The sequence below is a fragment of the Ahaetulla prasina genome, chromosome 1 (genome assembly GCF_028640845.1).
Source record: "Ahaetulla prasina isolate Xishuangbanna chromosome 1, ASM2864084v1, whole genome shotgun sequence".
Taxonomy (NCBI): Eukaryota; Metazoa; Chordata; class Lepidosauria; order Squamata; family Colubridae; genus Ahaetulla; species Ahaetulla prasina.
The window spans coordinates 300,216,846-300,754,081 of record NC_080539.1 but is presented as its reverse complement, the minus strand read 5'-3'; the positions used below and the strand labels follow the sequence as shown (position 1 = coordinate 300,754,081).

Below are 537,236 nucleotides of genomic sequence, written 5' to 3'. Positions count from 1 at the left end.
TTTGACATATAACTATAATTTCAAGTCTGTTAAATATTCATTTCAGTAATCCCTCACTTCAGTTTCATCCCAAATCATTTCACCACTTTTGTTTTTATTTGTTTACCTTGCAGGCAACTCTTTGTTTAGTCTCTTCAGTAACTTTCAAAACTATTTTTTATTTCCATTCTTATATTTTGGCATTACAGCATTTCTAACTATTCTTGCTCTTTTTGATTGCATTCTTCATAAATACATTTTCTCTATATCCACATTATGCAATCTGTTTCTCTCATCCTGATTTTTTTTTGCAGCAATCATATTGTCAAATGAATTTTCCCCACCCAGAGTTTATTTTACCGTCATCCCACCATGCAACACTTTCTATGCTTTCTATTAACTGCACATATATTTCTTTTTTCACTCTGTTCCAAGCTTTCACATCCTCTCACTTCCCATTAATTCCATCTTTACTCTTCTTATACATTTTGATATTGATACTTTCTCTCCCTGTCATTCTTTCATTCTTCCTTCTTTTACTTCTTTCATTTCGTTTCATGTCCATTTTCCTCCCCAAATCTGCTCTGAATTTTACCAAATAAAGATTTGTTCCACATTCAGAACTTCTCATCAATCCTCACTAATAGTCTCACTCTAGAAATAATCAAATTGGTTATGCTTTTATATGGTATATACCAGGGGTCTCCAACCTTGGTCCCTTTAAGACTTGTGGACTTCAACTCCCAGAGTCCCTCAGCCAGCAAAGCTCTGGGAATTGAAGTCCACAAGTCCTAAAGGGACCAAGGTTGGAGACCCCTGGTATATAATCAGTGGTGGGACATAACAACAACCGGTTCTCTGTCCTAATGATTTCTTCCAACAACCAGTTTGCCAAACTGCTCAGAAAGTTAACAACCGGTTCTCCCGAAGTGGTGCGAACTGGCTGAATCCCACCACTGTATATAATTTTCATTAGACATCAAAGGCATTTTATTTATTTAATTCAGGAATAGGCATCACTATGCTTATAAACCCCTCCTTTTGTTCCACAAAGGCCCTCTGAGCCTCTTGAGTTTAATGTTTTTAATGTCTTTAACTTGAAAAAGATAAGTGACAAAGCAAACATAAGAAAATAATCTTTTCTTATAAACTTCCATCTTATGGGAAATAAAAATGATGGGTGGGTAATACATTAGGTGTGTACATACTTGTCCAGTTTAATCGCAAAGCTAAACTAAGCTGAATGTCGGTAGATTCTCAGTCATCCAGGTCATGGTTGTCCCAAACGTGTGTTGTTGTTTTTTTAAAGGCAACTGGACCCCGAACCCTGATAAACTGACGTAATCATAAAAATTCAACGCAGGACACTAAAACAATAGAACTAAGGATTATTATTTACTATTTAAAATTCCTCTCCACCATTAAAAATGAAGAAAGAATAATGGCTACTTAAAAACCTTATTATTTGTTCAGTCGGGGGAATACGTTTTTTAACATTTTGGGCATTTAAATTAGTTTTTTAAGGGATGTTTTTAATTATTGTGTGTATTTATATTTTATCTGCCTGTTCACCACCCTGAGTCCTTCGGGAGAAGGGCGGTATACAAATTAAAATATTATTATTATTATTATTATTATTATTATTATTATTATTATTATTATTATTATTATTATTATTATTATTATTATTATTAGTCATAGCCTTATCTACTATAACCCGGATTTAATAATTGTGGATTTAGCATGAAAAAAGTACAAAAAGTAAGCTGAAAAAAAGGACAAATTCGTATCTATGCTGACATCTTTGGTTACTAGGAAGTCAAATTATTGATCAATCACATCTACACTTCAGTCCTAGATTTATGAACTTTTATAAAGGCACATTCTCTTCCCTCTGACACACCAAAGCTTGTTTTGTTACCTGGTCTCTGTCATGTCTTAAACTTTACTTCAATTATTGCTCCTCCTCCTCCTCCTCCTCCTCCTCCTCCTCCTCCTCCTCCTCCTCCTCCTCCTCCTCCTCCTCCTCCTCCTCCTCCTCCTCCTCCTCCTCTTCTTCTTCTTCTTCTTCTTCTTCTTCTTCTTCTTCTTCTCCTTCTTCTTCTTCTTCTTCTTCTTCTTCTTCTTCTTCTTCTTCTTCTCCTCCTCCTCCTCCGCCTTCGCCTTCGCCTTCTTCTCAGGACCAGTGTCTCCATATTGTCTGTTATTCTGTTTATGTTTCAAATGGCCACTGCACTGTCTCTGCAAACCATATTCACTGAGCAATTTTTTTATCATTATTAGAAATGTAACAGTGTCTCCTATTAAAGAAAAAAAATCTAAGAGATTTTTTATACATTTGCTATATAAAAGGGCAGCTGAAATTCTACAAAATGCCTATTTTCTAGATGTTGCATCATTTATCTGATCCATATACAATTTCATGTTTTGGTTTTATTTCAGAATAGGCAAAGTTCTACCTCTGGGTACCAATATGTCTATAGATATCTCCCTTGGTGCCTGTCAGATTCCCTACCTCATCTGTTATTCTGTTTATGTTTCAAATGGCCACTGCACTGTCTCTGCAAACCATATTCACTGAGCAATTTATCTTTAGATTATTTCACTTTCTGTGCTCATCTGCACAGAAAAAAGACAGGTAAGATGGAGATGGATGGAAGCCTCCAGGGCGTGGTGCCAAAGGAGATGGCAAGGAGCAACTGCTTTTTTTGAGAATGCCCATACAATGCTTCTAAAATTCCTGAAGTGGTGCTTTATATTTTTAGCAGAAAGATCAACAGAATAACAAAGTTGGAAGGGACCTTGGAGAGTTGTAAACCTAATTTTACGCAGCTTCTTTTCCAAAAACTCTACACTACTAACCAAAGCTTACAAAACATTTGCTAGACCTATTCTTGAATACAGCTCACCTGTCTGGAACCCATGCCACATCTGAGACATTAATACAATTGAACGCGTCCAGAAATATTTTACAAGAAGAGTTCTCCGCTCCTCTGAAAACAACAAAATACCTTATACCACCAGACTTGAAATCCTGGGATTAGAAAACTTAGAACTCCGCTGACTCCGACAAGACCTGTGTTTAACACACAAAATCATCTATTGCAATGTCCTTCCTGTTAAAGACAACTTCAGCTTCAATCGCAATAATACAAGAGCAAACAATAGATTCAAACTTAATGTTAACCGCTTCAATCTTGATTGCAGAAAACATGACTTCTGTAACAGAGTTGTTAATGCTTGGAACTCACTACCTGACTCTGTGGTCTCTTCTCAAAATCTTCAACCAAAAACTGTCTACTATTGACTTCACCCCATTCCTAAGAGGACTATAAGGGGCGTGCATAAGAGCACAAAAGTGCCTACCATTCGTGTCCTATTGTTCCCTTTCATTATATCATTATATCTTCTAGTCCAACCCCCTCCTCAAGCAGGAGACCCTATACCATTCCAGACAAGTGATTGTCCAGTCTCTTCTTAAAAATCTCCAATGATGGAGCACCCACAACTTCTGAAGGCAAGCCGTTCCACTGGTTTATTGCTCTCACTGTTAGGAAGTGTTAGTTCTAGTTGCTTCTCTCCTTGTCTCAGGTTTTGAGTTTTTTAAGTTTTAAGAGAACTTATAAGTTTTCTTCTACAGGATTGATCTTAACATTTTTCCTGAATATCTGTCCTGGTAAAGGAGGAAGCATAAATCTCTGAGTGCTTGATTCTTATTGCTTTAGAACATCATATCTTTTCCAAAGCGGAGGCAACAAAATGTATTCCCAGTTTTGAGTTTATCAAATATTTCTGGTCTAAAGATCTAATATGTGTTTCTTGTAAACAGATAATGTCATTTTTAAATTGTTTCAAATAATGAAATACTTTCCTTCTCTTCTGTGGTGAATTCAAACCATTAACATTCCAAGATAATAGTTTAATTGCCATTATCGGCCAAAGGAAACTTTTGGAACACCAGCCGCAGATCACATTTTGCTTTAGGCCTTGCTCCTCCCACTGTTTCCATTGTAGTAGTTGCCAATTGTTGTTATGCTTTACATCTTGTTCCTTGCGTTTAGCAGCAGCTCTTGTCAGCCTTTGTTCCTTTGGATCTGAACCCGTCATAGGTATTTCCAACACTTGTAATAAATCTTCTTCCATCACAATCTGTTCTTGTACCTGCTTCACTTCTCTTTCCTTCACTCCACCCTCCCTTCTTCTAGCTTCCAATGGGGGAAGACTTCCAGCTTTTAATGCCTCAACATAAAATTCTCTTGCTTTTCCAACTGTATTGAGACGATGTGCTTTCCCTGCATAATATACTATTATACCAGTTGGAATATCCCATCTATATTCAATCTGACGTTTTTTAAGTTCATTCACCAGGAAGGCAAATTCCTTCCTAGCCTTTAACATTTTTGGTGGAATTTCGTTTAATATTATGATATCTTGACCAGCAACCTGAATCTTCTCCCCCTTATATGACACTTGCAGAATCTGATTTCTCACTGTTCTATTTGTAAAATAAATAACAACATCCCTTGGCAACGTTTTTTGCCTTGCTATCCAAGAATTCACACGATATATTTTGTCAATTTGATAAGCCACATCTGCTGGATGGGCTGCTAATATCTCAGCAAATGCTTCAGAAAAAAATTCCCTTAAGTTCTCTTGTTTATTCTCCTTTAAGCCACGGATTCTTAAAGCAAATTCCATATTCCTATATTGTATCAAAACTATTTCATCATCTGTTTTTTCCATTTTACTTTGAAATTCATCCATTTTATTTTCTAATTTTGAATTAAATTGCTTGATTTCTTCAACTTCCTCTTCTAATAAAATCACATTTGTTGCCAAACTTTGTACTGCAATTACAAATCCTTCTTTAACTTCTTTATTTCCCTCTTGAATTTCTAACATCTGCTCTTTCATTTCAGACATCTCATCAGTTATTACTTTAACTTTTTCTTGTATAAAATCCTTCAAGTTCTCCTGTAACGCCTCCAAATTCAATGTTTTAGTATCTGCTGTATGAGCTGGAGAGGTGCCAGCTGAAGAAATTCCGGAGCCCTTTGTTACAGTAGACTTTAATTGTTTGGCTGCCATCTTCTATAAAATTGTTTATTTATTTATTTATTTTCCAACTTAATATTCACTTTAAATCTTCTTAACCTCCTAAAAACACAGTCTTTTAAAACAATATTTAAAAATCTCCCATAGATTCTATCAGCAGGCAGCAAGGAGTAAAAGTAGCAAACAGCATGTAATTTACCAGCGGCAGACAGCAAGCAGTAAAAGTTATGTCACTTTCGCTTTCCACTCGTTAGCTTAACAACTCGCCACCATTTTCCTGTATTTTCAAGCTTGATACAAAGTAACGGGGAACTGGCTTAGCTACTTGCATAAAGTTCTCCCACTTTCATTCTGTCCGGTATAATCCTTTATTGTCCAAAATAGATCTCGGTGTTTGGTCGTGGTGATTGAATCAGCCAAAGCAGAAAAATCCTCGGATCTGGAGCACTTCGGGTTACTGGAGGGAACTTAACCCTTCAAACCCTTTTTTCAGGGGTTTTAGGGAAGTTCTTCCTCTACCCTGCAGCTCACCTCCTCTTCTTCTCCTGAAGAGGGTTTTTTTCGAACCGCTGGACGGCAGATTTAAGCTGTCCTAGCGATTCCACATAATCCAGAGGTTGGCGATCGTAAAGATCGCCACCATCACCAACGGTGCCAAACCGGAAGTCCTCTAAAACACCGTATCTTGATGTGGATTACCAGCGAGTACATGGATAGCCTACTGCATGGTTTATATAGATATGGCATACGGTCAATGGGCAGCAGTTGCATAAACATGGTGCCAAATGCTTATTGACTTCACCTAGCTTTGTTCCTACAGCTGTACATGAGATTTGCTTGGCCTGTGTCCAGCAGCAGCAGCTGTGTGTTTCCTGACATTTGGAAAAATGTAGGAAAAGTGAAACTTCAATTTTTAAAATGCTTTAATTTAGCAACTGTCTTTTTTTGGCACCTGTTTACATTTCACATAATGCTAATAGTAACATAGGTGAAAAAAGTACACACACACACACACACACTATTTCTATATATAAAAAGAAAAGAGTTTTCACTCACAGACACTAACTAAAAATATGAAAACGTGAAAAAGACAGCATACAAATGTAGAGATAGCAGATTAAAAAACAACACAAAGCAAAACCAGAAACAAACAACAAATAGAAATCAACAACAAAGCAAATATTACAAGAACTTCCATATGAAATGTATTTATCTACTATCCCAAGATAAGGTGGCCAATTCCCTGAGAAAGGAAGGAAGGAAGGAAGGAAGGAAGGAAGGAAGGAAGGAAGGAAGGAAGGAAGGAAGGAAGGAAGGAAGGAAGGAAGGAAGGAAGATAAATCGATATTTACTTCAAATGATCCCAGACCAAAACTCTTCCTACTCTCTGGATCAAAAATAGATAAACAAGATAAAACAAAAATTGCTGGGGGAAGTATTCAAAATGTTTATCCAAACCCATGACTTATGGATATTTTTTTTAACGCACAGGCAGATTCTTCTGTGGTTCTGTAATTACTGAAAGGGACATGTGTAATAAGGATCAATTCTGAAATGCCACAATTGCACATATTGTAGCTAATTTAAAAAGGCAGAAACCAGTGTAGAGTGTTAGCACCCACCCTTCTCCTAGAAGACTGAAACATTCTAGGAAATATTTAAAAGCCAGAATATTATACCTCCCTGGATGAGAAAAGGAGAAACATGCTCTTGGAAAGCAGCCCCAACCTTTGTTAATAACCCCAGAAAGACTAGTACAAGACAAAAGGCTGGGCCAGTTTATCTACAGAACAAAAGACCTTCACCCTCAGGACATAATAGGATTAGCCCTCTACCCATCTCACCACATGGCATCTGGGAAAATTGCATCAGCCAGCAAGGTTCAACCAAACCTGGGACTCAAGACAGCTTACAAAGTTACCCCTGTATGGCCCCATGGGGACCTGACAACCAATCAGAATACATGCCCTTGCCACAGGAACAGGAAGCAAGTTCAAAGCCCAAGAGAGGTTTAAATCTCTCTCTCTCTCTCTCTCTCTCTCTCTCTCTCTCTCTCTCTCTCTCTCTCACACACACACACACACACACACACACACACACACACACGCTCGATTGCCCAGGACCTCAAACCATGTGGTCCTGTCCACTATTAAACCATCTTTCCAAACAGCCTCCATGCTTCCAGTGTCTTTCTCCTCACTTGGAACTGAACCCAGATGGACATTTCCTCCAATACCAGGAAGCAGAAGCTCTTTCAAGAAAGGGGCAAAGACGAAAATTAAGAAGAGCTAGCCCTGGGAAATGTCAGTAGGCCTTAGAATTCAGGCAGGAGCTGTACAATCATATTACCTCATCAAAACAAGCAAGTGCAAATATGAAAAAAGACAAGGAGAAGCTGAAAACCCTGGAATGAAGCAGGTGGCAATTATATATATTTTTGGATTCTTTTTGTAATCAGAGAAAGATGAAGAGGCAACATTAAGGATCACATTACTTAATGGGATAATTTCTCCTTCAAAAAGCCATTCGTAAAATTAGAAACTAGGAAATTTTATATAGGATAATAATAACCTTGAATGCCCTGGCTCCAAACTTACAAAGCCCAGTTGGTTGAAAAACAATAGGCAATTCACTGTAATGCCTGCTGACCTACATTAAACATACTAAATGTAATGGGACAAGGAGGGCAGTGAAAATCCTGCTGCAGAAATCATTTGAAGACGATCCTCTATGTACAGATTAAGACACCGTGTTGTTATTCTTGGTGCAATGCAGCTACATATTTATCTGGGAGTCCAAAAAGCAGCAGAGAATTGATTATAAACAGCTTATTTCTATTCTAGTTAAATGCTGTTGGGACTAATATGGATATACGAAGCTTGATTATTTATGGTTGTTTCTGAAATTCAGCGGGAAATAGAATTATCTCTGAAGCTGATCTTAATGAAAGTGTCTGGGTCAACTCTTAGGATTTGCTTTTCTTTTGAATAGTATTGGCTTTAAAATATACTGAATGCCTTTTCTTTGCTACTTTACTCTTTGTGGTCCTTCCTGAGTTTTGCCGTTACTTTTAATGCTGTTCTCAGACTGCAGTTTATTGTTTCTGATTTTATAAAGCCATCTGGATTTTTAAAAAAATAAGTGGGAGTTAAATAATTATTTAAATATCGTGTTCTTGTTTATACAAATTGACAGGTCAAATTCTAACCGAGTTCTAGTCCTGTATTATCATAACAAGAAAGAAGCAGGGTTGGCCATACCCCCAGTGGTTAAATCCAAACCGGTTTGCTACCGGTTCGCTGGCCGCGCATGAGCACTGCGTGCCAAAGGATTTCCTGCTTTCTAGCAAAGGTAAACTGTGCTGCACAGCTGATTCCCATCCCCACTTATTCTACCTACCTCCCCAAGCGTCCTTTTGGTGCGTGCTGCACGCACGCATGTGCAGTACACGCCAAAAGGAGGCTTGGGAAGATAAGTAGAACAGCAAGGGGGGGATCAGCTGTGGTGCATGATTTAGCTAAATTTCGCTGCAAAGCTGATCGTCAGAAATACCAGTTCAGAGGAACCGGTAGCTTTTTTAAACTACCAGTTCACCTGAACCGGTAGCTTTTTTTTTTTTTTTTACTACCATGTTTCCCTGAAAATAAGACCCTGTCTTGTATTTTTCTGAACCCTGAAATAAGCACTTGGCCTTATTGTCATGCACACAAAAGCCCAATTGGGCTTATTATCAGAAGATGTCTTATTTTTGGGAAAATAGGGCACCAGTTCACCCGAACCGGTAGTTTTTATCACTACCGGTTCGGCTGAACCGGAGGGAACCGATAGCATTTCACCCCTGCATACCCCTGAAGCAGATCTGAACCAGCTGCCATGGTTGATACTGGCTTTTAGAGTAACTAAAAAAGAAAGAGAGTTGCATGAGGCATACCAGTGCTATTGCCCTGAGAAGCATACCATCACATCCTTCATCTTGAAATAAGATACAACTGTCAATCCAGTCATGTATGAAAGTAAGTAGTCTTCAGGCAAAACATTTGGGCTGATTTCAGAAACAAGAATGCTGACCCATCGCCCTATTCTCTACTATATCAGTAATTGGATTGAGACAGATACAGATATTTATTTAATTTACATATTTTTGTGGGTTGAGATGAACCAAAAGTTACTACTACTAATATTGGATTATTAGTAGTAGATAATTATTGGATTATTTAGCAAGACAGCTATGTATTAAAACTGCTTTCTGGACGTTTAGAATTGGAACTCAAATCTATCATATGCAAGAGCATAATAAAATGATTTAAAAACAATAATAAGACAAGCAACTTCAAAATATTAATGTACATTGACAGGTCTCAGTCATGAAACTCAATGTATGACTTTGGCCCAATCTCTGTTTCTTGGTCTAACCTACCTCATGCAGCATTGCAGTAAGGACATCATTCATGTTAGTGTGGGCTCATGGAAGGCAGGAAGAATATAATTTAATAAAGAAATAAAGGGAAATAAAACTCATAACTTAAGAGTCTGAACAATCTGAACCAATAATTATTTTGCAGAAGAATACCATGATTGCTGATTTCATTACTAGAATATACGAGTCATCCTTGCCCAGGCAAATGGCTTTCTCCTGATGTAGCCTTTTATTTCAAGTGTCATATTATGTAGCCTTTTATTTCAAGTGTCATAAGCATAAAATGAAGCATCTGTGATATACAGTTAGAAACACTTCAGTTTCATTTGCTATCACAGTTTGTGCCTGTTATTAGAATGCTGTCTCTTCATCTGTTTCTAATTTCTACCCCTTGTGATTTTACTCTGTCAAAGGAGAAGAATAGTTTTACCATTGGCTACTCCCACACAAAATGCTTGAATTGATGCCTTTACCATTGACATTAAAGTGACCCTCTGCCTCCAGCATCTTTCTATATTGCTGCTTGCTAATGTAGGCTTGCTTTACTGATAGGATATCCTAGGTGAGGGTGACCCTTCTGGGAACATACTGTATACTACTGACATATGTTCTTGATGTCCTTAGCTCATCCTTCCTAGGAACAAATCCCCTGCCACAAGGAACAGTACAGCAGTTTGTGTGTATGTGTGTTTAATGTGTGTTTGTGTGTGTGTGTGTGCGCGTGCTCCCTAGGGCTACAAAGAGTTGACACTGACCTGATGACACATGATCAAGCAATCAAGCAATCTCTACCCATTTCTAAACGGAACATTCCTCAATCTATTACTCAGATACATAATATTAGGGAATTAAACAAAAAGGATGCCCCTCCTTCTTGGAATGGAGGGGTACACTTAATATATTTGGGGAGAGCAAGGGCTGCAGGTACGATGTAAGTGGAGTTGTGTCCTGCACATGAGCCGGGCCAGATTTTCCACCCTATTTTGGTGGAGGTATTTGTTTTAAAGCTATGCAAGTCTTTGTGGCTTCTATAGATTTCATGTGTTTCCAACCTCAGAAAACTATGCCATAGATAAAAAAACCACAATTGCTCCAACATAGATGTCTATGGAGATTCTCAATCATCCAGGTCATGGTTATCCCAAAGGTACTTTTCAAAAGGGAACTGGACTTTCTTGGTTTTTTTTCCTTGAAACATTTCACTTCTCATCCAAGACACTTCTGGTATCAGTGAAATCTAGATTCTATGGCATGGAAGTTGACTGGAAGACTGAAAGCTAATCTCAGCGCACCAATTTTTGTTGACTGAGAAAAATATGTGGGAACTTTATGTACACTTCAGCTTTTGAGTGAAAAGTGGGATATAAATCAATGAAATAAATAAATCCTGTCTTTTTGTCTCCAGCATTGAGAAACCTAAAATACACTGTTCATCTCTACTGCAGGTTTAATAAACAGGGGTTTGGAGTAGATATATCTCAAACCTTACTTCTCTAAAGCAGAATTCTATTATCAAAAACAATTCTTGAGGTTAATTCTTTGCATTCCTTTCAGAGCCTCTGGTTGAAAAACAGTTGTTGTCTTGATTCTGGAAGAAATGTTGTGTAAATCAAGATCCTGCATGGATCATACTTCAAAAAGCGAAACAAGATTGAATTTGTTGGAACCTAGATGGGAGACCACCAGAACACACCACAATGCCGAATTTAGGGAGTCTACCTATCTTAAATTGGTTGAGATTGAGAAGTGCTAATATAGGTTATTGCAGGTCCCTTGCCCAATATGCATGCCTTCTCTTTTGGGCACTGAAGTCGGAGTGGTGCAAAGAACAGCAGCAAAGATGATTAGGGGACTGGAAGCTAAACCGCATGATAAACAGTTGCAGCAATTGGGTATGTCTAGTCTCGCAAAGAGAAGAATTAGTGATGACATGACAACAGTCTTCCAATATTTGAGGAACTATCTCAAAGAAGAGGGGAGCAACCTATTCTCCAAAACACCTGAGAGTAAGACAAGAAGCAATGGGGGAAAACTTTTTAAAGAGAGATCCAACCTAAAACTAAAGGAGAAATTTCTTGAAAGTGAGAACGATTAATCAGTGGAAGAGCTTGCCTTTTGTAACTGAGGGCGCTCCATCACTGGAGGCTTTCAAGAAAAGATTTGTTGTTGTGGTTAGTTGCAAAGTCGTGTCCGACCCATCGTGACCCCATGGACAACGTTCCTCCAGAAAAGATTAGACAAGCATTTGTCCAGGATGGAATAAGGTCTTCTGCCCTGGGCAGGGGTTTGGAGTAGAAGACCTCTAAGGTCCCTTCAAGCCCTGTGATTCTATGACTTTGATATCCTTCATGTTTTCAGAATGTAATTCTCTACCAGCAGAAAGCAAGTATTATCAACATTTGACATAAAGAAGGTGCCATCTAGTGGAGAAATTAAGTACATTGTTCTGGGTCACCCTGAAATGTTTTAAACACTTAACTGACCTTGAGAAATGCATTTACAGTATTTTCAAGTAATTTATGGAATTCCACTACTCCTTCCCCTCTTTCTCAGATCTGTGTTCATTTTGTAGCCCCCATTTCAACATTTCTTTTACTGCCTGCTAAATATTATCTTATGTTATGTATTTATGTCTAAATATTATCTTACTGTGCCAGCCTTAATGTGAGCATCAGGGCAGTGCATGTTTCTGAGAGAAATATTTATTGACATAATGTAGCTCACCAACCAGAGCTTCCTTTCTAGAAAGAGGTATTTCAATGTAATTTGCTTGATGGCAGGAGAAATTAATAAGATCAAGTGAAGGTGCAGCAAGAGGAGAGAGGGCGGTCTGAGTGATCTGTTTGATCGCTGAGATCAGATGCTAGGATTAGGCAATGCTCAGCACCAGCAACGTTTCACAGTCCAAAAAAAGTACTAGAAGTGGAAAACGTCTCATTCAGTTAAGAGAAACAAGAAAGAGAAATGTCTCTACAGATCTTTAGGGGATACCTAGTTGGAGAGAATAGAACAGGACAGAATAGAATAGAATAGAATAGAATAGAATAGAATAGAATAGAATAGAATAGAATAGAATAGAATAGAATTTTATTGGCCAAGTGTGATTGGACACACAAGGAATTTGTCTTGGTGCATATGCTCTCAGTGTATATAAAAGAAAAGATAACTTCATCAAGGTACACTTACAACACTTAATTATAGTCGTAGGGTACAAATTTAGCACTTAATGATACAACACTTAATGATAGTCATAGGCTACAAATAAGCTATCAGGAAACAATCAATATCAGTATAAATCATAAGGATACAAGCAACAAAGTTACAGTCATAAGTGGAAGGAGATGGGTGATGGGAATGATGAGAAGATTAATAGTAGTGCAGTTTTAGTAAATAGTTTGACAGTGTTGAGGGAATTATTTGTTTAGCAGAGTGATGGCGTTCGGGAAGAAATTGTTCTTGTGTCTAGTTGTTCTGGTGTGCAGTGCTCTATAGCATCATTTTGAGGGTAGGAGTTGAAACAGTTTATGTCCAGGATGTGAAGTATCTGTAAATGTTTTCACAGCCCTCTTTTTGACTCATGCAGTATACAGGTCCTCAATGGAAGGCAGCTTGGTAGTAATTATTTTTTATGCAGTTCTCTGAAGTCTGTGTCTGTCTTGTTGGATTGCAGAACGAACCCAGACAGTTATAGAAGTGCAGATGACAGACTCAATAATTGCTCTGTAGAAATGTATCAGCACCTGCTTGGGCAGTTTGAGCTTTCTGAGTTGATGCAGAAAGAACCAGATTAACCTACTATGAAATGTATCTTTAGCCCTTTCGAACTTGCTTCTGAGCAGAGGCATAATATGAAATGTGCAGGATGATGCATCCATCTGATGCTTCAATTATCTGAAGAATGGAGTGTCGTTGGCGAAACTTTATGGCATAGTATTGCTTTGCTTTACATCAAACACTGGCAGAACTGTGCCTCTTCACAATTGGATAAATGCCGTCCTGTCAAATAGGCAACAAGTGGTCAAAATTGGCAATGCTCTATCAAATCCTGTTCCTGTCAAAAGTGGCGTTCCCCAAGGCAGCGTTCTTGGACCAACGCTCTTCATACTATACATAAATGATCTCTGTGACCTTATCTCAAGTTATTGTGTTCTCTTTGCTGATGATGTCAAACTATTTAACACCACCAACAATACTTCTACCCTTCAAAAAGACCTTGACTTTGTATCCGATTGTTCTAAAACTTGGCAACTCCAAATCTCAACCAGCAAATGCTCAAACTTACATATCGGGAAAAAGAACCCAAACACTAAGTACAAGCTTGATGGACATTACCTTACAGATGATCCCCACCCTGTTAAAGACCTTGGAGTTTACATATCAAATGATCTAAGTGCCAAAGCCCACTGCAACTACATAGCAAAAAAGGCTCTAAGAGTTTTAAACCTAATTTTGCGTAGCTTCTTTTCCAAAAACTCTACACTACTAACCAGAGCATACAAAACATTTGCTAGACCTATTCTTGAATACAGCTCACCTGTCTGGAACCCATACCACATCTCTGACATTAATACAATTGAACGTGTCCAGAAATATTTTACAAGAAGAGTTCTCCGCTCCTCTGAAAACAACAAAATACCCTACACCTCCAGACTTGAAATCCTGGGATTAGAAAATTTAGAACTCCGCGGACTCTGTCAAGACCTGTGTTTAACACATAGGATCATCTATTGAAATGTCCTTCCTGTTAAAGACTACTTCAGCTTCAATTGCAATAATACAAGAGCAAACAATAGATTCAAACTTAATTTAACCGCTTCAATCTAGATTGCAGAAAATATGATTTTTGTAACAGAGTTGTTAACGCTTGGAACACACTGCCTGACTCTGTGGCCTCTTCTCAAACTCCCAAAAGCTTTAACCAAAAACTGTCTACCATTGACCTCACCCCATTCCTATAAGTGACGTGCATAAGTGCACAAAAGTGCCTACCGTTCCTGTCCTAATGTTTCCTTCATTATATCAAATTAATACAATTATTACATACTCTTGCTCATATATATGCTTATATGATATTTTGCTGATTTATGTTGATGTTGTGTTTACTGTTGTGACAAAATAAAATAAAATAAATAAAATAAAATAAAATGTTTAGACTAGCCAGGGAGCCTTTACGAGATTTCTTTTCGGCAACTTCCTCCTCTACTGCAGGCTCACCCTGCATTGAACCTTCCGCCTGTGCTCCCTTTCGAGAAGCGGAACCTTGTTGCTTCAGACCTCCGAATCCAGGGGAATGATATCTGCTGGATCGCGGTACCGGTAAAGAGATGATCTCCCTCCGAGGCTAAAATGGCCTGGATGCAAAGGCTGCGGAAGAACAAATCGCTGCAATATGGGCTCCCGATGATGGTAAGCGGTCGGTGGTAGGATGAAGGGCAGCTAATTTCGGGGAGGAGGGGTGCTTGGAAGCGGGGGGGGGGGCTAGAAAGTGGTTGCACTTTGCATGTTAGCATACCATAGAGGAGACGGTATTCTCGGGAGTCGCGGCGCAAGGGACGAACAAGTGAGAAATCCTATTGGCTAAAATCCCATTGTAGGCTCACCTTTTTCCTCGAGGCACGCTCGTCGTTGGATGCCACTCTTGTCAGTCTGAAAAAAGGGGGCGTGCGTTTGCCATTTTGAAGGGGAAACTTTCGTAATATTCCTCATTCCGAGCAGAGTGTAGTTATTTGTATTGTGTCCTTTCCTTTCTATACGTATGGATGGCTTATACCATTAGTCATTCAGCATTTCTTAATCCACAGCTCTCTAGAGAGAATAGAATAGAATAGAATAGAATTTTTATTGGCCAAGTGTGATTGGACACACAAGGAATTTGTCTTGGTGCATATGCTCTCAGTGTACATAAAAGAAAAGATTCGTTCATCAAGGTAGAGATGAATAGAGAGATTGGACTACATGTTCCATTATTCACTTGGCTATCTGGATGAGGATAATAAATATTGGAGGACACTTGGTTGAAGACAACAACAGGGGTCTCCAACCTTGGTCCCCTTAAGACTTGTGGACTTCAACTCCCAGAGTTCCTCAGCCAGACCCCTGTTGTAGAATGACTTGTATACATTAACCTTTTATGTGCCATGAAGTAAGTGTTGATTCTTTGTAGTGACCATATATTTTAGCTTTTCTCCAGGATGAGCTGTCCCTAAGCTGATCTTTCAGATGATCTGACAGTCCATGCATTACTATTACAATTGAGTCTTTGTTGGTCATCCTTCCACCTTTCCCCGAGACAGCTAAGTCTTCACATAATGTGCTCAAAATACGATAACTTTGGCCAAGTTATTTGTGTCTCAAGTGAGAACTCTGGCTGGGTTTTTTTTTTCTTCAAAGGTTCATTTGTCAGTCAGTTTGTTTTTTTGGGCTGTTATTCTCTCCCAACCCAACATATTTCACAGGTTGTTATGAGGTAAATAGGAAAAAGTATGAGATATGTTGGCCTCTTTGAGTTATTTATAAAAATAATAAAGATAGAATAAGTACAGAAACATATAGAATGAAAAAAAACCAACCCTTCTTTAAAGTCCAACTTTCACTTCTATAGAATGTCACAGGGAAAATCTTTGCCTCCACATTCTGAAGTTTTAATTGTCCAGTCAAAGCCTGAAACCTACCATGCACAATAACTTGTTCTGTGTGATGGCTGCCACTAGTATAGTACCTATTCCCCTTTACAATTTCAAACAAAATTAACTTCTTCAGGGTTAGAATAGAATAGAATTTTATTGGCCAAGTGTGATTGGACACACAAGGAATTTGTCTTGGTGCATATGCTCTCAGTGTACATAAAAGAAAGATACGTTCATCAAGGTAGAGATGAATAGAGAGATTGGACTACATGTTCCATTATTCACTTGGCTATCTGGATGAGGATAATAAATATTGGAGGACACTTGGTTGAAGACAACAACAGGGGTCTCCAACCTTGGTCCCCTTAAGACTTGTGGACTTCAACTCCCAGAGTTCCTCAGCCAGACCCCTGTTGTAGAATGACTTGTATACATTAACCTTTTATGTGCCATGAAGTAAGTGTTGATTCTTTGTAGTGACCATATATTTTAGCTTTTCTCCAGGATGAGCTGTCCCTAAGCTGATCTTTCAGATGATCTGACAGTCCATGCATTACTATTACAATTGAGTCTTTGTTGGTCATCCTTCCACCTTTCCCCGAGACAGCTAAGTCTTCACATAATGTGCTCAAAATCGATAACTTTGGCCAAGTTATTTGTGTCTCAAGTGAGAACTCTGGCTGGGTTTTTTTCTTCTTCAAAGGTTCATTTGTCAGTCAGTTTGTTTTTTTGGGCTGTTATTCTCTCCCAACCCAACATATTTCACAGGTTGTTATGAGGTAAATAGGAAAAAGTATGAGATATGTTGGCCTCTTTGAGTTATTTATAAAAATAATAAAGATAGAATAAGTACAGAAACATATAGAATGAAAAAAAACCAACCCTTCTTTAAAGTCCAACTTTCACTTCTATAGAATGTCACAGGGAAAATCTTTGCCTCCACATTCTGAAGTTTTAATTGTCCAGTCAAAGCCTGAAACCTACCATGCACAATAACTTGTTCTGTGTGATGGCTGCCACTAGTATAGTACCTATTCCCCTTTACAATTTCAAACAAAATTAACTTCTTCAGGGTTAGAATAGAATAGAATTTTATTGGCCAAGTGTGATTGGACACACAAGGAATTTGTCTTGGTGCATATGCTCTCAGTGTACATAAAAGAAAAGATACGTTCATCAAGGTAGAGATGAATAGAGAGATTGGACTACATGTTCCATTATTCACTTGGCTATCTGGATGAGGATAATAAATATTGGAGGACACTTGGTTGAAGACAACAACAGGGGTCTCCAACCTTGGTCCCCTTAAGACTTGTGGACTTCAACTCCCAGAGTTCCTCAGCCAGACCCCTGTTGTAGAATGACTTGTATACATTAACCTTTTATGTGCCATGAAGTAAGTGTTGATTCTTTGTAGTGACCATATATTTTAGCTTTTCTCCAGGATGAGCTGTCCCTAAGCTGATCTTTCAGATGATCTGACAGTCCATGCATTACTATTACAATTGAGTCTTTGTTGGTCATCCTTCCACCTTTCCCTGAGACAGCTAAGTCTTCACATAATGTGCTCAAAATACGATAACTTTGGCCAAGTTATTTGTGTCTCAAGTGAGAACTCTGGCTGGGTTTTTTTTTTCTTCAAAGGTTCATTTGTCAGTCAGTTTGTTTTTTTGGGCTGTTATTCTCTCCCAACCCAACATATTTCACAGGTTGTTATGAGGTAAATAGGAAAAAGTATGAGATATGTTGGCCTCTTTGAGTTATTTATAAAAATAATAAAGATAGAATAAGTACAGAAACATATAGAATGAAAAAAAACCAACCCTTCTTTAAAGTCCAACTTTCACTTCTATAGAATGTCACAGGGAAAATCTTTGCCTCCACATTCTGAAGTTTTAATTGTCCAGTCAAAGCCTGAAACCTACCATGCACAATAACTTGTTCTGTGTGATGGCTGCCACTAGTATAGTACCTATTCCCCTTTACAATTTCAAACAAAATTAACTTCTTCAGGGTTAGAATAGAATAGAATTTTATTGGCCAAGTGTGATTGGACACACAAGGAATTTGTCTTGGTGCATATGCTCTCAGTGTACATAAAAGAAAAGATACGTTCATCAAGGTACAACATTTACAACACAATTGATGGTCAATATATCAATATAAATCATAAGGATTGCCAGCAACAAGAATGTTTCTCACATACTTCTGATACACTTCCCTTTGAATGCCAGTTTCTCATCCAGTTCACTAGAGAGCTATCTACTGATGTCTGTAAGGAAATAAATGTGTACTTCAATGTCACAATGCAAACTTCACCCCTTGCATGTAAAATTACCACACACATTTTGCCGCCATCATGAAACTACCTGTTGTTTTGAGAATTATTTTAAGAATACTCTCTCTTTTTATTATAAAACTTTCTAGGTCTGGTCCATCCATCTAGAACAGGGGTCTCCAACCTTGGTCCCTTTAAGACTTGTGGACTTCAACTCCCAGAGTTTCTCAGCCAGCTTTGCTGGCTGAGGGACTCTGGGAGTTAAAGTCCACAAGTCTTAAAGAGACCAAGGTTGGAGACCCCTGATCTAGAACTACCTGTAATTATGCATCAGTTTTTGTTAGGAGTTGATATATGTTGCTACTACCTTCTTTTCCTTCCCTCCATTAGAAGAGAAAGGCTAAAACCAAAAAAGAAAATTTCTAATTGAGAAAAACAAACACACCTTAAACATCGTGTCTTTGAGTCACTCTAGCAAACTCTAGGGCACTTTACTAGATTGTAACTGTTCTATTTTAAAAAAAACAAATTGGCACAAAGATATCTGTTTAAAATAATATTTAGAATTTATGAAGAACACGCAACAATTATAAAAATTAATGGGATTTAGTTTGAAGAATATGATTAGATTTTAAGGGAGAAAAAGGAACAATGGGTAGACCCATCCAAAAGGATGATGAGACTTGTGGGGAGGGAGGATGAAGGAAGGAAACTGGGTAAAATTACTGCATACAAAATAAAACCAAATTGTAATTGTATGTACTCACTGGATCTAGAAGTCTGGGAGTATTAGATTGCTTCTGAGTTCTGGCGGAATTCACCCTACAACTTGGGGGTACATTCCTTTATTTTCTTCCTCACAGCCAGTTGCTACTCTCTGAGGAAATTCAAAAGAACAAGATTTATTGCATATATTTTTGTTAGTTACATCCTGCCTTCATTTAAAATCTTTAGTTAGTTTACATGAAATCACTTTTGACTGATCGTTAGGTGGACATATCTTGGTCCTCCTTTAAGAGCTTGCTCTACTTTTTGGGTTTTCATATTTCCTTGCCATTTCCTTTTTTATAATGAGCCCCACACTTGATTTCAAAGAGAAAATGAACTATACCTTTCCTTCCTACAGCTTATAGTGCACTTGGCTCTCAAATACAGTAGGTGGTGCTCCAGTTTGTAAAATGCAGTAAAAGAAATATCTTATTTCTGATCAGGGTTGCAGCACCTGGTGACTCACCCTATGTGATTTTTGCTTACTGCATAGGGATGGCAAGTTTTCTGACACTGCTGTAATAAATTGTTAATCAAGATCAAATTATATAATTGGATTTTAATGGTGTTTAAAAGAGCTGGTTTAAGAAACAGATTAGAAAAAAAGAATCTGACCTGAATAGTAAATTGTTCCCCATGTCTATTCCTGGGCCTGGATTTTGTGTCAATCCAAGTTTATTGTTTCAACTACTGATTATAAGAAAAAGATGTTGTGCAGACACCCAGGTAGATAAAGCTTGAAAACTTGCTGTTTTCTGTCCCTTCCAGAGCAGCATTGCCCTGCAATTACAGGTAGTCCTCATTTAGCAACTGTCACATAAAGTGGCCATTCACATTTACAGCAATGATTAAAAAGTAAGTTTCTAATTAGTTTTTACATTTGTGACCTTTGTAGGTTTACAATCAAAGAAAAACTATAGATAATGCCAGGCCCATATAAGCCGATCCAAACTTGAAAAGTTCAATTAGCTGTTTATTGCAGGCGGGTAAGACTAGATAAGGTTCAACAGCATTCAGTAGGGGGGGCACACTTTGCCCTCTCATGCCCACAGATGAATTCCAGACTAATTCCCTGTTTGATTCCTCTCCATGACTCAGGCAGTTTCTCTTCCACAAATCAGATCATAAGCCCAGACACAGTTTCACTTAGCAACCACTTCATTTAATGACCAAGTTGCTGATTCAGTTTATATTTTGATCATAGGATCCTATCCCAAATTGAAATAGGATTACCTTAAGGAAGTGCTTATGCAAAAGGAAGAAAAAATAGAGACCAATTAAAGAGCTACTTAACACAAACTTTGCATTGTGCAATGAAAGGGGTGAATTCAGCATATTCTGTCATGACTTCACTGCTCATAGTCAAATACTTTCACCATTAACCAGTGTTTTGCTTTGTGATTCTCATCACCTCCTATTTTATGTTCGTGGGGGTTGTAATTAACTAGCCTTGCTGTAGTTCGTTTCAGTAACTAAGTGAATGCCTAATGCAAAGAGTTGCAGCATTCACTTCTGAGCTAATGCACAAGATAGCAGGTATAGGTATAAACATAAATATAAACAAAGGAAGTAAGTACAGATAAATGGGGACAGTAAGACAGGAAGAGTAGGCATGCTGGTGCGCTTATGCACGCCCCCTTTATGGACTTCTTAGGAATAGGGTGAGATCCATGGTAGACAGTTTGAGGTTGACGCTGTGAGGGTTTGAGGCTGTAACATAGAGTCTGGTAGAGCATTCCAGGTGTTGACCACTCTGTTGCTGAAGTCATATTTTCTGCAGTCGAGTTTGGAGCAGATATTTGGAGTAATACAATGTTGTATTATTCTTTTGTTCCTGGCTGATATCTGTTATTCTAAAATGTTTTAAGAGAATAACAGTTTTGAAAGGGACCTTGGAGGTCCCTTTCCAACCCCCTACTCAGGTAGGAAACCCTACACGTTTCAGACACGTGGTTGTCCAATCTCTTCTTAAAAATCTCCAGTGCTGGAGCACCAACAACTTCTGAAGGCAAGCTGTTCCACAGATTGATTGTTCTAAGTGTCAGGAAAATTCTCCATAGTTCTTGGTTGCTTCCCTCCTTAGAATACTTTATATCTATTGCTTCTTGTCCAGTGCAATCAAGTTGGTGTTCCTTAGATAGATTTTCTCCAGGAAAATTTGTCCCCAGACTGGTCTTTCACATCTTTCAGTGGTATACATATGGTCATCTTTTCCCAATCCATCTTCCTCAATATATATTCCATATACAAATTGAATAAATAAGGGAAATATGCAGTCTCACTCCATTACCAACCCCAAACCAGTCTCTTTTGTCATGTTTTGGAATTTCCTTATGTCCAGCACATTCCACAGCTTGGTATAATTAATGCAACCAAGGCCTTCTATAATCAGTCTAAAATCTATAGTTTTATACTTCTATAATCAGTCTAATCTAAACACACTGACTTCTTTTTGGTATCCTTTGGCTTTCTCAATTATTTAGTACAGATCAGTAGTATTGTGTTGTGTTCCTCTGCTATTTCTAAAACAATCTTTAACATCTGGCATTGTGCTGTTATCTGTGTTCAATAATCCTAATCAGTATTTTGCTTTCACCTGAAATTAAGAATATTGCATGATAATTTTCAGACTCTGATGAGTCTCCTTTCTTGGCATTGGCATGTAGATTTACCTCCTCCAATCTGTTTCGTTCTTTAGATTTGCTGGCATAGCTTAGTTGGAACCTTTACTGGTTCTTTGTCATTTGCCATATTTTATTTAATTATGAAAAAGAAGTGAAATACATATTTTATTGAAATATGGACACAAATTTTAAAAAAATTGAGCCAGTGTAGTGTGCTGAATAGGTGTTGGACTAGGACTGGTGAGTTCCAAGTTCATGTTTATCCTCAGCCATGAAAACCCATTGAATAACCTTGGACCAATCACCTCCTCTCAGCCCAATCTACTTCACAGGATTGGAAAAAATAGGTAGAATGGTACATATGATCCCTTGAGTTCAGGGAGGAGATATGATACATAAAATCTATCAAATGATGCCAAACTCAACAATTTGTGTGTGTGTGTGACTGTCTGTCTGTCTGTCTGTCTGTCTGTCTGTCTGTCTGCCTGTCTGTCTGTCTGTCTGTCTGTCTGTCTACCTACCTACCTACCTACCTACCTACCTACCTACCTACCTACCTACCTACCTACCTATCTATCTATCTATCTATCTATCTATCTATCTATCTATCTATCTATCTCCTGGATTGGGGCTGAAAGGTGAAAGCAAAGCAGTATGCTCCCTCCCACAGACGAGGTGCTTCGACAAACACACACACACGTTTTTGACTCTCCACAACAGAGTTTCTTGTCAGACAGTTCCAACGGTGTTCATTCTGAACTGGCCAAGCCTGTAATTCAAAATGACTACAGTGTGGTTCAAAGAACCATTTACTCATACTTGCACTATGGAATACAGCTTGCCTTGTTAAAATTAAAATTGCAAAATGCCTTCTGTATTCCCTCATCAATTTTGAACTACATGTTTTAATCTTGCTTAAGGAACCTCCCCCTCCCACCATGAACCTCCTTGTGTGTTTTATCTTGTATGTATATTTCAATGCTGAAAATGTTGTACTGAAAGAGGTTGAGATTGCATGTACTCTCCAGCCACAAGAAATTCCCAGCTGTTGAAGCATCACAACCATAGTGACAAACTGTTGACACTCCTTTATAAATGTCAGCGAAGCAAACTTATGAGTTAAACATCCATGCAAGGGAATGGTAAGTGTTGTTTATTCATGTGTTAAACAGTGAGGTAGAAAAACTAGTCAGGCAGTACTGGAAGCCAAATTTGTTGGATTGTTGATGAATCTGGAGCAATCAAGATGTCTTTCTTAAAACTGCTCCATAAGCAAGGGCAGTTAAACAGGTAGTGCTAAATAGCATTAATGTATGGATAAGACTAGAGATTTTGATTGAGACTCTGAGATACCTTTGGAACAAGCCTAATATGTATAAAAACAATAGCATATAAACTAGTAGGACATCATACTGCTGCTATACCTTCAACAAAATGTTGGAACAGATAGTGTCTATAAGCAAGCAAAAAACCATGACCCAATAGCTATAGAATAAAATAGATTGGAAAGTCTTTGACAAAGGACAATATCAGAAAACTCAGCTGTCATTACATAAAAATACAAGCAATCTTAGGGACTGGTTAATAATCAGAACACAAAAAGTAGGAATAAATGAGCAATTCACACCCTGGTGAGTTATGTATAGTAGGGTTCTTCATGGATAAATTTATTTGTTGATTAAATATATATGCTGTACATCTCACTGCCGAGCAGTGCCTATACGAATGAGTGGTAAAGTGGCCATTTCTGATCACCGTGGCAATCTGAAGTGGTAAAATCAAAAAGAGATTGTGAAAGAGTTCAAAAAGAATCTCTCCAAAGTGACTGAATGGACTTCAAAGTATTAAACAAAGTCCAAGTTACTTGATGCACATTGGCAAAGGGAAATGACAATCCAAACCATGGTGGATTTGATTTAAATCACTAGTAAAAAGGCTTGATTTAAATCAACCCGATTTAAATCATAATTTTTAAAGAGCGGCTGTCATCTCTGTCCTGCAGCAGCTCCTCCTCTGATCTGCTGTTGACTCACCAACAGTCCCAATATTGCAGAATATACAGCCTCATGCTACATAACTAAGCTCCATTTCATGCTAAATAAACTAAATTATTAATGTATCTTAAATAGAAAACTATCTTTAGATAGATTTTTACTCCAAAAGCATTTTATTAAAATAAATTTGATAAAAATCAAAAAAATCCAATTTAAATTTTAAAATTCCAATTTAAATTTAAAAAGCCATTTTTTTTATTTTTTTAAAAAAGCATTGATTTTTATCCACCATGATCCAAACTTCACCTGTGTAAGAATGGAATCTGAACTAGTAATGGAAAGAAAAGGGAATTTGGCTGAAAATAACTCAGTGTACAATTGCTGTGAAAAAGTTTATAATTCCATGTTTGGAATCAAGAGAAAGGGAATTGGAAATAGAACTGCCAATATAATAATGCCATTACATAAATGTGATACCATATTTGGAGTACTATATACAATATTTACAAACATGGTTTAAGAAGGACATCCCAAAGGTGCTTTTTCAAGAGGCAACTGGACTTTCTGGAAAGTCCAGTTGCTTCTTGAAAAAGCACCTTTGGGACAACCATTGTTCTGACCCAGCCTTAGCAGAAGCAAGAAACAGACTTCTTGTCACAAAAAAAAATCCCTCTTTATTTACCTCTTGCGAATTAACTGCATTCACCCACCGAAAAGTCCAGGCAATAATCCTTCAAGTAGTTAGCTGCAGTACAGACCTTATCAGTTCCTTGCGATAACTGCAAGGCCGTGAGCTCCCAGCCGAAAGGCTGCAAATTAAGTTCTGGCAAGCAGTCTTTGTGGCACAAAACACAATGAGCAAAATCTTCAGAAATATGAACTGTTGTCTCCTACGACAACCACTTCGCTTACCTTCTATTTATTCTCCAGCCAGGGTGGGGCCATTCAGCGTCCATGTGTGCTTTGCTTCCCGAGTCGACTCCTTGTCCTCCGTTGCTCACCTCTTCTAACTGCTCTGTGCATACATGCATCTGGAACAGGCCCCAGCTGTTCTTCCTCCTCACTCATATCAGCCTCCAAAGGCAGCTGCATCTCTGGTGGCTGGGAAATGTCGGACGGCCCTGGCTCTATCTCTGCATCTGATGCAGCATCCATCAGAACTTTCCCCAGAATCCAGCACTGCCCCAAATTCCTCCCCAACCTTCTCATCATCTGAGTCTGCCACCAGCTCCACTGGCAGCTGGTGGGCCACAACAACCATGGCCTGGATGACTGAGTATCTCCATAGACATTTGAGAAGAACATTATTGAGCTAGAAGAGGTACAAAAGTGTATGTGAAAATTGAAGCCGTTCTGCCATAAGGAAGGACTACAGTAATGACAATTCGATAGCTTGGATCAAAGGAATGTAAATGGAGACATGATAGAGAAATGTAAAATAATCATGAATAGCATAGATCAGGTGAAAAGAAATGTATTCTCCTCACCATGTTAAAACCTGAGGCCATCCATTGAAATATAGGGAGACTCAGGGCTTACAGAAAGATTTTTTAACATACAGAACATAGTTAAATTGTGGAATTTTGCTGCCAGCAGTTGTGCTAATGTTAGCCAATTTGCATGGGACTGGGCAGATTAATGGAGGTTTTGAGTAACTATTAATATTGGTATCTATTTACACCCTTTTGAATCATAAATGAAAATCTTAAAAATAAGTTACTAGGAGGCAACAAAGGGACGGAGTTATTTTTCTCCATTCTAGGCTTGTAAGTGTCCCAAAAACATTCTGATTGACATCATTACACAGTGGACTGGATGGTCCTTTGGCCTGACCTAACAAGATGGTTATGCTTTTATACATTTCCTTGCCCAGAGCTGTTATTTGTTTCTGTTCACGTTGTCTTTTGCTCAGTAGGGTGCTTTGTGCAAACATACCGCCTCTGTTATGTTTCTCCAAGATGGGTGAGAGTGTTAAAGTTGCATTTGTCTCCTCACATAAAAGATGTCATAGAATGACCGGGTTATGGGCAGAATAGTGTTGTTCTAGAATCAATAAGGTTTTACCGTAAACTGTACCCCAAACATGTGCAAAAGTCAAGAGTTATGTACAAATTTTCAATGAAGTATTTCACTTCAATCAAAACTTTGATTGAAACAATGCTGTGTAGCACTTGAAAAGATAGTTCTGACAAAGTGGCTACACTATTTTGAGCTGATAAGGATGGTTCTTAGACCTGGGTGTCGACACTTGTATAGAAGCCACTCTTATTAAATTGAGCTGGCAATTCAACTTGAATTGATCAAACTTCAATTTCTTCACAGAAGTACAGCTCTTTGTGTGTCTATGAGGAACATTAAGTGTAATTTATGTTGCTTTTAGCAATATAAACTACACTGGATGAGCCATTTTGTTTACAATCAAGAAATACTTGGAAAATAAATCATTTCTAGGAAAATGAGTATTTTTTCTTTTTTTAAAAAAAGAACATGCCTAGTCACATGCCTTTACCTATTTAACATCAATGATTTACTACCTTGCTGCTTACCTTAGTAGTTTATCAAGAGAAAACATGGTCTGAAAACTGCAGACTTTGTAATATGACATGGAATATTGAATAACATGAAGTTGACTTTAAAAAGTTAAAAAAGTAACTTCTGCCTTATATGTTTAATACAAGTCAATGATGGCTTCATGGTGCTCATAATGCCAGTTATTTTTACAGTAGTGGCCAAAATTGTGGAAACCTTTTGGGAAAAGTGTATATTTGAGGTTTGGTGGCTAATAACACCACTTTTTTTGATGTTTCAGGATAATCATATTCCACTGCTGGAATGGCCTGGGAATAGCCCAGACCTTAACCCAATTGAAAATCTATGGAGCCGACTAAAGAAACTTGCTAGTCAGAAGTGACCCAGCAATAAAACCCAGTTAATAGAAGCCATCCTTCAATCTTGGTTTCACATTATAACAGCTGCAGAACTAAAAGACTTGGTTCACTCCATGGGTAGACGTTGTAAGGCCATAATTCATGTTAAGGTTTCCCAACTTAAGTATTAATTTTCATGGTGATAATTATTGTATATCTCATTTTTTCTATGGTGATAATTTTTGTATATCTCATTTTTTCTACATGTTTCACTTTTCTTCTTTATACTGTAACTGCTATTCTAAGAGCAAATCCTTCATAAAAGTTATTGCATTACATTCTTGATTAAATTATCTTTCCATTGATATATAATTTTATGGTCCAAAAAAAAGTTGTGTTATTAGCTAGTTTTAGAAAATATGCTTTTCCCAAAAGATTTCCACAATTTTGGCCACTACTGTATATAAGCCATTATTTGTCCTTCTTAGACATGGTAATAGCTCGTAATTATTTGCAGCGGCAATTTCTGAACTGGTACCATAATTAACCACACCCCCAAACAGTACTGTATGGTTGATGTTTGCAATGCTATGAATTCTTATCTGCTTATTCTGACTCCACGTCAGATCAACAGAAAATGGCAGGTGTTATGCGTATAACACTTAAATTGAGTGTTATGCATCTAATTTTCAGACAAAAAAAAAATTCCAAGGAGAACATTTGCAATATATGTAGCTATCCCTATATTTCCAGATAAATAATCCTTATACAAATTTTCAAGAAAATCCATTACTATCAACCAAATCTCTTTTATTAATCCATGCTAAAGCCCCATGTGTTGAACTGAGAATCAAAATTGAGGGTCAGCAATGAATTACAGTGTTCAGTATGGATTATATCAGACCCAGATTGTGCAAGCCTATTTCATTATCATTGGTATGCAAGGCAGCATATGTAAAATCAGTTAAATAAGGAAGCTGATAATGATATATTTCTTTGTGGGTATGCAGTCATTTTAATTCATTTTTCATTGGTTGAATAACTAAATCTACTTCCAGTTAACCATTTTCATTCAGCAGAAAAAGTGACAAAATATGAAGACTGTTACATTTTTAAAATGTCATCACAGGTTGCTAAAGTGCAGAATAGCTTATTTGGGGCAAAAATATTTTAGTTCCCCAGTGCAGGATAAATAAAATTGTCTCTTAGTCTGAAACATAACAAATTCAAGAGACATTGTAATATATCGTCCTCTAAGAAAGAAGCTGAATAATATTTTTATGCCAAAATTGCCTCTTGTACTTGCCTAGTAAAAAAATGAAGGGCTACAGTTTCCAGATGTCAGATTGGAACCTTATAGTAACTGCAGACTACACATATTGTAATTTTTTTTCAAAATTGAAATATCCCATGTCTTTCCAATTCTTATTGAGTAAAGAGAAAAAGAATATAGTATTTCACTTGACTTTTTCAGTTCTGCAGGTTTGTAATGAATAAAGAAAATTTTTGATTTAACAGACTAATGGGTAAAGAATGGCTGTTACAGCCAAAAGTCCATTAAATTGCAATGTTTTTTGTCAATCATAAAAATACACTTGTACATAAGAAAACCTGCTATATTGTATGAGTGATTACCATTTTTGAGGGAAAGCAGCGAACATTTTCTAAACCTACCCAAGAAAAGGCAGTGTTGTTGCCTGAAATTCAGACAAAATTCAGGTCAAGCAGATTTTTGTTGTTGTTGTTGTTGTTGTTGTTGAGTTGGATGACCTTTGAGAGAGAGAAAAAGAGAGAAAGATGACGTACATTTGAATTTTGGATTTTTGCTGGTTTTAGGTTTCAAGTACTAACTCTAGTCAGCGCATGGTTTATGGGCTTGAGAAATAGAAGTCTTACACAAGAGATTTAAAAATAAAATATTTATTCCTTAAGTAAAACATTTCATAAAATGTTGCCTTTCTCCTTTTCTCTAGTAGACGATCTATACTACCAGCAGTGAACATTAATTTAGGGATTTAGGTAAAAAGAGTGCAGTTTTGTGATTTGGCTTTCAGAGTCAATGATGCAGACCAGTGGTGGCACAGAGGTCAGACTGCAGTATTGTAGATTGACTCTGCCCACTGCCAAGAGTTCGATCTTGATTGGCTCAAGTTTGATTCAGCCTTCCATCCTTCCAAGGTCAATAAAATGAGGACGCAGATTGTTGGTGGCAATATGCTGACTCTATAAACAGCTTAGAGAAGGCCGTAAAACACAATGAACTGGTATATAAGTTTAAGTGCTATTGCTATTGCTATACTGCATGTGTTAAGTCCTTCTGGTAAGAGACGAGAGTCTAGTAGAGTAAGTTGCAGTGATAGAGAAATTGCTGCCTATTTTATTAACAAATAATTCAACTTTTTTTTTAATTTTGTCACAACATTATATACAAGTACATACATTGAAAGGAAACAATAGGACAGGAACGGTAGGCACTTTTGTGCAATTATGCACGTCCCTTATAGTCCTCTTAGGAATGGGGTGAAGTCAATGGTAGACAGTTTTTGGTTAAAGCTTTTGGAGTTGTACTGAGTAGCAAGTTATTGGATAATCAGAGGTATGACTGAATGTATCAAATTGGTGTATTGATGAGTGATATCCAACTTTAACAGTTTGCCAGAATCTTTTTGTAGCATAACATGCTTTTTTTTTCAGAAAGAAAATTGAAATAGGTTTTTAAGAATCTGCTAAGAAAACATTAATGTTACTTCATGAAACATTTACTAATGTTCATGAAACATTTACTATAATGTTCATGAAACATTTACATCAAATTGGTCAGCTTTGCCATTTCAGCAAATTCTGACATTTTCACAATCCATTCCCCCACTGTGGGAATTTGATTATTCTTCCATCATTGAGCATACAATGGTCTTTCTGCAGTTCCCATATACAAAATCAATCTTCCATGAGTGGTTTCTAAATCATTGTCCGTAAGTTCCAATAAAAAAAAGTTCTGGTTTCTTCACAATATTTATCTTAAAACCTTTTGCATGGTTATATGAATTTGTATCCCAATTTCTTCACTTTCGCACAATTCCACCATGCATGATAAAATGTCCCCTCATGTTTTTCACATTTTCAACAATGGTTTCAAAAATATACCTTTATATATTTTTGTTAATTTCTGTGGTGTGCCTACTGTCCATTCTCTCGTAAGTATCCATCTGTATATCCTATCCAAAATTAGTACTTGCTTGACTTGCTACCGTTTGCTTAGTAACTGTTTGAAGTTTCCTTAGACCTACCTAAAGGATACTTACGACCTTGATTCAAAGTTCTAATGGTTGCCCATCCTCCCCACCATGTAGTCACATGACCACACTTTCAATGCTGAGCAACTGGACTGCATTTATGGTCGTTTGCAGCATCCTGCAGTTATATGACAATAGTTACGAATATTTTTGCCTGAAAACTGCAGCTACTTCCAGTTTTCAAGAAAACTAGCTCCATAGTGAACCACTGATTTATTTAACAACTGCAGCATTCACTTAATGGCAATGGTGGTCTCTTTTCAAACTAGGCGGTCATTTAACTACCACCACCAAAATAGTTGTAAAATTGCTTTAACCTATTTATTTAACCAAAATGTGCTAAAGAAAGTAGGTTCAGCAAACCCAATGCTGTTCAACCCAATGCTGTTCACCTGAGGCTTTGAGCATGCTGTTATTTTTTGTGGCTCCTGGCGCTCCATTTGACAAGATCCCTCTGGAACTTGCCAGAGTTCTCTCAAGGACTGCCCCTCCAAAAAGCGAATCGGTAATCTCATGGCTTCCTCCTTGTCCAGAAAAGCTCCTTCTGCTCTGGCACGAAGCCCAGCTGCTGGTAATCACTCAGCATCTTTAACTAGAAGAGGGTTAAGTCACTATTATTCTACCCAGATGTCAAATTTGCTACATCTCTTGTACCACACATTCTATGCATATGTAAGGTGTAACAGTCATCTGTTTATATTTTTTCTTCTGTCTTGTTGTGTTGTGTCTTGTTCTTGAAGGCTTAATAGACAAATCTATGTGTGTAAGTACTTTAGTAGGGATTATTAGTATTGCATTTTGTAATATGGAAAGATGTAACTATTTTCTCATAACTTTACAACAGGCAGAGTAAATATAATACAATTCTGTATGTAAATTTGGTTATTTTGTGTGGCATGTAGAATATTAACAATGTGTTAATTTAAACTTGGAAAACATTTGTTAAAAAATATGTGTAGTAAGTACTTCTTACAATGATTCCAACAATGAAAGAAATAGGTTGTGTAAGCAGCCAAAATTCAGTTTGGATTTGAAGATAAGTTCTGCTTTGGTTTTTGATTTAAAATTTAAAATTGACGTCTAATTTGTTTAAAGATTTAATTAGTATTAGGAAAGCATAGGAATCTGCATAGCAGAGCATAATTACATTTTAAAACTTGAAGGCATTTTTAATTTTGTGTGGCATGTAGAATATTAACACTTATTTTGTTAATTTAAACTTGGAAAACATTTGGTAAAAAATATGTGTAGTACGTAGTTCTTACAGTGATTCCAACAATGAAAGAAATAGGTTGTATAAACAGCCAAAATTCAGCTTGGATTTAAAGATAAATTCTGCTTTGGTTTTTGATTTAAAGTTTTAAAAATTGATGTTTAATTTGTTTAAAGATTTAATAGTATTACAGAAGCGTCAGAATCGGCATAGCAGAGCATAATTATATTTTAAAACTTGAAGGCATTTTTAATGGCATCTCATTCTAAAAGGTCATTTTATTTTCTTCATGCCAATTTCTCCTGTTTTATTATTCCTGTTCCTAAATCTTAGTGATTTAAACCTATAATTTAAACCTGAATGGATGAGAATGTAGGTGCAGCAAAAATTTAGGACCACCACATATAAACATCCTGGTCATTTATTGCAGCAAGAGAGGTTTCCGGCTGTAACGGTTCCCCATGCCATTGGAGTAAGGTCTCTTCTTCTGAAGAGTTGTACCATGGCCATTTCACTTAAAACTCCATCACACACAGGTTTCTCATGTGCGATTCAACTGTGCTAGACCGTACGCGTCCACTATGGGACTGTAGAATCACCTCTGTGTCCACAGATGAACTGCACAACAGCACGTCTTTTTTGAACTCTAAGGGCCACCATATATGTAGGATCCTAGTTTGTTGAAAAGTTCCAGGAACATAACTGGATCTTTTTTACCTTCGTGTCTGAATTCATCTAGTGATCGCTGTTGCTTCAGCTATTACAAGCGAGACACTGCTGAATTTAAAGTTCCAGAGAAATGAGATACAGAAAGATAGGGACTCTAGAAAGCTGGAGTCCTCGCGTTGAGGATACTAATAGAAACAATATCCACATGTATTGTTATTGAAGTCCTTTTACCATAGTTTAGCAAGAAAAAAATAAGCATGTTGGGCTGACAGTTTCTCATAATCTTACACTCGGACTGTTCTCTCCTTTCCTATCCTGATTATTTTCCCCTTATTTTAATATTTTAGGTGTTAATAGTTGGTGGGTCATTTGGGCTCCGTGAATTTGCACAGGTTCGATATGATATTCAAAAGATTCGTGGCAAGGTAAGCAGAATTCGTCTCCTTGTAGGATACAAGATTCAAGAATATTAATCAACTTTTAAAAGGAAGGATAGTATTTACTTTCCACAGAGAGCTGAAATTTTGAAATTTTCATCCCAAAGTCCTTTCTATTGTATTTTTCTTGCCTATTTTCAAAGCCCAAGAGAACAGTAAATTGACAACAAAACCTATTCATTCATTCATTCATTCATTCATTCATTCATTTCATTCAATCATTCAATTTGCATCCCTATTTTTGCCCCGAAGAGAGGTTATGAGAGTCTACATCTATTTTATTTTTTATATTTATATACAGTTTTTCTGCCATTACACTCAAGGAAATTCAAGCCCCGTGCCAGCCAGCCCAAAACATAAATCTATGAGAATAAAATCTGAAAGACTTTAGTTCCATGTTATAAACTTCCTGAGAGCAATTAATAGAACAGTAGGACTTGCCTTGAAATAAATTGTCAGCATTTTACTAGCAGGGGAAAGGTAGAAGTGGTGATAAAACTGTTTGTCTGTTGCTTTATTTCTTTATTGGTTAATGTGATCTAGGGCAGTGTGCAAAATCATTAACCAAAAATACAAAAGAAAAGTAACACACACCAATGCAGGAAGCTGAAGCAATTAATTGTTGATGAGGACTAAAATACGTTAAAGTAATAATAATAATAATAATAATAATAATAATAATAATAATAATAATAATAATAATAATAATAATAATAATAATAATAATAATAATAATAATATCAGAGTTGGAAGGGACCTTGGAGGTCTTCTAGTCCAATCCCCTGCCCAGGCAGGAAACCCTACACCATTTCAGACAAATGGCTATCCAACATTTTCTTAAAAATTTCCAGTGTTGGAGCATTTACAACTTCTGCAGGCAAGTTGTTCCACTGATTAATTGTTCTAACTGTCAGGAAATTTCTCCTTAGTTCTAGGTTGCTTCTCTCCTTGATTAGTTTCCACCCATTGCTTCTTGTTCTACCCTCAGGTGCTTTGGAGAATAGTTTGACTCCCTCTTTTTTGTGGCAACCCCTGAGATATTGGAACACTGCTATTATGTCTCCCCTAGTCCTTCTTTTCATTAAACTAGACATACTGAGTTCCTGCAACCGTTCTTCATATGTTTTAGCCTCCAGTCCCCTAATCATCTTTGTTGCTCTTCTCTGCACTCTTTCTAGAGTCTCAACATCCTTTTTACATCGTGGCGACCAAAACTGAATGCAATATTCCAAGTGTGGCCTTACCAAGGCATTATAAAGTGGTATTAACACTTCACGTGACCAATTCACCAGTTCACCAATTGGCAACTATATCCTGACCAAGGGAAATGGCCAAGTCTTAATTGCCTTTCCAAACATTTGCAGGGTTGGAGTCAACCTTGTGTGAAGAGGTTGCGGGAAGATCATTCCAAAAGGAAGGGGCTGTTATTGAGAAAGCAGATACCTCTTGGGTCCCTCAAGGTGATATTGTTTCAGAAAAAGGGACCTGAAAGGGGCCTTTTCTATTGGACCATTTGGGATCGGAAGATACCATGATAAAATAAGGGCATTCATGACAGACCAAGTTTTTGGCAGCAGGAAATTGCATGAATTGGTCTGAACGTCAAGCCAAGTGTATGAATGCAGGGCAAGCAAAAATAGCAATAGAAGTTGCAGCGTTACTTCTCATGGAAGAGCAAAAGCCTGGAGGCTGTTCTTGTAGATCTAGGATCTAGGATAGCTTGATTAGGGGCCCTACTGCTCTCTCCTTGAAGGAGAAGGTGATGGCCTTTCTCTGCCCTTCATAGCTTCTGACATGTTTAGAGGCTAAGCACTCTGCCAAAATTTCAAGCTCTCATCTAAGATAGGTCTTTATCTTCTAGGTCTGTCAGAGATAAGTGATTACCAGCTGATTCCTCAAGTTGATGGTTCATATGGTCTACTTTTCATCATAACAATGTAGAGTTAAAGTAATGGCCTAAATATAGTAGCCAGAGTATATAATATCAGGGTAAGAAGAAACATCTTAATGTACCCCAGCTGATAATTAAGATGATTCTGGAGAATGAAGTCTAGTCATAATTAACACAGTTTGAATATTGCTCTACAGTTTACTTTAGCATGATTTATTAAATAAAATTGGAAAGTTTCAAACAATATAGTGAGCCATAAACTATGTTTTACAAACAGCAATATCTGAGTTCATTCTCTAAAATCTATCTGGTTACCCGCCAACATGAATGAATGAATAAAGTTTCACTGAATATGTCAACATGCAGCTCCTGATCAGCGTGATGGACCTGGAATTGCTGTATATACACTATTATCAGGAAAGTAAGAAACAAATCATTTCTAACAATATTGGGAAATAAGAAAGAACTGTTGGCAATGAATAGAGATGATAATTTGTTCAAAATTCTTTGTGAATATTCATAAATTTCTAGCATTTCCTGTGAGTTAGCATCAAGAATCCTTCTATAAATGCATGAATTTCAAATCTTTATAAGACATATAGACTAAATGCTGCTAAAACATATTCAAAAAGTTGAATGCAGAGTGAATGTTGCAACTATAATTTATATTACATCTTCGTAAGAAGCTGTACCTTTCTGTCTGATCATGTAGACAACTCCATCTCTGATTTTCTCTGTAACATTCATGTAGAATATTACAGAGTGCATTATAATAACTAAATCTCTTAATTAATTTTTTAACAGCAGAGCTAGCAATAGCTTGCTTTCACTGAAATTGTTCATTCCAGGGAAGAAAAAAGCTGTTTCCTTTGGATTTTTTTGTTTCAAAACTAGCAATTGCTTATAATCCATCGCTGAATATGAATCATTTTTGGTTTCTCAATATAATGGCAAAGAGCTCAGAGGTGCCTGGACCTGCTGGCCATTAGCACACATGTAGGATTATAGGATTCGGAATCAAACTATTGGTAAGATTCCTGGACTTTTGGCTTCTTGTCTTTTCCAAACGATAGCACCTGTTCTTTATTCATGTATGCAATTTATTCCATTTAATTTTTATAAAGAAAAGTAAAGGATTTGAGTGTTACAGTCCTATACAACAATATTGGCTGGGTTAAACATCTATTATTATAAATACAAGCATTATTGAATCCAATAGGGCCATGGAATATTTCATGTTCAGATTTAAAATAATGATTCATAGTGCATAGGATCATGAATTCGGCATCTGTCTGCAATTCTTTAAAGCGATAGGCCTTTTCTCAGAGAATCATGTAACTGATCTCTTCAGCTCCAACACAGTTCTGGAAAAGAACACAGTTGTTTTAAACAGGTGCAAACAGGTGTTGCATTAGCACCCACACCCTTTCCCTAAAGCCTTTATAGGTTCAGATCTAAAGCATTATATCAGATAGAATCCAACATCTTAAGGCATTTGCAGTACTACCCTCAGAGTAATCAAGGTATTAATTACAAAAACAAAATAGCATCCAAAAACAATCCCACCAATTTTGATATAAAAGAAACAATAAAGATCCTTATTTTATCTGTTTTATAGGGCCAGAGTTCCCCAATCTTTCCAGTTTTGCGGAGTGGTGGGAGAGGGGAGAGGGGATGGTTTCCTGCGAGCGGCCAGTAAGCATGCACATGCAGCTCCATTTGTGCAAGGGGCGGGCACGCATGGCCACTACTCATGCACATGGAGGTGCACGCACACATTCGCCCGCTGCTCGCACAAGTGGGAAGATGCACTTGCTCGCTGCTTTGCAGCTCAGTTCCCAGGGGCTCATGGCTCAGTAGTTAGGGACTCCTGTTATAGGGGCCTTAGAAGTGATTTAAACTTAAATATTTATAAAACACTTCGGTTTGAAAAGCACAAGGTAAATACTTAATTTACAGACTTCCCTTGTACTGTTGTAAAAGTTTACTAGATGTCACTACAGAAGCTATTTTAGCTGATGTTTAACAAAACTTATAAACCGAGTCCTGATTTTATTACCTTTAACCATCAAGGAGAAATGAATCAATTGGATGAAAGATCTAATGCCTTTAATGAAACCGTCAAGAACATTTCAGTTCATATATAAATCAAAAGGCTGGGTTAAATTCCATAATTTATTTACATCCTACATAAATTAGATTTCCTAGTTGCTTTCAGAGAGGCACCATTTTGAAACTAATTACTATGGTGCAGATAGGTAATAGCTATTTGATAGGTAATAGAATTTGATTGTAATGTCTCTCTAGACAGTCACAAAGAAGAATATCTTTGGGAACAGTTGTTTCAATATAGTCAGATTTTTTAAAAAATTTGGAGTTCCAAAGGGCCACATAGAAAGAAAAGTAAGAATTATAGAATAAACTAATCAAACTTAAACACAAAAGTCAAATCTTAGCACATGCAAAGAAGAAATCATGATGACCTAAAAGTTCTGTCTATAAAGATATAGTATCAGATGCGAGTCCATGTTTGCATATTCAAAGTTAAATTTTCAGACAAGAATATTCTTTTTGAAGAAGGAAAGTTATGAAGCATTGCAATATAAAACATTTCCACTTTCGCACCCAAGCCTCAAGGGCATTTTGTTTCAAATCTTGCACTTCAGGCTATTTAAGTGGTTTGTAAAAGTACAGGTACAGCATATTAAACAGGCTTTACAAAGGCACCTTCAGGAATTGTCTTTTAATATTTTAAACATAGGTGTCTTACTTTTCTTATTCCCTTGCCCCTTATTCTTCCATTATGTTCAGGATGAGTCAGCCAGCTATTCAGTGGCAGAGTTACAGTTCCAAAAGAAGAACTTATGTACCAAGATATGCATTCAAGTCAAGTCGAATCAAGTCTTTTTGACACAATTTTAATTGGAGAGGGGGTAAATAAATGGTCTCAATATGATCTTTTATTTCCTCTGAACCAGAGAGCACTTTTACATTTTAAAAAAGTCCATTCAAGAGAGCACATCATCTAATTAACTATTTGACAAAGAGTTCTTTAGAATTCACAAGCTTGTATGTATTTTGTAGTTCTTCAGATGGTCTCATAAAAGGTAGTGATTGCCTCAACAGGTTTCTAGAATATTCTTTTATCGTAGATACAGGTAGTCCTCGACTTACAATCACAATTGAGCCCAAAATTTCTGCTGCTAAGTGAGACATTTGTTAAATGGGTTTTGGCCCATTTGCTTGCCACACAGTTGTTAAGTGAATCACTGCAGCTGTTAAGTTAGTAACACGGTTGTTAAGTGAATCTGGTTTCCCCATTGACTTTGCTTGTCAGAAGGTCACAAAAGGTGATCACATGACCCTAGGGGATTGCAATTGTCATAAATACAAGTCAGTTACCAAGCACCTGAATTTTAATCACACGACCATGGGAATGCTGCATTGGTCATAACTATGAAAAATGGTCATAAGTCACTTTTTTCAGTGCCATAACTTTGAATGGTTGTAACTCAAGGACTACTTTCTTTAACCTCTCCTTGGTGTCAGCCACACCTTTATTTCTCTTTCTTCTCTTCATAGCAAGCTTGTTTAGCATTTCGGGTCTTTTCCCGTGTACACCTTACAACCTTACAACTTTACATGGGAAAAGACCCGAATATGCCAAGACCTACATACCTATACCCATGAAAACCTACGAACACACACACACACACACACACACACACACACACACACACAGAGACACACACCCTCTTATCTTTCTACACACCTATCTCATTTTCTTACAATTTGTATCTTGTTCTTCAATAATTTTTCATTGCAGTATTTGTAGAAGGCTGATTTTTAAAATAGATTTGGACCATGTTAATTGTCTGCTTTCTTTTTTTTTTTTTTTTTTTGTTTACATTTATACCCCGCCCTTCTCCGAAGACTCAGGGCGGCTTACAGTGTATAAGGCAATAGTCTCATTCTATTCGTATATATATATATATTTTTTACAAAGTCAACTTATTGCCCCCCCAACAATCTGGGTCCTCATTTTACCTACCTTATAAAGGATGGAAGGCTGAGTCAACCTTGGGCCGGGCTTGAACCTGCAGTAATTGCAGGCTTTGTGTTCTTAATAACAGGCCTTACAGGCCTTACCGGCCTGAGCTATCTGGCCCCTTTCTTCATCTTATATTACCCAAAGCAGGTGTAAAATGCTCCTGGTTCGGACTGGATCAGCCGATCCTGTAGAGATGGCAGTGGGTGGTTCAGAGAACCGATAGCAAAAATCCCTCCCCCCTGCCCATGCCCACCCAGTCGCTTGCCCACTTTCCCGCTTGCCGCTTCTTTTAAAAAATGCTTTTAAAAGGTAAAAACAAGGTTCTGACGATCACAGCTGAGCCAAGGCTAAAAAGTCCCCAGCATCCAGTTTCTGCACTTAAAAATTGTTGTGGCTGATTAGATTGAGTGTTTATGTCCTATAACAGTGTTGGCGAACCTTTTCAGCACCGAGTGCCGAAACGGGAGTGCGCATGCGTACTTGCCGCAGAACAGGAAGAGCAGCTGCTGGTGTGCATGTGCGTGCTAGGAAGATGGTCTTCCGGTTTCTGGCATGCGCATGCGCACCAGGCGGCTGCTCTTCTGGTTTCTGGCATGCATATGCACGTGGAGACCATCTGACCAGTGCGCATGTGTGCGCCCAAAACTGGAAGAGCAGCTGCTCGGTACACATGCACGTACTGGGAAGCTGATCTTCTGGTTTCCAGTGCATTCATGCACACCGGCCACCTGATGTTCTGGTTTCTCATGCACATGTGCGTGCAAAGACCAGCTTAATGGAAACCGGAAGATAATCTTCCCGGTGCACGCGTGCACACCGGGTGGCTGTTTTTCCAGTTTCCGGCATGCGCATGCACCAGAATCTGGAAGAACAATGGGTGATGGCTCATGTGTCTGGAGAGATGGCTCTGTGCCACTTCTGGCACACATGGTTTGCCATCACAGTCTTATAAAGTAAATTAATTCATTTTAAAGCCCAGTTGGCTTTTCTATGGGCAAGAGAACGTCATTGGTCTTCCAGTTTTAAACTTGTCTCAAATCAAGAATTAGCTCTTATTTATTTATTTATTTATTTATTTGATTTCTATACCGCCCTTCTCCCAAAGGACTCAAGGCGGTTTACAGCCAGATAAAACACAATTATACATATAATATAAAAATTTAAAAAACCTATTAAAAAACTAATTCAATTTGGCCGAATTAAAACTTAAAAAACAATAATAAACCCCTATTAAAATTACTATTACTTCAAGCCAGCCCTGCGCGGTAGAACAAAAACGTCTTCAACTCGCAACGAAAGGTCCGGAGGTCAGGGAGTTGTCGTAACCCTGGAGGCAGCTCATTCCAGAGGGCAGGTGCCCCCACAGAGAAGGCCCTCCCCCTGGGGGTCGCCAGTCAACATTGTTTGACTGACGGCACCCTGAGGAGGCCCTCCCTATGGGAGTGCACAGGTCAATGGGAGGCTATTGGTGGCAGCAGGCGGTCCTGTAAATAACCCGGTCCTATGCCATGGAGCGCTTTAAAGGTGGTAACCAACACCTTGAATTGCACCCGGAAGACCACAGGAAGCCAGTGCAGCCTGCGCAGGATAGATGTTATATGGGAGCCTTGAGTTGCTCCCTCTATCACCTGCGCAGCCGCATTCTGGACCAACTGGAGCCTCCGGGTGCTCTTTAAGGGGAGCCCCATGTAGAGAGCATTGCAGTAGTCCAGGCGGGAAGTGACGAGGGCATGAGTGACCGTGCATAGGGAATCCCGGTCTAGAAAGGGGCGCAACTGGCGTATCAGGCGTACCTGATAAAATGCTCCCCTGGCGACGGCCGTCAGATGTTCCTCTAAGGACAGCCGGTCATCCAGGAGAACGCCCAAGTTGCGCACCCTCCCCCTGGGGGCCCATAATTCACCTCCAACACTCGGTGATGGCGTAAGCTGACTGTGCCGGGATGCCGGCATCCACAGCCACTCTCTCTTGGAGGGGTTGAGCTGGAGCCTGTTCTTCCCCATCCAGACCCGCACGGCTTCAAGACACCGGGACATTACCTCGACGGCTTCGTTGGGGTGGCTCGGGATGGAGATGTACAGCTGAGTGTCTTCAGCATACAGATGGCACTCCACTCTGAAACCACAGATAACCTCACCCAGCGGCTTCATATAGATGTTGAATAGGAGAGGCGAGAGAACCGACCCCTGTGGCACCCCACACATGAGGTGCCTTGCGGCCAATCTCTGCCCTCCTGCCAGCACCGTCTGCGACCAGTCAGAAAGATAGGAGGAGAACCACTGAAAAACGGTGACCCCCACTCCTAAACCCCCCAGCCATCGCAGCAAGATACTATGGTCGATGGTATCGAAAGCCGCTGAGAGATCTAATAGGACCAGGGCAGAGGAATAACCCCTGTCCCAAGCCCTCCAGAGATCATCTACCAACGCGACCAAAGCCGTCTCCGTGCTGTACCAGGCCTGAAACCGGACTGGAATGGTTCTAGATAGACAGTTTCATCCAGGTACTGGGGAAGCTGCCGTGCCACCACACTCTCAACAACCTTCACCACAAAACGAAGGTTGGAGACAGGACAGTAGTTCACTAAAACAGCTGGGTCCAGGGAGGGCTTCTTGAGGAGGGGCCTCACCACCGCCTCTTTTAGAGTGGTAGGGACGACACCCTCAGTCAAAGAGGCATTGACAATTCCCTGGAGCCAGCCTTGTGTAACCTCCTGTGTGGCCAGTACCAACCAGGAGGGACACAGGTCCAATAAACATGTCGCATTCAGTCTCCCCAGTATCCTGTCCATGTCCTCGGGAGTCAAAGTATCAAACTCTTCCCAGATAATATCATCAAGACTTACCTTCGTCATCCCGTCTGAATCTACCCAATTTGAGTCCAAACCATCCCGAATCTTCAGCTTTCTCCAGCTATATACCATTAGGAGAGCTCATTTCAGAATTTATTGTAGCTCCACATCTGTGTTCACACAGTATTGGTAATAGTCACCACAATATAGATTTTTTCCTCTTCTCTTCTCTTCTCTTCTCTTCTCTTCTCTTCTCTTCTCTTCTCTTCTCTTCTCTTCCCTTCCCTTCCCTTCCCTTCCCTTCCCTTTTTCTAACAGCCTGTCATAATAGCACAGTTAAAATCCATCTGAAGCTAGCACTGGCTAACTCAATATGAAATATGTGCTTAAGGGTGAATTATGATAACAGGTGACATGAGCATGTCTTTCTATTCTAGTTATTGTTTGAACAAATGACCTTTCTGATAACGTAGCTGAAATAATACATTGGGGCGGACTTAAATATTTTATGGGGCCCACTTTGGCTACACCAGAATGAATAAAATGTAAGAAATAGATAAATTAGTTTTAAAAATTAAATTGTACTATAGGCTACTCTCAGAATTGCAAACTGAAAGGAGAGGGAGAACACGTTTTCTATAACTATATTCAAACATTGTATGTGTATGACGAAAGCATTCCCAGGTACTTTCTTTCTACTGATCATCACTTTGGATTCAATCTCAAATACTTCATTGTTGACCCTATGTCTTACTAGTCTGTTTTCCCATACTTCTAGAACTTCTTATCACTTTAAAACAGTGGTGAAATCCAATTTTTTTTACTACCAGTTCTGTGGGTGTGGCTTGGTGGGCGTGGCAGGGGAAGGATATTGCAAAATCTCCATTCCCACCCCACTCTGGGGCCAGCCAGAGATGGTATTTGCCAGTTCTCTGAACTAAAAAATTCTGCTACTAGTTCTCTGAACAGCTCAAAATTTCCGCTACCGGTTCTCCAGAACCTGCTGGATTTCACTCCTGCTTTAAAAGCATTACGGCAGGCATTCAAAATTTGTTCAATCAATTCAGTATGTTTCTGAGAACCCAATCTCTTAATATATGCTACAGTTAACTTCTGGCTGTTGAATTTCTCTTCAACTTACTAGCATTCCAGTATGCAAAAAAAAAAAAAGAAAGAAAAGAAAAAATCTTGGATAATGAGTTTTGTAAATACAATCAGTCTTGAGACATTGAATTTTAATGAGGCTTCTGCAATCTGGAGCTATTTATTTTGTGATTGCTATTGGTCTAAACCAAGAGGGGTTCAGGGAACATTCTTACCTGTGAAAATAAATAAACCTGAACTTCCTTTGAGATTTATTTCAGCTTTCCATTTTATGAATAGAAATTAATATGAAAGATTATCAATAAAATGCTTATAATGATATAAATTATCTTTCTTCCTCTTACTTGAAATAATTAAGGTTTTCATGCTAAGCATAAATTATTGGCCAAACCTACTGTGATAGAGCCTATTGGAATCATGATTATCTGAGAATGAACTGTGTAAGAATTCCTTTTCCTTTTCTCTATACAGGGAATTGCCTGTATTTGAAGGTGCAGGGAAATTATAGTCCTTCATAGGTTAAGTTTTCTTTCTAATTAGAAGTAATTAATTGCTATATTTTATTAATCAGATGGATCCAGAATTGGAAAAAAAGCTCAAAAAGAGTAAGGTAACACTGGAAGAAGAATATGAGGTATGATATTGGTATATTTGCTTTATTATATGGCTATTATTTGGTTATAATATGTATTATAGCCGTGTCTAAAATTAAATGAACTTTAACTTTGATTCATAGAGACCCAGCAAAAACAAATTGCTTTGAAATTTCAAAGCTTTGTAGGATGCAGCCGCCCATTTTTCATGTTCTTACAGTGCTGCAAACGCAGTTTTACTGTTAAGAAAAACTGCAGATCCAATTAGAATGTGTATGTATTGTTGTGTTGCACTTGCCAAGTTTAAGATAGGATCCATGTGGCTAATTGCAAATATATATTATTCTTTAGTGGTACAGACTGTTAATCTATCAGCTCCTTGGACTCGCTGTACAATTCTAGCCTCATTTGGCGCTCAGCATTAAAATGCTCCAGTAAAGAGCCATGGTGGTGCACTGGTTAGAATGCAGCACTGCAGGCTAATTCTGCCGGCTGCCAGCAGTTAAATTCTCACCGGCTCAAGGTTGACTTAGCTTTCCATCTTTCCGAAATCAGTAAAATGAGGACCCAGATTGTTGGGGGCATATTGGGGGCAATATGCTGACTCTGTAAACTGCTTAGAGAGGGCTGTAAATGGTATCCTTATGATTTATACTGATGTTGATTGTTTCCTGATTGCTTATTTGTGCCCTATGACTATCATTAAGTGTTGTATCATTAAGTGTTGAATTTGTACCCTATGACTATCATTAGGTGTTGTAAGTGTTGTATCTTGATGAAGGTATCTTTTCTTTTATGTACACTGAGAGCATATGCACCAAGACAGATTCCTTGGGTGTCCAATCAAACTTGGCCAATAAAAATTCTATTTTATTCTAAGTGCTATTGCTTTTGCTAATTATAGAACTAAAACTCAAAGTAGTACTTTTTTAAATCAGTAGTATTGATTACAGTAGTGTAATCAATACTTCAGATTACACAATCAGCAAAAGAATCCTGCTCCTTAATTCATGTTTCATGAAAATAATGTAAAACAAATATCCCCATTGATAGGATGGGAAGCAAGTAAAACAGGACTACAATGGATTAAATGGTATATGCACTTTCATTTGCACTAACGAAGTGTAGCTTTTCGACAGAAGGTGATGGTGACAGACAAAGATGGAATTTTCACTATCATAAATTTTTAATCTGATCCTCTTTAGAAGCTAAAAGAACATCTCAGGCACCTCTTTCTACCCAATAAAATTTCATAGCATTTCAATATGAAAAGCTGATTCTAGCTGATACACTTATTTCATTGTCTAGGCTGCTGGGTGGAAGAGGGGAAATGGGAATTCAGGGTCACTTCCCTTAAAGATCATGAATTGGAATGGACAGAAACAAGCAATGGCTTTCATAAATGTATCTATGTTACAGTACTTATCAGTCCAACTTCAAATGTTGTGCTGGACAGAGTATCACATCAATAGAAAGAAAACCAAAACCTATCAGTGTCTAAACCCAAAAATAATCATAGTATCAAAAATAAACGCAAGATAGTCAGAAGAGGACTTTCCAAAGAGGAAAGAATTTCCCATCTAAACTCTCCTAATTTTAGCTATGCTAATGATTCTCTACTTTAGACCTCAGACAACGTTGACTGGACCTGTTTTTGGTGAAGTGTTATGGAACTGAATTTTATTGGCATACTTTATTTTAATGCTGTAAACCATTTTGTATCTTTGAAAAACATGATAAAATTGTTTTTTTTTTATCTATCTAACACCATGTGGGAAACTCATATAAATTAAACATCTGCTTTTTCTGTGTCTCTCTCTCACAAGCACACACACACACACAAACAATTCTCTAATTTTTCCAATAGTTATGGAGGTAGGAAAGCAGTATGGAAGTAATATTTGTATTGAAACATGCAGGCCTAGCAAGGTGCCCTGTCTAAATCAGATTGCACTTCAGATATTTGAAGGATAATAATGATGCAACAATAACATAATGTTCTAATTTGGAACATAATGATATCTGAAAGCTGGGAATGTTGTGTCTAAACTGTTAATTTTCAGTATCCAGACACAAGTGAATTTCTAGCTGACAACATTCCCATCTCGCTCTCCCTGAGTTTTAAAAATACGTTTTATAGCCTATTTCACAGCTTCGCAGACTGTTTCAACCTTCTTTCATAATCCTGAATGAAGCGGTTGCATCGTTTTTATTAACTAAAGATTTACACGCTGCCCACACCTGATTCTAATAAAATGAGATGCTCCTCCGAGTTGAGCTGCAATATATCGTATTGTCATTTGTATTTTGGAAAATCTTGCACTTTTCAGTGGTGATGAATTTGGATAATAAATCACTCAGCAGTCTCTTATTTCCCATTTATTAGAGATTACCTAGTATTACCTAGATTTGAGCTGGGAATTTCATTTTGTTGATCTGAGAGCTGAAGAAATAATTTGTTTTAGGCTGGTGGATCATGTTCAGAAGAGAATGTTTTCACACATTCCCTTCCCTTCTTTTTCCACCCCACAGAACACACTATTTTAGATAAAAGGTGTTTAGAACGATTTTAGAATGGAAGATGCTTCTTAGAACAAGGGGAAGGATATTGCTTTTTGCTTTCTATGTAGTTTCCACCTTCCCTAGAAATTGCCATAAGGTAATAACAGTTTCTGAGCGCAGCAAAGAGGGCTGAAAAGAGCCAGATGGAAATTAATGATTCCTACCATGTAACCCTAGAGTCCCAATTTTTTACTTTAGCTACTTTAGAGAGAAAAAAGTGATTATGCCAAAGTATAGTTTTATTTGAGTTCCTTTTTAGAATATTGCCTTACAATCTTTCTCTACAATCTTTTATAGTCATAGCTGAGTTTGCATACGGCAATACTCACCCATCTGCATAAACTAGCTGATTGTTACCTTAAATCAGTTGTGGGATTCAAATTTTTTTACTACCAGTTCTGTGGCTGTGGCATGGCTTGGTAGGTGTGGCTTGGTGGGCATGGCAGGGGAAGAATACTGTAAAATCTCCATTCCCATCCCACTCCAGGGGAAGGTTACTGCGAAATCCCCATTTCCTCCTGATCAGCTGGGACACAGGAGGCAGAGAATAGATGGGAGCGGGGACAGTCAGAGGTGGTATTTGCTGGTTCTCTGAACTACTCAAAATTTCCACTATCGGTTCTCCAGAACTGGTCAGAACCTGCTGAAACCACCCCTGCTTTAGACTATAGTTGGTTTCATAGTCAGCCAGATGTTTAGACTGGATTTGGTATTTTTGTCCATCTATCACGTCCTTCCCAAGGACCTGGGATAGGGACATGTTAATGTTTAATAATATTAAAAGAATTGTCACACTGATGTAAGCTGTTTCAGGTAAAGCTGCCTTTTGCTAATGACTGATGGCGAATTTATCAATGCTGATGGGGTTCAGGTGGTGCTCCAGATGTTTTGGAATTGCACTCAAGACACCAATTATTATTGTTACTATTTTGCTTTGTTTTTGCCACAGTCATTCTTCCCCTATTTGCAAATATTATTATTAATACTGCCAGTTCTTTGCATGACATTGGCCTTCATCTTCATTAAGTTCTTCCCGAGAACCTAAGATGTCATAATGTATCAGCATAGTATATGTGCAGATGCATGCGGTATGGCCTTTTATAATTGGCAGATGGAAATTTTATCAATGTGCTGATTTTCTAAGTGCTGTCCAAGATTTTTTGGTATGGCACCCAGTGGGCTGATAACCTCTGGGACCATCACAGCCAGTTTATACTATAATCTTTCAATTTTGAAATCATTATTCTTCAACGTTATATTAAACATACTATTATTCAACTTATTTAACAAAATAATCATTATGTTACGGTTTGTCTCACAGTCAGCCAGATTTTTAGACTGGATTTGGCATTTTCATCCACCTATCGAATCCTTCCCCAAAACCTGTGATATTATTATATGTTGTATGAGCCCTTATGGTTCATTGTTCATTATGTTGTGTGAAGCCAGAAAACGGGGTTAAGTCAGGGGTGAAATTCAGCCGGTTCTATTCGGCTTGGCCGAACTGGTAGCAGCGGCTGTGTGAGGCTCCGCCCATCCATGCGGACGTCAAGATGTCGCTTTTTGCGACAATTTTAAGGCTTTGCGCAAGCACAGATGATGGCGCGCGCACATTTGCGAACTGGTAGGGAAGGTAAGTGAATTTCACCCCTGGGTTAAGTCAATTAATTAATGATACTTTTAGTATGTTATGTGAACAGTTTCCATTTAATAGCATACATATTGCAGAAATAGACAAATAAATAACATTTCTATGTTATGATTTCCCTTCTTTTCTTTTTCCATAGAAAGTAAAAAATACCTCATTTGATGACTGGAAGAACATCAGAGGGCCCCGTCCGTGGGAAGAGACTGGGTCTGATCAAGAGAAGCAGCAGTAGCAATAAATTTTGCCTAAAAGTCAACAACCTTACTAATTAACTACTTACGCCCTTGAACTGTTTTCTTTCTCCTGTAAGACGCATAAGATGGGTGAATTAATAGAATCAGCTATTAAGAGTATGTTTGGCATAGCTAAGCAGAAGCCTTATAAATAAATATTTTGAACTTTGCCATGGCAATTGATAATGCTACACCTGGCATTAGTCAAATAAATTTAGCTAAGAACATGAGTTTTTATATCCTTAATGATTTGAAAGGCAAAATGCTGTCATAAAACATAGGTTGTGTCCCAGTAATTTAGTTTCAGACACTTACCTTTTTATTAGATTTGTGTTATTAGGACAAAAATCTGTTCCATCCATATCCATTTATGTTGCAATTCATCCTAAATTTTGTATGCAACTTTACTTAATGTATGTAATCAAAATATGGTTTCTTGGGGAATTCACATTAGCATAACTTTTCCTAACATACTTTGTTAAGTATGTTAATTATGTAAGCCTGACTAGGTGGCTCAGTGGCTAAGACACTGAGCTTGTCGATCAGAAAGGTCGGCGGTTCGAATCCCTAGTATAGGTGTCCTGCGTGAGCAGGGGGTTGGACTAGATGACCTCAAGGTCCCTTCCAACTCTGTTACTGTTACTGTTCAAGAGAGTTTCTAAAGATAAATTAAGTGATGCTCAATTCTTCTCATTCTGCTGTTCATCTATCCTAAAGATAAGAAGCACTTTACAGGCAAATCCAATTCTAACAGCTGTCCAAGGCATGTCCTAAGAATTCATCCCAACTTGAGGCACATAATCAGAATAATTGCTAATCATAATGACTTCCAGTTTTGAGAGCCAGTTTTGTGTAATGATTAAAGCATCAGTCTAGATGCTCTAGGAGACCATGAGTTTGAGTCCCACCTTAGGAATACAGCGAGCTGGGTGACTTTGGACCAGTCACTTTGGCTTAGCCTTAGAAAGGAGGCAATGGCACACCATTTCTGAAAAACCTTGCCATATAAACTTCAGGGATTTGTCCAGGCAATCCCTGAGAATCAGACATGTTTGAGCAAAAGAAAAAAGTTTTACATGTTCTCATCAGGGTCATTTTAAAGGCTCATAATGTATGAAGCTGCATTGGATTCCCAACCCTCCCCGGCAGAGCATTACCGTATGCTGAAGTAAGCAAAGTATGAGAAAGGATCAAAGATGAAGAAACTGTAGCTACCTGCCTTCATCACCTGTCCTGAATGTCTTGTGTTGATCTCATGTGTCTCTCATAGGCAAATTATATCTTGTTTTAATTTTTTTTCAGATAATGATTTCCGCCCCTCTTTTGAGGAGTATTTGCTCCATTTATATTCCATGTTAAGATTTGTAACCCACAATCAAGCCAATAATTTACAAAAACTGATACTTGTAGCACCTAATTCAGTATCGCCCCTTTCAGTTTCCTTTTTACCTGTTTGAGTTTTGTGTAGACAGACAGACTGACTGACTGTCTATCATTAATATATTCATACTAAATCCCAAACTCATATGATTTTCTCCAGTGGCATCACATTCACGTAGGAGCCTTAAATGGTGCCTCCGACATGAACAGGAGGGGACATAGATGTTAAATAAGAGAGAGGAGAGAAGATCAAACCCTGATTTTCCAGAGACCTTTGCTGTTGATAGCCCATCTCTTTCTCATGTTGTGTGAACCTGGCCAGTATTGTTTTGCTTAGCCATGATATATTCAGCAAACAAAAACTGAGGCCTGTACTGTTGTAGGCCATTGACTCAGGATTATAGCCCATATTTTCTGTTCTGAATAGAAATTACTCTGAGCTGAAAATTCTGTACTCATAATATTGAGATCTATCCCCGTTTTCTTACCCAAAATCCTTTTAAATGCAAGTGTTAGGCATGGAATCTATTACCGTACTTTTCAGAGTATAAGACACAGTTCTCCCCAGGGGTGAAATGCTCTCAGTTCAGATTGGCTCGCCCGATCTGGTAGTGATGGCGGCGGATGGTTCGGAGAACCACTAGCAAAAATCCCTGGCCCCGCCCCCTGCCCCTGCTGAGCTGCGCCATCATCAGAGATATTTTTTTTTTACTTTTAAAAGCAGTTTTTCTTCAGCTGAAAAAATGCCTTTAAAAGTTAAAAAAAGCGCCTTTGATGATCCCGCGGCTCAGCTGGGATTGTTAGAACCCTTTAAACTCTTTTTTTAACAACCTCTTTGGCTGAAGAGGTTGTAAAAAAAAGGTTTTAAAAGGCTCCTCTGGCGATCCCAGCTGAGTTCCTCATCACCAGAACCTTAACAAACATGTTTTCTACAAGCTCTTCAGCTGAAGAGCTTATAGAAAACCTCCTCATCTGGGCTGCGATATTACTGCTCCTTTCTGGCTGGCAAAGCCATGCTTTACATCAGTTGCATCAGCTAGCAACTGAATCTGCCTGCCTGCAATCCATCTCAGTGAACAACTCAATCTGCCTGCTTTGCTGGCTGAAGAACTCTGGGAATTGAAGTCCACAAACCTTAACCTTACTAAGGTTGGAGACCCCTGATCTAAACAATATAAATAAAATAAAATAATAAAATAAAATATTTGTGCATCTTTCTGAGATTTGGTGTGTTTCTGTAGTGTTTCACTTTACTACACAAACACACAAAATCTCACAAAGCTGTATGTGGCATTTTTGTGTGTGTGTGTGTGTGTGTCATGTTGTGTCTGTGTAAAGTGTGAAAGTTGGTTTTTGAGCTTTTTGTGGTTGTGTGAGGTTCCTACATGTTGAAGGGGCCATTTTGGGTGAAGTGCAGCTGCTTTTACATTGTGTGTGTCAGTTGTGTTGTGTGTGTAAAGTGTGAAAGTTGGTTTTGAGCTTTTTGTGGCTGTGGGAGGTTCCTGCTTCTTTCAGGGGCCATTTTGGGTGAAGTGCAGCTGCTTTTACATTGTGTGTGAGTCAGCTGGGTTGTGTGTGTGTGTAAAGTGTGAAAGTTGGTTTTTGGTACCTCTTATTCTTTTGTATACTTTGTTTATTATTTATATTATTTATTGTTATTGGCCATGCCCACTCAGTTATCTGACCACCAAGCCTTGCCCACCAATTAAGCCACACCCAAAGGGAAGATTTTTAGATTTCACCCCTGCTTCCCCCCTCCCAACAGAGGGTGGAAATGTTGGTGCGTCTTATACACTGAATACAGCCATTTTTGGCCTCCTGAAATCCCACCCTGCGCATCCCGTTTTTGCCAAAAACAGGCCCATTTTTCACAAAAACTGGATGCGCAGAGGGTTTGGGAGGCCTGCAGAGTGCTCCTGGGGGCCGGGGAGGGCAAAAACGCGATGTGCAGAGGCCAAAAACTATTTTTTTTCTTGTTTTCCTCTTCAAAATTTTGGTGCATCTTATAGTCCAGTGTGTCTTATAGTCCGAAAAACATGGTATATTGGACAACTGAGTTCTGTATAGGGGAAAGCTAACAGTTATTTTCCTTGGTTACTTTCCTGGAGAGCATTTCAACCATTCAACGATCATTTACCAGGCAGAATTCTGTTTGTTTACATGAGAATATACTAATTTTTTGTTCTATACAGCAGTGGTATGTGACTAAATATAAGTTCATAAAGCCACAGGAGTTACTGTGGCCCATAAATTGCTCGTTCTGCCTGCCAAACATTTCATTCTTCACTGTCCTCATTCTCTGCAATTTGCTAGCGGCAGCTTTTTCCTATGAAATCAGTGAGAATGTTGACATGCAACAAGTCATCCAATAAAGCTATGGAAATTTTTTAACACAGCAGTTTTAGGTACAAGCATCTTCCAGCAATATTTTCTCATGCTCTGTATGTATTTAGATTCCAAGAGGCTGTGAATAATTCATTTGAGGCCTTCTGTTCATTTGTGCCATTTTGTATGTGTCTTTATTTAAAATATATTTATTTCAGAGATATTTGTATCTCATCTTTCATTAATGTTAGTTCAAGTGGCAAGCAAATAAATGGAATTGTAAAACCTGTTGCTCTAAGACTATTCCAGCTCATAGAAAAAAACTAAAGTTACTTAGATTTAGACACTGAGCTGCGGTATAATAATCCTTGTTTATACTTATTGAGATTTAACCCTATTGAATGCAGATCAGCTTGGATAATCATGTCATGGATTGGACTGTATGTGGAGCATTTACCAAGATAACATAAGAGCAGAAGAAAACATCATAAATGAGAGCTATCGTAAATTTTATTTTGTTCACTGTTTATCCCTTCCAGTCAGGGGCAAAATCTAGCAGGTTCTGACAGGTTCTGGAGAACCGGTAGCGTAAATTTTGAGTAGTTTGGAGAAATGGCAAATACCACCTCTGGCTGGCCCCAGACTGGGGTGGGAATGGAGATTTTGCAATCTCCTTCCCCCAGGAGTGGGGAGGGAATGGGGATTTTGCAGTATCCTTTCCCTGCAATGCCCACCAAGCCACACCACGCCCACCAAGCCACGTCCACTGAACCGGTAGTAAAAAAATTTGGATTTCACCACTGCTTCTGGTACATTAATGATGTTTTCCATTGTTTCATTTGAAATCCATATGAATCATTGGTTGGAAGCTTACATGCAATTCTGAGTAAATCTGAGTAAATTTAACTAATGCATAGAGTAAATGTAGCCTGGACATGGAGTTAACTAGGGCAATGCTTTCTTTACAAATGCATCCTGAGATTCAAAACTTTGAAATATCTTATTGTTGTATTTTGAGCATTTTGGAGCCCGAATTGAGCAGATTATGACACATAATTATAACGTGCCTAAAGCGGTGATGACAAACGTATGACGTGCATCACAGATGATGTGCCATGTCATTTTTGGTGCCACACCAGGCCTCTGGACCCTCTGGAAGTCATCTGAGACAGCCCTGCTCTCATGCCCCCTTTGGACCCTCCAAAAAGTACACAAGAATGAGTGTGATTTCCTGCTGTTTTCAGAAGCCGCAAGGCCACATAAGAGTATTTTCTGACATTTCCAAGTGATGTACAATTCAGCTATCTTGAAGAGTCTTTTTTTCCTAAGGTACAAAGACAAATAAAATAAATTTTCACTTATATAAGTGTTTGTTTATTCTCTCTCTTTCTCTCTCTCTCTCTCACTCTCTCTTTCTCCCTCTCCCTCCCTCCCTCCCTCCCCCCCCCTCTGGTATAACATGCCAGCAGAATCAAGTTAGGCATTTTCTGAATTTTTGACATGCTGAGCCCAAAAGATTCATTGTCACTGGCTACAGCGTACAAACTTGCCTTATTCATTTAAATTTAGATTGTGTTCTTTATACACAATCCCTGTCAATGATTTTGGGTGACTTACAACTTTAAAGAAAAATAAAATCCTGAAAAAGCTAACAGGAGCAGTGCCATCCTCACTTCCACAAAAACTGACTGCCTGTGCAGTTCTCAAATATTAAGAAACTTCTTTCTACTTAAGCCTCTAGAGATTTCTTTTTATTATATAGAAAATCCCCCAGGACATTTTGATAATGTTAAGACTTGCATTGCAAAGTCTCTTGTTTTCTTTGGCCATTCTTTGGCATCTACATCATCTAAAGTAGAGATATACTACCTGTGGCCTGTAAAAGCCCTGGGCGTAGGCCTCAAAGGCTTTTCCTAAAAGCTGCTTTCATATAATGATATTTTAAAAAGTGATGAAACATATGGGGCATAGTCGTACATGTTGCATAAATACAATTTATTTATGAAAAATTAAACTGCAGTCTAAATTTTGCCCTGCTTTCATCTGTTTTTTAAAGTAAGACTCCTGGCATATTATATAACAATTTAGCGTGGCTGGACTACTAAATTTCCCTGTCTAAACTTTATGTAACTATATCAAGTAGGGAAACTACTTTACTAATATAATTTGATGCAATACTGCTATGTCAATATCTTTATTAATAGGTCCAGGACTTTATTGAAACAGAGTTAGAATCTTCCACTTCCTACAAAGATGGCCAGTGTGATTTCCTAGTAGATCTTTAGGGAAAGGACAGGGAAAAGTGAGTTCTCTGAGATGTTTACATTGTCTCTAACTTCATTCCACTCACAAATTAACTTCATGGAATGTTCCCTGAAAATGAATGAATGAATGAATGATAAAATGTTTGCTTTGGATTGTGCTTGGCTGCTGGTGACTTGAGACACATCCTTACAGCTTTATTTGGCAAAAATCAGACTCATATAATATATTAAAAAATACAAATATTCCCTCCTCTCCAACTTAAAGACTACCACATTCTAATTGGGTACCATAACAACTTCATATCAACTGTACATGTCCTTGGTTCAACTTACTTCCTGGCCCAGGACGTGAGAGGAGCAGCCAAGTCTCCACAACCTTCTGGGAGGCCAAGAAAGTGGAATATTGTTTGATAGAGGGGAACCAGAATGTGGTGTGATGGAATGTGCACTTGCAGCATCAGAGGGGGAGGATTTTGTCAACTGGAAGCCTTCACAGAAAGAGATTTAGATTAATACTAGACTAGATTTAGATTAATTACAATACTAGACAACACAGATCAACAGTAGAAACCTTCAAATTTCTAGATTCTACCACATCTCAAGACCTAAAATGAACACGTAACATCAAAAATGTCATCAAAAAAGCACAACAAAGAATGTTATTTCTGCGCCAACTCAGAAAGCTGAAACTGCCCAAGGAGCTGCTGATCCAGTTCTACAGAGGAATTATTGAGTCTGTCATCTGCACCTCTATAACTGTCTGGTTCGGTTCTGCAACCCACCAAGAAAAACACAGATTTCAGAGGACAATTAGAACTGCAGAAAAAACAGTTACTACCAACCTGCCTTTCACTGAGGACCTGTATATTGCACGAATCAAAAAGAGGGCTGTGAAAATATTTACAGACTCCTCACATCCTGGACATAAACTGTTTCAACTCCTACCCTCAAAATGATGCTACAGAGCACTGCACACCAGAACAACTAGACACCAGAACAGTTTCTTCCCTAATGCCATCACTCTGCTAAACAAATAATTCCCTCAACACTGTCAAACTAGTTACTAAGTCTGCACTACTATTAATCTTTTCATCATTCCCATCACCCATCTCCTCCCACTTACGACTGTATGACTGTAGCTTTGTTGCTGGTATCCTTACGACTTATATTGATTGTTTCCTCGTATGATTCGATTGCTTATTTATACCCTATGACTATCATTAAGTGTTGTACTTCATGATTCTTGACGAATGTATCTTTTCTTTTATGTACACTGAGACCGTATGCACCAAGACAAATTCCTTGTGTGTCCAGTCACACTTGGCCAATAAAGAATTTGGTTCTGTTCTGTTCTGTTCAGTTCGGTTCAATTTGATTCGATTCAAATTCTATTCTATTCAGAGACTGCACTGTCCAAAGCTAGAAGGGGGAGGGGAAGGAAAGGTTCAGGCCACCACACTCTAGAACAGTGATGGCGAGCCTTTTAGAAACCAAGTGTCCAAACAGAAACCCAAAACCCACTTATGTATCGTGAAGTGCCAACACAGCAATTTAACCTGAATAATGAGGTTTTAGTTTAGAAAAAACAACTCATACATGATTAATGTCTTTTCTCTGGAAAAACCCCCCACAATAACAGCGCTTTCAATGATACAACTTTTTATTGAAAGGAAAAAGTTTGCATTTGGCATGCTTTTGATTAATGTGACTTTTGCGGTTGTATGCACACTGATAATTTTTCCAACCTTGGCTCATATTTTGTATTTGAGAGCAACACATGCAGCACTCAGGTCATCTGTTAGTCTGTTTCCAGTGTCAGATTTGATATGATTCAAAGCTGAAAACAGCTGCTCACAAGCATAAGATGATCCAAGCGAAGTAAAGAAAGCAATCCCAAGTGCTTTCATTGACTTAAAATTATTTGGCATAGAATTCTACACTTTAAGGATTTCATTTTCAGAGGTACAGGTAACGATGTCAGAATTTGCTGTGCTGTCCTTTATCATCCTTTCTATCTTCTCAAGTGTGTCACACAGGTCGTAGAATTTATTTTTCCACATAGAGCTTTCTTGAAATTCCAATAGCTCCATTTCCAGATTTCCTAAATCTAACCAGTGTAAGCAGAAAAGATCAAGTTCTTCAAATCTGGTTTTATCTGGAGAAGTAAGAAAACACAGGGTTGTATCCATCTCTAGCAAAAAATAATTTGTCTCCAGCAAAAAATAATTGCTACCAACCGATCTTCCACTGAGGATTTGTATACTGCACGAATCAAGAAGAGGGCTGTGAAAATATTTACAGATCCCTCACATCCTGGACATAAATGGTTTCAACTCCTACCCTCAAAATGACGCTATAGAGCACTGCATATCAGAACAACTAGACACAAGAACAGTTTTTTCCCAAAGGCCATCACTCTGCTAAACAAATAATTCCCTCAACACTGTCAAACTATTTATTAAATCTGCACTACTATTAATCTTCTCATCGTTCCCATCACCAATCTCTTTCCACTTATGACTGTATGATTGTAACTTTGTTGCTGGTAATCCTTATGATTTATATTGATATTGATTGTTCCTGATTGCTTATTTGTACCCTATGATTATCATAAAGTGTTGTATCATTGTGTTAAATTGTACCCTATGACCATCATTTGTGTTGTAAATGTTGTACCTTGATGAAGGTATCTTTTCTTTTATGTACACTGAGAGCATATGCACCAAGACAAATTCCTTGTGTGTCCAGTCACACTAGACCAATAAATTCTATTCTATTCTATTCTATTCTATTCTATTCTATTCTATTCTATTCTATTCTATTCTATTCTATTCTATTCTATTCTATTCTTACAGAACTGTAAAAACCTGTTACTAAAATTCACCTTTGCAGCTGCTACAATCCTAGAAAATTCCTTGTAGATTTCCTGATGGCTTGTAGGATTGTCTGCAAATGTAGAATTTTCTAAATGCATTTTTAGATTTGGAAAATATTTCAGCTGCCCACTTTCAAGGTCTCTTTCAAAAACCTGCAGTTTTCTCTCAAATGCTTTGATATCCCAAAATGTCCTTTCTGCTGTTTTCCCTACACCTTGTAGTTGTTTGTTCAGTACATTGAAGTGTACTGTAAAATCTGTAAAAAACATGTGGTTGGTAAGCCAGGCCATATCAGTGAGCTGTGGATATTCCTGCCCTTTTTCATTCATAAACAGCCTAATTTCATCCAAGCAGGCTACAAATCTCTCCAGGACTTGTCCTCTGCTCAGCCACTGGACATTATTGTACATAAGTAAACAATTAACAACCGTTTGCCTCCCACCGACCCGTGCGCTCTCACAGAGGGGGACTCCTTAGGGTGCCGTCAGCCAAGCAATGTCGGCTGGCGGCCCCCAGGGGAAGGGCCTTCTCTGTGGGGGCTCCTACCCTATGGAACGAACTTCCCCCTGGACTCCGACAGCTTCCTGACCTTCGGACCTTTCGTCGCGAGCTTAAAATCTATCTATTTTTCCGCGCAGACTGACATAGGATTTTTAGATGTTTCTATGGGTTTTAATTTTTAATTTGTTTTTAGGGTTTTAAATATGTTTTAAATTTTGGGCCAAATTTTGAATAAGTTTTTTAGTTTCTGTTTTATTTATATTGTATGTACTTTATCTGTTGTTTTTATTTGGCTGCTAACCGCCCTAAATCCTTCGGATTTATTATTATTATTATTAATTATACTGTGCCTGAACCTCTTCAAGACGTGCTTTAAACTGTCGAAAATTCAGAGCACGAGCCATGATGTAATTCACCATCTCTGTGACATCTTTGAGAACATCTTCTATACATGAAGTCTGCTGTCAGCCAGATAACAATTTGGCATGGTAAAGGTGCAAGTGCCACAGAGAGGGCTCTGCATGCCACCTCCGACACACGTGCTATAGATTCACTATCACTGCTCTAGAATCTCTCAGGATATATCTAGCAGATTAAAAAGCTTTATTTTGACAAAATTCTGTCTATTACATACCAGCAAATAAAGGATTGAACTTCATTGGATCTCACTGTCATGCCTCTCGACATGTTACATGTCAAGTCCACATGCTTGCACTTGATATGTGGTCACTCTATAGATCTGGTGGAATGGGCAGTTACCCTCTGAAATAAGAACTACTGCAGGATCCAATCTGCGTCGGTCACCGGGACCAGATATACATTTTATATCACACACAGAACAACACATTCTGCTAGAGAGAAATTCCCTGAAGATGGATTCCAGCATGAGTCTGAAAGCTTAGAAGACAAAACTTCTGGTCCCAGTGACTGAGACAGATTGGATCCTGGGACATGTATATTTGCCTTCATTCATAAGAAGTACTTCATTCATAAGAAGTACTGTTTATAGCCCTAGATTCCCTGGAAATCTTTCATATTGGCAATAAGCATGGCTGACCCTGCTTAAATTTCCAACCCAGGCAAGAATAGTCAAGGTGCTGCCACCTTAATGGAAATGGGGAGTTTCTTTAGCGATCAGATTTGGCTGGGATTATGGCAGGTTGACCTTGTACATTTTCAGCCAGGTCCCAATTGTTGCTGTCCTAAATTGTTGCAGGAATTTTCATGTTCCACAGACTGGAGGTCTTTTGCTGGGAGGAGAGAAGATTATTACCAGCTCCCAAATGGCTGTTGAGTGCCAGTATTTCTGGAAAAATTGGCATAGCTGCCAGGCTTCTGCATCTGAATTCCTCATTTGCTCATTTTTTTTTAAATGGTGCCATTCACTCATTACACTTTGCACCTCAACATGTTCATACAGAAACAATATGAAAGAAATTAACAAAGCTGAATCAGGATATTGAAGAAAACAAGCACGGTCTCAATCTTACTGCTTGCAAATTCTTTCCACATCTTACTGTTTAAATCAGCTATTCCTAACCTGGTTCTCTTTAGAAGTACTGGGACCATAACTTTTCAAATCTCTAGCCAGCCATTCTGGAAATGACAGGTTACCATTTTGAGGAACATTAAAGATTGTGTCTCTATCCATTTCAGAATATTCTTCCCTCTTTAAGAATGGAAGGACACCAAAAACAATTAGCAATTTAACCCTGTTTGTGTTTTAGCTAACTCAAACTAATCAACTGTGTGTTTAAATGGCTGACCAGGGAGTTAAATAATCTTTTTGCCAACTAGGGATATCCTTACGAGAACCCATAAAACAGTTCTTGTTTAGACACTTCTTCTATGTGGCAAGTTTAGTTTTTATATATCTCCTGTGGTCCTATGGGTAAAAAGAATGAAGAAATAAGTAGGTGACATTTGTCTATTTGTATCCTGCCTTTATTGTTTTTACAAATTACTCAAGGCTGCGAACATATCCAACACACCTTCCTCCTTCTATTTTACCTACAACAACACCTCTGCAAGGTGAGTTGGAGTGAGAGGCTCTTTCTAAGGTCACCCCAATAGCTCTCGGCCTAAGGTGGAACTTGAATTCACAGTCTCCCGCTTTCTAGCCTGGTGCCTTAAGTACTAGAGCAAACTGGCTCTGGTTATGTCCCCTGTATTACTTTTCTCAGGTACATACCAGTACTCTGTTCACAGTTGTGCCACCAAATTTATTTTTTCACTCCAACAAACAGAAATACAAAATTTCCCCAAAATGGGGAAAGGGAGTATCAATCCCTAAACTTCTTCATAACAGCTGGAGAACAGAGAAATTGGTTGCCAGTCGACTGATTGGAATATTCCCAACTGTGCCCTGCTAGTAGAAGGAAGTATGATAAATAGAAGAGGTAGTATCTTAGTCATCCCTGTTGAGCAAACATGACCAAACTGTTCGTGAATCACATTAATAAGCAGTTATGATTTAATCAATCATAATAAAACAATCCTTCATCAGAGTAATGCATATTTTTATAATGAGCTTGAGTAAATCTTAGTTTATTTGCTGAATATATTTTGCTGTTTTGAATGATATACTGTAAGTTCAATCTTTTTTTTTCTTACATTTATTAAATCTCACCAAGCAAGATAACTAACGGTTATGAAAGATTCCAAATTTCATTTAAAATTAAAGAAACTTTTTCACTACTATGTAAAATTCTTAAATACTATATGTATAGCGTAGTGGGAAGAACAGCACACATATGAAATCGAAATAGGGTGATGTCATCAATGAAGGGCCCATAAGGCCCATACCAATAGCTCAAAATTGACTGATGCTAGAAAGCTGAAGCTCGGAATTATCTTGGATTTAGGAAAAATGCTAAGAACTTATTTAGATACGTTGAAAATGAAAGGAAAGTGTTCTGTCCCCCTCCCCACCTCACATAGAAGAACGCAGGAGCGAGCGTTTAACAGTCATTTATTCTACAACCAACCTGAATTTTCTTTGTGGATAAAAGACTTGGCAGCTACAGTTTAAATGCCTGCCAAGTTCCTTATCTCTTTCAGAAACGGGAGTCCACTTGTCCGTAGGCCATTGCCGGGGCAGCCAAGAGTTCACAGAATAATTCCTTCACACAGTCCAGGCCTTAACTCAAAAACAACCGATCTGAAGTTCATGCTTTGTAGTTTTTGTCTGTCACAGGGACTACAGAGCAACTCCATCCGCTTTTATCCCCTGTGGGGTGTGGCTCAGTGACTCAGCACTCTCTGGGCCTGCCACACCTCTTCCTTTGCTGCGCACACTTCTCCTTCCGATGCTGTCTGGGATCAATCCAGGATTGATCCTCCTCATCCTCTGTCGGTGGGGGCTCTGACATGCCTTCTTCCTGGCCTTCAGCTGGCATCTGAGGCATTGCCAGAAAGGAGGGACCTGGAGAGGGAGGCCTTGTCGGCTCCTCCCCCTCACTCTCAGAGTCATCCTCCTCCATGAGGACAGGCTCGGGAGCTGGAGTCACAAGAGAAAGATACATCAGCCTCCCAGCGAAGATGAAAAATACTAACAGGTAATAAGAAAAATGCAAAGTTAGTCTATTACAACTTTTTAGTTCAGTCTTTTCCAGCAAGAAAATATATGTTCATTAGATAATGGTGATGAAGAGATACCAGAATGAAACTGGAGGGTGATGGAAACATGGACTGGGAATAAATCTCCAGGACTGGATGAAATACTGTAAATTATAGAGCACTAAAGAAACTCCATAGTTTGGCTGAACTATTGTCTATTACATTTGAGAAATCCTGGAGAATTGGTTAAGTGCCAGATGACTGAGGAACAAATAGGGTGGTGGTCTTGAATGATCTACAGAACTGATGTGAATATCTGAGAAAAGGCTAGAAATCAAAATAGAGGCACATTGAAAACAATGTGATAATTATAAAAAATAAAGATGGGTTCATCAAGAAAAATCTTGTGAGATTAATCTTATCTTATTTTTTAATTGGATAGCTGCCTGAAAGATTGTGGGACTGTGTAGACATAATATATTACAGCAAAATACTTGTCAAATACACAAAGACATTCTAATTAGTAAATTAGTTAAATATAAGCTGGATGGCAAGATAGTTAACTGAATATATAGCCAGCTTGAAAATCATATTCAGAGAGCGTTCATCAATATCAACTGAAGAGAGATTCCAAATGGGATGTCAGAAAACTTTTAGTCTTTAAAATGTTTACTAATGACTTGGACGAAGTTTGCAGATGAGATACCATTGGGCAGTATAACTAATGCCTGAAAAAAAGGAAAAAGAGAGAAAGGGAGGGAGGGAGGGGAGGGAGGAAGAGAGCGGGAGACAGAGAGAGAGCAAGAGACAGACAGAGAGAGACACACACACACACACACACACACACACAGAGAGAGAGAGAGAGAGAGAGAGAGAGAGAGAGAACAAATGAATACAAAGTAATGCAAAGTATATTTACAATAATTCTAATAAATTGTGTGTGCAGGTTTGTGTTCATGTGGGTGTGTACTGCATGTAATGTACATAGATACACTAACAAATTCTAAAAATTTAACACAATTTATAACTAAATAACAAAATATACTAAGAGAATTATAACCAAGTGATTCAGACTTCTACCCCTTTACTTTGTAATAGAAAACACAACAGCTTCTAGTTTCTTTCCTCCTCCCACACATCATTATCTACAGGCTTAGCAATTTTAACAACTTTTTCTGACTGCCTGACCCAAACTGTATCAAAGTTTGCTATTCCCTGTCCTGTTAACTCACTCTTGCCCAGTTTTCCACCTGGTGATTATTCTGCCAAGACTGTGTATTCCTTTCTGCCATCTCTTTATATATATTCCTCCTCTGGCTTCAGCTGCCTCAACATCTTGGTTTCCTCTTTCCCCTGACCAAGAATCATCTGGTACCTGTCTCTCTCTGCTGCTCCTTCCTCTGCTCCACATTTTGTCCAATCACCTCTCAGCAGCATCTCCTACCCCATCTAGACCAGGGGTCTCCAACCTTGGCAACTTTAAGCCTGGTGGACTTCAGCTCCCAGAATTCCCCAGCCAGCTTTGCTTTCTGGGAGTTGAAGTCCTCCAGGCTTAAAATTGCCAAGGTTGGAGACCCCTGATCTAGACCATCACCCATTAGTTTGCCTGTTCTGGTTTCTTCTATATCTCTTTCAAAACCAGCATGCCAGCTTGTATGTGACTCTAAATGGGATAAGCCTTCTTCCTCTTTTTTCCTGTGGCTACTTACGTGCCTAAGCTGTGTGCCTGACAGTCAGACCACCACAGAGTTGACCTCATGTGTAACGTTTTCTTTGTTTCAGGGCAATTCTTCCTTCCACACTAAGAAGTACCAGTGAAGTTGCACAACACAGTGCCTCTAACTAACCTGTTATCTAACAAAGCTAACCTTTCCATTCACCTCTTGTAAATCTGAGGATGCCCTCTGTGTGTAATATATCAGATAACTGATTATTTATCCCTTAGATAAATGGGAGTGGCTGCTCTTGTTTCTCTTCTTCACAAGCAATAGAAGTTATATTGTAGAGTCGCTATCTGCTGTCTGCAAGGAAAACTCCTCTTTGCTCCTTTTATGTGGCTCTTTTCTATTTGAAAGTTCGTTATGGGATGATAAGTATCTCCAGTATGCCTTGTCACTCACTGCCAGATACAAACGGATGGAGTGGAAACCCTTGAGTTTGTGGATTGCGCCAGCCCTTGTTCTAATTCTTTTCAGTCTTCGACATCCCCTCTGCAGATGGTCTTGTACTCTTTGCACCGTCCCTCTGAGAATCACTTCATTGTCTGCAGCACAGGCGCGCACACATACAGACACACAAGCATTAAAGACAGAGATAAAGAAGGCATCGGCTATCACACAAATGAAAAAGCTGTGCAATTCAAAAAGCTTTCATCCTCTTTGTTTGCCTGCAGGGATGGTCTTCTCCTGGGAGAAAAGGAAGACTAAATGAAGGAATAGGTAGGGATCATCACTTGCGTTTCCAAAGCCAAAATCCCGCGCCAAACGAACTCTTATTGTACTGTCACAGTCAAGTGCTCAGCAATTAACTAATGAGAAATTAATTGAAGCGCACGTATTTGCCAACTTTTTTATCCTAGACCACACAAACACTGCTAGCCAGTTGATAAAAGGAGACACTTGATGGTTGCAAGTGTTTTTATTTGCAATAGCCACAGTATTAGCACATTTCAGTCAAACCATCCCAAAGAATGCCAGAATACCTCGAAATGGCATTTCAAAATTAATGGGAAGAACATCATCCATTTATAGAAAGTTAACTACTTTTCTTGCAAAGTGGTGTTGCTGGGTCCCAGAACAGCTTTTCCCAACCTGGAACCTTCCAAATTTGTCACATTACACCTCCCACCCAAAAGAGTTGTGTAATGTGCTTTATAGTGCAAGCATCTCTGAATGATGCCAGACTAAAGAAGACTGAGCTAGTGTTATCTCCTGCAGAAGGAGGCATTCACAAGCTGGTATTCATTTGTGAAGGAGGAGCTATTGCTCCCTTTGAAGGAGGGAGGAGACTCAATGTCTTATTTCTGGGTAAGACAGCTATTTTTAGCCTGGCCAGTGACAATAATGAGAATTCTGCTCAGACAGCATCCCTTCAGCTAGATCTCAATCTGCATGAGCAATGAGGTCAGAGCCATCGGCTTCCAGATCACATCCAAATCAACAGAATGAGTAATGTTCAGATGTCTTCTACCATTAATGATTGTGTTGCATGTGGTACAGAGTGGGTGACCAATTTTTTTTTTTAAAAAGGGGGGCAGGATGGGGTCTTAGTTTGCCTTGTGCTAATTCTTTCAAGTTTTTTTTTTAACCAAGCATAATTTTTTTTTGAGAACAAATTCAAACTGAGCCTTGGAAGCTCTCCCCATCCTTTGTGTGTGTTATGAGACACATTAAAAAAAAAACTGGCAGAGTCACAATTATTTATTAAATGTACTTGCCACCCATCTCATTTCAACACGTGTCTGGGTGGCTTATTGTATGTTGCAGCTGCTGCCTTGACTTTTGTGACCACATTCCATGATGTTCCTGATTGTTAAACTGCAACTAAAAAAAAAAAAAAGGTCCGTGAAGATTCTCAGTCATTCAGGTAGACTTGTCTGGAAATTGAGACTGAAGAAACTACTTGGCTAAGCAGTGAAACCTTTCAAACAAACAAACAAAGAAATCCAGTTGCCATGACTCAACTTCCAGACATAAAAACAAAACAAAAACAACATCAGGGTTTTTTTGTGGGTGAGGGGAGAAAGAAAACCTTAAGTAAACAAAACATATGAAACCAACAAAAGGTGGGTTTCAGCAGGTTCTGACCAGTTCTGGAGAACTGGTAGCAGAAATTTTGAGTAGTTCGGAGAACTGGTAAATACCACCTCTGGCCCTGTCCCCATCTATTCTCTGCCTCCCGAGTCCCAGCTGATTGGGAGGAAATGGGGATTTTGCAGTAACCGTTTCTTGGAGCGGGGAGGGAAATGGAAATTTCCCCTTCCCCACCAAGCCACACCCACAGAACAGGTAGCAAAAATATTTGTATCCCACAAGCATCATTATCAGGAACTCACCATGGCTAACTCACCACAGCCAATTCATCATGGCCAATTCGCCAAAGGGTTCACCAACTCAGCAATTGAATATAATTATTTAAAATAATTTTAAAAATATTTTAATTTTTGTCGTTCACGTTTCATTTTGTCCCTCCTTTATTTAATGATTATATTCCAACATTTCTTTGGTATTAATGTACCTCTTGTTCCACGGTGAATTGGCCATGGTGAGTTGCCCCCCCGGCAAGTTGGCTGTGGTGAATTGGCCATGGTGAGTTGGCTGTGGCAGATTGTCTGCGTTAAATTGGCCATGGTGAATTGGCTGCAATGGGTTGTCCTGCAGCAAGCTGGCTGCGGTGAGTAGTCCCAGAACTGGAGTTCTAGAATCAGGAGGACGGACAAGGTGAAACCATTTCCTCACCCTATTGGAGAAAACGGTGCTACAGTGTCTTTAAAAGCCTGGCCTTGCAGCAGCTTTGGTTATACCGTACTGCAGCTGAACCAGAAATGAACTGTCCAGCCCTGCTGATCATACAAGCACATAGGTCCAAAGCTGTTTTTAACACAGAAGCACTTTAATACAGTTGATATAGCCCATGTGTTTCTACAAGTTCAATTATTCTGCTTGCTCTATGGGACCATGGGACTTGATTTGATGTTTTGCGCGGGGCTTTTCTGAATCAATCTATCATAGATCTTGGATATGTTAAAATCACGGCACAGTCGGTTGAACTTTGATTGAAAGAGCTCATCTAAGCTACAGTCTCTGTCTCTGAACATAACATGTAATTTAGCATGGAAAAAGGTTGCTGTGCTATGCTACACTATGCTATGCTATGCTATGCTGTGCTATGCTATGCTATGCTATGCTATGCTATGCTATGCTATGCTATGCTATGCTATGCTATGCTATTTATTTCTCACATTTCTGAACTGCCCGTATAGGGACCCTATAATATAATTTCTAGAAGGATCCAGGGTTTTAATATATATTTTTTCTCCTCAGTTTCTTTCAGTCTAATCAGGCAGCTTGAAAAGACAAAGGGCAGGGAATTTTCAGTTGGAGAATCAAAGCATTTGGTCTGGTTATAAAATGATTTCTGGTGTGCTTAATTGGAAATCGCTTTTCGCAGGAGAGTTAGCAGTGTGCTCTGAGAAAAATCAAGGAAAATAATTCTTGTAAATTTAAAGTAGCATTGAGGATACAGCCTGGATCTTACCACTAGGCATGGAAAGGCACCTACATTTGGGCGACATGTTAAGGGAGAAAATTGTCTTTTATAATTTATTATTGTTTGGCAGGGAGGTGGAAAGGGATTATCCTCTTTCTGGTGGTCCGGAGATGAAGCAAGAAATTGGGCGATGATGATGAAAATGAGGAGGGCTCATAGTGGGGTTCCTGACTATAGTGAACATATTTGAACAACCTCCAGAAATTGCTGACTCTAATTCCAAAGATCCTTTGTGGTTATTAATCCTGCTCATGTCTTGGTTGTGTCATTAGACTAGGCATGGCTTCTCACTGAAAAACAGGAGATGCCTTCGAAGGACATGCAAATAGCTCTCTGTTTGGACTGCTGTCAGTCCTTGAATAGCTCTTTTTTTCTGAACGGCTGTCTAGTCCCGATCTAGTTTAATAAATCAACTAATCTCTTTGAGAACTCCTGGAATACAGACTGAATGAGCACAGGAAAGACGTGTGTTTTTAGTTATCCCCAGTGGTATGATAAAGTGTGCATTGTATAATACCTGTCCTGAGTTACCACATCACATGATTCTTTCTTGGGGAAAACCAGCCTAGGGTTCTTCAACCCATTTAGACCAGGGGTCTCCAACCTTGGTCCCTTTAAGACTTGTGGACTTCAACTCCCAGAGTTCCTCAGCCAGCTTTGCTGGCTGAGGGACTCTGGGAGTTGAAGTCCACAAGTCTTAAAGGGACCAAGGTTGGAGACCCCTGATCTAGACAGTGTCAGTTTGAAAAGACTCCTGCAGATTGTGTGAACATTATTTCAAGGTAGAATGTTTGGACAATTTTATTTATAATTTTTGGCATGACCCATGCCAACTGTTTCAAAATTCTTCTTGCATGCAATATGTGCCACATTTGAAGTGATTATTTTCTTAGTAATAATTGTGACTGATACATAGATTTTGAGGTGGCTTCCATACGAGTCCTCCTAACAGCATGGCAATATTTTGAGCCTTCCATTTCAAAGAATATTAATTCTGCTTTGACAGATTGGTCTTATCATTAGGCTACTGCAAAAGCTGGTTGCTTGCCTTGTCTGATTGAATTGAAAAAATAATTGTACAAGATAAAATCTTCTGCTTCAGAGCCAGAGCACTGGCTTATAACATCACATAAAATGCCTGATACCAGACCTGGCCCAACCATCAGGCACAGTAAAGGGCACTGACTTTGGATGTTATAAAGGGAAACACTTAATAACAATAGCAATACCAAATAATGAGTAATAATGAATAATAATAATGAATGATAATAATGAACTTTAAAATTCAGGCAGATGGACATCTTATTCATAACAGGCTACTGTAACGGTCATTGAAAAGAAGAAAGTCTGGTTTATCGATGTTATTATACAAGTAGTTCTCGACTTAGCAATTGTTACAATGGGGCTACTTAGGAGAAGAAGAGCCGTGGTGGCACCGTGGTTAGAATGCAGTATTGCAGGCTAATTCTGCTGACTGCCAGCAATTCGATTCTCACCAGGCTCAAGCTTGACTCAGCCTTCCATCCTTCTGAGGTGGTAAAATGAGAACCCAAATTCTTGGGGGCAATATGCTGACTCTGTAAACTGCTAGGAGAGGGCTGTAAAGCACTGTGAAGCGGTATATAAGTGTAAGTGCTATTGTCATGGTCTAGATCAGTGTTGGCAAACCTTTCTGGCACTGAGTGCCGAAATGGGAGTGTGTGCACGTGTGCCGGAAACCAGAAGAGCAGCCACCCAGTGTGTATGCACATGCCGGGAAGATGATCTTCTGGTTTCCAGCACACTCATGCACACCAGCCACCTGGTCTTCCGGTTTCCAGAAACCAGAAAATCATCTTCCCGTACCACGCATGTGCACTGGGCGGCTGTTCTTCTGGTTTCCGGTGCTTCCACGCACATGAAGACCAGACGGCTGTGTGCTGGAACCCGGAAGAGCAACGGGCGATGTCTCACGTGCCCAGAGAGATGGTTCTGTATGCCACTTCCAGCACGCATGCCATTGGTTCGCCATCACGGGCCTAGATTCAAAGTAATAATGGCCACACACCCTGATCATGTGATTGTATTTGGGGCTCTGGGCAACTGGCCTGCATTTATAATAGGTAATTGTAACAAAGAGGAGGAATGCTCTGAGTGGGATCCCATTGAACGTATGTAGATTGGAATGCTATTAGTTTGAAAAACCACTCTTCCCTTTTCCCCCACCCACCCATTCTGTGAAGTGTTTTATAAGACTTTTGCTGACTTTATGAATATGTAGAAAACCAGAGCATGGCTTTTCTGCCAACAATGTAGAAGTGGTATGCACTTCCTTCTTCAGGGGCTTTTTCAGACTTCCTAAATTAGATTTTTAGACTTCCTAGATTACAGCCACTCATCCAAGTCCTGATTCTGCTTAGTTTCTGAGCCCGAATGAAGTCGGCCAAATGCTGCCAAAAACTGAGGTAGCTGTTTTCAATACTAATCTTCTCTTGCGTCTGGCTTTGTGCCAGTCCTTTAGGAGGAATATTTTGCAAATCACCAGAAAATTGCACACACAAATGCATGTAGACAAATGAAAGACTGAGTATATGTAGTGGTGGGATTCAAATAATTTAACAACCATTTTGCCCAGGGTCATGGGAGGCACAGCCCATCCCCATCCTCCAGCTCCACTGCACATGCTGGATGAGCCTCCTATGATGGCCAACCTGACCCTCGGCAAACCCAGTTGTTAAATTACCACCCCCCTATCAAAATGGATCCTGGGCGCTGCACTGCGCTGCGCTGTGCTGCAATGGAGAAATGGGCAATGGAGCGGCTGGCATGAGTGAAGGAGCAGGGAAAGTGGCCTTATCCTTCCCTCACACTGGCTGCTCCGTTGCCCGTTTCTCCATTGCAGTGCAGTGCCCAGGATCCACTTTGATAATGGGGGTGGTGTGGTAATTTAACAACCGATTTGCACCGGTTTGCGCAAACTGGCTGAATCCCACCACAGAGAGAGAGAGAGAGAGAGAGAGAGAGAGAGAGAGAGAGGGAGGGAGGGAGGGAGGGAGGGAGAGAAACACAAGAGGAAATGTATCTCTTTCTCTGAAGGAAGGTGATATACAGAGTGCAGGAAATTCTCTTGGAAGAGCAAAATGGTAAACTTGGCAATTGAATGTTTGAAGCAGAAAGCACTGATTGGCTAGCATTCTTTGTGCTCAGGATAAGCAGTTGTTTAATAAGCCCTAAAAGGGCCCTCTGTGAGCATCAGAGGCCGAAATATCGAGCTAATATGAAGAGCAAGTTTTTGATCTGCAGATGGTGACAGCAAAGTTGAAGAATCGTGGGAATGATTAGAAAATGGGAGGGTGGGTGAAGGGGCAGGCCTCCATTAATGAATCTATTTATGCATGAGTAAGCTCATCAAGTGGAACAAAATATACTTTGGGGACAAAAAAAAATATTGCAGAACGTGGATGCACCACAAAATTCTTGCCTTGCTCATAGATAAGCTGCTTCTTTGACAGAACCAACCTTTCCCCCATATGAGATGGATGGCATGTAATATTCCTTGGCAACTCAGAGTGATTAATGACCATGATAGAGAAAGAAGGAATGAAGCTATTGTTTTTGATTGATTGTCGCTTTCCCTTACTACCTGTTTTACCTTTTCATTTTGGGGAGGGGGGAGTAATGCAATGTTATCTAATAAAATAAAATTGCGCATTCCTATCTTGTTTTGGGAAGCTATGAACAGATGGCATCGTTATTAAATAGCAGCCCTCCCATAATTACCTATGTCATGGTAAAGTCCCATTTGCCACGGTGCCTTAGACATGGGTATCCTTTGAAGATGGCTAACGAATCGGCGACAGTAGTTTAAAATGCAGAATTCAGAATTTGAGCTGATATGGCTCACTTGGATTCATATCAGAGAACTTGTTGCTTGTTCCCTGCTAAAAACAATGCAAAGAGATGGTAATTGCTTTAAAAGGGGCTTGCTTTTCTATCACACTGCCCCATTAGTCCAGGGTCTCTCGACTAATCTTCTCCAGGTACCATTTATCTAAAAACTAAGATGGATGGCCAAGAAAATAAATAAATAAATAGCTTCTTCTGCAGTGGCAGCTATAATTTTTGAATGCTCTACTCCAAGAGCCTTGCTAAACACCAATAAGATATTCCTTTGTACTTACTTAAGACTTTTCATTGCTGTTTATATTGAAGGATTTTATATCTCAACATTCAATCACATTATCAAGTTGTTTTATTCTTCAGCAAATATTCCACAGGCACAGATCTGAAACTCAGTTGCTTTTAGAACAGGTATGGGCAACCTTTTATAGTTATGGGGCTTTGCAAAGCTTCAGGGAGCACAAAATTATTATTATTTTTTTTGGTGGGGGAATTTAGACAGTCAGTCATACCCTGATCTCCTCCCGGCAATACACTCTACATGGGGCTGCCCTTGAAGACTACTTGGAAACTAAGAATCAGAAGTGATTGAATTATTAAATAACAACAACAAACGTAGGCTTGTTTCCTGACCATAACATGTTTATTTTAGGTGAGGCCCTCAGCTTAGGTTTCAATGTTGTTTCAATTCTAACTGGTATTTAATCCAATTTAAATTCAGTTTATAGAAGCAAAGTCAGTTATTTAAGTAAAAAATTTCAGCATTTTAAAATGCCTTTCCGAAACAGCACCTACCCAGCTTAGAAGTCCAATTTTCTATATTTTATTTTATTTTTTAAAAAATTCTTTTTTCCCCTTAGTTCCTTTCTTTTGGGTCTGAGATTTTTCTCTGAATAATTGTTCACCACTTTGACAAATATTTTTAAAGAGTCTCTTTCCTGGATATTTTTTCCTTTTAGGGTTAAATTTTAGGTAGCAAAAAATCATCTCACCCAGTTCCAATCACTGTTCATTTACCTAAATAACTGACTTTGCTTCTATAAACTGAATTTAAATTGGAAATTATATAGCATCATGGCTGCTGTGAAGCTGGGACATCCGAGGCAACAAAGAAAGTGCAGGCTTCAGACCTGGATACAGCACTGAGACGGTTTTGGTCGTGTTGGTGGATGACCTCTGGAGGGCTCGGGATAGGGGATGTTCCTCTGTCCTGGTCCTGTTAGACTTCTCGGCGGCTTTTGATACCATCGACCATGGTATCCTGCTGCGGCGGTTGGAGGGATTTGGGGATAGGCGGCACCATTTATCGGTGGTTCTCATCCTATTTCTCTGACCATTCGCAGACGGTGTTGGCAGGGGGGGCAGAGATCGACTCCTTGGTGCCGTACGGGTCTGGATGGGGAGAAACAGACTCAAGCTCAATCCCTCCAAGACGGAGTGGCTGTGGATTCCGGCACCCCGGTACAGTCAGCTGCATCCGCAGCTGACTGTTGGGGGCGAGTTAGTGGCCCCAAAGGAGGTGGTTCGCAACTTGGGCGTCCTCCTGGATGGCCGGCTGTCCTTTGAGGAACATCTGGCAGCCGTCACCAGGAGGGCTTTTTACCAAGTTCGCTTGGTTCGCCAGTTGCGTCCCTTCCTTGACCGGGATGCCTTATGCACGGTCACTCACGCTCTGGTTACGTCTCGGCTGGATTATTGCAATGCTCTCTACATGGGGCTGCCCTTGAGGTGCACCCGGAGGCTGCAGTTAGTCCAGAATGCAGCTGCGCGAGTGGTAATGGGAGCCGCCGAGGCTCCCACGTAACACCTCTGCTCCGTAGTTTGCACTGGCTTCCTGTGGTCTTCGGTGCGCTTCAAGATCCTGGTTACCACCTTTAAAGCGCTCCATGGCTTAGGACCCGGTACTTACGAGACCGCCTACTGCCACCGCTGGCCTCCCAACGACCTGTGCGCTCCCACAGAGTGGGCCTGCTCAGGGTGCCGTCCGCCAAACAATGTCGGCTGGCGGCTCCCAGGGTAGGGCCTTCTCTGTGGGAGCACCGACGCTCTGGAACGAACTCCCCCCTGGCTTACGTCAAGTTCCTGATCTTCGGACCTTCCGTCGTGAGCTAAAAACATACTTATTTATTCAAGCAGGACTGGCATAAATAGTGATTTTAAATTGGGGTTTTAGAGATTTTAAACATTTGTAAATTTTTTAAATTTTTAAATTATCGGCCATTTATTAATAGTTTCTTTTAATTTCTTTTAATTGTATATACTCTGTATTTTATTTCGGCTGTACACCGCCCTGAGTCCTTCGGGAGAAGGGCGGTATAAAAATCTAATAAAACTAAACTAAACTAAACTAAACTTGTGGGGTGCCTCAGGGGTCGGTTCTCTCGCCTCTCCTGTTCAACATCTACATGATGCCTCTGAGTGAGGTTATCCGTGGTTTCGGGGTGGATTATCATCTGTATGCTGACGATACTCAGCTGTACATTTCCACCCCGAACCACCCCAACGAAGCGGTCGAGGTGATGGCCCGGTGTCTTGAAGCCGTGCGGGTCTGGATGGGGAGGAACAGGCTCCAACTCAACCCCACCAAGACAGAGTGGCTGTGGGTTCCGGCGTCCCGGTACAGTCAGCTTACACCTTCGCTGACTGTTGGGGGTGAAGTATTGGCCCCCAGGAGGGTGCGCAAATTTTCTCTCCTGGATGATCGGCTGTCTTTAGAAGAACATTTGACGCCGTAGAGGAGCATTTTATCAGGTTCGCCTGATCCGCCAGTTGCGCCCCTTCCTTGACCGGGACTCCTTGCGCACGGTCATTCACGCCCTCGTTACTTCTCGCCTGGACTATTGCAATGCTCTCTACATGGGGCTCCCCATGAAGAGCACCAGGAGGCTCCAGCTAGTCCAGAATGCGGTTGCGTGGGTAATAGAGGGAGCACCACGTTGCTCCCATATAACACTTATCCTGCGTGGCCTGCACTGGCTGCCGGTAGCCTTCCGGGTGCAATTCAAGGTGTTAGTGACCACCTTCAAAGCGCTCCATGGCTTAGGACCGGGCTATTTACGAGACCGCCTACTGCCACCGCTGGCCTCCCAACGACCTGTGCGCTCCCACAGAGTGGGCCTGCTCAGGGTGCTGTCGACCAAACAATGTCGGTTGGCGGCCTCCAGGGGGAGAGCCTTCTCTGTGGCAGCACCGGCCCTTTGGAACGAGTTACCTCCGGGGTTACGCCAACTCCCTGATCTCCCAACCTTCAAGCGGGAACTGAAGACCTTACTATTTAATTGTGTGGGACTAGCCTGAGTGCATTTTAATTAAAATTTTAAATTTTAAGGGCTTTTATGTCGGTCTATGACCATTTTCGTTAAATTAGGCCTATTTAATATTTGTTTTAAATTTGTTTTAAATTTGTTATTTATATTATGTACTATTTGTGTTTTTAAAAAGGCTGTAAACCGCCCTGAGTCCTTTGGGAGAAGGGCGGTATAGAAATTAAACTATAAATAAATAAATAAATAAATAAAATAAATAAGTCAATGAGAACACATGATGTCACACTTTATGACTATATTGGTGACAGAGTTGCCAGTCCTAATTACCATAGTTAAGTCAGGACTACCTCTTTTATAAGGTTTACAGTAACTGAATCATGCAAGCCTAGGAAAGCACCTCTTCTCTCCCTTGCCTTACTTTCTAGAAAACCAATGAAGGTTCCTTCTGAGATACTTTTTTGACACCCCCCCCACTCTTTCTTGGGCTGAGGTATAGTTTATCTGAATGTGGTCTAGACTGGGGGTCTCCAACCTTGGCACTTTAAGACTTGTAGACTTCGTGACTTCCTTCGGGAGAAGGAGAAGGTGGTGAGCTGAGGGCAGAGGTTGAATTTCCCTAAAGCCCCTGAGAAAAAAGGGGTTTGAAGGGTTAAGTTCCCTCCAGTAACCCGAAGTGCTCCAGATCCGAGGATTCTTCTGCTTTGGTGGAACCAATCACCACGACCAAACGCCGAGATTTATTTTGGACAATAAAGGATTATACCGGACAGAACGAAAGTGGGAGAACTTTATGCAAGTAGCCAAGCCGATTCCCGATACTTTGTAACAAGCTTGAAAACAGCAAGAAAATGGAGGCGAATTGTTAACAAGTTAACGAGTGGTTGCTGCCTGCTGATAGAATCTAGGGAGATTTTTAAATATTGCTTTAAAAGACTGTGTTTCTTAGAGGTTAAGAAGATTTAAAGTGAATATTAAGTTGGAAATAAATAAATAAATAATTTTATAGAAGATGGCAGCCAAACAATTAAAGTCTACTGTAACAAAGAGCTCTGGAACTTTATCAGCTGGTGCCTCTCCAGCTCATACAGCAGAGACTAGAACATTGAATTTAGAGGCGTTACAAGAGAACTTAAAAGGCTTTATAGAAGAAAAATTTAAAGTAATAACTGATGAGATGTCTGAAATGAAAGAGCAGATATCAGAAATTCAAGTGGGAAATAAAGAAGTTAAAGAAGGATTTGTAATGGCAGTACAAAGTTTGGCAACAAATGTGATTTTATTAGAAGAGGAGGTTGCAGAAATTAAGCAACATAATTTAAAATTAGAAAATAAAATGGATGAATTTCAAAGTAAAATGGAAAAAAGAGGATGAAATAGTTTTGATACAATATAGAAATATGGAATTTGCTCTTAGAATCCGAGGTTTGAAAGAAAATAAGGAAGAGAATTTAAGGAAATTTTTCTGAAGTATTTGCTGAGATATTAGCAGCTCGTCCAGCAGATGTGGCTTATCAAATTGATAAAATATATCGTGAATTCTTGGATAGCAAGGCAAAAAAGTTGCCAAGGGATGTTGTTATTTATTTTACAAACAGAACAGTGAGAAATCAGATTTTGCAAGCTTCATATAAGGGGGAGAAGATTCAGATTGCTGGTCAAGATATTTTGATATTAAAGGAAATTCCACCAAAAATGTTAAGGGCTAGGAAGGAATTTGCCTTCCTGGTGAATGAACTTAAAAAACATCAGATTGAATATAGATGGGATATTCCAACTGGTATAATAGTATATTATGCAGGGAAAGTACATCGTCTCAATGCAGTTGGAAAAGCAAGAGAATTTTATGTTGAGGTATTAAAGTTGGAAGTCTTCCCCATTGGAAGCTAGAAGGGAGGCTGAAGTGAAGGAAAGAGAAGTGAAGCAGGTACAAGAACAGATTGTGATGGAAGAAGATTTATTACAAGTGTTGGAAATACCTACGACGGGTTTAGATTCAAAAGAACAAAGGCTGACAAGAGCTGCTGCTAAACGCAAGGAACAAGAGATGAAGGCACAACAACAACTGGCAACTACTACAACGGAAACAGTGGGAGGAGCAAGGCCTAAAGTAAAATGTGATCTGGCTGGTGTTCCAAAAGTTTCCTTTGGCCGATAATGGCAATTAAACTATTATCTTGGAATGTTAATGGCCTGAATTCACCAGAAGAGAAGGAAAGTATTTCATTATTTGAAACAATTTAAAAATGACATTACCTGTTTACAAGAAACACATATTAGATCTTTAGACCAGAAATATTTGATAAACTCAAAACTGGGAGTACATTTTGTTGCCTCCTCTTTGGAAAAAAAACACGGTTTAGTTATATATATAAAGAAGGATATATCATCAAAATTAATTGAGGTGGATAAGCAAGGAAGATACATTGCTATTGAACTTTTGTTGGAAGGAAAGAAGACATTATTAATAGGAGTTTATGCTCCGAATCAACAACAAGAAAATTTTTTCAAGTTTTTACATAAAAGAATAGTATTTTGGGATTATAAATCATATATATTAATGGGTGATTGGAATGGTGTGTTGGATACTCAAAAGATAAAAAAGTTTAAGGAAGATGTCAAGCCGGGCGAAATTACCAAAGGCTTTTTTTGAAATGATGGAGGACTTGGAATTAAGAGATATTTGGAGAGAACATAATACAGAAGAAAGGGATTTTACCTTCTTTTCTGACAGGCATCAATCATTTTCGAGGATTGATTTTATTTTGATTTCTAATGATTTGTATTCTAGAGTGAAGAAGACTAAGATTTGTTCAAGAACTCTATCTGATCATAGTCCGGTTTGGATTGAATTTGATCGGGAAAAGGAGGCTAGGAGATCATGGAGGTTGAATGAGAATTTGTTTAAATATGAACAAAATGTAAATGAATGTAAAAAGCAAATGAAAGAATTTTTTATTATGAATATGAAAAAAGAAACATCTATAGAGATGATTTGGGACCTGTAAGGCTTATATGAGAGGAAATCTTATACAAATGAATATTAAATACAAAAATAAATTGCAGAAAAAGAAAAAGGAATTGGAAGAGGAAATTAAAAAGAAAGAACAGTTATTGATAAATAGCCCAGGAAATAGTAAAATAAAAGAATCAATAAATATATTAAGAGGTCAGTTTAATAAGTTGATGGCAGATCAAGTAGGAATTAATTTACAATATGTAAAACATAATCGTTTAATAATGCCAATAAGCCAGGAAGATGGCTTGCCTATTTAATAAGGAAAAACAGAAATCACGAATGATTGATAAAATAGAATATAGGGTAAGGAAGTTTATCAAAGAACTTGATTAAAAAGCATTTTAGAGTATTATAGTAAGTTATACTAGGGATATGATTGATGATATAGAGATAGAAAGATATTTACAACAACAAAATATTTGTGAGCTTACAGAAAATCAAAGAGAAGAACTGAATCAATTAATTACTTCAGAGGAAATTTTGTTAGCAATTAAGCAACTTAAAATTGGTAAAGCACCAGGTACAGATGGTTTAACAGCTGTTTATTATAAAATTTACAAAATGAGATGGTTGAACCACTTAAAGAGTTATTTAATAAAATTCAAATGGGAGGAGATGTTCTCCCTTCATGGAGGACAGCCTTTATTTCGAAGATCGAGATGGTATTAAAGCAGAGAATTATAGGCCTATATCACTTTTAAATACTGATTATAAGATATTTGCCAAGATACTTGCTAATAGTTTAATGCCAGTGATGAATCAAATAATTCATAATGATCAGTCAGGATTTATTAAGGGTAGGCAGATGAGATATAATGTGAGGCAAATTGTAAATTTGTTTAAATATGAACAAAATGTAAATGAATGTAAAAAGCAAATGAAGAATTTTTATTATGAATATGAAAAAGAGACATCTATAGAGATGATTTGGGGCTAGCAAGGCTTATATGAGAGGAAATCTTATACAAATGAATATTAAATACAAAAATAAATTGCAGAAAAGAAAAGGAATTGGAAGAGGAAATTAAAAGAAAGAACAATTATTGATAAATAGCCCAGGAAATAGTAAAATAAAAGAATCAATAAATATATTAAGAGGTCAGTTTAACATGTTGATGGCAGATCAAGTAGCAATTAATTTACAATATGTAAAACATAATCGTTTAATAATGCCAATAAGCCAGGAAGATGGCTTGCCTATTTAATAAGGAAAAACAGAAATCACGAATGATTGATAAAATAGAATATAGGGTAAGGAAGTTTATCAAAGAACTTGATTAAAAAGCATTTTAGAGTATTATAGTAAGTTATATACTAGGGATATGATTGATGATATAGAGATAGAAAGATATTTACAACAACAAAATATTTGTGAGCTTACAGAAAATCAAAGAGAAGAACTGAATCAATTAATTACTTCAGAGGAAATTTTTTTAGCAATTAAGCAACTTAAAATTGGTAAAGCACCAGGTACAGATGGTTTAACAGCTGTTTATTATAAAATTTACAAAATGAGATGGTTGAACCACTTAAAGAGTTATTTAATAAAATTCAAATGGGAGGAGATGTTCCCCTTCATGGAGGACAGCCTTTATTTCGTTAATACGAAGGAAGATCGAGATGGTATTAAAGCAGAGAATTATAGGCCTATATCACTTTTAAATACTGATTATAAGATATTTGCCAAGATACTTGCTAATAGATTAATGCCAGTGATGAATCAAATAATTCATAATGATCAGTCAGGATTTATTAAGGGTAGGCAGATGAGATATAATGTGAGGCAAATTGTAAATTTACTTGGATATTTGGAGCAAACAACCAAGTCTCAAGCGGCTTTTTTTTTGGATGCTGAAAAAGCTTTTGATAGATTGGATTGGCAGTTTTGTTTAAAGTAATAGAAAAAATGCAATTTGGGGATTATTTTATCCATGCAATAAAAGCAATATATCAGAAGCAAACAGCACAAATAATAGTAAATGGTGGGTTAACAGAAACTTTTAAAATTGGGAAAGGGACGAGACAGGGATGTCCCCTGTCTCCATTACTTTTTATTTTAACTTTAGAAATTCTTTTGAATAAAATACGTAGCTCCGATCAAATAAAGGGAATTAGAGTTAAACATCAAGATTACAGATTAAGAGCTTTCGCAGATGACTTGGTTGTTACTGTATCTCAACCAACATATTCAGCTACTGGTTTAAAAGATATAATTGGTCAGTATGGTAAAGTATCTGGATTTAAGGTGAATCAGCAAAAGACAAAGATGATAACTAAAAATATGAATATACAACAAAAAGAAGAGTTAGAAAGAACTACAGGTTTTGAAATCGTTAAAAAGGTTAAATATTTAGGAATATATATTACAGCTTCAAACGTCAAATTATATAAAAATAATTATGAGGTATTGTGGCAGAAGGTATGGAAAGAAATGGAGAGTTGTAAAACAAATGAGAGATCAAGGCCAACAGCATATTAAGAGGTTGTATAATGTATTAGTAGAAATAGACTCAGAGTCCGAACTAGTTAAGGATTGTATGATTAAATTACAGGAATGGCAAAAACCAATAATGTTGGAAACTTGGGAAAGAATTTGGGTGAGGAATGTTAAATTTACACAAGCGCAAAATATGAGAGAAAATTTTTATAAGATGTTTTATAGATGGCATTTAGACCCCAAAAAGTTGTCATGTATGTATCCTAATGTACAGGCTAAATATTGGAGATGCGATTGTGAAGATGCCACTTATTACCATATATGGTGGACTTGTAAAAAAGTTAAAGCATTTTGGATTAAAGTATGGTGGATCATGCAGAATATTTTGAAAAAGAAGATTAAGTTTACTCCGCAGTTCTTTCTACTAGGAATTATTATGGACTGTACAGCTATAGAGACTAAATTGATTTTGAACTTAATAACAGCCACAAGACTTTTGATTGCTCAGTATTGGAAGAAAGAAGAATTATTATTATTATTATTATTATTATTATTATTATTATTATTATTATTATTATTATTATTATTATTATTATTATTATTATTATTTACATTTGTATAACGCCCTTCTCCCGAAGGACTCAGGGCGGTACACAGCGAATAAAATACAATACTATAAATACAGATTAAAATACAATTAAAAACTTATTAAAATTGGCCAGAATTAAAATTTGGAACTAAAACCCATTAAAACCCATTAAAACACATTAAAACACTACCCCAGTCCAGCGCAGATGAATAAATAGGTTTTAAGCTGTGGTGAAGGAAAGGGAGGTCGGAAGTTGACGAAGTCCTGGGGAGTTCGTTCAGAGGTGAGCCCCCACAGAGAAGGCCCTTCCCTGGGTGTCGCCAGGCGACACTGTCGCGCGATGGCACCCTGAGAGCCCCTCTCTGTGAGCGCACGGGTCGGTGAGAGGTATTCGGTAGCAGCAGGCGGTCCCGTAAGTATCGGCCCTATGCCATGGGCGCTTTAAAGACATTCACCAACACCTTGAAGCGCACCCGGAAGGCCACAGGTAGCCAGTGCAGCGGCGCAGGATAGGTGTCACTCGGGAGCCACGAGGCTCCTCAATCACCAGCACCGCTGCATTCTGGACTAACTGTAGCCTCGGATGCCCCTCAAGGAGCCCATGTAGAGAAATTGCAGTAATCCAGGCAGAGGCGTCACAAGGGCGTGAGTGACTGTGCACAAGGCATCCCGGTCTAGAAAGGCGCAATTGGCGCACCAGGCGAACCTGGTGGAAAGCTCTCCTGGAGGCGGCCGTCAAGTGGTCTTCAAAGACAGCCGTTCATCCAGGAGAACGCCCAAATGCGCACCCTCTCCATCGGGGCCAATGACTCGCTCCCGACAGTCAGCCGCGGACTCAGCTGGCTGTACCGGGATGCCGGCATCCACAGCCACTCCGTCTTGGAGGATTGAGCTTGAGCCTGTTCCTCCCCATCCAGACCCGCGGCCTCCAGACACCGGGACAGCACTTGACGGCTTCATTGGGGTGGCCGGTGTGGAAAAGTACAGCTGGGTGTCATCAGCGTACAGCTGGTACCTCACACGAAGCCACTGATGATCTCACCCAGCGGCTTCATATAGATGTTGAACAGAAGGCGAGAGAATCGCCCCTGCGGCACCCACAAGTGAGCGCGGGTGACCTCTGCCCGTCAACACCGTCTGCGACCGGTCGGAGAGATGGGAGGAGAACCACCGATGCGGTGCCTCCCTCCCAATCCCCAACCCGGCGCAGCAGGATACCATGGTCGATGGTATCAAAAGCCGCTGAGAGGTCTAATAGGACCAGGGCAGAGGAACAACTATCCTGGCCCTCCAGAGATCATCCACCTGTGACCAAAGCCGTCTCAGTGCTGTAACCGGGCCGGAAGCCGGACTGGAGCAGGTCCAGATAGACAGTTTCCTCCAGGTGAAGGGGAACTGATATGCCACCATACTCTCTACAACCGCGCGGGCGGGTTGGAGACTGGGCGATAATTACCTAAAACAGCCGGGTCAGGAAGGCTTCTTGAGGAGGCCTCACCACCGCCTCTTTCAAGGCGGCGGAAGACTCCCTCCAACAAGGAAGCTCGTAATCCCTGGAGCCAGCCTCGTGTCACCTCCTGAGTGGCCAGCACCAGCCAGGAGGGCACGGGTCCAATAAACATGTGGTGGCATTCAATCTACCCAGCAACCTGTCCATGTCCTCGGAGTCACAGGGTCAAACTCATCCCATACAACATCACCAAGACCGCCTCAGGCGTCTCGTCCGAATCGCTGCAATCTTGGTCAGACCGTCCTTCAGCTGAGCGATTTTATCGTATAGATAACCGTTAAACTCCTCAACACGTCCTCCAGCAGGGCTCTCCCTGGTGAAGGAGGAGGCGGGTCACTCGAACAGGGCAGCTGATGGTTATCTGCCCGGCGCAATGAGGGAGGAGGCGTAGCAACGCCTCGCATCCCTCAGTGCCACTAGGTAGGTCTAGTATAGGATCCAACTAGTGTCGATCAGCCTCTGAGCGGCTGGACCTCCAGGAACTCTCTAGGCGTCTTCTCCGGCGTTTCATCCCCTCAGCTCCTCGGAGAACCAAGGAGCGGTTGGGACCTCGCGGGTCAGAGGCGCAAAGGCACGACACGGTCTAAAGCCCCGGCCGCAGCCCGTTCCCAGGCTGCAGCCAGTTCCTCTGCCGTGCCGTGAGCCAGATCCTCAGGAAGTGGCCCAAGCTCCGTCCGGAACCTCTCTGGGTCCATCAGGCGCCTGGGACGGTACCAACGTAATGGTTCCGTCTCCCTGCGGTGTTGGGTAGCGGTCAGAAAGTCCAGGCGAAGGAGAGTGATCTGACCATGACAAAGGTTCAATGACTATTTCCTTTAAGTCCAGATCTCTCGACCACTGACCAGAGACAAAAATCAGGTCCAGTGTGCCACCCCCGATGTGAGTGGGGCCATCCACTACTTGAGTCAGGTCCAAGGCCGTCATGGAGGCCAAGAACTCCCGAGCTACCCTTCGATGCCGGCAGATGATGTAAATACCATAAAGTCCAGCACAAGCTTCTGGTTCGAAGTAGCACCTGATGGGAGCCTGAGCCTGTCTAATCACGCCAAGAGGGCCACAGATTGAGCTTGAAGCCCATCTGCCATCTATCTCACACATCTCAGATGGGTTTAAAAATATCTGAGGGTCAGTTCATGGCAAGTATCATTTGGTTGGGTCCCAAGACCCGTCATTGAGGCGGCCCTTAATAAGTGGAACGACTTGCCTGCAGAAGTTGTGAATGCTCCAACACTGGAAATTTTTAAGAAAATGTTGGATCTGTCTGAGATGGTGTAGGGTTTCCTGCCTGGGCAGGGGGTTGGACTAGAAGGCCTCCAAGGTCAACAACTCTGTTGTTATTATTATTATAAGTAGTCCAGGAAGCTCTCCAAGTGTCTCCTTGAATCCACTTTTTAAGTTTAGTCATATATCTTAACCTTCAAAGGTCACTTTAATTAGATCTCTTCCTTGGTCTCCTTGGTAGTTGAGCCTCCAATGGCCATAGAATAGATAAATATAGAATAATTATCACTATAGGTCTCTAGATAGATGTTGTTTATTCCTCTTATCAGAAATTTTCCCAGGCTTGTAGAAGTATGTTATAATTTCCATTCAATAGTAGGTGAGGCCCTCAGCTTAGGTTTCAATGTTGTTTCAATTCTAACTGGTATTTAATCCAATTTAAATTCAGTTTATAGAAGCAAAGTCAGTTATTTAAGTAAAAAATTTCAGCATTTTAAAATGCCTTTCCAAAACAGCACCTACCCAGCTTAGAAGTCCAATTTTCTATATTTTATTTTATTTTAAATTTTTTTCTTTTTTCCCCTTAGTTCCTTTCTTTTGGGTCTGAGATTTTTCTCTGAATAATTGTTCACCACTTTGACAAATATTTTTAAAGAGTCTCTTTCCTGGATATTTTTTCCTTTTAGGGTTAAATTTTAGGTAGCAAAAAATCATCTCACCCAGTTCCAATCACTGTTCATTTACTTAAATAACTGACTTTGCTTCTATAAACTGAATTTAAATTGGAAATTATATAGCATCATGGCTGCTGTGAAGCTGGGACATCCGAGGCAACAAAGAAAGTGCAGGCTTCAGACCTGGATACAGCACTGAGACGGTTTTGGTCACGTTGGTGGATGACCTCTGCAGGGCTCGGGATAGGGGATGTTCCTCTGTCCTGGTCCTGTTAGACTTCTCGGCGGCTTTTGATACCATCGACCATGGTATCCTGCTGCGGTGGTTGGAGGGATTTGGGGATAGGGGGCACCATTTATTGGTGGTTCTCATCCTATCTCTCTGACTGTTCGCAGATGGTGTTGGCAGGGGGGGCAGAGATCGACTCCTTGGTGCCTCACTTGTGGGGTGCCTCAGGGGTCGGTTCTCTTGCCTCTCCTGTTCAACATCTACATGAAGCCGCTGGGTGAGGTTATCCGTGGTTTCGGGGTGGATTATCATCTGTACGCTGACGATACTCAGCTGTACTTTTCCACCCCGAACCACCCAAACGAAGCGGTCAAGGTGATGGCCCGGTGTCTTGAAGCCGTGCGGGTCTGGATGGGGAGGAACAGGCTCCAACTCAACCCCACCAAGACAGAGTGGCTGTGGGTTCCGGCGTCCCGGTACAGTCAGCTTACACCTTCGCTGACTGTTGGGGGTGAAGTATTGGCCCCCAGGGGAAGGGTGCGCAACTTAGGCATTCTCCTGGACGATCGGCTGTCTTTAGAAGAACATCTGACGGCCGTCACCAGGAGAGCATTTTATCAGGTTCACCTGATCCGCCAGTTGCGCTCCTTCCTTGACCGGGACTCCTTGCGCACAGTCACTCATGCCCTCGTTACTTCTCGCCTGGCCTATCGCAATGCTCTCTACATGGGGCTCCCCTTGAAGAGCACCAGGAGTCTCCAGCTAGTCCAGAATGCGGCTGCGCGAGTAATAGAGGGAGCACCACGTTGCTCCCATATAACACCTATCCTGCGTGGCCTGCACTGGCTGCCGGTAGCCTTCCGGGTGCAATTCAAGGTGTTAGTGACCACCTTCAAAGCGCTCCATGGCTTAGGACCGGGCTATTTACGAGACCGCCTACTGCCACCGCTGGCCTCCCAACGACCTGTGCGCTCCCACAGAGTGGGCCTGCTCAGGGTGCCGTCGACCAAACAATGTCGATTGGCGGCCCCCAGGGGGAGAGCCTTCTCTGTGGCAACACCGGCCCTTTGGAACGAGTTACCTCTGGGGTTACGCCAACTCCCCGATCTCCGAACCTTCAAGCGGGAACTGAAGACCTTACTATTTAATCGTGCGGGACTAGCCTGAGTGCATTTTAATTAAAATTTTAAATTTTAAGGGTTTTTACGTCGGTCTATGACCGTTTTAGTTAAATTAGGCCTATTTAATATTTTGTTTTAAATTTGTTTTAAATTTGTTATTTATATTATGTACTATTTGTGTTTTTAAAAGGCTGTAAACTGCCCTGAGTCCTTCAGGAGAAGGGCGGTATAGAAATTAAACTATAAATAAATAAATAAAATAAATAAATAAGTCAATGAGAACACATGATGTCACACTTTATGACTATATTGGTGACAGAGTTGCCAGTCCTAATTATCATAGTTAAGTCAGGACTACCTCTATTATAAGGTTACAGTAACTGAATCATGCAAGCCTAGGAAAGCACCTCTTCTCTCCCTTGCCTTACTTTCTAGAAAACCAATGAAGGTTCCTTCTGAGATACTTTTTCGACACCCCTCCCACTCTTTCTTGGGCTGAGGTATAGTTTATCTGAATGTGGTCTAGACCGGGGGTCTCTAATCTTGGCAACTTTAGGACTTGTAGACTTCAACTCCTGGAATTCCTCAGCCAGCTTTGCTCAGTTGAGCTTTGCTGGCTGGGCAATTCTGGGACTTGAAGTCCATAAGTCTTAAAGTTGCCAAGGTTGGAGATCCCTGGTCTAGACTATGGCTCTTCCTCTGGTCTCCCAAGGTTATTCTCACAGTTCATTACATTCCCTTCTTGAACTATGGAAGAGCCGCCCTATTTTTCTGATCTCTCCTGTTAGAGAAGAGCACTTCCTCCAAGAACCCTGAAGGCAGCACAAAGAAGATAATTAAATGTGGCTGATCACTGCCTATCTGTATGTACACAGTGTACAGAAAAAAGGATTTTAAAACATTCAAATATTTGGTGATTCAAAAAAAGGATAACAGAGGGAAGGATTTTGACCTCAAGGAGAATCTGCTGACTTCTGGGAAAATGTTCTATAGTTCCTCTCTCATCAATTTATGAACGGCTCTTCTACTGCTTGTTACAACCACTTTTGAGGTTATATTTGTTCTATCTTCCATTACCTGTAAATAATTCTCAATATTGCTTTCAAGGAGCTGGCTGTTTAAAAACAACAAACAAACAACAAACAATAGCAACAGGTTTTACTTCCCAGTCAGTTGTGCAGTGTGCATATAAGTTGGCATTTTATTCATACAAATCTCTAAATTGGCTTGTCTTCACACTCCTATTCCATGGCTGTGTAACAGAAATAACAACCGATGACAGGAAATTGAACATGTGCTCTGTGACAGAAGCCAAAGAGAATGAGATTGAGTTTTCTGTCTGATGGAATATCTTTGGGTGAGTCCAGAAGCCTCTGAAAGACAGTGTCAAATCTTGTATCCAATTTCCTGTTGGTCTTTAGGCATGTCAGTTGAATCTACCGCCTGTCATTATCAGACCATTCATCACAGAAAAACAAGGGGAGCGAGGAAATAAATGCTATATATCTTTCTGAGAAACAGAAATCAAGAACTTCCCTATCCATCTCTGCCCATCAAACTGTGACTTGGCTAGCTTGGACCCAGGTTCAGTTCCTGCCCAAAAGGGATGCTCAAAAGATGCAGTGCAGAGCTAACGATCCATAGCACCAAGAAGGCATGAAGGAGCACTACTAAACTAGAAGCAAGAATGTTTTTCTTCTGTAATTTCCAGATGTCATCTGGCATCTAGCATTATGCTAGATTATTGGCAAACAGGGTAATACAAACTGTATGGATCTGCAAAAGGACAAATTGCTTAATCTCCACCTAGGAAGGGTTTTGAAAAAAATTAACATATGTTTTAACATAGTGGCATGTTTGGTTTTCATTAATAGAATGGAATTGAAGATTCTTGAAACATTCACTATTGCTTAGAGATAGCATATATGTACATGGGGAATCAGGAGTCCAGGCAATTCAAATGAACATAAAGGTTTATTGCAAGCTTAAGTGCTCTACAAGAATCTGCACTGCTAACAGTCAAAGCAAAATGGCAATAGATAAGAATCAATGAAATTCAAGGTGGGGTGGATTTAGATTCAAGGTGGGGTGGATTTATGGGCACCAAGTGATTTGAGACTGATGATGCATTTGACTCCTCCCTTCGGCTCAGTCTGATTATAGTCTATACTAAAGGTACATGTGGTCATCTCTGTAAGAATTTTCAACTGCTGTTTTCTACCCACTGATCACAAAAGTGGATATCTGCAAATTGATTAAACTTGTCAAATGAGATGTGGGCAGGAGGTCATTCGGATTCTGTCATTATATCTCTCTTCACTATGTGATAGCAATAGCAATAGCACTTAGACTTATATACTGCTTCACAGTGCTTTACAGCCCTCTCTAAGCGGTTGACAGAGTCAGCCTATTGCCCCCAACAATCTGGGTTCTCATTTTACCCACCTCGGAAGGATGGAAGGCTGAGTCAACCTTGAGCCTGGTGAGATTCGAACTGCCAAATTGCAGGCAGCCAGTAGCCAGTGCAGCCGGCGCAGGATAGGTGTCACTCGGGAGCCACGAGGGGCTCCTCAATCACCAGCGCCGCTGCATTCTGGACTAACTGTAGCCTCGGATGCCCCTCAAGGGGAGCCCCATGTAGAGAGCATTGCAGTAGTCCAGCGGCGTCACAAGGGCGTGAGTGACTGTGCACAAGGCATCCCGGTCTAGAAAGGCGCAATTGGCGCACCAGGCGAACCTGGTGGAAAGCTCTCCTGGAGGCGGCCGTCAAGTGGTCTTCAAAGACAGCCGTTCATCCAGGAGAACGCCCAAATGCGCCACTCTCCATCGGGGCCAATGACTCGCTCCCGACAGTCAGCCGCGGACTCAGCTGGCTGTACCGGGATGCCGGCATCCACAGCCACTCCGTCTTGGAGGGATTGGGCTTGGGCCTGTTCCTCCCCATCCAGACCCGTCTGACCTCAGACACGGGACAGCACTTGACGGCTTCATTGGGGTGGCCGGTGTGGAAAAGTACAGCTGGGTGTCATCAGCGTACAGCTGGTACCTCACACGAAGCCACTGATGATCTCACCCAGCGGCTTCATATAGATGTTGAACAGAAGGCGAGAGAATCGACCCTGCGGCACCCACAAGTGAGCGCGGGTGACCTCTGCCCGTCAACACCGTCTGCGACGGTCGGAGAGATGGAGGAGAACCACCGATAAACGGTGCCTCCCACTCCCAATCCCCAACCCGGCGCAGCAGGATACCATGGTCGATGGTATCAAAAGCCGCTGAGAGGTCTAATAGGACCAGGGCAGAGGAGTAACCCCTATCCCTGGCCCTCCAGAGATCATCCACCTGACCCAAAGCCGTCTCAGTGCTGTAACCGGGCCGGAAGCCGGACTGGAGCAGGTCCAGATAGACAGTTTCCTCCAGGTGAAGGGGAACTGATATGCCATACTCTCTACAACCTCAGGCGGGTTGGAGACTGGGCGATAATTACCTAAAACAGCCGGGTCCAGGAAGGCTTCTTGAGGAGGGCCTCACCACCGCCTCTTTCAAGGCGGCCGGAAAGACTCCCTCCAACAAGGAAGCACTCGTAATCCCTGGAGCCAGCCTCGTGTCACCTCCTGAGTGGCCAGCACCAGCCAGGAGGGCACGGGTCCAATAAACATGTGGTGGCATTCAATCTACCCAGCATCCTGTCCATGTCCTCGGGAGTCACAGGGTCAAACTCATCCCATACAACATCACCAAGACCGCCCTCAGACGTCTCGTCCGAATCGCTGCAATCTTGGTCCAGACCGTCCTTCAGCTGAACGATTTTATCGTATAGATAACCGTTAAACTCCTCAGCACGTCCTATAGCGGGTCATCCCGCTCTCCCTGGTGAAGGAGGGCGGGTCACTCGAACAGGGCAGCTGGGTGGTTATCTGCGGCGCAATGAGGGAGGAGGCGTAGCAACGCCTCGCATCCCTCAGTGCCACTAGGTAGGTCCTAGTATAGGATCCAACTAGTGTCCGATCAGCCTCTGAACGGCTGGACCTCCAGGAACTCTCTAGGCGTCTTCTCCGGCGTTTCATCCCCCTCAGCTCCTCGGAGAACCAAGGAGCCGGTTGGGACCTCGCCGGGTCAGAGGCCGCAAAGGCACGACACGGTCTAAAGCCCGGCCGCAGCCCGTTCCCAGGCTGCAGCCAGTCCCTCTGCCGTGCCGTGAGCCAGATCCTCAGGAAGTGGCCCAAGCTCCGTCGGGAACCTCTCTGGGTCCATCAGGCGGCTGGGACGGTACCAACGTAATGGTTCCGTCTCCCTGCGGTGTTGGGTAGCGGTCAGAAAGTGCAGATCGAGGATGCTAAGGTGGTAAAATCCCAAAGTAATAGAAATGGTGAGTCTTCTAGCGGAGTCCAGTTGGTCAAAGGACAGATGGAGCAGGAACCGGATAGCGATAACAGAACAGGAACAGACAGACCGACAGTCTCCATAGCATGCCTATGGGAAGCAGTTCTACAGATCTTAATCAGGTAGACGTGGCTAGCGGTCAGCCCAAGTCCCGAGACCAGTCCAAGCTAGTCCAATCCAGTCCAATCCACTCCATCCCGCTGATGGAAATGCATGACCGCCCAGTTTAGATGACCCATGGTCCGGGATAGGGATAGAGGGAGCGGAAATAAATGGAGCAAGCCAGGCCATAAGGCCACAAAGGAAAATACGATGGAGCAAGCCAGGCCACCAAGGGCCATTCGATGACACATGATGGAAAGCTGCGACCAAACAGGCCACAAGAGGGACAAACCTCAGCCATGGTTCCGGCCTCCTCTCCCACCGAGGCATTACCACACCCATCCTCGGTGGGGCTGCCTAATACAGGGCGCCGTTGGACAGGCACCCGCTGTCCACACAGCCCGCCGGGCCCAACCAGCACCGATGGAACTGGCGCCGATGGAACTGGCGCGAAGGAGCCGGCAAGCCCACCGACAGGCAAAACGGGCCGGGATTCGCGCCAGCCGAAACCAGGCCGAATCCACACCCGAAGCCGCCGGAGCCAGGTTGAATCACCGACGATCTCACGCCGCTGAAATTCGCCAAGATCGCCGGGTCGCCGCTGGAAAGGGCTCCGCTGGCAGGGCTCGCCGCTGGACCGCTGGACCGCTGGGCAGGGCTCCGCTGAGCAGGGCTCGCCACTGGGCCGCTGGGCAGGGCTCCGCTGAGCAGGGCTCGCCACTGGGCCGCTGGGCAGATCTCCGCTAAGCAGGGCTCGCCGCTGGGCAGGGCTCCGCTGGGCAGGGCTCCGCTGAGCAGGGCTCGCCGCTGGAAAGGGCTCCGCTGGGCAGGGCTCCGCTGGGCAGGGCTCCGCTGGGCAAGGCAGGGCCAGAACCGAGGCCGAGGCCGGCGCCTGCAACAAACAGCAGGCCTCCCTCGCCTCCCTCGCATCTCCGCTTCCTCCAAAATGGCCGCCCCCTTCCGGACCGCCACTCCGTCCCTCGGCCCGTTCTCGGCTGTCGCATGACCGAGAGGCCACAAACCTCTCCAGCGGCAGCCAGACCGATCGAACCACACGCCGAGGGACCGGAGCAGCCTGGTAAGTCAGCCCAAAGCCTCCATTTCAAGGAAAAGCCGCCATCGCCGATTCGGGCTCCTCTAGGTCGCTACCATTCTCGCGCATGCGCAGAGCCTATCCCTACAATTACCTACAATTGAAGAATGGACACTCAAAGTATCAAATCTGGCAGAGATGGCAAAAATCTCCGCTTACTTGAAAGACTATACACTAGAAAAATATATTTTAGAATGGAAAATGTGGATTGATTATATTCAAAATAAGTATCAGATAAAAAAATATCGAATAGCATATGAGTAAATTTAGGAAATATTTTGTATTAGATATATTTTTGAAGGAGAGGGGAATTGAGAGTGTGACTAAGTGTGGTGTGACTAGAGATTATAATTTAGGAATTATTTTAGATTATGATTGTTAGTTTTGATACCCTGCATTTTGTTCTGGGAAGTCGGGGTGGGGGTGGGGGTAAGGGGAGGGAATTGGGGGTTGGTAGAGATGGAGTGATGGTTAATGTACAGGGATTATTGAAGATGTATAAATATAATTAATGCAGGGTCGGGTCTGCCCAGTTACCATTTTAGAACGGTGGGGAGGGAGATAAGAGAGAGTAGGAGGTAGGAAAGAGGAGAAGAGGAAGGAAGAGGGGTAGAAGAGGGAGAAGGAAGGTGTAGGGTGGAGGGAGGAGAGGATGTAGATAAGAGAAGGAGAGGAAGTCTGGAAAGTAGAAGAAGGTAGAAGAGGGAAGAGTGTTAAAAAGGGGGGTGGTGACTGGGCAAGCCCGACTAATTGTATATAACTGTACATTGGATGAATTATTTGATATGATTATAAAAATAAAACTTTTTATAAAAAAAAAAAAAAAAAGACTTGTAGACTTCAACTCCTGGAATTCCTCAGCCAGCTTTGCTCAGTTGAGCTTTGCTGGCTGAGGAATTCTGGGACTTGAAGTCCACAAGTCTTAAAGTTGCCAAGGTTGGAGATCCCTGGTCTAGACTATGGCTCTTCCTCTGGTCTCCCAAGGTTATTCTCACAGTTCATTACATTCCCTTCTTGAACTATGGAAGAGCCGCCCTATTTTTCTGATCTCTCCTGTTAGAGAAGAGCACTTCCTCCAAGAACCCTGAAGGCAGCACAAAGAAGATAATTAAATGTGGCTGATCACTGCCTATCTGTATGTACACAGTGTACAGAAAAAAGGATTTTAAAACATTCAAATATTTGGTGATTCAAAAAAAGGATAACAGAGGGAAGGATTTTGACCTCAAGGAGAATCTGCTGACTTCTGGGAAAATGTTCTATAGTTCCTCTCTCATCAATTTATGAACGGCTCTTCTACTGCTTGTTACAACCACTTTTGAGGTTATATTTGTTCTATCTTCCATTACCTGTAAATAATTCTCAATTTTCAAGGAGCTGGCTGTTTAAAAACAACAAACAAACAACAAACAATAGCAACAGGTTTTACTTCCCAGTCAGTTGTGCAGTGTGCATATAAGTTGGCATTTTATTCATACAAATCTGTAAATTGGCTTGTCTTCACACTCCTATTCCGTGGCTGTGTAACAGAAATAACAACCGATGACAGGAAATTGAACATGTGCTCTGTGACAGAAGCCAAAGAGAATGAGATTGAGTTTTCTGTCTGATGGAATATCTTTGGGTGAGTCCAGAAGCCTCTGAAAGACAGTGTCAAATCTTGTATCCAATTTCCTGTTGGTCTTTAGGCATGTCAGTTGAATCTACCGCCTGTCATTATCAGACCATTCATCACAGAAAAACAAGGGGAGCAAGGAAATAAATGCTATATATCTTTCTGAGAAACAGAAATCAAGAACTTCCCTATCCATCTCTGCCCATCAAACTGTGACTTGGCTAGCTTGGACCCAGGTTCAGTTCCTGTCCAAAAGGGATGCTCAAAAGATGTAGTGCAGAGCTAACGATCCATAGCACCAAGAAGGCATGAAGGAGCACTACTAAACTAGAAGCAAAAATGTTTTTCTTCTGTAATTTCCAGATGTCATCTGGCATCTAGCATTATGCTAGATTATTGGCAAACAGGGTAATACAAACTGTATGGATCTGCAAAAGGACAAATTGCTTAATCTCCACCTAGGAAGGGTTTTGAAAAAAATTAACATATGTTTTAACATAGTGGCATGTTTGGTTTTCATTAATAGAATGGAATTGAAGATTCTTGAAACATTCACTATTGCTTAGAGATAGCATATATGTACATGGGGAATCAGGAGTCCAGGCAATTCAAATGAACATAAAGGTTTATTGCAAGCTTAAGTGCTCTACAAGAATCTGCACTGCTAACAGTCAAAGCAAAATGGCAATAGATAAGAATCAATGAAATTCAAGGTGGGGTGGATTTAGATTCAAGGTGGGGTGGATTTATGGGCACAAAGTGATTTGAGACTGATGATGCATTTGACTCCTCCCTTCGGCTCAGTCTTTAGTCTATACTAAAGGTACATGTGGTCATCTCTGTAAGAATTTTCAACTGCTGTTTTCTACCCACTGATCACAAAAGTGGATATCTGCAAATTGATTAAACTTGTCAAATGAGAGGTGGGCAGGAGGTGTCATTATATCTCTCTTCACTATGTGATAGCAATAGCAATAGCACTTAGACTTATATACCGCTTCACAGTGCTTTACAGCCCTCTCTAAGCGGCTGACAGAGTCAGCCTATTGCCCCCAACAATCTGGGTTCTCATTTTACCCACCTCGGAAGGATGGAAGGCTGAGTCAACCTTGAGCCTGGTGAGATTCGAACTGCCAAATTGCAGGCAGCCAGTAGTCAGCAGAAGTAGCCTGCAGTACTGCACTCTGACCACTGAGCCACCGTGGCTCATCTTATTTTCTCTACGTGAAACATTTCAGGCTTCAGTGTCATGAACTGGGACTGAGTTACTAAATCAAGCCAAAGCAGCTTTAGATATCACATACAGTACATTCCCTAGTACCGGCCCGCCTGCTTCAATCCAACATGGTTAGCACACTCCAGGTTCTTTTGATTAAACAAAACTATCTATCAGAACCCCAGAAGGGCATCTTCTCTGCAGAAGCATCTGTTCTCTGGAATGAGGTTTCCCTTGAGATCCTGAAGACCCTCGACTGGTGAAGTTTCAAAGGATCTTGAAATCATGGCTGTTTGCCCAGGCTAATTGGCTACGTTGGGTGTAGCCCATTTGAAGGACTAACTATGTATTTCTTGCTTCCTGATTTTTGCCATCTTTGCATTTTCCTTTACTGATGTATTGTTTTTATTGTTTTATAGTTATTATAGTTTAAGTGAACTGTCCAGAGTCATTGGGAGTCAGATAATATGCATATTGAGTAAATAAATAACTAAGCACTCAGTTCAGGAGCTAACACAAAAGGTAGCAAGGATGCATTTGAAACACTGAAATGTTACATGTTATGGATATGCTCAAAAAAAGTTGCCACAGTGGAGGTAGCCAATTACAAAGCACCTCCAGACAACATGGTAAACAAAGCCTTTCACAGTAGATGTCCACTATATTGCATTCTACTAGACGTCTAAGGTATGGATAGGGCCCAAAGATATTGTTAGAAATACAGCATAAGCTATGCTTGCGGATGCTACTTTGCTTTGCAGCACATTTGCATGTTGTCCTCTCTGGGTTTCAATATTCAGCAACATAAGACAAGATTTTCAGAGGCTTTGTCCAACCAGTCTTCCAAATTTTCATATTCATATTGCCTTTTCCTAAGCAAACACTTGTGTCTTGTTTTACAGTCTCTGTAATGATGATGATGACAATGATGTACATGCATTCAATCAATCTAGCCTCATAATCACAATAACAATTTTGCTTGTGCTGGAAACCTCTCATCCTCTTTTGCTTTACATGACACTGGATAAAGCTCTTTCCACATATCCACAAAAGAGGTCAGTGGAGCTACTAGGCAAAGTGAGAATAATTTTGCTGCTGTGATTGCATTGGCCACACTGAGGCTTTAGGTCTTCACCTTTTGTGTGAAAATTACACTTATAAAATTAAACAGCAATTTCACAGATCTTGATACACCATGGAAATGATTAGCCACGGCTGCAGCTGGAGACCGGGAAAGGAAGATCTACCATGGTCAGATTTCCGTAAATAATCTTGTTTTCTGAAGGCAATCATTCTTCACTTAATACTGCCAGACCCGGTGGATGGAAGGTCTGCATTCATGCCCAGATGGCATCACTCTGGATGGCAAAATTATGATTAGTAAAGGTGGCTAGATAGATTCTCTGCTGTTCTGGTAATTATTACAGCAGTGTTGGCTGGGGAATTTAGCTGGGAGTTGAAGTCCATGCCTCTTAAAGTTGCTGATATTAAGAAACACTGCATTAGGAACTTATCTTTATATCCCCCTAACCAAGCATGACTATGACCTAGTAGCTGTTTTTGCGTGGCGTATAAACATGACTGCTTTCCTCTTTATCCCCAGCACACAGTTGAGGCAGCAAAACTATTGTGATTTTGAAGTAGGCTGCACCTCTTTTCCCAACGCAATTGTGGCCGTAACTGTGACTGAGCATGCTTCATCACAGATGTTTCGCTGATATGACCAGGGATCGGCTTTGCCTTATTCAATGTTTTAGTGGGTTAGAGCCACTCCCTCTCCAGTTGCTCGAAATTGCCCTCTATGATGATTCTGGTTTAGGCTGTAGGAAAACCAGACTTTCTGACTTTCTTAGTGGCATCGGCCATCATTGTGCCTGACTGACACTTTTCAAAACACCTACCAGGACCTTTGTGGGCTTCTGATAAACCCAGGTTTAGCTTTCTTTTGAAAAAGCATTAGCCATACAGCAGTGGTTAGTGCTTTCTTGATTAGCACTTTGCTCCTGTCCTTACCGTATAAGAGATTGATTTAAACTGAAGAAAACAACCAGGTTCTTCCAGCTGTTCTGCCACTGCTGGTTATGCCACCACTGGTGCATTAGAGTTTTTACCAACAAGACATTTCATGTGCCCATATTTTTTACAGTTTTCTTGGTGAAGGGAAGGTACACCATTTTGCTCAACCTAGTGACTATCTGCAGGGTCCTTCTGGAATTGTAGATTAGAATTGCCCCAAAGATGCTTTTTCAGGAGACAACCGAACTTTCTTGTTTTTCTTTGAAGAGGTTGCACTTCTCATCTCTTTTTCAGCTCTGACTGGATGGTGGGGAATGGAAGGATTTATATTCTTTGCTGGCAGCTGGTCATTTGCTTTCTTTTTAGAGAGTCGTTGAGGCCCCTTGGAGGTTTATCTGTGTCCTCAGGGTCACCTGAGTAGTGCAAATGTTTGTGAAGCCTTCTTGGCTGTAGGAAGTTTTCTGCCCTGTGTCCCTTCACTGTTGGTGATAGGCACAAGCTGTTGGGGATGAGTCTGTGTTGTCTCCATCTCAAAGCGATGCACATATGGTTCCTGTAATCTGCATTTTTTTTAAAAATCCGTTCATACTCTGTTTGAAGGGTGTTCATCACATAGCTAAATATCTATGGAAATTCTCAGTCATCCAGGTCATGTCAACCTAAGGATCTCCATAGACAAGTCTAGTACTGAGTACTGACTACAGTGCAACAGCAATTGAGGCTAGAGTTCTTATCAGCCATTCTTATCACCCAACTTCACCCTACACTTTTCCCCCATGCTTGAGAGCTGTCAGCCAAGCTAATTTTGAACACAGTTTTAGCACTGCTTCAGAAAAGCAGTGAATCCATATCCAGAAGCAACCCAGTTAACAGATCATAAGCGGAGAATACATTTGCTCCTTCCACCATTTGCCCAGGCAACCTCAAAAACGCTAAAAGATACTGTCTTTTAGATGCAGTCCCGGGACCTTCACATACTTGCCCCATTACATGCTAGGAAGAATGATCTGTGATTCTCACAGGCAGAAATGCTTGGTGGAAGATGAAGCAAAGCCACAAAATTCATCTGTCATTTTTCTTAATTTGTCTTCCATAAAATTTTTGGGACTACATGAGACCTCTGCCTCACCACTGCAACAGAATAGCTCATAAATCAAGGCAGCAAATTTTATGTTGGCATCCTTTTCGGCCAGCTCAAGGAATTATGAATAGTATTTTAATGCGACCATCTGGCTATGCCTCGTGAGTCTATTATTTTGATACTAAACAGGGATTTATCTGGAAAAGTCCAAGCAAGAGCCACCCAATTTCAGTAAGAAGATTTCTTGAGAGACTTGTCCTCTTCTCATTTTTTATAGCTCAAGGATTTTTGCTATGATTTAGGATTGGACAAGAAATCAACAAGTAGAATGACCTTACATGAACAATTGTCAACCATGCCCCCCAAAGAAGAGTTTCACAAGTATGACACCATCTACTATCAAGCACACAGATTTTATTTTACATGCTTTATAGGAGGAGGGACTTCCCTCCTACCTCTACAACCCCGATCTCCTTTGAAAGGCATCTAAATCCAGAGGAGAATGCATAGGGGGAAAGATGCACTGTTAAGTTTCCTTCTCCTCCACCATCCCCTTGATTCCACCAAAGTTGGATTGATCATAACCAGATTCTCCTGGAATCTCCAAATCATCCACCTCTTTTAATGACCCCATAATCCCTTGTGGGGTAGAGTCTGGGCAACTGAATGGAGCTGAGTGTTTACTGGCTGGATGCTCTTCCTGTCGCCAATGCGGAATTTTTTTCAGCTGATATATTCTCAGTGTACTCAGAGAGAGAGAAATATCTGCCTTTACCTAGGATTGAACTCACAGTCTCCAGATTGTGAGGCGAGAGCTCTATCTCTAGGCCATTGCACCACTCACTCCTAGAATCTCCAAATGGTATGAGAAGATTGGATAGAGAAGGAATTTCTGCAAGTAGTGTGACGCTTGAGCCAGTTTAGCCTAGTGATTAAGATACCAGGCTAGAGACTGCAGACTGTGAATTTTAGTCCTGGTCCAAGGATGGATGACCTTGGACCAGAAACACACTCTCAGCCCTATGAAGCAGGCAATGGCAAACTACTTCTGCCATGAAAACTGCAGGGATGAGTCTAGAGGAATTCTGGGAGTTGAAGTCCACAAGTTTTAAAGTTGCCAAGGTTGGAGACCCCTGGTATAGACAGTTGCCAGGAGTCATTGCTGACTCAAAGGGCATGTCCATTCTGTGTGTGTATGTGTAAAACAAAACACATGCACACTATGAGGCTAAACTGTGTAGGCTCTAAAGGCCAAAGGAAGCTAACAATGGTGCAGTGCAGGACCTGAAGTACAAGTGTGTGTTCCCCCCCCTCCATTTTCCATTTGTTCTCATTTTTCATTTTTTTCCCCTTTCAATAGGTCTTCATGATCCTGAATTGAGTTGAGGTGAGCAGATTCCTTTAATAGGAACTGCTACTCTTTTTCCTGGCAAAGTTCCAGTGCTTTAATAGCTTTAATTCCAATAAAAATTCATCAGGTGAAGCTATTAATGATATGCCAGGAAAACCTGGTGTATTACACTTATATATTGTGTTCCTCCCATTGATTAGCAATGAGGGTGAGAATTATTATATAATTTGGATATCTGCTTTTGGAACAAAACCTTCTTGAGAGGCTGCTGTAAGAATGGAATTAAAAGGCAATAGAGTCACAAAAGCATCACAAAGTGTCCATTGCTTTGCAAGATTCTGTATTAATAACCCTAACCTTAGGTGACTTCTTTGCTGAGCAGGAATCTTTTACATTAACTGAACAAGCAGATAAGTGCAATAGAGAAGTGAAGCTCCTCTACCAAAAAGAAAGAAAGAAAAGAATTTGTGAGGGTGAAAAAGAGAAGTAAAACAAGCCATCCTTTTAGTGGTTAGATTTAAAAGATGTTTTAATGAAAAAAAAATATAGAAAGGCAAAATACAATAGCCATTGTACTAGTTTAAACAGATCAATCAATAATGGAGATTAAGGGGAAATGGAAGAAGAGAAAAATAAAAATCTGGTTCACTAAGCCAGAAGCAGTTATTGCAAATAGCTATCATACAGGAGGAGGGTTCTACATACCTTTACTACTGGTTCACATTGTGCCCATGCGCGCTTTTCTGCGTATGTGAAGAAGAGTTTTCATGACGTTTGGGTCAGTGGGTGGAGCCTCCCGCCAGTTTTACTACTGGTTCTATAGAACCGGTCCGTGGTAACCCACCACTGCTGTCATACTCATGTCCTGATGTGCAAGGAAGCTGAATTCTAAGTGCTACCTGTGATCAAATGGTTCCTTGCTGATTCTCTGCCCCCTCCTAGAATCTTCTAGCTATAGTGGTTATACAATTCCCATCAGCCCAGCCAAAGTGAGGAATGATGGCAGCTGAATTTAAGAGATTTATCATCCAAACTTTGGCCCATGAAAGACCTGCTAGGGAAGGAGTGTGCAATGGTTTTATACATGGGTGTGCAATGGTTTTATATATGATCTCCAAGAGGGCTTCATATGGACAAGGCACAATTTACTTAGTCAAAAGCATAGCATAAGCTTTAGCAGAGACTTAGATCGGTTTTCATGTCAAGATACTTTATGACACCTCAAGATTTTTCTCCAGTATTGCTAATTAAAAGATTTTGCAGATTGTTTTTTTGGGGGGTGTTATTTTTCCATTTTTCTCTTTTTATAAGATCACCTAAATTTATTTTAGATAATGATAAATAGTAGTAACCTCAATAGCAAGTCTAGATTTTTGTCCTGATTTATTATTAAATTTATCTGTTACCCATCTCCTTCTTCAAGAAGACTCTGAGTGACTTACAATGTATAAGTTTATATATAATTGTAGATATAAAACAGGATAAAATTTCAAAAAAATTCAAACAATTTATGGTTATTTTTCAGGATGATATGAGTTTGTTTTTATTTGATAAATAATAAATATTTGATTATTTAATCAATGACATTGTAAATTCTGTTTATTTCTTGATATTTTTATATATATCAGAGCAATATCACTTACCATTTCACAGTGCTTTACAGCCCTCTCTAAGCTATTTACATAGTCAGCATTTTGTCCCCAACAATCTGGATCCTTATTTTACTGACCTCGGAAGGATGGAAAGCTGAGTCAACCTTGAGCCTGGTGAGATTCGAACTGCCAAATTGCAGGCAGCCAGCAGTCAGCAGAAGTAGCCTGCAATATTGCATTCTAACTACTGTGCCACCACGGCTCTTTTATTATGCCTTTTCTCACCTTCTTTTCCTTATTGTAGTCATTTGTTTTAGCCTTTAAATGTTTTAAAATAAATTAACAAGAACTTTAACAAATAGGGGGCAAAATTTGGAAGCTTCTGTGGTAATCAAAGCCTTGAAATGGAGCAACACTGCTGCTCTGCTTTTTGAAGCATCCATGAGAGAAGGAATACATTGCTTTTTGCAAGCATTTGTTGAAATGAAATATCCCCCTGAAGCTTTTTTGGAGCTTAATAATAAAATAATTGTGTATATGTATTATGCATCGTATCTGATGTTACATTATTATTGCCAATATACTTTGATTCACCAATATTCTTGTGTAATTAGAGCATTAGCTGATTTTAAATGGCAATTTTGTGTGCCCCTATGAACTAAGATTCTTTTGCACATCTGGCAGTTGTAATATGGACCAGTGATTTTCGTCTGGTGGTAATTGCAAATGCCTTTGATGAGAATGTAATGGTAAAGCAACAAGCTGGGAAACAGTGATCTAGATGGCTCCAGAGCACAGAAGACTTGCTTAGTGGCTTTTGGAAGAAATGCAACATAATTAGCAAAAAGATATCAAACAAAGCAGGGTAACGATACTTTTACAATTCTTATCTCGCTCCTACTCTATATGTTACCAAAAAGCTCTCATTTTCACAACCTTTAACTGGGCGAAACGGTGCACCATAGGGCAAAACCTTTTAGACCAAGGTGCCTCAAATGGGCTAACTGACAGAATGCATCAAAAATCTGGAACCTATGACTCCTGTGAAATTAAAAGTTTTGGAAAATTTTATAAAATCATTTATGACATAATACAAAATGTCATCAAACATTTCCTGTGCTGATGTTTGACTGCGCTATCCAGTTCAACACAGATTATTTAATGGCTAGTTTAATGAAAAGTACTAGGAGTGACATGATAGCAGTGCTCCAACGTCTCAGGGGCAGCCACAAAGAAGAGGGAGTGAAGCTATTCTCCAAAGCATCTGAGGGTAGAACAAGAAGCAATGGGTGGAAACTAATCAAGGAGAGAAGCAACTTAGAACTAAGGAGAAATTTCCTGACAGAACAATTAATCAGTGGGACAACTTGCCTCTAGAAGTTGTGAATGCTCCAACACGGGAAGTTTTTAAGAGATTGGACAACCATTTGTCTGAAATGATATAGGCTTTCCTGCCTAAATAGGGGGTTGGACTAGAAGATCTCCAAGGTCCCTTCCAACTCTATTATTCTTTTCTGCTCTGTCTGTTCTTCTCTGCTCTATTCTATTCCATTCTAATTTCAAGATAGATACATCTCTAAATGTATCCCTGATTTTCCATTAAAGCCAGAACATTTAGAGGCTCTGATATCATTGAAGATATTGAGGACCAAGATTGTGGGCGGGGGGGGGGAGCAATATGCTGACTCTGTAAACCGCTTAGAGTGCTATAAAGCACTATATCTCCAAAAGGGTGACCTGTACGGTCAGGGGTTGTCTAGTTTAAACACAGGGGCCTGGGCCACACAACATGTTAAACAATAAACTATGTTTTACAAATGGCAGTGACTAGATTCCCCTATGATACCAACATGCTTGGTGATTTAGCAGATAATTTGGGAATGTCCATATCTAAGATTTTCAGTAGAAAGTCTGCAGGGGTTCTGTTCCAGCACTGCAGCTATAGATATATCATCAACACCACTGACATTAAGACTTTGGGACGAGGGAGAGGAACTTTTGTGCCTCGCCCGCCCTCCTCTCCTCAGCCGGGCCCCTCCCATCTCCTGCTATCTGAGCCAGAGACTGATAGTGAAGAAGAATGGCCTGGCATGCCTCCAGCCCCCAGTCCTGGCACCATGCCCGGACAGACCGAGCAAATAAACCCCTCCCCCACAGCATGTGAACATGAGGAGCATGAAGCCAGTCACGAGCTGGAATTGCCGGCAGCTGGAGGATGGACGGATCCATGCTTCTGGAAAATGGAGAGGCAACGTCAGCAAAAGGAAGGGAGGGGCAGGCCTGGATAAGTGCTGAGTCATGGAGCCACACCCCATGGCCTATATAAAGGATCTGCTTTTTGGCATTCCTTGAGTCAGGCAAAGTCTCATCTGGTTGCTGAAGTCACACCTTGGATTCCTGCCTGCCCTGAGAACTCTGACAGGAATTTGGCAAAGCTGCAGAGGCTTCGTGGTCACGCTTGATACAGACTTCCCAGACCCGGCCGTCAGAGGAGGAGTGGGACACGACAGGAACTTTGCACATGTGCAAACACCTGTCCACAGATAATAGAACTGTGGCTAAGACAGCCTCCTATAGAGGCATTTGAGGAATATAAGCCTTCATCCAGAATATTTGATCTTAAAATAACTGGCTTCTTTGAATAAATGAGTCCTGGATTGACACAATACATGTAACCTAACCCAAATGCTAGTAGCAATTCATTTACCAATTCTTCCATGAATTTGTGTAACCTCTGTTTTAAAGCTGTCAAAGTTGATTGCCATCGCTACGATTTTGTGTAATAAATTCCTGAGGTCAGCTACATATTGTACAAATTATTTTAGGCTCTAGTACTTTTGTGATAGTTTTCACATAGAAATAAACAGTCTGAAACCAGACAAGGCCAGTTATAAAATAAGGAACAGGTGCAAACTGTTTCTCCCATTCCAAAAACATTTCGCTTCTAGCCTTTTACTTAGAATGGTCAGAAGAGAGAGGTGTGGGAAATCTGAATAATGAGTTACTACTTGAGTTTACATTTGATACATAGCCTTATCTGAAATTTACAATACTTCATAGTTTTACTACAGTAAGTCTACTTATTTGAGCTGTCATATCCTAGGAGATATATTCTTGCAGTGCTTGGCTTTGCTAGCCAAGAGAGATTGCAACACTATGGAAGTGGATTGTTGCTATTGTTGTGTGACCACAACATAGTAACTTGCTTAACAACTGGCATGGCTTATAACTCTGGACTCAATTATAGTCCTATGTTGAGGAATACCTGTATATACACTGATCAATTTTTCTTTAATTGTAACTTTTATTAATTCATGCAGAATAGACTGTAAAGTATGTAATACATGATCTTGCAGACCCCATTTTAAAAACTGGCAGCATACTAGCTACTTTATAAGAAGTTAGGAACATGTTACGTAATTTTATTAGAACAACAGTAAGTTCTCTGAGAGTGATTTGATAGGTATTATCTGGGAACGATTGAGGGCAAAAGAAGAAAGGGACAGCAGAGAATGAGGTGGTTGGATGGAGTCACTGAAGCAATTGGCCGTGAGCTTAAATGGTCTCGGGGGATGATAGAGGACAGGAAAGCCTGGAGGAAAATTGTCCATGGGGTCGCGATGGGTCGGACATGACTCCACAACTAACAACAACAAAGGCTGCTTAATTGTTTTTAATCCAACAAAAAAGATTTTGAAGTTAATCTTTTGCTATCACTGCTTGGTTCAATTCTTCAGGCTTTCTTCCTGGAAAAAAAGTAACAGGCACAGATATACGTTCTACAACTTCTACAAAAAAGAGAGAGAACTATCATCAAAAAAACTATCATTTAGCTTTTTTCTCATTTTTTATTACTTTAATATGAACTAGGCATTTTATAGTATTGAAAAATATTTTGGTAATAAAGAAATGTATTCTAAGGTACATTGTGTTAAGAAAAGAGTGGAAGCCCAAATAAATACAATAGCAGCAATAAAAAAAAGCTTTTGATAGAATATCTTTGATCTAAACAATATTTAGTCTATGCAAACTTGAAAAATTGCTAGAGCACAATGTTTCTCAACTTTGAAGATGTTGTGGATTTAAGGCACCAGGCTAGAAACTGGAAGATTGTGACTTCTAGTGTCACCTTAAGCATGAAAGCTGGCTAGGCACGACTTTGGGCCAGTCACTCTCTCCCAGTCCAACCCACCTCACAGAGTTGTTGTTGGGAAAATAGGAAAAAGTTGCCAAGATTTAAGAAACACTTGCTTAGACTTGATGGACATGATCATGTTGCATATTGTTCTTGGCAACAATATGTAAGTGGTTTATTGTTTCCTTCCAAGATCTGTTTCTTTCCCCGCATTTCCCAGCACAGTTCTGGTTCCATGCTGGACATTTTCCATCCAAATATTAACCAGGTGTGACTGTTCAGCTCTAATCTCAGACTAGTTCAGGCTGCTGCTTGCTACATCTCAAACTGCTTGTTTTAATTGGAGCAGCTTGTAGTTATTTTATAAATAGCAATCTAGGAAAAAAACCCTCTATTCTTTGTTTATAGAGGAATAACACATGCAGCCTTTGCAGAGAAGACAAATGACATTCTTGGAATCAAGTGCTAATGAAATTTTGTTTGGGGTGTTATTTTTTGACATCCAAGTTAAATAGGATTGGCGCCCAAATGAGTTTTATAGCTAAAATGCAGTGCTAATTAGCCAGCGTACTTAAAAATGAGTCTAATTTTTAAGAAGCCTTATTTGAAAACATTTGAAATAAGACACTACATAGAATTGTTTTATTGGTATTTGTGTTATACCGTGTCTTGTGACTAAATTTATCAGTTAATATAGGTTTGGAAATATAAATTTGATAGATAACAAATAAACTTCCAAGAGAGGTTCCAGGAGACAAATCAATAGATAATATTATAGTGTAAATTATGCCCCTCTATAACACTGGCACATTTTTGTGTTACCTTTGGTCTCCACCTAGCAAACTATGAATGGCTTTAGCAATATTTGTCACTCTGTCAAACTGTAAGGCTTAATAAAATTGTGAAACTAGGATTAGGAACTCTGCAACACAATCATCGGTAAAAAGCTATTTAAGATTCCCTCCTATGGTCTGAAAAGTCCCCAATGATCTTAATATATTATGTGTTAATTGATTAAAGAAGGTGCAGTCATAGATCAAAATAGCAATAGCATTAGCATTTAGGCTTGTATACCACCCCATAATGCTTTACAACACTCTCTGTGTGGTTTACAATGTCAGCATATTGCCCCCAACAATATGAGTCCTCATTTTACCAAACTCAGAAGGATGGAAAGCCGAGTCAACCTTGAGCCCCATCAGGATTGAACTCCAGGCTGTGGGCAGAGTTTGCCTGCAATACTGCACTCTAACCACTGCACCACCAGGGCTCCCAAAGCATATATTGTAGTTTTCTTTTCGTGAAAGAGAGGGAGGGTTTTCTTTAGGAAAAGATCTGTTTAGAAATCCTCCTTTTACAGGTCCTTCCTATAGAAGATTTCTTCTATAACTAAGAAAAAAGTATAGAAGCAAGGATGGAGAAACGATGGAACAAAATCAGTGGCAGGGGAAATATTAAAAAGGGGGAGAAATGGTGGGAAAAAGGAAAGTGAAATATCCATTCATTTCTTGTTTGACTAATGGGAACACAGGAGTAATTAGAAAGTGCTGGTTCTTCCACCACTGAGCTTCCCCCAATATACATATTTTGCATTTGACCTTCCTGGTAAGTGCAGGGAATGGCACCAGATTGAAAGTCCTATTTTTTGTCTCTGTCCAATGAAAGTGGCTCTGGAGGATGATCCAAGGAAGAAGGGGAACATGTTTGCACCTGCCTAAAATAGCCAACAGATGCTAAGTGGGCAAAATACTGAAACCTCACAAATGTAATTGACCTCCTGTTGTGAAATAAATTTACCGTTTTTCCTTTGCTGCTTCATATACTTTTTCCATATACTGGAAGGTGCCTCCCAGAGCAGCTGAATGTTACCACCTGTCTTATTTTCTTCCAATCCTTTCCCCATCTTTTCTGTTAATGTAATGCCTCCCTGTGATACATGGGAGAAATTCATCAGTACTTCTGGATAATGAACTGGGTGGCAGAGATGAACTAAGTGAAACAGGACATTCTTTTTAACTTACCGACAGCCTGTAATGCTTTCATACCTTGTCTTAGGCAGGATAAAACAGTTGCAACCAAGCCAGCCACTAGATGAGGAATTCACCCCATCTAAAAACTTAGCAGCATGCAAAGCAAACCTAGAGTTCAGCGGAAATATGGTAGCTCCTAGTTCAAAAGCAGTATTTTGAACCAGCCCAAGATCTGAGGCTATAATGAATCCAGGAATAATCAGAAATATAGTGTAGTTCCTGCATTGGCTGCTAGGAAATGAGAATTGTGAAACCAAGATTCCTGATGTCCCACCATGGCTTCCATTAGAACTAATCCTTCCTATGAATAAAATCCTACTCTTGAGCAAGTTTTTACTTAGAAGTAAGCCTGTTTCTCACTCTAATACAGTTTCTTTCAATCTCAGTCGCTTTAAGATTTTTGGAATTCAGCTCCCAGAATTTTCCAATATTCTTGTGGGGGGAGTTGAACTCTACACATCTTGAAGTGGCTGAGATTGAAAGACACCCTTTTGGGTCTGAATGCTCTACTTCCCCCCAGGTTCAGTCTCTTTCTCCAAATTTAGCAAGATTTCAGGCCACAAAATGGTCTTGAATGCTGTTCACCAAGTGTTCAGGATTCATCAGTGATAGCCAGTCTCTGGAAAATGTAATATATCTCCTGATGATTGACAATATACGGAAACAAGCATTACAGCAATGTCTAGCCCACCCAATGCTCATTGTTGTTTACAAAGCAAAATAAAATTAGGGCACTTCATCTTAAAACTAGCCTGGTGAATTATTGCACTCTCTCTCTCTCTCTGTGTGTGTGTACATCTCATTTATTCCAAAGGACAGCTGAACTTCTCAAGAACATGCTCCCATGGAACAGGAGAAGGATGATGGGTGCTGTAGTCCATTACATTTAGGAGGCATCACATCAAAGGAGGCAGCCCTCTCTAAAGCACCATAAAAGAAGAGCTAGGCCAGATTTCTTCAAGCTCCTTTCCCAGTGCTTGCTTCTGACAAATATAGAGAGGCAATTCTGGGTCAGGAAACTTCTCTGCTTGGCTTCCCTCAGTTCCAACATTCAGAGGTTAACCTCTTCCAGGCTGAACAAATCCACATTTTCCAGCAAGCTCATTCCTTTCTAAAGTCAAACAGTAATTTGCCAGGCGGCACGTCCTATTTTTAGCCTTCAAATATTCCCGCTGCCTCCCAAGTAGTTATTTGACTAGGGTGAAGAAAGACTCCCAAATGGACGGGCTCTTCCGTGCTCGACCAGCAGGTCAGGTGGCTTCCCCAACATCGCCACGCCGCCTAAACCAAGGCGGACTCTCCTAAGCAATTTCCAAAAAGGCTAATTTAAGCTCTCCCGGAGGTCCTTGCCAAACGCAAAGGACTCGGGCTGGCTGGTACGTTTCGCCACGTTTGCGCCCGCTCTTCACCCGCCCTCGCCTCTCGTGTTTTCTCTGGCCGAGTTCAAGCCACCAAACTCGAGCGCTCCTTGACCGCCGGCCTGTCCTCCCCTCTGCGGCCGAAAGGCCGCCCCTGGCCGGGCTCCTATAATAGCGAGGGGCTCGCCTGCGGCTTCCAGCCTCGCGATTTGCTTCAAAGTCCTCGTTTGAGTCCGAAACCGCCTTTCCCTCCCCCGCCGCCTTCCTCCTCCTCCTCCTCCTTGCGCGCGGCGTCGCGAAGGATAAATATGCAGGGCTTGTAATTCGCTTGCAGTTCTCGCTCCCGGCTGGCAGGGTGACGCGGAGCTTGGAGAGGCTGGCAGATTGGCTTTGTTGATTTGGTCCCTTCCCTCGCTGCAGTTGTGCCCAAGGCGAGCTGTGCCCACCTTCTCATCCACAAGCCGAGCGGGCGCTGAGCTTCCCCGGCTGGTGCTGAGATGCTGGGAAACCTCTGAAACTGGGGTGGTGTGAGAGAGAGGGAAGGGAAAAGCCCAAGCTGATCCTCTGGACTGCAAGTCGTCACTTCCCTCTTTTGCCTTCCTCCCCCACCACCGCACGCTCTGCTTCTTCATCCTCCTCCTCCTCCTCCTCCTCCTCCTCTTCTTCTTCCCCCGGCTCCCTGCTCGCACGCCCCCTCCCTTCCTAATTCCTTTTCTGTGCACGGCCGAAAGCTGAGCAGTTCCCTACGTTCTTCCCCCTGACTCGTAGCTGCCGAAGGGAAGGCAACTTCGACTGACATGTCAAGGAGATTCCCCCAACCCCCCGTCGCCTCCCCACCCCGCAGATTCTGGCAACAATCTACCACGGGATGCAATGAGACCGCGCTAAAAACCGGGAAGGATCTGTATCGGGGGAGTTAAGAAGGAACGCCCTCCCCCGCCCCCGCGGAAAGGTAAGTGTCGGGAAGGGGAGGGGGGTTCGATCCCATTTTAATAGCACGATCTTCCCGCAAGGCAAGCCGGCGGTTTGCAAGCCGGGCGAAGTGGACTTGGCATTGGTTGCCTGTTTCAGGCTGAAGGCTTTGGAGGAAGAGAGATGGGATGGTTTTGCAAACCCAGTCGTCGGGGACCTGCCAGGTATCAAACACTGCACATGAAAACACACGAGGCGTGATTTAGTTATTTATTTGTTCTTTTCTCGCCCGCCTGGTTGGAGCGGAGTCTTTGCTCGTGCCATTCTATGCGTGAGTGCGCGTGTTGAACCTGCGTCGGGAGATAAGCCTGCTGCCGCTGCAGCCTCTTTTTCTAGCTCCGCACTCAGACCAACAGAAAATTGCTGGGGGAAATTGCAGGGAAGGCGGCGATCTGCTGGCTTTTGCGCGCTCCATCCGAGGTGTAGTTTGAAGCTTTGCACCCGCTTGCTTGGCTGGCCGCTCAAAAACTCCTCTCCCTGCCTGGCAGTGATTATATCCCCGGGATCAGGCTTTGCCAGTAGGGAGAGCGGTTTAATATCAATCCAGTAAGAAGTCTGGGTCCTGCACCAGGCGCAGGAGGGGGTTCTCCCTTGCACCCAAACCCGGGATTCCCAATATCTACCGAACTTGCTGATAGACGCCGCAGGAAACGGGGGGTGGGTGGTGGGAAAGACAGAAAGGGCCAGGGACGAAGAACAAGGGAGGGCCTCGAGAGCAAGAGGCCGAATGAATTCAAAGGCGATCGTTTTCTTTTCTTTCTTTTCTTTCTTTTCTTTTTACTTTCCCCAAAGCCGGATTTCTGCATTCAGAGGCAGCCTGCTTAGTTTATTCTCGCGCCGGTGGCAAAGAAAAACTGCCGTTCGGTAACAAAAGTAGCAAAATGTTATAAGGACCAGAATAATCCCGCCGGGGCCATCTCCCCTCCCCTCCCCGTTTAAACAGTAGAGGAGGGATTATTGGGGCGGAGAAGGGTTGGAATTGGAAAAGGGAAGATCCGAGACTGCTTTCAAACCGAAACCGGCGAAAGGATTCCCACCCCCCACCTTTTAGGGGGTAGTGGCTGCGCAAGCCAGCCGCTTTCTCTCAACGGGTGAGATTAATCTTTGGCAGCTGTTGCGCTCCATCCGTGGTGTTTACCTCGTTTTGCAAATATAGCTCTTGCGCCATCCTCGTCCCTAAATAGGATGAGAAGAGGGGACTTTTAATAGGGAGCAGGGGGGGCGGGGGGGGAGGCCATGCTTACAAGGGACCCTTAGCCAGTGGTGGGATTCAGCCAGTTCGCACCACTTCGGGAGAACCGGTTGTTAACTTTCTGAGCAATTTGGTAAACTGGTTGTTGGAAGAAATCATTAGGGCAGAGAACCGGTTGTTAAATTACTTGAATCCCACCACTGCCCTTAGCTCTGTCCGGGACTGAGTACTTGGGCCTATCAAAGCCCCTTTTCTTTCCTTCAAGCTGGGGGGAGAATAATGCCAGAGGAGAAACAGATGGCCTTAACTTTATGTAGTAGTTTCTACTAGGGAGGTAGCCCTCTCCCTCTGGGGCAGCTAAAATAAAGGCTAACGCACAGTAATGATTGCATAAGCTTTGTAGACTTTTTTAGACTTTCTTCCAATTCAACATAAGGGACACTTAAACAGTTGATGCTGTTTCCTGCAAAGAAAGAGTGAAAATTATTGTAAATTGGAAGGAGTACAATTGGTATGTTTTAACTTACTTAATTGTTACAGTTTCCTCTTCATTTTCCTATGTAGATATTGTAAGTAGAAGTTAGCCCAACAAAACCTTTTTCATTTTTTAACCAAAAGAACCCAAGTAAGCTTATCTTATTTTGTTTGGTATAGTAACTGTATTGCTTCTTTCAAGGGGGGGGGTGTAGGTAGGTAGTTTTCAGGTTTGTGAACTCTATGTCTCTTCCCTGAAATCCCAAGATCCATCAACCAGTATTTGATGCAAAAGGCATGTGTTCAAGAATTAAGAAATGTTTTGCATCCTTTTCCTGCTAGAGAAGCAAAATTTCTTCATGTGAATTTACAGTGGGAAGCAGAATTATTTTTGCTGCATTAAATCTATGGGAGTAAAGTATTACCACAAATTATTCAGACAAGTAACCGTCTTTCCAGATGTGCCCTCTGCTCAGCCTTGATCTAAATAACATAGTTTTCCCTGAAAAATGATAGACAATGAATACTTGGTGGTAGAATCTTGTAAAACCTCAAATTGTCCAACTACTGCCTCTTTAATTCTAGTTGCTGGTTTTTCCCCCACTGGCTGTTTTTAGATCTTGTGGTTCTGTGGTGAGATCACTGCAAAAAAATACTAGCATGGTGCTTTTGGGGGCTTTTTAGTGCACATGTGTTGAGATTCCATACCTTTACATTTAATCTTTATTTTGGAAAAGCAGGTAATATTGAACAGTGTCCTCAGCAAATGCACAATTGAATGTATGTGTTCTGGCTCCAAAGTGGAAATTTCTCAGTTGGAAAGATCAGTTGTCAGAGCGAGTTACCATTCTTCCTGTCTAAAATAAGATTGCCTCTTAAGACTGTTATAGGACTGGGAACGCGACAATACTTTCTAATGTGTTTCATTTTCATAATTAGTCTGCAATGAAAAGACATTTATATTTGATTCAGAGATAGGGAACCAGCCCAGCTAAAGACTGAGCTGTATAAGACATAAATCCACGGATTCCTCTTAGCTTGACCTTCTCATCCATCATGGAAAAGAGGTGAAGGAGGAATTTTGTGGGTTTGTGACCTATGATATGTCTCCCTATTTGTCTGGCAGAAACCAGTCTTAGGCTGCCTATTGCTAATTCACCATCAACCTTTGGATAGACTGAGATTGGAGGGAGTACTGTCTAAATAATGAAAGATTATTGTGCCTGATTCTTCTCTTCCTAACCAAACCCTTTCACTCATGTATGGCTGTGCTCAGACTATCCAATGGTCCAAAATAGTTTCTTTCCTTCTACTTTGGCTGATAGAGGTTTTCTTTTACATATTGCATTATAATTTCAGTGTAGTTACCTGGGTGTGGTATCTGTTAGTAATTATCCTGAATTAGTGGACTTTCTGTTCCATGGGGATGTCTTTTCTACAAATAGAAGTTGTTTGCAGTTAGAAGGCATATTTAGTGGATACTGTGATTATAGGGAAAGGGAAAACCCAAATTAAATAGAAGAATATGCAGCTACTAGTGGGATCTTTGATTTTTAACCATCAATATTTGTTTTATCTAATCTAGACATGCCACTCTGGTTTCTAAAATCTGCCTTTCTTAATTTAGCAGTCCTCAGATTTTTAGTTAGACTACAGATTTTATAAATCCATCCCACATAATCTGTGAAGAAAGCTGCTTTTGATTAGCAGGTTTAGTATCTATCCTAATTCTATGTATCAGGGAAGTAAAATACAAGTGGTATTTGCAGAATAAGAAAAATTTGCAGAGAAAGAAAAAAAATGTTGAGACTCTAGAAAGAGTGCACAGAAGAGCAACAAAGATGATTAGGGGACTGGAGGCTAAAACATATAAACATATTGCAGGGATTGGGTATTTCTAGTCTGGTGAAAAGAAGGACTAGGGATGACAAGATAGCAGTGTTCTAATATTTAAGGGGCTGCCACAAAGAAGGGGGAGTCAACCTACTTTCCAAAGGCAAGATGGCAGAACAAGAAGTAATGGATGGAAACTAATCAGGGAGACAAGCAACCTAGAACTAAGGAGAAATTGCCTGACAGAACAATCAACCAGTAGAATGGGTTGTCTTCAGAAGTTACAGGTGCTCCATCACTGGAGGTTTTTAAGAAAAGACTGGACAGCCACTTGTCCAGAATGTTATAGGGCAGTGATGGCTAACCTTTTCAGCACCAAGTGCCGAAACTGGAACGCATGTCAGAGCACCGGAAACTGGAAGAGAACAGCTGGCCATAGCACATGTGTGTGATAGTACCCAGAAGAGAGCAGCTGGCCAGTGTGCATGCGTGCCGGACCAGGTGGCCAGCATGCATTTATGCAACGGAACCTGGAAGAGCAGCTGGCGATGATGCGCGTGTTTACAGAGAAGGCTCTGCGTGTCATCTCTGGCACGCATGTCATAGGTTCGCCATCACGGTTATAGGGTCTCCTGCTTGATCAGGGGGTTGGACTAGAAAATCTCCAAGATCCCTTCTGACTCTGTCATTAATTTTGTTTTGTTCTGTTTTATTCAAATGCTCTGGATTGGATGGTTTGAGTGCGCCCTTTTTTATGGCAGAACTTCCTGAACATGTTTAGCATCAGCATCACACGCATGGAGAGCTGGGATTTTAGTTTCCTTCTAAATATTCTGGGAAATGTAAAGATCTGCAGATCTGTACATTTTAAAGATTTGCAGATCTGGCTATTTGCTAACTGTGCTTGGAGCCTGCTGGAATCTTATGTGGTCGTAGGGCAGTGTTTCTCATTGTTAGCAAGTTTAAGAGGGGTTTAAGAGGAGTGGGCTTCAATTCTCAGCATTCTACTACTCTTAAATTTCCCAAGCCCAAGTATCACTGTTGTAGGGTGATTGAACCTGGGTAATTGAAATTTGAAGCACTTGATATCTCTGTAAAATATCTAATGGAATTTTAGAATGACTAGAGATCCTGGGTTTAATTCCTTTTTTATTGGTAAAAATATGAATTTCATTTATACACTTTCCATTTTTAAAGATTGAAGGGCAAATGGAATCGGTTTGAAACTGAAGAACCTAGAAACAAACATGGCTTATCCTATATTTCAGATGCTGGATTAATTCCTGATCTAGATACATATGAAGAAATTGAAGCTATGCAATTTCTTCATTTCTTCTACCCTCACTCCCTCAAAGACCTTGGAGTACTCATCTCAAATGATCTAAGTGCCAGAGCTCACTGTAACAGCATTGCTAAAAAAGCATTAAGAGTTGTTATCCTAATCTTCCGTAGTTTCTTCTCCGGTAATATTGAACTGCAAACTAGGGCATACAAAACTTTTGCCAGACCAATTCTTGAATACAGCTCATCTATCTGGAACCTGTGCTGCATATCGGACATTAATAGAATCGAACGAGTCCAGAGATATTTCACAAAAAGAGCTCTCAACTCCTCTGCTCTCAACAAAATACCTTACACCACCAGACTTGAAATTTTGGGCTTAGACAACTTAGAACTTCACCATCTTCGATCTGACCTAAGCATAGTACATAAAATCATCTGCTACAATGTCCTACCAGCCAATGAATACAAGAGCACACAATAGATATAAACTCGTGGTAAACCAATCCAAACTAGACTGCAGAAAATACGACTTCAGTAACAGAGTGGTCAGTGCCTGGAATGCACTACCTAACTTTGGGGTAGATTTTCTTCCCCAAATCCCCAAAACTTTAACCTTAGACTGTCTACTGTAGACCTCACCCCATTCCTAAGAGTATAAGTGCACCAGCATGCCTACTGTCCCTGTCCTAATGTTTTCTTTTATTTGTATTCTTTTCATGTATTTATAATTATGTTTACACTTGCATCTGTCATAAAATACATGCTTGATGAAAATAAAAATAAATAAAATAAATAAATAGTGAATAAATAACATCATGGTCAAGTCACAGAAAGGGGAAGAGCACCAGAAAGCTAGAGATGCATTACAGGCATTTATCTGAGTCACAAACGAACCAAGTAAGCTGTGTTCATAATAAGAAAATGCAAGCTACACATCCCTGTTCCACATTAAGCCTTATTTGTATGTGACAGATCCTGATATTCAGAATCCTGATAATAATACAAACTTTGAAAACTTTTAGTCAAACCATCCTTTTCGCCTCTTTCCTGTTGCTTTTTGTAATTCTGGAGTGATGAAGACATTTGAGGATCCTTGACTAACAATGGCATTGTAATCTCTTGAGTGGAACCACTAAAGATTTTGGATTTTGAAACATTTGTTGATTCAAGAAAGTGCATTTCCATAACATTCTTATGTTTGGTGGCCTCTGTACATTCAGAGTGATTGATTTTGCATGTTGGAAAAGAATACAGTAGATCGGCTCCTGAAAATGTGAGGAAAAGTTGACTCTAAAAAAAGGAAACCTCTTAGCTCTCACTCAGTTGTAGAAATTTATTTATCTATTGGATTGAAATGAACCCCCCACCCCCAAGAATCATGTATTTGAGACAACCATATCAGTCTAATAAATAAATTAACTCTCTAAAATGGTGATCGAATTTATAGTTATTGTAGAATAGAATAGAACAAAATAGAATAGAATAGAACAGAACAGAACAGAACAGAACAGAACAGAACAGAACAGAACAGAATTCTTTATTGGCCAAGTGTGATTGAACACACAAGGAATTTGTCTTGGTACATATACTGAAGCAGTAGACGTGAGTTTAAATGGACTCCAGAAGATGGTAGAGGATAGGAAGGCCTGGAGGAATGTTGTCCATGGGGTCGCGATGGATCGGACACGACTTTGCAACTAACAACAACAACATATGCTCTCAGTGTACATAAAAGAAAAGATACCTTCATCAAGGTGCAACACTTGCAGCACTTAATGATAGTCATAGGGTACAAATTTAACACTTAATGATACAACATTTAATGATAGTCATAGGGTACAAATAGGCAAACAGGAAACAATATCAGTACAAAGTCGTACGTGAAATTCTTTTTATTCATAATCATATGCTATTATAATAGCTTATATTTTTTATGCCTGAAATCAGTTTTCTTGTAAAAGTCTATATGAATTGTTCCTCACTGATTTTATTGCATGATCAAGTTACTTAATTCATTTTACATCTACCAGAAAGTCAGATTAGGTGGGCTTGTTTCAAGGCTTATGACATTCTCCTTGTGGATATGGATCTGCTAAAAACTTAGTTATTTATGAGTTTAATTTGATATCTTGCCACACACATTGGCTCTTTCTGGATCCCTTGTCTAACTTTGTTTTCAGGGACAGAAAAATGAGTCAACAACTTCTGATTAGAAATCGATCCGAAGTTAAATAACTCTAAAAAATTATTTTATGTCATTTAACACTGAAGTTTATAAAACTCTATGGCTAATGTACCATTGTATGTCATCCTACTGGAGATTGCAATTTCTCTGCTGCTTTCCCCTGGCAGAAATGCACTCTTAATTAGGGATTCTTCAAAATCTGAGATATGCCAATGATTTATCTAGGCTCATTAAGTTCAGGCCCTTTCAGAGACAGTAGCAAGAATTAAACTGTTATTTTTCGATAACCTAATAGTTTTTCTATATTTTAACTTCAGGTAAACACAGCTATTGCTTTGAGATTGTTTATACAAACGAAGGAGAAAAAGTACAACAAGAAGTATTCTGTTGGGTTTGAATACTAAACTAGATAAATTTCCAGTGTCTCGCATTAGCCAGCATTAAATTTACCTGTATATTAAAAACTGATGCTTACATTTATCTCCATAAACAATTACTCCTTTCTTGCTTTCTAGAGAGTTCCCATAGACTTAAATTATACTTATGATATCATATTTTGAGTTTACTCAGCATATTTTTTTTTAAATATCAAAGTTAATATCTAGCATTTATTTATACTCCTATTGAAACCTTTCGGAGAAGAAAGTTTATTGGAGTTCCAATGCAGCTTTTATCTGCCTGAAGTTCAGTTGATTGAAACTATCAGATATAGATAGAATTGGAGAATTGTGAGAATTGGAGTGTGACATCACTCAGAAAATATTTGTGTCATTTGTGTCATTCTGACGTCATTGTGGCTTGTTCTGGACACCTGTGTTTTCAGTTTATAACTCTGTCAATCTTCACAGTGATGACTAAGAGTATCTGACAATACATGGACAGCAATGGTGGGTTTCAAATATTTTTACTACTGGTTCTGTGGGCGTGGCTTGGTGGGCGTGGCATGGCTTGGTGGGCGTGGCTTGGTGGGCATGTCAGGGGAAGGATACGGTAAAATCTCCATTCCCTCCCCAATCCAGGGGAAGCTTACTGCAAAATCCCCATTTCCTCCTGATCAGCTGGGACTTGAAAGGCAGAGAATTGATGGGGGCGGGGCCAGTCAGAATTTTTACTACCAGCTCTCTGAACTACTCAAAATTTCCACTATTGGTTCTCCAGAACTGGTCAGAACCTGCTGAAACCCACCTCTGATGGACAGCCAAGAAAACAGACCAATTGATGATCAAATAAAGCATCCCGTAATCTCGCTCAAGGCAAAAATGACCAGGGTGAAATTGCCCTATTTCAGATAAATTATGTGAAGGCCTATCTCTCTGGAGAAAGTTGTCATGCTGGAAAGGAGAAAGGAGAGAGAAGAATAGGATGACTAGGAGGAAGGTGGGTGGACTCAGTTACAAGGTTTGTGGGTGCACCATTGGAAAATCTGAATTACGGGGTTAGAGACAGATTGTCATCACTAGATAGTCACTAGGTGAGCATCAGGATTGACTGATGGCCCATAATCAAATTCAGTGAATAATGACAAAGTATAATAGTCCAAGAACATCTGAGAATTCTTAGATTTTCTATCAAACACATAATCTGTTAACAAAAGGATATAATTGCAATGGAAGCAGTATATATTTGTACTTTTATAATAAAATATAATTAAAATATTTAATCGGGGAGACAGTTTTTCAGGGAGTAGAATATCGGCCCTCACTAAATGAATTTAATTTAAGCACATAGACTTACATAGGATATCGCCTGAACTTACACACTGTGTAATTGAACAAATTTGTTCATTAGTATGTTGTATGAAGTTAGCCGAGGTTTATAAACTGTACCTTACACCTTAATTTGTTATATAAATTCAATCTCTAGTGAATTTGTTCAGAAAACAATGGCTTAGTATAATCCGCATGAATTCAGTCATCATCACTGTGCTCAGCATGGCTAATAGCCATTATTTGTACAGTTGTATTGTTACAATATGATCTTACTTATAACTAACTATTCGGGAGAAAATCCTGAATTGGTTTCCTATTCCTCTTTGACTACCCGGAATTCTGAGTACACAATGGAAGTCCACCCTAGACAACACATGATCTGTGAACAGACCATCAGTGATACATGGTGGAGCATTTCCATAAGTTGCTGAAGATAAACAGAATGAGAATTTAAGCAGTGGCAGGCCAGAAAGGCCAACATTGATGGCTTGAAAGTTGTACAAACCTGATGAAGGACATTTCAAACTCCTTTAATATGGTTATGCAGGTTTGTTCAGAAAATGGATAAAATAAAAGATGCTTATTTATATGTTTATGATACTATATTGTTGCATTAGGAGTTTTTAATAAGTCAGTTTGTTAAATTGGAATTAGACATTTAGGCTCATCCTTGAAATTACGTTTAAATGCCAAATGTCTTATTTAGAGTGAATCTGAACAAAAAAAATAGCACTTAGTTCAAAAGCAAATTGTTTCAGAACGTTTCCTCAACACTGTTTTTATTTTCAAGTCCTTCCAAAGCAAATTGAAATCAACCTGCAATTTTCCCCCTGCTGGCTTGGAAACATAAGGAACATGCTGAGAACCCCGTGAGTCACTTAGTGCTTCTTCATGTTGACCAACAGGAGGTCCTGAACCCCTACATTCAATCAGTGTTTTTCCCCCTGAGCTGCCATAGATCTTGGAGGAAGAAAAATGTCTTTTTCCCCACTCCACACCAAAAAGGAAATAAAATAAATAACCACTGCATGTTGCTGTGAAGGGAAGCTTTGTAAGACAGGATAATTTGTAAGTCCAAGCAATCTTGTGTCACCATTGCATTGCATATAAAATTATCTAAAAGAACGGTGATACCCTGTTTATAGTACTGCAATCTAGTGCTTTCCACGTTATTGCTAACCATGCTTGCAGGATGATGGTCACTTGGAAGCTAAAGCTGCTTCAGAAGATGGCAACATAAGCAGTAATGGGCAAGCTTTGTGGTGCTCACATAACACCACTGCTGCGTGAACTGTACTGGCTGCCACTTAGCTTCTGGGTCAAAATGTAGAGGAGTGCAGAGACAACCCTGGAAAGGGAATATAAGCATTGTTAAATAAATATTAACTTCGCCCTAGAAATGAAGAGAAGGTGAAACTCAAGATAACTCCATCTTGGTTCTGTTTGTAATAAGAAGGGGAAGAAAGAAACTCTGACATGCGTTCAATGTTATTATTGTTATTATACCCTATAACGGGTTTAAACTCACGGCCCACAGGCCCAGCGCATGACCAGGGGAAAATGTCACAATACGTCCCATGATGATGTGATGACTCATGTTTGACACCCCTGCCCTATAATGGAGATTTCCAGTAGTCTTTGCATTTTCTGTCCCTTACTTGATCTACTTTGAAAGGCCAATAAGTCACCTATCTGGTCTAGCTGTCTGAAGGACCATCAATGTCTCATGTTGTCCATCCCTTTGTTCTGATAGGATTGGTTGCTTCAAGTTCCTTCAATTAAGTAATGCCATCTAGGGAAATGTAGGAAGCAGCATCTTCTGCCATGACACATGCCTTTTGGAACAATATCCCCTTAGAGATCCACAAGGGTTCTGCCTTGTCTGTCTTTGTGTTGGAAGGATGGGCTTCAGGAGTTGTGAAGATTATGGACAGGGTTTTGCTCCCTGAATGGACAGTGTTTTTATTGCTATATTCATTTTGTACTGTATGGCGGTTTTAACTTGTAAAGCTACCCAGGGCCATCTAGAATGGTACTCTTATTATTCAGTAAAAAAGGCACAAACAATATAGGAATTTCATTTTAAAATGAATAAGATGGCTTTGATTGAAGCAATTGGCTGTTTGCAGGTCCTTGAAGACTGCAGGGATGAAATGGACAAATTTTGCTTTTGTTTTCTCTTTCTTTTCAATAGGGGACCAGAGATCATATAAGGCAGCTTTTAGGATTGATTAATGATTGATCGATTGAGAACTATTGCCTTGAAAAGAATAAATCAAGGATGCGTAGAGCAAAATTTCCCATCACTAAGAGGGCAGACCATCAGTTCCAGTGCTGAAAAACTGTTTTGCTCCAATTTCAAATAAAACTGGTATAAATACAGAAACAAAGAGCTTTTGACATGAGTTGATATCATTTGATTAGACAATTTATGAGCCAATTTTGCACCAGTGGGGGCACGCACTTGTATAGAAGGATCCTTAGATAAGATTAGGAAATAAGGAGCTGTCCTTATTCTCTATGTTCCAATCAATAGTTTCCACCATTAAGAAAGTTCCGTTGGTATTCTATATATTTAATGGTCTCTAATTGGAATCAGTGGGATTCCTCAAAAGTACCACTCCCTTTTTTTGAGTTTTAAAAAAACCCCAATTTTTTGGAAAAAAAAATTCAATAGACCCAGAGTCAGTAGATCCTCTTGTGGAGTTTTTGGTGTTGTTTGCTTACAACAAAGATAATGTCATTAATGTGAATTTGGGTGAGGTTTGCTACCTGCTTATATGCAGTATAAAATTTGTCCTGTCAAGTTTTGGTGGGGGTTTGGTTTCCTTGAACTGTGAAGGCAACAAACCCCACCTCTCATTCACACTGATAATGTTACCTAATTCGGTAATGAAATGTCTACAAGCAAATAATCAATCAAGAACTCCACAGTTCCTGAACTGAAGTCTTTTCTAGTGAGATCCTTTTATCTACTGTTTTGTCTGAGCAACCCAGTGGCTTTTACTTTACTTTCAGAGATTACATTCAGCTACAAAATTTGTAGTGTGGTTTTGGATTGGTCACTCTCCCTCAACTCAATTTAACTCACAGGTTTGTTATTGTGGGTGGGGGGGAATAAGAGTATTAAGGCATACACAACCCCATAACCAAAGGCAGAATATAAATGTAACAAATAAATCTAACAAACAAGACATAATGTAGTAGATCCAGTTTGCCTAATATAATGTGTGAACTCAGTCTTATGGTTTGTAAATCATAGTTTATCACTTATTAGACTTTCATGTTTTATATAACAAACCATGGTTCGAACAATTGTACCTATTTCTATAAACCAGGGGTGAAGTCCTACCAGTTCGGACCAGTTCAGGTAAACTGCTAGGGATTATGGGCATCAGTTCGCCAAACCAGTAGTAATTACTCTCCTTGGCCCCATCCACGTGCAGCCAGTCACTGCTCACCTCTTCCGGCTGCTCAGTATTCTACAGAATTCAAAGTTAAATCCAGCAGAGAGAATGCTAACTTTTCTCCCTCCATTCAGAATGGAACTGCTGCAGTCTGTCTCTTTAAGGTAGTCCCCAGGAGGGCCGAGCCAGGAGGGAACAATAAAGGGAGCAGCAGCTCCGTTCTGAATGGAGGGAGAAGAGTTAACATTCTCTCTGCTGGATTTAACTTTGAATTCTGTGGCAGGGAGAATGCTAACTTTTCTCCCACCATTCAGAATGGAGCTGCTGCAGTCTGTCCCTTTTAGGTAGTCCCCAGGAGGGAGGGGGATGGGGGGGGCAGCTGGAATGGAGCTGTTTTTGTGAAAGACAGGAAAATGGGGAAGGGGATTTTCCTGCCTGTCATCCATTCCTCAATCTCAGCATAGACTGAAGGAAGGATGGTGGGCAGGAATATTCCAAGGAGTGGCTGGGAGGGGAGGGGCCAGTGAGGAGCTCCTCGCTGTGAGTGTTGTCAAATTGGCCACGCCCACCCAGTCACATGACCTCCCCTCCAACAAGCCATGCCCACAGAACCAAAAAATATTTTTTTTAAATTTCACCCCTGCTATCAACCCAGCATTGGTAATTTTTGCATTAATTTAAACAAACTGTTTTATCTTTTAGCTAAAACTTCAGTGATCATTTTGGGGGTATCTATTGAAAAGTGCTTCTCAGTAAAGTTTTATGCAGCTGAGCAATTCAGAACTCAGGCTGAAAATACTAAGTTTGTTTTTGGATTGTTTTTATATTTATATACAATAATGAATCAAATAAAGATTTCTTCCTTTTAGCTAAACTGCACAATATATATATATATATATATATATATATATATATATATATATATATGTAGGTCTTTGGTTGTTCGGGTTTTCTCCCATGTAAAATTGGAAGTGTCTTGGCGACGTTTCGACGAAGTCTCATTCGTCATCTTCAGGCTTCAGCTTCGTGCTTCTGGGAGCAATGTGTGATCGCAGCTGTTCACATTGCTCCCAGAAGCACGCTGAAGCCTGAAGATGACGAATGAGACTTCGTCAAACGCCGCCAAGACACTTCCAATTTTACACGGGAGAAAACCCAACAACCAAAGACCTACATACAAACACCGTGAAAACCTCAGAAAACATATATATATATATATATATATATATATATATATATATATATATATATATATATATATATATATATATATATATATATATATATAAGTAACCCATGGAAAATTTTCTTCAGCTGGTCTCCAATTTTTTTTTTTAATAAACTCCTAGTCAAAAACAACTTTGATTGCCTGCCAAGTTTCATTTGTTTTTCAGTCAAGCAATAATATGATCTAATTCAATATTTCAAGAAATTAAATAAGTGCACAGAAGGTTTTCATGTTATGGCCAAAGCTCCCATCAACACATTTATCTGCAAATCTCCCAACTGAGATTCATATTCTTGGTTTTGATATTTATTACTTATATTGCAGAGGATTTTAATTGATTCTTCTTAATGATCATGTTTTAATGTAGTTTATGGACATGGATCATAATATCTCTGATGGATCTGTGAATGCAAATGTCTCATTTTTTTTTCCTAAAGCAACTTCCCTCCCATTAGTCATTTGTGATACATCACCAGCTTCAGTGACAAAATATAAGTAACTTCCATGGTCTCTGGGAAAATAATATCTCTAACCACGGGTGACCATTTGAGAGAGTTTTTTTTTTCTTCCTTTTGCCTTTCCATCCTGCTAAGCCACAGTTTGCTTACCATTCTTTTTATTGGGAATGATTATTATACTAACGTGTTCCCAAGGGAACCCAGAATGGTGCATGTATCAATAAAAAAAAATTAAAACAGTCACTTATAATGTATCACACAAAAATAATTTAGCTATATAGTAGTTTAAAATAAAATTAATATAAAAGGTAGCCTGGTCTTAGAGCGGTTGTTATCTTGCTGATGCCCAGTTGAGTAAATACATCTTAAGTTTTGTTTAAAGCTAGAAGAGATGCTTGGAGAACTGTTGGAGGAAGACATGTAGTGTGTTTAAGTGGACATGGGCCAGAGCCCCTATTAGGAATTACCTCAGGATGATAAAGACAATAAATGTCCACAGATCTTCATCCTTATTGTGGCCACTGATAACCATTTAGTGGCTCTGTTTGGGGTGACCTGTTCCCTGTTGGATGGGTAGGTGGGGTTAAGAACATCTGTTGGGCTGCTGTGAGGAATATTCAGGCCATCTGATGGATAAAGTCTTTCAGATTTGCTTTGACCTGGACTCTGGTTGGGCCAGGCAGGCTGAGGTGCCTGGGGTACTAGTATCTGGAGGAATGATCAGAGTTAGAGTTGGTAACTCCTGAAAAAGTGGCCAGGCTGTCAGCTTAGCCATTTCTTTGCTGGATCTGGGCTCCACCTGGGTCTTAAAAGTACCCAGGTATATATCAGCCCTTCAAGGTAGACCAGACTAAGAAACCAAAGTTATGACTACTACTAATACTTTTGTTATAAGATTACAATAAGAATCTCACAAGTTTGAATACACCTCCCACCCTCTCTAGCTTTTGACATGAGTTGACAGATTGTTTGATTAGACAACTTCTGAGAAAAACTAGGGAGGGTCAAACCTGAAATGCTTTCTCAAATGACATTTCTGCCTCAGACTGAAGCTTCTTTTGTCTAACCTTGGTCTTGGTTCCGGTTCTTCCTCCTGTTTCTCAAGGTTACTCTTGCAACCCATTACAAGAGGTGATTTGCAGTTGGATCTGGGCCATGGGGTCAGCCTCTAAAAGACTGGATGGTGCTCCCCCCCAGAAAAGACTGTTCTTTGACCAAAAACTTTAGTAGTTTTTGAAAACTACTAAACAGTCTTCAACCTTCCTTTTTTAGGAAAAGTTTTGAGCAATTGATTGTTTTCCAGGGGAAATAGATGACCTAGACCCATTTCAGTTGGGTTTCAGGCCAGGATTTAGTACTGAGATAGCCTTGGTTGCATGTGTTGATAACTGGTGGTAGAGCAGGGATCAAAGGGGGTATCAGTCTTTTTGTTCCTTGATCTCTCAGTGGCTTTAGATACCATCAGGCACAATATTCTTCTGTGCCAGATCTGTGGGTTGGGTAAGGATCATCATTTTATGGTGGTTCTCTTTCTTTCTTTCTCCTGGGCTGGTTGCAGTCTTAACTTGGTTGGGAGGAGGAGAGATATTACTCCCTAGGTCCTCCTGTGAGAAGATCCCACAGTATTGTACTCTTCCTTCCTTCCTTTTCAACATCTACATGAAACTCCTGGGTGAGGTCATCTGCAGTTTGGGATTCAGTATCAGTAGTATGCTGATAATGCCCCCCACCCCTAATTACTGTATATCTTTCAGACCCAGACCAGCCAAATAAGACTGTCACAATTCTATCCCAGTGCCTAGAGGCTCTAAGGGTTTGGATTGGAAGGACCTGTCTCTGACTCAGTTCTCCCAAGACAGAGTGGCTTTGGGCTACCCATATGTAGGGACATTCCATCTTTGATCTTGGATTTTAACATTGGTGTGCAATCTAAGTGTATTCCTAGACTCATAACTCCTGCTTGGAGAACAGGTAGCAGTTGGGGCCAAGAAGACTTTTACACACTCCATCTGGTGCATCAGTTTCACCGTTTCCTAGTTTGGGAGGCCCTTCAAAGTGTCACTCATGCCCTAATTACCTTGTGCAATGCGCTCTTACATGAGTCTGTCCTTGAAGAGAACCTAGAATTTTTAACTGGTCAAGAATGGAATGACACGAGCAGTGAAAGGCATGTCTTGATCTACCCATTGTAATACCTTTGTTTTGTGAGTTGCACTGGTTGCCAATTTGCTTCCAGGCGAGATTGAAGTTGCTGGTTGTTACTTATGAAGCCCTACATGGCATAGAGCCCTGGCTATTTATGGGATTACCTGACTGATTCAATCTTACAGGGTTGGCAGGCTCCAGGATCCTTTTATTTTATTTATTTATTTATTTTATTTATAATTAAATTTTTATACCGCCCTTCTCCCAAAGGACTCAGGGCGGTGTACAGCCATCTTAAAATACAACAAATAAATAGCAAATTTAAAAGAATTTAAAAACAAATATTAACAAGGCCATCAACTAAAACGGTCGAAGACCGGCTTAAACAATGGCATTTATCAGGACTCTGAAAGCACACTTTCTTGGTAGCAGCACCTGTCCTCTGAAATGTGGTGCCTTCTGAGATCCAAATAGAATAGAATAGAAAAAAATAGAATAGAATAGAACAGAACAGAACAGAACAGAACAGAACAACAGAACAGAACAGAACAGAACAGAACAGAACAGAACAGAACAGAATAGAATAGAATAGAATAGAATAGAATAGAATTTTTATTGGCCAAGTGTGATTGGACACACAAGGAACTTGTCTTGGTGCATATGCTCTCAGTGTACATAAAAGAAAAGATACCTTCATCAAGGTACAACATTTACAACACAAATGATGGTCATAGGGTACAATTAAACACTTAATGATACAACACTTAATGATAAGCATAGGGTACAAATAAGCAATCAGGAACAAATCAGTTCCATTCTGCTATTATTTAGAAGAACTATGAAAATCTAGTTCTTCACCTAGGCTTTTGGTGAGGGAGAGGGAGACCCCTTGCTTTATTCCATACCTACTTTAAGCCAAGGTCTTAATCAAATTTCCTCCCTTTTAAAATCACTCCATTGGCTACAGTATCCCATGATCACCGATGTTAAAGCTGCTCAGAAATACAGAGAATCAACACAATAAGAAGTCTCTGATGAAAAAAAAAAAGTACCATGTAATAAAGCAGCCAAAGCTGCTCTGATATTATAATCAGGCCTGAAGCCAGAATTATTTAGAAAAGCTTTTTTCAGAGAAATTTTATTACGTGCAAGCCCCACTCTTTTTATCACCTTGCCCAAGGAGAGGATACTTGTGGTGATGGACATAAGAGTTATTGTCCTACTGATACTGCTATGAATGGATTGCCGAAATCTAACTAAATGACAATTCAGTTTTCTATACCTCTTTACGGCCAGTTAGTGTGGAGTTTTGAAGCCCAGTTATAGAAGTCTGACTTGATACATAAAGAGCTATTAACTACCTGTTATTAAAGAGCCCAACTTGTTAAATCTACTGTGTTAGATTTTACCACCTAAGAACGGAAGGAATGTAGGTAGGTGATACAGTTCCCAGAGGATTGATTGATTGATGATTGATTTCTGCTGACTGCCGACTGCCAACAGTTTGGCAGTTCGATCTTCACCAGCTCAAGGTTGATTCAGCCTTCCATCCTTCTGAGGTCAGCAAAATGAGGACCCAGATTTTTTGGGGGGATATGCTGACTCTGTAAACCACTTAGAGAAGGCTGTAAGGCACTGTGAAGTGGTAATCTAAGTGCTATTGCTATAATTTAATTACAATTATATAATTATATTTTATAATTTATTTAATATTTATAATTATATTTATAAATATAAAAACAAATATTTATATTTAGGTTTTTATATTAAAATATTTTTATTTTTTTACTTATAAATATAAAACAGATTAAAATTACAGAGGATTAAGGTTATCGGGCAGACAATAATGATGATAATTCAACAAGATGTGATAAGACATTTCTTCTACAAACTTGGTCGATTCTACATGCCTCATGATTGCAATGATAAACCACAGTTAGCAAGGTTTACAACACATTCTGGACATGAATTGTAGCTTAAAAACTGTAATGGCAGGATGGCACTATAATTCAAATCTTTATTGTCAGTGTACAACATATGTACAATGAGATTGGTTGAGCTCCCTCAGTGCACCCCTCCCAACACAATACAACTCACAGTTAAATCCCTAACCCAATAAATCATATTAACATCCACCCAGTCCTATTGCACCATGTGAACATGTTACATGTTGTGCTGGCCCTGCAAATCTATCGTACTACATAGTTATGATGTTATTTTGCATTCAGGAGTCTGACAGCCCACTTACACTAAGCAAAAGGCAAATATGCCGTAGTATGGCTTTGAGTGATGTCTAAACCAGACCATTCTATATTGGCAAGAAACACTTTGGCCACTTTGCTTCCCTGTCTTTCTTCCTTTTCTTTCACAGCCCAGTTTCAGGCAGGTACATAAGAGTGCAGCCTATACCCCCATACAGTTCTGCAGCAGTGTTCAGGGAATTAATTTTATATTTCAAACTACTCTTGACTTGCATTATCGCTCCACATCATTTCTGGAACAGATCCAGTGACTCAAAGACTTTCCTTTCAGCATAAATGAAAAGCATGATCACAGCACAACCTCCAACTTGAAGCCCTTCAAAGATTGATTGATTGAGTGATTGATCGATTGCCTGCGCACCTGCCCGCCTGCCTGCCTGACTTGTTCATGGAACCACAACTACCAGAGATTCCAGCTATCCTGATTCTCTTAAATTGTACCCACATAACATAGATTATTCTGACTGGTCCTCTCAGGTGTTTCACTTGGTTATTTTGTCCTAAAAAGGATGAACCAGGTCTTGGAGCAAGGGTGGAGGGGCGGTAGTTTGCATAGTGAGTGTGGAGTTGCATGAATCTCTGGAGAGTGTTGAATTTTGTACAATTGCTTGTCAAGCTTTTATCTTAGGTATTTACTTTACTCTTCCCCCGCCCATAATTTTAAGGTCACCTATTGACTCTCTTTAGCACCACAAGACTATTTTCATGAAGCCCAGCCTCCCAATTCAGTAGCGTCTGTCTATCGTGTTATTCCAGAGCAATATGCTGGGTCAGCAAAATGGCATTGTGTGACCATATGCCAGCACTGCAGTCTTTCTGCTTGGCCTACACATTTACTTGCTGAAGTGGCAATTCATAAGTTACGGCTGCCGATGTTTTATGCCACTCCAGGTATCTACAGCATACACTACCTGTTTGTACCCTTCTCCCCTTCGTTTTTTCAAGCTGTTTGTTTTGTGCACAATTGGAGGACAGTTCATAATTGTTTGTGGGTAGTGTCACAAAAAGGTTCAAAGCTCTAGGGCAGCTTTCTGCACCCAAGGAGACAATGCTGTAATCATTGATATTTAGCATTTCTAATTGGCTTTGGAAATTACTGTCAATGTTTGAGTACAAAATTTCAGGAGTATGAGGTGGCATCTAATATATTCAGTTCTGCTCCACCTTGGATCCAGAAATTGGCAGTCCAAAGGTCTATGGGCATTTTTGATTGGCTGAATGTTGATCAGCACCTATGATAGTTTACGATGTGTATGATTCTACATGCACCAGGCAATTGGATATTCCATGCTTCAGATGTTTTTCAATCTCTGAATCCTTTAAGATCAGAAAACAACTGGTTTGGACAACTAGATTAGGCTACCCCTGACTTCTGCAAAATTGTGCACTTCAGAGTCATTGCAAGCACAATGCAGGGATTTATAGCCAATTTTACTCAGCAGGTTTGGGGAACTGGGCTAAGTAACTGGAAATGAGGCTTCAGTTATCACTGAACTGCAATTTTTCTTAACTTAGCTCCAAAGAAAGGACAACTGTGGCTATAATCACAGAATGTGGATTATATTAACATAGTAAATTGGGTTTCCAAATTATTCTCATGGATTGTTTACTGGGCTGCTAGCAAGTGCAACAGAATATGATTTATTCTGTTCCAGTGGAACTCTCTTTATTTAGAGGTATTTGTTTTTGATTTGCTGACATTTACAAACCATTAACATGGAATAAGGTGGAAGCTTGACAAGGGCAGATGGCTACATTCACAGCAGTTTTGAAGTGAAATGATTGATTTATCAAAATAACACTTCTAGCTACAGTATCTTAGGGTAGCCTAGTTAATCTTAATGCTGGCTTTCTCTACCCAAAAGACATGAGAGAATGAAGCCATTGGTTTTATTTGTTGATGATTTCATTTCTTAGCTTTTGGGGGAGGCTACATTGAGCCCTTTATTATTTTATCATATTAAGCCTTTCTAAGGAACGACTGTTCAGCTGAAGCTACTTATGAACAGAAGCAGAACCAATAGATTCCACTGCATTGTCACTAACAGTCATGGTTAATTTAGTTGTGAAATGATCAGAAAACCCCAGGTTTGTGGATTAGGCTGGGAGGTTAAAAAGGGGGCACTGGCAAATTACTTCCATAGTGATTACATACCATGTTTTTCCGAAAATAAGACTCTGTCTGATATATTTTTTGAACCCTGAAATAAGTGCTTGGCCTTATTGCCATGCGTTCAATAGCCTGATTGGGCTTATTATCAGGGGATGTCTTATTTTGGGGGAAACAGGGTAGCAATTCCAAGAAACTACATAGATGTATGTAAGTGATCACAAAGTGTCAAATTTAATTAAAGGGAGTCTTTACAATTCAGACCAAACAGTTGATGTTATATATGAACGGATGTATAATGATTGGAATTACACATTGCATTTACACATGGTTTGCTTAACCAAAGGCTATTGAGTTGGCCACAATTGGATGGGTTACCATGACACTAAGCCCTAAATTACAAATCACAATAGCATGTTGCACAAACATCAGCTACTATACATTTCATTTGAAGAACGGAGAAGATAGTTGAGATTATAATAATTAGCAGCAATGATTGTCAGCTCTTACAGAAATGTAAACATGGCTTGTCATTTCTGCTCAGGTTTTCATATGACTTTCCTGTAGACTCAATAACATCTGTTTCCACTTGAACAAAAATTGTGAAAGAGCCATACTGTTCTGGATCGTGCATAAATGTATGGCAATTTTTTTTTTCATTTCACACAAGACAGTTTGTGCTGTGTTTGTTAGATTTTGTTTGACACTTTCACTAGTCTTCTGCTACAGTAGTTGTTTATCCAGCCTGGTTTTCTATCAAAATCTTCAAGGTTATTGTCTTGGTAAAGAGGAAAATGATATGGAAAGAACAGCTGTACCTAAGTTTGGACTAGTTTAAAACGCTAGCTGGAACCGTTTCTCTGTATGGGAAATAGTAGGAGCAGATATGCTCCACAATGTAGATAAAAAGCATCACTGTAAGGAAAGTGGCTTTGTGAGGGTTTATCCTGTTTTAAATTTTAATTAATTAATTATTTTAAAAGTGTTTATATAGTTGCCCATCTTATAACCAACTGTATCAGGCTCCCAATCAAAAGCCTTTAACAGTATCACGATATTTATTTGGTTTGGATTCAGTGGTGACATTGAGCCGGTTCTATCCGGCTCGGATGAACTGGTAGCGCTGGTAGCGGGAGGCTCCGCCCATCCACCTGAATGTCATCATGTCCCATTTTTTACCTGTGTGCATGTGCAGAGGTGTCGTGAATGTAGCGCGCACGTGAACGTACGCTCACATTTTCGAACCAGTAGTGAAGGTAAGTAAATTTCACTCCTGTTTGGATTCACCTTTCTGCACAAAGAGCACTCAAGGGACTAACACTAAAAGATAAATAAAAATAAACAACATGAAAATAGATCACATTGCTATTAACAAGGAAAGAGGAAGAAGAAAGGTCTGGCTTTTACTAAAAGCCCAGAAGGCCATTCAGCACAGTTCCTGAGGGAGCATATTCTGTAACCTTAAAACAGTGTAGGAGAAACATTAGCATGTTGCAATCCCATACTAGGGGAATACTAACTTCCGCAATATTTGCAATGGTAACATTAATAAAGTTAAGATTTTTTAAAAAACATGATGGACCTTTGAAGGTGTGGGGAGAATTTAACACATCATTAACGATCCAAAGCAGGGGTCTCCAACCTTGGCAACTTTAAGACTTGTGGACTTCAACTCCCAGAATTCCTCAGCTTTGCTGGCTGAGGAATTCTGGGAGTTGAAGTCCACAAGTCTTAAAGTTGCCAAGGTTGGAGACCCCTGATCCAAAGTGTTATATTAAAGCAACGACTTTATTAAGTCCTGTGCAATTGTATAAAACAATACATAGCCTCTATTTATTCTCTATAGGAGAATAAATGTTGATCCTCCGTTTCTGGAAATACAAAATCCAGCCATTAAAGTCAACATTATTTCCTTCATTAACAAGATAAACGTAACCTCTGTTCAGTAGAAAACAAAAGAGGTCTTATTTGCTAAAAAATTATTAACAAAAAAGAAGTAAGATCTTGTATTAAATGAAAAATATAATTGGAAGCCAAATGAGGTAGGTCTCTCTAGCAATGACTTTTAAAACATGACTAAATTTTTAGTGTTGTTTATGTCTACATATTTCACACGTATTCACATGAATCAGTGAAAGTATCCAATGTTTTAATATAAAATATGGCTTAAGTACTGAGCAAAAGTAATCCTTCCACATCAGATATGTATCCTGAGGAAGAACATGCCAAATGAGACTCAGATATGCATTTATTGTGAAATAAAATATTTCTGAAGAAAGGTTTTGAAATATAGCTATCCCAAAACTGGATGTCTTCCAGAAGACAAATTCTTTCTTGACTTCACCAGTTCGTTCAGTCTTTGCCTGATGTAATATTGTCTAGATTTGGTTCGATAAGAACTGAGTTTATGCTATTCTTTAGTTTGTCATGGGCCAGGCATTGTCCTCCTTGATGTTCATGCCATTCTCAGAACTGGCTCTAGAGTTATTCAATTACTAATAGCAGAACTAGGACAATCAGATTTTATCTAGGAACTTACATCTGATAGCTGTCATAACTCTATTCATTTCTGTCCCTCAAGCAAGGAGAGTCTCCTTTAATGCCCAAACAGAAATTAGTTGACAGGAGCTTAGGCACCATTTTTGGCTGAGACCAAGTGAACATCAGAAACTGTCCTTAGGCATCTGGGCAAGATTTCCTTTAAATTCTGCTCAAGAAAAGCAAGACTGATTTTGGAAAAGAACAAAAGAAATGCTGGGTGCTCTAAAAATAGCATTTCTACCATATCTTTGTTAAATGGCTTTTAATTTTTAACTATTTTTTTATGCTTAGTCCTTTAAGTGGCTCTAAAAAGGTTTAATTTAAAATAGTCTAAAATATGATTAAGAACTTCTAAACAAATTTTCACCTAGTTGAGAAATGTGAAAGTATTGAGACTAGAGATTAACGGGCTCTAGTCAATCTTGCTAGGAGGAGTTGATGAAATACCAGCAAAGCTATTTAAATACTTGAAAAATAATGCAGTGAAAGTACTACTTGTAGTCTTCAAACAGATACAGACAACATAGCAGGAGCTAAGAGACTGGAAAAGATCAATTTATATTCTAATGCAGATGCCTCTAACCTTTTGGGCACCAGGGGCCAGTTCCATGGAGAAAGGTTTTTTTCGTGGACTGGCGGTGGCCTGGTTTCATGTGCTGCATGCATCCCACAGAATGGGCTTCACTTGTTTGCGGGGTCCAGTTTCTGGCATGTTGCACACCAATGCCAGTCTACGGACCGGGGATTGGGGACCCCTGTTTTAATACAAAAATAGTACTAAAGCAATTTACCAATGCTAAAGAATACAGTGTTTATGACTGGTTGCATAGCAACCGTTCAGAGTTATGACAGGACCACCTGCTCTCCAAGCCTCTATGGAGACTCTCAATCATTCAGGTCATGGTTGTCCCAAAAGTGCTTTTCCAAAAGGCAACTGGACTTTCTTGCTTTTTTCCCCCCCTTGAAAATGTTTCACTTCTCATTCAAGAAGCTTGTTGGATGAGAAGTGAAATGTTTTTGAGGAAAAAAGCAAGAACGTTCAGTTGCCTTTTGGAAAAGCACTTTTGGGACACACATACCCCCAAGCAACTTGTTGCTTGGTTCTGAAAGTACAATGTTAGTCTTCCCCCTATGGTCATCTGACTGTATTTTGGGCACTCAGAAACCAGCCCATATTAGGCCTATTTGCAGCACACCATGGTAGTGGGACCATGGTTTAAAATTCCCCCACCCCCGAAGTACAGAAAAGAAAAATAGAAAAGAAAAAAAGAATAAAGAAAAAGAAAAGAAATATATTAAAAAATGATTCCTGTTTTCACCCACAAGAATAAACAATTTTAATAACTTACCACTTCTCTTAAAATAAAACAAATTATCTCTTTTTCTCCTATCTCATCTCTTATAGAATAGAATTTTTTTGGCCAAGTGTGATTGGACACACAAGGAACTTGTCTTGGAGCATATGCTCTCAGTGTACATAAAAGAAAAGATACGTTCATCAAGGTATCTATAAACAAATCCTTAAAGTCCCCTCATTTCAGTCAATTCATAGGTTCTAAAAGCAGAAAAGCAGTTAATGACTCATATTTATGACAGTTGCAGGGGTCACATGATCAACTTTTGCAACCTTCTGACAAGCAAAGTCAACGCAGAATTCGGATTCACTTAACAAGCATGTTACTAACTTAACCAATGCAATGATTCACTTAACAACTGTGGCAAGAAAAGTCATAAAATGGGACAAACTCACTTAACAAATGTTTCACTTAGCAACATAAATTTTGGACTCAATTATGGTTGAAACTTGAGGACTACCTTTACCTCTATTTAAATCATTCTAGGGAATACATTCATTTTTATCAGAAAGATTCTATCAAACAATGACAATTTTTCCTGGTGGCAACAATAATGACTGGGTTCATATAACAAACAATGCCAAGGCATGATTTGACTTTGGTTCACTGTGTTGTGTTAATCCAGCCACTGCAAACCTAATCAACTGTACCTTATTTAATAACTATCATTAAACCATTTATAGTTTAACAGGATACGTAAGCTAAACCTGCCTCTTAAAGGGTTCAGATTCAATTTTCTGCTTCATGTTTTCTAACCAGAGTTCTCTTGATGAGAGAAATAAACAAAATAGTCATTATAGTGTATTAGGTGGCGGACAAGAGTCTCATTAAAAATCATGTCAGGTATATTCTCAGTGCCACATTCTATTCCTAAGGGGCATTTAGAAGAGACTTCTGCACCTAAAACGTATGATGTAAATTCCCCTCAACTGTGTGCTCTTAGTATATTGGGAAAGGAACTCTCACAGCTCCTAGTTGTCAGGCCTGGAAACCATATTAGACTTTAGGTTTCCAGACGCTGCCACATTTTTCCCCTGAGGGGAAGGAGGGGGGCTGAGGGGTATGGTAACATTCTTCAGACGGTCAAGGTCGGATGGGGTTCACATCTGCAGGAAGAGTGGCAAGAAGATATTCGAATGGACTGGGAGAACGTGGGACCATGTGACCATCAAAGGGGTCAGGGGGGTGGGACTCTTGGGGTTTGTATAACTGGGGAAAAGAATCCGGAACTTCAGTTTTGGAATTGCACTCATCATGTGCCAGTCTCCTCATGCTAGTAAAGAACTCTGGAAAAGAAATGTCTCTGAGTTTCTTTTACGCAGAAGAGGTATTTCTGGAACCTTGACACTAGTCAGCATTATACAGATTGAAATCCAGCACTTCTGGAGGGCATGGGAGTTGATCTTGTATTCTTTTCCTGATGCAAACATCTTCATATAAAAGCAGTGTCAGGCAATTTCGGAACCAGAGAAATAAAGTAACTTTCATTCCTGTGCCAAGAAAGCCAGGGACAATATCACCAGATCAGACCTGAGACTCTGCCACAGCAAAAGGGCCAGGGGGCTTAGATCTGCTGAGGTAATGCCATTTTTTTTAACCAAATAGCATTTCTTGGCCCAAAGCCCAAAGACAAAGCTAGATTATGAATAAGAAGTTCAACATGGGAGGGAGGGGAATCTATTTCAGACATTGCATAAGTTTGCAGAGCAGAACAAAAAATTGGGAGCCAGGACAATGCTGGTTTATTGGTGGGAAGGAATATTGGTGGGAAGATCCTGCACTTCTCTGAGTCTTTGCCCAAATGCACACTAAAATTCCCACATGTAACAATTTTTTTGTCATTTGCACCTCTATAACTGTCTGGTTCGGTTCTGCAACCCAACAAGAAAGACACAGACTTCAGAGGATAATTAGAACTGCAGAAAAAATACTTGCTACCAACCTGCCTTCCATTGAGGATCTGTATATTGCATGAATCAAGAAGAGGGCCGTGAAAATATTTACAGATCCCTCGCATCCTGGACATAAACTGTTTCAACTCCTACCCTCAAAACGACGCTATAGAGCACTGCACACCAGAACAACTAGACACAAGAACAGTTTTTTCCCGAAGGCCATCACTCTGCTAAACAAATAATTCCCTCAACACTGTCAAACTATTTACTAAATCTGCACTACTATTAACCTTCTCATCGTTCCCATCACCAATCACTTTCCACTTATGACTGTATGACTGTAACTTTGTTGCTGGTAACCCTTATGATTTATATTGATATATTGACCATCATTTGTGTTGTAAATGTACCTTGATGAAGGTATCTTTTCTTTTATGTACACTGAGAGCATATGCACCAAGACAAATTCCTTGTGTGTCCAATCACACTTGGCCAATAAAAAATTCTATTCTAATTCTATTCTAATAGTCAGTGCTCAAAACTCAAAATTGTGCTCAAACATTTTTCCATTTGGCACCTTCCCAGATTGCCAGGATTCTGAGTAGGAGAGAAAGATCTGGTTGAAATAATCAGATTGTTACTATATGCATCTAACTAGTATATTGTTACTTGGCTGTGTTTCTTTAATAAGCCATCTATCCCCTTTCCCTTTAAGAGCTTCTTAGCTGGACATTGAAGCCATTTTAAAATGGCTTTTATTTAAGCAAATTAATTAATTCAAAGAGCAGCCTCCAAAGAGGTCAGGAGAACAGAGGAAGCGGTGTAAGAGAGGTGGCAACCCTAATTTTATATGGCAGCTTGAACTTTCTTTTATGATTGCGCACGTGAGTTCTGTACTAATCCCATCGGGTTCATTTGACTTTAGTTAAGTGAGGAGAACAAATATTCAAAGATAAATCTATATGCATGAGCACGGACTGGGTGGATTAATCTTCAGGCTAGATGGACTTCTCCATAATTTTTAAAGATGCAAAATTTGGCTAAAGTATGTTGGTGAAGTTTAGTGACTGTGAAAAAGTGGTATTTAGGGAAAACGTTGACTCCAGTGTGCCGTAAAGGTTTACCTGAGGCATTCTAATTGGCTCATATCTATGCATCTTACACAATGAAGGACTGTATTGCAACAGGCATTCCCCCATCTTGGAGAAAGATCAGTGAGGTGCAGAAAATAATAGAAATATGTTTCTTTCATCTGCATTTAAAAGTGAACAGAAGGCATTGATTGCAGATAAAATAATTTGGGAGAGCTTCAGGGAAGCCATAGAAACAAACCAGAGCAATAGGGAACGTTGTATAAAGAAAGATAAGAAAACTACTTTGACGCAACATAGATTTCTCCAATCAAGTATTTTCCACATGTGCCCATGCAAAGCTCCTCTTATCCATAGTCAGCGTGGACATTGGGAGAAGATCAGACAAACTGAGCAACATGGTTTATACCAGAGGTTACCAACCTTTTGGAACTCAGGGACCACTAATTTTTTAATTTTAAATCCCGCGGATCACTAATATGATCTGCCTAATGACCAGCTGGGTGGGTGTAGCTAGGTGGTCATTTGACTGCATGGGCGGGGCCAACTTGATGTCACTCATGTCAAGGGGTGCCTCGCCAGCCTCTACTCGCCCCTCCCCTCCCAGCCACTCCTCGCCTGCCCACCTCGCCTGCCCACCAGGCTCCAACAGGAAGCAGTTGTTGGACCTAAGCAGCCACCATGAGAAAGAGTTGGCAAAAACAGCTGGATCAGTTCAAATTGGATGTGACCGAGAAAGAGACTCAGCAGAAGCACCTCACTCAGGACTAAGAGCATAGGCTTTCCAAGCAGAGGGAAGACCTGCGGGAGTGCAAAGCCAGGTACAGGTGCCTAGAGGTTCAGCGGGCTGAGATGGTCAGCCAGTTCCAGGCCATGATGCAGTCCAACTGGAACAAGGTCCTCTTCTCTTTGCCACCAGCACCTCTTCCCTCCAGCCTTCACCCAAAGCCCCGTATCAGGAGGCTGAAGCAGACCCCAAGTTGGAATTTCTGCCCCCCTCTGACCCACACAAAAAAAGACCCCAAAGGGGGAGACTCTCTGCAGCAACACAAATGTGCATTGCATATCTGTCCCAGGGACCATAGTTTGAGGACCCATGATTTAGTGCAATATAAAAAATGCAAATATTTTTTCTGTGGACCACCAAAATTTTATCGCAGACCACCAGTTGGTGACTGCTGGTTTATACAGTACTATGCAGTGAGACGTGCAGATCTCTACAGTGGGGAAATAAAATAGCCACTTCATTAACGCATGGCACAACATAGAAGAACAAATCCATCAGAACTAGATTCAGCAGTCCATCTGCATTTAAAAGACAAAGGCCACTCTTTTGAAGATAACAAAGTCCACATTTTGGACAGAGAGGACCACTGGTTTTAAAAAGGGATCAACAAGGCCATCTATGTCAAAATTGAACAGCCCTCTCTCAACAGAATGGGAGGGATACGATACAGTCCTTTCAACAGAAGGAAAGGCTGCACACCCATTTGTATCACTCAGGTGACCCTGATGACACAGATAAATCTCCAGGTGGCCTTAATGACTTGCTAAAAGAATGCAAATGACCAGCCGTCTGCAAGGAGTATGAATCCTTCCATTCCCCACCATCCAGGCAGAGCTGAAGAAGCTTCTTGGATGAGAAGCAAAATGTCTTCAAAGAAAAACCAGAAAGTCCAGTTGCCTCTTGAAAATGCACCTTTGGGAAAAACATGACCTGGATGACTGAAAATCTCCATAGACATCAGATTAGGAAGGCTGAACTTAAAAAATGCATAAGGTATCAAGAAAGGAACAAAAACATGGACTGTGCCGCCCCAGTCAAAAGAAAATGCTGAGAAGAGTACTATAGTTAATTGTAACGACATGGAATAATGAAGTGATGTTTATGAATTCAAAGTTGATATGAAGTGGTGGTCACACCAACATCAAGGCTAAGATGTATTGATCCCCATAACTTCCATGAGTTGGTTCAACCCATTTTTCAAGCCCGTCAGGCTGGTAGTCAGCACATCTGCTGGTAAAATGCTCTGCCATAGCCTTCTTTAACCAGATACCTCCTCAGATAAATTGGCTAGGAATTGTAGAATTTGGAGACCATTTGGGAAATATTCTTTGAATATGTGATAGGATGTCCCTGGGAAGACTTAAATGTTATTTATTTTATTTATTTCCTAAATTAATTTGCCACTTACCTCATAATGAAATGACTCTGGGCAGCTTACAACATAAAACGTATAAAACATAAAACATTTTCACAGACATCTGAGGGATGTGCAGTATTTGTAATGTTACATTTTCTAAGCTGCCTATAGTCACCTATAGGTTCTGACCTAGACTTCCTTAGAAATTAAACAGCACAAACTTAGTCCCGGCAAACCTCTTTAATTCATATGGCCGTAAATTACTTTCATTTACAGTCTGCAAGGCTTGATAAACAGTCTTTCAGAGGAAGGTTATCGACACCTACCTATCTAATGTTTAATGCTGCCAAAGAGCTAATTTCCAGATGCAGGACAAGGCCAAACTTGGCACAGAGTCACAAACAGAATTTTTAAATCTTGAATCAGCCAGATGAACTAATTGCTTCCTGCAAAAGCTTTTTTTTTTTTAATTTGCATTTATATCCCGCCCTTCTCCGAAGACTCAGGGCGGCTTACACTATGTTAGCAATAGTTATATCCCGTTCGCTTCTCTTTTATGTCTTCTGGGAGGGGCCAATCATCTCCAAGCCTTACTCCCAAGTTGACCCTGTTTCCTTAATTGTTCCTGTTTCCTGGCAGCTCTGCGCATGCACACACTGGGAACAGGCTCACACTGTTCTTCTGTCTCGCTGATGTCAGACTCTGGAGATTCCGGAGGCAGCAAAGAACTACCAGATGGCCTTGGCCCCATCTCTGCCTCTGACTCAGAGCCATCATCCGAGCCTTCCCCAGACTCCAGGACTGGCCCATGTTCCTCCCCAACTTCCTCACTGTCCAAATCTGCTGCCAGCACTGCTGGCCGCTGGTGGGCCACAACACTATATGTGAGTTGGGCGGCTATATAAATTTATTCAATAAACAAATAAGTATTGTTCACCAACCTGCGGGATAGACCCTTTCTCCTTTGACCCAAGCCAGAAAAAAATGTTGGGGCTGCTTTTAGGAGTTGCATTCATTGGAATTTTCTCCTTTAGACAACTGCATGCTTTTTTCAATCTTGTACTGAAACTTAATAAAAAAAAGGGCAGCTTTAATCAATAGCAGAGCAGTTCTGAGCTTTTGCTCATGCGAGGACTGTGGCTATTCTTCCAAATCATTTTCAAAATTTGAAGAGCTGAGCCCCATTGTTGTTTAGCTTCCCAGACTGGGAATAATCAACTGGATATTGCTACCTGCTGAGACGCATATAAAAAAGTGTGTTTTCTATTTTGCCTTGTATAAACAGATGTTCATATCAGTGGGGAATTCAAGGAGTTGTACAGAATATCTGGAGGGTATCCAGTTGGAGAGGAAAGCTTTTCCTTCATCTCCTAAATTAGAGAGAGGGAGGGGGAGGGAGTGGGAGAGGTAGAGAGGGAACATTTTATGGGCACAACTGGTCATTGATTTTAAGGATTATAGTCTCAAAGTAAAAAAATGTTCCATCTGCATGTGACTGGATTGAATGAAAAATTATGTCATCGAGGCTGAATTTTATACTGACTCACAATTTTATCTCAGCTCCCAGATTCGTGATTTTTTTCCTAATGATAAATCATAAAACATAAAGCAGTAATGGTTAAATGTCTTTGTAGTGTCATTTAGAAGCTAAAACTGTGCAATTATCACCGCCTCATCTACTGGGGTTGTTGTTATGAGGAAAATAGGAAGATGAAGGGGTTTTGTTATGTTCGCTGTCTTGAAGAAAGGCCAGGATATCTATCTATCTATCTATCTATCTATCTATCTATCTATCTATCTATCTATCTATCTATCTATCTATCTATCTATCTATCTCTATCTGGGCATTTTGGTTTATGATAGTCCAGTCCAGAAGGATATTTATTCCACACTAGTCAGTGAAGGAAACAGAAAATGCTAAGCAGAACATAAGAAAGTAGAGTAAAATTTCAGTGACCTAATTTCATATTCTAGGCTGTGAAGAAAGTTTCTACTTTGGAGATCAATCAGATTGTAAAACTAGCCCCTGGGGAACCTGGAATATTTCATTTCTGGGCTAGTTTCAAAGGAAAAAGGGCAATGTGAGAAAAATAGCATGCCTAACAGACAAAACCCTCTTGGCTGCCATGAAGAGCAAAGAGGAAGAGAGCAGATGACTTAATAATTCTCTTGTCTCTAATGCCAGTAATTCTGTGAAATCCCTACTAATAGGACTAAGCTGGAGCATTGACTAACTAACCGTATCACAGTGTCTGCCTACTTCAATGAATTCTCCAGCATTTTAATTTATAGCTTGGAATTAAAAGATATTTCTTCTTGAAAATCACCATCCCTCCTCACCTTTTCTCGCCATTCCTTCACTTTCATTAATACTCTTTTCACCATCTCTATTTAAGCTTAAGTATGAGTAAGTCTGATAAAAAGATTTTGCATTTACCTGAGTGCACCATTAAGTGTAATCCTTGCTTTGGAGGAACTGCACTTAAAAATGATGATCTCTTCTAGAATGACACATTATATTTTAGCCACTTTTGTTTCAGTGCCCAATAATGGGAAATGTATAACTTTGACTGCTTTTCACACCAAGAATGCTCAAACAGTCTGAGGAGATAACTGCCAGATCTTAAAAGTATGGTCTTTTGACAATATAGCACACGTGCTTGCTTGGCATAGCATAAGCATAAATAATTACTTTCCTAAAAAGCGTGGTTGAGCCAAAGGACTTCCTCCTGCATTCTTATTCTTTAAATATTTACAAAACGAATGACTAACCCCTTTTCCAAACATGTCACTCCAGATTGCAGTTTTGACAAGATGATTAATGGGTATGTGCCTGTTTAAACATCATTTCCTTCAGAAAGCATTATTATTTTGGAGAAAGGAAGTAACCTTTCTCTTGTCTCTCCTTTTTCTTTTTCCATTGCCACATTTTTATACTATAAGTTCTTGAAATGAGTGGCATGAATATGGCAGGATATAAAGTTGGGAAAAAAATCACTTCCCATCAAACATGATAAAATTGTGTTTTTATTTTCTATTTATACCCTTTTCGTTCTATATAAATCAGACGTTTGGGGGATGGTAAGCCAGGAACAGATTTTTCTTCTCTGTTTTGAATTCAGGAGACAGTTGGAAGCTGGATCACTGTGATGGCAAAGGTTTGGATTGTGGATTTTGTTCTGCAACATTGAATTTTCTTTGGAGCACAAAATCACATCTGGTGACTTTTGCAGCTGGCCAAAGAAGTAATGAAAGTCCTTTGTTATAAAGATCACGTGAAGTGCTAGTACCACTTTATAATGCCTTGGTAAGGCCACACTTGGAATATTGCATCCAGTTTTGGTCGCCACGATGTAAAAAAGATGTTGAGACTCTAGAAAGAGTGCAGAGAAGAGCAACAAAGATGATTAGGGGACTGGAGGATAAAACATATGAAGAACGGTTGCAGGAACTGGGTATGTCTAGTTTAACAAAAAGAAGGACCAGGGGAGACATGATAGCAGTGTTCCAATATCTCAGGGGCTGCCACAGAGAAGTGGGAGTTGGGCTGTTCTCCAGAGCACCTGAGGGTAGAACAAGAAGCAATGGGTGGAAACTGATCAAGGAAAGAAGCAACTTAGAACTAAGGAGAAATTTCCTGACAGTTAGAACAATTAATAAGTGGAACGACTTGCCTTCAGAAGTTGTGAATGCTCCAACACTGGAAATTTTTAAGAAAATGTTGGATAACCATCTGACTGAGATGGTGTAGGGTTTCCTGCCTGGGCAGGGGGTTGGACTAGAAGGCCTCCAAGGTCCCTTCCAACTCTGATGTTATGTTATGTTATGTTATGAGTCAACCTTGGGCCTGGTGGGACTTGAACCTGCAGTAATTGCAAGCAGCTGTGTGTTAATAAAGTTTCTTGGATCACAAAACAACCTTTAATGAATATCATAGGCTGCATTAATATAAACTAAACTAATGGATTATTTAACAAAGATATTCTATACAAGGCAGCATCAATTGTCTATAATCAAACAGGATGGCTGAGGTAGGCTCAAGAGGTCTTAAGGCCAGCTCAAGTGCAGCATAACCTTTTGCCTGAGATCTGAGATTAGCATTTTTTTTTTACAATTATATTAATGTTTTTATTTTAATTGAAATGTTTATGACTTAATGTTGGAATGGAGGTGCTTATGGATGCCTTCAGTATTTAAAGTTACCACCAATAAGTGAAAGATTGAGCAGCTCATCAACTCACATCACAAATAACAAAAGCTCAAAGGCATAGAAAGCTAACAGGTATGTTATAAGACAAATTGTTCTATAATGTAGGTGCAGGAACTTGAAAATCCTCTTTTTTATTCCACCAAATGTATTTTCATTCTAGATAGGACATAGGAAGGGCCTCTCTTCACAATTTAGGAAGCAGATTGGATGATCTGAAAGGAGATAGACCCTAAGCTATTTTGGGCCTAAAACTATGTAGGACTTTATTGCTAATCATTCTGAATAGTTCTTGAAGTAGATGGGTGACAGGCCAGCTGATACTGTCAATTTGTTAGACATTGCTAAATCTTGGAGCTTCTGAAGATTTCTCCAAGTAATCCTATGTTGAGAACACAATTTAAATCCAATCTGAATGAAGCTATTGGTTTCATTTTTAGAAGATTTACCTTGTAGCAGAAACTGGCAGCATGTACATTTAATAAATAATAAACTTTATCCTGCTTTTCCTCTGAAAATTCAAGGCAGAATTTACATGGAGTCTCCCTAATCTTATTCTATGTCTTACATCTAAGCGCCATGGTGCCTCAGTGGTTAGAATGCAGTATTGCAGGCTAATTCTGCTGACTGTCAGGAGTTTGATTTTTACTGCTCAAGGTTGGCTCAGTCTTCCATCCTTCCGAGGTCAGAAAAATGTGGACCCAGATTGTTGGGAGTAATATGCTGACTCTGTAAATTACTCAACAGAGAGCTGTAAAGCATTGTGAAGCCTAAGTGCTGTTGCTATTGCTATATCCACAACAATACTATGGGTTATTTTGAGTTAAGGGAGAGTGACTGGCCCAATCTTTAAGAACTGTGATCATTACTCTAATACCTTGACAGTGCTGGTTCGAAAGTGGCATTTGCATAAGCAGATCTATCACCTGTGTACAATTTACTGTAGGTGGGCCAATAGTACTTATAGCTAAAATGTATCTGTTATCCAAATGCAAAGTCCAGAAAGAATCCAGATATGAATCTCATTCCTCAGTAGACTAACACTTCCTGCAAAACAGACTAGATCTGTGACAAATAGCCTGAACAGATGCATCTTTGTCTTGTTTCCATTAAAGCTATATTTGTTTGTCACTATATCAGAACGCCCACCGTGTGTTTGATGAAAAAGAGCAGTAGCAAGGCATGTCATTTGCATATGGTGACAATTTACCCCACTCCCCTCTACAATCCCTCTCAGGGGGTTCTATGTAGATGCCATATATCTAAATGAAGTTGAATCTCAGCAGGAAACAATGAATTATTAACTAAAATGTAAAAGTAGATTCCCAAGCCCCCAATCTCTGGAACTGCCCCTCAGAGGAATAGTATTATCACAATATTATTCTAGAATGATGTAAGTTCTGAAGGATATAATGATCAGTGCAATTAAATATTAGTCAGTAAATATTATATATATTTATAATATTATAAATATATAATATTTATATATTAAATTAGGTGTTAAATTAGTAATGTGTAGTGATTTTTAGAATAGAAGAGTGGAATTCTGAAATGTGGAAATTAGCTTTAAATGATAAAATGACATGTGATATTAAAATTAGAAGTGGTGTGTATAAAGAAGATATTTTCTGGAAGATTTGGAAACCATTCGTGGACTATGCGCTTGGAAAATTGGACGCCTCGGTACCTGTATCTCGAGAACGTGGATTTTGGCAATCATGAGGACATATCCGAAGACCCAAATCTTCCTTTTTTATGTATAGCACAAGGGTGGAATAATGTATTTTTTTTTCCTGTTTGTAATGTTAGAAAAAAGTAATTAAAAAAAAAATTAGTAATGTGGTTGTTCAGTGAATCTGGCTTTCACATTGGCAAACGGTAGATCACATGACCCCGGGACATTGCAACCGTCATAAATATGAAAAGCATCCAAATGTAAATTACCTGACCATGAGGATGCTGCAACAGTCATAAGTGTGAAAATGGACTTATGACCAATTTTCATAAGTGTGAAAATTGGTCGTAAGTCACTTTTTCAGTGCCGTTGTAACTTCAGATGGTCACTAAATGAAGTGCTGTAAATCAAGGACTACCTGTATTGTCTAAGACTGGCACAGCTGAGACTGATAGTTGGCCAATCTGGTGAGATCTAGGAAGAGTTTTTTTCAACAGAGATGTAACAAATCATGTATTGATTGATGGAATTATACCTTCCTCTAAAGAGGTATTCGGCACAGTCCTTGCCAACTCAATGTTTCTGACTGCTTTAATTGGAGAGAATGGCTAAGAGTCTCAGACTGGACAAGTTGAAGTGTATACAATGGAAAACATTAGAATCTTGTTTAACTGTACATATTTTAATTAGCCTGGATTGATTACCCGCCATTCAGCAAGATTGTCACAACAGGATTCTCTGAATAAATAATTTATAATTCTAGAAGTCAGTGGCAGTACTGGCAAAGATTCACATTTGGCTCTTCCAGGTGCAGAGGAGGTTGAAGAGATTAATTATGTTATTCATATTAGCCCTGCTGATTATCCTTCAGTTTGCTTCCCCTTAGCTTGATTAAATTGTCATAAGTTCTTTTTTTAAAAAAACAAACAAACAAGAGTGAACAAAAATTACCAATAATTCATTTTTGTTTTTATTATTTTAAAATGTTTTTATTCTAATTGTAGTATTTTTTTTTTACTGTAAGCTGCCTCAGAGTCATTGATTGAGATGGGTGACTACAGAAATTGAATAAAATAAATAAATAAATTATACAGCCGTATATAGAAATTCAGGAACTTTTCTTATTCACTTCCTTTAGAAACATTGGCTCTCCTCAATCTAATACGTAAAATCATACACTGCTATTCTATTTTTTTAAACTGGGTCAAATTAAATGTTGCAGAGATTTTTACAGGTTCAAAAAATACTTGCTGTGGCCTGCTTCTACTTACAGACACTGGACAATTTGAACTTTTCCCCCATTTATTTTCCCCAAAAAGCCAAAAAATCACTCAAATGGTTGCTTGTTATGTGGTGCAAAGAATATTATTGCTCCATTTGACAGAAAGCTGTATGAGAGGTTTTCAGTAGGAAAATCTACCATACCACCCTCCATGTAACATACAAAATTTACATACTAAAAATACATTCCATTAACATTTTATTATTAATAGTTGCATTTTACTAAAAAAAAAAATTCCATCCATGAATCTCCTGATCTGTTTCACCCTGTTTTAAGAACAATGGGCATTTTTGCTAATATACTTAAAATGAATTGCCTAGAACGGGTCTGCAACCTTAAAAAGAGCCGTTTGGACCTGTTTCCCACAGAAAGCAAAACACTGGGAGCCACAAAACCTGGGTGGGCGTGGCCAACTCAATGTCACTTACTTCCACCAGTGACATGACACCCCCCAGCCATACCTATCCAGCTGGTCATTAGGGAAGAGAACCGGTTGTTAAAAAACACCAGGAACCACAAAACCCTTTTGATATCTCTCTCTCTCTCCCTCCCTTCCTCCCTCCCCCCATTCCCCCACTCTGTATCTCTCTATGTCTCTCTCTTTCCCCCCTCTCTCTATATGTCTCTGTCTCTGCCATGGCTGCTTCTCCATCCCCCGTCGCTTTTACCTTCTCAGGCCAGGCGAGGAGTGACTGGGTGGGGACGGCGAAGGGCAGGGCCAGCCAGTGGTGGGATCACCCGATAGGGAGCCACAGCAGAGGATCCAAAGAGACACATGACACTTGGCCTAGAACTTCCAACTCATTGGAAGCATGCATCAAAAGAATAGAAGACAATAGTAATCCCTGAACAATATTCAGGTTATTTTGCATAAATCTATTCAACTCAGTAGAATTTATCACCAGGTACATAAGTTTAGGGGTATGTTCAAATAAGCTAATTCGTAAGCGTGGCTGACTGGGAAATACGTACATCCCCTGGCTCTTGCTGTGTTGTTTCTCCAAGTGGTATGACAAAGTGTCTTGTACCCTCTGTGGGTACAAGATGCTTAGGGGTGCTGTTCATCATACGGCATTTTCATAAACAGCTCTAAAACAAATAATAGGAATCAATATGAAATAGTTATACTTTGCGGATAATGCAAGAAGCTTAAATTTAGAGGTAGATAGGAAGAAGCCTATAGACTTGGGTGGGCATTTCTGCCAAGAAACTATGCTTCTGGTTTCTCTTGTTTTTCAGGTATACCCGCCCACAGCAGTTTAAATTGGTAGTCAGGTCAATCTATCCATCTTAATCGTTCTTGAGCCATTAATAGTTAATGTTTTGTTTTCTATTTTTTTTTAAAAAAAGAATAAAACACAAAAGCAAATTGACAGACGTGCAATGTTTCCTGACCTATCTGGAGATCAATAATAATAAAATTATTTAAGGCTGGTCCTCCAGGATATAGAACTTGTTTGTATCAGAAATAAAACCTTTTTTACTTTGTAAAGCAAATTTACCTTCTATGTTTTGCATCTAGAAATATTTATCCAAGTTGTTATTTATTTATTTATTTATTAAGTTGTTCCTTACTTTATTTAATTGACAATCCAAATTTAAGGATTGAACTACTATGCACCGTGCATTTCGTCGCGAGCTTAAAACACACTTATTTATCTGCGCGGGACTGGATTAGATTTTAAAGTTATGGGTTTTAAGGGGTTTTTATTATTTATACTATTTTAAATTTGGGGCAATAGAATAAGTTTTTTAATTGTTTTTTAATTTGTATTTATATGTATTTTAACTGCCTGTGAACCGCCCTGAGTCCTTAGGGAGATAGGGCGGTATATAAATTTGAAAAATAAATAAAAATAAATAAATAAATTGGCTCAAACATATCTGTCCAGGTAGCATTAGCATGAAGGAGTGATGCCTGTCTCTTGGAAGAGAGGGCAATGTATGCATGACACTGTTTGTCCGTCAGCCAATGGGTCTTCATAGAGCAGTGGTCACCAACCAGTGGTCTGTGGACCACTGGTGGTCCGCGAGAAAATTTTGGTGGTCCGCAGAAAAATTATTTGCATTTTTTATATTGCACTAAATAGTATTTATTTTTTTAAAAAAATCATATTAGTGGTCCTTGGGATTTAAAATTATGAGTTTAGTGGTCCCTGAGGTCCGAAAGGTTGGTGACTCCTGTCATAGAGCAATGAATTTTGAGAGATCCAAGTGATTCCGAATTATTGAATAGGGGAACCAAGTGGTGGTCCAGCCAGGGTCCATCTGGTTGCCCGATGACCAATGGAGATGGGGCCACAACAGCAGAAAAATTGTGTCTTGTCAGGCCCAAAGAACCAAGAATGATATGTGGAATTATTTCTGAGTAGCTCTTTATTTTTGTTTACCTAAAAACAGAATCTTGCCAGACTAAAGCAACTATCTGAATAACTGTTAGATATACACTATGAATTGTTGGGAGTGGGTGGGAAGTCTGACTTTGCCCTGTTTCCTGCATACCAGACATTAAAAATTCCACTGTTTCTTTGCCCTCTGGGCATCCTCTGACTCCAGGCTACATTCCATCACAGTGGCAACAATAATTTGAGGGAGTCCTAAAATATTTTAGAGTATTTTTAAAATAAAAGAAATAAGCTGCCAGATATTTGCAAATGATACTATGTCAGCAAATGAATAAGATATCTTCTTTATTCTACCATCTTATTTTTCTAGGTTATTGAACATAAACGATTCCTTAGATGTTGGTTGATCCATGGAACATAGGATAGATGGAATAGAGGAGTATAGAACTGTAATATAAGGTTGAATCTTATACCATTTAGAAGGGGAAAAAGCTTTACTGAGGGGAGTTATTTCCAAGTAAACTTGGATATAATTTCACTGTTAGAAACTACACATACTTTATGGGTGGCTGCATGCAATATGCTAAATCTAAATCTGAGTTAACAAGATGCAGTTGCTCTAATCACGTAACATATGCTCCCCCTGATTAAACCATGTGATATAATGGAATAAACCATACAAAAAGCCAACACAATGGTTGATTCATCACCACCTGCTGAACCGTAAATATCTATTCCCCATTGGAGCCTAGTTAGCATGTTGTTTGTGTGCAGCCTCTTTGATATAAATAACATATACCATCCTATACATGGTAAATATATACCATAAATATACCAAATATAAACCATTTATATATAATTTATTTACGTTAAGTTTTACAACTTTCTCCAGGGACCATTGCACTAGAGGAAAATAAGGTTGAAGTCATAATTATTAATAACTTAAGGAAAAAAGAAAAGCTTGCTGAAAAAGAATCCTGTGTGTGTGTTTGTGTTTTAATACCTTACATCAGGTTCTATCTGGGCTGCAAAATTCTGGGTGATCACAAGTTGGCAACAAAGTCCTGTTTGGTCAGTTGTAAGCTTGTAGTCAAGGTATGGCAATCTTAATTTTTCAGTTTGTAGTGATGGAAAAGTTTATAGTAGCCTTCCTTACCTTTGAACTGTGTGTTAATCATGCCTTCCTCAGGCTGATGCCTTGCAGGTGTGTTGAATTACAACTGCCATCATCTTGGTCCTGATGGAAGCTGTAATTCTGTGCAAAGGTCATAGGGTTAGGGAAGAAGATCAGGTTTGTAGTGTGGAGGTCGTACATAATAAAGATAATGCTCTAATAAAAGTCAGAACCTTAGAGGTAAAGGAGCAGTACATTACATTTATTTCCACTGGGGTCATGCATCTCCTACGCATTATTTTTGTTTACCTAAAAACAGAATCTTGCCAGACTAAAGCAACTATCTGAATAACTGTTAGATATACACTATGAATTGTTGGGAGTGGGTGGGAAGTCTGACTTTGCCCTGTTTCCTGCATACCAGACATTAAAAATTCCACTGTTTCTTTGCCCTCTGGGCATCCTCTGACTCCAGGCTACATTCCATCACAGTGGCAACAATAATTTGAGGGAGTCCTAAAATATTTTAGAGTATTTTTAAAATAAAAGAAATAAGCTGCCAGATATTTGCAAATGATACTATGTCAGCAAATGAATAAGATATCTTCTTTATTCTACCATCTTATTTTTCTAGGTTATTGAACATAAACGATTCCTTAGATGTTGGTTGATCCATGGAACATAGGATAGATGGAATAGAGGAGTATAGAACTGTAATATAAGGTTGAATCTTATACCATTTAGAAGGGAAAAAAGCTTTACTGAGGGGAGTTATTTCCAAGTAAACTTGGATATAATTTCACTGTTAGAAACTACACATACTTTATGGGTGGCTGCATGCAATATGCTAAATCTAAATCTGAGTTAACAAGATGCAGTTGCTCTAATCACGTAACATATGCTCCCCCTGATTAAACCATGTGATATAATGGAATAAACCATACAAAAAGCCAACACAATGGTTGATTCATCACCACCTGCTGAACCGTAAATATCTATTCCCCATTGGAGCCTAGTTAGCATGTTGTTTGTGTGCAGCCTCTTTGATATAAATAACATATACCATCCTATACATGGTAAATATATACCATAAATATACCAAATATAAACCATTTATATATAATTTATTTACGTTAAGTTTTACAACTTTCTCCAGGGACCATTGCACTAGAGGAAAATAAGGTTGAAGTCATAATTATTAATAACTTAAGGAAAAAGGAAAAGCTTGCTGAAAAAGAATCCTGTGTGTGTGTTTGTGTTTTAATACCTTACATCAGGTTCTATCTGGGCTGCAAAATTCTGGGTGATCACAAGTTGGCAACAAAGTCCTGTTCGGTCAGTTGTAAGCTTGTAGTCAAGGTATGGCAATCTTAATTTTTCAGTTTGTAGTGATGGAAAAGTTTATAGTAGCCTTCCTTACCTTTGAACTGTGTGTTAATCATGCCTTCCTCAGGCTGATGCCTTGCAGGTGTGTTGAATTACAACTGCCATCATCTTGGTCCTGATGGAAGCTGTAATTCTGTGCAAAGGTCATAGGGTTAGGGAAGAAGATCAGGTTTGTAGTGTGGAGGTCGTACATAATAAAGATAATGCTCTAATAAAAGTCAGAACCTTAGAGGTAAAGGAGCAGTACATTACATTTATTTCCACTGGAGTCATGCATCTCCTACGCATTATTTATATTTCTCTCAGTCGGGGAAAACGGCCGTCAGGAATGGGTTAATCTCCTCGTCTGCTGATTGGACCGAGTCTTTAATTTGTTGCTTATAGTCCCCGCCTGCTCTTTCTCTCCAGCTTTTTCGACTCGGTTTCGCTACGGACCAGTCGTGTTACCAATTACCTCAGGCTAGTTTTTCCATAGCTGGAGGAATTTTTGGTTAGAATTGTTGCTTATTTATTTAGTTTCTTGTAATTTTGGTTAGTTTTTTTGCCTTTCTTTTTCTTTACAATTTTAATTTAAAGAAGATTTGGTCGATGCGAGGACGGCTTCCGGCGGAGGACCGCCGCGGTTCAGCTAGCCGATCAGCTGGCAAGCGCCACGGGCAGATCCCGGCGCGCCAGAGCCGCAGCCTCGATTACAGAGGCGATAGTCGGGAAGCTCACGGGCAGGTCCCGGCAGCGTTCTCTCGACAGGCGGCTCGCTCTTCCGCTCTCGCTTGACGCAAGCTTGCAGCATCGGATTGCGGAGTCCTGAGGGCGCGCAGGAGCCACGTGGTGAGCGGCCCGCACGCCACATCGACGGACGGTGATCCTTATTGGAAGATATCAGCTGTGGGGTGAGCAATTGAACTTCTAGTGGAAAGCGCGGCCAAATAATCATTATTAATTAAAAAAAAAAAAAAAAAAAAAAAAAAGAGGTCGCTTTAAAAATTTGCCGCTTGCCGTTTTACGAGCTAGAAAACAACCCTATAGCTGGGCTTCGTTCGGCAGATCTTTAAGGATCTAGGGCATCTGCCCTGAGGCTGGAAGTAGGCCACAGCGACAGTAAATTGGCGGGAAAAATTTCCAAAATGGCGGACGCCAGTTACAACCAGGCAAGTTTGCCGGCCGCACCCCCAGAGCATTCAGGCCAGCAGGATACTGGGGAGGGCCCTTCTTCAGCTTCTCTATCCTCCCCTTCCAAGGGGCGGAAAGCTCCCAAATCTAAAACAAATAAGGGAGTACGGGCCGAAGAAAGGCGCCACAAGGCTCTGGAAAGGGTTTTTTCAAGGGCAGCTAAGAAGGCTCACAAGTCCCCTTCACCTAGGGACAGAGAGAAGCAACGCTTAACAGACAATCTGAACCCCTCAAGCCCAGACCGTTGCACACAAACCATGCAGGGATCGGGGGCTTGGTCCCCAGACAGGGCGTCTCCCGTACTTATGGCTCAGGCTGGGACTGCCCCCTTATTCCGTACCTTGTCAGAGTCTGAAGGCCTAGATAATCCAAGGCCCTCACCAGAACCAGCCGTAAATGTGGCCCCAGGGATGGGGGCATCTGGGATGGGACCAGAGACCAGTTTGCCTTCATTACCAGTGTTTCAGCTTCCGGACTCTTTGGGCTGATGATTCAACAGGCCGTCGCCAGAATTGGCTCGCTCCTTTATCGGGAGGAACAGAACACATCAGCATCCAAATCCCATGGTAGGCAGAGCCAGAGCAAATCAGCAGGTTCTACTTCAACAATAACCAGACCTCATATGGAGGAATCCTCAGATGAGGAGGGTCAAGTCTCTAGCTCTGGAGAGGAAGAAGCTGGAGATAACCTATCGGAGGACGAAGGCCTTGGTCCGGACCAACCTTCATTTGTGGGACTATTTAAGCCCCACATGTTTCGTTCCCTTCTGTTTAAAGCATTGGCAACCACGGGGCTGGGATCAGTCCAGACCCCTTCTACAGAACCCCAAGTCTTACCTAGCACGTCATCTAGTCTATTTGTGGAGCCCACAGTGGTAGCAGAAGCCATTCCGGCACCTAAAATGTTTGTGGACGTGGTCCAGAGGCAGTGGTCTCATCCGAGTTCGGGCTCTCTCCCAAGCGCCACAGACAAAAAGTTCTATAACTGTGCTCCAGACCTGGAAAACATTCTCCAGGTTCCAACGGTGGATACTCCAGTAGTCGCTCTTACGACGGCATCACATGTAACGGGCCCAGAAAATGAAGCTCTTCGTCCGGAAGACAAAAGAGCTGACCAATCCCTGATCAAGTCCCATCAAGCTTCGGCCTGGTCCATCAGGTCTTCCATAGCGTCTTCATTTTTCAATAGAGCGTCTATAATGTGGCTCAAACAACTTCAAGGACGTTTGTCTTCTTCAGACGTGAGAGCTCACCAGGACCTTAACAAGGTAATTGCAGCCTTAGAATTTTCGGCCGATTCGACACTTAATGCTGCCAGATTCTCAGCCAAATCCATTGGGTCTACGGTGACATCCCGACGGCTCTTGTGGTTGCGCCACTGGAAGGCAGATACTAGAAACAAGTGGCGACTGGCATCATCAGCTTATGGAGGTTCTAAGTTGTTCGGAGCCTCCTTGGACCCAATCCTGGTAGAGACTAAGGACAAGAAAAAGGTGTTACCATCCTTGTCACGCAGAGGCGAACTTAGACAACAACCTTATTTTCGTCCCTCGGCTGTCTACTCTTCTTCTTCCTTTCGTAACCAGGAATTCGGAGGATCGGGGTCGCGACGGCAGAGATTCTCACCGTACAGAGGAAACTCCCAACGGGCCGATCAGGTTAGAACAGGGTCCAGATTCACCTCCCGTAAACCATTTCGGGGAGGGCGGGGTAAACCGTTCAACCGCTTCAAATAACCTTTCATCGGAACTTCCCATTGGAGGCAGGCTTGCCCATTTTTTTGCACAATGGGAGTCCTCAACTTCAGACAGATGGGTTCTTAACACCATTAGGGACGGTTTAGCTTTAGAGTTCCTCTCTACTCCCCCGACGGTTTTCTTGCCTTGCCCTGTTTCTAGCTGCTCTTCCAGCGCTTCAATTATGGAGTCGGCGATCAACCATCTTTTATCCATCCGGGCCATTCAACGGGTGCCTATGGATCAACAGAAACAGGGTTTCTATTCTAGACTCTTTGTAGTAAGCAAACCGTCGGGGGGCTGGAGAGCTATACTTGACCTTAAAGCACTAAACAAATTCATCGTGTACCACCGTTTCAAAATGCACTCACTACGTTCCATCTTGGAGTGTGTTAGGCAAGGGGATTACATGGCTTCGATCGATTTGACAGAAGCTTATTTGCATATTCCCATTAGGAAAGATCACCGTAAGTTTCTTCGGTTTTGTTTCAAAGGTTCTCATTTTCAATATAGGGCTTTACCCTTCGGGTTGTCTTCGGCCCCAAGGGTTTTCACCAAGGTTATGGCTGTCCTAATGGCTCATATTCGGGGAACCCCAGTTAGGCTTCAGGCTTATCTAGATGATATCCTCATATTGTCAACCTCTAGGGAGGGAGCAAACAGGGATATCTCCTTGACCATAGAAATATTGCAAACACATGGGCTCTCGATTAACTGGGATAAGAGCCATCTGGTCCCTGCCACCACAATTGTCCACTTAGGGGCACAAATTGATTCAAGTGAGTCGAGGGTTTATCTATCGACAGATCGTCAGGCTAGTTTAGCTGAGTTAGCATATATCTCCAGGATGTCACAACTAGTATCCCTAGACCAACTTTCCAAGCTGTTAGGGAAAATGGTATCGTCATACGATATTGTTCCATGGTCTCGCCTTCATAGCCGGCCTCTCCAGTGGTTCCTCTTGCCACATCAAAGAAAACGGCGAAGCTCATCAAGGCTCAGTGACCCTTCCACGGAGGTGGCCGATTCTTTGGCCTGGTGGAATCCAGAGAGGGTAGCCAGAGGCTCAGTCTTCAGGAACCTCACGAGTGGTCATCACCACCGACGCCAGCCTCTCGGGATGGGGAGCCCATCTCGACCAACACATAGCCCAGGGCAAGTGGTCACTCTCGGAAATCCACCAGGGCATCAACTTCCTGGAGCTGCGAGCCATCCGTCTGGCGCTTCTAGCTTTCGTGGATTTCATTCAGGGCAGGGACGTCCTTGTCCTCACGGACAACGTGACGGCGAAAGCGCATGTAAACAGGTGGGGTGGTACTCATTCTCGCAAGCTTATGGAGGAAACACTTGTCCTCGGTCATTGGACCGAATCCCACCTGAGGTCATTGAAGGCAGAACACATTGCGGGAACGGACAACTGCATGGCGGATTCTCTCAGTCGGCAGACCATCGATCACTCAGAATGGTCATTGTCCCCAGCGAACTTCAGAGAGTTATCAACCCGATTCGGGATTCCCCTGGTGGACTTATTCTCCTCCCACACCAACAACCAGGTTCCTCGGTTCTTTTCGAGATTCCGTTCACGAGGGGCGGAGTCGGTAGGTGCCCTCGCAGCAGGTGGCCTCCGGCCTTCTATATGCCTTTCCACCGATCCCGCTGATCCCAAGAGTAATAAGGCTCCTCGCGGAGAAAGCAGAATTGGTATTAGTGGCCCCATTCTGGCCCAGAAGACCCTGGTTTGCAGACCTGATGTCGCTCTCAATTCGAGACCCGTGGCGGATCCCGGACAACCAGGTGACTCTTCTCCAGGGCCCAGTTCTACATCCCAACCCACAATGGCTACGTCTAGCCGTGTGGAGATTGAGCGGGCATCTTGACTAGGCGAAAGTCCCACGCCAAGCCATTCCAAGTATGCTGGCTTCACGCCGGGATTCTACCAAGAGGATATACGAGGCCACGTGGCGCACCTTTTCTGGCTGGTGCACGTCTCAGGGTATAGTAGCAGCTGAGGCTTCCGTGTTAGACATTCTGGCTTTTCTACAGCGAGGTCTTGATTCCGGGCTAGCGACCAATACACTCAAGAGGCAAGTAGCGGCGCTTTCCTCAGTATTGGGGTGCGGTTCCCTCATTCCCTTTCAAAGAACCTCACATTCAACAGTTCCTCCGGGGGGCTTCTAATATAAACCCTCCGGTGGTCCACCGTTTCCCTACCTGGCGACTGAATGCGGTACTCAATGCTCTGACCAAGGCACCGTTTGAACCACTGAGGGAATCGTCTCTTCGTTTTCTGTCGTTCAAGGTCGCTTTTCTAATTGCCATTACCTCGGCCCGTAGGATATCAGAACTGTCAGCTCTGTCTGTACGGCAGGATCTCTGCAAGTTCTTCAACGACAGAGTGGTATTGCGACTGGACTCTACATTTCTCCCTAAGGTTAACAGCCAGTTCCATAGGACTCAAGAAATAGTTTTACCTGACTTCTGTCCCAATCCCAGGCACCACTTGGAGAAAGTGTGGCACACCCTAGACGTAAGGAGAGCATTGAAGATCTACATTGAACGTACAGCACCATTCCGTAAAACTGAGGCCCTCTTTGTATCGTTCCAACCACTTTCCATGGGACTAAAAGTGACCAAATCGGTACTCGCTAGGTGGATCAGGGCGACGATAGCCACAGCTTACGAGAATTTGTCTCTCCCGGTGCCTCGCAAGATTACGGCACACTCAACCAGGAGTGCAGCATCGTCGGCTGCTTGGGGTGCCCAGGCGTCAATCGATGAGATCTGCAGGGCGGCGACGTGGTCTACTCCATCTTCGTTCATTCGACACTACCGAGTGGATTCCTATGCGTCGGCTGACGCTGCGTTTGGCAGACGTGTCCTGCAGACGGTTCTATCTCAACACCAATGACAGGCCGCCGTCGTCCCTCCCGGTAGGACAATAAGCTTGGGTATGTCCCATTCCTGACGGCCGTTTTCCCCGACTGAGAGAAGGGAGCGTTGTCTTACCTGAACGTCCCTTCTTGGAGAGGGGAAAACGGCCGTCAGCCCCACCCACGGCGTCTGTCTAGGCGGGTCGGGGGCGGGAGGGCACTAATTTTTTCTCGTTTCAGTTCCACACGACGGCCTACACTTGGATCCTCGCCGAAAAAGCTGGAGAGAAAGAGCAGGCGGGGACTATAAGCAACAAATTAAAGACTCGGTCCAATCAGCAGACGAGGAGATTAACCCATTCCTGACGGCCGTTTTCCCCTCTCCAAGAAGGGACGTTCAGGTAAGACAACGCTCCCTTTAAAATTTAAAGGAACTTTAATACTAGAAACTAGAGGAGCATGCAAAAGTTGGCTTGAAACTCAACATTAAAAAGAAAAGATCACGGCATCTGCTCTCATCGCTTCCTGCCAAATAAAAGGGGAAGAAATAGAAGCAGTGGCAGATTTTCTTTTCCTGGGCTTCGAGATCACTGCAGATAGCGAATGCAACCATGAAATTAAAAGGCGCTTGTTCCTTGAGAGGAAAACTATAGCAAACCAAGACAGCATATTAAAAAGCAGAGACATCACCTTGCCAATAAACGTCTGTATGGTCAAAGCTTTGATTTTCCCAGTAGCCTAATGTGTGGCTGTGAGATTTGGACCATAAGAAAGACTGAGCGCCAAAGAATTGATGCTTTTGAATTGTGGTGTTGGAGAAGACTCTTAAAAAGAGTCCCTTGGACTGCAAGGAGGTCAAATCATCCAGTCCTAAAGGAAATCAATCCTGAGTGTTGTTTGGAAGGGCTGATACTGAAGCTGAAGCTCAAATACTATGGCCACCAAATGAGAAGAGAGAACTCATTGGAAAAGACCCTGATGTTGGGAAAGGTTGAAGGGAAAAGGAGAAAGGGGTGGTAGTGGATGAGATGGTTAGGTAGTATCATTGCCACAGCGGCCATGTGTTTGGATGGACTCTGGGAGACAGTGGAGGACAGAAGGCCTTGTGTGCTATGGTCCATGGGGTTGCAAAGAGTCGGACATGATTTAGTGTAGGAGTGTCAAACTCAATTGCATTGAGGACCGCATCAGGATTGTGTTTAAACTTGGGGGGGCAGGGGGCATAGCCAGCTTGACTTCATTCGTGTCAGGGGGTGCCTGTGGTGGCCTGAGCACTCTGCCAGCGAAAACAGGCTCCTGAGCTCTGTTTTCAGCTGCCATGGCCTCCTGCAGCCCTCTGCCAGTGAAAACGGAGCTCGTGAGGGCCGCATGCTGGCAGAAGCACTGCGGGCTGGTCATTCACTGTTTCCAGGGTGACCCCGTGGGCCTGATCTAAGTACTCCAGCCCGTGGGCCTGAGTTTGACACCCCTGACTTAGTGACGGAACAAAATACTTTTCAATTGCTTGCACTGAGGAAACCAACTCAACTGATACTTCATTGCAACTACTGTAACATTCATTTTTGCCAGGATATCTAATTATCCAGCATGGGCTGTTCACCACTTGCCATTATGTTTACTTAAATGTTAGTTTCTTTAAGTTATACACTGCTTCCAAGTGGAAGCGGTTTATAAGTGCTTCCAGGTTACAATTTGAATTTCAAATTTTAATCTAAGTTTTCACACTTTTCTCTTCCTTTTAAAAATGTTGTCTACAGAGAAAAAACGATTTCAAACTATTCTAAATTCAGGCTTCTCAAAAAAGCCTTTTTTGTGGGCGGGGGGAGGGAATTACATCTTGTATGCATATAATTATGCAACATGCACTGCAATCAAGCTAATTGCACATGCAAATTGTGCATATGTAGCTCTCCTAGTGTGGACTTTAGTATGCACATATTGTTACCAAAGAGAACTGAACTGTGTGAAATCAAATTTTAATATTTAATTTACATATTTATTTTCAGCTGTTGGTAATACATTCACAATGTGCTTTTTACTGAAGAAACCTATTCTCTGCATAGGGTACAGAAACACAGCCAATCTTTTTATCATGCACTTCTTTGTTGAACAATGACTTGGAAAACAGGGTGGCCTTTTGCTTCTGTCTTTCACTGAAAAAGCAGAAGCTAGTAATTAATTTCACCATATGTTTGGAATGCAAAAAAACCACAAACAAATTGTTATTCTAGGAATTCTGTCTAGGGTCCATTTTAAAAGTAGACTCAAAGCTCTGGATTGTAGAACCTCTGCAAACTGATAAGAGGAGCCCGTTTTTTCCCATCTGATATTTTTCTATTGTTCAGATTGATTGGGAATAATAAGAGTTGAATTCTAGCTGTCCAGAGGATATGAAGTTGGAGAAGGCTGCAGCAAGAAGCTGCCAATCTTCAATAGTCTCCATCAAATTAAAATTTCAAGCAGAGTACACGATCCTCACTTCTAAACTGTTGCTGAATGCAAAGTGAAACATTTGTACAAAACGATTTCTACTTCGGCCCTAAGCTCACAAAACCCCAGCTAAAGGAATTTACAATGAAGATGGGCTACTGTTATCTCAAGCAATCCTTATACCAAAAGTGCTAGTGTAACATAGGTATGTAATTCAAATTTTTTTCTTCTCAGTTTTTATCCAGGTCCATGGAAACTTTCCTAGCAAGTTAAGAACGTTTCAAAAATAAAAGCAACTGGTATCTTTGAGGATCACTTAGGGCAGGGGTAGTCAACCTTTTTATACCTACTGCCCACTTTTATATCTCTGTTAGTAGTAAAATTTTCTAACCGCCCACCGGTTCCACAGTAATGGTGATTTATAAAGTGTATCATTGTCTGTGCATGCATCTCGTGCATTGTGGATTTGTGGGGGGCAGGTTACCAGCTCTGCTTGTCTGTTACAGCTGGATGGTGTGGGCGGAGATGCACAAGCTATTCTGGGACGAGGCTCTTTTGTTTGCGGTCGCACTATAGTGCCATTTAGTTTCACTTATGTAACATGAACTAAACTTATGCACAGGTGATACGAATAGTATATTTTCAGAAATTTAAATTGTCACGGGGAATTTTATGAAAATCTAATGAAAATGTTTTTAAATAATGCTATGAACATTTTTTAAAAAGTCAATTAAATTTAAAAAAAAAGGAAAGTGCTTCAGTATCGGACAAAACCCTGATGTTGGGAAAGGTTGAAGGGAAAAGGAGAAAGGGGTGGTAGTGGATGAGATGGTTAGGTAGTATCATTGCCACAGCGGCCATGTGTTTGGATGGACTCTGGGAGACAGTGGAGGACAGGAGGCCTTGTGTACTATGGTCCATGGGGTTGCAAAGAGTCGGACATGATTTAGTGTAGGAGTGTCAAACTCGATTGCATTGAGGACCGCATCAGGATTGTGTTTAAACTTGGGGGGGCAGGGGGCATGGCCAGCTTGACTTCATTCGTGTCAGGGGGTGCCTGTGGTGGCCTGAGCACTCTGCCAGCGAAAAGAGGCTCCTGAGCTCTGTTTTCAGCTGCCATGGCCTCCTGCAGCCCTCTGCCAGTGAAAACGGAGCTCGTGAGGGCCGCATGCTGGCAGAAGCACTGCGGGCTGGTCATTCACTGTTTCCAGGGTGACCCCGTGGGCCTGATCTAAGTACTCCAGCCCGTGGGCCTGAGTTTGACACCCCTGACTTAGTGACGGAACAAAATACTTTTCAATTGCTTGCACTGAGGAAACCAACTCAACTGATACTTCATTGCAACTACTGTAACATTCATTTTTGCCAGGATATCTAATTATCCAGCATGGGCTTTTCACCACTTGCCATTATGTTTACTTAAATGTTAGTTTCTTTAAGTTATACACTGCTTCCAAGTGGAAGCGGTTTATAGGTGCTTCCAGGTTACAATTTGAATTTCAAATTTTAATCTAAGTTTTCACACTTTTCTCTTCCTTTTAAAAATTTTGTCTACAGAGAAAAAACGATTTCAAACTATTCTAAATTCAGGCTTCTCAAAAAAGCCTTTTTTGTGGGCGGGGGGAGGGAATTACATCTTGTATGCATATAATTATGCAACATGCACTGCAATCAAGCTAATTGCACATGCAAATTGTGCATATGTAGCTCTCCTAGTGTGGACTTTAGTATGCACATATTGTTACCAAAGAGAACTGAACTGTGTGAAATCAAATTTTAATATTTAATTTACATATTTATTTTCAGCTGTTGGTAATACATTCACAATGTGCTTTTTACTGAAGAAACCTATTCTCTGCAAAACACAGCCAATCTTTTTATCATGCACTTCTTTGTTGAACAATGACTTGGAAAACAGGGTGGCCTTTTGCTTCTGTCTTTCACTGAAAAAGCAGAAGCTAGTAATTAATTTCACCATATGTTTGGAATGCAAAAAAACCACAAACAAATTGTTATTCTAGGAATTCTGTCTAGGGTCCATTTTAAAAGTAGACTCAAAGCTCTGGATTGTAGAACCTCTGCAAACTGATAAGAGGAGCCCGTTTTTTCCCATCTGATATTTTTCTATTGTTCAGATTGATTGGGAATAATAAGAGTTGAATTCTAGCTGTCCAGAGGATATGAAGTTGGAGAAGGCTGCAGCAAGAAGCTGCCAATCTTCAATAGTCTCCATCAAATTAAAATTTCAAGCAGAGTACACGATCCTCACTTCTAAACTGTTGCTGAATGCAAAGTGAAACATTTGTACAAAACACGATTTCTACTTCGGCCCTAAGCTCACAAAACCCCAGCTAAAGGAATTTACAACGAAGATGGGCTACTGTTATCTCAAGCAATCCTTATACCAAAAGTGCTAGTGTAACATAGGTATGTAATTCAAATTTTTTTCTTCTCAGTTTTTACCCAGGTCCATGGAAACTTTCCTAGCAAGTTAAGAACGTTTCAAAAATAAAAGCAACTGGTATCTTTGAGGATCACTTAGGGCAGGGGTAGTCAACCTTTTTATACCTACTGCCCACTTTTGTATCTCTGTTAGTAGTAAAATTTTCTAACTGCCCACCGGTTCCACAGTAATGGTGATTTATAAAGTGTATCATCGTCTGCACATGCCTCTCGCGCATTGTGGATTAGTTTGTGGGGGGGCCGCCGGCTACCAGCTCTGCTTGTCTGTTACAGCTGGGTGGTGTAGGGGGAGATGCGCAAGCTATTCTGGGACGAGGCTCTTTTGTTTGCGGTTGCACTATAGCGCCATTTAGTTTCACTTACATAACGTGAACTAAACTTATGCGCAGGTGATACGAATAGTATATTTTCAGAAATTTAAATTGTCACGGGGAAGTTTATGAAAATCTAATGAAAATGTTTTTAAATAATGCTATGAACATTTTTTAAAAAGTCAATTAAATTAAAAAAAAAAGGAAAGTGCTTCAGTATCGGACAAAACCCCTACCGCCCACCATGAAAGTTGGAACGCCCACTAGTGGGCGGTAAGGACCAGGTTGACTACCACTGACTTAGGGAAAGATGTGCATCACATGAGGGTTTAGTACCAGAAACTTTACTTATACCTCCATAAACACAACAGACAGCACACTCCTTCCATCACCACCTGCCCTTCGGTAGTATTGCTTCACGATTCCTCCCTAGTTATATGTGTATTTATTCCAGAGAGCCTGGATGTGCATTGCAGTAGTTAATTTATTCTCAGCTTCACCTTTATCCATTTTTTTCACTGGCTTTGAAAGTTTTTATTTCTCTTTGCAACCTCCTTCCTCATCTCTGTTTTCACACGGCTAACTACTGTATAAACTCAAGGCACTTTTCTATTTCTCCTATTAGTAGTAGTCTTTATTGTTATTAGCCTTAGCACTATTTTTATTCCAATCACCATCTCCACAGTATACTATAATTTGAGGGTGAAATGCCTTATATCAGGGATGTCAAACTTGATTTCATTGAGGGTTGTGTCAGGGTTGTGTTTGACCTCGGGGCACCGAGGTGGGCATGGTCATGATAGGCATGGCCAGCTTGATGTCACTCGTGTTGGGGGCGCTTGTGGCCACCCAAGCACTCCGCCAGCAAAATTGGGCTCCCGAGCTCCATTTTCAGCCATGGCGGCCTCCTGCAGCCCTCTGCCAATAAAAACAGAGGTCAGGGGGATTGTGCTTGGGCCCCCAGGCTCCATTTTCGGCCATGACGGCCTCCCAGGCTGTCCCCCTGGGCTCCGTTTTTGCTTGAAGAAGGCTGTGCATGGTCCTTCCGAGCTTCGTTTTTGGTGGCAGAGGCACCACAGGCCGGTCCTTCACTGTTTTCAGGGTGGCACTATGGGTCAGATCTAAGCACCCTGCGGGCCGGATCCTGCCGGCAGGCCTTGAGTTTGACACCCCTGCCTTATATGGTCATAGAATTAGATGCCATCTACACCTTCTGTTTGATATTACACATGGGATTCTAATGTCTGAAATCAGCTGGACCTTTCTTGAGAGAAAAAGTTTCTTAGGACCAGTCATGGATACATTTGTTCCACTTCCTTTCTGCAGGAAAACTGCAATAGAAAAAGGAAAAAGAGCAATTGACTGTGACATAGATGCTGTGCACAATACACAGTGCACATTAGATCTCTGTGTTCAATTCCTCTTTCAGCTATGGGGGAGGGCAGCCTATCCTTTCTGATGAAATATTTTTGAGGACAGAAGTGTTGGGAATAGAGGATCAATATATGCTGATTTTTGAAAGTTGTTAACTAAGTCCTCAGATCCCAAACATTTACCGTATTTTTTGGAGTATAAGACGCACTGGAGTATAAGACGCAGCTTAGTTTTTGGGCAGGAAAATAGGAAAAAAAATCTGCCTACCAGATTTTCATCTGGCTAGCGTTCTTAGTCTGGTCAGCTTCAGCTCATTAGTTTGCTGGTTTTTATTCCCTGCTCGGCTTCACAGCCGAGAGCCGGAAGATTGCTTCACTGAAAAAAAGCTTGTAAAGCACAGCTCAGAATCGGAGGGAGCAGGCAAAGGACAGATCGCTTCACTCACTAGCGCCTCATTAGGTCTGAAAAAAAGCTTTGAAAAAGCTAAATTCGCACCCAAATTTTCAGCCTCTTTTAGAAGGGAAAAAAAATGCGTCTTACACTCTGAAAAATACGGTATTTATTTTTATTTTATTTTATTTGTTTGTCAAACATGTACAAGATAGCAGGTATAGTTATAATCATAAACATAAACAAAGGAAGTAAGTACAGATAAATGGGGACAGTAAGAAAGGGTACGTCTTCTTTATGGACTTCTTAGGAATGGGATGAGGTCCACAGTGGACAGTTTGAGGTTGACACTGTGAGGGTTTGAGGCTGTAACAACGTAGTCTGGTAGAGCATTCCAGGTGTTGACCACTCTGTTGCTAAAGTTGTGTTTTCTGCAGTGGAGTTTGGAGTGGTTTATTTTGAGTTTGTGTCAGTGGTAAAATCCAAATTTTTTTACTCCCAGTTCAGTGGGCGTGGCTTGGTGGGCATCACTTAGTGGGCGTGGCAGGGGAAGGATACTGCAAAATCCCCATTCCCTCCCAACTCCTGGGAGAAGGATATTGCAAAATCTCCATTCCCATCCCACTTTGGGGCCAGCCAAAGGTGGTATTTGCCGGTTCTCCAAACTATTCAAAATTTCCGCTACCAGTTCTCCAGAACCTGCTGGATTTCACCCCTGGTTTGTATCAATAGTTTGCCCATGTATTATTGTGGTTGAAGCTGAAGAAGTCATTGACAGATAAGACGTTGTAGCAGACAATTTTGTGTACTGTGCTTAGATCAGACCGCAGGCATGGCATCTGTAGGCGACAAGGTTCCCATGAGGTCTCCTTTGGCAACTACTAATCTTACCTTCCTGATTTTTACTGTTTTTTTTTTAAATTTCATAAGCAAAAATGAGAAACTGAAAGGCTGTGAACTCCAGTCTCCAGACTCTTCTTTATCGTTCCCCAACCCCCCTCTCAAAAAGCCATTGGGCTTCAGTCGATGCTGTAAGCCTCCATTGAACATGATAGGTGGCTGAGGTCCAGTGCTTTGTTTGAAAGGGTGTCCCAACTGCATGCCAAGGAATTAAGAGCATCCTATGGAGGGCAAGTTGGAAAATACAGTAGAGAGCATTCATATAAATCTATATTTTGTAAGCGGTTATGCCCTTTTGTGAGAGTGCCCATATTATGTTCCAAAATATACTCACATTATGCAACACCTTATGTTCCAAAATTCTAAATGCACTCATCAGCCCCCAAAGACTGAGGATTCCTGGCTTCTTTTAATTGTTATGTTTCATAATTTAAAGGGTTATTTAAGAGAAGAGATGGAATTGCTGCCAGCAATGTACAGTCAGTTGGCTCACATAAGTCAAACATATAGCTAAGATTGTGCATTTCTCTAGACAAGCAACATTTCCAATTATTATAATACATGTTTATATCTTTATTTGGAATACCTAAACAGGAAACAAGTGGAAAGCTCAAGTGTTTTGAAAGATGTACTGTATGGCATGATGCAATTTGTTGTCTAGGGTCCATTCAAAAATGTAAACATCTTAATACGTAGGTTAACTGTGGAATTCGCTACTATTAGACATGATTATAATTTTATAGGATTTTAAAAGGGGGCTATGGAAATTCATGAAGATTAGGACTACTGACAACTACTTTTTTCTGATGCCGACTAGTGTTTTCTTAATTACAGGCAACAAATTTTAGAAGAATATAGAGCTATTATTGTGAATTACCTGATTGTATCTGATCAGTCATCCTGGATTAGATGTCTTTTTCTTATGTTCTTAAGAAGGTTAACTAGGTAACATGGATAGCGCTTGATTCTAGTGAAGTAGCATATAATCTGGGCATGATCTTCAATACATGTAAACAAAAAACTTCTAAATTGGGATGGCTCCTAACATAGGGGTAGTCAACCTTTTTATACCTACCGCCCACTTTTGTATCTCTGTTAGTAGTAAAATTTTCTAACCGCCCACTGGTTCCACAGTAATGGTGATTTATAAAGTGTATAAATTGTCGTCTGCGCATGCCTCTCACGCATTGTGGATTGGGTTTGGGGGGGGGCGTGCCGGCTACCAGCTCTGCTTATCTGTTACAGCTGGGTTGTGTGGGGGGAGATGCATGAGTTATTCTGGGACGAGGCTCTTTTGTTTGCGGTCGCACTATAGCACCATTTAGTTTCACTTACATAACGTGAACTAAACTTATGCGTGGGCAATACAAATAGTATATTTTCAGAAATTTAAATTGTCACAGGGAATTTTATGAAAACCTAATGAAAATGTTTTTAAATAATGCTATGAACATTTTTTTAAAAGTCAATTAAATTAAAAAAAAGGAAAGTGCTTCAGTATCGGAAAAAACCCCTACCGCCCACCATGAAAGCTGGAACGCCCATTAGTGGGCGGTAAGGACCAGGTTGACTACCACTGCCCTAACAGTTCCTCTAATCTCCTTAAGAATTACCATCTTGGAAAATACTGTATTATTAAGAAGCAGAATAATTATTATACTGTTGAAATCTGTGGGGTTATTTCAATATTGCATGATCTGACAATAATTGAAAACAAGTGGAAGCTGTTGCATTTTGTGACTGTTTAGAAAAATAGTGATGCATACACAAAATAGCATACACAAATGTATTTAATCTTTTCTGTGAGGATCAAGGATTTTAATGATAGTCTCCAGTTTTTGGAAATCTGCGCCATCAGTTAGTCTTTAGTGTGCCCTTGGATTCTTGATGTTTATATGATTTCAGTTACAGATTGACATACAATATCCCCCTGCGGAATTTGAAAATTATTGGTCCTTTCTTTGTCGAAGGCTATTTGTCCCTAAGGATTATGAGTGATATTACACCACAGTTGCTGCTGGCTGAAAGCTTAATCTTGAGCTACACTTCACCAGATCTCGGCGCACATATTTATCTTTTGCAAAGGTTGTCTTCCAGCCTTAGCTGTAGCACTGGAAATTCTAGTCACTGCATACTGTGAAAATACAGAAACGTGTCTGCTACCTCTCTTAAAAGTATTTGTCACGAGTCTTCCAGCAACAATGATATACTTTGACTAGTTAAAAAGAGGTTTTGCCCCAGATTCTTGTCTGTAATCTTAATCTCTCATCTCCAGAAAGTCAGATCTAAATTAAAAAAGGAAGTAAATAACTGGATTTTCAGAGAGGAAGGCAGAAAGAATCTGTTATGTCTGACACCATCAGTATAATGCCTAGAACTGTGGTTCCCAATCTTTTGAGCACCAGGGACCCGTTCCCTAGAGAGAGATTTTTCTGCGGACCAGAGGGGATGTGGTTTTGTGTGCTGCCTGCATGCCGTGGATGGGGCTTCACTTATTTGCCTGGCTTGGTTTCTGGCATGCCCTGGTCCAGTACCGGTACACAGACCAGAGGTTGGGGACCCATGGCCTAGAACAGGGGTCTCCAACCTTGGCAACTTGTAGACTTGTAGACTTCAGCTCCCAGAATTCCTCAGCCAGCTGGCTGAGGAATTCTGGGAGTTGAAGTCCACAAGTCTTAAAGTTGCCAAGGTTGGAGACCCATGGCCTAGAAGATGTGTTATTTCATTTTAATCTTCAACCATCTCAAGATTGCTTAATATGGATTTGTGATCCAGATATTAAAAAATCAGTTATCTTCACTTCGTTTCCTTCACTTTGTCAGCCCTGTTTCTTGCCATTCGTATCATTATTTGCTCCTTTCTTCTACTTTTGTTTGTCATTAAATAGTCTTATCTGGAAGCTTTTTTATTATTAACAGTTGACATTAAACACCAATAATCATTGATATTTAGGGAGAAATGAGTGAGGCAACCCAGTGAGAAAACTTCCCTTTTAGATATACCTGTTTACACCAATAATGTTCAAATGATTCCTTTATATTACATTATAGTAATTTTTATAGTACATTATATTACGTTTTGTTTGGATTTTCGATAACCTGTATGATTAGGCATGTAAACCTAATCGTACTGTGTGCATAAAGTTCCTCTAACAATGCTACTGAACATTTCCCCAAATAGGGATGTCTGACCATTTGAGCTTGCACATAGATTGTTTAAATTCAGACTTCAGAAAACAGTAGATGGACCTTGGCAATAGTGAGCAATAATAGGCCTTGTGTTTTGAGTCTGCTTCTCAAAATGCGAGATTGAATTCCTGAGAAGGAGGGAAGGAGATTTTAAAGCGACATAAATATTTTGTAAGCTCCTGCCTCACCCCACATGACCCCTCCTGATTTTGCTATCCGTATTGATGGCTCAAAAATTAAAAATTGTGTATTTCTCCATGTTGGCAATGTTAATGGAGCTGTCCATCCATATTATTAACAGAACAAGGCATTTGGAATATCATGAAAGGGCAACCCATAACATTTAATTTATTTATGTTGCATTTGGACTATCAGCAAGAAGAATGTATAGGTAATTGGCCTCAAATGTCAAAATAGCTTGTTTAGCCACTGGATATGAGTTAGTTAGATGCCATTGACTTCTGATAATTACACAGAAAACTGCTTGCTAGAAATAAGTCTTCGATTCAATCCTTCCATTTTATCTGTTATCTTCACTTCTTCTTCCCTCAATTTAGGTAGTCCTCGACTTACAACAGTTCATTTAGTGACCATTCGAGCTTGCACATAGATTGTTTAAATTCAGACTTCAGAAAACAGTAGATGGACCTTGGCAATAGTGAGCAATAATAGGTCTTGTGTTTTGAGTCTGCTTCTCAAAATGCGAGATTGAATTCCTGAGAAGGAGGGAAGGAGATTTTAAAGCGACATAAATATTTTGTAAGCTCCTGCCTCACCCCACATGACCCCTCCTGATTTTGCTATCCGTATTGATGGCTCAAAAATTAAAAATGGTGTATTTCTCCATGTTGGCAATGTTAATGGAGCTGTCCATCCATATTATTAACAGAACAAGGCATTTGGAATATCATGAAAGGGCAACCCATAACATTTAATTTATTTATGTTGCATTTGGACTATCAGCAAGAAGAATGTATAGGTAATTGGCCTCAAATGTCAAAATAGCTTGTTTAGCCACTGGATATGAGTTAGTTAGATGCCATTGACTTCTGATAATTACACAGAAAACTGCTTGCTAGAAATAAGTCTTCGATTCAATCCTTCCATTTTATCTGTTATCTTTCACTTCTTCTTCCCTCAACTTAGGTAGTCCTCGACTTACAACAGTTCATTTAGTGACCGTTCGAAGTTACAACGGCACTGAAAAAAGTGACTTATGACCATTTTTCACACTTATGACTGTTGCAGCATCCCCTTGGTCACGTGATCAAAATTCAGATGCTTGGCAACTGACTTGTATCTATGACAGTTGCAAAGTTCTGAGGTGATGTGATCACCTTTTCCGGCCTTCTGACAAGCAAAATCAATGGGAAAGTCAGATTCATTTAACAATTTAACAAGCTGTTACTAACTTAACAACTGCAGTGATTCTAGTTAACAACTGTGGCAAAAAAGGTCATATGATGAGGCAAAACTTGCTTAACAAATGTCTCACTTAACGACAGAAATATTGGACTGAATTATAGATGTACATCAAGGACTACCTGTATAATCATTTTTTAAGTCCAGGGATGTTGAGTGCTGGATGCTATTTTCTGTTCTAGCTCTGAAAATTAGTTGCAGCCAGGTTTAATAGATGCCTGAAGCACGCGTAGGTATTTGTTGTTTCACTGTATGGCTGTCCTAAATTTTACAGAATTTTCTAAAGCAGCTTTTCCCAATTTAGATTCATTGAACTACATTTCCTAGAATTGTGAACCAAGAATTTTGTCAGCTGTAGTCCAGCATGTCTGGATTCTATATCAAGGGACATCACCCTAGGAAAACCTTTTTTAGAAAACCATTTTTCAATTCTGGGATTAAAATTAGTATACTCAAGCTAAATACTATTTCACATACAGATTTTAGAGTTTATTTCAAATCGGATTTATTTTTATTGATGCTGCTTTTCTTCACTGTATGGTAGTCAAAAATAGTGGCCCTATGTTATAGTGCTATTTCGCCAATCTTCTTTCACAATGCTTTCCAGAAGAAAAAGAAAAGAGTAAACTTGAGCCACTTTAACTATGTCTTACTAGATTTTTCAAATGAGATCTATATGTCCGTCCACTAATATGGACACCCAGATCTTAACAGAAAATATTATCATCGTTCTGAAATATTGAACCTGTTCTGTATTTATTTTAAATACTTATACCATACCCTCAAATTTGTTTCAGCAACTGTAATAATATGTGGGAATGAAGTTGGAAGACAGATGGAAGAGTGGAAGAGTAGGCAATTGTCAGATAAGGGGCAGCTGAAAGAATAGGTGTAGGTAAACATCTTAAAAGGGACCATCCCTAGCTTCTTGAACTGTAAAGGTGAGAGGAGAGACTTCTACTTCTAAGACTGTTTAATGTACCGTATGATAGAGCTAGTACTTCTTGAGCTAGCACATCTAGGATGTGCTTCTTGTCTGGACTACCTTATAAGGTGGACAGCCACTCACACAATTCAAATCAAAACAAAATCTGGATAAGATGTTGAATTTGAACCAAGAAAAGCTGAACCGGGGAAACCCAGTTCAATTTCCTATTCAGGCACTGCGTTTATTGAGTGTCCTAGAAGGGTTCTTTCAGTCCAATCTCCCTGGTGGTAGAGTTGCAATCAGTAAGTTAAAATTAGTGTTGACTTCAGAACATTTTGCAGCTCTTTACTAGGAATTACTAGGATCTTATTCTAACCAACATTCATAGGATTATATCATAAACAAGTGCCAATTTATCATGTTATCTTGCTTTAGGGCAAAATTGGAATACCTGATGTGATTCTTTGATAACAATTCAGTTGATATCAAGATAGTAATCATGTCTAAGATAAATAACAAGGTTGGTTATTCTGTGCTCAGTACAGACAGTTTCCCTCTATTCTACTGATAAGCCAGGGGTATCAAACTGGATTTCTTTGAGGGCTGGATCAGCATTGTAGTTCTCCTCTGTGGGTCGCCTGGGGTGGGAGGGAGGAGATAGGACAGATGCCTCATGCAGTACCCTGCTGGCCAAAAGCCCCCCACCCACTCCCCATTTTGGCCAGCAAGGTACTGCAGGAGGCTCTTCAGGCTGAAAACGGGGCACAAGGAGGCCGCGCAGGTCCCCATGCGTCATTTTGGCTGCCAGAGGCACTGTGGGCCAGCCCTTTGCTATTTCCAGGCTGGCCTGTGGGCCAGATTTGAGCAACCAGGCCACGGGCCTTGAGTTTGACCCCCCTGTAATAAGCAAATAATTCAATCTTGTGTGATCCACGTAAAATTAACCAAATATGATTACGATACATCAGATAGTATAACTAGTTGTGAATAACAGAACACATGAATATTAATGGCATTAATTGTAATGTCAGTTCTTCCTTTTATTTCTTTCAGTCTCATGGTTTTAATCTTTTTATTTCAGATTCTTAACCTGAACAGAAGACCTTTGCTCCTGTGCTGTGGATGTTAAGCCTTGTGTATGGCGCGGTTAAAGTTACAACCTGTCACCTCAGCCTTCCTCCGGTTTGGGCTTTTTACTTTTGTCCTTTTTTTACATGGTCTACAAGTAGATGCTGGCACAGGGACAGATTCACCAAACATAGGACATAACACCTCATGCTCCGGTTCTTCAGAGTGCAAGGAGGGTGTTATCCTGCCAATATGGTACCCAGAAAACCCATCCTTGGGGGACAAAATTGCCAGAGTTATTGTTTATTTTGTGGCACTCATATATATGTTTCTTGGAGTTTCTATCATTGCCGACCGTTTCATGGCTTCCATAGAAGTCATTACATCCCAAGAGAAAGAGATTACAGTCAGGAAACCCAACGGAGAAGCCATCACCACCACCATCCGAATATGGAATGAAACCGTTTCCAATTTGACCCTCATGGCTCTTGGTTCCTCTGCTCCGGAGATCCTTTTGTCATTGATAGAGGTATGTGGTCATGGATTCATTGCTGGTGAGCTGGGCCCTTCTACCATCGTTGGTAGTGCAGCTTTCAATATGTTTATCATCATAGCCATCTGTGTCTATGTCATTCCTGATGGGGAGACGAGGAAGATAAAACATTTGAGGGTTTTCTTTGTCACGGCTGCCTGGAGCATCTTTGCCTATATCTGGTTATACATGATCCTTGCGGTCTTTTCTCCAGGTGTGGTTCAGGTATGGGAAGGCTTGCTCACTCTGTTTTTCTTCCCTGTTTGTGTCATCCTGGCTTGGATTGCAGACAGAAGGCTGTTTCTCTATAAATATATGCACAAAAAGTACCGTACTGACAAACACAGGGGTATTATCATTGAGACAGAAGGGGATCACCCCAAAGGGATTGAAATGGATGGTAAGATGATGAACTCCCATTTTTTAGATGGAAACCTAGTGCCTATGGAGGGAAAAGAGGTGGATGAGTCTCGCAAAGAGATGATCCGGATCCTCAAGGACCTGAAACAAAAGCACCCAGAAAAAGACTTAGATCAGCTGGTAGAAATGGCCAACTACTATGCTTTATCCCACCAGCAAAAAAGCAGAGCGTTCTATCGGATTCAAGCTACCAGGATGATGACTGGAGCAGGAAATATTCTCAAAAAGCATGCAGCTGATCAAGCCAAGAGGAGTACTAGCTTGCATGAAGTACGGCCAGAGGAGCCAGAAGAATTCATCTCCAAAATTTATTTTGATCCTTGCTCCTATCAGTGTCTTGAGAACTGTGGTGCTGTCCTCCTAACTGTTGTCCGGAAAGGAGGTGATGTCTCCAAGACCATCTATGTGGATTACAAAACAGAAGATGGCTCTGCTAATGCTGGGGCTGACTACGAATTTACAGAAGGGACAGTTGTTTTAAAGTCTGGAGAGACCCAGAAAGAGTTCTCCATAGGGATCATTGATGATGATATCTTTGAAGAGGATGAGCACTTTTTTGTGCGTCTTAGCAACCTACGGGTGATTGATGCAGAGGAACCTCCTGAACTCAACAAACTGCCATATCCCAAGGCCATACTGGTCTCACCTTGTGTGGCCACTGTGACTATCTTAGATGATGACCATGCAGGCATCTTCACCTTCGAGTGTGATGTGATACATATCAGTGAGAGCATTGGGGTGATGGAGGTGAAAGTTCTTAGAACATCTGGTGCACGGGGTACAGTCATAGTCCCCTTTAGAACAGTTGAAGGAACAGCAAAAGGAGGTGGAGAGGATTTTGAAGACAGTTATGGAGAATTGGAATTCAAGAATGATGAAACTGTGTAAGTAACTAATTTTCTTTATTTTAATAGTCATCTGTATTTAACCCTACAATTTTCATCCATCACAGGTAAACATGGTTAACATGGACCCTCCTCTCCTCTCCTCTAGTTTCCATACTTACCTTTTCTACATAAGAATCTTGTAGCAGGATCTAGTTCCTTCTCTTTCTCAGAGATGAATTAATGGATATATAGAAGCTTTTTGAAGGCCTAAATAGCCTAACAGTTGCTTAATATTTATTTTAAAGAATCTGCCAAGATTTAATACTAAAACACTTCAAAACTCAAGCCAATAGAGTCTTGATCATGTTAGCTGCATATACTTAATGGATTGAATTATCCTTGACCATCAAAACCTTGAATTACCAAATTAATCTAGGATTCCCCAATTTGCTGCCTTCCAGATATGATAGATTTCTTCTCCTGTGGGTTATGCTGACTGGGAATTATGAAATTTAAAATCCCACCCATCCAGAGGGCATCTGGTTGGGGAAGGCTGCTCTCATCAATTAGCTATTCTTTTCATGAACCAAATTAATAATTCCTTTTTTTAAAAAAAGCAGTAATAGTTCATTACTTTGAGAATGATTTTTCAATCAGTTTTCAAGAATGGACTCAATAATTTTCATATAGCAAATTAGATTTTACTATAATGGGATTGTGTATTACTAAATAATGATACAGTATACTATATTACTATATTAATCTCTGACGTAGCAGATCCTGTAAACAAATTCCTCTATTAGCAAAGCCTACTTGAACATTGAATAAGAAACATTCACCAGACAGAATTTGGTTACCTGTTCCTTTTCTATTGCCACTTTCTTTTGATTCAAAAGGTTTTTATTTAAATGTTGAAGAGGGAAGAATTAATATGCCTCCAATGTAATCATCTCTTTCAGGAAAGCCTTAATAATAGTCTTCTACAACGTAACAGTCCACTCCATGGATGTGTTTTCCTCTGTGTATCTCTACAGTTTATTCCAGTTGATGTCACTGTGAGATTCTGTTATGGAATGCAAGCAAATTAGCATCCTGTCCTCACCTTGCTCAGGAAAAAGCAGATAGTTCAGTGATTTTACATGATAAAGGCATCACTAGTTAAAAAAAAAAAGTAAGACATTATTTCTGCGTTTAATCTCAGAGAACTCTTGCCAGTTAGTGTGGAATAACCACACCGAGCTAAACTGATTAACATTGTGACTTGATTTAATGCATCGACTATGCTCCAGTAAGCAAAGGTCTTAAGCAATACAGAAACAATAACGTGGCATTTAAAAAATCCTGCCCACTGACATCATAGCCAATTACATCACACATGCTCACTGCATTTTCATGGTTAATTACCTTAATTACCTGCCCTAATTTTCTGTTCCTTCAGGGGGAGATTCTGCATGTTGTGCTACATCAGATGTGTCAAATAGTCGCTGGTTTGTCAAAGAAACACCAGATTATTCAGACCAAGGAGTTCTGCTTGAAAGTCTGCTTGACTTTCACATAATGATTCGTTACTCTTTCCCATATAGATTAGGCTTCTGCAGATGTTCAGCTCGTTCACAAGAGGATTCAAAACTACTTGGCTATAAGGGTGGGCCTCTAGGCTGCTGTCCACCCCTGGTGTTTCAAATATGATCAAAAAGTGTGAGAGAGCTTCTGTTTGAATGTACAGGTAGTCCTCACTTTACGGCCACAATTGAGCCCAAAATTTATGTCGTTAAGTTAAGTGAGAAATTTGTTAAATGAGCTTTGCCCCATTTTACGATTTTTCTTGCCACATTTGTTAAGTGAATCTGGCTTCCCCCATTGATTTTGCTTGTCAGAAGGTCACAAAAGGTAAATCACATGAACCCAGGACACTGCAGCCATCATTGTCAAGCATCCGAATGTAAATCACATAACGATGGGGATGCTGTAATGGTCATAAGTGTGAAAAATGGTCATAAGGCGCTTTTTTCGGTGCTGTTCTAACTTCAAACAGTCAGTAACTGAACTGTTGTAAGTCGAGGATGACCTGTAGTCAGGTTCTTGGCTGAGCTGAGTTGTGTTCCAGCAAACATGAATAGAAGTCCTTTAAAGCAGGAGTCTCCAACCTTGGTCCCTTTAAGACTTGTGGACTTCAACTCCCAGAGTTCCTCAGCCAGCTTTGCAGCTTTAAAGCAGGGACTCTGGGAGTTGAAGTCCACAAGTCTTAAAGGGACCAAGGTTGGAGACCCCTGCTTTAAACCACCATGCTCAGCTAAGAGATGATGATTTTTTGTGTACACCCACATATTCACAGTGAACATCTGCAGAGCGTATCATGTTAGTAAGTTCACATCCCAAGTTGTACAAAAGATGTGTCAGGGAGTAGGTTTTGGCCTTCTGGCAGATACATTATTTAAGCGCCAGTTCTTCACAAGCCATTGACCAGAGGTGATTGCCGTGGATGCATTTTCTTAACCCATAAGTGGCAACGGGGAGGAATCTCATTAAAATGCTGAAGGAGATAAAGCAATTTTGATTCTTTAAAATATACTTCCCTGAGAGGAACACGGGGGGGGGGGAAGGGGGAAATATCTGAAGCAAAATTTTGAAGGAAGTTGATCCTGCCACAGTTCTTACTTATTGCTTCTGTAGCTCTAGTATGGTCAAAGTTTCCTCACCTAAATTTGAGCTGGAAAAATGCACTGTTGGCATATAGCTGGTTGAGATGATTTTCTTTTGAACACATTGTGATTTCATTGGGAATCTAATGTTTATAAATTACTGCTTAATCCTGCAGGTAATGTAGATTCCGTTTTTACTTGGCTTCTCCCAACAGAGCTGGCAATCTGCAGTTCTCTGGCATGATTTCAGCTTCACCTCTGTAAATTCCCTTTTGGATTCTTATAGGTGTTTTGGGAATTTTTGCATCACATCTTCATCCTAAAGCTTTAGGTCAGAAAAAATTAAATGCAATAAAATAAGTTGAATTGTAAACGCAGAGTGGGATTCAAGAATTACTTCCAAAGCATTGTGCATAGAAAAATATTTCAGTTTGCCACTGGAAAAGGCAGAACATTGGTGTCAGCGGAGGGTGTTCCAAATCTGGGATGTCACCAGTGAGAAGACCAGTTGCAAATGGTCCTTGGATCAGCTCTGGTCATAGACCGGAGCCAACATTTCATCAATTTTCTTACAGGTTAGGATCCTGGAAAAATTCCCACTATCTGAATTCTGCTGATATCAGTTGAGCCTCCGATCTGTGACAGTTAGTTATCAATATTTAGTATCCATAGAATTTATTTTTTTTAGGTTATCCTGGAGCCTTCTTTCCCATGAGTCTGCTTCTCATTAATATGTGCTTCAGACATTCATTCCAATATTGTACCCTCTGTAAAAACTTTTTCCTGTTGTCCCTTTTTACTTGAGTTTCAAACAATGATTTTCAATCCCCCTTTACTGCCGCTAAGACTCAGCACAACAGTAATTCATGTTTGTGTTCTCAAGGCTTTAATAGGAACGGCAGCAGAATCAAGAGTTTTGTTTTGTTCGTTTGTTTTTGTTTTTAATCATCTAATGTTCTCAGAGCTGATTCTTTTAATACTTAGTAGTGCAACACTGGCTGGTATATACAGCTGTAATGCCTTAAAATCTATCAAGTAAGTTTCATTTATTTTAGTGCATGTTTTTCAAATTCAAGGGACTTTGGAGCGCATATATCTCTAACCTTTTTAACCAGGGGTTTTTAAACTTAATAACTGATATGGGGAAAGAAACCTGGAGCGGATCTACTAGGGTTATTTCCTCTTTCCTTCATCTCCTTTACAAATAGCCCTCACCTGAATCCTTGCCACTTTTGGCCTGAACCTGCCCTTACTCAAGAACCTATCCACAGGTCACTCATTCTTATACTGGATCTTAGAGCTCATCCCAAAAATCCTGCAATGCTCTAAAAACTGCTGGAATGCTTTCCGAGAAGAAAAACGGGGATTCTGTAGGAGATGTGTAAGTGGATAAATGATAGCCCCCAAAAAGAGGGCCGGAAAATGAATTATGACAACCCATTTGGCATTCCAAGCCAAGTCTTCTCTTCAGTATTTCCCTCAATCACAGTTGTTTTATGCCTGGTTGGATGCATTGATTTCACTGAGGATTTTGTTAGTGTGTTCACATCTGTCCCTTCAAAGAGAGATGTGCTTCTTAATCAATGAAAATTGTTTAAAGGGAAAATGGATTTATAGGCCAATTCCTGGCCCTACCACCATTCTTAAAAGTGTGCATTTGTAAAAGTAGGTCTGCTATACTTATGTAGGCTTTGTATGCAGAATTTGTGCAAGCTATCGAATTGTGTAGGAGGTTGGTGATAGAGATGTAAAAGTTGAGTGAGGTCTTAATTTCCCCCTGCTTATATGGGGTTTATTTTATTGGTTTTATTGGTTGGGTGCATTGACTACATAGTGAGATAATGTTGTAGCTCTAGGGATTTTGTAACATTAGCTTTCAAATTAAGTATGCAGTATGTCCTTGGTTTTGCCAATAAAATTCATGGTTCCATTACAAGAGTAGTATTAGAGCTTAATATTAAGAATCACTCTTCAGTATTAAACTTGGAGACAAGTTGGCTATTAGCCCAGTGAATGAAATGACCATCACTAATCTTTTGCATGAAGTCTATTATTATTTCTTAATACATGTTGTATATTCAAAGCTACAGACTAAAAGGCCAACTTACATAGTTGACACCACTGTCTTTAGCAGTTTTCTTCCATCAGCCAGCCAGCTCAGACCCTTGATTTACTGGGAAGCTGAGAGTGATAACAACTGATGCAAGTAGATAAATCTTAGAATGAAGATTGAGCATGGATTAGGGTTGATGTGTGTGAGAGAAGGCAATGGAAAGTGCTTACTTCTTTTTTTTATAAAAAGTTTTTTTATTTTAAAACAAACATTACATTGTTAATATGTCATCTAGGTACAAATTCTTATGTCATCATTATTAACGCTTACCATCATTTTCTTAATATATATATATTTCTTTGCTTTTACATTTCAATTTAATATATCTCCTATTAAGACATTTTCCTTCCAAATTTATTCAATTTTATACCACTTTTTGTCCATATTCGTTTTCTATCCAATGGTAAAATTGTTCCCATGTGTTACGATACTCTGATTCTTCCTTCCCTTTAGAATAGAATAGAATAGAATAGAATAGAATAGAATAGAATAGAATAGAATAGAATAGAATAGAATAGAATAGAATAGAATAGAATAGAATAGAATAGAATAGAACAGAACAGAACAGAACAGAACAGAACAGAATTCTTTATTGGCCAAGTCTGATTGGACACACCAGGAATTTGTCTTGGTGTATAGAATAGAATAGAAGAATAGAATAGAATTTTATTGGCCAAGTGTGATTGGACACAAGGAATTTGTCTTGGTGCATATGCTCTCAGTGTACATAAAAGAAAAGATACGTTCATCAAGGTACAACATTTACAACACAATTGATGATCAATATATCAATATAAATCATAAGGATTGCCAGCAACAAGTTATAGTCATACAGTCATAAGTGGAAAGAGATCGGTGATGGGAACTATGAAACGATTAATAATAGTGCAGATTCAGTAAATAGTCTGACAGTGTTGAGGGAATTATTTGTTTAGCAGAGTGATGGCCTTCGGGAAAAAACTGTTCTTGTGTCTAGTTGTTCTGGTGTTCAGTGCTCTATAGCGTCGTTTTGAGGGTAGGAGTTGAAACAGTTTATGTCCTGGATGCGAGGGATCTGCAAATATTTTCACGGCCCTCTTCTTGATTCGTGCAGTATACAGGTCCTCAATGGCAGGCAAGTTGGTAGCAATTATTTTTTCTGCAGTTCTAATTATCCTCTGAAGTCTGTGTTTTTCTTGTTGGGTTGCAGAACCAAACCAGACAGTTATAGAGGTGCAAATGACAGACTCAATAATTCCTCTGTAGAATTGGATCAGCAGCTCCTTGGGCAGTTTGAGCTTACTGAGTTGACGCAGAAAGAACATTCTTTGTTGTCCTTTTTTAATGATGTTTTTGATGTTAGCTGTCCATTTGAGATCTTGCGATATGATAGAACCCAGAAATTTGAAGGTTTCTACTGTTGATACTGTGTTGTCAAGTATTGTGAGAGGTGGAAGTATGGAAGGGTTTTTCCTAAAGTCTACCACCATTTCTACGGTTTTGAGTGTGTTCAGTTCCAGATTGTTTTGGTTGCACCACAAGGCTAGTCGTTCGACCTCTCGTCTATATGCGGATTCGTCATTGTCTCGAATGAGACCAATCACTGTTGTGTCATCTGCGAACTTCAGTAGCTTAACAGATGGATCATTGGAGATGCAGTCATTGGTATACAGAGAGAAGAGAAGTGGGGAGAGCACACAGCCTTGGGGGCCCCTGTGCTAATTGTACAGGTATTTGATGTGATCTTGCTTAGCTTCACCTGCTGCTTCCTGTTTGTTAGGAAGCTTGTGATCCACTTACAAGTCTGTTCCGGTACCTGTAGCTGGTTTAGCTTAGTTAGAAGAATGTCTGGAATGATGGTATTGAATGCTGAACTAAAGTCTACAAAAAGGACCCTTGCATAGGTCTTTGGAGACTCAAGATGTTGTAGGATGTAGTGCAGAGCCATATTAACAGCATCATCTGTTGATCTATTTGCTCGGTATGCAAATTGCAAGGGGTCTAACAGCGGATTCGTGATGGTTTTCAGGTAGGAAAGCACTAGCCTTTCAAAGGTTTTCATGACTACAGATGTTAGAGCAACTGGTCTGTAGTCATTCAGTTCCTTGATGGTGGGCTTCTTGGCACTGGGATGATGGTAGAGCGTTTGAAGCAAGAAGGAACATAGCACATCTCTAGTGATTTATTGAAAATATGGGTGAAGATGGGGGCCAATTGGTCAGCACAGACTTTTAAGCAAGAAGGAGTTATCTTGTCTGGGCCTGGAGCTTTTCCTGGCTTATGTCTGTGAAATAGGTCCTGCACTTCCTTTTCTGTGATCACTAGGGGTTGTGAACCCAATGAAATGGGGTCAGTTGTAGGAGGCTTGGCTGTTGTTGGTGTGTCTGAGATGGGGGTTGTGGAGATAGGTGGCTGTAGTTTCCTTTCAAACCTGCAGTAAAACTCATTCAGGTCATCTGCCAGTTGTTGATTACCTTCAGCCTGGGAAGGAGGTTTGCCATAGCCGGTGATATTTTTAAGAGTTTTCCACATGTTTGCTGGTTCATTTGCTGAAAATATATACGCTCTCAGTGTACATAAAAGAAAAGATACATTCGTCAAGAATCGTAAGGTACAACACTTAATGATAGTCATAGGGAAACAGTCAATATAAATCTTAAGGATACCAGTAACAAGGTTACAGTCATACAGTCATAAGTGGGAAGAGATGGGTGATAGGAACGATGAGAAGATTAATAGTAATGCAGACTTGGTAGCTAGTTTGACAGTGTTGAAGGAATTATTTGTTTAGCAGAGTAATTTAATTGCCAATGTTAATCTGTTCATTTCTGCACATTCTAATATTTTCTTAATTATCTCTCTCTCTGTAGGGATTTTTTCCGCTTTCCAATTTTGTGCAAATACAATTCTCGCTGCAGTTATATATCCATGTATCCAATCAGTATTTTTGTTACTAAATTTTTCAGATAAAATACCCAAAAAAACCAGTTGCAGTTTTAAATCAATTGAAAGTGCTTACTTCTCAACCTCCACTGTGCTTACACTGAATAGGCAGAAAATCACTTTTCAGCACTGTTTTAACTTCCTTTATTCATAGGGAGAATTAGAAAACTCAGTGGTATGCTATCAGCAATTTGCTATACACTAATTCTAAATCTGTCAATTCTAATATTCGGATAGGTCACACTGATACTGTCTGGGCATATTTAATTAGATGATGATGATGATGATATCCATTCAGTTGTGTTTAACTCTTGGCAATTCTATGGACTGGGTCTCTCCACATCTTCTGATCTTGCACTACTTCTTTGAGTTTTTCCTGTGCTTTGGCTGGTGTCAGCTTTGATGGAGTATTTATTTTGTTTTGTTTTATTATTATTTTATTTTATTTGTTACTACATTATTTAACTGCCCATCTCCCTAAATACAAGAATGGCATAAAAGCTATAGCCAAACCAGTAGTCAACCTTTTTATACCTACTGCCCACTTTTGTATCTCTGTTAGTAGGAAAATTTTCTAACCACCCACCGGTTCCACAGTAATGCACCGTGTATCGTCGTCTGCGCATGCTTCTCGCACATCGTGGATTGGGTTTGGGGGGGGCACCGGCTACCAGCTCTGCTTGTCTGTTACAGCTGGGTGGTGTGGGGGGAGATGTGCGAGCTATTCTGGGATGAGGCTCTTTTGTTTGCGGTCGCACTATAGCGCCATTTAGTTTCACTTACGTAACGCGAACTGAACTTATGTACGGGCGATACAAATAGTATATTTCCAGAAATTTAAATTGTCATGGGGAATTTTATGGAAACCTAATGAAAATGTTTTTAAATAATGCTATGATTTTTTTTAAAAAAGTCAATTAAATTAAAAAAAAGGAAAGTGCTTCAGTATCGGACAGTATCGGCTTAGGACCTGGGTACTTACGGGACCGCCTGCTGTTACCATATGCCTCCCACCGACCCGTACGCTCCCACAGAGAGGGACTTCTCAGGGTGCCGTCCGCCAAACAATGTCGGTTGGCGGCCCCCAGGGGAAGGGCCTTCTCTGTGGGGGCTCCCACACTCTGGAACGAGCTTCCCCCGGGTTTACGCCAAATACCTGACCTTCGGACATTTCGTTGCGAACTCAAGACTCACCTTTTTATCCGCGCGGGGCTGGCTTAAATCGGGATTTTAATCTTAAATTTATTAATTTTAAACGGGGTTTTAGTATGGTAAATTTTAATCACTGGGCTAATTTAAATAAGTTTTTTAAATCGTATTTTAAATCTGTATATTGTATTGTCGGTTTTTTATTATGCCTGTACACCGCCCTGAGTCCTTCGGGAGAAGGGCGGTATAAAAATCAAATAAAATAAATAAATAAATAAATAAATAAATAAATAAAACCCCTACCGCCCACCATGAAAGCTGGAATGCCCACTAGTGGGCGGTAGGGACCAGGTTGACTACCACTGGCCTAAACAATATCACAACTATTTAAACCGCTTAAAAAGTAAATACCATATAAAGGAAAATATTCAACTAAACACAGTACACTTATCATGCAGGCCCCCACTTGATATCCTCAGGGTTTCTGGAAGAACCAGTCTTACCTCAGAGTATGAGGGGTGTCAGGGTAGTGGGGTCCTCACTCAAAAGCTCTGCCAATTGAAACCATATGCTCTCAAATATCTATCCATAGGAAAGAAAGCATTGGTGCTTATTTTCCTGGTTCAGGTGGGAGGAATAAAGAAGTAGGGGAATCCACTAACCAGAGGTCATGATAATTACAGTCCAGGCAGAATAGCTGGCCATCATCATTACCGATAAGTGAAAAGTGTCCTTTTTAGGGCAGTTGTATTTTTAACAATACTGTTTCTAATATGAAATTGTGATAATTTGAAGATAAATATTTAAATGAATACATTCACAATATTGAGATGAATAGATAATTGGAACAAGGTAATTTTTATGTTAAAAAGCACTGATATTTTAGACAGTCGCATATTTCTATCTTGTAATGTTTTGATACTGGGAAAACTGTCCAATATCAAAGTGGAAGTTTTATTATTAAGTATTGGCTTGACATTCTCCAAGCTGGATGTGTTCCAAAGTTGTAAATCTGATATGCTTTCTTCTTTTCTTAGGAGGTAATAATCTGTAAAAGTATCTATTCCCTTCATTTGATTTTCACTGTATATTTGCTGCATAGAACTATGAGTATTAATTGGCAGCAATGAGTTGAAGAGAGAATTGCGATGTATAAATGTTGAATTCTTCTTTACAACAGGTCTTCAAATTGGCTGGTTGGTCATCTGTCAGAGATGTGCCTGCAGTGACCAATGGGTTAGACTAGATCGCCTCTAAGATTTCTGTTTCTATGACCTTATTTCATTTTATTTAGGTACCTGTTAATGATATTCCTGCTTTTCTTCCCAGAGCTTTGAATGGCATTCATAATTCTCTTGTATGAATTTTATCCTCATAAAAAAATTGTGAGGTAGGCCAGGGGTGAAATCTAAAAATTTTCCCTACCGGTTTGGTGGGCATGGCTTAATTGGTGGGTGTGGCTTGGTGGTCAGGTGACCTGGTGGGCATGGCTTGGTGGTCAGGTGACTGAATGGGCATGGCCAATAATAATAAATAATAAAAATAATAAGCAAAGTATACAAAATTTGGGAGTGCACCTGTCTACCTTCTTTAAAAATAGAGGCACTGGTCTACTAGCCACCTACAGCACTGATCAGCTGTAGTGCGGGCCTTTGAAGCGCCGCGGCAGTCATTTAAGTCCGTTTGCAGCTATATCACCACCGAGAGCTTCAGCGACAAAGAAGAGGAACAGTGATGCGTGGGCGGTGGGGGAGGGGGGCAGGGATTTTTGCTACCGGTTCTCCGAACTACCTGCCCCCATCGCTACCAGATCGCGCGATCCAGTCCAAACCGGGAGCATTTCACCCCTGAGGTAGGTTAATTTGAAAGATAGTGATAGAACCAAAGTGATTTGAGGGTGGCTTGATCCCTGCATTAGACTGTTAATTGCCCCACTTATATAGATTGCATAGGGTTGGAGCATATGGTGGATGGCTTGCAAGGAAATGAGGAGATATTTTCAGAATTTGCAAACTCAGTTTATTGAAATTAGATATCCTGACAATTTCTAAAAGCAGAGACATTCTGATCAGCTCTGTGATCTCTTATAGCCTTTATGATGGTGGCTGATGAAAAGTACATGGAATGAAGATTAGTGGATGGAATGGATCTGTGATATCTTCAATTCAAGGCGACTCCCATACAATCTGTGACCTAAATGAAATATGTCAGCAGAGAATATGTGAGGAGCATTCTTAGCATTAAAAGACCTTGGCGGGAAGGCTGCGAGATTAATGCTCATAGGAAGGACATGAATTTATATAACCATAGAGAGAGCAAGCCCTAACATGCCATTTTTGAGACAGACTAAACAACTAGTTTGTGACTGTTGGTGTTTCAATTACTCTTCACTGTGGTATGAAATAATATTGCTGTTTGGTGTACCTTAGCAATATGTGTGTTCCCTTCAGGTATTTTAGAAGTGTGGGCAAAAGTATTTTCCCTGACTTCTTTCTGTTGTCAGGAAAGTTTAATTTTGTTTTGTAATCTTAGGGTTAGAAACTTTTCCCTCCTCACCTCCAAGTCTTGTAGTGGAAAGAGAATATATATAGTAGGTCTAACTTAGCTTCTGCTAGTGGTGTTGCTGGCCACTTGCTTTATCAAATCTGCAGGCAACTTCCATTTTTGATCAGAAGAACTTGACAGCACATGTTTATCCTTATGAATCCTTCTATTCATTTTGATCCACAGAAGAACATTCATTAAGACCTTATGTCAATTGAATAGAAGGATTTCATGACAGTGATTCTTAAATTGCAGTTGTATAACCTAATCGTAATCATCTCAATTAGATATTGCTGCAGATTTCGGGAGAGCAACAGAATAAAGGGCTTTTTAAAAATCCCCCTGCCTTTCAATTAGACTCTTGTAATTAATATACATGCTCACACATTATCTCTCTGCATGTATGAGGGCGGGGGTAAGGGGGATGTAGAGAAAGAGTTTCCCTAATCCTATTGAAATATCAACATGCATATACGAGACACTCATTTCTTAAATGCATAAATCTGCTAAGATTAAATAATTCAGAAGGCTATGTTGAACTTCCCAATAGAATACCTTATAGCAGGGAGCAAGAAACTTTTTGAATAGTGAATACATTTTAAACCTTGAGATCTTGCTCAGTTGGCTCAATTTACCAAATGGCTGTGTAGGAAGATTTGCCCATCTAAAAAATGATTGCTGTGAGGAACATTAGTTAAAGAAGAATGCTATCTGCCATTAGCTTTAGCCTCCCACTCTCACCAGGATATAGTCAGAAGAAAATAACGTCATCTATTAAGATAGATGAAACAGAAATGTAGATGAACGGTGCCCACTTCCCCAAACCACACAGACTGTGGTTTCAAAAGCCACTGAGAAATCAAGAAGTAACACCACTCCCATTGTGGCTCCACCTGTTAACCATTAGGAATAGTCTAGACATAGAGCACAACTTGAATAAAGTATCAGCTCTATCTTTATTGCATGGTTACTTTAACAGAATCTTGCAAGTCTGAAAGTGCTTGTCCCATCCTTACCTTCTACTCTTTGGAAAATTAGGGAGAATAGAAGAATAGAATAGAATAGAATTTTTTATTGGCCAAGTGTGATTGGACACACAAGGAATTTATCTTGGTGCATACGTTCTCAGTGTACATAAAAGAAAAGATACCTTCATCAAGGTACAACACTTACAACACTTAATTATAGTCGTAGGGTACAAATTTAACACTTAATGATAAAACACTTAATGATAGTCATAGGGTACAAATAAGCAATTATGAAACAATCAATATCAATATAAATTGTAAGGATACAAGCAAAGTTACAGTCATACAGTCATAAGTGGGAGGAGATGGGTGATGGGAATGATGAAAGATTAATAGTAGTGCAGATTTAGTAAATAGTCTGACAGTGTTGAGGGAATTATTTGTTTAGCAGAGTGATGGCGTTCGGGAAAAAACTGTTCTTGTGTCTAGTTGTTCTGGTGTGCAGTCCTCTATAGCGTCGTTTTGAGGGTAGGAGTTGAAACAGTTTATGTCCTGGATGTGAGGGGTCTGTAAATATTTTCACAGCCCTCTTTTTGACTCATACAGTATACAGGTCCTCAATGGAAGGCAGATTGATAGCAATTGTTTTTTCTTCAGTTCTAATTATCCTCTGAAGTCTGCTTTTGTCTTGTTGGGTTGCAGAACCAAACCAGACAGTTATAGAGGTGCAGATGACTAGACTCAATAATTCCTCTGTAGAACTGGATCAGCAGCTCCCTGGGCAGTTTCAGCTTTCTGAGTTGGCGCAGAAGAACATTTTTGTTGTGCTTTTTTGATGATGTTTTTGATGTTAGCTGTCCATTTTAGATTTTAGAAGGGAGGGTCCCTTCTAAAACACTTCCCATACTCCCTCCTTCTATGGATGGAGCTATCTCCATCCCTATCTCCATAAGAGCCACAGTGGCACAATGGTTAGAATGTAGTATTGCTGGCTACTTCTGCTGACTGCAATTTGGCAGATCAAATCTCACCAAGCTCGATTGACTCAGCCTTCCATCCTTCCGAGGTGGGTAAAATGAGGACCCAGATTGTTGGGGGAAATCTGCTGACTCTGTAAACCACTTAGAGAGGGCTGTGAAACACTGTGAAGCGGTCTATAGCTATTGCTATTGCTCTCTTTTATATGATGATTACCCAGTCTGAAGTTCTTCCTCCTGTCTCCCAATATCATTTCTGCATACCATTACACCACTCAGATTCATCCATTAGTGCAGTCAATGCTGTCTTAATATTGTGCCTGCAGACAATCCATTTTTTTCCAGTGTCTTTTACAGCTGTAACACAACCACCTTTTCAGTAATCTTCCCTAAAAAAAGAAACGTTGGAGAATTATACTGCCCCCCTCATCTTCCCACTGCTCCAAAACCCTGCACATTGTTTGTGCTGGATTGCACCATGAATAAGAACCAGCTGGTCTCAATTATCTCACATACCATAGAATTCTAGGATTTTAAAAGGCCATTAAATCCAGTTCCTGCTCAGTGCTGAAGTCCAAATTAAGACCCCATAGACAGATGACTGTTGACTCTCAGCATAAACATATTCAGTGAACATGTTCACCATCGTTCTTAGAAACCGTTTCCATGATAAAACTGCTGGCATTAAGATTTTTTTTTCTATCATTCAGCTAGAATCTGCCTTCCTATTTGTCTGGGATAATAAAGACAAAGTATAGCGTTCTTTTCTATGACATCCCTGGAGTCACTCAAAGAATCCTATTATATCTCCCTCAATAATCTTCTTTCAAGGCTAAATACGTCCCAGTACTTCCTTCTTTCCTTTTAATACCTGATTTACAGTCCCTTGGTCATCTTTGCCATCTCCAAGTCTGTTTGAGTTTCTCTACATCCTTTTAACGTGCCAAGTTTAGAAAGGAATACAATATTCAATATGAGGTCTGCCCAATGTAGAATAAAGAGGGTCTATTATTTCCTATGATTTGGAAACTATTTCTTTTAATGCAGTCTAAAATTGCACTTGACTTGTTAGCAGCCATACTTTTGGGCTTATTCATATTCAACTCTAGTATATGCATATTCAGCACATTCAACACCTATTAATACTAAATGAGGTGTTCCCCTTGCATTATCTCTGCGTTTTATTTCTTTTTTTTTTCTAAATGAAGGCATTTGTCCCTATTGCATTTCATTATTTTATTTTCAGCCCATTTCTTTATCAAGATCATGGTTAACTTTTATTTCTGTCTTCTCAAATAATAGCTCCCCCACCCAGTTTTGTTTCATATGAAAATTTGCTCTGCCTTTTCCATTTTTGTGGAGAAAAGAACTCAGTATTAATTTTCTGCCCTATGAGCATCTTAATTGCTTTGGAGCGAAAAAGGTGCTAAGCAAGCAATTTATCACTTATGCTTAAAGATTTCCTTTCCTTTAGTTTGCATATTGTTGTAAGTAGATCTGTGTTAAAACTAGACATTCGTTTCACTGATCCAAATCATTAATATAAAAATATATTGAAGATTGCCAAGACTTAATTCTGTGGCACACCACATGATACGTCAGCCCACTTTGAGAGGAAAAATGGAGAAACTCTTTGTATGTAAAGACTTAAAGCCAACTAAGCATCACCTAATAAACATACCACCCCAGTTTGAACTTAATTTGCTAAATGGAGCATTATGGGATACCCTCTATTGGGGCTGCTGTAGTAGATGATTCCAGTAGTGGAGAGGAAATAGTGCTAGATGTTTTACTGTATGTGGTCTCTTCCAACCATTAAATTCCACAATTCTCATAGATGAAATGAGCAAATCAGTAGCAGCATGTTTTGACCATTAAAAGATGTTTTGTCTACTTTTTTCAAAGGAAAGCTAAGAATCTGAGTCATACAACTTGTTCAGGCTGAGGGACTACTTTTCTCGTTCATCCTTGCAGATGACTTGGAAGAATCTTCTGGACTAATACCCCACCCACACCATAGAGTGGTCTGTGCTTATTCAGCATTCAGTGTTTTTTATGGAGACTGGGGTATTCTGAAGCATACTGATCTGTTCCTGGCCAAGGCTATTAAAAAGATAAAAGCTTTTTGTACATCCATGTGCATACAGGTAATGCTTGACTTACGACTGCAGTTGGGACTGGTCAGAATTTTGGTCATAAGTCATGACCAGTTTTGATTTTATAACCATTTTTACAGGGCTCGTTAAGCAAATCATGTGATCCTAAGTCCAAAAACTAATCTCCTGAATAGGTGTTTTTTGCTGGAAACCAGTAAAAAAAAAAAATCACAAATTGTGGTTACATGACTGTGGGAAGCAGCAGCTAGTCGTAAAAGTGAGCCAGGTGTCAAGCATCCAAAATAGGGTTATAGGACTGGTGGCTGTAATGCTGTACAGGCCATATAGCGCCCTTTTCGAATCCTTTATAAATCCAAACACTTTTTAAATGACCAGTTCTAAGTCAAGAATTACCTGTATCTGCACTGAGAAAATAGTGTTAGGCTCCATTGGACTTTGATGCACGCCAATCCTTGCATGCACATTCCTGCTGCCTGCATAGGGCATAAATTTACTGTGTTTCTACAAAGATATTTTCCACAACATATTTATTTTCCAAGGAAGGGAGGAAAGGAAGGAACAAAGGAAGGAAGGAAAGAAGGAAGAAAAGAAGGAAGGAAGGAAGGAAGGAAGGAAGGAAGGAAGGAAGGAAGGAAGGAAGGAAGGAAGGAAGGAGACACCATGTTGGAATTTATCCCTCTACTTTTTTTAAAAAAAGTATCTTCTGCCTCCATTAAAAAATGACATAGAAGTTTTGCTGTTATATTGTTATCTTTTAAAAAAGATCTTAAAGTGAATATTCAAATACTGAAGAGTAATATTTTGCTCCATCTGCCTCACCTGCCCTCTGGTCAAAGTGTGAGGATTACGCTCAGGGTGCATCTGTTTTGCCTTAGAGATTGATTTAACACCTTTCTTTCCCCAAAAGGTAAATAAAAAAATAAAAAAATAGATGGAGGCATTTGTTGGCACTTACAAAATGCCATGTGCTGGGACCTCAGTTGACCACTGCAGCATGCTGAAAAGTTTTTAAAATATTGTTTTAAAGTTCAGAGAAACTGATGGTAAGGGTGAAATTATGAAATGATGAAATAGAATTGAATATTTAGGGTATTATAGTTTTGAATGCATTCATCCATTCACAAAGATCTTGGATTGTGCATTTGACTCAGGCAAATTAGAAGGATAACTTCTGGATTGAGAAGATAAAATCCCAAAGTGTAGCCTAGTAGTTTTGCTACTTCAAATGGACAGGGAAAGGAACTCTAAAAATAAATGGCTACCATTGTACTTTGTCTGCTTATATCAAAATTTGAAATTGGGGATGGGAGAAATTTTCTGAAACTGTTCAGTCTCTCCTATAATATTTAGTTCCACCCTAAGGAATGAAACTGCATCCGGACTGTCAGCCCCTTACCCACTATTTAGAGGCTATACTCAACAGATTTCCATAAAAAGCTGTCATCAGCCCAAATCCATTTTAAAACAGCTTTCACCATGCATGATTTGTCTGTAATACTGGTAATCAACATTGGTAACACATGTTCCTTTTAGCAATTCAGAGAACTGGTTTTAACAGTCAAAAATGAGCAGCTAATTTTCTATAATTCTAAGAAGGTAGACGTGCTGCAGTCACTTGGGGGAAAAAATGCATTCAGCACCATGGACAGCACACCAAATTATTTTGTGTCTTAATAACTCACAGCATGAACATAGGGTACCAGGGGTGGGTTCTACTTACCTTTACTACCGGTTCGCAACAGGAGTGCACATGCACACCTTGCTCGCTCGCTCGTGCTTTTGCGCATGCTCAGAAGCTTCTGTGCATGTGCAGATCCCCCATGATGATGTCGTGGCAGCTGGGTGGGGCCTCTCACCGGTTTTACTACTGGTTCTATAGAACCAGACAGAACTGGGAACAACCCACTACTGTACAGTACCTAATACTCCCTTCTCTTCCTGTTTTCCCCACAACAACAATCCTGTGACGTGAGCTGGGCTGTGAGAGAGTGCCTGGCTTTCATGCCTAAGGTGAACTCGTCTTCTGGTTTTTAGCCTGGTGCCTTAACCAGTAGACCAAACTGGCTCTATGTAACTTTGTTGTTAAAATGATAGGGACTGAAGAGTTTCCTACACTTATTATATTAATGGAATAAAACATTGTACTATTTTAACAATTCTGTCAGACACATGGGACAATGCCAGGAAGCAGTGAGACTTCGAGTTTGGTAGAATATGTTCCAGAATATTAAATAGAATTAGTCCTGTGAGGGGGGATCGTTTGAGAAATGGAACAGACAGACCAGCAACGAAAGGCTCTTTTTATCTTCCCTGTGAAATCTGACTGTTCTATAATTATCACAGTTTGGATTTAATATGTTCGCAGGGTCACTTTTCATTAGATATACAGTGGTCAGCACAGTTACATTGTGCTTGACATTTGCCCAAAAGCAACATTCAAACTAATAATAAACAGGGGGAAATGTGTTGGTGGACCCCAGGTTTGATTTTTGTGTTTGTTTTCATTAGCTGTATTACATTAAACTTCAAATAAACAAATAAAACTGGGCTAATGTTATAAATATGATTGAGGCAAAACCTTATCTCCCCAATTTATCAGTGAGTGAGCTCCTGCCCATTCATATTGGATTACCTTGGAAGGGAATCTGTTCTGCAAAGTACTTCTCTTAATGACTAAGCCAGTGTTGAAATTCAGTTTTTTTTACTAGCAGTTCTGTGGGCGTGTCTTGGTGGGCGTGGTGTGTCTTGGTGGACGTGGCAGGGGAAGGATACTGCAAAATCCCCATTCCCTCCCCACTCTGGAACCAGCCAGAGGTGGTATTTGCCGGTTCTCCGAACTGCTCAAAATTTTCACTACCAGTTCTCCAGAACCTGTCAGAACCTGCTGGATTTCACCCCTGGTCTGAGTGAATCTTATATCTGTAATTTATTCATTCAAGATCCCTATCCCATTAACAAGCTCTTTTCCACTTCAGTACAACTGATTCATGCAGGATGAAAGTAATAATAGTTGCCAGAGGCATTAAGGAAATTAGAATTGTTATGGGGACTATGATAAAAAAAACCAAACTATTTACCAAACCTTAGCAAAGTCTGTCTTCCACAGACAGTGTGATCAAATCTCCATTTGTTACATCTTAAAAACGACACATGAGAAGATTGTACCAAGCACATTTGGAAGGCAGCTTCCCAACAAAGTAGAGCTGAAAATTTTTAGACACAGATATGATCACACAGATTTCAATCTCAATTCTTTTTCTCCCTAGAATTTTTGCCACAAGTGCTTTTTGTTTTGGGTTTTGTCTGAAATAACCAATTTTGTAATCCATTGGTTTTAACAGGAATTGATCAATTAGCATGTCCCCTGAGCCTGATGTTGTGGACTGAGAAAAAGTAACTGGCTCAAAGTCACCCAACCAGCTTTCATACCTAAGTGGGACTAAAACTTCTAGTCTCCCTGTTTCTACCCTGGGGCCTTAACCATTAGACCAAAGAGACTCTCTATTTCAATTGCAATACTCCAGCCTAAATATCTACTAACTGTTGTTGCTGAAATTGATCCAGTTATATTTACAATTATATATGTTATTTAAAGTTCAGAATTACCTTCTGTCCAATTGAAAACATTCAGAAAATAAGGGGGCAGGGTCAGATTTGTCCTTGAATCAGACTTTAGTCTGCAGTGAGATCTCAATTTATCCAATATTTGTAATCAGAATAAGTCATCATTATTACTGAAAATCACAAATCATTGCTTGTTATTCCTTGCTTTGTGGCACTGTAGCTGAGGCAAGTGGAGCGAAAATAGGAGAGAAATTTTTTGCACACTTCCACTCTACCTGCATCAGCAATTGTGTCTGATGATTGACCCTTATCTCAGATTTAAGAAGTCTGAATAGGTGGGTGGAAGGGAAAGAATTCCTCTAAGATTGCAAATTTAAAAATAATGTGTGTGGCAGACTACTTCATGTGGTAAGATAATACTCCCTTGAGGATATTTCTAACTTAATTATGGGAGCCTCTTGATCTTGTTCTGGACAAGAGAATGGCTCAGCTTGCTTTAACCAGTGCCCAGAACATTTGTGAGACACCACATAATTCAATTAGAAATGCCCTCTACGGAGCATATAAATTATCTGTGAAACCTAATGACAACTTCCTCAAATCACATGGAGAACTCTGTACAGTTGCCTACAATCTTTCACCAGTAAAGAACTAATCTGCTTAGCAGAATCTGAACTTGGCAGTGGACAGCACTTGCCCAAATGCTTGAGAAGGAACCCTGCCAATGGAAGCTATACATACCACTAAAACTCTTGGGTCTGTTTGATACTACTTTGTAACCCTCAATTGGGTGAAATGCTGCATCATAGGGCAAAACGTTATCAACAAAGGTACCTCAGCTGGGCTAATTTAAAGAATGCCAGGATCCATGACTCCTAAGGGAGTGAAATTTGGGGAAGTGGCTGCTTTAGTACGGCTGCTCCTTCAGGAGTGCTGCCATGCTGCTGCAGTCATGTGATCCTCACTTTAAATGGTCCCTGACAGCTTCCCAGTCCTCCGCTCACTTTCTCCCTTGTTGGCAAGGCAAGGCAAGAGCAGAAAAGAAGGAAGAAAAAAAGGATGGGAAGGAGTGAGGGACAGTAAGGAAGGAAGGAAAAAAGGGAGAGAAAAAAGGAAGGAAGAATTCCTCTAAGATTGCAAATTTAAAAATAATGTGTGTGGCAGACTACTTCATGTGGTAAGATAATACTCCCTTGAGGATATTTCTAACTTAATTATGGGAGCCTCTTGATCTTGTTCTGGACAAGAGAATGGCTCAGCTTGCTTTAACCAGTGCCCAGAACATTTGTGAGACACCACATAATTCAATTAGAAATGCCCTCTACGGAGCATATAAATTATCTGTGAAACCTAATGACAACTTCCTCAAATCACATGGAGAAGAACTCTGTACAGTTGCCTACAATCTTTCACCAGTAAAGAACTAATCTGCTTAGCAGAATCTGAACTTGGCAGTGGACAGCACTTGCCCAAATGCTTGAGAAGGAACCCTGCCAATGGAAGCTATACATACCACTAAAACTCTTGGGTCTGTTTGATACTACTTTGTAACCCTCAATTGGGTGAAATGCTGCATCATAGGGCAAAACGTTATCAACAAAGGTACCTCAGCTGGGCTAATTTAAAGAATGCCAGGATCCATGACTCCTAAGGGAGTGAAATTTGGGGAAGTGGCTGCTTTAGTACGGCTGCTCCTTCAGGAGTGCTGCCATGCTGCTGCAGTCATGTGATCCTCACTTTAAATGGTCCCTGACAGCTTCCCAGTCCTCCGCTCACTTTCTCCCTTGTTGGCAAGGCAAGGCAAGAGCAGAAAAGAAGGAAGAAAAAAAGGATGGGAAGGAGTGAGGGACAGTAAGGAAGGAAGGAAAAAAGGGAGAGAAAAAAGGAAGGAAGAATGGAGGGAAGAGAGGAATAGTGAGAAATGAAGGGAGGGGGTAGGGAGAGAGGAAGGAAGGAGATTTCCAATGAAAATTAAATGGGGAAGCCAGCAGGAAGTCAGAAATCATCTACACTCCCTCTGCTTTTTTGTCGGCTCACAGCCATCCTTTTTTTGGTTTAGATAAGGAAATATCTCTGAAAGGTGGACCCAACAGGTCAGGATTATCTAGTCAATTTATTAAATGCCCAAATGTAGCATCCCTTGAGGTCTTTGTCCCCTCATTCACAGGCAGCATCTTGTTCATTAAAAAACAAAAATACAAAGAGGTTCAGTGATTGTTTTAAGAAATGGTGGTAATATTTACAATAAGTAATATTTCTTTGCTTGTGCCTCAGCCTTCCTAATCTCAAGATCTCCAGATATGTTGGACAATAACACCCAAAACTCCAAAGAACCATATTGGCTGTGAATTATGACAGTTGTAACATATCTGGAGAGTACTTGATTGGGGAAGATTGCCCTGGGCTGTAAGAATACCATTATTACCATCATCCACTAACTATACACAGGCTTAGTTTAAAGTGTTTGCCATCAAGAGCTTTGCTTATGAGATCTACTTAATCCCTTATCTGCATTTAAACTAGGATTTATTCATTCCATCTTCATTTCCATCTAATCCATCTTAATTTAGGATTCCTGCTACCGAAATGTTTTTAGGGGGAGGAAAAAGGGTGGAGAATTCAATTTAGAATACATGGTTATTTTATATTAAGAACCTCCTTAAAATAATGGGAAATTTGGTCTAGTGCATTTTTAATAATTGATGTCAAAATAGAATTAGTATAGATAGTAAATAATCATTTTCAAAATGTATCCCTAATTTAAATATTTTTGAAAATCTTTGGAAACCAGTCCATGGTTTGTGTAAGGTGCAATTCAATACCATCTATGTTGTATAGGTTGAAAGTCTTCCCCACTCCTGATTTTCAGGCAGAAAGTGTTTTCCTTAAATTCTTTTGAAATATAAAGGTCATAGCTATTTAGAAATGAAACAAATGAGTTCTCCAATTTCATAAAAGATTATTTGGAACCACTGTTGCATAAGATAAGACTCTTGGGAGTGGTTTATAAATAAATAATATAAATAAGCAGCCAAGCAATAATAGTTAAAATGAAAATCATACTACAAGTCTTGTTTTCCATGCTAATTTTACTGATACTTGTTCTGCAAAGGCATGAATAAGAAACAAGCAAATCTTTATTTCCATCTTTGTATTATTTATACAAAGTGGGCTCAGAGAGCAACTGGCCCCAAATCACCCAGCCAGCTCATATATCAAAAACATGAGGCATTCCAGGTGTCTTTTATAATCCAATAGCCTAATGCTCAACTTAAAAGATTATTTTTTGTGATGCAGAAGACATCTTGTGAACTCATCCCCACGGTCTGCTTTCCAGGGCATGAAGAGACCTCACTACCCATTTTTAACAAACATGTCATTTAGTTATTCTATTATTAAAGTGGTGCTTTCTCAATGTTAGTCTTGCTTTATAAACAGTCTATATAACATCTCAGCAATATGGCAAGCAATCACATACTGGAGGGCAGAGGTCTGCCCATTTCCAATTAATGTTTGAAGTTGATTAAGGCTCCATCCCTTTTTCACCTGGTCTGTGGGCACTGGCCTTTACATCCATTTGGCTTTGAGCTTCAAGAGATACTGGACACTTGCCTTGTACAAGAATAGACCTGTCAGCCACAATCCTTTTGTTGTTTTGTCATAAAAACTATCAAAGCCTCAGGTGATTAATATTCCTCTGCACTCCTCCCTCCTCCTCTCCCATTTTTCTGGCCGAGAGCTGGAAGGGCATATGAGAGGAATAAGATAAAGCAGAAGCGGTATCCATTAGTTTCTGTGCTAGCTGGCAAGTCATGGGGGTTGGTCTGGGTTTGTTTGTTTGTTTATTTTTTTGTTTCACTTTGATTTGATTTTTTTTTTTTTTTTGTCAAAGGACTATCAGCCTTTCAGGAGATTGATAATCTTAATACTTCTGTGGTTGACAAAACTGGCTGAGGCTAGGTGGAGAATAAGAGAGCACTGGGATGAAACCGGGGTGAAATCCAACAGGTTCTGAAGAACTCGTAGCAGAAATTTTGAGAAGTTTGGAGAGCTGGCAAATAGCACCTCTGGCTTGCCCAGAGGGAGGTGGGAATGGGGATTTTGCAGTATCCTTCCCCTGCCATTCCCACCAAACCAAACCACACCCACCAAGCTACAGAACCGATAGTAAAAAAAAAATTGGATTTCACCATTGGATGAAACCAGACGCAGCTCCCTTGACCTGGGTGCAGGATCTATCCCAACTGTCGGTTCTTATTTTGTCACACAAATAACATTCTCTCAGGAGACTAAAAGCCTTGCAAGCCAACCAGCCTGAAGGAAAGATCAGTGGGGAATATGAAGCAAGTGGGTTAATAGTAGGGGAACTATTAGTCTTCATGTGAGCTCTATCACAACTTACTAGAGAAAGATAGAAAGATAAGATAGAAATATGGAAAGAAAGGGAGAAAGAGAGAAAGCAAGCAAGCAAGCTACAAAGACAGAATGGTGTGTGTGTGTGTAAACAAACTTGTATGCTGCCCAACTGTGAGATTTAAAAAAACACAAACCTCATAAAAATAATGCAGAGGCCATGAACAAGTAAAAAGCAGATTATATATATATGTGTGTGTGTGTGTGTGTGTGTGTGTGTGTGTGTGTGTGTGTGTGTACATATCAATCAATTATGAGTTTTTGCAAAAGGCTTCTCCCATGAAGGAGAGAGAATATCTTATAGCTCTGAATGCATGGTTTAAATACATTTTCGAACAATCAGCAGGACAATTAAAACGCCCCCACTTATCATTGTTTTTCAGATGTTACATAATATTTTGGCTTATTCAGCAACATCTTCCTTAATTAGAAATTCTCTGTGGAAATACCGTTTCCATATGTCCTTTACCAAAAACAATTAAGTGAAACGTGGTTTTTTCCTTCCTTCTATTAATTTAGCTTGGGTCAGCCTGACCCAAACAACAACAGGTTTGTTGTACAAACTTAAGTTTATGGTTTGTTTCCTCAGAACAGGCGTCATATGTACTTCTCCTTTTTCAGTGTCTTACACAGCTAAAATAGCTTTGGTTAGCTTAGAAGTGTAAATATTGAGTTACTTAGGCTATATTCTTTACAGGAATAATTCCATTTCTCACATCAACTCTCAACAACTCTGGGCAGCTCACAACAATCAAAGAAATTTCTCCATTTCCCTTTCACTCCCCCACCCCCCCGCGTGTATGTGTGAGAAAAATGGATTGCATGGAGTCTACCAACACTGCCCATCCTAGTTTATTTGTTAATCAAATTTACTTGACTGCTCAGTTGACGAAAAGGGTGGCATAATTCTAATTGCTTCTGCGCTAGTACCACTTAGGTCAGCGTACTTTTCTGCAGACTTGAGGGTGTGGCCATTTGTCTACAACTATTTTTTGGAAAGGACATATAGAGTTTAGTCCATTTTTTTGTAGCCTGCCATCAGGAGCACAGTTAAAAGGAATTTGAGAGAAACCTTCCTGGTGGCTGCTCCCAAATGTAGAAGTCTCTTCCCTGTAAAATCATGTTGGCTCCTCCTCCATTATCTTTCTGCCAATTAGTGTGCTCCTTCTCTCCCCTTTTCTCTATTTCCAGTCACACTAGAAGTGGGTTTCAGCAGGTTCTGACTAGTTCTGGAGAACCGGTAGCGGAAATTTTGAGTAGTTTGGAGAACTGGTAGTAAAATTTCTGACTGGCCCCGCCCCCATCTATTCTCTGCCTCCCGAGTCCCAGCTGATAGGGAGGGAATGGAGATTTTACAGTATCCTTCCCCACCACACTCACCAAGCCATGCCCACCAAGCCATGCCACATCCACCAAGCCACGCCCACAGAACCGGTGGTAAAAAAAATTGAAACACACCACTGAGTCACACATATATAGCAACAGCACTTAGACTTATATACCGCTTCACAGTGCTTTACAGCCCTCTCTAACTGGTTTACAGAGTCAGCATATTGCCCCCAGCAATCTGGATTCTCATTTTACCCACCTCGGAAGGATAGAAGGCTGAGCCAACCTTGAGCCAGTCAGGATCAAACTGCTGGCAGTCGGCAGAATTAGTCTGCAATACTAATACTGCATTCTAACCACTGTGCCACCATGGCTCTTTCATACACAAACGGACAGACCTTTGTTATCTCAAAGGATTTTCTGAGTAAGCCCTGTTTGCTTTATAGTTATATTCCACATTTGGACTCAGGATTTAAAGCTGTTTTTTTCTTTAGTTTTGAGAATTAACCACTCTTAACTACTAGTAGTTGGTAGAAAACCAGGAATATTTTTACTGAATGGTAAATAAATGTGCTTATTAATGCAGTGTGACATTTTTAAAGCGCATGTTGAGTGTAGTCTTTTTTTTTTTTGAATGTCCACTGAAGCAGTTAACAACATGTGTCCATCTTAGAACACACGTATTTCTCTTCTTCCAGCAAGGGTGATGAGCCCAAAGGGAGCCCTTAATGATGTGAGAGATTATTTGTTCAAATTAGGCCTTTATCTCTAGTAGAGTTAATATTTTCTTTGTCTCAACGTGTTGCAGGTTTCTATTATTCTGTGGATCCAGGGGTGAAATTCAGCAGGTTCTGATAGGTTCTGGAGAACCGGTAGCGGAAATTTTGAGTAGTTCAGAGAACCGGTAAATACCACCTCTGGCTGGCCCCAGAGTGGGGTGGGAATGGAGATTTTGCAGTATCCTTCCCCTAGGAGTGGAGGGGGAATGGGGATTTTGCAGTTTCCTTCCCCTGCCATGCCCACCAAGCCACACCACGCCCAAGCCAAGCCATGCCCACAGAACCAGTAGTTAAAAAAAATTGGATTTCACCACTGTGTGGATCCATTGTTTCAATAACTGAGAAAGCTCTATTTGTTCTTTTATATTTTACAGCTTGTAATGTTCTAAAGTTTATTACTGGAATAAATGTGGTTGCCAACAGTTTATAATGAATATGATATTATTACTGGTGATTAGTCCCAACATTTGTCATTTGCTTTAAATCCTTTTGCTAAGAGGCAAATAGATGCCATATGAATGTTACACTGAGGGGGGGGGAAAGCTTGATAAATAATGAGAATGCCTCTCGAGAAAGGATTAACAAGAAAAATCCTATTCCCTTTTGAAACTCTGGCTAAAGTGACCTTTAAAAAAAAAAAGTGGTATATTTGATTTTCAATGTGAAAGCTTAATTGGAAGGAGTTGATATAATACTGATGGATACTCATTTGTGAAATCAGTTACCCAAAAAGCTTAATGATCAAAGTATTTCAACACCCACAGGTATCTTTCCGAACACAGGTGCAAAAGAGAAGCAGTAACTAGGAACTGGGATGATAAAGAGCTCATGGATATGAATCGTTCAGTCTTTGAAAGTGGCAATAAAATATGCAGAACTAAAAACCTTTTGCCCCGAGGAAGCTTAATGTCCCTGAGCATAAGACAGCAACAAAGCTCTCAGCAGGGATCAACTCCAGCTGATCAAGGCAGTTTTGTCAGAGATAAATATTAGGAAGAAGATACCTTGGTCTTATTGAAACTCTTTTTCCCCTCTTCCCTTCTGCCAGACTGCATCGTGAAATTTCATTCAAGGAAGAAACTCCAATATCCCCTTGAAGTGTCACTGAAATGGAATTCTGTTTTAATCTAGGGAGGGGAGGTATTTTGATAGATTTGGTGAGGTTTATCTATTCATAAAGTTTCTAAAGCTGCCTAATTTCAGAACAACTCTGGGTTGTTTCCTATCTGTTTCTTATCTGTTATATCTAAAACAATATAACAGATAGGAAAGAATGGCAGACATCCAGAGAGAAATAACCTGAATTTTTAAAAAAAAACATTCCCATAAGAGGCTTGCTATGGTTCAACCAAGACATGGGGGGAAACTCATATTTTAGGACCCTTCTAAATAAGATAAGAGAGGGACTACGAATCTCTAGGGGGATATGGCATATGCTAGGACAAAGAAAGTCCCATCAAATGTTTAATCAATAGGACCCAAAAGTATAATGACTATAGAACAGGCAGAAAGTACAGGAGACAAACTGGCCCTCTGATAGCCAGGCCCTGTGCTATGAAGGACTTTATAGATGGTAACCAGTACTGTGAATTACACCAGAAACCAACTGCTAACCAGTGGTGCTTACAAAATAGAGATGTTATATGGGCGTATTGTGGCATGTCCATAACTGCCAGTGTTATATATACTGGGTCAGCTGCAACTTCTGAGCGGTCCTCAATGCGACTCCATGCAAAGTGTATTGCAATAGTTCACAAGTCAGGTGATCAAGACATAAGTGACTGTCCAAAGGACCTCCCAGTTCAGGAAAGGACACAATGAGTGCACAAGAAGAACCTCTGCAAAGACTTCCAGCAGGATTATTCAGCACTAATGAAACATAGGTAGATATTAACAATCTGCAAAAGTTTTCTGTAAATTTCTGGTGGTATTGTGCCAAATAAATGTTCTTCCTGGACTTGGTTTTGCTGGTGTGAAATTCCCGGAATAGGTTAAAATTGTAATTACTCATATAAACTTTATTGCATATTGTATGTTTATCCCCAAGGGCATCCTTGGTGGTCAAATTCAAAAGATCTTTCTTAAAGCTCTTTAAGAACCAGTGTGGTGTAGTGGTTAAAGGCACAAGGCTAGAAATTAGGAGACTGAGTTCTGATCTGGTTTTAGATACGAAGCCAGCCAGGTGACTGTTGTGGTCCGCCGGCAGCCTGCGGAGCTGGCAGCGGAGTCGGATAGCGATGAGTCTGAGGAAGAACATGAGGATGAGAACTCTGCATTGGAGGCAGAGATGGGGCCAGGGCCATCTGGGAGTGATGTGCAGACTCTGGAGCCTCCAGAGGCTGACAGTAGTGAGGCAAAGGAACAGGAAGAGCCTGTTCCTAATGCACGTATGAGAAGAGCTGCTAGAAGGTAAGAGCATCTAAAGCAAAGAGGACGATTCGAGAGTAGGGCCAAGAGATGATTGGCCCCTTCCATAAGGCTTAAAAGACCAGCAACGGCGTTTGGGCTCTTTGTCAGAAAACAACGTTGACTTGCTCCTTGTCTTGCTGCATTTATTTCTTGTCAGCGTCTTCTGTTTTTGAACTTTTGAACTTTTGGCAAGAAAAGCCTTTGGCAGTTTGCCTAATTTGACCAAGGTTGGTGGTAAGACTGAAGACTTGTGTTATGAAGAATTTGTTTTGATTTAGTTTGGACTACGCTGAGAATGAGTTAATTCTCAGCTGTTCTAATAAAGTAATAATAATAATAATAATAATATTTTAATTTGTATACCGCCCTTCTCCCGAAGGACTCAGGGCGGTGAACAGGCAGATAAAATATAAATACACACAATAATTAAAAACATCCCTTAAAAAACTAATTTAAATGCCCAAAATGTTAAAAAACGTACTCCCCCGTAAAATCACAAAATTTTAAAAACCCATCCAATAAAAATAAAAATCAGGCTAGTCCAGCCATACGAAATAAATAAGTTTTAAGTTCACGGCGAAAGGTCCTAAGGTCAGGTAATTGTCGAAGTCCGAGGGGAAGTTCGTTCCACAGGGTCGGAGCTCCCACAGAGAAGGCCATCCCCCTGGGGGCCGCCAGTTGACACTGTTTGGCTGACGGCACCCTGAGGAGTCCCTCTCTGTGGGAGCGTACCGGGCGATGGGAGATAGAAGCCGGCAGTAAACGGTCCCGTAGATAGCCCGGTCCTAAGCCATGGAGCGCTTTAAAGGTGGTAACCAATACCTTGAAGCGCACCTGTCTGTTTGTTTTTGAACTGATTGCATTTACTACTGTCTACTTGGGCCTGGGTCACAACAGTGACTTTGGGCCAGTCCCCCCTCCTCCCAGCCCTAGGAAGAAGGGAAAGACAAACCTCTTCTGAAAACCTTGCCAAGAAAACTTCAGGGACTACCACTGGGAGTCAATATTGACTCAGAAGTGCGTACATGCATTCATGCACAAACACAAAATCCTTTGCTTTCCATTGCAGTGGAATAAGAATTAATGTACCCTGTTTGTGGTTTTATATAATGTTGCACACACTCTGTCTCTCTCTTCCTCTTCATTCTTTTCTGATGGAATGTCTATCACAATACATAAAATAGAAAACTCTTATTTCATCCTATAAAATTAGATATGAATTGACATCTCAGCCAGGGGAAATGAGAGCTAGGAAAGAATTGCGAATCCCAGCTTTACAAGGAATGTATTAGAATAAGAAATGCATGTTACCCAAGCATCCGACATCAAAATACTCCTTCCACTTTTATAGTTAAATGTAAGCTTAGATCCCTCTTCCATCTAGTTGCTTTTTCCTCATTTCAGAATGAAATTCAGTTTGGAATATCTGGGATGAGCTTTTTAGATAATTTATAGCAATGTATGAGTTATTATTTTAAGTAACTTTTACTGCCACTGTAATGAAAAATACTTGGTTTTACTGATGTTGCTGTGATCAGATATCAGCACAGCTATGTAGACCGAGCCTCAGGGACACCAGTTGGTGGATATTCTTACCTTGAAAAACATCATCCATTAAACTACTATTGTCTGCAACTGAGAAAATGTTGCCCAAACTCCTCTAACCTGCTTTCATCTTTTTGAATAGATTAATAAGAAGGGTTGAAACGCTATGTCGCAAAGTATCTCCCCCTCTCCCTGGCTTTTGACAAAGAGCAGAGTTTACTGATATATTCTCCTCAATTATTTGTGCTTTTGTTTTCTCTTCAGATGGCAGTTTTCACCTTCTGTTCACAAGCTCTCCCATGCTCAGTTTTCTTCTCTTGACACAGGCCATTGATAAAGTCTCTGTTCTATTAACTGCTAATCTTTGGGGTTTAGGTAGCAAATAGGAAAGGAAGGTAAGGTAAGGAATTACAAGATAGAAATCTATTCAGTGTTAAACACGTGGGAGCTGATCCCACTTGGAAAGGTCAGCTCAACTTTCCAAATGTGTTGGAATACAATCTTCTGTAATTCAAAGGGGAACACTTCTCTAAGCACAGAATTTGAACGGGGTGCCAAGCTAAGGAAAGCAGGCCATAAATATACTGTAGGCACAAATAGCGAGAGATGAAGCTGCCAAGGTTGGAAGCTGAAGGCCTGAGAGCAGAAAGGACCATGATCAAAACAAGGTCCAGATGTCCTCTGTGTCCCAGGCTGAAAAATGACTGGCAAGAGTCCATTCTGGTGAAAGGGTAGGAGAAAGGGATGTAAGATTATATAGAGCAAGCTGGAACAAAAGCAACTTATCTGTCTAAGCCTTGTCCTTGACTCCCCATTATCACACTAAAACACAGGTTGAGTTTCTAGAGGGAAAGTTATTTTCTGGGTGAAATTCTGGCAGAAACAGCCAAAGAGATATTTCTGGCAAGTCCAGCTCAATAAACCAGCATGCTGGCAGAAGAATTTTGGGAACTGTAGTTCCCAACACATTTGGGGAAATCTGAAAAGATGATTGAATTCCTCTGGAAGCAGGAATTTTGGAAAGATTCAGAAGAGTTCCAAGTACCTCATACCACTTTGGAACGACTATGCTGAAATAAGCTCTTGTCAGCTCTTGTATCAAGGCTTGCTGCAAGAACCTAGTTTTTTTTAGCAGGGTTGTGTCCCTGAAAAATCAACCTGATGCTCACCTCTGCACTGCAGCTATCTAAACGTTTATCCCTCTTTCCTTATTTTCTTTCTCGTTATCCGTGTGTTGCAGGCAAGCGTGCATGCACACAGACAGACTGTCAGCGTTCCAGGAAAAAAATCAACTCCAAGTAAAAATTCTGAAGCAAGCATTTTTCAAAGTTCTATTTACTAGAATAGGTAAACTGCCACATCGGGAAAACCCGAATCTGAGAGGTCCAGGTTTTCCCTCAGTAAATCAAAACCCCCAAAACTATCCCCTCACTCCTCAGTAGATCACATGCTCCAATCACCAACTGTCCCATCTTGAGACAGCACTCCGACCATTCCGTCTCCAGATGCAGGATCGGCCTGACCTTGATGGACAGGAAGAATGCTATTATGTCTAAAGACAACCCCTCTACTAAATCCCCCCTCCTACTTTCCCACATGAGAAAGTGACAGCACGGAAACTTCCGGCCTAATATGGCTTCCAAAGCTGACACAGACACTACTAGAAGGGATAATACATTCTCCTTAATTTTTTGTTTAAATAGGATTTTATACCTATACTTACCTATACTCAGTTTTGATTTCTGTGCTGTTGTGAAGAAAGTAACAGGGAGCTACTATACGCAGGTTATTCTTCAGGTATAACCAATTGTTCAGCAACCGTTCAAAATTATGATAACACTGAATGAAGGGGACTTACAACCAGCCCACAAAGATGCCTCCGTGGCAGCATCTTCCGGTCACATGATTGCAATTTGGATGCTTGGCAACCATTTTGCAATTATAACAGTTGCAGCATCCTACAGCTGTTTAGTGTAGTGGTTAAGCCAAGGCATCAGGCTAGAAACCACGAGTTCTAGTCCTGTCTCAGGCAAGAAGCCAGTTGACAACCATGGGCCGGTCACTTTCTCTCAGCTCTAGGGAGGAGGCCATGGCAAACCACTTCTGAAAAACCTTGCTAAGAAAGCTGCAGGAACTTGTACAATCAGTTTCTGAGAATCGGATATGACTGAATGGAAGGGGGGGAAAGCCTACATGTACGTTATATAAATATATAGGTGTGCATGCACAGAAACACAAATATTCATATACATATATTGTCAGCCCTTCAAGGCAGTAGACCGAAACAATAACTATGAGTAGTAAGACTACATTTATTGTAAGAGGAAGGTAACCAAATCTTACAAGTTTGAAAGCACGTCTCCTCCCCTGTTTTCACTTTCCAGAGAACTAGGGAGAGTCCCTTCTGAGATACTTTCTCCACCCCCATTCCTCCTTTGGACTCAGATCTACCAGACCATTATCTAGGCTGCACTTCTTCCTCTTGTCTTCCAAGGTTAGTCTCAGAGATGCCCGTGCGTGCAAGCACACATGCACAGAGACGTGTGTCTCTGTGTGTGTGCCTGTGTACATGCCATACATATAGCTTATTGCTATTTCATTACTCTTAATGCATGGGTAGGTCACCCTTAGAACTTTAAAATATCCTCTTATGGCCAGTGGCTGGTTTTATTCAACTATAGTCACCCTAAAAAGGATGTTGAGACTCCAGAAAGAGTGCAGAGAAGAGCAACGAAGATTATTAGGGGACTGGCGGCTAAAACATATGAAGAATGGTTGCAGGAACTCGGTATGTCTAGTTTAATGAAAAGAAGGACTAGGGGAGACATGATAGCAGTGTTCCAATATCTCAGGGGTTGCCACAAAGAAGAGGGAGTCAAACTATTCTCCAAAGCACCTGAGGGTAGAGCAAGAAGCAATGGAAACTAATCAAGGAGAGAAGCAACCTAGAACTAAGGAGAAATTTCCTGACAGAACAATTAATCAGTGGAACAACTTGCCTGCAGAAGTTGTGAATGCTCCAACACTGGAAATTTTTAAGAAAATGTTGGATAGCCATTTGTCTGAAATGGTGTAGGGTTTCCTGCCTGGGCAGGGGGTTGGACTAGAAGACCTCCAAGGTCCCTTCCAACTCTGATATTATTATTATTATTATTATTATTATTATTATTATTATTATTATTATTATTATTATTATTATTATTAAAATCTTTTGTGTAGAACAAAGTACACAGTAAATATAAAGTTAACCCTTCTCTCTCCAATTGTAGTTGATACATCCTGTGCTGGAGAAATGTCCCCTACTGATTCTAAAAGGAAGCTTTCTTAAGCTCTAGAGGCTATTTTCAGTGAATACATAGCACTTTTTCCCAAGTTGCTGTCTCCTCCTACATCCCCTCCCTTTCTTGAGCAGAATTAAATTTCTTTTGGCATCACTACTGCATGGGACAGAAGTAAGGATGACAGTGGCAAATGAGCCATTTCAGATCCTCCTCCCCAATCTTTATTAAACTTGGACTGTACAGCTCAATGCGTATCATTATCCATATTGTGCCCATGCTAGAACAGGTGAGGGATTTTTTTTTTTGGTCTTGCCAAGAAAATGCACTTGCTCTGAACCTCAAACCCTTTCGAATCTTTTCTTCAAAAGCACAAAAAGACCTAAAATGTGTATGTTTCAGGGAGATGAGAAATTGCTTGTGAAATGCTTATTCTTTTCTTTTCTTTTTCTTTTTTTTCTTTTTTTGAATTACCAGTAGTAATAAATTGCTCGGTCAATATTACCTTATCTTTTGTCCCAGTATTGAATAATAATATAACCATGTTCATTTGGTATTTGGGATATTTGCTACAAGTAAACATTTGCATCTTTGTAGTACAGTCCTGTATGTGTGCACTCAATGTAAGTTGGGGTTTATTTAGTGGTGGGATTCAGTGGGTTCAGGCAAACTGGTTGTTAAATGGCTGGCTGGGTGGGTGCCTGGCCCTGCCCCATCACTTCCAGGAGTCCCCATGAACCCCGTTTTGGCTCCAGGTAAGTGAGGGAGGCCTACTAGGCCCAAAATGGAGCAGGGGGGGCTGCAGCATGCCCCCCCTGCCTGTTTTTGCTCTCAGGAGGCTGCAGAAAGGCCTACTAGGCCCAAAACAGGGCATGGGGGGAAGTGCCCACACACAGCCCATTTTTGCTCCCAGGGGGTGCAGGAGGATGAATGCTGCCTGTCACACACCCCTGGCCACGCCCACCCAGCCGGTCATTAGGGCAGAGAACCAGTTGTTAAATTATTTGAATCCCACCACTGGGTTTATTGTCAACTGTGTCTCATCTGGGCTTAAATAATACATAAAAGCTGGAGCTCTGTTTTTTTTAAAATTAAACTGTGATTTAAAATGTTAAGAGTGATTAAACATTCTATGAAGGAGTATATAAGAGGGGAATATTCTGAAGATTTTTTTTCTTTTGTTTATTTTGCATGTTCTTAATATACATGCTAGCTACCGAAAGATACAATTTAATCTATTTTGTAGAATGCCTGAAATAGATCCTTAGATAGAAAAATATGTAGGAGAGTTGAAGGTGAACTTTCCATCTTTGCTACCTTTCATATTATTAGTGGCTTACAAAATAAAACAGGAGGTGGGTGGACGAGCAATGAGCTGGAACCATCTGGCTGGAAAATAAACAGAAACTGGCAGTGGGATGGCAAATGAACCCTGGGCGTCGCAAGTTGAAGATGTGATGTGGAAGCTTAGACTTAAGGTCCATAATGCTACTTCACCAAGACAAGAGGCTGATTAAGGAGAAGCTATTCTGATTTTGATTACTACCATTCAGGCCTGGAGAGACAGAGAGAAAGAGATGGGATGTAACTCTGTATTGGCAATCAATAGACAGCAAGAATCTTGCAGCAGACAGGAGGCAATATAGGCTGTTCACTTGCCAGGAAAAATTTCTGATTTCTTAACAGCCCTTGCATTACCTATTATTCCCTCTTACTGATGCCAGATGTGCTGAGGCATGAAACTGGGTTTTGTCAACATTGTGCCTTTAAGGAAAGAGTTTTTCACAAGAGAATTCTTCTTCGAGGTGTCTCCTTCCAAAATATATATAGGAACTTGATTGGAAAGAGCAATAATATTGCATATGCTGCAACCTCACTGGTCTTGCTATGTCCCTAGTAGTCTGGTAATCACATGAACTCCATCTTAGCAAAATGCTTTGTGGTGGATCCCACCAACACAAATTTATCTCCCCACTCTTACCTTTTTTATTTTATTTTATTTACCCACAATATCATACCTGCCATTTTAATTTCTTCGAAAGAATTGTGCCAGCCAATTGGGGAAATGTGGGAAGTTCAGAACAGAAAAACAGCTTCTAGCTACTAACTCCATCCATGTAAATCTAGGGTGTGGATCTGTCAGCTCTGTAGGATTGCAAGCTACAATGTTGTCAGCCCAATCTGGCATTATACAAAAATGGTTATTTGGAATCTTCTGTCTACACAGAATACACAGCATCGCTAAGTATGGTTCTTCTGTGAATCCCCAGTCGAACTTATTTAATTTTGAATTCTTTATAACAGGGTTCCCCAACCCCTGGTCTGTGGATCGGCACCGGTCTGTGACATGCCAGAAACTGGGCTGCGCAAACAAGCAAAGCCCCATCCATAGGATGCAGGCAGCACACAAAACCACACCCCCTCTGGTCCACAGAAAAACCTCTCTCCATGGAATCAGTCCCTGGTGCCCAAAAGGTTGGGTGCTGCTGCTTTATATGTTGCATTCTCATATTTAAAAGCCAGGTTCCTCTTCTTGCTAAATATTACAAACTTCTCCAGTTATGGCTGTCTTCAAGGTTGACTTTTAAAAAACAAAGCAAAAACATTTTCTTCTTTGTCTTGTTAATGTTTAATTTCATCTTTGGTCAATGTGTAGCCTATACTACTCTCATACAACCACAATCACCATAAAACCTTCTGCTTCTAACCTATCCCCACCTTCTCCTGGAGAAAATTGAATATTGCGATAATTAGAAAGATTTGTGCTGCAGTGAGTCTGGCAGAGCTCAGCTTGATTGCCTTTGCTGAGGATGGCCTGCAAATACGTGATAGGCTGTATCTGCTGCGGGAAAGGCCATTCCTTCGATTTGCCTTTATTCAAATCATTTCCCAGCAAAGGAATCCAATGTCAAAGACTCATGGCCATTTCATTAAGAGACTTCTGTTCACTGTCACAAAGCGGAACGGAAAGGTGTGTAATTTAAAAGTTAATGGACAAATCCCTTCTTCCAAGGATTCCCCTGTAAAGGATACTTACACGCTATAATGAGACCCTACTGTGTCGCACTGGAGAATCCTTAGCTTTTTTTATCAAATAATTCTCCCTTCAGCCTGTCTTAGGGCAAGCATTTTCAGGCTGCAGAACCCTCTAATTAAGGTGGAGGAGTGTGTGTGTCCCAGAGCTTCTGATCCAGAGGCAAAGCTCTAGTAATAGAAAATGGTTATGTTGACTGAATTTTTCTTTTCTTGACCTTAGTCTCTCAAAGAACCCCATCAAGTTCTTGCAGAACTCTAGAATTCTGCACAACAAATATTGGTAAACTCTCTATTAAGGAAAAAGGGAGATTTTTGGATCTTCCTGTCCAAAACTCAGAACTGTAAAAAATAAACTATATTTTATTCCTGGGCTTTTTCAGTAACTGCACATTTTCAGCAATGTATGTACTTGAGCTAAGGAGATGCCAGCAAGATGCAGCAAGATGCTTTGGAGTCATTAGTGTTGCCTTGTTATTCTAGATTCACAAGGTTATTGTGCAATCCCAGGAAAAGATGTGGCTTTTAAAGAAAGTGCTGAGAAGTGTGGTGTGCATGCCCACAACTGTTTGATTTCAAAGTGAAAGTGCTGCATATCCCTAAAAAAAGAATAATATCATGATAACATGTGGGCTACCTAATTGGGTTTTTATAACAATATTAAGAGGGCAAACAAAGATAATTTTTGCCTTTCTCTATGTTATGGGACTGTTGTCACAAAGATTCAAGATCAGATGCTAATAAATGGATTATTTTACAAGACTTTTCGCCATAGATTTTATTTGCTACATAAGAGGCATAAAAATTGTAGTTATTTCCCATATCATTTAAAAAGGGTATCCTGGAGTTTTAAATTTTTCAAACAAAAGGTGGATCAACAATTTGACTTCTTCCATTTATACTGGATTATTGATTTTGAATAATGCTAATGTGTGTAGTTCAAAGTAGTTCCGAAATAATAAATGGAAAGGTTTGGCAGCAACTTGTGATTTCTATTCCTGCATTAACCCATGACTATCCAGGACTATTGACAGCATTGGAAATCTGCCACAACTGTTAATGTTGCCTTTATTGGCAGTAGGCCCTGAATCAGCTGTGATTTGATTTGAAAGGAAGATTCAGAGAGCGCATGGCTCAATTTGAGTTTGTGACTGAGATTGAAATTTAGTGACAACTTGATTTTCTTCCAGCTGATTCAAGATTGAAGATTGGACTTGATCCCCACTCAAAGGCTATAATAGAGAAGTTTCAAGACATTTGAAATTACTTTATTTTGGGATAGACCTCATTCCTTGATGACATTTGACTGGGCCATGTTTTAGCCAAATAAATGCAAGGGCTTTAGCACAATTTTTGAAACATTAGGGCAGAGAGAATAAAGCTGAGGAAAGGACAGTCAGACTTTCTAAAATCTAGCAAAGAACCTATAAACTTAGGATAGTATCATATTGCAAATTAAAAATCCAAACTTTCTGAACTCTTTTTTAAACAAATTAAGCTTATCCCTATTCAGAGCAGCATGGTGGCCTAGAAGTGAATACACTCCCCCTCCCCTCAGAAGGTTGAGAGTTCAATCCTAAACAGCAGCAGATGTTTCTCTATCGGGGCACAAAGAGAATATATCTGCTGCAAATGCCACATAGGTGTCATGAAGGGCATCCGGCCAGTAAATGCTCAGCTGAAAAGGATGAAAAAATGATTAAAAGATTGTATAATTACTTATTGCAAGTTAGATTAGAAGATGAAGAAGTAAAAGAGACAATGATAACATGGGCAAAAATTTTTAGTTATGTAATAGAACTAGAGAAATGGCAACAACTATGGGAAAGGAATTATAAATTGACAATGGCAACTGCATATAAAGAAAATTTATATAAAATGTTTTATGGATGGCACATGCCACCAGAAAAGCTAGCAAAATTTTTTAAAGATAAATCAGCTAAATGTTGGAAATGTTCGCATTTGTCGGGATCATATTATATGTGGTGATCATGCACAGAAGTAAAAAACTATTGGTTTAGAATACAGACATGGTTAGAGGAAATGTTACATAAACCTATAAAATTAAAGCCAGAGATTTTTTTTACTGGGTAATTTGCCAGAGAGATATAGCAAAGAAGATATGTATTTAATTATACATGTAATAACAGCAGCAAGAATTGTATTTGCGCAAAATTGGAAGAAAGAGAGAATCCCGTCAGAAGGTGAAGTAATAAAAAAGATTTTAAACTGCGGAAATGAATAGATTAACTCTAAGAATAAAAGATAAAGAGGAATTGGTGTATTTCAAGACATGGGAAAGATTCTATATATGGTTAGAAAAGAGATATGAATAAAAGATGATAGACAAAAAAGAAATAGAAACCCAGATAATGCCAGAGTAAATGGAAAAGGGGGATGGGGGGGGAAGAAAGAAGATTATAAATATAAATGTACAATTATGAAATGATAGATTGGGTAAAATGGAAAAAAAATTGAAAAGAAAGTATGTATTAGTAGAGAATTGGAGTTGCTCGGATACCAAATAAGGGAAATATTCTACAACAAAGAAGAAAGAAAGAAGAGAGGAATAGAGAGTAAGATAGAGGAGGAGAAGGAAAGAGAGGAATGTAAGAAAGGGGAAGGAGAGGAAGATAAGATAGGGGACAAGAGTAGGAGAGAAGGTGAGAAAGGAGGAAAAGAGGGGAGGAGTAGGGGAGAGGAAGGGGAAGCAGGAAGTAGGAAGGAGGGGACGTTAGGATAGGGGACAAGAGTAGGAGAGAAGGTGAGAAAGGAGGAAAAGAGGGAGGAGTAGGGGAGAGGAAGGGAAAGTAGGAAGGAGGAAGGAGAGAGAGGAATGTAAGAAAGGGGAAGGAGAGGAAGATAAGATAGGGGACAAGAGTAGGAGAGAAGGTGAAAAAGGAGGAAAAGAGGGGAGGAGTGGGAGAGAGGAAGTGGAAGGAAGAAGGAGGAAGGAGAGCAGGAGGAAGAAAGTAGGAGAGGTGAGGAGGGAAGGAGGGGAAAGAGGAGAAGAAGGTTTGTTGTGAAATGAAGGGAAAGAAGGAAAGGGTAGAAGAGCAACCCCGAATGTAATTAAAATGTTTTAATCTTTGTGCTTTCGTCAGAAAAAATATGTATGGTTATTTATAGACAGAGAATGTACATTTACAATATGTGTATAAGAAAATAAACAACTTTACACACACACCCCAAAAATGAAGGGCATCCGGCCAGTAAACGTTCAGCTCCAGTCAGTCACCCCCAATACTAACTCTGCAAAGGATTACAGAATTGCAAAAAATAAAAAAAAAACTCATCCCTTTTCACTTGCTTTTCTGGGAGTCCATTGGTTGTAACTAGTCCTCCTGGGAAGTCACCCTCCATGCTGGGTTCACTGAGGAGCCATATTGGGCAGGATACAGTACCTGAACTTGGCTTCTTTGGGGCAGGGCTTGAAAGAAGGAATACAGGCTTGTGGGCTGTGCTTTACTGTCTCTAATTGAGTGCCAGAAGTGCTGGTGCAATCTGGCAAGGCTGCCCCCCTCCTTCAGGCTCCTGCAAAGTTTTGGCTTGCTGACAATAGCTGTGTTAGTGAATTAGCAGAGGCAGTGGAAGGAGGCAGGTGAAGGGAAATACAATGCCACAGAGATAGGCAGACTGGCACAGAGAAAGTGTCCATTATAGCCTTGTCCCCAATGAAAGCACTGAATGGTTCGATCTAACATTTGCCAATATAAACTTGGCACGTGTTCACTCTTAATGTGCAAAGACCACAATGTACCCCCATCGTGCAGAATGGAAGAGAAAGGGCAAACATTTGAGCAAAGAACGGGTGCTACTGAGCCTCGAGAATGCTAAAAGCAGGCTTGAAATCCCAGTTGTGTTGGCAAGACCATTGTAGAATTACAATATTCCACAAGCACAAAAGAGAACAAAATGGACTCTTCTACCTGATCACAATAGAGGAGTTGAAAACTGAGAAAGTGAATGACGTCTAGAGTGATGCTAGCCTGGACATTCTGAAAATGTTCAGCTAATCAGAGAATTCAAATCTCATAGGCTAGCTACTCCTGCCAAAATCATATGACCCATTGTACCACTTAACTCTCCTCGTCACACACATGCTATTTCAATATTTGGAATTGAAGTTGCAACATTACATAATAATAATAATATCAGAGTTGGAAGGGACCTTGGAGGTCTTCTAGTCCAACCCCCTGCCCAGGCAGGAAACCCCACACCATTTCAGACAAATGGCTATCCAACATTTTCTTAAAAATTTCCAGTGTTGGAGCATTTACAACTTCTGTAGGCAAGTTGTTCCACTGATTAATTGTTCTAACTGTCAGGAAATTACTCCTTAGTTCTAAGTTGCTTCTCTCCTTGATCAGTTTCCACCCATTGCTTCTTGTTCTACCCTCAGGTGCTTTGGAGAATAGTTTGACTCCCTCTTCTTTGTGGCAACCCCTGAGATATTGGAACACTGCTATCATGTCTCCCTAGTCCTTCTTTTCATTAAACTAGGCATACCGAGTTCCTGCAACCGTTCTTCATATGTTTTAGCCTCCAGTCCCCTAATCATCTTCGTTGCTCTTCTCTGCACTCTTTCTAGAGTCTCAACATCCTTTTTACATCGTGGCGACCAAAACTGAATGCAATATTCCAAGTGTGGCCTTATCAAGGCATTATAAAGTGGTATTAACACTTCATGTGAAGTGTTGTCTGTTAGAATCTCCGAAGCTTGAGAAGGTCCATAAAATCTCTGAAGTGCTTTGGAGCATCTAATTCAATGTATTGCTTTGGACCACTTCAATTTGCATCAAGGGGCAATTTGATCAAAGTTCTGCTTACTGGAATCACCCATTCAGAACTTCATAGCAGCCTTGATAAGAGAGCATCTAGCAAAACTCCTTCTGGATAACTCCATTTAATTTCATTTGAGCCGATGGAGAAAAATAAAACAGAACACCTGAATTTATCCTTCGTTTTGACACGAATGTGGCATATCCCATCTCTTCTCCTCTAGCTTTTAGAATAGTGTGACAGAAAAGATACTAACTGGTTATTAGAACTGCAGAAGGGGAGGAAAAAATCAAAGATTTTGCATTTGAAAAAGGAGTTCAGGTCTATTTGGTTTTATCCATTTTCTTCAAAGGCCAGACTAATCACGAAGTAGACATCCTTGACGGAACATCTCACTTCTTTCACTCTCTTTTTTGCTGCTTAAAAGCAACTGCTAAAGACATACAGATGGGGAAAAAACTATAAAGTCCTCTCCATTTCCCCATTTTTTCTGCAACCAATAGCAACTCTACATGCATTTAAATCAGAGAACTTAACAGGAAGAAATGCTAACCCCATTCCTATCTCTTTACTGATGCCTTAAAGGCCACTTTCTTTTGCATCCTTCCGCTGCTTTAAGCAATGAAACCAACTTTTGGATATTAAATCAGAGATTTCCCATATATTGTCTAGTTTGGTATTTGAATCTTACATTAACTCTATGCCCTTTCAGTACTGCTTCTCCTGGAAGTTTCAAAGCAACTAAAAAAAAAATTATTTATTTTTTGCACTGAACTTTTTAATTTAGTCTGAATACTAAATTTCCTCTGGGAAAATGCAAAAAGCCATTCTTCATTATTTCATCAAAATAATAACGCTAGCATGAAAATACTCAGGAATATGTTGCTGTATAATAGTATAACAGTCCTTCACCTGTTTTGCTGAACATTTGTTCAGAAGCAGATGAAAAGGAATGAAAATTGTAAAAGGCAATGTCAAAAGGCTAGAAAATAAAGCAGCTGTGATTTTGCATGTATTTGCCAAATTGATCCAAGGAGAACATTTCAACAATAACAAAATTTCAGATACTTTTTTTTAAAAAAAGTAGATATTAAGTATCTTTTCCTCCCATTTTATCAACCTGAGTTGTTAATTCCAGCTGAAACCAATCTCAGGGATCTGTGCATACGGCCCACTTGTGTGCAAGTATATTGTATGTGGGTATGTATATGTATAGATACTCCTTCCAATAGCTACACTCCAAAAGAAAGGTCAAGGCTAGGACAAAAATAGAGTAAATGTTTATTAAGTGAATTTCTAATTACTACTTTACCTTTTTAATTGCCTACAAAGGAAAATACAACATTTATAAAAATAATTGATTCCCATCTGCCTGTATCAATCATTTTCTGTCATATCCCCAGTCCTTTGCCTCATGCAGATAAAGATAAGTACACACGAGCACCAGAGGTGGGTTTCAGCAGGTTCTGACCAGTTCTGGAGAACTGGTACGAAAATTTTGAGTAGTTTGGAGAACCGATAAATACCATCTCTGACTGGCCCCTCCCCATCTATTCTCTGCCTCATGAGTCCTAGCTGATCGGGAGGAAATGAGGATTTTGCAGTAACCTTCCCCTGGAGTGGGGAAGGAATGGAGATTTTCCCCTGCCACGCCCACCAAGCCACACCCACAGAACCGGTAGTAAAAAAAAATTGAATCCCACCACTGACAAGCACGTGCACACACATTCACACACAGTTTCCAGTAGAAATAGCAAAAAAGATATATTTTTTAAAAAATAGTATAGAGAGGAAAGGATGGTTGTACTGAGAAGAGGGGAGGGGAGGAGAAGTGGTAAAGGGCCATGGAATGTAACGGAGAAGTTCCTGTGTGCATGTTGCATTGTTGCAACCAAGATTAAAAATTCTGTACAGAAACTTCTCCTCCCAAGCAGTGACTACTTTTCAAAGGCATCCTTGCTTTTCAGCAAGCTTTCTGCATCTTGTCCCATTTCCTTGTTCCTTCTATTTTAGTGAATATAAAAGATCCCTCTTGTCAATGCACAAGTAATTATTTGGAAGTGGGAGAAAACACTGCACTTCGTCTTCTGGTTGGATAAGTGTTGAATCAGGTACGGATAGTCCTCGACTTACAGCTCCGAATTTGAGCCCCAAATTTAGGTGGTTAAGTGAGGCATTTGCTAAGTGAGTTTTATGACCTTTCTTGCCACAGTTGTTAAGTGAATCATTGCCGCTGTTAAGTTAGTAATATGGTTATTAAATGAATCCGGCTTCCATGTTGACTATGCTGGTCAGAAGGTCACAAAAGGTGATCACATGAGCCTGGAACATTACAAATAAATATGAACCAGTTGCCAAGCAACTGGATTTTGATCATGTGACTGTGGAGATGCTGCAATGGTTGTAAGCACTATTATCAATTAGAAGGATCCTACTATCAAATAAGCTGCCTCAGGGGAAGGATGAGGGGAATCCAGGGAGGATGGTGTTTTAAGTGGCTCCTCAAACTTGCAATCCACCCCAAGCGTTTTCTTTCAAAAATGGCACCCTCCAAATATATATTTTAGTTGTAGTTTTTAACATTTTGGTTTTTAATGATGGGTTGTTGTTTTTTTTGTTTGTTAGCTGCCTAATGTCACTTTTCTGTGAGATCGGTAAATGGGGCAAATAAATAAACATTGGAGTGGCAACTCTCAAATTTGTCAATCGGGATATTCAGAACTCAGCCACACGAAACTGATAAGATTGTAGGTCCAAGGCACCTGGAGGAGCTATGTTGGAGAAGACTGTCCTAAAGGCAAAAAAAAATCTGAGATGAGATTATTATTGCCACATTTAGTGTTGGTTTGACATGGCTTTATGTGAAGTCTATAGCAAAATGAATCAATTCAGGAAGCAATAGCAATAGCAATAGCACTTAGACTTATATACTGCTCCATATTGCTTTGCAGCACTCTCTGAGCAGTTTATAAATGTCAGCATATTGCCCCCAACAATTTGGGTCCACATTCTACTGACCTCGGAAGGATGGAAGACTGAATCAACCTTGAGCCTGTCAGGATCGAACTCTTGGCTGTGGGCAGAGTTTGCCTGCAATACTGCATTCTAACCACTGCGCCACCAGGAAGATATCATGTAACAAATAAACCGGTGTCATTTTATGTTAATTGATGTCCATTAAAATGAAAAACGACCATTCTATCAGACCCGGCCTGACCCAGAGGCTGGGTAGAATTTAGATAACCCCACACTCTGATTTGTAGTTCTGTGTTAGCTTTTATCTCTTTCTGATATGGAAATAGCACTTTGAGAGAGAGTCATTGTGACAACTATACATTTGCACATTTATAGCGGCTTCTCAAATTAATTCTAAAGACTGTCATCTTTATGACCAGTTGAGCAAGAAATAAGAAGCAGAAAGGGAATATTTCTGGCCACAAGTCCCTAAGAAGTGGTTTGCAGAATTAGAATGTGCAAAAAGATTAAGTTGATTTTTAAAGGGAGCATATTTAAGCCATGAAGAAGAAGAAATGACAGAGCCTGCTTTCTGACTGAAGCCAAACTTTAAGGCCTGGATGTCTAGCATTGACAACTTTATGGCTGGCTGGGGAATTCTGGGAGTTGAAGTCCACAAGTCTTAAAGTTGCCCCGGCTTTCAGACAGACAGACACAAGCCTTCCTTTCTCTCTCCATCTTTCATAGTTTCTAATTTGCAAAGCCAGGTTGTCTTTGAAAAGACCAGCACTTATCCTCAAGCAAGACATATCTTGCTTACTGGCATAAGTTGCAAGGTCATTCCTTGCCTGTTGTATTTTATATCCTCTCTAGAAAAATGACAGACTGGCAAGCATCTGCAATCTATTTCCCTTTGCCAAAATGTGACAGGAAAGGTCCATCGCAAGGATTGATGGCAAAGAGCTAGCTTGAATTATAGCTTGTTGCACATGGAAAGTGGTGCTGGATCCTCGTAAACTATCCCTTCCTGTTGCCCACACAAAAGGCAAACAGAAGAATGGAAAATAAGAGAACCAGCTGTTAGTTTAAGAGCTTTTGCTGGAAACAAAACATTGTGTATCAATGAAACATTCAAAGACATCTTACTTGAATCAGAGAAATTATTGTCAAGCAAGGATACTTTAAACAAAGGACAGAGGCAGAACAAAATCTCTGCAAACTTCCCATTTTTGTTCATTATTATGGGGAAGGGAGGGTATCTAAAACCTTAGATTTTCTTTGAAATCAAGGTGGGGGGGAAATCACTCGATATATGTTAATAACACTACCTTTAAAATTAGGAACATAAGCACATACTGTATATACAAAAGCAATTCCAGAACAAACAAACATAGCAATACTAGTAGTCATCTAAAAATAAAAGAGTAACAGGTATCCAAAACTCCATCAAGACCAGGGTTTAATGTAATTGAACTCCTCAGATCTCAGAAGAGCCTAACCCCACCCCCCAATCCTTATCTTAGACTCTCTGCTTATATTCCTCCTCTTGTTCTTCACTGATGCTTCTTGTTCATGGGACATCTCCAAATGCATTAGTAATATCAAGGTCAAAACTTTTGAGAGTATCTTTTTCTAAGACCAAAAGGTTCACCCTCCCTTCTCTTGCCCTTATTCTCCATTATAGTATTTGCTGTTGTGGTGACCTCCAGGTTTTCCTGTCCTCTACCATCCCCTGGAGTCCATTTTAGACTCACGCCCAATGCTTCAGTGACTCCATCCAGGCGCCTCATTCTCTATCATCCCTTTCTTCTTTTGCCCTCAATCGTTCCCAGCATTAGGCTCTTCTCTAATGAGTCCTTCCTTCTCATTAGGTTGCCAAAGCATTTGACGACTATAGTATAGACTGGCATAAATAAAGAAGCAAATTGAGAATAAGAGAGGATTGGGGCAAGGATCAATTCAAGGAAGAGGATTCCCTGAAATCTGGACTCCGTAGTGTCAGCCGCTTTCCTTTCATTTTGACTCAGGTAGATTCCAGATATCAGATTACAAAGGCAGGATTATCCCTCATCCTCCACTTTCAGCCGGATATATCTTCTCATCAACAGCTCAGCGTTTATCGAAGGCTGATGAGTATTATGAGCAAATCAGCCATGGCATTTTGCCTAGAAAGGATGATGTGAACAGTGAGATAACTCCTGTATCCTAAAAGTAGCTATAGTTTGACTATTTACTTATTGATATTCCATCTTTACAAATAACTCAAAGCAGTGAACATATCCAACTTATACCTTCCTCTCCTCATTTTCCTTACAATAACAACACAGTGAGGTGAGTTGGGCTAGGAGAGGGTTCACTAGAAGGTGGTCCATGGCAGTGGTGAAATTCATTTTTTTTACTACTGGTTCTGTGGGTGTGGCTTGGTGGGCATGATGTGGCTTGCTGGGTGTGGCTTGGTGGGTGTGGGAGGGGAAGGATACTTCAAAATCTCCATTTCCACCCACTCCAGGGGGAGGATACTGCAAAATCCCCATTCCCTCCCCATTCTTGGGAGAAGGCTATTGCAAAATCTCCATTCCCACCCCACTCTGGGACCAGCCAGAAGTGGTATTTGCCAGTTCTCCAAACTCAAAATTTCCACTACCGCTTCTCCGAACTACTCAATATTTCCGCTACCAGTTCTCCAGAACCTGTCAGAACCTGCTGGATTTCACCCTTGCTCCATGGTCATTCAACTGGCTTTCATGGGTTGGGACTAGAACCCACAGTTTCCTGCTTTCTAGCCTGGTACATTACCCACTAGATAAAACCAGCTCTTTGTACATTCTCCTTTTATTCCATGTATAAATGTCAACTGGTTTAATTGTTGAAAAATAGTTCACTAACTCCATTGCCTATAAGTAATGCTGGCCAAACCACTTAGCACAGGGGTGTCAAACCCAATTTCATTGAGGGCCACATCAGAGTTGTGTTTGACCTCGGGGGGCTGGGGGAGCATGGCCAGGGATGTGTGGCCAGCTCAATGTCACTCAACTGTGGCCTCCTGCAGCCCTCTGCCAGTGAAAACGGAGCCCAGAAGAGCTGCACGTGTGTCAGGCTACCTCTGATTATAGCTAAGAAAGAAAACACCTTGACTTCATTTGAATTAAAGACAAGTACTTTTACTAGCTACAGTCATGATGGCAGCGTATAAAGTTGGATCTGAAACAGAATAAGGCTAACACATCATATCCCCCCCAATTGTCCCTCCTCCTTCAGGAGGTCAGGCTGGTCTGGTCCAATGCCAACTCCTTCTCGGCCCCTCGTGGTAATCTTCTTCCACAGGTCTCTAGTTGTCAGTCATTCGAGGAATGCAGTTTCAGTTAGGAAAAACCCGCGTTATTCATCCTCAGCCGTTAATCCCCCCCCCACAAGGTTATGTCAGCCGACACTCATAATAGGCTCCCTTCCCCTACCCTGTACAGTGATATGATACATCTGATTCCTATAATTGTTAGATAATACAGCATAAACATTTCACATTCTATCTACTGCTATAAACTATTCAAAGTTTACGAAGATTAGAGTGGAGGCTGACATTCGGCCCTCCTGCAACAAGGACGTTAGTCCTAGAAGGGAAAAAGAGAAGTTAGGGTTTGTCAGGATATTTTTTATAGAATTGTGCTATCTTTTCGGAAGCCCGAACATTTTCTTTGTTTACCCATTCAGCTTGGGATAAGGGGAAGTGTTTCCAAGCAACGAGATATTGAATTTTATTTCTATGTTTCCGTGAATCTAATATTTCTTTAATTTCAAAATGCTGTTCTCCCTCTATGAGAATAGGTATAGGAGGGGGTGTATGGGTTGCACGAAGAGTGGAAGTATGCTCTGGTTTTAACAAGCTCACATGGAAAACGGGGTGAATTCGCCTAAGTGTTTTTGGCAAGTCCAGTTGTACAGTCTCCTTTAGTTTTTAGGAGGTTGGTGATTGGCAAAGCAATTTGAGCAAAGGAGGGGATGAATTGACGGTAGAAATTTGCGAATCCTAAAAAACTTTGCAGCTGTTTGCGGGTGCGTGGGGGGCCCCATTCCAAAACAGCTTTCACCTTTTCTGGATCCATTTCCAATCCATCCGCTGAAATGCGATACCCTAAGTAGTCTATTTTAGTTTGATGGAAATCACATTTGGATAGCTTGCAATACAGTTCAGCAGATAATAACTTTTTGAGAACTGCTCTTACTAGTTTAATATGTTCTTCCATAGTTTCTGTATAGATGAGTATGTCGTCAAGGTAGACAAGAACCCTTTGAACAAATGCTGATGGAGTATTTCATTTATCAGTTGCATAAAAACTGCAGGCGCCCCTGTAGACCAAAAGGCAGTACTCAAACTGGAAACACCCTAGTGGACAGTTGAAAGCGGTTTTCCATTCATCCCCTCCTTTATACGGACTCTGTAGTAAGCTTCGCAGGTCCAATTTGGTGAAGAACTTCCTTCGCTAAGTGTGCTAACATATCTTTCATGAGCGGCATGGGGTATATGTTTTCGCACACTGCGTTTAAATTTCTATAGTCAACTATCAGACGAAATGAGCCGTCTTTCTTTTCCCGGAACATCACAGGTGCGGCCACGCGAGGCCTAGCTGGTTGGATAAAGCCCGCTCTAGGTTTTTGTCTATGAACTGCAGCTCTCCCAATTCCTTCTGGGTCATGGGGTAAGCTTTTGGTTTTGGAAGTTTTACCCCGGTAGGATGTCGATGGCACAATCAATAGGCCTATGGGGAGGTAGAACGTCTGATGCTTTCTCACTAAAGACTTCCGCAGGTCCCAGTACTCCTTAGGTATCCTTTCCTCCCCATCTATCCGTTCAACCATTGCCCCCCACTTATCTTGGAGCATGGCCATAGTCTGACTCTTCTTGGATCCCCCTTTTCCTCCTTTTTACGCTCTTGTGCGGAACCGGAAGACTCCGTTCTCCAGTTAATATGGGGTTCCATTTCAACCATGACAGTCCTAGTACCAAAGGTTGGTCCATTCCAGGGGCTACTATGAAGTTTAAAATCTCGCGATGGTCTCCAATTTCCATTTCTATGGGTTCTGTCACGAAATGGGCGGGTCCTCCCCCTGCCACACTGCCATCCAACTGGGCAAATGCTATGGGCCTGCTTAGGGTTCTCAACCTTAGTTCCATTTTTTCTACTAGTTCGGGACTGATCATGCATCTAGTACATCCCGAATCTAATAATGCTAACATTTCCCCCTTGTTGCCCGAGGAGGGAACATGCAGGTTAACTGGAATGTCCAAGGGGCCCCGTGCCCAACTCACCAGAAAGTCTTCGTCGGACTCCGATGTGGTTTTGCTGTCATCAGTGTCGGTCGACGCTTCGCGGTCCTCCTGGATGGGCGTGCCCTTCTTGGCAATGCCGTCCTCCACTTTGGCCGGTTTTCGCGCCTTAGCAGTTGGTTTCACTGCTTCCTTCCCACCACCAGGGGTCGTGCTTGGAACCAACTTCACTCGACAGTCGGCTGCCCGATGGCCCTCTTTTCCACATCTGTAGCACGCAGTCGATCGTTGTCTCCCTCCCTCTGGTCTAGGCGTGTCCCTTGGGGGCCACCCAGGAGAATGGGCCGGGTACGGTCTTCCAGTGCGCTGCCTTCTGCTACGGTCCTTCGCTAGTTCAATTTCCATCTCTGCTGCCAGGGTATACCAGCCATACAATGTAGTTGGAGACGCTCGTGCCCGGCACAGTTCATAGAGATCTCCATTCAGGCCCTCTTTGTAAAAGTCGACCAGGATCACCTCCGACCACCCTCTCATCAAGGGGACTAGATCACTGAATTCCTGGGTATAATCAGCCACCGGTCTCCTCCCTTGCCTGATGGTTTTCATTCGACCTTTGGCCTTCTGCTCCGCCAGGGGGTCCTCAAACCTCCTCCTTAGTGCCGTAATAAAATGCTCGTAATTTTGCAGTAGGGGGGAGTGGTTTTTATACAGCGACACAAACCATGCAGCTGCTCTTCCGGTCAAATTGTGGGTCACAGCTCTAACTTGTGCTGCCTGTGACCAATAATCTCCCCCCCAGTCTAACATGTGGTCATTCACTATCGCCAGGAACAATTCCAGCTCCTTCGCATCTCCATCAAATTTTTCTAATATGGGGGGAATTTTTGGCTTTTTCCTTCCCCTGCGCAGCCTTGCTTGGTCAGCAGGTGGCGCGCGACCCACATCCAATTCAGCTTCATCTGGGGAGAGGGTTCGTGGCTCTGGCTCTTCGGAAATCTCTCTGCCCAGGGAATCCCCTCCAGCTGGCCCCCTTGTGTCATCTTCCTCCTCTTCTCCCTCCCCCCAGGAGGCCCGGGTTGGGGTTCCATACCTTTGACGGGCTGCTTGCCTTACTTTCACTTCACGGAAAAGACGCAAGGCTTCCTCTAACTGGAGCTTGTCCTTTATCTCTTGCTCTCCCTGCCAATCCGAAAGCCTAAACTTCTCTTTTTTCTTCCTTTTTGTCACTCCAGAGGGAAGCTCTTCTGTGTCTGGTTTCCAACTTTTATCTTCCAGCTGTAGTTGTTCCATCCACCGATCTCTGCAATCTTCCAGCTCAGGGTTAAAAGTGGCAGCAGGAATTCCTCCGGACGCCTCCCCCGATTCAGCCAGCGACTGGCTCTCCCTCACATTTTTAAACTCTCCTCCCTCGGTATTGCGGTTGCAATCCTGGTTAGAAGACATGCTGTGAGATCCAACTTAATGTCAGGCTACCTCTGATTATAGCTAAGAAAGAAAACACCTTGACTTCATTTGAATTAAAGACAAGTACTTTTACTAGCTACAGTCATGATGGCAGCGTATAAAGTTGGATCTGAAACAGAATAAGGCTAACACATCATATCCCCCCCAATTGTCCCTCCTCCTTCAGGAGGTCAGGCTGGTCTGGTCCAATGCCAACTCCTTCTCGGCCCCTCGTGGTAATCTTCTTCCACAGGTCTCTAGTTGTCAGTCATTCGAGGAATGCAGTTTCAGTTAGGAAAAACCCGCGTTATTCATCCTCAGCCGTTAATCCCCCCCCCACAAGGTTATGTCAGCCGACACTCATAATAGGCTCCCTTCCCCTACCCTGTACAGTGATATGATACATCTGATTCCTATAATTGTTAGATAATACAGCATAAACATTTCACATTCTATCTACTGCTATAAACTATTCAAAGTTTACGAAGATTAGAGTGGAGGCTGACATTGTGGCCCTCCCGAGCTCCATTTTCGCTGGCAGAGACACCGCACTTCACTTTTTTTTTTTTTGTTTACATTTATACCCCGCCCTTCTCCGAAGACTCAGGGCGGCTTACAATGTATTCACTGTTTCTAGGGCAGGCCTACAGGCCAGATCTAAACACCCTGCGGGCTGGATACGGCCCACAAGCTTGCGTTTGACACCACTGACCTAGCATGTATCAATAAAATAAAAAAAACAACAAAAAAAAACAAAAAACCAGTAGTGGTTAACATGTTAAATACAGAGAACCAGTTTCATATCCACCTTCAGCCAAGGAGATTTACTGAGTGACTTTGGACCAATCACTTGGTTTTAACCCAAGCTGCCCACACTTTTTTTGTTGTGGGAATAATTAGAGGAGCTCCTTGAGATCCTGGAGAAAATATAGAGTACAATTCGGGTGGAGAGTGCCTTCAAATCAGTGTTAATTCTGGGTGACTAGTCACTGCAATTTTTTTGACAGTAATAGTGGTTTGCTATTATCTTGTTTCTACGACTGGGAAGGAGTGACTGACCCAAGGTTTACCCATCTGGTTTCATGCCTAAGCAATAGCAATAGCACTTAGACTTGTATACCACTACATGGTGCTTTACAGCTCTTCCAAGTGGTTTATGGACTCAGCATATTGCCCCCGATAAGTTGGGTTCTCATTTGACCAACCTCAGAAAGATGTGTCAACTTTGAGCCTATCGGGATCAAACTCCTGGCAATGGGCAGAGTTAGCCTGCAGTACTGCATTCTACCTATTGCTGTAAGGCAGGGATCCCCAACTGTGGTCCACTAATAGGCTATGTCTATTTGGAACTGGGCTGTGTGAATGGTGGGCTGGTATGCACATGTGTGTGTTGCGCGAGTTGAGCTGTGCATTCATATGTGGGCCCGCCATTCGTACAAGTTGAACTGTGTGCATGTGTGCACACCAGCCCACCACTCGCATGGCCTGTTTCCCCCCCTCCAGTCAGGCCGCAAAGGTTGGGGACCACTGCTCTTAGGCCCTAACCCTAACCCTAACCCATTCTGGCTCTGGGATATAAACCTAACACATTAAAAAATAGAGAGGGAATGCTTTAATAAAAGACAGTGTACCATTCATTTTCTCACCTTGTTCTTTTTCTATTACTGTAATAAATCTCAGAATCAACAGAACATAAGCACATTTCTATCCTCGCATATTTTAGGTTTTTAGTGGGAGATAACTGATTATGGGGGGGGGGATGGCTCCAGGAGTCATGAGCAAAATATAGCGCATTACCTTGTTCAGTAAGGACTCTGCAATCATTCACTGCTGTCATAATGGATGTTTTTAGTGGTGTCCCAGGTGACAAACTAGAGGATTTCATGTAACTTGATGCCAACCTGCAACAGTGTTTTCAATTAATGATTGTGTATTTATGGACAGAGGACCACTACTACTAACAACTGCTGGATGTGTAGAATGCCTACGTTAAGAATAAATCTTGTTTTCTGGTGTTTTAAGATCTTCCTCCATTTCTTAGCATTTCCTCTGAAATCAAATATATATTCTTTGGGGCTAGGTTCCCACAGCATAAAAGGTATTGGCCTGTGAAAAAAGGAGAGGATTTAGCACTTATAAAATTAATACTGAAGTGCAAACATCAGACTTTGCCACAAGCAGAGCCATGCTGCTTAGATCAAAACTGTCTCTTCTGACATCCTGCTTTGCACAGTGGCCAACGAGACACTCCTGGGAAGGCTATGAGCAGGATTAAAACTAATAGCCCTCTCCTGTTGTTTTCCTGAATATGCTGCCTCTGGCTCTGTAGAAATCAGTATTCCGTTTGATACATCAGACATTCCAGGAAGTAGTAAGCTGTGGTAAGAAAGGGCTTGTTGTGAAATTTTACCGTTTTTAGACTTGCGTTGTCAAACAGTGGCTTCTCTGTCTGGTTTTTCTCAAAACTTTTGAAACTAGAATTTGAAGAGGAACCAGGTTACAAGAGTAGACTATAAAACCAAGCGGTAAGGCAACAGCTTTGGATTGGAGATCTCAGCAGGGATGAAATCCAGCAGGTTGGATTAGAGCAGGGATGAAATCCAGCAGGTTCCAGCAGGTTCTGACAGGTTTTGGAGTGGAAATTTTGAGCAGTTCGGAGAACCGGCAAATACTACCCCTGGCTGGCCCCAGAGTGGAGTGGGAATGGAGATTTTGCAATATCCTTCCCCCAGGAGTGGGGAAGGAATGGGGATTTTGCAGTATCCTTCCCCTGCCACACCCACCTGATATGGGGCTACGCCCACTTTTCAATTGAAGGAGAAAAGACCACGAAGGATTGGAGAAACAAGAATTATTTATTTAATTATCTGCGCAAATAGGTACAGACTTCCACTCACGTGGAAAAGAAAGCCTGGACCCCAGGCACCGCCCAAGCATATTCTTTTATAGTATTTGGTACCGAAAGTAACAAACAGGAAAACACGAGGTGGTATGTAATTGGTTTACAGTTAACTTGACCATATATAGCATTATCATACACCTTTCAAGACATGAGACATACTCTAACACGTGTCACTAGTTGCTTTCTTTACCCTATTCTTACCCAGTATGTTCCAGGGGTTAAGATGTACACAGTTACAGTATGTAGAAGTAGTTATTTCAGGTTGCAACATAATTCTTCTGTCAAGCTAGATAACTTCTGCTTTCCCACACACAGTAATGTTCCATAATTGATACAGAGTTATATTTTTTTTTTTTGTTTACATTTATACCCCGCCCTTCTCCGAAGACTCAGGGCGGCTTACAATGTATAGGGCAATAGTCTCATTCTATTTGTATATATTTACAAAGTCAACTTATTGCCCCCCCAACAATCTGGGTCCTCATTTTACCTACCTTATAAAGGATGGAAGGCTGAGTCAACCTTGGGCCGGGCTCGAACCTGCAGTAATTGCAGGCTTTGTGTTCTTAATAACAGGCTTTACCAGGCAGAGCTAAACCGGCCCTTAATATGATTATAAAGACTACCAAGAGTATATCTTTGGGGTCAGGGTTACACAGGTATTGGGGTCCCTCTACAACCAAGCCACACCCACCAAGCCACACTCACAGAACCGGTAGAAAAAAATAATTGGATTTCACCACTGGATCTCAGTCCTTCAAGGTAGACCAGACTAGGAAACCCAAGATCATGCAGGCTAATATTTCTTTCATTATTAAATATTATAAAAATAAAATTAATATTATTTTACTATTATTAAACTAACAGTGTCTTGCAAGGCTGGTGTATCTCTCTCTCCCCCCCACACCCTGTATCTTTCTGAGAACTAGTGAGTGTCTTGTCTTCTCAGGTTACACTTCTGCCAGCTTCAGCTATTTTACCTGATTGTTATCTCAGGATGGGTCTTCCTCCTATCCCTCAAGGTTATTTCTTCTTCCCATTACAGGAGGTTTAGAGGAAAATATGACAGCACTGTATGACAAATACCACAGCGGATAATCCAAATAAGTCATTGACAGGTATGCTCAAAAAAGTCTGATTGGGCTGAGGTCTCAAGAAAGGCTCTTCCCAGGGACCAAGGAGATGGTTCAGCCACCTTTCAAATGTTCCTTTGAGAATAGTGCTTCAGCTCCTGAGTCTCAGAAACATGTGCAAAAACTGAAGAACAGTGATAATATTCCAAGAATAGCTTAACCGCATTTTGAAATGGGGGATCAGGTGTGATTGTACATCTGAACGTTGGTTTCAGTCCTGCTGCTTTGGGAGATCCCACTCAGCAGGCACGGGATGAAATCAAGCAGGTTGGATTGGAGCAGGGATGAAATCCAGCAGGTTCTGACAGGTTTTGGAGTGGAAATTTTGAGCAGTTCGGAGAACCGGTAGAAAAATAATTGATTTCACCACTGGATCTCAGTCCTTCAAGGTAGACCAGACTAGGAAACCCAAGATCATGCAGGCTAATATTTCTTTCATTATTAAATATTATAAAATAAAATTAATACTGAAGTGCAAACATCAGACTTTGCCACAAGCAGAGCCATGCTGCTTAGATCAAAACTGTCTCTTCTGACATCCTGCTTTGCACAGTGGCCAACGAGACACTCCTGGGAAGGCTATGAGCAGGATTAAAACTAATAGCCCTCTCCTGTTGTTTTCCTGAATATGCTGCCTCTGGCTCTGTAGAAATCAGTATTCCGTTTGATACATCAGACATTCCAGGAAGTAGTAAGCTGTGGTAAGAAAGGGCTTGTTGTGAAATTTTACCGTTTTTAGACTTGCGTTGTCAAACAGTGGCTTCTCTGTCTGGTTTTTCTCAAAACTTTTGAAACTAGAATTTGAAGAGGAACCAGGTTACAAGAGTAGACTATAAAACCAAGCGGTAGGGCAACAGCTTTGGATTGGAGATCTCAGCAGGGATGAAATCAAGCAGGTTGGATTGGAGCAGGGATGAAATCAAGCAGGTTGGATTGGAGATCTCAGCAGGGATGAAATCCAGCAGGTTCCAGCAGGTTCCAGCAGGTTCCAGCAGGTTCCAGCAGGTTCCAGCAGGTTCCAGCAGGTTCCAGCAGGTTCCAGCAGGTTCCAGCAGGTTCCAGCAGGTTCCAGCAGGTTCCAGCAGGTTCCAGCAGGTTCCAGCAGGTTCCAGCAGGTTCCAGCAGGTTCCAGCAGGTTCCAGCAGGTTCCAGCAGGTTCCAGCAGGTTCCAGCAGGTTCCAGCAGGTTCCAGCAGGTTCCAGCAGGTTCCAGCAGGTTCTGACAGGTTTTGGAGTGGAAATTTTTAACAGTTTGGAGAACCGGCAAATGCTACCTCTGGCTGGCCCCAGAGTGGGGTGGGAATGGAGATTTTGTAATATCCTTCCCCCAGGAGTGGGGAAGGAATGGAGAGTTTGCAGGATCCTTCCCCTGCCACACCCACCAAGCCATGCCCACCAAGCCACACACACAGAACCGGTAGTAAAAAAAAGGATTTCACCACTGGATCTCAGTCCTTCAAGGTAGACCAGACTAGGAAACCCAAGATCATGCAGGCTAATATTTCTTTCATTATTGAATATTATAAAATAAAATTAATATTATTTTACTATTATTAAACTAACAGTGTCTTGCAAGGCTGGTGTATCTCTCTCCCCACACCCTGTATCTTTCTGAGAACTAGTGAGTGTCTTGTCTTCTCAGGTTACACTTCTGCCAGCTTCAGCTATTTTACCTGATTGTTATCTCAGGATGGGTCTTCCTCCTATCCCTCAAGGTTATTTCTTCTTCCCATTACAGGAGGTTTAGAGGAAAATATGACAGCACTGATAGCTTCATTGGGGTGGCCGGTGTGGAAATACAGCTGGGTGTCATCAGCGTACAGCTGGTACCTCACACGAAGCCACTGATGATCTCACCCAGCGGCTTCATATAGATGTTGAACAGAAGGGCGAGAGAATCGACCCCGCGGCACCCCACAAGTGAGGCGCCCGGGCCGACCTCTGCCCCTGTCAACACCGTCTGCGACCGGTCGGAGAGATAGGAGGAGAACCACCGATAAACGGTGCCTCCCACTCCCAATCCCCAACCGGCGCAGCAAGATACCATGGTCGATGGTATCGAAAGCCGCTGAGAGGTCTAATAGGACCAGGGCAGAGGAACAACCCTATCCCTGGCCCTCCAGAGATCATCCACCAACGCGACCAAAGCCGTCTCCGTGCTGTAACCGGGCCGGAAACCGGACTGGAACGGGTCTAGATAGACAGTTTCATCCAGGTGCAGAGGAAACTGATATGCCACCATATTCTCTACAACCTTCGCGCGGCGGGTTGGAGACCGGACGATAATTACCTAAGACAGCCGGGTCCAGGAGGGCTTCTTGAGGAGGCCTCACCACCGCCTCTTTCAAGGCGGCCGGAAAGACTCCCTCCAACAAGGAGGCACTCGTAATCGCCTGGAGCCAGCCTCGTGTCACCTCCTGAGTGGCCAGCACCAGCCAGGAGGGGCACGGGTCCAGTAAACACGTGGTGGCATTCAGCCTACCCAACAACCTGTCCATGTCCTCGGGAGCCACAGGGTCAAACTCATCCCAACAAATGTCACCAAGACCACCCTCAGACGCCTCATCTGAATCGCCGCAATTTTGGTCTAGACCGTCTCGAAGCTGAACGATTTTATCGTATAGATAACCGTTAAACTCCTCAGCACGCCCCTGCAACGGGTCATCCCGCTCCCCTGGTGAAGGAGGAACGGGTCACCCAAAAGGGCGGCTGGGCGGTTATCTGCCGACGCAATGAGGGAGGAGGCGAGCAACGCCGCTTCCTCAGTGCCACTAGGTAGGTCCTAGTATAGGACCCAACTAGTGCCCGATCAGCATCTAAACGGCTAGACCTCCAGGAGCTCTCTAGGCACCTTCTCCGGCGTTCCATCCCTCTCAGCTCCTCGGAGAACCAAGGAGCCGGTTGGGATCTGCGCCGGGTCAGAGGCCGCAGAGGCACGACACGGTCTAAAGCCCCAGCCGCAGCCCGTTGCCAGGCTGCGGCTAGTTCCTCTGCCGTGCCGTGGGCCAGACCCTCAGGAAGTGGCCCAAGCTCCGTCCGGAACCTCTCCGGGTCCATCAGGCGCCTGGGACGGAACCAACGTTGTGGTTCCGCCTCCCTGCGGTGTTGAGTGGCGGTCAGAAAGTCCAGGCGAAGGAGAGAGTGATCTGACCATGACAAAGGTTCTATGACTACATCTCTCAAATCCAGATCCTTCAACCACTGACCAGAGATAAAAATAAGATCCAGAGTGCCACCCCCGATGTGAGTGGGGCCATCAACTACTTGAGTCAGGTCCAAGGCCGTCATGGAAGCCATGAACTCCCGAGCCACTGTCGATGACGAGCCGGCAGATGGCAAGTTAAAGTCCCCCATGACTAAAAGTTTGGGGGTCTCCACTGCCACCCCGGCAAGCACCTCCAGGAGCTCAGGCAGGGCAGCTGTCACGCAGCAAGGAGCCAGGTACGTGACCAGCAAGCCCATCTGACACCTATGACCCCATCTCACAAAGAGGGATTCTCGCTTTGGTAATTGTTTCTTGTCTCCTGCACAAAGTCCTTTGATTCCCTTTTTGTTCTGAGCATTTGTATGAATTAGACACTAGGACCAGACATTTCTGGGAATAAGAATAGCATCTACAGACGCATTAGCCAGCTGTCATAATTACTGTGCCTTTGAATTGTCAGGCTTTAGAACGAGGGTTTTGTATCAGCGTTGGCCAGGAAGATATCCAGACTTGGAAAAAAAAAAGAAAGCAGACAGCTTTTACAACTAAAGGTGTTGCTACCTTCCTACACATTGATGTCACATATTCAAAATAGGTACACTGAGAAGCAGCTATAATTGGTGCTGCATACCTCACCCAGTCTAATATCTATGAATAGGCTGGATAACACACCATATTCTCCCATCAAAAGCAGAGAGGGCAATATAATGGAAATGTGCAGCACTGCTGCAATTTAATGAATCTGTTCAATTCAGTCAGGAAAGAGTTATATTTTAATAGCAAATTATAACAAAAATATTTTCAGACCCTATTGTGTATCTTTTAACAACATGCATCTGGTTGCCAATTTAGAAAAGAAAAATGTAGATGTTTCTGGAGTCCTCATGAAAGCTGCAATACCCTGGTATAATTGTCTAGGCCAGAGGTCTCCAACCTTTAAGCCTGAAGGACTTCAACTCCCAGAATTCTGGGATTTGAAGTCCTCCAGACTTAAAATTGCCAAGATTGGAGATCCCTGGTCTAGGGGACTTTGAGGTTGAAACCTAACTCATCCAGAATGCACCAGGGTGAGTGCTAAAATATTCTAGAATCCCTGTGTTTGAAGGTAAGGTCCTGTCACACAAAGAACTACAGACCGTTGTAAACAAATGACCGAAAGTAACATTGCCCATTTCACAACATGTTTTTATGTTCCTTTACAAATCCATCCTGGATGTTAAAGTCTTCTGAGCAGTTTGTTCTTTTGGAAAAGACTGTGGCTCACTTCAAAAACAACTGGGGATTTAAAGATGGACGTGTCCCATCTTCAAATTCAATTTATATTTTAGAACAGATTTTTTCTAAGTCAATAGGAATTCTTCTGCTGGATCAGTTGATATTCCATTGTGCCTCGTATTGTTTTTAAGTAAGGAGACAGATATCTCTAAGAAAAGTAGAAGCAACGAGCATCAGAGAATCTGTTCCTTGTTAATGGCATTGGATCCTGGAGGCTTCACTTAATAATCAAGAGATCTATCTTTCCTGGCTCCTGGACTTGTGGTAATTTAAAAACCATTGAAGGCAAAGGTCTTTGGTTGCTAATCTTACCACAGTATTTTTCTATATTATGTTGAGCTTTTGTTTATCCTAGTGTCAACTTCTAGAAAGAATGAAGGGGAAAAAATATCCTCACTTGGTATATCACCTAATTACCACATGCTTTACTCTTCTGGAATATTCTACATTGGAATAGTGGCAGTTAACTACTAAAAATAAGGCCTGCTGAATTCAGTGACATTTATTCACAGAAAAGTCAATACAATATAGGATTGTGCCTCAAGTAGTTTCTGGTGGGAATTGTATTCTGTAATTTTATAATCACATCTTTCTGCCAGTATAATTTCAGCAAAATTGGTCTGATTCTGATGTTTAAGGCAAAGGTCACTGAAATTCCCCTGTAAAGATCTCATCCTAATTCTAGGAATGATGAATCCATCTGTATATTTTTATATACAGTCTGTTTGAATGTCTTATTCTTGAAAAGTCTCCTTTTAGTGCATTTTTTTTAATAGAAAGCCACACTGAAAAGGATGGTAAAATATAAATGTAAAGAAGTTGATAATGTTCTTGTTTACACATTAGCCTGAAAAGTAGGAATTAAGTTGCTTTTTATTAAATGATCAGCCAATTTGAATTTGTCCTTATTCATTCTAAATACATTAAAATATACATTTTAAGCATATTTTTATATGTCTGCTAGTTTTATTTTGTTTTCCTTCAATGTTTTAGCATCCATTGTATTTGCATTGCATTTGCATTCATTGCAACATAAGGTTTTGGAAAAATTACAAAAAAATACAATTCCAGCCTTTGATTGGCTCTCACTGCCTCACACATTCATCTCATATCCAGTGCGTGTATTCTGAATACTTTCCATGGTCTGATCCTTTGGCTGCCCTTCTACAACATTCTGTGCTCAAAGGTCTCTTGGTTCTTATTAATACCTTCCAAAATGAATGAAGTGCCGAAGTGACAGTTCAGCCAACTTGAGGCATTCACTTAGCTTCAGGACAAGCAGCACACAGGCAGCCACACCATGTTGCCATTTCCCCTTCATACAGTAATGTCACTCTCTTCCCAACCTAGGAAGAGAAGAGATAGTAAACAAGGAAGGGAGATCAGGCATTGTTTCTGATTCCTTAATAACAGTGCCACTGAATCATGTGATTGGGGAGGGGTTTAAAATGGAACATTCAGTCGCATCACCAACATTGGATGCATTGGGTCAGGGGTGAAATTCAGCAGGTTCTGACAGGTTCTGGAGAACCGGTAGCAGAAATTTTGAGTAGTTCTGTGAAACAACAAATACCACCTCTGGCTGGCCCCAGAGTGGGGTGGGAATGGAGATTTTGCAATATCCTTCCCCCAGGAGTGGAGAGGGAATGGGGATTTTGCAGTATCCTTCCCCTGGAGTGGCGTGGGAATGGGGATTTTGCAGTATCCTTTCCTTGCCAGGCCCACCAAGCCACTCCATGCCCATCAAGCTACACCCACAGAACCAGTAGTAAAAAATATTGAATTCCATCACTGCATTGGGTGATTTTTTAAAAAAAAAAATACTGTATGTATGTAAGTATGTATGTTTATGTATGTGCACAATCAACCCCAAGCAAGATCTGGCCGATTTTCAGATATAATATTTTTTTTGTCAGCTACACTGAAAATATGACTTCAGAAAATATGACTTCAGAAACAGAGTGGTCAATGCCTGGAATGTACTACCTGACTCTGTAGTTTCTTCCCCAAACCCCCAAAACTTTAAACTTAAACTGCCTACTGTTGACCTCACTCCATTCCTAAGAGGTCTATAAGGGGTGTGCATAAGTGCACCTGCATGCCTACTGTCCCTGTCCTAATATTCCTTTTTACTTACTCTTTTCATGTATCCAAATTATGTTTATACTTTTACCCGTTATCTTATATATGATTGACAAATAAAATAAATAAAATAAATAAATACTCTCCACACACACACACACACCCCATAAATATGACCTGGTTCTTTTCAGTTTTCAGAAAGTTGCTTTGCTAAAGGACAGACGGACTGAGTTCTGAGCTCCTTTACATAATTTCTTTCCAATGTTCTATTGGGTTGGAAAGAATAAAAAAGTAAAATCTTGATTGTACTTCCCCATGTAGAATGCCACTTAGCTAATGTTTGCCAGGTATAAGCAAAAAAACTCTTAACTTGTGCCAAATGCCCATTATAAGCTAGTTAAAAAGCCAGCAAATTTTAATTCTTGCTAGATTTCGACCCCTTCTCAATGTTTCCATTTCTGACAACTTACTGGACCACCCAATCCCATTTTACTCCGTGATCTCAATAAAAATACTTTATTATTTTCTTTTTTTGAAATATAAAGCTTATACTATAGCTTAACCAATGCTAAACCATGGCTTTTAAACCATGTTTAATGCTAAACCATGACTTTGCAAATAAACTAGAGTGGCTGGGTTTATTCAGTTTCTTTACCAAAGCTAAAGAAAATGAGTTTATGGCTTAGTACAATGAGTGAAATATATATATATTTTCATTCTGCTAATCATCAGTCACGATATTTTGAAGCTTATCACATGATTGACCCTGTCTCCATTTTTCTATTTGTCCTTCTATGTGAATTCAACATTTACTGAAGAAAAAGCTGTTTTGAACCGTAATATTTTAATACTCAATGGAGAAGGAAATGTCACAGGATTAATTCAGTTTTGGATTCACTTATAACTTAGACATGCCTAGACTTAGGCCAAAAAGGAGATGGAATGAGCATATCAATGAGGAAGGTTCTCCCTGCCCTTTCTCTACTTCTCTGAGATAAACTACACATAATCTTAGAAAACCATGGAGTCATAATAGTCATAAGGGAGACTATGAGTCAGTCCATAAATCCAAAATCAAATATCCCTGACAAATAGCTGTCTTGCATCCTTTTGAATGTAACCAGTGAAGGAAATCATGTCACATCACCTACATTTTATTTTATTTTGTTTTGTTTGGCAACCTATACATCTAAATCTAAATAAATAAATCTCAGGATCATTGTTTCCACTGTCAAACTGCTCCGACTGTTAGGAAGTTGTTGGTTTTCTACTTCTAACATTCAATGCCCTCTGCTTGCTGTAATTTCAGTCTGTTATTCTGTATCCTGCATTCTTGGACAATGTCGGGTCCTGACCTTGTAGCAATTTGAAATGAGTTATCATCTCATTTCAGACTTTTCTTCCCAATTCCTAGACATTCCCAATTCCTTCAATATCTCCTCTTAAGACTTGGATTTTTGTCCGGTTTTTCAAAATGCAAACTACTGAAAGGCTTTAATAATTGGTGGTATATCAAGTATATAAATACACACTTAACCTCGTTGCTGCTTTTGAAGATTCGATCTCCTCCAGTTGTCTAGCATTTCCTTCAAATTCCTTCAGTATCTGAAGACACAGTTCATTTGGCCCTGGAGATTTCATCTCATTTAAAGAGATATTCCCAGACCAACTTTTTGTCATCCTCAAGTTTCTCTGTTGCCTTTTCTTGCTGATCTTCACAGTTCCTGATGAAATAAATTCCCTTGATGGAGAAGATGGAGTGAAATATGGATTTAGTATCTTTTTTTTTCTTTGTTAAATGCTGTTAGCATTTTGGGCATTTCACCACCTTCATTAAGCAGTTGGTGTACTGATTCTTTTTCTTCTATTCTGAACATACCCATATCCTCGCTCTACAATTCTACATTACATGTCTGTCTTGTTCCTTGGTGATCTGATCCTCTTTGCACTTTTTCCTTTTTTCTTTTTTTCAGATTTTTTTTTTGTGTGCAGCGATATTAGCCGCCTCTGCTTTTTATATTTTTCTCCCTTGTACTTGTTTGTGACTGCGCTTTTAGTACCTACTTCTTTCAAAATCCCTAACCACCATGGGATTCTTTTTCCATTAGCTTCTCCTGCCGTGAAATCCAACTTATCACTGCTCTGAGTTAATTAAAATCTATTATCTTGAAGTTCAAGGTGTGTGTTTGACTACATGCAGCTTTGTGTACCCTAAAAACAAGAATTCCCACATTACTCCATTATTTTTTTTCCTAAATTGCAGTTATTTCTATTTAACTTCCTATTGGCTAGTATCATATCAAGGAAAACATATCCCTTTCCATCTTTTTCCACTACCTAAAGCAGGAGTGTCAAACTCAGTTTCATGGAGGGCCACATCAGGGTTGTGTTTGACTCGGGGGGGGGGCAAAGTGGGCATGGCCAGGATGGGTGTGGCCAGCTTGACATCACTCATGTCAGGAGCTCCTGAGATGGCCCAAGCGCTCTGCCAGAAAAAACAAGCTCCCAAGCTCTGTTTTCGGCTGCGACAGCCTCCTGCAACCCTCTGTCAGTGAAATCAGAGCATGCAGCCCTCCTGAGTTCCATTTTCAGTGGCAGAGGTACTGCGGGCCAATCTTTCATTGTTTCCAGGGTGGCCCGATGGGCTGGATCCAGCCCCCGGGCCTTGAATTTGACACCCCTGACCTAAAGGAAGTGGTTTGTCAGCAAAATACATCAGGAATTTCCAGAAAGGACCATGTTTCCCAGCAGTAAATGAAAATCTCCCTTCCAACACTACTATTTCAAACTCTTTGAAAACGCACAATTTTAGTTTTGGAAATAATTACCACATCTTCTCCATTGGACGGGCAACGGCAGTCACCAGAAACAATATTACCTTTAAGTTTATAGGATTGTAGGACTACTACTATTAAGGCTGCAAAATTTGGACAATCGGAAGATGGCAGCAAACAATAAGGATTGTATTTCCTTGCTTCCATCCGGTGACCATCCACTGTACTGCAGACTATTTTTGCAACTCATATATGGCAAACTATTGGATATTGGCTAGGAATGAGCTTAGGAAGCAAATGTTAAAGCATACTCTGAGTAATATTTTCAATTTGGGTCCTTTCAGATGTTTTTGACTACAAATCCCATTCTACATAGTACAATTGGTGGGGATGAATGATGGGAAATATACTCCCAATTATCTGAAGGGGCCTAGGTTACAAAAGTCTCCCTTTTAGAATACAGGCAGTCCTCAACTTAAGACTACAGTTGAGCCCATAATTTATGTTGCCAAGTGAGAAATTTATTATGAGTTTTCTCCCATTTTCCAACTTTTCTTGCCACATTTCTTAAGTAAATCACTGCAGTTATTAAATTAGTAACATGGTTGTTGAGTGAATCTAGTTTCCTCATTGACTTTGCTTGTCAGAAGGTCTCAAAAGATGATCACATGACCCCAGGATGGAACACTGCAATTGTCATAAATGTGAATCCGTTGTCAAGCTTCTGAATGCAAATCACGTGATCATGGGGATGCTGCAACAGTCATAAGTGAGAACAGTGGTCATAAGTCACTTTTTTCAGTGCCGTAGTAATTTTGAATGGTTACTAAGTAAACTGTTGTAAGTCAAAGATTAATTGTAATTTCAGTCATGCAATTCTTTACTTTACTTACATGGAGATAAACCCCATGTCAGTGTTCCAGAAAACCCCTCCTGCAGAAAAGACTCCGAAGCCAACATCTTTCGAAGTTCTTTTACTAGCATAGGTAAACTGGCACAGTTGGATGAAAACCGAAACTGGGGATTCTGGTTCCTCCCTCAGTAATACAAACCCTAAAATCTCCACCCTCACGACCCCTCTGCCGGTCACATGGTCCAATCCTCAACCCTCCCATGTCGAAGCATCACTCCAGCCACTCCTTCTCCAGATGTGAACCTAGCCTGACCTTGACCAGCAGGAAGAATGTTGTTTTGTCTAATCATCCCTTGTACTACCACCCTCCTCCCCTCCTTTCCCACAGAGGAGAAAGTGGCAGCATGTGGAAGCCTTCGGCCTAGTATGGCTTCTAAGGCTGACACACCAGTGAACACTGGAGGGCTTGGTTTTGGGTAGACAATAGACAGAACTACAGTGTACACTTCTGATTCTCACCATCTACAAAAATAAGACAGGAGTGTATTTTAAGTTGATGTTGATTTGCCGAGTAACACAACTCTTGTTAACTTCTTCTAGAGGATATATTGCCTCATTTTCTTAGAAAACTGGCTTCGAGGACTAGCTGCTAGAAAGGCAGCTAGAAAGGATTACGTTAACAAATAATTCCGTATCTCTATTTGATTTTTAGGTAGGCCTAATGGGGACTCTTGGGACACTTGAAAGAACAAGGCAGGGATAGATTGTCATGGAGAAAATCTATTTGTCTGGCCGCCAGTAGTTGAAATGACTTGATGATACACAATCAATCAATCAATCAATCAATCAACATATCGACTCATTTCACTCTGCTGGGGATGTCCTTTTAGAAGAATATATTAGTTTGCCAGATTCCCATGCTACCTGGGAGTTCTGAGAATTAGTTTCCACCGATTTTGGCAGGCAATACCTTGAGTCATGTACTTTCTTTTGCCTCCTGGAGTGAATGAGATCATTAACTAGAAGTTTGACATTCGAAATGGGGCATATGATCAGAAAAGGCATTGCCATCTCCTGTTGGGGCAGTATGCCCATGTAGCTTTTCATAGTTATTTGAACCATCTCAGCTGGCTAAGTGCTATATCTCTCCCATCCACTCCCACCCCCACACATGGTTTTTACAAGCACATTGCTTTCAACCTACTGTGGTTTTCCCTTGATACCTCTACTGCTGTGATGTCCTTAACAGACACCGATGTGACATGCAAAAGCTCTGAAACAGAAGCTGTAGGGTGCTTTATCTCCTGTTTCCTGCAATAAGCAGTGACAGTCTACATGTTCTTCTCCATAGGCACTATTCGTAGTCCTTTCATTAACAAGTCCCTGTGAATTAAAAAGGCTTGCAGGGTGGGGGAGGGAGTGGATGGCATCATTATTAGGAGGCACAGATCAAAATGAAAGGTGATATCCCAACTGTCTCCCATGCCGTGGACACAAAAGCTATCTGTCTTCTCTTTCCACATGGATGGTGAAAGACTGCGGAAACAGGATTTTAACCTTTGCATGATACTTGTCTAAATTCCATCTCAGGCCAAGACTGCAGGTGTTTTTTGTCATAAAAGAGGTCTTTATTTGAAACCAACTTGACAAAGAATAGGCTACTAGTACTGTATCTGGTCTGCAGTAATAAATGCCAACCATTAGATGCCATGAAGTGTTTGGCTTTTCAATCTCTCTTTAAAGCTTCTATTGGTTCCATTTTTGCAACCCATCTTTAAGAGCCCTGGAGAGAATGATTTGATAGGATAAGCTTTTTGCTCACTGCAGCTACGTATGAAGAAGAACTGTATAATGTAGCTGTCAAGAAAAAGAAAGAAGCCTTCAAACTCAAAGGTTATCCTCCAGCAGAGGTGGGGAACTATGGCCCTTTTATGATTTGTGGATTTCAACTCCCAGAATTCCTGAGCCATCTGAATAATTTCCAATTCCTTCAACTAACAATAAAGCCGAATCAAAAGCCATCAACCCGATTATCCTTAGTCCCTCTCAAAATATCTTCTCAAGTTTAAAAGGAGTTTATGGAACTTCCTGGGTGGTGGAAGAGATGGGATTTCAACGTTAACAAGTCGATTGTTAAGGGAACAGATAGTCTCCTGAATCAATTATGGCTTGGAGTGGAGCAGTGGTGAAATAAAAAAAAAATCTCTACCGGTTCTGTGGGTGTGGCTTGGTGGGCATGGCTTGAGGGCCTGGCTTGGTGGGCATGTGACCGGGAAAACCAACTATCACACTTTATACAAAAATAACACAAAAGCTACACAACTGACTCACACACAATGCAAAAGCAGCTGGACTTCACACAAAATGGCCCCTGCAACAAGCAGGAACCTCAGAGAGTCACAGACAGCTCAAAAACAAAATATCACACTTTACACAAAAATACCGGTTCGGGCAATAGGTAGTTTAAAAAAATGCTTTAAAAAATAAAAAAAAAGTTCCCATGATCGCACGGCACAGCTGATTGTCACAGCTGATCTTTAGAACCTTTTTTTTATTTTTTTAAAAAGTATTTTAACTACCTATTGCCTGAACCAGTAGTAAAAAAAGTGCTTAAAAAAAGTAAAAGAAGTTCCAAGGATCAGCAGTGCCGTGCAATCGTGGGAACTTTTTTGCTACTGGTTCGGGCGAACCACCCGGAAGCAGTTGCATTTCACCTCTGGCTTGGAGTGGTCTATAGACCCTTGACCAGTTAGAAAATAACATGAAGCAGAAAGAAGAAAACCAGAGGTTCTCAGAACCGCAGGTCCTACCTAGAGTGATGCCATCATTCAGTTAAAATAACTGGCAAGAAATCCAAATCAAACAATCTTTATTCTTGGGCTAATTAAAAAGAAACTTTTTTGGCTACTAAAAGAGATAACAGTAGTAGCATCCCCCAGCTTGCTATATTATGGTCATGTTACACTTCAGTCCAATAATCTGCAGCCATATCAAGAACCAAGAATGGACAAGGTTGACCTGACCTAGGAGCCCCAGTACATTTTCTCAGACTGGTCTTGAGAAGCCAAAAAGAAAGATTTGAAAGCTGTTGTGCTCTCCTGCTGTATCCCTCTCAGAGATATCTTGACCTTGAATGTGGGAGTTCTTGTAGATTCATCCTAAATAATACAGAGTTATTGGATTTGTTCAAAACCATGGAGTGTTGGTTAATCCACATAACACCCTAAGCCAGTACAAGCACAATATGTGAATGCAAAAATTTCTGTGCATGTATCTAATACTTTTCTGAAATCCATGTAAGCCAACAGAGCTCTTCTTATCTTAGCAAAACAAATTTGTGTTTGCCTAAACAATCGGGGGGGGGAAATTAAGTCTAATACTAATGGAGCTTTTTGTAGGTAAATTGTTTTGGGAATGACCCAACTGCATTTGTTCATTAAAACTTCCAATACAACTCTTCACTTCCCTTTGCAATAGTAGCCTTGTTGACTATGACTTTTCTCCCATTTTATTTGCTACTAATATAACATTACAGTTTGTATTACTGCCTCCGAGCAATTTGTTAAATGTCTGTCTTCACACTGTACTGTAAGATTAAAGATACTTTACTTTCAGACTTCCAAGTCTGACTATTTACTGATAGATATGTTTTCCAAAGCACAATCCCTGACCTCAAGGAGTCATAAGGAAGAGAGAAGGTGTTGTGACCTAGGCCCAAGTAGTTATTACCAGACACAATCAGTCCTAAACAAACATATTTTATTAGAACAGCTGAGAATTACTTCATTCTCAGCTTAGTCCAAATTAAGTCCAAAACAGAGTCCTTCATAAAAAGTCCTTGGCCTTATCACAAACCTTTGTCTTTTTTGGCACCCTGCCAAAGGCTTTTCTTGGCAAGGACCCCATGAAGTTCAGACACAGGAGATGCTGACAAGAAACAATTGTAGCAACGTTGCTTTCCTACAAAGAACCCAAGAGCCGTTGCTGCTCTTTTAAGCCTTATGGGAGGGGCCAATCATCTTCTGGCCTTACTCCTGAGTTGTCCATTTTGCTTCAGCTGCTCTTGCCTTCTGGCAGCTCTTCGCATGCATGCACTAGGAACAGGCTCCTCCTGTTCCTCTGCCTCTCTGCTGTCCGCCTCTGGAGGCTCCGGAGACCGCACATCATTCCCAGATGGCCCTGGCCCCATCTCTGCCTCCAAAGCAGATCCCTCGTCTGGGCCTTCCCCTGACTCCAGGACTGACCCATTGTCCTCCCCAGCCTCCTCACTATCCGACTCGGCAGTCGAGCTCTGCAGGCTGCTGGCGGACCACAACAGAAGGTAAGTGTTAGAGTTTAAAGAAAATACTTGCCTTTACTATAGGAAGAACAAATGCAAACACTTAGGAATCAACAGTTGAACTTGATGGGTTGTGGATTCAAGGAACAATTCTGATATCTGAACTCCTTCCTATGTGGAAGCTAAAATGGAGCAAACTCTATTGACAGATGATGAGTGCCGTGGCTGACTGTTAATCTGCAATACAAAGTCCTTTTTTTCCAAAAGCCATTTCAACAAAATCCATGGAATTGAGCTAATGATGTGGAAAAGAGTTGCATAGTCTTCTTCTGCTGTAAGAATGAGTAACTTTCTGTAAATTCAGGCCTGGCAAGCTGGGACCCTCCATTTCCCCTTTTTCTGGTAGTCTTCAGTCAGCTGTCTAGTTTGGTCTTTTCTCACAACTGATACCTCCTGAAATGGCAGAAAGTAATTACTGCATTCTGTATGGATCACCTTCACAAATCATGATAAGCAAGCCCCATCAGGGAACAGGCTTTCCCTTCCTAAGTATTGTTGCAAACCACAGAAAATCAACTGGAGATGGTGCAGATAACTAACAATCTGAATTGGTCTCTCCACACGTCATCCTTGGTGAAGCATGCAAACCAGTGTCTGCATTTCCTGCATCGGATGGGGAGAGCACATCTTTCTCCTTCTGTCCCGGCCACTTTTTACAGAGGCACAATTGAGAACATTTTAACAAACTGCATCACTATTTGGTTTGGTGGCAGCAGTGCCTCAGATAGAAAGTCCATACAGAGAGTGGTGAGGACAGCCAAGAAGATTATAGGAAGCTCACTTCTTGTCATTCAGTATACTGCTTATAAGCATTAAGTGCTTAGAGCTCAATGCATTATTAGAGACCCCACACACCCACTTTATGGTCTGTTTCTGTTGCTGCCCTATGGGAGGAGGTTTTGAAGTATTTCTAGCAGGACTACCAGATTCTGTAACAGATTTATTCCCTATACCATCCATCTGGTAAACTCTCAAGATTCGTTTTTCTCACCATGTAGATGTATACATCCGAACTATAATGTGTTGTTTCTCTGTGTCATATAATATATGTGGGTACATGCATAATTTTGTATTTATTTATTTATTCTGTCATGTTTATGCAGTGTATATTGAAGGTGGTGACTCTTTGAGAGCTTTATGCAATGAAATTTCATTTTAATGTATGCCAATTAGTGTACAAAGTGACAATAAAGTTATTCTATCTATTCTATCATCTGAAGCCCATGAGCCAGATCCCTATTTTAGTATGGCTCAATAACAAGCCCCACTTATTTCTATTTCTTTATCTCTTCTGGCTGTCTGTCTCTCTAAGTTGCTAATACTAGAAGCTGTAGTCCCAACACATCTGTAAAGAATCAGTTGGGAAATTTTCTACATCATTAACTCAATACTTTCATGTACTTTCAGTACAACATTTCTACTATATCCAAATCCTTTCTCAGGTTCTTCTTACCAATCTCATTTGTGGCTGGAGATAATGAAGCTTTTCTTGGTTGCCCCTATATAGGGGGTGTTGTAAATCCACTGAAAAATTTTGATAACTGGCAATCTTAAAAAACAAACAAGTGAATTAAATACCTCCTTGCTGTTTCCAGCCTGGCACCATTTGTGTGTGTGTGATGACAGTAATAGTGATAAGATTAGAATATAAAATGCAGTGATCTGTCTTACAGGTGATCTGCTGAAGCACTGCTACATTTCTTCCTTTTACAAATAACAGTTAGGAGTCAACAGATTAACTTGATGGATTGTGGATTCAAATAAATTGAGATGATAAGTTTTTTGAAGAATCAACATTTTTCTATTGCTCGAAGACAATTAACGGTTTTAATTAATAAGCATAATTAATAAACAATAAGCTATTAAAATAGTAATTGTACCACACCCAAAATCTTTCTCTATAATGGATACGTGCATAGTTCAAGGGAAGTATTTACTGAACACAAATGAAAGTGTGGAATCTGCCTGATTAATGTTATGTTAACCTATTTTAATAAATAATAAGTGTATTTTTAGAAAGCGGGAATCTTCAAATAAATAGAACAGTGGATTCTTTTTTCCTTCAAATGAAGCATCTTCCTTAGTGTGTGATCAAATCCATGATTGTATGTAATCAGATTCAGATTAACAGAGTTGGAAGGGACTTTGTAGGTCATCTAATCCAACCCCCCACCCGAACAGGAGACCCTACACCATTACTGACAAATGGCAGTCCAATCTCTTCTTGAAAGTCTCAAGTGATGAAGCTCCCACAACTTCCGAAGGCAAGCTGTTCCACTGGTTGATTGTTCTCACTGTCAGAAAGTTCCTCCTTATTTCCAAATTAAATCTATCCTTGTTGAGTTTCAATCTATTATTCCTTGTCTGGCCTACAGGTGCTTTAGAAAATAGCTTGATCCTTTCCTCTCTGTGGCAGCCCTTCAAATATGGGAACACTGCTATCATGTCTCCCCTGGTCCTTCTCTTCTCTTCACTAGACTAGCCATGCCCAGTTCCTGTAACTGTTCTTCATCTATTTTAGTCCAGTCTCCAGTCCCCTAATCATCCTGGTTGCTTTTTTCTGCACTTTTTCTAGAGTCTCAACATCTTTTTTATAGTGTGGTGACCAAAACTGGATGCAGTATTCTAGGTGTGATCTTACTAGGGCTTTATAGAGTGGTATTAGTACCTGATGATGATGATGATGATGATGATGATGATGATGATGATGATGATTTATATTTGTATACCGCCCTTCTCCCGAAGACTCAGGGCAGTTCACAGCCAGTAAAAAACACAATACATACAATACAAATTAAAAACTATATAAAAAACTGATTCAATGATGGCCTAAAAAATTTAAATACAGTTTAAAACCCCGTTTAAAACCCTAATTTAAAACCCTAAATTAAAACTATGTTCAAGCTTGTCCTGCACGTCGAAACAACAGCGTCTTCAGCTCGCGGCGGAAGGTCTGGAGGTCGGGGAGTTGACGAAGCCCCAGAGGCAGCTCGTTCCAGAGGGCGGGAGCCCCCACAGAGAAGCCCCTCCCCCTGGAGGTCGCCAGCCGACATTGTTTGGCTGACGGTATCCGGAGGAGGCCCTCTCTGTGAGAGCGCACTGGTCGGTGTGAGGCTACTGGTGGCAGTAGGTGGTCCCGTAGATACCTTGGTCCTAAGCCATGGAGTGCTTTGAAGGTGATAACAAGCACCTTGAATTGGACCCGGAAGATCACTGGGAGCCAGTGCAGACTGCGCAGGAGAGGTGTCACACGGGAGCCATGAGGTGCTCCCTCTATCACCCGCGCAGCCGCATTCTGGACCAGTTGAAGCCTCCGGGTCCCCTTCAAGGGGAGCCCCATGTAGAGAGTGTTGCAGTAGTCCAGGCGGGATGTAACAAGGGCATGGGTGACTGTGCATAAGGAAGCCCGATCCAGAAAGGGGCGCAACTGGCGTATCAGGCGAACCTGATAAAAAGCCCCCCTGGCGACGGCTGTTATATGTTCTTCTAAAGACAGCCGTGCATCCAGGAGGACGCCCAGATTGCGAGCCCTTTCCATGGGGGCCAATGACTCGCCCCCAACAGTCAGCGATGGAATTAGCTGACTGTACTGGGCCGCCGGCATCCACAGCCACTCGGTCTTGGTGGGATTGAGTCTGAGTCTGTTTCTCCCCATCCAGATCCGTACGGCCTCCAGGCACTGGGACATCACTTCAACAGCCTCGTTGGGGTGGTTAGGGGTCTTGATTGATCTTGATTGTATCCCTCTGTTAATGCAATTTAGGATTGCATTGGCTCTTTTGGCTGCTGCTGCACACTGCTGGCTCATATTTAGCAGATTGTCCACTAAGACTCCAAGATCCCTCTCACAGTTACTGCTATTAAGCCTGGTTTCACCCAGTCTGTATGTGTACTTTTGGTTTTTCTTGCCTAAGTGTAGGACTTTACTTTTCTCTACATTGAATTTCATTTTGTTAGATAGGGTGCAATGTTCAAGTCTGTCAAGATCCATCTGGTTCTTGAGCCTATCTTATAGGGTGTTAGCTATTCCTGCCAGCTTAGTATCATCTGCAAATTTGGTGAGATCCCTTTCTGTTCCCTCATCTAAGTCATTTATGAAGATATTGACGAATACTGACCTAAGACGGAACCTTGTGGAACCCCACTGCTTACTTCCCTCCATGTAGACTTAGACCTATTAAGGACTACTCATTGAGTACGGTTTGTCAGCCAGTTGCGAATTCATCTGGTGATGATGCTATCTATCCCACTTTTTTCTAATTTACCAAGAAGTAGGTTGTGGTCTACTCCATCAAATGCCTTGCTGAAGTCTAAGTATATTATGTCCACAGTAGTCAATGCTCAGTAAACATGGAACATTTTCGGTATTGCATTTTAAGAGCTTTTCACTAAGGCATTTTAAGAGCCCAAGAATCAAGTTTCATAGTTTTTTCAACATCTATTCAACTATGTGTCCCTACATCATCTATTAGTTATGACGGTAGGGAACTTGCAATGAAAATCAGTGTATCCTTTTTATACTTCATTATGATTTGCTTGCTTGGAGTTCATTCAAGAAGTCTTTTCCATGTGAAGGCACTTTGAAGTGAGGGTTAGAAATAGTACTTTGGCATGGACTAGATTATGTTTCACATTGTTGTCATGTCAACATGTGAATGTTAAGCACTAAATCAGCTGCTTTTTACTTGCATGGTAATGCACATGCTTTACCATTGAACTATAATATTTCCTACTGAGTCAAAAGATTCATTTCTCCAATCATCTATCCACTGTTCAGGTAACATGAATCATCTTTTATACCATATTCACATATACCACTAAGCTACAAACATAGTTTATTTGGTTTTGGCTTGGCTTAATGGGTAAACCAAATTCATGTGACTTGTAAGCCTCGATGTACTGTAGCTTATTGCACAGGGCAAAGTCCCTAGCTCACTAGTTCAATTAACCACAATTAAATGAGCCACGACTTCATACGATATACAAATGCAAAAATAGCGAGCAGTAGCAGAGATGGGTGAAGGCTGACTCCAAGGCTGCACTGTGCCTAGGAATTAGCTTTCACTGTGGCATAGAAAGTGTTGGCACAGAAATCCTTGTCCCATTTTCAAAACGGCTTTCCAATTTGGCTCAGACTAGAACATGTTTTGCTTTACAAAGTTCTGTGTAGTTCAGCACTGAGGTGAATTGGCAGGAAAACCTAGAGGAACAGCAGCTGCTGCTGGAGGTCATGACCGAATTGCATTGGCGAGACCGAGTATTGGAAAGTTGCCAATAACCAGTAAAATATTTTGTGAGCCCAAGATGTGAGCTCTATAAATAAAATTACTAAATCATTCATCTTTCCTGAGTGATGTTGCACCAAAGTTTGGGAAAATGCAGAAGGCTCTTTTTTTCACTTTATGCCGTGCTGCTACATTAGTCAGTCATGTATAATGCACTCAGGAGGAATTATACAGAGAATAGTTCAGGAAACCTTGTATGCTACCAGAGCATGGGAGAGAAATCTAGGCTATGGAGTCATTTAATGTTTGCATATTATAATATTGTTGCACTGTCACTTATGTGTTTTTCTAAATAAATCAGAGAGGTGACAGCAACTAGCCTGTCTCTACAGAAAAAAAAGTTATGTATGATATATAACTCAAGAGGGTTGACAGGATACACAGCTAGTTGAAGCACAAGCTGTCTTCATAAGGTTTTCTCAGCCAAGACTGTCTGAGAATCTTTCCTTTTTTGTTGGCAATATTACAGCAGGCTTCTTCTTGTTGTTCTTCTCCTGCTTCCAGGCACTCTGTAAGAGTGGCCAATTCTTCCATTTCCATCAAATCTCCTGCAGGGGATACCAATACCGGCAGCCTAGCTCTCCAAACTCCAGGAGTTTCCTCTCAAAAGATGTCAAAATGACTCCAACCCTGCAGATCTTAAAAGAAGAAGAAAACATTTTGTGGCAGATATTCATGGTGCAGTATCTTCCACCTTATCAGAGAGCAGAATTCACAACATGCAAAGCTATCATGGGATGTACCGTATTTTTCAGAATATAAGACGCACCTTAGTTTTTGGGGAGGAAAATAAGAAAAAAGCTGATTGGCAGGTGGATCAACCTCCCGGAATACCCCCAATCGGCTGTTCCCAGAGGTGAATTTTAGCAACAGTTCCTTGGTTGTGAGCTCTGTGCCTTGCTTTTTTTTTCTTTTTTTTTCTGCCTCTGAAACTCCATTTCAGAAAAAACTTTTATTTCTGCCTCTGAAAGCTTCCGAAACAGAGATTCAGAAAAAAACCCTCCGAAGCTCTGTTTGGGCAGGGGTGAAATGCTCCCGGTTCGGACCGGATCGCGCAATTTGGTAGCGATGGGGGCAGGTAGTTCGGAGAACCGGTAGCAAAAATCCCTGTCTCCCACCCCACTGCCCACGCCTCGCTGTTCCTCTTCTCTGTCCCTGAAGCTCTCGATGGTGATATAGCTGCAAACGGCCTTAAATGACTGCTGCGGCACTTCAAAGGGCCGCACTACAGCTGATCAGCGCTGTAGTATTTTTAAAGAAGGTAGACCGGGGCCTCTCAGTAAAAGGCAATTGATAGACCGGGGTCTCTATTTTTAAAGAAAGTAGACCGGTGCCTCCCAAGTTTTGTATACTTTATTATTTTTATTATTTATTATTATTGACCATGCCCATTCAGTCACCTGACCACCAAGCCACACCCACCAATTAAGCCACACCCACAGAACCGGTAGGGAAAATTTTTAGATTTCACCCCTGGTTTGGGGACTTCTTTTCTGAAGCTTCATTTCTGATGCTTTTTTTCAGCCTCTGAAACCTCAATTTGAGAAACTGAGCAGGGCTACATTTGGAGTAAAAGACGCACCCAGATTTTCACCCTCTTTTTGTGGGGGAAAGGCTGCATTTTATACTCCAAAAAATATGGTTCTTGCTTTTGGTGTAGTGTGTTGCATGAACTGTCTCATTATGATTTAATAACAATTTCTTTGGCTTAGCATGATGTGCTAATGTAGAGTGCATTCAATATGGTAGCTTATTTAGTAAAACACAATTAAACAAACCATGTTTAGTCTATTACATGAACACAGTATTTTCTTCTCAGCAAGTCACAATCTATTGGAGTTTTGCAAAATATGCATCTGTTCACCCAACACAATTAGGCCAGTGAGGAAAATGTTTAGCTATTGTATTCAAAGAGTCAGCATTTCCTGTAGGACTTGCCTATCCTTCCCCACCAGAGTTCCTTCAGATTTTTTAGGATTACGGTGCCCATAATTCCTAGTTGTCATAGATTGTAGCTCTGTGGAAGGAATTAGTTTCTAATCCTAATTTTGGCTTATGTTAAATTTGTGCGTCTCTCTGTTTTGTGGCTTTGCAAGCCAAGTGAGGCCAATCTGTTTGGATTGTTCACTGTATTGTGAGAACCTAGAGTATGGACTGGGTTCATTCATCACAGGATGCTAGAGTTGAGAGGGATCATTTGGTCCGCTGACCTGCTTAGTGCAGGATCCGGTACAGCCTTTCGGACCGATGACCATTTGGCCTCTGAAGATATCTAATGAAAAAGGATTCTCACTTCATGTAGCAGCCTCATCTCCTGGCTAACAACTTGGAGAATTTAAGTGTGTTAGGAAATTGCATCAACCCATATGGGAGATCAATAACATTTTGTTTGAACTTCAGCTGTGTGCACTGAAGAACCCGCACCCTCCCCACAAAAGACTTGGTGTGAGTTCTGCAAGGAATTTTTGTCTCCGTCCTTTTCTTAATATTTCAGGTGATGCTTCCACTAAAAACAAAGTTTTTTCCCTGTAGTTTTGTAAGTGTGAAGGCAGAATGTTTGCCTAGTGCAGGGCTGTCAAACTCCTGGCCCACAGGCCAGATAAATCATGTGCTGGCCATGCCCATGCCCTGTTTAGCGAAGAGGAAAAAAGTCCCAGTATGTCACATGACACCGCCGTGAAAACATGAGTTGGACACCCCTGGCCTAGTGCTACTTGTACTCAAAGTTATGAATCAAGGGAAGAGATGCCCTTGGGTGTTATGTTCGGGAAGTAACGAGGCTGGAGACCAGGGTAGTGACAACAGCTCTTTAATATAGGGTGAACCCAGCAACAGGCTGGGGGAAAAACCTCTCCTTTTATACAGTTCTGCTGGAGGCTTCGTCCAATCAGCAACGTGCTGATTTCCCGCTCAAATATTTAAAGGTACAACATGAATACATAACACTCCTCCCCTCCCAGAAAACACTTTGCCTCTATTTACATATTTATTTACATGTTATTTTTCGACGTAGTCACGCAAATAACCTGGGCGTCTCCTAGTTCTTTCTGACCTGCGCGGTTCAGTTCTGGGTGGTGTTTTGAGCTGGTCGGAGGGGCTGTTTTCTCCTCCCAGCTCTTTCTCTGGGCCAACGGGCTCCGGATTATTGGCCGACTCTTTTTCTTGGCCATCCGGCCTTGGATTAATTTTGGAACTTTCCCTGCTGCTTCCCTCGGGGACCTGATGGCGTCGCTGGAACTCTGGGACCTCAGCTAAGTCTTGCGCCTCCCCCGGGTCATTGTCAGCTGTGGATTCAAATTGGTATTGGTCATGATTTGTTTCATTTGGTTCGGTTTGGTCAGTTATCCGTTTTCTTAACTGATCTATGTGGCGCCTCCACCATCGGTTGTCGGGTAGCTCTACCACGTACGATTTTGGGCCGGTTATCTTTATTATTTGCCCTGCGAACCAACTAGGGCCGTCCCCATAGTTTCGGGCCCACACCCGGTCGCCTATGCTCATTTCCCTTGTCTTTTCTAATTTTCCCTTGTAACCCTCTGGTGTGTAATGGGGGTTCAAGCGGTCAAGTGGGCACCGGAGTTTCCGTCCCATTAGCAATTCGGCTGGGCTTTTCCCGGTGGCCGTGCTTGGGGTTCTGTGCTGGACGGCTAGGAAAAAGTCTATTTTTGTTTGCCAGTCACCTGGCTTGAGCCTGGACAATGCCTCCTTAGCGCTCCGGACGGAACGCTCTGCAAGGCCATTCGACGCAGGGTGGAAAGGCGCAGAGAGGGCATGTCGGATGCCTTCCTCTGCCAGGTATTCTTCAAACTGGGCTGCCGTGAATTGGGCTCATTGTCGGACACCAGAGTGTCCGCAACCCGTGAGTTGCGAATAGGTGGCGAGGGTTGCGATTACTGCTTCGCCGTAGTGGATTTCATGAGTATGATCTCCAACCATTTAGAAAATGCATCCACAACCACTAGGAATGTTTGGCCGTGAAAGGGCCAGCAAAGTCAATGTGGATTCTTGACCAGGGCCCTTGGGGCTTTTCCCATTCTCTGACTGGGGCCGTTGGGGTAGAGGTCTGGACTCTTGGCAAGCTTGGCATTTCCCTACCCTCTCAGCAATCTCTGCGTCCATGAGTGGCCACCATACATAGCTTCTAGCTAACCCTTCATCCTTACGATCCCTGGGTGACCTCGTGGAGGAGGTCCAATACCTTTCCCTTAATTTATCAGGAATTATTACACGATCACCCCATAACAGGCACCCCTTGAGCCGAGAGCTCATCTCGCTTTTTAACAAATTCTTTGAACCGTTGCCCCGCAATGACACCCTCTCTGTACCCAACCGAGTACAGTCCTTAACACAATGTCGGTATGATGCCCGAGCCACTTCCTTAGATGTGACTGGGCCAGAGTCCAAAGAGTCAATAAGTAGGATGGGCGTCCCCGGAGTGGGGTCTTGGTCGCCCTGGTAGTGGGCATCGGCTTACGCGTCTGCATGCCCCACTTCTTTTCCTGGTCGATGCTGCAGCTTGTAGGAGTAAGCGGCTAAGAATATAGTCCAACGGGTCAAGTGTGGCGAAAGTGCCACAGGCGTTGGGCGGTCGCCAGCCAGTATCCCTAGTAGCGGTCTGTGGTCAGTCACGATTTCAAAATTCCGCCCAAAGACATACTCATGGAATTTTTTAACCCCTGACACAATGGCTAGTGCTTCTTTGTCTAATTGGCTGTAGTTCCTCTCTGGGAGGACATCGTTCTAGAGTAGAACGCTATAGGGGCTTCTGTGCCGCTTTGGAAGTCTATGGCTGAGTACAGCCCCACCCCATAAGGGAGGCATCGCAAACCAGCACTAGGGGTAATGAGTCGTGATATTGGATGAGCAGGCTATCACTTGAGAGCAGGTTCTTTACTGCTTCAAAAGCCCTATTTTCTGACTTTCCCAAGACCAAACAGTATTTTTCCTAAGAGCCTATGCAGCGGTTCCATAGCGGTTGCTTTGTTCTTTAAAAGACCGCGTAAAAATTAACCAATCCCAGGAATGCCTGCAGCTCTGCTTTGTTTTTGGGCGCTGGAGCCTTCCTAATTGCCTTAACCTTGCTCTCAGTAGGGTGAATTTTCTTGTCTATCCGTAGCCCAAGAAATCGACGGATTCGACCCTATCTGGCATTTGTTTGTCTTGACTTTTAATCCGCTGTCCGGAAAATGCTCAAGACCTTTCTTAACCGCTCCCCAATTCCTCCATGTTTTCCCTGAAATTAGGACATCATCAAGTAGGGAACTACCCTGGGAGCCCCTGCAGTAGTCGCTCCATCAGGTTTTGGAACAGCCCTGGTGCCACACTGACCCCAAATTGCAATCGGTGCACTTGAAGGCCCCCTGTGCGTCTGTCGTTTGGGCTTGGCTGTGCGGGCGTCTACTGGCAGTTGTTGGTAGGCTTGGGCCAAGTCTAACTTTGCAAAGACTTGCCCTTGCCCCAAAGAGTGCAATAAGTGTTGCACCACGGAACCGGTAAGCGCTTTTCTGTAAGGCTTTGTTAAGCGTCGCCTTGTAGTCAGCGCAAATTCTAATTGACCCGTCCGGTTTTATGGGGGTGACGATTGGCGTCTCCCACTTTGCGTGGTCGACTGGCACCAAAATCCCCTGATTAATGAGCTTATCCAGCTCCTTATCGATTTTTGGTTTTAGGGCAAAAGGGACTCTTCTCGCCTTAAGCCTAATGGGGGCTACCTGGGGGTCTAAGTTGAAGGAAATAGGGGTCCCCTTGTACTTGCCCAGGCAGTCCTTGAAGACATCTTCGAACTCGTTAAAGAGAATGTCTTTCAGGTTACAGTCACTTCGGTAGATGCCAGTCACTCCCATGCCCAGGGCACGAAACCAGTCTAGTCCCAACAGACTGGGCAGAGTTCCTTCGACGATCGTGATGGGCAGGGTCTTTTTGTGTGGGCCGTACTCGACTCGGACGGAGGTGGTCCCTCGAACAGGGATGCGATTCCCCTGGTAGTCGTGGACTCGTGAACGTTGTGCTTGCAGGTGGCGCTTGACGGACGGCAGCGACTTCGCCAAAGTGTCCCAGGACATGATGGTGATCGCTGATCCCGTGTCTACTTCAAGCCGGCACCGTACTCCCTCTATTTTGGCTTGGTGAAGATCTTCTTCTCCACTTTGGAGGCGCGCCTATGACCACAGTTGTTTGGTTGAATGCGCCTTTTTGTTTGAGCCAATCGCGGGTCGCCTTGCCGATTCCGCGCCTGATTGGCCGATTTGAATTTTCGGCGGGAAGGTTGGGCGCTCGACAAACTTGAGCTAGGTGCCCTTTCTTCCCACACCGCCGACATGTCGCGTCTTTAAACTTGCAGCGTTGGCGCTGGTGTTGACCCCGCAGCTTCCGCATTCGTCTCGGTCCCCTTTGTCGCGTTTCTCGGTGCGGCAGACCCTTCCTCATCTTCACCGCCGGATTCAGTCTGAACTTCCTCCTGGTGCACCGGAGTTGCCTTCGCGCTCGCCTTTGGTGGAACCGGCTTCTGCAGTGTCTCTGCCGCTTGGGGTGACATTTCATGTGCTCTGGCTTCGTCCAGAGCGGTGGCTAGCGTGAGGGTGGTCTTTGCCAGCAGCCGCCGCCGCAATCGGATGTCTTTGACCTCGGATGAGTTGCTCGAGAGCACCTCGCCTAGGTCACGGTATCCGCAGTCCTTGGGCGCTCTTCTTAGGGCGCCATGTAGTCACCGATGGATTCGCCCTCCATCTGCCTTCGCTCTCCAATTCAAACCGCCGCACGTATTTGGACGGCGCGCGGGTGGTTCCTTAGTAAAGTCTGTAGAGTTGGCCCCGACACCGACTGCAACGGTGTTGGCTCTGCCAGGGCTTCCGCGATGTCGATGACCTCCGGGCCGCAGTGGCTTAGGAAATAAGCCCTCTTTCGGTTATCTGGAACTCCGTGCAGTTCGTTGGCTTCTAGAAAGCTTTCGAAACGGGTCATATACGTTCCCCATTTCTCTTTGGCCGGGTCAAACGGTGCGGGCGGAGTGTAACTGGCCATCTCCGCTTTTCTGCCCTGGGTTTGCTGGGTTCGGTTCTATCCTGCGTGCTCAGCTCGGTTCTGGTTCTCCTTAGCCTCGAGATCCCACCCTCGTCGCCAATGTTATGTTCGGGAAGTAACGAGGCTGGAGACCAGGGTAGTGACAACAGCTCTTTAATATAGGGTGAACCCAGCAACAGGCTGGGGGAAAAACCTCTCCTTTTATACAGTTCTGCTGGAGGCTTCGTCCAATCAGCAACGTGCTGATTTCCCGCTCAAATATTTAAAGGTACAACATGAATACATAACATTGGGAATGAGCATCTTTAGGTTGCTAGGCAGTGAACAGAGAAGTATAGGAGAGCCATAGGGTTCTTGCCCACTCCCTTGCTTAATCTCTTTTGTCACTTTGGGGCTTTGAGTCTGAAATTCTTATGGACATTTTAGAAAAAGCTGGTAATTCTTTTCTGGCCTCCTCCCTCCATCCCTAGTTCAGTTCTCTTTTTCTAGGAGGTGGCTGCTGCTGCTGCTGATTACTTAGGCTTGGCTGAATCATCATGTGATTTGTGAGGCTGGGAGGAAAAATAGCGGTAACTGGAAAAGAAGAGGCAAAGATGAGAAGAGATTCAATTAGCAGTTGAAGGCTAGTTTTATTCAATATTGTTAATTGGGTTAGTGGTGCATTGTGTGGGCCTATTAATGCAGTTGTTCTCACTTTGCAACTTCCTAAAATGATGCATGAATCTGTATGTTGCTCCCTACGAATAAACCTAAGGATTTGAACAAGCGATAAAGAGATCATTGTTTGTTACTGAACTTATATCTCTGTTTCATGGGAGGGAGGGAGTCTCAAACTCTGTAGCATGACAATTTTCCAATATCAATCAGAATAGAGCTGGAAGGGACTGTTGTGCCTCGTCTCCTTTCTCTCCTTAGCCTGGCCCCTCCCGTCTCCACCCAGGCCTGTTATCAGACTCCGAGTCTGATAATGAAGATGAACGGTCTGTCATGCCTCCACTCCCCGGCCCTGGCCCCATGCCCAGAGAGGATGTCAGGAGTGAACAGATGAGCCCGATAAACTTCACTCCTACAGCGTGTGAGCAGGAAGCCAGCCACATGCTGGAATTACTGACAGCATATCCAGCTGAAGAGAATTCAAAGTGGGAGGATCCTTGCTTCCGGAGATCTGAGAGGTGACGCCAGCAGAAGGAAGGGAGGGGCAGGCCTGGATAAATGCTGAGTCATGGAGCCACACCCCACAGCCTATATAAAGGACCTGCTTTTGGCATTCCAACCTTGAGTCAAGCAAAGTCTCATCTAGTTTGCTGATATCTGACTCTATTGCTGAAGTCACAACTTGGACTCCTGCCTGCCCTGATAAACCTCGAAGGAATTTGGCAAGCTGCAGAGGCTTCGTTGCCACGTTTGATACGGACTTCCTTGACCTGGTCGTCGGAGGGGAGGGGGACACGGCAGAGACCTTGGAGGTCTCCTCGTCCAGCCCCCTGCTCAATCAGGAGATCCTATACCATTTCAGACAAGTGACTGTTCAGTCTCTTCTTAAAAAGCTCCAGTGATGAAGCACCCATAACTTCCGAAGGCAAACTGTTCCGCTAGTTGATTGTCCTCACTGTTAGGAAGTTTTCTCGTTAATCCCAGGTTGCTTCTCTCCTTGATTAGTTTCCATCCATTGCATCAATCCATCTTTCTTGCTGGATACAATTTTACAGCAAGGAAGATGAAAACTGTTACCTGTTCTAAGGTCCTTTGGTGCTATGCTATGTTACAATTTTGACGTGTGACTACAGCATTTACAATCCTTTAAGGAATAATCTGACGGAACACTATTATACATCTTCACTTTCCTCTTTTCAGCTTGTGTCTTTTAAGATGCATTATATCCTGATGAAGATTTGCTAAAACAATCTGGATGCAAGGTCCCAAGGAGTAATTGGTACAACTGGAGGGAACCATTGATGGTATGCTATCTAATTCCAGCCAGCAACTGTAGAATTTAAAGCTGGTTTGCAAAGCACTGAGTTATCTCTAGATGGCAGAAAAGAGTTAGGGTTTTATGTATTTCTTTGTTGGCATCTGGCACTTTCTCCTCTTTTTTTTTTTAACCCAGGTTGGGCTGTGCAGCAATCCAAATTCAAAGGACAGAAGAGTGTGCAGATTTATACACATGCAGAAGCTACTGGAACAACTTAAATCAAATGTGTCTTTTGATAGGACTGCATGCCATCTGTGGAGGGCAGCTGCTTGAACCCAGGAAAAGTTCTTTAAAGTGAAGAACTTTAAAGCACTTCTTTAAAGTGTTCTCAGCAAGTGCCATACACCTCGCAACATGTGCTCTGAATCATGTTTTGCCCTTCAAACCTGGATTTCTACAAAACTGTAACTTTCTTTATTACTATCCCACTGATAGTATCATCATATCATGGTGTAAATGTAACCTATAAATAAACTCATCAGTTGGGATAAAAGTTAGGGATCTACACGAGGTCGTGATTTTATGCAGAAGTAGTCCCTAATTACACGCCACAATTTGTCTGTGTTAACCTAATAAGTTAAAGACCTAACTGTACAACACGCTGACTGACTGAAGATTGATTGAAACAGATGGGCTTGTTTAGACTTTAGAAAGCTACAGGGAGATGTGAGAGAGAACCAAAAAGTTGTCATGGAAAAGCTCGCTTGTACTCTTTCACTCTAGAGGCCAGAATTAGAAATAATGAATAAAAATGGCAAGAAAGTTGACTTTGACAAAATGTCAGCAGAAATGTTCTAACTGTGAAAGTTATTTGACTGGGGAACAAAGTTTCTTGGGAGTTGATTGAAGTATTTAAATAGGTCTTTTTCTTCTCAGATATGTTTTTCAACCTTGTTGAAGTCCACATATCTATAGATGTATATCTATCTATCTATCTATCTATCTATATCTATATCTATCTATATCTATAGGTCTTCCTATTCTATTCTATTCTATTCTATTCTATTCTATTCTATTCTATTCTATTCTATTCTATTCTAGTCTAGTCTAGTCTAGTCTAGTCTAGTCTAGTCCATTCCATTCTCTATATTATCTCTATATTTCATCTATCTGTCTGTCTATCATCTATCTATCTATCTATCTATCTATCTATCTATCTATCTATCTATCTATCTATCTATATCTATAGGTATATCTATATCTATATCTGTATCTATATAAGTTTTTAAGAAGCGATTGGATAACCATTTGTCTGAAATAGTATAGGGTTTCCTGCCTAAGCAGGGGATTGGACTAGAAGACTTCCAAGGTCTTCCTATTCTATTCTATTCTATTCTAGTCTAGTCTAGTCTAGTCTAGTCCATTCCATTCTCTATATTATCTCTATATTTCATCTATCTGTCTGTCTATCATCTATCTATCTATCTATCTATCTATCTATCTATCTATCTATCTATCTATCTAATGTTTTATCAACAGGATTAAAATGCAAAACAGAAAAACATACATGAATTCCACATATCTTAAAGTTGTCAGGGTCACATGATATTGCATTTTACAACTGCGCCGCTTAGTGCTAGAAATTTTAGTCTCAATGATCATTTTTAGGTGAGGGCTACCTGTATGGAGATTGGGCATCTCCTACTTAGTTGTTGATCTGCCTGGAGCCTCATTATTCCTTTTGCTGCCCATTGCTGAAAAGTGACAGCACAGAGGCCGACTTTGATAGCAGCCCAAAGTATGCATTTTCTTACAAGGATGTCTACCACCATTATCATTTATAAGAAAAATGTTAAAATATGAACCAAAATAGCATTACGTTTTTAAAGCGGCTCTTATCACTTTCTTCATATAAATAATATGCCTGTCAAGATGCTACTGAAATTCTGCCCTTCAAGCTGTGAAAGGGATGACCTTCCTAAATCATGAAGCGTTCGTCCTTTGGCAATGTTACATTTATTAGATGTGTCTTCTTCAGGATATTTTCAAGTGTCTTGAATCTAGCTACAAAAATAATCAGTAAGACTGTGAATGTCTCCCCTCTAAAACTAAGAATGAATACAGAGAGAGAAAAAGAGAGAGAAGGAGGAGACTTTTAAAAATCTGAGATATAAAGGGGACTTTCGGGGTGATGTCACAGTGTTGTGATCTAAGAAACGGAGCTCCGTCTTCTCAGATCGATTTTCCAAGCTTGGAAGCCGGTAACAGCGGGAAGTGACCCTGAAGAGGTCGGATCTGTAGAGGAGAAATTCTCAGGGTAATGGGGAGGTGCATGATCCCCCATTACAAAAAGAAGAACCCCTTGAATTTCAGCACGGAAGAGACCAGCTGTAATGGTCAGATTCGGAAGCGTGACAGCCCATTTGTAGAGAAGGAAGCAAGAAGTAGGAAAACAGCCAAAAAAATCAGTTTTCAGAGACGGGACAGAGTGAGTTACATGGCTACTTCCCCTACTTGGTGGAGCTTAAAAGGTGTAACATGGGAGGCTCTAAAAGGAGGAAAAGCAACGTGCTGGGCGGTAGAGCAGAACAGTGTGAAAGAAGTTGAAGAGAGAAAAGAGGGCATGTGGAGGAGTTGAAAGGAAGAGAAAGAAAGGAATTTGAATTCCAGTAAAGATTGGGACTAATTGGATTGAGATTTGAAAGTGAAAAAAGGTGGAGTGTGGAAAAACCTGAGATATATGGCTTGCTTGGAACAAAAAAACACATGTTTTTGTCTGTATGAGAGGTACAGACACTAAAGGTTACATTTGTAGTCTAATACAATGTGTCTGAGTTCTTTGATCAATACAGAACAAACCAACTGCCTGTATCTAAACCAGTGGTGGGTTTCAAATTTTTTTACTACCGGTTCTGTGGGTGTGGTTTGATGGGCGTGGCTTAATGGGCATGGCAGAGGAAGGATACTGTAAAATCTCCATTCCCACCCCACTCCAGGAGAAGGATATTGTAAAATCTCCATTCCCACCCCACTCCAGGGGAAGGATACTGTAAAATCTGCATTCCCTCCCCAATCCAGGGGAAGGTTACTGCAGAATCCCCATTCCCTCCCAATCAGCTGGGATTTGGGAGGCAGAGAATAGATGGGGGTGGGGCCAGTCAGAATTTTTACTACCGGTTCTCTGAACTACTCAAAATGTCCACTACTGGTTCTCCAGAACTGGTCAGAACCTGCCGAAACACACCTCTGGTCTAAACTCTGAGGAGAATCAGGTATTTAATGGAGCTACAGTTATCTTCACATGTAGGGCATGCGTTTTGAGCTCTAGGAGGGATGTTGTTAGCCCTACAAAGTAGAAAAGGCCAAGAAACTAATGCCATATAGATCATATAGATTACTGTAATAGATACAGAACAGAAACTTACAAATCTGAATGTGCTTCTCCCCTTCCTCATTTTGCCTTCATGTGAGGGGCTTGGAAGGGGCTTGTCTGTTAGTTGCTATTGCTGCTGTTCTTTTTTTTAATGGTAATTTTATAAAGATTACAATTGCCAGGATAAAAGATAAGAACTAATACAATCCGAAACAATAAAAAGTAGAAGGTAGAGAAAAGATAAAACAGAAAAAATAAGAATGTAGTAAAGGAAAAAAAAGTATATAAATTCATCACAAGTATATGTTTAGTAACTTATTACTGTCTCTGAAAATACAACAAATGGTATATTCTTCTCATATATTTATTTATTTATTTATTCATATTACACCTTTATAATTTTTATAAATAACTCAAGGCAACGAACACACCAACTTAATACTCCTTCCTGGTCCCATCACAAGCAAATCCTTAAAGTTTCATTTCAGTTCTGATTAGCAAAATCCATTAAGATTTACCAGAGATAACAATTTATATATTTTAACTTGATCAAATAAACCAACTTTACATTTCTTCCTTTTAATTTTAACAACCTAACCCTTCAAATAATGTCCTAGGTCTAGGACTTATTTTTCCCCCCATGTTTTCAATGCCCTTTCTCACAAATGTCTTCAAAGCTTTAACAAGTTTACAAAACTTTTACAGTTTTGTAAATTCAATATAGGAAAATTATCTAGATCATTTTTTTGGTTTTATATTTGTACATATCTTTTAATTATTAAGATAATAAATATTTAATTATTAGTTATCAGCCAGCTTCTTTTATATGTCCAGCATAGCATCTTGCTTTTTCTATATCTGTAATGGAATGTACAGGTAGTCCTCAACTTATGACCACAATTGAGCCCAGAATTTATGTTGCTGAGAAATTTGTTAAGTGAATTTTGTCATTTTTACAACTTTTCTTGCCACACTTGTTTAGTGAATCACTGCAGTTGTTAAATTAGTGACATGGTTGTTAAGTGAATCTGGCTTCCCCATTGATTGTGCTTATCAGAAGGTCACAAAAAATGGTCACATGACCCCAGGGCACTACAAATATGAACCAATTGTCAAGCATCCAAATGTAAATCACATGATCATGGGGATGCTGCAATGGTCATAAGTGTGAAAAATGGTCATAAGTCACTTTTTTTCAGTGCCATTATAACTTTGAACAGTCACTAAATGAACTATTGTAAGTTGAGGACTGCCTGTAGTAAGGTGGTGGATTCCCGGGTGGGAGGAGGTTCATTTCAGAAGTAAGGTAACTAAGAGGCAACTTAGTCCAGATATTATATGTGGGAGAAAGAGGGTAAAGACAGCCCCTCTCTAATAGTTCATATTGTGAAGGCAGATAGCAGAGTGTTCAGTCCGTCAAGAATTTGTCTGTAAATGGGAAACAATAAAGAACTCAGTTTGGAAGAATCGCCATGTCATTTCTTGGCTCTTGGACTTGACAATATCATTTTTGTAGTGTGTTATTTCTAAATCCGCTTTCAGATCAGTCTCAATCTTGTCTGATAAAATGTATTACTCTTCCATAACATTTTTAAACACAGTTCATCTCTAGAGACAAATATTCTTAAAATTGACTTCTGAGTTCATTGTTCAAAAATATGTTTCTATAAATCCAAAATATATTGCTTTCTTCTGTATTAGTAAGTTGAATTTTATGTTTTCTTCTCCTTTAATTATAATTTTTAGTTCCTTCTGGTGTCCAACCTTTAAAGTCTCATTCTATCTTAAAAAAAAAAAAAAGAATTGAAAAAAAAATATTTTCCATGCGATGGATTCTTATAATTAATTTCAGGGTGATAGTGAAAAGCAGGGTTTGCCTGGTTCCCCTCAAATCTATTTGCAGTGTGAGGCTGAAATGCTTTGTTTTGGTAAAATGCACTGGAATTAATTACCCCTCACTCTTGCACAGCACGACTTTTAGTCTAGTTGCAAACTCAGTTGCAATAAATGACCAATTAGAACAGAGCGTGTAGAAGGATCCCTTTGAAGATAATGCCTTATAAAGCAGGATCACCCACAGGATTGTTGTTCCATGAGGTGGATACTCTTCATTACATTTAAGAGAATAGTTGCCTCTGGATCCAACCAGGAGGTGTGAAAGTACTGGCATAGTGGTTTCTTTATTTCTTGGGACACTGGACTCTAGAGTGCAGGTTGTTTGGATACCTTTTCCCAAAAGGATGCAAAAGATCACCCTGGAGGAGAAGCTACTTCAGTGAAGGCAGGTGAAGGCAAAATGAGCTGTTATTTTGGCTCAGCTTCAGGACAGAGTGAAATGGCTACTTAAGGGAGGCTGGAATTTTATTAGCATCCTCGTTGCCTCTGGTGGCAAGCTGTGTGTTGTAGCTTGTCAGAACTACCAAAGTGAAGGCTCTGTGGCAGGAAGAGGAGCCCCAGGGTAGCAAATCCACACAGAAAGACATTGCAGACAAATAGCTCACCATATTAAAAAGCTGGGCTGTGGGTACAATGTTGGCTTTTGCGCATGAAATAATATACTGTATGCGCATGAAGTAAATATATGGGGATTTTTTTTTCTTCTTTCTTTTTTTTTAAAATTTTTTCTAAGTGCTACTCTGAGCAAATGGCTTCCTTTCTAAGTATTTCTTTGAAACGCAAAATTGGCATGGATTGCCACCATTACCTTTTAATTCTTGGTTTTCCCTGAGAGCTTGTAGAACTGTAGTGTGCAATATAAGTATACCGTGCTGCCAAGTCAAAAGGTATGAATTAAATATGCATGCATGTTCAGCTGTCATACTGATTTGGAAGAGACCGAGTTTGCTTTCCTGTTTCATAGCATGGAACAATCCACCTGGGATGTGGTCATAGAAGGAACAATCAGACCAACTGCATGATAGAAGAGCAAAGCCTATGAAAGGGCTGAAAGTAATGTCCCAGATAACAACTATTTGGAACCACAGTCTAAAACTCTATAACCTGATGTACTGATACGTTGCTTTTAGTTTCTGTGAATTGATCCGAAAATGCATCTAGGTCAGATCAGGGTTGTCAAACTCCTGGCCCATGGGCCAGATGCATCATGTGCTTGCCACGCCCACACCTGGTTTAGCAAAAGGGGAAAAAGTCCTGATAGGTCATGTGATGCCACCATGACGATGTGAGTTTGACACCCCTGATCTAGGTAATATTCCTAAATCAATGACTGACCGTGCAAAATATATGAATGTTGCCATTGTTATAGAGAGGCAGTCCAAGGAATGGAGGATCCATGGCTTTGCCAATAGATCACATTTGAAAGCAAGAGATATGGTTTTTTTATATCAAGAGTAAAGTCAGAGAGAAACTGGCTGAGCATGGAGGAGTCAAGAAGTAATTAGTCTGAAATCTTTACAAAGGCGCAAGACAGCAAGAGCCGCTTTGAATGCCATTGATCCTTATCTAGTCTGGCCCAGATGCAAACTGCCAGTCTGGGAGGATTGCTGTGAAGTAGAACATCAAGCAGCTCCCTGGGTGATGTTGGGCCAGTCACTCTTTATCAGTCCAACCTACGGTATCTAAAAGGCCAGTTGTGTTATATATGGGTGGTAGTGGTAGGAGCAATAGGTCTGGTACTGCATTCAGCTCTAAGTACATGCCAAATAAGTACTAATACATTCAATATAGGTTAATGAAAATTATCAAGAATATTAATCTGAACTAAATTTTGTCTGAAACTAAACTCTTCATGTGTGCATTTAGTTGTTCTCTTTTTGAGTGACCATTCCAATATCACTTTCTTTTTTTGGGTTGGCAGGCTTGCTGGAATGGCAGACTAATATTCTTGATAATTTTCATATTGAATGTATTAGTGTTCATATTTTTTTTATTTTATTTGCATTTATATCCCGCTCTTCTCCGAAGACTCAGGGCGGCTTACACTATGTTAAGCAATAGTCTTCATCCATTTGTATATTATATACAAAGTCAACTTATTGCCCCCAACAATCTGGGTCCTCATTTTACCTACCTTATAAAGGATGGAAGGCTGAGTCAACCTTGGGCCTGGTGGGACTTGAACCTGCAGTAATTGCAAGCAGCTGTGTTAATAACAGGCTGTCTTAGCAGTCTGAGCCACCAGAGGCCCCTGGTATGTATTCAATAATACATATTGAATGTATTAGTGTTTATTTGGTATGTACTTAGAGCTGAGTACAGTACCAGACCTATTCCTACCACTACTACCACCACTCATTATATAACATAATCGTCTTTGTAGATAGGTTGGACTGAGAAAGTATGACCCAACATCACCCAGGGAGCTGCTATGGCAAAGGGTGAACCAGAACCTGTATCTCTGCTCTAGTCTAACTACTACACCACACTGACTCTCTAATGACCTCTATGACTGTTTATGCATAGTAAACTGCAAACACATTGCTTCGCTTATGCAGTGAAGAAGACCCACTCAATACAAAATTTATGGATAGTGAAAGAGGGGGAAAGTAGGATGAATTAAAGAGGAATAAAAGGAAACGAAAGGAGACTGAAGGAACAGACTGTACCATCAACTAATTTTTTTTTAAAAAAGAATTGCATAAGAATTTAAAAGATTTTAAAAGAGTAATTAATAAATCTGAGTCTATATCTGTCTCCCTCTGAGTGAGCTTGGCTAAATGAATGCTAGTAGAAGAATAAACCACAAATAGCACAGTACCAATACTCACAAACTCTCTGAAAAGTAGGGTTTGTAGACATTGTAACATTGCTACCTTTTTCAATATGAGAGAGTAGCCAAAACTGTTCAGCCCCTTCCCAACTGCTGTTCCCATATAAAGAGAAAGCTACAACAGTGTTTTAAGACTTTGGAAAGCCGGAAAATCAATCAAATGGCTGGATCGTGAACCAATCCCTCCCAAATGCGCTCACAGCACTTGATTTGATGCCTGCGATCAATTTAAGATTCAGTTTAAAGATTCAGTGTGAAGGGGTGATTTGATTATATTTTCTTCAAATTGAATTGCCCCTTCAAAACCATAATAATCAACATTCCGTGTATTTCTTAACGAAATGAAGTGGAATCTAAATTCCAGTAGAGTCTACGCTTATTTGAGAATTATATTGGATAGATCTTAAGTTAGTGACACTTTTTCCGCTGTTTGTACTGGCTGTAGGAGATGCCCGGAGTAAAACTGGGACAAAACAAGGAGAGTTATGTGATGTATATTTTTCTTCTGTTCAACTGAGGATAACTCCTTTGGAGGTTCATATAATTCCTTGTTATTTTCCTCTAGCTAAGCTCAACTACTAAGTTTATTTCTTTTGAATAGCAACAATAAATAACATCTACCTTATTCCCCACACCCCTTATTTTTGATTTTGGCTAATCCCTTTTCCAGAGCTGTAGACCTGCCTTCTCCAGCCTAATGCCCTCTTGAGGTGTTATTCAGTTTTTGCAATCTCATCCAGGATAGCCAAAAGCTACATTGATTAGGGATTATGAAAGTTTAAAACAAGAACATCTAGAAAGTACCCAAAGCAAAGAAGTCTGCTTTATATTCCTGGCAAATACCTTACTCCCCAGATATGAACTCATTTGAACAATACATATAAAACCTGATTTCCTTCAGGGCAGTCTAATACACATTTGTACTTAATCTCATTCTGTCTTCTTGAGGGAGTTGAAAGGGAATATAAATAAATTCCTTCCAGCAGATGCTGCTTCTACATGAATAGCGTTATTTAGGTTCATCTCCTGTTCCATGATGGTAAATCCCTACTTACTATTTGGGATGGTCAGAATGAGGTAGCCATATCTACCGGAAGCTTTTTTCTTTTTCACTCCAAGTTTCTTTGGACTTTATATTTGTCAGCTCTGCCACATACTGTTGGCATTTCTTGTGTCATCACTCCTCAGAGACCAATGTTTTCTGCTTTAAAAAAAAATAGAAAGGGAATACATTTAATTCAGAATGTTTCAACGCATGAGTCAGGCCTTGTATAGTTGTAGTTGTGGCTGTGACTGTGATTTCTGTATCCCTGCTACAGCTTATGGTAGCACTCTCCCCTCCAGCAATTATGGGCAGCAACAGTGACTATACTCATGGTCACTTGTTCCTTGGATGAATGCATCTATTTCTTCATGGAAGTAATTGTTACCCACAGCTGTAACCTCCCCATTAAAATATCTAACACCACTGCCAGCAAAATTATATTATTCAAAATATCTCTAATTTAAAACCTCTGTTTTTGCTTGCAGAAATGCGACTTTCCACTTTGGGCTTTCTATAATTAATCATAATATTTTTACTGAATAAAGAGATTCTTGGATCAGTTGTCTTCCATAGTCAAATCTACCTATATATAGATTATATATATATACCTATATATATTCTGAGGTTTTCGCGGGTGTTTGTATGTAGGTCTTTGGTTATTCGGGTTTTCTCCCGTGTAAAATTGGAAGTGTCTTGGTGCTCCCAGAAGCACGAAGCTGAAGCCTGAAGATGACGAATGAGACTTTGTCGAAACGTCGCCAAGACACTTCCAATTTTACGCGGGAGAAAACATCCAGGAAGGGAAGTTGGTTGTTAACTTCTGTTTCCATGGTGAACTGTATTTTGGGGTGTAGAGTTCACCATGGAAGCAGTTCACCATGGAAACAGAAGTTAACAACCAACTTCCCTTCCTGGATGTCTTAGTCTACAGGAAACCCAATGGCTCCCTAGGACACACCATCTACCAGAAGAAAACACACACAAACCACTATCTGCACGCACTCTCACACCACCACCCAGCACAGATCAACTCCGTAGCCAAGACACTCATCTCCAGAACAAAATGCTTAGCTGACGAACAACACCTAAAAACCGAACTAGACACTCTCACTAACGTACTAACATCCAATGGATTCCAAAGAAATAAGATTACCAAGCTAATCCAAAAAGAACCCCCCACTAAAATCCAAGACAGAGAACAAGAAAACGGCACAGCCCTCCTCCCATATATAAAACTTATTCTTCTGTTGGTTTGTCCGATGTATGTGGTGGGGCAGGCGGTGCGTGGGATTTCATATATTTCCTTGATTTTCTAACTCAATTTTGTCTTTGGGGTTTCTTAGGATGGTGGATATTTTTCGGTTTTTGCAGAATGCTGTCTTGATGTTGTGTTTGTGGAGGATCTTGCTGATTCTGTCTGTGGTGCCTTTTATATATGGGAGGAGGGCTGTGCCGTTTTCTTGTTCTCTGTCTTGGATTTTAGTGGGGGGTTCTTTTTGGATTAGCTTGGTAATCTTATTTCTTTGGAATCCATTGGATGTTAGTACGTTAGTGAGAGTGTCTCGTTCGGTTTTTAGGTGTTGTTCGTCAGCTAAGCATTTTGTCCTGGAGATGAGTGTCTTGGCTACGGAGTTGATCTGTGCTGGGTGGTGGTGTGAGAGTGCGTGCAGATAGTGGTTTGTGTGTGTTTTCTTCTGGTAGATGGTGTGTCCTAGGGAGCCATTGGGTTTCCTGTAGACTAAGACATCCAGGAAGGGAAGTTGGTTGTTAACTTCTGTTTCCATGGTGAACTGCTTCCATGGTGAACTCTACACCCCAAAATACAGTTCACCATGGAAACAGAAGTTAACAACCAACTTCCTTCCTGATGTTTTCTCCAGCGTAAATTGGAAGTGTCTTGGCGACGTTTCGACAAAGTCTCATTCGTCATCTTCAGGCTTCAGCTTCCGTGCTTCTGGGAGCACCAAGACACTTCAATTTTACGGGAGAAAACCCGAATAACCAAAGACCTACATACAAACACCCGCGAAAACCTCAGAATATATATAGGTATATATATATAATCTATATATAGGTAGATTTGACTATGGAAGACAACTGATCCAAGAATCTCTTTATTCAGTAAAAATATTATGATTAATTATAGAAAGCCCAAAGTGGAAAGTCGCATTTCTGCAAGCAAAAACAGAGGTTTTAAATTAGAGATATTTTGAATAATATAATTTTGCTGGCAGTGGTGTTAGATATTTTAATGGGGAGGTTACAGCTGTGGGTAACAATTACTTCCATGAAGAAATAGATGCATTCATCCAAGGAACAAGTGACCATGAGTATAGTCTCCCTTCTTTCGGTCTCGCTCGCTATTCCAGCCTTGCTTCGGCTGCTGCAATCAATTGCATCAACTAGCAACTGAATCTGCCTGCCTGCAATCCATCTCATCAGTGAGCAACTCAATCTTCCTGCCTTTTCCCTTGAATTGGGTAAGTAACTCTGGGGTGGGGAGCTTTAAAAAAATAGTTAATTGGGTTTTTTAAAAGAGTTTTATTTTTATATTTAGACATAGCAATTTAAAGTTAAGGAAGTTTTAAAGTTAAGGAAGTTTTAAATTTATCTGCTTTTATCTAAAAATGTAAATAAAATAAAATAATAAAATAAAATATTTGTGCAGCTTTCCGAGATTTGGTGTGTTTCTGTAGTGTTTCACTCTAACTACACAAACACACAAAATCTCACAAAGATGTAGGTGGCATTTTGTGCGTGTGTGAGTCAGTTGTGTTGAGTTGTGTTGTGTGTGTGTAAAGTGTGAAAGTTGGTTTTTGGGCTTTTTGTGGCTGTGTGAGGTTGCAGGGGCCATTTTGGGTGAGGTGCAGCTGCTTTTACATTGTGTGTGAATCAGTTGTGTTGTGTTGTGTGTGTGTAAAATGTGAAAGTTGATTTTTGGTACCTCTTATTGTTTTTTGTACTTTGTTTATTATTTTTATTATTTATTGTTATTGGCCACACCCACTCGGTCATCTGACCACAAGCCACGGCCACCAATTAAGCCACACCCACAGAACCGGTAGGGAAAATTTTTAGATTTCACCCCTGCCTTAAAGGTAAAGGTAAAGGTTCCCTTCACACAAATCTGCTACTCATTCCCGACTGTATGGGGCGGTGCTCATGTCCGTTTCAAAGCCGAAGAGCCAGTGCTGTCCGAAGATGTCCCTGTGGTCATGTGGCTGGCTTGACTAAATGCCAAAGGCGCACGGAATACTGTTACCTTCCCACCAAAGGTGGTCCCTATTTTTCTACTTGCATTTTTTACATGTTTTCGAAATGCTAGGTTGGCAGAAGCTGGGACAAGTAATGGGAGCTCACCCTGTTACATGGCACTAGGGATTCAAACCTCTGAACTGCCGACCTTTTGATCAACAAGCTCAGTGTCTTAGTCACTGAGCCAACGCATCCTCTTAGTTTCCTCCTTTCTCCTGCACTTGCACAAACATAATGGCTTTAACAGACAACAGTTGGTTCTTAACAGAAAATGGAGCAGCTTTCATCCCTAGAACAAGAGTTTAACTTGTGGGTACACTGTAAGCTTATATCACAATACACTTCTATCCTCCAACACCATATTGTGGGCCTCTCGTCAAGATGCCAGCCATGATTGCCAGCAAAACATTGGGAAGTCTATTGGCTAGATCTTGATCACTAAACCCTGATTCACTGCCCAATCTGTGAAATCTTAAGACAAATAAACTTTAAAATCAAAGCTTTTATAGCTAATAGGTTTATTCATAAGATACTTGTTTTCCAACTCTCCAACTCCCAATCAAAACATTATCTGGATAATGTTCTTATCAGAGCTAAAAAGCAGCTATAAATAGCCAATAAAGTTTGTAAAAAATTTCTTCTGGCAAGATCAAGGATGTTATCTAAATTAGGCAACAACTGGTTGCAGTGATAATCTATCATGTTATACAGTTCCTTGGGAACCTACTTTCTGTTTTACAGAGGGTTTCTAAATCATGCATAAACTTCATTTTTATTCCACAGTGGTTTTTTTTTAAAAAGTTGTTAATCTGGAGATAAAGGTTGAGCAGTAAGTTTGTATGTAAACAAATGTTTTCAAAATCTGCTTTGTGGCCACATTTAGAGCTGTGGGAGGAAGTCCTTCTATTCTTTCAGTATAGTAACTCCTCAAACTCTGATTCGAGACAACCATACAGATGGGAGGTTGAACAAATAGCCTTGTGGTGCAAGCAGAACAATCTTGAACTAAACACACTCAAAACCATAGAAATGGTGGTAGATTTTAGGAAAAACCCTCCTATACTACCACCTCTTACAATACTAGACAACACAGTATTAGCAGTAGAGACCTTCAAGTTTCTATCGTATCTCAAGACTTAAAATGGACACCTAACATCAAAAATGTCATCAAAAAAGCACAACAAAGAATGTTAGTTCTGCACCAACTCAGAAAGCTCAAACTGCCCAAGGAGCTGCTGATTCAGTTCTACAGAGGAATTATTGAGTCTGTCATCTACACCTCTATAACTGTATGATTTGGCTCTGCAACCAAACAAGACAGACACAGACTTCAACGGATAGTTAGAACTGTAGAAAAAGCAACTACTACCAACCTGCCTTCCATTGAGGACCTGTATACTGCACGAGTCAAAAAGAGGGCTGTGAAAATATCTACAGACCCCTCACATCCTGGACATAAATTGTTTCAACTTCTACCCTCAAAACAATGCTATAGGGCACTGCACACCAGAACAACTAGACACAAGGACATTTTTTCCCAAATGCTATCACACACAACTAATTCCCATAACACTGTCAAACTATTTACTAAGACTGTATTACCATTATTCTACTCATCCTTCCTAGTACCTATCTCTTCCCACTTACGACTATAACCTTGCTGCTTGTATCTCTACGATTCATATTGTTTTATTTGTTTCCTAGTATGATATGATTGCTTATTTAGTAACCTATGACTATCACTAAGTGTTGTATCTTATGATTCTTGATGAATGTATTTTTTTTCTTTTTGGTGCATATGCACACATTCCTTGTGTGTCCAATCACACTTGGCCAATAAAGAATTCTATTCTATTCTATTCTATTCTATTCTATTCTATTCTATTCTATTCTATTCTATTCTATTCTATTCTACGTTTGCCGTTTTCTCAGAGGACCAAGAGAAAAAAGTTTGATTGATTATTATGTGCCATCAAGTCATTAGCAATCACATAATTTTTCCCCACAATGATCTTTCCCTAACCTGGTCTTTCAGGTCATCCAACAGTATAACATTGCTACTGTAACGGAATCCATCCACTTTGCTAAGAGAATTTAAGGTTTATTCAACCACCATCTTGTTAGCCTACAGACAGTTGCCTAAGCCAACAATCAACACTCCATCAGTTCTGAACTATGGTGGCATCTTAATTACTTCTTCCCTCTGGAAAAAAAAATATGTGCTTGAGAAAGAGACTCTCTTGGGTACAGGGAGTATGTTTACTGGGAAGAAAGCTCCTATGCTCAATGATCTAACACATAAGTGATCATATCAGCCAGAAGCATTAGAACTTCAAAATGTGTATTAATTTTCTAGACCAGCTTCTGATTACATTATGGGGATCAGTGAGCTTTGAATTCTCTCTCTCTTGTTCTCTTCTTTCTCTCTCAACACGAAATGTAAAAGAAGCAGACACAATTTAGAAAGAGCAGTGATTAGATCTATTCCTATTAGCAAAACTGTTCAGTATAATTTGTACCTTGAATAGGAAGTGGGTGATATATATTCTTCAGGTTACTGAATGTACCATGGCACACCTATTTCCTCCCAGACTTCAGTAAATCCAATCTTCTTTCCTCAGCCAGCTAAATTTCTCTCAGTGCCTGTTTCCATCTAGATCTTTAACTTATGAAATCATAAACTTTCACTCCTTCCCCCACCTCTCTCTTCTTGCACTCCACATTCTTCTAGAGAACATGCACAAACTATTTGCTTCTCACACATAATGAAAAAATAATCAACAAAGATGAGGTATGACTTACTAAAAAATGTAACATTAAGTTTGCACGAACCAGGCTGAAATAATTAAATAATATCACAACTGATTCCCCTCCCCGCCAAGGATGTAAATGGCGGTTGCAGTGTAAATAAAGAAAAATGTCATTTTAAAATTAAATATAACATTTTTTGATACGTATAATTATAGATGGGATTGTTGGAAAAGAATCGTGTTATGCATGTGTAGGTGCCTCTTCCACTTCCAATTAAATGTGGTTCTTACTTGGAAGATGTTAGATCCGATGATGGAAGAGACAGACACAGCTCTTTCAGTAACAACAGCTCTTTATTAATGGACCAGTACAACCCAACTGAGTGCTAGTCTGGCAGTGTCCTTTTTATATAGAGGGCTGGCAAGCAGCTTAGCCAATGAGATTCAAGTATTTTCCCGCCTTTTTGGAGGACCTGAATGAAAACTATCCACACTCCTTCTACGGTATATAACAGAAGAGGTTGTTCTGTCCCCCAACCTCACCTAGGAAGACCCACGAGCCAATAACGTTGGCCAGTAATTTATTTTTACAACAGCTACCCTGTGAATGCCTGCCAAATTTCTTATCACCTCAAGAGTCAGCGTAACTGAAGTCCGTTGCTGGGGCAACCAGTAGCTCAAACTGTAAACTGAAGTCCTCTGCAAAGTTCAAATCTTTATTCCAGAAAATATCCCGGCCAAAGCTCATGAGATTATTATTATTATTATTATTATTATTATTATTATTATTATTATTATTATTATTATTATTATTATTATTATTATTATTATTATTATTATTTAATTTGTATACCGCCCTTCTCCCGAAGGACTCAGGGCGGTTTACAGCCAGAATAAAATACAACAACAACACATACAGTATTAAAAACAAACATTAAAAAACTTATTCAATTTTGATGCAGTTTTGTCCGTCACAGAGCCTGCAGAGCAACCCCACCCGCTTTTATCCCCTGTGGGGCATGGCTCAGTGACTTGGCAATCTCTGGCCCTGCCACACCTCTTCCTTTGCTGCGCACGCCTGTCCCTCCGACACTGCCTGGGATCAATCCAAGATTGATCCTCATCACTCCCTATTAGTGGTTGCTTCGACACGCCTTCCTCCTGGCCTTCAGCTGGAGAGGGAGGCCTTGTCAGCTGCTCTGACATGCCTTCCTCCTGGCCTTCAGCTGGCACCTGAGGTATTGCCAGAAAGGAGGGTCCTGGAGAGGGAGGCCTTGTCAGCTCCTCCCCATCACTTTCAGAGTCATCCTCCTCCGTGAGGACAGGCTCGGGAGCCGGAGTAACAACAGCGATTTTTGGAGAACCACCTAGGTCTGACAGGGGTATCAAAGTGGGCCAGATGCATCACAGATGCATCACATGCAGGCCACGCCCACTCCAGCTCCATGAATGGGGAAAACATTGTGAAATATCATGTGACGGCAATGTGACATGGCGAGTTTGACACCCATGACCTAGTTTTTTAACATGGACAAGCAGAAAAGTTATAAGTGTATTGGCAATCTTTCTCAGCTTGTTATCTGCAAATGCATTAATAATTTCACTCATAAAATCCTTATACATGTATGTAAGTACAGCAATAAATTTAGACAGCACCACGGTGGAGAAGGATGATGTACTGAATAAGATATATAGAAGTACACACATAATGTTGCTCACCTATTTTTACAGCTTCTTTTACAATCGTTTTAAAGGATACTTTTCAACTCAGCTGCTTCTTTTATAACTGTGGCTTGGCTTAAGCATTTGGGCAGATGGTTCATTATAAATCTTCTGCTCTCCTCCAACTGATACACCTGGATTATCTCCAAATTGATTTGACTGTAAAGCCATAGCTAAAGATCCCACAAGCATGGGGCATTTCCATGTTTCTAAGGATGCCAGTGCCTCTGATTCATTGTATGTGCTTGAGGCAATATGTTGTGATCTCCCGAAGCAGTCAGGGAGATGCAGGAGTGAAGATGCAAAGACTTTTGATAAGGTCAGCTGAAGCCTAAAGGAATCCAGCAAAACTATCTGGGATATACAGTAATTTTGCTGCTGTTGTTAATCCACATATAGCAGCTTTCTTCAATTTACTTCCCTCCAGATACGATGAACTCCTGGCTATTCTGACTAAGGATCATGGATGAAGAAATCTAGCAAATTTGAGGAGATAGCAAGTTAGTAAATATAGGGAGGTGGGAGCAAAGAACACAGTTTCAGGAGTTTCAAGCATATTGACCCTCAAATTGACCCTCAAATTTCTTTCAAAATTATTTGGAAGTTATTTCTAAATTTGAATTTATCTTAGATTAAGACAACTCAGACAGAAGCTGCTGCAGTCCTTGCAAAGCCATGTCAGTTTATATCAGTGTTTCTTCTCTTTCTGTTCTCCCTCTCTTTGCTTTTTCTGTACTTCAGTCAGCTGAGCTGATGCCTCTGGTTCGGTCTGAACATAAAAATGCAGAAAAGCCAAATGCAGTGCATAGAGGGAGAAAAAGCACCTAGATAGCACATAACTAGGATCACAAAACTAGGACACCCAGACTCTTAAACCTGCCTAATGTACTATAAACCGTGTTCGAGAGTTGGAAGTTTGAATGTCTCCATTGGAGTTGTGCAGCTAATAAATTCAAACGAATTCATAAATAAGAATGAGAGCTATGGAACACTGAATAACATTCAGCTTCACTGAACTGTTTGCTTGCTATCATGCTGGCTGAGAATTCTGAAAACTACAGTTCCAACGAATTTGCAAAATACCAGTTTGAGGAAAAGTAAAGCCTTAGCTTTACTTACCCTTAGCCTTAGCTTTAGCAACAGATTTACAGATTTATAGATTAACAGAGTTGGAAGGGACTTTGCAGGTCATCTAGTCCAACCCCCCATCTAAGCAGGAGACCCTACAACATTTCTGACAAATGGTAGTCCAATCTCTTCTTGAAAGTGTCAAGTGATGAAACTCCCACAACTCTCTCTGTTTTCTTCCATTTAGGCATGTTGCTAACTCTTTTGCTGAATGAAACAAAATTTTCCAAGGTTTTAATTCGAAGACTCCTGGGTGCTTGTTCAGACACCACGTTGATATGGGTTTTGTTTTGTTTTTTATTAATGCAAACACTGGTACAAAAAAACGTCCCTCATTAGAGGCATCTTGTGAACAAAGTGGTCTTACTGCAAAAAAGAAAAAGAAAGAAAGAAACACCAAAAACCAGATATGGAAAAATAGATTTAAATCACAGGAAAGCAGATTCCAATTAAGGGATGGGGAAGGGGTTAGGGGTTAGCCATCTGGACTCACTGTTTGGAAGCCATATAAATGTGCTTAACAAATAAATAAACTAAGTGTTTGAAAAATCTTCCTAACAACAATGGAAGCTTGACAATCAAATTGATTATTTATAGAAATAATAGAAAGCCCTTCATTGGATGCATTCAAGTGGAAAGTAGACAGTCATCTATCTGGAATGCTTTAATTTGGATTCCTGAATTAGGTCTTGAACTCAGTTGCATAATTGGCTCCTTCTGATTCTTTGCATAGGCTTGGACTCTTGATCCTTAATCATAGATTTTGTCTCCTATCTGGGGATAAGTTTTATTGGACTCAGTTGAACTTTTTTTCCTAAATAGACATGTATATATTAAGCTCTGATTTGTAGGTATTAATTTACATTGGAGCCAAAATCTGCTAACAATCTAACTTCATTTAATAGATTTCCATATTCTGTTCTGCATCTTTCATTGAAACTTAATGACAGTCTTTGACAAATGATGTCTATTAAGAAATTAGCCACGTGGAAAGTCTTCACTTTTAGAGTTTCCTTAGTGGTTGTTATCATTCTGTTCACTGTGTTTGTTTAATCTTACCCACCCTGCTATCCCCCAGATGTGATGAGATTGTCAGAATTCCTGGTTAGTATTAACAAAATAACTAACTGGAAGATGCTACATAATATAAATTTGGGGGGGGGAGGATGGAGGGGTGTTCATTAAAGGATGTAAGGAAATCAGCTACAGGTAGTCCTTGTTTAGTGATACAATTGGGACTGGTAACTTGGTCATTAGGCAAAACATTTACTAAGTGAAATTGTGACCAGGTTTCTGTGTTAATTCAGCTACAGACCCGTGAAGGTCATACATTCAAAGACTGATCCTAAAGTTACTTTTTCTTCATGTGAATAGTTGTTAAATGAGGACTACTACCTTTTTTTTATTTAAAAAAAATTTTTTTATTAAACATTTTTAAAAAAACAAAAAGAAATCTTGACATTTTTTCTTTTATTTTTTCTTTTATTTATTTTGTCACACAGTATATATAAGCGTAAGCATGAAATACACAGTATATATAAGCGTAAGCATGAAATAACTATATAATATATAAGCATATTTATAAGTATGAGTATGTAATAACTATATTAATTGGATATAACAAAAGAAAATAATAGGACAGGAACGGTAGGCACTCTTGTGCTCTTATGCATGCCCCTTACAGACCTCTTAGGAATGGGGTGAGGTCAATGGTAGACAGTTTTTGGTTGAAGCTTTGGGGATTTTGGGAAGAAACCACAGAGTCAGGTAGTGTATTCCAAGCATTAACAACTCTGTTACTGAAGTTGTATTTTCTGCAATCAAGATTAGAGCGGTTAACATTAAGCTTAAATCTATTGTGTGCTCGTGTATTGTTGCAATTGAAGCTGAAGTAGTCTTTGACAGGAAGGACATTGTAATAGATGATTCTATGAGTTAAGCTCAACTCATGCCGAAAACGGCATAGTTCTAAATTTTCTAAACCCAGGATTTCAAGTCTGGTAGCATAAGGTATTTTGTTGTATTCAGAGGAATGGAGAACTCTTCTTGTAAAATATTTCCGGACACGTTCAATTGTATTGATGTCAGAAATGTGGTATGGGTTCCAGACAGTTGAGCTGTATTCAAGAATTGGTCTAACAAATGTTTTATATGCTCTGGTTAGTAGTGTAGTGTTTTTGGAGAAGAAGCTACGCAAGATTAGGTTTACAACTCTTAAAGCTTTTTTTGCGATGTAGTTGCAGTGGGCTTTGGCACTTAGATCATTTGATATGAAAACTCCAAGGTCTTTAACAGGGTGGGGGTCATCTGTAAGGTAATGTCCATCAAGCTTGTATTTAGTGTTTAGGTTCTTTTTTCCAATATGTAAGACTGAACATTTGCTGGTAGAGATTTGGAGTTGCCAAGTTTTAGACCATTCTGACACAAAGTCAAGGTCTTTTTGAAGGGTAGCTGTATTGTCGGTGGTATTAAATAGTTTGACATCATCAGCAAAGAAAACACAATTACTTGTAATTTGGTCACAGAGATCATTAATGTATAATATGAAGAGTGTTGGTCCAAGAACGCTGCCTTGGGGATTCGCGGCGGTAACGATTTTCTTATTTGTACATTTTTCTTCCCTGATTCTAATATATCTTTTATACATATAAAATTTTACATAAACATATTTTATACATATATTTCTAATATTAATTAATTTATTTACATATATACATATAAATAAGCGTGTACACAATTTCCTTCCTGCAATTTTTGTTTCCACCTATTTGTTCTTTTATTACTACTCCTATTTCAACCATTATTTACTCCTTCCTTGCCTTTTATCTCTTTCCTCCAACCACTTATGCCATTGCTCCCAGACTAGGTAATATTCTGTTTCCTCTTTTTCTTGTATCTCCTTTGTAAGCGTATCCATTTCCACACATTCCAAAACTTTCCTAATCAAATTGTCTTCGGTTGGTGAATTGTTGTTTTTCCAGTTCTGTGTATAAACTATTCTTGCTGCTGTGATTATATGAATAATTAAATACTGTATTTTTTTTTCATATGACCCTAGTAGCATTCCTAATAAAAACAGGACTACCTGTTTTAAGCCTGTAGTTTGCCATTTTCACGTGAACTTTTTGTCCCCTAGAGTAGACATCCTAAAACAAAAAATTAATTCTTAGCAAAGAGAAAGAGAAGCACCGATGAGTCTAACTTCCATGTTTGTTTACATTGCAAAAAATGTGAGCTAGCAAAACTCCTTACCATAGAGAGATTTGCCAACATTGTTCCGAAATCTTGCACTCACATATATTCCCCAGTGAGTGTATGAGGGAAGATGCAATCATTTTCCTATTAAAAATCCTTGAAGCAGCATTCAAATTAATCAAACACAAAGTTTAAAACAATTCACTGAAACAAGACAAAAACAAAAATAACCACGCTGAGGAAGAGATTCAAGCATTCCAATTGCTGCCAACTCATAGAGCAAACATTTGCGTTGTGAGTATAACAATTAACAAACCACTGTGCCCACTGACATCTCCCCCTGTGCCAAGTCCCTGCTGTTTATTTATTTATCTGAGCAGTCCCAGTTTTCTGCTCAAAAGACTTTGCTGTTGTAATCTGTCTTCCCGACACCCTTGACTTTTTTTACTCCTGGCTCTGCACTCTGTAGCTACACTGACTTCCTTTCTTGTGTTCCATAATGCTTTCATCCTACTGTAACTTATGAAGAAATTATAAGGGCATCTAGACCTTATCTTCCACTGCTGTTTGAAGTACTGATTCAATCTATTTGAGGAGGGGGCAGCAGTGGTGGGTTGCTACCGGTTCGCCCTGGATCAGGTGAACTGGTAGCGGTGGCGGCGGGAGGCTCCGCCCACCTGCCCGGATGCCCACAAATGAACCAGTAGCAACGGGTTTTGAAACCCACCCCTGGGGGGCAGCCATAATTATTAGAAAACCCTCAGTGTGAAACTGCAGGTGACTCCTGCTAGAGTCAAATGCTAGCATAGCTGTTCCTAGCCAGAGCTGAAAGACTTCATTGAAAGGCAGCAGCTGTTGAGTTTGCTTGATGGATTGATTGAGCTGCATTAGTACAATTGCATGAGGATCAAAATGGGAAGGTGACATCTCTGCATTTCCATGATATGGTTCTTTCACTGAAGACTGAAGTATTTGTTTTGGTCACCTAACCTGCTTATGGGAATTATCATTGTGTAGCACTCTGCAAGTGTGATGAGGCTAAGACTTTAGAATTCTCATCACATGCTTTTGGAGATCTGGGAATTGAGGAAGACAGGTAAACGTTGACAATAAAGTTTCAGGATAGGTGATTTTTTTCTGTCCCATCTGGATATTCTGGAATTTGAACTGACCTATTCTGTAAAATATGGATGGGCTAAAGCAGTGGTAGTCAACCTGGTCCCTACCGCCCACTAGTGGGCGTTCCAGCTTTCATGGTGGGCGGTAGGGGTTTTAATCCGATATGGAAGCACTTTCCTTTTTTTTTAATTTAATTGACTTTTTAAAACATTTTCATAGCATTACTTAAAAACATTTTCATTAGGTTTTCATAAAATTCCCCATGACAATTTAAATTTCTGAAAATATACTATACTATATACCTGCACATAAGTTTAGTTCACGTTACGTAGGTGAAACTAAATGGCACTATAGTGCGACCGCAAACAAAAGAGCTTCATCCCAGAATAGCTCACGCATCTCCCCCCACACCACCCAGCTGTAACAGACAAGCAGAGCTGGTAGCCGGCGACATCTCCCCCTGTGCCAAGTCCCTGCTGTTTATTTATTTATCTGAGCAGTCCCAGTTTTCTGCTCAAAAGACTTTGCTGTTGTAATCTGTCTTCCCGACACCCTTGACTTTTTTTACTCCTGGCTCTGCACTCTGTAGCTACACTGACTTCCTTTCTTGTGTTCCATAATGCTTTCATCCTACTGTAACTTATGAAGAAATTATAAGGGCATCTAGACCTTATCTTCCACTGCTGTTTGAAGTACTGATTCAATCTATTTGAGGAGGGGGCAGCAGTGGCGGGTTGCTACCGGTTCGCCCTGGATCAGGTGAACTGGTAGCGGTGGCGGCGGGAGGCTCCGCCCACCTGCCCGGACGCCCACAAATAACATAACATAACATCAGAGTTGGAAGGGACCTTGGAGGCCTTCTAGTCCAACCCCCTGCCCAGGCAGGAAACCCTACACCATCTCAGTCAGATGGTTATCCAACATTTTCTTAAAAATTTCCAGTGTTGGAGCATTCACAACTTCTGAAGGCAAGTCGTTCCACTTATTAATTGTTCTAACTGTCAGGAAATTTCTCCTTAGTTCTAAGTTGCTTCTTTCTTTGACCAGTTTCCACCCATTGCTTCTTGTTCTACCCTCAGGTGCTTTGGTGAACAGCCTTACTCCCTCTTCTTTGTGGCAGCCCCTAAGATATTGGAACACAGCTATCATGTCTCCCCTAGTCCTTCTTTTGTTAAACTAGACATACCCAGTTCCTGCAACCGTTCTTCATATGTTTTATCCTCCAGTCCCTAATCATCTTTGTTGCTCTTCTCTGCACTCTTTCTAGAGTCTCAACATCTTTTTACATCGTGGCGACCAAAACTGGATGCAATATTCCAAGTGTGGCCTTACCAAGGCATTATAAAGTGGTACTAACACTTCACGTGATCTTGATTCTATCCCTCTGTTTATGCAGCCCAGAACTGTGTTGGCTTTTTTAACAGCTGCTGCACACTGCTGGCTCATATCTAAATGGTTATCCACTAGGACTCCAAGATCCCTCTCACAGGTACTACTATTGAGCAAGGTACCACATACACGGTACTGGTGCATTCTGTTTTTGGCCTAAATGTAGAACCTTACTTTTTTCACTGTTGAATTTCATTTTGTTAGATAGCGCCCAATGTTCAAGTCTCTCAAGATCTTTCTGTAACTTGAGCCTATCTTCTGGAGTGTTGGCTATTCCTGCCAGCTTGGTGTCATCTGCAAATTTGATGAGTTCCCCATCTATCCCCTCGTCCAAGTCGTTGATGAAGATGTTGAAGAGTACTGGGCCTAAAACAGAGCCTTGGGGTACTCCACTGCATACTTCCCTCCATGTGGATGTAGTTCCATTGAGGACTACACATTGAGTGCGGTTGGTCAGCCAGTTACGAATCCATCTGGTGGTGGTGCTGTCTAACCCATTTTTCTACTTTATCTAGTAGTAGGTTATGGTCTACTTTATCAAATGCTTTACTGAAGTCCAAGTAAATTATATCGACAGCATTCCTCTGGTCTACTAATTTTGTCATTTTGTCAAAGAATGCGATAAGATTAGTCTGGCATGATCTGTTTTTGACAAACCCATGTTGGCTTTTGGTTATTACTTTGTTTGCTTCTAGGTGTTCGCTGATTCGTTGCTTAATTATCTTTTCCAGAATCTTTCCCAGTCTGTAATTTCCTGGATCTATTTTTTTTCCTTTTTTGAAGATGGGAACTACATCAGCTCTTTTCCAGTCCTCTGGCAGCTCCCCTGTGCTCCAGGATCTTTGAAAGATATAGTTCAGTGGTTCTGAGATCGCGTCTGCCAGTTCCTTCAGAACCTTGGGGTGTAATCCATCCGGTCCTGGTGATTTGAACTCGTCTAGGGTAGACAGGTGTTCACTTACCATTTTCTTCCCTATTTTAACTTGTGTTTCTAATCTGTTTTTTGTAGTGCTGTTTTTGATAGGTTGGATTGTTTTTTCCTTTTGTGTAAAGACAGATGCAAAATATGAGTTAAGTAGATCTGCTTTCTCCCTGTTTCTCCCAGCAATGGGCCAATTGTTTCCTTGACTTTTTCTAGTCTTTGCCAGGAACAATTGTTTGTTTTGGCTTATACTCCTGGCTTTGACTCAGGCCTTGGCCTTGCCTTGAGGGCTGCTTTGCCTAGCCTAGTCTTTGCCAGGAACAATTGTTTGTTTTGGCTTATACTCCTGGCTTTGACTCAGGCCTTGGCCTTGCCTTGAGGGCTGCTTTGCCTAGCCTAGTCTTTGCCAGGAACAATTGTTTGTTTTGGCTTATACTCCTGGCTTTGACTCAGGCCTTGGCCTTGCCTTGAGGGCTGCTTTGCCTAGCCTAGTCTTTGCCAGGAACAATTGTTTGTTTTGGCTTATACTCCTGGCTTTGACTCAGGCCTTGGCCTTGCCTTGAGGGCTGCTTTGCCTAGCCTAGTCTTTGCCAGGAACAATTGTTTGTTTTGGCTTATACTCCTGGCTTTGACTCAGGCCTTGGCCTTGCCTTGAGGGCTGCTTTGCCTAGCCTAGTCTTTGCCAGGAACAATTGTTTGTTTTGGCTTATACTCCTGGCTTTGACTCAGGCCTTGGCCTTGCCTTGAGGGCTGCTTTGCCTAGCCTAGTCTTTGCCAGGAACAATTGTTTGTTTTGGCTTATACTCCTGGCTTTGACTCAGGCCTTGGCCTTGCCTTGAGGGCTGCTTTGCCTAGCCTAGTCTTTGCCAGGAACAATTGTTTGTTTTGGCTTATACTCCTGGCTTTGACTCAGGCCTTGGCCTTGCCTTGAGGGCTGCTTTGCCTAGCCTAGTCTTTGCCAGGAACAATTGTTTGTTTTGGCTTATACTCCTGGCTTTGACTCAGGCCTTGGCCTTGCCTTGAGGGCTGCTTTGCCTAGCCTAGTCTTTGCCTTTTGTCTTGTTCCTTGTCTTTGCCTTTTGTCTTGTTCCTTGTCTTTGCCTTTTGTCTTTCAATTTGTCAGATAGTTCTTTATGCATCCATGCTGGTTTCTTTTGAGATCTACTATTTTTCTTCTTCATTGGTATTGTGTTAGACTGTGCTTTTATAATCTCACTTTTCAAAATTTCCCAAGCTTCTTGAGTTGTTTTCCCCCTGAGGATTCTCATCCATTGAATCCTTCTCAAGCTCTCTCTAAGTTTATTGAAATTAGCTCTCTTAAATGAACCAGTAACAACGGGTTTTGAAACCCACCCCTGAGGGGGCAGCCATAATTACTAGAAAACCCTCAGTGTGAAACTGCAGGTGACTCCTGCTAGAGTCAAATGCTAGCATAGCTGTTCCTAGCCAGAGCTGAAAGACTTAATTGAAAGGCAGCAGCTGTTGAGTTTGCTTGATGGATTGATTGAGCTGCATTAGTACAATTGCATGAGGATCAAAATGGGAAGGTGACATAATCAAGCCAACAACAGATTAAGGTCTGAGAAATATGGGTTCAGTTCCTCACTCAGTCCCAGTTTATCTGACAGGAAGCTATGGAAATAAGAGTGGGTGGATAAGAAATCGGAGATACTTAGAAATACAGTATAAAAATATAAATAATAATGTAGTGTGAGGATATAAAGCAGTGGTGGGTTGCTACGGTTCAGGTGGCAGCACAAGGCTCCGCCCACCCACCCGGACATCATCAAAAACACTCTCGCATGTGCAGAAGTGCCACGCCCTCACAAAGCAAGTGCACACGCCTGCACGTTCCTAATAGCGAACCAGTAGCTAATAAAATTGAAAGCCACTACTGGTATAAAGTGTGTATGTTCATTACAGCAAGAGAAGCATCATTAAGCTCCAAGAATTTTCTTTGTAAACTAATTCATAATTCATACCTTGTGCACAATAAGAAAGTTGACTATTGAGAATAGTCAGCATACCGTTTTTTCTTTAAGAATTGTCCTCATCTCATCTCTAATTACAATTGAACATCCGTGATCTGAACTATTTCTGCCTCTAATTTAAAAGGTTCATGAAATTCCATTATAATGTAGCTGAAATTATATATGAGATGGTATTTCCCAAGGGTGTGCACACAAATGATTTTTATGCAATTATCCATTCTCAAATTATAAAAAAATATATCTAGCAATCATACAAGTATACATATATGATATAGGCCACTTGAAACCTTGTGAATAATTGGTGCACATTTGCTCCTGTTCCATAGGGAAAGGATTCTTGGCTCGTCAAGTACAGGAACTGACTTCTGCTTATTAGGTTTCAAGAAGATGTTTTGAATTGGAATAGCAAGGTTTGAGAGATTGGATTAGTTGCATACTAACATTCTGTGGGATTGCAGTCATGAAAGCTTATGCCTTTTTAAAAAAATAAGTGTTTGTTGGAAAAGGTGCTAGTCGGTTCCTGATTTGTTACAGCATGCAAAGGGTCTCTTGCATACTACTTAACGTCAGTGTGTAATGAAGCTATAAAGTAATTAGGTATTTTCAGCATCTTGAATTATTTATAAAAAATAACAAAGGTGGGATAAAAGTGATATCTGAAGCTTAGGGTTACAAAGTAATCCAATTTGCATCTCTTTTTTTTCCCCTTCTATGGAAAATTCTAGAGCAGGGGTTTCCAACCTTGGTCTCTTTAAGACTTGTGGACTTCAACTCCCAGAGTTCCTCAGCCAGCTTTGCTGGTTGAGGGACTCTGGGAGTTGAAATCCACAAGTCTTAAAGGGACCAAGGTTGGAGACCCCTGTCCTAGAGGATGTGATGACAAACTACTCTTTTGGCAATTTACAACATCCATACATCTTATTGAGCCGTGGTGGTACAGTGGTTAGACTTCAGTATTGCAGGCTAACTCTGCATTCCCACTGGCAGGAGTTCAATCCTGACTGGCTCAAGGTTGACTCAGCTTTCCATCCTGTCATGGATCCATTGGAGCCCAGTTCGGCGGAGGAGGAGTTGGAACCGGAACTGACCAATGGAGATGGCACATCTCCCTTGGCATGTTTGGAGAGGCCAGGGGCTGAGGATGATGCTGTCCCAGGCCCCTCAAGCATTTGGGGGGGTGTTGACTGGATGGAGAACTACCTGCCCTCACAGACACAGTGACAGGCAGTGGTCCTGATAGGCAGTGGATCCCCTATGATGAGAACAGCTGCCTCCCCACTTAACCCAAGGGTAGGAGAGCAGAGCATAGGCAAGCTCAGAGAAGGGCTACAAGGCTACTTGGGAGAAGGTTGCCCCCCATCTCCTCACAAGGAACATCTGGAGTGGATTGATTTAAGAGAAGCCGGGGGAATTAGTCTTTGCCAGGAACAATTGTTTGTTTTGGCTTATACTCCCCTGGCTTTGACTCAGGCCTTTGGCCTTGCCTTGAGGGCTGCTTTGCCTAGCCTAGTCTTTGCCTTTTGTCTTGTTCCTTGTCTTTGCCTTGTGGAGTACAGTTCGCCTCATGGACTCGCTGAGCCGGGTGGACTGGACTTGGGACCCTGAACCTTGCCCTGTGAGCATGCTCCTACTCTGTGGACGTTCTTTGTTGTATATGGGCTGTTGTTTGGGAGACTGAGGATAGCTCCCTGCAGAGTAGCATTGGGTGGACCCTTACCGGTCATTGGAGAGCTGCTTGTAAAAGTATTTACTTAGAACAATAAAGGACTCTCTAGAGGCCTGCTTTGCCTTGATCACCTGGGTCATAACACATCTGTCACGATCCCAACTAACAAACCCAAGCAAATCAGAACTCTGAGGCTGAGGTTTTCCTCTAGGAACTTGTTTATTGGGCACGATCAAGTGGAAAACCAACTCTAAATGGTTCCCACGGTTTCAGTATAATTAAGATAGGAAATAACTCCCTCCCCAAAAATCACAGGTCACGTTGGCCAATTAGGTTAATTGGCGGGCTCTTCAGGCACTCCTCCCCGTCTCTATCCACCACCTGTAGAGATGACCTTGGTTCCCATGAGAAAGTTTTGTCTAGCAGTCTATTTCATCCTCCTTTCCCCTCCCCCCTCTGTTTGGCAACTGAGGAATAGAAAAATGGCTTCTGCCAGGTTCGCTTCAAAGTTGACAGCATCCTTCCAAGGTCAGTAAAAGGAAGACCCAGATTTGTGGGGCCAATATATTGACTCTGTAAATTACTTAGAGAGGGCTGTAAAGCACTGTGAAGTGGTATACAAGTCTGAGTGCTACAGCCGCTGCTATTGCTATTATGAGGTCCGATAAATAGTGGGAGAAGGATGTATGTGTATGTGTTTTTGTGTGTGTAAACATACAAGATGAATGTGGGTATGCATGCATTCAGTGGTGGGTTTCAATTTTTTTTACTACCGGTTCTGTGGGTGTGGCTTGGTGGGCGTGGCAGGGGCAGGATACTGTAAAATCTCCATTCCCATCCCACTCCAGGGGAAGGATGCTGCAAAATCCCCATTTTTTCCCAATCAGCTACGACTCGGGAGGCAGAGAATAGATGGGGGTGAGGCCAGTGAGAATTTTTACTACCAGTTCTCCTAACTACTCAAAATTTCCACTACCGGTTCTCCAGAACTGGTCAGAACCCGATGAAACCCACCTCTGGCGCATATATACTGTGCGTATGATATAAAATGTACTCTGAAATGCTTATGAAAGAAAGCTGTCAGAACTGGTTTTTGTTTTTGTTTTGTTTAAGAAGAGCAAGCACTTTTTTCTCTAATCCAATACCCCCTGGAAAAGCCTTAGAGAACTGCCTTCGGAGTAAATTATAGTTCTCAGTCTTGACAGATGTGTATAAAATGTTTTTTTTTTTTAAAAAAAAGCCATACCATTTGCAGGAAGCCGGTTTTGAATATGTTTAACTTGTGAGCCATTTTTCCTGTCCACTTCTTTGCACTCACTATAGTACTTGTTTATGATGTATTATTTTACCCCTAGTATATTCCCAGGATACGATTACATCAAGTTCTTACTGAATGTTTGCTGTCTTCAAAACTTTTCTGTTTCCTGGGAAAAAAATAGCTTGCCCCAAGGTAGCACTGTGAAGAATAATATCCATTAGGTATAGGTAATTCATAATAACAGAGGGACCTTGGAGGTCTTCTAGTCCAACTCCCTGCCCAGGCAGGAAACCCTACACCATTTCAGACAAATGGTTATCTAACATTTTCTAAAAAATTTCCAGTGTTGGAGCATTCACAACTTCTGCAGGCAAGTTGTTTCACTGGTTAATTGTTCTAACTGTCAAGAAATTTCTCCTTAGCTCTAAGTTGCTTCTCTCCTTGATCAGTTTCCACCCATTGCTTCTTGTTCTACCCTCAGGTGCTTTGGAGAATAGTTTGACTCCCTCTTCTTTGTGGCAACCCCTGAGATACTGGAACACTGCTATCATGTCTCCCCTAGTCCTTCTTTTCATTAAACTAGACATACCGAGTTCCTGCAACCGTTCTTCATATGTTTTAGCCTCCAGTCCCCTAATCATCTTTGTTGCTCTTCTCTGCACTCTTTCTAGAGTCTCAACATCTTTTTTACATTGTGGCAACCAAAACTGAATGCAATATTCCAAGTGTGGCCTTACCAAAGCATTATAAAGTGGTATTAACACTTCACGTGTTCTTGAGTCTATCCCTCTGTTTATGCAGCTCAGAACTGTGTTGGCTTTTTTGGCAGCTGCTGCACACTGCTGGCTCATATCTAAATGGTTGTCCACTAGGACTTCAAGATCCCTCTCATAGTTACTACTATTGAGCAAGGTACCACATATACGGTACCTGTGCATTTTGGGTTGTTGTTTTGTTTTGATTTTTTGCCTAAATGTAGAACCTTACTTTTTTCACTGTTGAAAAAAGTTCATTTTGTTAGATAGCGCCCAATGTTCAAGTCTGTCAAGATCCTTCTGTATGACTAAGGAATGGTTTTCCAGTTTTCTCTTGCAGGGTATGATGAACATCTTAACACTGTTCTCATATGCCTTCTCACTATTCAATTACACCCAGAGATTAGATTTACCTGGGACTGAGTTATCACAAATTGAAATCCTGAGATAGCAATAGTGTGTATACCAACCAAATAGTGCTCTGTTGAAAGATTTAAATATTCAACTACAAGTTGTCATACACTGAAATGTTGAAAGCTCAAGTTATAGGTGCATATGTGCATGAGTAAAGCACATCTTCCTTGGAGACCATCCATCTGTAGAACAAGAATCTGGGAATAATTCCAAAATTCATGTATCATCTTTGTAATATGTGTTGCATTTCCAGCATTGCACTTCAGTGTAATGTGAATTATAGAGTGAGATTCCCAACAGCCTTTTTAAAAACACCCCCCTGATAAATTACTATTCTTCATCTGTTAGAATAGGCAACAGGATTCATACCTCTGGATGTGGACGAAAAGGTTTTTTAAAAAAGGATTAGTTTTTCCCTATGGAAAGGTGGCATTGTGTGCCATCTAGTTATAGACCCGGCTGATAGACTACTATTTTTAATCAGTTGATTTTCTTATTCACAATGTTCTTGAAGGTGGTGGAAGACCATTTTTCCCAGACAGTTTTCTTTTTTTAATTCCCAAAGAAAATAAGCAACTTGAAGGAAGTCTATGATTATTTTTTCTTTTTACTGATTTGAAATGCTGAGAAAAAGGAGATTTATATTTTAAAAAATGAAGTGGTCCTGAACTGCTGGTGCAATTTGGTGCAATAATTTCCCCCTTGCAGATACGCCACACAAAACAGGAGAAAGTAGCCTGGTATTTTGCTGAAGAAAAGCGGGAGGGAACCCTCTTGTCAGTTTCACTCCCCTTCTGAAGGGAACTGCAAAACCCTCAAGTCTGCATTCCTCTTTCAAGATTTCTTTCTTTTTATTTATTTATTTTTGTCACACAGTATATATAAGCATAAGCATGAAACAATTATACAACACATAAGCATATATATATAAGTATGAGTATGTAATAACTATATTAATTGGATATAACGAAGGAAAACAATAGGACAGGAACAGTAGGCACATTTGTGCTCTTATGCACTCTCCTTATGATCTTAAGATCTGAAGCTCAGGAGCTAGGAGGAGGCCTGAGGCCATTCTCCAATGGGAGGGGAAAACAGGATCTAGTAAGTTCTAATATAGACCAAAATAAATCATCTTGACTGAGCTGGTGGGAAGACAGATTTCAAACCAGCACAAAATCCTTGTGCCTCAGAGTTAACGGTATCTCCAGATTGCCACTTAACCAAGCAGGTTTCTTAACAATGAGAGAGAAGACCCTAAAGATAATGGAAGCTGCTGGTGTATTTCTAACTGATCTCACACTAAGTCTTGACTCTGCTACACCAAGTCTGCCAATCCCCAGTAATGCTAAAAAAGAAGCAAAATCAGTCTTTGGGAATCTGAGAGTCATGGTTCAGTAGAGGAGAACATTTGTGGCTCAGGGTTGATATTAGGGCTCCTTGGTGCTGTCTGAGCTTGCTTGGCTTTCTTGCAGACGTTTCATTACTTAAACTAGGAAACATAGTCGGGGTTAGTCGAGGCTAGATTTTTTTAAAAAAAAATAGTCCCATGTCTTTCTAAACAGATTGGAACTCAGAAGACTCCAAAGGCAAGTGATAGCAGTAAGCTGGGCTCTGGGTTTGGAGCCAGGGATACAAGAATACAAGGATAGAATACTCTGTTCTCATTTTCCAGAGGCAATGTGTGTTTAGGTCCGTTTTGTAGCCACAGAGAATGCAAGAGAAGGGTGGCGGCGGCAGTAAGCTGAAGGCAGTGAAGTGAGAGAGGCACATGAAGAGAGGAGGTAACAATGATGCACGAGGAAATGTGACTTGGTCAGGAACAGTGCAACATCTGGTTGGAGCTACGTGAGTCCGGAGCTGCAGCAATTACCAAACCAAATGCTCAAAAAGAAAGCATTATTGGCAACCCTCTGTCATATTGTAGGATGAAGAACTAGGTCAGGGGTCTCCAACCTTGGCAACTTGAAACCTGGCAGATGTCAACTCCCAGAATTGAAGTCCTCCAGGTTTCAAATTGCCAAGGTTGGAGACCCCTGAACCAGCTTATGATATAGTGTGTTATCATCGCCACCATTCACTTCCTGACTAGCACATGAATCTTTCAGTGAAACCTGAAGTTTCTTTGGGCTCTTGGGAGTATTCCTTGCCAGCATTAGTTTCACTCCTCAATTTGTCAAAAGGAATCTGTGATCATCTTCATTTCTGCCAGTGCAGAAAGGCTCAGACCAAGGAGTGAAGATCTTCACCCTGTCCCGAATTGCTGTGTATCCTACACCGCCACTTCACACGAAAGGAAAGAATCAAAATCCCAAACATCTTGTTACCATGTTCTCTTTTCTTGGGTTACAGAAGGGAAGATGCCAAGCTGTCAAGCCAGCATTCTACTTAGAGGGCCTTTTGTTCAGGAGACCTAAAGCAAAAATTCCTTCCAATGGGGAAGTGGCCCAAGCACCACAGATTTTCAAAGAGTCCCACAAAAAAATGGCTTCAAAGCACTTCTTCCTGCATCATAGCTCTGCTTGGGCCACAGAGGTTCTAGGACAATGCGAATATCTGAGAGGTCACCTTATTGTTTCCTTGAATTCTTCACTGATCCTAAAACTTAGGCAGTTTTCATTTCACTTGTTTGGGTGATCTTACTGATCGTTTGCTGCAAGATAATTTGGCCTAATGTTGAGGAGTGTGTCTATGGAGGTGGATGTTCAGCCTTTGGATAGCAGAAGCAAAGCCTATTTTAATCCTGTAGTTATGATGGCTGTGTGATGAACTAAATGGTTTAAAATGTGGGACTTTACATATGATTAAAAAAAAATAAAACATCTTTGGCTTTTCCCACTACTGCTGGGGAATATAACTAATGACAGTTTGCTTTTATATTTAGAGAATGCAACTATTGGATGAAGTGGGAATGGGAGGCTTTGTCGAAAAAAATAAAAATTTCCCTGATTTGCTAAGTATTTGTTACCTTTAATCTCCAATATCTTTTTTTTTTAATTTTGAGATTAGGATTTTCTTAGGTGTAATCATTATTCCCAAATTTAGTTGGGGATAAGCTCTATTGAATGCTAATGGGAAAAATTACATACTTAGGAATTTACACTATCCTATGACATTTAGAAGCAGTGGAGTAGGCTGAAATATTGTTTCGAACAATATATTTTACGTATTATCTAAAGGGAAGGACTGTGTAGGATCATTAAATCCAGAATCTAAAATAAGCTAACTGGTTCACTGCTTTACCCAGTTATGTTGGCAAATATGTCTTCTTTGTCAATCAATTTCATATCCATTGTGATAGAATTTCACAAGCGTACAATGACTGCTTTTTTTTTTAATGTGGCCCAGCAGATCATCCAGCACATCAACATCAGTTGACTAGACTGTTCATGATGATAATTCAACTATTTTTCTGTTCTTGGGTTACAACAGAATGTGGAAATAAAAATATTTGCATCATCCCAATTTAATGATAGAAAGCCAGTTTGGTTCAGAGTTTAAGGTTGGAAACCAGAAGACCATGAGTGCTAGTCCTGTCTTAGGTACAAAGATAGTTGGATGACCTTGGACAAGTCTGACTCACTGAGCCCTAGAAAGCAGGCAGTGGTAAATCATTTCCAAAATCTTGCCAAGAAACTTTTAGGGACTTGTCCATGCAATCACCAAGAGTCAACACTGACTCAAAGCCCCCTCTGCCAAAAATCAAGAATATACATGAAGTGCCTTCTCATCAGAGACCTATACATCTCCTAGATAGGAAAACTGTGTACTGTTTTTAATTATGAGAGTGTTACACAGCAACTAGAATTCTGAATGTTGCAGTCTCACAAGATTGGAAAGTAATGGTTGGATGAAGAAAGTGAAGAAAAGCAAAGAAGATATTTGCTCATATGTGCAACAACCAAGTGTATGGGATGATTTTGAGAGGGTCTGCAGAAAAAGACTGTAAAATTAGCCAGTGTATAAATCAAGGTTTCATGAGCTGCCTGAAAATTTGTAAAATAATCAAGACACGCATGCAATCAACTATTGCTTAAACAAATTATAGGTGAATGCTGAATAGAATTAAACATTCCAAGAAGAGAAGTCAAAGAATTGGTAGAGTTGAAATCCCAAAGATGCTGTTCAAAAGGCAACTGGACTTTCTTGGTTTTGTCCTTGAAAACATTTTCACTTCTCATCTAAGAACTTTCTTCTGTTCTGAAGTTCTTCTTGTATGAGAAGCAAAACGTTTTCAAAGGTGAGAAAAACCCCAAGAAAGTCCAGTTGCTTTTGAACAGCGCCTTTGGGACAACCATGAGCTGGATGACTGAGAATCTTGTGGAATAGCCCACATCATTACCAAGGCTCTGCTGTGTGTTGAATAATAATTTAAAACATTTATGAGAGGTGGTTGTTCAGCTTCTTTTATACCCTCCAGAGATGGAAAACCTACAGCTTCTTCAGTTTGGCAGTTTTGAACAGATTTTATCATCAGGAATTTTTGCCTCTATTTTAAATCTTAGTCATAATCATAACTATTTACAGTTATTCCACTGCATTATTAAGAGGGGGAAACACATACATTGATAATCTATATATGTTTTTATCTAGTCTCCTAAGACATTGCAGAATAGAATAGAATAGAATAGAATAGAATAGAATAGAATAGAATAGAATAGAATAGAATAGAATAGAATAGAATTTTTTATTGGCCAAGTGTGATTGGACACACAAGGAATTGTCTTGGTGCATATGCTCTCAGTGTACATAAAAGAAAAGTTACGTTCATCAAGGTACAACATTTACAACACAAATGATGGTCAATATATCAATATAAATCATAAGGATTGCCAGCAACCAAGTTACAGTTATACAGTCATAAGTGGAAAGAGATTGATAATAGGAACGATGAGAAGATTAATAGTAGTGCAAATTTAGTAAATAGTTTGACAGTGTTGAGGGAATTATTTGTTTAGCAGAGTGATGGCCTTCGGGAAAAAACTGTTCTTGTGTCTTGTTGTTCTGGTGTGCAGTGCTCTATAGCGTCGTTTTGAGGGTAGGAGTAGAAGTGATCCCAACTTTGCTGATTCAGTGATTTTGCTGCCAAACTTTGATGATGCATTCTTGGGATCCTAGGGGTTACAAGAGAGCCAGTTTGATATAGTGGTTAAGGTGCCAGGTTAGAAATCAGAACACCAGGAGGTCTAGATCCACTTAGGCAGAAAGCCAGCAGGATAATCTTGGGTCGAACACCTGCTCTTGAGAAGCCCTAAGAAGCAGGCAAGAAGCAAGCCATTTCTTCAAGCTTGCCAAGAAAGCTTCAGGAACTTCTCCAGGCAGTCATCAGGGATCAACACTGACTTGAAGGCACACACATAAAAAAGGGGTTACAAATAGAGGGGAGAGCCCTGGGGGACCTCATGAAGGCTATGGTTACCCCCCACCGGAGTGTAATCGTGTTTGCATGCATATGATTTCAATCTATCCCAGAGCAAGTAGGGTAAATTTTAATTTCACAAGAACACTGTGAGATGAAATAAGGTTGAGAGATTTGCTCCATACTTCCAAATTATTCTGACAGCTGAAGAGGACACATTGGGAACCTGATTTTTTTAGCAAATGATGAGAACATGATAAACATGATAAAGAGAATAAAGCTATGCATATAATCTACGGAGTTACTGTATATATACAAAACTTCTCTGGAGGTATGGCAGTAGCCTCATAACTCGATGTCCAATTCAGCTATCCAGGTGATCACCTTTGGCATTGCTTTTTGTGCACATCTTCTAAGGCAGGGGTCTCCAACCTTGGCAGCTTTCAGACTTGTGGACTTCAACTCTCAGCTTTGCTGGCTGAGGAACTCTGTGTTGTGTCTCACCCGCTTTCACCACAGCCGGGGCCTTCTTATCTGCTCCCGAACGCTGAGGAATGTCCTAGTATTCCTCCCGGCTCCAGCCCTGGCTCCATGCCCAGACAGGCTGAGGAGGAAGAAGTACCTCCAGCCCCCAGCTCTGGCTCCATGCCCAGGCAAACGGAGCAACTAGACCCCTCCCCCTCCCCCACAGCATGTGAGTCTGAGGAGGGTCAATTACCAACAGCTGCAGACTGGAGTGACCCTCGCTTCAGAAGAATTGATGGGCGGCGGCAACAGAAGGAAGGGAGGGGCAGGCCTGGATAAGTGCTGAGTCATGGAGCCACACCCCATGGCCTATATAAAGGATCTGCTTTCTGGCATTCTCTGAGTCAGGCAAAGTTGAACATATCTTGCTGAAGTCACTTTCTGGTCTCCTGCCTGCCTTGAGAACTTTGCTAGGACTTTGGCAGAGCTGCAGAGGCACGCCTGATTCAGATTTCCCTGACCCGGTCATCAGCAGAGGAGTGGGACACGACACTCTGGTAGTTGAAGTCCACAAGTCTGAAAGTTGCCAAGGTTGGAGACCCCTGTTCTAAGGAACCAGTGAATGCATGTTGTGGGAAGTTTCACATAGCAGCACCAAAGTCACAGCAAGGGGAATTTGTCTAGCCCCATTGAAACAGGCCAGAGGCACTTCTTCCAGTATCACATCTAATACTGTTCAGTTTCATCCGGGAAGAGCAAAGCAGGTTAAAACCAGCTGGTTTGGTAAAGGGCTCATTAATGGCCAGACCACAAGACATAACTTGGCCTGTTCCTCTCTTCAGGCATTCTTGGAATTAAACTAGGTAGATGTTAAGTGAATAGCTTTTTTCCCTATGGCAGGGGTCTTCAACCTTGGCAACTTTCAGACTTGTGGACTTCAACTCCCAGAGTTCTGGGAGTTGAAGTCCACAAGTCTTAAAGTTGCCAAGGTTGGAGACCCCTGCCCTATGGGACTTCAGTCTTGAAATGGATAATGTGTGCATTAACCTGGTGAATAGGGAAAGCCTGGTTGTTCCACATCCTTGACCATAGCTCAGCGAGAGGTATGTTGTCTTCTAATGTAGGGCGGTATAATATCGCTGAGTACTGAGTAACCAGTGCAGAGGAGTGAGATGCAAAGTGCCAGAGATAATACACGTTGTCTGACGAAGTGGGCCACTGAGCATTTGGGTGCAGACGCTGTTAAGACACACGCCGGCACAATATTTAGCTGTGGAATAAACAAAGCCAAGGCTGTTATTCATAGGGTGTCGCTTTAGCACCCCAGGATGTTCCAGCTAGTCTGTTCAGTAAATTGTTGCTGAACCTGAATGTAACAGCTTGATGGACTTGTCTACGATTTTCTTCACAGCAATAAGTGGTTTGACATCGCTTTCTCCTGGGTTACTTTAACTTTCCAGTCTGACTGGAAGCCCAGTATTTCCCAGCAGTCTCCCATCCCCAAGCTGACCAGACAAGATCCTGCTGAGTTGCTAGGAATTCAATGAGCGTATTCTATATCAAAATGTTTTATTCTGTCATCGACCCCACACTGCGTATTTAATAAGCAGACACAATCACTCAATGCTAAATGCAACATTTGAATTGTGCTCTGAAATAAAACTTGGAAATGTGAAAAATATGGAGCTACTGTAATTTGAGAATAACAGAGCAACATTTCTCCACCTCGGCAACTTTTGAGATGTGTGGATTGAACTTCCAGAATTCCCCAGCTAGCTATGTAAACAAAATGTGCAAACTTCATATTTTAGGATTTAAAGTATACTAGTTTTATTTTTTTATTTTTATTTTTTTATTTTATTTACATTTATATCCCACCCTTCTCCGAAGACTCAGGGCGGCTTACACTATGTTAGCAATAGTCTTCATTCTATTTGTATATTTATATACAAAGTCAGCTTATTGCCCCCAACAATCTGGGTCCTCATTTTACCTACCTTATAAAGGATGGAAGGCTGAGTCAACCTTGGGCCTGGTGGGACTAGAACCTGCAATAATTGCAGGCAGCTGCTGTTAATAACAGACTGCATTAGCAGCCTGAGCCACAGAGGCCCAGCCTAGGAGTACTCCCAGCCTAGGAGTACTCCACCCTAGTACTCCTAGGCTGGAATTTAGTCAAGATCCTGGGGCCAGTAAAAAAAAACAAAAAATCACTAATAAAGAGTGTATATCAGAATGCACATCACATCCTTACAGGTTTCAATATCCAGTGGGCTCCTCATTCAGAAGTCTGGCTTCCCTGGGAAAATCCTCAGCTCAGTGTTCACTGGCCTAGAAAATGGGACTAGACACTGTTTTTCCCAGAAAAGGTATTTATAATATTGCAACCTTGATGGAAACTCCTTCAATTTATCTTTCATGCTGTGTGCATATATTTAATTTCAAGCCTGGTAAATATTTATTCTCCCTTTGAGAAGGACTAATTATTCATTTGCCTTCTTTCTGAAATCTATATTCTTGGGCTATTAGAATTAGAGGGGCTTTTAAAAAAAAATGGCTGGGTCTCCACCATTCCCCCCTCTTTGGCAAAGGAACATCAGGCTCCCCACAATGCCCCCCTCCCCGGCAGCTAAGTGAGGCTTGTTTCCATGGTAGCCTCATTAAATTTGCATCTTGTTCGGCTTGGGCTGCATCACGGCTGCAAGTTGTATTTTTAGTTCATGGCAGTTACATAATAAGAGACTATTGGGGGAGCGGGGGAGGGAAGTTGTAGTGGGATCAGTGGCTTTGTGGAACCCATCTGGCTGACTTCACTGGAAGCTTGTGGAGCTTCTCTAGATGGTAGATTCCGTCACGGTGTGCTTGGTGTGAGGTCACATTCACTTTCTTCTCCCCCCCCCTCAGCTCAGCCAGTGGTAGAACTCATCATTTCAGAAAGATGATTAATGGTCGCCAGTCTGCAATTCATGTCAAAAGCTTAAAATAATGTCCTGCAACAACCAGAAAAGTATGTTGTGCGTATATGCAGAAATTAGATAGATAGATAGATAGATAGATAGATAGATAGATAGATAGATAGATAGATAGATAGATAGATAGATAGATAGATGGGGAAAATATATAGGTAACTCCAGCTGTGGCCAGTAACGTTTCTCAAAAGCTTGCTTTCTGAAATGAGAACTGACTGGTTAGCTTCTATGATTTCTGATGCAGAAGTTACATATAAAGGTCAAAGTGATTCCATTTATACAATCATGATGAAAAAGCACTTGGTATTTTTCATTATTTTTATGTCTCTTTTCACAGCTGGGCTCTAGAGTTTAGGACAACTGGGTTAACTTCATGAGTGTTAACTCAGGTGAGAACTAATATTCCTGTTAACATGAGCCGTAAGCTAGAATGCCTGGAATGCCTAGAAATAGCGATCTTTGGCAATGTTCTCTCTCTTACTCTGCCAAACTTTTCACCTCAGCTCTGGGATATCCTCTTGTAAACTATACAGAAATCCTGAAGATGGCATGAATATATCTTTAGAAATAAATATGCAAGACATGTTTGCATATATTAATGTAAATATGAAATGGCTTTAGAACCAACTGCTGCATAAATGCGAAGCGTTAATGAAATATAAGAAGTTCTGCCTGACTCACAGACTATCTGAAGCTATATCTCAAAAAAAAAAAAGGAACCCTTAAGGTGGTGGGAAAACATCTGCTTTCCATGCAGAAGATTCTCAATTTAATTCTCAGAATCTCCAAGAAGACTGCAAAAATTCCTGAATGAAACAACTGACAATCAACAGTAACACTATTTGTCAAGAAATACCGGTAGCCCTTTTCCCACAACATACTTAATGCATTTAGTAATGTTGCTGTTAGACTGTTGTGAAAATAAGAGTCACTCAGCGTGCTCAACGAATTCTCAGGATGTTAGATCTAGCCCCAAGCAAGCCTAGTCTTGAGTAGGTTTAATCTAACTCAATGCAGTCAACCACTGACTGCAAAACACAGAAAAAGAGCTGAAAAGAGGGGAAAAAAATAACAAAGCCATTCTGTCTCCTGTAGAACTCCGCAGCAAGACCTTTCCCAAGCTCTGCTTCACCATACATCTGCTTTATTGAGAGGGAGATGAAGAAGTAATGAAGCTGTGGCAATGGTTCCCTGGCACAAAGTTTTGTGGGACATAAACATTTCCCAGAGGAAGGGAGCGGGACTCTATATTCTCAAAAATGAAAAGATTTGTATTCAGTTGTAGCAATGGTAAAGGGAGTTGAGTGAGCCAAGTATATTGTGATATTAAAACAATGGAAATGGTGGAGTGTACTTTCGAGTAGATTCGTCTAGGCTTAGTTTACTAGCCTCATCCCATGGGAGGCCTCTTCCCATCAATACCATGGAGCATGATGGAAGAATCTATGACATTATTCTTGGTTGTTTCCAAAACGTGGGCAGTACTGACATCAGGAAAAGTGTCATGGCTTCTTTTCAGGTATTCTTGACTTACTCAAACTGCCTTGTAAAGTATCTATTAGTAGAAGGGACCCTTGCATTCTTGAGGAGTCAGGCTTTGATGGTAAAAAGATCAAAAAAAGCTAAAACAGGACATTCCACTAATCAAGGTCAAACAAGACAAGTTTTGCTTGTCTTGACAAACAAGATAACTTTTTTAAACTCTAGAATGCAGCAATGATGGACACACCCATATGACTTCTGTGCTCGGTTTCCAGTGAGCTTCCAGGTGGAATTCAAGGTGCTGGCTATTATCTATAAAGCCTGGTGTGGCTTACAGCCAGGTTATTTGAGAACTATTGTATCTCCCATGGTTTCTGCCTGGCCAGCACAGGCCATCAAGAGTTGGCACATTCCAGGTCCCTTCAATTAAACAGTATCATCTGTTGTGATCCATGCATTCTCTTTCATGGAGGCTGCCCTCTAGAATATGGTTTCTCTTGAGATCCTTATAGCCTCCAAACTTGTTCTTCTCCCAAGTCTTGGATTGAGAGATATGGGGAGGGGAGTCTTTGTTGAATGTGCTTTTTCATGTTTGGTTTTGTCTGTATATAAGAGCCATGGTGGCACAGTGGTTAGAATGCAATATTCCAGACTAATACTGCTGATTGCCAGCAGTTCGATCTTGACCGGCTCAAGATTGACTCAGCCTTCCATGTTTCCAAGGTTGGTAAAATGAGGATCCAGATTCCTATTTATAGCCCGCTTAGAGTGGGCTATAAAGCACTGGGAAGCAGTATATGAGTCTTAAGTGCTATTGCTATATAAATGGATCCCCTCTTGTTTTTGTTTTTTTTTTTTTGTTTACATTTATACCCCGCCCTTCTCCGAAGACTCAGGGCGGCTTACAGTGTATAAGTTTTGGTTTGTAGTGGGATTTTTTTAATGTTATTGTATTGTTGCCCACCTAATGTTAGTTGGAGTCAGGGAATGAGATAGATAGATAGATAGATAGATAGATAGATAGATAGATAGATAGATAGATAGATAGATAGATAGATAGATAGATAGATAGATAGATAGATAGGCTGGCAGGCAGGCAGGCAGGCAGGCAGGCAGGCAGGCAGGCAAATAGATAGATAGATAGATAGATAGATAGATAGATAGATAGATAGATAGATAGATAGATAGATAGATAGATAGATAGACAGACAGACAGACAGACAGACAGACAGATAGACAGAGACAGATAGACAGATAGACAGATAGACAGACAGATAGATAGATAGATAGATAGATAGATAGATAGATAGATAGATAGATAGATAGATAGATAGGTATGGATGATGGATGGATGGATGGATGGATGGATGGATGGATGGATGGATGGATGGATGGATGGATGGATGGATGGATGTTGTTGTAATAAAATGCTTAAGTCGCAGTTGCAAACCAGAAAAAATTGCTTTGAATACTTGTTTGCCAGGGGCACGTGCACCAAAGTGAGATTTTTATCATGACACAAGTATAAAAAGGAATGTGTTGTATTCCAGATGTTGTGATGCCTGTTTGGCAAACCATTGCTTCTCAACCCATTATAGACATTTTTTCTCATTATTCATTGCCACATGTGAGAACCACATTATACTTTGACAGAAGAGTATGTAATGCACAAAATTGGAACATGATTTCTCTTTGCTAAATGCTTTTTTTTAAAAAGAGACCTAATTACTAACAGAAAACAATGCTTGCAGCTCTTGTTTTCTGGCACAAATGGTGATATGCTTATGTCAAATTATTCCAGGAAGCAGAATACAGAAACCAGAAGGCACATCTCATGATTGGGGCTGCATGGAACATCATCTGTCAATCACTCTGGCTAGTGTATTGTCTCTCTTTGTTTCTGTAGCTTTATGCAGGGCTCCTATACCATTGAATTAATGAAGTCTGTTTGATAAATTGTTCCAGTAGTGTCTTTATTGCAGCTTTTATTTGTTCTTGTCCCTAGACTAATGTCACGGGACTTCAACAGTCTCTGCACTAATTGTTTGTGAGAATGTCATCCTCCCAGCCTCTCATTCTTTCCCAAAAGAGCTCAAGAGGTACAAAAAGATAATTTAACAAGGATTTTTTTTTTTGCCACAAGCATGCTTATTCAAAACTAAGCCCCACTGAGGAAATCCACTTTTCCAGCAATGGGATGCCAGTATTTGCAACCCCAATACATGATTCAGGTCCAGGGGATCTGTCCCTATAAATACTGCTGGAGGTTTGGCTGTCTCTAACTTTGCAAACGGGGCTGTCACTATGGATCAGTCTACTCATAAAACAAGGTAATTTGCTGTTGCCAAAAATAAAAGAGGTAGATCCCATTGTACATACATCAATGCAGAGACAGAAACTGCCATCAGCTAAAGCATTCAAATTCAGCGTAGAAATAAGGAGAAATTTTCTGACAGTGAGAAAAATCAACCAATGGAACCGCTTGCCTTCGGAAGTTGTGGGAGCTTCATCACTGGAGGCTTTCAAGAAGAGACTAGACTGCCATCTGTCAGAAATGGGGTAGGGTCTCCTGGTTGGGCAGGGGGTTTGGACTAGATGACCTACAAGGTGTTGGAGTTTGCAGCAATCCAACCAGTACACCAGCAAATAATTCAGCAGGATTCATGTATAAAAGAAACTTTGTTATATAAAGTAATATAAATCACAATGCATGTATACAATACCCATGCAGCAGAAGCCACACCCAGGCTTTCTGACATTGTTCTCAGTCACCAAACAGTTCCTATTGGCTGACTTGTTGTTATGGCTATCCCAGCTCATAATTACACTGACACAAGGACCCTTCCAACTCTGTTGTTCTGTTCTGTTCTGTTCTGTTCTGTTATGTTCTGTTCGATACTGTTTTAAAGTAGTATCTTGACTACCTATTGTAGAAACCTAGTTATTTCCACTACTGTCAAGAGCTGCTTGGGTTAGAGTCATTAAGTCTCATGTCATCCCTGAAACTACTCCACCTAGGACAGGGCTGTCAAACTCCCGATTATGGGACAGATGTGTCATACAATGCCCACACCCAGTTTAGCGAAGGGGGAGGAGTCCCGATATGTCACATGATGCCACCATAACAGCTTGAGTTTGACACCCCTGACCTAGGGAATCATTGGATTACAGACTCTTTAGGGCATTGGAATACAAATTTTCAGTCCCTGCAGAGCCCACCAGAAGTAATCACTGAGTCTTTCTGGAACTGAAAAAAACTAGGAAAAGGGTCTTGTTAAGCTACTATACTATCTGACCAGTAATACTATTCCTAACCTCTGCAGGGTTTTAATGCTTGAATATTTTTCAACATTATTTTAATATTTGATATCCAATGACATTTAACTACATGAAGGTGGTATTTAAAAACTTATTAGCAGTTTCAATGCCCATGTTAGGTATATTCGGGGGAAATAATTCAGATATAAATAAGGAGATGTAGATACTGTAATTTTGGAAAATTGGGGAATTTTTGACCTCAGATTTAGAGCATGTCCATGCAAGAATTGGTAACCAACTCAACATAAAATGAGATATCTACTCACTCTTTTTACCAGTCAGGAATGGAGAAAAAACATTCCTGATTGGTAAATGACTGGTAAGTGCAATAGAATACATTCAGCTATTCTATTCCTTTTGTTTTAGAATCCAATTTATATTTTAATTTATTAGAACGGAGACTTTTCAGTCATTTTCTAATGTCTTTCTTGAGAACTCATCAGATGGCTATTCATTTTCTAGACCATTGAGAAATGTACGTATTTTGGGAATCTATAATAGCTGCTCAGTGTTTTACTTCTTGATTTACTGATGCCACATCCTGAAAAGTTTATTGAAAGAATAAGAATAAGGAGACACAATGAAAAATTGTCAGGTTCAATGACCATAGCAGTTGTTGTCACCTTTCCTGTGGATCCCCTATGAACAAAACTGGGAAATTTAGACACCTTGCTCAATGCCCTGGCACTGGCTACAGTGCTTGTGTTTAGCATAGGATAAAATTTATTAAAAAAAATACATTCTGAATTAGCTCTCCTAGCAATAAATGAACCTCTGTGTCTGTACCTCCCTATCAACAATCTGAAAAACCAAACAGCTCCCAAACCTCAGTCTGTTTTAAACATCATGCTTTCCTGATCAGCTAGCTTTTAAAATGACATCCTGGAGGTTCTGCAGTTGTTATATCCCAGTGATTCCAGATTTCTTTCTCTCAGTTTACAGATAAGGAGATCAATCTTAGCAGAGTCCGAAGTTACTGCTTTAAGGGCAAGCTGTTTTTTCCTCCCTCTTCTCTTTCAAAGCAATCTGAGTAATAAACATTCTGCAGATTAAACTAGGCTGGAGCTGATGCCACAAGACTAACCATAAAGACAACTGTGCCATACTGGCATAACCAAAAGTAGTACTTGGATTTGCTGTACATTTATTTCTGCTCACAGTGGGATAATCAAGTCAGAACTGGGTTTTGTTGTTTTAAAAATACTATGTTCCTACTAGTGATCGTAACTGATCTGGAACCATTCGGCACCTCAGTCTACTTTATTCCCAAAATTAAACTGTTCAGAAGTTTTCCGGACTACAAGTCAATAGAAATTACTATGTTGTTCTGATTTTGACTTCTACCCACATCACCCAAATACATTTTTTCTTCCCCCTCAACTTATAAAAGCATGGCAAAAATGGCTGGAGCACCGTTGTATGCATGGCATTAGAATTGTGAGCAACATCCATGCAGTTTTGTAGTCACCCCACTGTAGTTTGTTTCCGTGGATCATACTTTATCCAAAACAGAATTCAATGTCCTCAGTGGTGCTGTCTGAGTGTTTTGGGAAGTGTCCAATACACAGGACTGCTTTGATTGAAGAACTGAACGATTTGGAGGAAAATCAGCCAATGCCATCAGAGAGTCAGGAAGGTGTGCAAATTAAAAATTAAAAGTGTCACTGCAGAGTCTGGCTTGAAGGACATGAAGAAAGCAGTTCTATGATTAATGAGGATTTGTGAAGCTGCCACCACTGAGCCACAACCAGGATTAGAGCAATAACAACATTTCTCATTTGGTGGCACTGATTTCCGTATCACAAAGCAAATTGAAATCCTTAAGGCAGACACCTGTTATGAGTAAGACAGAACTCCTCAGTGTAGTTCAGCACAGAACTACTGCTCTATGCTGCCCTTACTGCTCTATATTGCATTAGTGAGGTCAGACTTAGAATATTGCATCCAATTCTGGACACTGTGATGCAAAACAGATGCTGAGGCCATAGAAAGAGTGCAGAGAAGATGATAAGGGCACTGGAGGCTAAATCATATAAGGAATGGTTAAAGGACCTAGGTATGTCTAGCCTAGCGGTTCTCAACCTGTGGGTCGCGACCCTGTTGGGGGTCGAATGACGATTTGCCTAAGACCATCGGAAATATGGGAAGTATACTTGCAAGTTGAAGAATCGCGCTCCAATGGTTGACTCCACAAGCCAGCTGCAGGCTCTTCAAATCGCTAGCCAAATTCGGCTTCAGGCGCAATCAATTAAAAAAGAGAGAAATCTTTGCTTTGATGTCTCCCTCTCAAGCCAGCTGCAATCACTCCCAATCGCTAACCTAATCTGGCTTCAGGCGCGATAAACTTAATAGGGGAGGAGTCTCCGCTTTAATGCCTCCGTCCTCAAGGCAATCGCAAGCAGTTCAGATTGCTAGCCAATATGGCTTCAGGCACGATAAATTCAAAACGAAAATAATTTTACGGTTGGGGGTCGCCACATCGTGGGGAATTGTATTAAAGGGGTCGCCACATCATGGGGAATTGTATTAAAGGGGTCGCAGCACTATAAAGGTTGAGAACCACTGGTCTAGCCTAACAAAGAGAAGGGTTGGGGGTGGTATAATAACTATCTTCTGTTACCTGAGGGCAGTCACAGGGAGGAGAGAGTCAACTTATTCTCTAAAGCACCTGAGGGCAAGACAAGAAACAATCGGTAGAAGATCATTTAAAAGAGATCCAATCTAAGGAGAAATTTCCTAACAGTAAGAACGATTAATTAATGGAACACCATGCTTCTTGGAGTTGTGGGTGCTCCGTTGCAGGAGGATACAGGCAAAGATTGGACAGCCATTTGTCAGGGATGCAATAAGGTCTCCTGCCTTGGGGATTGGAGTAGAAGACCTTCAGACCTATAATTCTGTGATCCTCACAATTCATCTTCCTCTCCTCCCAGTTCTTTCAGCATTTCATCTTTATCACCATCTCCATAGCAACATCATATGACTGCTAAAAGATAAAAAAATGACTAAATATATCTTGCCTTTAGCTAAAAGCTTTAAAACAGTTTGAAGTTCTGGTCAGCTAACAGCATAGGATAGAATAATATACCTGGGGGATGATAGATCGGGTGTCCCTGAGCAAATTTCTTATCTGTAATCATCATCATCATCATCATCATCATCATCATTGGCAAATGTGTAGAAAGGCACCACCACAACCCTCTGATCCTCTCTATGGCAGGATCCTATCTCTATCCATACTACAGGGATGCATACTATATTTCATAAATCACAGATTTTGTTAGGTCTTCAACAAGGGAACAGAGTTCCAATTTTTCATAGCCATTTAAAAAATTGCCAAATTGGGTTTGCACCAGTGGAGGGTTGCTCCTGGTTAGCTCCGGTTCGGGAGAGCCGGTAGTAAAAATCTGCTGGTGTTCGGAGAACTGGTAGTAATGGCTGGCTGGCCACGCCCACGAACCGGTTCCCTGGCCGCCATGTTCCTCACTGCCATTTTCTTTGTGCATGTGCATCCCATTGCCTTGCAAGTCAATGCGCATGTGCAAAGAATATGGGGATGCCGCTGGTACTTTTTGGTAGCCTGAGGAGAAAGCAGCTGGCAAAAAAGCCTTTTTGGAGGCTTCCTGGCCAGCCGCTTTCCAACAGCGGTAGCTGGCTGGAGGCCTCCGAAAACTTGGGCCAGCTTGCCTTCCCGACTCTGGACCAGCCACCGTGGAAGGTAAGCAGCCAGGGGTGAAATGCTCCCGGATGGCAATGGGTGGTTCAGAGAACTGGCAGCAAAAATCCCTGGCTCTACCCCAGCTGAGCTGCGCTATCATCAGAGGTTTGGAGTTACTAAGGTTGGAGACCCCTGATCTAAAAAATATAAATAAAATATAATAAAAAAATAAAATATTTGTGCAGCTTTCTGAGATTTGGTGTGTTTCTGTAGTGTTTCACTCTAACTATACAAACACACAAAATCTCACAAAGCTGTATGTGGCATTGTGTGTGTGTGTGTGTGTGTGTGTGTGAGTCAGTTGTGTTGTGTGTGTGTAAAGTGTGAAAGTTGGTTTTTGAGCTTTTTGTGGCTGTGTGAGGTTCCTGCTTGTTGCAGGGGCCATTTTGGGTGAAGTGCAACTGCTTTTACATTGTGTGTGAGTCTGTTGTGTTGTGTTGTGTTGTGTTGTGTTGTGTTGTGTGTGTCCCTTTGCAAGGACTTGGAGGCAGCTCCTCTGAGGAAAAGAGGAGGTGGTGAAGCTCTGGCTGTCCCCTGGGAGAGATTGCCCTGTCTCTGCAGCATTGGTCATGTGACTGAGTGGGCGTGGCCAACTTGATGTCACTCACAGCAAGGTGCCGCCCCACCTTGCCCTGATTGACTTCAAGTTGGCCACGCCCACTCAGTCACATGACCACAAAGTCACACCCACCAAATAAGCCATGCCCACAGAACCGGTAGTAAAAAAGGGACGTAAATTATATACAATGTTGTACAGTTGCAATCTTTCAGACAATATTCCCAATAATTGCAAATCTTCTATCACAGTTTAATCTTTTAATCCATATCTACAATAAGATTGGAGCAATACACAGTTAACCCCTTCCACAAAATCGGCTATCTGCTTGCTTAAATCCCTTCAATTAGCATTTAATACTCCTTCCGCCCATCCCTCCAATTGCAGCTATTCAGTAATAGCAATGTCTATCTAAAATATTTGATTAGTTGTCTGTTCTTTCTGTAAGGAGTTCCATATTTTCAGTAAAAGCTGTGTTTGTCAACCTTTGCCAGTTCCTTATGCACCTCTTTGTTACCAGTAGTTTAATTGGTAGATTTGTGGAGCTATTTACAACTATAGATCTTTCATTTTGGGACAGTGAAATTGCACATTAGTGTTGGAAAAGACTATTTTTGTTCAGTAGCATTTGGATTTCAGTGAGTGTCAGGATGGTATGAAAACTGAATTGAAGGATTTTATTTAATTTATCTAACGAAATTATGTTATACTCAAACTTGCTGAATTTTGGTGGCAGCTGCAAGGAAAGTAAAAGCAATCAATGCCTTAAAACACAGGCACTGGCATTGGCTCTTTTGTTCTTACAGGAATCTGTTTCACACAATCCCACAGGAGGCAATTATTTGTCAGTGGCTGGGTTAATTTCTCAGTGCGAGTTCAACATTGGCACCAAACAACATGAAAGAAAATGGTACCAGAAGCTTCTTTCCTGCTATGAGTGCCATTGCTACCAAAGTTTAATTGGAGGCATGCGGAAAGTTGTGTGTTATTTACTGAATTAATCTTCTCTCTTTGTTTCTCTTCTTTTATGTTCCTCTATTTTGAAACCAGTGTCATCCCAAAACTCTAAAACTCTAGAACTTTATAATGGTGATGGTTGTGGTGGATACTTTTCCACTAACAAAGCACGTGTGTAGTACTGGATGATGAAATACAGACTACAACAAACATGTACAATATACAGACTGATCCTTTTTTATTCCAGTGGGATGTTGTCCCAAAAATGGGTCAGCCTGGCGCAGAAGCCAATCGGAGCCAGACACAAAGTTCACAAAACTTTTATTGAGGCACTTCAGCAAAAGGGTCCCAGCACTAAGGGAGCTTATCTTTTTTTGGAGTTCCACTTCGCTTTTAGTCTGTGTCCATTTGTCTATGGAGATGCGCCCTGCTTGAGCATACATTTCCTTTTGCCCCTATAGAGTTATGCCTTCTTAAGCCCTACATGTCCTTTTGTCCCTATTTATGGTTTCTGCTGCATATTTTTTTGTTGCCAAATCTTGTAATTTCCTATGTAATCTGAATATGTTTTGTTACATTTCCTCCATTATACAGTTACATTCCTCTAAGTTCTCACTCTTTCCCAGGATGGGGATATATTGCTTTTAACGGGTGATCCATCAGGGAGAGATGACACTCTTTCTGTTTAATGAATGGAAAGACAGCAATATACCTGGGAAGAGGATTCTGTATATGTGTGTTGGGAGAGAGAATTAAGGCTTTCATCAGAACAAAGCTTATCAATACTACTGGCTATTGGAAACCCATAATCTACAGTAGAAGCCTGAACTTTAGAGTGATGGGTAGCCAGAACACAGAGTAACACAAACCACTACCAGGTCAAACTGGTATTACAGCAGAGATGACAAACAATCGTTCCCATCACCCATCTCTTTCCATTTATGATTGTATGACTGTAACTTTGTTGTATCCTTACGATTGATATTGATATTGTTTCCTGATTGCTTATTTGTAATGATATGACTATCATTAAGTGTTGTACCTTAGAATTCTTGATGATCTTTTCTTTTATGTACACTGAGAGCATGTGCACCAAGACAAATTCCTTGTGTGTCCAATCACACTTGGCCAATATAAAAAAATCTATTCTATTCTATTCTATTCTATTCTATTCTATTCTATTCTATTCTATTCTATTCTATTCCATTTCATTCCCTTCTATTCTATTCTATTCTATTCTATTCTAACCACACTGAAAGTGGTGGCAGATAGTGGGGGTTGATAACTTAAAGCAGGCTTTGAAAAAGTATTTTAATTGATACATTCCTGTTCATTAACTTTAAAACATACATGAACATATTGCAGATCATGGAAGCATATGTTGTTTTCCGTTTCTGGATTCCCACATTGCACTACATATAATACTATTTTGATTTCAACTTGATGATGATGATTCAGTCATGTCCAGCTCTTGGCGATTCCATGGGCCAGGTCTCTCCACATCTTTCATACTTGCACTTCTTCGAATTGTTCTATGCTGTGGCTGCTGTCAGATTTGATGGTGTCTAGCCACCATGTCCTTTGGTGCCCTGGTTTTCTTTTACCGCTAACTCTTCCAAACATAATTGCTTTCTCCAGTGAATTCCCCCGCATGACATGGCCAAAATTTCAACTTAGTATATTGCAATTACCTAGCCAATTGGTATTCAGTAAATCAGAAATGCACAGCTGTTACATTGCACAGACTTTCCATGGCTTTTCAAGGACAGAAGTTTAAAGCTGGAGTAGACTAGAATCTAAAAGTACCCATGCATGCACTCCAAAAATGGGAAATATTTCTGGACATGGGAAAGCTGTAGACCAAAGGGATGCTGTAGGGTTGTGTTCCCCCCCCCCACAATTTCTTTTAAGAAAAATGAGTAAACAAACAGGTTAAGTTCCTTTCCATTTTTTCCCTTTAAAAAATTATCTGATTACATTCTTAAACATTTTCAATGGTTTATATGCTCCCATGGCTTTTTTTTCCCTTCCACACCCAGAATCTTGCATGCTTGCTGTTACTTTCTCTCTAGCATACCATTTACTGTATCTGCAACTACTGTTAAATGCATGCACAGGTCTTCCTTCATCTGAAACTTCCTTGCTGTTATTTGTTCTCTCCCTCTCCCTCTCCCTCTCTCTTCCTCTCTCTCTCTCTCTCTCTCTCTGGACTATCATTCTTCCTTATTCCTTGCCCAACCATAATCTTAGATAATTTGGAATGCCAATCCTACTTCTCACTCCTCTGATCATGATATCTCTCTCTTTTATGGTAGCATCATTCCTGAACTATAATGAATTGTTGAGGAACTCAACAACCTCACTCATTTGCCATAGATTACTTAACTACCCTCTTAATCTAGCTTTGCTTCTATATGAATTCTTTCCACATTCATACAGAAGAGATCTTCCAAGCATGGTCACTGCTGCTACATCAGTTTCAGCGGGAAGAAAGCAAAACACAAACAAGGTATTGAGATAAAACTCAGTTTCCCTTTATGTATTCCCCTTGTATTCACAAGCTGATTAGTAAGCTTGCCTATGTTTCAGTTAGGGTTGTTGGGAAATGTGTTCAACAATTCACAAAGATTTATTTCCCTGGGAGCTGCTTTGCAGAACAGGTGCTAGGCCACAGCTCTTGCATCCTGCAATTCACCTGCCCTCCTTCAAAAGACACTCTTCAGGGGATTCTTTTGTTCAGATCTAGTTCCCCTTCCCCACTACAATTAAGCCTTCAGCCAACACATATAATTTAAACAATTGCATATTATTTCCAAGTTTACGTCAACTCCAATCCTTCTTTATTGTTTTCACGGTGTCAGACTTTAAACTGTATCCTATCGAGACAGAAATCTAGTCTCTCATGTTGTAGAAGTAGCACCAATCTACCATTGGTGCTACTTATATAATTAATATAAACATTACAGTCATGAAAAGGAATCTATAAAATAGACTCAAAGTTATGGAAACTGAATCAGGAGGAAATTAGTTATAGGCACTTCATATTCCTGTGTAAGAAATTATGGGTAATTGTTAGCACACCAATTCCCCGCTGATGGCAAACACAAGACTGGTATTGATTGGGCTCCTCCAATATTCTTGATATTACAGATGAATTTGGGAAGAATAATAAGGGGCCTAATTGGGACTGACACAAAGCTGTTCATTCAATATCTCTTGTGATTTAGAAGGTTATTTCATGCATTGGATATCAGTTGTTGGAATTGTTCCTTGAAGATGATAGCAATAGCAATAGGATTTAGACTTATGTATACCACCCCACAGTGCTTTACAGCACTCTATGGGCAGTTTACAAAGTGAGCTTTATAAGTTTTCCCTTAAGGATATATTGGGAATATTTTTTTCCTGTTATTTTTCTCATTTCCCTTGACCAAATTTAGCTCATTTCTTTTCTTTTGTGTTTCTTTTGCCAGATTCTTTTTTCATACCTTCTTGCCTTGTTCTGTTTTATTTTCAGAGTTATTCTGCTGATGGACAGAATCCCGTGTCCCATTACATAGTTTCTTTCCAACATTCCAGTTGGTGAAGAAACTAACTAGAACAGACACTATATCCACAGAAATGGATATTATGTTCACACCTTTCCTCTTGCCAAAAACTTTACTCTTTTTACATGCTTTTTATCCATGTACTGTATCTTTTATGTACATGTATCTTTTCTTTTATGTACACTGAGAGCATATGCACCAAGACAAATTCCTTGTGTGTCCAATCACACTTGGCCAATAAAAATTCTATTCTATTCTACTGAAAAGTTTAGATGATACGATTGGAAGAGAAACTATGTAATCTTGTACTTTCACTGATGCTGAAGTCTTAGTTGGCATGATATTTCCATCTAATTCTCAAAATTAGGGACAAATTCAATATTTTCTATAAGGTCAGGGCCAGCTTAAGCTATTTTGCAAACCTTAGTGCAAAATCTATTTTGCTCATAATCACATACCTCTATATGCTTCCTATTTTATGCAGATGAGGAAGGTAATTAGTTTTTCTTCTAAAGGATTTTTCCAGTTTGAAATTCTTTCCTAACCTTTCATCTAAGAAGAAAACAGAAAATTTTGTTCCATGCCCAAGCATGGAACAAAAAGGAATCAATTGGAAAGAGACAACCATTCAGGAAAATGAGAAGGTATAGTTGTGATGTCAAAAGGGACTAAATCAATAACCTTCCTCAATCTGCTGCTCTCCAGATGTGTCAATCTATAATTGTCATAAAGGAGGTCTTTGAAAGGTATTTCAATACATGTGAAGAATTGTTGTGACCCAGGCCCAAGTAGATAGTAGTAGACACAATCAGTTCAAAAACAAACAGACTTTATTAGAACAGCTGAGAATTAACTCATTCTCAGCGTAGTCCAAACTAAATCAAAACAAATTCTTCTAAACACAATTCTTCAGTCTTATCACCAACCTTGGTCTAATTAGGCAAACTGCCATAGGCTTTTCTTGGCAAAAGTTCAAAAGCAGAAGACGCTGACAAGAAATAAATGCAGCAAGACAAGGAGCAACGTTGTTTTCCAACAAAGAGCCCAAACGCCGTTGCTGGTCTTTTAAACCTTATGGGAGGGACCAGTCATCTCTTGGCCCTCCTCCTGAGTCCTCCTCTTTGCTTTAACTGCTCTTGCTTTCTAGCAGCTCTTTTCATGCATGCATTAGGAACATGTCCCTCTGCCTCACTACTGTCAGCCTCTGGAGGCTCCGGAGTCTGCACATCACTCTCAGATGGCCCTGGCTCCATCTCTGCCTCCAACGCAGAGCCCTCATCTGGGCCTTCCCCAGCCTCCAGGACTAGCCCATGTTCTTACTCAGCCTCATCACTGTCCGACTCCACTGCCAGCTCTGCAGGCTGCTGGCAGACCATAACAAGAATAGCGTATTGTTAGCTACCTTCTGGAATACGATTAGCCTCTGAATGAATGAGGAATCAATTAATGAAGGGGTGGGGTGGGGTAGAATGGGATGGGTTAATTACACCCTGGAATGAGGTTCCCCATTAGATCCAGATGGTCCCACTCTGCTGATATTTAGAAGAGCTATGAAGACCTGGCTCTTCACCTAAGCTTTTGACAAAGGAGATTAAAACCTCTTGCTTCATTTCATCTGGTCTGTTGGTCTTGGCATCTTTTATCTTTTATCTTTTATTGGTTTTATTGTAATTTTGTTGTTTGATTGTTGTGAGCTGCCCAGAATCATTGGGAGACAGTTTACATGCAAGCTTAATTTATTATTATTTTTTAGATAAGATGATATCAGCTGAATTAAGCTACCCTCAATTAGCTGCCTTTTAGGCTGGGATTGGGCCCGTCCACTGTTCAACTCAAATCAAAAATCAAAAGATGAAACTCTGCCTGTTGCCAGGATCATTATTCCATCACTTAGAGAAAAATCAAGCAGATAATGAAATTTCAAGATTAATAATGCTGTTGGTCAAACAAGCAAGATTAAACGTGGAAGTTGTGCATACTAATTAAATTAGAAAGAAGTTTTTTACAGATTGGGAAATTCGCTCCACTCATTTGTAAGACCCTTGGATCTAATTAGTTAATTGTCATTCCTGAGAACAGGACAAAGATGAATGTATAGGAATTTCAAACTCCCCCCCCCCAAAAAAAAATAATTCAGTATTTTTTGATATTTCATTGGACTTAGGGCTAGATATGAGTTCACTTTTTGCAGCTGCAGTATCACCACTGACTATGATGATTGAAAACTGGCTAATTTTCCTGCCAACTTTGAAATGAGAAACAATGAAAGCTATACTGTAAATTGTAAAATAGACAGCACACGGGTGAAATATTTACAGCAGTTGCACAAAGAGGAGAGAAGCGGGGCTATTATTGCATCTCTCGTAGTCTTCTTCTGGGACTCACAGGTGCTCATGTCAGAGCCATTCTATGCAAAAGCGATTTATGTATCCCCATAGGACAGGGTTGTCAAACTCTTTTTCATTGAGGGCCGCATCAGGGTTCTGTTTGACCTCCACGGCTGGGGGAGCGTGGCCAGGGTGGGCATGGCCAGTTCGACATCACTTGTGTTGAGGGTACCTGTGGTGGCCCAAGCACTCTGCCAGCGAAAACGGGCTTCCATTTTCAGGTACGATGGCCTCCTGCCAGTGAAAATGGAGCTTGTGGGGGGTACACACAGGCCTCCTGAGTGCCATTTTCGCTGGCAGAGGCACTGCAGGCCAGTCCTTTGCTGTTTCCAGGGTGATCCCCTGGGCCAGATCTAAGCACCCCATGGGCCGGGGCCAGCCCCTGGGCCTTGAGATTGACATCCCTGCCATAGGGTATTTTTAGAATAGGTTTCCCCTATCTGGGGTCTCTGGGTTTTAGACAGGATGTTACAGTCAAAGGTGGTCTATAGTGTATATTAAAAGAAAAGCATGGTGCTCCAAATCACCATGCAGAACTGTCCTCGTTTTCTTAGTAAGAATTGTATTAAGGCATACTATTCTATTGCTATTTACATTTCATTAAGGGCTTTTCAAATGCTAAAAACAATTACCGGTATCATCCACTCTTAATTGCCCAGTCTCCTATCCTTGGAGTCATCTTTGTCACTTATTACCCCCTAATGTTATCCTCTCTATAGTTGAGCCCCTCTTTACATCGAAGTCCACAAGTGTATGCAAACACATTCACAACCATAAAGAGAAAACAAAATGGGAGCTTAGAAAGAATTACAGTGGATTTGCAGTATCCTTTGTGAATGTCATCAAAAGGACAAGTATAACTATTACCTTCAGCAGCTCATATCCATTGAAAGAGCTGCAGTACTCCAAGGGGTTGACAGCAAAAATTCTAATAGCAGCACAGAAGGGTTTTGGTGATACTGAATGAAACTGCGAAGAGTGATTCGATTTGAAATACATTTAATCAACTTTCATCTCTTCGACTCCATTTGAGGCATCAAATAGAATCCAGTGTCTTTAAATCACTTCAGAGAGTTTCGAGGGCAATTTGGAGAACCAATGATCTCTCTGGAATTCTCTGGACCAAGCAAGGGAACCGAGTAATCTGATGGGCTCTCTGATATTGACATGACTAGCCAGCCAATGAGTTTTATCATGTCTACACACCTTGCCTTGGGAGAACGGGGGCTGCCCAAATGTTTTTGTCCCATTAGATAGGTTTGCTTGGAGGGAAAGGGAAGAGACCCAAATCTTCTCCACTACTCTTTTCAAAAATTGACTCGTTCAGATTGACTTCTTGTCTGGTTTTTTTATTTCCCCAAACCCATTGTACATTTTAAAACCCATCCATCCATCAATTCTCTGTTTTCTCTCTGCTGCTTATTTATCTTGGTTTTGTACTTAACAAGCCCCCTTCACTGCATGACTAAGTCTGTGAATACCATGTTGCTTGACTAGTATTTATATGATACAAAATATATGATTACCTCCCCAGTCATGGCAATATGTATCATAAACTTTGGAACTGCTTTTTAATGTTGCACAAGACCTGATGAGTCATTCCTCAAAAAAGCTACTCTTTGTGATAAGCCATTTCAACATGACTGCCAATCCAGAAAACAAATGGTCAGAGGATATGGATTTTTTAATATTTAGTGGGAGGTTAACTCACAGTTTATGAAAGCTTTTATTTTGAAACTGGAATAAGACAGAGACCACAAGGAACTGCCCAGCAGGCTGATTTCTCTTTCCTCACCAGTACAAATGGGGACTGCTCAGCTACAGAAAGAGTTTATTAAAAAAAAAAAATAGTGGCAACCATCCACCACTCTTGACAGGTAACCCAATAGGATATTATATCAATGGTATCAAACATCCGTGAGAAGAAAAATAAGGACCACTAGAGATACACTTCATCCAAATCTCTGAAAAGGTTTTCCAAGAGTAACCAGTGCTGGTTTCTATCCAGTGTCAGATCTCAGAAGGGTCCAAATAATTTCCTTTCTCTAAGTCAAACTGCAGCTAGAGCCATACCTGACAACCTACCTTTAAAAGTTTGATTCTGATCCCAGATCCAAGGAAGCAGCTGGAACAAACCTTTTCCCCAAAGAAACATTAACAATTTTTAACTCAGCTACATTCTCTTCACTCATACATTGGAGCTAGAGATGACGTAGGTCAGGGTTAGAGGCAAAAGAGCTCAGACTGGGAGCCATTTCATGGGAGCCACATAACAATACAAAAATCTCCAATTTCTCCTGTGCACTGCTTAGAGAGTCCAAGCAATGGTATTAACTTTTTCTGATTGGCCAAAGACTGAATTGAAATTTGTTTAGCCATGTTGAACTCCAGTTTGTTAACTCAGTCAGCCTAGAGAGACTATAACATTGTTAGCGCCATTGCTTGGACTTTAATTAACAGCATATTCGAGGAGAACTACAAATTAATTAAAACAATTTTCCTTGCTGCTCCAAAAGTGGCTCCTTGTCTTGTGCCCGGCTGGGCTCTGATCAGTTGAACTATGGAGCAGAGCAGTGGCGATTCTTTTGTTCCAGCAGGCCTGCATGGCAGCACAGAGCTGCTGGCCAATTTCAGCAGGCCCAGCGGTCATCTAACCATGAGTTTGCAGCTGGAACAGCACCGGGGAAGCCATGGTATCGCACTCTGGGCAGTGGAAATCGATTCCATGGTGTTGGAATCTCATTTTAACTCCGGGCACGCTACAGAGTCGTAAGTGCCTTTGGAGCCGTGGTGCTGGCTTCATGCCCATTTTCTCCCCCCGTGATGATTTTTCACGCTCGCAAGCCATTGTGTCGGCTTGGCACAAGTAGAAGCCTTAAGCCATTAAACATTTCAGAGGATAGCCCACTTCTGTGAGGCATATTGGGAAGAACAGAGCAGCTCTTTTGAGGGCTGGCCTACAATACAGGCCTCAATTTTTAATCTGCAAAAGGCCTCCTCTTTGGATTTCAAAATGGCGGATTGTAACCGGTCTCCCTCTCACACCTCTGGTTCCTCCTCCCTCAGACATCGGAGGTTCCAGCTCCTAAAAGAGGAGATCCAAAGGACCTTCCGCTAGGTCCCAGCTCTCTACCCTAGTCCCTACTTCCTCTGCATCAGAACAGGATGCCAAGAGACATCAGCATGCATTAGAAAAGCAATTTGACAAGGCCCAAAAAAGGACAGAAGCTGGCAGGATTTCTGCCTTTCCTGAATGCAGCAGGGAGACAAGTACTGCGTGGGAGGAGGATATCTTAACTCAGGCTCCCCTGCCAGAACAGCTAGGCTGGTCTCCTAATGATTCACATGATAGACAGAAATTTCAGGCACCAGACATGGATCCTCCTTTGGAGGCAACCAACCCAGAACCCTCCCATCGCCATGGGTCTTCCCGCACCTCTGCCACTTTTATTCCTACCGTGGCAGGGCTCCACCCAGAGGAGGGGCATCAATCTGCATTGTCACAGGAACGATGTGACATAATTGCAATGACTGTTTCAAAGGGCATTGATGCTGCCCTAACTCAAAGAGGCATTTAGCCCCAATACTGGCAGCTGACCTGGGTCTATGAGCCCTTCACCCAATAGGGCATATTGACAGGGCATACACAGGAGCTTCACTCTCCTTCACCTTCACAGCATAGCAAAATATCACTTATGGGCAAGGAAGAGATGGCAGATTTTAATCTTTCTGAGGATGAGAGAGTCCTCCCGGACAGATCTGTTGCCACAGGGCTCTTTCATCATGACCTATTTAAAACCTTATTGTACAAGGCAAAAACAAAGGCCAATATGGGGGCACTTATTGGGCACTCTGAGGGATCTGTGGACCCTCCAGATCCCATTGCTTTTCTCTTCACCAAACTGGTCATGGAGCGGAGGCTATTCCATTGCCCAAGCTCTTTGTCAACATTATACAACAACAATGGAATCAGCCCAGGTCCATTTCTGCCCCCAGTGGTATGGCAAAATGTATATGGTGAATCAAGAGCTGGAGGAGCTCCTGAAACTTCCAACCGTTGATGTTCCAAGGGCCAACTTGGCCTCATCTAACATCCTCCCTTCTGACTTGGCTGAAGGTTTGAGAACCGAAGACAGGAGGGCGGAGCTCTCTGCTCGTAAAAGCCAGCAAGAAGCCACCTGGGCTATTTGATCTGCCATGGCGGCGTCCTTCTTCACTAGAACCTCCCTAATTTGGCTTTGCCAAATGCAGTCCCGTGCATCATCGGATGATTCCCGTATGCATCAGGACATAAACAAGCTCATTGCTGCAGCTGAATATTCTGCAGATGCAACCCTCAGTGCGGCAAAGTTTGCCACTCAGGCCTTAGTGTCCAATGTCACCTTCAGAACACATCTTATAGCTGAGGTACTGGCGAGCCGACATGAAAACAAAATGGCAATCCTAGACATGAAGAAACTGAATTTGCATATACAGTACAAGCACTTCAAAATGCAATCCCTGCATACTATTCTGGGTTGCATCAGACAGGGAGATCTCTTAACATCAATAGATTTATGGGAAGCTTATCTTCAGGTACCCATCAGACCATCTCACGGGAGATTTCTCAGATTTTGCTATGCGAGGGGCCCACTTCCAATATAGGGCTCTGCCCTTCAGGCTCTCCTCAGCCCCCAGAACATTCACGAAACTGCTGGACATGGTGGCTGCTCATCTACGGGTGAGATCCTTCCATATACAACGCTACCTATAATGATATATTAGTCCTATTGTCCTCCCATCAGCAGGTGAAGATGGATCTAGGGCCGTGGTGGCTCAGGCTGTAAGATAGCCTGTTATTAAAACACAGCTGCCTGCAATTACTGCAGGTTCTAGTCCCACCAGGCCCAAGGTTGACTCAGCCTTCCATCCTTTATAAGGTAGGTAAAATGAGGACCCAGATTGTTGGGGGGGGGGCAATAAGTTGACTTTGTAAATATATAAATAGAACGAGACTATTGCCTTACACACTGTAAGCCGCTCTGAGTCTTCGGAGAAGGGCGGGATATAAATGTAAATAAAAAAAAAAATCTCCAGGTCATGGTCCAAACCTCCAAGACTATGGCTTTTCCATGAATTTAGAGAAGAGTTACATGACTCCCTCCACCAACCTGGTCCATCTGGGAGCAAGAATCAACACTCAGACCTGCCAGGTCTTCCTCTCCTGAGAACACCTCTCCAGCATTCGTACCACTGTGGCTCAGGTCAAGGCACTCAGAAAGATACCATTGGTGCTTCTTTCTCAATTGCTAGACAAAATGATATCCTGCCTTGGGTGAGATTGCATTCCCAGCCTCTTCAGTGGCTTCTATTACCAAGCCAAAAAAACAGTTTCAGCAATGCCAATGCATGGATCAGGGGTCCCCTAAAGGTACTCAGATTCTTGAAGTGATGGACGTCGGCAGCAATGGAGAAGGGATGTTCCTTCAAGAACACCCTCGACTAGTCCTGACCATGGATGCAGGCCTCTTCAGCTGGGGCGCTCATCTACAATCTTGAATGACCCAGGGTCGATAGTCATCAATCGACCTCCTCAACAACATCAATTAGCCGAAACTGAGAGCTGCACACCTGGCGCTCTGCCATTTCCAAACATAACTGTCAGGTCACCACATACTTGTTGACAGAAAACATCACCTCCAAGGCACACATGCACTGATGCATGAAGCAACAGCGATTGGTCTGTGGGCAGAGAAGCATCTACTCTCCTTGCATGCAGAATGTATCTCTGGAGTTTCCAACACTCAGGTGGACTGGTTGAGCAGAACAACCATTGATCAGACAGAATGGCAACTTCACCCAGATCAGTTCCTTCAACTGTCAGCCAAGTTTGGTAAACCCCAAGTAGACCTTTTCGCCAGCCCAGCAAATGCACAATTACCTCAGTTTTACACCAGATTCCAGATACCAGGAGCTGAAGGGACCAATGTCCTCCACTGCCTGTGGCCTCAGAGCCTATTATATGCCTTCCCTCTGACCCCTCTAATACCGAGGGTCATCAGAAAGATCCTGGAGGTGAATGCAGAGGTCTTCCTCGTAGCTCCTCACTGGCCCAGACAACCTGGTTCATGGACCTCGTAATTTTCTCAATTTCACGTCCTTGGAGGATCCCTCCAGACAGAATCTCCCTCAGCCAGGGGGCTATTATCTATCCATAGCCTCAGTGGCTCCAACTGGCCATTTGGCACTTGAAAGGGAGATCCTGAAGAAGGACCAATTTTCTAGAAAAGTAATTTCTACCATCCTAGCTTCTTGATGTCTGTCTACAACCCAAATTTATGACACCATGTGGACTTCATTTTGTTGCTGGTGAATCAGGAACGGAATAGCCCTGACATCCATCCCTCAGGTTCTGGACCACCTTCAGAAGGGTCTAGATTAGCTACAAACACTCTCTGCAGACAGGTAGCTGCCTTAGCAATTATCTTGACCTATGAGGGAGCTGCAACCCTCTCTCAACATTCGAGGGTTTATAGCTTCCTGAAAGGGGCATCCAATCTATGATCTCCACCACTACACAGATAGTGGGATCTGTCACTAGTGTTACAGGCACTTACTTCCTCTCAGTTCGAACCTTAGGTTCCACCAGTCTTTATTTATTTATTTATTTATTTATTAAATTTGTATACCGCCCTTCTCCCGAAGGACTCAGGGCGGTTCACAGCCAAGTAAAATAGACAATATATAAATACAATTTAAAATACACTTAAAAAACTTATTAAAATTGGCCATAATTAAAATTTAAAACTAAAACCCATTTAAAAACCCATAAATTTAAAAAACTAACCCAGGCCAGCGCAAATAAATAGGTAAGTTTTAAGCTCGCGGCGAAAGGTTCGGAGGTCCGGAAGTTGACGAAGTCCTGGGGGGAGGTCATTCCAGAGGGCGGGAGCCCCCACAGAGAAGGCCCTTCCCCTGGGCGCCGCCAGACGACACTGTCGCGCCGACGGCACCCTGAGGAGTCCCTCTCTGTGAGAGCGCACGGGTCGGTGAGAGGTATTCGGTAGCAGCAGGCGGTCCCGTAAATAGCCCGGCCCTATGCCATGGAGCGCTTTAAAGACGTTCACCAAACCTTGAAGCGCACCCGAAAGCCACAGGTAGCCAGTGCAGCCTGCGAGGATAGGTGTCATTCGGGAGCCACGAGGCTCCTCTATCACCGCGCAGCTGCATTCTGACTAACTGTAGCCTCCGGATGCCCCTCAAGGGAGCCCCATGTAGAGAGCATTGCAGTAATCCAGACGAGACGTCACAAGGGCGTGAGTGACCGTGCATAGGCATCCCGGTCTAGAAAGGGCGCAACTGGCGCACCAGGCGAACCTGGTGGAAAGCTCTCCTGGAGACGGCCGTCAGGTGTTCATCAAAAGACAGCCGCTCATCCAGGAGAACGCCCAAATTGCGCACCCTCTCCATCGGGGCCAATGACTCGCTCCCGACAGTCAGCCGTGGACTCAGCTGACTGTACCGGGATGCCGCATCCACAGCCACTCTGTCTTGGAGGGATTGAGCTTGAGCCTGTTTCTCCCCATCCAGACCCGCACGGCTTCCAAACACCGGGACAGCACTGATAGCTTCATTGGGGTGGCCCGTGTGAAAAGTACAGCTGAGTGTCATCAGCGACAGCTGGTACCTCACACGAAACCACTGATGATCTCACCCAGCGGCTTCATATAGATGTTGAACAGAAGGCGAGAGATCGACCCCGCGGCACCCCACAAGTGAGGCGCCGGGCCCACCTCTGCCCCCCCGTCAACACCGTCTGCGACCGTCGGAGAGATAGGAGGAGAACCACCGATAAACGGTCCCTCCCACTCCCAATCCCCCCAACCGGCGCAGCAGGATACCATGGTCGATGGTATCGAAAGCCGCTGAGAGGTCTAATAGGACCAGGGCAGAGGAACAACCCTATCCCTGGCCCTCCAGAGATCATCCACCAACGCGACCAAAGCCGCCTCAGTGCTGTAACCGGCCGGAAACCGGACTGAACGGGTCTAGATAGACAGTTTCCTCCAGGTGCAGGGGAAACTGATATGCCACCATATTTCTACAACCTTCGCCGCGGCGGGTTGGAGACCGGACGATAATTACCTAAAACAGCCGGGTCCAGGAAGGCTTCTTGAGGAGGGGTTTCACCACCGCCTCTTTCAAGGCGGCCGGAAAGACTCCTCCAACAAGGAAGCACTAATCCCCTGAGCCAGCCTCGTGTCACCTCCCGAGTGGCCAGCACCAGCCAGGAGGCACGGGTCCAGTAAACACGTGGTGGCATTCAGTCTACCCAGCAACCTGTCCATGTCCTCGGAGTCACAGGGTCAAACTCATCCCAGACAACATCACCAAGACCGCCTCGGACGCCCCATCCGAATCGCCACAATTTTGGTCCAGACCGTCCTTAAGCTGAACGATTTTATCGTACAAATTACATCTTCTCCAGATCCAGACCCTCGTTAACAAACTGGAGCTCAACAGGAAGGAGGAGGCGTGGCTAAACAAATTCCAACTCAGTCTCTGGCCAATCAGATGAAGTTAATACCATTGCTTGGACTCTCATGCAGCGCACATAGAATGAATGTTCAGTTAAGTCCAACGTTCCTTCTCATCACCACTTTATACTCTACCCATCAGGAGTCAAGTTTCTAGTACATTTGAGGGACTTTATCAGCATAGTATTACACAAAAATGGAAGCGACACCTTTCTCTATCTCCCACCGCACAGAGATTGTGTAACCTTAATCATGTCTGCTAGATGACAATTCGATGATGCAATATGATTGAGAAGCCTGAATGCTTCATTGCCCTTCTTGCCATAGTGTAAGCTCAAATATGAGCTCTTATATAATGCTTGATCAATTTTACTTCTAGTCTTCATCCACTGATCCCCCAGGCATTAGGAACATCCTCCCTGTCTCCATCTGTAGCTGTTAAATTTTCCTCAAATAGCATGTATCCAACCCAAAGCCCTAATATGACAATGAAAAAGCAGGAAGAAGGTTCCTTCGTGGTCCACTGGGTTAAAGACTCAGAAATGATTCATTATAGCTTATTCAAATTTCATCTCCCAGATTTATTCCCTCACTAAAGGAAACACCCCAGGATCTACCAACAAAGAGACACTGCTTGGAAGCAATTGCATCAAATGTCCTACTTACCTCTTGACCTCATATGCCAACCGGTCCCTACAGCCTAATCTACAGCAACACATAGATGTTCACACCACATCGGCTCCAGAGCAGAAAACTTGGTTATGTTTAACACATGGGAGAACTTACCAAAGAAGGCTGTCCAGAATGAATTAACTTCTTCATTTTCCATTTTGTAATGTACTACTTGATTTTAAATGTATAACTGTGTTAAAATTTGCATAAAATTTATTAGATTGTGTCATGTTATTTATTGCAGACCATCTTGTACTAGTCAATGACCAAATAAATGCTCTTTCCACCAAAACAAATAAATGCTCTTTCCACCAAAACAGACAACAAGTGGTCAAAATTAGTAACGCTATATCAAATCCTGTTCCTGTCAAAAGTGGCGTTCCCCAAGGTAGTGTTCTTGGTCCAACACTCTTCATACTATACATAAATGATCTCTGTGACCTCATCTCAAGTTATTGTGTTCTCTTTGCTGATGATGTCAAACTATTTAATACCACTAACAATACTTCTACCTTTCAAGAAGATCTCGACTTAGTTTCCAATTGGTCTAAAACTTGACAACTCCAAATCTGTACCAGCAAATGCTCAGTCTTACATATTGGAAAAAAGAATCCTATCAACAAGTACAAACTTGATGGTCATTACCTTACTGACGACCCTCACCCTGTCAAAGATCTTGGAGTTCTCATATCAAATGACCTAAATGCCAAAGCCCACTGCAACTACATAGCAAAAAAGGCTCTAAAAGTAGTAAACCTAATTTTACACAGCTTCTTTTCCAAAAACTCTACACTACTAACTAGAGCATACAAAACATTTGCCAGACCTATTCTTGAATACTGCTCATCAGTCTGGAAGCCACACCACATCTCTGACATAAATACAATAGAACGCGTCCAGAAATATTTTACTAGAAGAGTTCTTCACTCCTCCAAAAACAATAAAATACCTTATACCACCAGGCTTGAAATCCTGGGATTAGAAAACTTACAACTCTGTCGACTTCGACATGACCTGTGTTTAACACACAAAATCATCTATTGCAATATCCTTCCTGTAAATGACTACTTCAGCTTCAATCGCAATATTACAAGAGCAAAAAATAGATTCAAGCTTAATGTCAACTGCTTCAAACTTGATTGCAGAAAATATGACTTCTGCAACAGAGTTGTTAATACTTGGAACTCATTACCTGACTCCATAGTCTCTACTCAAAATCCCAAAATCTTCAACTAAAAACTGTCTACTATTGACCTCACCCCATTCCTAAGAGGACTATAAGGGGCATGCATAAGAGCACAAAAGTGCCTACCGTTCCTGTCCTATTGTTCCCTTTATTATATCTAATTAATATAGCTAATGCTATATATTTGTTTTCTGAGGTTTTCACGGGTGTTTGTATATAGGTCTTTGGTTGTTCGGGTTTTCTTCTGACACTTCCAATTTACTTATGACACTGTTTATGTATACTGTTATGACAAAATTAAATAAATAAATAAAACCTCTTCATCTACAATCACATCCCCAAATCCTTGAAATCATTTTACTGGGAGCTAAGACACTGAGTTTGTTGATCGAAAGGTCAGCAGTTCAGTGGTTCAAATCCCTAGTGCTGCATAATGGGGTGAGCTCCCGTTACTTGTCCCAGCTCCTGCCAACCAGGGCCGGGGTGTGGCTCAGGCTGTAAGAAGCCTGTTATTAAACACAGCTGCCTGCAATTACTGCAGGTTCTAGTCCCATCAGGCCCAAGGTTGACTCAGCCTTCCATCCTTTATAAGGTAGGTAAAACGAGGACCCAGATTGTTGGGGGGGCAATAAGTTGACTTTGTATATAAATATACAAATAGAATGAGACTATTGCCTTACACAATGTAAGCCACCCTGAGTCTTCGGAGAAGGGCGGGATATAAATGTAAAAAAAAACAAAACCTAGCAGTTGGAAAGTACGTAAAAAATGCAAGTAGAAAAATAGGAACCACCTTTGGTGGGAAGGTAACAGTGTTCCGTGCGCCTTTGGCATTTAGTCATGCCAGCCACATGACTACGGAGACATCTTCAGATAGTGCTGACTCTTCAGCTTTGTAACAGAGATGAGCACCACCCCCTAGAGTTGGGAACGACTAGCACATATGTGCGAGGGGAACCTTTACCTTTTACCTAAGCCATATCAGGATACTCCAGACATCTTGTCCAAACAAGGACAACTAGATCAGGGGTCTCCAACCTTAGCAACTTTAAGACTTATGGACTTCAACTCCCAGAGTTCCTCAGCCTGCAAAGCTGGCTGAGGAATACTGGGAGTTGAAGTCCACAAGTCTCAAAGCTGCCAAGGTTGGAGACCCCTGAAATAGATTATATTGATGGATACCATTTAAACTTTGATAACATGAACTGGGATCTGGTTTGGCTCCAATTCTTCCTGCCATTTCCTTCCTTCCTTGTCTAAGTGTACAAGGAAGCTCTCACAGTGAGCATTCATTACATATTGCAGAAATATATGCAGTGATGTCCAAAATCAAGTGCAGATCCAAGAAAGAGACTTTCTAGGCATTACTGTTTCAGTTAGGTACGTTTGGGAAGGGAATCACTTTCTCTTCTTGCCAGGCATGACTAGGCATAATACTTTTTGTTTCTTTTACTGAATATCTTGTTTCTTTGCCTAGCATATATAACCTCTGCTATCTCAGGATGGCATCCTTCTACAGATAGTCCTCGACTTACAACCATAATTGAGCCCAACATTTCGGTTGCTAAAGGAGGCATTCCTTAAGTGAATTCTGCCCCATTTTACAACCTTTCTTGCCACAAAGGTGCTTTTTCAAGAGGCAACTGGCTTAACGATAAAGAAGCTTCTTGGATGAGAAGCGAAACGTCTTCAGAGAAAAATCAGAAAGTTCAGTTGCCTCTTGAAAAAGCACCTCTGGAACAACCATGACCTGGATGACTGAGAAGCTCCTTAGACTTTCTTGCCAGAGCTGTTAAAGTGAATCACTGCAGTTATTCAGCTAGTGACAAGGTTGTTAAGTAAATCTGGCTTCCCCATTGATTTTGCTTTGTCAGAAGGTTGCAAAAGGTGTTCAAGTGAACCCAGAACACTGCAACCATCATAAATGCAACCATCATAAGAGTCAGTTGCCAAGCATCTGAATTCTTATCTCACGATCATGTGGATGCTGCAATAGTCCTAAGTGTGAAAAACAATTGTAAGTCACTTTTTCCAGGGCCATTGTAACTTTGAATGGTCACTAAACAAATGGTTATAAGTTGAGGACTACCTGTAATGTGTTGCACACAGAGTACTATTACCTCTTCTCTACCTCTCCCACTTCCACCTGGCCAAACTAACTTGATTTTGCTCACCGCTTTGTAAAAAGTATTGCTCCTATATGCTAACAAAGGAAGCCCTTATTACTTGACTTTGATTTCTGAGGATCAGAAAAAGAAAGTCAATATTCCATTCAAGACATTTATTTCCGTTTGTACACATAAGCTTTGCCTGCCTCGGGGATGGAAGAGTAAAGAAATGTGAATAAGCTATGATGAATCATTTCTGAATCCCCTATACCAGAGGACCTCTTGGGAGCCCTTCCATACTTTTGATTGCCATGTTAGAGATTTAGTTGAGATTTGTGCTGTTTGAGGAAAATTTAACCGCTACAGATGGAAAGAGACAGGGAGGATGACAAATACACAAAGGGCCCAGTCTTAGAAGTAAATGAATTTGAAGACTTGTGAATGAGAGCCGCTAAACTGGTCCAGCTTTCCTTTGAACCTCTCAGCTTTTATTAGGGCAAATGTAACTGTCAAACAAACTGTTAATAATAATAACATTAATAAATCCCTCCTTTAATCCATTCCAGTTTCATTAACTTCAAAAGACTGTCATAACAACCTTATGACAATTAATTGCTCAGCTTGTCCCATTATTCTTCTCTATCAGAGTGTGTTTGTCATAGCTTTCATATTAACCTGACATTTTCCCAGAATATTGTCACACCTCCTGGGTCTTCATATTCTGCTAGGTGAGTTCTGCCAGGTGCTGGTGATAAAAAAAGAAAGTGGCTATGTGTACTTTCATCTAGTTATCAACTGAAAATTTTCAAGGTTTGATATTCTTCTAAGACATGAAAGATAAAACACCCAAGAATTTAAATTCCCAAGTCATAATTGTTGATGCTACTGAATCCATATTGTCAATAGGCTTCCTAATCAAGAAAGCTTGGGTCCAGTTATAATTTTCTACTTGTGGAAATTGTTTTGCTAGATCAGTCCAAAATTCCTCTACACCAGGAATGCATAAATGCCACTAGCTTGGAATTTTTACTACAAAATGAATGGGAAAAATGCATACATGGGAATGATTTTATTTAATGAACTGTAATACGTTTAAAAGTCATTTTATATTAAATGGAATAATTTTTTTTAAAATTTTCCCCTCCTTTGTACCAATCTTGTCCTTTGGTGGTAGTGGTGATGTTGGGGGAACTGCAACCCCACCATTCAGTTAAAAGGTGAAGCATGGCATATGCCTGCCCTCAGCTCCACAAATGCACAATTGCTACAAAGAATAAGGAAGATAACCTTAAAGGAAATACTCAAGAACCAGAAGTGGTATTCAGCAGGTTTTGACCAGTTCTGGAGAACTGGTAGCGGAAATTTTGAGTAGTTCAGAGAACCAGGAAATAACAACTCTGACTGTCCCCGCCCCCATCTATTCTCTGCCTCCCGAGTCCCAGCTGATCAGGAGGAAATGGGGATTTTGCAGTAACCTTCCCCTGGAGTGGGGAGGGAATGGAGATTTTACAGTATCCTTCCCCAGCCACCAAGCCATGTCACGCCCACCAAGCCATGCCCACAGAACCAGTAGTAAAAATTTTTGAATCCAACCACTGTCAAGAACCATTACTTGGCAAAGAAGGCTGAAATATTTATTAAAGCCTTGAGAAACAAATATTCAAAAGTGGCTTAGAAAGAGATCAGCCAGATTAACTGAGATATGAGAAAGGGAAGAGGTACAGCATGGTCAGATTCTGTTATTGTAGCCAATTTCAATTAAGGAAGATTGACCCTAGTTAGAAGTTGATTTCTGATCTGGTTTCCAGTACCTAGTGCAGCTGACAATTACATGTCTTTATTTTAAGCAGCCAGATGCTGTTTGAATAACTTCTTTTATTGTGTGTCCCAACAGCTGCTATTCAGAGGTGTACATGATTTTTTGATTTATAGAGTACTATAGCCATTAATAGGTCTATTCCTCATTATGTTTGCCAAGGAAGCTATGGTCATAATCACGCTGTTTATTAATTTTGTGTTGCCTCCTCTTTACTGCCAATTAAGGACAAATACATTCTCATTAGTTGTAAGTGGTTAAAATAATTCCCATCTCCACTTCCAGTCCTCCCCCCCCCACTTTTCTTTTTCTTTTGACTCTTGTGGCAATAGATCATCTTTCTGTTTTCCTATCTTTTAATTTCATTCAGTTTTGTTAGGTTTATTTTTCAGTCCTTGTACTAAGATCCCTCCTCTTGTAACCCTTTTCACTTCCATTTCTATCCATAATCATCACCTGAGTTTGCAATTATAAGATAATTATGAGGAATAGGAAGTTACTTTAGCCACAGTATTCAGCTATAATTTAGAAAGGTCAATCACATAGGAAAATGATTGAGTTGTCATGTTGATTTCAGGCATTGTTGTATTGCAAGTTGGTAAATGCTGGCCCAGATAAGTATTTTTCTAATTAGTTGTTTGGCTTAGATGTATAATGTGGCTGAAATAATCACAGTATTTTAAAGCAGCTTCATTATTTTAACTATCTCTTAAACATTTCAAATCGGAATTACCATTTTGGATTAAATCTCCATTTTATAGATTCTACTCATAGTAAGCGATTAGCTAGCAGAAAATGTTAATATAGTGTAATATTTTCTTTAATAATTTAAAATATTTTTCTAATTATAAGATCATCTCAGCTAATAATGGACAGCGCACATTTAAAATAAGTAGGATACTTAAATAAGCAAGGAAGCAAAAAAAAAGGGGTGTGTGTGTCAGGTAATGGGGAAAATATGTATCACAACCAAGGCAACAATACACATCAAGCGATCACACCATCAACCTTAGGGCTTGGATGGAAAAAACAAGTTTTTAACAATTGTCTAAAGTTAAAGTTATCCTCATGTAGACTATGACAGAGAAAATGTGCTTCCTACTTCCTAAGACTCATTATATGACATTATTTAATGGATAGGACACAAAGTGTTCCCATCCTGTTGAAATATATAAAGTAGATAGAAATGATGTAAGAGAGATCTTTGCCTGGACCTAAAGGGCCTCTGGTGGCTCAGCAGACTAAGTCTGTCTGTTATTAACACAGCTGCTTGCAATTATTGCAAGTTCAAGTCCCATCAGGCCCAAGGTTGACTCAGCCTTCCATCCTTTATAAGGTAGGTAAAATGAGGACCCAGATTGTTGGGGGCAATTAAGTTGACTTTGTATATAATATACAAATGGATGAAGACTATTGCTTAACACATTATAAGCCGCCCTGAGTCTTCGGAGAAGGGCGGGATATAAATTCAAATTCAAATTAAAAATTAAAAAAATTTAAAAAAAGCAATATAGAGGCAGCGACCAACATACTGAATTGCAGCTGGAAGCTTACTTCCAGGAAGTAACAACAGCAAGCCGAAAGTAAATAAGATGTCAACTCGCAAAGCATCCCTAGCCTGCTCTCCTGCCATAGGCAAGGAGGATGGGAAAATGAACTTTGCAGCTGCAAAGGAAATTGCATTTCAGTCATAACAAAAGCACATTCTGGCCATCTCTCTGTCAAGGCCATCTCTGCGGTTACCCACAGTGGCTTGAGTGGAGTGATCTCTACAACCCGCGAAATTGCTTAATTGGAGAATGTGACTGATGACACACCTTTAGGGGAGGCGGAAAACAGGGTCAGAGCCAGGATGTAAATTAAGTGAGGTCAGAGTTGGTTTCACTTGGAACGTGCCAACATGAAGCTTCTAATAAATAACTGGATTTCTTTTGAAGCTTCATTGGAGGCTCATGATTTAATTAGGGCATCGGTCGGAACCCTGACATAAGAGTTATCTAACATGATTAAGAAATGAAGGTGATGTCTTCCATCTTGAGATCAAATTACAACTGCTCTAAGGCAAAAGCCAGGTCAAATGTATAACTACCAGGTTATGTTCTGTTCTCAGTAATTTGAGTCAGGTTTATGGTGGCCATAGTGGCCATGAATTTCTCAGCTACATCAGACCTAAGTCACATGAGGGTAAGTTAGATTCTCTCAGAATTAATCAATCTTGGAAACTCCAGTGCCAACTCAGTGACAAGCATTTTAGGCAGCAATGTTACTGTGCAGGATATGTACACTTGAATAATAGTTTCTGAAGGGAGAAGTACAGTACAGGATGCAGAGAAGCAAGAAAAGTCCTGTTCACTTGAGGTGCTCTATGGATAGAAACTCTTCCCTCTTGACTTACATGACAAATAGAGATCTACTGTGAATGGAACTCTGTTTAGATATTATATTATTATTATTATTATTATTATTATTATTATTATTATTATTATTATTATTATTAGTTCTTATTTGTGTTAATATTGTATCATTTATTTATCTATTTTTATTTTTTTAATTAAATTTTTATGCCACCCATCTCCCCTAGTAGGTGACTTTGGGTGGCTTACAAGTTATACAACAAGTAAAAGGTAATTAAAATATTAAAACATACAAATACACAGTTTAAAATATGATTAAAAACTGTACTATAACCAAACGTAGGAGAGGTAAGAGAAGATGGGATGGAGCTGAGGTCTTCTTAGCCCATCAGCCACCTCCTAATAGTGAGCACCCTCCTCAGGGGGCCAGGCTAACCAGCAAAGCCAGGTTTTAATATCCTTCTGGAAGGCCAAAAGGGAAAGGAATAGTTGTCACCTCCAGTGGTAGAATGTTCCACAAGGCCACAGCAGAAAAGGCTCTTCTCCTTGACCCTGCCTGCTTCTGAAGGGTGACCCCCATTGTGAGCACCTGGAGTTGTGGAAGAAAAAAATTAAAAATCAAATGAACAAAAACGTCCTACCTGTATCTCATCTTGAGATCAGTATGAAGTATTTCAATAAATAGATAAATAAAACTTGTTCCTTCATGAATATGTCCGATTCCCATATAGAACCCTTCTGTATCAAATGGGGAGCCATCATATAGGATACAATGCATTTTCTTTTTTTTAAAAACGAAAAAGTTCCAGCACTTTAGTTTTCCACATAGAAGAGGTATCCAGACATTCTTAGTTCCTACTGATTTATGATAGAGTTCAGCACAGGCTCTTGGAACAGCTAGGAAGCCATTAAATAAAATTAATACTAAAATATAATTATGATCATAAGCAATTAAATGAGCCATAGCAATTTAAAATATCTTAAGGAAGCACCACTAGGCTGGAAAGCTTCTCACACTATCAATTTTTCTCTGTTCTTACCTCTCCAAACAAGCATCTTGAATCCTAAAAACACTCATCAAGGGATGATTCTCAGCAGTGTAGACAGTGTTGAAGTTGTAGTGGGAGAGGTAATTGCTTAACATTATGCTTCACTGAACTCCTTTTTATACTGACAACATGAAAATATCTAAATAACTTGCAATTATAATTTTAAGTATGTGTTGATCCAGATAAAAAGCCAAGAGTGTTTCCAGCCAGGCCCATCACAATATATTTTTTCTACATTTACTTTTACTGTAGCATACGTCTTTTGCTATTCTGAAATTGTTTAAAAAGTTGTTATTCCTGCATGAAAATGAAAAATATCAGGGTGGGGGGGTGGGAATCCATCTTACATCTATGTTTCTGTCCTTACAGTTTCTAAGAGATGTTTTGGTTTTTGAATTGGCAAAATAGGTATTTGGAGATTTTGAAATTTGGAAACACTGCATTCCCCTGAAGTATGACAACAAGACCTTCCTCAACAATTCTAGCTGTGTTCCCACAGAGTTAAGACTGCTATTCAGAGAAATGAAATAGAAATTCTATCTGGAATATAATATCTCTAGGAATTTATAAAATGTCTCTTTTAATTATTATTAATTATGGCAACCCAACCCAATATCCATCAAAGGTAATGAAGGAATAAATCTTTAAGTGCATATCCAAGAAGTTCAAAACATGTTATTACTATATAAACCACAGGGGTGGTTGACTTATCTTCGCTACTGGTTCACAAATGTGAGCACACATTCTTGCTTCACTTGCGCGTGACACTTCTGTACATGTGCAGGACCTGTTGCGCATGCGCAGAGCATCAGCAATGGGACATGATGATGTCAGGGCTGGTCGGCAGAGCCTCCCACAGTTCACCAGTTCACCCGAACCGTATAGAATTGGCTGAATACTATCACTGATAAAACAGCCTGCTCCAACTTATTGATATACTGAGAGAAGAAAAGGCTGTGCTGCTAAGAATTCTTAGTAATAAAAACACCAACATATAAGGATTAATCAGATTATTTAGTCTTCTGCTATTTTCAAAAGAAAGAACATGGAGTTAAAATAATGCCATAATTAGGGGGAAATGGACACTGAAAGTATGCCGGTATTCTAATACATAAATGCAGCTTTATCATAATTGTCTGATAGCTTTTGAAGGCAGTAAACTGTTATAAATATTGAACCAGGCTTTGCTGATTTTGAACAAAGTAAACAAATTTGGACATACTGGTAGTTAGAAACTTGTTTGGGGAACTAATAGGAAAATACAATCAATGTGGAGGATGACAATCACAAACCACTCCTCCAAAACACTTTACGGGGATACGTTTACATGGTATATTTAACCACACTCTAATGTATCTTGATTGTATGAAAATCAAACAAGTCATGGCAAAACCATTTGTTTTAACTTTATGGAATAGCAATAGTATTTAGACTTCTATACCACTTCACAGTGCTTTTCAGCCCTCTCTGAGCGGTTTTACAGAGTCAGCATATTGCCCCCAACAATCTGGGTCCTCGTTTTACTGACCTTGGAAGGATGGAAGGCTGAGTCAACCGTGAGCTGGTAACACTCGAACTTCCAAATTGCTGGCAGCCAGCGGTGAGCAGAAGTAGCCTGCAGTACAGCATTCTAACCACTGCCCCAACACAGCTCCTAATTGGTAATTCATTTCTGTCAAGGAGATCATAAGGGCCGTGGTGTGGCTCAGGCTGTAAGAAGCCTGTTATTAAAACACAGCTGCCTGCAATTAGTGCAGGTTCTAGTCCCACCAGGTCCAAGGTTGACTCAGCCTTCCATCCTTTATAAGGTAGGTAAAATGAGGACCCAGATTGTTGGGGGGGCAATAAGTTGACTTTGTAAATATACAAATAGAATGAGACTATTGCCTTACACACTGTAAGCCGCCCTGAGTCTTCGGAGAAGGGCGGGATATAAATGTAATAATAAATAAAAAAAGGTTGAGGACACCAAGGTAGATTGATATTATATTTATTTTTGTGCATTTATTTTTGTTTGTTAGCTAAGTTCATGCAACTTTGTAAACAGAGCTGAGAATCCTTATGGAGTCTGTGTAGTATAAAAAACTATCATATATAGATAAGGTTAAAAAAAAAATTAGCATCCACAAACATCGATGGTTTTGCTACTGAATATCTGTGCGCAAATGTGGTTTGTATACCACAAAATGCCACTGGGATGCCTGAGGCAGATATCTCTCCAAGCCAAGAATATAGTGGCTCATTTCACACTGAATAGCAAGCCATAAATCACAGTGAGGGGTCCTTGGTGCTCTCAGAGCTTGGTTGTTTTCTTGCAGCTGTTTCATTTCCAAAGCTAGGTAACATCATCAGTGCTAGTCACGAATCACAGTTCACACATCTTAACGGGTGAGTATGCATATCATAGTAAACCCAACCCAGATTGTATCTTAGTGCAACTAATGTGCACTTTTTATTCTGTAAATAGCAGCCATTGTGGAAGGCTGAGCAGCACTGGGACTGTTAGAAGATAGGAAGGAGGTATTTTAGTCTTTTCTTCCATGTTAGAATGGCTCCTGGAGGTTTTTTTTGAAAAACAGATGGTAGCTTTTCAGAACAATTTTTGTTGGGTTGGTTGGGAAAGTGATCTCTCACAATCATTGTGGCATACCTATCTCAACTTTTCAGTTATTAAGGGAAAAAAGCATTAGGTTAAGATGGGAGATTAGAAGGCAGATAAGAGGGAGGGAGGGAGAGAGATAGAAATGAATATGCTTTTTAATATTCTAGTAAAGCAAAAATGCTTAAAGCTGCATGAAATTACTTAAGAACACCTTAAGTGTACACTATGGATTCCATAAATTACAGCTTGTATAGATACAGATATGTATTTCTGTCTTTAATTAAATGTGAAAACTGCCAATAGAATTCTAGATGTGACTGGATATCTGAGATGCTATTGCTGGAATATATTTTTTAACAATCTGTTTCCATTCTCTATGCAAATACTCTTCCAGGATAAAGCCAGCCAGGATAAAAAAATTAAAATACTTTTGGTTGTTGTTGTTGTTTTTCATGATGGGTGAGTAAGCTTTGACCATTTAAATTCTCTCTTTTCTCCCTCTTTTGCCCAGCTTGCTCACCCCCTTCTCCCTATTATGACATTTATTATTTTTCCATTCACAGCAAAACTATTCACATCAAGGTAATTGATGATGAGGAGTATGAAAAAAACAAGACTTTCTTCATTGAGCTGATGGGTCCTCGAATGATGGATATGAGTTTACAGAAAGGTGTAGTACTGGCTCTCCCAACTAACATTAACACTCTTCTTTCCTCTTTTTCTTATTTCCTACCTTTCTTTTCTCGCTATCAGTGGCCTCTTTTTTTAATTTTCCAACTGCTCTATCCTTAACACTGCTGTATCTGCACAGCCTGTCACATGGTACTGATGGAAGTTAGCAAGACGGTGCTTTGTTTAGCTGAGAATGCAGTGTGTGTGTGTGTGTGTGTGTGTGTTTGCTGAATTGACTGAAGGATGTCAATGCATATTCTTGAAATTACAGGGCACTGGAGTTTTCAAATCCATCTTCAACACTACAGAAATAGGCCATAGAGCTCAACCCTGCAGCATGATGCAAACTTATATGCATATTGGAAGTCTTTCAGCTCAACTTGCTTCTAGCATACCTATCGTTGTCCCAAGATCTGCACACTAATAATAGTTTCTTGCCTTGCAAAAAAAATGGTTATTCATTTTTCTGTACAAAACAAGATGTTTTATGAATCAATGGACCAACATGCTAACATATCATTCTTGTCTTCCGATAAACTCATTTGGCATTTTAACTTTAAATCCATGCCAATTCAATGTACCATGGAAGGGGACTAAATATTTCCTCTAATTGAAAGCTATTTATTTAGAGATAGAGTTGGCAGAGAAAATATATATATATATATATATATATATATATATATATATATATATATATATATATATATATATATATATATATATATATATATATATATATATATATATTTGAACAGAGATTTGAAATTGGTCTTCCCACATGTGCTGATCAATACTGCAAACCCTTTTATACTCATGTGTATAGAGATCCTTGCTTGTCTCTAAATGGCCTGTCCTCAGCCTACTTTTTGCAACCTTACAAACTGTTTGATTAATTTGAAGGCTAAGTTAGGCTGTGACTTGCCAAAGTGTTGGAACAAAAAATATTTTTTCATCAAACCATCCAAAAATGCTCCTTCAGAATCACACATTTATTTTGATATTAGCCTGACGTCTGTGTGGCTAATTGATACGGAGGCTGCTGACAACAGCAGGTGGCAAAATAGAATGCGTACAGTTGTGGGTTTTTTTGTTGTTTTTTTTGACAAAATCTCTTTCCCTTAAATGCTTCTTCATTGTCTATATAGAGAGAGATTTGATCAGCAAATCTCCAATCAGTCTACATGTGACTGTACGTGAAAACTGAGAATCGCAGTTAATCCTAAAAATACATTCAAGTTTTCTCATCATTCTGCAAGTTATATGGGAGAGTTGTGGCTAATACAGATTCTTCCTTGGCTTAAAAAGCTAATTTAATGTTGTATTTCAATTCTCGACGTTTCGAGGATACAGGCATATATCTAGCTCTTTTGTGGCACTTTATACAAATTGAAGGAAATAGTTTGGATTCCTTGAGAAAATAACAACAGAGATTGTGTTAGAACTGGTCCAGGGTCTCAAATAGAAACCCAATCAATATAAATAGATAACTTCTAAGGAAAAATGGGAAACCATTAGTATTCATTCTTTGTCATTCTTCATGTTTGTATATGAAAAAAAATAGGTAAGAAAAGAAGAGGAAGTAAAGTTTCTGAGCAATTCTGAGGCAAGTTGATGTAAACATGAATGCCACTGAGTTTGATTGGATTTACTCCTAGCTAAATGGGTATAGAATTGCAACTTCATTTTTATCAGGGTGTCTTTCGTGTCATTGCACAATACTCACATAGGTTATATTATATTCTGCCCATACCCATATAACATTGAATTTCATAAGCACCGAGCAGTTCAGTCAGCAAAAATGAATTATCAATTCTCAGTTAAAAAAAAAAAAATTACTGTATCAAGTAGGGGGAAAGAAACCAAATTGCCTTTGCAGAGAAAAAGATCTAGATGAAAAAATCCTGGCTATGTTTTGTGCATGAGTTTGTGCATGCCTGTGTGTCTGTATGTTAAAAGGATATTTTAATTCTGTCTTACTGCACTCTTCACCCACTGTTCAAGACAGAGAAAAATTGGCTTTCTATCAAATACGCTAAAGATGCTTGTCCCATCTCTACTTGTAGGCTGTTCTGGATTCAGCCGGTTGATGAACTGTTATTACCATGTGACATTTGACTAAATGTGCTGCAGAGGTCACCCTTCACTAACCATCACTATAGGCCAGATTCCTCTTCCTCACTCTTTGCCCCTTCCTCCTTTCCTTCCTTCCTTCCTCTAATGTTCTCTAATTCATCTAAAGATCAGCTCCAACTGATATGTCCTAGAAAGCAAGTGAAAGACCACCAAGACAGTGGCAGAAGCAGGCTGCATGTGAGAAGGTGTGGTGGTAGGGGAAGTAGTAGTGTCGACCGCTGCTGCTGAATTTACTACCAACCAGACTACCCACTGTACACCCATCTTTTTCTTGTTGTCCCTACAGGAAGACCATAAGGGTTAAAATAGTAGATGAGGAGGAATACGAAAGGCAGGAGACTTTCTTCATTGTCCTTGGTGAACCGAAATGGATGGAACGAGGAATATCAGGTGTGAGATCCTTTTTTTGAAAAAAAGAAACCAAGCAAATGCAGATTGCAAAAACAACCTTTTTTGCTCCGCCTTTTTCTCTTTGATTTTTTACACAGACCAAGTTTTATTCTTTTCCCTCCTATATTCTCGCTCTCACCCTGTTTCGGTCCCATCTCTGCATTTTTGAGCTTAGCTTAAGATCCTCCTTTTGTGCAGTGCTTGTGCCTTACAGGCTGTTTGAACTTCTGTGCGTTTGGATCCTTTCCTTTCTCCTTGCTCTCCTTTCTCCCCCTGTGCTCCTTTGGTCATATTTTTGATGTAATCTTGTCTCCTTTTCTTATCCCGAGATGGAAAGTCCTTTTCTCAGAAGAATGTGTTAAACTGCATGGTTGCCTCTTCAGCTTGCTCCCCAGTTCTGAACTTTGCACAATGATCCCTGTCTTTTTTTATTCTCTTCATTAATTACATTAATATTAGCTACTGATTATTTTTTTATATAAATATATATGGATATAGACATGTACATATTGGAGTCAGATTTAACAAGTTCTGCCAACAATAACAGCCAAGAATGTTTGCAATTAATTCCCTGCCAAAAAAAAGAAATCTCCAAATAGACCAAAAGACTTTATAATACAACTTCATACATTCTGTGCGCCTTTGGCGTTGAGTCATGCCAGCCACATGACCACAGAGACGTCTTCAGACAGAGCTGGCTCTTCGGCTTTGAAACGGAGATGAGCACCACCCCCTAGAGTCGGCAACGACTAGCACGTATGTGCGAGAGGAACCTTTACCTTTACCTTTACCTTTACCTACAACTTCATAGAACTCATGTTAGGAAGTACTTTCTCAGAGTTTCAGTAAAGACATACAGGGCCTAGGAGAAGTTGCCCTGGCCATCTCATCCCAGCCGACTCGCCCTGGCCAACTCGCTGAAGGACAACTCATCTTCACCATGGATAATTCAACCCAGGATAACTCAAGAGAAGGATAAGTAAATTGCATCAGACATTGTGTTGCTTTAGGTTTGGACCTTCTCAAGTTAGACATTCTCAAGGCTGGAGTGAACTGCAATTCTACTTGTCCCTCTCTTCAGTTATCCCACAGTGAGGTTGTCCCACTGTGGGGCAAGTTGTCCCACGGTGAATTGGCTGCAGTGAGTTGGCCAGGTGAGTCAGCTATGGCAAGACGGCCTGGATGAATTTTCCCATTCCAGACATACAAGCATATCAGCAACAAAGAACTTCCAAGATGGAAGTCAAAGCATGCTTTAAGGGAATCTACCTTAACTTGCTGCCTTCCAAAATGTGTTGAACCACTCACCTGAAGGCCCATCCTGGCTACAGATTCTAGAAGTCTAATACGTTTGGAGGACCACAAGCCTGCAGAAATCTGTCTTCAGGTGCCTTTGCTGAGTTTGTTAACGCACCTGTGGATCTCAGAGTTTTTATGTCTGACCTTGCATGTTTCAAGAATCTTTACACAACAGTTCTTTCTCTAATTGGTCACATTAGTAAAGATCTAGTGGGTTTTCAAATATTTTGCATTCTTCTTCACAAAATGTGAACAAATAAAGCTCATTAAAAAGATGCCTATCACAATGCTTAGAAATTAAATGCAGATCAGTAAAAATGCTTCATAATATACATTGTACAAAATATTCAGATTATTTAGTTTTTCTATTTTAGTTTTTTCAAGGAAGATGGTATAACAGCATCATCCTTGAAAGGATGCTTCAGAACTATGGAGCTAACACTCTTGATAACAAAGAAATAACAGCTCTTAAGTATTTGTAATAGCAGCATACTGCTATTACTTCTGTCATTAGCTTTATGTTTTATTCTGGACTATTCTTCATTCAAGGGGCAATACAGAACAATTGTCCAAATTACAATGCAACAATGCTAATTGTTACTTAGCATTGAGACGTTTAATCTAAATACCAAATCCCTTCTTTCTGAGCTGGAAAGTTTGTTACCAGCCATTCTTTGCTATGTTTTCAGAACCCAAATTAAGTTACTCTGATAATTCTTTATTTGTAAACTTCCATATTTTTTTTGAAGTCCTTTTATACTCCAAATTTCTGAGTTCATCTCTCTCTCTTTTCATCCCAACGCTCTACTCCCAGCAGCCCACGCACATCATGGGTACTTGGAAATTTACATGTGATCTTTGCTCATCTACCAACAATTCACATTAATATGCGTTTTAAGCCGTTTTAGTCACCAGAAGATGCTGATACTATTTGAAAGGAGGACAGCGTTTTATATATTATGCATTCCACTGAGATGGTGTTTCACTGGAATCAGGGAATCAGAGGCCAGAAGTGGTTTGGTTGATTGGTTGGTTGCTTACTTGTGCAGTTTATCGACCATCCCAATCCTACTGGACTTGAAGCAGTTTATTGATATTAAAATAACTTTGATAAATAATATATTACTTTTAAACATGAAATTTGCAGAAACAAGTATATAAGCACTGATGGCTCCACAGTTCCTGAAGGCCTTCCAGTAGAGCCAGTTTTTAATTTACCGGGCGTATACACCTTTCCAATCAGTAAAAGTCTCCAACAGGTTTACTTACCTCATCTACTCATCATTAAAAAGATTTTAAAAAATCATTATAATAGCAGCAATAACAACAGTATGAATTAGTTCAACAACAACAAACAGTTAGCACTGGGAAGTACCATGGTCAAAACTATTTCCCTATAGGAGAAACTATTTCAGATCTCAAAGGCTTGCTGAAACAGCCAAGTCTTATGAAATACCAAAAGGCATAGGGGATAATGGGATACCAAAAAGCATAGGGGATAATGGAATACCAAAAAGCATAGGGGATAATGGAATACCAAAAAGCACAGGGGATAATGGAATACCAAAAGCATAGGGCAGGGGTCTGCAAACCTGGCTCTTTTAAGACTTGTGGACTTCAACTCCCAGAGTTCCTCAGCCAGCTTTGCTGGCATAGGGGATAAGCAGATGTCCACTATACCAGAAAAGTGGGTAATGGCTGAGAAAGCACATCACAAGACATTTTACAAATGTGTGCCATCCATACACAAACACAATTATCATTAAAGTGATTCTGAGGGCCAGGCTTCTTCCTCTCACACCAACGGTGAACAATGTGCGTTCTGACTAAGGGAACTGAAACAACCAAAGAGGAAATAGATGAGCTGTAGAAATGTTGGATCATCTTTCCCTAGGCTAATGTTACATGCCTTGTTAGGGTCTCGTGCAGTTTTGTCTTCTCACATCTTGAATGATGTGATTTTGGGACAGAGCTGCACTACTGAGTGATGAGAAGAACGTGCCTGTTGTTTTAATAGACTCCAAGCTTGGACTCATAAGGTCTATTACAAGCCGGAATTGAGTTACCCTGGTTCAAGCTATTTATTATAGCAAAGGAAGCTGTGGCCCATAAAGCCATTTTCCTGCTTCTGTGAGCAGTGTCCATCCCCCAATAAAAAGCTAAAATCCCTTTCTATATTACTGAATCTTCGTTCATAGAATTCTTCAAATATTCATGCACTACATTAGAAGTGAAAGAGAGATAAGCACTCTTTTAATAGGCTGAAGCACAAATGGTAGTCAGAGATCTCAGACCTTCAGGAGATTAATGTTTTAAATCTATTACTCTTGAAGCTACACTTGTAGCAAGGAGCATAAGCCAAACCCCAGGGGGAGAAAAATCAGCTTTGAGGCCAAGAAGATATAACTGATGGAGAGATAGTTCCTTCCATAGGTACATTCTATTCACATATGCTGGAAGCTATGAGATTAAAATTAATAATAAAAGGAAGGTATAACAAAGGACAATTGATCCCCACCCCCGGTGCTTTTCTCCAGGCATTTGCTTCAATTAGTGTTTCCCCCTCTCCACCTCCCAGCTTTCCAATATCAAAGCTAGAAAGCAGAAAAAGGCCCCAATAAACTGGTTTGAGGGATAGGGGATGCCAGCTGAGGCAGATCCAATGTCTTCCAGATATTCTAGATATTCCAGATATTCTATTCTAGACAATCCCCTTGTCATTGCTTATGCTGTTTCAGACTAATAGGAATTGAAGTCCAAAAAATCTGGAGCATACTAGATGGACGGTCTCTAATTTATATTGCAAAAACATGACATTCCTGCCGTCATTTTATATTTGAAAATAGCCCTGTCAAAAGTAGTTCCATCTTGAATTTCCGCCTGCCGTGTTAAAGGTACAGTCCAGCACAGTTACTATTCAAATAGCCTTTTGCTGCTGCCTTGAGCAAGTATTAAATAGCCCTACAAAAGTGAAATGTATTTAAAAGGGTATCATTAACAATTCTGAATTCTGTTTATTCAGTATACTTGTTAGGTTTCCAATACCAGGTCTCTTCTTTAATGGGTATTTCTGCGGAAAACTCATGCAGCATTGTTAGTAGAAGGTGTCATTTATTCAAGGTCAACAACCACAGTGAGATTCAGGCTTATTTTTAAAAGCCATTCCTTGCAATGCTATTCTTCAGAGCTTCACATCTCAAGTCATAAACTTCTGTTAAGCCTGAAGCAGCAGTCAGATTCTTCAGTTGCAATTGGCTAGGCCAGTTAAGTCATGCAGCTTGTATGGATTTCACTGACATAGTATTAAGTGAAATAGTATGGTATAAATTAGGTTTTCTCTTGTCCTTGAAATTAGATTATAAATTATAGGGCAAATCTGTAAAACTAAAGAGACAAAGTTCAACTCCTATTTCACACTGGTGGTTCATTTTTATTGAGACAAGATATTTTTTTATTCCAAATGTTATACTCCAGATTCTTCTCTAAGAATCAAACTAATATTTCATTTTTCTTTCTGAACCATAGGCAAATATAGAAAGGAGTACAAATTGGAGTAAATTTAGAAGTTAAGATAATTGTCTTTAGAAATAATTGCACAAATGTAAGAAGTTAATTCTTAGAAAATAAACTGCTAAGAGTCATGTTGAGATATATGAAATAGAAGATAGTACAATGAGATTTAATTAGACATCCAAACATTTAAAAGATCATTTATAATCAAAATTAAAAATACTGCGAATAAAATGTTCTTGTCAGAAGCATACCATCAATTAGCAAATAGAAATTAAAAGAACAGCAGAAGAGACTTTTAGGATTCGTATTCAAGTTGTTTCTTGTTGCTAGTATCAAGCTGTTTGACTGATTTAGAATGAACTAGTTACTGTAATCAGCCTTCATAGACCAAAACTATAAACTGACACTTCAGTATTTAGAATTAAAAGCAATACTATTCTCTGGAGCCATCCATCTTATCTCTTGATTTCAAGAGGCCAGGAGAAGCACAGATTGGTTCAAATTCCCTTTTGCTTCAAAGCTGTGGAACTTTTAAAAAGTCTAGACAATAGGTTAGGGAAAAGGCATCAATTATTTTTACATTTAGGGCCCTATTATAAAATGTATTCATGTCTAGGAACTGTTATAAGTGAAACTTCACTTCTACCAATAGAAAGCAATATAAGTCTATCGTAAAACCCAACCATATTAACCAAGTGCTCCATTACCAAATACCAACAAAAGAAGCCATGTAAAAATATTATGAGGCACAGTGACAGTAGAGTGCAGTACTGAAGGCTACTTCTGCTGACTGCCGGCTGCCTGCAATTTGGCAGTTCGAATCTCAACAGGCTCAAGGTTGACTCAGCCTTCAATCCTTCCAAGGTCAGTAAAATGAGGACCCAGATTGTTGGGGGCAATATGATGATTCTGTAAACTGCTTAGAGAGGGCTGTAAAGCACTGTAAAGCAATAAAGTGCTATTGCTATTATTCAGATGAGCACAAATGCACTACCACTACCCAGAACATGAAAAAAGGAAACATCACCTATATAATATCTTCTAACAAAATGAATACCCACTTAAATTTATTTAAAAATTCCTGTTCGCTCAACCTATTACAGTACAACCAGCATAAGGTATGAAAAGGATAGCACTCCCCATACTTCAGAAATAGTATTGACTATTGGAACCATATGGCATCACTGTAGTACATAAGCTAACTAAAGCAGGGATCTCCAACCTTGACAACTTCAAGACTTGTGGACTTCAACTCCCAGAATTCCTCAGCCAGCTTTGCTGGCTGAGGTATTCTGGGAGTTGAAGTACACAAATCTTAAAGTTGCCAAGGTTGGAGAACCCTGAACTAAAGTTCTCCAAAATATCTTAAGTAAACCAAAAGACCCAGTAGCCCAAGTAAAAAAAACAGGGTTCATCTACAATATACAGTGTGAGGGATATAACAGTCACTCTCTAGGGCAGACAAGCAAAGACTAACAGAACACATCTGTTCTGTCCAACCAGCAATCAGAAGACCCAATAAAAATGTCTTAATTTGGACAGATTTCACCATAGTTTCAGGTGGGAAACTATCCACAGACTAGATACAAGCCAAATTAGGGAAAAGCTTGGTATTCAGACAGATCAACATGAACAGAATCATAGCGATAAACCATATGTAGACAACTTTCAAAAAATACAATTAAAAAACTAAAAAGGAAACAAAAAGATCAGAACACCTCCTTGCCATGAATCAACACCCAGATAAGCAGGGATTGATACCAGAAGCAACACCAGACAATCAAGTGGTAAATAACAGCCTAATCAAGGAAGGAACATGGTGGCTCAGGGGCTAGGACGTTGAGCTTGTTGATCGAAAAGTCGGCAGCTCGGCGGTTCAAACCCCTAGTGCTGCCGTGTAATGGGGTGAGCTCCCATTACTTGTTCCAGCTTCTGCCAACCTAGCAGTTTTGAATGCATGTAAAAATGCAAGTAGAAAAAATAGGGACCACCTTTGGTGGGAACGTAACAGCGTTCCATGTGCCTTTGGCATTTAGTCATGCCGACCACATGACCACGGAGACGTCTTCAGACAGCGCTGGCTCTTCGGCTTTGAAACGGAGATGAGCACCACCCCCTAGAGTCGGCAACGACTAGCACGTATGTGCGAGGGGAACCTTTACCTTTTTAATCAAGGAACTACCAAAGAAAAATCTACATCCTCACCAACATAGACTGGACAAGTTACTGTATATAAATAGAGAGCAAACCTCACACTCTTCTAGCACCGAAGATGTTACTACTGAATAATGAAATATCTGCAAGAAAACAAACAAGCTCAGAGAGCACTAAGGATTCCACTTCATACTATTGCTAAATGAGTACATCTGCCAAAACTGGACTGAAAAAAATCTGGATGGCAGCAATCAGTTAGAGATTTCTTTTTATCCCTTTGTTGCTATCTAGGAGATACTGGAAGCTAGTTGTTATAACCCCATAAAGTTATGGTAAAACAGCTATACAAAGTAGGTAAGGTGATATTTCATTCCCCATTGAGTGACAGTAATTCAGCTAGGGGGATACAAATTTAATTTCTAAGTATGAATCATTGCATCTGTCTGACTTCCTTGTTAATTTTTACTGAAACCAAAGTTGCCTCCTTAGGTGTAGCCAATTGAAAGAATTGGAAGGTAGAAATTGGAAGGTAGAAATACCTTCCCTAGGGCAATAGCTAAGTGCCAGGCTAGAAGCCCAGAGACCATAAGTTCTAGTCCCATCTTAGGTACAAAACTAGGTGCATGACCTTGGCAGTAGCTCTTTTCAGTCCTAGGAAGAAGGCAAGGCAACCCACTTCCAAAAATCTTGCCAAGAAAACTGCAGGGTCTAGTCCAGGCAGACATCCACACTGACTCAAAGGCAACCCTCCCCCCCCCAAAAAAAGCCACTAGGTGTGCCCCAGATTCTGGTCTTGTGTTGCAAATTTCTTCATTGATTGCCTCCACAGCCCTCACCTCCAAGTCCTGTCCTTCCCACCCTACTGCCTGCACCTTTGTTCATGAGGGAAAGGGGGAACCTCTGAAACCCTTACAACTGCACCTGTTTGATACAGCTTCATCTCCATTTTGTGGCTCCCACGCATGCTTACAAACCTGCTTCTACCATGAGGCTACCAAAAAGCCATTGTTTACTTCAAGCAAGCTCATTATTATTTAACATGGTTGTATGCAAAATGCTTATAAACCTGTCATACAGAAAATAATAACTCTGTCTCTTCCTTCCTTTTCTTGTTTATTTCTTTTTATATAGCGCTTCTCTTGACTCAAGGTAAGTCAATTTTTCCCTCTCCCGCCACCGTTTGGATTTCTGCTCTGTCCTTTTCTTGTCTACAGCCTAGATTCTAAATGTTGTCTTTCATTGGGAATGACTTCATACTTCAAGGATTTCACCTCAATGTTTAGAACCAATGCCATTGTTGAGAATAACATGAACCTGAACCTTTGCTTGGATGTAAGGAAAAGGGTTCAGCTGGAGAGAAAGAACTGAGGGTTGTTGGAACTGAGGCTGCATCTGTGTTCTCTACACCCTTGAGGGAACCTGCTACATGCCAGGGTGACAAGTTCATTTTGCACAGATCAACGTGAACATTCGCAGATATGCCGACAAGGAAAGTGAGTTCAGCCTTGTCATTCTGACTCGGCAAGAGGAGCACAGAATGATGGTTTATCATTCTAAAGGCATCTGCAGGATCTGATATTTTTAATCCAAATGATGAAAGCAACACCTCACCATTGTGCTGCACACGTTCTATGTTTGTGCAGTATAAGATAAGATAGGATGATAAGATAAGATGGGATAAGACGGGACGGGACGGGACGGGACAGGGTAAGAAGATAAGATGAGATAAGGTAAGGTGAGATGAGATGAGATGAGATGAGATGAGATTAAATAAGATGAGATAAGATAACCTTTATTGTCATTTTTTTATTGTGACCACACTGGCACACATTAAAAATGGAATTTTGTTGCCTATTCTTGTGTGTGTGTGTGTATGTACACACACACACATATATATATCATTGTCCATTTTGAAAACATAGCGGAAAGAGGAAACCTGAGAGTTCACAAGGTTGATACTACAGTATATGGAACAAAACTGTGACTGAATCTAGATATTCTGCCTCTCCCAGAAGGCAACAAGGAAAACAGATCAAAAAAGGGGCAGGGATTGAAATACAATGACACTTTTAGCATTTGCTCGACTCCCTGTGGATATCTCTGCACTTTGTATGAGATTGTAAAAGGTGGATCTTCTCAAGTGCAAACAACAGGGACAGGCCCAAATAGATTCTCTATTGTTGATCACCTGTATTACAAGAATCTCGCCAGGCTGTCTACCTTCCCTTAGGAAATGGCAGATATACACCTCAGGGTTTGATTTCAGACATTTCCTCCTCTGAACAAATTCTAAACTGGAATTTTTCCTTAAAGCCGCCCCTCTCCCTTTCAGCCATTCATTCCACCACAGATCTGAAGTAAACAAATTAGGAATAATCATAGCTAGCCTTGAGACAGTGATAAAAAAAAGATTGCTTTGATTGTTGTTCTTCTGCAATCATACAGTTTCCCTCCAGTTGTGTTGGATTACACATTCCCCATATGGGAATTATAATTAAGTAAATCGGGAAAGCTGCCTTGAACATTTATTTATTTAGGTATTTATTTGATTCATATCCTGCCTTTATTTGTACAACTCAAGGCAGCATACATAATGTTCCTCTCTTGTATTTCCCTTACAACAACCACCCTGTGAAATAGTGACTGGCCCAAAGTAAGCCAGCTGGTTTTCATGTCTAAGGAAGGATTAATACTACAAATAAGTCTCTCCAACTTTCTAGTCCAGCACTTTATGCTTTAGATTAGCCATTATACCAAACCAATTCTCTCAAACTCTCAAGCAGGTGCTGAGGGCGAAGTTTTTATTCATTTATTCAATTTGTATTTTGCCTCCCTGGTTGATAAGTGTGCAAAAGTGGCTAGCAAAACTTTAAGAGCATAAACAATATGAAAAGTTTAACTTGGATATTAAAACAATAAAATAAATACCAAAAGACCAGCAAAAGATATGTATCTTTACAGATTTTTCTGAGCAGTGAGAGGGTGAAGATCAAACAACTCTTAAGGAAGGGCATTCCATAGCCTGCAGGCAATGGAGGAGAAAGTTCTCTCCAGGTGCTAGAATGATAGCCAGAGATATCTCCAAAAGAATCTCTCCTGCATCTGTTAACAACCAGATAAGTTCATAATGAGAGCCTGAATCTGTTTAGGGTTTTAAATGCCTTAAATTCATCCTGATACGTAATAGGTAACCAATACAGAGCTTTCGTTGCATCACAATGTCTCTAATCTTTCATAGATTAGAAGTAGCGGTGGGTTTCCAATATTCTTACCACTGGTTCACCCGCCGCACACACACTCACTTCGTGTGCGCGCACACCTTCTGCACATGCACCCAGGCTTCCATGAGTGCACTTTGCTCTCTTGGGCACCTTCCACGCGTGTGCCCAGCCTCGAAAACATGCCTAAATAGGATGGCATAGAGCCAAGGCGGGGGTGGGGCAGGCCCACTCACGATTTCCGCTACCGGTTCGCTCGAACTGCTACAAACCAGCTGAATACCACCTCTGATTAGAAGTCTGTCCGTTCTATATTTTACATCAATTGCAACATGAACACTTTTCAGCATATAGAACAGAGGTCTCCAACCTTGGCAACTTTAAGATTTGTGGACTTCAACTCCCAGAATTCCTCAGCCAGCAAAGCATAGTAACTGGTAGAAGCTGGAATTCTGGGAGTTGAAGTTCACAAGTCTCAAAGTTGCCAAGGTTGGAGACCCCTGATATAGAATACATTACATTAGTTAAGGTAGGGTGTTACCAAGATGTGGATAACTCTTGCTAAATTCAAGTGAGTCGGGAAAGAATCTTTTTCATAACCACCATGGCAAATCCAGTGATAGTCAAAAATCAAGCAGCGCTCCCAAATTATAAACATGCTTTGTCAGGTGGAATACAATCCTGAGGTACATAACAGCCTAAACCTCAATCTCTGAACACAGTTCAGTCTTTCTGAATAGCTTCTCCATATTGTCTAAGTTAAATTGCAAGTCATCTACTTCAATGCAACAATTTACAAGATTATGGATTACTCCACTGAAATTGGATACTAAGGAACAGTAGAGATGGGCATTGTACTGATGACATGCCACTACAAGACATCAATTGGTGTCTCCAGCAGTTTTATATAAATAGTAAATGACATGGGAGACAGAGTTAAATGCTTGGATGTCATAAATCTTGGTCTCTGTGTTGAACTATGCTCTGTCATCCCCACCATCTGTATGTAACCTGACATGCAGGTAAACCATCTGGATACCATTTTCAATGGTCTGAAAATCCAAAGGAAAATCCAGAGTAATTAACAGGCCTCTACATTCAGTTTCTGGCATATGTCATCTACAAACCATTTCAGTCTTGTATCCCAGCTAACATCCGATTGAAATGTTTGCAGAAAATCTATGTCAGATAAACAAGTCTGAAGTTATGGGGCCACCATCTTCTCAATTACCTTTTGATTAAATTTTTTTATTAATTTATCAAAATATAAAATACAGAAATACAAAGAAAAATGAAAATAATGGAAAAGTAGGGAAGGGGGAGAGGAAAAAGTGTAGGGCACAGGTGTCAAACTCGCCACGTCACGTTGATGTCACATGACGTGACATGTTTTGCCTTCGCGGAGCTGGAGTGGGTGTGGCCTGCGCATGATGCATCTGGCCCATGGGCTGCCAGTTTGACACCCCTGGTGTAGGGTAAAGGGGAAAAGAAAAAGACAAGCATTAAAACTTTGATTTGGGGTTTTTCCAGATTAGCTAGATTTATTGTTATATAAAATTATTATACAAAAGTAAAAAGTTGAGGTTGTATGTTATTACCTTGTTCCACTGCGCAAAAAAGAGTCAAAGTCAATACTCAATTGTCTTTCTAAGAAATTGAATATTTGATATTTACCCTAATGATACAAATCCATATTCCAAGGAATGCCTTCTTTGGGGAAAGTCTTATTACTTCCTCCTTTAGGCATTCAGAAATAATTCTCCTAGGAAGGAAACATTGATCATCTCCCTGTTGTGACCCAGGCCCAAGTAGTAGGTGGTAGGAAGCTCAGTCAGTGTAAAAACAAACAAACTTTATAAAACAGCTGAGAATTACTTCATTCTCAGCGTAATCCAACTAAATTAAAGCAAATTCCTCCCAACACAATTCCTCAGTCCTATCACCAACCTTGGTCCAATTAGGCAAACTGCCAAAGGCCTTTCTTGGCAAAAGTTCAGAAGACACTGATATGAAACAAATGCAACAAGACAAAGCTATCAACATTGTTTCCCGGCATTGTTTTTAAGCCTTATGGGAAGGGCCAATTATCTCTTGGCGCTACTCCTGAGTTGTCCTCTTTGCTTGAGCTGCTCTTGCCTTCTGGCAGCTCTTCTCATGCAGTGTATTAGAACAGGCTCCTCCTGTTCCTCTGCATCACTACTGTCAGCCTCTGGAGGCTCTGGAGTCCACACATCACTACCCGATGGCCCTGGCCCCACCTCTGCCTCTGACGCAGAGCCTTCATCTGGGCCTTTCCCAGCCTCCAGGACTGGCCCATGTTCTTCCTCAGCCTCATCACTGTCTGACTCCATTGCCAGCTCCTCAGGCTGCTTGCGGACCACAACACTCCCTTAACTATGGTCTATACTAATCTTATTTATTATTGTTATTTATTAAATTTTTATGTCATCCATCTCCCCTATAAGGTGATTCTTAGCACCTTACAGATTATAAAAAGATAAATAGAAAAGTAAATAAAATACTAAAACTATGCAAATTAAGCATTTAAACCATACCAAAAAGCAAGAGTAAGAGATGGATGTCCTGGGGCTGAAGTATTCTTCAGAGTAAGTATTCTTACTCTGTCAACCATCTGCAGTGGTGAATATCTGCCTCGGAGGTCCCAAGCCAACTGGCACACAACACAAAATTACACAAAGGCCCTCCTACCAGCTGGTCTTTGAGCAGGAGTCATGAGTTCAGGAGGAACCCCAAGTTGTGCACCAAATTTGTCTGGTGTAGTGCAACCCCATTCAGAGTTAATGCTATAAACCACCAGAGCCAGAGGTCCCTTGCACCCATAGCCATTCCATCTTGCTAGGGTTCAGCTGAAGCCTGTTGTCTCCCATCCAGACCTTACACTAGGCACTAAGAAAGATTGGTCACAGCATCTCTTGGATCACCAGAAATGAAGTTGTAAAGTTTTATCTCATCAGCAGACTGATGATATATCATTCTCATGTTGACATTAACATTCTCATGTTAAATGATCTCTCTCATCAGTTTCATGTAAATACTAAACAGGGTGAGAGAGAGAGTATTGAGCCCTGTGGCATTCCACAAGGGAGTGGCGATGGGCTGGAACTCATGCTCCCTATCAACATCAATTTGGACCAGCCTTGAGAATAGAGTTGAACCAGTGTAAAATTGTGCTACCCAGCCCCAAACCCCATAGCCAACCCAAAAGGCTACCAAGATCAATGGTATTGAAAGCCACCAAGAGAAAGGATGAATACACTGCTCTTATAGCAGAAATCATCCACAAATGCAACCAATGCAATTTCTGTTGCATAATCTGGTCTGAAACCTGACTGAAAGGGGTCCAGGTAATCTGTTTCATCCTGGACTCTCTGGGGCTGTAATCCAATCCCTTTTCCACCACATTCACTAAAACGGGGAGATGGGAAACTGGATGAAAATTATCCAGACAAGTTGGGTCCAGTGATGGTTTATTGAGCAGGGGGCATTCCAAGGGCTCCTTAAATGGTGCCGAGAATAACCCTTCATGAAGCATTAATCACTGCCTGAACCCACCTTCAGGTCAACGCCTGGTGACTTTTACCAACCAGAAGGGACAAGGTTCTAATAAGCAGCAATTGCATTGACAGCCCCAAGGACCTGTCAGCTTCCTCAGATCCTCAGTTTCCCAGATAATTGGGCAAGTCCATTCCCTGGGAAGCTCTAATGGACCTGCTTGGTCTCAAACTTAGAATGGATCCGAGTGACTTTATCCTTCAAGTATTTGACTAATTCCTCTGCACAGCCCTATAAGTGATCATCGAAGCCCTCCTCCTCAAGAAGGGATCACCTTAACTGCAGCTCTGAACCTAGGTACAGTTGGAGTCATTCTTAGTTTTCCTCCAGCAGCACTCTAGCCATCTTCTGGCCAATTAATCAGCCAAAGGAGCAGGGGGCAAATAAGCGCACGAGGATTCCTCATATCATATCCACTTCTTCAAGGTGTGCAAATAAAAACACACCACCACTTCTTCAAGGTGTGCAAATCAAAATAAAGATACAACTGATTGCCTCAAGGACTCTGTCACTTTCTCAAGTCCAACATTGTCAAGATTACATGTCCACAATCTGCCTTGTTCACCACAGGTAACAACATGGTTTCAGGGTTAGCATACCGCTGAACAAAGTTATCTAGTTGGAATGTATATGGACCGCTCTTCTTCTCTGCCTTCTAGGTCAACCTTGCTGTAGTACAACTTTTGTTTTTATTTGCATTTATATCCCGCCCTTCTCCGAAGACTCAGGGCGGTTTACACTATGTTAAGCAATAGTCTTCATCCATTTGTATATTATATACAAAGTCAACTTATTGCCCCCAACAATCTGGGTCCTCATTTTACCTACTTTATAAAGGATGGAAGGCTGAGTCAATCTTGGCCCTGGTGGGATTTGAACCTGCAATAATTGCAAGCAGCTGTGTTAATAACAGACTGTCTTAGCAGTCTGAGCCACCAGAGGCTCAAGATAAGAAGATAAACAGAGATCTAAGAGATTAATTATACTAATTCCAGCTCTCCATGGCCCACATCAGATCAGCACTTTCATCCAGGATTAAGTCTTGGATAATAGATACTTTATCAATGATTGCTCTGGCAGTCCTACCTCGCCAATATTCCTTGCCGATCACATTGGAGAGCTTTCATGTAGTTAGGTTTGATGTGCTGCTTTCATCCCTTTACAAGCACTTCTCTGCCTCTGTCAATTGGGGAAGCCAAATCAGGTGTTCATTTTTTCTTGCATTGGCCATTTCATCCACTTGACTCAAGGACTTAATTTTGGCTTTATTAACCAAATACCAACAGGAATGCAGAAGACAACTTTTTTTACTCCTTTTAGTTAACAAGTCAAGGATGACTTCTAGGACCATTATTGTATGCTTGTAATTGTAATTATTGTAATTAAATATATGTTTAAATAGCAATAGCATGTAGACTTCTATACCGCTTCACAGTGCTTTACAGCCCTTTCTAAGCATAATCAGCATAATTGCAAATTACATTAGAGTTAGCTTCTTTGGACAGTCATAGTTCCACTAAATTTTGATTTGTCCCATTATGATAATAATTAACTGGCATTAGCTGTTTTCCAATCTCCTGTTTATAATCACATTGGTGGAAGCAAAGGGAGGGATGTGTTCTTTACACACGAACAGGAGACTTAGCAATTGCATTAGCACTTAAGACTTATATACTGCTTCACAGTGCTTTACAATACTATCCGAGCAGTTTATAAATGTCAGCATATTGCCCCCAACAATCTGGATCCTCATTTTACCGATCTTGGAAGGATGGAAGGCTGAGTCAACTGAGCCTGGTGAGATTTGAACTGCCAAATTGCAGGCAGCCAGCGGTCAGTATCTGCCCTACAACTTCTCTCTCATTACAAAGAACAGGATTTGCAAGTTAAGAGTTTGATGGGGCCACCATCACTGTCACCTTTAATTAATTACAACTTACCGGTAGTTGTGTGCAAAGTTAAAAATGCCTTCCTTTAAAGTTTCTATCTTATCCTCTCCTGCCAGTTACTAGCATAATTTATTTCCATTTTTTATGACCTGCTCTTTCGGACTTTCCTGGCACACCTCTTAATATCAGACCACAACTAAGCAGCAGTCCTGATTCCATCCCACTAGCAGAACCCACAAAGACATAAAACAATCTAAATGAAATGCTTAAGTCTTCCTTGGTAGAATTTTGCAATCGTAAAACAAAGGGGAAAATTCTTAGCTTTATTTTCACCACCACAGGCTTTTCACAGAATAGTTTATGTAATCCAGAATTATAGGACTTTATAAACCTGTTGTGGTTAATAATAATAATAATAATAACAACAACAACAACAACAACAGCAACAACAACAACAACAGAGTTGGAAGAGACCTTGGAGGCCTCCTAGTCCAACCCCCTGCCGAGATAGGAAACCCTACACCATTTCAGACAAATGGCTATCCAACATTTTCTTAAAAATTTCCAGTGTTGGAGCATTTACAACTTCTGCAGGCAAGTTGTTCCACTTATTGATTGTTCTAACTATCAGGAAATTTCTCCTTAGTTCTAAGTTGCTTCTCTCCTTGATTAGTTTCCACCCATTGCTTCTTGTTCTACCCTCAGGTGCTTTGGAGAATAGTTTGACTCCCTCTTCTTTGTGGCAACCCCTGAGATATTGGAACACTGCTATCATGTCTCCCCTAGTCCTTCTTTTCATTAAACTAGGCATACTCAGTCTGCAACCGTTTGATTTAAATAATAATTACAGAGAGAAGAATTTGAAATAAATCCATGTTCAGTATTATTATTTGTGTTTTGATGAAATGAAGAAATTTAAAACAGGTTTGTTTTGTTTTTTGGTGTGTTTTTTTTAAGTACCATGGCAGAAAGTTTTGAGTTGGGTAGCTTTTGGAGGAAATTGCTGATCATTTTCTTTAGAGTTGAAAGCAAAAAAAAAAAAGATATTATCAACAGCAGCTGAACAACTGTAGAAAAGGTGCTGCCTCCTTCTCATGTACTGTAATGTACATTAACCAACCATGCCAGTTGTGATTGGTTAACTGAATCTTATCTCACAACTGATGAAGGGAACAGTGCAGCCAACTTTCACGGATAAATCTACATCATCATATAAACAGTGAGGAAACCAGTATAATTAGTGATTTTTTTCCCTGTGTATAGGAAAGGAAAAGGGTCTGCTTTTACAGTCATTTCTTTGCTAGGTTGTAAAGTCACATGAATTTCCTGCATCCCAAAAAAAATCATGAGAATAATGGGAGCCTAAACGCTCTTAGAATTCTAACAGTTCTTTATTTCAGAAAATCTGTCACAGCTGTACTCATAATAATTATGTAGTTCTAATTTTTTTTTTAACCAGAAAGTCCTGGATAATTCACTTGCTTGCCTTTATAGAAAGTTGCTCTTGCTTTAATAGGTGACGAACTGGAAATTCTGACTGTGTTAGGAAAAAAGGGTACCCAGAACATTGTGTTAAATCCTTTTCCACATTCCATGCACTCTAGGTAGCATCTTCTTGCTTCAGATGAACTGTCAAGTTGCTATTTCAATTAATTCCTGCAATTGGTCTCTTTTTCAAAGGTTGAATTGGCATCTCTTGGACATGTGGCCACAGTACTTCAAATTCTGTTAATCTGTGACATATCAAAGGCAGAGTAATATAAAAATGCATCTGTTACTGCACAGGACAGATCATGACTAATAAGTAAAGAATGGCAATGACATTTTCACTTACTCTATGTCATATTAGATTTAGAAAATGTAGGCATTTCAGGAGTGCCGGAAAAAATTACATTGAAGATTGCACTGAAGCTTGTCATTGTCTTTTTTGACTCTAATTTAGCTTTCTTCAATCTGGTGGCACCCGGATATTGGACTTCAAATCTGATATTTTCCAGTTATTGCATTAAGCTGGCTGGCAATGATGGGACTTAAAATCCAAAGAGCTGAAAGACATATACCTAAGGCAGTGATGGACCGAGTGCCCAAAGCGTGTGCTGAAGTCCCCAAAATGCAACGTGCGTGTGGCCCCCATGTCACCCCACCCCCACACACATGCATGCATGTTTCTCCCCCCCCCCCGTGCGCATGCACAGAGATAGAGACAGACCCGATGATCATCTGGCCAGTGGGAGGTATGCACGCATGTGTGGCAGAACTGAAGTGGGGTGACGGCTTGCATGCCCACAGAGAGGGAGCTGCGTGCCACCTGTGGCGTGTGTGCCATTACATAGGCTCGCCATCACGGACCTAAAGCATGCTATTTTTAAATTTTGCCCTTTCCCTTTCCAATATTCTGCACTGCATAGTTGTTTTTTTAATCGGGTTAATTCTTCAGCTTTCTGCTTTCTTCCTTCTTTCTTTCTTATATTCATTTTTTGTTGTTGTTGCACTTTCTTTACTCTTCAAAGTTTTGGCAGTCCTTAAGATCTGCCTTCTGACTTTCGGGTTGCGTCCGCAAAATGTATGTTACCCTTTTTGCAGGACTAACAGTAGTTACTAAGATAATTTGTAGTTACTAATCTAATACAAATTAAAACAAATAATATACCATACTATATGGAACACAGCAAAGCACGTATACTATCAGCTATTATGTAGCATTAATCACCGACTAGGATCAACTTTGTGATGTTAGCTATCATTTCAATATCAATTACACTCATCCCATCCAGAAGCTCAGCTTCCCAGGAATGGAATTCACACACTTTATCCCAAAGTGTCAAACTCAGGGGTCAGGTGCATCATGTGCTGGCCAGGTATTGGTTACCACCTTTAAAGCGCTCCATGGCTTAGGACCGGGCTATCTACGGGACCGTCTACTGCCGGCTTCTATCTCCCATCGTCCGGTACGTTCCCACAGAGAGGGACTCCTCAGGGTGCCGTCAGCCAAACAGTGTTGACTGGCGGCCCCCAGGGGGAGGGCCTTCTCTGTGGGAGCTCCGACCCTGTGGAACGAACTTCCCCTCGGACTTCGACAATTACCTGACCTTAGGATCTTTCGCCACGAACTTAAAACTTATTTATTTCATATGGCTGGACTAGCCTGATTTTTATTTTTATTGGATGGGTTTTTAAAATTTTGTGATTTTACGGGGGAGTATGTTTTTTAACATTTTGGGCATTTAAATTAGTTTTTTAAGGGATGTTTTTAATTACTGTGTGTATTTATATTTTATCTGCCTGTTCACCACCCTGAGTCCTTTGGGAGAAGGGCGGTATACAAATTAAAATATTATTATTATTATTATTATTATTATTATTATTATTATTATTATTATTATTATTATTATTATTATTATTATTATTATTATTATTATCCCCATCTCCATTTAGGGAAAGGGAAAAGAGTCATGATACATTACATGATGAAAATGTGACGCCGCAAGTTTAACACCTCTGCTTTATCCCATTTCACTTTTTCCTGCTCCCAGTGAGGGACAAGAAAATTTGCAACTTCATTCATCCAACTCACTACCTTCCAAAAATGTTGAAACACATCTCTTCAATTCAGCCTTTAAATGGCTTTTGCTCATTGTAATGCTTAGTATGGAGTCAGTTCAAACTTTTATATAAGGTATTGCAAGACGTACCACGGAAAAGGCAATTGATAGTCTTTATGGCAAGGCTTATGACCAATGTCTATTTACAGACATTAGCTAACTAATTAAGCAGGTGTTTTTCTTTTTGGTACATAAAATAAAGCAGTGGCTTTTTTTTTTAATTTGGTTAGGAGCCTACTTCAATGAGACAAACTTCTTGACCTACCTGGAAATATATTGTCTGTTTCTCCTTGTCAAGAAAAAGACCATCTTATCAGCTTCCTGTCCTTTAATACTTGCTTAATTCTGGATGAACAGTGCTAAAAATGGAATTCTTTCCTCCCTAACTTTTTGCAATACCTGGAAAGGATGGGAATTAAGGAACTACTGACAGATTTGTTCCCCTGCTTGGCATCTTCAGACTAATTGAAGTTGGCAGCTAGAAGTCTAGGGTACAATCCATGTCGAAAGCTGAATACCAAAGCTCATGCAAACAAATCAGGAATGGTTAATAATTAAGTTACAGTTCGGCAGTGTTCACCTTGACAAAGTTGCCCTGCGTGTGCGTGCAAACACACACACACACACACCACAAAGGAAATATTAGCTTTTTTCTCCTGCCTTATGGATCTGTTCTTGAAATCCCTATCCCTTGAAGCCTGCAGGTGATTGTCCTCTAGCAATAGCACAGCTGGAGTTCCTTTCTTTCAGGTTTTCATCTATATGCTTCTCATTTTGAAACAGTGCCTACAACTCAGTGTGCTCTACTGTATTTAATTGTGGGTTTTTGCTTAGTTGTGCCTTCCTTTCCTTTTACCACTCCTCCCGTAATGCATGTATTGTGGTCTTTGTGAAGTTCTTTGGCTGCCAGAAGCCGGGGGGAAAATGCTTTTGCAATGCTAGTAATCAATGCTATTGTTCTTACTGTTGTCATCCTATGTTTTAGTCAGCAGCAGAAGAGACTTTTAACGATTCAGAAATATGGGGTATGTGCAGGCATTTCAGAAATGATCGCTCAGAAGATCCAGAATATTGCTAAGAGTGAAACAGCAGGATAAATTTACTAGGCAACACTAAATTATTACATGAACCCATGCACCTATTTCAAGTAGCCTCTTCCGGATGGCTTTAATATATGTTCTGGCTATTAGTGAAAATGAGAATTGAAACCCTTGGAAGAATTGTTCAACTAAATAAATTGTTCCCATGCATTGGCCCTACATGCTAGTTTCAGCACCGTCCAAAAATTGTGACATCAAAAAGACAAAGAATAAAGAGCTGCTATAATCATTATGAACAATCATAACTTTGATCTGGCTTTTCTATTGTCATTTCTGAGGTGCCGATAAGTAAGAATCATTTTTCCCTCTGCTATGATGAGCCAAGTGGTAAATATTCTCTATTGATTCTTTCTCATTCACTCATACAATAAAGTATTAAAAGTCGCACTGGCATTCATTGTAGTATATACTGTCTACTACTGTTCTTTTGTGCAGCTATTTCTTACACACTGCTAAGGTTTTTTTTTTTTTAAAAATGGTACAGAACACAGACACAAAGATTGCAGTTCCCATACAAAACTGTTTTCTCATGCAAACTTAAACTCCTTATTCTATTAGCTTCCTATTACTCTGAGTTTGCAATTATTCTACTTCTATTCTTGTTTAATCTATACATTTCCATCGCTTATGTCCTATTTCGATGTTAGCATTGTTTTCGCCTCTTAACTATTTCTTCTTTAAATCACACACTCACACACATACACACACACACACACACACACACACACACACACACCAGGTCCTCAGCTCTTGTAGTCCATATGCATGTAAAAATTCTTCACTCCTTTTTAGACTTGGGAATGGGCTTTTCTCCTCCTCTCCCAGCCCTCCCAGTCCTAATTCTGGACCTGGTTTGCAGAACTCTGCACCTAAATTTGGTTTGTTTAGTATTGAAGACCGATCAGGCTCTTTTCCTCTGTTTCTCAGCTCTGCCTCTCGGTGGTCTAGCAGGTGGTGAGTTCACTTTTCCACATTCACACAACATAAAAAGGGAGCGGGAGATTCCCCATCTCAGAGACTTGGTGAGATGAATGCAGATGTCATTGTGGCAATTCGATATATTGGCGATGGCAAAAGGTGGATGGCTTTGTTCTTTTCCTGCAGCGATAAATTAAGGTGGCATTGCCTGAAACAGGAATGCAACGAAATTTCATTTTTAATGTACGCCAGTTAGTGTACATTCAAAGTGACAATCAGGCTATTCTATTCTGTTCTGTTCTACTTATGTACTTTGCAACGTGTGCTGGCTCTGTAGCGTTAGTAAGCTTTGTAGCTGAGATTTTATGTTGAGACACGATTTTAATGATATATGAAGTCTATGCAGAGGTATTTTGCTTCTGAATAATTTCTTGAGGTCAGGAGTCATGCAGGATTTATCATTTGAGGCGCTTTGTGCTCACAAAACAACCTGTACACTTCATAAATACAGAAGGAACCCCCTGTGTTATGCTTGCTTGGCATGCCGGCTCAGAGAAGAAAGGTCAGCATTCAGAAGAGAAAGGGGAGAAGAGAAAGTTCAGAGGAAAAGATGCTTGTTACCATAGCTACAGAGTACTGTTTTTTCAAGCACTAGGGTGGGTCAACTCATGTGACACTGGTAAGAGGATTGCACCTGTAATGCTCTTTGGAGATACTGTATATCTTTGGTGAGCAGTGAGGATTGAGCTGTTAATCACTACAAGTTTTAAAATGCCTTGCCTGTCTTTTGACTCTGGCTGACTTTGTTGTTACTCCCAATTAAATGCATTTTTAAAGATTAATTTAGATAGAGCCAAACTGAATATTTCTGATACACAGAAAGCTGTAAGAATTGTGATTAAGTTTCTAATAGTAACAATAACAACTGCAGAATGTAAAATTGGAAGCAGTTTTTGCAATATTGATGGCACATAAATGGATTTTCCCCCCCTCCTCCTCCGGAAAGGAAAATCCATTGTGTTGAAATAGAGGTTGTTACTTAGTAATGGAGAAAGAAGTGCAACTAGTGCTGTTGTGTTTTCAGATGGATTTCCATTTTCATGAAAGTGGCGATGGGTGGGGAGGGGAACTGTTCTTGAATATTTTGCACAATCAGGGCTGTCTTCAGATTTCTTAGATTTCTGCATATTTTGGCTTTTGGCTCACCTTGTAGTCCACTACTCTACCCAGAGATATAAAAGTTTAAAAACTTGGGGGGGGGAGGTGAATTCTAGTGCGATATATTTTAAAGGATAATAAGCCACATCCTTGAAAAAGAATATATGGCTCTTTATTAAAACAAATGGAATGTAAAGAAGAAAAACAGAACGAGAAATGAGGCTAAACAAAAAATAAAAGCAAACAAAGCAAACAAAGACACTTGGGGAGAGAGAGGGTGAAATATAATATATTTAAACAATTATATTCAGTAATGTTACTCAGACATTTGTACAGAATATTAGTGTAGCTAATTAATTGAGAGGATATTTAAATGCATCTACGCTTAATTAAAGGTTCTTCAAAGCTCTTTTCTGCCCTTTTAGAGAGCATTTATGCAAATAAAGTTTTTCAGTTTTCCATTGTTTGGTTTGACATAGTACATCTGGCACTAATTGTAAGCTCCGTATTTTGCTGCAGCAATTAATAAATTGTAGGGAAAATAGCCAATGAACATCCGTAGGCTTAACAGTTAAACATCTTTCAGTACCATGGACAAGGCTGGTTGTTTGTAAACCTGTTTCTAAGCTGTACTCCACAAATTTTGAAGTACCTTCGTGTCTAGTATTATTTGCATGAGACAGTACAAACATCACATGATAAATTATTTCAATCTAATTTAGTCCACAATTTACTTTCTTTCCACAATTTCCCTCTTGATTATTATCTTTGTTTCTTGGTTTTCTCCTTTATTCGGGCTATTACAGGTAGTCCTCGACTTATAATGACAATTGAGCCCAGAATTTATGTTGCTAAGTGAGAAATTTGTTAAATGGGTTTTGCCCCATTTTACAACTTTTCTTGCCACATTTGTTAAGTGAATCCCTGCAGTTGTTAAATTAGTAACGCGGTTGTTAATCAGGCTTCCCCATTGACTTTGCTTGTCAGAATGTCGCAAAAGGGGATCACACAACCCCGGGACAGTGCAACCGTCATAAATATGAAGCCATTGTCAAGCATTCCAAATGTAAATCACGTGACCATGGGGATGCTACAATGGCCATAAGTGTGAAAAATGGCCATAAGTCACTTTTTTCACTGCCATTGTACCTTCGAACGGACACTAAATCAACAGTTGTAAATCAAAGGCTACCTGTATTTTTCATCCCTCTTATCTATAAGAATTTAGGTGAGTTATTTATTTGTTCGTTTCTTGGAAACCCTTCTGTACACTGATAATGCTATAGAGGATATGGTCAATAAAGTTTTGCGGCATCAGTAGAAAAATAACAATTCTGTAAACATAATTACATCCACGCATGTAATATAATTGTTGATTTAATAAAGTAGAGAAGATGAAAAGATTGGTAGGCTACGGTCAAGATGTATCAAGAATGGGAATTATGAAATGTTACAGAGATTGTGTGCATCTCTCCAGCTGGTATTGGCATAACTTTCCATATATTTTTTCGATGTTTCAGTTGGCCATGAATAGATAAGGGAAGTTTTGAAACTTTAAAAGACTGAAGCAGGAAAAGTGCTTAGACCAGAAGAAATAGTGGAGGATTGTAAAAAGTAATTAAAAGAGTTTTTAAAAATAATCCTAATAAACATAGAGATGTAAGAATGGTTTGAGATACGAGCAAAGATTTCACCACAGGTTATTTTATACAACCTAATAGTAAACTCAAAAAGAAGAGAGTAGAAAAAAAAGCTATTTTGAACAAGATAAAAAGGGGATTAAAGAAGTTTTCATAGAAGATAAATATTACTCAACAAATTAAGCTTCTGCAGCAACAATAATCTATATTAACACTAAGATGAATTACAAAAAAAAAAAAATTGAATTTGCAAATAAAGCAGGGAAATGATTGACATACAAATTACAAAAAGAAAAAAAAAAGAAAATGCTACTGAAATTACAAGAGGGATATATCATAATAACAGATAATGTGGTTTCTTAACTATAAATACTTTGAGGATGAACTCTTGCAACTTTTACAAAATATTATGAACTCTGTTTTACAGAGGGGAAAGATTGCAGACAGCTGGAAAGAGGCTAATGTAGCATTAATATTTGACTTAACAAGAAACTATTAACCAATGTAATTAATGAATAAAGACTGTAAGTTGTTTACAATTATTTTGGCTGAGAGGTTGAAAATAATTTTGCAATTCATGAAGATCAATGTGGGTGTTTACTCACTTCATGTTTAAAGGGTAATGTAAGAAATATATTGGACATTTTCGAATTCTTGGAGTAACACAATGAAAAACAAGCCACATTGATTTTCTTAGATGCAGAAAAGGCCTTTGAGAATTTGAAATAAACTGCTTAAAATTATGAAAAATGTGAATTTTGGCAAGTTTTTTATACTGATAAGATTAATCTAAACCTCACAGAAAGCTCAAATGGAGATCTAAAAATATTCTTTGAGATATAAAAAGCAACAAGACAGCTGACCATTCTCCTTTCCTGTTTATTTTAGTTCTTGAAATATTGAATATAAGTCAAAATGAGGGACTTTACTTGTGGAAGTAAATATTTAAAAAGAAACTTATAAGTCAAGGACACTTGCAACAACATAATTTGGTGTTGATTCTGGAGGATAAAGGGAACAGAGACATCAATGAGATTTTTTTAAAAAAAATTGTACACTTGCATGTTTTAACATTAATAATGATAAGACAAAGATGTTTTCAAAAATATGGAAACAAGATCAATATAGAAAAAGATTTAGAAGATAAAATATCTTGGTATTTCCATGACAAATATGAAGTATATGTATTTCAAAATGTTTATATTAGGACATGGAATGAGGTTAAAAAGGATATATTAAGTTGTAAGAAATTACAATTGTCATTGCTGGAGAAAATTTCTGTGATAAACATGAATGTTTTCTGGAGAATGATATTTTTGTTTCAGACGATACCAGTTTTGATAACTGTTGTAAACTCTGGTAAAATGTTACATCTAAATTCATACGGCAAAGGGGAACATCCCACAAGTTAAATATAAGGTGTTACAAGATGCAAAAGAAAGACTTTGGTTTACCTGATTTCAAATTGTATTTACAGTTTGGTTTGGATGAAAAGAATGGAAAGAAGATTATGTCTTCTAAGTGTCTATGGGGATTCTCAGTCTTCCAGGTCATGGCTGTCTCAAAGGTGCTTTTATCAAAAGGCAACTGGACTTTTTTTGTTTTGCTTCTCATCCAAGAAGCTTCTTCAGTTCTGACTGAATGGTGGAGAATGGAAGGATTTATATTCCTTGCAGTCATTTGGTCAAGGAATATAAATCCTTCCATTCTCCACCATTCAGTCGAACTGAAGAAGCTTCTTGAATGAGAAGCGAAACATCTTCAAGGAAAAACAAAGAAAGTCTAGTTGCCTTTTGATAAAAAGCGCCTTTGGGACAGTGATGAAATCCAATTTTTTTTACTACCGGTTCTGTGGGCATGGCTTGGGGGGCATGGTGTGGTTTGGTGGGCGTGACAGGAGAGGGATACTGCAAAATCTCCATTTCCACCCCACTCCAGGGGAAGGATATTGCAAAATCTCCATTACCACCCCACTCTGGGGCCAGCCAGTGATGGTATTTGCCAGTTCTCCAAACTACTTAAAATTTCCACTACGGGTTCACCAAACTGTTCAAAATTTCTGCTACCGCTTCTCCAGAACCCATCAGAACCTGCCGGATTTCACCCCTGCTTTGGGAGTCTTCTAAACCTTTAGATTTAGAAAAACATGACCTGAGATTTGAGTGGCATGAGTATTTGTGGTACAACAAAGTTAAGGTTAATGGAGATTTCTAAAATCACTATGTTAGGTGTGCCCTATTACAAATACGGAATAGATACAAATCTAATTGTGCCTTAAAATGCTTTTGTGGCTCTCGGCACAAGAAGCATTTTATAGACAAGAAATAATAGGCAAACATAAATGATTAGGACACCATGAAAATACTAGAATTCTGTCAATTGGAATTTAAAATAAAATCAAGAGAATAACTGATGGCAAAAGGGCATAACTGTCAGTTGTTTTCTTATTTACCATTATTGGAAAGATTAGACAAAAGAATTTGTAGTATTGTGGACAGTCTAAGACTGTCTTTGAGGTGGAATTGTGTACAAATGATGAACATATAATCATTGAAATGTGTAAACTTTCACTGAAATTTGAAAGAGAAGAACAAGTGAAAGAATGTATGATGAAGTGGACTAATATTTTATATATGGAACAGTTTGGAAAATGTGTCGTTTAAAAGATTGAAGTTTACTACAATCTTAAAGAGAACTTTTATAAAATAATGTACCATTGGTGTACAATACCAGAAAATGATTCAGAAAGTATAAAGGTACTTCAAAGCCATGGTGAAAATGTGAATAATAGGAAGAATCATTTTACGTGGTGGACATGTAAACAGCAATAAAGAAGATTCGGGGTTCAAATGCATACACCGATTCAGTAGGTTTTAAATATTAATATACAACTAAATGTATATTAATATACAAGCAGTTTTCCTCTTGCGATTTTTTTAAAATGGTTAACCGGTTGGGGCGGGAATCATGGAACTTTGTTTTTATATTTGATAACTGCAGCGGGATAATTTTTATCTTTTGTGTGATTTATCACAGAAATTATCTTATTTATCTTTTCAAAGATGGAAAGTTTTGGCCATACTTTCCATTGAAGAATGGTTGGTGAAGAACTTGATAAGACGGCCAGATTGACCTGTTTGATAAGAGAAAATATATCTACATTTATTGCTGACTGAAAATCCTTTATGACCTTTTTTGTGTAAAACAGAAAAAAATGAACTTATGATCTATAATTATTAGATAGGTTAAATTATAGAAAAAAAGAGACTCATGGTGTAACTTTTGAAAAAGAGGTAAATCTACAATTGCATTTGCTGTAAAGAAGGTCAGAAGCCATTTCTTTATATCTTTTTTAATGTTTTCTGTTTTTCTTCTATCCCTTTTCTTTTTTTTCTTCCTTTTCTCCTTCTCACTTTGTTTTAGTTTGTATTAATTTTTTCTCTTGCTTTTAAAACTTTCAAGAAAATTACATTAGAAAAAACCCTTTGACACCATATGAATCTTGTTTTAAAAAAAAAGACTGCCAAAGTTAAATGAATGTCACTTTTCCTCCAAGTTTGCTAGTAATGTTCATAAAATCTCATGTTATTATGCCCACTGCCTGTCACTATAGGCAAGCTGCAGTAGGATCCATCTTTTAGTCATTTATAAGGTGAAGTACATAGTACAAATGCCCTGAGGCACTTTGGTTCCCTTCCAATACTGAAAAATAAAACTTTATCCAGCCTGCTCATCAATCCCATGTTGATAAAAACTGTTTATTTTCCTAAAAATGTATGCATTTCTTTCCTCTTTATACAAGACAAATGTCTCAGGAAAGAAAAAACATTTATGAAATAAATTAAAATATAGGATAAAATATATGCTGGTACACACAAAAGCTGAAATGTATGTGTTTACATCATAGTAGAAGAGATTAACAGATACCAGCTGAAGGTTTATTCTTCTCTGCAATATGAGCAAATAAGTAAAAAACATTATCTACTGAAATCTTGAATTGTTTCTATAGAAGCGTAACATAATTAAAAACTATGATTTTCTTCATGAATGATAGTTAATAGGATTAACGCTCACTGCAAACTCTGGTACAACATAGGTGTTCCAAAAGAACAAATAAAAACTTGATATTTTGAGAAATACGTTTCACATGTAGCTTTTTCTCTCTTTTGAAACATTAAAATACTAGATCCAAATTGTGACATTTTTTGGACACTGATCTGCTCATGGCAAAATGAGAAGCAATGAATGGGAGAGATACACAACATAATGATTTCATAATCTAGGAAATCATAAAAGGAAGCATGTATATTTAATAAATGTATGAGTCATATTTCAAATAATAAGCCCTCACAATGACCTAAATAGAAAATTCATCTTTAAATTACCAAGGCTACAATCCAGCAAAAATATAAGCATGATTAAACTTCAGAGGGTTATTTGGCCCATAGGTAGCGCTTAAGTATAATATTGCAAGCAGTTAAAAAAGAAAAGCAGTTCCAATATTTTCTGTAAGCCATATTTCTGCAAAGAGAATGAACTTACCCTCCCCTTAGTCTGTTTCATTCAGATCTTATCATATTAAAAAGCAAAACATAAAAATGTGAGAAGAAAAATTATTAGTTGTATTTTCTGCCATGCTTGGTAATATATCATAGTTTCCTATAAGATTCAGAAACTGATTTTTTTTTTATACAAGAAGAAACTGTTTTGTAAACAATTGGACAAATGGCAGAAATCTTTACAGACAGAAAACAAGCAGATGTTGACTTTAAAAGACGAAAAGCTGAAATAGACCCAGGATTTAAATCTATGGGTTAACATAGAGGGCGAGTATATAGAGGGCGAGATTCTTGTGTTCTTTTTGATGAGGAGTTTCTTCCTCTTTTAAATTCCTAGTTCTTTGCAATAAAACTACATATAAAACCTTGTGTCTGTCTGGGAATGAAAATATAGAAAATGTATCACGACTACAAAGGCTGGATAATTCTGGTGAACAATTTATAGGATGAATGCAAATGTACCAGAGGTGGGTTTCAGCAGGTTCTGACCAGTTCTGGAGAAGCAGTAGCGGAAATTTTGAGTAGTTCAGAGAACCGGTAATAAAAATTCTGACTGACCCCACCCCCACCTATTCTCTGCCTCCTGAGTCCCAGCTGATCGGGAGGAAATGGGGATTTTACAGTATCCTTCCCCTGCCATGCCTATCAAGCTATGTCACGCCCACCAAGCCATAGAACCAGTAGTAAAAAAATTTGAAACCCACCACTGAAATTTAGCCCTTGAAAAAGAAACAAAACCAATTAATTTCCAAATCCAGTCCTTTTGCTATTGATTTTGGCCTTTTCCCCTTACTAGTATATTGAAGACTCGCTGTATATCAATGTTTTCTTCCACAGAGGTGGCAGAAAGAAAACTGACCATAGAGGAAGAGGAAGCAAAGCGTATTGCAGAAATGGGAAAGCCAATACTTGGTGAACATCCAAAACTGGAGGTCATCATTGAAGAGTCCTATGAGTTCAAGGTCAGTGCTGTGTACTCAGGGTTGTTGCAGGAAGTGAGGGAGGGGAAGCAGGAAAGGAAGTAAACAGAAAAATTGGTTAGCAGAGCTGAACAGAGGAAAGAAAGAGGACTGAAAGGAAAAAGGAAGGGTGCAACAGAAGAAGAAGTGGGTTGCAAGGAATGCTAAGCTAAGGCAAAAGTCCAGGCTAAGTCCTGGGAGGGAAGAGAAGACAATGAGAAAAATAAATAAAATGAGGTCAGGGAAAGAGAGAGCAAGTCTGAAAGAAAATAATTAAGAGATGTTTTGTAGAATACAGTCCTACTTTAACAATAAGGGTATGTCCAGAAGTTTCACCACTGCCTTCTGAACAGTGAGGAATGGAAAGTCCTACATCAGAAGGCAGGTTAGGTTGCTGCTTTGAATTATTTATTAAAAAAAATAGAGACAGGACATAAGAAAGAATCTAATAAATAAATAATAAAAGATTCATGTATTCAAGATACATAACTAAGAACCAACTAAACCAAACGTGTGATTGTTTCTAGCTAAAAGAATTATCGCACTGATATATGTGAGAAATTAACAGGCAAATATGCTAAATTTTATTCTGCTGTTTTCAGTTGCTAATCCTTACCGTCAAATGACTCCAAGGCCAAACTGGCATGCCCTTACATCTAGCTGAAACAGGTTTCTGTCTCTCTGAAGGTTGGTTGCCCTGGAAATTGTTTTTAGCGACACGTCTCTCTCAATCCAGGTCAAGTCTGCTAAGACTCATAGAACACTGTAGAGGAACTTTAGCTTGCTAAGTTCATGCCATTATGAAAGGCATTTACTGTATGAATGGGAAATAATTTATCCATTGACAGATAAACATTGCGGGCTGTGAAAGAAGAACAGCATTTACTAAGAAGGGAGAAAATATTATATGAATAAAGAAGCAGACAGTGCCCTTTTTCTTAATGATGCAAACTATGACTTTTGGCAAACAACCTTGTCATAAAATGACTTCTTGACCTGCTTACGGTTTGATGTTTATATACCTTTTGTTTCTTTTATTTATTCTTTTATATCTGTGGCTTAAGTTAGCTTCTTGCCGTTAATGCTTTCTCAAAGAGTTAAGACTACAATTACAAGGAAACCTATAAGGAATGGAAATTCTGGGTCATGTGATCATAAAACCCTTGGAAGACATCTGCATGGTTTTCATTAATGGCATCTGCTTCTTCGCTGCTGTTCCCAGAAGTGGGGAGATAGCCTTATTCTGCTCCCTCCCCTCTCCTCTTTGCCATTTCAAAAGTTATTAAGCCATAGAGTAGAATCAGAATCATGTAACCCAAATTAATTATGACATAGTTATGTAGAAGTTCTGAGTTATTCAAACTTCAGAAGACTGCACATTTAAAAAAAGTAACTGATATAAGCCAATCCTGAAGCCTGTCTAACCAAGTACAGAATTGCTGCTTTTAGGCAGAAAAAATCCAAAATTCAAGAAATATGAACAAGTGTTTAAAAGATGTCCATATTATTAATGTATACAAGAACTTACATGTTCACAGTTTGAGTAAAATAAACTTGGAAAATCTTTTAGACACTAGAGTTAGTATTTGAAAACAAGCTTTTGTTGGATCAAAGCCACCCAGATGATTCCCCTTGCTTTCTTCTTCGCTTTCTTTTGTGTGGCCGCCCCGGCTTGTGACAGATCCCAATGGCTGCCTTCCCAGCTGCTGGGTCAGAGGCTATTTTCCGGCGCTTCAGGGAACTTGCGACTTCCCTGTTCACACCAACCTGTGCCTTCATTCTTCACAGTCCCTACAAGACTGCTATGTTCCCTTGGGACAACACCCCCCCCCCCCGCTGCGATATCGGCGCTTCTTTGGAGCCCTGAAGTCCACCATATCGCCACAACGTTGTCCACGCCCCCTCCCACAGACACTCTCTGTGGCTTAAGTTAGCTTCTTGCCATTAATGCTTTCTCAAAAAGTTAAGACTACAATTACAAGGAAACCTATAAGGAATGGAAATTCTGGGTCATGTGATCATAAAACTCTTGTAAGACACCTGCATGGAAAAGCTACCTAACAGCTTCAGTCAACCTCCACGTTGACCGAGAGATGCCCCAAAGGAAGGCCTTTAGTAAAACCAATATTCTTTGTGTTCTTCTAATTGACAGAGTACAGTGGACAAGCTCATCAAGAAGACAAACTTGGCATTGGTTGTAGGAACTCATTCATGGAGAGACCAGTTCATAGAAGCCATCACTGTCAGTGCAGGTGAGACAGAGTTGAATGCCTTCTACTCAGATAAGGAAACAATCACCCAGAGACAGAGGGGAATTCTAACATGAATTCTTACTTTGGGAGTTTTTATGAAGCTTTTGCTCCTGAACAGGTGAAATGCTTGACTTTGGTTTGACTTTTAAATGCTTAACATGCTTGACTTTGGTTTGACTTTTTTTGCGGGTGGGGGTCCATGCACTGGATAGTAAATGAGTATATATTAAGTCTGATAATAAAGAATTTTTGGTTAATAACTTGTTTTTTAACTATTACTTAACAGCATGGTGGTCAAAAAAATCACTGAATGATGAAATTTCCAAGAAATGTAAAATCACAATAAAAAGAAAATTTACAGTTTAATAAAGAAAAGTTTTTCACTGATTATTAGAAAAGAACTGTTTTTTTAAAAAAATAATTTCTGTTACTGTAATTTCCCAGAATCAGAATAGGTAAAATTAATTCCTTTAATTCTCATTGCCAGTAATCAACATTAACCCCACGCTATTAAAATTATTCTTGACTGAGCAGTTGGGTTTCATCGTGAGTAATCCAGCTGTTTTTATTTAATTAACGTAGTAAAATCTAACTAGTTGATTTATTCATTCAATTAAATTAGAAGGCTTAATCCTTTGGATAGACTTTGGTAACTCACTTCAACACATATCACAGAACCTGCCTCTTTAGTGATAAACAGTGCTTTAAATCCATATACTTCTGTGGTTAGGCATGCTAAGAGCTTCTGTTTTAAGTGAACTCCGTGGTTCGCAAATACTCATAGAATCTGAGCTGGATACTAGCATTCTTCCTGGAGAAAGAGTTCATTTCCAGTAAGCCTACATTTTCTGCTGTATGTGAGGTTCCCAGAGACAATGAGAAAAGTGCAAGGAAACTCCCAGCCATTCTGTTTATGAAAGTATTCTCACTATCAACTGTGGGACTTCCTTGCTTAGGGCAGTTTGCATTTCAACCTTTAGTATGTCTCTCTCACTCCTCTTTTCTTCCTTCCCTATTTGAGCATGGCTTAGGGAATACTCTGCCTGCAGCCCAAATCACTCATTCCCCCCAAATCAAAACCATCAGAATCAATAGGATCTGTTTTCACAAAGGCCTGTTTTATATCAAACTGCCAATTTGTTGTTCCCATACCTCTCCTTTACCTATTCCCAGTTTATTTTATCATCGCTTTGTGATACGTGCTTTCTGTAATAGTGCATACCCATGTTTCTCCAAAAAGAAGGGCGGGTCTTATTTTCTTTTGACACACACACACCCAAAAATGGCTAGGGCTTCTTTTTGGGGAGGGTGTCTTAATTTCCCCCCCCCCCGCCCATGTATGAGGTGGGGGAAGCGAGCTGGGCAAAAAATGTGTGGCAGTTCAAGCAATTAAATGTCTTTCCGTGTGTGTGTGAGAGAGAGAGAGAGAGAGAAAGAGAAAGAGAGAAAGAGAGAAACAGCAGAGGGGAACCGGGTAAGGGGACCGAGCCTCCCCCACCCAGAAGCTATGTGCAGCCTCCCACAGTAACAAGAATCGCAGGCAATTCTGGAAGATTGTGGGAAGCAATTGTGCCTGCAATTCTCGTTACTGTAAGAGGCTGCTGGCTGCAAAGAAGAACGAAGCGAGGCGGTGGGGGGTGGGGTGGAGGACGAAGCAAGGCAGGGGGTGCAGAGCTGCACCGAACTAGCACCAGCACAGGGTGTCTGGATTGCCTGCCTCACCCATGCTGGTGACACCACGCAAGCCTCCCGCGAACCTCCCAAAAAGAGGAAGAAAATCAAGCAGCTGGCCAGGGAGCTGCTGGCTTTGGGGAAGCGGCCCAACAAGCAGAAGTGCTGCGCCCAGAAAAAAAAGGGCAAAGCAGGTTGCAACTACAACTGGACAGTTGCCCCCCACCCACACCGCCATTCATGCTGGCCATTCTGTTCCCCCCCCCATCCTTATTTTCGGGGTAGGGGTAATATTAGGTCCACCCCCAAAAAATTAGGGTTGGGCTTATTATTGGGGTGGGTCATGTTTTCGGAGAAACACAGTATTATTAAACAAGGCCTTCTCAGGATTGCTTTGTGCAAGTCTTCAATCTCAGGATTTTGCCCTCATCCATAGTAGCCAACTGCCAGTGCCAAATATGCCAAGACACAGTGAAGTTCAGGTGGAAAACATTTCCTATTTGATCTACTGCTACTTATTGTGTTGATGGAAAACCTTGCCACTAGCACAGGGGTCGTCAACCTTGGCAACTTTAAAACTTGTGGACTTCAGCTCCCAGCTTTGCTGGCGAGGAATTCTGGGAGTTGAAGGCCACAAGTCTTAAAGTTGCCATGGTTGAAGACCTCTGCACTAGCAAAGACAGGCTGAAACGCAGGAGTTCCTACATTTTGTGCCCAACAGATGTTTTTGAGATTTTGAGACAGTGTCATGGGCACCATTACAGGTTTGTTTGTTTGTTTGTTTGTTTGTTTGTTTGTTTGTTTGTTTGTTTTAAAGAGCAGAGTGATTAGAAATCAGAAGATTAAAGTTACCAACTACTCCACTGTCTTGCTTTTCTTTCTAAAAGAACCCTTTGAATTCATGCATTAAACAGAAGTATCCTCAGAGACAAAAGGGGAAGAAGGGAGTTGGAGACTAGAAGCTTCTTGCTTTCTAACTAGCCAAAGAAAGTTTTGTAGAGCCAAGAACTCTGTCCAAATAGGAAAGGTCATGAAGCTTGAGTGGGTATTTGGTTAAATGCTGGACAGAGCTGTGATATAGGGATGCAGGTCAAGTCATGGTTAATCCCAAGAGAAGTTGAAAGAAACCATTATTTGAGACAAAACAAATTAGATTTCATTTTTCATCCATTTTTCTCAGTGCAACCCAAGTGTTTAGTGCAAGAAACCTCTTGTACTATACTAACTAGAGCATACAAAACATTTGCTGGACCAATTCTTGAATACAGCTCATCTGTCTGGAACCCGCATTGCATATCGGACATAAATGCAATTGAGAGGTCCAGAGATATTTCACAAGAAGAGTCCTCCACTCCTCTGCTCGCAGTAAAATACCTTATGCCGTCAGACTCCAAATTTTGGGCTTAGACAACTTAGAACTAGGCCAACTTCAGTCTGACCTAAGCATAGTGCATAAAATTATCTATCACAATGTCCTTCCTTTCAATGACTACTTCAGCTTCAACCACAACAACACACAAGCAAATAACAGATACAAACACAAGGTAAACCGCTCCAAACTTGATTGCAGAAAATATGACTTCAGTAACAGAGTGGTCAATGCCTGGAATGCACTACCTGACTCTGTAGTTTCTTCCCCAAACCCCCAAAACTTTAAGCTTAAACTGTCTCCTGTTGACCTCACCCTATTCCTAAGAGGTCTGTAAGGGGCGTGCATAAGTGCACCTGCGTGCCTACTGTCCCTGTCCTAATATTCCTTTTTACTTACTCTTTTCATGTATCCAAATTATGTTTATACTTTTACCCGTTATCTTATATAGGATTGACAAATAAATAAATAAAAATAAAATAAAATTCACCTTCGAGATGCAAAGCTGTTAGATGAAATATGTTGCTGATGTTTACTTATTTGATTGAGTGAAATGGCTGCCCATCTCACAGCAGTAACTCTGGCCAGCATGCAGAGTTTAACGTGCAGAGTTAAAAACAACAGTGTAAACAATCTGAACCATAATGTCCAAGGTTACAACAAGCCCAGCTGATAAGAAAACATTAACCAGCAGAGCCTTAATGCCAGGGGAACTAGAACCCTTTTGATTTTTGTGCCCATGTCAGCTGTCACCTGAATTTCAGCCTCACTCCAAAGGAAAGACTTCAAGGCTTAGGGCCCGGGTACTTACGGGACCGCCTGCTGTTACCTTATGCCTCCCACCGACCCGTACGCTCTCACAGAGAGGGTCTTCTCAGGGTGCCGTCCGCCAAGCAATGTCGGCTGGCAGCCCCCAGGGGAAGGGCCTTCTCTGTTGGAGCACCTACCCTCTGGAACGAACTTCCCCCCGGTTTGCGCCAACTATCTGACCTTCGGAACTTTCGCCGGGAATTAAAAACTTATTTATTTATCCAAGCGGGACTGGCTTGATTTTTAAATTTTTTTCAAATTTTTAATTTTTAGTAATTTTATATGGGGTATTTTAGGCTGGGTCAATTTGACGGTTTTAATTTGGCCATTATTGAATATGTATTTTAATTGATATTTTAATTTTGTATATTTAACTGTTTTAACCTTGGCTGTACACCGCCCTGAGTCCTTCGGGAGAAGGGCGGTATAAAAATTTAAATAAATAAATAAATAAATAAGGGGGGTATAGAAATTCCAGCGATGACATTCAAATTGGTAGTAACATATTTACCCAAGTATTATTATATTCTTTTTCCTTATATCTAGTGGTGAAATCCAATTTTTTTTACTACCGGTTCTGTGGGAGTGGCTTGGTGGGAGTGGCAGGGGAAGGATACTGCAAAATCTCCATTCCCACCCCACTCCAGGAGAAGGATACTGCAAAATCCCCATTCCTGGGGAAAGGATATTGCAAAATCTCCATTCCCACCCAACTCTGGGGCCAGCCAGAGGTGGTATTTGCCAGTTCTCTGTACTGCCCAAAATTTCCACTACCGGTTCTCCAGCACCTGTCAGAACCTGCTGGATTTCACCCTTGCTTACAGACACACACACCCGCATAGCATTACATGCACAAAACATGTTGGAATAAAGCAGTGCTTCTCAAATAGTGGGGCGCGCCCCCCCAGGGGGGGCGCGAGGCTCCATAAAGGGGGGCGCGTTTGACCTCGGCAAACACTGTCATAACAAGCTGAGCCCCGTGTTTATGTCTCTGTATCCAATCAGAGAACAATGGGAGCATCTGATTGGCTGTCCAAAACCCTTGTGACACGAGCCTGTCGGAGCCATCTTTAGTGTGGGACGTCCGTCCACACTTACTTTGTTGCCCGATGGATGTGCCCCCAATTCGCGGGGGGCGCGAAAAATGTTTTCTTCTTCCTAGGGGGGCATGACAGAAAATAATTGAGAAGCACTGGAATAAAGGTAGATTGGTATTACCTAGTACATTTCTTAGTCTTCAGCAATAGATTGTCATGGATTGCTTCCTGATTGTTTAACAATAGTAAACAATTGTAGTAGCCAACTATTACTGAAATAAAATTGGAGGGAGACTTTTACTAAGAGAAATGTTTGTGGGGAAAATATTGTTTTGAGATTTCGAGCAGATTGTTGGACTCAAGACTCCTTTAATCCCAAGCATATATCTTTTGTATCACGCTTCAGTTAAAATTTTTAAGGCCCCAGAGCTGATCCTGTCCTGAATTTTACTGTACTGTGCAAGAGAAATCAATCTTGTAACCTTGGGCACTGAAAAATATGAGCCCTTCTGGTGCCAAATACTGAAGTTCATCTACTTTACTGTGTGAGAAATAATTTCTTTGAATAACTTTAGTTCAAATGCTTGCGTCTTCTGAGAAAAGATGAAGAAGATTGCCTATCTTCAATCTTTTCACAATGCTTTTCATTGTTGCTATGGTAATAAATGTGGTCATCCTCTAGGTGCTCATGTAAGAACAAAGTTAAGGACATTAAGTGTTGCTTCCTTTGCTGTTACCTACTTTCAAGGTTTATATTATCATTACAAGGGATAAGGACCCCCAGTGCAGTCTCGAACTGTTTATCCTTGCTAACTCTCCTGAAACTAATAAAATCAGAAGGAATGAAAGTACAGTTTTAACACTGCCTTTTTTTTTTTTTGTATCACTTGTGAAAGTTTCTGACTAGAAAAACTTTCTTTTCCATGGTCAGCTTTGAGGAGATTGATTTTTTTTTTTTAACTTTTCCTCAGTATACTGATCTCTTTATGCTGCACCACTATTGTCAGGGTTCCAAGTAATGCCCCCAACGAAATCAAACTCCCAGGCTTGAAAGTCCTCAAAGCTAACGTTTATTAGAGATGTGATATTGGCACATCTGGGAAAACCCCGAATCTGAGAGCTTCCGGGTTTTCCACACCCAAAAGAAAGTTCAAGACCGTGCCCATCACCCACATGTCCACCACACATCCAATCATATACAGTCTGGAACAGAAGATATCCTCCTCTTCTTCTCAGCACAGCTGCAGGGCACCTTGGCCTTGACTTTCTATAAAGAATTTTATTTTATATTATCTTCTTCACTCTATACTATCCCCCCTCCCAACTTCCCACGGTAGGCTTGTGGCAGGCCTGAAGCCTGAAGACACAAAGGTAGAAAGGTGGCTTCTAGGTCTGATTATATATGAAATATATAGAGATTGTCTATAATTAAATAGGTAGCCTTTCAGGAAACAGAGGTATGCAATGATTATTATTTATTTATTTATTTATTTTATTTTTTCATATTTGTATACCGCCCTATCTCCCTAGGGACTCAGGGTGGTTCACAGGCAGATAAAAAGTGCATATAAATACAAAGTAAAACATCAATTAAAAAACTTATTTCACATAGCCAGATAAATTAAAAATAACAATATACATAATTAAAACCCATTAAAACCAATATAAATTTAAAATCTAGTCCAGTCCTGCGCAGATAAATAGATGTGTTTTAAGCTCGCGGCGGAAGGTTCCGAGGTCCGGAAGTTGACGAAGTCCTGGGGGGAGTTCGTTCCAGAGGGTGGGAATGATAAGTTCCTCGTGTACCTTTTGGGAGGTAAGAAGAACAACATAGAACAGGGGTCTCCAACCTTGGCAACTTTAAGAGTTATGCAACTTTAAGCTTCGCTGGCTGAGGAATTATGGGAATTGAAGTCCACAAGTCTTAAAGTTGCCAAGGTTGGAGACCCTTGACATAGAATGCTGTAGGCAAGAAAATCGGTTACCATCAAAGAGCCTCTAAAAACTTCATGTCTGCAGGAGAAGATGGAGCTGTGTGATCCAGAAATCAGAGCAGTTTCAGGAAGAAGATAGGTGACAGGATCCAAAAGTAGAGACTCAGAGAAAACAGCCAGTAAGCAATCTTCATAGGAAGATTGGAAATGAGAAGACAAAATCAAGACAAATAGCACTAGATGGATATTTCCTAATTTGGTAGCCTCCATGTATATTAAGATGACAAGTCCAGCCCTACTGCATCCTCCATATCTCTAGAGGGCAGCTAGTTGTGTATAACTGCTGGACATTCCTCAGTAACTTATTGGAACACATGCTGAAGCTTCTTGGGAGCCCTACCCAATAACCTGAAGATCAGGAAAGAAGCAGCAGCTCCAACAGGTAGCCTTATTTATCTCTTAGCCAGGGATGTTCCGTTTTTGATCAGATGATGATTCTAAATACAGAAATGGCTGTGGACCATATGGGGCAGGCAAGAAAGTTATTCTTCTGCGAAACATATTGTATTTTTCGGAGTATAAGATGCACCGGAGTATAAGACACGCCTTAGTTTTTGGGGAGCAAAATAAGAAAAAAGCTGATTGGCAGGGAGATTGGCCTCCCGGAATACCCCCAGACAGCTGTTCCCACAGGTGAATTTTAGCAACAGGTTCCTTGGTTATGAACTCTGGTTGTTATCCTTTTTTTGGCTTCTTTTTTCCTGCCTCTGAAACTCCGTTTCAGAAAAAACTTTTTTCTGCCTCTGAAAGCCTCCGAAACAGCTTCAAGAAAAAAAGCCTCTGAAGCTATGCTTGGGGACTTCTTTTCTGAAGCTCTGTTTCTGATGCTTTTTTTCAGCCTCTGAAACCTCTGTTTGAGAAGCTGGGCGGGGCTACATTCCGAGTATAAGACACACCCAGATTTTTTACCCTCTTTTTTGGGGGGGGAAGGTGCGTTTTATACTCCGAAAAATACGGTAATTAACTATCTACATCAGGGGTCACCAACCTTTCGGACCTCAGGGACCACTAAATTCATAATTTTAAATCCCAAGGACCACTAATATGATTTTTAAAAAAAGATAAATAGTATTTAGTGCAATATAAAAAATACAAATAATTTCTCACGGACCACCAGTGGGGACCACTGATCTAAATGGTTGTCCCAAAGGTGCCTTTTCAGGAGGCAACTGGACTTCCTTGTTTTGTCTTTTAGAAAACATGGTGGGGAATGGAAGCAAGGAATACAAAACCTTCCATTCCCCACCATTCAGTCAGAGCTGAAGAATCTTCTTGGATGAGAAGTGAAATGAAAAAGAAAGTTCAGTCACCTCCTGAAAAACCACCTTTGGGACAACCGTGACCTGGATGACTGAGAATCTCTACAGACTTTTATCTAAATGGCTGTTTTCATAGAGAACCTTTAAAAAAAACAAAAACAAGTTTTTATTGATTTTTTAATTTCCCCCCCTACACACATACATGGTGTATAAACAGAGTATTGGCTATATCATATCTTCAATATATATTCAATATATTCAAATATATTTGAATATATTCAATATATATTCAAATATATTCAAATATATTTTACTTAGTTACAATTTTTGCCAGAATATTCTTTTTTCATAATTTTTATTCATATCCTAATATTTGCTTGCTCATTTCACTCATTTCACGAAATCTTCTTTCGCCCTCAAGTTCTAATTTCTCCATTTTTATTAGTATTCATTCTCTTTCATTCTTTTTTTTTAAACTGTTTCAATTTTTATCCTAATATATTCAAATATATTCAGGGTTGCTGTTGTTCAGCGCCCCCCGAGCCAGGGCCCCTGCCAGAAAGTGACTCGGAAAGTGAAGGAGAAGGGCCATCAGGACTTACCTCTGGAGCACCGGCTTCCCTGGCTCAGCTCCAGGAGCCAGAGGCAGGCCAGGTGGAGGAGATATTGAGGCCTCCGTCCCCTGACTCTTCCCCCCCCAGGCCACGCCTCCAGACCCGGCTGATGGCAATCAGGCCTGGCTGAACCGTAGGCAGGAGAGGCGGGAACAACAGAAGCAAGGTGGGGCAGGCCTAGGAAGTGCTGAGTCATGGAGCCACACCCCACAGGATATAAAAGCAGCAAGGGCTGCTATACCACTATGTGGCAAGCAAATCAACTGCTTAGAGGGAGAGAATTAGAGCTGAAGTCCTGTTTGTTCCTGGTTTCCTGGCTGACTCATCAGCATCAAGAGAGATAACAGAGACACTTGGCAGACGCTCGCTAGTTTGCTGCCAGAGTTGATAGTTGCCGGCTAATTAAGCCATCGCTCGTGTCTCCCGGACTGAGGAGAGGGACAGAACAGTTGCCTTTCTTCCATTTCATCTTTTCCTTTTCACAGCAATCCTTTCTTCTCCTTCTCACTCCTCTTCCTCCCTTCTTTCATCCCACCTACTTTCTTCTCTCCTCTCCTGTTCCTTCTCTACTTCCCCATCCTTTCTCCCCCTCCTCCCTACTTCCTCCCTATCTAACCTTCTCTCCTACTCTTATTTCCCCTACTTTTCCTCCTCCATAGAGAACCTTTTCAAGGGACAGATCAGGAATTGATACTAGCCTGTTCGAGCACGTACATAGCGTGAGAAAGTTTGGAAAACTGTATTATCTGGGTCCTGTGCATATTTGAAAGCGAGGTAGTCTGAGACATGAATAAAGCCACAGTGCCTCCAAGAAGAACCCAATAAAGAGGTGATTGTAAGACTTGCTATCCCTTCACTCTATCTGGACTTGGAGCATTGGAGTTTTTGCATAGCATCCACTGATATGAAGCTCTCTATTTTGTCTTTCCTACAGCAGGCGAGGAGGAGGAGGATGAGTCTGGTGAGGAGCGCCTGCCCTCCTGCTTTGATTACGTCATGCATTTCCTGACTGTCTTCTGGAAAGTGCTCTTTGCCTGCGTGCCCCCAACAGAGTATGGCAATGGCTGGGCCTGCTTCATTGTGTCCATCCTGATCATTGGCATGCTCACTGCCATCATTGGCGATCTGGCCTCCCACTTCGGCTGCACAATTGGCCTCAAGGATTCGGTGACTGCCGTGGTCTTTGTGGCTTTTGGCACTTCAGTCCCAGGTGAGACTGGGACTCTTTGAAATAGGAGGGTAGCACCACAGTGGCTTCTTAACAGGGGTGAAATGTAAGATTTGTTACTACCGGTTCTGTGGGGGTGGCTTGGTGCGGGGTGGGGGTAATGTGACTGGGTGGGCGTGGCCAACTTTTTTTTTTAGCTTTTAAAAGCATTTTTTTCTACAACCTCTTCAGCCGAAGAGGTTGTAAAAAAATGATTTTAAAAGGCTCTGGCGATCCCAGCTGAGCCACACGATCATGAGAGGCTTTTTTTTTACTTTTAAAAGCATTTTTTTTGCCTTTAGAAGAAAAAAAAAGCCTCTGACGATCAGACAACTCAGCTGGGATTTTAGAGAGCCTTTTAAAAACTCAGCTGGGATTTGAGAGCCTTTTAAAAACATTTTTTCTACAACCTCTTCAGCCAAAGAGGTTGTAAAAAAATGCTTTTAAAAGCCTCTGACAATCAGGCAACTCAGCTGGGATCACCAGAGCCTTTTAAAAACATTTTTAACAACCTCTTCAGCCAAAGAGGTTGTAGAAAAAATACTTTTAAAAGGTTCTGCCGATCCCAGCTGAGCCACATGATCATCAGAGGCTTTTTTTTACTTTTAAAAGCATTTTTTCAGCCAAAGAAAAAATGCTTTTAAAAGAAAAAAACCCTCTGATGATCGTGCGGCTCAGCTGGGCATGGGGGGTGGGCAGGGATTTTTGCTACTGGTTCTCCAAGCCACCCGCTGCCATCGCTACCGGATATTGGACAATCCAGTCTGAACCGGGAGCATTTCACCCCTGCTTCTTAACTATTCCATCACTAACAATGGTTGCAAGCTATTATGGGGTTATGTGCAGCTTCCTAGAAATGTTCTCCAAAAATGATGTTAAAAAAATAATCCAGGCTTAGACAAAGCAGGGGCACCTGAAAGCCAGTTTCAGAATTTTTATAAGGAAAAGCAAGAAGAAGAAATTATGTTTGTCTTACTTAACTCCTGGGAGGGCTATCAAGTAGGAAAAATAATGAAGAAATACTTTGCATCACCCATCAGCCTTTTTGGAATTTATGATGTATTGTGCCTTCCAAACATATGTATGTATAAATAAATAAAAATGTCACCAAATGATAAAGTGCCTCATACTTTATCTCAAGAAGTCTGTTACAAATATTTCAGCTGAACTTCTTAACAAAGAAACTGTTAGAAATGATTCTTTAAACTATTTCAAGTAGGACTTGTTTGTGGAGTAGGGAACATTTCAGTATTTTCCTTTTCCTTCAGTATTTCCTGCACGAAATTAACAGCCTTGATTGTGCATATCACTACCAAATTAGGTTACAAATAAGTCACTTCCATGAAACAGGTTTCTAACTGTTTTCATTCTTATGCTAAAAAAACACTTTAAGATATTTTATGCTAAATGGTAGCATATAAACACAGCTATTATTTAACAAGCCCTGTTGCTACTAAGACTACATGCTACGTATAATTTCAATAGTCAAGGCAGCCAAAAGCCATGGGACACAATCCAGAATCAATGTAGTACTTTTGTCCTTTGCTCCACTGAATATAAATAGGGTTGCACATGCTGCCAAATGCTGTTCCTCACCATCATCTGTGGTCTCACTTGCTATGTTGCTGATTTTGACACCACCCACTCCTGCAGAAACATCTGCTTCTTTAAAAAATATGGTTTGATTAAATTTCAAACTGTGAATAAAAAGTAAGCAAACCAGCAAAAAGAAGTGCCAAAAAGAGGGGAAAAACATAGATGTAACATAGACAATTGTTAATTTAGAATTAGAATTAGAATTATTAGAATAGAATTGATTGGCCAAGTGTGATTAGACACACAAGGAATTTGTCTTGTTGCATATGTTCTCAGTGTACATAAAAGAAAAGATACCTTCATCAAACACTTAATAATAGTCATAGGGTACAAATTTAACACTTAATGATACAACACTTAATGATACTCATAGGCTACAAATAAGCAATCAGGAAACAATCAATATCAGTATAAATCATAAGGATACAAGCAACAAAGTTACAGTCATAAGTGGAAGGAGATGGTTGATGGGAATGATGAGAAGATTAATAGTAGTGCAGATTTAGTAAATAGTTTTACAGTGTTGAGGGAAATATTTGTTTAGCAGAGTAATGGCGTTCAGGAAAAAACTGTTTTTGTGTCTAGTTGTTTTAGTTGATGTATTCTCTTTTACCAATATCTGTACCAGAGAAAGTTGGAAGCCACATATTCAGTGGTGGGATTCAAGTAATTTAACAACCGGTTCTCTGCCTTAATGATTTCTTCCAACAACCAGTTTGCCAAACTGCTCAGAAAATTAACAACCGTTTCTCCCGAAGTGGTGCGAACTGGCTGAATCCCACCACTGGACATACTCATCCCTCCGCAAACATTTCTACTGTCCATCTTCAGTTTACCTATCAAGTCTCTCTGGGTGTAAATGGAAGTGTGAGAAGGAAACATTTGCATGTATGATTCTCCTTTGGAGTACAACACATAAAAGGAGGAGGTTATCATGACTGGAGCCTCTTCAGGCATTCATCTAAACCAGTGTTTCTCAACCGTGGCAACTTGAAGATGTGTAGATGCATGGTTGGCTGGGGATCTCTGGCAGCTGAAGGGCACACGTCTTCGAGATGCAAAGTTGAGAAACCCTGATCTTAACAAATGAACAAATAAAGAAACACCAGAGGCCCTGACGTTTAATAATTAGTTATTGCTAATTCCACTTACTAATCTCTCCAAATTTCACATTGGAGGTCTAAGAGGGACTTTTATGGTTATCTTTCCATGAATGGCACAGAATAAGATCCCCAGCTGAATAGGGACAAGCAGGTGTGAGTGCAGGAGTGCAGCCTTCCTTTAGAATGCTCAGAGATGCGGCCAACGTACATATCCCACCAACCAAGGGCCGCGGTGTGGCTCAGGCTGTAAGAAGCCTGTTATTAAACACAGCTGCCTGCAATTACTGCAGGTTCTAGTCCCACCAGGCCCGAGGTTGACTCAGCCTTCCATCCTTTATAAGGTAGGTAAAATGAGGACCCAGATTGTTGGGGGGGCAATAAGTTGACTTTGTATATAAATATACAAATAGAATGAGACTATTGCCTTACACAATGTAAGCCGCCCTGAGTCTTCGGAGAAAGGCGGGATATAAATGTAAACACACAAAAAAACCAGATTGGGAAAGATTAAGACCTTGTTCTCTTAATGAAATATCACTGGTGGGATTGATTGGATTAAGTACTCTTCAGCACATCTCTCTCATGTGAGCTGTCATCTGAGCAAACATCTTAATGCTGTTTGTCCTTCCTTTTTCTGCCCTAAAAAGTATCCCCATCTTCTTCACGACAGGACCATGTTTGTCTTCTTTATATTGGGAAGACTGCTTGAACTTGAACTTATGCATTGGTTCCTTTTCCCTTCCAGATACTTTTGCTAGCAAAGCAGCCGCTGTTCAAGACATTCATGCAGATGCTTCCATTGGCAACGTCACAGGCAGCAACGCAGTCAACGTCTTCTTGGGCATTGGACTGGCATGGTCAGTAGCTGCCATCTACTGGGCTTCTCAAGGAGAGGAGTTCCACGTGTCAGCTGGCACTCTTGCCTTCTCTGTGACACTGTTCACCATTTTTGCTTTTGTCTGTATCAGCGTGCTATTGTACCGAAGACGGCCTCATTTTGGAGGAGAACTAGGAGGCCCCAAAGGGTGCAGACTTGCCACAACTTTGCTTTTTGTGAGCCTGTGGCTATTGTACATTTTATTTGCTACCCTGGAGGCCTATTGCTACATCAAGGGGTTCTAAGTCATGGAGAGATTTCAAGCCAGAAAGGAGGCCCTCTCCTCCTCTGATACCTCATTGAACACTAGTCCTAAGAGTGTTGTCTAACCAGGAGTGGCCGCTCACTATCAATTTTCCAGAACTGCCCAGGTTAAAGGATGGCCGGGCTTCAAGAAGGGCAAAATTATCATCATAAAAAGTCAAGACAGAGATTAAAATAAAGCCAACAGCATCAATCATTCAGTCAAATCGGAAACATCAGCAGTTCCTAAAGTACCCATTTGTTGAATTCTTCTGTAAGACTCCACAATGTTCATTCCTCCACTTTACGAAATATCATATATTCAGATAACGATCTTATAAAGCATTGGGGTGGGTGTTTTTTTTTTAATTTGGGGTGGGTGAATCTTACCTGATCTATTTTCCTTTTTTAACACAAAGAAAGGGGCTGGGGAAAAAATTACAGGTTCAACTTTCATGCCACATCAGAGCTGGAGTTGAAAACACTATATTTTTTACTCTATATGAACATTTAATTATCATTTTTCACTTTGTTTTAGAGTTATAGTGCTATTGTATTTTAAGTGCAAACATAACCCATATAGACATAACACCAACACATACGGACACACAGACGAAAACTACAGTTGCAAACTGGAGCATGTAGCAAGTAATACACCTCCCTGGGCTACCAAAAAAACAAAAAAAAAGAACAAGGAGAACAAGCTGTAAAGATATTCTATGTAATGTGTATATTTTGAATATGGCAAATCTCTTTGTGTAATTAACATAAAAGCTTTTAGCACTGCAGAATTAAATATATATAAATATATATAGTTATTTATACACAGCAAATAAATCAATGCAAAGGAAAAACTGCAGTGTGAAAAATACAAAGCAAAAGAAAACCAGCACAAGTTTATTACTATTGTCATTATCATCGTCATTGTCATCATCATCATCATCTATTTGTTCCATGTGTGGAAAAAGATTCTTTTTTAAATAGAGAATAATTTATGTAAATACAGTTCTCGCACTTTTTGAGTGTTAAAACATCACTCAAAATCCTTCAAGAATTATATTGTTTTGCTTTGACTTTGCTCTTGAAAACACTAAATGAAGTTTAAAACAATGGCAATATCTCTATACGTTTTGTCAGATTGGATAATGGAATCCCTCTTTAACAAAGGTTGTTTTTTTAAAAAAGCTGCATTTAAATCTAATACTAAATCATAGTCTGATGTTAACCAGAGGCCTCGTGGCGCAGTAGTTAGAATGCAGTATTGCAAACTAATTCTGTCTACTGCAAGGAGTTCAGTCCTGACCAGCTCAAGGTTAACTCAGCCTTCCCATCCAGTGGTGGGATTCAAATAATTTAACAACCAGTTCTCTGCCCTAATGATTTCTTCCAACAACCAGTTCAGCAAACTGCTCAGAAAGTTAACAACCGGTTCTCCCGAAGTGGTGCGAACTGGCTGAATCCCACCACTGCTTCCATCCTTCTGAGGTCAGTAAAATGAGGAGCCAGATTGTTGGGGGCAATAGATTAACTCTGTGAATGGCGCAGGGAGTGCCGTAAAGCACTACGAAGTGCTACGTAAGTCTTAAGTGCTAATGCTATTGCTAAGTTTCCTGTTCATGTATAAAGAGCACATACCCCCTCCCCCTTTTCTTCCGCCAATGTGATTACAAACAGGAGATTGGAAAATGGCTAGTGTCAGTTAATTATTATCATCATGCGATAAATCAAAATTTAGTGGAACTATGCCTGTCCAAAGAAGCTAACTTTAATGTGATTTGCAGTTATGGCTTGTTCAGGTGATATGAATAGAGAGGGATGATATGCGTAACATAACTATATTTTAATAGATATGGAGTGAAGATGTCTGATTGTGATTGCCCATTACCAACATTAGGCAAGAATGAAAGTAAATTATGAAACAGCTGCAATGCGTTATTACTAATCTACATTTTGCCATTGCTTGGTGTTCCAACGAGATAATTTATGAACCCTTTTCAAAATACAGGACAATCTTTCAGACGATGCTACTAGAAAGTCACTGCACTTTCTTGTAAAAATGATCATCAATCTTGAGAGTTTGCAGAGGGATCTCCATTTTTTTCCCCCTAAAGAAAACACTGGTGATAATTTTCAAGATAACATGATGTGTCCATTTTACTTGCAATGCAAGTGTCGTCTTGTTTCTTTTATGTCCCTGCTTCTTGGCCTTCACAAGATTGAAATGTTATGATCGTAATGGCCACCATTAATCATATCCACAACTTTCTGGGAAAGAAGCAGCTTTTGATTTCCCCCCCACCCCCAAGTCTGAGTGTGTGTGTGTGTGTGTGTATGTGTGTATCTTTCAATAACTGCAGACTTATATATATGAAAAATTATATTTGTCTCGGCATTCTTTCACATGCTTATGCACACAAACCCATTTCTTAAGCGTAAGGAGCAAGTGGGGATCTAGATTTTTTTCATTTATTTAAGAAAAATAGTTCTTTTTCATCCAGAAATACAAGAGTTGTAAAGGAACATATTTTTTTTCTTAGATTTTGAACTCCTTGGCAGGTGAACAAGAAAAGTGAAGTATCTGTATTTTATACCTTTTTTATAAGTTTTTTAAAAAGCAGAAAAGAAGCTTATGAGCCTTTGAGACTGTGATCCTATATAGGGGCAGTGACCCAAAGAATATATTCCTGAGTGTGGAAATAGATGCAAAGTAATTTCAAAGAATTTTGACACGGATTAAAAAAGGGTTAACCAGAGTTTTTGTGCCAACCATGCTCCGCTTTTATTGCCTTATTCCATATAAAAAAGGAATCCCTGCGGATTTTATTCCACTAGCCATTGCCGACTGTAGGGGGAGGTGCAAAGTCCATTTCAAGGACTGTTGAGCTAGCGCTGTCCAAAGATGTTTCCACAGTCATGTGGCCAGCATGAAGTCACAGAGCGCTGTTGCCTTCCCCAACAAAGCGGTACTATTTATCTACTTGCATTTGCATGATTTCAAACTGCTAGGTTGGCAGGAGTTAGGCAGGAGTTAGGGCAAAGACAGGAGTTTACCCTGTGATGACATGACACGCGGGTCTCAAACCTGGACTCTTGGCTTTCCAACCAACAAGCCCAGCATCTTAACCCCTGAGCCATTCCCCCACCTCCTATTCCATATATACAGGAATAATTGATTCTCTCAACCTTCAAGTTGGGGGGAAATGCCATCCCCTAAGAAATTGCTAAAAAAAAAAGAAAGATTAATTTCAAAGGTGTGGCTCTTTTCAATGGTTACAGTATGTGAGACGGTGGGTTTCAAAAAAATTTACTACCGGTTCTCTGGGTGTGGCTGGTGGGTATGGCATGGCTTGGTGGGCGTGACAGGGGAAGGATACTGTAAAGTCTCCATTCCCACCCCACTCCAGGGGAAAGATGCTGCAAAATCCCATTTCCTCCAGATCAGCTGGGACTTGGGAGGCAGAGAATAGATGGAGGTGGAGCCAGTTCAGTTTTTACTAATGGTTCTCCAAACTACTCAAAATTTCCACTACCGGTTCTCCAGAACTGATCAGAACCTGCTGAAACCCACCTCTGGTACCACGTCACCAAAGTGTAATTTCTCACACTCTGGTTCTTAACTCTGGTTTCAGAAGAGCAGATACCTGTGCCTAATGGCATAACAGGGATTCCCTTTGGGTAGAATCACTTTGCGCCCAACACAAGCATTGTTATCCCTAAGCCAGGCATGTTTTGTGGGTGGGGAATATGCTTTCCCCATCTTTCATTTGCTTGTTACAATCTATTTTAATGTTACCTGCTTGAATTCTTCAGGATAGGGAGGAGGCAGATCTGAAGCCTATTTTAATAAATGTCTTGCTTCCTGCTGTACAAAAAGTCCTGAACAAAGTCCTTGACTTTATAAATTATTACCTCTTCTGGATATAAAAAGAAGAAGGAAAATTGATATAATTTTTTTAAAAGATCAGAATGTTGAGGAGTCATCATAGTCAGTTGTAACCGGTGTGATTTAATGATATGTTGTTGCAGCGTACCTTAATACTAATGAATTTTTCACCGGAAAAAGAAAAAAAAAAGTGCTGCCTTCCTTTGATTTTTTTTTTTCATTTATGTCTTTGGGTTTTATTTGTCACATTTGTGTTGTACCTTTCCCCAAAGAAGCCTTGTTTTATCCTTACATCCTTGCAGTGACCTCGCAAGGGGAAGTTAGCCTGAACCGTCTGTATGGTTGCTAAGCATTGCATTTGGGCTTGCAGTCCAGTCTCACAAGTCATTTGTTCAGTGCAGTGAATATTGTCGTCTTCCCTGACTCAGATAGGAAGCTTCAGCTCACAGCTCTTAGTGATGAGCTATATACAGGCAAGAGCCTGTCTACTGGTTTATTTAAATAGTGTTTTCGGTCATTAAGGTTTTCAGGTGAGTTGTACTTATTTCTGCCTATAGCCCCCATTCCTGGTTGAATACATGGCCTTTGTTACAATAAAGCCTGTTAACTTTATCTACATGAATGGTTTCAACCACATTCCTATCTTCTTCTTCATGAAGTCTACCTTTTGAGTTGGGAGAACTGAAGGTATCACCATGTCATGTTTACATGTCATGTCATGTTTATATGTACAGGGAAGATCTGGTCTAGGCTGACTTTCTCCACAAAGTGTTTCATCATTTTATCATTTTATTTTTAACTCATTAAAATGCAAGAGAAATAAGCTGAAATGTTGTGCTGCCTCTTTTTCCCAGTGAAGGTGATTGCCATTTCTTTCCAAACTTCTGCGGGCAACTTTTCAAAGTCTCTTATATTTTAATTCCATTTTATCCCTCTTATTTATCCTTACTTATTTTGCAGCAAGCGAAACCACAGAGATTAAAAAAAGGGAAAAGAGCATGTAAAGTAATATCTTAAAGCCTAAATTATTAAAAAGAAAAATGTCTGTAAAGACAGTTCAAAGCTTACTAAACCCCAAGATTATTAAAATGTTTAGCCAAACAGCCATTTCCTTATATAACACATAAACAAGGACAATCTTGGAGTTAACAAATCTTTGTTGACCAAGTCTTCTGCAAAAATAAATATGAGATGCCTTTCTCAATACAACACATACATACAACATACATACAGTACATACAACACATAAATACAACACATGGGAATTATACTCCAGTACCTTTGTCTGATAAGCACCTTGAGTAAGAAGTTTGTGTGTCTCAGTTCCCAATCCTGCTTGAGTGAAGAGGCTGATATCCATGTCCTTCTTGGGCCGGGATCAAAAGAGAAAACATTCATTCATTCAGACAAAATGGGCTCAAGACAAAAAGGAGCTACTTACCCCTTCTCAGTTTTGAAATATCTCTATGTGCATTGAATCATCCTTTAAAAGCTACGTTCGTTGTTTTGCTCAACTCAATATATTTGAATCTATGAATTAATTCTGTCATCCTTTTTATCTGCAGAAGAATTTACTTGGTATTGGAGGCTGACACCAACCAAAGAAGAAGACCATTTTTTTAATTATTTTTTTTTTTTACTTTTGCTTCTCCTTGCTCATTCCTTTAAAGTGCCCTGATTGTCTAGAGTAGGGGTCTCCAACCATGGTCCCTTTAAGACTTGTGGACTTCAATTCCCAGAGTTCCTCAGACAGCTTCGCAAGTCCACAAGTCTTAAAGGGACCAAGGTTGGAGACCCCTGCTCTAGAGGAAGAGAAACTGCATCATTGAGATTTGTTTCTCTTCCTTAATGCTAATAGAAATATCACTTGAGTAACATCCCAGATATTACTTGCGTATCCCAGATATCCCAGCTGCCATAAATTTGGCAGTTCAAATGTCACCAGGCTGAAGGTTGAATCAGCCTTCCAACCTCCCAAGGTCAATAAAATGAGGGCAATATGTTGACTCTGTAAACCGCTTAGAGAGGGCTGTAAAGCACTGTGAAGTGGTTATAAGTCTAAATGCTATTGCTATCCCATGCACAGGAACATAAGATCTGGTTCCAAGTTCAGAGTTAACTACATTGAAATGGAAGATCCATTTCAAGAGGTAGCTAGGCTGTAGATGTTATGCACATTGTTTGATGGTTGTGCTTTAGATTTTATGCTTTTGTTGGAATTGTTTTGTCTTTTAGAATTTTTATTCTTTTATGTTTATAGTTTTGGGCTGGCCAGAGTTTATGATTGGAGAGGCATATGAATTGAATGAAATAAATAAATGAACAAACTAGCTCTTCAGGATGGCAAGTGAAGAAGATAGTTGCTTTATGACTACTAAGAGATGCTCTGGCCCTTGAGTTAGATTTGTATTTTCTGTCTGTTTTTCTCCAAGAAATGAACCTCACAATAATGGATGTGCCTACAAAAAGTACACTACAGTTCCCAGGACAACTGGCAGTTAAAGTACAGCGCTCTTCCAGCCAGAAGGGATCAAATATAAAAAGAGATCACATCAACATTTTATGTTCTTATAATGGCCAATCAGTCAAGATGCCCACAAGAAGGATATGGATGCAATAGCTGAGTTTGCTTTAATGAACCAAGATAATTTGTCCGAATTCTAATCAGAATGTTCTTCCTGAAAATGAGGAAGAGCCAATTTTGTAGCCAATTAGTAGGTCCAACATCTGCTTTCCTCTCAGTGAGGAGTATCTGCAAGGCTTTGGCTGACTCCCTGTTTCCATCAACATTATCCCAAAGCAATATGCAGCTTTAATTTAGGTATGCTAATATGCTGCAATTTTTATTTTAAAAAAAATAAAACAAAATGGATAAAATAATAAAGCCAGGCCATTATTTTAAATGTTTATTAGAAATTAAGGGAAGAAGGAAGGATCATGTGGAAGTACAGCCAAAGTCCAAGTTACTTGACTGTCTCCACCTCTTTTATTCTCTTCCAACTTCCCTTTTAGTTTAGGTAAGCTCTACTAGGCAATTCTGTTCTTATTAAGTCAAGGAAGAAAACCTGGAGTTTCAAAGAAAGAAGTGAAGTCTGTAAATGCTACTTTCAGCAGTTCTATTCTATTCTATTCCTTTCTTTGGGGTGGATGGGTGGGGGAACCTGTCTGAAATCCTTGAGGGTTTCCATTCAAGACTTTTAAAACATTAAAATTCTTGGAGAGACAAGGTCACCTTCTCTTCATTAGGTTTCATTAAAAAGTAACTAAGAAAGCAAGAACAAAATATATCCATTAGTGCTATATATGGTACTATATATGCATGTATACTATGTTTCTCATGCAAACAGAAGAACACACACACACATCCTATTTTAATTTCCTATATCCGTGATGGCGAACCTATGGCATGTGTGCCACAAGTGGCACACATAGCCATATCAGCATGCCAGCTGATTTTCAGGCCTTCTGGGTCCACTAGCAGTAGGGAAACAGGCTGTTTCCTGCCTCCGGGAGGCCTGGGGGGTTGTGGGGAAGGCCCGTTTTTCTCTCACACCTAGCTCCAGAGCCTCTCTATGAGTCTGGGGAGGGTGAAAACAGTGTTCCCCACCCCCACAGAGGCCCTCCAGAGGCCAGAAACTGCCCGTTTGCCAACTTCCGGTTGAACAGGAAGTGACTTTTTTGCTGTCCCCAGCCTCCAGAGCCTCTCTAGGAGTCAGCATGCCAGAAGCGGGGGGAGGGGGGCACGCACCCATGCGCGGGGTGGGGTGCATAGAATTATTGGTGTGGACACACGAGTGTGCAAGACCCTCTTCCCGCTCCCCCCAGCCTCTTGGCACCCGATGGCCAAAAGGTTAGCCATCACTATCCTATATCCTCACTTAGATGAAAAACCTGATGCTCTCCAAATGTTGCTGAGCAACTTCCAGGATCTTTGATGATTAGTCAAGATGGCTGGAGCTACAGGTTTCCTGCCTATTTCACTTGAACTTCAACATCCTGGATGCCCAACCATTTTCAGGTCAAAGGCCCAACTTGGTGGTATGAAGAGCTACACTGCCAAAAATTGAGTCTAAGGAAAAGGCTAGGCCCAAATGGGTATCTACAGCAGGTAGGAGTTGGTTAAAAGATGGCAACTACAAGTTCATAGTTGAAGACTGTCTTTTGTATATGTGGGGCATTGGTGACTCATGTAAAAAAGAGTAGGTCATTGCCTAATTACAGCCAACATTTTGTTGTTTGTTTTGTTTTTTGACAGACCGCCCCCCCCCGATACTCCTGGACTAATTTAATTTAATTATAATTAAATTCAGTATACTACTTTGATTCCTTTCAAAATATCTTTTTCATGTTTCTTTTGGCTCGTGTTAAAAATGATTCTTCAACTGCAATGCGATGAGCCACATGTGGCTTCAGGGCAGCAAGTTGTGCATCATCCCCTAAGTCCTTTACAAAAGAACTTCAATGATTTTTCTCAAGATGACAGAAGAATTTGTCTCAGATGTGCAAGGCATTCTGAGATCAACCCTTTGGCTGAATTGCTTCCAAAGTTCCTAAAAAAGCCTTCTTCTAGAGTAGGCTCTGTGGTTTTGGACATTTGAGCCTCATGAAAACCAAGGGATGAGAACTAGTTTAATGTACTGGATTAGAAATGGGAGCCATGACTTCTAGTCTGGAGGCTTGCTGAAGGACTTGGAGCCCATCCTACCCCATGGGGATCTTGTAATAGGAAGAAAGAGCATTATATATGCTGTCTATCTTGCCGTAATATAAGTAATATAAATGGAAGGTGGTGAACTCCCACTCATTGGATGTCTTGACAAGGATACTCTGGCAAATCCTGCACTAAGCAAAGGAGATGGACTGAACTAGATCTGGGGATCCCAAACTCTTAAGCTCAACACTTTCAAGTTTCAGATTGTTCATTGACTCAAACAATTTTCATTATCACATGAAAATAATGTGATAAATACCACTTTAACTAATAGTACTATGAATAATAACATAGCAATGTTGTCCCCAATTTGGGTCTGAGCCTGGTGCCAAAGCCAATGAAGAACACCAGAAATGAGGTGTAGGTTTTGTTTCCTATTGAAGCACTCTAAGAAAAGGGGTCCTGGCCAGAAAATGCCTAGGAACCCCAAACAATAGAATAGAATAGAATAGAATTTTATTGGCCAAGTGTGATTGGACACACAAGGAATTTGTCTTGGTGCATATGCTCTCAGTGTACATAAAAGAAAAGATACGTTCATCAAGGTACGACATTTACAACACAATTGATGGTCAATATATCAATATAAATCATAAGGATTGCCAGCAATAAGTTATGGTCATACAGTCATAAGTGGAAAGAGATTGGTGATGGGAACTATGAAACGATTAATAGTAGTGCAGATTCAGTAAATAGTCTGACAGTGTTGATGGAATTATTTGTTTAGCAGAGTGATGGCCTTTGGGAAAAACCTGTTCTTGTGTCTAGTTGTTCTGGTGTGCAGTGCAATAGCAATAGCACTTAGACTGCTGCTGCTGCTACTGTGATACTACCTCACAGTGCTTTACAGCCCTCTCTAAGTGGTTTTACAGAGTCAGCATACTGCCCCCAACAATCTGGGCCCTCATTTTACCCACCTTGAAAGGATGGAAGGCTGAGTCAACCTTGAACCCGGTGAGATTCAATCTGCCAAACTGCTGGCAAACTGGTGATCAGCAGAAGTAGCCTGCAGTACTGCACTCTAACCACTGCACCACCACGGCTCTTAGAAGAAAGCTTTATACAAATTCACTAAAGTAGAAATCGGGATAAGGCGGGATATATAAGAAATATCATCCAAAAAACACTTTAGTAATTATCTAATAACTGTTCTATTGGTTTCTAGCCACCCCTATTCCTAAGTCCTGACTAATGAATGCTCCAGGAGTTATCTAATACACTTTCTATTTGCTCCAGGCCATCCTTATTCCTAACTTCTAGCTGTAGTATGCAGGATGTCTAACTCTAACAAATCACCAGGACCTGTTGGATTACACCTCAGAGTTCTAAAGGAGCTGGCAGATGTCATCTCAGAACCACTGTACCACATCTTTCAAAAATCCTGGAGTACCAGGAAACTACCAGAGGACTGGAAAAGAGCTGATGTGGTTTCTATCTTCAAAAAAAGGTGTGGGGGAGGGAACAGACCCAGTAAACTACAGACCAATCAGCCTAACATCAACACCCCGGAAGATACTGGAAAAGATAATGAAAAAATAGATCTGCCAACATGTAGAAATGAGTAAAATAATAAGTAGAAATCAGCATGGGGTTGTTAAAAACAGATCATGCCAAACCAATTTTATTTCATTCTTCAACATAGTGACTAAATTAGTAGACCAGAAAAATACTGTGGACATAATATACTTAGACTTCAGCAAGGCATTTGACAAAGTAGACTACAACCTACTTTTTGGTAAACTAGAAAAAAGTGGATAGATAGCATCACCAGATGGATTTGTAACTGGCTGACAAACCATACTCAACAAGTAGTCCTTGATGGTACTTCATCTACATGGAGGGAAGTAAGCAATGGGGTATCACAAGGTTCCATCTTAGGCCCAGTACTCTTCAACATCTTCATAAATGACTTAGATGAGGGAATAGAAGGGGAACTTACCAAATTTGCAGATGAAACTAAGCTGGCAGAATAGCCAACACCCTAGATGATAGGCTCAAGATCCAGATGGATCTTGACAGACTTGAACACTGCGCCCTATCTAACAAAATGAAATTCAATGTAGAGAAAAGTAAAGTCTTACACTTAGGCAAGAAAAACCAAAAGTACACATATAGACTGGATGAAACCAGGCTTAATAGCAGTAACTGTGAGAGGGATCTTGGAGTCTTAGTGGACAACCAATTAAATATGAGCCACAGTGTGTGGAGGCAGCCAAAAAAGCCAATGCAATCCTAAATTCCATTAACAGAGGGACACAATCAAGATCAAGTGAGGTACTAATACCACTCTATAAAGCCTTAGTAAGACAACACCTAGAATACTGCATCCAGTTTTGGTCTCCACACTATTAAAAAGATGTTGAGACTCTAGAAAAAGTGCAGAGAAGAACAACCAAGATGATTAGGAGTGGAGCAGTGGTGAAATCCAATTTTTTTTACTACCGGTTCTTGGGCTTGGCTTGGTGGGCATGATAGGGGAAGGATACTGCAAAATCTCCATTCCCACCCCATTCCAAGGGAAGGATACTGCAAAATACCCATTCCCTCCCCAGTCATTTTTTTGCTACCAGTTCTCCAAACTGCTCAAAATTTCTGCTACCAGTTCTCCTGAACCTGTCAGAACCTGCTGGATTTCACACCTGGACTGGAAGCTAAAACATACAATGAACGGTTGCAAGTACTCAGCATGGACAAGAAAGACCAGGGAAGACATGGTAGCAGTGTTCCAATATTTGAGGGGCTGCCACAGAGAGGAGGGGGTCAAGCTATTTTCCAAAGCAGCCGAAGGCCAGACAAGAATAATGGGTGGAAACTGATCAAGGAGATATTCAACCTAGAAATAAGGAGAAATTTTCTGACAGTGAGAACAATCAACCAATGGAACAGGTTGCCTTCAGAAGATGTGGGAGCTTCATCACTGGAAGCTTTCAAGAAGAAACTGGACTGCCATTTCTCAGAAATGGTGTAAGGTCTCCTGCTTGGGCGGGGGGGGGTGTAGACTAGAAGACCTCCAAGGTCTCTTCCAACTCTGTTTATCTGTCTACCTGTCTGTCTTTGTTACTGTTATCAGTTCTCTAACCATCCAGAATTGATACAAGTTTTACACATGCATATTCTCTCTGAATAAGCATTCTTATTGTTCTTGCCAGAATGCCTCCACAATTGCAGGCTTCCTGGTTTTCTTTCAAGTGTATGCCATAGCCTTGCTTTGTTTTAACAGACAGCCTATCAAGACGCTGAGCTTGTCAATCAAAAGGTTGGCAGTTCAGCGTTCAAATCCCTAGTGCCCTGTAACGGGGTGAGCTCCCGTTACTTGTCCCAGCTTCTGCCAACCTAGCAGTTCGAAAGCACGTAAAAAATGTAGGTAGAAAAATAGAGATCACCTTTGGTGGGAAGGTAACAGCGTTCCATGTGCCTTTCGCGTTTAGTCATGCTGGCCACATGATCACGGAGACGTCTTCTGACAGCCCTGGCTCTTTGGCTTTGAAATGGAGATGAGCACCACCCCGTAGAGTCAGGAACGACTAGCACATATGTGCAAGAGGAACCTTTACCGTTACCTTTTATCAACCCTTGGGAGTGTTTATTGACCACTTTGGAGAACCCAGAAGTAGAGGATATTTCCAAGAGCCTGCAAACCTTTGCCTTTTGAGACACTACAAAATAGAAGCATGGATTTTCTGCTCTACTAGCAGCATGAAGGCTAGCTCAGTTTGATGCAGGTTCCTCTTCTTGTTGTTAATTCTCTCCCAGCATGACTCTACCCAGGGGCATTACTTTGTTTCACTACACCTGAACTAGTGTTGCCCTTTTCTCCACTGCATGGAGAGCTTTCATGAATTAATTTAAAGAGGAAATGGGATAGTACCGTTCACTGTAGCAGAACTAACCTTGTTCGCTGTATTAGCCAGATTGAAAGAACACAGCAGTTCACTCTTGGCACCAGATGGCACACTTGCTGAGCGCATTTAGTTATTACCAATATCCAAAAATTAGGTAGATAGGCTTGATTTTTAATTACAGTCTTTGTCACAAAGGTGCTTTTTCAAGAGGCAAATGGACTTTCTGGTTTTTCTTTGAAGACGTTTCGCTTCTCATCCAAGAAGCTTCTTCAGCTCTGTCTTTCATTGAGAAGTTGGAACTCTTGTTTTCTGCAGGATGTGTCCCTTCACTGTGGAGCACAGGGGCAGGCTGTTGGGGAAGTCAGTTGAAGAAACATCTTGGATGAGAAGTGAAACATCTTCAAAGAAAAACCAGAAAGTCCAGTTGCCTCTTGAAAAAGCACCTTTGGGACAACCATGACCTGGATGACTGAGAATCTCCATGGACAAATTAGTCTTTATTTTTCCAGTCCTGGGGTCATGAGCCTTACTTTTAGGAGTATGGCAACTAGAACAAAAGATTATACTCTGGGTCATTTGCTGGTGGCTTTTTTTTTAAAGTTTTGGAAAAAACCTTTAATTTTAGAACAAATATTAGCATCTAAATACTGGATGCACTAATCAGTTTTTTACAGCCTTAAAAATGCTTCCCTGATTTCTACATGTTGCAATACGTCTTTTTATTCCCCAACTGACAGATGCAATTGGAGTACTCTTCCAATCATTGCAACTCCATGCTGCATTTTTTTTTAAAAAAGAGGTTAATTATGCAAACACAGGTAAAATTTAATATTAATGTGCATATTGTAAAATATACATATTTTAGTGCTATGTTTTTGTACATACACATGTACAAGAGCACAGCACTAAACTGTCAAACATGATCAATTTGGTAAAATGCATGGAAGCCTAACCACAGGCAGACGCTTCCATCAATCCTCTTATAGCTTTATAAAGTGAGATAAGAAGTGGTACTATACTTGGTAAAAGCAGCCTGGAGTTTTTTTAATCAATCTCAGCTGGCTGTGTTAGGGCAACAGATTAAGCCCCTTAAATGAACTCACTACCAACAATCTATATGTGACTTCACCAGCATTCATCTTGCAGTCTCTTACCAGCACAAGGCTTGCACAAGTACAATTCAATGACCAACCCCGCCCCTCAAGATTTTTTTTCTATGACAAAAATAAGAGGCTTTAGACATTTTGTCCCTTATCATTGCAGCTCAATCCAATAATCAAATAAACTATAAACTGAGGTTTTTTTCCCACTTAAGTGTATGACTTTGCTACCCATTCAGTCAGAGGATAAACAAATGAGCAAATGTGAATACCAGTTTTAAATATATATATCAAGATGAGGAGAAGATTTGGGTTTCTAAAGGGTGGGCTCTGAATGATGATGCCTACATTTTTTTTGATTGATTGGCTGGACTACAACCTACAACCAGTTAATTGTAGGATCCCTCTTCAACATTTCAAAGTCATCAAGAGGCACATTAAACAACTTCAAAACATTTTGGAAGAACTGTGGAATGGAAATACCATGTGGACCACGGTTGAACTGTTCTTATTAGGATATTTTTTTCTTTAATGTTCAGTTGGGTTGGTTGGTTGGTTTTGATTTAATTCAATATGTAAGCCCACTTGTTATAGTTTGCAAGCCAGAGTTTTAGATAGGCATGTCTTATTAACACAGATGCTTGTGGGCATTTTTTGATTATGTGCGATCAAGTCATTTTCAATTCTTATTGACAACTTACGTAGATTTTCTCCATAGGATAGGGTAGCTCTATCCCTAACCTAGTCTTTCAGTTCCTCTAAAGCAGGAGTCCCCAACACCTGAGCTGCAACCCATTCCTGGACTGTGGTCTATTCGGAACTGGGCTGTATGAGTGGCTGGCTGGTGTAGCTGACTGGTGGGCCTGCATGCACAGCTCAACTTGCACAAGCAGCGGGCTGGCGGGCATTTGCAGGCACACTGGCCCATCCCTAGCACAAGTCAGGCTATGCAGGCATCATGTGTGCACCAACCCACCAGTCGGGCCATCAAGCTGCAAAGGTTAGGGACCGCTGTATCACTTAAGATAATTTGATAAATTGAGTCTGGTCATTTGTGCCTCAAATGAGAACTATGGGTTGATTTGTTCAATTATCGGTTGGCCTGTTTTCTTAGTTATTCATGATATTCTCAATAGTCAATAGTGGAACCTGCCTTGGTGGGCCAAGGCATTTAACAAACCTGCTAAGATAGCTAGGAAGAACCTGCCTTTCCCTTTCTTGTTCCACAATGCTCCAGAATGATGTTCTCTTGGATAAGTAATAGGAAATTGAAATAAGGGTGGAATTCACTAGGGAAGAATCTTTTCAAAGAGCTGTGGGCCCTTCCAGGATGGAAATATTGGTTCTTGCCCAAGTATGCCAGCTGTTGGAGCCATCTCTGAGAGCAAATATGCCAAGCAACTAATATTCATTAAAATCCTTAGTACTGTGGTCTGGGAATTACTAATGAATGCTATCAAATAAATGGGAAACATCGAAGTAGTTTGAAATGCTACTCAGCAAGTGAACATTTAGCCCAGGATGAAACTCAGTACATAATTTTTCCCTTGTTTCATTTTTTCTCAGTGTCGTGTCCCACTCCCCCTCCGATGGCCAGGTCTGGGAAGTCTGTATCAAGCGTGGCCACGAAGCCTCTGCAGCTTTGCCAAATTCCTTTCAGATTTCTCAGGCAGGCAGGAATCCAAGGTGTGACTTCAGCAAACCAGATGAGACTTTGCTTGACTCAAATTGCTTGACTCAAGCTGGTCTTTTATATAGGCCATGGGGTGTGGCTCCATGACTCAGCACTTATCCAGGCCTGCCCCTCCCTTCCTTTTGCTGACGTCGCCTCTCAATTCTCCGGAAGCGGGGATCCATCCATTGTGAACTCCCTTCCTCCTGATCTGCTGCCGGCAATTCTAGCACGTGGCTGGCTTCGTGCTCACATGCTGTGGGAGTGAGGTTTGTTTGTTCATTCCTGACATTCTGTCCGAGCATGGTGCCAGGGCTGGGGGCTGGAGGCAAGCCAGGCTGTTCCTCTTCATTATCAGACTCTGAATCGGATAGCAGGAGATGGGAGGGGCCCGGCTGAGGAGAGGAGGGCGGGCGAGGCACAACACTCAGGTTCTTTTCTTCTTTTGTTAGTTTCCTTAAGAGTTAGAATCATGTAAACTTAGGCGTTAGAAGAAGGGGATGACAGAGAACGAGGTGGCTGGATGGAATCACTGAAGCAGTAGGCGTGAGCTTAAATGGACTCCAGAGGATGGTAGAGGACAGGAAGGCCTGGAGGAATGTTGTCCATGGGGTTCTGATGGGTTGGACATGACTTCGCAACTAACAACCACCAAACTTAGGTCACTGTCACCACTGCTACATGAGCTGAATTGACTGTTAGTTGGGTTCCAAATACAATGCAAGTTTTGATTATTACCTAGAAAGCCCCATATAGTATAGGGACTGGGTGTCTGGAGGACCACCATCTCTGTTTCTGCCACCCAATACGGTCCAGAAAAGTGGCTATGGTCCAGGCCCTTTCTATTAAACATTGTCATTTTATGGGACTAAAGGGCATAACTCCCACCCTCTGGAACAGCTTCTCCCAGATATAAGGACTGTGCCATGTCTCCTGGGGTTCTAGAAAGCCCTTAAAATCTGACTTTGGTCCCAGGCCTTGGAATGATGTACCAATGTTGTTTTTCTGGGGGGCCTGTTTTGTTTGATTTGTGTAGCAGCTTATAAGATTGTTTCAGCCTGGGCTACCTATGTGTTTTTATGTTTTATCTGTTTTTATGAATTTTGTATGCTGTCCAAAGTCCATTGGCGTCAGCTATAATAAACCAAACCAAATCAAGTCATGAATGAATGAATGAATGAACGAAATCCCATTTGGCAAGGCTTGGGAAAAATGTCCACAGGGCTAACTTTTCTCAGCTGTGTTCCCCAGCTGCAGAAACGCCAAATCCTGACCCGCAGTTTGGTTTTTTTTTTAAATAGCAACAACCAAATGAACATATTAGCATTGCTTTCCCAATTGTTAGATCAGGCTACATAGACGAGAAATATTTTCATTTCCTGTAATGCTTTTAAGCAACCTCTCTAAAAGTAGGAGATAAAAATATGCATTTTAAAAAAAAACAGCAGGCTATTTTTTGCCCAAGGAGATAGCAAGATGCATAGCAGCAATTTAAGCTCTTTAGGGAGCAGCTGAGTCTATAATCCCATTGAGCACCGGATGACATTGAAACAAACAATTCACATGTTTCAAAATAGTGAAAGGTTTCCCCAAACTAATATGCAAACATCCTCACCAGAGGTTTCTGGTGAGGGATCTACTGTATATTTGTTGTAGCAAAACAACAACATGCTTATAATATCTTAAAGTGCAACAGGTCAATATATTTTATACATAAGACAGAGGACAGTGTTGACAACAAACATCACTGTGGGGTATTCTGCCCTCTGAGTCAAAATAATAAGCTTTGATCCCACTACATTAAGTTGTAACACAATTATCACAGTCGGATTTCATTTGCCTCTGATCCTGTTGTGTGCATGTTCAGAGACAAATTCCATGTAAAATGAAAACATAATGAGAAACTAGACCAAGGAAGATTCTTAGGGGTGAAATCTAAAAATTTTCCCTACTGGTTCTGTGGCCGTGGCTTAATTGGTGGGCATGGCTTGATGGTCAGTTGACCGGGTGGACATGGCCAATAACAATAAATAATAAAAATAATAAACAAAGTACAAAAAACAATAAGAGGTACCAAAAACCAACCTTCACACTTTACACACACACAACACAACACAACTGACTCACACACAATGTAAAAGCAGCTACACTTTACCCAAAATGGCCCCTGCAACAAGCAGGAACCTCACACAGCCACAAAAAGCTCAAAAACCCAACTTTCACATTTTACACACACACAACACAATGCAACACAACTGACTCTCTCACACACACAAAATGCCACATACAACTTTGTGAGATTTTGTGTGTTTGGGTAGTTAGCATGAAATACTACAGAAACACACCAAATCTCAGAGAGCTGCACAAATATTTTATTTTATTTTATTTATATTTTTAGATAAAAGCAGCTAAATTTAAAACTTCCTTAACTTTAAATTGCTATGTCTAAAAAAAAACTCCTTAAAAAACCCCAATTAACTATTTTTAAAGCTCCCCCCCTTACTTAGCCGATTGAACGGACAAGGCAGGCAGACTGAGTTGCTCACCAATGAGATGGATGATTACAGGCAGGCAGATTGAGTTGCTAGCTGATACAATTGATTGCAGCAGCCGAAGCAAGGCGAGCCTGAAAGAAGCAGCAAGCTGCCAAGTAGGCAAGTGGGGACTGGGCGATTGGGTGGGCCTGGGGGGGCAGGGATTTTTTTAGAATAGAATAGAATAGAATAGAATAGAATAGAATAGAATAGAATAGAATAGAATAGAATAGAATAGAATAGAATAGAATAGAATTTTTATTGGCCAAGTGTGATTGGAAACACAAGGAATTTGTCTTGGTGCATATGCTCTCAGTGTACATAAAAGAAAAGATACCTTCATCTCATCTGTACAACATTTACAACACAAATGATGGTCATAGAGTACAATTTAGCACTTAATGATACAACACTTAATGATAAGCATAGGGTACAAATAAGCAATCAGGAACAATCAATATCAATATAAATCATAAGGATTTTGCTACTGGTTCTCTGAACTACCTGCCCTCATCGCTACTGGATCGCCCGATCCGGTCCGAACTGGGAGCATTTCACCCCTGCTCTTACTTCTGAAATCATAAAACAGCCAGGTATTCACCTAGATATTAAGGATATCTGTAACAGCAAGGTTGGCTATTGTTGCATCAGAATTATAACAAACGAAATGTATAGATTAGGAGAGTGCATGCACCTTTGAAATTGCAGTGCAAGACGTCAACTATAAACACATTTGCAATTTGAATTCAGAGAAGAATTATTCATAACAGAAGAAAGACCTTTTTATTTTTCATGAGGAAGAAAACCTATAAAGATTGGCCTGGAACTGATCTGGAGTAGCAGAGAAAAAAAATCCAGCTCAGAATGTTGCTGACTGTTCCATTCTAAGACCACTCCCTCCTGGCCATGGAAGCAAAATTGTAGCATATTGTTTATTTATTTATTTATTTATACATTTATAGAACCGCCAATCTCACAAGAAGTGACACTGGGTGGTATACCGAAAACAAAGTATAAAACCAATGTCAAACACAGTCATATTAAAACACACACACACCAGATTCTATCGGCAATAGAGCTCATCGGTCTCCTGAGCCTGACCCCTCCCCCAGGCCTGATGACAAAGCCAGGTCTTGTGGGAGTTCCAGAAATAAGGATGGATGGAGCTGGCCTCACATTAGGGGAAAGAATGTTCCATAAGGTAGGTGCCACAGTAGCAGTGGTGGGTTTTTACTGGTTCTCCCCAGCTTGGGAGAACCGATAGTGGTGGCGGTGGAGGCTCCACCCACCCGCCCAGACATCATCACAGATGCTCTGCACATACGCAGAAACGCCACAAGTGAAGTGAGCACACACTTCGAGAGTTCATAGTTCCGAACGTAGCGAAGGTAAGTTGAACCCACTACTGCAAAGTAGAGAAGGCCTACCTCCTCAGGCCCACTAAGTGTTGTTCTCTGAGAGATGGGACCTGCAGTGTGCTTCTCTTGTGCCCTGCCCTCTACTTCCCAATGTACACATATGCATTAACACACAACACAAAGAAAAAGCAGAAACAGATTCGTTTAGCGATGAAACATTGTTTCATTATGCAAAACAAAATATAGACATCTCCTATGAGGACTGCTGATAAAGAGGTTGCCCGTACAATACTTCACATTTAATGTCTTAATAGTGGTCCGTTTCCTTCTCTCATTGTGCCTCATTAATGGGATGGGCCAAAAACTTTAACGGGACGGGCCAAAATTAGGATTAGGCTTTCACAGAGTCCCTTTTACATTTTATATAATATCTATAATTTCTCTCTCATTCTCTTTCTCTCTCTCTCTCATCCATCCATCTACAATATCTATCTATCTATCATCTATCTATCATCTATAGCAATAGCAATAGCACTTAGACTTATATATCCCTTCACAGTGCTTTTCAGCTCTCTCTAAGAAGTTTACAGAATCAGCATATTGCCCCCAACAATCTGGGTCCTCATTTTACCAACCATGGAAGGATGGAAGGCTGAGTCAACCTTGAGCCCGGTGAGATTCAATCTGCCAAATTGCAGGGAGCGGTGATCAGCAGAAATAGCCTGCAGTATTCTAACCACTGCACCACTGTGGCTCTTAATCTCTCTCTCTCTCTCTCTCTCTATCTATCTATCTATCTCTTTCTCTCTATCTAATATACACACAGATTTTATATATGTGTGTGCGAGTGTGTGCGCATACATGTATACAAACTTCACACAAATATGTGTGTCTTTGTGTGTGTGTATGTGTGTGTGAGAGAGAGAGGGTGAATGTGAATGTGTGCATATAGATATACATAAACTGTTCTGATAAATTCCTGTATTTACTCTTCCTTAATCAGTCACCTACTTGAACTAAAGATTGCATTTTGATCTTTTCTAAAGATGCTTTGACCCCTCTCCTTCCCACTTCCCTTTAACAATCCTCTACTATAAATCATGTTAGAAATTGTGGGTTTAATTTACATTTTAATGAGTAATTTGTTTTTTTAAAAATTTCACTCTTGACTACTATTTTTTATATGGACTATTGTATTATTGAAATTATGGAGTAGTAACTTATATGTAGTATTGAAATGAACTAGAGATGTGCTATGTTCCTTCTTGCTTCAAACGCTCTACCATCATCCCAGTGCCGAAGAAGCCCACCATCAAGGAACTGAATGACTACAGACCAGTTGCTCTAACATCTGTAGTCATGAAAACCTTTGAAAGGCTAGTGCTTTCCTACCTGAAAACCATCATGGATCCGCTGTTAGACCCCTTGCAATTTGCATACCGAGCAAATAGATCAACAGATGATGCTGTTAATATGGCTCTGCACTACATCCTACAACATCTTGAGTCTCCAAAGACCTATGCAAGGGTCCTTTTTGTAGACTTCAGTTCAGCATTCAATACCATCATTCCAGACATTCTTCTAACTAAGCTAAACCAGCTACAGACTTGTAAGTGGATCACAAGCTTCCTAACAAACAGGAAGCAGCAGGTGAAGCTAAGCAAGATCACATCAAATACCTGTACAATTAGCACAGGGGCCCCCCAAGGCCGTGTGCTCTACCCACTTCTCTTCTCTCTGTATTCCAATGACTGCATCTCCAATTATCCATCTGTTAAGCTACTGAAGTTCGCAGATGACACAACAGTGATTGGTCTCATTCGAGACAATGACGAATCTGCATATAGATGAGAGGTCGAACGACTAGCCTTGTGGCGCAACCAAAACAATCTGGAACTGAACACACTCAAAACTGTAGAAATGGTGGTAGACTTTAGGAGAAACCCTTCCATACTTCCACCTCTCACAATACTAGACAACACAGTATCAACAGTAGAAACCTTCAAATTTTTAGGTTCTATCATATCGCAAGATCTAAAATGGACAGCTAACATCAAAAACATCATTAAAAAAGGACAGCAAAGAATGTTCTTTCTGCGCCAACTCAGTAAGCTCAAACTGCCCAAGGAGCTGCTGATTCAGTTCTACAGAGGAATTATTGAGTCTGTCATTTGCACCTCTATAACTGTCTGGTTCGGTTCTGCAACCCAACAACAAAAACACAGACTTCAGAGGATAATTAGAACTGCAGAAAAAATAATTGCTACCAACCTGCCTTCCATTGAGGACCTGTATACTGCACGAATCAAGAAGAGGGCCGTGAAAATATTTACAGATCCCTCACATCTAGGACATAAACTGTTTCAACTCTTACCCTCAAAACGACGCTATAGAGCACTGCACACAGAACAACTAGACACAAGAACAGTTTTTTCCCGAAGGCCATCACTCTGCTAAACAAATAATTCCATCAACACTGTCAAACTATTTACTAAATCTGCACTACTATTAATCGTTTCATACTTCCCATCACCAATCTCTTTCCACTTATGACTGTATGACTGTAACTTTGTTGCTGGCAATCCTTATGATTTATATTGATATACTGACCATCAATTGTGTTGTAAACGTTGTACCTTGATGAACGTATCTTTTCTTTTATGTACACTGAGAGCATATGCACCAAGACAAATTCCTTGTGTGTATTGTGTCCTTGTGTATTGGCCAATCACACTTGGCCAATAAAAATTCTATTCTATTCTATTCTATTCTATTCTATTCTATTCTATTCTAAATTATGGATTCATAATTGATTTAGTATGATATTTTTGATTTAGTATGATATTGATTTAGTATGATATTTTATCCAAAAAGATTCCGAAATAGCAGTGTGAATCACCTTTCATACAATGAGGCAACTTTTATACTTTGCTTTCTCCTACTCTTTCTCTTTCCTCTTCGCTTTCTTTTACAGAGAATATATTACTCCTCCCATCTCCTTCTTTGCCATGTCTTTCTTCCTCTAGTCCTTTTGCAGCTGAAGTTACTGCGCTGGGCAAGATCGTTCAGCATTCTTTCACAGGTTAACATAAAAGCAGTTACAAGCTCCAGTTCAGAAATTCTTCACAACTTCAGGAAGTTTCAGATAAGAAAACGCTCAGCTGGTTACAGAGTTCCTCCCACTTTATCTTTCTAAATCCAGAGTTATTCTTCTTCATTAATTGATAATATACTCTCTTCCCTTTTTGCCATTTCGTAGCCAAAACTCATGACCCCTGAAAGTAAAATACTGTACTATCACTTTCTTTTACATAGGTGGTACTTTATGACAAAAAAAGGATCACACCTGGCATCCTTATTACCCTCCCGTTCTCTCTGCTTTATCCTACCACCCTAATGTATAGGAATCTCTGTTTGCACACATATTAGAGTAGAATCTAACATAACATAACATAACATCAGAGTTGGAAGGGACCTTGGAGGCCTTCTAGTCCAACCCCCTGCCCAGGCAGGAAACCCTACACCATCTCAGTCAGATGGTTATCCAACATTTTCTTAAAAATTTCCAGTGTTGGAGCATTCACAACTTCTGAAGGCAAGTCGTTCCACTTATTAATTGTTCTAACTGTCAGGAAATTTCTCCTTAGTTCTAAGTTGCTTCTTTCCTTGATCAGTTTCCACCCATTGCTTCTTGTTCTACCCTCAGGTGCTCTGGAGAACAGCCCAACTCCCACTTCTCTGTGGCAGCCCCTGAGATATTGGAACACTGCTATCATGTCTCCCCTGGTCCTTCTTTTTGTTAAACTAGACATACCCAGTTCCTGCAACCGTTCTTCATATGTTTTATCCTCCAGTCCCTAATCATCTTTGTTGCTCTTCTCTGCACTCTTTCTAGAGTCTCAACATCTTTTTACATCGTGGCGACCAAAACTGGATGCAATATTCCAAGTGTGGCCTTACCAAGGCATTATAAAGTGGTACTAGCACTTCACGTGATCTTGATTCTATCCTCTGTTTATGCAGCCCAGAACTGTGTTGGCTTTTTAACAGCTGCTGCACACTGCTGGCTCATATCTAGATGGTTATCCACTAGGACTCCAAGATCCCTCTCACAGGTACTACTATTGAGCAAGGTACCACATATACGGTACTGGTGCATTTTGTTTTTTGGCCTAAATGTAGAACCTTACTTTTTCACTGTTGAATTTCATTTTGTTAGATAGCGCCCAATGTTCAAGTCTGTCAAGATCTTTCTGTAACTTGAGCCTATCTTCTGGAGTGTTGGCTATTCCTGCCAGCTTGGTGTCATCTGCAAATTTGATGAGTTCCCCATCTATCCCTCGTCCAAGTCATTGATGAAGATGTTGAAGAGTACTGGGCCTAAAACAGAGCCTTGGGGTACTCCACTGCATACTTCCTCCATGTGGATGTAGTTCCGTTGAGGACTACACGTTGAGTGCGGTTGGTCAGCCAGTTACGAATCCATCTGGTGGTGGTGCTGTCTAACCCACATTTTTCTACTTTATCTAGTAGTAGGTTATGGTCTACTTTATCAAATGCTTTACTGAAGTCCAAGTAAATTATATCAACAGCATTCCTCTGGTCTACTAATTTTGTCATTTTGTCAAAGAATGCGATAAGATTAGTCTGGCATGATCTGTTTTTGACAAACCCATGTTGGCTTTTGGTTATTACTTTGTTTGCTTCTAGGTGTTCGTGATTCGTTGTTTGATTATCTTTTCCAGAATCTTCCCGGTATTGAGGTCAGACTGATAGGTCTGTAGTTTCCTGGATCTGTTTTTTTTGAAGATGGGAACTACATCAGCTCTTTTCCAGTCCTCTGGCAGCTCCCCTGTGCTCCAGGATCTTTGAAAGATATAGTTCAGTGGTTCTGAGATCACGTCTGTCAGTTCCTTCAGAACCTTGGGGTGTAATCCTGGTGATTTGAACTCGTCTAGGGTAGACAGGTGTTCACTTACCATTTTCTTCCCTATTTTAACTTGTGTTTCTAATCTGTTTTTTGTAGTGCTGTTTTTGATAGGTTGGATTGTTTTTTCCTTTTGTGTAAAGACAGATGCAAAAAATGAGTTAAGTAGATCTGCTTTCTCCCTGTTGCTTGTCATCTTCTTGCCACTTTCTCCCAGCAATGGGCCAATTGTTTCCTTGACTTTTTTCTTGTTTTTAACATGTTGGAAGAAGCTTTTTATTATTTTTACTTTTGTCGCTAGCCTTTGTTCATTGTGAGCCTTAGCTTTCCTCACTTCATCTTTACAGGCTCGGCTATTTGCTGATATTCTGCCTTAGTTATTTGCCCTCTTTCCACTTTTTATATTTGTCCTTTTGTCTTTCAATTTGTCAGATAGTTCTTTATGCATCCATGCTGGTTTCTTTTGTGATCTACTATTTTTCTTCTTCATTGGTATTGTGTTAGACTGTGCTTTTATAATCTCACTTTTCAAAATTTCCCAAGCTTCTTGGGTTGTTTTCCCCCTGAGGATTCTCATCCATTGAATCCTTCTCAAGATCTCTAAGTTTATTGAAATTAGCTCTTAAAGTCCAAGACTCTAGTTTGACTTTGTTCTACTACTTGTATTTGCTTAATGTTGAATTCCAATATTGCGTGGTCACTTGCCCCAAGGTTCCTGTAGCTTCAACACCTTCTATCATTTCATCTCTGTTAGTGAGAATTAAGTCCAATATGGCTGATCCCCTTGTCGCCTTCTCTATTTTTTGGGAAACAAAGTTGTCTGCTAGGTTTGTTAGGAACCTGTTGGATTTTCCACTTGGTGCAGAGTTTGTTTCCCAGTTGATGTCAGGGTAGTTAAAATCCCCCATTACTACTGTGATGTGCTTCCTACATACCTTAGTTAGCTGACTAGCAAAAAGTTCATCTACTTCCTCTGTTTGGTTGGGTGGCCTATAGTATAGACCTATGGCAATATCGTTTTCACCCTTTTATATTGACCCAAATACATTCAAGATGATTTTCATCATTGTTGTGCTCTATTTCTGTAGAGATGTAGTTATTTCTTATATATAGTGCAACTCCACCTCCTCTTTATTTGGTCTATTTCTTTTAAATAATTTATATCCTCTAGCTGTATGTTCCATTTGTCAGTTTCATCCCACCAAGTTTCCGTAATGGCAACAATATCATATCTACCCTCATTTACTTGGATTTCTAATTCACCCTGTTTATTCCTCATACTCTGTGCATTGGTGTATAGACATTTGAGTCCATTTGGATTGATCTTGTGTTTACTGTCTACATAACCTGTGTTGACTGCCCCTACTTTCATGCCACCTGTTGGTTTAGTGCACATGGTATGGCACTCACTGTTAAATGCTTGGTTTTGCTTGATAGCATGGTTGATAGTCTTACCCATACAGACATCTATGTTACATGCACTGATAACCCTTTTAGTTTTCGATTGCTGGGGACAGAAATTTTCTATATCAGTTAATTCTCTGTCCCCACTGTTCAGTTTAAATGTTTATCCAGAAAATCTGTGAATGTATTGCTAAGTAACTCAGTCCTTTCTTTGATGGATGCAATCCATCTCTTTTGTACAATTTTTCATTGGACCAGTTGCAGACATCATGACTAATAAAACCAAAGCCTTCCCTTTTACACCACTCCTTTAGCCACACATTAAACTCCACTACACGCTGGCCTTTACCGTTTTGTTCCTTATGTACTGGTAAAACCTCTGAAAAGTTAAGCCTACAACCTATGCTATTAAGTTCATACCCTAAGCTCTGGAAATCATTCTGCACAGAAAGCACATCCTTTTGGGACAGATCATTTGTGCCAAGGTGTATAATAGCATCAACATCAGAATCCTTACTGGCATTCTTGACTATCTTAAGAATACGTCTCTTGTCTCTGCTGGCAGTAGCACCAGGTAGACACCTGACGCCTTTCAAGACCTCCATATCCTTTCCTAAATTTACATCCCTTACAATTGAATCACCAATCAGAAGGTGGCTTCTCTTTTTGGATACCTTGCTCTTCTTGTGTGACCGATCTGTAATACTTGATACACACTTTTCCAAAGTAGGTTCACACTTTTCCAAAGTAAGTTCTTCATCTTGAACCATAATCCCTTGATTGTTTGAGTTATCAGTATCACAACTACCTTGATCTGTCACTTTAGTGTTCCTATTTAGGTCAGCAAGGGCACTATATCTGTTATACTGGGACACTGTAAAAGCTTTGTGTTTATGGTTCACAGCTCTCACCCTGCCAGATCCCACGGTTGTCCATACTGCCCTTTTCCTGCAGGATCTTTGTGGTAGAGGGGGCTGATGGCTCAGCAGCTGGAATGGCTGAATTGGGTACCTAATTTCTGCTTGGAGAGCATAGATTAGAGATTCTAGATATGTAATCTGTCCACGTAGACTGCTAATTTGTTTACAAAGAGGACAGTACCCAAATTTGAAAAAGGTACTGCGAAGACAGCTGCAAAACAAGTATTGCACTGAACTAAGCCAGTCATTTTGAATAGAATAAAATCACAATCTCAAGTGGACCAACCCTGAATATATTATTACTATTTTTATTTATAGTGATTAGATTAGATTGGCGTTAGCGCGCGAAATCAGAAAGAAATGCAGAAATATTCCACCCCAATTCACCTTAAAGCAGCAGCTCAAACTCACGTGCTTTTCTGAAGCAAATCAGAAAGAAATGCAGAAATATTCCACCCCAATTCACCTTAAAGCAGCAGCTCAAACTCACGTGCTTTTCTGAAGCAAATCAGAAAGAAATGCAGAAATATTCCACCCCAATTCACCTTAAAGCAGCAGCTCAAACTCACGTGCTTTTCTGAAGCAAATCAGAAAGAAATGCAGAAATATTCCACCCCAATTCACCTTAAAGCAGCAGCTCAAACTCACGTGCTTTTCTGAAGCAAATCAGAAAGAAATGCAGAAATATTCCACCCCAATTCACCTTAAAGCAGCAGCTCAAACTCACGTGCTTTTCTGAAGCAAATCAGAAAGAAATGCAGAAATATTCCACCCCAATTCACCTTAAAGCAGCAGCTCAAACTCACGTGCTTTTCTGAAGCAAATCAGAAAGAAATGCAGAAATATTCCACCCCAATTCACCTTAAAGCAGCAGCTCAAACTCACGTGCTTTTCTGAAGCAAATCAGAAAGAAATGCAGAAATATTCCACCCCAATTCACCTTAAAGCAGCAGCTCAAACTCACGTGCTTTTCTGAAGCAAATCAGAAAGAAATGCAGAAATATTCCACCCCAATTCACCTTAAAGCAGCAGCTCAAACTCACGTGCTTTTCTGAAGCAAATCAGAAAGAAATGCAGAAATATTCCACCCCAATTCACCTTAAAGCAGCAGCTCAAACTCACGTGCTTTTCTGAAGCAAATCAGAAAGAAATGCAGAAATATTCCACCCCAATTCACCTTAAAGCAGCAGCTCAAACTCACGTGCTTTTCTGAAGCAAATCAGAAAGAAATGCAGAAATATTCCACCCCAATTCACCTTAAAGCAGCAGCTCAAACTCACGTGCTTTTCTGAAGCAAATCAGAAAGAAATGCAGAAATATTCCACCCCCAATCCACCTTAAAGCAGCAGCTCAAACTCACGTGCTTTTCTGAAGCAAATCAGAAAGAAATGCAGAAATATTCCACCCCCAATCCACCTTAAAGCAGCAGCTCAAACTCACGTGCTTTTCTGAAGCAAATCAGAAAGAAATGCAGAAATATTCCACCCCCAATCCACCTTAAATCTTAATCTGTGTGTGTGTGTGTGTGTGTGTGTGTGTGTTTAGAGAGTGTATTTAAAAAGAGATGATGATTGTTTTCATTCAAGCAGGACTGGCATAAATAGTTGATTTTAAATTGGGGTTTTAGTAATATTTTAAATTTTTAAATCTTTTAAATTATCGGCCGTTTAGTAATAGTTTATTTTAAATTCTTTTAATTGTATATATTCTGTATTTTATTCTGGCTGTACACCGCCCTGAGTCCTTCGGGAGAAGGGCGGTATAAAAATCTAATAAAAGGTAAAGGTAAATGTTTTGTTCCCACTACACGTTAGTGTAGTGTGCAGCTCGACATGCAGCTAAACCCACCTATCCTCCAATAAAACAAACCGTGTGCATAGATCTGAATGCCTTATTGAAAGGACAGGATATGGTGAAACTGTGGAAAATAGGGATACAATGAGAACCAAATACAAGATAGACAGCATTAAGTTACTGCTGAACATAACAATTAATAAATACAAGCAATTTAAATCTCAGAGCGATGCTCTGTGTGACGGCCATCTGCCGCAGATTAAGATGGATTCTTCTTTGTGCTTCTGTCTTATCCAAATGCTAAAGGAAATGGAGTATGGCTTCCCAGCATGCACTTGGTTTGAGAGTGTGGGGCTGATGGGTAAAATTGGTTGGGTCAGCTTCAAACAATATACTTGGTATTTTGTCTCTCCGGCCACTAGATGAGGCTAGAGTGCAACAACAGCATATAAAGATTGTACGTTGGAGCATATTTGTCCCTCAGACCACTAGATGGGGCTACAGAGCAACAACAGTATATAAAAGTTATATGCTGGGGCATGACGATGATGATGATGATGATGATGATGATGATGATGATGATGATCATCATCATCATCATCATCATCATCATTATCTCCTAGCAACCACATGTATAGATTTTTCTCCATTATGATGATTATCTAATCTATTCTTTCAGGTCTCTCAACAAGGCATTCATTGCCACTGTAACTGAGTCCAGACATCTTGTTGCTGGTCATTCTTTTCTCCTTTCCTTCCAGATTTCCCAGCATTAGAGCCATGTCCATTGAAGCCTTTTCCAGATCTTCACATAATTATTTCCGAAGTAGGATAATTTGTTGAGTCTGGTCATTTGTGTCTTGAGGGAGAACTCTGGGTCGATTTTTTCAATGATCCATTGATTTTTTTGGCTATCCATGGTATTCTCACGCACGTTCTCCAACACTGTAGTTCAAACTCATCAATACTGTTCATAATCCTGCTTCTTCAGATTCCAACTGGCTTCAGATTCCAATAATTAAAAGAATGCTAACGATTCATGTAATTTCACTTTCATTCCATGTTAAAATCTGTTTTTTGAGGGGGGAGGCGCTCCTCCGTTTTGTAATGGAACCCCACAACTTGACCTTCATGGAGTGCAACCTCACTTCAGATGATATCATGGGATTAGAGTAAATCATGTTTTAAACTGGCTTTTTTACAGCAAATGGGTTTTTAATGAAAAACCGAGAAGTTCAGTGTGGTGCATTCATAACCTGATTCTCGTAAAAGGAAGACCCAGCAGTAGTCCCAACTTCCTCTCTGTTGTTAAAGGTGTATAATTCTCTAAACTGGGGTTGCTTGAAAATGAGGTCTTTGCTGTGCAATTCACCTGACTCCACTATGGAATTTCACCGGGATGCAGACTAGATCATCTTCCATTTGTAACCTTCCTTATCCCCCTTACTTGTTACCACAGGAAAACCCTTTCTGTGCTGCTAGCATTCCATCTGTAAGGGCCCTTGCTACCCCCCTGCCACTTAGGATATCAAACTCTCTCTTTCCTTAAATGTCTTGTAGAGAAAATGTTGAAAATGTCAAAGGAGGAGATGGGGGCTGACAAGAATCCTCTGATGCACTAGGAGTAAATGTTTAATCAGGATAAACTATATTTGAGAAGCATGCCTTTGAATTCAATATGCCAAAGAAAATGAATATTTAAGAGACTGATCTCTTTTTGTACAAATACCTTGATAAGACCACATTTCTAACCTCTGCAAACATTAAATCCTAAAGCTTGAGTGCATTTCTAACTCTGAGTCCCAAAGCCCCCAAACCATTTCTTCCCTGCTCCCCAGTCCAGATCCGGATCCAAAATGAGACTTGAGTTTCCTACTGCTTCTTTCAATCTGTGTTATTCAAAGGAAATCAGGAAAATCAAAACCTTACAAAGCCTTTGATACACAATGCCCAACATAGTGTGTTTCTTCTTACATTGTAAAATGCTTCTTCCGTATTATATAACATATTTTTCAGAGTATAAGATGCACCTACCTTTTTTGGTGAGAAAAAGAAGAAAAAGAAATCTGCCTCTGCCTCCCAGCAATTTTGCCTCATTGCAGCAAACAGTCTGCTTTACTTTCATTTTTGTTTTCAGCATAGCTTGATTAGCACAAGAAAAAAAAAATTTGCTCCCAGCATTTACCTCCATGCAGTAAGCAGCAGAGGCGAGCACAGCAACAGGCAATGGCAATCCCTGCAGCCTGAAACAGTTGAGAGTCAGGAACAATCAGCTTGTGCTAATTAGGTTGTGCTGAAGCTGAAATGGGCTGCTTCTTCTTGCTGCTTGCTGCAAAATTACTGGGAGGCAGAAGCCAAAGGAAGGGCCCGTGGATGGGAGGGGCTACATTCAGTGTATAAGACGCACCCAAATTTTCATTCCCTTTTAGGTGGGAAAAAGGTGCGTCTTATACTCCAAAAAATACGGTAGTTTATCATTGTGAAAAGGTTAGAGAATGGATACTCATTCTTTTATACTGAAAATGTTAATTTTGTTATATCCTTATCCTTGCATACACAATCACTTGCAAGAAGCTGATTCCTTTAGACGGGATATAACTGATCGATTCCTTCGTTGTGTAAACATCTTTATTATATATCCAGAAAATCAAGTTGTAAAGGGTATTTGTAATTATTAAGAGAAAATGATAAAGGGAAATTAAAAAAAATAGTCACTCCCCTTCAGATATTCATATTGAAGACATGGAGCCTTCCAGTCATGTTATCTTTTGTGAGTGATAGTAGGCCCCATCTAGGCAGCTCCCAGTTTACATACTGAGATGGCTTTCTTCCAGAGTGACCCAATAGGGCTGATATTTTATTTTTGAAATGAGAAAAATCTTTTATGTCAGCAGATTAGTAAATTGACCTTATAATGCTTGTTCACAGAAAAGAGCTATTTTTACATTAATTTTTAGGCAAAAAAAGAACCCTTTTGACGATTCAGCAAGTAGATAAAGCCAGAGCCTTATTCCAGGGGTCTCCAACCTTGGCAACTTTAAGCCTGGTGGACTTCAACTCCCAGAATTCTGGGAGATGAAGTCCACCAGGCTTAAAGTTGCCAAGGTTGGAGACCCCTGCCTTATTCCATGTCCTCCAATTATACGCTTTCTCCATCTTAAATCAATGGTCAAGCAGGCCAGGTAGATAATCAGCCATTCTCTAGATCAGGGGTGCAGAACGATGGCCCTTTTGAACTTCAACTTCCAGAATTCCTGGCTGGCTTAGGAATTCTGGGAATTGAAGTCCACAAGAGGCCATCGTTCCCCACCTCTCTTCTACATGGATGAACTTCAACTTGTAGAATTTCCAATAATTGTTTTGCTAACTGGGGAACTCAAGGAATTAAAAGTCATGCTTCTGGCAGGATGCCCAGATTGAGAAGATTAGCTCATCTGTGTCTAATGTGACTCTCCAAATGCATTCTCCCATTAATCTTTTGAATGCCCAACCATCTTTTGTTAATGATCCCCACTCTTATGATTTCTCTGTGCTTGCCTCTTTTGTATATGAAATACATACTAGTAGACAATGAATTTTTACCTTGGCACTAGTAGGTGACAATTGCTTTGCTGCCATAATGGGCCATGCAGAAAAGGCCATCAGCATGTACCACAATTTTCCATGCACACAATTATACAATGTTTTGTTCCATTAACAAAAATACTAGGTTTATTATAATATCCAACCCTCAAAGGAGCAGCCATTTTGCATTTTTAGAAATCAGAATTCATTCAGAAACTTGGTCATAGATATTATGTTTTCCATACACATCATAGGCCTGAGTAGCGTCATAGTGCTATGACATAGTAGTGGATTTTTTTTCAACATGTTTTGTTTGGTTGTATTCTTTAAAAATAAGACTGAAGTACACTCCCAAAATGTCTCACATATATATTTAAAATGTCATGCCCAATTTATACGAATAGACAACTTTGTAAAATGAAAAAATTAAATACAGATTCTTACCTCACCACCCCATCCCTTGAACCATTAAAGATTTTTTTTAAAAAAAAAGACCCACAACCTGCTCTTTTATTAGGATCTTTGAAAACTCTCTGCTTTAATGGTGTTTTCGCATTGTGAGTTTTCTAATCAAGTGTCATGAACTGAAATTTGTCATTTTCAACTTGCCAAGGAACAGTATGGTAACGTTCAGAACTTATCACATTTGATCATCTTAAGCACTGACAGGTAAAGTCAATATATCACAACAAATGAGAATTCAACATAAAATTGATTGCCTTGTAATATAATAACTACAGCACTCCCTGTTCCATGAAAAATAGTACTATATTAATTAGAGCAGCCAAATTTGAGTACTGGAATATATTAAATTCCTGACTGGCCGCTAGGATATACATAATTCTTTCTTGTTACCTCATAATAATCAAGATTTTCACAGGCCCAATTTGGAAACCACAATATTGTGCGATGCTTCACTTACTGAGACACTGGTACACTGCTCAGTTCTGTTTTGTCCTCAAAGCCTTAATTTGACGACACGGAAATTTTAAGCTACAACAAATTAAAATCTTATTTTCAAATGGGACTTTGTTCCAATCATGTTTAGCGGGATTGAATACACCAATGAATATCAACAATATGCCTGAAGCTTTTCTCCGATAGAAAATTGCATTTTTGAGATCATTCTTTCTCAAGCATTTTCTAGTTCTCTGTAACTTGAAAGTTAGCCATCCTTCTTAACTAAACGGTAAAGAGTGCCCCCTAAAGTTCAATTTTTTTTCTTCCACAAATGTGTCTTTTTTTTTTCACTTGTATATATATTTACTAAAAAAGCTGTACTGTCTTAAATAACTGTATTATTTGTCTTGTTGGATTGCATTGCATTATTTGAATGTTTAATTTTCAAAGTCATACAGGTAATTCGCGATTTACAGTCACAATTGGGACTTAGTTGGTGGCTAAGCAATGTTGTTTCTTAAGCAAACATCACATGACTGAATCCAATTTTATGGCCATTTTTACTGCGACTGTGCCCAAATTGCAATCACTTGACCATAGGGGTGGTGCAACGGTCATAATTTGGAGCAGGGGTCCCCAGCCTTGGCAACTTTAAGCCAGGTGGACTTCAACTCCCAGAATTCCCCAGCCACCTTTGCTGGCTGGGGTATTCTGGGAGTTGATGTCCTCCAGGCTTAAAGTTGCCAAGGTTGGGGACACCTGATTTGGAGGACAGGTTGGAAGTCATTTTTGTCAGCAACATCATAACTCCAATCTCTCGTTAAATGAATGGTTATAAATCGAGGACGACCTAATAGTGTATCACCAAGGTGCTGTTACGCCTTGCAACAGAGGAATGCTTCTTGTGGAACTGAGTGAAACTTTAGTATATGGAGAGATGCTGTGTAAGTGATAATATAGTATTCTGGATAGATGTAGATTCACACATTTTACTTTGCCACAATGCAGTATGGTTAATTGTGGCTTAGGGCTTTCCTGAATGAGAGCTGCTTGTCTCCCAAGGACAAAATAGCTGAAAATGAAACTTTCCATATTTCACTTTCTCCATATTTATTATATGGTGATATTCTGTCCATTATTAATGTCGCCCTCAATGGGTGGATTCTCTTGCTTCTATACTCTTCTTATACCTGGAAAGCTATCACTTATTTTTGCATGTGTGGGACCTACAGGACTTTCCTTTCCTCTTTTCTTTCCTTTCCTTTCCTTTCCCTTCCCTTCCCTTCCCTCCCTCCCTCCCTCCTTCCCTCTCCCTCTCTCTCTCTCTCTCATGCTCTTCTACGCATGCACAGAAGCTTCTGCGCATGCGCAGATCACCCATGATGATGTCATGGCAGGTGAGCGGAGCCTCCCACCAATTTTACTACAGGTTCTATAGAACCGGACCGAACCAGGAGCAACACACCACTGAACATAGCATTTCACGACATGACAATAAAGTACAGAAGAGAAATCAGACATCTGCCTTTCTTCTATCAGATAGTGAGAAACATGAGTTTTGAGGCAATGCAGGAAGTCAGAGATAGAGGTTGCAATTGCAAGCAAAACGTGCAAATCTGGCTTTACAGTGACTATGGTTGCAGTTTGCTTCCTAGCTTAGGTGTGAAAAAAATGTAACAACTGTTATTGCTTAGACTTAACCTTTGTGGCTTTAGCTGTTATTCCCTTATGCAGAAGAGCTCACTGATTTTATCTTCCAAAATTTCCTGAATTCCTCTTAACTATAGCTCTATCAGTTACCTTTTTGTTTGTCTGCTCGCTTGTTTTGGACCACTGAAACATTGTCTTTAGACATTCTGGTTTTCTGATTAAGCAAAGAAAATTCTGCTGGTATAAATGAAATGGACTAAGCCATATCTGGTTTTCTGTTCCAAACCATAATTTGTATCTACTTGCTCTGAATCAGACTTCAAGAGGGGATTAGCAAATATTGGCTCCCACACATTATGCAAGCTCAGGACTCACACAATTTTCAAACAGGCTGTACTTTTTTTTAGCCAGACAAGAAAAAATGTCAGATATGAATTAATCATTAAACTGGAAGCAGGGAGTAGTAAAAAGTAGCTCAGTTGGAAAGAGAAAAAGACACTCACAAAGCTTCTGTGGCAGCTTCCAATAGCATCCTTTTTCAGGAAAGTGCAACTGCATTTCCCTGGTGCAGTTTTGGGAAAAGATGTTTGGTTTAAGGCAGGGTTGAAATCTAAAAATTTTCCCTACCGGTTCTGTGGGCGTGGCCAATAACAATAAATAATAAAAATAATAAATAAGGTATACAAAACAATAAGAGGTACTAAAAACCAACTTTCACACTTTACACACATACAATACAACACAACTGACTCACACACAATGTAAAAGCAGCTGCACTTCACCCAAAATGGCCCTTGCAACAAGCAGGAACCTCACACTTTCACACTTTACACATATACAACACAACTGACTCACATACACACACACACACAATGCCACATACAGCTTTGTGAGATTTTGTATGTTTGCGTAGTTAGAGTGAAACACTACAGAAACACACCAAATCTCAGAAAGCTGCACAAATATTTTATTTTTTATTTTTTTTACATAAGGGGTCTCCAACCTTAGATTGTGGACTTCAACTCCCAGAGTTCCTGATTGAGCAAAGCAGGAAGTCAAAGCAGGCTGTAATCAGTAGCTGAAGAAAAATGCATGCCGTGCCTGAAAGGAGCAGTAATTATAGGTAAGTGAGGAGGGGGAATTGGCTGGGCATGAGTGGGGGCTCTTGTAAGTGAGGGCTGTTAAAAAGTGAGTTTAAAAGCCTGTGAGGATCAGGAAACTCTTCTGGGATCGCCAGAGGAGGCTTTTAAAACCTCTTTTTTTTTCTTTTTCTTTTTTTTCCCCTTTGGCTGAAGAGGGTTTTTTTAAAAAAACTTTTAAAGGGTTTTGATGATCTTTGCTCAGCCCTGTGATCATCAGAGGGTTTTTTTTTTACTTTTCAAGGCATGTTTCAGCTGAAGAAAAACTGCTTTAAAAAGTAAAAAAAAAAACCTCTGCTGATGGTGCGGCTCAGCAGGGGCAGGGGGCAGGGCCAGGGATTTTTGCTACCGGTCCTCCGAACCAGCAGCCACCATCGCTACCGGATCGCGTGAGCAGGTCCAAACCGGGAGCATTTTACCCCTGGTTTAAGGACTTTCTCTACTCAGGTCGAAAACATGTCTTGGATGTTTTTGGTTTTTTTTAACAAAGCTTTAATAAAATCCCTAATTAAAAATAATACAGCTCAAGCCTTCCTTAGCTATCATCATGAAACAAAATAAGAATATTCAAGGGAATTACGACTGAAGAAAGTAATAGCCAAAGTCCAGGGTTATTTGTCTCACTCACTATTAACATGAAATATTTGAGGAGAGATTGGGGGTGAGTGCAGATAAAAAGCCTCCATTTCATTCTCATTTTCACTTCCGAGAAGCACGTGGGTGGAGTTGCTTGCTGTGAGGAGAGATTGGGGGTGAGTGCAGACAAAAAGCCTAGAAGGCCTCCAAGGTCCCTTCCAACTCTGTTGTTATTATTATTATATGTTTCCCTGCCTGTATTTTCCTAAAGATCGTCCTTGCTTATTTACAGACACTTATAAAAGATCTCAAGACTGATTTTCACTTGTACGCTGCTGTTTTCTACTACTACGATCACAGTCCTCCCTCCCCCGAAAATCCACTAGTGGGGAAAAAAAAGCATCACAGTGAACTCTGTTAGCAGAAGGACCCTCCATATAACGTATATAACCCTACAGATGGACATCCAAATCATGTGGAGTACTGAAATGTTTTTCAGATGCTTTCTTTTAAATAGAAAGAATGTTAGCATTAATAGAAGATGGAATGGAATTTTATGGCAGAAAACAGTATCAATTTCTAATTACTTGGATGTGGGAAAACCAAGGAAGGATATTATCACTTTCAGACTTCTTTTGAGCATGGCCATAAGAGTCATTACTGCTGGGTCAGAGGAAGGAGGATGAGGCAGACTTTGGTCTCAATCCAACCAAAAAAACCCTCATACAAAGGGTATGCATCTTAGTGAGGAAATTATGAAATCCAGCGTTGAGAAAAAGTTTATGTATCTTTATTAATTTACTGGGGCTTATATGTTGTTCTAACCCAACAGGTTCTGAAAGAAGTTCTTCAGAAGAAAAACTACCAAACTAAAGGCACCACAGATGCCCTTTGACAGAACTAAACAACATTCATTTTCACAAAATAGTAAGACAAAGTGACAGAAGAATTTGGCATGGTCTCTGATTCTCTGGCATTGTTAACAATAAGTATCAGGGGCTGAGAGAAAGATCCGAGTGAACAAAAACTCTTTTAACAACATTATTTACAAATTGTTCTTCATTCATATGGACAAAGTAGACTTTTTACACTGCATATTCAAACAAAGTAATTTGAATGCATCCAGAATAAGTGTGGATGAACAAAAGAAAGGAAAAAGAACATAATATGCAAAGAAGAGTTTGAATCACATTCATCGTATGTGATACATCTGAGAAGCCAGCAGGGGAAGCTGGCGATCCACGAGACAAAAATCCATTTTATGGTAAACCTGTGAAATGATTCAACACAGATTTTAAAAAGAAGAAAATGTTTTTGCCAGTTTCAAACTTCCACCTATGTACAGTAAATTTTCAAGATCCACAATACTAAAAAATCCATTGTTGCAACTCACTCTTGCTTTCCCTAAACACTAAAACAGCCAGGGCCAAGAAATTAAAAATATAAGTAGTGAGATTCTGGCTGTACTGGGCCTCAGACCTCCGTAGTCTACTACAATGGTCAACTGGTGGACACTACAATGTGGAACAACACTTCACACAAAATAATATCCAAAGTCCTCTCTTGTTCCAGAATAATGAACTGAAGGGAGATTCCTTCTGAATGAGAGGGGAAAAAATCCTATCAATAGGAACAGTTCACTCAAGGAACCAAGTATCTAGGCTGGGCTTTGTGCATAGGAGGTGCTCAAGCCAGGTTATGACAGCTATTTTGTAAGGATGTTTTATTTTCGATTCCTGAACTGGGCAGAGATTTTGTCTCATTTATTTCTGCCTGTGAACACTGGATATGCTGGCTAAACAGATGTATTTTAAAGTCACACATCTGCAGTGCCATGAAGTCCCCCCCCCCATTTATAATTCCATACTGCTCACTTTTACATTTCTCGAATATTCTCCAGACCACTGATCCCCAACCTTTCTGGCTCCACAGACTGGCAGCAGCGGTAGCGGCAGGAAGAGGAGATGGTTCCGCGCGCATGCCTGCCGCTTGTGCAAATGGAGCTTGGCATTCTCACCAGCCACATGTGCGGCCCAGTTCCCAATAGGCTGCAGACTGCTAGCAGTCCGTGGACTGGAACTGGAGGCCCTGCCATAGATTACATATTTAGATCATTTCTTCATCAGTGATTTACAACCATCCAATAATCTCTGCAATGAATGTAATGAAGGCAGAGCTTATATCACTTAACAAAGATTGAGTGGCGTTAGAAGACACTCCTGTCCAGGAAGACATTTCTGAAACTGCTGTGCCTCTTAAAAAGGAAACAAAGGAAACAAAAACTGGGCAGGAATCCAATAGTCATCCTATAACCAACAGAAAATCACTGTGTAATTTACATTTTATGTACAGTATATTAAACATTTTTTCAAGTCCAGGCAATTCTTAAGATTTAAATCACAAGTAGATGTTCAGTTTTCTTTCCAAATTTCAATGGTCTTTTCTTCAGATTATTAAAAAAAACCCTGTAGTATATGTAGACAATTTTTCTCTTCTTCTTTTTTTTAACAAAGTGCAAATGTTATGACTGCCACTTCTGCTATACTGGGTGTTGCCAGTCCTACATGTTTTCAGATGGTCATGCATCCTATCTCCTTCCTTCTTTCCGTCCATCCATCCAAGGCATATCCTCTTAGACAAGACGTCCTACTGAAGTTGTAGACAGAGAAGAAAACAAAAGGTGAAAAACCATGAAATCCTATTAAAAGTAATCAATTGATTAAGGGAGCCAGTTTGGTATAGTGGTTAAGGCAGCAGCCTAGAAACCAGGAGACTGTGAGTTCTAGTCCTGCCTAGGCACAAAGCCAACTAGGTCAATCACTGTCTCTCAGCCCTAGGAAGCAGATAATGGAAAACCACGTCCAGAAAATGTTGTCAAGAAAACTTCAGGGATTGGTTCAGACAGTCGCCAGGAGTTAGGATTGACTAGAAGGCATGAAATTTTTTTTTAGTGAAGTTCATGAGAGTTCTCCCACTGAATAACTAATGTGGATGATACTTTCATTAGAAGCAGTAAGACTGCCAAAACAATTACTGTATTTGACCAGAGACCTTGAATAATAAGTATTGCATATAGATCATATAGATATACAGAGCAAACTTCTAAAGGTTTTCTTCAGAACATAGAGATTGGGATTTGCATTTAATTAAGAAGAGAATGCCACTAAATACACAAGCTTTGGAATGATGCTTCATTTCTAAAGGAGATTCTAAGAGCTACGTAACCTTCCTTAGAGATGGCCTCCAATTTTAAATCTATTGAAAACCTTTAATCTTAAATATAAAGACCAGTAGAAGATTCACTGCAAGAGAAGCACTCGGCATAGCTAGAGTTAGATTATTTTAATTTCTTCTAGAAAGCAGCTCCTTTTACCAGCTGCACTCATTTAAAAAGTGTTTCTGATTTTCATAGAGGGGTTCTCAGGTTCAACAAAAGAGATAGCTTTTTTTCCCCACTTTGCACAAATATTAAAATGCCATGGATAAACATCAGGTCAGTCAAACATACATCAGAATAAATCTAGTCATCTACCTGAGTGGGTCAGGCAGAATTTTGGTCTGGCAGGTTTTTCAACACTTTTTTTAAGAATGTCTATTTAAAGAGTTCTGTACCTATTTCCATTCTCTAACGTTTTCTCCTCATGTGCAAAGCTTTCAATTTCCCAAGCAATCTGTTTTTATATAGTTCCTTAATGCTATTCTTTCATTCATAACTTATACCAAGGAAAGTTCTTGTTTGAAATACAGCTCTCTTTTGATATGCTTAACTTTCGCAGACACATGCTCTTTTTCAGTCACATATCTCACAAAAAATATATGTTTATGATTATATTAATTTAAAATAAATATAATAATTTACACTTTTTTTAAAAAAGTCTTAATTCGTTTCCCGCTGCCATACTATCTTGGGTTGAGAAAAGCAGGATACAATGAAGCTGTAAAAAGCAACATAAAATTAAAATTACGGTAAGCATATAATCATGCAGAGAATCAAACTAGTCGCTAGCTGTGGTTTTAAAAACAAAAGGAAACCATTTTCAATGCTGTATTTTACAACTTCGCTCATTGATTAAAAAGTGAATAAACATAACTTTGCAGGATCCAATCTGCGTTGGTCACCGGGACTAGAGGTTAAGTCTTCTGAGCTTTTGGAATCGTGTTGGAGCCTCCATGGGTCCAAAAGATCAGAAGACAACACCTCTGGTCCTAGGAACCGACCCGGATTGGATCCTGAATCATTATCCTGGGACAAGTATATTTGCCTTCAGTCGAACATGATTTTGTGTAAAGGTAAAGGTTCCCCTCGCACATATGTGCTAGTCGTTCCCGACTCTAGGGGGTGGTGCTCATCTCTGTTTCAAAGCTGAAGAGCCAGTGCTGTCTGAAGACATCTCCGTGGTCATGTGGCCGGCATGACTAAATGCCAAAGGCGCACGGAATGCTGTTACCTTCCCATCAAAGGTGGTCCTATTTTTCTACTTGCATTTTTTATGTGCTTTCGAACTGCTAGGTTGGCAGAAACTGGGACAAGTAACGGGAGCTCACCCCATTATGCGGCACTAGGGATTCAAATCACTGAACTGCCAACCTTTCGATCGACAAGCTATAAACATCTTAGCCACTGAGCCACTACGTCCCATATTTTGTGTAAACTTCTTCTAATGTATTCTTAATAATTGTTTCCTTTATCCTTCTCTACTCAACTAAAAAGCAAGCAAAAACATTATTTAGATATTATTGAGACAATGTATGTCATTCAAATATACCAAGTTATATCGATTGTTATAAGATAAATAGTTAACAAAAACCATTCAATAAGGCTCTTTCAAATTAGAATCATTTGAAGAAAGATGAAAAATGAGCTTCCTTCTCTGGTTTTCTTGACAAGCTGGTGTGTTAAGTTTGCTACTCTGTGAAGCATCAGTTTAAAATGCCCCAAGTGGCAGGTGAAGAAAGATAGGAAGGGGATCAAAACAATAAAAAACTACTTACTGAAAGGATTAACGCCTTGCCTTTTTCCGTGTGGGATGCTGCCTGCAAATATAAAGAATATTATTTTGTCTATTAACTTTAGATATTGGTCAACATTTCTTCAAAATAGGAACTAAGTGGCTTCTCCTGTGCAATAAACTCATTAATATCTGCAGAAAAATAAAATGGAAACAGTTGGGCAATTCGGAATATAGGACATATTATTAATAAAGGATTTTTCGTATTAATAAAGGATTTTGTTTCCTTTTTTTTCCAAGGTGGCATTCTCCAGGGTAGGGAGAGCAAGAAAATTGCTACTACAGTCTCTTTCTACAGATGAGCTAAACTGCAAGTAATAATTGCACAGACCCAGTATTCTATAAAGACTGCTCTTTAATTACATCCTAGAAGGCAGAGGGGTACAACATACACAATCTAGGAAATCCATGATTGCACAAGTGAATTATTAGACCCAGGGAATCTGTACTTAGCAAGGTGCCCCAAATTGGGCCTTGCTTAACCTTCACCCTAACACATCACGGTGTCAATCCAAATAAAAATTAAAAATAAATGTAAACAGTAGCATTTCAAAATCAGTTTAAGTTAATGATGGAACTTAAAAATAGAGAGGAAACGATTTATTAGGAAACATGGAACAGATGGTATAATTGGCTGTAAAAGAAATCTAAAATCAATGTATAATGTATAGTATAAGAGAAGATATTATAGTGAAATGCAATATTTAAAGTATAGTAGGTGTGTATATAACGTAGTGATTATAGGAATGAGTAAGTAACAAACAAAATGTATATGTATATAGTTGGTCGAAAGATAAAATGGATATTACTAAAGATGCCGGAATCGGAAAGCTGTAAAAATGTAACAAAGGTTTTTAAGATGTAAATGTTGAATAAAAATAATTAAACAAAAAACAAAATCAGTTAAAGAGTTGGAAACTCCTGACTCCCGGTGACTGCCTAGGCAGGTACATGAAGTCTTCCCAGCCATCTTTTTTAGAAGTGGTTTGGCTTTGCCTTCTTCCTAAGACTGAGAGTGACTGGCCTAAGGTTACCCACCTGGCTTTGTACCTCAGGTATAGTGGTGGGTTTCCAATATTCTTACCACCGGTTCGCCGCGTATGCACTTTTCTCACGCGCATGCCTTCCACGCATGCGCCCGGCTTCGAAAACGTGGCTAAATAGGACAGCATTATGTCTGGGTGGGTGGACAGGGTGAAGTTGCTGCTACCGTTTCACCTGAACCAGTATGACCCGGCTGAATACCATCAATGCTCAGGGTTTAAAATGTACACTCTCATGGTTTCTAGCCTGATGCTTTAATCACTACACCAAACTGCCTGTCTTGAAACACATTATGAGGTATAATAAAAAAATTTAAAAATGGAACTATTTCAAGGAAAATTAACCAAAGAAGTAGAACTTGTCTCCAAATGACCAAGATTATCAGCTTCTTGGCCCTTTTTCTTCTTGAAACAATTGTCCCTTATGCATCTTCCATTCCTCTCCCTCCCACTCCCAAAAAAAAGCCACAATCCCACCAAAACAAAATGACTTGGACAATAAGTTGCAAAACAGGCTGAATTTTAAAGCCAGTTGTTAGTTCAGCTTAATCAATAAAAGACACACCAACCTTCTTCCTTCCTGACCCCCAAACAGCCTTTCAATTCCTGAAGTGAGATGGACTTGTCTTTGTTGAGATCACAGTAGTCAGTGAAGCGTCGTGTACATTTCTTGGGCTTGGCTTTCTTCTTCACGTAGCGCTTGAAGGGTTTCATCTCCCTTTTGTTGATGTCGCTGCTGTTATTGTTGTCCAGCTGGCTGAAGTACCAATGTACCACCCGCTCTTCCAGCGTATGACTGGGATCAGGCTCAGAGAACCTTGGAAGACACATAATAGTGTCACTATAGATGTTTTTCTCTCACACTCATATAAAATAGAAACAGAAACAGAATCTGGTAGTCAGATCCTTAACACACTCCTATCCTCATAATCAACACTGTCAAGATGTTGAGACTCTAGAAAGGGTGCAGAGAAGAGCAACAAAAATGATTAGGGGACTGGAGGCTAAAACATATGAAGAATGGTTGCTGGAACTGGGTATATCTAATTTAATAAAAAGAAGGACTAGGGGAGACATGATAGCAGTGTTCCAATATCTCAGGGGTTGCCACAAAGAAGAGGGAGTCAGGCTGTTCTCCAAAGCACCTGAGGGTAGAACAAGAAGCAATGGGTGGAAACTGATCAAGGAGAGAAGCAACTTTTAGAACTAAGGAGAAATTTCCTGACAGTTAGAACAATTAATCAATGGAACAACTTGCCTCCAGAAGTTGTGAATGCTCCAACACTGGAAATTTTTAAGAAAATGTTGGATAACCATTTGTCTGAAATGGTGTAGGGTTTCCTGCCTGGGCAGGGGGTTGGACTAGAAGACCTCCAAGGTCCCTTCCAACTCTGTTGTTGCTTCTGCTGCTGCTGCTGATGATGATGATGATTATATGTCTGCTTCTAGGACAACTGGACCTCTTTTTCCAAAAGTGTTTACAGAAGCCTTGCATAATCACAAAAGACTGGAAAAGATACAAATTTAAACAGCTCCTAATTCAATCAACCCAGTGGTGATATTCAGCCGGTTATATCCGGCTTGGTGAACCGGTAGCGGTGGCTGTAGGAAGTTCCGCCCACCCACCCAGACGTCATCACGTCACATTTTTGACACTCTGTGCATGTGCGGAAGGCTCGCGTGTGCGCTCATACTTGCGAACCAGTAACGAAGGTAAGAGAATACCACCCCTGAATCAACCATACACACACACACACACATACACACTTCTGAGATAATGTACATTAAAGTGTTTTAAATCTTCTGAAATGAAAGAAAATGCTAAGTGGAACTCTATTATCATCTTTCAATTATCTGTGAAAATGCTTCCTCTGCAATCAGTTTAAAAACATTGGATACAAATGTATCTTTGGTCTAAACCAGTGGTAGTCAACCTGGTCCCTACCACCCATTAGTGGGCGTTCCAGCTTTCATGGTGGGCAGTATGGGTTTTGTCCGATACTGAAGCATTTTCCTTTTTTTTAATTTAATTGACTTTTTTTAAAAAAAATTCATAGCATCATTTAAAAACATTTTCATTAGGTTTTCATAAAATTCCCTGTGACAATTTAAATTTCTGAAAATATACTATTTCTATCGCCTGCGCATAAGTTTAGTTCACGTTACGTAAGTGAAACTAAATGGCGCTATAGTGCAACCGCAAACAAAAGAGCCTCGTCCCAGAATAGCTCATGCATCTCCCCCCACACCACCCAGCTGTAACAGACAAGCAGAGCTGGTAGCCGGCACCTCCCCTCCCAAGCCCAATCCACGATGTGCGAGAGGCATGCGCAGACGATGATACATGGTGCATTACTGTGGAACCAGTGGGTGGTTAGAAAATTTTACTACTAACAGAAATACAGAAGTGGGCAGTAGGTTAAAAAAGGTTGACTACCCCTGGTCTAAACACTGATCTTAAAGTATCTGATGGGAATTTCAAGTGGCAGCAAGTTGTTGAGTGAACTCCTGTGAAAAACTGTTCAGATGTTTTGTGAGTGGTAAGCAATAAAAAAAGGCCATGCAAGAAAATGGTGGAACAGAAAGAGATTTGTACACGTAAGCACACAAAGATTGTGTTAATCAGCATCATTTGTGATCTTACCTTCTGCCAAATTAATTAGAACATAGAATAACAGAGTTGGAAGGGACATTGGAGGTCTTCTAGTCCAACCCCCTCCCCAGGCAGGAAACCCTACACCACTTCAGACAAATGGTTATCCAACATTTTCTTTAAAATTTCCAGTGTTGGAGCATTCACAACTTCTGGAGGCAAGTTGTTCCACTGATTAATTGTTCTGACTGTCAGGAAATTTCTCCTTAGTTCTAAGTTGCTTCTCTCTTCTCTTGAAGGTTAACATCGTGGTTCAATATAACCCAAATGTAGAAAGAAAGAAAAACTAGCACACAAGAATTGTTTCACTTACAGGCTGTAAAATTCAGAGCCAGATTCCAAATAGAATAGATGCATGAACCTAAACAGCATTTCTCTGTCTAGTAATTATTGTTCACCAACAAAGATTAAAATAAAACACAATCAGTGCATGTATAGATTTAAAATATTATACATGCACAAACACAAACACACACACTTTAATGCTATCAAGAGCTTCAGAGAGGTGCTCTTCCACACTGAGAGTGATCCCGGTCACCCAGGATCCAATGGAGTTAAGGGAAAGGGGTCTTTATCCATGGGGGAAATTTTGCCATGGGAATGGGCTAAAGAGCCATCTTCCTGCTTCTTTTCAGTTGGTATCTTCCATCAGTAATAAAGTGAAAGTAAGAGAAGAAAAAATAGATATTGTTGGTGCCAATTCTGTTTTCTCACATTTCTGACCGTCTGTCTGACCGTCTGTTCTGACAATTCTGTTTTCTCACATTTCTGACATGACCGTCTAATGCCATCATCTATCTCCCAGTGACTGGTGTGCTCTCACAGAGAGGGACTCCTTAGGGTGCCGTCAGCCAAGCAATGTCGACTGGCGGCCCCCAGGGGGAGGGCCTTCTCTGTGGGGGCTCCTACCCTGTGGAACGAACTTCCCCCTGGACTTCGACAACTACCTGACCTCAGGACCTTTCGCCACGAACTTAAAACCTATCTATTCCGCCTTGCTGGACTGGCTTGAACTTTTAAATATGGGTTTTAAATTCTTAATTTTATATGGTTGATACTGTATTTTAAATTGACCATTTGAATAAGTTTTTTAAGGGTTGTTTTTAGCATTGTACATGTTGTTTTTTGTTTTTATAGTGGCTGTAAACCGCCCTGAGTCCTTCGGGAGAAGGGCGGTCTATAAATAAAAATATTATTATTATTATTATTATTATTATTATTATTATTATTATTATTATTATTATTATTATTATTATTATTATTATTATTATTATAGCTCTTTCTCTTTTAATGCTACAATAATAGACATAAATGAAAAACACAGGAAAAGCATAGTGTCAGGCCTGGAAACCATACTAGGCCTTAGGGTTCCAGACGCTGCCACATTTTTCCCCTGAGGGGAAGAAGGGGGGTTGAGGGGTATGGTAACATTCTTCAAGCGGTCAAGGTCGGATGGTGTTCACATCTGCAGGAGGAGTGGCGGGAAGATATTCGAATGAACTGGGAGAACATGGGACCATGTGACCAGCAAAGGGGTTAGGGGGGTGGGACTCTTGGGGTTTGTATAACTGGGAAAAGAATCCGGAAGTTCAGTTTTGGAATTTCACTCATCGTGTGCCAGTTTCCTTATGCTAGTAAAGAACTCTGAAAGACAGTGGCTTCTGAGTTTTTTTTATGCAGAAGAGGTTTTTCTGGAACCGTGACACATAGCTTATACATGAATATTTAGAACTGTGAATACCAAACGAAGAGTGATAAAGTCAGTGAGAGGAAAGAAAAACCTGTATGAATGTGAAGTTGTGAATTTGTGAAGTTATCTTAGTGTTAATTCAAGCATGTGGAAGCAACTGAGCCTACGCAAGCGTAAACCAGCTTGTATTGACTAGCCAACTGAGAACAGTTTTTTTTTTACTGAAGAACCAAAATCCCACAAGATAAGTCATGTACATCCATATTTTATTTTATTTTATTTTTTTTTTATAAAAAATATTTTAAATGACTTATCAGAGGTTCAGATTAAAGGTCATAAGAATAAAATAGAGGTTCAGGAGCATAAATCCCCCAAAAACTGAGAAGAGGGGGAAGGAATCTTCCTTTTCCTGAACTCTTCGTACTGCATTACTTTTGCTTGATTTCAGTAGCAGAAATGACCCTAGCAGGAAAAAGAAACGGAGGTAAAATGGAAGAAGGTTCACTTGTTCTTCTTTTTAGAGAAGAGACCCATTTTATATATGAATTGTAAAATCTTAAAATTATTTGTGTCTCAAGCACAAAAAGCAAGAGCTTATCTTTTTCATAATGAAAATGGGGAGTGTTCTGTCCTCCCTCGCCTCCATCCGAGTCATGGCTTAATTAGCCGGCACTATCAGCTCTGACAACAGAATATCCAGCATCTGCTAAGAGCCTCCGTTATCTTCCATGACGGTGGTGAGTCACCCAGAAACAAACTTCAGCTCTTAATCAGTGGATTTGCCTGTTACGAAGAGACACAGCAGCTCTTGCTGCCTTTTATATCCTGTGGGGTGTGGCTCCATGACTCAGCACTTCCTAGGCCTGCCCCACCCTTGCTTCTGTTGTTCCCTCCTCTCCTGTTGTGTCTTGCCCGCCCTCAGAGCAGCCGGGGCCTTCTTATCTGCTCCCGAACACGGAGGAATGTATGCCTCCCGGCCCCAGTCCTGGCTCCATGCCCAGACAAACTGCAGAAGAAGGAGCACCTCCCTGCCCCAGCCCTGACTCCATGCCCAGGCAAACGGAGCAGCTAGACCCCTCCCCTTCCTCCACAGCATGTGAGCCTGAGGAGGGTTTATTACCAACAGCTGATTGGAGTGATCCTCGCATCAGAAGATTGGATAGGCGGAGGCAACAGAAGGAAGGGAGGGGCAGGCCTTAATGAGTGCTGAGTCATGGAGCCACACCCCATGGCCTATATAAAGGATCTGCTTTCTGGCAGTCTCTGAGTCAGGCAAAAGTCAAACTTATCTTGCTGAAGTCACTTACTGGTCTCCTGCCTGCTCTGAGGACTTTGCTAGGACTTTGGGCAGAGCTGCAGAGACAAGCCTGATTCGGATTTCCCTGACCCGGCCGTCAGCGGAGGAGTGGGACACGACATCTCCTGCCTACGAAACCTAGGGTTCAACCAAGCCTGATTGCCGTCAGCTGGGTCTGTAGGCATGGCCTGGGGGGGGAAGAGTCAGGGGACAGAGGCCTCATTATCTCTTCCACCTGGCCTGTTTCTGGCTCCTGGAGCTGAGCCACGAAAGCCAGTGCTCCGGAGGTAAGTCCTGACGGCCCTTCCCCCTCACTGTCCAAGTCACTTTCTGGCAGCAGGCCCGGCTCCAAGTCACTTTCTGGCAGCAGGGCCGGCTCATGGGGTGCAGACACAACAGGGAGTGATAATAAGGATTCAAATAAATGACTACCTCCCAAAAAGTCAGTTACGACCTAAATTCAAATTTATGACTATTGCCCTTCCCCCATGCTTATGTGATCACAATTTGGACACTTGGCACGCAGCTCACATTTACAAACAGTATCCCGTAGTCAGATGATTACAATTTGTGATTATTATTTTTTTTGTTGGTTTCCAACTGTGTGACTCAAGTTACAAACATGGTGATTTAATCATAAAAAGATCCGGTCCCATCAGGTAATGATTCAATTTTTCACCACAACTTACAGTGGAAATTTCAGTCCCAGTGGTGATCATAAGTCAAGGACTATCTAAACACGACGAACCCTCTTTGATTTTCATACGACATTATACACCGCATAGGTTTCTACTTTGTATCATCCTCTTGCAATTGTCCAGGCTAGAAACAGGTTTTTGGGTGTCCCATTTCTATTTCACCTGAATGCTTCCAAACTCACCTTCCACCTCCAGCAAGTGCTGCTGAGTTAATAGCCTGTACCATATCTGTGGTGAGAGCATCTAGTAAACTGGTAATAAATTCTACTTTTTTCCCTTCTGGGCAACCTGGAAAAGAGAGCAACTCAGTTTTAAAAAAACAGGAGACAAAACAGGTTTCTTTTTCCCATATCTATACTGATGCCATGCTATGTTTCAGGCATTTCTGATGAGATGCTTCTACAGTAAATGTACATATCATATAGCTCCATGTACATATCATGGAGCTATACCCAATAAGGGCCTCTGGTGGCTCAACAGACTACTGCAGTCTGTTATTAACAGCAGCTGCTTGCAATTATTGCAGGTTCAAGTCCCACCAGGCCCAAGGTTGACTCAGCCTTCCATCCTTTATAAGGTAGGTAAAATGAGGACCCAGATTGTTGGGGACAATAAGTTGACTTTGTATATAATATACAATTGGATGAAGACTATTGCTTGACATAGTGTAAGCCGCCCTGAGTCTTCGGAGAAGGGCGGGATATAAATGCAAATAATAATTTAAAAAAGGAGGAAAAGATTGATTTCTCTAAGAAAAGTGCTCTTGGTTGTTCAGTGGAATTATAACATAATTGCACAAATGCATACTGTGCATATTTCATATTAATATGCATTAAACCTGTCAATAAGAATAAAAAGAAATAATAGCAAAAGAAAACAGCAAGTGGGGTTTTCATGGACACTGAAAGTCAATCACACACGATCATTGGAGATTATAGATTTCAGTCCTTATGGATATTTTAAATTAACTTTTGCTAACGTCTTGAAAAAGCCCAGAAGTCTCAAACAGCATGGATTGTAACAATCCCAACAGAATTGAAGGCTGACTGGTTGGGGAAGGCTGTTTTAAATCATAATGCAAGTATCTCTTTATTTTTCATTAAGATGTAATTGTAGGGTCCACACAATGAAGCTTCTAGTGGCAAGAACACATAGCTATATTGGAAATTTCAACAGGTTCAAAATGTGGAGCGTCATTAGCATGTTACTAAATTATGCATTTCAGAAAAAACAGGATGTTTCCGTTCCACCATGATCATAATCCAATAATGAAGTAATGTAAATTAACAACTGCACATGCTAGAAAAAATCCTGAACAGTTATTCAACCATAATGAATACCTTCTACATTTTTAAACGCAGCATTTGTACAAAGATTCCTTGAATATGAGTCAAACCAAATTGATGGGGAAAGAACTAGAAATAGGACAGCAAAAGAAATTCTTCAAACCCAAATCAATTTTAGTGGGGAAGGGGATTAACCTCTTCCCATGCATCTTACGACATTGTTGTCACCATTATTGACATTATATGATGTGAAGTGATTACCGTATATACTCGAATATAAGCCGATCCGAGTATAAGCCGAGGTCCCCAATTTTACCCCAAAAACTGGGGTAAACTGGGGACTCGAGTATAAGCCGAGGGTGGGAAATGAGGCACCTACGGTTGAAACCCTCCTCCCTCAGCTGAGAAGGCTGGCGGCTCCCCGCCCGCCCTCTCACTGCACCGGCAGGGCTCCCGCCCGGTAAAATGTGAAAAAAAAAAAAAAAAACTCGAGTATAAGCCGTATATACTCGAGTATAAGCCGAGGGGCTTTAAAAAAAAAAAACTCGAGTATAAGCCGTATAGACCCGAGTATAAGCCGAGGGGAAGTTTTTCAGCACAAAAAACGTGCTGAAAAACTCGGCTTATACTCGAGTATATACGGTATATAAATAAAAGATTTAACATCAAAACAAAATTCTATAATCCACTGGCTAATTACATTCAACCAATGGGTGGAACCCGGCCTATCCTTACCAGTCTTATTATTCCTTCATTTTTACCTGGAAGTTCTCGGTCTTTGAAAGGATCATCAATCTCTGGATTTCTGGATCGAGCATCGCTTTCACATACAGGGGTCTCATATCTAAAGAATGGAAATATTTTTTTAAAACAGCACATTTTTAAGGAATGTGTGTCAATAAGTTTCATATTCTCCAATCCTGTGAAAATACACCAGGTACACCAGACCAGAGAGTTCAAAAAATTGTTTTATTTTCTACATTATCCCTTTCAAAACAATACTATATCACACGATTTTATTCCATGGGCATTTGGAAATGCAGATTGGGATTTTGAAAGTGTAAAAAGTAATCAAATCTAGGAGCTGGATTTGGAGGAGATTAAATATAAGTAGTCTCCCTGAAATTCAACTGTTCCCTCTGGAACTTTTATGGAGAATTTCTTCTCATTGACCAGAAGCTGCCAGGCTAATATTTTAACTGTAGGTTACTGTATTGGGATGATCTTCACAGTGGGAAATACTGTTACTGTACTGTCCACCCTATTAAAGTTTTTGTTCCTGAACTAATTGGGACAACCTTGGGACAGTCACAGCAGGGAACTATCCTAGATATTATGTCTTGAGGAATTTTAATTTTCATGCTGAGGTTGCCATGTCATAAGTGGCTCAGGATTTCATGCATGCCATGATGCCAATGGACTTGTTCCAATTGATATCTTGCCTCACACAGGCAGTAGAGCACCCAAAGGACTTGGCATTCAGCTGGAGCCTGTGAAACAAAAGGGATGAATGCAATTGTTATCATATGGAGATCATTTTCTGATCAGTTTTAGACTGCTGGTTGCTTTAGACCAGGGGTGAAATCCAAATTTTTTTCCCTACTGGTTCTGTGGGTGTGGCTTGGTGGGTGTGGCAGGGGAAGGATATTGCAAAATCTCCATTCCCTCCCCTCCTGGGGGAAGGATGTTGCAAAATCTCCATTCCCACCCCACTCTGGGGCCAGCCAGAGGTGGTATCTGCCAGTTCTCTGAACTACTCAAAATTTCTGCTACCAGTTCTCCAAAACCTGTCAGAACCTGCTGGATTTCACGTCTGCTTTAGACCTCAGAAGACATAGAGCATCAGAGAAAGTGGCCTGCTCCAAATGCCTGATGAAATTGGATATTTCCTAAATAGGCTCAGATGAGGGAGAACAAGTTGAAATTTAATTCAGATATGATGGAGGCCCTATTAATAAGTACATCTGAAAATCGAAGGGAAGCCTCTTTGGGATAAGGATGCACTGCCCCAGGAAAAGGACTTCACAGTTTGGGATACTTTTTCAACCCGCCTGTCACTGTATTTGCTGAGGGTTGGAGTGATGAGGAAAGTACATTACAATTGCAACTAGTGCCAACTGCTACTTGTCAACTATCCAATTAGCGAACCCAAAACAAGGAAACACTCTCAGGAGAATTGAATCCCCAAAAATAAAACTTTATTGGATACATCTTGTTGGTACTGAAGAAACAAAACCAGCTCTGGTTTCCCACGCAAATGCTTGCCCTCTTAAACAACACTCTCTCATTCTCCCCAGCCCCTGGTTGATCACATTGTCCAATTATGAGATGGTCTTTTGTTATGAGAACAGTCCATCTCTTTCCCAAGCACCTGCAGCAGTGATCTTGCTGGCTCCATGTTGTCATAATCTTCCACAATGTGGAATATATTCTCCACATTCCATCTCCCTCCCTCCAGTTCAAATTGAAAAGCATTAGGTTTGAAAGAAGCAAAGCAGTTTAATCTTGACACTACTCTTCTTGAGTTTAGAACCACCTTATATTGTGTTCGATAGGCAGCTGGTAGCCAGGGTATATATTTCATGTGGTGATCCACTACTGATATGGGAATATTTCTTACAAAGGGCTGGAAATTACAATTGGTACAAAATGCAATAACTAGGCTACTGATCACAATAAGACACAGGAATCACAACAACCACATGAGATATATACCCTGGCTACCAGCTACCTATCAAACACAATATAAAGTGGTCCTAAACAGCTTAGATTCTTAATCTGAGAAACCATCTCTCCTGCAAAGAACCTACCCAGATCAACAGGAGAGATTCTTCTGAAGATTAGCAGTTATTCAGCACATGAAGAGGGGCTTTTTTCTTCTGTAATCCGAGTACAAATGCTCAAATTAGATCATTTAACTCCACTGTTCCTCAATAAAATGCATATTAAAAACTATCTCTTCCATTTGGGCCTCTGGTGGCTCAATAGACTAATGCAGTCTGTTATTAACAGCAGCTGCTTGCAATTACTGCAGGTTCAAGTCCCACCAGGCCCAAGGTTGACTCAGCCTTCCATCCTTTATAAGGTAGGTAAAATGAGGACCCAGATTGTTGGGGGCAATAAGCTGACTTTGTTTATAATATACAAATGGATGAAGACTATTGCTTGACATAGTGTAAGCCGCCCTGAGTCTTCGGAGAAAGGCGGGATATAAATGCAAATTTAAAAAAAAATTAAACGTTAGCCGAGTTTAACAATAGGCAGGCCCGGCACAGGCTGAGTGCAGGGAGGTCATGGAAAGTCAGGTGCCCTGCTGTACAAGGACAGGAAGGTCAGGGAGAATTTTTTCTTTTTTTTGGAATTTATATCCCGCCCTTCTCCGAAGACTCAGGGCGGCTTACATTGTGTAAGGCAATTTACTGAGCAATTTGTGACTTTCTCTGCCAGTTTCTCTATTGACTTTGCTTGTTGGAAGCCAGGATAGGAAGTTGGAAATACCAATCACTGTGGGTCACTGCAACTGTCATGTGAGCTAGTTGACAAGTGCCTGAATAACAATCTTGTGACCATGCATAAGTGCCACTCATTCAGCTACTTGCAACTTAGAACAGTCACTGAATAATTGGTTGGTAAGAGAGGACTACTGGTACTACAACATTAAAACACTAAGATCTCTCTCTATAAAAAAAATCTTACTGTTACTATCTCAAGCCACAAAAAGAATGTAGAGGCAGATACATTGATCAAGAAGAGATTTAACCTATAAATAAGGAGAATTTTTCTGACAGTGAGAACAATCAACCAATGGAACAGCTTCCCTTCGGAAGTTGTGGGTGCTTCATCACTGGAGGCTTTCAAGAAGAGACTGGACAGCCACTTATCAGAAATGGTATAGTGTTGTGTCTCTTCCGATCTCACCACCACCGTCTGCTTATCTGCTTCCGAATGCTGAAGAATGTCCTAGCATGCCTCCCGGCCCCAGCCCTGGCTCCATGCCCAGACAGGCTGAGGAGGGGGCATCTCCCGGCCCCAGCCCTGGCTCCATGCCCAGACAGGCTGAAGAAGAGCAAGTATCTCCAGCCCCCAGCTCTGGCTCCATGCCCAGGCAAACGGAGCAACTAGACCCCTCCCCCTCCTCCACAGCATGTGAGCCTGAGGGAGGTCTATTGCCAACAGCTGCCGACTGGAGTGACCCTCGCATCAGAAGACTTGATAGGCGGAGGCAACAGAAGGAAGGGAGGGGCAGGCCTGGATAAGTGCTGAGTCATGGAGCCACACCCCATGGCCTATATAAAGGATCTGCTTTCTGGCAGTCTCTGAGTCAGGCAAAGTCTAAACATATCTTGCTGAAGTCACTTTCTGGCCTCCTGCCTGCCCTGAGGACTTTGCTAGGACTTTGGCAGAGCTGCAGAGGCACACCTGATTCGGATTTCCCTGACCCGGCCGTCAGCGGAGGAGTGGGACACTACATATAGGGTCTCCTGCTTGAGCAGGAGGTTGGACTAGATGACCACTAAGGTCTCTTCCAACTCTGTTATTCTATTCTAAAAGGATTCTTTTACTAGGGCATAGTAAATATGGGCCAGGGTATTCCAACAAATAAACAAAAACAACAACAACGAAAAGGGACGCTGTGACTCAGTGGCTAAGACACTGAGCTTGTTGATCGAAAGATTGGCAGTTCAGTGGTTCAAATCCCTAGTGCCATGTAACAGAATGAGCTCCAGTACTTGTCCCAGCTTCTGCCAATCTAGCAGTTCGAAAGCACATAAAAAATGCAAGTAGAAAAACAGGGAAGGTAACAGTGTTCCGTGTGCCTTTGGTATTTAGTCATGCCAGCCGCATAACCATGGAAATGTCTTTGGACAGCGCTGGCTCTTTGGCTTTGAAACGGAGATGAGCACTGCCCCCTAGAGCACTAGCACAAAAGACCTTAGGAAAATAAATAAAAGTCCAACTCCATATGTTAATCAGTTATTTGCATGTTTGGATCATCTAAACTCAAAAGAATTTATAGGGCTACAATCTAATATTTGTTTCCCAATTAATAGGAAATTTAAAGAAAGACACAAGTTTAATAAAATATAAACAATCATTAACAAATTTTATATTGTAGATTGGGAATTCCTGGTTGGAATTAAACAAAGTCATTATAATTTTTAAGGTAGCCAATTTTTTCTCCAGTTTAATCATTAATGACATTAAGCATTGATACACGCATTTCAGACACAAACAAATTAAATGGTGAATATTTTATCTTTTTCATACTTATAGAGCAGGGGTGTCAAACTCGATTTCAATGAGGGCTGCATTAGGGTTGTGTTTCACCTTGGAGGGGCCGGGGGCATGGCCAGCTCAACATCACTCATGTCAGGGTGACTGTGGTGGCCTGAGTGCTCTGCCAGAGAAAACGGGCTCCCGAGCTCTGTTTTTGACTGTGAGAGCATCCTGCAATCCTCTGCCAGAGAAAACAGAGCTCAGGAGGGCCACATGCTGCCCTCCTGAACTCTGTTTTCACTGGCAAAGGCACTCGGGCCGGTCCTTTGCTGTTTTCAGAGCGGCCTCACGGGCCAAATCTAAGCACCTTGTAGGCCAGATCAGGCCCCTGGGCCTTGAGTTTGACACCCCTGTTATAGAGAGACGGTACATTTGATTGTGCTGTAGGTTGGAAAAGGTTATCCATCCCTGATCTTAATCCTCGTTATCTAAATCCTGCTTCTCCAACTCCATTCCACCTCCATGCTAACTTTGATTTCATAGAATAGACCAGAACAGAACAGAACAGAATAGAATTTATATTGGGCAAGCGTGATTGGACACACAAGGAATTTGTCTTGGTGCATATGCTCTCAGTGTATATAAAGGTGAAATTGGAAGCAAATTGTTTTTACCGAGTGGAAGTGCCAGGTAGGGGGCGACCAGTGTCTACCAGAACACACCAGCAGTAGCCGGTGGACTGATGACACTGCACCGGTTTGTACAGTCCTCCAGGGGCGCATTCAGGGATAACAATTCCTTCACGTGGATTCTGCTTGGCTTCCTCAAGTGCACTCTGCCTTTCTTGATCACACGAATTAATTTTTTCTGAAAAAGAAATCATGAATTCATAGCTATTAATAGCTAGTTTTAAGTAGCTTCCACCTTAGCAGCCTCCCACCTCAAAAAGAAAGCAAAACAAACAAACCCCCACCCGGTTCATATATCACATTCTCGTAAATCATGATGCAGTTAGATTGGTTTAGACTTAAGGAACCAGGCCTATAGCTTGTTCAATAGCTTGATTGCAACTTGCATCTTTTTTTGTCAAAGGAAGCTCTGCTGTTCACTTAGTCCAGGGGTCAGCAACCTCAGCTCTGGAGCCGCATGTGGCTCTTTCATCCCTCTGCTGCGGCTCCCTATTGCTGGTCAGCTCCACAATTGATAGGGCTTTTGGTTAGGACAAATAGAGGAAAAAGGATGCCGCCTTAGGAGGAGACAGTGATGGGGGAATCGGACTTCCAGTCAGTTCCACAATTGAACGGGGGCTTCTGGTTAGGACCTTTGTGGCTCTTTGAGTGTTTAAGGTTGCAGACCCCTGACTTAGTCAAATAGAGAGAAAGCAGGTTGAGTAACCTTTCAATGGTTTGCTCGGGTTTCTATTCATTTCTTTTGATAAGAAGAAGATGGAGAAAAAGAAAATGAAAAATCCTCTACTTGAACTAAAAAAAAATTCTATATATATGACTCCTGAATGCATTGTCTGTGGAAAGGAAGTGTGAACATGTGTGAATACAGGACCATCATTTAGATATAGGCAGATATAAAGTTGAAATGAATTTTATATTTTTATAAAATAATGAAGCAAGTTGAGTGGGGGAAAATAAAATGCAGATAGAAGAACAATTGACAAAATCTGATCAAACACTGATAAAATCTGATCGAACTCTGCTGGTAAGCATTCATAGTAAAGTCTATTTTATGGCAATGATGAAGACAGAGAAAATATTATTTCTTTTCTTTTCCATTGCCACTGCAACTTTAGTGTTCCCAGTAAAACTTTTCCAAGTGGTTCTTGGGCCTTTTGAGATCTGGCCACTTTGGGATGATTTACAACTTCGAGTGGTTAGCTATAACATATTTATAGGGACACATAAATGACATTTATCTTGATTTAGATTCTACACTTCCAGCAATTTAATCTACTGGAGTGCCTAGCCCTAGGTGGTCAGATTTCTTTGGAAGAATTTGGGTGCTGAGGTCAAGCAAAATCAAATCCTGATATTTCTAATTTGTGTTTTTCTTCTTGAGAAATAAGTGACATGTTATTCTACGGATAACTGAATGATGGACACAGAAAAGGAGGAAGCAAATGCAGATGTTCAACTATTAGAAAAAAGACTGACTGGCAGAAACAGAAAGGATACAGGTCACAGCAACTCAAATAAAAACACTGATGTCAAGTTTCTCAATCTCCACAGTGTTAGTGTTTTGAATAGTTGCAACAGACCTTAAATTGGACTTGGAAACTAATTGGAAAGCAATAAAAGCATTATTATTTAAGCATTATACATCTTAAATAAACCACGGCATTCAGCACTTTTAGCAGCTTCTTCAGACTCTTTGAAATTTCCACATATTTTCAAGGGCTAAAGATAAAGCTCCTTGGCTTAAGTCTGATACTTGATGACTGCATCCGTGCAGTTTTTGGCAATGTTACACTTCCAAATCTGTTCACTACCTTGGAATTTGAGCCCAAAATTGAATGCTGCTAAATGAGACATTTGTTAAGTGAATTTTTCCAGCCAAGATGGCGCCGACGAAGGCTGCCTCGGTGAAATGCTCTCTAATTGTTTCTTTATTTCTAATTGTTCTCTGTGACTCACTACGGATTTCCTACTCACGAGACCATCTGCTAAAAATTAAGGAACATTTCTTTAAGGAGCAGCTTTCTTTAATCTCACCCCCGCCTGTCTTTACAAACACGGAGGAGATTCTAACACAGGAGGAGGCAATTCCCACGGAGCCATGGATTACTAAAAAAACCAAACGACGGAAACGAAGGAAGAGAGGTAAGCGATCTGGGATCTTAATCAGGCTAAGAAATCGCATTAAAACTCCTCTGCCTTCAATTTTCCTAACAAATATACGCTCACTTGCAAATAAGATGGATGAAATACTCCTCTTAAACAAATACTATTCTGATTTTCGCAATTCAGCAGTCCTATGCTTCTCTGAAACCTGGTTAAATGAATCAATTGAAAATAGCAGCCTGAACATTCCAGGATTTCAGATTGAACGATCAGACAGGATTCCAGAAACATCTGGTAAAAAGAAAGGAGGAGGCTTATGCCTATATATTAATAGAAACTGGTGTCAAGATTTTAACATAATTTACAAATTCTGTGACAACAATTTAGAGACTCTAATTATCAACTGCAAACCTTACTATTCGCCTCGTGAATTTTCCTCATTTCTTCTAATTGCTGTTTATGTCCCACCACAAGCCTGTGTAAACAAGGCATTACGAACTCTAGCTGACCAAACTATGGTGGCTGAAGCCAGATACCCCAATTCAGTGGTCATTATTTTGGGAGATCTAAACAAGGCAAACTTAAGGAGAGAACTACCAAAATACTTCCAGCATGTCAATTGTCCCACTAGACCATTGCTACACAACACTAAAGATGCTTATCAGTCTTTACCATGAGCAGCTGTAGGACACTCTGATCATCACTCTGATTCACCTTGTACCTGCTTACAGGCAAAGACTTAAAACCACAAACCAACAATTAAATCAGTGAAAACCTGGACGGAGGAATCAGAATTAAAGCTACAGGCATGTTTTGACTGCACTGATTGGAATATTTTAAAGATACCTCTGCAGACCTGGATGAACTCACAGATACTGTAACATCATATGTCAGCTTCTGTGAAGACCTATGTGTACCTACAAGGAACTTGCGAATATACAGTAACAACAAACCTTGGTTTACACCTAAACTTAAGCAGCTACGACATTCCAAAGAGGAAGCCTACAGAAAAGGTGATAAAATGCTGTACAATCAGGCCAGAAATGCACTAACAAGGGAGATAAGAGCAGCAAAAAGAAGCTACTCTGAAAAGCTAAAGAATCAGTTTTCAGCAAATGAACCAGCAAACATGTGGAAAACTCTTAAAAATATCACCGGCTATGGCAAACCTCCTTCCCAGGCTGAAGGTAATCAACAACTGGCAGATGACCTGAATGAGTTTTACTGCAGGTTTGAAAGGAAACTACAGCCACCTATCTCCACAACCCCATCTCAGACACACCAACAACAGCCAAGCCTCCTACAACTGACCCCATTTCATTGGGTTCACAACCCTAGTGATCACAGAAAAGGAAGTGCAGGACCTATTTCACAGACAAAAGCCAGGAAAAGCTCCAGGCCCAGACAAGATAACTCCTTCTTGCTTAAAAGTCTGTGCTGACCAATTGGCCCCATCTTCACCCATATTTTCAATAAATCACTAGAGATGTGTTATGTTCCTTCTTGCTTCAAACGCTCTACCATCATCCCAGTGCCAAGAAGCCCACCATCAAGGAACTGAATGACTACAGACCAGTTGCTTTAACATCTGTAGTCATGAAAACCTTTGAAAGGCTAGTGCTTTCCTACCTGAAAACCATCACGGATCCGCTGTTAGACCCCTTGCAATTTGCATACCGAGCAAATAGATCAACAGATGATGCTGTTAATATGGCTCTGCACTACATCCTACAACATCTTGAGTCTCCAAAGACCTATGCAAGCGTCCTTTTTGTAGACTTTAGTTCAGCATTCAATACCATCATTCCAGACATTCTTCTAACTAAGCTAAACCAGCTACAGGTACCGGAACAGACTTGTAAGTGGATCACAAGCTTCCTAACAAACAGGAAGCAGCAGGTGAAGCTAAGCAAGATCACATCAAATACCTGTACAATTAGCACAGGGCCCCCCCAAGGCTGTGTGCTCTCCCCACTTCTCTTCTCTCTGTATACCAATGACTGCATCTCCAATGATCCATCTGTTAAGCTACTGAAGTTCGCAGATGACACAACAGTGATTGGTCTCATTCGAGACAATGACGAATCCGCATATAGACGAGAGGTCGAACGACTAGCCTTGTGGTGCAACCAAAACAATCTGGAACTGAACACACTCAAAACCGTAGAAATGGTGGTAGACTTTAGGAGAAACCCTTCCATACTTCCACCTCTCACAATACTTGACAACACAGTATCAACAGTAGAAACCTTCAAATTTTTGGGTTCTATCATATCACAAGATCTCAAATGGACAGCTAACATCAAAAACATCATTAAAAAAGGACAACAAAGAATGTTCTTTCTGCGCCAACTCAGTAAGCTCAAACTGCCCAAGGAGCTGCTGATCCAATTCTACAGAGGAATTATTGAGTCTGTCATTTGCACCTCTATAACTGTCTGGTTCGGTTCTGCAACCCAACAAGAAAAACACAGACTTCAGAGGATAATTAGAACTGCACAAAAAATAATTGCTACCAACCTGCCTTCCATTGAGGACCTGTATACTGCACGAATCAAGAAGAGGGCCGTGAAAATATTTGCAGATCCCTCGCATCCTGGACATAAACTGTTTCAACTCCTACCCTCAAAACGACGCTATAGAGCACTGCACACCAGAACAACTAGACACAAGAACAGTTTTTTCCCGAAGGCCATCACTCTGCTAAACAAATAATTCCATCAACACTGTCAGACTATTTACTGAATCTGCACTACTATTAATCGTCTCATCGTTCCCATCACCAATCTCTTTCCACTTATGACTGTATGACTATAACTTGTTGTCTTTCATTTAAATGTAATTCGATTAGAGTTCTACAACCTCAGAGCATTTTAGTTTCTTCATTTTCTATGACTTTCTCTCTTTTATTGTCTCACCAGTTCTTGCTTGCAGGCAAATGATATTTCTTGCTGAATCTTCCAGTGGACCGTTGTTGCTACTTTGTCCTACCATTCATTGTTAGCTGTCAGTCTGTGTGCGATCTTCTTGCAACAGCTAATTAAGGTGGTCCACTGATTTTTTCAGCTTCTTTGCAGAGGCAGTATTTGCTATCTGTAGCTATCTTCTCAATTCTGGTTTTGTATCTACTTGTTCTTAAGGTCTGGTCACTTGTGCAGCTAAAATCAGCTTCCCTGTTTTTTAGCCATTGACAGATCTTGTTATATCTGCTTTGCCTATTTTTTTTAATATACTGGCCATGTCATGTTTTGCCTTCCCATATCTATTTTCTATTCTTTATTTGGTATTCTTGAAGGCCAATTTGATCTCTCCAATACTCGGTAAGTCTTCCTGGTATACGAGCTTCAGTGCATCTTCTTCACTGTCCTTCAGATGTTCTTCCAACGTCCTTTTTCTTCTTCAGCTGTCTGGTGTATTTGCAAAATTCCGCACCCATATTTTCCTTGGTAAGAAGCCATGATTCACTATCATTATTTTTCAGGTCTTCCTATCCAGGTCTTTTAGTTCTGCTTGAGTCTAGTCCAATATTCCAGCTGTGTATCTAATTACTGCAATTATCCAGGTATTAATTGCTTTGAGTTTGGACTTTTAAGATCTTGTTTAATCAAATGATGTATTCATGTCTAACCTTTTTAACTTCAGCATTTATTATTGTTATTATTATTATTATTAATTCTTGAATTTTGCATGCTTAGTTCACATGCTAAAAACATTTCTGTCGATTTATGTTTTTAGTTTACAAAAGGTATCCAAATGATTTTTTAATGCCAGAGCACAACATGATCAAATAGCACAGTTTTAGAAATAAATGCCAAGGCTGAGGTGATTTTTTACTCATATCCAGCTTCTAACCTTAATAGATTACTCAGTCTTCCTTTCAAATAACGTAATGTACAAATCATTAGCAACTGTAACATATTTACCTGACTGCTACTGCTGGCTTTCATAGAGCAGTTTATATTTCCATTTGTCTCATCATTACGTCATTCTGCGGTTTTCTTTAAAGGTTAAGAGTGTAGAATGACTACATGGTTGAAATCTGTCTTTAACCAAACCCAAATAGTTTCACAATAAAAGAAAATAAGGAAAAAGTCTAAGGTTTTTATAGAAGAAGCACTATATAATCCAAATAATATATTCTAGGAGAGTTAAGAAACTACCAGGGGAAGGAATATCAATCTGTAAATGATCAGGTATCTGTTATTTATCCTTGCACTATGAGTCACAAGAAATTACTATCTCCATCTATGATAGATATGAATTCCACTGATTACTAGCCAATGTAGTTCTATATCCACAAATGAGAACATTAAATTTTGTGGTGCAAATTCAGTGTGTGTGTGTGTGTGTGTGTGTGTGTGTGTGTGTGTGTGTGTACACATACATACATACCAGTGGTAAGTTTCAAAAAATGTTACTACTGGTTCTATGGGTGTGGCTTGGTGGGCATGGCAGACAAAAAATACTGTAAAATCTCCATTCCCACTCCAATCCAGGGGAAGGTTACTGAAAAATCCCCATTTCCTCCTGATCAGCTGGGACTTGGGAGGCAGAGGATAGATGGGGGCGGGGCCAGTCAGAATTTTTACTACCAGTTCTCTGAGCTACTCAAAATTTCCACTACCGGTTCTCCAGAACTGGTCAGAACCTGCTGAAACCCACCTCTGATACATACACACAGACACACCACTGGATTCTGGAATGCTCTTCCAAGCAAGGATGTAGGGATTTATAAATGGAAATAATTTAATTCTTTATTCTATAAGAAATATCCTTTTAAGAACACTCTTAAGAACACATTATTTTACAACTAAATTTTATTTCAGTTCATTAAGATGCAGCAAAATAAGTCTATCTTTGAAGGTATAATTCCAATATCAGGGTAGCAAGAGGCAAACAAGTTTAGAAAATAGAACTTATACTAATAAACTAACTACATTCCTTAAAATGGAAAACATGATAAAATCCAACCAGAAACAAGAATTTGAAGTTCTTACGCCAGAGGTAGCAGAAGCTCCCTTTCATACTAAATATTGACTATCCAGATGATATGATGCTCAAGAATGACTCACACTAAACATGAGTGTGCCAGATGTACATTGAAAAGATACACTTCAATGACCGTCATCACATACAATTTGTTATAAATTGTTTGACTGTTTAAATCCAATTTTTAAAAAGGAAGGTAAAAACTAATATAAGCTAATATTCAGTAAAAAAATAAAATAAAAGAGGAAGCTAAATGTGAAAAAAGGGGGGAAGTGAAACAAAAATAGAAAAGAAAAAAGCGATACAAAGAAATTCTTCCAATTTGCTTTATAGCAATTATAGCTACAATTATAAATTTATATAACCCACTTCTTTCTATAATCTATCCTATAATCTATAATATAAAAGTTCATTTTTTTCTGCTTCACACAAAATGTCTATAAAGGGATTTCTAGTCAGCAATAAATTTAGATAATTGTCTTTTCCCTGATTAAAAAAAGTCAATTTAGCCATCTCCACAAATTCCATCATCTTCACCAACCAATCCTCCATTGTGGGTAATGCCAAATCTTTCCACCATTTGCATATGATAACCTCGCTGCCAAAAATTTTAGCTCATTTTATACTTTTTTTAACTTTTTAAACTTTTTCTTGTTTCAAATTTTAATAAAATTGTATTTATTTAGCAATTATGCATTCATCATTTGTACCCAAATGAAGAAATATATATACCTTTCCCCTTTAAGTTTCAATCTCTTTTAAAAAAAAACATTACCTGAATTTTTTTTTAATTGAAAAAGTTTTAACAAACAAAAACATTTTCCCCTTTTTTTCCCCTCTCCCCCCCCACAAAACCCCCTTCCCCCCTCCCTCCCCCCCCGGGCTTCCCAGGTCAATCACAAGGTATTGTTATACATAAACCAAACATAGAGTAAAATTTTCCCTTCTAATCCAATTAACCTCATCCAAATCTTTTCATTTCCCAACCCCCCCCATTACATAAAATAATACTTCTTAATTATTACATTACCTGAATTTTTCATACTAGAGCTGTTCAGTTTGGAATCTTTGATGACCAAGTGTTTAATCCAAAGTGTAGGGGCTGTAATTTCTGAAACACAAGGATAGGCTTATAATTTGTTTTAAAAATTAGATCATGATTTATATTAAAAATACCATGAGACCCAGGAGATAATCATAATAAAACACAGGGCACATTAAAAGCATATTAAACAAAATACCAATATATGTAGGGAGGTATATAGGGAGGGAGGGAGAGAAGACAATCAGACAGTAAAAAACACTTTATTTTCAAATGTTTGTGTGCAAATTTTCCCAAAATGTCCCATTTTCAAATGCAAGCCTGCCGTTTCATGTATGAAGTGAAAATTTCTGAGGAATTAGGAAGTAACTTTTGGTAACTACTTATATACAGACATAACAACACTCCTTGAAGGAATACTAGTACCGTACAGCATTTTAATCTGGTAAATCTACTTATTTCTGGCTTATGATATACCCCCAAATATATAGTATATACCAGGTAAATTGTACAGGAACTAAAATATGTAATTAACAGAAAATTAACAATGTTAATTTTCTTTTGCCGTCATGTCACAAAATAATCTCAATATGATTTCAACCAATCCACAAAGAAATAAGTGCATAAAAAGCAATTACCTAAAAACACAATTTGTGTTTTGAATAATACATAGTCATACTTGACATTTTCTTTACAGAACATTACATTTTGGGGACTGCATGAATCAAAAAAGCTACTTCAGAGGCTCTTACCTTCTCCATCCAAAACTGGTTGTGTTTCCATGGTGGGTGTTGGTTTTGAACCATCATCTGAATTGAGAGTTAAAAAAAATTGAAAAGAAACTACCATTATTGAGGTAAATACTATCTACTCTCCAGTACTGTTGAATAATTTGGGATTTTTACATGGCCCGGCCAAGTCCATCAGAAGAAAATCAGACATACACAGAAAAAAGTATGAAAGAGAGACAGAAAAAAAGTACAAATCAGAATATGAAGACAAAACTACTTTATGGAACTGGCTAAAAGATTAGCAAAATACTGAAATACTTCTTTAATTCTATTTTTAGATAACATCCCCACTTATACTTTTATCAACAACAACTTCTGTATTGCTGAAGTATAAAAATCATGCGGGAGCACTAAGTTTATCTCACATAATTTAGCTCTTCCTATAGATCTCTTCTTAATTAATTAATTTATTTATTTATTTATTTATTTATTCGAATTTTTATACCGCCCTATCTCCCGAAGAACTCAGGGCGGTGTACAGCCAAATAAAAACATAAGAATAATACAAATAAAAACAACAATTAAAAAACTTATTAATTAGGCCGAAATTAAAATATCACTAAAATAATATAAAACCCCATTAAAACTAAATTTAAAACTAAAAACCCTAGGCTAGCCCTGCGCAAATAAATAGATGTGTCTTAAGCAAGTTAGCCCTGAGGGGAAGAGGTAGCCCCCACAGAGAAAGCCCTTCCTCTGGGTGTCACCAGTTGGCACTGCCTGGCGGACGGCACCCTAAGGAGTCCCTCTCTGTGAGAGCGTACGGGTCGGTGGGAGGCAATCAGTGGCAATAGGCGGTCCCATAAGTAACCCGGCCCTATGCCATGGAGCACTTTAAAGATAGTAACCAAAACCTTGAAGCGCACCCGAAAGGCCACAGGTAGCCAGTGCAGTCTACGCAGGATTGGTGTAACATGGGAGCCACAAGGCTCCTCTATCCTGCAGCTGCATTCTAAACCAACTGCAGCCTCCGGATGCCCTTCAAGGGGAGCCCCATGTAGAGAGCGTTGCAGTAATCCAAGCGAGATGTCACGAGCGCATGAGTGACCGTGCATAAGGCATCCCGGTCTAGGAAGGGGCGCAACTGGCGGACCAGGCTAACCTGGTAAAAAGCTTAATAAAGATGTTACATGATTTTGTGGATATAATGAGTTCAAAACAAATCAACTCCTCAAAGTTTCTGGGAATGCAGGGACAAAATTCATTCACAAACATAAGAATAATACAAATAAAACAACAAATAAAAACTTATTAATTAGGCGAAATTAAAATATCACTAAAATAATATAAAACCCCATTAAAACTAAATTTAAAACTAAAAACCCTAGGCTAGCCCTGCAAATAAATAGATGTGTCTTAAGCAAGTTAGCCCTGAGGGGAAGAGGTAGCCCCCACAGAGAAAGCCCTTCCTCTGGGTGTCACCAGTTGGCACTGCCTGGCGGACGGCACCCTAAGGAGTCCCTCTCTGTGAGAGCGTACGGGTCGGTGGGAGGCAATCAGTGGCAATAGGCGGTCCCATAAGTAACCCGGCCCTATGCCATGGAGCACTTTAAAGATAGTAACCAAAACCTTGAAGCGCACCCGAAAGGCCACAGGTAGCCAGTGCAGTCTACGCAGGATTGGTGTAACATGGGAGCCACAAGGGGCTCCCTCTATCACCCACGCAGCTGCATTCTAAACCAACTGCAGCCTCCGGATGCCCTTCAAATATCAGCAGTGCAATATTGTCATTGTAGTGTTCCATTGCATGTACTTCAATAAACAAGGAAGAGATACAATCCCTTCCCAGGCATTGAAATACCTGTTTAATTTAGCTTAATAAAGATGTTACATGATTTTGTGGATATAATGAGTTCAAAACAAATCAACTCCTCAAAGTTTCTGGGAATGCAGGGACAAAATTCATTCACAAACTCACTACACCAAAACGCTGGATTTATGGAGGCCTTCCCATCCTGATAACTAATGGACAGGAGAATTGGAACAAACTATTTGACTGCAAAAATCCCAGCTCTCCCAAGTATTTTTTTTATTACTTTTGTTTGAAGGTTCTTAATTTTTTAACCTTGTCAGCATCAAATTTAGAATCACGTTTTCAGAAAAACTGAAAATGATCTGATACTAATGTAATTATAACAGAAGAGTATCTAAAACATATTGTACACCCACCAGAGCCCTTCTCTGAGGGATATGGGTGATTAAGAAATAGGAAAAATAAACAAATAAATAAAACAAATAGTGTTGTTCCCTTTCTTTGTTCAGAAATGTTTGTAATTCTAGCCTATATCAAACAACATTTAAATTATATTAATATTCACTACAGAATGAAGGAATTGCTTACATTAATTCTTCGGTTTCTGTCCACAGATGCCTAGAAATAAAGCCATATTAGCTTCTTGTCTTACTTTACAAACACTGGGTCTAGACTGTGAGGTCTCCATTTTATAAATATATCAGCAGTGCAATATTGTCATTGTAGTGTTCCATTGCATGTACTTCAATAAACAAGGAAGAGATACAATCCCCTTCCCAGGCATTGAAATACCTATTTATTTTATTATGTAATAATATGGATGAATGGATGGATAACTTCTCCCATCCATCCATCTGAACTGGTATTTTGGGATATTTGTTACAAGCAAATAAATGAATGCCTGGACACGTATTAAATCCTTAAATTCAGAAACCTCTATACAAAACCATAACAGAATATTTAATATGCAAGATAGAATTTTCCTCAGTTTTTGATTGATAGTATCTAATGTTGAATTTTACAGATTCAGTGCACACAATTACCCACAAAGAAATACCAAGAGCTGGGAGAAGGGAAAAGTTATATAACTAATATTTTTTAAAATATATATATATATATACAGAAAAGGGGATAAAAATATACAAGTTTATAAGTTATAGTATTGAATGATTTAATCAGGATGGGTTAAGGTTTATACTGTAAAAAACTTATTTTATTTTGTTAAATTTTCATAACTGAATTTTCACTTTTATTACAACATACATGTGTTGTCACATTCATATATCTGTGCAGAGGTAAGGCATGATACATAGTATTTTTTTTTCTCCTTGTTGATACTCAGGACCATGAATTGGGATTTCCTGAAAAAGTAGAGAAGCAAGGGCTCCTTAGTGCTCTCTGAGCTTGGTTGTTTTCTTGCAGACATTTCATTACTAAAATTATATAACATCATCAGTGCTAGGCTAACATGTTGATATCACTTAGTTTGGCTAATGAAACACCTGCAAGAAAATAACGAAGCTCAGGGAGCACCAAGATTTCCTCTCATTTCAATCCTGACCTAATATTCTCCTTTATTAGTAGAGAATACACCTTAAAGCCAATGCTTTAAAATGACAATTAGCAATGTGCCCAGAACAAGACAACAGAAAACTATGAAACCAAAAAAATAAACATATAGCATTCAAAGGCAAAAGCAAACATTCAAAAGCAAAGGCAACTATTCTATGGAAGAATCAGAAGTTATTTTAAAAAGCAGCAAGATGAACAGATGGAATGAAAGATCTTTAAAAGACCAGTGGATAAAGAATGCCTTCACATAAAGAGATATCACAAGATGTTGGTCTGCAATTTTCAATATAGATGCCACAGCTGTCTGCCCCAATCCTACCTCCCCTCTATTCTCCCCTTGAATAGGGATAAGGAAGTAAGGAAGCCACTGTTAAATGCTGAGGATTTATGTATGTCAGGCACAAGATCCCGTGATAGGTTGAAATAAATATTGGGGAACCCCTGCAGCTATGAAATTGGATGAAGTTGTGATTTAAGCCTTAGAAAAGGAGAAGAGAAAAGAACCAACTACATGGAGCATGAAAATATGTTCACATAGTAGTCACTTTGTGAAAATGGCCAGAACTTTTTTTCAAAACTTTAATTATGCCCAGAGGCCAAAAAAGATTGCAAACCTGTTTGTTATTTTGACCCGTAAAATTGGGATGCAGAGCATAATTATCAATCAAAACATGATGAACATGACATCCAACTTCTGAAATAAATTGTATCTGCTTCTTACAAACGCTGTCAGTGAAAATTTAGGCAACATGGTGTAAGAACCATCAACCAAGCCAGAAAGTGTTTCTAGAATACATTAGCCCACCCTCGCTTTCTATCACCCTCCTCAGAGCTCCCTTGCAGGTGCACTGATATGAACGAAGTGAACTGGGAATATTCTTCATGCTTCAAAGGCTTTGTAATTCAGCATGGTGTGTGTTTGCAACAGACAGCACAATTCCTTGGTGTGTAAGAAAGGCTGTCCCATGCACAGGCAGCTGGAAGTCCCTTCGACCCCTGATGACACAATTCAAAGCCTCTTCTGTTTGGCTTTTTGATTTCTGATTGACATATTCACTGCTGGCTGGAGATAAATGCCATTGGAAGGACAATGTTGATCCGCTCCAACTATTCTGATGAAGGACTTTCTTCTTCTTCTTCTTCTTCTTTTTTTTTTTTTGGAATAATAAACAAAACAAAAATGGTGTGCTTAAGTGTCTGAATAGAGCTCAAAACAGAGAAGTAGCACAGCAGCTTTAAAGAGGCTGGCAAGTCACTTGAAGTGTTAATTGTCTGGGTGTACAATGAGTTTATTCTGACTACAGACAAAAGACTCCCTTTCTCTGATAGAAATTCTTTAAAAGGGATATGTCAAAAGGCCCAATAGCTGCTGGTTTTCTTCTTACAAACGGCATCATTTGGGCATTGCTTTGAAAATCTTGACTCCTAAAATCCTGGGTACAAGTGGCCTGGCCTGGTTCAATTGTCAAGCTTTACTTATGACGTTGGACCATGCAGAAATTCAGCTAACAGTGCGATTAAAAATGATAATTACACCTGACATCTGTGCTGATCATACATAGATATTGAAGGAAATTATTAGGTATTTATTCCAAATTACATAGGAATTACATACAGGTAGACCTCAATTTACAATCATTCGTTTAATGTTCATTCAAAGTTACGACACTGAAAAAGGTGACCTATGACCTGTTCCCACACTTATGACTGTTGAAGCATCCCCAGAGTCACATGGTCAAACTTCGGGCAGCTACAACTTGCATGTATGGTTGCAGCAGCATCCCAGGGTCCTAGAATTGTCATTCTTCTTAGGGAGCTTCTGACAGGCAAAGTCAATGGGGGAAGTCAGGTTTGCTTAACAATTCACTTAACAACATATAGTGATTCTCTTAGCAACCATGGCAAAAAAAAAAGTTGCAAAATGCGGAACAACTCACTTATCAACTGCCTTGGGGCTCAGTTGTGATTGTAAGTCAAGGAAAACCTGTATCCAATTATAAGTTACAGAGATACTGTATGAAATCTACCGTAAAGCTTAGAATGGCACAGATTGTATATGTAAGATAATACACTGTCAGTTACATCCCTTAGTCCTCTGGTTTTTTTACATTATGTTCTCCATTTTCTAATGCTCTGCTATTAAAGTTTGTTCCATGTGAGACAAATAATGTGAGAACCATTCAGTTATTTCTTTCAGTTTCTCATTTCTGTAAGTCAAGTCTGTGTCAGTTATCCAAATTCTTTATTTTCCCATTTGTACCAGGAGGCATCCCATCCCATTTAGCAATGTCAGATTTGAAACAAAGTTTAATACTAGCATTTGGGGCATTTTTCTCCAAATATATGCAATTTTATTTGCTATTTTGCTAAAGGTGCAAACAAATCTATGCATTTTGCACAGTTTCGTGTACTTACCCATTTTTTACATAATTTCCTTGTAAAAAAAATTCTTAATTTTTAGGTTTGCAAAGTACATTGCAAAATGTGGAATATTTGTATATATTAAGAATAAATTAAAACTGGGGGGAAGAATTTTGGTCATGGTATAGATCTAGAAGCCTGGCAGAAATTATGGATGTATAATTATAAAATGACAATGTCTACAGCATATAAAGAGAATTTGTATAAGATGTTTTACAGGTGGCATGTACCCCCGACAAGAATTGCCAGAATGTTTAAAGATAAATAGATGCAATTTACATAGACTTCTGTAAAGCTTTTGACTCAGTGGTACATGACAAACGTCTTCTAAAACTAAAATCCTACGGCATCTCCAGACCCCTCCATAATTGGATAATAGTGTTCCTGTCAAACAGACAACATTTGAAATTAGAGATCAAGAAGATAAGCAATATTATAAAATATGGGGTTTATTTTACTGTTGGCTAGAAGAAAAGATATGTTAGAAAAGACAATATAAGATCTATGTATGTATGAAAGAGATGTTTATTTTGAGATAGCACAAGAAGATATGTAAACACCCCTTCAGCACAATGTAATTGTTTGTTGAGAATGTGGTGTGGGTTTTTTTTTTGTTGTTGTTACGGAAAAATAAAAACTTTTTTAAAAAAAGAATAAATGAAAACATCCCTATACGGTCTGGCTTTTCTGAACAAAAAGGCATATTGAAGGTTAAAACTAGATGCATTTTGATTTCTAAAGGCAAATACGATATGCTAATTTTGCATAGTTTGTCTCTCTCCATAGATAGTTCAGCATAGACCTGAAGAAAGTCAACAGCTTCCACCCTCATACTTTGTAGCTACCAGATTCAAAATATTTTCGCTATCTAGTGGTGTGGTCTAGGTAGGTATCTAAAGCCGCAGTGGCACAGTGGTTAGAGTGCAGTACTACAGGTTAGTTCTGCTGATCACCGGCTGCCTGCAATTTGGCAGTTCGAATCTCATAAGGCTCAAGTTTGACTCAGCCTTCCATCCTTCCGAGGTCAGTAAAATGAGATTGTTGGGGGCAATATGCTGACTCTGTAAACCACTTAGAGAGGTCTGTAAAAGCACTGTGAAGTGGTATATAAGTCTAAGTGCTATTGCTGCTACAAATAATGCTATGGCTGTAACTCAACTAGATCTCCTCAGTCCCTTTTTTCCTCAATAAAAATACACTTTTAACAATGAAAAGTGCATATTGGATCTATAAACAAAAGGTTCTTTTATGTAGATTAAAACATTTTTTTAAAGATATTCAGAGAGAAGAGATAAAGCAGATTAAATGATTTCTGATTTAACAGGAAAATTTTTGTAATATACCTGATCCTAAGAGTAAAAACAATTGGAATATACTCACATAAACCAAAAAACTGTCTTCAATTTTGAAAAAAATAATTTAAACTTTCGTGAAGTTAGGCTCTCAGAATTCGTGGAACTGTTTGAGTAGTTCATACCTTCCAAGAAAATAAAAAGCAGTTTCTGGCACAAGATATAAAACCTATCCCAAAAGCGTGAAATATAAACCCAGCCACTTCAGTTTATAAATCATGGTTTATGGTTTACCATGCTGTAAAAACCCAACCAACCATTTGGATTACACTCAATAGAACACACTAAAAAAAAAAACAACCACCCTGTAAATTAATGAAATGCACAAACCCAGAAACAGTACTTGGAAGCAACAGATGTCAAGATATTAATAACTTTCAAATTTAGTTAGAACTCATGTAGAGATGTTTCCATGCAAGTGTTTATTTATTTGATTTTATTTAACAGATTTATATACCTGTGCAGTGCCCATCTTATGCAATATAACCATGGGCAGCTCACAAACAACAATAAAAAATAGTTTTTTTAAAAAACATTTAGAAAATAGCACAGAAAACCCTTAGGACCCCTAACTTCCCCACATCCCCCCCCCCACACTTCTAGGCTCCGGCTTCAGAATAACTCAATGTTTGGGGGGGAAACTAGGGCTTTGGGGCTTTTCAAAAGGCTAGAAGCCCCGTCGGATCTCATGGGGAGGGTGTTCCAAAGAGTAGTGTCAGCTACCAGGAAGGCACACTATCTAGATCAGAGCTGGGTTTCAGCAGGTTCTGACAAGTTCTGGAGAACCGGTAGCAGAAATTTTGAGTAGTTCATACCTTCCAAGAAAATAAAAAGCAGTTTCTGGCACAAGATATAAAACCTATCCCAAAAGCGTGAAATATAAACCCAGCCACTTCAGTTTATAAATCATGGTTTATGGTTTACCATGCTGTAAAAACCCAACCAACCATTTGGATTACACTCAATAGAACACACTAAAAAAAAAAACAACCACCCTGTAAATTAATGAAATGCACAAACCCAGAAACAGTACTTGGAAGCAACAGATGTCAAGATATTAATAACTTTCAAATTTAGTTAGAACTCATGTAGAGATGTTTCCATGCAAGTGTTTATTTATTTGATTTTATTTAACAGATTTATATACCTGTGCAGTGCCCATCTTATGCAATATAACCATGGGCAGCTCACAAACAACAATAAAAAATAGTTTTTTTAAAAAACATTTAGAAAACAGCACAGAAAACCCTTAGGACCCCTAACTTCCCCACATCCCCACCCCACCACTTCTAGGCTCCGGCTTCAGAATAACTCAATGTTTGGGGGGGAAACTAGGGCTTTGGGGCTTTTCAAAAGGCTAGAAGCCCCGTCGGATCTCATGGGGAGGGTGTTCCAAAGAGTAGTGTCAGCTACCAGGAAGGCACACTATCTAGATCAGAGCTGGGTTTCAGCAGGTTCTGACAAGTTCTGGAGAACCGGTAGCAGAAATTTTGAGTAGTTCATACCTTCCAAGAAAATAAAAAGCAGTTTCTGGCACAAGATATAAAACCTATCCCAAAAGCGTGAAATATAAACCCAACCAACCATTTGGATTACACTCAATAGAACACACTAAAAAAAAAAACAACCACCCTGTAAATTAATGAAATGCACAAACCCAGAAACAGTACTTGGAAGCAACAGATGTCAAGATATTAATAACTTTCAAATTTAGTTAGAACTCATGTAGAGATGTTTCCATGCAAGTGTTTATTTTTTTTTTTTTTTTTTTTTATCCAAAAAGTTTTTATTGGTCAAAAAAGGTTTATACAAATACATATCAGGTATGGTAAATTTTCATTTTTCTTATACAAGATAAGAATTTTACTCAAAATTTTTAAACACATACAACAGCCATATGGCAAGCAGGTGATACGAAGTAGCTAAGTTTATCAATCTTACATACACAATAAAGAAGGGTCAAGAATAATCAGAATATCATACAAAGGAGAATAAGGAAAACCAACACAATACCAAATATCATTGTCACTTCCTAGTTTTGGATCTCAGAACTCTGGGTTCAGCCTGACCCAACTCCAGGGCCGCAACAGCGGCAGCCGCCTCCTCCCCATGGTCTATAACCTCCCTTCTTCAACTCCTGGGTCATCTAATTCCAGGAGGGCTTTGTGTTCCTCCACGAGGCCGCAGCCTCCGCAATTGTACTAATTTTTTCGTAATGCCCTCCCGAAAATCATCAATCCTCTGGCATCAGCCATCTGAAGCCTACTCCTTCTGGTACAATTTGCTTGACAAAAGTAATATTTCTTTCTCATTTCACGTACCTGTCTGGGAATCTGCCTCAGAATGGCTATCTCCTGCCCCTATAAGTCAGTGCCCCACTCCTATGTTTTCTAAGAATTTCATCTCTCTTTCTGGAGAACCGGTAGTAAAAATTCTGACTGGCCCCACCCTATAGTGACCAGATTTTAACATTGGTAAAGTGGGACACCATTGACCGGGGGGTGGGGGGTGTTCTAAATTTTTTTAGTACCGGTTCTGTGGGCGTGGCTTATTTTGGGGTGTGGCTTGGTGGTCATGTGACTGGGTGGGCGTGGCTAGCTGCTCATGTGACCGGGTGGCCCTGGCTATGGGCATAGAAACTACTCAGAGGGCTAAAAAAAGTAATTTCTGACCGGTCCTCGCACTTATGACCATCCTCACATTTATGCCCATTGCAGCATTTTTAACAACCATGTCACTTATTTCACAACTGCTTCTCTTCACCACGGTTACAAGATAGGGTGCAAAATGTAAAATGTGAGGAAGTTGTAGGTGTGAGGACCAGTCAAAAGTGTGAGGACAGGTCAAAAATAACTTTTTCAGTCCTCCAAGTAGTCCCTACACTCAAAATGCTGCAACAGGGATAAATGATGACCGGTCATAAGTGTGAGGACTGGTCAAAAGTGTGAGAACCTGTCAGAAATCACTTTTTTCAGCCGTCTGGGTAGTCCCTATGCACATGGACTTTTGACCAGTCCTCACACTTATGACCGGTCAACTTTTATGCCTGTTGCAGCATTTTTAACAACCATGTCACTTATTTCACAACTGCTTCTCTTCACCACGGTTACAAGATAGGGTGCAAAATGTAAAATGTGAGGACAGTTGTAGGTGTGAGGACCAGTCAAAAGTGTGAGGACAGGTCAAAAATAACTTTTTCAGTCCTCCAAGTAGTCCCTACGCTCAAAATGCTGCAACAGGGATAAATGATGACCGGTCATAAGTGTGAGGACTGGTCAAAAGTGTGAGAACCTGTCAGAAATCACTTTTTTCAGCCGTCTGGGTAGTCCCTATGCACATGGACTTTTGACCAGTCCTCACACTTATGACCGGTCATCATTTATCCCTGTTGCAGCATTTTTAATAACCATGTCACTCATGTCACAACTGCGGTGCTTCATGTGACCAGGTGGGCATGTCCAGGTGGTCATGTGACATAGCTTCTTTGCCCTAATGACTGTTTGCTGCAATGTTCTTAAGTGTGAAAAAACAGTCATAAGTCACTTTTTCAGTGCCATGCTTGTTAAACCAATTACCAGAACAAATCCATTCTCCCTCCCTCTTTCTCTCCATCTCTATCTCCCCCTTTCTCTCTTTCTCTCCTTAATCTCTTTCTCCCTCCCTCTCTTTCTCTCAATCTTTTTCTCCTTAATCTCTCTTTCTCCCTCCTTCTCTTTCTCCCCCCTTTCTCGTCTTCATCTTTCTCCTTCTATCCTTCATCTCTCTTTCTCTCCTTCATTTTTCTCTCCATCTTTCTCTCCTTAATCTCTCTTTCCCCCTCCCTCTCTTTCTCTCTATCTTTCTCTCTGTTAAGTTTGGGTATTGACGAGGCAGGAGACCAGGTTAGTGACAACAGCTCTTTAATATAGTGTGACCCAGCAAAACTCTGGAGAAAAACCTCTCCTTATATACACTTCAGCCAGAGGCTGCATCCAATCAGAAGTGAGATACTTCCCGCCTAAAACTCCCGCCAAAACTTACAGTAATACATTACACTCCTTCCCTCCCAGAAGGCACTTTGCCAATATTTACATATTACTTCTCTACGTAGTCCCGCAGGTACGTGGGGCGTCTCCTGACTCTCCCGGACCTGCGCAATTCACTTTCTGGAGTTGAGTCGAGCTTGCGGAGGGACTTTTCGTTCCTCTGAGCTCCTCCCCGCCATCGGGACAGGCTTGGCTTGAGGGAACTTCGTCCATCAGGAGAGTCAAACGGGGCCTGGACGGAGCAGGAACACGCCTCCGTCTCCCTAGCAACGCCCAATTGCCAGCGTGCCCCGTCTGCGCAACCAATGGCAAAGCTCTCTTTTTGAGAGGCGGCCAGAGGGAGTCAATCGCAGTGCAGCACGGGAAGCCGTGGCTGGGAATCCTGGGAGTTGAAGTCCACGTGTCTTGAAAGTTGTTGTCTCCGCAGGAAAAAGCGGGGCTTTTTAAAAACACAGCGGGACGCAGGACAAATTTGCCAAAAGCGGGACTGTTCCGCCAAAAGCGGGACGTCTGGTCAGCTTACCCCACCCCCATCTATTCTCTGTCTCCCAAGTCACAGCTGATTTGGAGGAAATGGGGATTTTACAGTAACCTTCCCCTGCCACACCCACCAAGCCATGCCCACCAAGCCATGCCATGCCCACCAAGCCACACCCAGAGAACTGGTAGTAAAAAAATTTGAAACACACCACTGATCTAGATCCTACTAGATGGCAACATTTGAAGAAAGGGATTTGAAGCACACCCACCCTATCAGACCTAGTGAATAAGTAGGAGAAATGATCCTACGTATAACCTAGCTTTGTGCAAATCAGGGCTTTAAAGGTGCTAACTAGTACCTTGAATCACACCCAGAAAGAAACTATAAGCCAATGAAGCTCACACAGCAGCGGTATAACTTTGGCAAACCTCAAAGCACCCAAAATTGTGTGTGCCATTGCATTTTAAATCAGCTGTAATTTACAGAGGGCCTTCAAAGGCTATCCCATTTTCTGGAAAAATCCAGCCAGGAAGTGACCAGCCCATGAGATACTACGATCAATACCTACTGGTTTAAGAATTATGCACAGAAGATGAATCTGTGCCCACTTGGTCCTTGAGCAGGTGTCAAGAGTCTATGAGGACCGCACCAGTCTGCATTACCAGCTCTGTCTGAGGAAGTAACCATGCCAGCAAGAGTAACAAATCCTACCTCACCAAAATCCAGAGCCACTCCATCTTCCTAGGGGTGAATTGAAACTGATTTCTCCCCATCAATGCCTTATAGGCTTTTGAGCTATTACCAAGGCAGCGTCACTAGGTTGTCAAGAAGTGGAGATGCATAGAAGGTTGTATGCTGACGATACTGCACCCCATGCTGTTGGATGACCTCTCCAAGCATTCTCATGTAGATGATACGGATGGTAAAAAGGAGAGGTGAAAGACCTGAGCCATGAGGCACCCAACTCTACAGGGGCCAAAGATTCAACCGCTCAACCTCTCACATCTCACTAACCCCAGCTAGAACCTGTCACAGAGGAAGGAAGAAAATCACTGTAAAATATCTCCAGATCTGGCCTGTTCTAAAGCTAGGTTAATCTTCAGAGAGTATCCAACACTTCTTTTTTTTTAAAAAAAATGAAACTGGATTGTTTTCTCCCCAGCATATTCTACACACACACCCCAGTTTGTTATTTGCAATTGAGATCGAAACATAACTAGCTTTAATTAGTTGATGCACTAGTCTATGAAGGCAGAGATCAAATGGAGACAAGCGGAAAACTGCCTGCTGCACAGGAGTGGGAAATATTTAAATATTTTGCTGCCAGTGCAGCAAAAAAAATTATCTCTCTCTTTCCTGTGAAAATTGTGGTTTAAAAAGGTAAAGGTGCGTAAACCTTGTTTTATGTAAGCAAATTTTATTACAACAGGACCATTATTCCTGATTTTTTTAAAAATCTTATATTTATATTCTCTCTCTCTCTCTCTCTCTCTCTCTCTCTCTCTCTCTCTCCCTCCGTCCCTCCCTCTCTCCCCCAACACTAAAGCCTCTGCATTAAACCTCTTCACATCTTCAAGGCCTCAGGTTGCAGTATGGGGGCAGGGGTGAAGATCAATGGTCAAAATAGGCAGTGCCCTATCAAATCCTGTTCCTGTCAAACAGACAACAAGTGGTCAAAATAGGCAGTGCCCTATCAAATCCTGTTCCTGTCAAACAGACAACAAGTGGTCAAAATAGGCAGTGCCCTATCAAATCCTGTTCCTGTCAAACAGACAACAAGTGGTCAAAATAGGCAGTGCCCTATCAAATCCTGTTCCTGTCAAACAGACAACAAGTGGTCAAAATAGGCAGTGCCCTAACAAATCCTGTTCCTGTCAATAGCGGCGTCCCCCAAGGCAGCGTTCTTGGACCAACACTTTTCATATACACATTAACGACCTCTGTGACCATATTATAAGTAATTGTGTTCTCTTTGCCGATGATGTTAAACTATTTAACACTACCAACAATATGGCTACCCTTCAAAAAGACCTTGACTTTGTGTCGGAATGGTCAAAAACTTGGCAACTCCAAATCTCAACCAGCAAATGCTCTGTCTTACACATTGGAAAAAAGAATCAGAACACTAAATACAAGCTCGATGGACATTACCTTGTAGATGACACTCACCCCGTTAAAGACCTTGGAGTTTTCATATCAAAAGATCTAAGTGCCAAAGCCCACAGCAACTACATTGCAAAAAAGTCTTTAAGAGTTATAAACTTAATCTTGCATAGCTTCTTCTCCAGAAAGATTACACTACTAACCAGAGCCTATGAAACATGTGCTAGACCAATTCTTGAATACAGCTCACTTGTCTGGAACCCACACCTCATTTCGGACATTAATACAATTGAGCGTGTCCAGAAATATTTTACAAGAAGAGTTCTCCACTCCTCTGCTTACAACAAAATACCTTATGCCACCAGACTTGAAATCCTGGGTTTAGAAAATTTAGAACTCTGCCGCCTTCGGCATGACCTGAGTTTAACTCATAGAATCATCTGTTACAATGTCCTTCCTACTTCAGCTTCAATCGCAACAATACACTAGCATACAATAGATTTAAGCTTAATGTGAACCGCTCCAATCTTGATTGTGAATATTATTATAGCAGCCAAGATTGTGTTGCCAAAAATTGAAAAAATGAGAAAATACCTTTGCAGGACGAAATAATTAGGAAGATGATGGAATGTGCTGAGAGGAGTAAATTGACATTTGAAATTAGAGATCAAGAAGATAAGCAATATTATAAAATATGGGGTTTATTTTACTGTTGGCTAGAAGAAAAGATATGTTAGAAAAGACAATATAAGATCTATGTATGTATGAAAGAGATGTTTATTTTGAGATAGCACAAGAAGATATGTAAACACCCCTTCAGCACAATGTAATTGTTTGTTGAGAATGTGGTGTGGGTTTTTTTTGTTGTTGTTGTTGTTGTTGTTGTTGTTGTTGTTGTTTTTGTTGTTGTTGTTGTTGTTGTTGTTGTTATGGAAAAATAAAAACTTTTTAAAAAAAAGAATAAATGAAAACATCCCTATACGGTCTGGCTTTTCTGAACAAAAAGGCATATTGAAGGTTAAAACTAGATGCATTTTGATTTCTAAAGGCAAATACGATATGCTAATTTTGCATAGTTTGTCTTTCTCCATAGATAGTTCAGCATAGACCTGAAGAAAGTCAACAGCTTCCACCCTCATACTTTGTAGCTACCAGATTCAAAATATTTTCGCTATCTAGTGGTGTGGTCTAGGTAGGTATCTAGAGCCGCAGTGGCACAGTGGTTAGAGTGCAGTACTACAGGCTAGTTCTGCTGATCACCGGCTGCCTGCAATTTGGCAGTTCGAATCTCATAAGGCTCAAGTTTGACTCAGCCTTCCATCCTTCCGAGGTCAGTAAAATGAGATTGTTGGGGGCAATATGCTGACTCTGTAAACCACTTAGAGAGGTCTGTAAAAGCACTGTGAAGTGGTATATAAGTCTAAGTGCTATTGCTGCTACAAATAATGCTATGGCTGTAACTCAACTAGATCTCCTCAGTCCCTTTTTTCCTCAGCTTCTCTGGAACTACCACCCTATCCCCCAGAGCAGGCACCCCTTGCACAGACAATTCCCTCTTTTCTTTGCAAACTCTCTAAAACGGTCGCCCGGCAGCGGCCATCCCTTTGAACCCAACCGATTACAGTTCTTAAAACAATGTCGGTAGGAGGCCCGAGCCACTTCCTGCGATGTGACTGGGCCAGAGTCCCAAGAGTCAATTAGTAGAACGGGGTGCCCGGAGTAGGGTCCTCGATTTCCCGGCAATGGGCATCTGCTCAATGCGTCCGCATGCCCCAGCTCTTTCCAGGTCGATGCTGCAGTTTGTAAGAGTAGGCGGCCAGAAAAATAGTCCATCTGGTCAGCCGGGTGATAGTGCCACTGGCGTTGGGCGGTCGCCAGCCAGTAATCCCAATAGCGGTCTGTGGTCAGTGATAATTTCAAAGTCTCTCCCAAAACGTATTCGTGAAATTTTTCACCCTGACACTATTGCGAGAGCCTCCTATCTAGCTGGCTGTAATTCCTCTCAGCCGGGACATCGCTCGTGAATAGAACGCTATAGGGGCTTCAGTGCCGCTTTGGGAGTCTGTGGCTAAGTACAGCTCCTACTCCATAGGGGACGATCACAAACCAATACTAACGGCAGTCTGTTGTTGTATTGTATTAACAGGCTATCGCTTGATAGCAAACTTTTTACTGCCTCAAATGCCCTATTCTCTGACTTCCCCCACGACCAAGCAGTGTTTTTTCCAAGCAACTTATGCAGCGGTTCAGCAACGGTTGCCTTGTCTTTTAAAAACACGGCGTAAAGTTTACCAGACCCAGGAAAGCCTGGAGTTCTGTCTTGTTTTTGGGTGCTGGGGCTCTCTTTATCGCCTTGACTTTGCTCTCAGTGGGTGAATCCTTTTGTCTATTCTATAGCCCAAAAATTCAACAGATTCGACCCCTATCTGACACTTGCTTGCTTTGACTTTTAATCCTGCCGACCTAAAAATGGCCAAAACTTTCCTTAATCGCTTCCCCAGTTCTCTTAAATCTTCCCCTGATACCAACACATCATCGAAATAGGGTACGACTCCCGGTAACCCTTGTAGGAGCCGCTCCATCAAATTTTGGAATAGCCCCGGGGCCACCCTCACCCGAACTGTAACCGGGTGCACTTAAAGGCACCCGGTGCGTTACAATGGTCTGGGCTTCAGCTGTGCTAGCATCTACGGGTAGCTGTTGGTACGCTTGTGCCAAGTCTAATTTGGCGAAAACTTGTCCGTGCCCTAGTGAGTGCAATAAGTGTTGCACTACTGGAACTGGGTAGGCGCTTTTGCAATGCTTTGTTCAAGGTAGCCTTGTAATCAGCGCAAATTCTTATGGACCCGTCTGGTTTTATAGGGTGACGATTGGCGTCTCCCATTTGGCATGGTCAACTGGCACTAGTATCCCCTGGCTGACTAATTTATCTAACTCTTTGTCGATTTTAGGTTTGAGTGCAAAAGCAACCCTCCTTGCCTTTAACCTAATGGGAGCCATTTGGGGGTCTAAATTGAAGGAGATAGGGGTCCCTTGTACTTGCCTAAACGGTCCTCGAATCGTCCTGCGAATTCCTCCATTAGGGTGTTTTGCAGGTTGCATCCGCTCCGGTGGACGCCAGTCACCCCATTCCCAACGCCTGAACCAGTCTAGCCCCAGCAAGCTTGGCAAGGTTCCCTCGACTAACGTGATGGGCAGGGTCTTTTCGTATGTCCCAGACTTGACCTCGACGGTCGTTGTCCTCGAACAGGGATGCGGTTGCCCTGGTAATCCTGCACCCGGAGCCGTTGTTTCTGTAGCTTGCGCTTTGCGATGTGCGGCAAGGCTTTCACAAAAGTGTCCCAGGACATGATTGTGATTGCTGATCCTGTGTCTACTTCCAGTCGGCACGGTACGCCTTCAATTGTCGGGTTTGTGAAGATCTTTTCTTCGATGCGGGTAGCTGCGTGGTCTATGGTAACAGTCATTCGGTTTGACTTTGCGCTCTTTCTTTCCTGGCCAATCGCGGGTCGCCTCGCCGATCTCGCTCTGATTGGCTGGTTTGAAATTTCGGAATGTGGGGTTTGCATCTCTGACTCAGAGCCGCTCTGATTGGCCGATTTGAATTTTCGCGGGAAGGTTGGGGTGCTCGGCAGACTTGAGCCAGGTGCCCTTCCTTTCACACCGCCGCAAATGGCGCCCTGAACTTACATCTTTGGCGCTGATGTCGCCCGCAACTTCCGCATTCCTCCGGGTCTTCCTTGTCGATTTTCCGTGTAGTGGACTTCTTCCTCCTCTTCGCTGGTTGACTCACGATAGGTTTCTTCGTGGTGGACTGTGCTCGGCTTTGCGCCCGCCATCGGCGTGAGTCGCTTTTGTAAGGTGTCTGCTGCATGGTTGGACATCTCATGGGCTCTGGCTTCGTCCAGAGCGTTTGCCAATGTCAGGTTGCTCTTGGCTAGCAACCGTCTCCTCAAACGGATGTCTCTGACCCCCCGTATAAGTTGTTCCAGCAGCTCTTCGTCCAGATCGCGGTACTCGCAATGCTTGGAGGCTTGTCTCAGGGCTGCCATGTAGTCGCTGATAGACTCGCCTTCTTGTTGCCTGCGCCCCCAAACTCGCACCGTCGAACGATTTGGACGGGGCTGGTGCGTAGTGATTCTTCAGGAGGGTCTGAAGGGTCTGCCACGACACGGAGTGTAGCGGTGTTGGCTCCGCTAGGGCTTCTGCGACGGCGATGACTGCGGACCCACAGTGGCTTATGAAGTAAGCCCGTTTGCGGTTGTCGGAGACTCCTGTAGCTCGTTGCCTCCAGGAAACTTTCGAAACGGGTCATATATATTCCCCATGTCTCCTGGGCAGGGTCAAACGGAGTGGGTGGCGTGTAGCCGGTCATCGCTGCATTCGCTATCACCTTGCTGGGTTTGATTCTCGTAGTGAGTTCAGCTCTGTTCTGGTGCTCTGCCTCAAAATCCCACCTTCGTCGCCAATGTTAAGTTTGGGTATTGACGAGGCAGGAGACCAGGTTAGTGACAACAGCTCTTTAATATAGTGTGACCCAGCAAAACTCTGGAGAAAAACCTCTCCTTATATACACTTCAGCCAGAGGCTGCATCCAATCAGAAGTGAGATACTTCCCGCCTAAAACTCCCGCCAAAACTTACAGTAATACATTACACTCTCCCCCTTTCTATGAGGGCTCGACTGCTCCCCGCCATCGGGACAGGCTTGACTTGAGGGAACTTCGTCCGTCAGGAGAGTCAAACGGGGCCTGGACGGAGCAGGAACACGCCTCCGTCTCCCTAGCAACGCCCAATTGCCAGCGTGCCCCGTCTGCGCAACCAATGGCAAAGCTCTCTTTTTGAGAGGCGGCCAGAGGGAGCCAATCGCAGTGCAGCACGGGAAGCCGTGGCTGGGAATCCTGGGAGTTGAAGTCCACGTGTCTTGAAAGTTGTTGTCTCCGCAGGAAAAAGCGGGGCTTTTTAAAAACACAGCAGGACGCAGGACAAATTTGCCAAAAGCGGGACTGTCCCGTCAAAAGCGGGATGTCTGGTCAGCTTACCCCACCCCCATCTATTCTCTGTCTCCCAAGTCACAGCTGATTTGGAGGAAATGGGGATTTTACAGTAACCTTCCCCTGCCACACCCACCAAGCCAGCCCACCAAGCCATGCCATGCCCACCAAGCCACACCCAGAGAACTGGTAGTAAAAAAATTTGAAACACACCACTGATCTAGATCCTACTAGATGGCAACATTTGAAGAAAGGGATTTGAAGCACACCCACCCTATCAGACCTAGTGAATAAGTAGGAGAAATGATCCTACATATAACCTAGCTTTGTGCAAATCAGGGCTTTAAAGGTGCTAACTAGTACCTTGAATCACACCCAGAAAGAAACTATAAGCCAATGAAGCTCACACAGCAGCGGTATAACTTTGGCAAACCTCAAAGCACCCAAAATTGTGTGTGCCATTGCATTTTAAATCAGCTGTAATTTACAGAGGGCCTTCAAAGGCTATCCCATTTTCTGGAAAAATCCAGCCAGGAAGTGACCAGCCCATGAGATACTACGATCAATACCTACTGGTTTAAGAATTATGCACAGAAGATGAATCTGTGCCCACTTGGTCCTTGAGCAGGTGTCAAGAGTCTATGAGGACCGCACCAGTCTGCATTACCAGCTCTGTCTGAGGAAGTAACCATGCCAGCAAGAGTAACAAATCCTACCTCACCAAAATCCAGAGCCACTCCATCTTCCTAGGGGTGAATTGAAACTGATTTCTCCCCATCAATGCCTTATAGGCTTTTGAGCTATTACCAAGGCAGCGTCACTAGGTTGTCAAGAAGTGGAGATGCATAAAAGGTTGTATGCTGACGATACTGCACCCCATGCTGTTGGATGACCTCTCCAAGCATTCTCATGTAGATGATACGGATGGTAAAAAGGAGAGGTGAAAGACCTGAGCCATGAGGCACCCGACTCTACAGGGGCCAAAGATTCAACCGCTCAACCTCTCACATCTCACTAACCCCAGCTAGAACCTGTCACAGAGGAAGGAAGAAAATCACTGTAAAATATCTCCAGATCTGGCCTGTTCTAAAGCTAGGTTAATCTTCAGAGAGTATCCAACACTTCTTTTTTTTTAAAAAAAATGAAACTGGATTGTTTTCTCCCCAGCATATTCTACACACACACCCCAGTTTGTTATTTGCAATTGAGATCGAAACATAACTAGCTTTAATTAGTTGATGCACTAATCTATGAAGGCAGAGATCAAATGGAGACAAGCGGAAAACTGCCTGCTGCACAGGAGTGGGAAATATTTAAATATTTTGCTGCCAGTGCAGCAAAAAAAAATATCTCTCTCTTTCCTGTGAAAATTGTGGTTTAAAAAGGTAAAGGTGCGTAAACCTTGTTTTATGTAAGCAAATTTTATTACAACAGGACCATTATTCCTGATTTTTTAAAAAATCTTATATTTAAGATTTCTCTCTCTCTCTCTCTCTCTCTCTCCCTCCGTCCCTCCCTCTCTCCCCCAACACTAAAGCCTCTGCATTAAACCTCTTCACATCTTCAAGGCCTCAGGTTGCAGTATGGGGGCAGGGGTGAAGATCAATGGCCATTTGAAATTCAACCATATGGCTGAAGACCCACAGCTGCATGTGTTAATTACCACACGTGCCCCCTGTAAAGCAGTCTGTTCAACAGGAAAAGAAAAACAGAGGAGAAAAAAGGCTGTTCCAGAGGATTAAATAAATAGTCCAAATTTTTGGCCTAATTCCTCCCAGACACAATCGGCCTTCCTTCAGCCACCTGCATGGTCAGAAGCCATAATACCCCCTCTTTACATCCCCAGCTGTGTTTAATGAACCCAGGGAGAAATATTGCAAAGTGTACTTTTGCTTCTCAATTCTTTCCTCCTCACCCATCCACCGTCCCTCACAGGCACATACTTTTTTTCTTCCTTCCTTCCACCAGGGCCACAGAAGAAGCCTGGACCAGGGGTCTCCAAGCTTGGCAACTTTAAGACTTGTGGACTTCAACTCTCAGAACTCTGGGAGTTGAAGTCCACAAGTCTTAAAGTTGCTAACATTGGAGACCCCTGGCCTGGACCACTATCCCCAAGACATGCACATAATTTAACACATTTGTAAATTTTGGATCAATACCCAGACCAATCATGGAATACTAAAAATCATTGGAGCAACTGACCTTTAGGTTCTATTAGGTTCTATTCTGGTCAACTGAATAATATAAATAACATAATTTTGTATTTGGGCATATTTTGATAAACATTTTTAAAAATCTGTCTCTTCAAGTATTAAATTCTGGCATACTTTTTCATTTTCCATTTATAACATGCCTTCTCTACAATCATTCAGAACTTTTTTTGAAAGGCAGAAAACTTATGCCCTGCATCCACTGAACTTTTTCTAAAGAAATGCATAGAATGAGTAGGGTTTTTTTGGTCAATGGCCATTAGGTTAAAGATTCAAGATCACTTTCCTTTTAATTTCAGTATGCCTTCAATAACAATTGATTCAGTGGTGTTACCTGTTAAAGCAGGGGTCCTCAACCTCCGGTACGCGTGGACGAACACTGGGCCACAGCATGCCAGAAACCGGGCCCCGCAAACAAGTGAAACCCCATCTGCAGGATGCACACAGCACACAAAACCACCTTCCCTCTGGTCCATAAAACAACTTCTCTTCATGGAACCTGGTCTCTGGTGCTCAAAAGGTTGGGGGCTGCTATGTTAAACTCATTAAAATGTTATGTTTTTCTTTTATACTCTTGTTTTTATTCTTGAATGCTGCCCAGAGTTCTTATAGTTTGAGTCAGTTATAATGGATGGATGGATAGATGGATGGATGGATGGATAGATAGATAGATAGATAGATAGATAGATAGATAGATAGATAGATAGATAGATAGATAGATAGATTAAAATTCTCTGTATTAATCTAGTTATTCTGTTTTACATTCTGCATAGTCCAAAGAAACATATAACTCTAATTCTCTCTCTTTTTCTTTGTATGCATGTGTTTCTTTTCTAGACACAAAGTTACAAAGCGCAGATCTGGAGGTTTTCCATTCTATTTCTTTTTAAACAGAAATTAAAACACATTCAAGTCTGTGCCAATTATCACTTAATAACAACCAACTGTTTATGCAGTTATTCATTTAATTTGACATGAATTCCAAGACAAAGATAACACATTTTCTGTTCTGTTCGGTACCCATTCCAACTCATTTAAGAAAAAGAAAAAGAACGATCTTACATTGGCACTGATATTCTACAGGGGCAGGAATTATTACATCACATTCCAGGTTTAATAAACAAATCTATCTGGGGGAAAATGACTCTCCAGATGCAGTCAAAACTTAATTCAGTCATTCTGAACCTTCTGGAATTTGCTAACCGTTGTGGAATGCTACATTCCATTGAATTAACAGAGAATGATTGAACATCTGAGGTGCGCATCTGTTTTCCTTCAAAAAATTTAAAAATTCTGAAAATGTTGTGCCAGTTTTAATATTTACAAAATTTCTACAAAACAAAATGTGAACTACCTTGTTGTAAACAGCATGTGGGGAAAAAGGCTTCTGCAGATTGCCCGCAGAAACACATGAAGTTGCTGATTATATTCTGAATACTTTAGAATCAATATTGTGTACTAATAAAGGTTGAAGTTTATAAATCAACAACTAATAGCACTTCAATCAAAGACTACAGAAACAAGATGGGAGCTAGCAATAGATATAGGTCGGACAGACATGTTTTCACTTTTGCTAATGATTAAGCAATAAATATAACCACACCAAAAGCATTTTTTAAAAATAAGATAAATAATAAATACGCTGGTGAAAGATGGGATTACATTTAGGTTAGGGAGAGAACATATCCCAGTGAACTGTCAAGTCAGAATGTTATTATTTCCTTACTGCACCTCCCCTTAAGTGTGATGTACAAAATAATTGTGCATCAATTAAGACATTAGAAAAACAGTTTTAGTGTCATATGATTCCATTTGGCAATATTGCAGTTGCATTCAGCAACACATACAACTTCTAGGCCACCTTAAATAATAGCAGATGAATTGGAACTATGTGTAAGTCTTTTCCTGTAATGACATCTTTAAATCAAGGAAGCATTCAAATGACATTCTTCAAAGCAGTGCTACCTCATCTATCCTCCTAAGTTTCAAACTGAAAAACCAACTCTCACGGCATCTCAGTTGCAACAAAAGTGTTTAGTTTCTGTTTATTGGCTCTTGGGCCAGGGATCGTCAACTTCTTCAGACTGGAAATTCTTATATGATGGTCAAGCTCTCCTAAAACCACAAAATTTTGAAAGATACAAATATTGAGAGGTGTTCTTTTACGAGGTTAATCATAGGCCAGGGTATCAAACTCATGATGTCATGCTATCGTCACGTGACATATTGCAACTCCCCCCCTTCACTAAACCAAGGGTGGGTGTGGCCAGTGTGCGACGCATCCAGCCCATGGGCTGCAAGTTTGACACCCCTGTCCTAGACCAAACCATTCATTTAAACCAAGTTATCTCAGAATATTGCATTCTCCAATATACTAACATGCAAAGCAACCTCCTGTGCTGTCATGGTTAAGGCATTGGATTGGCACCAGAAAAGCCCACCCTCTTGTCCACTCTTAACCATGGAAATTTACCAGATGACTTTGGCCCAGTTACTCTTTCTCAGCCCAACCTACTTTGTATGGTTTTTATATAAAAACTTAGAGAGAATACTATGAACATTAAGACATGAGTTCCAGAATAAAAAAACAAATAAATATTGCAGCTGTATTACCAAAATGAAATAAAATATGGGAGCTGAGTTGTTTCATAAATGTGAAACATAGAAACAAGAATGAAAATGAAACACTCAATACTTAAAAAAGTTCAAAGCAAGTCAGCAGGCTGGGGAGGAAGACTAACATTTAACCCAAGAGCAAATATTGCACTGTTTAACCAGAAAATTGCTGTGTTTCAACATATATAACTCTCGATCAGCAAGAATTAGGAACTTAAGGATAATGTTAATAATTGTCTGGGAAATATTACATGTAACCGTTGTGAAAGGTTTATTAAAGAGGTGGAGGAAGAAAGATCTCGTCCAACCAGTCCCCAAACTGGTAAAGAAACTAGGTGAGCGCATGTAAGGCAGAAGACTTCCAACTGAAATATATGCATTAATAAGCTGGAAGGCTGCTCTCTCTTTAGACAAAGACAAAAGGTAGATTAAGGAACAGTAGAGATGACAACTCACTTTCAGGCAAACAAATGGGAAAGTTCAGTGAAAGGGCAGGACCAAAAAAAAAAACCTCAGTGGAAACAGACATAAAAATACTGTCAAGTTTCAGTCAATTCACCGTTCAGCACATGGCAGAAAAGAGCTGAGCTGTTCTGCTTTGCATCAATTACATATGAGAAGGATTAAAGGTCAGAAGTGGTTTAATCCAAGACTTCAGATGAATGAAGGAGAGATTCTTATAAACCCCAATTGTTACTCTCCCTTCCAAGGTGAGACACTGAAACCCAGAGCTGAACAAATTATGCTGCTGAAGCAGGGGTGAAATCCAGCAGGTTCTGACAGGTTCTGGAGAACCGGTAATGGAAATTTTGAGTAGTTCGGAGAACCAGCAAATACCACCTCTGGCTGGCCCCAGAGTGGGGTGGGAATGGAGATTTTGCAGTATCCTTCCCCTGCCACACCAATGAAGCCACACCATGCCCACCAAGCCACACCCACAGAACCAGTAGTAAAAAAAATTGGATTTCACCACAGTGCTAAAGCAAGCTATTTCCTTTCTTTTCTTTTCCTTTCCTTTCTTTTCTTTTCTTTTCTGGTCTCCTCCTCTCCACCTTTCCCATGGCAAAATGGCAAAAGATTCCTTTTGAGAATCCATGTGTTTCTTGCTCTTTTCCTCCCAGTTTGACAGTACAAAAGCATTACAAAGGGAAGCAAGGTTTGCAAGGAAGCTAGAAATAAATTTCCCTCTTTTATCCTCTCTAATAAAAAGATTATAAAGTAATTTTATTATTATTTTTTGCTTTGCATAATGTTGGGTCAAAATGTGGCAGGAAATGAAATAAGAACCCCCTTTATACAACTGATAGGTGTTTGCAACATGTTTTATGAGAGAAAATTTCCAGCAATAATGAACGACATGGTGTATTATATGTCTAGTTCCCTAACCCTCTTTTGTAGTGCAGTGATAATAAACAGGGCATAGGAAAAACCACATTTTCATTCCCTATCATTTGGTTGCCACCTGATACAAAATGGTACCCAAGGATATACTGATTACCTTTACTACCAAATGACTGCTATATAGCAGTAAAGTCTTTCGGTAGCTCTTACCTGAATGCTGATCTCGCTGACATCTTTTCTCATCAATCAGTGGTGTAAACTAAGAGAGGATTAGTACAAAAAGCCACATTCTACTTGTCTGGATTGTAGTGGCTAAAACCATTAAAACCTCATGTCCGAAAGTATTAAAACAATAGTCTTCATTTAAACATAGCATTCAGGGTAGCTGGGAATTTTGAAAATTGTAGTCCAAATAGATATGGGGACCATCAGGCTGAAAATGGCTTTGACAAACAAAATTTGCCTTGCTGGATGAGACCACTGTTTCAATTGATCAGAAACTTTATTTCCAACACCGATCAGCCAAATAGCTTTTTAAAAGTTCATATTTCTATATGACAATACCATTTACTTTTATGGATAATAATTATCATATAATAACCAACATATATTTTTGCAGAATGTCAGCTGACAGCCACCATAAACCATTTTCAGTAATTATAACGGAGTAGCTAAGTTTTACTTACATATTATGTAAGAAATTTATATATCTGACTAGTTCCAGGAACTCTGGATAACTGCAATTCTATAATAAGCATAGGTCATAGTAATATGCAATATATGAGGAAAAAGGAAAAAAAATCCAAACTACATACTTTTTCTAAAGCACATTTCATAATTCTGGAAGATAAGCATCAATTATAAATCTCATAACTACGTTAATGAAACATATCCTCCTTAGCATTGTTCATTTTAGCAAAAGCTGATAATTTGTATGATTTCTGAGTCGGCTCCTAAAGGAACAGGCTTATAAAAACACTGAAATGCATGTAACTGTTTATTTAGCCTTGACAACTGAATTAAAGAGGAATTGTTCTAATATTCCACAGTAGAAATATGGAAAATATAATACATGCCAAAATGATTTTCTATATTGTCTTCTAGGAATCCCAGCTGAAGTCATTTGAAAGATTTGACTAAACAACTTTTGATCATTTTAAGCTATTGATCTTCAAAAGTAATTGAGAATGTATGGTTTATTTAAAGACCAAGTATTTTGTTGGCTTGTAAAGAATTATTCTTGGGAAATGAAAGAACAACAGCATGTTAGAGCAGCACTTGGATTGACCTGATTATTCTTCTGCTGAACTGGGGGGAGGGGAGACCAAACTATCTCCAAGTCAAAGATGTCACTGTCTCAGAAAGAAATGTTAAGTCATAAAACCAAAACTTGGAACAGTGACTGTGCCTTGTATAAAGCTTGTGTTAAGCATGCAAGTTTTTCATTCATTGTGAAAGAATACTAGATGTCCTCAAGATTAGCATGATTATCTTGAAATTTCTCCAAAATTCCTATTTTTAAGTAATACTTTAAGATGTAGCATTAATGTCTAGGAAAGCAGCATAGAAGTTTAAATTTATTACAATGGCGTCCTTTGATTACTCTTTATGTTCTCCTAGAACAGGGGTGTCAAACTTGTTTTCAATGAGGGCCGCATCAGGGTCGTGTTTGACCTCAGGGAGGCAGGGGGGCATGGCCAGGGTGGGCATGGCCAGCTCAACGTCACTCGTGTCAGGGGCACCTATGGTGGCCCAAGTGCTGGCAGAGGAACTGCAAGCCGGTCCTTCGCTGTTTCCAGGGCAACCCCGCGGGCCAGATCTAAGCACCCAGTGGGTTGGATCGGCCCATGGCCTTGAGTTTGACACCCCTGTCCTAGAAAATTCAAACATGGGACAGTTGATAAAACGGGAAAACCTTCAAAAGCTCACTTCATCATAGCACAGAACTTTACTCACCTTTTCTTCCAGAATTACCCTGTCCTAATGGCCGGTCGGTTACTGAGCCTTAAACGAAAAGCAAATATGTTAGTATATGAGCAAAACATTTGCTTGTATCATCCAAACTACAGTCCAATCGATAAGGCAAGCTTCAAAGCACTATGCCAATAGTAGTAGCTAGACAACTGGATCCAAGCAATCATCGAATCCCTACACTTATTGCTTAGCATGCAAGTTCTGTATTAGGTCTGTCTTTTCACTGGTTTAAATTTGAAATAAACTTATGAATTACAAGGACAAAAAAAAAGGCAGTCGGGAAAATTGGTGATGTCACCAACCTGATAAACAGCATGGCCAATGAACCATGGTCATTTGGTTATTGATCAGAACCAAAATTAATATTAAAACAGACACTGTAGAGCAGGGGTGTCAAACTGGATTTCTTTGTGGGCCGGATCAGCATTATAATTCTCCTCCATGGGCTGGCCAGGGTGGGTGGGATGGATGCATCCTGCAACACCCTGCTGGCCAAAAAGCAATTTTGGCTGCCAGAGGCACTGGGGCCGGTCCTTTGCTATTTCCAGACAAGCCCCACGGGCCAGATTTAAGCACCCCAGGGCCTTGAGTTTGACATCCCTGCTGTAGAGCCAATGGATATTTTTACCATAGATGTGCAATAGAAATGGGCATTGTAGCATAAATGGTTAATTTAAGAGTTGTGCTATCCTGCTAAACCCAAAACAGACTCTTCTAGAACTAATCACTTTGAAATTACCAGAATTTTTTTCCCCAGACATGAAAGGAATTTAAATTATTTCATTCTTAAGGATTTCTGTTGAACAATAAGTAACAATATACCATTTATTTATAAAAAGAAACGTGCTACTCAAACAGAATCCAGAAACTATTTTTTATTATCAATACATGTTTAGCAGTACAGGTAGTCCTTGACTTACGACTAGTCACTTAACAACCATTTGAAGGTTCAACAGACTTAAAAATCTTTACTGCACTTACAATCCATCTTCAAAGTTATACCTGCCGCCCCGCCACCCCATGGTCACATGATCGCATTTTGGTTGCCTGGCAACCAGCTCACTGGCTGCAGTGTCCCATGGTCACATGTTCGCATTTTTCAACTTTTTTGCCATTTTCCAGCAAAGAATGGCAAATAAGGTCCACTGGACAAGTTGGATTCTAAGTTACAACCACACTGTTTATTTAATGACCATGGTGACTACTTTAACAACTGTTGTAAAAATGATTGTAAAATCAAGTCTAGTCACATGATCACTCGACTTAACAACCAAAAGTCTGGGCTCATTTGTGATCATAGATCAACAGCTACCTGTAACTCCAATTGATATCTCTTGACTAGCAATGTTTCAGCCACAAGATGGATAACAACGATGTGCAGAGTACAGTTTGGACTGTTGAGCTATATTAATTGAGTTTCAAAGATTATAAACGCAAAGATTTTATTTTTTATTCCTTTCAAAATATGCAAACCTTTTTTTCTCTGCCTTCAATACCTGAGCATACAGGAGTTTTGTTCTGCACAGAAGAACCACTGATAGGCTTGCCATCTGGAGTGACACACCAGCAATATCCAGTGTAGGTGTGGCACTGGACCTGTTTGAAAAAATAGATGGTTAGTTTTGCAATATGCCTCTGGTTCAGTATTAATGCAATGACTTTCATCTCTTTAAAAATACATTCTCAGGAATAAGGAAACATATTTCATGCATATTAGTGTAACTGTTTGTTATGTTGCACAGCATGCAATATTTATAGTTCAAACATTAATATTATTTCAAGAAAAGGTACTGCTCTTAATCATTTTACAGGAAACCAGAAACCCTAATTTGTGCTGTGTGCTGTCTTTTTTATATTACTGTCAGACATTACCTTCCAATTTTATCCACCAATACTTAGTGGATGCATTACCACGTAACCATGACATGCATAACCATCATATTAAAGACTTGTCTGCTGCATTTTTATGATGTAATAAGCTTGATTATATTTTGTTGCTCAGTGTGCTGCTTGAACCCAGTTGTAGAAATAATAAATGGTGAAGTCCTGAAAATCTCTTTTTAGCTACCATGTTTCCCCAAAAATAAGACCCTGACTTATATTTTTTTGAACCCTGAAATAAGCGCTTGGCCTTATTGCCATGCGCTCAAAAGCCCCAGTCACACTTGGCCAATAAAATTCTATTCTATTCTATTCTATTCTATTCTATTCTATTCTATTCTATTCTCAGGAGATGTCTTATTTTGGGGAAAACAGGATATATTTATGCAACTGAAAGCAAGTTCTTAGAGTGAGTAGATATAGGGTCCAATCTGGATTGGTCACTGGGACCGGAGGTTTAGTTTTTTGAGCTTTCAGACTCATGCTGGAGCCCATCTTCAGGGAACTTCTCTCTAGCAGAGTGTGTCTTTTGCCTATTCTGTGTGTGATATTTATATGGTGCCTGTTGTGTGTGGCTTTTTAGTTGTTTATTGGGATGTTAATAGCAAACCTCTGCCTAATACACTAAGGCAGAAGCTTGTCCATCCCAAGGATAACAAATTGAGCAATGTGATATAAGCAGCACAATACAGTGAGACATGTACAGATTGTATATTGGAGAAACAAAACAACCACTTCACAAATGCATGGCACAACATGCCCATCAGGACAAGATTCAGCAGTCCATCTGCTTTTGAAAAACAAAGGTCACTCTTTTGAAAATAGCAAAGTCCACATTCTGGACAGAGTGGACTGCTGGTTTGAAAGAGGGGTCGAAGAGGCCATCTACATTAAGATTAACAGTCTCTCTCATCAAAGGGGGAGGGATATGACACCACCTATCTCCTGTTTACAACACAATCCTTTCAGCAGTTCTGAAAAGGTTCCACAGCCGTTTGTATTATTCAGGTGACCCTGAGGGCACAGTTAGACCTCCAAGTGCCTCAACGACTCTCAGAAAAAATGCCAATGACCAGATGATTGCAAGGAATGTAAATCATTTCCTCCTCCACCATTCAGTCAGAACTGAAGAAGCTTCTTGGATGAGAAGTGAAACATTTTCAAGGAAAAACAAAGACCAGTTGCCTTTTGAAAAAGGACCTTTGGGACACCTGAAGGCCTAGTTCTCCCCCAATGTGCTATGTTATACAAATCTGCTGTGATTATGAGAGTTTGTATCTAGCTCCCACTTACTGAGCACATACAGGAAAGCAGGGAGGGAGGGAAAAAGACATTGTGAAGTTTCCTTTTCAAAATTCAAAAATACTTCCTGACTCATTAGAGACTCAAATTTTCTGGGCCAACTGCCACCCATCCATCTTAATTATTTGTATAGTCTATAATGTTCATAAAATATATGTGCATGTACAGAAAGCTACAAAATATAAATGTCAGACACTGCTTCAACCACAATTGTTTATGGACTAAGGCATTTTCCACAATTTCTGATGTTAGTTAAGTGTATAAGAGAAAGTATGAAATTTTGAAAATCGTAATAAAAATCTTACTTGGGTAAATGATCCATCCTCGTGACACTCTGGAACGAAGACCGCTTCTTGTGGCTTCTTCACTTGATCCAGTGCTTGAGCTCTTTCTAATCTGCATTTGCTCTGACCAGCATCTATGAAGAAAATCCATTCAGAATTTAAATAAAGGTAAGCAATATATCAAAAGCTTATGACATTTCAATGAAAGTAACTGCAAAAGAAAAACTTAAACAATCCGGTTTTGCTGAACATTTATTTATATACAGAGTCTTCAAGATATTTTTAATTATTCACCCATCAGCGTGTCAATATCAGGGATTATTTATTTATTTATTTTATTTATTTATTTTGTCACAACAATATATGTAGGAATCATACAAAGATTATATAGTATATAAACATATATGAGTAAATATAAGGAGGTATAAGCATATATATAGAAAGAAGAAAAGAAAAACAATAAGACAGGAACGGTAGGGCACGTTTGTGCGCTTATGCACGCCCCTTATGGTCCTCTTAGGAATGGGGTGAGGTCAATAGTAGAAAGTTTTTGGATAAAACTTTTAGGATTGTGGGAAGAGACAACAGAGTCAGGTAAAGTATTCCAAGCACTGATGATTCTGTTACAGAAGTCATACTTTCTGCAATCTAGATTAAAGGGTTGACATTAAGTTTAAATCTATTAGTTGCTCTAGTATTATTGCAATTAAAGCTGAAGTAGTCTTTAACAGGAAGGACATTACAGTAGATGATTCTGTGAGTTAAGCTTAGGTCACAGAATATAACAATATAATTATAACAGTATATAACAATATAACAATATAATTATAACAGTAGACCTAGGTCCCAAAGCTGCTTTTTCTAAAAGAATGCCCATGACCATCTGTCTGCAAGGAATATAAATTCTTCCATTCACCACCATCCACCATTTAAATATTTAGTTAAGTCTTGGAGCCTGTAGCCATGGTTTGTGGCTATAACAGGTATTTCAGGAGGGGTCCATGGTGAAGAAAAGGTTGAGTTCTAAGCTATTAAGGTGTCCTTCACCTCTCAAACTTAACCTTTCCAGAAAATAAGACATGACAAATTCTACCAATTAGAAGACTGTGAAAGATTAAGAATGGTATCTTGATTCCCAATGTTTATTATGATCATCATGATGCTCTGATCTGACATCATTAATTTAATTTGAAAATAACAGTTGTTTCTGTGGCACATTAGCTTGCAGCCCTCAAAAAAGCCTCATATTCTGCCGATCAATAGCAATAGGACTAGGTGTTTTGCTAATATGATTTATTGGGTTAGGGATTTTCTGCCTTCACTGTGAGTTGTATTGTGTTGCGGGGGGTGCACTGAGGGAGCTCAACCAATCTCATTGTACATATGTTGTGGGCTGACAATAAAGATTTGAAATTTGAAATCATTATTTTAATCCTTTACTCTCTTATTAACATACTCAGCCTCCTTTCCAGGCAATTTTATTTGCCAAAGATGTCTGAATAATTCTTTTTAGGCAAACACATACTGTGTTTCCCTGAAAATAAGACAGAGTCTTATTTTCTTTTGAATCCCGAAATAAGGGCTTGGGCACAACATAGCTGCTTGTAAGCTGTTTGCCCAAGGCCATGTCCGTGTCCTCATGTCCCTACGCCCGGCTTTTCGGGAGCCCACTCATAAGAGAGCAGCCACCCGGCATCTCTTGCCATGTAGTGCCCACTGGGCGGCCTGCGCACTCACAGACGGGAGTTCCACAGAGAGAGGCTCCCTCCGCACACTGCCATCAAGCCCCTCTCCTCCCATGGGGGGATGGAATGTGAGCGGTCCGAAGGCGCCAAGCCATGCGAGCATCTGTCTCCCTCACCCCCCGCTCACATGCCTCCTAGTCCTCACCACATCTATGTGGGCAAAGCCAGTAAGCACCCAGCTGGAAGTGGAGAAGAGGACCAGCTGCCTGCTGCCAAGTCTTCCGGGAGCTGGAGCAGCTGCATGGAGCTGAAACCATAGAGCAGGAAGTGCACTCCCAGAGCGGCCACTGCCAGAAGATTCTCTGTGTCAGCTGTAGCCACTTTGGGAGTGTGCTTCCCGCTCTATGGTTCCAGCTCCATGCGGCTGCCCCAGCTCCTGGAAGACTCAACAGCAGGCGGCTGGCCCAACCGGCCTCTTCTCCACTTCCAGCAGTTTCCAGCTGGGGTTTGGAAGCCACAGAGGAAGCCATCCTCAGTGCTGGGATGATGGCAGCGTGGACTCCTCAAGGACCTGATGCTCACCGGCTTCACCCACATCGTGATCCTGGGATACCGCTCAATTGGTGCATGGCGCTCTGCCTGGCTGGAGGGGGTGTGTGTGCTGGGTGGGCACCATGTGGCAAGAATTGCCGGGCGGCTGCTCTCTTGCGAGCAGGGTGGGAGTTTTCAGGCGAGGGGGATGGATGGATGGATGGATGGATGGATGGATGGATGGGAGGCAGGCGAGCGCCAAGAACACTGGGGAGAGATAGAACAGAGAGGCAGCTCCTGATCAGGTCAGCTGACCTGTGGGTCACGATTAGGGAGCCCAGCTGCCATTAGCTGACCAGGGAAGGGAAGGGCTGCCTCCTGTGCTGCCCACACCCACCCCTTCACTAAGGCTTATTTTCAGGGGAGGGCGTATATTTACGCCCACCCAAAAATCAGGGTTGGATTATTGCTTGGATTGCTCTCGCTTGGATTATTGTAATGCTCTCTACATGGGGCTCCCCCTGAAGTGCACTCGGAGGCTTCAGTTAGTCCAGAATGCAGCTGTGCGGGTGATAGAGGGAGCTACGCGTAGCTCCCATGTAACACCGCTCCTGCGCAGACTGCACTGGCTACCTGTGGCCTTTCGAGTGCACTTTAAGGTGTTGGTTACAACCTTTAAAGCGCTCCATGGCTTAGGGCCTGGGTACTTACGGGACCGCCTGCTGTTACCACATGCCTCCCACCGACCCGTACGCTCTCACAGAGAGGGACTTCTCAGGGTGCCGTCCGCCAAACAATGTCGGCTGGCGGCCCCCAGGGGAAGGGCCTTCTCTGTGGGGGCTCCCACACTCTGGAACGAGCTTCCCCCAGGTTTACGCCAAATACCTGACCTTCGGACTTTCCGCCGCAAACTGAAGACACACCTTTTTATTTGCGCGGGGCTGGCTTAAATTGAATTTTAAGTGTTAAATTTTATTAATTTTAAATGGGGTTTTAGTGTATGGTAAATTTTTAAATTTTCAGGCTAATTTAAATAAGTTTTTTAAATTCCCTTTTAATTGTATTTTGTATTGTTCGTTTTATTCTGCCTGTACACCACCCTGAGTCCTTCGGGAGAAGGGCGGTATAAAAATCAAATAAATAAATAAATAAATAAAGGGTTGCCTTATTTTCAGGACATGTCATATTTTGGGGAAAACATGGTATTTCCAATTTATCTATCTAGCTTAAACAGCATCAAATTGAGTTATGAAAAAATACACTTAATATTTCTATCCCACATGAAAAGAAATACCCTTTTAAATTCCTTACCTTTACATCTGCCTCGATGTGCCACATTCAGATTGGAATCCTTGCACTTGGCTCTCTGATAATCACACATTGATTCATAAGTCCTGCCATCAGAAGCGCAGAGAGGCTTGACAGCAGATCTGGAGCACTGAAGGTTACATTGAGGATCTTGGTCGTGATCACTTATTAAAAACTAAAGACAGCAGAATAGGTAAAAAAAAATGTAATCTTTTGAAATAATCTATAGATTTAAAAAAAAAGTACAGTGAATTTGAATGCACCTTATGTTATATATTAGAGGGACATGGTGGCTCAGGGGCTAGGAAGCTGAGCCTGTTGATCAAAAGGTTGGCAGTTCAGCGGTTTGAATCCCTAGTGCTGCCGTGTAACAGGGTGAACTTCCGTTACTTGTCACAGCTTCTGCCAACCTAGCAGTTCGAAAGCACGTAAAAAATGCAAGTAGAAAAAATAGGGACCATCTTTGGTGGGAAGGTAACAGCCTTCCATGCGCCTTTGGCTTTGAGTCATGCTGTGGCCACATGACCACAGAGATGCCTTCGGACAGCGCTGGCTCTTTGGCTTTGAAACAGAGATGAGCACTGCCCCCTAGAGTCAGGAACGACTAGCACGTATGTGCAAGGGGAAACTTTACCTTTACTATGTTATATATTATAATTATCAACTATATTATACTGGGCCCCACTTTGACAGTCTTTTGGAAGGCCTGAAGATGTTTTGTCAGCAGGCCTGAGGAACCCAGAGTGCGATGGAGCCCATCAAATGCTTATTTAATCGTGTGCTGTCACCAGTATGTGTGGGTGTGGGAGGGTTATTTTTATTTTTTCTATTTTGTGTTTTTACTATTTGTAAGCCACCTAGAGTTGCTGTGAGCGAGTATGCAGCTATATAAATATTCTAAATAAAACAAATAGTATATAGCCATGATGGCAAACCAATGGCACAGATGCCACAGGTGGCGCACAGCGCCCTCTCTGTGGGCACATGAGCCATGACCCCAGTTGAGCTCCACCATGCATGCGCATGTGCCTCCCGCCAGCCAGCTGGTCATTGGGTCTCTGCCGCACATGCGCAAGGACATGGGGGCATGGGGTGCACGCATGCACGGAGCTGTGGGGCACGTGCAGGGGGCCACATATGCATGCATGGGGCAGGGCACTTGCACAGGGGCCTTGTGCGCATTGCATTTGGGCTTTCAGTCCAGAAAAGGTTAGCCACCATTGGTATATAGTATAATTTTACTGAAAAATTTGAATAGAATAAAAGATAGTGCAAACCAGAAAAGAAAAAAGAGAAAAAAGAATGCAAGAGAAAAAAGAAAAAATGGCCATTTATATTATTAACTATTATATGAATATCTCATTAACTATTATACTTTTATATGTTCTCCATCCTTAAAACTCAGTAATAACTCTAGGCCAGTAAACTTGGGTAAGCACCACATCTTGTAATAGCAACATAATCACAGAAGGCTAATTTCAAAAGCAAATTTCCCCACCAAATCAAAACAATGTCAACATTTTTGTTCTTTTCTCTATGAGGGATCCTAGGCATTCTGAGCTTGGTTGCACTGTTAATGTTACTTACTATGAAGGCAATGAAATATCTGGAAAAAAGCAACCACTATTGTATCATTGGGAAAATTTAAATTATTTAAAACTGTACATACTTTTTATGTAAACTGGCTAAAATGGTGCTTAACTGTTCCAAGCATGATTTTTTAGATGTTGAAATTTGTCTACCTGAAATATGCACTTTTGACAAGTTAGACTAAACATCTTTTTTCACTTTAGTTATTTTTGAAACATTGTGATGGACAGAATTAAAAACTGACTATACTGCATGTCAATCAGTTTCTTTGGAGAAAGTCTCCTGTAACAGTAGACAGAAGACATGCAAAGTTCACACTTCATATGATTCTTATTCTGCATGTTCGTTTGCTATTTCTAATCTCAAGATTTTACTAATTGCCAACAAATATTGGCCAGGGTACTTTCTTTTTCTTTAAATAGAATCTCTTGTATACCCGTAGGCATTTCACATTTGAAAAGATTAGATATATTTGCAGCTTCATAAAAGTGACGCAGTTATCTAAGTTCAGACTAGGAAAATAAACTGTACTTCCTTAAATTAGAAACTGGGCTACTGACCCAAGCATCTATAGCACAGCAATATTGTAAATGTTTTATAGCAGCAGCAAACTATTTTCTACAAACTTAATTCTTTGATTGGATAGAAGTACATGTGGGGAATCTGACCCTAGGTCTTTGGCTTGGCTCAAGTCATCTACTCTATGTACAAATAATGTCCTACATTCTGATAGAACTGTGCAATATTTTGGATTTTATTTCAAAAGGATTCTTGAGGAAGTATGAGAGAATAACAGGACCTGTTTAAAATGCTTTACTGTTTTTTAAATTTCTGCATGGTTCTTCAATTCTGAATACAACTTTGGAAAAAAAATGAAATTGCCAATTAAAGACATGGCCCTTGGTATTTCAAATCTTGAATTATATCACTAGTATATGCCTTCAACGATCAAATTCTGAACATTTTAATTTATTGTGGATTTCTCTTTCCTGGACCCTTTGAGAAGATTTGTAAAAGTAATCCTCAGGTTACAACTTCAAGTAAGACTGTCTGAATTGCAGTTACTAAGCAATGTTGTTTGTATACGTTCCCTTTTTCTAAAAATTTCTTCTATTCTTTTATTAAATAAATAAATCTAAAAGTTGCAGATAACAACCTGTTGACATACTTCAATAGTGGCCTCACACTTGAATGGACAATCATAATAAGAAAGGAGTGATAAAGCCAAACAATGGGGGAAACTGTCAATTGGCAAAACTGAACAGATGAAGTTCATATTTTAATGTTAAAATTTTAAACATGGTAACTTTAATCCTTTCTGTATGTTATGAGACAAGGAGAAATATTCTAAAAAATTATGTCTTATGTTGCCAACACAAGTTTAAGAACAGCATTTATAGGAGTCCAAAAACTGCAAATTTCATGGATGCTTCAGTTTAGTAGATGAAAAATAAATTGCATGGGAAACCCTATTTAAGTAAAAGAAGCCTTCTCATCACTTCAAGTTAGTTTTTCAATAGAAGCCCGAGCAAAAAAATATTTTGACACCAGAAAGATAACACGTTTGCCAGTGCATTCACATCTGGTTATTGTAACTGAATATCTCCTGCTAGATAATAACCTTAATACCAGATTTTACAATTGTTCAGTTTCTATTCAAAGTGCAACCGTCCTTGGGTGGCAGTTAGAAGAGAGGAACTCTTTGGGAAACCTTCCAAGATAACAGCTGCCCTTAAACCCCTTCCTTTTCAACATGCATTTACACAGGTGCATATTTATGGCCACTTTCCAGACTAATTCCAGCCTCCTTTGACCTGGGAAGAGAGCAAATGCAAGATAAGAGAGGTCAGCCTGGAGTTAAATATGCCCCCCCAAGTCCATCTGCTCCATCTTTCTACACCTCAGCACCATCGCTGACAACAACAACAAACACTGATTAAAGAACTTCAAATGTCTATGAGAAAAGGGCAGATTACTTGCAGCTGTTCAACAGCTGGAACCACTTTTAGAATTTGACCCAGGATGGATCCTTCCCCATAAAGAAGATAAAGAAGAGATGTTTAGCAGTTCCTACCCATGCACATCATAACATACAACTAAGGAGCATATATGAGCTTTTGTGAAATTATAATCAGGTGCCCCAAAGCCTCTGCACTACAGCAGAACCAAGTACGGCTCAATCCCTACCATTCAAGAAGGAAAAAGGATGTGTTGGATTAAAACAAAACAAAGGAACCATGTTTGGGGAAAGAAAATAGAAGAAAAGCAGAATGTTTTAGTGTTCCTCTTCAGTATTTAAAAATAGAAAATTTAGCTTTTAACAACTGACAGATACTAAATGTTTGCAACAAGCCTTTCTTGCTGCTTGATTCACTGAAGTACTTGCAAATCAAAACTATCTTCTTTTATTGCTACAATCTCCTTTGCCACTGTACCTTCACTATCATAAACCTGTAGTGAGTTGTGTGAGTTGTGTGAGTTGTTCGCCTAATCCTTAATAAAAGGAAATATGTTCCTCTAGGTCAGTATTCCTCAACCTTGGCAACTTTAAGATGTGTAGATTTCAACTCCCAGAATTCCCCAGCCAAGAATTGACCTGATGTAGCTGCCAACACTAAATCTTTTCCTAATTTGGAACTATTCTATTTTATTTTAGTAAAATGATTAATAGAAAGGGAACATTGGGTGAATAAAGATAGATCACTCAAGGGTTTGCTGTACTGTTTAGAAACAAAAGTATAACTATTTATTGTTCAGTTTCTATTCAAAGTGCAACCGTCCTTGGGTGGCAGTTAGAAGAGAGGAACTCTTTGGGAAACCTTCCAAGATAACAGCTGCCCTTAAACCCCTTCCTTTTCAACATGCATTTACACAGGTGCATATTTATGGCCACTTTCCAGACTAATTCCAGCCTCCTTTGACCTGGGAAGAGAGCAAATGCAAGATAAGAGAGGTCAGCCTGGAGTTAAATATGCCCCCCCAAGTCCATCTGCTCCATCTTTCTACACCTCAGCACCATCGCTGACAACAACAACAAACACTGATTAAAGAACTTCAAATGTCTATGAGAAAAGGGCAGATTACTTGCAGCTGTTCAACAGCTGGAACCACTTTTAGAATTTGACCCAGGATGGATCCTTCCCCATAAAGAAGATAAAGAAGAGATGTTTAGCAGTTCCTACCCATGCACATCATAACATACAACTAAGGAGCATATATGAGCTTTTGTGAAATTATAATCAGGTGCCCCAAAGCCTCTGCACTACAGCAGAACCAAGTACGGCTCAATCCCTACCGTTCAAGAAGGAAAAAGGATGTGTTGGATTAAAACAAAACAAAGGAACCATGTTTGGGGAAAGAAAATAGAAGAAAAGCAGAATGTTTTAGTGTTCCTCTTCAGTATTTAAAAATAGAAAATTTAGCTTTTAAAAACTGACAGATACTAAATGTTTGCAACAAGCCTTTTTTGCTGCTTGATTCACTGAAGTACTTGCAAATCAAAACTATCTTCTTTTATTGCTACAATCTCCTTTGCCACTGTACCTTCACTATCATAAACCTGTAGTGAGTTGTGTGAGTTGTGTGAGTTGTTCGCCTAATCCTTAATAAAAGGAAATATGTTCCTCTAGGTCAGTATTTCTCAACCTTGGCAACTTTAAGATGTGTAGATTTCAACTCCCAGAATTCCCCAGCCAAGAATTGACCTGATGTAGCTGCCAACACTAAATCTTTTCCTAATTTGGAACTATTCTATTTTATTTTAGTAAAATGATTAATAGAAAGGGAACATTGGGTGAATAAAGATAGATCACTCAAGGGTTTGCTGTACTGTTTAGAAACAAAAGTATAACTATTTATTGTTCAGTTTAAAAAGTCCTCTGAAGCTTGCATTTCTTGAACATGAATAAAACATATCACTTGATAAAATAATATTGCAAACTACTCTATATACTTTTTAGTTTTAGAGAAGTCTCCAATAGATAATCTTTTAGGAAGGAATCAGGCTTGGCTTTATTAATACTTGGTTAGGAGCCATATTTGCTTGAGTAAATAGAATCTATCACTCCAAGAAATTTAACAAAAGAAAATACCTTAAAATTAAAATACCTTAATGTAAGATAATGTTCATTTGCTTTGTTAAATTTTTTTGAGTGATAGGTTCCATTGAGCCATAACAAGCCTCAAGATAAATTAAGTTAGCCTTGTATATATAAACACATGCTAGATACCTCTCTTCCATATGGCTTCCAATGCCAAATCTATTGGCAACATGATGCACAAATAATAGAACAGTCTAGGTATTTTCTGGATGAATGTGAAGTTATTCTATACAAAGAACTTTGTATTTGTTGTTCACGCATACAGCAGCTCTCTCAACTACACAGGAGTGTAATATTAAAACTTAGATCAGCCTTTCCAAACTGGTAGCATACAATGGTACTGGGACCAAATTCCATTATTCCTAGTTTTTGTTCACACACATTGAGAATGCTGAATGTTAAAATACTAGCAAATATGGATGCCAAGGCTAGCTCACATGTTGGGTAGAAAGTATAATCCTGTACCATCACAATGGACCCACAAATGCTATGTTATCTATTGCTCTCTCCAAATGGTCATAAATTAAATTACAGTCAAAAAAATTTTTTTTCTAAAAAAAAACGTAGTGGTCAAAATCTTGCTAGATTTCTCCTGAGATTTTGAATAATTTAGGAATGGAAGCAAGTCCTCATATGATTGCATGCTGTGTCTGAAGATGCTGGCGATCTATTATTAAACGGAGTTCGGATGCAAATGTGTATGAAAACCATTGTATTTTTATACCAATTTTAAAAGAGTTATTGCAATATCAAATATTTATATTTGAGAAGTTTCCTTTCTACTTTCATTTTTAGGCTATTTCTAGACATGTATTTTAATGGATTAATAATAATAATAATAATAATAATAATAATAACAACAACAACAACAACAACAACAACAATAATAATATTTTTATTTATAGACCGCCCTTCTCCCAAAGGACTCAGGGTGGTGTACAGCCACAAATAAAATACAGAAAGAAAACAACACTACAAAACTAAAACCAACCCTTAAAAAAACTATTTAATTTGGCTACTTATAGATAAAAATATTCCCCCTAAAATTTACTAAAAAATTTAAAACCCATAAATCAATTTAATAATATAAAATTTAAGCGAGTCCAGCTAGATTCCTCATATGTTTGCCCTTAGAGTGTTTACCAGCAACTGCATCACTCTAGTCTTACAGTACAGGTAGTCTTCAACTTACGACCACAATTGAGCCCAAAATTTATGTTGCTAAGTGAGATATTTGTTAAGTGAGTTTTGCCCCATTTTACAACCTTTCTTGCCACTGCCAAATCACTGCAGTTGTTAAATTAGTAGTATGGTGGTTAAGTGAATCTGGCTTCCCCATTGACTTTTCTTGTCAGAAGGTCTCAAAAGGTAATCACAAGACCCCAGGACACTGCACAATATGAGACAGATGCCAAGTGTCTGAATTTTGATCACATGACAAGCAGGGGTGGCTTCTACTTACCTTTACTACCGGTTCACAGTGGGATTGCGCACATGCACAGAAGCTTCTTGATGACGTCAGGGTCGGTGGGCGGAGCGTCCCCCCGGTTTTACTACCAGTTCTCAAGAACCAGTCCGAACCGGGGGCAACCCACCACTGATGATAAGGGGGAATGCTGCAACGGCCGTAAGTGAAAAATGCTCATAAATCACTTTTTTTCAGTGATGTTGTAACTTTTAACAGTCACTAAAAATGAAGTGTAACAACTTGAGGACTACCTGTAATTGCTGCTAAATCAAAGGAACCAGATTCAGTGTAGCAATACAAACATCACAAGATAAACAATAATGCAGCATCAACCTTTGCATTATTTTTGAATATCTCTTTGGTAAAGTATTTATGAATAGAATAGAATAGAATAGAATAGAATAGAATAGAATAGAATAGAATAGAATAGAATTTTTTATTGGCCAAGTGTGATTGGACACACAAGGAATTTGTCTTGGTGCATATGCTCTCAGTGTACATAAAAGAAAAGATACGTTCATCAAGGTACAACATTACCTTGTACCCAGTCACATCTCTGATCTAATGCTTCAATTGCTGCTTAGTAACTATATCTTTACATTTTAATAAGCAAATTCTGCTTGTGGCAAATAACATTTAGTACATTTATAAGCACTGCATAATTATAATCTCTAGAATTTCCCTACTTGATACTATAGCTTCATCTAAATACAATTTCTCAAGCTTTTTTTGGTGTTTAAAAAAAAGAGAAAATTGAAATGTTCTCTAGGCAGAAGTAGAGAAGAAGAAGAAGAAGCAGAAGCTACACACCCATCGTATTGTGCCAACTAAACAGAATAGCACATAAAAAAAGAGACAACAATATCCAAAATTATAAGAACCAGAGCAAGGATGGCTCCACAGAGAAGTATTCCTCCCCCAGTCTTTTTCTCTAACTACTTGGCCACATCCTTACAAGGAAGTCTTAAACAACAGGCCTGTGCAAAGGTTCAAAGGAGCATTTCACAAAGCATTCTGCCCAAGTATAAAAGCAGGAACAACCTATTTCTCTACACATGCATGAACACCTACAGATATATCCAGATATAAGCAAAGCAGCTGTTCATATCCATACACAAAGGCTGATAGCCAGAGAAAGTCTTCATAACAGCTGTGGTGAGTCTTCTAGAGGTCATGGCTTTAACCCTTTGAAGGGTGCTTTGTTCACCCTAGGACCCTTGATAAAGCACCCTTTTAGAATGCTTTGTATATTACCATTAGAGCAGGGGTCTCCAACCTTGGTCCCTTTAAGACTTGTGGACTTCAACTCCCAGAGTTCCTCAGCCAGCTTTGTTCTGGGAGTTGAAGTCCACAAGTCTTAAAGGGACCGAGGTTGGAGATCTCTGCATTAGAGGACATTATTGTCTGAACTGAATAAGAATTGAATAAGAATTATTTTTATAGCCCTTCATTTTTAAAGTTTCACTCACCTCTAGTTAAGAGTCCTCCAGCCTCCTCAGAGCCTTTCCAGAACCTAGATAAACTAGTGAAATTTTCTTTCTGGTAAGGAACTGGTTTAAATTTAACCATGTGTAGTGTACGAAAAATGTAAAATTTCCTACAGATTTTAGCTGGCCTGGTCTTGAGCATTTTTCACCAAGGGAAAAAATGAAGAAACTAATCCGAAAAGCAGACCAGAAAACTTGGTCCAGTCCCAGAGAGACAGTATTTTCTATGAGTAATCTGGGCCATTTCAGAGTAAATCTGAAAATGTCAAGGAAACAATAGCTGACAATTAGAGAAAAGTTTCTAAACCAAAACGCCTCAAAGCAAAACAGATTCTTTGCTGTTCAGCAAGACTTGCCCCTCCATCAGCAGGAAGAAAGCTCAGTTTCAAAACCTCTTGAAGCTGTAGAAGTTTTGTTTTGTTTCATGTCAGATTAATACATTATTGTGCAGTAAGTTTTCAAGATGGCTTTTTTTTTTTCTGTCAAGACCACATAGCAAGCCAGAAAGGCAGGAAAGGAGGTCAGGAGCAAGCCAGCTAAAATCCAGAATATTTAAGTCAATATGCCATATACTATTTTATGCTGGCTGAGATTTCCAATCTAAAGACTGCCTTGTAAACCAATATACTTCTGTCCAAATCAATCAATCAATCAACCAATCAATCTTTATTATTGTCACAGACCAGCAAATAAAAGCATTAAAACAATAATAGTAAAAAAAAAAAAAGACAGAGTAATATATTGCGCTTGTTGGTGGATTAACAGTGGACAGTTAAAGTTTGCCTAATTTTATATACAGCATAGAAGAATTTGGCCACGTTCAGAGAAACTACTTCATACCAATCTGATAACAGTAGTTTCAAGTAAAAACGATCAGTAGTTCATGGTTATTTTATTAAGTAAGTTGTTATATATTGAGTCCATGAGTTCATATAGAAGATGCAGGACATGAGCTATAGTTTCAATGGCCCTTTGTCCACAGAGATAAGTCTCAGCACATACGATATTTTTTGAGTATCAGCTGTCCAAAACTGATGTGGGAAAAGCATTGCAGATCGCTAAGGTGAATGCCCTTCGGATTTTTAGAATGTATTTCTGCCCACATCCCATGAAGAAGATGATACATGTAGTACATTGACACACTCAGGGTATATGACCTTTAGTAAGAGTTAGATTTGAATTTGTTTCGAAAATTTGTGGTCTTTAGAGACCCTGAAACTAGATCTAGTTTCCACTTTCTTTTGATTACTATTCTGCATGTTTTTGCATATACCATAAAAGTGCTTACATTGTGTAAAGGATATGCATACATAGCTTTCATAATATTTTTTACTGCTTATGAAAAAAATGAATAAAATAAACTTACTCACACACGGATAAATATATTTGCAGCAATTCTTCCTCTCTATGTACTGTCATTGAAGAACACAGGTAGAAGCTATTCATGGTCAATATAATGCCCCAATCTTTTATTTATTGATTTAAAACAATTAGATAACCGTCCATCTTATACCAAAGATAGCTATTTATACTATTTAGATAACCACCCTTATTCCTCAGGAAGCTCCCAGTCAAGAATTTAAACAATATCAATAATAAAACATAAAAACCATATTAAAACTATTAAAACCATGAATATGAACATCATTATCACATTTCTTCACGTGATAATCAATACGAGATTAAAGAATTGCTTCTTTTCCAGTATCCACATCTTTTCTCTTTCTTTTACACTGCAAAGCTATCTCCTTCTAAAAAAACGTTTGCCATGTTTTCACATTTCCAATTGTTAGTTTGCAGCTGGTGGCACTCCTATTCTGTTCCCTCATGACTTGAGGGGAACTGTTAATGTTGACCTGCAGGAACCAAAGCCATGATGTAGTACTGTACTGCCTCTGAAATGCTCTTCCTGAGGATGTTTGTTTGGTTCTACTATCTTTTCAGCAAAGGGTGAAGACATTTTTATTAGTTCTAACTTTCACTGTGATTAATGGGGGGAGGAATTTTCCCACTTTTTGCTGGGACTATGAACCTTTCACCTCACTCACCAGCTCTCAAACTTTTAGAAGAATTTTGATACCACCCCTTAAGGAGCCTCACTGTTCTCATCCTTGCAACATTCAGTACTCCCATGAGTCAACCTCTGTTCCCTACACCTGATCAATGAGCAAGCACAAAAACTGGTTTCTAGTTAGTTTTCTGCCTATCTCCTCCTAATGAGGTGTTTCTGGTAGTAAAGGAGGAAAAAGGCCTTGTCATTACACAAGGAATAGGAACAAAGGTGCCACGGAAGAACAACTTTTGCGCTGGGGATACAAGACTACTCATCGGTTGGAAAATGGCAGTCTCTCAATTCCAATATTAAAGCTAAACAACTGCTCTCACTGGATTTGCTCTAGTGCTGGGACAAAGCTGGAAGTGAACTGGATTAGTTTCAGAAGCCCCAAAACATCATAGAGATACAACAGTTCAGAACCAATGCCAGCTCAGCAAAGATGCCTTGTGAATAGGACCCTGCATGAATAGCATTGTCAATTTTTGAAGCGTCTCTACAGAGATTCTTCTTTTTCTTCTAATACTCAGCAGTCTCCATAAGACTTGGAACCTTGTAGCAGTGAATTTCCCACAATTGTTTCAGAATATTCAATAATATTTTCTCTGTTAACAGGGTTTTGTTTTGTTTTTAGCTGAAGCCTATATTTTTGGGACCAAAGTTCAGAAATCTGGCCCAGTTTGGAAGGCAGTGAGATTTACTTGAATTCAGGGACCAGGAGATGAAGAGCTAAATGTTAACAATGCATAAGATCTATCTCAAGTTAGAGTAGGATTTAGGAGGCCATACATCTCCTGCCACTTGAGGAAATATTTTTGAAAGGCAGCATAGTTTTGCTCACTGAGCTATACCCACATTAATCACTGCCTATTTAAATTCACAGAAAGGTAACAGTGCTGCACATGTTTTAAATTTTGCATGGGAGACCACCAACAGAATATTTATTGTTTTGTAGAGGAGACAAAAATTGGATCTGACTGCTTGTGGTCACTGTAGCTGAATACTTTCTGGAGAAAAGAATAATAAAATCTATGTCTTATAACAATCCTAAGGCTCAAAGAGCAGTGATGTGATGCAATATCAAGTAATCCAGTTTCTCATTTGGAAACTTATAATTTAAAAACAGAGGCAAATAGTTACAAGGATGTGGGAGGGGGATGACTACAAGAAGACAGACACAATTCAAAAATGTTTATTCTCTCATCAGACAGCACACAGATTTCTCAACCATCCCCAATTTAATGTTCACATTCTCAATACTTTCCTCTCACAAGAGAATTCAATGCTAGTACAGACTACCAGACATATTGCATTTTGATGTCCTAAACAAAGTAAATTGCTTCCTAACTTCATAATTCTATGAGCCCTGTCCCTACTTCTCAATGTTTTTGTGGCATCAATCATTTAACCTGGATTTCAAAGGTCAGTGTCTCTGTAACTGTAATCTTTCGTTCCAAAGAGTAGCTGCAGGACAATATTGAATATAGACCGGGATGCCCTATGCACGGTCACTCACGCCCTCGTGACGTCTCGCCTGGATTACTGCAATGCTCTCTACATGGGGCTCCCCTTGAAGGGCATCCGGAGGCTGCAGTTAGTTCAGAATGCGGCTGCGCGGGTTATAGAGGGAGCCCCTCGGGGCTCCCGTATGACAGCAATCCTGTGCAGGCTGCACTGGCTACCTGTGGCCTTCCGGGTGCGCTTCAAGGTTTTGGTAACCACCTTCAAAGCGCTCCATGGCCATAGGGCCGGGTTATTTACGGGACCGCCTACTGCTACCGAATACCTCTCACCGACCCGTGCGCTCTCACAGAGAGGGACTCCTCAGGGTGCCGTCAGCTAGGCAGTGTCGTCTGGCGACGCCCAGGGGAAGGGCCTTCTCTGTGGGGGCTCCCACCCTCTGGAACGAGCTCCCCCCAGGACTCCGTCAACTTCCGGACCTCCGAACCTTCCGTCGCGAGCTCAAGACACATTTATTCATCTGTGCAGGACTGGCTTAGATTTTAAATTTATAGGGGTTTTAAATTGGTTTTAATATTTATATTTCTATTTTTAATAATTGGGCATTAGAATAAGTTTTTTAATGATTATTTTAATTTGTATATAAATGTTTTATATGCCTGTGAACCGCCCTGAGTCCTTCGGGAGATAGGGCGGTATACAAATATGAATAATAAATAAATAAATAAATAAATAAATATATTCTAGAACAGCGGTCACCAACTGGTGGTCTGTGGACCACTGGTGATCCATGAGAAAATTTTGGTGGCCCACAGAAAAATTATTTGCATTTTTTATATTGCAGTAAATCAGGGGTCCTCAACAGATACGTACAATGAACGTTGTGTTGCTGCAGACAGTCTCTCCCCCTTTGAGGTCTTTTTGTGCGGGTCAGAAGGGGACAGAAATTCTGACTCGGGGTCTGCTTTGGCCTCCTGCTGTGGGGTTTTGGGCGAAGGTTGAAGGGAACTGCCGCTGGTGGTGAAAAGTCAGAGGGCCTCGTTCCAGTGGGACTGCCTCATGGCCTGGAACTGGCTGACCATCTCAGCCCACTGATCCTCCAGGCGCCGGTACCTGGCTTGCACTCCCACAGGTCTTCCCTCTACTTGGAAAGCCTATGCTCCTAGTCCTCAGTGAGGTGCTTCTGCTGAGCCTCCTTCTCGGCCAGATCCAATTTGAATTGAGAGCTTCTTTTGCCAACTCTTTCTAGTAGTGGCTGCTTAGCTCCAACAACTGCTTCCTGTTGGGACCCTAAGGAGCCTGGGCAGGGAGGAGGGGAGAGGAGAGGAGAGGCCAGTGAGGTGCTCCTCGATGTGAGTGACATCAAGTTGGCCACGCCCACCCAGTCACATGACCACCTAGCCACGCCTACACAGCCGGTCATTAGGCAGATCATATTAGTGGTCCGTGGGATTTAAAATTATTAATTTAGTGGTCCCTGAGGTCCGAAAGGTTGGTGACCCCTGTTCTAGAAAGACCTTCTCCAGTCATAAATATTATTTTAGCAACTGCCCAAAGCAATAGATACAATTAGCTGCAATTTGCACTCATTTCATCACAGTGATTATCTCTGTATTAACTTAGATCTGAAATTTTATAAAATGCTATCATTTCTGAATGAAGGAGGAATAGAAAACTCACCAGGTAGTTTTCTGTTCCTCCTTCAAAGAGGGTTTGTTAACATTAGTTTCAAGTAGCATCAGCTTCCCAGATTAATACAGAGAAAAATATTTCTGGCAAAGCCCAATTTGCTTCTGCCTAGCTAAAATATGCCTCTCGCAGATTCATTTGGGGCAACACAATAATTGCCCATAGTAAGTGAAGCCTCACAGAAAAATATCTCAGCTTGTGATATCACCTAGTTTAACAGAAGCCAAATATATAAGTGTTTCAAAATAAACAAAATAAACTAAGTTTAAAAGGAAAATGGCTGTAGAGACATGAGCAGCTGCTGAGTTTCCTTTAGAATTGTGTAATAAGTACCGTTGATACAGACTTTGTTAAAACCAGCCCCAGAAATCTGTTGAATTAGACTAACTCAAAATTAAATGCAATTTTTAAAAGAAATCATCATTAACATCAAGTAATGACATCTGGCCTGTATAATTTCACAGAACTGAAAGTCAAACAATGGATTAAAAAAGAAATAGAACATATATTTTTAAATGAGGGAAGTTTTACAAAAACAAACACATTTGAAAGGTGTTATATACCTGAAACCACATTTTTCCCAAACAACTCCAAATGAAAAGTTGAAAGCTTACAAATTCCCCTTTCCCCAGTCCTCAGCTAGTTTCACAAGTTACCACAGCTTTTTGATGAAAATAAGATCATTCTAAAAGAGTTCCTAAGGTTTATTGTCTAAACAAACAAAGTCTGATTAAATGCATAACTGGGTGTTTAAAAGCCAAATGATGTGCCCCTATATAATCAAGAGGGTTCAGAAACTCTAGTAATGCACCTTTAATTTACACTGTTAGGAAAAGGATCTCAAGACACAATCTGCCTTTCTTTTTTGCATAAGCAGTTTAAACTAGAACCAAGAATGCCCCTTTTACAATATTACAGAATTACATAGTTCCTTGTGAGAGAGAAGTTGAGATAGTTTATCAAAGGCAAAAATAGAATATGGAGGCAAACTGTGAAGTACAAACTGTCTGGAAAGAGATACAGAAATGCTTGCAATAGGAAAAAATGTATTTGCTTTGAGTAACTCAGGAGAATCATGAGTTGACCTTATTTCAGTATTCACAAATATACTGTAAATTAATTCCTGACTTCACATACATTTTCCTTTTATGCCATATTTCTAATCCTATTAGACTGAATTCACATATCGAACTATTCCATGATTTGTTTACTAAGGTAATTTTAGTAAAAAGTGTGAGCCCAGACATGGAATTCAAATAAGAGGCCAAAAAATACTAAGTGGGTAGAATTCTAAAATAGGTCAAGGAAAACATAGTTATACCTAAACTTTTAAGCCATCTTATAAATAAGAAGCTTCATAATCTGTTGAGGCAAATTAACAAGCATGGGAATTCTCCCTAGAGAACAACGTAAACATTACATCATTATACTTCTTCTTTTGGAGCCATCTCTATCAAAAAAAAAAGAAAAATCTTGCCTGAATGCTTTATATGCTTCTCATTGGCTGTCCTTCAATTATTCTTGTTTAGAGCTATGGTCCACAAACAGGAAAAAGTATGTTTATTTAGCAAGCCAAGACAAAAGCATTCCTCTCAAGTGGGAACAAGACTCTAGTTAAGAAGGACAATCTCATCCAAATTTTAGGGCAATTCCAATGCCATTTTACAAATATACACATTATTTTCTGTTTCTCAAATATGATTACAGCAATGAGAGAATTGCTATGCTATGCATAGTAGCTCAACGTCCACAGACTAGAATACATGGAAAAACTCATTGCAGTATAGTTCATGTTTATACTGACAAAATATAGGTGCTTTACTTTTGTTTGATAAATTCTTAAGTAGAATTAGTGTTACTTGCTAGAGACATGGGTGAGCCTCCAGGTCACCATTTCACAGATGTCTTGCTGACCATAGATATTTCTAAACATGCATAATTGGTGGAAAAGGGACACGGTGGCTCAGGGGCTAGGATGTTGAGCTTGTCAATCGAAAGGTCAGCAGCTCGGTGGTTTAAATCCCTAGTGCTACCGTGTAACAGGGTGAGCTCCCATTACTTGTCCCAGCTTCTGCCAACCTAGCAGTTTCGAAAGCACGTAAAAATACAAGTAGAAAAAATAGGGACCACCTTTGGTGGGAAGGTAACAGCGTTCCGTGCGCCTTTGGCATTGAGTCATGCCGGCCACATGACCACGGAGATGTCTTCGGACAGCGTTGGCTCTTCGGCTTTGAAACGGAGATGAGCACCGCCCTCTAGAGCCAGCAACGACTAGCACGTATGTGTGAGTGGAACCTTTACCTTTACCTTATAATTGGTGGCAACACAGACAGTCTTGTTGAGAACAAGCACAATCAAGCATTTACCACAGCAAGAGCTTATGCACATACCATCTGGGCTTGGGAAAAAATCAGGTTTCACACATGTGCATGTCCCACAAATGATCCAAAGCTCTTATTTTAACATCATAAAGTATGATGCACACTTATGATATCCTTAATTTCAAACAGAATTTATGCTGGTCTCTTAGTCAAGTGCTACAGATTAGGCTATTTTAAAGAGTGACATGAGAGGTTCAACCCATTTGCAAACCTACCCCTATTATATAGGTCAGGGGTCTCCAACCTTGGCAACTTTAAGCCTGGCGGACTTCAACTCCCAGAATGCCCCAGCCAGCTTTGCTGGCTGGGGCTTTCTGGGAGTTGAAGTCCGCCAGGCTTAAAGTTGCCAAGGTTGGAGACCTCTGATCTAGGCTGATTACATGTGTACTTCTTACAAAAATGCTATGAAGTCAACTTGTTCCCGAGTGCTGTTTATTCGCTCAAAGCCTGTGCTTTTTGTATTAAAAATAGTCTTGCTCACAGACCTTTGAGAATGCAAAGCAAAATTTATTTAAAAAATGACCGAAGTAGTTATAATAATTGAATTAATATTTGTCCAATAACATGTACAGTATAGTCAAGAATCAAATAAATAGCAGCTTTCCAGGAAGGTGACATTAACCAAGTTTAAGTGTGTGAGATTGCTGACCAACTACCAAAAATAGGAAATTTGTCCTTTAAATCAAGCCAGTGCTTAGAAAACTGGAATATTGCCAGTGGTGGGATTCAGCCAGTTCGCACCACTTTGGGAGAACCAGTTGTTAACTTTTTGAGCAGTTTGGTGAACTAGAGAATCAGTTGTTAAATTATTTGAATTCCACCACTGAATATTGCCAAGGTGACACTAATTTTTTAAAAAGAGATTTAGTGGTGATAGAATTACAGATAGATAGATTAACATTTGTCAAAATAATAATCACTAAAAATAATCAAGCACTAGAAAAAATAAACCTGGCTGAAGGAAAATTGCCATAGATCTTGCAAAAATAAATCCTGCTTCACCATCTGTTTCTTGAGAGTGTCAACAAATGATCCAAAAGGCCTATGGATGAAAGTGGCCCTGTCACCACTCCATACTTGGATTTTCAATAAAGCCTTTGACAAGTTCGTAACCAAAGGCTCTTAAATAAATGTAACTATCATGTGATAAGAGACCCTGCAATTCTATGGGGTGCTAGGTAATTACAAAAGGAAAAGCAACGAGGACAAAAAAATTAACAACGTTCCCACAGGAACGAAGGAAGAAAATGAAGTCCATAACATCTGAAACGGATGGTTTTAACTTGTTCATAAATGTTCTTAACTTACCAGAAAGTAGCGGGCTGGCCACTGCTGGATAAAACCAGACTATAGACAAAATTACTACTATGAAGAACTCCCAAAGAATTTCTGTAACCTGGATGAATAGTCAACCAAATGGCAAGTGGAGTTCAATTATTTGTATGAAATTCATGCTAAAGTGTAAAGCTCTGTTTGTGACATACCAAGTAGGTTGCCCCCGCCTGCTGGTACTGTTTGTTACTGAGGAGTCAGAATCTGAAACACACATGAGAAGTCAGCAATTATCACAAGTACTGAAGCCAGAAGAAGACTTCCAAACTGCAACAGGAAATGACCCATCATTAGTTATCATTTGTTTGCAGAGAGTAAAGCTCAATCCATTGTTATTCCAAACGGAACAAAGCAGTTGTCCACATTAAAGCTAGGACTTTCTAGTATTCTCGCTTTAATTAATCCTATATTAAATGAAATGAATAAGCAGTTATGGTTATACAGAAGTCTTAAATCTAACAAACACACCAAGCTTCTCTTTTGTCAAGGGTAAACACGAAAAGGCTTTCAAAAATCAACTGGTTATAAATATCTGGTTGTAATTGCAGATACTTTGCTATGCTTCCCTTCTACATGGAGTTAAAACTTCTATAAAGTTTGATTTATCACTCTAGAGGAGTTAGCATTTTTATTACTATCTCTATCAGTAAAGTACCTAGTGTTCCTTGGTGGAAAATATGGAAAGGACAAAAAAGAGATTTCCCAGAACTTGCCTATGTAATGAGTGCACTACAATGCAGTAAAAGATTTTTATGGTATCACATCACATCATCACTGCACGGAACTGCTTTTGCTAGATATCTTTATACTTAGAAAGGATTTATGATATAAAAAGCTATAAGACACATTGATAGATATATCAAGAGATACAGTTCAAAACAACCACACATTCTGTTAAGCAGCCAGCGATTATCACAGATAAAACATCTACCAAAATATAATCTTGTACAGACCAGTTTCAGACGTAGCCCTGGGCCATTTATGGATTGCATTAAAATTATGACTTGCACAAAGGGACATAATTAAGCAAAGATGAAATTATCATGAGAAACAAGCCCAAGCCCAGTGAAGAATATACTACAGGTAGACCTTGGCTTACAATCACTCATTTAGTGACTGTTCAAAGTTACAACGGCACTGAAAAAAGTGACTTATGACCGTTTTTCACACTTACGACTGTTGCAGCATCCCAGTGGTCATGCAATCAAAATTTGGATGCTTGGTACCTGGTATGTATTTAGTAGGGTTGCAGTGTCTCACAATCATGTGATCACTTTTTGTGATCTTCTGATAAGCAAAGTCAGTGGGGAAGCCAGATTCACTTAACAACCATGTTATTAACTTCAGTGATTCACTGAACGCCATCACTCTGCTAAACAAATAATTCCCTCAACACTGTCAAACTATTCACATTAGGCTGCATTGGTCTTCTCATCGTTCCTGTCGCCCCTCTCCTCCCACTTGTGACTGCATGACTGTAACTTTGTTGCTTGTATCTTTGCGATTTATATTGATATTTTTTCCTAGTATGATTTGATTGCCAATTGTACCGTATGACTGGGTGTTGTGCCTGGTGATTCTTGATGATTCTTGATCTTGTTGTGCCTGGTGATTCTTGATCTTGTCTTTTTATGTACACTGAGAGCATATGCACCAAGACAAATTCCTTATGTGCCCAATCACACTTGGCCAATAAAGAATTCTATTCTATTCTATTCTATTCTATTCTATTCTATTCTATTCTATTCTATTCTATATTCTAACTGCTGCAAGAAAGATCGTAAAATGGGAGAAAACTCACTTAACAGTTGTCTTGCTTAGCAACAGAAATTTGGGACTCAACTATGGTCATAAGTCGAGGACTATCTATATATCAGAGAAGAAATTATCAAAACATCTCTCTCTCAGTGATGGTTGCCTCTGTGACTCAGGCACAAAGGCAACCATCAAACTGTGACCTGTTGCCTATGCCCTTCTTTATTGTACCCAATCGGGATGTAAGGAATTTGTACACCCATTATTTCTAAGGTTCCCTGAGAGAAATGATTGATTCTATGTTACTTGTTGCCTTGCAGATATGTCCAAATGTAACTAAAGCAGTTAGTTAGCAGCAATTTTCTATTAAATTCTCTTAAGATGAGATGCCCAGTTCTGCCTTTGTAACTTTATCAACAATGTTAACCCAATTTTGTTTATTAACACTTTGATCATGTGGTGGATTTTACTGCATTGCGTTTCAATTGTATTTATTGATTGACCAATGGCTGCAATAAACTTGCTGCTGTGAAGAGTGTTCAGTCCTCTAGATCAGGGGTCTCCAACCTTGGCAACTTTAAGACTTGTGGACTCTGGGAGTTGAAGTCCACAAGCCTTAAAGTTGCCAAGGTTGGAGACCCCTGCTCTAGATGTTGCTGAACACAAGCATCAGTCACAGCCAAATGGTCAACAATATAAAATTTCTCTTCAAGAATGAGCAAGAACACCAAATTGATTATAAACATATGACACTGGTTTTGAGATCTTCAAACAAATTCAGAGAAATCTGAAACAAAAGTTACCGGTACATTATTCCTACAAGATCAGAGTACTCTCTTAAAAGGACAATTCCACCAACCAATGCATTCAGGCAAGACAGTTCAGAACAAAGTGAATTAAATGCCCAAACAAAACTTATTTTAAAGTATTTTAAAGAATCAGACATGGATTGATAATACAATTACTCAACCATATGAAGCAATCTACTCACTCAGGATGTAGGTTTGTGGAGCTCAATATGACACAAGAAATCCCAACTCTCATCCCCAAACTTCAGAAAGCAGAGGAAATATAGGTGCTGCTGTTATTTGAATCAGATAATGTGGCCTGAGTAATAGAGCATTCATGGCATACTCAACATCTGCCTAGGAGAAGTGACAGGGTATCTCCAGTGAAGAAAACTATTCAAGTTGTTGCACTTCTTCTTGTGCCCATTTTCTATGAATGGCATTTGGATGGATCCAAAACATAATCGGAGAACACGGATTTCCTATGCTGCAGTGTTTTTCTTTCCATGGACTCTTCCTACATTCTAATCTTTTTAGAAATTATTTTAAAATTTCATAGGGGAAAAACAAAAAAAGAGTAGCCAAACAGAAATCCACTGTCTGATATAATGCGTAAGCCAAATTGGGGCACAAAAAGAATGTGAAAGACAGATGAATCCAAGTGGGATTAATTATATCAGGTTTTCATTTTGCCCTGCTGACTGACATAAAGCTGGAGTTCCTTGCATTCTTCTCTCCAGAAACTGTTAAAATTATCAGAGAGTGAAACATCTGGGTCTTCTGTCTGGTGACTCTGCCTAATTCAGCACCATTCTTGTGTCACCATTCATTCTTATCAGACCCATTCAACACATTCAACAGCTTGATGTTAAAAAAAAATCTGTCTGCTTTCAAACAGTTTGCACTATTTTAATATGCTGCTGCTGCTGCATAGTTTCTTTAAAACTCAGGGTAATCTATATGAAAATGTTTATACAAGTATTTGGCTTTTGGGTAAACTATCTGTGCTTGTCTAATAAATAAGCAAAAAAGATTCCTTGCAACATTGATTATGTAGTCTACCCTAAAAGACTCCCAGAATACATCTGTTTTAGACAAACTCCCTGTTTCATTCATAGCATCTATAATGATGCCTGCCATATAATTTCTCCTCATACTAGAAATCCTCCTGTTTTCCCTTTGTTTCTTCTTGCAAAACACTGAAGAGGGAACAATGGAATACTTGTGTGATGTCCTTTGGGTGACAGCACTAGGAATTACCTAGCTGAAGCTTCATGATTTTAATATGTTAACTAGAACAAAAGGTACACAATAGCAATAGCACTTAGACTTATATACCGCTTCACAGTGCTTTAAAGCCCTCTCTTAGTGGTTTACAGAGTCAGCATATAGCCCCCAACAATTTGGGTCCTCATTTTTACCAACCTCGGAAGGATGGAAGGCTGAGTCAACCTTGAGCCTGGTGAGATTCAAACTACCAAACTACAGGCAGCCGGCAGGCAGCTGAAGTAGCCTGCTGTACTGCATTCTAACCACTGCGCCACTGTGGCTCATAACCTGAAATCCTAAGGTTACATGCATATTCCCAAAGCCATAGGCTCAGTGTTTAGTGCCCCTCCAAACCTAAGCAGTAATAATAACTGAAATTAATTTTATGCAAATTAAAATTTTACTTTAGTCCTACCTGTTACATTCTATTTACCCTGCTTGGTTATTTAAGTATGGCTCTGATATACCAACAGCAACTCTGAGGCTGGAAAGGATTATGCACACCTGCATTAGACAACCTCATCTTCTGTAATGAACCAGAGGTTCTTACTATTACTATAATTTGATTGGATATATAAGAGGTACCAAAATTCCCAATCCAGCCTGGATTTTCAGTATATTGGTTTAATTCAGTTCAAAAGGAAGCTTCAGTAGTTTCATAGAGAAAGTGAGAAAGTGGCTTGACACTCAAGTCCTTGAGGTCCAGTTTCTGTGCCCAGTTTTTATCCAACCAACTCAAACATCTCAGGAGAATGGGCCCCACTCTCATAAGGTAAAAGTAGGATGGGAAGTCAAAGAGACCCTTTCTGAGTGGGTGTACCTACATTTGTATTACTCCCCCCCCCACCCCGTAATTCTATCTGATCCCATTCTACTTAATTTTCAACAATTTACAGAAAACAATTGTTTGGAGAACCCTAGAAAAATATGTTGGTGCCATTAGACTGAACAATGAATGGTATTGTTTCTTTTTTACCTTTTACAATGAATCTTTTACTTTTTTCTATGTATTTTTTTAATTGCAGCAGAGTTCAAATTCAGTAAAAAAATATGCCTTTTAAAAGTTTTCTCAAAGCCCCTCTCCCTTATATATACACAGACACACCTGTACCTTTTTCCAGCGTTTAATGGAGCAGTAAATCTGAAAATACCTAATTCGTCCTAAAGTTGGATTTTGACATCTCGTAATTCAAAATATTTTTATTTTATTTAGATTTAGAACAGAAAATCTCAATGCTCTTTTGATTAAGTAGAGAGTCTAGAGATACAACATACAACTTTTCATCAGCTTGTTCATTAATTAGGGAGTCAATCTTTTTTATTTCTCAGACGGTTCATATCCATGTAAAACAATAACAAGTAATTTTATAATCTTTTGGCACTTTGGAATACTTTCACAATTTCTAGTTCAATTGCAAGTACTAATGTTCCACAAATCCAGATTTCCAAGCCTAAACTAAGGCAATTCTGCTAACTTTCTGTGCTCCATTGCCCTCTCTCCATTATAAAAAAATAAAACCCAGGAAGCAATTTCTTAAGAAGATGTAGTTTAGCAAAGAAGATACTGGCCTAACATTTTTATCACATAAAAAAGGCTACAATGAATTATTCAAATAGTGTTTTGTTATGCAGATAGGAGCATAAAGCATTGCATCAGGAGAATACTGACAGCTTTATTGGCAGAACCTAATCAGCAGGATAAAGGGTATGGGACAGGATAAGCCCCTTTCACTTTCAATGTGCTAACAAACTAATGGGGAGGAAACAAAACCACCATACTTTTCAAACAAATCACTTGGGAAGGAATTGGAGACAGAATTTATGAGTTAAACATCATTAAATACAGAGTTTTACACTGAAGAGGAAACAAGTAAGCATTTTAAAGGGCATAGATCTTCCTCAACAGAGATGGAAGGAAAATATTGGCTGTGACCCAGCTAGGAAAAGACATGTTAAAGTACTATCTGAAAAGCGGTTTGTTGAAGCCATGTGGGAAGAAGGTGAAAAATCAGCAGCTGCCTTTCAATGACCCGAGAATCTCTTGAAATAGCTTTTAATTTTTTTTAAGGATATAGCACAGAGAGCAATTAAAGAGGCTTGTAAAGTCAAGTACATTAAAAGCTATACTTGGTTTTAATTTAATAGACAAGCTTGTGCAGTTTATATAGTCCATGTGTTTTACTTCTCAGTTCAACTGTTCCTAATTAAGCCCTTCAGATACCACCATTTGGGGTCCAAGCATAGATTCTATACATGCTCTCAAGTGTTGAAAGGCAGCTGCCATTATCTTACATAATAGCATGGCTTAAATTGGTATGCAGTAAAACTTTAGGTAATACATCCTTTGTGCAGACTTAAATAGAAACCCCAAATTTCTGCTGCCTTTGGAATTCTTGAGTCTAAGGATTTATGACATGCACTGGATTCAATCTGCCACATTTTAACTATTGCTACACATCTGGTCATCAAAGGGGCTAAAAGGTACAGCTAGACAGGATACTTTTTCCTTCCTCCTTAGAACACATCAAACATTCTTACAATGACAGATGTTTGTGTGGCCTTCTAGCTTTCATTGTGATGCTTACCACAATGCATTTCCACTGAATTCTTTAAATCTCTGCCTGTCTTCTCAGTAGCAACTTCCGCTCATGAAAACTCTACAAACTTGGATTAGACATTAGAATTAACATACATATGCATATCCAACAGTGGAGTTAAATAAACAGAAGGCACTTTTATCAGCTTTAATCCTAAAGTACATTTTTAAGGGTCTGGCAGGCAAAAAGGACTAAGAACTGAAACTTAATACTGGCAGGCCAATTCTATCCATTTTAGAAGAAGTGCCTTAACTCAGGAGCAAAAGAAACAACAACAGGAGTCTGGAAGCACCTTTTCAGACTAACACATTTTATTAAAAGGCACAAGCCTTGTGAACTGCAAGTTCATTTCATTACATTCTATTCTATCCAAGTTTCTTTGACATAAATTCTATTTAGTTCAAATTTTGCTTTGAAGCGCACATGGGGCTGCTAGCTGTAAAACTAGATTATACTGTTCTTAAAAAAACTTTCTGGGAGAGAAGCATTTAAATTTAATTTAGCCAATCCTTCTAGCATAAATTAAAACACAGACTTCTTTCCACCAAGCCTAAATCCAAGGCATCAGAGTGATTGGGGAAAGATTTATTTTTGAACTAACATTTATTTAATCCTCGTTTGGAAAATAAAACAAAGTCCTAGTGATTTGTTTAGGCTGCATGGCAATTCTTTATTCCATGCAAATTTAACAAGAGAATGCTAAATTTTAACCCAACCATATGTTCATTTATAACAGATCTTTGGTCCTTCAAATTTATCCCTGGGATTAAAACCACAATATTAAAAACCAGGGCTGAAAAACCCTCAAAGCCACCGCATTTTTCCTTCCTATAATAACTCTCCAGCTTGCTCTACAAGAACCGCTTTTCATAACGATAAAAGGGCATCTTTCAAACACCGGGGCTCCGAGGAGGACGTGTAGTTTGAAAGAAAACAAAACGTGTAAATTACTTCCCCGTTAGAACCAAGTATGCATTTACATGGAAAGGAAGGGGGTTTCTTTTAATAACTTTAACAGCGATAAACTCCAAGTCCTGTTTCAATAGTTAAACAGCAGAACGCCTGTCAAGAAGGGAGTAAAACCAGATCCAAGAAGAGAGTTAAATCAGAAAAGTTTGTCTGAAGCACCCTCCTCCCGTACCAAAAGAGGGGACAAGAGGGCGGGCGGCGGGGTTACACTCACCCGGGGGCCCGTAGTTCTGTGGAGGTGGACCTGCGAGAGAAGCAGCAGCAGCAGCAGCAGCAACGAAAGCAAGCGAGCATTAGTCACCAAGCCCCCAAATCTGGCAGGCATGGTCCCTCGGAGAGCAGGAAGGAATATCGCAGCCTCAAGACAATCCGCTGCGGATAACGTAGCGGATCGAGGTGTTAATTCTGAGGGGCTGCGTCTTGCTTCTGCCTCCCTTTAAAAATAATAATAATAATAATAAAAGGTTATCCGGGGAAACCCGAGCGCCGGCGACTTTATCCCCCTGCCACACACACTGTGCGCAGATGAGAGCGAGGGCGATCGACCCCCTCCTACGTCTGCAACAGGTTAAACACTTCAGCCTGAGGCAGGATTCCTATTATAAACCCCACTGCCGGGGCAGGGCGGGGCCAATTTAGGCCAAGCCCGGGTGACTGACAGGCTGAGGGAACTTTCCCAGCCTCTTCGGGTTTTGTTTCGGGTTTTTTTTATCCTCGCTACAATCCGAGGCAGCGGAGAGCTGGCTCCTTTTCTCTCCTTTCTGCCCGCGCTTCCGATGATACATCTCATAAAGAGGTGACCTTCCAAGAAAGCCTCAAGAACGTGTTTTTTGTTCTGGCTGAGCAGTGCCTGTCCCCCTACTCCACCCCACCCGACCCCACTCCACCCAGTTTTATCCTAAAACACCAGAGTAACTCACTCCGTTTTCTGCTTTTTCATGACAGGCTGAGCTGGAGACTAATCTTACACATGCTGATTTTCTTTGGCTGAAGTAAGACTGGCGGAAGCCCCCTCCTCAACAGATACAAACCTTAACCGGGCCAGAGATTGTTGGCCAAGATATAGGCTACTGGTTGCACACCCCTCTTTGCGGCACGGGTGCAAATTTCACAAGTTTTAAACGTTGTGAGGAAAAAACATTCTGTTCTGCTCTGGAAGCATATTAGGACAGGGGTCTCCAACCTTTTCCAATCTTTTCTACAACGGATACGTTCTGTTCTACAACGGATACATTCTCGTGAACTTCGCACAGAACTTAAACGAAGACAAGACAATGGTGAATCCAACCTATACATTGACAATCGAGCTGATTGCATAAAAAATAAGACCTGCAATCAAAAAATCACCTACAAACCCCCCATCACCCATAACAATTAACCAGCCATCCAAACATTCAATCAAATACCCATCACCCTACCATCCATCCAACCAACCACCCAACCAGCCATTCAAATAGCCATTCAGCCAGCCATCCAATCAGCCATCCAAACAACCATCCATCCAGCCATCCAAACAGCCACCCAACAATTCACCCAACCAGCCATCCAAACAGCCATCCAACCAACCAGCCAAACTATCATCCAACCAACCACCCAACCAACCACTCAACCAAACATCTCAATAAACAATCAAGTACCCAACATCCAAACACTCACCTCCCAAAACATCCATCCACCCATCCAACCATCTATACAACCACCTGTTGTACACAACCCCCAACCTACCAATATCCAAAACTAGGTATGCACACCCCTTACCTCTTCAACACCAATTACTACAGATCTCAAATGCAAATTGATAAATGCAAGAAGCATTGTTAACAAATTACCTGAATTTATCCTCTTGTTAAACAGTGGTACATTCAATATCATTTTTGTTTGTGAAACATGGCTGAACTCATCCTTTCCTGACTCCATTATCTCAAACAAAGAATATCAAGTTCATTGATCAGATCGTGAAATCCGAAGAAGTGGTGGAGTGGCTATCTTTTACAAAAAGTCACTGAATCTAAAAAATATTCAAGTTTCACACAAACTTTCTCTCCCTGAAATTATTGTATGCGACCTATCCCTTAACACCACTCTTCGATTCTTACTATGCTGAGCCCCTGACTATGACATTACCCATGCAAATATGCTAACCTCACTGCTAACATGGGCTACCTCTTGCCCATACCCTCTCATCTTCCTGGGCGACCTAAATCTACCTCTCATTAACTGGATAACTAATGAATGTACAACTGATCCAATCCATACTACACTATACAACGCTGTTACAAACCTAGGTCTTGAACAACTTGTAACTAACAATACAAGACTCAACAACTGCCTTGATCTCATCTTCTGCAACAACCCAAACTCAATTTATGGACTACAAATTAAAGAACCTTTTTCCAGCAGTGACCACTGCATGACTGATTTTCGTCTCAATATACGTCCATACTCAAATCGTCAAAGCAATAGTATCCCCATCTACAACTTCAAAAAAGCCAACTACGACCTTATAAACAACGATCTTTCATTTCTGGACTGGCAAAATCTGTTTGCAAACTGCATAACTGCTGAAGACCACTATAGAGTTTTCCTACTTGAAATCAATAGAATCATTAACTATATGTACCACAAATGACAACCATGATCAGGAAAAGCAAACTACCCATATCAATAAAAAAGCTTCAATCAAAAAAAAAATCCCTCTGGAAAAGAAACAAAAAAGGCTTTGTAGCAAATTTCAAAAACTGCTACAGAAATATATGCAACCAAATAAAAACTGAATGCACAAATTACCACACCAAACAAGAAGAGGACCTTCTGTGCACAAATTCCAATCGTGCCTTTTATAATTTTGTTAACAATAAACTTAAAGACACAAGATCCATCCCACCACTAAAAAATTCTAACAACAAAGAATGCAATGACGAAACAGTTAAAGCCAACCTCTTCAACATATTCTTTGGCTCAGTTTTTGTTAACAGCGATGACACATATCCGACATTCCATAAACGTACCAGCAATGAACATGATGACTTAACTCATATAGACTTCACAGAAGAAAATGTTGGAAAAGCTCTTCATAACATAAAACCATCGCTATCTATTGGACCCGATGGACTATGTGCCTACTTCTTAAAAAACTTTCCACTAATATAGCAGAACTCCTAAGCATAATCTTTGATAAAGCTTTCACTACCAGTTCCCTTCCCAAACTTTGACCACTGGCCACAGCCATCCCACTCTACAAAAAAAGGAGACCCCAGCTTAGTCGAAAATTACAGACCAATCTCTCTATGCTGCGTCACCTGCAAAGTCATGGAATCAATCATCAACCAATACATTACCTCACACTTAGAAGCAAACAACCTACTCTCCAATAAACAATTTGGTTTCAGGAAAAAATTATCATGCAACTTACAACTTCTCCACTGTAAAACTTATGGACTACAAATCTTGATCAAGGCAAAACAATAGATGCAATCTACATAGACTTCTGCAAAGCTTTTGACTCAGTAGTACACGATAAACTTCTCCTAAAACTAAAATCCTATGGCATTTCAGGACCCCTTCACAAATGGATATCTGCTTTTCTGTCTAACAGACAACAAGTGGTCAAAATTGGCAATGCTCTATCAAATCCTGTTCCTGTCAAGAGTGGCGTTCCTCAAGGCAGCGTCCTTGGACCAACACTCTTCATACTATACATTAATGATCTTTGTGACCATATCTCAAGTAATTGTGTTCTCTTTGCTGACGATGTCAAACTATTTAACACCACTGATAATACATCTATCATTCAAAAAGACCTTGATCATCTAACCGCTTGGTCTAAAACTTGGCAACTCCAAATCTCAACCAGCAAATGCTCAGTCTTACATATAGGAAAAAAGAACCCAAACACTAAGTACTTGCTTGATGGACATTACCTTACAGATGACCCCCATCCCGTTAAAGACCTTGGAGTTTTCATGTCAAATGATCTCAGTGCCAAAGCCCACTGCAAATACATAGCAAAAAAGGCTCTAAGAGTTGTAAACCTAATCTTGCGTAGCTTCTTTTCCAAAAACACTACACTACTAACCAGAGCATATAAAACATTTGCTAGACCAATTCTAGAATACAGCTCATCTGTTTGGAACCCTCACCATATCTCTGACATCAATACAATTGAACATGTCCAGAAATATTTTACAAGAAGAGTTCTCCATTCCTCTGTAAACAACAAAATACCTTATCCCACTAGACTTGAAATCCTGGGCTTGGAAAGCTTGGAACTCCGTCGCCTTCGACAAGACCTAAGTTTAACTCATAGAATCATCTATTGTAATATCCTTCATGTCAAAGACTACTTCAGCTTTAATTGCAATAATACAAGAGCAACCAATAGATTTAAACTTAATGTCAACCGCTTTAATCTAGATTGCAGAAAATATGACTTCTGTAACAGAATCATCAGTGCTTGGAATACTTTACCTGACTCTGTGGTCTCTTTTCATAATCCTAAAAGCTTTAACCAAAAACTTTCTACTATTGACCTCATCTCATTCCTAAGAGGACCATAAGGGGCGTGCATAAGCGCACAAACGTGCCTACTGTTCCTGTCCTATTCTATACCTTTATATACTATATAACCTTTCTGTATGATAGTTACATATATTGTGACAAAATAAATAAATAAATAAACCTTGGTCCCTTTAAGACTTGTGGACATTAACTCCCAGAGTTCCTCAGCCAACTTTGCTGGCTGAGGGACTCTGGGAGTTGAAGTCCACAAGTCTTAAAGGGACCAAGGTTGAAGACCCCTGTATTAGGAGAAAGAGGGAAGGAGGTGGGGAGGGGGAGGAGAGACAAGGAGTAGACCTGCCTCACCTGGTTGGGTCCTTGTTAATTACTGGTTTTAGCATTTCCCCACCAGTTACTGGTGACTTGACAGATACCCCTGAAGGAAATGTAACATTTGAGAAGCCTGCTTTACATGCAAAAGTAGTACAGGACTAAACAGAAAGCACCCTAAGTGTGCATCAATATACACTTAATTGGTGGTATGCAGGCAACATCCCTAGTGTAGAGAGTAGAAAATGTAGCTTGCATCGAACAGAGTGCTGGCACTAAAACTGGGCTTCAGAAGATCTTGTGACATACTGGGAAAATGTGTCAAACTTTATAGGTACTGTCCTTATTTGGTGGGAAAGCTGCATCTGGCCTAGGGTGCATCTGGCCAAGGCTGATAGCCAAGTCTAGACCTTCGCTATTTTACTTATGTGAAATCCTCCATCGTTCAAAGCCATGAAGAGTGGCAAAGGTCACTATGACCGGGCTAAATGGAAGACCCCAAACTGGAAAATAATGGGAGGGAATGGTAAAAGACATGCATTGATAAATAAAATAGAAGAAAATAAATATATTATGTGGGTGTAATGTGGAACACATCATTATTTTGGTAGTGTCAAGAGTGTATCGGGGAGGGTGAGTTTAAAAAAAGGATTGAAGTGAAACATCTAGAATTAAAGTGGGATGTAAGAGAGTAAGAGAGTGCCTTTTCTATCCCTTATAAAGAGGCCAGGAAGACAAGAATTGCAATAGTAATCGATTGCGGGGGGGTGGGGGGGTTTGTTTATTTATTTATTTATTTATTTATTTATTTATTTATTTATTTATTTAATCCCATGTAAGTGCCACAAGAGTCCAAACCAGCTCTTGGCAGCTCACAATAAACAATAAAATCACAGTTCAGAGGATGGGATCTGGTTGTTCAAGTCCAACTAACTAGGGGGGTGCCATCTTCCTTAAGCTGAGATCTGGGAGAATAGCCTTATGGAACATCAACAGGGTGGGACCCACACTATGATAGAAAAGGCATGCTTCCTGGGTCATGGATAGATGGCACTGTTTAGTTGAAGGAATTCAAAGTGTGCCAACTCTGCTGACATGGAGAAGAAAAACTGCAGTTAGCAAAACATTTTGCTAAAAAGTATAACTTTGAGGAATAAAAAGTAGCATAGCAGCATATCTTGCTTGCACCTTCTATTGATTTCAAATTAAATTAATCATAAAACTCATATACCTCCTTTCCTGCACCAGTGGTTAGAGCATAAACGTTGACAGTTATCTTATTAAAAGGTTAATATGAAGTATAATTGATATTATTTAGTCATTGATTGCATTGTAACAAGCACCGTTCTTGTTGAACCTTTCCTGACTATGAAAGCCACACCATTCTTCTCGGGTGGGGGGAGGGTGTTGTATGTGTGTTTGTGTGTGTTCTGAGTAGTAAACACTGTTATTATCTGACTGAAAGTGTCAGTCTCAATTTTCCAAGGCTAGGACGTTAATGTGTAGTCAATTCATTTCATCTCTCTTTGTGCTGCGTTTTCCCAGGCTTGTTATGTTCCGTCTTCCTACTGTAATTCTATCTTTGCAGTTTTGTGTTTTATTTTTTTTATTGTGGCAACTTTAGCATCATTAGACATCCTGCAATCTTTAATACAGCCAAGTCGTAATTAGCATTAGTATGCCAAAAGATCCTCCATTCTTCCTCAATAGCATATTGAATGCCATCCAAGTTGAGAAGCTATTGTCCAGCAAGTATATCATCAATCACCTTATATCGGCTATCCATATGGATTCCTTGGTAAAATACAGGAATAATTTACCACTGCCGCCTCTTGCACAGTATGAAGTGATGCCTTTGCCACTGTCACTAAAATGATATTTTCTCTGCAGCATCTTTCTATATTATTACTTCCCAATATAGATTCCTGCTTGCTTTCACTGAGCAACTGGGATGACCTTCGTATTTTTAATAACCCTGTTGGGATTATGTACTTCTGCCACACACTTTTGGCATTCTTTATTTATTCCTCTCAAAAACACCCACAGTACCACAATGAGGCAACCTAGCAGGACTTGAGGAGGGTAACTATAGGACTTGAACCTTTATTGAATTGGAAAACTGTCCTCAATTAGAAAGCAAGTCAATATTTTGATATTTTATACTTCTCATGTTACTGCATTTTGAAACCCACAGATTTGGAGTCAGGCCAGACATCTTGCATACTTAGTCTCAAAATGGTGATCAAATGCTGGAAAACATACAGGTTGATGTGCATTCCTCTTGAAGCAAAGGTATTACACAATTCTTGTTTCTGACATGAGCTCAGCGATCATTTTCACTATTGGATTGTGCTTAATGGCATGAGAGCAGCAGGGGTATCTTCAAGACCAAGAAGATTCCATGCATCAAGTTGGTCTCCAAGTGTTCACAGTGCTATAAGACAACATCTTTCTATTCAAATAGTGGAGATACTCAACTCAGGATTTACATGGAGCTATCCAAGGTTCTGTTTCCTTTGTTTTTGCCTTTTCTCTCTTCACTGAAGGCCTCCGTATGATCTTTCCTGACTTCCTCTTTGAATTTTCAGTAGCCATAAAACATAGGATTCCCTACATTCAATCTCAACTCCTGGTGACTACATGGACATGTCCATGTTTTTTATTAGCAACAATGTACAAGTGATTTGTCTTCTAGACAAAAACAATTTTGTCTAGATAACAGTTTGGGGAGTTTTGGTGGGCTCCCATCCAAGTATTGACAAACTCCAACTGTTCTTAACTGCTGAGCCCAAGGAGGTTGACCAGATACAGTCATATGCTGAGAACTCCAAGTAGTTGTGGAACGTGCCACTAAGAATAGCAATTCTCTTTTCATACTTTGGTTAAAGAATGAATGAGTAGTTTGAGAATTTGCATTGGTTGACATTATAGATTGGACCAAAGTGACCTAATTATAACTGAATATGAATATGAATTTTCTAGTGCTTGGGTTTCAAAGTGTTCCATGTAGAGGTTGGCAATGACAGGTGAGAGGGGTGATCCCATGGGTGCGCCTTCTATTTGTTTGTATTTTTGTCCGTTATAGATGAAGTATGTGTTGGATAGGCAGTGGTTGGTCAGATCTAGGATGTGCTTGGGGGGGTTATATTTGTTTTGGATAGCTGTCAAGGCTTCTTTGATTGGCACTTGGGTGAAGAGGGATATGACATCAAAGCTCACGAGTAGGTCGCTGGGCTGTAAGTTTTGTTTCTTTATGATCTCTATGAACTGGAATGAGTTTTTTACGTGTGAGGCGATGGATTCTGCATAGGGCTGTAGTTGTTTGGCGAGAAATTTGGCTAGGTTTTGTAGAGGTGAGCCTATGGAGCTGACTATGGGTCTGAGTGGGGTTCCTTCTTTGTGTATCTTGGGAGGCCGTAGAGCTTAGGGCATCTGGATGATTTCTCTCTGGGAATGATTCTTTGTTGGATTTCTTCGCTGATGGGGAGGCTTATTTTGGATCTAGTGGTTTTCTAGGTAGGTGGTGGGGTCTGTTTTAGGGGCTTGTATGCAGGGTCTTGGAGTAGGTTGGTTAATTTGGTTTGGTAGTCAGATGTGTTCATAACCACCGTGGCGTTCCCCTTGTCTGCTGGTAGGATTATTATGCTGGTGTCTTTTTTCAGGTTAAGTAGTGCTGTCTGTTCCTCTGTGGGTAAGTTGCTTTTGGGTGGCTTGCTGCTGCAGAGGATGTTGGTGATTTCGAGTCTGATTTTGTTAGCGTCATCGGGGTTGATTTTGGTCAGGCTGGTTTCAACTCCGCATATAATGGTCTCAGTGGGGATGTATTTGGGAGTGACTGCAAAGTTGAATCCTTTGGAAAGGACATCGGTTTCAGCTTTGGTGAGGATCCTATCTGAGATGTTATGCACTGTTTGTTTCATGTGTGGCTGTGAGGGTGGAGGGGTTTGTTTCTGGCGTTCTTGTAGTCTTCGGAGTTTGTTGGTGTGTGTGTCCGTCTTGAGGGTGGTCTGTGTTTCGGCTAACATTCGGCTAACACCTAAAAACCGAACTACACACTCTCACAAACGTACTAACATCCAATGGATTCCAGAGAAATAAGATTACCAAACTAATCCAAAAAGAACCCCCCACTAAAACCCAAGACAGAGAGCAAGAAAATGGCACAGCCCTCCTCCCATATATAAAAGGCACCACAGACAGAATCAGCAAGATCCTCCACAAACATAACATCAAGACAGCATTCTGCACAAACCAAAAAATATCCACCATCCTAAGAAACCCCAAAGACAAAATTGAGTTAGAAAATCAAGGAGTATATGAAATCCCATGCACCGCCTGCCCCACCACATACATTGGACAAACCAACAGAAGAATAAGTGCACGCATTGAAGAACACAAGAACTCATTCAAAAAAGAGGAACCAACTTCTTCCCTGGTCCAACACTTTAAAGTCACAGGACACGATATTGACTTTAAAAAGACCAGAACTATCGCCAAAACTGAACACTTTAACAACAGAATAATCAGAGAAGCCATCGAGATAGAAAAACACCCACACAGCATGAACAAACGAGATGATACCTCCCGCCTACCAGCCATTTGGAAACCTGCCCTTATTGACAAACGTGTCCCTAACACGAGGAATGACACCAGACCCACACTCACGAGGTCCACACAGGATGTCACCACCACACATCCACCCAGAAAGCACACCCAAACCCACACTGATCAGGAAGCACGACCAAGGACCAGAAGCCAGACCGCAGCTGCAACATTAGCCATTTCAAACCCCTCCAATCCATACATGCAGCAGACTGACACCCACTACGAAGATGTAGCACGACCACGAACACGAAGCCAAACAGCAGCAGTGCAGCTCACCAGCTCAGATCCCCCTGCAACTCAGACTAATTTGAGCACAACCAAGCCCCCACCCAAACAGGACACACCCCCAGCCAATCAGAGCACAAAAAAACCCACATCCAATCAGAGCACAGCCAAGCTCCCACCCAATCAGTTCAAACCCCCACTAGCAGTTAAAAAGGAAGAAACAGCTGCAATCACACATTGCTCCCAGAAGCACGAAGCTGAAGCCTGAAGATGACGAATGAGACTTCGTCGAAACGTCGCCAAGACACTTCCAATTTTACGCGGGAGAAAACCCGAATAACTAAAGACCTACATACAAACACCCGCGAAAACCTCAGAAAACAAATATATATATATATATATATATTCCTGAATATATGATTTTGACTCCCTGATACATCCTGTGACTGTGATTGTAGGTGTTGGAGTAATTATAGGAAAGAATGTAACTTCTAGAAAAGCGTTTGCTAGGTATGAATTTTAAAAAACATAATGTGCTCATTCTTCAAAAGAAATATTAATTTATGAAATGTCATCAAATAAAACTAACAAATACAAACTAAATAAAAGTATAAGATTGATTAATCCATATACAGCATGGCAGCAGAAGGGTAAGAATATCTATACAGTAAATGCAATAGAAATTTTACATTTTATGAAAAAAGCTAATTCCTGAAACTAATCCCATAGTTTAACATTCAACCCATTTTGCAAACAAACTAAGACTTGGATGAAGTTTGCTCCAGAGTTTCCATAAAAACAGATCTGTGAATCAAATATTGTAGTTGAAACTAGTGTGAACAAAGGGTGAAAAAAAATCTTTATAGCGTAAGAATATCTTTACAACTTTTAAAATGAATGCACAAGCTTTCTTTAAAACACTAAAATTAATCACACCCTTAGCTTTAGCGTAAATTTTAAAATATTTCAGTAAATTTAGCAATTTCCCTTGCCACTAACATAATGCCAAGTAAAACTACTCATCAAGTAAATTTGTATAATCAGCTTTCTGCAGTATCGCCTGTGGTATATATTAACCTTTATCTTTTGGTTGATAGACATCATCCTAAAAAATGTAACAGAATCCTTGTGCTTGCACAGGGGTATTGTCAAAGGAATTGATGTGCTGCATTCCTTTCCTTGAACCCTTCATTTACAAAATTATTTCCAAAAGCTAGGGGTGCGCAGTTTGGAAATTAGAAGACATATGAGGAAAGCAGGATAAAGTTGCACTAGAAGAGAAGGAGAGCGGAAGAACCTATAACCTTTCCTTCTACTTACTCCAGTGTCAACAAATATGTAACCAATTAATATAATCACAGACTAATTATGGCATGTAGAGAAATAGAGTTTCAAGGATTTCAAGAAGGTTGTACAAAATAGAAGGACTTCCCCACTCCACTCTGCAGAGGCTCGTGGGTTGTATCCATGTCCTTATAATTGGAGATAGATGACCACCTGTTTTGCAGGTGTGGCCTTACATGGGGAAGTCAGGCAGGAACAGTTGAAAAGAAGAGAACAAAAAAGGGTCATTTTCAAACTGCGACCAGGTTGTATGGATGGCTTCACAGTTATTTCCCAGCAAAAATAGCACTTCCTAACAAAAGGTGTAAAACAAGCAGTGGCTTATAGCACAAACATGAAATTAAATCAGATAGAAAATAGGCCCACTTACTAAAGTGGGCCTGAATCTCAAGAAAGTATGCCTTAAACCCAAAACAAAGTCTTCTATAGTCCCTAAATTTAAAGCCCCCAATATATTTGAATAGAGTAGCTACATCACAAGGCCAAACAAAACCTCCCTGGACCTCTTAAAAGTTTAACAGATTTCTTCTGATGTTCTTATGCTCTGTCCTTTTTAAAGAAAGACTTTCTCCTTTCATTGTCACTTTCCACGCTTGCCATTCCTCCTCCCTCCAAGTGATTAATATCTACAAACTCCTGACCTCCTGAATGGTTTCCCAGTGCCAACACTAATCACATTTTAAGGAGCAGGTCAGCGGTGAAGGAACTAAAATTCATGTGAAAAAGTCTCCAGGATGGCCTTGGTGGCTCACACCTGCACTTCCTATTCATTGGCACTGTTTACATATTGTCACCCACAATTAATTCTTTCCCTGGACACTTGGCTGATTGCCCTCCCTTTGCACAGGGACCCCTTCTGAGCCGTTGTGGCTGTTCAATTGAGCATGGGTCACCATGATTGAATTAAGTTTTGTGGCAGCCCCTTTTCTCCTTTTCTCTCTCTCCCTTCACTAAAGTTGCCTATTGGAAAGTGATGGGCACTGAAGACCAAAGGTAATTATAGGCAGGACATGTGTGAGGATTGTATTTTGAAGTGTGAACCGGGACCGCGAGGGGAGGGAGGTGCAATGTATTTCTTGAACTACGGCCTTTTAATTTAAATTGGAGGAGTAGAAGACGAAAGCAACTGAACAAGATCTGGTAAAGAAAAACTGCATAAAACGTAGAGCAGAAGGCATATGTATATGCTGGTTGTGATAAATGACGTTTTCTCCTTATGGTGACTGGGATTTTTTAAAGTTATATATTGGATAATTTTATTTCATGCTGCTCAATCCAAAGGTTTGAAGAATTGCTAAACTTTTAAGTGCTGAATCCTAGCGCTTAAGCAGCAAAGAATATTAGCAAACATAACAGAGTTTGTGAGCTGGACAAGGTTATAAATATCACTAATTACTTAATTAATTCAAAGAAGGAATATTATATTATTATTATATTATATTATTATATTAATTATATTTATTATATTATATTTATTATATTGTACTTTATACTACATTACATTACATTGATTTATTGTACTGTACTATCTGAATATGAAGAAAGAAAAAAACAAATAATATTAAAGTGAACTGATTGTAAAACTCTTAAATTGGTTAAAAGCTACTCTAAGAGTAATCTACTTTCTCTCCAGACCTGCATAAATTGCTAAAATATTTGGCTTCTTTAATGAACAACAGAGAGAAATGTACATTCCCCATGAATTTCAGAGTATGTATTCTGGATAATTTTCAGAGCAGCCTTAATAAATTTGTTAGACACTTTTAAACTATTCCACTTCAAAAACTTGTTCGTTTGTTTGTAAAATTTATTGGTGCCCATTTTACCAGTTAAATTCTCCTATCAATTTGCTTGCAACCTTCAAATACATTCCAGTAGGTGAAAAAGTGCATTATAGGGCAACAGTTATTGGACTAAGGTGCCTCAAATAGGCTAACTTACAGAATGCCACAATGCATCACTCCTATAAGAATGAAAATTGTAGTCACTTTAGCACTGCCAGATGCAAGTTACTCAGATAAGTCTCCCCCAACTGTGCAACTTCCCCAGCCCCTCTGCTCTTGTGCCATCCTGGCCATTTATGCAATCCCATATACCCTTCCCAAACTATGCCACCCTTCACATTCTCTGACCAGCAGAGTACTTCTCACATATCCCAGCACGGCCTTCCTGATCTGTTCCCCTTTCCCAAACTGCACAGCACCATCACTGATCCATGGCACTTCTCATGTGCCCTCTCTAACCTGCATCCTAATCACCTCCTGATGCCTTTTCTGGCTGGCATGGCACCTTTAACAGATTAATAGAGTTGGAAGGGACCTTGTAGGTCATCTAGTCCAACTATCCCCCTGCCCAAGCAGGAGACCCTACACCAGTGATGGCTAACCAGACTGAGTGCCGAAAGCGCACATGCGCACATGAATCCCCAAAATGCAATGCACAAGCAGCCCCCATGCATTTTATTTTATTTATTTATTTATTTGATTTTTATACCGCCCTTCTCCCGAAGGACTCAGGGCGGTGTACAGGCAACAATAAAATACAAAACACCACAATATACAATTTAAAATACGAATTAAAAAACTTATTATAATTAGCCTAGAACCTTAAAATTTATAAAACCAAACCCCATTTAAAATTAGTAGAAAATTTAAAATCGATAAAATTTATGTAATTTAAAATTTAAAATTTAACATATAAAATTTAAAATTTAGGCCAGCCCCGCGCGAATGAAAAGGTATGTCTTCAGTTCGCGGCGGAAAGTCCGAAGGTCAGGTATTTGACGTAAGCCTGGGGGAAGCTCGTTCCAAAGTGTGGGAGCCCCCACAGAGAAGGCCCTTCCTCTGGGGGCCGCCAGCCGACATTGTTTGGCGGACGGCACCCTGAGAAGTCCCTCTCTGTGAGAGCGTACGGGTCGGTGGGAGGCATATGGTAACAGCAGGCGGTCCCGTAAGTACCCAGGCCCTAAGCCATGGAGCGCTTTAAAGGTCGTAACCAACACCTTAAAGTGCACTCGGAAGGCCACAGGTAGCCAGTGCAGTCTGCGCAGGAGCGGTGTTACGTGGGAGCTACGCGAAGCTCCCTCTATCACCCGTGCAGCTGCATTCTGGACTAACTGAAGCCTCCGAGCGCACTTCAAGGGGAGCCCCATGTAGAGAGCATTACAATAATCCAAGCGAGAGGTAACGAGCGTGTGAGTGACTGTGCACAAGGCATCCCGATCAAGGAAGGGGCGCAACTGCCGAACCAGGCGGACCTGGTGGAAGGCCCTCCTGGAGACGGCCGTCAAATGATCTTCAAACGACAGCCGGTCATCCAGGAGGACACCTAAGTTGCGCACCCTATCCTTTGGGGCCAATAACTCGCCTCCAACAGTCAACCGCGGCTGCAGTTGACTGAATCGGGATGCCGGCATCCACAGCCACTCCGTCTTGGAGGGATTAAGCTTGAGCCTGTTTCTCCCCATCCAGACCCATACGGCTTCCAAACACCGGGACAGCACTTCAACAACTTCATTGGGGTGGCCCGGGGTGGAAAAGTACAGCTGGGTGTCATCAGCGTACTGTTGGTATCTCACCCCGAAGCCACTGATGATCTCACCCAGCGGCTTCATATAGATGTTGAACAGCAGGGGCGAGAGAATCGACCCCTGCGGGACCCCACAAGTGAGGCACCTCGCGGCCGACCTCTGCCCCCCTGTCAACACCGTCTGCGACCGGTCGGAGAGATAGGAGGAGAACCACCGATACACGGTGCCTCCCACTCCCAATCCCCCCAACCGGCGCAGCAAGATACCATGGTCGATGGTATCAAAAGCCGCTGAGAGATCTAATAGGACCAGGGCAGAGGAGTACCCCCTGTCCCTGGCCCGCCAGAGATCATCCACCAATGCGACCAAAGCTGTTTCCGTGCTGTATCCGGGTCAAAAGCCGGACTGGAACGGGTCTAGATAGACGGCTTCATCCAGGTATCGGGGTAGCTGTCGCGCCACAGCACTCTCTACAACCTTCGCAACGAAGCGAAGGTTGGAGACTGGACGATAGTTACCCAAAATAGCTGGGTCCAGGGAGGGCTTCTTGAGGAGGGGTCTCACCACCGCCTCTTTCAAGGCGGCAGGGAAAACCCCTTCCAACAAAGAAGCGTTGATAATCCTCTGGAGCCAGCCTCGTGTCACCTCCTGAGTGGCCAGTACCAGCCAGGAAGGACACGGGTCCAGTAAACATGTCGTGGCGTGAAGCCTCCCCAACAACCTGTCCACGTCCTCGGGAGCCACAGGGTCAAACTCATCCAAACCGGTTCAACAAGACGTGTCTCCTCTCTCTCGCTTGGATCATCCCAATTTCGGTCCAGACCGTCCCGGAGCTGAGCGATTTTATCGTATAGATAACCACTAAACTCCTCGGCACGTCCCTGCAAAGGGTCATCCCGCACCTCCTGATGAAGGAGGGAGCGGGTCACCCGAAACAGGGCGGCCGGGCGGTTATCTGCTGACGCAATGAGGGTGGAGGCGTAGGAACGCCTCGCCTCCCTCATTGCCACCAGGTAGGTCCTAGAATAGGACCTAACTAGTGTCCGATCAGCTTCGGAACGACTGGACCTCCAAGTGCTCTCTAGGCGTCTTCTCCGGCGTTTCATCTCCCTCAGCCCCTCAGAGAACCAAGGGGCCGGACGAGATCTGCGCCGGGTCAGAGGCCGCAAAGGCGCGACACGGTCCAGGGCCCCAGCCGCGGCCTGTTCCCAGGCCGCGACTAGTTCCTCAGTCGTGCCGCGGGCCAGATCCTCAGGGAATGGCCCAAGCTCCGTCAGGAACCTCTCAGGGTCCATCAGGCGCCTGGGACGGAACCAACGTATAGGCTCCGTCTCCCTGCGGTGGTGAGTGGCGGTCCGGAAGTCTAGGCGAAGGAGAAAATGATCAGACCATGACATAGGTTCTGTCACTAAATCACCTAACTCCAGATCATTTAGCCACTGTCCAGAGATATAAATCAGATCCAGCGTGCCTCCCCCCATGTGTGTAGGGCCATCATTTACTCGAATCAGGTCCAAGGCCGTCATGGAAGCCTGGAACTCCCGAGCTGCAGTCGATAACAAGCCGGCTGATGGTAGGTTGAAATCCCCCATGACTATAAGTCTGGGGGTCTCAACCGCCACCGCGGCAAGTACCTCCAACAGCTCGGGCAGGGCTGTGGTCACGCAGCAAGGAGCCAGGTACGCGATCAACAAGCCCAACTGATTCCTATGGCCCCACCTCACATAGAGGGATTCACAGCCGGCAATCTGAGGGACAGTGACCTCCCTCGGCTCTAGATCTTCCTTAATGACAACCGCCACCCCCCCACCCCTACCTTGGACCCTCGGCTGATGAAATGCTCGGAAACCTGGAGGGCAAAGCTCAACAAGGGGAACCCCCCCCCTCTAAGCCCAACCAGGTCTCCGTAATGCCCATAAGGTCCCTGAATAACTCCCTGAACTCTCCCTGAATAAGATCGCAGATCAGGGGAGCTTTATTAGCCACGGACCGGGCATTACATAACATCAACCGAAGATCCAAGCTCTGAGGATCATGGCTTCCTGAGGAACGGGTAGGAACTGAGGGGCCGGAGCACGTGATCGCCTTCAGACATCGAACACGTGCTCCCAACTCTCGATACGGCCCCCCCCCGCCATATCTGCCTCTCCCACTAACCACACAGATGGGACCACACTTATCGTCAGGAACTTCACCCTCCCCCGAAACCTTCGGACCTATTAAAACGCCGCCGCAAACACGCGCAGTGACTGGCCCCTCCCTCGGTGGGCTACCCCCAGCACCCGCCCTTACCCTCCCCCCCTTTAAAAATTCCCTATCTAAAAATCCCCACAAGTTCTTTCTACGCGCATCCTGCTCCCATGCATGCACACGCCCTGTCCCCGTGCATGCGCGGCAGAGACCTGAAGACCAGCTGGCCAGTGGGAGGTGCGCCCCCATGCACAGTTGAGCTGAACTGGGGCAACAGCTCGTGAGCCCACAGAGAGTGCGCTGCACACCACCTCTGGCACGCATGCCATAGGTTCACCATCATGGCCCTACACCATTTCTGACAGGTGGCAGTCCAGTCTCTTCCTGAAAGCTTCCCACTGATGAAGCTCCCACAACTTCTGAAGGCAACTTCTGCTCCATTGGTTGATTGCTCTCACTGTCAGAAAATTTCTTCTTATTTCCAGGTTGAACTTCTCCTTGTTCAATTTCCAGCCATTATTCCTTGTCTGGCACATTCCCATGGACCCATCCTGATCTGTACCATTCTCCCTAATGCATGCCAACCACAATAACAAGTACTAAGCGCTACGTCCATAAAAACAGGGATCTACCACACTAGATAGGATTTAAGGTACAGACTGTGTAGAGGCTTCAGAGACCATCCAACATATAGTAGTATACTGCAAGATGTAGACAGGAACAACATGCACTGAATGGCATGGAAACATCTGCACAGGGCTTGATCCTGCGAAGTCCACATGAGCGATTCTATAGGAGGTCATGGAAAATAACAAGATTAAGTTCCTGCAGGACTTCTAGACTGGCAAGTACTGGCAAATTAGTCAGACATTGGGGTAACAGACAAGGGCCACGATTCACCAGGTGGTGATAGATGTAACAGTGCCAAGTGGCAATAACATCAGGAAGAAGGAATAATATGAGAAACTGGAGAAGTACCAGGAACTGAAGGAGAAACTAAAGAGCAAGGCCAAAGTGGTCCCAGTGGTGATAGGAGCACTCAAGGCTGTGACTCCTAAACTGGGAGACTGGCTCCAGCAGATCCCCATTAAAGCTCCAAAAGAGTGCAGTGCTAGGAACAATTAAGATACTATTGCACAGTAGAGGATCTGAGATTGAGGAAGGCACAATCTCATTTAGAGGTGAAGAGGGATTTTTTTTAGTAGATATATGTCATAATTTCCTACATTTATATTCTGAGAAGTAATTAAACATATTAATTTACCTTTGACACAGGGTTTAATGGTTTTGAACACCCATATTCTTTTTAATTACACACCTTTTACATGGACATTGTTGTTGTTTTGCTTCATCTTTCTTTTTTCTGTTTAAATAACTAGAGGCAAACAGAATAGACTGTTGCAAAAATAGACTAATGATAACCTAATTATTTCTGGGCCCAGAGCTTGCATTTTTCCAGCAGTACCTATAAAGGAGAATATGTTTCAAGCAGTGCCTATCACCAGAGAAGCAGCATTGGGATCACTGCCTTATTTTCATTTTCAAGGAGTGCCTGCCCTGTGTACCATCAGTGGCAGCCCTGTCACCAGAAAGCATGTTTTACTTGGCTAGGCTCCCAGTTCCTGTAATCCTGCTGTGGTGGCATAAATGGTGTGGGATCCAAATAAAGAGTAGCTGTCGAATCACCAAAAGCAGAAAGAGTGACTTTAGATCAGGGGTGTCCAAACTTGGTCCCTTTAAGACTTATGGACTTCAACTCCCAGAGTCCCTCAGCCAGCAAAGCTGGCTGAGGAACTCTGGGAGTTGAAGTCCACAAGTCTTAAAGGGACCAAGTTTGGACACCCCTGCTTTAGATGCACAATGAAAAGGAAGATGAGGCGCTTAGTAACTGGTATCACATAAGCACTGATTGGCTTATTGTTCTTATGCTCAGGGATTGGTTAAACAATGGAAATGTGATTGGCTGTTGATTTGCTGGGAGCTATAGAGACTCAGAAGCATGTGAACATCTTCTCATAGCACTGCGAGTTTACTACACGTCTCACATCAATCCTAACATTAAATTTAAATTAGAATTTAATTAGTTGGGAGACAAAAAAAACTGGGTTATCTGGGAGGATTTGGTGCTAGATTATATGAAGAATTATGTTTACAATCATACAGAACACTTATGTGAACTCAGATATATGAATTGCTGGAACAGATCTCCCCCAGTTTTAAACATCCAGGTTCCGGCTGTTCCTAGTTTGCATCCTATTAACCAGCACGATGGAAGCCATAGATCAGGGGTCTCCAACCTTGGTCCCTTTAAGACTTGTGGACTTCAACTCCCAGAGTTCCTCAGCCAGCTTTGCTGGCAGAGAGACTCTGGGAGTTGAAGTCCACAAGTCTTAAAGGGACCAAGGTTGGAGACCCCTGCCATAGATCAATTCTTCTGCTGATTATCCCTTGAAAGAAAGCTGACCAACTTTATACAGCACCCAAAGAACTCTCATTGGTGGGCATCATAAATACCTGTAACCAGTCTCAAGAAGCCAGAGACATAAGACATAGGAATGTTGCAATTAATGTTAAAGTCAATCTCCTCCTGTAATTTTCAACTGCTCAAGTACATACACATTTAAATCTGGTCATAGACAAAATTATTGGTTTTTCTATGTCTGCAGAGTAGCCATGTTCCTCCAGTCTTAGTTTTGGCTGCTGGAGTAGCTGAAAATGATGAAACACTTTTGGCTCTTTCCTCATGATCTCATTCAAAAAATACATCAATCCTACCACCTGTAAATATTCTAGCCCAGGGGTCTCCAACCTTGGTCCCTTTAAGACTTGTGGACTTCAACTCCCAAGGTTGGAGACCCCTGTTCTAGCCACTTTTTTTAAAACAAACTTTTTATCTTAGTGGGGACATTTCACATCCAAAAGGGAACATGGGTTGACAAACCTGTAACTTGCCATACATAGTCCTTCACACAGTGTTTAACCTGGTTGTTGTCTGCCTGCCTTTGGCAGTTGATACACCCTTATTTTATTTTGACTTTATTTTATTTATTTTATTTCTTTCAAATAAAAAATAAAGCAGAATAGTGATAGTACTGATAGTACTGATAGTAAGAAGACAGAAATTTTTGATTTTCTTTTGGGGAGCAGCAGTTTGATGATAGGCCATGATGGTGCAGTGGTTAGAATAGAATAGAATAGAATAGAATAGAATTTTATTGGCCAAGTGTGATTGGACACACAAGGAATTTGTCTTGGTGCATATGCTCTCAGTGTACATAAAAGAAAAGATACGTTCATCAAGGTACAACATTTACAACACAATTGATGATCAATATATCAATATAAATCATAAGGATTGCCAGCAACAAGTTATAGTCATACAGTCATAAGTGGAAAGAGATTGGTGATGGGAACTATGAAACGATTAATAGTAGTGCAGATTCAGTAAATAGTCTGACAGTGTTGAGGGAATTATTTGTTTAGCAGAGTTGATGGCCTTCGGGAAAAAACTGTTCTTGTGTCTAGTTGTTCTGGTGTGCAGTGCTCTATAGCGTCGTTTTGAGGGTAGGAGTTGAAACAGTTTATGTCCAGGATGCAAGGGATCTGCAAATATTTTCACGGCCCTCTTCTTGATTCGTGCAGTATATAGGTCCTCAATGGAAGGCAAGTTGGTAGCAATTATTTTTTCTGCAGTTCTAATTATCCTCTGAAGTCTGTGTTTTTCTTGTTGGGTTGCAGAACCGAACCAGACAGTTATAGAGGTGCAAATGACAGACTCAATAATTCCTCTGTAGAATTGGATCAGCAGCTCCTTGGGCAGTTTGAGCTTACTGAGTTGGCGCAGAAAGAACATTCTTTGTTGTCCTTTTTTAATGATGTTTTTGATGTTAGCTGTCCATTTGAGATCTTGCGATATGATAGAATGTTGTATTGCAGGCTAATTGTGCTGACTGTCAGCTGCCAGCAGTTTGGCAGTTCGAATCTCACCAGATTCAAGATTGACTCGGCCTTCCATCCTTCCGAGGTCAGTAAATTAGGACCCAGATTGTTGGGGACAATATGCTGACTGTGTAAACCACTTAGAGACGGCTGTAAAGCACTATGAAGTGATAGATAACTCTAAATGCTATTGGTTATTGCCATTGCTACTGAACTTTGAGTGGCAAATTGATAAGGGAGTAGGAGATGAACACCATGGCACCATATCACTTATATATGTGCAAAAGACAATACAGGTAGTCCTTGACTTACAACAGTTCAGTTAGTGACTGTTCGAAGTTACAATGCCATGGAGAAAAGTGACATGACCATTTTTCACACTTACAACCATTGTGGCATCCCCGCAGTCATGTGATCAAAATTCAAACACTTGGCAGCCGGCTCATATTTAGAACAGTTGCAGTATCCCAAGTTCACATGATCACTTTTTGTGGCCTTCTGACAATCAAAGTCAATGGGGAAGCCAGATTCACTTAACAACTGTGTTACTAACTTAACAACTGCAGTGATTCAGTTAACAACTTTGGAAGAAAGGTCGTAAAAGGGGGCAAAATTCACTTAACAATGGTCTCGTTTAGCAACAGAAAGTTTGGGCTCAATTGTGGTCGTAAATTGAAAACTACCTGTCTAGAGCCCATGGGGGATAAACAAACTACTTCTGTTTAACACTTTTAGGCTGCAATTCTACATAAATATATTGGAAAAGACATCTCACTGAATGCAGTAGAGGTACTTCAACCACTTCTGAATATCAGCTGATAGAGAACATGTGAATAGTAATAGAGAACCCTATTACTTCACAGGGTTTCTGGTTAGCCGCTGAGGAAATTGAATGATGGACTGGATATGGCTTTGGTCTGATTCCAGGGCTCTTATTTATTTATTTATTTTTTATTTTATTTATTTATTTTGTCACAACATCATACAAAAAGATTATATAGTATATACACATATAAACATATATAGGAAGAAGAAAAGAAAAACAATAGGACAGGAACGGTAGGCACGTTTGTGCGCTTATGCACGCCCCTTATGGTCCTCTTAGGAATGGGGTGAGGTCAATAGTAGAAAGTTTTTGGTTAAAGCTTTTGGGATTATGGGAAGAGACCACAGAGTCAGGTAAAGTATTCCAAGCACTGATGATTCTGTTGCAGAAGTCGTATTTTCTGCAATCTAGATTAAAGCGGTTTACATTAAGTTTAAATCTCTTGAGGTCATAGAGTCTGCTGAGAAAATACGGAGGATAGTACTTTCATATTGCTCAGCTGATTTCATGTTCTTTGTGTTTTCCTAGTGAACAATGGAATTCTGTGCAATAAAAACAATATTTATGGCATAAAACCACTTTAGGAATGAACAGCAACAAAATAATAAATCTATCAGTGTACCATAAAGTAATCCATAGTTTGTCTGCTTGTTTTTTTAAAAAGGAACTGGAAGCTGAAATCAGGGATGACAATAAAGGCTATACTACTATAATCCCTATTTTCTAATAATAGATCCAGAATGTTTTCATATTTAGCCTTTCATATGTGTCCTAGAATTGGGACGTGGTGGCTCAGTGGCTAAGACATTGAGCTTATCGATCAAAAGGTCAGCAGTTCGGCAATTCGAATCCCTAGTGCCGCGTAATGGGGTGAGTTCCCGTTACTTGTCCCAGTTTCTGCCAACCTAGCAGCTCGAAAGCATGTAAAAAATGCAAGTAGAAAAATAGGGACCACCTTTGGTGGGAAGGTAACAGCGTTCCATGCACCTTCGGCATTTAGTCATGCCGGCCACATGACCATGGTAACATCTTAGGACAGTGCTGGCTCTTCGGCTTTGAAACGGAGATGAGCACCACCCCCTAGAGTCAGGAACGACCAGTACATATGCGCAAGGGGAACCTTTACCTTTACCTTTATATTTCCTAGTGTTTCAGCATTATGATTTTCAAAATTGATAAGCTCCGGTCTGCATAAGAAAGATACAAACTAGTATCTAGTTGTCATACAGGAGTGTATGGGGGAATGCTTCTGGATGGAACTACAAACAGCCATTGAGGATTTCTGTTGTCTCTGGTACCCTGGAGGTCTGAAATCTAAAAGTGTTTATAACGGTTTTGCTCACCAGTTCTTCAGTTTTCACTGCAGTTGGTATCTTTGCTCTTTCAGAGATGTTTTTAGTCCCCACATCTCCCTGGAAGCACTTTCCTAGTTCTTCAAATAAGATTGTCAAACCATATGGATGAAGCCATGCACATTTTATGGCTTTGAAAATAACCTCCTTCTCCCTTATAGAAATATATGATGATTTAATTAACAGTCATCTGTACTGGACACAAGGCTCATTTCCCACCTGCTCCGATCCTGCAAAATATATATATGACGAATGAGACTTCGTCGAAACGTCGCCAAGACACTTCCAATTTTACACGGGAGAAAACCTGAACAACCAAAGACCTACATATATATATATATACACACACTATATCAGGGGTAGTCAACATTTTTATACCTACCGCCCACTTTTGTATCTCTGTTAGTAGTAAAATTTTCTAACCTCCCACCGGTTCCATAGTAATGCGCTATGTATCGTCGTCTGCACATGCCTCTCGCGCATCGTGGATTGGGTTGTGAGGGCGCCGGCTACCAGCTCTGCTTGTCTGTTACAGCTGGATGGTGTGGAGGGAGATGCGTGAGCTATTCTGGGACGAGGCTCCTTTTTTTGTGGTCAAACTATAGCACCATTTAGTTTTACTTACGTAATGTGAACTAAACTTATGTGTGGGCAATACAAATAGTATATTTTCAGAAATTTAAATTGTCACAAGGAATTTTATAAAAACCTAATGAAAATGTTTTTAAATAATGCTATGAAAATTTTTTAAAAAGTCAATTAAATTAAAAAAAAGGAAAGTGCTTCAGTATCGGACAAAACCCCTACTGCCCACCATGAAAGCTGGAAAGCCCACTAGTGGGCGGTAGGGACCAGTTTGAATACCACTGTGCTATATTATCAAATGTAGTAGGAAAAGTGTGCTTTCAGGTATGTTTTTGTAAGATTTAAACATTTTATTAAATTATAGAATAAAATAAATAAAATAGAATAAAATAAAAAAATACAAAAGCAAATAGTAAGACACAGTGGGGAGGAAAAGTGGAAAGACAAGTGGAGAGGGAAAGAAAAGAAAAAAAAGTGTTGACTTCTGACTTTCTCTGTTGCAGTGCAAAAAAGAAATACATGAATTACAGCAGGGGTGTCAACCTCAAGGCCCACGGGCTGGATTCTGCCCGTAGTGTGCTTAGATCTGGCCTACGGGGCTGCCCTGGGAACACTGAAGGACCGACCAGATGTGCCTCTGCCAGCAAAAACAGAACTCAGGAGAGCCATGCATGGCCCTCCCCAGCTCCGTTTTGGGCTGTGGGTGGTCTCCTGAAACCCTCTGCCACTGAAAATGAAGCTCAGGAGGGCCGGGTGTGGCCCTCCCTAGCTCCATTATTGCTGGCAGAGTGCTTGGGCCACCACAGGTGCTCCTGACACAAGTGACGTCAAGCTGGCCATGCCCACCCACCCCCCTCCCAGAGATGGGTTTCAGCAGGTTCTGATCAATTCTGGAGAACTGGTAGCGGAAATTTTGAGTAGTTCGGAGAACTGGTAGTAAAAATTCTGACTGACTCCACCCCCATCTATTCTCTGTCTCCCAAGTCCCAGCTGATTGGGAGGAAATGGGGATTTTGCAGTAACCTTCCTCTAGAGTGGGGAGGGACTGGGGACTTTGCAGTAACCTTCCCCTTGTGTGGGGTGGGAATGGAGATTTTATAATATCCTTCCCCTGCTACGCCCAAGCCATGCCCACCAAGTCATGCCACACCCATCAAGCCATGCCCACAGAATCGGTAGTAAAAAAATTTGAAACCCACCACTACTCCTTCCCGAGGTCAAACACAACCCTGATGCGGCCCTCAATGAAATCTAGTTTGACACCCCTGGATTAGAGGAACTCATAAATCCCATCAGGTACTGTTTGGTATAAGAATCAGCTTCTATTAACCTTCATCTTTTTTAGAGGATATGGCTATTATGTTTTACATGGGATGCATCCATAGCTCGCAGTTTGGGGATGACAGAGCTGCCATCTTTTACATCCCACATGACAATTGTGGTGTCTGTTAGAAACTAGAACCAGAACAAATAATGTGAGTTTTACTGAGGATTATCTCTTTCCATTACTGAAACCTGAGATATTGATCCTGTTGGAAGAAATGTCCATCTGGGTTCAGTTCCAAGTGGGGAAAAAGACACTGGAAACATGGAGACTGCTTGGGAAGATGGTTTAATGGTGGACAGGAATCACATGGCTTGAGTTCCTGAAGAGAAAAGGGCCAAGATGCTGAGAGTCCCTGGGTTTTATACCCTCTCTGGCTTTGAACTTCCTGGGACACAGGAAGAATATCCTGATTGGTTGCTGTCAGAGGTCATAGCTAGCCTTGCTGGCTGATGTAATCTTCCCAGGTGCCATGTGGGGAGTTTCTGTTACTAGATGGGTCCTTTGGGTTGTAGATGGGATGCTGAGGCCTAATGGCCCTTTGACAAAGGTGCGGAGGATGAGTTTCTGCTTCTCTGAGTTTCTACTTCTCTTTTAGAACTCATCCCTCTCCTAGAAGAATGAAATATTTTAGGAAACGTTAAAAAAGCTGAATATTATATTTCCCTGGATGAGAATTGGAGAAACATGTTTTAAGAACAAAGCAGCTCCCTGCAGCTTTCTGCCAGAGGCAGAAATTCATTCCCCCTACCTTCATCAATGGGCCATCATCTGCAACACAATAGGACCCATCTAGCAACAGAAACTCACCACATGGTAAGACTCAAGCAAGCTTGAGAGACAATTTACAAAGTTAGCTAAGACCCCTAGACCACCTGGGAGTTTGACAACCAGTCAGGATACATTTCTTATACAGGAATAGGAAACACTAAAGTGGGGCCCCACAGAGGGTATAAACTCAGGCACTCAGCATCTTTTCTTTTATGTACACTGAGAGCATATGCACCAAGACAAATTCCTTGTGTGTCCAATCACACTTGGCCAATGAAGAATTCTATTCTATTCTATTCTATTCTATTCTATTCTATTCTATTCTATTCTATTCTATCTTGGTCTCTTCTTTTCCTCTTTTGTTCTTCAACCAACACCTTGAAGCATGTGATCTCCTTTTCTACTCAGGAACTCAAGCCATGTGATTCCTGTCTACTATTAAACCATCTTTCCAAGCAGTCTCCATGTTTCCAGTGTCTTTTTCCCCACTTGGAACTGAACCCAGAAGGATATTTCTTCCAACATATCCTAAAATATTTCATTTTTCTAGGAGAGGGTTGGGTTTTAACTTCCAACACTCCCACACAGGAATCTCCAAAGAGGCCAGACTGAACAAAGCTGTGTACAAGTTGATTCCTATATATTCCTTCGAGAATGTCCTGCCCAGTTTGCAGGCATAGAACATAGAATAATAGAGTTGGAAGGGATCTTGGAGGCATTTTTCTAATCACCACTGGAGAAAAACTGTAAGTATATGATCTCCATAATGCCACTCTGAAGGCGCTAGCTGGTTAAAAGACTTTTTATCCCTGTAGTGGACAGAATATGCTTTCCCCAATTTGTACTAATCTTGTTAGTTCTGTTTACAATAACATTTCCCCAAAGACTCCTTTGAACAAATAATGACTTCCTTTGTCACCCCTTGCTGTCAGAATGAACAGATGGATATAAAACAATAAACTCTTTTTTATTTCTAATGATGGTGGCCTTCAAGTGTAATTAAAACAAGTCAATTTCCCCCCAAGTGACAGCCACTCTGGAGAATGGAAGGCGTGGGCTGAATTTTCCCCAAATGCCTGTAGGAGTTTCTATTCCAAACCAGCATATTTCTCTTTCAATCTCTCTTGAATTAAGTTTACTGCCAAGTTTTATAACCTGAAGCCTAAGGCCAATTGTAACTCATGAAAACCCTCTCTAAAAATTACCATTAATTGTTGTTTTTAATGTGACAATAGAGAGAAATTAGTATACACATGATTGGAGCGTATTCAAATGGACTGCACTTAATTTTAATTCAATTTAAAAGTAAACTATACCCTGTTTACTTTTTTTCCTAACCAAACAGTATTTTTGGAGCATAATCCCCTTGGACTAAGTGCAATCCTTATCCTGGAAAAGGTTGCACACAAAAAAACTTTTCCCCCATCCTCCTTCCAGGTAGCCCCAGGAGGCTCACCTGTTCAGCTATCAATTGATATGAAAGCCATGCAAATAACAAACCTTAATCACTGGTTTTACCTAGACAAACTCTGTCTCAAAGGTGAACTTGCTCCTTAGATCCACACATTGCATTAATGAATTGCTTGCTGAATAAACCCCAGTTGGCTGAGTTTGCGCAGCAGCCAGCTGTAAACTCTTAATTTTCAAACGACAGGGATTGGAGCCACATAACCTACTAATTGAAAATCAGATGAATCACATTATGGCTTGGAGGCATGTGTGACTTCAGCAAGTGTCCTTGGGCATAATGGAAAAATAAAGTGCAAAAAAGCTACCCTGGGCATCTGCTGTAATTACTCTTTTGTTACTATAAACTGAATTATAGATTCTGATGCAAAGCCAAGTGCTTTTGGCTTCAGATACAACTGGGATCTTTCTTTCCCTTAACAATAAAGTTTAAGATGAGAGACTCGTATCTTCTATCCAGTTCCTGTGCCAGTAGGAATCACTGTTCTGCTTTTATCAAAAGTCACAACGGCACCCATTCTATACACAGTAATCATTAAAACCAACCTCTGCACCAGAAAACCAACTTCTTCACTTCACCACAGAATCATAGGTTAAAGTTCTGGTCCATTCAATAACTTCTGTTTGCGGCTACCATTTTCTTTACACTAGTAGAACTATCTCTGCTTTCCAAGCTTGCTTTGAATGTAATGAAACCATTTTGGGAAGTCTCAGCAGATAACAGCACTCAGCCAATCTTGTCTAGCTATAGTTGGGCCTGGCTCAGTGGTGGGTTGCTACCAGTTTGCCCCAGATTGGGTGAACCGGTAGCGGCAGCAGCAGGAGGCTCCGCCCACCCACCTGGATGCTTCTGTGCACAAGCAAACCAGTAGCAATGGGTTTTGAAACCTGCCCCTGGCCTGGCTGATACTGCTAGAGACCTCCTGGGCTGTATGGTAGACTTGAAAGTTGAAAAAATATATATAGAATACAGAATAACAAAATTGGAAGGGATCTTGGACATCTTCTAGTCCAACCCCTTGCTTAAGCAGGAAACCCTATCATTTCAGTCAAAAAACTGCCTAATCTCTTCTTAGAAACCTCAAGCTGGGCCGTGGTAGCTCAGGCTGTAAAGAAGCCTGTTATTAGAACACAGCAGCCTGCAATTACTGCAGGTTCAAGCCCGGCCCAAGGTTGACTCAGCCTTCCATCCTTTATAAGGTAGGTAAAATGAGGACCCAGATTGTTGGGGGGGCAATAAGTTGACTTTGTAAATACACAAATAGAATGAGACTATTGCCTTATACACTGTAAGCCGCCCTGAGTCTTCGGAGAAGGGCGGGATATAAATGTAAATAAAAATAAATAAAAATTTTAAAAAAGCGATGGAACATCCACAACTTCTAGAGGCAAGCTGTTCCATTGATTGTTCTCACTGACAGGATATTTCTCTTTAATTCTAGATAGGATAGCTCTTTGATGTGCTTCCATCTGTTAGTTCTTGTCCTGCCCTAAGGTGCTTTGGAGAATAGTCAATCCCCTCTTCAGGCAAATTCCTTCCATATTGTTGCTGCAGTGATCTATAAGTAATCGGCAGGACTAGAACCCAGCTTAAGAGCATCCTTATGTTAGCCATCTTCAAACTCTGGTCTCAGTAAATTTGCTCATTTCCCAAGGCTTAAATATGTGTCTGCGAATGAAATTAGGGGGGTTTGCTTGCTTGCTTATTTTATTTTATTTTATTTTATTTTATTTTATTTAGACTTGTGTAGTCTCTCATCTTAGAATCACAACTCTGGACTGCTCACAAAGATTCTATAAAACAAGTAGCATTTAAAAAAATAAAAGCAAAACAAAAACAAAGATTCCTAGTGCCACAACCTTGATGCAACCCACAGCACTGTGTTTCCGTACCAATTTCACCCTATCCCAGGATTTGGGGTAAAGGCTGGGCTTTCAGGGGGAAGGATGCTCTAGGGCAGGGGTCTCCAACCTTGGTCACTTTAAGACTTGTGGACTTCAACTCCCAGAGTTCCTTAGCCAGCAAAGCTGGCTGAGGAATTCTGGGAGTTGAAGTCCACAAGTCTTAAAGTGGCCAAGGTTGGAGACCCCTGCTCTAGGGGACAGAGGCTTCCAAGGAAAAGAAGGGGACATTTAAAGGAAAGAAGTGTGCCCACTGTATTTCAATCAATCAATCAGAATAGAGATGGAAGAGACCCTCGGCCTTCTAGTCCAACCCCCTGCTTGAGCAGGAGACCCTATACAATTTCAGGCAGGTGACTGTCCAGTCTCTTCTTAAAAACCAACAGTGATGAAGCACCCACAGCTTCTGACCGCAAGCTGTTAATTGTCCTCACTGTTATTAAATTTCTTCTTAATTCAAGAGATTGCTTCTCTCCTTGATTAGTTTCCATTCATTGTTTCTTGTCTTGTTTTCTTTGTGCTCAAAGCATCTTTGGTGCTTTGGAAAGTAAGTTGACCTGCTCTCCTTTGTGGTGGCCCTTCAACTACTGGAATACTGCTATCATGTCCCCCCAGCCATTCTTTTCTCTAGACTAGCCAAACCCAAATCCTGAAATCAGATTCTTCATATGTTTTAGTCTCCAGGCCTTTAATCATCTCAGTTGCTCTTCCCTGCACTTTTTCCAAAGTCTCAACATATTTTTGTTTTTAAAAATGATGCTTATATTTTATTATTTTTTTATTTGATCTGGTAGGACAGGGAGAGGCAGTCCCATCAATAACCTGGCCTCATGCCATGGATGGCTTTAAAGGTGACAATCAGCATCTTGAATTCACCTGGAACAAAAACAAGAGGCAATGCAGCTCACAAAACAGAAATGCAACATGGGCAAACCTAGGGCACTGAACATTTGGACCAGTTGTAACTTTTGGTTAGATTCAAGGGCAATCGCATGCAAAGCACATTGCAGTAATGACCAAGGCGTGAGTGACTATGACATGTGTAACTGGGTATCATTGGCAAACTGAAGGCAATCCGGTTAAAAACAGCAAATATTTTTAGTTAAAATAATCATTTTGGCAAATTATTTACACCCATTTAATTTAAATGAAGAAAACTGTGTATAAAGGAAATATTTATTACATTAAGATACTTCCTTATATTGTTGACCCAGAGATAAGTTCTTTGAGAAAGCTGGGCAGTCTAGGAACATGAAATGAAAAATGAATGAATGAATGAATGGGTTGGGTGCACTTTTTGAATCTTTCTTAATTCAGCAAGTCCCAATTGGGTGTCATATTGGGGATTCTGGAAGGCATAAGAACATATATATGTAGGGAATTTGGTTGGTGAAGATATTTTAATGTGACATCACTGTCATTGTTCAAAATTATACTAGGCAAATGAATGGGTGGGAATGATCAAAATTGTTAACAAGCTGGCTTATGTGATATCCAAGAGTGTTAGTTATGAAGCAGAAACTGCATGGTTCAAATATCAATGCTACCATGAAACATTTGGTTGACAGAAGGACAAACAATATCTAACTTCAAGTGCTTGAAAACCAAGGAAAAATAGTCCTGCACTGCCATCTGTTGGCTGCTAAGTTCCAGCCCTTGACGACTGACATTGTTTAAATGAATCCGACAAAAACTAATCTGAGCTAATCGTTTTGATCCAGGATTTGCAATGGATGCCCTCCTATAAAACAAAATTGTGAAACAAATAGGTAGGATACTTTTCACACTTGGAAAACGTAAGTATCATTACAAAAGATGTCAACCTCCACAGCAAATCAAGAGGAGACAGCTGTCTCTTGTTCTGTCAAGACATTTGCTTTTCGGCGTTCAAAAGCATTCAAGTGGATTGAAATGAATAAAGAACTATATCCCCAAATAACCAGAATTTATTTCATTTAGTGTAGTCATGCACTGAGATTCTTTAAAGGGGATATTTTCTCTCTAGTAAGTGAGAAAATATCGCTCAGAAAAAGCTTAGATAGAGCAGCCATGTAATTTTTCTTTTATCTTTTTAGAAGAAAACTGCAGGCAGCTGAAATTTGCACTACCAATACTTCTGAATTCATTGAGGTTTCCACCAAGGCATCCTGACTATATTTGTTATCTGTGTGAACTAAAGCAAAACCTTCTTTGGGTTGACCTTAATTCCAGGGTGAATTAGATGAACTACCAGTACTTCAACAATATGGAAATAATAATAATTAATAATAATAATAATAATAATAACAACAACAACAACAACAATAACAACAACAACAACAGAATTGGAAGGGACCTTGGAGGTCTTCTAGTCTAACTCCCTGCCCAGGCAGGAAACCCTATACCATTTCAGACAAATGGTTATCCAACGTTTTCTTAACAATTTCCAGTATTGGAGCATTTACAACTTCTGCAGGCAAATTGTTCCACTGATTAATTGTTCTAACTGTCAGGAAATTTCTCCTTAGTTGTAGGTTGCTTCTCTCCTTGATTAGTTTCCACCCATTGCTTCTTGTTCTACCTTTAGGTGCTTTGGAGAATAGTTTGACTCCCTCTTCTTTGTGGCAATTCCTGAGATATTGGAACACTGCTATCATGTTTCCCCTAGTCCTTCTTTTCATTAAACTAGGCATATCAAGTTCTTGCAACCGTTCTTCATATGTTTTAGCCTCCAATCCCCTAATAATCTTTGTTGCTCTTCTCTGCACTCTTTCTAGAGTCTCAACATCTTTTTTACATCGTGGCAACCAAAATTGAATGCAATATTCCAAGTGTGGCCTTACCAAGGCATTATAAAGTGGTATTAACACTTCACGTGATCTTGATTCTATCCCTCTGTTTATGCAGCCCAGAACTGTGTTGGCTTTTTTGGCAGCTGCTGCACATTGCTGGCTCATATCTAAATGGTTGTCCACTAGGACTCCAAGATCCCTCTCACAGGTACTACTATTGAGCAAGGTACCACATATCCGGTACCTGTGCATTTTGGTTTTTTGGCCTAAATGTAGAACCTTACTTTTTTCACTGTTGAATTTCATTTTGTTAGATAGCGCCCAATGTTCTAGTCTGTCAAGATCTTTCTGTATCTTGAGCCTATCTTCTGGAGTGTTGGCTATTCCTGCCAGCTTGGTGTCATCTGCAAATTTGATGAGTTCAGCATCTATCCCCTCGTCCAAGTCATTGATGAAGATGTTGAAGAGTACTGGGCCTAAAACAGAGCCTTGGGGTACTCCACTGCATACTTCCCTCCATGTGGATGTAGTTCTGTTGAGGACTACATGTTGAGTGCGGTTGATCAGCCAGTTACGAATCCATCTGGTGGTGGTGCTGTCTAACCCACATTTTTCTACTTTATCTAATAGTAGGTTATGGTCTACTTTATCAAATGCTTTACTGAAGTCCAAATTATATCGACAGCATTCCTCTGGTCCACTAATTTTGTCACTTTGCCAAAGAATGCAATAAGGTTAGTCTGGCATGATCTGTTTTTGACAAACCCATGTTAGCTTTTGGTTATTACTTTGTTTGCTTCTAGATGTTCGGTGATTCGTTGCTTGATTATCTTTTCCAGAATCTTCCCTGGTATTGAGGTTAGGCTGATAGGTCTGTAGTTTCCTGGATCTGTTTTTTTTTTTCCTTTTTTGAAGATGAGAACTACATCAGCTCTTTTCCAGTCCTCTGGCAGTTCCCCTATGCTCCAGGATCTTTGAAAGATATAGCTCAGTGGTTCTGAGATTTTGTCTGCCAGTTCCTTCAGAACCCTGGGGTGTAATCCATCCAGTCCTGGTGATTTGAACTCATCTAGGGTAGACAGGTGTTCACTTACCATTTTCTTCCCTATTTTAACTTGTGTTCCTAATCTGTTTTTTGTTATATTTCCTATATTTTACTGTACGATGGTATGAATTTCCAACTCTAATCAATGACCATGAAAAATTCTGATGTTTCCACACTGAAGGACCAGTTAGGTCAATCCTGCTTAGTTTTCAGGGCAAGGTCAGCCAGGTGCTGTCACCTAGAAGACATGCATGCTCTATTGAGGAATTTCTGCAAATATTGCACAATTAAAGCTTTCTCTGTGTCTATATATCTTCTAACCCAGGGGTATCAAACTTGCGGCATCATGTTTTTGTCAAGTGATGTATCACAACTTTTTCCCCCTTCGCAAAAATGGGGGTGGGCATGGCCAGCCCGTGACACATCCTGCCCGCGGGCCGCAAGTTTGACACCCCTGTTCCAGGGGTGAAATGCTCCCAGTTCGGGCTGGATCTCCCAATCCGGTAGCGATAGCAGCAGGTGGTTCGGAGAACTGGTAGCAAAAATCCCCCCCATCATGCCCAGCTGAGCCGCGCGATCATCAGAGGGTTTTTTTTTTTTTACTTTTAAAAGCATTTTTTCTTCAGCGGAAAAAATGCTTTTAAAAGTAAAAAAAAAGCCTCTGATGATCATGCGGCTCAGCTGGGATCGTCAGAGCCTTTTAAAAGCATTCTTTTACAACCTCTTCAGCTGAAGAGAAAATGCTTTTTAAAAAAAAAAGTTAGCCACGCCCACCCAGTCACATTACCTCCCCACCAAGCTATGCCCACAGAACCAGTAATAACAAATTTTACATTTCACCACTGCCCTGTTCTAACCAATCCAAACCCTTCTATGGCTGAGCCTACAGTGGCTGAACCTACAATCTGACCTGATTAGCCTTTCATAAAGCTCCATGTCCACAGGCATTTGGGTTTGGATGAGCACTGCTGATGTGCATCTGTTGTTTTAGCCAGTTGTTTCATGGGTTATATGCTGCTGTAGTAATTGTTGTACACGTTCCAGAGTCACTACATTTAAATAGACCACACAGCTTGTTCTAGTTTAAGACAAGCCCAGCCAATTGTGACTTACTTGGAAAACATGGTTAAGGAAATAACACAGCATGATTGGTGATCATAACATAATCCCTGCTCCAGGGAATTTTCCCACTCTGAAACAACAGCTGCATTATTATTGTTGTTGTTGTTGTGTTGTTGTTTTTTCTCTTTTCCTTGTCATCTTTTCTTTAGTGACTTCTGAGGGCAGTTGTCTCCAACATGCAATCTCCCACCAAGCTAAAGTACAACTCCCGCTATCCCCTTATACCACGATTTAGCTCCCACAAGGCATCATAAATTTCTCTATAATCTTAAAATGGCTAGGATAAAAGCTTTGCTCCTCTTTTTAACCTATCTTGATGAAAAGAAACAACTTGCACATGTAAAAGTTGTGGCTATGAGAACAGACTGGTAATTTCTGAAAAAACAATTGTATGCCAAACTCTTAGGGATTTAAATGCCATCCAATATAAAGTGATGCAGATGGAACAATTTCCAACATAGATGCTGACAGCAATGTTCCTTAAGTCTAAAGGTTCAAAGGCACAACTCTGCTTTCTGTTTCTAAAAATGGTCTTCGCCCCCAAGATGCTGGATCTCTCTTATTTACTGTCCCATCTCTGAATCTTATATGCTATCATAAAGTATGAAAGAAGTCAAATAGCAAGATTTTTTTTCAGTTTATATAGCCATTATAACACAGGCTGTCTGATAAATTCCATCAGTGAAAACATCACACAGAATTAAACAATGTTAGGCATGGCACTGAGTCTAATTTCAGGAATGGAAAAAATAAATGGGTCTGCTGCTGGCTTTAACAGTAATCTGATGTGAAGCTTCTGACATAAGTAAAATAAGCATTTGCTCACATCTTTAGGACAAGTTTCTGATAAGAACACAGTTATAGGGGCTGAGAACCGAGACACGGGTAATTTACATTAACTTTGGTTTATTTTGACAACTCAAGTTGCTTAACAATTTGGAACCTGCTTTCTCTCATTTGAAGAGAGAGAAAGTGGGGGGAGGGAGGGATGGATGGAGAGAGAGGAGATTATATATATATATATATATATATATATATATATATATATATATATATATATATATATATATATATATATATAATTTGTTTTCTGTCGATTTCACGGGTGTTTGTATGTAGGTCTTTGGTTGTTCGGGTTTTCTCCCGTGTAAAATTGGAAGTGTCTTGGCAACGTTTCGACGAAGTCTCATTCGTCATCTTCAGGCTTCAGCTTCGTGCTTCTGGGAGCAATGTGTGATCGCAGCTGTTTCTTCCTTTTAACTGCTAGTGGGGGTTTGAACTGATTGGGTGGGAGCTTGGCTGTGCTCTGATTGGATGGAGGTTTTTTTTTGCTCTGATTGGCTGGGGGTGTGTCCTGTTTGGGTGGGGCTTGGTTGTGCTCAATTTAATCTGTGTTGCAGGGGATTTGAGCTGGTGAGCTGCATAGCTGTTGTTTGGCTTTGTGGTGGTGCTACATCTTCATAGTGGGTGTCAGTCTGCTGCATGTATGGATTGGAGGGGTTTGAAATGGCTAATGTTGCAGCTGCGGTCTGGCTTCTGGTCCTTGGTCGTGCTTCATGATCAGTGTGGGTTTGGGTCTGCTTTCTGGGTGGATGTGCGGTGGTGACATCCTGTGTGGACCTTGTGAGTGTGGGTCTAGTGTCATTCCTCGTGTTAGGGACTCGTTTGTCAATAAGGGCGGGTTTCCAAATGGCTGGTAGGCGGGAGGTATCATCTCGTTTGTTCATGCCAGACCGCAGCTGCAACATTAGCCATTTCAAACCCCTCCAATCCATACATGCAGCAGACTGACACCCACTATGAAGATGTAGCACTACCACAAAGCCAAACAACAGCTATGCAGCTCACCAGCTCAAATCCCCCTGCAACACAGACTAAATTGAGCACAACCAAGCCCCCACCCAAACAGGACACACCTCCAGCCAATCAGAGCACAAAAAAACCTCCATCCAATCAGAGCACAGCCAAGCTCCCACCCAATCAGTTCAAACCCCCACTAGCAGTTAAAAGGAAGAAACAGCTGCGATCACACATTGCTCCCAGAAGCACAAAGCTGAAGCCTGAAGATGACGAATGAGACTTCGTCGAAACATTGCCAAGACATTTCCAATTTTACACGGGAGAAAACCCGAACAACCAAAGACCTACATATATATATATATATATCCTCTGTAGAATATATATATAGAATATATATATATTCTACAGAGGAATTATTGAGTCTGTCATCTGCACCTCTATAACTGTCTGGTTTGGCACTGCAACAAAGCAAGACAGACACAGACTTCAACTGATAGTTAGAACTGCAGAAAAAACAATTGCTACCAGCCTCCTTCCATTGAGGTCCTGTATACTGCACGAGCCAGAAAGAGCGCTGTGAAAATATCTACAGACCCCTCACATTCTGGACACAAACTGTTTCAACTTCTACCCTATAGGGCATTGCACACCAGAACAACTAGATACAAGGACAGTTTTCCCCCATGCCATCATTCTGCTAAACGAACTAATTCCCACAACACTGTCAAACAATTTAGTACGGCTGTATTACTATTATTATTCTCATCTTTCCTATTACCTATCTCTTTCTCTACTTATGGCTATAACGTTGTTGCTTGTATCTTTATGATTTATATTGTTTTTAGTTTCCTAATATGTTGATTGCTTATTTAGCATTCCATGACTATCACTAAGTGTTATATCTTATATTATGAATGTATTTTTATGATGACTATGATCATGATTGTTCACTTATAGCTTTTATGTACAATGAGAACATATGCACCGAAGACAAATTCCTTGTGTGTCCAATCATACTTGGCCAATAAAGAAGTCTATTCTATTGTTGGAAGAAATATCCATCTGGTTCAGTTCCAAGTTGGGAGAAAAACACTGGAAACATGGAAGCTGATTGAAAAGATGGTTTATTGATGGACAGGACCACGTGGGTTGAAATCCTGGGCAGCTGACCCCATCTAACAAAATGAAATTTAACATAGAGAAAAGTAAAGTCTTACACTTAGGCAAGAAAAACCAAAAGTACCCATATAGACTGGGTGAAACCAGGCTTAATA

At 40.4% G+C, this 537,236-nt stretch overlaps 3 protein-coding genes across 3 annotated transcripts; 2 read left to right on the top strand and 1 right to left on the bottom strand.

Moving 5' to 3' along the window:
• The first annotated feature begins 14,702 nt into the window (after positions 1-14,702).
• On the top strand, positions 14,703-47,262 carry LOC131187540 (cytochrome c oxidase assembly protein COX16 homolog, mitochondrial). Its single transcript, XM_058161927.1, has 4 exons — positions 14,703-14,857; positions 32,131-32,208; positions 42,629-42,691; positions 47,000-47,262. Exons 1-4 carry the CDS (start codon positions 14,798-14,800, stop codon positions 47,090-47,092), a joined length of 294 nt encoding a protein of 97 aa, XP_058017910.1. The 5' UTR covers positions 14,703-14,797; the 3' UTR covers positions 47,093-47,262.
• Positions 47,263-104,779: 57,517 nt separating this feature from the next.
• SLC8A3 (solute carrier family 8 member A3) lies at positions 104,780-381,653 on the top strand. The gene is made up of 11 exons (XM_058161924.1): positions 104,780-105,197; positions 105,948-106,131; positions 167,735-169,557; positions 328,841-328,947; positions 331,189-331,267; positions 331,369-331,472; positions 339,570-339,587; positions 360,933-361,057; positions 363,207-363,306; positions 372,995-373,270; positions 376,712-381,653. Exons 3-11 carry the CDS (start codon positions 167,792-167,794, stop codon positions 377,086-377,088), a joined length of 2,952 nt encoding a protein of 983 aa, XP_058017907.1. The 5' UTR covers positions 104,780-105,197; positions 105,948-106,131; positions 167,735-167,791; the 3' UTR covers positions 377,089-381,653.
• A 32,181-nt stretch (positions 381,654-413,834) lies between these two features.
• On the bottom strand, positions 413,835-500,893 carry SMOC1 (SPARC related modular calcium binding 1). Its single transcript, XM_058161923.1, has 13 exons — positions 500,553-500,893; positions 475,403-475,574; positions 471,897-472,009; positions 469,905-470,004; positions 468,391-468,438; positions 441,529-441,585; positions 440,765-440,845; positions 432,628-432,820; positions 427,498-427,580; positions 425,633-425,738; positions 419,682-419,929; positions 418,053-418,094; positions 413,835-415,709 (listed from the first exon to the last, which is right to left on the bottom strand). The coding sequence occupies exons 1-13, from the start codon at positions 500,661-500,663 to the stop codon at positions 415,693-415,695; spliced, it is 1,371 nt and encodes a 456-aa protein (XP_058017906.1). The 5' UTR covers positions 500,664-500,893; the 3' UTR covers positions 413,835-415,692.
• Between the last annotated feature and the right edge of the window lie 36,343 nt (positions 500,894-537,236).

Bases quoted from the DNA above. Each gene is read 5' to 3' on its own strand.
- SLC8A3 (XM_058161924.1), top strand. From the start codon at position 167,792: ATGGCGCGGTTAAAGTTACAACCTGTCACCTCAGCCTTCCTCCGGTTT. The intron at 331,268-331,368 runs GTGTGGTGGTAG...TTGTCCCTACAG, and splicing joins AGCAGGCTGCATGTGAGAAG to GAAGACCATAAGGGTTAAAA. The intron at 373,271-376,711 runs GTGAGACTGGGA...TTTCCCTTCCAG, and splicing joins TTTTGGCACTTCAGTCCCAG to ATACTTTTGCTAGCAAAGCA.
- SMOC1 (XM_058161923.1), bottom strand. From the start codon at position 500,663: ATGCCTGCCAGATTTGGGGGCTTGGTGACTAATGCTCGCTTGCTTTCG. The intron at 468,439-469,904 runs GTATTGAAGGCA...TTTTCGTTTAAG, and splicing joins CAAAACTCCTGTATGCTCAG to GCTCAGTAACCGACCGGCCA. The intron at 418,095-419,681 runs GTTGGTGTGTCT...TTATATTTGCAG, and splicing joins GGGGGTCAGGAAGGAAGAAG to GCAGCATCCCACACGGAAAA.
- LOC131187540 (XM_058161927.1), top strand. From the start codon at position 14,798: ATGGCCTGGATGCAAAGGCTGCGGAAGAACAAATCGCTGCAATATGGG. The intron at 32,209-42,628 runs GTAAGCAGAATT...TTTATTAATCAG, and splicing joins TTCAAAAGATTCGTGGCAAG to ATGGATCCAGAATTGGAAAA. The intron at 42,692-46,999 runs GTATGATATTGG...CTTTTTCCATAG, and splicing joins CACTGGAAGAAGAATATGAG to AAAGTAAAAAATACCTCATT.